Source organism: Rhinolophus ferrumequinum (genome assembly GCF_004115265.2).
Source record: "Rhinolophus ferrumequinum isolate MPI-CBG mRhiFer1 chromosome 5 unlocalized genomic scaffold, mRhiFer1_v1.p scaffold_110_arrow_ctg1, whole genome shotgun sequence".
In the NCBI taxonomy this organism is placed as follows: Eukaryota; Metazoa; Chordata; class Mammalia; order Chiroptera; family Rhinolophidae; genus Rhinolophus; species Rhinolophus ferrumequinum.
In genome coordinates, this window is record NW_022680355.1 from 10286303 (window position 1) to 10740912 (window position 454610).

The 454610-nt window shown below is 38.2% G+C and overlaps 2 protein-coding genes and 1 pseudogene across 4 annotated transcripts; 2 read left to right on the top strand and 1 right to left on the bottom strand.

Annotated features, from left to right (window-relative positions):
* The first annotated feature begins 112921 nt into the window (after window positions 1–112921).
* Window positions 112922–332882, top strand: MYO3A (myosin IIIA). Of its 2 annotated transcripts, XM_033100700.1 has the most exons (35): window positions 112922–113049; window positions 113673–113754; window positions 130540–130724; window positions 133270–133404; window positions 147113–147217; window positions 147774–147873; window positions 159750–159826; window positions 164399–164544; window positions 167190–167255; window positions 169543–169698; window positions 201822–201921; window positions 204031–204147; window positions 214940–215044; window positions 215150–215233; window positions 218716–218918; window positions 225288–225386; window positions 225476–225590; window positions 247364–247490; window positions 251569–251779; window positions 253956–254103; window positions 265729–265882; window positions 267389–267477; window positions 269359–269488; window positions 275851–275930; window positions 276388–276465; window positions 279057–279262; window positions 286395–286506; window positions 288839–289001; window positions 290594–290717; window positions 294373–295282; window positions 297011–297155; window positions 315791–315897; window positions 321227–321267; window positions 322835–322978; window positions 332316–332882. In XM_033100700.1, the coding sequence occupies exons 3-35, from the start codon at window positions 130557–130559 to the stop codon at window positions 332431–332433; spliced, it is 4863 nt and encodes a 1620-aa protein (XP_032956591.1). In that variant the 5' UTR covers window positions 112922–113049; window positions 113673–113754; window positions 130540–130556; the 3' UTR covers window positions 332434–332882. The 2 variants fall into 2 exon arrangements, 1 of the variants encoding a protein (XP_032956591.1); XR_004422433.1 differs by lacking the exons at window positions 294373–295282; window positions 297011–297155; window positions 322835–322978; window positions 332316–332882.
* A 3455-nt stretch (window positions 332883–336337) lies between these two features.
* Window positions 336338–406517, top strand: GAD2 (glutamate decarboxylase 2). Of its 2 annotated transcripts, XM_033100799.1 has the most exons (17): window positions 336338–336658; window positions 337172–337368; window positions 338053–338112; window positions 338303–338452; window positions 339512–339745; window positions 344398–344488; window positions 345041–345153; window positions 349197–349312; window positions 360799–360878; window positions 378873–378927; window positions 380451–380567; window positions 382766–382830; window positions 388791–388869; window positions 391577–391726; window positions 397749–397856; window positions 398193–398282; window positions 405017–406517. In XM_033100799.1, exons 2-17 carry the CDS (start codon window positions 337293–337295, stop codon window positions 405188–405190), a joined length of 1758 nt encoding a protein of 585 aa, XP_032956690.1. In that variant the 5' UTR covers window positions 336338–336658; window positions 337172–337292; the 3' UTR covers window positions 405191–406517. The 2 variants fall into 2 exon arrangements, with proteins under 2 accessions (XP_032956690.1, XP_032956691.1); XM_033100800.1 differs by lacking the exon at window positions 336338–336658 and having other exon boundaries at window positions 336731–337368.
* An 8564-nt stretch (window positions 406518–415081) lies between these two features.
* Window positions 415082–416293, bottom strand: LOC117019199 (nucleosome assembly protein 1-like 1; annotated as a pseudogene).
* Window positions 416294–454610: the final 38317 nt, after the last annotated feature.

Genomic DNA, 454610 nt, shown 5'->3' on the forward strand with positions numbered 1-454610 from the left:
CAGTGACGAATGCAAGGGACAACAGCAAATACAAGCCTTGCCAAAGCTGTTAATTCAAAGTGATAAAGAAATTCTATGTCTGGGTGGTCTCACCTCTGGCCGGCTCGAACGTCTCCGGAGAACGAGACACCACAGAAGAAAAGACACTGAAGTCATGTAATATTTACTGTAGGAAGGGAAACAGTGAAATCTGGTTTTGTTAATTCAGAGTTGAGAAAATGAGGCCTGGAGGGATGAAATAACGCTCCTAACCAGCCAGATTGTGTGTACCGAGTCAGGTAAGAACCCAATTCCCTGAACCCTTTGTTCTATTTTCTTCCCATTGATGCCCGAGAACCCTCTTTTAGAATGTACTGTCCTATTGACACTTGATTATCAACATGCATGGGGGTGCTCTCGGCGTGTGCCTGACCTTTGTTCACTGCTGAGATGCAGATATACTGAGCATGTCTGAAGACCTAATAGCCTGAGCCAGCCAAAGATTTCCTTGCACTAGGAATCAAGGATTTTGCAACACAACTCAACCCAAGGAGGAGTGGATTAGGCCCCATAATAGGACTAGTAAGAATGTCTTTTGTTCTAAGGAAAAGGGTGATTTTTCTCTCAGTTAATGAACATCTTTCAACTCAACTCAACCCCTGCTGATTAATATCTGAGCTCTAAGGATAGAACTGTCTTCTTGAGAGAATTTACGTAAGAGCAAAAATCAAGGAACAGATATCTCCCCACCTTAACCTAGGGTACCACTGGCGTGATAGAAGTGAAGGCCACGGGTAAGAGGCAGCCCTGTCCATCCTCTGTGTCTTAGCCTGTGGGAATGCCACCACATGGAGTTGTTCAGTGCACAACTCAGGCAGCCAGATACAAAGGTCCTTTTCTAAAATATTAATTCTACTCACTGGTGGACTAGCGGACAGGAGTGAGGGAGAGGAAAGGCTCAAAACCAGGAAATCTGGTTTTGAAAGTTCATTTAGTTACCAACGACTGAGAAACCTTAAGAAAGTTATTTCAACCTTCTGGACCTCAGTTTCCTGATGTGTAAAACAGATGGACTTGTAATAAATTCTCTGGGGTTAAAATTATACAACTGATTGTACCCCCTTATGCTTTTTCCATCATACAGTGAGAAATAGCAGTGCCAAGGACCTAGTTTTTAGGGCCAGTACTTTGGTCCATTTGAGAACTTTTCTGCACACTCTGTGGCTCGTTTCTCAAAAAGAATCCTCCGAGGACAGGCATCGTTTTGCACGTAAGCCAGAGTCACCAGCGTGATGGCTCAGCTTCAGCACTTCACAATAGACCCTGATTAGTCATGCGCAGGGGTTGAGTCAGCCGTACCTCCTTCTAAATATGGGTTTGGTCGTGCGGTGAAGTGACTCCAGCCGGAGCTATGTACCAGGGAGCTGCGTGGCTGATCATAGGCTGCATCCCAGAGTCAGGAGACAATCAGCACAGCAAGCCTATTTCTCCGATTTTCACTCCTCAGCCCTCTTGTCAGGCAGCGTGTTCAATTTCATGATCCAATAGTATGGCTTTCAGAAAGGCAATGTCGCGTGAGGATTCCAGGGCCCCTGCCCATGCGCTTTTGGAACATGAATTGTGCTCACCGAAACGTCTCTTAAAATATTAAGATGGGGAAAGAAGACCGTGTGAGTCCTTCCATACATTCAACAAAAAGATACGTGTGCTGCCTTTTTAAATGCTCTAGAACAAAATGATGGAACTTCCAGATTTCTTTTTATGAGGCCAGAATAACAGTAATACCAAAATCAGACAAAGGTGGTGGAAAGAGGAAAAACCATTCTCACTTGTGAATAAATATCAATGGGAAAAGTTTAAATAAAATAACACTAAATAGAATTTGTCAGTAAACTAAAATAATAGTACTGTAGGGCAAGTAGAGTTTAACATAGAGACTGAGCCCTGACTCTGGAGCCAGATTATCTCTCTGTGAATGCTGACTCTGCCATTTAATAGCTGTAGGATCTTGAGGAAGTTGCTACACCTTCTGTGCCTCCATTTGCTTATCTGTAGAATGGGTATAATTATAGTACCTAACTGGTCAGTTGTTGTGTGGATTAAATTAGATACTATACTCGTATATGCAATGCTTAGAATAGGGCCTGGCATATAATAAGTTAGCCTTTATTTTTGTGACTATTTTCCAGGAATGCACAGTACGAGTCAGGGGCCAAACTTCCTCCTAAATAAAATGACTATTTTTTTTTCCAGCACAATTTATTAAATAATAGGTTATTTTCTGACTTATTCGAAATAACCACCTTTGCCATGTTAATAAAATCATACAGTAAACTACCATCTGTTAAGTGCTTATCCTTGATTTTATAGAGGTTAAGTACCTTGCACAATGGCACAACATAAGTAGATGGCAGAGCCAGGATCACAAAGCAGACTCTGTTGGCTCTCAAGAGTACTTTAAACCAGAATATGTGGATGCCTCCCTTAGACTTAGATTCAGACCCCAGTCCTTGTTCTCTGGACAGCGTGTCTAGTTTATGAAATATCTAATCATGTAAACATAAATGCTGGGTACAGGGAACTACAGTAGTCCTCACGTAACATCCTTGATAGATTCTTGGAAACTGCGAATTTATGTGAAACAATGTATAAGAAAACCACTTTTACCATAGGCGAATTGATATTAACAAGAATTAGGCTCCTACGGCACATTTCAGGTCACAAAAATATCACCAAACTTCTCAATAAAGACCCCAAACACTTCTAATATTAAACATTGAAATACATGTTAGCTAGCTATACATTTTCAAAAGATGAATAAAAACAAGTAAGAATTCTTTTCAAACCTCCTTATTCCATTTCAGGGTTGGGGTGGCGGGAATCTATCCCCGCAGCTCAGGGTGCAGACGGAACCCCATCCTGGACAGGACGCCCTTCCATCACAGGGCCGCTCACACACCCCACACTCACTCAGACTGGGACCATGTAGACAAGCCAAGTAAAGTAACTGCACATCTTTGAGATGTGGGAGGCAACCGAAGTGCCCACACAGACATGGGGAGAACGTGCAAACTCCACACAGATAGTGGTCCCGGCTGGAATCAATTTTCTTTTTTTTCATCAACATTATAACAAAACGACTTTGAATGAAATGATGTTATTCAAGGACCTGCTGTAACTGGATTGGACCTGTCATTCAGGCTTCTGTAACACCCACAGGTCCAGGGCAGGGCAAATACCAAATCAGCTATTTGCCCAATAGACAGGGTAGGGTAGAGGGAAAAAAAATGTATTCTTCATAACCGTGAACATGGATGCATACAAAAGGCTTTTAAAGAATTTTCTGACTCATCATCTCTTTCAAATTCCTCTCTATATATCTAGTTGCATTTCAGTATGAAGTTGCCATTTTCCAAGCTTTTTTGCCTCTACTAAAACAGAGAAAACAAATTTTACTTAGGCAAGCAAAATCCTCTCTATTGTTACTTCAACTGTAATAATGTGCCAGCCAGTGAATATTAAGTAAACATTTTATCCCTGTATCCTTTCCAAAATACTGCTTACCTCAAAGAACTTGCTATGAGAGTTCTTGCTTTGTGATACATTTGTTTTGCAGAAAAACTTTTCACCTAACAATTTGCACATTCCAGAAAGTCAAAAGAAGAGTCAAGAAAATTAGATCTTTGTGGTTTTTGAGAAGATAATTGTCAGAGTGGTGATGGCAAGATCCAGCTGGCGGTAGACAGAAGAGTGAAACAGGGAAGTAAGTGGAGATAGTAAATGTGTTCAACTCTTTTGAAATCTTTGACCATCGGGAGACAGATATAAAGCAGAGGACTTTGAAATGGAAAAATCTGAGAATTTTTACAGGTTTAAGAGGAAAGATATAGTAGAAAAGATTAAAAATACAGTATGTATATGGGAGGAGGTGAAGATGGGGGAGTTGAAATTAATTGACAATAGGAGTCTAATCATGAAGGAATTGGGGAGGCTTATTCTTTTTTATTTTATTCTATTTTTTTGTGGGTGGGGAGGATTATTGAACAGGAGACAATGCAACTCTTTGAGACTAGTGAGAAGGTGGGAGAAGATGTGGATACAGATCATTTATAACAGGCTGTTGGCGAGAAGTAGTTCAGGCAACTTTGAGGAGGGACCCGTGGAGGGAATGTGCAGGTGGTGTGAGGGAATTGGGGTGGAGAAGGAAACTAAACGTAGCTCCAAAACCTTCAGTGATGAGAGGGAGAGGGCCAGGGATGACAGGTTGAAGAAGTCGTATGTGGACTATTTTGAGCTAAAAGCAGCTGAGCCCCTGTGGGCTCAAGAGAAACTTCTGCTCCCTCCCCCACCCCATTTAACTACCAAGAAGAATTTGAATTAGAGGCCTTGCCCATAATAAGATTATCAGAGATAACCTCTTTTGACCTATTTATAAGGCAGGGCGAATAAATAGCATCCTGCACATTTTACCATTTATGTTAAAAACAATAATTAATGATGATAAAGAATTAGATATTAGAGGTCAAGCCCTTGGAAAGATTCTGCTGACTCCACAGTTTCTTTTTTATTTTCCTTGATCAGTACACAGCTTCTGTGTGCCCCATGCCTATTGCAGATTTTCAGTCTGAAAAGTCAGTATCCAAGGGCATATTTTAAATTAATCAAACCTGTTTCTGAGAGATAAGCTAAATTGGTTCTTTAAAAGGAGAATGTGCAGTGCAAACTTATGTATTCATTATTATATTTAGCTTCAAGAAATAGCCTTACATAACCCCAAAGTGGATTTCAATGATGACTAAAACCCAACTTCAGGTTTGAAGCTGCTACAAAATCTCTTAAAAGTATATGCTGTCATAATTTTCTGTAGTCATATAGGTTGCATTCCATATGTTGCCAACTGTTTTATCCATTTACATTATAATTTGTATGATGGGAGTGATATCGAGTCAAAGCAATAAATACTTATCAAACTCCTGTATATACTGTAGGTATAGGAAAGGAGTGTAAGATACACTTTGTCTACTCAAGGAGTAAAATCTTGCAGAGCAACAGAGACTGAGACACATAGACACAGTCATAGATAAATAAAAGTATATGGAAATAACTCAAAATTCATGGTTTCCAAAAATAATGATATGCTCTTGCAATCTATCAGTTATTGTTTGATGTAGCCTGAAGCCTAGCTCTTTCCAATCTAACAGCAGTTTACGGAAACCTTAGATTGAGGCATGTTTTCTTTACCTAATGGGAGATTACCTTCCATTATCCTGAGTTTGAGAGTAGTTTTAATGAAAGATTAGCACATAAGCCTTAAGTAGCCAATTAAAAGAAGAGCTTCAGAAAAAATGAGTAAGGTATCTGGAACCTTATTTCATTGATAGCAAATCTCCTTCTGAAAAATACCCTAAAATCTTTAGGTCTCTATTGATTTCTTCTCGTAAGAACTTGAGGATTTCTAGATTATTGACCACTTAGTGGAAAATAATTTTTATTTTGGTCGTCCCAGTGCCCACAAAAGTAGTTAGCATACAGTAGACATTCAATATTTTCTGCTTGTTTGGTTTAAAAAAAAAATGAATGAATGAATGAATGAATGTCTTTTTTAGAACAGTGTTCAAATGCAAGATTAATTAGCACAATTTAAGTTTGGGTAAGTTATCTTCTAAATAAACTCAGCCTGTATTTAAAATGATCATGAAGTTATTTCCAATGCTTGCCTTTGATAGTTGGCTGCAGCAAACATCAACAGATCATTCAATACCAGAGCAACGTTGTTGAAAGATTGCTGTATTCTTTTGACTTTGAAAGTATAATGTGGAGATTGAACTTTTTTTGTAAATGTAGTGAGGCAGATGATCCCCAAAAAACTTCTGATGTAAGTAAAGAAATGTTATTACTTCTGGCCTTTCCCCTTGGTTTTCAGGTGATAGCACTCCTATTGAAGTTTTCATGTCCAGAGTTGTAGTCTCTCGTCTTTTGATTTTATGGTGGGCATTAAATAGATGTCCTCATAAAATATATTATTGAAATACTGCTAGTAAATTTTAATATTCTCACTCTTGAATGACAGGAGTAGTACCTGATGAGAGAGCTCTCTGTGGCCCACAAGATGGAAGTGACTCTTCAGAATGTAAAATGAGACTAACCTCTAGTTGATCAAGTGAAAGTAAAAGAGCAATTAATGGTGGCAGAGATGCCATAAACTAAATGTTTGTCTTCTTTCCCCAAAATTCATCTGACGAAAGTTAATCCCGAATGTGATATGTTTGGAAGTGAGGCCTTTGGGGGTGATTAGATTATGAGGGTGGAGTCCTTATGAATGGGATCAGTGCCCCCTGACAAGAGACCCCAGAGAGCTCCCTTGACCCTTCTGCCATGTGAGGACACAGTGAGAAGATTGTTCTCACCAGATACCGACTGCTGGTGCCTTGATCTTGGACTTCTCCGTCTCAGGAACTGTGAGAAATAAATATTTGTTGCTTAAGCCACCCAGTCTATGGTATTTTGTTATAGCAGCCTGAACAGACTAAGCGAAGACACATGTAGATTCCTAATGCAGTCGGGTGAGTGTAGAAATCCCTCCTTGATCACACAATACTAAAAGCTAATTTTTCTATTGCTACATCTTAGCAGTCACTATGAGTTCCCCCTTCATAATCAGAAAGGCCCTCACAAGTGAACCCCAGCTAACTCCACTATGGATGATCCAGTACCACAGGCAAAAATTACAAGCAATTGCCACCTGGAAGCCTGGACATTCTGAAAGCATTACAGGCAGGAACCATTATCGTGGAGGTTGCTATGGTTTCTGTGCTACACTTTCTGCTCTCTCAATGGTTGGATGATTTTAGTTAATCAATGGCAAGCCACAGCATAATCATTTTCTCTTCAGAGAACACAAGGAAAAAGAACAAGCCTGGAGTCTTTTGCACAATGTCACTGCTGACAGTTATTTTTTTTTACTACAAAAGAAAGACATGTTCTTATTCTAAATGAAGAGCAGAAAAGGAAAGTTGGGAGAAAATTGAAATCACTGTCTAAACCAGGCTAGCTTCTTGAGAAGCACCAGAAAAGCTGTTCTCCCAAATTGTCTTCCTAGAATATTTTTTATTAAGATGCTCACCCAGGAGGACGTGAGGGAGAAATAGTCCCTGCTCACAAAGATTCTTAAAATTGTCTCATTACCTCTGCAAGATGTCTGGACATCGACAATCCATAGTGAGAGCTCACCATTGTCCTACCTAAAGGAAATCACTGTTTCAGGTTTTTACAGTTTGTTTACTGGATATTATTAAGAGGAAAAACCACTACTCCACATAGTATAAGCACAGATAAAATATGGAAAAAAATCTTATCAAGTGAAGCAGAGAAATAGAGAATCACCACAGTAAAAACACAAAAGAGGCTTAGGAGATCATTCAGATAACTGAATATTCAAGAATTGGTACCTATTTTCCTTTCTAATCCCAAGAGTTGATTGGGTATAATCTAAGTATGTCACATTCATTAGATTGCTGGTGTGTTTAATAATTTTAAATTTGGGGGCAGACATTGGCATGAAGGCCAACAAGAGACACACTTTGGCCATCTTCATACGGAGTCCATTGCATTCCCTCTTACCTCGGAGAGAGGGAGCAGCATGTGTAAGTCACAGGGAAGCCCTGATGTGGTTCAGGACTTCTGAGTTGAAACATCAAGGGAGATGAGTGGTGGAAATTGCAAAGGAAGCAAGGTTCATGTTTTGAGGAACTTTGCTTTTGTATGTAGAATATATGAGCCCTGGAATGATTTAGAAAAATCTTTCTATTTGCGAAAACATAGAATCATAAAATTCAGTCAATTTCCTTTCCAAATGTTGTAAGAAGTATCAAGGCCAGAGTTCCATGGTCTTGTAAAAACAAGTCATGTCACTTCCAACTGTTCTGATTTGAAAGGATATGTTTAATTCAATCTGCATGATTTTAGTTCATACTTGAAAAGAGGCCCATTTGCAGATAGACAGCTTTCTACAAGGGGGCTGTGTTCCTTGCCTATGTGAAGAGAAATTCAGAGACTTAACGTACACCACCAGATATATGAGAGAAATAATGGACTTACAGTTGTAAAAGACAAAGTGGATTTAGTGTGAATATTAGTTTTTCCTTTAATTTCTCTTAGTTTATGACAAAAATAAAATAGAGATAATTGAAAATTTTATTACTTCAGGAAAGTAGATTAATCTGTTAGGAATAGAGGCTGCCCTTGGGTTTAGTTGTTGCTATTATATTATATTCATAAGCCTACAACACTGTTATACCGTTATACTTAGATTTGGCAATATAGTATGCATCTCTGGTTTATATGAGAAAGTGGGATTTTTCTCCCTCTTGGCTCATCAGGCAGGCTGAAAACTCATTGGGGTTTGCAGAAGTGAGTTTCTGTTTATAAAGACTGACTTCGTTTGATCATTAAAGTCGTACAACTCTTCCAACTGAGATTCCCTTTGAAGTGTGGAGAGAACTTTCATAAAATATGCAACCTATTCATTTGGAGGTCTGCACTCCTTTTAGCACTTTTGATGAAAAAACATAGAATGTACCATAAGTCCAAGTTCACTTGTGAAATACACATTTAAGAACTTTTTCTGTGATAAAAGTCAGCTGGTATGTGTTCCTTTCAAATGCATCATCTCGAAACGACTGTTCACTCAAGCAAATTTCCCCAAAGTAATATAAGATGGTGAATATTGTTCACACTTCTGATGACATATTTTGCAATATCTTTGAGACTATTTTCATTGATATTTACTTTTTTGTCTACTTATAAAAACAATTGTTATAGAATATTTGTAAAATATAGAAAAGTTAAAAAATGTACATTAAAAGTTACCTGCAATCACACCATTCAGTAACCATTACTCTTATCATATATTTTCTTTAAAATTTTATGTATTCACACATATACATATATCCAAATACACATACAAATATAATGAAATATATAATATATATAATATGTATATGACTGTATACCCCCTTTTCTCATTTATTTAATAGTGTGAACATTTACCCATATTATTAAGTATTCTTCTAAGATGTGTTTTTTTGTTGTTGTTGTTTTTTAATTAATTAATTAATTAATTTTTTAATTTATTGGGGTGACTATTGTTAGTAAAATTACATAGATTTCAGGTGTACAATTCTGTATCACATCATCTATAAATTACATTGTGTGTTCACCACCCAGAGTCAGTTCTCCTTCCATCACCATATATTTGATCCTCCTTACCCTCATCTCCCACCCCCCACCCCCCTTACCCTTTGGTAACCACTAAATTACGTTCCCCAGATTAATTTTCAAAACCCGGTGGCCATCTTGTGGTTACTGACTGTTTTCTAATCCCCTCACCTTCCCCCTTACCCCCACCCCCCCACCCACCTAGCAACCCTCAGTTTTTCCTCTTTGTCTCCAAAACTGTTTCTGATTAGTTCATTCACTTATTCTTTTCTTTAGATTCCACATATAAGTGAGATCATATGGTACTTATCTTTCTCTGTCTGACTTATTTCACTTAACATAATGTTCTCTAGGTCCATCCATGTTGTTGCAAATGGTAAGATTTCTTTCTTCTTTATGGCTGCGTAATACTCCATTGTATAAATGTACCACAGTTTCTTAATCCAGTCATCTACCGATGGGCATTTCGGTTGTTTCCATGTCTTAGCTATTGTGTATAGTGCTGCAATAAACATAGGAGTGCATAAAGATTTTTGAATTGGAGTTTTGGATTTCTCCGGATAGATACCTAGGAGTGGAATTACTGGATCATAGGGTAGTTCCATTTTCAGATTTTTGAGATACCTCCATACTGTTTTCCATAGTGGCTGCACCAATCTGCAATCCCACCAACAGTGCACAAGCGTTCCCTTTTCTCCACATCCGCGCCAGCACTTGTTGTTTGTTGATTTATTGATGATAGCCATTTTGACTGGGGTGAGGTGGTATCTCATTGTGGTTTTTATTTGCATTTCTCTGATGGTTAGTGAGGTTGAGCATTTCTTCATATGTCTGTTTGCCATCTGTATGTCCTTTTTAGAAAAATGTCTCTTCAAGTCCTCTGCCCATTTTTTAATTGGGTCGTTTGTTTTTTTGGAGTTGAGTTGAGTGAGTTTTTTAATAGATTTGTGATATTAATCCCTTATCAGATATATCATTGGCAAATATCTTTTCCCATTCAGTAGGATCCCTTTTTGTTTTATTGATGGTTTCCTTTGCTGTGAAAAAACTTTTTAGTTTGATATAATCCCACATGTTTATTTTTTCTCTTAATTCCCTCGCGTGAGGGGATATATCAGTAAAAATCTTACTCCGGGTAATGTCTGTGAAGTTTCTTCCTATATTTTCTTCTAGATATTTTATGGTTTCAGATCTTACATTTAAGTCTTTAAGCCATTTTGAATTTATTTTTGTATATGGTGTAAGGAGGTGGTCCAGCTTCATTTTTTTCATGTGTCTGTCCAGGTTTCCCAGCACCATTTATTGAATAGACTGTCTTTATCCCATCGTACATTCTTGCTTCCATTGTCGTAGATTAAATGGCCATATAGGCATGGATTTATTTCTGGACTCTCTATTCTGTTCCGTTGATCTATGTGTCTGTTTTTATGCCAGTACCATGCTGTTTTGATTACTGTAGCCTTGTAGTATAATTTGAAGTCAGGTATAGTTATACCTCCCACTTTGTTCTTATTTCTCAAGATTGCTGAGGCTATTCGGGGTCTCTTGTGGTCCCATATAAATTTTAGGATTATATGTTCTATTTCTGTGAAAAACGTCATTGGTAGTTTGATAGGAATTGCGTTGAATATGTATATTGCCTTAGGCAGTATGGACATTTTAACTATATTAATTCTTCCTATCCATGAACATGATATGTGTTGCCATCTATTTATATCTTCTTTCATTCCTTTCTTCAGTGTCTTATAATTTTCTGAGTACAGATCTTTTACTTCTTTGGTTAAATTTATTCCCATGTATTTTATAGTCTTTGGAGCAATTGTAAATGGGATTGTTTTTTTTTTAATTTCTCCTTCTGATGTTTTATTATTGGTATATACAAATGCAACTGATTTCTGAATATTAATTTTGGATCCTGCTACTTTACTAAATTCATCTATCAGCTCTAATAGCTTCTTGGTGGAGTCTTTAGGGTTCTCTATATATAGTATCATATCATCTGCATATAATGATAATTTTACTTCCTCCTTAAAAATTTGGATGCCTTTTATTTTTTTTTCTTGTCTGATTGCTGTGGCTAGAACTTCCAGCACTATGTTGAACAGAAGCGGAGATAGTGGGCAAACTTGCCTTGTTGCTGATCTTAGGGGGAATGGTTTTAGCTTTTCCCCATTGAGTATGATGTTAGCTGTGGGTTTGTCATATATGGCCTTTATTATGTTGAGATATGATCCCTCTATTCCCACTTTCTTAAGGGTTTTTATCATAAATGGCTGCTGGATTTTATCAAATGTTTTTTCTGCAACTATTGATATGATCATGTGATTTTTATTTTTCAATTTGTTAATGTGGTGCCAGGGATGAATCCCACTTGATCATGGTGTATGATCTTTTTAATGTATTGCTGAATTCTGTTCGCTAATATTTTGTTGAGGATTTTTGCATCTATGTTCATTAGAGATATCGGCCTGTAGTTTTTTTTTTTTTTTTTTTTTTTTTTTTTTTTTGTGGTGTCTTTGTCTGATTTGGGGATCAGGGTGATAGTGGCTTCATAGAAAGTGTTTGGGAGTCTTCCCTCCTTCTGGATTTTTTGGAAGAGCTTGAGGAGAATAGGTGATAATTCTTTTTTGAACGTTTTGTAAAATTCACCTGTAAAGCTGTCTGGTCCAGGGCTTTTGTTTGTTGGGAAATTGTTGATTACTGATTCAATTTCCCTGGTGGTAATCAGACTATTCAGGTTTTCTGTTTCTTCTTGAGTTAGCCTTGGAAGCTTGCATGCCTCTAGAAAATTGTCCATTTCTTCCAGATTGTCAAATTTGTTGGCATAGAGTTGCTCATAGTAATTTCTTAAAACTTTTCGTATTTCTGAGGTGTCCGTTGTCACTTCTCCTCTTTCATTTCTGATTTTATTAATTTGGGTCCTCTCTCTCTTTTTTTAAATGAGTCTGGCTAAAGGTTTGTCAATTTTGTTTATCTTCTCTAAGAACCAACTCTTGGATTCATTGATCTTTTGTATTGTTTTTCTGGTTTATATTTCATTTATTTCTGCTCTGATCTTTATTATCTCCTTCCTTGTGCTCCCTTTGGGCTTATTTTGCTGTTCTTTTTCCAGATCCCTTAAGTGTGAAGATAAACTATTGATTAGTGATGTTTCTTGTTTCTTTAGGTAGGCCTGCAAACCTATGAATTTCCCTCTTAGGACTGCTTTCACGGCATCCCATAGATTTTGGGTCGTCGTGTTTTCATTTTCGTTTGTCTCGAGATATCTTTTGATTTCTTCCTTGATCTCCTGCTTGACCTATTCATTATTTAGTAATAAGTTATTCAGCCTCCATGAATTGGTGTGTCTTCCAGTTTTTTTTCCTGTAGTTCATTTCTAATTTCATAGCATTGTGATCAGCGAAGACAATTGGTATGATTTCAATTTTCTTAAATTTATCAAGACTTGTTTTGTGACCTAACATATGGTCTATCTTGGAAAATGTTCCATGTGCGCTTGAGAAAAACGTGTATTTTGCAGCATTGGGGTGAAATGTTCTGAAAATATCAATTAAATCCAAGTGGTCCAATGTATCATTTAAGGCTGTTGTTTCCATATTGATTTTCTGTCTGGAAGACCTGTCCTTTGTTGTCAGAGGTGTGTTGAAGTCCCCTACTATGATAGTGTTGCTGTTGATCTCTGTCTTTATGTCAGTCAGTACCTGTTTTATGTATTTAGGTGCTCCTATGTTGGTGCATAGATGTTTACTAGGGTTATGTCCTCTTGTCGGATCGATCCCTTTATTATTATATAGTGCCCATCTTTGTCTTTTAATATGTTCTTCATTTTAAAGTCTATTTTGTCAAATATAAGTATTGCAACTCCAGATTTTTTCTCATTTCCATTTGCATGAAATATCTTACTCCAACCCTTCTCTTTCAGCCTGTGTGTGTCTTTTGTTCTGAGGTGAGGCTCTTATATACAGCACATACAAGGGTCTTGCTCTCTTATCCAGTCAGCCACCCTATGTCTCTTGATTGGAGCATTTAATCCGTTTACATTTAAAGTGATTATTGATAGGTACATAGTTATTGCCATTTTTAAATTTGTAGTTAGGTTGTTTTGATCTTTCTTCTATTTACAGAAATCCTTTTAGTATTTCTTGCAAGGCTGGCTTGGTGGTAATAAATTCCTTTAGCTTATTTTTTTCTGGAAAGCTCTTTATCTCTCCATCAACTTTAAATGATAGCCTTGCTGGATAAAGCAATCTAGGTTGTAGGCCTTTGTTTTCCATCACTTTGAGTATCTCCTGCCACTCCCTCCTGGCCTTCAATGTTTCTGTAGAAAAGTCATTTGATAGTCTTATGGGAGTTCCCTTGTATGTAACCCTCCGTCTTTCTCTTGCTGCTTTTAGGATTCTCTCTTTGTCTTTAAGCTTTGCCATTTTAACTATGTGTCTTGGTGTGGACCTGTTTGGGTTTATTCTGGTTGGAACTCTCTGCACTTCCTGGGCTTGTATGTTGGTTTCCTTCATCAGGTTGGGGAAGTTTTCGGACATTATTACTTCAAATATGTTCTCAATCCCTTGCTTCCTCTCTTCACCTTCTGGTATTTCTATGATGCGCATGTTGTTGCGCTTGATGTTATCCCAGAGCGCATCCTCATTGTTTTTTATTCTTTTTTCTTTCTGTTGTTCCGTTTGGGTGATCTCTGCTACCCTGTCTTCTAAGTCGCTGATTCGATCCTCTGCTTCATCTAACCTGCTGGTAATTCCTTCAAGTGAGTTCTTAATTTCGGTAATTATGTTCTTTAGTTCTAACTGGTTGTTCGTTATGATTTCTACATCCTTCTTTATGTCTTCTCTAAGCTCCGTAAACATTCCATATGATTAGGTAGAAGCGCAACATAAAACTGGTGCTCATGTGATAAACAACCCTATGGAAACCATCCTGGGAATTTGAGGAGTGTATTAAAGTAGGACATATAGATGCCCATCAGAAGAACTCTCTTCCAGAATTAGAAGTAATTGGAGCCAGCAAGTGGATATACTGATGTGCTCACTTGAGGTGGCCCCCTGGTTCCATGAAATGAGTGCACATTGAGGGGCTGCAGTAATGCAGACATGGGTTGATGCAATGACCTGAATATTTGTGTTCCTACCAAATTCATATGTTGAAATCTTAACCCCCAATAAGATGGATTTAGGAGGTAGGAGCATTGGGAGGTAATTCAGTCATGAGGATAGAGCTCTCATGATTTCGACTAGTGCCCTTATGAAAGGGGCCCCAGAGAGCTCTCTTACCCTCTCTTTCTGCCATGTGAGGATACAATGAGAAGTTGGCTGTCTGCAACCTGGACATTACATAACATTTCAGAAGAGGCTCAGACCAAGAGATGGTATTGTCTCTTAGCTCAGTTTACTAGATACCTGAAAGGGTAAAGCCGTATATTGCTGAGACCAGTCCTGCTTTTGGAACCTGACAAGATTGAATAGAAGCCTGCAAATCTGTTTGGACTTATCCTGGGAGACATTTTAGTCATATAATATGATGATAGACTGAACTGATTAATAATGACTGACTGGGATTCTAGTGATGTACCTGTATCTTTTGACTTCTACTGGGAAATTGAGTTAAAAGCCTATCCATACCCACACTGGATCCTCCAAATGTTATGCATATTCATGTTGCTCTTATTGCCGTTTTATTATATAAACACTACACCAAATGTAGATGCTCAGAAAAAGATGATCATTTTGCTATAAGGGAGCCATGGCTGAAGACTAGGGGATAGTCTGTTGCATAATAAAGAATTTGTCTGGTTTTTGTCTCTGGTTCCTGAGAGCTAACCTCAATATCCTTGGAATTTCCTGAGTTATCAGTGTTTATTTGCTATTCATGAATCCCTTGGCCCATACCTGAGTTTATGCTAATAAGCCGACTCTGATGGGGCTTGGCCAAGCTGAAAAAAACAGTTCTGTATTTAGAGGTTTTGAGACTTTGACCCATCTATCAGCCCAACTTCTTGACCTTCAGAGAGGAGAAGGGGCTGGAAATTGAATTCAATCACGAGGCCAGATAATGCAATCATAGCAACATAATGAAACCCCAATAAAACTCTGGACACTGAGGCTCAGGCAGGTTTCCTGGCTGGTGAAAATATCGATGTGCAAAGGAGGGTGATTCATCCTGATTCCCCAGGAAGAGAGCATGAAAGCTCTGTGTTTGGGAACTTCTAAGTCCTTGTCTTGATTTGTATTCTCATAATAAAACTATAAGTGTAGTACTTTCCTGAATTCTATGAGTCGTTCTAGCAAATTATCAGACCTGAAGTGGGTGGCCATGGGAACCCCTGAATTTGTACTGAATTGGTCAGAAGTGTGGGTAGTTTGGATACCTCTGAACTTGCAGCTGGCATCTGAAGTGAGGGCAGTCCTGTTGGGGACTACACCCTTGAACCTGTGGAGCATGCACTAATCCTGGGTGGTTAGCCTCGGAATTGCATTGTGTCACAGAAGGCAGCCTGACAAGATCTTGCAGGGAGCATGCTAATAAGAAAGAAGTGGTAAGGCCCTAAAGCAGGAGCATGCCTGGAGTGTGCAAGGATCCCAGGAGGCTAGTCTGACTAGACTGGAATCTGTAGAGACCCAGGTTGTGCCAGGCCCTCCATATACTCCCCTGCAGTTCCTCACTGCCCTTCATGGGAGGTCAGCACCCTCGTGTGGCCCTTAGATGACAGAGTCCCCGCTTTAGCATTTTTCAGTCCTCTTGAGTATGACTCATGATGACTGACTCTCTCTTATTTCCTCACATCAAAATGGTCATTCTTCTGGCAGAAAGCATTAGGAATTCCATCTTATCAAGCTAAAGAAAGCCCTTGGGATTTCAGATCTGTGACTCTTTGTGCCCTGGTGACACTGTTCCAGTCAATGCAGCACTGCACTTGGCATCATTTACATTCCTGTGGACTCTACTGGAAACCGTTCCTGGTTTTCTAATTTGTAGATCTGGTTGATTATCTCACCTCTACAACTTCTCTCAGACATTTTTGTCCTGCTGTTTGCCTTTGTGGTATTTTTAAAACCCCTTTAGTTTGGCAGTTTCACAGCTTCCTTTTTTATATATACATAAAGAAGCATTATCTATCACCTTCAACTTCTAAAAGGTAAGAGAAGATAATGTTCAAACCTTCTCCTAGAAAAGAACAAAAATAAGTGTAATTTCTTCCCCTTTTCTCCAGCTGGAACAATGGACGAAAAATCTGACAAGGAAAGGCAATGTGTTTCATCTGACCCTCTCGTCAAGACCCTTAGGGACATGAGGCACTGTGATTACCAAATTCCCAGTAAGATCACTTGGGCTATTGGACCACCAAGAAAAATTTCTTCCACCACCACGAGTCCTTCAGTAGTGGAAGTTGTTAAAGGACTATCAACTGTCTTTAGCCCATCAAATAGGCCCCTGCCTACAAAAAACTCAATGTTTTATCATGGATTGACTAAGGGCAATAAAATATTGTAATTAGTTCATATAAAAGCATTTATAGCCACAATACTTGCAATAAATATATGGGTTAATGACAATTTTTTAAAAGAATTGTTAAGTTTGCTAAATTACTTTCCAAATCGTTTTTTCAAGCTCATTGAATGTAGTACTAGTTGTAACTGTCCGGATAAACTGCATTATACTTTTTTGTCTTCTTCTTATAAGCACTATCACAAAGATGAATGTTATTTAAAGTGTTTCTGGATTTGGAAGTTTAATTTGGTTTCTACATCTAGGAGATTGATCTTACGCAGGAAACATGTTAACTAAAAGGAGTTATGAGTAATACAATTTATGATTATGTAGTAAATCAAAACAAATTTTTAACCTTTTAAAACTCATGACATTTCTCTACTTTCTATGCATCACAAATCAGTTTCTATACTGTCAGTGGAATACTCCTGACATCCTAGAATAGTTTCAGGCGATACCACAGTAAAATAGTTCCTGTAGCTCTGACAGGAAATAATATCAAAGCCACTAAACTAGTAGTTTTCAATACTGATTACTTCTCTTTGAAGCATTAGCTTCCCTGCCAGTGATAAGTCTCTTTTATTAACCTTTGAGCTCCTTTGTTTCTATTTGCCTTATCTTAGACCTTATCTCTCCTCATTCTTAACAGTACTGGCCAGTACAAATACAATGCAAGCTGCTTATGCAATTTTGTTTTGTAGTAGCCATGTTAAAAAGAAGCAGGAAGTATCAGATAAAATTAATTTTAATAATATACTTTTGTAACCAATATATCCAAAAATGGAATTATTTTAACATTTAATCAATATAAAATTGTGAAGATATTTTACTTTTATTTTTATACTAAGTCTTCAAACTCTGGTATGTAGTTTATACTTAGAGCACATCTCAATTTAGGCTATTCTTACTTCCAGTGCCACATAGCCACATGGGGATTATGGCTTCTGTATTGGACACTGCAGACTTATAACCTCATTCTAGGTGACCACATCTATTACTGTAGACTCCCAAATCTATGTCTTAAGCATAGACATTTCTTCTGAGCTCCAAACCCACATGTAGCATGGCCAAACTAACATGCCATATAGACACCTAGAATTTTTTAAACGTTAATGTAAATATGGAAATATGGTAGTCATTAATGCTGTTGAGTGATATTTTAGTTTTTCTCTTTCTGAAATGAGGTAGGTACACTCCTGCCCTTTGATGTTAGGTGCAGATCTGTGATTTTTCTTTGGCTAATGAAATTTCAGCCAAAGCAAAATGTGTCAGTTCAAGACAAAAGCCTTTAAGGAGCTAGACTGATGATTCACCATGATTTTTTTTTGCTCTGTAACAAACCATAGATGCAACAGAGGATGGAGTCTCCACCCCCCTGGCTCTGTTAGCATGGAGCAGAGTTCCAGCCTGTACTATTAATACATACTGTAAATGAGAAACAAAGCTCAGCTTTAAGCCAGTGAGATTTAAGACTCATATGTCATTGCAGCATAACCTAACCTATACTGATTAATACAGTTAGCAATATTATATCTAGACCTATGACTTCACTTCTGATAACTTAGTGACCACGTAGAAGAACAAGAGTAAAGGTCATTGCCACAGCAATTCACAAAATAAATCTAGGGTACAAAAGGCCATCAGAAAGAACATGAATTCAGGGGAAAAACACTCATCAAGGAAGTTAAGAAGGAAACTAACGTGTCTTATAGTCATTGTGGTGGAGGAAACAGGTAAAATCTCCCATAAACCTTTCACATAGGTTTATGGCCTAACCTCACACTCCCTGAGACACTCATTGTCTGATGGTACTCAGCTCTATTCCCAACTTACTGTGTTTTCCTTCATCTTACCTGGTGCTATAATCCTGAAAATTACATTTCCCAGATTCTCCTGCCAGTTAATTTATGATTGAGTTCTAGCAAAAGAAGGTGCTGGTGGGAGATTGGAAGGTAGGAGTAAAGGAGAAGCTATTTTGCTCCTGGCTTGAGACGTAATAGTAGATGGCTTCAGGAAAATTCACGAGGTACCTCAGGAAAAAGAAGAAAGATTCTAGGGTGAAGGTCTGAAATAATAGACGAAAAGGATAAACAAGTGCATAAATGTTGACTATAAAGCAACAATAATGCCTAATTTGTTTTATAAAATTATAAGATTAAGATATTTAAGAACAATAGTATATAAGTTGGATGTGAACTATTATAATAGATGTTAAAGCATTATAAAGTCTTTGTATGGCTTGGAGGAGGTTAAAGAAAAAGACATTGATTACTTTTAGAGTTAGAGTGCATGCTCAAATTTCTAGGATAATCACTAGGAGAGAAGACAGGGGTTTCACAAGTTTCAAAATAAGGGAAAAAATGGAGCAAACAAAATAATAATAAAATCAGTTTTTTTAAAAAACAGAGGAGGCAGGTATCAAGACCAAAATAAAAAGAAGTAAACAGAAAATCAGAAGAAATAAAAAAATAAAATAAAGTGAATAAATAATTTCAAATATATCAATAAGTAACATTAATGCAAATAGACCAAATTCTGCTATTAAAAAATAAAAATTGCCAGGCTGGATAAAAATAATGAAACTATAGGCTATATACAAGAGACACCTCTAAAACAAAAGACAAAAAAAAAAATACAACTTGAAAACACTGTAAAAAATCCTGGGATTGTCATTTTTTTTTAATCACTTAAAACAGACTTTGCGGTGAAAGTTTTATAACAGATAAGAGGCTCACTAATAATGATAAATGGTTAAATTCACCAGGAAAAATAACAGTTCTAGACATGTAAACACTTATTAACATAACTTCAACATCTATAAAGCAACAAGTATCCACACAATAGAGGTTAACACATCTCTTTCAGTAATTGATAGATTAAAACTTCGTAAATATATAAAATATTTGACTATATCATTAACAAGCTTGAACCAATGATCATATATGGAACTTTGCATGCATCATATGGAGTGCTCACCTGCTAAAATTTCTTATGTATAGGCCATTAAACAAATTTCAATAATTAAAGAATTGATATTGCACAAACTTGTTTTATCAACAAAATGGAATTAAGTTACAATTCAGTAACAAAACATAACTAAAAAAAGCTACATTTGGGAATTTAAAAACCTATGCACTTCTAAAAAATTAATGAGTTAAAAAAGAAATCATAACAAATACAGAGAAATATTTTAAATTAAATGTTAATAAAAATAATTATTTGTGGGAGGTAGCTAAGTGATAATTACAGGGAAACGTATAGCCCTTAAAATGCATATATAGATAAGCAAAATGACTGAAAATTATTTAGCCTGATAACTGATTTTAAACAATAGAATAAACCAAAAGAAAGAAGGATGGAAATGAGAGATATTGGAGTAGGAATTAATAACAGAGAAGGCAGAGATACAATAAAGAGAATCAACAAAACCAAATATCAATTCTTTAAAAAAGAGTAATAAAACTAACAAGAATGTCTTAAGAATAACTAGCAGCAAAAAGCCCACACTACAACCAGAAATATATGAACATGTATATGACAGAGGTGGCATTGATCAATGGAGGAAAAAAAAACAATTTAGAATATGCTAGAACAATTGTTTGTCCATGAAAAAAATGAAATTAGTCCCTTGCCTCACACCATGTGCTCAACAGAATTCCATGTTAAGACTTAAATGTGAAATCAAAACATTTAAAATGAAGAATTATGCACATACACACTCATACTCATATAAATAAAATTTTGGGTAGGGAGTGATTTAAAAAAGACAGAAAAACACACACTGTAAAAGAAAAAAATGATAAATATGACTATATTAAAATTTTTAATTTCTGCTCATTAAATGACACCTGAGAATTTGAAAAGCCACAAATTGAGAGAATGTTAAACACATGTACAAGTACAAGGGACTCATCTTCATATTATTAAAGAACTCCTATGGTTCAATAACCAGAGAGAGAGAGAGAGAGAGAAATGGAGAACAGATAATTCCCAAAAGAGGAAATAAGACTGACCAATCAACAAATAAAAAGATTCCCAACCTTATCAATTCAAGACAATGCAAATTAAAACCACAGTGAAATATTGATAATATTAAAGGTCATACAGTAAAAATAACAGACAGCATGTACAACAAGGAATGTTAATATGCTCCTGGGGAGAAAGGAAATTAGTATAACTATTTTGTAAAACCACCTGGCATTATCTAGTATACGCCAAAGAGAAACTCATACATGTGTTATCTGGAAGATTATTGTTTGTAATAGCAAACAACTAAAAACAACCAAATGCCCATTGTTAGGAAAATGAAAACAATAAGAATGACTAGTACACAGCTGTGGAAATGAATGATATACAGTTATATACACCAACATGGATGAGCCCCAGAAACAAGTGGCAGAAGAATATATTCAGTATTTTAAATGTAAAATAGTCAAAACAAAACAATATATTCCTCAGGATTTATACATATGTGGTAAAACTATAGTGAATTGAAAGGGAGTCTGGAAGACAAAACTCAGAAAAATTTTGGAGAGGGCAGGAAAAAGGAATAAAGAAAGGGCAGACGGGGGTTTTAAAGATCTTAGTACTGTTTTGTTTCCTTAGCTGCGTGGAAGCTTTATAATTGTTCATTTATTTTTAATCTTTATATCTTAAATAAAAGATCCATGTATTTTTTTGTATTTGTGAATTACTTCATAGTTTTGGATTTTAAATGAAGAGAAATGTTTTCCATGACATGAATAGCTTTAAGTCCTCCTGCCGATACTTTGCAATGGCAGCTACCCTGAGAAATTCAGTAAGACTACAGCTCACCAAATTTTCATCACAAAAATAATCGGGTTAACAGCAGTATAGTAAATCATATCAAGCAAGTCAACTTGACTGTTTTGTATCACTCTGGCACTAAGCTTTGTCAAACTCATATTCTCCAGTCTTGAAGAATCACAAATATCACCTCTTGCTGCTTAAACAGAGTCCTTAGAACTATCTTCTGTTTTATCAGGCCCATCTCAAAATGTAGTAGATGCTAACGGTACTAAAATCTCATTTATTGGATAGAATTCTCCTAATAAGTGCACTTAACTTTCACAAATGCCCTAGCAGTTTCTGTGCATGAGCTCAAGAAAAATGATAGTCCAAAGTAGGAAGCATAAACATTTGAAAAAGGGGCTGTTAAATTGCTGGTTATCAGATCACAGCCACAGCCACCCACAGAGGTAAGACTCACCAGCTTTAAAGAGAAAGATACAGGTGTGATAAAAATAACAGTTCCTCATCGGATTTATGTAAAACACGAACTGAAAGCAATGACTAAACAGAAATGCAAGGCAAATTATGTGAATAAATCAAGTTTAATTTTATTAGAAAATACTTCATAAAGGACTGTAAACTCAACTACTCTTAACTGAAGAGAAACAAGTAACAAAAATGGAGAGGGCTTTTTTTTTTTCTCCTGATTTACTTTGCGCTGAATATTTAAAATCAGCTAGTGCCTTAGAAAATATTAGATATTATCACATTTGTGAACATTACCCAACACCTCTCTCCTGTCCCTTGTATAATGCCATTCTCCATGCAGCAGAAATCATTATACGGCTATTTAACTTTGGACTCCTTTCAATAGAATCTGGTTATCTCATTAAAAGCTGGGCCAGAAGGCTTGTGGAGCACGTGCGCATGTGTGTGTGTGTGCATCCGTCTCTGTGTGTGTAATGTTTATTATAAATGAACATTTTATATACATATATGAAAATAATCTCATTAGAGTCTAAACTAATGTCAAGATTCACAGAAGAGAGATTAAAATCACTTTGCTTTTTTCATTTCCTTTAATTTTCAATGTTAGCTACTTCTATGATATGAAGTCTGTTTTGCTGTTTCTGTCAAAGCTTTTCTGGCTAACAAACATTCAGGGTGTCAATTCCAATGAGCACTCTTACTTGATTTACGTCAGCAGTATAAATGAGGAAAATATTAAAACGGATCCTGTCAATCACCAGTTTGAAATGTTCAAAGATCACATGAAACCAAAGAGAATACCCTCAAAGAAAGAGTGGTGCGTCATGGTAACTTGTCAGCTGTGACTTCCCCACCAACACAAAACGAGTTTGCTCACGCACGAATCTGGGACACTGGCTTCCCCACAGATATGCTACGTCAACTAGCCGGAGGGCTCTCACGAGTCATTTATGTCCTCATTTCAGATTGAAAAGTACATACATCTGGCACTGTTATGCTTGACTGGTGCTAGCTTGTGGCATATGAACAGCTGAAGAATAAATTTAGGGACATTATTAACCAAGACCAAAACAGGCCACTCTATTTCACTGACTTAAAAAATAACAACTCCTGTTTTTCTAAAATGTAGTCATTTTAGTAATCTAGCATGTGCATTTCAATATCAGTTGCCAGTGGATTCATAACCAAATAACTCATAAACAAGTCATTTGTCATATATCTCTATCTTCAAGCTAACTGCAAGAATAAATTCAGGAATTTTAAATAGATAGTTTAAAAGGCAGATAAAGACATTTGAATTTGAGGGAAAGTCAAACCATTTCTGTGCAGCAGTTTCATGATGCAAAATAAAAACCCTCTAACATTTTGCAGGTCTTCCATGAGCAGATACCATCGAACTAGAGGATGTAAAGAGGCACAAAATAATATCAGTGCTTCCAAAGACAGTACAATCCAGAAAAGGAAATTATCTGTATAACAAAGGCTTACACCAGGGTTAAATTGGCAGGAATGAAGAGAAGACAATGGATAGAAGAAAAATCCTACAGGCAGAGAGAGAAGGACTTTGAGGGTTCATTGGGTGCAGAAGAAGGTAAGTGTAATAAATAGATTATATGACAATGACAAGGGATCAGTAGGACAAGTACCAAGTAGGATGGAGTTTGGGGGTGAAAAGTGTGCTGTTTGTGCTTTGGCCCTTAATTAGTGTAATTTCCCATGCCACAACCAAATAGCTGCAGTTGTTGGGGGTGGGGAGGAGGACTTCTCACAATGGGTGATAATAGCAAAGATTGGAAGAACAACAGCTTAACTCTTTGATTGCCCCACTGGTGCAAAAAAGAAAGAAACTGCCTACCCTATACTCAGCCCTCTGGGCCCAAAGCAGAGGTGCAGGAGTGGGGGAGGCATCAGTTAGTTACTATAGCGCCAAGGAGAGAAGCATTTGGTCTGAATTTTGAACGTTATTTTATGTAGTCTCTGATTACGTTGGTGCATATCACACGAAATATCTGATCAACATATTTGGGGTTGAAAGTCTCTACTTCGTCTTTTTCTGAGCTTTGTCTTGGACAAAATTCTTTTACTTCAGTGTAGAGCAAGTATGAAGATGGTTGAAGGTAAGATTTCAAATCAGTGAAGAAGGAAGTGGTTCAAATGATCAAATCCTACTGACTTTCATACAGGATACATGGGCTTATATGCTCATACAGGCAGACTTTCTCCTGTCTCTGCATGAAAAACTATACTTTGATTTGTTATACGTAGCTGAGTAAAGACCAAGGATTATACTTGATGAAATTCATCTCCACGGAGTTCAGTCCAGAATGCAGGACATTAGGACATAAACATTTATTCATGAATGAGAAATAGGTTGATGCCAATATCACAAAATCTTTCCTTTTCAAATAAATTGAGATTTAAACAAGTGCAATAAGTCATTGGGACAACAATTTCTATTTAGCTATTTTTACTAATTCAAAACCTTGTCCACTTACATATAATCCTGGAGGTATAAAATACAGTGGAATAAATTGGGGAGAGGAAAAGTCTGGACTACTAAATCTCTATTCACATTCATGATTTAAGCGTCTGGACTCACATGTTTCATCCGTTTATATATGTACTGAATGTTGAGGTGGACAGAGAGGTATCAGGTGCTCCAAAACATTCCACAAAAGGGTTTATCCCCCATTCTTAGACCGAGCTAGTGTCAGGGATTGATAGATTTCAATTTAGATCAAAAACCTTAACGAAGTTTCTCTTGCTCCCCTTTCCGCAACCAGGCAACAGAAGAATGGCCAAAATATGAGGCCTCTGAAACTTGAGGCTACAGCCAAATTGCTATGTTGACCATCATCTGCCCCTACAGGTGAGGAGATGAATTTGGCCCAGTGTTTCCTCACTGGCAGTTGTAAGAAGAGGCATTTAAAAAAATGGTACGGTGTATTTCTACCATCACCAGGAATGCTAAATTAACATTTCATTTTGAGGATTTTTATGTATGCACATGTTCTGAAGTCAAAGCGCTTCATCTGTGCAAATTATGATCTGGAATGAGAAGTAAATTTATTCAATTATAAATTTATCCATGATTATGCCATTTCATCTTATTAATTCTGTCAAAGAGCCATGAAATGGATAGTAGAATTTTTAAAATTATTTGTAGTCTTCCTCGTGGGCCTGCCTCTCATCAGAAAATACAAATGTACTAAAAGAAATAATTTTTTTTTAAATATTGGGCAATAGTTGCTTTCCATTTCCTCTAAATCAAATTAATAAGTTATCCAAGTTACATGATCGGTCCTGCGTATTCTCTTAACACAGGAATGATGCTCACATTTTGCCCACACATTATGTTAAAACTTGTAAGCTAACCACATTTCTAGTGACGTCTCTTAAATCCAAAAATTGGGGGAGGAAGAATATGAAGGAAACTGAAGAAACTGAATCTTCCAAATAGCAGTAACAAGTAACTGGGTAAAGATTTAGTTAGGAAAGCTCTTCCTTCTGTGATGTGTTTGTGGTCCATCAACAATCACTTAGGTATCACCCACCATTTCTTGGCCATTGTACCTGTTTCCGACTCTCACCCCCAGTGGGGATAGAATTTTGCTACCCCTTAATTTTTAATGCTTCTTCAAAAGCTCCTGCACAGGAAGAGTATTTCTAAAGAATCTCAGAAGTGCCCCTGACTTTTTCTAAATTTCACAGTTTTTGTGAACAGTCCACCACTAAATCCATGGCCCTATAACTGGAAATTCTGTCTTCAGAGATTCTCAAAAGCATTTCTCAGAATGAGGATCTAGGAGTTTGGAATACATGTATATTTTTCTCTGGAAAAATGAATGAAAACTAGTAAAGGGAGTACTAGTGATAGCAGTAAGAATAGCAGTAACAGCAGCAGCAGCAGTAGGACAATTAAACCTGCACTGGGCATGCCCTGTTGAAAACACTTTACATATTACCTCATGCGATTCTCCACAGCAACCCTGTGAAGTATGTACTGTAATGATCACCATTTTTCTAAGGGACAAAGAACTTAAGCACCATAGGCAGAGTCACATAGTTTGCAAGTAGCAGAGTGTACTGCTCTCAACATTATCAATCTATGATACTCATTATTCTCTAAGGTTTGTTTTGTTTTATGCTATTTACTCTCAATGTTTTAACTCAATTTATCTTTAAGCATAACATCCTGTATCTCTTCGGTACTTTTCATGGAATTATTATATTTTGTTTAATGTTTATGTGTTATATACAAATCTCTGCCGATAGTCATATTTCTGAAATTATCTGTTATTATATACTTTCCAGCTAAGCATTTACTCTTGCATTGAATCTTGTATTTCACAGTAAAAGCAATTAATGATGAAAAGAGTGACCTTAAAACAAAAACTATCAGCTGTAAACATCACCTATCTTTGCTTTTTCAAAGTTTTAGGTGGATAATTAGGTATCCAGGCCTTTTATAATCATAGGAACTATTGCAGTGAATTAAAAACTCATTCGTACAATACACTTAGTTTCCATTTCTTTTGGACATCTTAAGGACCCTCACACCCAAGCTGATAGGCTTCTAGATAGGAACGTCAAAAGGCTGCAGCCCTCCTTGACAGCGTGTTCTCAGAGTCCAGAGATTGAGTTCAATTGATGCCTCTGAGTCTGCTGACCTCCTACAATAATCATATAGAGATTAAGTAGCGAAGTTTAGAGCCTAGCTTTTTCACCAGAAACTGCTTAGAATTCAGACATTTAAATTTTACTCCCCCATCTCCTTTTAAATATTGAAAAGCAATATAAATCCATTTAAAATCAGATCAAATGTTTCTTTGGGAAATGAGAAATGTTCCCTAGAGACTATTGCCTCTTTCTAGCATGTGGACAGTGGTGTCGTGGAAAATCCTCAGTCCTAAAACGTACTGGACACCATTACAAGAGTTCTCATGTAATAAATTGGGCTAATTTGTTTGCCATTAATGGAGAGATAGAGACAAAGAAAAGCACATTAATGGAAATGGGGCTCCAACAATTAAAGTCTTTGAGGCTAGCAGCTGCTCCTCTGCAGCTCGCTGTGGGTATCTACATATAACACAGGCCTTGGCAAAATGAGACTGGCTGTCAGCCAGCAAACTGGATGCAGAGACATGGGCCCCCAGGGACTGGGCTTATTCTTACAGCTCCCTCGAGTGTCAGCCTGAGTTGGAAGAGTGCTGCAAGGAATAAAAGTGGAGCTCTGGACCCCACAGTCTGATGTCATCACTCACTTTCTCCCCCATCAAAAACTCCAGGTACAGCCCAAGCAGGAGAACCATGCCGATATTGCATTGGTTTTCTGCCCTGCGCCACCAAATTGACTTGAGAACACCACACAATAAATGAAAGAGAAAGAACTAACATCTAGATCAGTAGTCTGATTCTAGTCCACTTCAAATAAGAAATATTTGATGATGAGGAGGAACATAAAGCTTATAAAATAACATCAACAACAAAAACAATACAAATGAAAATCCAACATATTTTAGTTTTCAGTTCTTCAGTTTTACCCCATGCGAATGAAAATTCTGTCCCATAAGTCACCAATAGGCTGTCCCATGGACTTCATTACTGCAGCCCACACAGGTACTTTAAAAACTATCTGGAATAAGTTAAAGATATAAATACAATAATACCTTCAATTTATGTGCTCCATCTTTAGTGGATCAAGGCCAAGTTAAGCTATAGTTAAGTGTATGCTTACACGACTCAGCTCTTACACATCTCAGTCACTTGACTCATTCTCATGCCTTACGTATGATCTGATTTGAAACTTATGGCAATGTAGGGAATCAGATAACCCAAGGATGACCTTTCTTCCTGTATTTCAGGTAATGAGATGAGAAAGACGAGGTTCGCTGATCACTGGAGGTCAGATAAATAGTTCCTGAAGGACGGAGTCTGCACCTGGGTCTCCTAAAATCAAGGCCAGTGTCCTTTCCCACTCACCAAGCTGTTTCAGGACTTTAACTGCAGGCTATGCAATTTTAAGGCTATAGCCCTACTACATGAGAAAAAGTCACTGGAAAAGCCCACGCATCCATAATTCTGGTTTGTGGAACCCTCAGCAGTCTGATCTTCTGAATTCATTCAACTCATTCTGAACCTGGCACAAATTATGCTTCTCTTGAATTTCTCCTCCTGACCTCAATCCATGTTCCCTGGAAGCAGGATTGTGGGTACAGTGTTCAGATTTCCTCAGATCCCAGTGACACTCATGCTCTTTTTCCGCCTCATATTTACAATCTACCCAGGCTTTTGTGATAAAAATCCTCAAAGTCATTACTCTGAGCCTTCAAATAGGTCTTGTCTTTCTTCTTTATCTATGAATAATGACCTGCATGAGCTAGCCTTTGGCTTTTCTTAGTTTTCAGTTCCTCATATTTTATAACGCATATAGCTTTGAGTAATACAGGCTTCTCCAAGGAAAAAAATTGGTCATTTATCTCCTGGCCATCTATAACTCATCTTCATCTTCCCAGCTGCCTTTTTGTTTACCCCTGAAGGTGCTTTCTGCTCTCTTTCTAACAAATACTCCTCACTTCACTTCACCCCCACTCCAGCCTTTGGTTTACTGGCCAAACCTCAGCTGAGCAACTGTTATGCATCTCAGCTTTCCTGGAGATGTATTGAGGACCTAACACAACACATGGTTAAAAAAAAAAAAAAGTGCTTTGGCCAGAGAATCATTCCTGTTGGTGGCATACAACTAAGGCTAAGCATGGACGTATTCTTTCTTTGGAACTCTTTCTGTCAGAGATAGTGGTGGCATGAAAACTTGAGAAATATGTTAGGAATGAGGCATTTTAGTAGTTCTAGCTCTTATCCAGAAACCTGGGGAATCTCTCCAAAGGAACAAAGTAGTGCTTTGATTTCAGATCCATCACATTGTGCTAAAAGAAAGTATAAATAAGTAGATAAATATAAGTATAAATATAAATATGAATATAAATATAAATAGCAACAACTAAATGGTGAAATTATAGGCTTGTGAACTGTTCCAGAATAACTTTTCTTCGCCATTGCACCCCAGTGCAGATCCCATGAAGCCTGTTCCATTAATAGTATTTCTTTTGGTTGAATAGAGCTGAGTCCTCAAGACTTGCTACATCTCCCTCTTGTTGATGTGTTTTGCTTTGACCTTCTTACCTCCAGCTAGGTACTTTCTCACACAGTGCCTCTCAGCAAACGACCCCTTATGAGGTAAGATCAAAAATTGAATATAGTGACGTCATAGGAATGGCGGCAGCAGGGCGCACTATCTGAGTTCTCCTCCAGATCTTGTTGCAAACGGGAACTATAACCCATCGAGGAAATTTTCGCTCACCACACAATATTGTGGAGAGATTCGTGGATTGCTTGAAGCTAAGAAATTCTTGGGGGTAAGCTAACTGGACGGAGCAAGGAGAGGAGGAGGAGAAGCGGCGTGGGAGCGCCCGGCCGGCAGCGGCGGGAGAGCCCAGCCCCCAGCGGAGCCTCAGCTGGCGGGGGCGAAAACCGAAAACCACGGAGCCGGGCAGGCGCGGGATCCCAGGCGGAGTGGAGAGCGCAGAGACCGGGGGTAGGCCCTTTCCCTGCTCCCACGGCTGATTTCTCCCGCCGGGAAGGCGGCGCGCCCTGCGGCGGTCGGGGGCGCAGTCTCCATACCTGGGCCCCTCCCCCCGCCCTGCCCTCCCAATCCTACCCCGCCCTTCCAGAGACTGGGACTGGAAACCGCGGTGCAGCCCCGCTGTGCCGGGCGCGCACAGGAGCCCAGGCGGAGCGGAGAGCGCAGAGACCGGGAGGCGGCTCTTTCCCTGCGTCCCGCGGCTGATTTCTCCCGCCGGGAAGGCGGTGCGCCCTGCGGCGGACGGGGGGCGCAGTCTCCATACCTGGGCCCCTCCCCCCCGCCCTGCCCTCCCAATCTTACCCCGCCCTTCCAGAGACTTAAACCGGCCCCTGAACTGAGAAGTGGTATCTAACGCTCACGCTTTGGGAAGCCTGACGGGCAGCCCTGACCCAGGCAGACTGGGCAGTGTGCGTGATTTTGGCTGCGCTAGGAGAGAAGAGACGCCTCCACCCCCAGCCACCACCTTTTCTGGCCTGCGGGAAGAGGGCGACGCACGGCTGGGCTGGGAGAGTGAAGACCCCTCCATCTCCAGCCCCCACCCTTCCTGGCTTGCCTAGGGTGGGGTGGGTGCAGCGGCCGAGACACACCCGGAGATCAGCAGTGAGGCAGGCGCAGCTCTGGGCTTTCAGCAGATCAGAAATCTTCTGCCCGCACTCACACACACACACTGAAGAGGTGCCTTAAGACTCAAGAGTTTTGGTCACATATCTGGTGGTGCCACTCTCAGTGTGCATTTGTGCAGGCAAGGGCAGAAACTGCACTGATATTGTAAAAACTATCATCCAGACCCCTCAGGCCCACGCTTTTAAGTCTGCAGTCCCAAAGTCTCTCTGGGCACCAGGTGACCGGCTCTGCCTGCGCAATAAGCAGGGGGCTCCTTGGTACAGCAGAGAACAACCTGGACATTGCTTGGTGGGCTTAGGCCGAGACTGTCGCTGCTTTTTGTATTGCTTTGTTTTGTCTTGTTTTGCTTTGTCTTTATATCTTTGATATCTTTGCCTCTGTCGAGTGGGGTTATCAGGTGGTTTTTGCATGTGAACGTATTTGATATTTTTCTTTGTTGTTGTTGTTGTTGTTGTGCTTGGTGATTTGCTTTGTTCTGAAACTGCCCTGCCAGGGCCCAGCTTGTGAGGCACGGTCAGCAGATCAGAAATCTCCCGCCCGCACCCATACACACACACTGAAGGAGTGCCCTAGGACTCACGAGCTCTGGACAAAGGACTGGTGGTGCTCCTCTCGGTGTGCATACGTGCGGACAAGGGCAGAAGCTGCACTGACTTTGTGGAGACTATCATCCAGACCCCTCAGGCCCACGCTTTTAAGTCTGCAGTCCCAAAGTCTCTCTGAGCACCAGGTGACCGGCTCTGCCTGCGCAATAAGCAGGGGGCTCTTTGGTACAGCAGAGGACAACCTGGTCATTGCTTGATGGGCTCAGGCCGAGACGGTCGCTGCTTTTTGTTTTGCTTTGTTTTGCTTTGCTTGGTTTTGTTTTGCTTTATCTTGTATCTTTGATATCTTTGCCTGTGTTGAGCGGGGGTTATCGGCTGTTTTTTTTTTTTTTTTCTTTTTTTTTTTTTTTTTTTTTTTCTTTTCTTCTTCTTTGCTGTTGTCGTTGCTGCTGTGCTTGGTGATTTGCCTTGTTCTGGGACTTCCCTGCCGGGGCCCAGCTTGGGTGGCACGGGACTCGGCATATCTGGGGGCCAACTCCAGACCAAATCGGAGTGCAGCCGGGGTTGACCTACAGGTCACATACCTAGAGGGGGTTCTCGGCAGGCTCTGGAGCCCATAGAGGCCAAATCACATTGGGGTGGTCAACCCTCACGCAGCAGAGTGCCCTGCGGGGGGCAGAGCCAAGTCTCACGGCAGGTCAGCCCAGGAGTTGACCCCACCTGCTCATTAGCGGGAAGCAATTAAAGATCTTCTTGAACGGGACAGTGTACACAACACAAGACTCACCTTTGGAGCACACGCAGAGGAGGACGACGTGGTGCGAGTCAAATATAAAGGACACATACTACACAAGATAACCTAGCAAGAACTAAGAACTCTAGGGGATCTACCTAATATATCAAAATAAACACAGTCAGCCAGAATGGGGAAACAAAGATACACGTCCCAAATAAAAGAACAGAAGAAGCTTCCACAACTGGAACCAAATGAAGCAGACGTAACCAACCTCTCAGAGACTGAGTTCAGAACACTGGTGATAAGAATGTTTAAGGAGCTTAGAGAAGACATAAAGAAGGATGTAGAAATCATAACAAACGAGCTTAGAGAAAACATAAAGAAGGATGTAGAAATCATAACGAAAAACCAGTTGGAACTAAAGAACACAATTACCGAAATTAAGAACTCACTTGAAGGAATTACCAGCAGGCTAGATGAAGCAGAGGATCGAATCAGCGACTTAGAAGACAAGGTAGCAGAGATCACCCAAACGGAACAACAAAAAGAAAAAAGAATAAAAAACAATGAAGATGGCCTAAGAGACCTCTGGGATAACATCAAGCGCAACAACATGCGCATCATAGGAATACCAGAAGGTGAAGAGAGCAAGCAAGGGATTGAGAACATATTTGAAGTAATAATGTCTGAAAACTTCCCCAACCTGATGAAGGAAACCAACATACAAGTCCAGGAAGTGCAGAGAGTTCCAACCAGGATTAACCCAAACAGGTCCACACCAAGACACATTATAGTTAAAATGGCAAAGCTTAAAGACAAAGAGAGAATCCTAAAAGCAGCAAGAGAAAGACGGAGGGTTACATACAAGGGAACTCCCATAAGACTATCAAATGATTTTTCTACAGAAACATTGAAGGCCAGGAGGGAGTGGCAGGAGATACTTAAAGTGATGGAAAACAAAGGCCTACAACCTAGATTGCTTTATCCAGCAAGGCTATCATTTAAAGTTGATGGAGAGATAAAGAGCTTTCCAGAAAAAAATAAGCTAAAGGAATTTATTACCACCAAGCCAGCATTGCAAGAAATACTAAAAGGTCTTCTGTAAATAGGAGAAAGATCAAAACAACCTAACTACAAATTTAAAAATGGCAATATCTATGTACCTATCAATAATCACTTTAAATGTAAATGGATTAAATGCTCCAATCAAAAGACATAGGGTGGCTGACTGGATAAGACAGCAAGACCCTTGTATATGCTGTATACAAGAGACTCACCTCAGAACAAAAGACACACACAGGCTGAAAGTGAAGGGTTGGAGTAAGATATTTCATGCAAATGGAAACGAGAAAAAAGCTGGAGTTGCAATACTTATTTCTGACAAAATAGACTTTAAAATGAAGAACATACTAAAAGACAAAGATGGGCACTATATAATAATAAAGGGATCGATCCGACAAGAGGACATAACCCTAGTAAACATCTATGCACCCAACATAGGAGCACCTAAATATATAAAACAGGTACTGACTGACATAAAGGCAGAGATCAACAGTAACACTATTATAGTCGGGGACTTCAACACACCTCTGACCACAAGGGACAGGTCTTCCAGACAGAAAATCAATATGGAAACAACAGCCTTAAATGATACATTGGACCACTTGGATTTAATCGATATTTTCAGAACATTTCACCCCAATGCTGCAAAATACACCTTCTTCTCAAGCGCACATGGAACATTTTCCAAGATAGATCATATGTTAGGCCACAAAACAAGTCTTGATAAATTTAAGAAAATTGAAATCATACCAATTGTCTTCTCTGATCACAATGCTATAAAATTAGAAATGAACTACAGGAAAAAAACGGGAAGACACACCAATTCATGGAGGCTGAATAACTTATTACTAAATAATGAATGGGTCAAGCAGGAGATCAAGGAAGAAATCAAAAGATATTTCGAGATAAATGAAAATGAAAACACGACGACCCAAAATCTTTGGGATGCCGCGAAAGCAGTCCTAAGAGGGAAATTCATAGCTTTGCAGGCCTACCTAAAGAAACAAGAAACATCACTAATCAACAGTTTATCTTCACATTTAAGGGATCTGGAAAAAGAACAGCAAAATAAGCCCAAAGGGAACACAAGGAAGGAGATAATAAAGATCAGAGCAGAATTAAATGAAATAGAAACCAGAAAAACAATACAAAAGATCAATGAATCCAAGAGTTGGTTCTTAGAGAAGATAAACAAAATCGACAAACCATTAGCCAGACTCATTAAAAAAAAGAGAGAGAGGACCCAAATTAATAAAATCAGAAACGAAAGAGGAGAAGTGACAACGGACACTGCAGAAATACAAAGAGTTTTAAGAAGTTACTATGAGCAACTATATGCCAACAAATTTGACAATTTGGAAGAAATGGACAATTTTCTAGAGGCGTACAACCTTCCAAGGCTAACTCAAGAAGAAACAGAAAACCTGAATAGACTGATTACCACCACGGAAATTGAATCAGTAATCAACAGTCTCCCAACAAACAAAAGCCCTGGACCAGATGGCTTTACAGGTGAATTTTACAAAGCGTTCAAAAAAGAATTATCACCAATTCTCCTCAAGCTCTTCCAAAAAATCCAGAAGGAGGGAAGACTCCCAAACACTTTTTACGAAGCCACTATCACCCTGATCCCAAAATTAGACAAAGACACCACAAAAAAAGAAAACTACAGGCCGATATCTTTAATGAACATAGATGCAAAAATCCTCAACAAAATATTAGCAAACAGAATTCAGCAATACATTAAAAAGATCATTCACCACGATCAAGTGGGATTCATTCCTGGTATGCAGGGGTGGTTCAACATCCGCAAATCTATTAATGTGATACACCACATTAACAAAATGAAAAATAAAAATCACATGATCATATCAATAGATGCAGAAAAAGCATTTGATAAAATCCAACAGCCATTTATGATAAAAACCCTTAAGAAAGTGTGAATAGAGGGATCTTATCTCAACATAATAAAGGCCATATATGACAAACCCACAGCTAACATCATACTCAATGGGGAAAAGCTAAAACCATTCCCCCTAAGATCAGGAACAAGGCAAGGATGCCCATTATCTCCGCTTCTATTCAACATAGTTCTGGAAGTTCTTGCCACAGCAATCAGACAAGAAAAAGAAATAAAAGGCATCCAGATTGGTAAGGAGGAAGTAAAGTTATCATTGTATGCAGATGATATGATACTATATATAGAGAACCCTAAAGACTCCACCAAGAAGCTATTAGAGCTGATAGATGAATTTAGTAAAGTGGCAGGATACAAAATTAATATTCAGAAATCAGTTGCATTTGTATATACCAATAATAAAACATCAGAAGGAGAAATTAAAAAAACAATCCCATTTACAATCGCTCCAAAGACTATAAAATACCTGGGAATAAATTTAACCAAAGAAGTAAAAGATCTATACTCAGAAAATTATAAGACACTGATGAAAGGAATGAAGGAAGATATAAATAGATGGAAACACATATCATGTTCATGGATAGGAAGAATTAATATAATTAAAATGTCCATACTGCCTAAGGCAATATACATATTCAATGCAATTCCTATCAAACTGCCAACGTCGTTTTTCACAGAAATAGAACATATAATCCTAAAATTTATATGGGACCATAAAAGACCCCGAATAGCAAAGGCAATCTTGAGAAATAAGAACAAAGTGGGAGGTATAACAATACCTGACTTCAAATTATACTACAAGGCTACAGTAATCAAAACAGCATGGTACTGGCATAAAAACAGACACATAGATCAATGGAACAGAATAGAGAGTCCAGAAATAAATCCACGCCTTTATGGCCATTTAATCTACGACAATGGAAGCAAGAATGTACGATGGAGTAATGACAGTCTATTCAATAAATGGTGCTGGGAAACCTGGACAGACACATGCAAAAAAATGAAGTTGGACCACCTCCTTACACCATATACAAAAATAAATTCAAAATGGCTTAAAGACTTAAATGTAAGGTCTGAAACCATAAAATACCTAGAAGAAAATATAGGAAGAAACTTCTCAGACATTACCCGGAGTAAGATTTTTACTGATATGCACCCTCGCGCGAGGGAACTAAGAGAAAGAATAAACATGTGGGATTATATCAAACTAAAAAGTTTTTTCACAGCAAAGGAAACCATCAATAAAACAAGAAGGGATCCTACTGAATGGGAAAAGATATTTGCCAGTGATATATCTGATAAGGGATTAATATCACAAATCTATGGAAAACTTACTCAACCCAACTCCAAAAAAACAAACGATCCAATTAAAAAATGGGCAGAGGACTTGAAGAGACATTTTTCTGAAAAGGACATTCAGATGGCAAACAGACATATGAAGAAATGCTCAACCTCACTAACCATCAGAGAAATGCAAATAAAAACCACAATGAGATACCACCTCACCCCAGTCAGAATGGCTATCATCAATAAATCAACAAACAACAAGTGCTGGCGCGGATGTGGAGAAAAGGGAACGCTTGTGCACTGTTGGTGGGATTGCAGACTGGTGCAGTCGCTATGGAAAACAGTATGGAGGTATCTCAAAATTCTGAAAATGGAACTACCTTATGATCCAGTAATTCCACTCCTAGGTATCTATCCGGAGAAATCCAGAACTTCAATTCAAAAATCTCTATGCACTCCTATGTTTATTGCAGCACTATACACAATAGCTAAGACATGGAAACAACCAAAATGCCCATCGGTAGATGATTGGATTAAGAAACTGTGGTACATTTATACAATGGAGTATTATGCAGCCATAAGGAAGAAAGAAATCTTACCATTTGCAACAACATGGATGGATCTAGAGAACATTATGTTAAGTGAAATAAGTCAGACAGAGAAAGATAAGTTCCATATGATCTCACTTATTTGCGGATTCTAAAGAAAAGAATAAGTGAATGAACTAATCAGAAACTGGGAGACAATGAGGAAAAACTGAGGGTTGCTAGATGGGCGGGGGGAGTGGGGGGTGGGGGGGAGGGTGAGGGGATTGGAGGGCAGTCGGTGACCACAGGATGGCCACGGGGTTTGAAAATTAATCTGGGGAACGTAATTTGGTGGTTACCAGAGCGTAAGGGGGTTGGGGGGTGGGGGATGAGGGTGAGGGGGATCAAATGTACGGTGATGGAAGGGGAGCTGTCTCTGGGTGGTGAACACACAGTGTGATTTATGGATGATGTGATTCAGAATTGCACAACTGAAATCTATGTAATTCTACTAACAATTGTCACCCCAATAAATTAAAAAAATAAAAAAATATTAAAAAAAAAAAAAAAAATTGAATATAAGCATTTAGAAACTTCAAAGCAATTTTATGACTACTGAATCTAACCACAAAAAATTATTATATTGCATGTTTTTTTATTTTTTTAATTGAATTTTTTTGGGTGACAATGGTTAGCAAAATTACACACGTTTCAAGTGTACGATTCTATAATACATCATCTATATATCACATTGTGTGCTCACCACCTAGAGTCAGTTCTCCTTCTATCATCATGTATTTGACCTCCTTTACCCTCTTCTACCAGAGGGTTACCACCCTCTGGTAACCACTAAACTATGGTCTGTGTCTATGAGTTTGTGTTTCTTTATTTGTTTGTCTTGTTTCTTTGTTGCTGGTAACAACAATATTTTTCATGATGTATATTGCAGAATATAAAGCTCTACATTGTCTGTGCTACATTGGGTGGGCATATGTAACCAATATTGTTTACAAAACCCACACTGTACTACTGCTGAGCGTGTCTCAGCCGTGCAGACAATGCTCCCAGAAGAACCTGGAAGTCACCCTGACTACTCCCTCTCCCTCATCCCCAACTCCTGTCAATCAGCAGGTCCTGTCCATTTACTTTCTTACTAGGTCTCCATACCCACTGTTATTATTACCCTAGTTTAGGCAACCATTATCCTTTGCTGCCTTTGTTTCTCTTCTTATGCCTTCAGGCCATGCCCTAACTATATGTGCTGGACAAACAGACCATTTTCAGTCCCCCAAAACAAGCCATTTTCTCTGTTCACTCCACACTTCTGCAAACCCTCTATGACTACGTGGGGCCATGTATCCAAAGTATAAGAAAGGGCAGGATTATACATACACTTGCCAATACGGGGTGTTATCATTCTGTATCAAATTTGCCAGTTTGATAGGAAGACTAGGGGTATTGCATATGGTCTATCAGACCATCTGAAGGATCATCTCAAACCATCTGAAGAGCTTTAAAAACAAAACGCCAATCCATCATAGGTTGATGCTTTTAAAAATAGAATAAATCATGAATTACTAGAAAAAGAATTTTAAAAATCAAAAATGAAATGCAAATAAAAACCACAATAATTTTGTAGGGTATCCAGTGGACACTCGTCTTATTAGGGAGACCACCTCAGGGATGATGTAGATGCCTGATCACTGCACTGTACACCTGAAGGTGAAGCTGAAAAATAATGAATGTCAAATATATATATATATATATATATATATATATATATATATATTCACAAGAAGTGGAATACAGCATAAGGAAGAGAGACAGTGGAAATGTAATGGCTGTGTGCGATGTCAGAGGGGTAGTATATTGGTGAAGGGGGTTATCACTTAAATGATAAATGTCTAACAATTACAGTGTTTTGTACACATGAAACTAATAAAAAAATTAAACAAAAACACAATGAGATATCACCTCACATCTGTTAGAATGGTTACCATCCTTATTATTAAGACTAATAATAACAAGTGTTGGAGAGGCTGGGGAGAAAAAGGAACTGTCAGACACTGTTGCCAGGAATGTAGATTGGGGCAGCCACTATGGAAGGCAGTGTGGAGATTCCTCAAAAAAATTAAGAATAGAATTACCACATGACCCAGCAATCCCTCTCCTGGGTATCTACCCAAAAAATCTGACAACATTTATCCATAAAGATATACATATTCCGATGTTCATTGCAGCATTATTTACGGTGGCCAACACATGGAAACAACCAAAATGTCCTTCGACAGATGATTGGATAAAGAAAATGTGGTATATATACACAATGGAATACTATTCTGCCATAAGAAAAGATGAAACACTGCCATTTGCAACAACATGGGTGGATCTTGAGATTATTATGTTAAGTGAAATAAATCAGACAGAAGAAGTGGAGAACCATATGATTTCACTGATATGTGGATGGTAACCATTCTAACAGATGTGAGGTGATATCTCATTGTGTTTTCGTTTAATTTTTTATTAGTTTCATGTGTACAAAACACTGTAATTGTTAGACATTTATCATTTAAGTGATAACCCCCTTCACCAATATACTACCCCTCTGACATCGCACACAGCCATTACATTTCCACTGTCTCTATTCCTTATGCTGTACTCCACTTCTTGTGAATATATATATATATATATATATATATATATTTGACATTTATTATTTTTCAGCTTCACCTTCAGGTGTACAGTGCAGTGATCAGGCATCTACATCATCCCTGAGGTGGTCTCCCTAATAAGACGAGTGTCCACTGGATACCCTACAAAATTATTGTGGTTTTTATTTGCATTTCATTTTTGATTTTTAAAATTCTTTTTCTAGTAATTCATGATTTATTCTATTTTTAAAAGCATCAACCTATGATGGATTGGCGTTTTGTTTTTAAAGCTCTTCAGATGGTTTGAGATGATCCTTCAGATGGTCTGATAGACCATATGCAATACCCCTAGTCTTCCTATCAAACTGGCAAATTTGATACAGAATGATAACACCCCGTATTGGCAAGTGTATGTATAATCCTGCCCTTTTTTATACTTTGGATACATGGCCCCACGTAGTCATAGAGCGTTTGCAGAAGTGTGGAGTGAACAGAGAAAATGGCTTGGTTTAGGGGACTGAAAATGGTCTGTTTGTCCAGCACATATAGTTAGGGCATGGCCTGAAGGTATAAGAAGAGAAACAAAGGCAGCAAAGGATAATGGTTGCCTAAACTAGGGTAATAATAACAGTGGGTATGGAGACCTAGTAAGAAAGTAAATGGACAGGACCTGCTGATTGACAGGAGTTGGGGATGAGGGAGAGGGAGTAGTCAGGGTGACTTCCAGGTTCTTCTGGGAGCATTGTCTGCACGGCTGAGACACGCTCAGCAGTAGTACAGTGTGGGTTTTGTAAACAATATGGGTTACATATGCCCACCCAATGTAGCACAGACAATGTAGAGCTTTATATTCTGCAATATACATCATGAAAACAATATTTTTCCATTTGTCAAATATAAGATTGCATCACAAGACCCACCATACTTATTCAAAATGTATGGAACAATGTGCCTTCTGTCATTGTGATGCTATCTCTCTGCCCTGCTGAGGATCGCTGGTGGAAAGGAAGATACGGAGCCTGGAGGCAGGCACATAACAGTAAAATTGGCTGTCGCTTCAACTATCCAAGTCTTTCTTCCCCTTAAAGTAGGGATAAATATGCCTATTTATTTTAACTCGTGGGGTGGTTGTAAGAAATATTTATGCCTTCACTCATTCAATAATACTTATTAACACCTGTGTGTGCCAAACACTGTGCACCATACAGAATAGTCATTCATGAACAAAATGGACAAGGTTGGCACTCTCAGTGTAGTGTAGTAATAATAATAAAAATAAACAGCTATCTCAAGAATAACATGATGACATATATGGTAAAGGCTACAAAGGAAATAAGCAGGATGCTACGAGAGAGACTAACTAAGCTGGGTGGTTCAGGGGCAAGGTGAGAGGGAAGAGCCTAGAGCTACACAGGGAGATTAGCTAGGGAGGGTCTGACTGAGGAGGTGACACTCAAGCTGAGATCTAAAGAATGAGAACCACCAATGCTCTAAAGACTGAAAGGACAGGTGTTCTTGGAAGAGGGAAAAGCATGTATGAAGACTCGGTGAGAAGTCGTCTGTTCAAGCTGAAGGAGGCTGTGTTGCTAGAGGAAAGAGAGTGTCACAAGATGCGGGTGAGGTACAATAAGAATGTTATAGATACTCATAATTTATCTAGTTTTCACAACCACCCAGAAGGTATCATACCTTCTTTTTCATAGTTGAGGAAAATGAGTCTAGGAGAGAAATGATTTGACTGAAGACCTGGAGCTGCTGGATGACAGCTCTGAGCCCTGGACCCAGGGCTGTCTGGCTCCAACGTCCTTCCTGTTCCCTGCACCATTCTGCCTCACTGTAGTCCTCTCACCCATCAGCGCGCTCTACAGTATGTACCAACTGAGGTGTGCTTGTTACTGTAGATAAGACTAGATGATCAAGAGAGTTCGCTCCCCAAAGGAATTTGTTACTTGATTTCATGCAGAGGTGCAACTCCATGACAAGGAAACATGCATGGAGAGCCCTACTCTTGGTGCCAGGAGCATGTCTACTGAAAGGAGAAAATAAGGCCAATGGTCCACAAAGAACTTCTGGACCAAGAATAAAAGAAAATTAGGAAAGTGCCTTTGAGAATGCACAGTGACCTGGACTGCCAGGTATGGCTTTATCTAGAAGGGCTATTATTTCTCAGTTGTAACTACTCCAGTATGAGCGATGTTGCTGACTTCATTTAGCTGGCACTGGGGACAAAACCCACCCTATCAGTTTTTTAGCATAATTTCAATTAAAGATACATTATTGTCATGTTGACTCCAATTTTATAAAACATTTAGTGCCCAGTTGTGGATGTGACCGGATGTCACTCCTCGTCTAGCACCAAACTGACTTTCAGAAAAGGGATGATTGGAGTCCAGGTTGTTCCCACAGTCAGATAGATAAGGCTGGTGCAAACCAAAGGGTTAAATGCACTGTTTTGACAGCACAAACTTAGTAGATTTGAACAGTGATTTCATTTGATTCATTGGCGAGAGTTGTTCCTGATTTGGGGACCTTAGAAATGCTCTCCTGGGACCTAAAACAAAAAGAAACACACACTAACTGAAACGAAATAATTTTCCCAGAAAGGAAATAGGTTAAATAGCATGGAAAAACATTAAGAAAATATGATGAGTGATGTGATTGTGTTCAGCATGTTGATTTATGATACTGGTTCCTTGTGTAAGGCAGGAAAAATTAAGTTCAAATGGGGTACAGAAAACCAATTGTGTCATTAGGGCCTTATCGTATAAAGAGCATGCATGAGGTTACCAGGAAACAACATGTGTCCCATTGAAATACATCGCTGCATATCTCAAAAAATACCCTCTTATTTGGGAGAATTTATTTCTAGGACAGAAAATCAAATGTGCCTTTGCGGGAACCTATTTTCTTTCCTGACATGTAATCATTCTGCCTTTATTTTGCCAAGTTTCTCTTCCACAGGTTTCCCCAATGCCAGTTTTAAAATGTCTATTGTTTCTGTAGCTTGCAAAAATAGAAATAATTTTTCTCCTGGTGCAAAGTCCTAATCTGCCATTACATATGCAATAATTTACAGTTTTATTGATAGACTAGAAAATATCTATTAGGACATACTTTAAAAAAAACAAAACCTAGATTGATATTTACAAAATAATCAGGAGGGTGTAAGGGGATGTACAGCATAGGGAATATAGTCAATAATATTTTAATAAATATGTACAGTGCCAGGTGGGTACTAGACTAATAGAGGTGGGTCACATCATAAATTACATAAATGTCTAACCACTATGCTGGACACCTGAAACTGATCTAAAATAATATTGAATGTCAACTGTAATTAAAATAAATTAATTAATTAAAAAAATACAACACTCCATGTCATTCATCGCGCAAGGTTCTACAGACTCTTCTTCCTTCCTTCTTTCCTTCCTTCCTTCCTTCCTTCCTTCCTTCCTTCCTTCTTTCCTTCCTTCCTTTCTTTCTTTCTTCTTTTTAATTAAAGTTTATTCAGCAACATGGATGGATCTTGAGATTATTATGCTAAGCGAAATAAGTCAGACAGAAAAAGTCCAGAGCCCTTATTTCTATATTGGTCATAACTAACTTCCCTGCATCTTTTCTTAAAGGGAATGTTTTCCACAATAATAATAATGGAGTTTATTGGATGATAAATCAGCCAGTGTCTTGTGGAATCAAGTCAATTGTTTCCTTATGATTTGAAAAATTCTATGTTTTAGTCACTCATCAGATTGACAGTGACTTTCTCCAAATAGGACTAACAATATAACCCACAGTCCCAAGGGTTACTGAGATAATGAAAGAAGAAATGTGAGAAACTGCTTTGTAAAACAAAGTAAGCTATTCCAGGTGGACCCATATTTCTGAGAGGCTGTTTCCTTGTCCCCACTTCTTTGATGTCATGAGGAACAAGGATACCAGCCCGAGCAGAAGGTATGAGTGCAGTTTTGGAAGGTACCTGAGTGCAATGGACATTCTAAGGGAACATGATGGCCAGCTCTCCTCTTCACTTGTCAGGATGCCAACAAATGCCACGTGAGTGGAAGGTCTCCAAATCACTTTTGAGATCTTTAGGATAAGTCCAAGATTTACACTGAGGTGTAAATTCAAAGAGGATAAGAACTTTGTCATATTCACCACTGGATTCTAGTGTCTCAAGAGTACCTGGCACAACGTAGACACTAAAATACTTAATAATGGGAGGGAGGAGGGAAAATGCTATCAGTAGATTCAGATTTCTTGGGTTGACAAGTATAATTACGAGTATTGCTTGAATAACTTTTGTTGATTTAATGTATATAAATGGAAGCTAAGAGGGTATTTCACACTGCTGTCTGAGTAAACTTTAGGGATGGTCTGAAGCGAAAGCCATGCTGAGCCAACATCAGACATAGGTCTCCTGTAATCTTTTTGTTCAGGGAGAACAAAGGCTGTAGCTCACATCTGGATCCTTGAAGCCAGACAATCACATAGAGCCTGCTAGGATTTCACAGACTAGTCAGAGATCTAAAGCTTGTCCGTAAGGTAGGCAGTAGCAAGAAAGGTGTAAAGGGGTTAGAATCCCAGATGTCCATAGAAGGGGCTGTGGACTATGTTTAATTACATTAAGTGGGGGAACTTGGGAAGTTGACTGAAAAGAGGACATTTGAACCAGACCTGTAGAGTGTGTAGAGTTTAGATACTGCATCTTGGTCCCTTCAGAGGTCATCACATTGTCAGAGAGACTGACCTCATCTTTCTCCCATCCAAGTGAATAACTGAAATCAGGGGATAGGCAGAGAGTAACAGAAACCACCTCAAAACTCCTGCTGCCTGAGTTTCTCTCTGTTCCCCAACAGAGCCAGAAATGCTCATCAAATTCTTGACTTTTCATCAACATTTTACCCCTTCAAAAACAAATCAACCCCAAACCCCACCATCCCCTCGGTCTTGATTTGAGAGCAAACATCAAAGCCTGGGGTGGGAAGAGGCACAGAAGACAGGAAGACCAATTTATTACAATATCCCAGGCAATATTTTATGAAATTAAGTCTATTGCTTCCTTTTGACCTGAAAAAGTCTGTCTTTTAGTTACTCACCAGATTGACAGGGACTTTCTCCCAAAAGGGCTTGCAAGTTGATTCACAGTGCTAAGGGTTATTGGGATAATATAAAAAGCAGATGCAAGAAATTGCTTTGTACAACAAAGTCAATTTGTCACCATGAAAGATCTAGAAGTATCTGGTATCTTCATGACTCTGTGAATTTCACACTATCCTAGATTAAAGTTACGTTGATTTTTGTGTTTAATCAGGCTCCTAAGATTTTAGACCTCAAGCACACCATGTAGGAAAGCAATAAATGGGGGAATGGAAAGTGGGTTTTGCTTCTAAGAAGGATAACGTGATGAGTCACTATTTAAATGAATCCGTGGTGTTTTGCAAAGTCTTAAAATGGACCATTAAATTGGGTCATACTGCGTCCTTAACTTTATAGTTTCTGGAAGAAGGTAGTCTCTGTGACATGGTGGGGGGTAAATGCTGCCATGTGATACTGAAATAAGAATAATAGCTGAAGATGTGAGGAAGAAATTGGTGTGTTGGATTCTGAAATAAGTTGCAGCCTTCAGGAGCTCTCTGCTATGCCTGGGAATGACCTGTCAAGCAGAAAAAATGCTGTAGGTGTATTTGTGAGAATAGTGGATGGATTTCTTTCACTTTTAGGTAAATATCTTGACCAAAAGAATATCCTGAATTCAAAAATCAATAGGAATGGATCATTCCTAAGCCTCTTCTTTTCATCTTTTTTTCCTACAGGGAACTATTTTCTCAATACATGGATCATCTGCTTCGAGTAAATTAAATATTGTGGGAGGGTAAGGCTATGATCCTCAGCCAGGCTGTTTTTGCATCATCACCACCACTCCCCACCAGGGGCCATCTGACAATGTCTGGGGACATTTTTGGTTGTCACAGGTGAGAGAGTGCTATGAGCATCTAGGGGATAGAGGTCAAATTACTGCTAAACATCCTACCATACACAGGACTGTCCCCACCCCCCCTTAAAAAAAATTATCAGACCCCAAAGAACAAAAGCACTAAGGTTGAGCAACCCTGGTTTAGGGTCAATTTTTTTTTTTTTTAAGTATCCAGGTGAGTCATATTTGTAATGACTCCCGAGACCAAAATGGAAGCCTCTACACTTAAGTAACCTATACCTGTGTAAAAGGGTGAGAACCCTAGGTGTCCATAGAAGGGGCTATGGACTATGTTTAATTATTTTAAGTGGGGGAACATGGGAAGTTGCCTGAAAAGAGGACATCTGAGCCAGATCTGGAAAGATGAGAGTGTGTAGATTTTAGATATTGCATCTTGGCCCCTTCAGAGACAGTCAGATTGTCAGAGACTAAGAATTTTTGTCAGAGACTGACAAATTTCTTGCAAATTTATGAAAAATATTGTCTCTCCCCTAAACTAGGAACACATGTACAACACTGTTCTTGCTATTTGTGACATGTAATTTTATGAGAAATTGTGTGATTATATTGAAATAAAATCATGGTAAGTTATCATACAAGGTCTGACAATTAAGTTCACAGACTTGTTGCAACAATGTTACTAACCTGTTTTAATATCAAAGGGATTATTCATTATGAATTTGTACAAAAAGTGTACTATTTGGAAGTGCTGAAAACGCTGCATGAAAAAGTTAGACCACCTGAACTTTTCGCCTATAATTCATGACTCTTGCATCACGATAATGCACCAGCTCATACGGCACTATCTGTGAGGGAGTTTTAGCCAGTAAACAAATCACTGTATTGGAACACCCTCCCTACTCCCCTGATCTGGCCCCCAATGACTTCTTTCTTTATCCAAAGATAAAGCAAATATTGAAAGGAAGACATTTTGATGACATTCAGGACATCAAGGGTAATACAACGACTGCTCTGATGGCCATTGCAGAAAGAGTTCCAAAATTGCTTTGAAGGGTGGACTAGGTGCCAGCATTGGTGCATAGCTTCCCAAGGGGAGTACTTTGAAGGTGACCATAGTGATATTCAGCAAAGATGTATGTAGCACTTTTTCTAGGATGAGTTTGCGAAATTAAGTGTCTGACCCCTCTGCAATGTAAGAAAACAACACAGCAAAACACATCAAAAACATAATATCCACATATCCAGGAGGATTTCTTATAATCTTGGACACATGTCAGATCCTGGTGCAATAAATATATTTCAGGATTCCAGGAATACTAATAACCACACTGAAATACTGTCAAGGTCTCAGATAAAATTGCTTCCACACACATAAGACTCTTTGTTAGGATAAATAAGAATAGCTACCACTTTCTGAGGGCTTGTTTTTTACTAGTTTCTGTCCTCAGTGTTTGATGTGATTTATTTTATCCAATACAAGCACTGTGCTAGGTAGGCATTAGTAGACTTTTTTTTTAGAGCTGTCTCGCTTCATACCTAGAGCAGTAAAGGAACTCACCCAACTATAGTGAGTCCAAATAATGTTTTCTTTCCCATTCTCATCCCTTTAGTCTGACAGGTACCAAGTAGGAGATAATTGGAAACAGAACTGAAAGCAGAAAAACAGGATTGTCACAGAAGGCGGATGGATATCCCTGCAGAATAGAGGACTACTTTTCTTCGCCATCTTGAATTTTCATGAGGAGAAGCCTCCTTTCCCCTGGTAACGAACAAAAGCTGGACTGAATAGAACTAAATGGCTACAACCCATGTTGCAGAGGAACAGGAGAGGCAGCCAAGATGAGCAAAGAAACAAAAAGACAAAAGAGAGAGAGTCTACAGAAAGCTATTGATTGGAAAGCTCTCTACCAAATGGTAGAGAAATTGCCACAGGGGCTGTCCTGAAAGACAAAAATTGGGATCACAGACTCAAATGCTTTTGGATTTCTGGCCTTGGGGCGCTGTTAGAGTAGAGTGGTTAAGATCAGGAACTCTGGATTCAACAACTTGGGTTTACATCCCAGTTTCACCACTAATCAGCTGCATGACTTGGGCAAGATACTTGATTTCTCTGTGCCTCACATAGTGTTCATTTTCTTAGGCCACTTTTATTCCATTTTCTTAATTCCTTTTATACTGAGGCTAAATGAGATTATCCTTAAAAAGTCACCCAACATTTACTAGAACCAAGAAGTAATCTCAGTTCTTTTACCCCAGTGTTTGGGTGCTTATTCTATGCTACAAAAATGTTCCTAACAGGGATTACATGAAGAGAAGTGGGGAGGGATAAGGAATAGAGAAAACAATGGGAAAAAGTACAGATACTGAAAATGATGAGGAAATGATACAATTAGCGGGAAATGAGAAGAAGTAATAAAATGAGTGTCAAATATTGGTAGAAGGAGGAAATGGTTGGTGATTAAAAAACATTATATGTATGCATCTTAGTGATGGGTGAAATGAGCTTTATGCCTTAAAGTATTTATAATTTGAACAACAATTTGGAAGCTGTAAATGTTTATAATGAATGTAATTTGTTCAACTTATGTTAGTAGAATAAGATAAGATGTAATGTTAGCCATTAAGAGATACTTCTCAGATTTACTAGGGAATAATTTTTTATGGGAACATAATTGATTCAAACATAAATCATTTTATCACTTTTCCAAATCAGAGAAATTTAAATTTTAGATTAAGACTAAAAACATAATCCTATCTAAAACTGCATTGGTATCTGGCTTTGTAATACAAAAACAAGGTAACTGTTCTAGATTAAAAGAGACTAAAGAAAAATGACAACTAATGCAATACCTGATTCTTGATTAGATCCTGGATTTAAAAACAGCTATAAAGTATATTATTGGGAAAAAACTGGATAAATTTGACTGGGGACTGTATGTTGGATAATATTATTGTATCTATGTGACTAAATATTTTACTATACTAATGGTATTGTTGTTATATTAGAGAATGAGTTTGTTTTGGAAGATACATATTGAAGTACTTAGAAATAAAATGTCATGAAGTCTGCAATCAACTATAGTACAATTAAAATAAATGGTGACTGGAGCATAAATACTTTTAAAACAATGCACAATCTTGCCATTTGTGACAACATAGATAGACCTAGAGGGTATTATGCTAAGTGAAATGCCAGAGAAAGACAAATACCATATAATTTCACTTACATGTGGACTATAAAAAACAAACAAACAAACAAAACAGACTCAGAGATACAGAGCACAGACTGACGGTTGTCATAGGAGAAGGGGGCAGGGGATGGGTGGAAAGGGTAAAGGGGAATAAGAAATACAAACCTCCACTTATAAAATAATAGTGCCATGGGGATATAATGTACAGCATAGGAAAAATAGTCAATATTATCGCAATAACTTTGTATGGTGACAGATGGTTACTAGGCTTAATGTGGTGATCACACCATATTTGTAAGGAACATAAATGTGGAATCACAGTGTTACACACCTTAAACTATAATAATATAATATTGTATATCAACTCTAATAGGAAAAAATACAGAATCTCTGCCTTTTCCTTGACAATGACATTTAGATTTTTAAAAATTCTTACCTTTTACAAACCAAGCTGCAATTTGCATTCCTGTACATGTAACAATACACGTTCTCTTAGTATATTTTGTAGAGTAGATTCTAATGGGAGAATCAATGATTATGGGCATTTTATAGTTTACAGGCAATTTTCTCTCAGTTGTTGTACCAACACCATTAAAATAATAGAAGGCAGTTCCTATGTTCTATTTCCTTGTCAGCATGGATATTGTTTTTTAAAAAATTTATTTCACTTCCCTATTTTAAAAAATTGCTTTTTTATGATTAATTTATTTTGTATTCTAAGATTATAACGTTTAAAATTCTTGCATGAAGATAACTTCGATAAAATGGATAAATTTCTAGAAACACACAGCCTCCTACGACCAAATCATGAAGAGGTAGAAGAACTGAAAGATTATAACTATCAAAGAGATTGAATCAGTAATTAAAACCCTTCAAACAAAGAAAAGTCCAGGACCAGATGGCTTCACTGGTGAACTCTACCAAAAACTTAGAGAAGAGTTAATGTTAATCTTCCTTGAACTCTTTGATCTGCTTATATTTGAATATTACACTGAGTATATATGAGACACATAGAGAATAATGAAGCCAAAATATTCTGCCCTCCCTGAAGATGGTAGGGCACTAAAGAATTCCAGTGAGGTGAAGGAGGAGAGTGAAACAAGGGGCTGGAAATGGGGACAACTGAAAATCTGCAGATGGAAAAGTTTATCCCACAATTATTCCTGAGAACAAAATTTAGACAACTAAGTGTCTGCTACCAGACAGAAGATCAGAGGCTTCTGGGGTCCTCTAGCTCAGGTGACTATTCACCTGAAATGATCTTCATCAGTCAACAGAAGGCTTCACCATCGATAGCATGCAGAATTCTCATTCAGGTTTTCAATGCCTTGTTCTTTAATATCAGATATTTGAAAAGATCTTTCAACATAAAGGATAAGATGAATGTTAAAGAAAAAGGAAAAAGAGAAAAGAAATGACCAGTGAGGAAACAGGGAAAAGGAGTAGCACTTTAAAAAATCTCTATTTGATGATGCTCATACATTTCTAAGACAATATTTTAACTACACAACAACATCAGAATGTTATATGAATTTTGCAATGAAAGAGAGACGTAGTCAAGCCGAGACAAAAAAAGACAAGATGAATAATATAAGAGGAAAAAGAAGAGAGACTCAATATAGGAAGCCTAACATCTCTCTAATAAGTGTTCCAAAGAGGGAGAAGAAAAAATAAATAAGAGAAAATCATCAAAGAATAATAGAAGAAAACCTTCCAAAGTGAAGGACATAAGCTTCCAGATTGAAAGAGTATGGAGTACAAGTAATGAAAGAATGTCCAGCCTAGATATGCAGTTACAAAATTTCACTGTACTAGGGATAAAGGAATGATGTTAAAAGCTTTCAGAGGGAAAAAGAGAGGGAGAGAGAGAAGTGGAGGCTAAAGGGAGGGGTTGTGAGAGAGAAAGAGTGCGACAGAATGAGAAGCTTCAGACATTTCAGCCACAGCCCTACAAGCTAGAAGAACATGAGAACATGAACAGTAAATCCAGCCCAGAACAGCAGGCAAGAGAAGATTAAGATGACAGGGCTGCATAAGGCCTGGAGAGCAACAAGTCCAGATTAAAGCAGGATAGACCCCTGGAAGGGAATTTTACTCGGAGGGGAACGGAGAGATGAAGTGGGGATTTGCAATAGTATAACTAAAATGATACTACCATATGCCAAGCACTATTCTAAATTCTTTTTAAATAAATGTATTTAGTCCCCATAGCAACCTATGAGATAGGTAATATTATTGGCCCAATTTTACAGATAAGAAAATGAAGGCATAGAGTTGTAAAGTAATGTGCTCACAGCCACACAGCTAGAAAATGTTGGAGCCAAAATTTGAATTGGGTGGCTTACTTCCAGAGCCCAGGTTCTTACGACTGAAGGAGAGACTAGGAAAACACCCTGTCCTTGGCCCCAGGTTAAGTATTGTGGTAAATACGTGACTTTTCTATAATCTCCTCTTCATCTAACACAATTTTACATTCTTCTTTTGAGCCAATATCAGCAGTTGATAATAGCGGGTGGTCACCATGTTCAATAAGTGCTACAATATAGTTACTATTGTTTGTGTGCTCAGACCATGTAGGTTGCATAGATGGTAAGTTATGATTCCTTCCCTTTCACATGAAATGACAAGGAGTTAAATAAAGAAAAAAATTGCCCAATAACCTAATAAGCCATGATTGGGATGTCCTAAATTGTGTGGTGTGGACTCTGTGTTGCTATAGGACTCGAGAGGACTGACAGATCTGAGAAGGTGGAGACAGTCACCAGTCAGAAAGACATTGAAAGGAGGCTAAGTCTTAAGTTAAACTTTGGAAGCACAATAAAATTAAGAAATGGAGAAGGAAGGTGTTCTAGGAGAGAAGTAGCATGTGAAGTGACTCCATAAACAGACAGGAGACCGACCTGAGGGAGAATAAGAAGCGCCAGCTGGGGAATAGAAAAAGGTACACTAGAACAGTGAGATGGGGACAAAGAAACTGTGGAAGACTTTGAGGCCTAAGCAGAGAAATTTAGATTTGATGCATTGAAATGGGCTTGAGCAAAAGAGTTAGAAATTGAAAGTAAGGTTTTACAGAGAGGGCCAGAGTGTGACATAACAAGTTATCTCAGAAGCCAAGGCAGTAACCCATGAATGGGACAGGAGTAATTCATGCATATGGATTTTCCCAGCCTTTGCAAACCCTGCTCCAAGAAGGATGCCAAGCCAGCGCCCTCCTTAGGGTGCATGAGATTGGAGATATGGGGAGGAAGCTAATGTGAGAATATTTGACACCAAAGCAAAATCAGTTTTAGCAGCTCCTGCTCCATATGACAGAATTGTTTTCAGTAATAACCATGTAATAATCAGTATTAACCAGTATTTTCTTGATACATTCTTTAGATTCAAAACAATGAACAGTTAAAGATGAATAAATTTCTATTTTAAAGATGTTATTCAAATTCAGTAAAATACACATTGCAGTTCTCTCTCTTTGTTTCACTGTTTTAAATTTTAAACACAAATTAAAACTTCAAGTAGTTACATAGAATGCTAGAAATGAAGTAACTCAAGTTCAATTTCTTTGTCTTTACAGTCACTGTGCTATCTTTGTTTCTTTTGACTCTGTTGTTTAAGTGCAGGAATATGCAATACCACACTAGTTGGAGACTGAAATTGTGTCTGAAGAGGCTGGGATGACTGAACTCTCATAAAGTTATTCTCAAAATGAACACATGTATTTTAGTCCACATGAGTTGGGGGTTGACTATGTAATTGGAAGTTCTCAGAATTAATTTGTAGGTAGAATCCAATATTGACTAAAGGATATGTAATAAAAACACAATAATATAAAGCTGATACATATATACATATATGCATACATATTGTGTGTCTATATGTATATATATGTACATTGTATATATTATTAAAACTCAACAATAACTATTGCAACTAGATCAAAAAAGATTGTGGAAGAGGGGGAAGTAGTTTATCAATGATATTTTAAGAATCACAAGCACATAGCAAAAATAAAAATCAAGCTCACTTAACCTCAGTTTGGTTATTGATTTTAGGGTCTGTGCAGTGGACACACCCTTTCTTATTTCCCCCTGGGGGACACTTACCATCCTTTCCTTGGTAGAAAGTTTGAAAAATCTGAAAAGATTAGAGATGCGTTAGGGGACCTTACTTTGGAACAAGAAACGTTTCCAGAAAGTTGAAAAAATGGCCAATGATATGAAGAGTAGGGTGGACTGGCTTCTGGGGAGGATTTGGGTGGAAACTTAAGAGTGGAGATAACAGGTAATTTGGGGAAAATAACTACTACCCTCTTCGATAGTACAAAGACTAATAAGGATTTTCAATAAAAGTAAAATCAATAATAAAAAATAATAATGTACTATGTACCAGACATTGTTGTAAATGCTTTACACGTGTTGAGTCATCTTATTCTCACAATAATCCTCTGATGTAGGTACCTTTGTTATTCCCACTTTACATTTATCATTACCATCCTCTATCACTTTTCAGATAAAGTAACTGGTAGGCATTTACAGAGCCAGTTTTTAACCCAGGCTGTCTGGCTTCAGACTCTCATTCTTTACTACACTGTGTATTTCTTGAGAGACTAAGTAAGGACTTGAATTGTCATCAGTTTTATTTTTCAGTCAGATTGCTGTTCCTCTAAATTGACATAGCACAGAGGCTCAAGTAACAGGAGTATTTGAGCTACACAAGGACAAGGTGAAAAGGTTATGAAAATAGGAGAAAATGAATGGAATCCAGAAATATTTTGCACAACAATTATATAGGATTTCATGGTGGCTAAATAAAATCAGAAGAATGAGTCAACAATGACTCGAAAAATTAAGCTTTAGTAATGCAGAAAATCGTGATGCCTCTGCCAGAGAATGGGAAATGAATGAGTGGGTGGATTTGTGGGTGGAAGGTGATGGTGAAGTTAGCTTTCATAACCAAGAAGAAGATAACAATAAGCATTTAGAAATATTGGGACATATTTCGCTTCACATAATAATCTCAAGATCCATCCATATTGTTACAAATGGCCCTATTTCATCTTTTCTTATGGCAGAATAGTATTCTATTGTGCTATTGTGTGTGTGTGTGTGTGTGTGTGTGTGTGTGTGTGTGTGTGTATATATATATATATATATATACATATATATATATATATATATCACGTCTTCTTTATCCAATCATCTATCGAAGGATACTTTGGTTGTTTTCATGTCTTGGCCACTGTAAATACAGCTGCAATGAGCATTGGAGCACATACATCTTTACAGATAAATGTTTCCAGATTTTTTGGGTATATACCCAGGAGAAGGATTGCTGGGTCATATGGTAATTCTATTCTTAATTTTTTGAAGATCCTCCACACTGCCTTCCATAACGGCTGCACCAATCTGCATTCCCACCAACAGTGTATGTATGAGGGTTCCTTTTTCTCCACAGCCTCTCCAACAGTTGTTGCTGATAGCCATTCAAACATATGAGGTCACTGATATGTGGTATATAAAACTGAAAACAACAAAAGAACAAGAGAAATGAATGAAGAAACAAAAACTCATAGACACCGACAACAGTTTAGTGGTTATCAGAGGGTAAGCGGGAAGGAGGGTGGTAGATGAGGGCAAAAGGGATCAAATATATGATGATGGAAGAAGAGCTGACTCTGGGTGGTGAACACACAATGTGCTATATAGATGATGTAATACAGAATTGCACACCTGAAACCTATGTAACTTTACTGACAATTGTCACCCAATAAACATCAATTTAAAAAAAAGAAAGAAATATTGGGTCACTATAGAGAAGAAAAGAAAAATGGAACAGAAGATTTCAGAAATAGTAGTAGCATAGATGATACAGGACACAGTTGAGTTTTAACTTCTGTTTTATCTTTAGCATGTGATGAATTGATCGAATGCTTTATGCCCTGCTTCATTCCACAGAGAATTTGAGGCAGTCTACACTAAAATGAACAAGAGATTATTGTTGATATATTAATCTTACATATAAACGCATTTATTTTTAATGTCATCTTTGTTTATTCTAAATAAAATGATTTCATTTTTTTCCCTCAGTCTTTATCCTAGTTCCAAACTTTTATTGATCAATGATATTCAGTTTTAAACATGTTTTTGTAGCCCTCTGAATTAGAGCGGTAACAATTTTTACCAGTTGTGGTATTTTACATACACTGTTTTGTCTTGTCTCATTTTGCTTTGTTTTATATAATACAAAATGTTGGAAGTCTAAATGGTAAGAGTAATGGTAACAGCATTTGAAACTCACGATTGAAATTACATGTGTAAATATATGTTTTCTCTATAATGTATTTATACCTTTGTTCTCCTCTTCTATTTTCTCAACACTAGCTAATTTTTGCAAATTTTTAATAAAAAGTTTTAAAATCATTCTCCCTCCTTCAGGATCCAAAAAACTAAATACATAGATGTGGCTTTGACTTACATAGTAATAATTATGATAATAGGTCTGTCAGCTAAGAAAATTAGTAGCTGGAATTAAGCAGGAATTTCGAGTTCCTCCCAGTTAAATTTTAGTGTTAGTGGAAGTTTATGTAGAACTGGTAATCTTTTTTTGGTTGTTTAGTAAAATGACTATAGAGTTGGTAATAAGTGCTTATTGGGTTTTATCCATTTGATGCCACTGGCTGTCTCTTAATTCTTAAGCAAGTCCGTAATTTATGGGGGATGTAGAATTTTCATCTGTAATATGTGGGAGATGTAGAATTTCCACAATGGCATTCATAATATATTCTGAGGAATCCATGAGGGTTCACTATCTTGGTAAGAGTAGAATGGAATCAGAGATGGGTGGAAACTGTGATAATGATGTAGTGAAAAGAGGAAGGGCTAGGAGATGGTGACCAAAGTATCATAGTAATGTAAGATGTTAACAGTAAAAGGAGCTAGGTGTGGAGTACATGAGAACTCTCTAATATCTTGTCCTTTTGTTTGTAAATTTAAAACTATTCTAAAATTTAGAAGTTTATTTTTTAAATGCTATGAGTAAAAAATTCGTGAAAATACAGGAAAGAACGGAGCATTGCAGTAGAATATCAGAATCACTAAAAAAAAAAAAAAAAAAAAAACTCGAATGGAGAAAGTGGTTTAGAAAAACACAACTAAAATTTGTGAACAAGAATACAAGTTAGTTGAAACCATCTAAAATGGAGCACAAAGGAAAAGAACATTTGAAATAAGAGATATGTGGGACACACGTAAAATTTCCACATACATACATTTTGAGTTCCAGGAGAGGAGAAAGTGAAAAAGAAGAAATTTTCTGAGAGAAAATGGCCAAACATTTTCCAAAACTGATTTAAAAAAAAACTAACTCACAGATTAAAGAAGCTCAAAGAAGCTGAAATATGATAAACACAAGCAGAAGAAAATTACACCTAAATAACATCATTGTCAAACTGTCGAAAGCCAAAGAAAAGAGAAAACCTTAAAAGGTTAAAAAAAAAATCATATTACAAGAATATATAAAGAACTCTTACAATTCAAATAATAAGGAAACAACTTGATTTTACAAAGGAAGAGACAAAATACACAAGTATTAATAGGCATTTCACAACAAAAGATACACAAATGGCAATAAAGCACATAATAAATATTCAATGTCAGTAGTCAGTAGGAAAATGCAAATTAAAACAATTAAATATCACTACATACAAACTAGAGTGGTTCTAATAAGAAGTGGTACAAACCCCAAGAGGTTGTTCTAAGAGAGGGCTGGTGGACCAAGGAGGCGGTCACCACATGACTCCCTTTCTGGGCCTCAGGTGGTCCCAGGCGTTTCCTGCCTGGATTGCCAGGACACCCCCTGACCCTACATGTCCTTCCTGCTCAGCTCCAGAGACTGAGGGCCTTCAGCATAGGGATCAGCCCCTCCCCGTCTTTAAGCCAATGGCAAACAAGTTTAATAGGATGCTGGAAGTTTCAGTCTCCCCAGCACATGAGATCCGAACTTGCTTTCTCTGCCTGAAGCCCAGTACCTACTTGTATGTACTGGAATGGCAGCTGCAGCCTGGCCCAGCCCTGGATGGCATCCTCCCTTTACAACTGTAATTTGGAATTAAGGCTACCTCCTTGGAGGCCAGCCCTGCAGTTCTTCTTAGATACCAGTTTTGGCAACCCCTCTCCTCCTTCCAATCTTTGAAGTCTTAGCCTATGGCAGAAGTTCTGCAGGTTTTTCCAAGTAGGGGGATGGGTTAGTTGAGGGAAAAAGCAAAAGGCATGAGAAGAACTTCTTCTAGACTGAAAGGAGATGATTATTTTTGTATTGAAGATTAAGCAGAATTTTATTTTGTCAATTTTTATGATAATGATGTTAAATATGTATATATGTGTGTTTTATACAGTATATTTACATGTAAAATAATTGTAAGAATCATGCATGTATTTTTCTCAATATTTTATTACATGTGTGTTCAAATAGACAGAAAAATGGAAACAACTGTATAATAAACACACATATATCTACCACCTAGATTCCACAATTGTTAACATTTTTCTGTATTTGTTTTATCACATTTTCATCTGTTTTTCTCTCCATATTACTTTTTTGAAGCAGACCTCAGTACATTTCACCCCTAAGCATTTCAGCATGAATATGTAGTTTCAAAACAGGTTCTATTTACTTCAGATTTTTTTTTTTTAGGCCAATCTCACAGGGTTCTACTGGAATGAAGGGGAGATTGGGGGTGTGAATAGGAAGGTTAATAGCCTTAGAGAGCTTAAGAGAGTATAGTTATATTTAATTCATTTGTAATAAACCCCCAGATGTCTTGGAGCTATTATAAGAGGTCCGTAATCCATATATGGGCCAAACTTTGTTTATGAAAACAAAAGTTTGCATACACTGTATACCTCAATAAAAAGAAAAAAAATCCAGACTAAACCTGTTTCCTCCTGGCAAAAATATAGAACTTTGGGAGATTAATTGACCGTTGGTATGCATTATGGGGAAAATTCAGAAGGATGTTGGCCCACATATCAGGTTCTCCCTCAGCTCACTTCAGAACAGTAGCAGGAAATTTTTGGCAACAGCCCTTGTTGGCTCCTTGGTTTCCATATTTGGATGTTAACTGACCCATTGTTGATAGTTGTTAATGAAGGTGGATTGGTTCTCCCTTGACAGCAAAGGATAGTTTTCTGTTGTTGTTGTTTTTTTTCAGAAGCTTCCTAGAGAATCCAACCTAGTGCTTACTGCCCATCGATTGATTACACACAACCTGCAAGTGGAATGCTTAGACATATCCCTGAATCAAGAGTTTGGCAGAAATGTAGATACCTAAACCTCAATAACTGGACCCCTCGAGCTTCTTTACACAAATTGTGGGTTGTTTTGATGTCATATACCCACACAAAGGCCTTATAAGAAAAGACCCTGAATGCATGTCACGATTATGTAATCTATGTTATACATTGTCCTTTTCATGAGGAATCCTGGAGAAATTCCTAGAATTTCTCCAAGAATCAAAAATAGTCATAATTTTCCTGAGTACTTGTATTCATTCTTATCTCACCAACACTGTGAATCAGGTCTGTCCTGATTTCCTTTTTCATACGGACTGCTAGAACACTGTAGTGGGCTTTGGAGAGCCAACCGATATCTAGCTCTTCCCTTTCCACATGGAAGACTAGACCGTCCTGCTCTTTTGTGGGTGGAGTCATGAGACTAGTTCTGACCAATGAGAGTGAGCAGAATCAACATGACCAAAGCATTTAATTGCTAGCGCAAGATCCTTCGAAGCTCTCTCTTTCCCTCTGCCACAGTGCCTACCAGCATGAGTGATAGTGGCTGTTCCACTAGCAGAGAAATAAGAGAGAAGAATGAAGAGCAGGCCTCCAACTCACCTGCAGCAGTCATGCAACAGAAATTAAAGCATAGTTGTTATGAAAGAGAAATTAAAGCATAGTTAAACATGAAACTATGAAAAGAGAAATTAAAGCATAGTTGTTATGAGCTTTGAGATTTTAGAATTGTTTTTACCATAGTGTAACCTACTCTATCCTGATTAACATAAATATATACAGCTAATTATACAACTCATAGATGGAAAGATCAGTTGTTATTCTATGTATTTTAATCTAATTTCTTGATCATTTTGCCTCACCTTTTTTTTTAATCATTCAACACAGTTTAACACATCCAGTCTTGTCATATTTTATGCATCTTTTTTGAGACTAGATGGGGAATAAGGTAAAATAATGGATTTGTATGAGTCCTGGAGAAAGACAACAGTATGAGTTTGCTATGCAAGATAAACGGTAGTTCTAAGTACATTGCTCTGGAAATTCTCTCACAAGAGAAAATACTTACATAAGCACAGAACCAGCAGCTGTATTTCCAGAGGGATGCACTAGAGGGTGCATGGAGTTGCGGTACCGTAATGACACCATTGGCAAGTACGGGTGCACTAAGGAGGGGTATTGTCCAAGGATTTTAGTGGGAGTCTTTGTTGACTTTTCCATATTTGAAATTTAAGAAATCTTTATTGATTGTCTTTTCTTTTATGCAAAGTTGGCCCTAGGCAAAATGAATAATAAAAACAAAACAAAGCAAAACAAAAACTGAAGCTTGCCTGTATGTAACACTGTTTTATTTTAAAATTCAGAATTGAAGGGCATCTTACTTGAAGTTTTATGGAGTCTCTGTTCTCACAGAAATTTTCTCTCAATGCAGAGTTCTCCCCAAACTTGTTCAATATTCTTTAGTTTTTTTCACCTCTTCCCTCAAAACCAACAAGTTCTGGCTCCCACTTCCTGGGAGAGGGCTGGTAAGTGGCGCGTGTGTTAACTGGCAATCTAATTTGAGATAGAGTGCTAATAGGGGGCAATAGCTTATAACTAACCACATCTACCTGACAGAATTATGGTTTTAATTGGCTCTAACTCCAAAATCAAAAGAGAGCTACAAAATAAGCATGGGAGCTGCTTTAGGGTAGAGGAGCTCCCAGGTGTATCATAACCAACTTCCCATATGTACCCATGAGTCTAAATTCATAGTTATTTATCCATCACCCAAGACAACAGTTCTGCTCTCAACAGAACTTCTACTCATAGAGCAAGTTGGATACCATTAAATATGTTATAGAAGAATTTTGTTATTCAGATCGCCAATGTGAAGATAATGCATCTGAAGTTTTGGTATGTTTTGAGTTGTTTTTGTGGTTGTTTAATTCTTTGATAATAGTAACAGGAATTGGATGCAGGCTTGATATGCATGAGATGATCTCCAAAGAGTCTTTCCGTCAGTAGCTTCAATTTTCTCTCTTTTGGGGAAAAATGCATGATACATGAAAGAACACAGATTTTGGAGTAAATAAATCTGGATTTAGACCCAAATTATCACATTATCCTGAGTTTTATATTCTTCAAATGAAAGGTAGGGCTATCAATACACATCTCAAATATTTGAGGAAAGTTTTATGTCTTATGAAAATACCGGGAATATCTCAAGAAAATGTTAACTTTATCTTTTCCATCAAATCTTTTGTCAAGTGTAAGAATCATGAATAAAATTAATTTATTTAAATGGCATTTCTAATATAGAAAGTTGAAGTGGCATTTCTAGTTAATACTGGTAAAGTGACATAGCTGATGGAAAGTACTAATGGTGAGATGCCCAAGCTGGCAGAGTGGATCTAGGTTTGGTGTTAGCACCCAGTGAACAACCACCATTGGTGACATCTGTCCACTGTGTAATGTCCTGGCATTCTGGCCCCCAGTAGGAATGGATCAGTAGACAATATTTTGGCAGCAGCCTCCAGCCTCTCACATAAGCTTTCACTTCTATCTCAATTCCATTTTATTACCCACATGATTCTACATAAAAAGGAAGTGAGAATTTAGACTAGAATAGAAAATCTAGTTAAAATCCTCATGTTGCTTAGACATGCTCTAATGTTCATTTTTAAAAACAAGTTAACCTTTTCGACAGAATGAAAAAAACTAAAGAAATGTTCAGTTTTAGGGACATTTTCCAGGTTATGTATTATTTTAGTTTCTGCCAAAAAAACTATATGCCTCATTAAATTCAATTATTATAAACTGTCATTTTCAAAATAGTTGTGTACAACACATTATATTTTACTGATTAGAATATGTAGCTGGAATCAATAAAAAATACACACACACACACACACACACATACATAGTATATATGTATATACAGAGGGTGCCAAAAAAATGTATACACATTTTAAGAAAGGAAAAAACTATTAAAATGGTAATACTCAATATATACTGATAACAAAAGCTGAATATAAGTCACATTTGACATCTGCAATTACAAGAGGTGCTCAAAGTGGTTACTATCAGCATCCAGACACTTCTGATTATGGCGAACTACTGCTTAAGCAATGTTGACCAAAGCATCCACTTGTGTACATTTTTTGGCTCCCCTGGTATATAAAGAAAAGTTCTTATTACAAGTGCCTGCTATAGAATGTGCCTTTAAAAACGTTATTCTAGAAAATGATTACTGAAATGTCAGCAACTCTAATAAGAATCTAGACCATTGTTATCTGCAGAGTGAATACATAAGGAAATACAAAATTCTATGAAATCCCTGATGATCTACACTGAATTTTTGTGTCGTGGCTTGATCCTTGACATGCCGTGTTACAAATCTTTTATATTATCATTCATTTCCTGGAGCCTGCACTGATTGTATTCAGGAATAGATGACACATCTCTCTGTACTCTCTGTCCGGGGTCTCAAAATCATTCTGAGGGAAGAAGACTCACTTTCATCACCCTGTCTTTAGAGGGCCAAGCAGTTCTGGTCAAAGTATTAATTTCCATTACCATCCTACTGTTTGAACCACAGATAATGGTCAAAACTAATTAAAATACAACAATTAACGTGCACTCTCTTGGGTTTCACTGTAAAATATAATTTCATGCATTTCAAATTTTGTTAGTTAAGTTTTTATAGCTAAATTTTCTGAGACTTTATTTTTTCTAAAGTGTAGATACCTTAAATAAGGTTAAGGGAAGCTATTTCAAGGGGAATCTATTCTCTTTCTCTAGTTTGCCAACCTTCTTAATTTCGCCAGGGAACTAGAAGACTGAATCACCCTAAGGACAGAAGTCTTGGACCTTGTTCTGAGTGCTCGCTGCTCTCTCTTTCCCCTTTCCATCTTCTCTCCCTCTCAACTCCTGGATATTTTGTTTCTTTGTCCTTTTAACCCTGGAAGATAGCAGAATTTCATGAAAACCTTAGTTATTTCCAGCAAAGGAAATAGAGAAGCTCTACAATACACAGAAAAGGGGGAAGAACCTTGGAGAAAGGAGATACATTCATACGGTTGGGAGAAGGGGGTTAAATCTTAAACAGTCCAGAAGAAGAGCCAGTTCAAGAGATAAGTGCGCTGCGGTCACAGAAGACAGAAAGCAAATTTCAATTATGTCTGAAGGGAGGGAGAGCCTAGCAGACAGTTCACATGCCCAGGCACCAAACTGAGAACATGGACACAGTGGGGAGGTTAGGATTTGAGGTGAACCAAACCAAAGAACAATATTAAGAAGAACAACAAAGACAATATTAACTAAGAATAATATTAAGAAGGCTCTAGAAGAGAAGCCAAAAGTTTTGGGGATAAGTAACGTCAACTAAAATATGGGTTCCTATGGGGTCTAGCGGTTTCGATAGGAGTTTCTACTTCTCTTTTTACTTCAAGTGGCAAAATATCTGGTCACTCACCTTGGATAGGAGATTCTATTCTAGTCAACTGCATACAACTTATTTTTTTCGCAATAATCTATATTCCATAATGTATGTATTTTATTTAATTATTTCAGAAGAAAATCGTTTTATTCTCATTAATTCATAATTTACATCACAACAGCTCATGTAAGGAGGCATATAAACTTTTTCCCAGCCCCAAACTCCACACCATCTCAATTAACTCCTCTACAGTGATAACAGCCCAGCCATTGTGATTCTGAAGCAAGGGAGTTACCAATATGGAAGAGAGGTTTAATTGGTGGTTTTACACTTTATCCTTTCACTATTGTCATGCAGGGACTCCTGGCAGGTGAATGCAGGAGACGTGGAGGCTGAAAAGGAGCAGTCACCATATCCTGCTCACTGCGCCATGTGTCATGCGGGGTCTCTGGTCCCACTGCCCGCACAAGAATGCAGGATATGGTGAGGCCAAAAAGGAACACCAACGGAGCCATAGATAGGGGAGTCATACCACTATATTCTCAATGGCGGCTGGTTGAGACACAAAAGCAAACATCCACCAGTACCCCAAGGAGGGGTCTTCCTGCACCCCAGTCTTGCTAGTCACCGGGCGAGACACAGGAAGTAGGATCAACATGATCTGCAATCCTCCATCCATGCTGGCTAACCCCACTTACCAGCTGCAATCCACAGTCCGCTTCTCTGCCAGCCAACCAACCTGCCAACGTAGCCACAGCAGTTATATTAGTAGCTAATAGCTAACCGGTAACAGCTGATGGCCACCAGCCACAGCTGATGGCCATCTAATAACCGAGCCAGCACCTTTCCACATGAGGCTGAGAGCCTGGAAACTGCTCTCTGGGACTCTGTCCCCACAACTATCAATTACAGTTTTATGCTAAAAACCCATTTTCCATTTCTTCAATGTAAACTTCTCGATGAGGTTAATCTATTTGCAAACCTGCCCTGTTTCAGCACCTCACTGAAACCCTCACAAAGCTCAAGTTCACTCTGGGTCTGGGCCCACTCCAAACTCTTTCATTTCATAGAGGCCAGGACAAGACGCCTGCTGGTTTGCCGGCAGGACTTCCTCTGCTGTCTGGTCAGGATGTCAGGCCTTGTGGTGTCAGCATTTCCTCCTCCACTGAAGCTCCCAGCATGACACGGCCCAGCATATGTGCAATAGCAGAGTCCGTAGCAGTGGTTGCCATCGCAGCCATCACAAGTGGGTGCTGGGGCACAGCGCTCAGTGAAGCCACTGCAGACAGTGGGGACACAACTTGTGGCTGAGCTGCTGGTGCTGGCCTGAGGACTGCTCTCATCTGAGAAACCTAGCTGGCCGGACACTCCGATTTCTAACAGGCATTGCAGCTCCTCAGCAACTTGGCTTCTAGAGGGGTGAAACTCCCAAGTGTTCACTGAGTTTTCAAGCTTCATCTGGTGGATACTTTTTGATATAAAGTCTACCCATCATTTTTACTGATATCACCTAAGTTGCCTTCTCCCTTTCTAATGTTTCAATCTATTCATCTTTTTCTCCTTTCTGTTGCTGCTAAAGTGCTTGATAAATCACTAAGAGCTAAGCTATGATTTCACTTCTTTAATACCCACTTATTGTTTACAAGTAACTTTTTATTGATGTATAGAATATGTACATAAAAATGCACAGAACATAAGTGTAGAGCTCAAGGAATTTTCCCAAAGTTTGGAAAGAACTATGTAACTGCCACCAGAACAAGAAACAGAACACCACCAGCAGTTGCTACAGTGCTCTCATTCATCTTCATTTCTCAGTAGTTTATAATTTTCATTTTGTTTTCCTCTTGAGCCCAACAGTTATCTTTTTGTTATTAATAACATTGCATTCTCATCAATGACTGGTCTGTAGGATCTGTGTTTTTAGGAATTTATTTCAAATTTGCTTGTGGTCTAATTTAGTCTATTTTTTAATGTTCTATATATGTTTGAAAATAATAATTCTTATACATTAGGTCAAAATTCTATTTAAATCTAAAAGATCAAGCTTGTTAATTGTGTTATTCAAATTCTCTATATCCTTACTTAATTTTTCTTCTCTTTGATCTGTTATTTCATGAGCAGAATTGTTTCCCACCATAATTGTGTATGTATCAATTTTTTATCTCTATTATTTTTTCTTTATTAATTGTAAAGATGTACTGTTAGTTACATATTTATAGTGGATATATGCTTGATTTATTTTTTTCCATTAAAGAATAAATTTTTATCCCATATATTTTCCATTGAATTCTATCTTGTGTGGTGTTATTATTGCTACTCTTATCTTTTATTTTTGTTAATACTTATCTGATATATAATATTATCTATCCCTTTGTTTTATATTTTTAATCATATTTTCAGGTGTATTTCTTTAAAACAACCTTTAACGAAACTCTGGTTATATACCTGAACCTCTCTGTCTTTTACTAGGAAAACTTAATCAATATTGTTGTTGTTAGTGATATGCTTGGACTTATTAATGACATTTTATTGTAGGTTTCCTTTTTTAATACTTTCTGGGTTTTGTTTTTTTTCATTTTTATTTCCTTTTGTCTTTTGTGAGATTGATGGATCATTATTTGTTCCAAAGGATTCCCCTAAATCCTTTCATTTCTAACATACATATTTTTCTAACATACATTTTATTTTCTCAATTTAGAATATTCTCGTCACGTACATGTAATATCCATGTATAAGGCAAGGACATTTGTGCACTTTTACCTCCCTCCAACAAGTGTAGCTTGTTTTCTGAGAGTGAAGGCTCCCTGTCACTCCTACCTGTTAATATCTTTCTGAGTTCCCGCCTGTACCTTGAGCTCAGCACGTACCCTGATACTTTCTGTTGCAGACAATGGCTCTGTTGTCCATAGTTTCATAGGACAAAGATGATCCATTTGTCTTACTGCTCAAGATGCATTTCTCCAATAATTACACTGAAGACTTCCCTAAGCCCCTTCTTGTTCCTTGGCTTTTTGCCTCTAGAGTTGGAGCCCCTCTGGATCTATTCTACGTGGACAGTATATTTGATAAGCTGAGATTTCTCTCACTTACATTTCTCCATAGGCCTGATCTTGACTGATTTATATCAAAGATTCTTCAAGTTTTCTGGTGAACTGATTAGACTCTTCTTGTTTTCCCATGCTATTATGGATTTTTTTTTTCTTTTTAAGATAATGTTTTCATAGGATAATTATGGGGACTGAGGGAAAGCATACCAGTCTCAATTTGCCATTTTGACCTAATCTCATTTCTCTCTGTGCCATCTTTTAGACTCTATGTCCCAGCCACATTCATCTAATAACCCTTATGGGTACATATCTTTTGCCTCTCTTCCTTCAAACATTGCCTTTTCTAGTGAGACTCTCACTACTCATTTCTTTGCCCATCTTGAGGACTTTCTATTCCTTGAAGACTACCCAGATCCCCTTGTCCAAATGTTAATATTCTCCTCCAGTGAATCCTTATGGTCTTTAATTTGAATCTCTATTATGACTAAGTTATAACAAAGCAGAATTTATTATCTGTGAACTTATTACTCCTTCACAACCAAGCATTGTGTCTTTCTTATCTTAGTATTTTTATTGAACATAACAGTGCCATCCACATAGTAGGGACAAACATCTGTGACTAAAGTTGAATTAATTTGAAATTGGGGCCAGTTCCCATCAATAAGAGAAAATTTATCTTTATATTGCGATTGGACTCACAGTTCTAAGATAACTGATTTTTTTTTTACCTTATTATGTAGTGTTTCTTAGAACTTCAAATAGCGTTTGTTGAGAATCACAATAAAATAAATTATGCTTGTGATTAACTTTTGCCCTTAAAATTGAATTGATGTCTTTCTCACATGCCATGTTTGTATATTAACAACTCTAAAGGGAATATTAAAAAATTTTCTGATTTGCTCATCACTCTAACACATTAGCTAATATATTTTCTTAAACAATGCTATCTATTCAGCACACACACCCTTAATATCTTGCAGAGGGTGCCACACATTATTATTATTTATCACAACACTGCCCCTAATCATTCACACCGCTCAACCTCATCAAAGGTCTTTCCATCAAAGTGTGTCTCCATGGTAACACAAGCCAGATTGGCCATTTGGTCTCTGTTTGGAACACAAAGGTCACTTCAATGTTTATGACATTTGGGTTTTGGAGTGTACTTCCAAAACTACACATTCTGCATGATTTTGACGTTTGAATACACTCTTTATTAATAGTATTTTTCTTTTGTGTATATATACTTTTCAATTTGGAATTATAATGTTTATTGGAAATAAAAGCAGCCAATGTAACCAATTTTTAATGAGATTTATTTTTGTTTCTTCATTACATTTCTTTCCAGAAAATAATACTTTGTGCTTTAAAAGCATGTTATATAACAAAATCGTTGTAAAATGTAAATCACTGAGATTGTTAAAAGTATTTCAAACTAACAAAACTGAAAAACTAATTATTATTTTATAATGTTCTCTTTTTCCTCAAACTATAATTACATCTTGAATTTTTATTGAACTGGGATAACAGAATTATTTAAATCGTCAGCGCACTTTACCTTTTTTATATCCAAAAAGTATTTGATTTGATGATGAAAGAAGAAATGTGTTTCATTGAAATATAATCATTTGCATCTAAATTGGAGATTGTCTAAAAAAGAAATGCTTAAGTCATTAATAAAATGTTTAAAATTCTAGAGCCTTACAAAAAGGAAATTTGGATATAATAAAGAGCATAGTTATTTCTGGATAATATGACTCAATATCACAGAATCAATACTTTCCAAATATATCTATGTAACATAATAATAGCAAACACTAAGTACTTCCTATATGTTTGATTCTGTTCTAAAAACTTTAGACACATTAGCTCATTTAATCCTCACAGTTATTTTAAGAAGCCAATGCTATAATATCTTCCATTTGCCAATGAGAAATTTATATCCAGAGAAATTAATTTGCCCAAGTTTATACAGCTACTAAGTGGTATAATCAGAATTCAAACCCAGGCAGTCTGGTTTCACAGCCTAAGTTAGACTGTCTCCAGCTTTCTAAATTAAGAAGATTACAATCAAAATCCAAATAAGATGATTTCTTTGGAACTTTTTAAAATGTAGATTTTATCTGAACAAAAATGCACCTGAGAATACTTATAAAAAGTCTGAAAAATGAATAATGACTTACAAGATATTTAAATATTAAAAGTACCAAAAACTAGTTTAAACAGTAGTTTGAAAAATCATGGGTTTTATTTTTCTCTTTTTTTTCTTTCTTTTTTTGTTTTTAATTAAAGTTTATTGGGGTGACAATTATTAGCAAAGTTACATAGATTTCAGGTGTGCAATTCTGTAATACACTGTGGGAACAGAGCCCCAAAAAGCAGTTTCCAGGCTCTCGGCCTCACATAGAAAGGTGCTGGCTCAGGTAGTAAATAGCCATCGACTGTGATCAAATGGCCATCAGCTGTGGCTAGTTGGCCGTCAGCTGTAACCAGTGAGCCATTGGGCACTAATATAACTGCCGTGGCTACGCTAGAAAAAATGGGGGCCTAGCAAGAAGATGGTGGCTGAGCCTGCAAGTGGAGCAGTGAGGGTTGAGAATTGTGTGGCTCCTGTTTCCTGTGTCTCCAACCCAGCCACCAGCGAGAATATAGTGGTATGACTCCCCTACCTATGGCTCTGTGGATGTTCCTTTTTGGCCTCACCATGTCCTGCGTTCTTATGTGGGGAGCGGGACCAGAGACCCCGCCGGACACCCTGCGTGACACTCACATTGTGTGTTCACCATCCAGAGTCAGTTCTTCTTCCATCACCATATATTTGACCCCGTTTACCCTCATCTACCATCCCCCTGTTAACCACTAAATTATTGTCTGTGTCTATGAGTTTTTGTTTCTTCATTTGTTTGCCATGTCCTTTTGTTGTTTTCAGTTTTATGTACCACGTATCAGTGATATTATATGGTTCTCTACTTTTCCTGTCTGACTTATTTCACTTAGCATAATAATTTCAAGATCCATCCATGTTGTCATAAATGGTACTATTTCATCTTTTCTCATGGCTGAATAGTATTCCGTTGTATATATATATATTCTTAACCAGAAATCTCGAGGACCCGCAAAGTGTTTCCACAATACCTTCAAGAGAAAACACGCTCCCTGGAAGTCGCCTCTTAGCCATGGTTAGCGAGTACCTTAATTCTCAAACTTGTTCCTTTATGGTTACAAGACGGCTGCTCCCCATCCCATATCACTTTTGGATTCCACTGAGCAAGGAAAGGATAAGCAAGAGAGAAAAAGACATCAGTCAGATGAGTTGGCCCCTTTTAAAGAACTTTTTCAAAAACCTCTCACAATGATTTTCACTTCCAATTACCTAGATCTATTACATGACCAAATCTAGCTGCAAGGAAGGCTGATTAAAAAAAAAGAAAAAAGAGAGAGAAGAGGGTCCAAGATGGTGGATTAGGTAAACGCTATGCCTGCAACATCCCAGGATTACACCAAAATTACAAATAAATTATAGAACAAGCACCTTCAGGAATCATCTGAAGACAAGCTGAGCTGAACCCCTATAACTAAGGATATAAAGAAGAGTCCACGTTGAGACGGGTAGGAGAGGCAGAAATACGAGATAGGCTGACCCCAAACATCTAGATAGTGGTTGAACACCAAGAGGGACACCTCAGTGGTGGAAGTCCCCCCAAAACAGAGGTTCTAGCTCCATGCTGGGCTCCCCAGCCCAGGGCCTTGTGCTGGGAAGGGGAGTTCCCACAGCATCTGGCAGTGGAAACCATCAAGCACTCTGTCTTCCTGTCCTGGTGAGATGAAAGGTGGCTGGAAACCCAGGTGCCCTCTTAGAGAGCCTGCACAGAGACTCATTCACTTGCAAATACTCCCTGGTCTCTGGTGGAGGGGCGACAACTTGAGGGGTGCCAGAGACATATGGGGAAAAACTGAGTTGTGTGAGTTCAGGGTGAGGGATAGAGGGACAGCTGTCATTGTCCCTTTGTGGAGCCTGCCTCAGGTGTAGCCTAGAGGAGGGCACCATCTTTTCTATGTTGAACGCTCCCCCAAAGGGCCACATCTCAGACTGCATTGGTCTGATAAAATCCGTGGTTGTGTATCACATTAGTGATGCCCTGGGTCCCTGCCTCGCACAGCCAGTACTGCATCACCTGAAACACTCTTGACTCCTGAGTTCCCATAAAGACCCCGAATAGTCATGGAAATCCTGAGAAAGGAAAACAAAGCTGGAGGTACAACATTACCTGATATCGAATTATACTACAAGGCCACTGGAATCAAAACAGCATGGTATTAGCATAAACACGAACTCATAGATCAATGGAACAGAATAAAGAGCCCAGAAATAAATCCATGCCTATATCATCATTCAATCTATGATAAAGGAAACAAGAATTTACATTGGGGTAAATATAGTATATGCAATAACTGGTGCTGGGACAACTGGACAGGTACATGCAAGAAAATGAAATTGGACCACCTTCATACCATATACAAGAATAAACTCAAAATGGATTAAAGACTTAAATGTAAAACCCAAAACCATAAAACTCCTAGAAGAAAACATAGGAAGTAAACTCTCAGACATTACCTTTAGTAATACTTTTACTAACATATCTCCTCAGGCAAGGGAAAGAAACAAACAAACAAACAAATAAATAAACAAATGGGACTACATCAAACTAAAAAGTTTTTTTACAGTGCAGGAAACTATCAACAAAATGAAAATACATCCTACTTCATGGGAGAACATATTTGCCAAGGATGCACTTGATAAGGAGATAATAGCTAAAATTTAAACTCATACAGCTCAACACCAAATAAACAAACAATCCAATTAAAAAATGAGCAGAGGACCTGAACAGACATTTCTCCAAAGAAGATATCCTGATGGCCCATAAAAATATGAAAAGATGCTCAACGTCAATGACCATCAGAAAATGTAAATAAAAACCACAATGAGATATCACCTCACACCTGTTAGAATGACCATCATCAATAAATCAACAAACAACAAGTGTTGGTGAGGATGTGGAGAAAAGGGAACCCTTATGAACTGTAGGTGGGATTGCAGATTAGTGCAGCCACTATGGAAAACACTATGGAGTCTCCTCAAAAAATTAAAAATAGAACTACCTGATGACCTAGCAATTCCATTCCTGGGTATTTATCTGAAGAAATCCAAAACACTAATTCAAAAAAATATATGTTACTGTAGTGCTATTCACAATAGTCAAGACATGGAAACAACTGAAATGCCCATCAATAGATGACTGGATAAAGAAATTGTGGTACATTTATACAATGGAGTATTACTCTGCCTTAAAAAAAAAAGAAATCTTAACATTCGCAACAACATGGATGGACCTAGAGAATATTATGCTAAGTGAAGTAAGTCAGGCTGAGAAAGACAAATACCATATGATCTTACTTATATGTGGAATCTAAAAAACAGAGTGAAATAACAACAACAAAAAAATAGACTCATATATACAGAGAATAAACTGATGGTTGCTAGATGGGAGGGGGTTTGGGGGTTAGATGAGAAAGGTGAAGGGATTAGGAAGTACAAATTGATAGTCACAAAATAGTAATGGGGATGTGAAATACAGTATGGGGAATATAGTCAATAATGTTGTAAAAACTATATATGGTACGGTTTCAAATGGGTACTAGACTTATCTGGGAAATCACTTCATAAATTATATAGTGCCTAACCACAACACTGTACACTTCAAACGAATATAACGTAATATTGAATGTCAGCTATAATTAAACAGTATACATAATATATAATATATATTATATAATATATAGTCATGGGGTGTAAAGTATAGCATAGGGAATATAGTCAATGGTATTGTAGTAGCTATGTATGGTGTCAGCGGGGTAGTAGACTTGTTGGGGTTGTCACTTTGTGAGGGGTGTAAATGTCTAATTATTACATTGTTTTATAAACCTGAAACTAAGAAAATAAAATTTTAAAAAAGAGTAAGTTTTTCACTGGACACATTGCCATCATGATCAAAATCAGGATTCTAATAGTAAAGAAGCGATGTTGTGGTAGGTCTAGAACAGCCTTTATTCCAGAGCTAGTTTAGCCTTCATACTAAGGCTTAGTAGCTCCTGGGTGTACAATGAGCTTTCTCACTCTGGCTAGTCGGGACTCAACTATTTGGAAATGTTTAGTTTACAACTCTCTGGTATTTTTTTGCTCTGCTTCATGGAGTTTTGCCCTAAAGAAACATTTCTTCGTGTAGCTCCCTCCTCTCAGCCTTCCTGAACTCCATTCTCTGGCAACTCAAACTCAGGGAGATGGTCAAATTCTGCTTGGTTTCCCCTTTCTTATGACATAGTTCCGAAGTGCTTCCTGACAAAAATCTGGGGCAGTTGAGGGCTCATATAACTTGTTTCTTTTGTCTCAAGTATCACAGTCCTGTGCTGTCTGTCAACCAATGTCTAAAAACAGTTTCTCCAGTTTTCCAGTTGTTTTCAAAAAAGGGCATGTCTACGGCCAGTTACTCCATTGCAGAAGCAGCAAGAGTCCTCTCTGATTGTCCTTTTCATTGTTTATATTACATGTGACACTAAAAACCAAGCAATTTTTCCCTTGTGAGTTGTATGTAACTTTTCCTTTATTAATCAGTTTCTTTGAAAGTGAAATAAATTTCTCATATAAAGCTCATTAAACAATTGTAAATTTACCAAAGATATGGGTTTGATGGCCTAAGATTTAATCACAATTTATAATACGGAGTTGGTAGAAAAATGCCTGCAGAATTCCAAATAACTCCTAAATTTGACAGATGATCTATATGCCATTAATGCATACTTCCAAAAGCAGACTCTAATCATTCCAAATATTTTGGAAATTATGATTATTTATCACTTTGAAGTTATAATTACATAAATTTGTCACATCTCATGATAAGTATGCTATTGTTTTCAGCATTAAGGAAAGTTTAGGTTACCATTTTTGAAACCCTTATAGATAATTTTACAATAGGCCTTAAGATGGATTCCATGTGACGAGAATACACAAATCCTATCATAAAGAAAACTACTTCATGCTAGATAAACTGCAGTAACTTTTATAATTTTGTAAAGATATAATATAATACATTAACATAATGATATATAATTATGGGAACTTGGGGTAAATTATAATTCAATGTGTACTTTTTACTGTTGTGTTTTGTTTCTATTTGTGTTTTGTTTACTATTCAAAGTGCTTTAAACATCTCTCTAGCTATGCCTAACTTAAGGAATTGAAGTTATTAACTTTTATATAGGAGAAATAACTGCATATAATGATTAGATGGGTAGCAAAAAGGCTGGCCTGTACACCTCTCCTCCATTTCTCTTGTCTTGGGGTCACAGCTAAGAAGGATCGAGTTACCTCCATTGGATGAAGGTAGGCTGGAAGGTGCTGTTTCTAGACATAATTTCTTGGATTGGCCAAGCACTATAAAAACAGGTTCTAGAAGGGAGTTTATTCAAGTAGAGAGAATTTAGTACCCAGAGCCTATGGGACCAGAAGCTAGGTACTCTGTGAAGTTGACATGGTGGCACAAGAGTGGGGATTCTACCCAGCAAGTAAAAAAGAAGCCCAGGTGATTCCAAAGTGCATGGCATCTAGAATCAGGCAAACAGAGAGAATTAGCATTGATGGAAATCTATCAAAGCATAGCGGAAACCCAGCAGAATACTGGTATCTAGAATTTGGGGCAATGGTGCTAGTCTTTTAAAGCAAGACTAGAAAGAGAAATGTAGACCTTATTTCTAGAAGAACAATGGTACTAGGACAGGGGCAAGGCAGAAAAATAAGGTCTGAGTTGAACTGGCTGTAAAAGGACCCATTCAGTGTCAAGAGTGTCAGGCAACAAGTCTCTAATCTATTAGGGGGCATTTGGTCTTATCCAAAATGTCCATGGAGACATGTGGGGCACGCCAACCCATCTACCTAACCCCATGTGCCATTAGCAGCTAGGCTACTGAGGCAAAAAGGAAATTTATTGCCAATACAGTTATTGGCCCAATAAAGCATGATAGTATTTTTTATGAATTAATCCTGTAAACCAAAATTATAAATATTAATAAACGTTAGAAGCTATTTGAATCCAAGGATGTTTTCTTAAGTGTGTACATTTTTCTTATTAATTTTGTAAAATTATTTTTTAAAGATTTTTAACAAAAATGTAGCTAACACACAATATCATATTAGTTTCAGGAATACATCATAGCTATTCAACATCTATATATCTAGAGAAGTGACCAGCATGATAAATCCAGCAACCCTCTAACACTATACTATGCTATCATAATATTATTGACTATATTCCCCATGCTGTACGTTACATCTCCATAGTTATTTGTTTTATACCTGGAAATTAGGACCTCTTATTCTCCTTCACCTTCCCACCCTTTATTAAATTTTTCAACTACAGTTGACATTCAATATAATTTTATATTGATTTCAGTTGTACAGCATAGTGGTTAGACATCTATATAATTTAAGAAGTGATCCCCCTGACTAGTCTAGCACCCACATGGCACGATACATAGTTATTACCATATCATTGACTATATTCCCTATGCTTTACTTTACATCTCGTGATTATTTTGTAACTAGCAATTTGTACTTCTTAATCCCTTTGCCTTTTCCACTCTGACCCCCAAACCTCTCCCATCTATCACCCCAACAAATCTAGCACCCATCTGACACTATAAATGGTTATTACAATATTATTGACTATATTCCTTATGCTAACATACATCTTCATAACTACTTTTGTAACAACCAATTTATACTTCTTAATTCCTTCCCCTTTCTTCACCCAACTCCCCATCCATCTGGCAAACAATCGAAATGTTTTCTGTATCTATGAGTTTGTTTCTGTTTTTGTTTTTGTTGTTGTTTATATTGTCTTTTAGATTCCACATATAAGCTAAATCACATTGACCTGTTTTTCTCTCTCTGATACGCTTCACTCAGCACAAATACCCTCCAGGACCATTCGTGCTGCCAAAAATGTCAAGAACCCATTTCCTTCCATGGCCAAGCAATATTCCATTGTATATATGTACCACTTACTCTTTATTCATTCTTCCGTCGACGAACACCCAGTCTGCCTCCACATCTTGGCCATTGTAAACAATGCTGCAGTGAACATATGGATGCACATATCCGTATAGTTTTGCATTTCTTCAGATAAATACCCTAAAGTGGGATTACTGAGTCTTTCTTTGTCTCTCGTTATAGCCTTTGTTTTAAAGTCTATTTTATCTGGTATCAGTGTTGCTACCCCAGCAATCTTTTTTCCCATTTTCATGAAATACCTTTTTCTATTCCTTTACTTTCCGTCTCTGTGTCTTTCAATCTGAAGTGAGTTTCTTGTAGGCAGCATATGTAAGGGTCTCGTTTTCTTATCCATTTAGCCATCCTATGTCTTTTGAGTGGAACATTTAACCCATTTACATTTAAAGTAATTGTTGATAGATATGTAACTATTGCCATTTTATTATTCACACTTTTGATCTTTTTCTTTTTTTCTGTCTTAAAGAAGTTCGTCAAACATTCTTTATAATACTGCCTTGGTGGTGATGAATTCCTTAGCTTTACCTTCTCTGGGAAGCTCTTTATCGGTCCTTCAATTTTAAATGATAGCCTTGCTAGGTAGAGTAACCTTGGTTGTAGGTCCTTACTCGTTATCATATTGAATATTTCCTGTCAATCACTTCTAGCCTGCAAAGTTTCTGTTGAGAAATCATCTGACAATCTTATTAGGGGCTCCCTCATAAGTTACTAGTTGCTTTTCTCTCTACTTTTAGGGTTCTCTCTTTGTCTTAACCTTTGCCATTCTAATGATAATGTGTCTTGGGGTGGGTCTGCTTGGGTTCATCTTGTTTGGGACTCTCCCCACTTTCTGGGCTTGTATGTCTATTTCCTTCACCAGGTTAGAAAAGTTTTCAGTCATTATTTCTTCAAATAGGTTCTCAATCCCTTGCTTTCTCTCTTGTCCTACTGGCAATCCCATGAGGCAAATGTTGTTATGCTTGATGTTGTCAGAGGTCTCTTAAACTATCCTCATTTTTATTTTTGGATTCTTTTTTCTGTTTGCTCTTTCGATTGGGTATTTTCTGCTACCTTATCTTCCAAATCACTGATTCAATCCTCTACTTCATCTAGTCTATTAGTGATTCCTTCTAGTGCATTCTTCATTTCAGTTATTGTATTCTTCACTTTTGATTGGTTCTTTTATATAGTCTCTATATCCTTTTTTGTGCTTGCTATCTCTTTGTTGAAGTTCTCACTAAGTTCCTTGAGCATCCTTATAACCAGTGTTTTTAACTCTGTATCTGGTAGGTCCTTGTCTCCATTTCGTTTAGTTCTTTTTCTGGAGCTTTCCCTTGTTCTTTCATTTAGAGCATATTTCTTTGTTTCCTCATTTTGTCTTCCTCTCTGTGTTTGTTTCTATGTATTAGGTAGATCTGCTATGTCTCCCAGTCTTGGCTGAGTGGCTTTATGTATTAGGTGCCCTCTGGGGCCCACTGGCACAGTCTCCCTGGTCACCTGCTCCAGTGCTTTAGGAGTGTCCTTTGTGTGTGTTGTGTGTGCCGTCCAGTTATAGTTGAGCCTTAATTGTTATTGTAAAGTCACCAGGTGGGATTGACTCTCAGGCTGTTTGGCTGTGGGGTTTGGCAGTGTCCACAGCTTACAAGCTGTTGTGCGAGGGGCTTTGCCCACTGAGTGGGATTAGCCCCAGCAGGTTCTGGTGCCTGTTGAGAGCTCCCTTTGTGTGTGCCACTTGTGGAGCTAATTGGGTAGTGTTCGGTTATGGTCTGAAGCCAACCTCCAGGTATGTTGGTTCTGGGGCCTATTGCGAGAGTCTCTGGTGCAGTCCCAAGTCACCCACTGCCTATGACTGACTGGGGACTACCTGGTGGGAGCTACAAAGTGATACAAAGTTACCTGCTGCCTGTGTTAAACCTGGAGGCATCTGGGAGAGGCCATGTTGTGAACCAAGGATGTCTGTCACCAGTACCAGGCCTGAGGTAGCTCCCCAAAATCCAGGACACCCTGAGGCCTGCTGCCATCTGCCAGCTCCCTTAAGGTTCAGCCACTGATAAAGCCTTGTGCAGTAAACTAGTTGGGTGAGACAGGGTCTCAGGGAGTCACTAGAGTGGGAAAAGGTGATCACCAGGTTAATGTAAACTCTGGTTTGGTGTCAATGCTGAGCCTGGAGCCACTCAGTAAAAGTCTCAGAGCACACTGAGGCCAGTCATCACCTGCTTGGGGCCCATGGACTTTGATAGTTTTCTAATAAAGAGTGCAACGTGGCTGGGGCAGGCAGCTTTGGGGGAGTTGGGTAGGGTATGGTCCCAGAGAAGCTCACCAGATCAATTCAGATTCAGATTTGGCCTGTCACCTGTCAGGGAGGGCTCAACACAGGAAAGATGGCGCCTGTCTGACAGCTGCACAGGAAGAAGACCCCACACGGGAAAAAATGGTGACTGTCCTCCAGCCCTTGCCACGAAGTCTGCCCCACATATGCCTCCAACACCCCCGAAGTCACCATCGCTCTGCCAGAGCCAGGGTGAGTGCCTGTGAGTGAGTCTGTGTGCAGGCCCTTTAAGAGGATGTCTGGGTTTCCTGCTTCTGCCCCACGCATATGGTTAGAATCCCCACTGTTTTTCACAGCCAGATGTTGTGGAGGCTCCTCTTACCAGCACCAGTACTCTGGGCTGGAGAGCCTGGTGTGAGGCTAGGGTTTCTCTCTCCTCTGGGGGGAACCTCTGCGGGCGATATCCTTCCTGATTCTCAACCACCACACAGAGGTTTGGGGACCATTCCGCATCTCTAGCCCTCCTACCAGTCTTGGCTTGGCTTCTTCTTTATATGCGTAGTTATAAAGCTTCTGTTCTGCTAAACTTCAGATGGTTCTCCAGGTTGATTGTTCTGTAATTTAGTTGTAATTTTAATGTGTTCATGGAAGGAAGCAGGCACAGTGTTTATCTACTGCACCATCTTGGCTCTCTGAACAGTTGCTTCTTAAGCATGGATGTTTTGGGCAGGACCAAATAGCAAGGACCTTCGGACAGAGGCCAAATGTCTCTGTGGACATTTCGGATAGTACCAAATGTCTTTCAAGACTCCAATCCATTTGGTTTTGTGAATAGATTAATCTTTGCAGCTTTTTAGGAAGCTGAGTCCAATGGAGGGAGTAAAAAGCTGTGGGGGGGGGGGAAACGACACTGGGTGGGAATGCTGGCAGGGCCTGATACCACCAGCCTGCCTGCCATGTGCTTAAATGTCTCATCAGAATTGTTTTTGGAGGTCTTTTAGAAGATGTGTAAAGATTTAAAATATTGCTCCAAAGGAAACACTTTAAGCTCCTAAGAGACTAGGCATAAGCATATATTAGTCTATCAGATTAACTGTTAGTTTCAAACAGGAAGAGTTAGATCATGAGGGAATGAAATTCAGATATTTAATTTAAAGGATATTTGAAGGAAATAGAATTCCAGAGCAGATAATCTTACACATATTGCAAATTTGGGGGAAATTTGCCTTTTTGTCCCTCATTTTGCATTTCCCACTAAGCAACATACTGAGAATTCACTATGTGCCAAGCACTTCCAAGGTCCTTTGAAATATATTGAAATATATTATTTCATTTAATCTTCCAACCTTGTGTGTATGTTTTATCACTTCCATTTTAAAAATAGGAAAACTGAAGTTCAAAAAATTCCCCAAGATTTCATAGCTGGATTTAAACCCATCTATGTCTGATGACCCAAATATTCTTACAGGGGGTCCAGTCAAAGGTCCAAGTGGAAAGCATTCATGGTTTCACTAGGGAAGATGTCATTGGGAATGGGGAAAAAATAAATATATTTCAGAGAGAGCAGGTCAATAGGAAACTGCTATTTGTGTCATGCCAGTTAGACCAGAGATTAGGCCAGGTACGAGGGATATTGTCATAAACACCCAGCCATGACTCAGACTTCATGGAGCTGATAGCCTGGCAGGGAAAAGACATTCAACCAATAGTGGGAAATAACTGTAAATAAGTATTGGCATTATAGAGAGTTGAAAATAGAGGTACCGGGGCGGCTGCCATCCACAGAAGTGGCACTCCTGTTTTGATAACTCATATTTAAGCAAAAGGAAGGAATGAAAAATGATTCTGAAGATGAGAGAGAATGGAGATAGGAAAATCAGGGAGAAGAACCATTTTGCGGGAGGAAACGTACTGAGGTGGGTTTACCACATGTTGAATTTAGGGTGAGTTTAAGACATCCGAAAAGAATTGTCTACTAAACAGTTGGAGGTAAGGTCACGTGCCAGTAGGAAGGGAAAGAGACCCTGTCGTGAGGCCCGGGGAAAAACTGTGTACACAACCAAGCTGGACACGGTGAAGGAAGGGTCTGAGGGCTCTTCAGGGCACTATCTCCAATTCATATCAGTGTCCACAGTCGTCCCTGTGGTGGGGGCGGGGGCGAGAGGGCTCAAGAGGAGTAAACAAACAAAACTGGTAGCAGCAGATATCTGAAACTTTTTAAGGATCCCTTTAAAAAACCACAGTCCCATTCTTTAAATAATAATCATAATCATAGTAATAATAATAATAATAACACTAATAATAATAACTGACACCAGTTTGTGCTTATTCTGTGCTTGGATGCTATCTAGTTTAGTCCTCCAACCAACACCATGAACAAAACACTATTATTATTATCCCTTCTGTAATCCCAAGAGAATAGAGGCCCAACGAGGGTAAATAACACCCCTAATTCCCATCTCTATGAAGATTCTGTCCAAGATTCAAACTCAGGCCAGGCTTTAACCACAACTACAGATCAAGGAGAAAAGGAACAAAAAAGACTTTTTCTTCCTTCAAATCCTGATGTAAAGGGAAGAGAATGAAATTCCTGATTTTTATCTTGCAAAGACAAATTTTCATTTATACCCCAATACTATCAGAAGGGAACTGGTTTTAGTCCGCATCTCTGAGTCCTATTTTAAATACATTTTGTGAGTCCCTGGTATTCTAAATTTTGTCTCATCTTCTCATACCTGATGTTTCCAACTGATGAAGTTAATGCGTCCTCCATCCACGGGTTCATCCTAAACCTCTTTCTGGCTGCTCCCATAAAACCTTGGAAGATTGAGAGGAAAGAGGTTAGGAGACCGAAAGAGACATTGGAGGATATCTAATACTGGAAAAATTGGCTTATCCAGAAACCTCCAAAGTAGCCTGTGAAGTCTATGGGAAGTTGGGCCAGGATAACCAAATACAAAAACCACAAGCAAGTCTCTTTTCTTAGCACTTGCTAGAAATGCAACACAAACAGGAGAAAATTCCCTGATCTCTTTAACCTTCATTCCCTCATCTATTTGATAGGGCTAATCTGAAAATCACCCTGTGTTGTCATTATGAGGATTTAATGAGACAATGCTTTTATGCTCTCCGCACAGTGTATGAGGCTGAACAAGGCCTCAATAAATGCTTGCATTCAAAAAGATGAAATGATATATATGTAAACATTTTATAAGCCCAACATACTATATAAATGATACAAAAAAAGAGAAAATTGATTCAGTGGTGTATTGGGAATTTGTAGCCACGTACGAAGATGCATTTCAAGCTGAAATATTGACCTTACTATTTCTTTTTAGGGGGTCTTCGTATTTGTCATGCTTAGCATATTATCTAAATGCCACTCAGTATTCTCTGTACAGGTATACCATTGTGGAACTGAATAATAAAAGTTGCACCATTGAAAACAATATGAAACATTTAAGCACCAATGACCTGGTATTCTCATCTAGCTTTGTGACTTGTTATCTTCCAACATCAATGTTTCCATTGTCACATGGCTGTTTCAGATAACAATGCTTTCTGGACACTTGCCTGCTGGACATTTAAGAGATTAGGGGCTTTTTTTTTTTTTTCTTAGTCTACCACTGTGTTGATTCCCAGCTATACAGTTACCATTTGTAAATCAGTGGAGCAAGAAATTAAGGACACACTGGCAGCCCTGGCTGTGGAATGCCAATAACAATAAAGGTATAGGGTCGCCCGTCCTGCTGCCTCTCTGCTGCCTACTGTACATCCAACTAAAACACTGCTCCTCCAAATAAGCATAATTATCTTAATCACAAGGAGGAATAAACGAGGCACAGTAATGATCAGATTAGGATATGATGAAATAAATTTCCTGGATTTTATAATACAAAAATGAAGACCTGTTTTTAATGCATTTTTCATGTTTTTGTTTTAATTCTTATGTGACTTTAGATTTTAACTCCCACGCTACCTGTGGTTGTTCTGTAGGTTTGCTTTGAGGTGCATGCTGTTCTGCCCAAATGATACCTAATAATTAGGAAAGAGGAGGGTAGATGTTTTTGAATAATGTTGCAGCTGAATGAGCTTAGTTTTTCTTTTTGTGTGGAAGGATCAAAATCCATCTTTCCTGTTATTCCCATCTCTGCAAATGCTCTGATGAACCATCCAGTTAGGAAAGAGCCACCAGTGTGCCCGTATTCTGCCAGTATGTTACAGATGGCACCTGTTGTCCCCTCCCAAGAATTTAGGGCAAGCAAAGGAAACAGCTACACATGTAACAAAATTTGGAAAATGACACAAAGTCCTCAAACTCCAAATAGTTTCCTCAGTCATTTGAGAATGCTCCCAAATGTTCTTGGAGCAGCAAAATATTAGTCCATTGGCATGCAAGTTTCTTGGTGTAGGGAAATTACCCTAACAGACATTAAAATATAATGCTACAATAACGAAAACTGAATGTTTGAGGCAAATGAATCAACAGACAGAATGGACATCACGGAAACCCTAATATATAGTATATGAGAATATATTTAGAAACAGCAGATTATAAATGAGCAAGGGATGTATTATTTCATAAATTATATTGGAGATTGACTAATTACTTGAAACAGTAAATAAGCAAGAGTTCAGCTTATAACATACTCAAAAAAATTCCGGATGAGTTACTAAACATAATAAAGAAACCCACTGGAAAACTAGAAGAAGCTATGTTATAAATGCATAATTAGCTTTATGGGCAAGGTCTTTGTGACATACAAATAATGGAAGACACGATAAATTTTGAAACAATTATAGATTATATAAATATATAAAAACTCAGATGCTTTCAATATAAATACAGAAATAAATATTCATGTGATGTATATGTATATATGAGGTCTGACAATTAAGTTCGCGAACTCATCCTAGAAAAAGTGCTACATACCTCATTGCTGAATATCACTCCAGTCGCCTTCATAGTACACCCCTGGGAAGCTATGCACCGACGCCAGTGCCTAGTCCATCCTTCAAAGCAGTTTTGGAACTCTTTTTCTGGAATGGCCATCAGAGCTGTCGTCGTATTACCCTTGATGTCCTGAATGTCATCAAAATGTCTTCCTTTCAATATTTCCCTTATCTTCGGGTAAAGAAAGGAGTCATTGGGGTCAGATCAGGTGAGCACAGAGGGTGTTCCAATACAGTTATTTGTTTACTGGCTAAAAACTCCCTCACAGACAGTGCCGTATGAGCGGATGCGTTGTCGTGATGCAAGAGCCATGAATTGTGGGTGAAAAGTTCAGGTCGTCTAACTTCTTCACGCAGCCTTTTCAGCACTTCTAAATAGTAAACTTGGTTAACTGTTTGTCCAGTTGGTACAAATCCATAATGAATAATCTCTCTGATATCACAAAAGGGTAGCAACATTAGTGCAAGAAGTTGGTAAACTTAATTGTCGGACCTTCGTATATACCAGTCCCCCTAAGCTCTGTTTACTGAAAGGGCCTGGAAGAAATGACATCACGAAAGCAATGAACACACCTAATACCTAAACCTGTTTCTAAATACCAACCTCCACTAAAAGACACTTTCTGGAGAAATGGCTGATTGCAGGGCTGGGGTAGGAAAGTGCAAGATGGGCCCAGAACATCTTAGTGTGCCAGAAAATAAGGAAGTACTCAAAGAATATTGGAGATAAGGCAAAAGGACACAGGAGCTCCCTTTGGCCAAATCTGGAGTGATTTGAGAGTCAAATAAATCATAGTAAGTAATTATAACCCTTTGAATAAAATAGGAATCCATGAGTCTACGGTGATTTAAATTAATGATGAATTAATTGAAATTTTGAGGCAAACAATCCTTCCCCTCAAAATATTAATGACAAAGAAGAAAAGAGCAACTACACTGAAGGATCATGGCGGACAACACCTTCATTAAATGTTTAAGGTAAACTTCACCAATAATGGGGAAAATCCAAGTAGTGTTCGACCTGATAGAATATGGTAGTAAGAACACAGCATTACCTCTGTGATATTCCTGACAAAGCTGCACAACCCAAACCTAATCATGAGGAATCATCAAACTCACCAGGGACATTCTACTAAATAACTGACTTGCAATCTTGGAAAGTGACGAAGTTGTTAAAATCCAGGAAATACAGAGGTACTATTTCAGATTCAAGGAAACTACATGTTGTCAGATTCATGACAACTAAATGCAATGTGGTTCTGGATTAGATCCTTTTATATTAACGACATTATTGGGACAATTGTTGAAACTGGAATGGAGTCTGAAAATCACAGGGTAGTCATGTATCAATGTTAATTTCCTAAATTTAACTGCAGTATTGTAATGATGTAGCAGAATATCCTTACTTGTAGGAAATACACACTAAAGTCTATAGGGGGATGAGGAATCATGTAAGCAACTGAGTCTCAAATGGCTGATGAATAAAAAAATATTCTTGCAACATTTTTATAAGTTTGAGATGGTTTAAAAACAACAACAACAAAAACAAAACATCAAGTGTATCTCTTCCAAATTCTCTTTTGCCTTCTGCCAGTTGGGTACATCTAAATACGGTATCAGTATATATTTTTGGTGTATCGGTTACAGCAGTTTAATTTTCCCTTGTACAAATTTAATTGTCAAACATCAGTGGAATTATTAGGATATAGAATATCCTAGAACATTGTAAATATTTTTAAATGCTTTTGTTTTCACAAGTAGGTATCAACATGGGAAAATTCTCATGGTGTTATATTGTTTTAAAATAAGATTATAGTAGTACGCATGAAATTAATATGATTCTGTGTATACATTTATGACTTCAAGACATTAAAACATTGCCACCATGGTTATATCTGGGTAGTGTGAGTATAGGTGATTTATTTTTATTTTAATATAGTGTCTCAATTTCCTACAATGACCATTCATTTTTAATAATAAAAAAATTGAAAGTATTATAGTAATTCATATAAAGTGATGTGGAGAGGAATAGGAGTAGCGGATTAAGGAGGATGTCTCTGAGAATGTGAAAGCCTGCTGGGTATAGAAATTATAGTGGTAAAGAAGGAATTAAAGTAAAGCCAGACACCAACCATTTTGCCCAAAGAAGAGACCCTCACTTATGCTTCTGCCACTGATTTCCATGTCTTTGCTAAAATACAGCTTTTAATGCTTGAGTGACCCAAAGGTGAGCACCAAAAGAATGCTGAGGATGGTCAGGGTAGAGACTGGCTATTGGCCTGCATTTCTTCCTCATTAGTTTGGTATGAATGTTGGAGATGCTGTATTTGAAGCCCCCAGCACTGTGGCTGCCACCCACCCGCTCACCACACTTCCTGAGTTGTGGTCTGCTGGGGCCATACCTGTCTTGGTGCAGGGAAACTTAGGCATCCCGAGGTACACAGAACAGCTCTACCGGAAGCTGGTCTCTGCCACCTGCACTCATGCACTCGAGAGACCCCCCTGCCCTACCCACCAGGAGTGGATGGCAGGGCTTAGCCTGCAATAAAGAAAGGACAATAGCCATCAGTAATCTACAAATTCTAAATATTCAGTCTCCTCATTCTTATTCTTCAATCAAATGAGTTTGTTTCTCTGTCAGAGAAAACAAATGCATCTCACTGGCTTTAACATTAAGACAAACTACAGGCAGAAATCATCTAGAAAAACAGCAGACATTACGGATTTGAGAATTCATTATGCTCTCTATTCTAGGCTTGGCTTAGTGTATTTGAAATCAACTCGGAGGCTTCTGTTGATACAAAATATTTGCAGACTACTGATGCTAAACTGGTCATATGACAGATGGTGACAAAGTATTAACCAAAACTACCACATGACAATATGAAGGAAATAAGTTTCTCTGCAGAGAAATATTTGAATGTGTCATAAAAACAGTAAAAAAAAAAAAAAATTAACATCTCAGAAGGCTTAAATTCAGTCTGTAGAAAAACTGCATCATCTTTGGGGTCAGGTTACTTGGGCTCAAATCCCAGCAAATAGATAATAGCCAGATAGATATGTCACATGAGATTGACTAAGTGACTTAAACTCTGTAAGTTTTGGTTTGCTCATACTCGTATAGTAAGGAACAGCCTCTTGGGATTATAGAGAAGATTAAAAGAGGTGTGTATAAACAGCACTTAGCATAGTCCCTGTGAAGTAGGGATATTTTTCTGTGAGTTCTCAAATGATGTAAATGATGTGGATCTGATGACAGTTTCTAGGTGTGGGCCAGGATCATGTCTCGTGAGAACAAAGAATGGAAACACCGACCAGGGAGAGGAAAAGGGTTTATTAGAGGCAGGAGAAGAGGTTGCAGCTCCGGAGTGGGAGGGGTCCCGAATGGGGGTGCCCAGTAACTGAGGCAAGAGTTCTTGCTTTTATACCTTCCCCTGCCTACTTGGGGAAGGGGGCTGGAGACTTCTAATGGAATTCATCTATTAGGTTTGTCCTGTTTGCTCATCCTGAAGGGATTAACCAACCAACCCACTCGTGTCTATCAGATCTGCTCTTTTGTCCAGCCAAAAGGGATTTGAGGTTCTTTATTAGCCTCAAGGCATATTCTCATATCTTTGTCCTGGAGTGAAGGAGACATTCCAGAACCTAGAGGTTCAGGATACTGCTGCAGTTTTGTTTATTTCACCAAGGAACCCCCTGTCTACCTAGCAATCGTACTAACTACCCTGTCTTACCTGGTCTATATGGAAAACATAATAAAAGTTACCATCATTATTGTTTTATATTAATACATCTGTTGTATTACATATAATAACTGTCTACATGCTGTGACTGTACATGTAGGCATGCTGATGGAGAAGGTGAAAGAAAGAAGGAAGAAAAAAAATCAGAAAATAAATGCTAATTCACACCTCAACCCCTAATACTCAGATCTTTTTTCTGTTCCTTGCCCTCCCCATCTCAGTAAATGGAATTATCATCCACCCAGTTGTTCAAGCCAAGTGTTTCGGCATCACCCTTAGGTGGCCCTTCCCCGTAGGGCCTGGCCCCACCCACCCTCCACGCAATTCCAATTATTTTAATCCCATCATCATCTCCCTACTTTTTGGTAACAGTTTCCTAACTCTTCTTGATTTCCTCCCAGACCCCGCTAGTCTATTCTCCACATAAAACCAGAGCCATCTTCTTAAAATACAAATTAAATCTCTCTTCTCAGCTGGAAACCCTTCAATGACTACCCACTGTGCTTTGAATAGAATCCAAACAGCTCCAAGGTCCCACATGATCTGTATCCTAATAACCCCTTAATGCCATCTCCTGTCACTCCCTCCCGCTCCACACTTCCATCCCCTGAAAAGCCAACCTCCTGCCTCCTTCCCACCTCACAGCCAATTCACATATTGGTCTCTCTGCCTGGGACACTTGTTTTATTCACACAAATAGCTGCTCCTGTCCTGACCTTCCAGCTAGCGGTTCAAGGTCACCTCTTCAGAGAGGCCTTCCCAATATTTCACTTAAAGCAGCCAACCTCTTCACCTCAGTTATTTGCTAGATTGGCATGCTGTCTTCTTAAGAGCCCATAAAACAATTTGTAACTATTTAGTTTTCTTTTTTACTTTTTTTCTGTTCTGTGTCTCCCAAAGACTATAAATAACTTGAAAGCTGGGGTCATATCTGTCATTTTCATTTATAAATCACTCCCAGGACTCTGCTTAGATATTGTGATGGGCATAGAGGAAGTGTTCGGTGAATATTTGTTGAAAAACATGATGAATTAAATAATTCAATCTTGTAAATTTTCACGGTTAAAATACCTTAGATAAGTTATTACACTTTTTTGAAAAGTCGGAGAGAGGAAAAGGCGAGATAACACATTTTTATGTTTATTAGTATCCTAAAAAGATTAGAAATATCTCACTTTATGCAGAGCGGTTGAGAATTCTCTGTTGTCTACAAAGAGGTCATGTTAAAGAGGCAAATGTAAATTCAATAATTTTACTCATTGCACTTCCTTAATTGACATTTTCAGGGCCACTGACTCACATGAATCCATTTTTAAAAGTCTCTCTCCAATTTTAGAGGACACCTTGATTTTAGAGGACACCAATGTTACATCCACATGTTTCATAGGATTCGCCTTGTTTTGGTCAGGGATGACCAAAGACAAATTTCATTTCAAGTGGGTATTTGCCATTCAGGAACTTATCATCTTCTCTTGGGCCCCCAACTGGTTGTTTTCTGAATGATTTAGTCAACATATATAAAGTTGACTGAAGTGGGCGCTGTGATGTCACCTGCATCCCTCCTTTGGCATTGAGGTCTTCATCCTTCAGCTGTTGGGAGTGTGGTTGAAGAGAACTGCCTTGTCTAAGGTGACACCTCACCCCAGGGGATGGTCCTTATCTAATAACTTGTCCTGTATATGTGTGTGTGCGTGTAGAGGAAATTCACCCCTCATGTCTACTAGGGGCACAACTCGGAGGTGCCATCCCAGCTGCAAAGCTCTGTGGGATCAGCTGAGGCCTTTGCTGCAATTATGCTGACTGCACCGAGACCAACTTCTCCTTCTGCCCAACCATATGTCCTTTACACCGCAGGTATGGGTCCTGAGAATAAACTTCCTGCACCCAAATCTCCATCTCCAGAGGAAGATAGTGTTTCCTTCTTAAGACACTGACCTCGCTGATTTGGTGCCACTCTTTTCCCACCATTCCCCCTTTCCGTGGCTGGAAAGAACTCCTCTCCGGTAAAGATGAACAGGTAGACTCTGCTGTCCAGTTTTCTCTAAACAATAGATAGTATCTGATGGCAGAATCAGAAATGATGGTACAGTCTCCTGCTGACTCATCCCCAAGCCTAAACCACCATCTATCTCCTTTCCCTACTCCATGGTGTCTTCTCAGTGCAGAGAAAAAATGGAATAGAAACCATTTCTTTACTAATTAATTAATAAGGACTTAACCATGTAATTCATATAATTATATATTAATATAATTAATAACCAATAATTATATCTGGGTACATACTAAGTATGTACCCAGATATAATTATTTTAAAAACATGTGTTATGGGCTGAATTGTGCCCTGCTACATACAATTCATATGTTGAAGTCCTAACCTCCCAGAACGTCAGAATGTAACTGTATTTGGAGATAGAGTCTTTAAAGAGAAAACTAAGGTTAAATGAGGTCACTCAGGTAAAGCCTAATACAATCTGACTGGTGTCCATATAAGAAGAGTCTGTTAGGACACAGGCACATACAGCAGGAAGACCATGTGAAGACACAGGGAGAAGACAGCCGTCTGCAATCCAAGGAGAGAGGTCTCGAGAGAAACCAATCCTGCTGACACCTTGATGTCAAGTTCTAACCTCCAGAATTGTAAGAAAATTAATTTCTGTTGTTTAAACCCAGTGTGTGGTATTATGTTATGGTAGCCCTTGCAAATTAACATAGTATGTAAAACGTGTGGGTTTTGTTCCATGTCCTTTAAGTACACTGGGCACATCTAAGAAGCCCAGAGAGGGGCATCTTCAGGAAGGCTCAGAATGAGTCTAGGCTATGTGGATTCTTCATGCCCTGCCCTGTCCTATTTTTGTTTCTCTGCCCTATTTTTGTTTCCATGTCTTTATTTCTACTTGATGTGGATAACCACATGGTTTTAGAGTGTTTCTTCCAGCGCGAAACTTGCACTCCTATATATACCTTTCTTTGTTTTGATGCTGTTGTTTAGCTAATTCCTTATCCTGTACCCCGAATCCCAGGCTCCAAGAAGCTATCCTTTCCAGGCTTCTACTAATTTAGCCTCTCCTGAAAGAGCTGCTCATAGGTCAGAGGGCCTGAGTTACCAGCTGGGTGTTAACCTCATTGATTTTATCTATCCTGACTCCCCACCTAGAAATTTTGGAAATGATCTGTGGACAGCCTGATGCTTCCTAGATGGAAGGCATTTGACTATAATGTATCAAAAATATTTAATTAAGGAAGAAACATTAATAAAAATATATTCCAGAAGAGAATATCATTGTAAGTGACAATTCCTTTGTCCCAGAGAGCCCTGCAGGTGACACTTTAGAACCTCTATTCAGTCTTCTCTAGGTATTCTGATGATCAAATCATCTCAGATGATGGTCTGCTGGCACTGTCATGCTTCTGTTGCCCACACCTGGACCACCACAGATGCTTAGGAGCCCCCGAGGGGCCTGGACCGTGTGGTGCTCTCCAGCAGACAGCACCTCAGTCTCCTTGCAGGGATCATACGTAAAGAGCATCAAATCTGTGCTGCCCACACGGAAACTCTCCGCTTCTAGTGTGACAACTATTAGTTACTTAACTTACAGCTTCCATCCTCGCCCTTGGACTCAGTCAAGGTCCAGGGATGTAATTGAGTGACAGCTTCTGCTCTGTGCTACCCTCTGATGACTAAGGCTTTGTTTCTGGGTCAAGCTCGTCACGACTCCCACAGGGAAAGCTCTCTCCTAGTTCCCTCACTCAGTCCCTCGTGCAGAGAGACTTCTGATAGGCTGTCCTTGTGGCTCTCCAAGCAGGCCTGAGAGAGCTGAAAGCTAGCTTCAGGACCCACCAAGGGCTTCCTGTCTGCAAAATCTACCTACAGCTCCCATCACATATGTCTCTAGAGAAGGAATCCAATGAACAAAAAGTAAAAAAAAACTCAGTTGCTCTTTCAGGGAGAAGCTGATCTGCTGGCTGTATCTTCCCTGGATAGTCTGTATTGCTCTTGTCCCTGTGGTCTGATCTGAGATAGGGCATCCAACATTTGCACTGTTATTATTACAGATGATTCAATTGCCTCTTCTTGTTTAGAGAGAATGGCCACGATACTTTCTCGCTCTGTCACCTCAGTGCCCGTGCCTGTGGATCTCCTGTCAGCTGAGCCTTCCTTTAAAAAAAAAAACAATCAATGTCGTTCTGTTCTGATTGGCTCCTGAATCCCCTCAGTTCAGCTTAATCATGCGAGAAGTTTGAGCGCTTTTTTTTTTTTTAGTGATAATAGTCTTTCTTGCTCAAAGCCCAAATGAAAATTGAACACTCCTGAATGTTTTAGTTTAAAAATATCATGTCTGAATTTGATGTGGAAATTGATTGAATAAAAATACGATGTGTAAGATGACATTACATTTTGGACTGGAGAAAGAATAATCTTATATAGATTAAGAGTTTGCCATTACGGAGTGCTTCACATATGTTACTTGGATCATCTGCTGGCCGGAAATGACTTTGTCAAATAAAATCTCCGTTGAAATAGTTCCCCTTTGTTACCTGTATGTAAATGTGAAGTGCTGCTGTTATTAAGACAAAAGGTTAAAGCTAAGATGCAGTGTGTGTGGGATGGTGGTGGTGGTGGTGATTTTTTCGTTGGCTATTTTTTCCATGGAAAGGCTATGTAGATTCAGCTTTCCTACTTAGGAAAATGGAAGGCAAGAGGATAGGAAAGGGTTAATTCTTTTATTGATGTAGGAGCAATGGCCCTTGACATCTTCACTGAGCCTTTATCCCACTGAGAGGTGCCTGTGACCTGACACTACCGGGAGGGGCTCAGGGGCAGCTGCCAGGGTGCGTTATGACCCGGGTGTCTTTGGGGCTGTTCACTCTGCAGTATACAAATAGAGACTCTGAGCGTGAAGCCAGGCAAGGCATTGAAGTTAAGCACCAGAGCCAACGACAGAGCCAGAGGACCTGGAGAAATGCCAGCCTGAGGAAACACTGGGAGGAGAGGCTCTCTTTTTATGCACCCTGCAGAACATCAACTCCGTGACTTTAAAATCTACACCCAAGAAATAATACTAGTGGGTCTTCACACGTGAGTGCAAATAACAAACTTATGGCTGACGATAATAAAATCAACAGGGAAAAAACTCCTAAATAATTCAACTGAATTGTCTGCTATCATTCTAAGCTCACCTGCCTTGTTTTTAATTCTCTGTTTTAGGTTCAGAATGCTTATAGCTGGGGCACTTTAAAAAGAAATTACTGTGTGAGGGAGTGCAATTCCCACAGATTCCACAAAAAGTAAATTGGGCAAATACATTGGATTTTTCAGTAGCCTATGTCGATTATTGATTCATTTAGATTTAATATATCCTGTATCCTGTCCGCATCATCTCCCCTCTCATCTTAGATGAGGCAAAGATCACATCATTTCAACTACAATGTCTTTCCATTACAGGTCACTGTGCCGTGGCTGCTGTGTAGTTCCAAAGGAGAGTGTCTGGTGTGGTACCACCCAGGAGATTTTTCCCAGCAGAGTTGTTGGCCACAGTGGGAGAGGGGAACCACTCGCTTTTCCTGGGAAAGCTGCACAGCTAAAGCTAGATGTCTAGCTTGGTGATGAGATAGATATCCAGGCTATTAGATGTCAAAGGTCATCGTGACCTTTTGATATTAGGTTGGTGCAAAAGCAATTAGAGCTTAAAATATTAAAAATAATTGTAAAAACCACAATTACTTTAGCACCAACCTAATATATGACAGGGAATGGTAGCGGGGGCTTTGTAAAAGCTACTCTCTTGGGTACCAAAGGAATTTAAGTCTGGCAGTGTAGTCAAGTTCCCAGACTTTCCAAATGGTGCTAGGATGTTTCCAAAAACTGGTTGCTCAATTTTCTTTCTACGACAAAAGCTAAAGTTACTGTAAGATGGACGTGTGTTTAAACACCAGAGGTTGCAGAAGATACCGAAGTATAAGGGAACAATGATTTATGACTCATGACATTGAAAGAAAGGCCTGGTGCAATTTTCAGACAAGTAGTTCTGGGTTTGGATCTCAGCTCAGCTGTTTGCAAATTGCTCTGAGCTGTAAATATTGTTAGACATAAAGGAGATAATACATGAAGAATACCTAGGATGGGGCTTGGCATATAGTAATTATGGAAGACCCTCATTGAGGATAATTGGTATTCAAAAAAAACACTTTCAGGTTTAATTCGCTTAAAATTAGGACCAAAACTTCATGGTAAATGATAAAAACAAGATATCAATCAATAAACAAATAAAACTATAATCGAGACTTTATCTTGAAATATAAAAATAAAAATTTAAAAATAGATTTCTTTTATCATCAGACTTAGACTGTAATTGCTAGCAAATTCCTCCCCTCCCCTGCGTGCACGACCCCATCCCAGAGGCAGGAAGCAGGTGTAGGTAGCAGACTGCCTGGAACTTGGATGCAAGACAAGCTCACCCAGGGCAGCAGGGGAACGACTACCTTTCCCCAGCCCAGCGTTCCTTCTAGCAGCACTGCTGAAAATAAAGTGGGATAGGAATATGCATACTACTGATTTGTTACTTACACAGGCCACCGGGACAGGAGACACTTGTGTGGCTCCTAGAAGCTCCCTCACATTCTTTCCCCCAGGACCTCAGTCTTTGTCTATCTTACAAATCTGTCTCAAATTCCTCCTCAGAGCTTCCCCTAAGATGGAATTAAACAGACTATGCAGAGCCACACAGCTCTGCCTCCAGTTACTTCCTCTCATGTGGCTTTCCCGTTTTAACATAATTAGCGTCAAAGGGGCCCAATTGCCAGAGCAGCTGTGCTGGGTGCACACAGCTGAGCTTTGGGTCAACCTCCTCCTTCAGTTGGTCAATTTCCACATGTATTCATAAAGATCTTGAATATACAATAGAGTATTACTCGGCCGTAAAGAAGAATGAAATCTTACCATTTGCAACGATATGGATGGACCTAGAGAACATTATGCTAAGTGAAATAAGTCAGACGGAGAAAGACAAATACCATATGATCTGACATATATGTGGAATCTAAAGAATAGAATAAATGAACAAACTAATCAGAAAAAGGAAAAAAAACATCCTGAACTTCTGGTGTCGGCCCTGATAGAGTAGAGCAACTTACTGGGGACTGCAGGTAAAACCTGAATAATGATTTGTAACCAGGGTGAGTTTCCCTGTTTGTTTTTCCCTCCTTTGTATTCCAACTTCATGGGTGGGCCAAATGGCAGAACTGTGCAGCAAAAACTCGGAGAGAAATCCCTCATTCTAGCCAGAGGACTGGGAAATGGAGCCCCTGAGAGACAGCAGGAATCCCGGATTTCTCTCTCTCTCTCTCTCTCTCTCTCTCTCTCTCTCTCTCTCTCTCTTTCCCTTCCAGCCCTGTCCTGAGGACAGCACCAGCTGGGAAATTCTTTGCTGTGGCAGCAACTCCGACTCTTAAAATCCGGAGCTAAGAGAGAAAGCCTCACTCTGTCTAGAGGAAGAGGGGAAAGGGCCCTTAGGAGGCAGAGAGTGGGTGAGGAATGCTGGAGAGAACAGCGCTAGAGAAGGTGATCTATTTCTTATATACATTCGGTAAGTCCTAGACTTACTCTTGAGCTGAACATGTGCTCAACACATCCAAAGAAGCATAGCAAATGCTCCAAGAACTCAACTATGCTATAAACCACTGCCCAAATCCTCAACCAACTCTCAAGTGACACATGCACCAGGCAGACCTAACCAGCAAAGCAAAGGTGAGAACTAAACTGATATTAGAACCACCATCCAGAAAAGGAGGGAAAGAACTTATGGTCTGAGCCAACTACAGTAATGCCCGCAAATGCGTGCATCTATATTATTGTCGTGGTCAACAACACCAACATTCCAGGGAGTCCCACTTCCTATTAATAGAAAGTTCTACCTGCTCACAGGGCATGTGTTCTGACCACAGTTAAGACTGGTTAATAGCTAAATGGATACTTTTTTTCACATAGCTGAGATTCTTGGAAAGAAATAATTTTTCAAGTTTTCAAGCATTTCAAGTTTTAAATTATTATACAACTACTTTACAGTTAGCAAAGGAAGGGTCTGCTATGTAAAAATCAAGAGACTAACGACAATTTCACGAAATGTAGAAAGGTATGAATGAGTATCTATTATACCCCAGAACTAAAAGACGGCAAAGGAACTAGAGGGGGAAAAAGACAGTTTTTCCTTAAAGGTATGGAAGAAACACAGACTCATCTCTTCTCAGAGTATATCTTTGGTTATGAACAATTTAATAAGCCTTAATGGATAAGACTTTCTCCTCAGGAATTAATGTATATCAAATTAAGTTACAATCGCTAACGAAGGAAGTATCTAAGTGTACTACCAGCTCATTATGTAGCTATACCAATGAATAATTTAGACAGAATAATTAATCAGGACTTGACTTATCAGATGAATAACATTTGGTTAATAATAACAAGGCTCCCCTCATGTAAAAGTTCAAGTCAATGTTGGAAAATTAATATGTGGACAGGACTTTTATAGGATATTTTGGAAACTGTTTTTACTTAGTAGATCGCCAAATTCAGAAGTATAAAGATTCCTGTTTCTTCAAAATAGTTAGAAAATAAATCATCTTAGCTATTTGTATATAAATGTAGATTGATGTGGTAAAATAATGGCTTTAAAATTGTAATAGGATCTTTCTGAACACTTGTTATTAATTATTTAGCAGCATAATAGACTTGAAATTATATTTCAAAATAGATTTATTCTTAAAATTTCTTTTACTTGTTGATATTTCCCTAAATAAGGTGTCCAATGCTCACTGACATTAAAGAAAAAATGAGAGGCCTGGTCAGATGAGGGTGGATAACAAAAATCTCACGTAGATTTGGGGATTCAGGCAGATTTATATCCCTATATTGGATAGATTTTGAGAAGGCAGTGAGATCCCAGAATAGCAATGGCTAATTGGCAACTTCTCAGAATTCCCCTATGCCCCACAGTCAGGAGTGGTAGTAAAATGAAACAGAACCCAAGAGGGGCACAGAAGTTAGTTCAAAGCACAAGAAAGAGCTGAAACCTTAAAGGCAGAAATGGGGAGCAACTTGGCAATGAACAACTTGTCAGGTGAAGTGAGGTATCACAATTTCATAGATTAACAACTAAAACATCAACTGAGGTTGAGTAGCCAAGGCCATACAACCAGTAAACAGGAGCCAGGACTCACACCAATTTGGCTTCTTCAAAGTTATGCAATGGCATTAGCACTTGAGTTAAGAATAAACCATGGAACAGAGTAGCTAACCAAGAAACACATCTGTATATTTAGAAACTTTATTTATGACATTTCAATTCAGTATGCAAAGAATGGACTATTTTACAAAGTTGACCTGGGAAAATTTTCATCAATATGGAAGAATAAATGAAACTGGACTCTTTCCAAGTCATACATGATAATCAATTGTAAATGTGAATTATAAATGTATAAAACTTTTAGAACATGTAGGAGATTATCTTTATGACTGATATAGGGAAGGACTTCTTGAACAAGATACAAAAGTAACCCATTATTGGCAAAATTTAAATTATAATTTCCAATTTATCTAAAGATTTTACAAAGGAAATAGGAAAAAAATGCACGATCTGTAAGAACATGTTTCAACACATTTAACTGACATAAAATTTATATCTAAAATATATAAAGAAATGTTTTAAATCAGTAAGACAACAAAGAAACACGAAGAAAAATGGGAAAGGACATGAACAGAATTTTGACAGAATTGTGTCACAATGTGTATTATATCCAGAACATAAAAAATTGCTGAAAATCCATAAGAAAATAACAACATTATAGAAAAAAGCACAAAAGAAATAAATAGACATTTGACAGAATTGCATCACCATTTTTGAAAAACATGAAAATGTGTTCAACTTTACTAGCAATCATAGCAGTGTGTATGTATTAAGACTATGAGATATTTCATATTATTAATTTGGCAAATATTTTTAAAATCTGACGAGGTATTTGTGAGGATATGAGAGAGACAAAAAAGGGGGTGGGGGAGAGAGAGACAGAAAGAACAAGAGAATTCTTCTATCCTGGTAGATTGCAAATTGGCACAACTATTTTGGAAAACAATTTGGTATTTTCTTGTAACACTGAAGAAACTTATGGTTAAAGACACAGAAATTTTATTACTAGGCCTGTCCACATCAGGAGATGTATAAAAGAATGTTTGTAGAGCATTACTTGCAATATGGCATAATGATAAAAGGAAATACTACACAGCAGTGACCACTGATAAACTGCAGCTACAAACATCAACATGGGTGAATGTCACAAACATATTGTTGTGATACATAATCTTAAAATGCATTCTATAAGATTTCTTTACCAAGTCAAAAAAAATTTAAAAACTTGGAAAAGTGGACTCCATAGAAATCCAGTAAATTAATAAGGCCTTGATAAATCCTTATTCAGGATAAGGTTTGAGGCGAGGAGAAAGGACTAAAATTGGGATACCATCAGGTTTCAAGGTATTTCTAATGTTTTTAGGCTTCATGAATTGTAAGTGTTCATTTATACTTTCTCTCTCTCTCGTGTGTGTGTGTGTGTGTGTGTGTGTGTACCGTGTTTTCCCGAAAATAAGACCTAATCAGAAAATAAGCCTTAGCATGATTTTTCAGGATGACATCCCCTGAACATAAGCCCTAATGCATCTTTTGGAGGACAACTTAATATTAGACCTGGCCTTGTTTTAGGGGAAACACAGTATGTATAAATAAATAAATAAATAAATAAATAAATAAATAAATAAATATTTGTACATATATATACACACACACACACACACACACATATATATATAATATATGTTTTATTCAAAGGAAAGAAAGAATAAATGGACAGGTCTTTTAAATGTAAACTATGAATAAGAAACTCTACTCTAAACTGTTCCACCATAAAAGTTAGACACCTACTTATCACTTAAACAATTTACTTACTCTTAAATTCCTTATGAAATAATACAGGCTTGAAAGCTATGACTCAGGCAGACATTTGAGCGAATGCACTGGTGAGCCTAAAATAACAATAACTACATAAACATTGCTAAGATGTAAATTAGGAAAAATTTCAATGAAATAACTTTTTTTAAAAAAAAAAAAAAAGATAATTGACTACTGCCATGAGTTCATTCTTATAGAAGAAAAGTAGTTAAATTTTTGAGTTTCTACTATATGTATCAGATTTAATCTAAGGTGGTTTACCTTTATAGTATATATTCTAAGACGAATGTAGGTCTCAGAATATACAATTTTCCCCATATTAACTAATATTCTTTTGTATTTTATGATTTATCTGAAAATTTTATGTGTTTTTTATTTTATTTAGCTATGTGCTATTTCTTCACAATGTCACACCAGTGGCCGAATCCATCATTCTGAGGCTTAGGACAATCCCTTAAAAATATGACTTCTAATTCACTGTGACAAATTGAGTGAGAAAAGGTAATCATGTATTAGTACAAATAAAATATAATAACAATCACAGCTAGAAGTATTTGAGTTATCCACACTATAGATGAAACCAAATATTTGTTTTAAAAGTAGACTCTTCACAGAAACAAGTTACTTGGAGTAATTATGTTTTAAGAAAATACAACTTATTGGAAGAAAATTAAAAATGAAATATTTTGTGAGAATTAGAGAGCCCTTCAGCTACTTCAGCACATCCTATTGCCATACTTTTAATATCTCTCTTTTTCTATTTGGTAAGCTTGTGACTTATAAATCTATCAGTCAAAAAAATTTAGAAGTGAGCTAAAAGTCTATTCTGAATTCAATAATTAGCATGCAACACTTAAATACACCTTTCTTCCTGAACATTCCTTTCTTCCAGACACCTTTCTTCCAGATTCTGTATGTCTGGGACGTGTATGTATATCGTATGCAATGTGTTTTGTGCCAGTGTTATTTTAGCAGGAAGCAACCATACCTGCCACCAAACTACTGTCCTGTTTCTGGTATAAGCATACAGTCTCAGAGAAGAAAATTTGATCCCCTCCTATTCCACAATCAAAGACCAAGAAAATGGTGCAGAGGCTTCCTAGAGAGAGTATTTGTCAAGTTGTCCTTTAATACCTTGGTTCTAAAGAAATATTCAGTTTCCCCTCTTACCAAAAGAGGAAAACCATGGAGCATAACAAGTTTTCACATTTTTAGTGGGACTTTGAGAATAGTTTCATAAATGCTATTGTGTTGAGTCTTCACAAATATTCTGAAGAAAAAAAGTTATTGCTGGGTTTACTGGTCTCATTTTACAGATAAAGAAACTGGATCCATGTGTCCATGTTTAGTAGCCAGAAGGTGATAAATCCAGTAGAACCTGGGTCTTGAAATTGCATCAACTTAAATATATATACATATATACATATATGCATATATAACATATATATTAAAATGTATTTTATATATAAATATTACATACATACACATACAGACAGACTTATGGTGTACTGAAAAGATTAAAAGGATTTAGAATGCAAACAATAGCGTTTACGCTCTGGTTCCATCAATAGCTCCCCATAGAATTGTTAGAAAGAAATGAGACTGTGAGAAAGCACTTAACTGTAAATTGCCCTAAATGGCAGCTACTACTAACTTTTTCTATCATGCTGTTCAATGTGACTGATACATATTAACAACTTGAAGGCAGGAACCATTTCTCCTACTTCTTTTCTGTTCATCAGGGAACCTAACGCAATGCTAAACACACACAGGTAATATTATAAATAGGGGGTAAACAGGATAAACATTTGCTCACTGAAAACAGTCATGGTATTATTAAGATGCTGAAACATTTTAAAGAAAAATATGAATACAAATTTAAAAACAAAAAGTGGTGAGACACTGAGGGCTCTGCAGTGTGGATTGCTGGTGGAAAATGTCTGGCCTCTGATCGGATTCATTTTGCCTTTCTTGGAAGCTCATTCACTACCAGTCATGGTATCAAGCTTCTTGGAGTCAGGCAGCTGCTGGCACAAAACGGACTTTGTAAAAAGTGGGCTGTGGCATCCTGGATCAAATTGTCAAGTGTGGTTGTTTCTTACATTTCCTTTCAGAAAGACTCAGAAGATCAGATACTAAATGTGCAAAGCGTTTAAGAATCAGGAAGATAGTTCACAATCACAGAGGAAGAAATAATAAGTCACCCAGATATCCATATAGTGCCTATGAATGTTAATATATGTCCGGTACTCATGTTGGATCGTCCTGGTCTGCAAAGCCTTCTCTGTGGATGAATCAATGAGGTAAACGGGCAGCTGACTTTCTCTAGTGGGAACAATAATACATTTAGCTGAGAAGTCTAATTTGAACTTTAATGTTTGCTCTATTTTTCTGTGTAGTTCACCCCACAGGGGTGGCCAGAAATTTCCTCACTGTGGCTTTTACTAATTCACACAAAAGGAAACCTGGGGATCCCAGATCAATCATGAGAGCAAGGTGAAAATGATTTGATGATGGAGGTAGCTTGGTCACACACATTCTGTGACTCAGCCCCCTCCCTCTTGCTGCTAGAGCTGTCCTGCCTCTGATGAGCCTGTGGTTTGGGCAAAGGATAGCAGTCTCTGTGATCAAAGCGGACTCCTTATGTAAAACACCCTCTGAGAAGTGTTGTGAGTGCCTGGAAAGGCAGTCACCACACTTCAGTGTCTTCCTGAAAGTCAAGGGGACATTAACACCTCGGCCTTATGTCCCTGCATGGTACTTGTGACACGGATGGGGAACAAAGCCCCGACACACAGGTTCAGACAGTGAGTAACACAGCTTTATTTGGGAACCAATGTCCCTGCAGAGGCCAATGCTCTGGTCAGCACCATAAGTCATACAAGATAAAATAGAATTTAATAACGAACCAAGTCCAGAGTCAATCGGGATGGAGAAGGTTCCTGGTCTGGGAGGGATTCGGCCCCCGATGAGTCTGAGGCAAGCTGTCTTGCAAGGAAGAACTTCAGAGAGTCCTGGAGTATGGCGGCTTGCACCCCAGAGGGTCTTAGCCAGAGCGCCCAGTCGGACTGCTCATGACACTGCTCTCGAGCTCTGCTTTTATCCTGTTTTCCTTGGACTTGTTTAATACTTAGGGGACAACCAGAAGTTGTTTGCCAGGAGTTGTTTACCTCATAGGTGATAACCAGCAGTTGTTTTGGTGAATGTGTTTATCACTCAATTTTGATATGCTGTTTCACACATAAATATAAACATGTCTACTTTCATGTATGTGCTCTACACATAAACATGTTTACTTTCACTTCACTCTTACCTGTCTCACACCTACTAGGAAACAACTTGTTTTGCAAACCTCATTCCAACAATAACCTTGTTTTAGTATATTTTATATGCTCTATACAGAGAAGTAATCAGCAGAGTGTTTGAGGAGGCTCTGGCTGCATTTAGAAAAGACTGGGTGGTTCTAGCTTTGGCTTACCAGGAAAAACAGAACCAATCAGAAGGAGTGGAAGGGAATCTAGGGCCATTTTGATTGATTTCCTGGTCTCCCATCTCCCCAGACTGGACTCCACAGAGTGGTGGCCTCCAATACACCTGTCACCCCCCCATAATTGCTTTTTCCTTGTGTCTTTCCCCTTCCCAATTCCCATTCTCGCATTGCCAGATATTGTGGCAGAAAAGATTTGAACTCTGGTGACTGAGTTTACTTCAGCTCCTCCTCCGTCACACTACCTCATGGTCCCAGGGATGTCTGTACTCTCGCCCTGTAGCTTCCTGTTGTGAAATTCTTCTCTTCTCCGGGAGAGCCGGCCTCTGCCCACACACATGCACACATCCACACACACACTCTCTCACTGTACACCATGTATTGTACTGAACAGCACTGCACGCTGCTGGCCCACTTTCACCCGATGCTCACCTCTCCATTTCAAAATCCTTATGTATTTCCTCTCTAGGGCTTCTTTGACCTATGTTTCTGGAGACTAGTATTGTTACCCTTCCAGGACTAGCAGTGCCTGTGTGTTCATGAGATTGCCCTCTTTGCCTTCTCTTTGATTCACTCCATTGCTTCTTCTTCTCCCTATCTTTTCATCCAGTCATTTATCTAATTGCCAAACAGAACTTCCACCCTGTGCAAAGGTCTTGAGGACATATAAATGAATAAATGATGGTCTCTGCCTTCCAGGAGACAATCAGAGTTGTTCTGAGAAAACTTATATGGAAAGCCAGCAGCACAGAGCACGACCTATGCGCTTAACATACGCTATGCATTTTTCCCCAAGATAGATTGGCACGTGACCTTCAGTTGCACCTCTTTTATTGGCTCCTTTCTCTTGCTCTGATCTCCACTAATAATAATTAATAATAATAATAATAATAATAATAATAATAATAATAATAATAATTTTAAAAAGCCTTTTCTACATTACTCCCTGTTTTTTTCATTTTTCATCAGACTTCTTGAAAGAGTCTCCCCCGGCCAAATTTTCTTCTTCACTACCCATTTATTCTAAAAACATTTGTGACCCTGAGTAAAACAGAAATCATCCAAGCATATGTATACATGTATCATACACACACACTATGAAATTTATTTTATGAACAAAATCTTTTGCATCACCCACGTTTGTGTGTATGTGTGTGTAACTTTAGAAATATTTGGTGAGGAGAGTGGCAAAGCATTTCTGTTTTGGTTAGGGCTTTTTCTGACCTGCTTTGTAGAAGTATTTGAATCAAACCTGGTCTTGTTAGGACCGTCCTGGTCAAGGATAAATTTTAGAGACGTCAAATTCTCCAGAGTCTCCATTAACCAGAGTCAATCCTTTGGAAATGATCAGAGTTTATATCTTAATTTCCAGGACTGAAATAGAATTGGATCTCCCACCATGAGCCAGAGAATCAAGTAACATTTGCTGAGGCACTTGTCCAGGTGAGTATAATGAGCCATGGAAATAATCTTTCATATCACACTTACCAAAAGATAGACTATCTCTTTTTTTATTTAAAGACTTTTAAGTTAGGCAGCACTCTTGATATTTTCTATCACTTAATTTATGATCTTTTTTGGAACAAACATATATAATCTCACTGGTGATGTGCTGTTCCTGAGGGTAGAACATGACTGCTAGATTGGTTAATGTTAAGCTTTTATTTAGTAGTCATGTTGAATGTGTGAATTATAATCACTTGCACACTTCGATGTAAGTTAATACTTTGAAATGGGTGAGGTATATTAAGAAACAATTTTTATTAGGGACATCTAATTGCACTAGATCGTTCGAAAGCTTATTTCCACATCCTTCCTTGTGTTTTCCTGTTTATTCATGTTTCTAATTTTGTCTCATTTCTTACTTCAACACATTACTATTCCATTCTTCCAAATTATTTAATTAATAAAATCAGTGGATTACTAAATGGTGATCAATCGATCAGATAGTGAACAAATGAATGAGGTCATAATGTTTGATCTTTTCGTTTCTTACTGTCTAGCTTATTTCAAAACACAGGTCTTGAAGTGATTTTTAAAATTGCATTATTAGATTATGTAATGTTATTAACTAATGTTACTCCAATAAATTTAATATAAAATTGCATTATTAGAATGTCAAACATTATTAAAGGTTTATTTTTTAGGGGAATGGTGTCCATAGTAATTCTAAAGCTGTAGTGTAACAATATCTGAAAGGGAGTTTAACACTTTCACAACAGTATTTCATTTTAAATATTCAAGTTCTGTGTTGGACACAGAATATTTGATTAGCTTTGACATTTTCAGTTAGATCAAGTAAGTAAAATATAGTAAGAATTTTTCTCTGAGAGCCTAAGAAAATATTACAGATTCAAATACTTCGGTTTTTCCTATAAAGAAGATAGTGATCTCTATTTTTCAGGTATAAAATTGAGAGGAAGAGAAACAGTCTTCCCCCGTGTATCTAGGTGAGTCAGGAGCAAATCCCCCAAAAAGGCAAAGCCGACTGGCAGCAAAATGCTATTGTATTCAGTTTTCCTCAATTTCCACTAAAAAATTCTTCTCTTTTGAAAGCTTCCCCACTTCTGGATCCCAGGATCCTTCACTTGAATTTAGTTTTATTGCAAGCATCTACGTTTTGAACCCTTTTTTAGTCCCAAACCACCATCAAAACTAAGCAGTGCCATACCCCACTCTCCCTCAGGTCCTGCTCTCGCTAATCAATTCGATCGTTTTTATATCAGTGATAATAACTCCCTCTTTGAACAGCCTTCCCAATTGCCTCCAGCAGTGTGGGACTCTCTGGGCTTTGGAGCCAGAGGATCTGACTTTGAATCTCCTAGCTCTTGAATAATCCAGACCTCAGTTTCCTCATGTGTAACATGGGGATCACAATATTGACCTCACAGAAACGCTGTAAGGATTAAACATGTGCTATTAGACAAATGCTACTTATTATTAAAAACTAATATGCATTCTATTGAGGGCACATTGCAGAGAATGTCAGATTCAGTTACAAGTAAATGGGGAAGATATTTTGGGATATCTATGACGTTTCCTACCTTTCTGCGCAGAAGAAAACCTAGGCATTAAATGGCAATCAACTTCACCTCCCATTCAAATTTTGAACATTTGTGTACTGTTGGAATATAAAATGATACAGCCTCTGTTGAAAATGGTATGGCAGTTCCTCAAAAAATTAAAAATAGAATTACCATTTGATTCAGCAATTTCACTCTTGAGTACACACCCAAAAGAAATGAAAGCAGAGACTTGAAGAGATGTTTGTACACCCATGTATGTTCACAGCAGCATTATTCACAATCACCAAAAGATGAAAGCAACCCAAGTGTCCATTGATGGATGAATGCATAAATAAATGCAGTGTAAACACATAATGCACTATTATTCAGTCTTGAAAAGGAAGATAATTTTGCCTCATGCTACAACATGAATGAACCTTGAGGACATGCTGAGTGAAATAAGCCAGTCTCAAAAGGACAAATACTGTATGATAGCACTTATATTAGGTATCTAGAGTGGTCAATTCATACAGATAGAAAGTAGAATAGTAGTTGGTAGGGGTTCGGGGAATGAAGAACAGCAGTTTAATGGGTACAGTCATTTTACAAGACGGTCAGTGCTCCATGGATGACAGTGGTGATAGTAGCACAACAATGTGAATGTACTTAATGCCACTGAACTGTACACTTAAAAATCGTTAAGATGGTAAATGCTATGCTATTTGTATTTTACCACAATTTTTTAAAAGGCAATCAACCAGTCTGGCACCTCAAAGTCCTCTATTTCTTATCTGAACAATTGTCTGTAAACAAAGTATCCAAAAAACAAAGAAATGCCATTAAAATTTATTATCTTAGGTAAATTTTAAATGAAGGTACGTCTGCTACACGTCCCATGCTCAATTAAGCTCAGCTGCCCATAAAAATCCTTCTCACAGGACAACCTTAGGTTAGTGACTTAACCTCTCTTAGCCTTAGTTTACTTATCTGCAAAAGGAAAAGCTAATTTCTTTCTATTCAGGTTCTTGCTAGAATTAAACGTTGTTATGCAAGGGGCCTAGTAGGCATGTGGCCCAGTCAGTGGTCAATATGTTTTTTTTCTTTTATAGATAAACCCATGGAAGTGAGAATTAATTGTACTATGAGGGTAACAGGCAAAAAAGATGAGAAGAACAGATATACATGGAAGACAGTAGGGTGACTCCACTCTTTTTCTTGAAGATTATAAGGTCTGTGTGGCTTTGCAACATATGAATGTATGTTGAGCCATCAACTTTGTGGCACCACAAGAAGCAACGGTTCTCAGTGCTCACTCCTCCTGCCTACCTACTCATCTAGGCTGTACTCTGCTTCCACCAACACTGGGAGAGCCGCCCAAGCGAGGGGCTAAACTTATTTGCTCTGCCTGAAGGATGTCCCAGCACATGTTTTTAAGCACCAAAGACAATACTCAAAGGTGTAAAAATCACATAGTTGGTGGACCAGGGGGGAAAATATGCCGGTGGATCTGAAAACATTTTTAAACTGATTTACAAAGGTGAATTTTGTTCTCTCCCTCTTGCTTTTTACGTTTACTTTCTTGGTCTTCCTGCTTTTTAAGGCTATCTTGTACAGAATCTACTGCCCCCATTACACTAATTGGCAATGTAAATATTTTAACAAACTCCGAGGGATTACTTTACCTCATCTTTAGGCAAATGTATAATTTAACACCACCAAGCCAACTTGTATCACCCCATCATATGATGCTTCTCAGCCTTGGATTAATTACATGACGACAAGGAATTTTGAGGTTTTGAAATCAGAAATTAGTTTGTAATGCAGAAAACAAGGCCATGCCTTCATTTCAGCTTCATGAACTCTCAAAAAAGAATGTATATTGAGATTTTCATTGGAGTTGCTTATATCAAAGGGAACAAAATTCTTCCACAGATGTACATGTTCTGAACTCTTGGCCTATTAATTAACTATTGTAATCATAGGGAAGCCTAATTATGTCGATAACCAGGAGAAGTTCACCCTGAACCATGTTTGCCTAAAAACTCTATTTCAAGGTCATTAAATGACAATTATGCAGTCCCTCCAACCCCTTCCCATTGTGTTAAAGGAGGCTTGCTCTGGAGTAGGATAGACAAAAAACATATGTTGTTGATTTTTCTACCTCTCCTTCTTTCTTTCTCTTCCCCCTTTTGTCTCTAATACTCAATATATCCAAAAGTTGAATACTTATGACATATTATATAATACAAGGCCAGACAATTAGGTTCATGAATTCATTCTAGAAAAAGTGCTAACAATACCTCATTGCTGAATATCATTATGGTCACTTCGAAGTACTCCCCTTGGGAAGCTATGTACCGATGCCAGTGCCTAGTCCACCCTTCAAAGCAATTTTGGAACTCTTTTTCTGGAACGGCCATCAGAGCTGTGGTCATATTACCCTTGATGTCCTGAATGTCATCAAAATGTCTTCCTTCCAATATTTCCTTTATCTTTGGGTAAAGAAGTCATTGGGGGCCAGATCAGGTGAGTAGGGAGAGTGTTGCAATACAGTTATTTGTTTATTGGCTAAAAACTCCCTCACGACAGTGCTGTGTGAGCGGGTGCATTGTCATGATTCAAGAGCTATGAATTGTTGTGAAAAGTTCAGATCGTTTTTGTCTTTTTCACAGTCTTTTCAGCACTTCCAAATAGTAAACTCGGTTAACTGTTTGTCCAGTTGGTACACATTCATAATGAACAATCCCTCTGATATCAGAAAAGGTTAGCAACAGTATCACAACAAGTTCGTGAAATATATATATATATATATATATATATATATATATATATGTTTATGAAATTGTTGTCAAAAAAAGTATACAAATTAAAAAAAAAAAAAAAAAAAAAAAAAAAAGTATACAAATTTTAAGAGATGTTAACCCTTTGGTCAACATTGCTCAAGCAATAGTTAGCTGTAATGAGAAGTGCCTGGACAAGGATGGTAACCACTTTGAGCACCTCTTGTAATTGCAGAAGTCAAACGTGACTTAACTTTTGTTATCGGTATGTGTATACATTTTTTGGCACCCTCTGTATGTGTGTATATTTATATTTATAACTGTATTTATATTTATATAAAATCATATTTTACATTACATACACACACATAGTTATTGTATCAGAGCAGTTCAGTGCCTGGTTGATGTTCTCTCTTCCTTCCCAACCAACCCCAAGAAAGAAAGGACTTCATATATAGGGTTAATTCCCAAATGACCTCTTACATTTTCAGCCTAGGAGGAGTCATTCCAGTTGGCCACAAGAGGAAGCTATACTGTGTTTTTCGTCTCTCCTCTACCAACTTTGTGTCTGCGTGTATATGAATGAAAACTGGTTAAAATGAAACACTAAGAGAAACTTGGATGTGTGGAACTCAAGAAACAAACACTAGGAATCACAGCTTTGCAACAGAAGTAGTCCTCAGGGCAAATGTCAAATTGTCTGAGAGAGTCACAGAGGGGTGTGGTGGGAAGCAGTCAGCAAAAGCAGTGGGTTGGAAATTGACATAAATGATTTTGCATGATCTCAGAATTGCTGTCAGTGAACTTCCAGCTCTTAGCTCTTTCTTCTGGTGCTTCTTCCATTCATTACAAGTGCTCACAACATTTTAAATTACTAAATGCTTGGGACAGTCTTCGACTGAAGGTAAACGCACGACGGCCACACCTCCACTGACAGGAGTGCAGAGTACGGTGGAACCGCTGGAAATCAGGATGCTTCAGAGAAGACAGCCTTTCTCAATGGTTTCAAAAGAACTTCAGTGCTCCATGTGCTCCAGCCACCAGCGTAAGTCTCGGAGTCTCACTCACAGGACCAAGTGCCACCTTCTCAGTTGGCCCTGCACTCCCCACGCTACTTAACCCTCACCACACACACAGTTTATCTACCTTACCCGCTCTTTTTCTTTTCATGTTTATCACTATCTAAAATGAAATTCATTTTATTGATTTATTTTGTCTCCAGAACTAGAACACAATCTCCATAAGGGCAGTGATTTTTGACCTTTTTTTGACTCACGTATACTCCACCTAGCATAGAATACACCTGGCATACAGGAAGCTTTTGATTCATATTTCTGAATGAATGAAATCAGAAATAACTTATTTTCTTAATTATCTTTATATGTACTGATCCTTTACAGTAGGATTTCATACCACTAGCATAAGGATGTCTAATTCTATTTGCCATAGACACTGCATTGGAGGTCCATTAGTATAAGCTTAAAAGTAAAAACTATGACAATTTGTATCTAATTTTTTTACATAGTGATATTATATAGCTCCTCCCTCCCATACACCATAATGCAAAGCAATGGAGAAAGTTCAAAATTCATAGAGGAAAGTGAAGTAAGTGACACCAGTGAGATCTTAAAATGTGGAATATTTTATGAACAACTATGTAAGTCAAATCTTGCCTGAATAGATGTAATTAAAATGACAGTTTTGATGTACTTGAACTAGAAGCACGTTGGTGTACATGTTTACAAGTCCTCAAAGCTGGGAAATTGACAGTGAAAGGAGCAATCAGACAAAAGTGCCTAAAACAATGATCAAGAAAACAGATGGGCCACTGTTTCTAATAAGTAAAAAATTCAAACAATAAGTTAGATGATTTAAATAAGGTTAGTGGTGAAAGAACGTGTGCATCTCAACTATCTGAGTGTCATTTATATTAGTCATCTTATATTAATTATCTTCCAGTTAGCTATGGAGGGTCAGCTCATATAGAAGACAATTCTGCAAACATTTTGCAGGCATATATGGCAGAGATGGATTTCAAATTCAATGCTTTGAATATGTATGCAAAAGCACTCAGTAAATATTACTGAGTAATGAATAAAGAGTGGAGGAACGGTAGTCTTAAAAAGTGCCTACTGTATCTCTCAGACTCATTTTGGTAAAGGCTCTTCCAGAGAAAACGAACAATCAAGTGTATCACCACTAAGATTTTAATGATTCAGTAAGTATAGAGGAGAGTGGCTTTTCAGTTTGGATAGAAGAGCAAAAGAGATGTCCCAAGAAAGTCTCAAGACTCTGAGATCTACCTAAGACCATTCCTGGACCATCACTGGGAAGCTAGTAAAGATCATTCAAAACAGCATGACTTTAATTAACCTCACCACCTCTGTGAAGATCAAACTCTGAGCATTTACAGAGGTGGTAGCTTTTGAAATTTATCTTAAAGAGGTGATTACTTTAATAAGATTGTGGCCTTTGAGAAGTCATTATTGAGTCTGTGCTTCAATTTTCTTAGTCGTAAATAGACACCCATTTTACAGGTATGTCATTAAAGAGGAGTGTTGTACATATAAAATGAGATCATGCCCTTGAAAAAGTGCATTTACTGTATTTTGTTATTTACTACATTTTCTTGCCTGAGAGTCACCATGTATGTGTCCTATCAATGCAAGGAGTCTTCCTACAAAGGGCTTGAGTGATATATCCAATGATTTAAGTTATAAAGTTGAGAGGGCAAGTAGGGGCAAAAGGAAGGAAAACATTGGATCATTCCAGGATGGTGAAAGTCTAAATAGCAAAACAAGTAAAACAGGGATAAGGATACATTTGAGAAGTGATTTTGTTGGACTGTAGTTCACATACAAATATTGACAGGTGGGGCTTCTAGGCTCAGAATGCAGGACTGAGCACTGTTACTCCCCTTGCTTGCTTTGCTGGGTCTTTACAGCAATACCGCTGGGCTCATTTACAGGGTGGTGTTAGCTTACAAGGTGGGTCTGCTTCTGGCAGGTCTTTTGAGTTCTCTGCTTTCTCTGAACCTCTTTGCTCAGCACTGGATAGGTGGGTTAAAACCAGAGTGAGAGGTTAAGAAACCTGGGCTTATCCTTCAGTTTTGATTTAACAGATCACATTCTACTTTGAGCCTCAGTTCCTTGTGTGTTGTTTCCAATTTGTTAAAAGTGAATTGAAAATGTGTGTGTGATTAACTCCCCCAAACCTCTGACCGAGAAGATGAGCATCTCCTGATAAGATGGGGGAAAATACAGGAAAAAAATAACTGTAGAAAAAAATACACTGCGAGAAGGCAGAGAATTAAACCTATTTAAAGAGCTTATGAGCAGAACAAAGTGATATAGAAGACAAAGGAAAAGCAAACTCTGCCCTTCTTGGGCTACCAGCAGGTAATGAACGTATTCTAACAGAGAGATTTTGAACATTCTTGAAAAGCTGTATCTCTTGCCTAATCATTTACACTTCAAACTCAGTATGTAAAATTTACAATTCATTGTTTCTATCCAAAACCCACATCTCTCACTGTATTTCTGTTCAGTCTGGGACCACAGTTCTCTAAGTTGTTTGTTTAACCAGAATAGGATTGTGTCTATTTGAGTCACACTGAGGTCAGACTAACACTTCATCTTATCTCCATCCCACACCATCCCTCTGGTAGAGTCTACCGATGGCTTCATGGAGAGATAGGGAAGATGGTTCCATACCCTCATTCTCTAGCAAAACATAATCAAATGACTCCTGGGCCTCTCAGTTCCATCCCTAGAGTCCTTATCTCCAAACTTTTCAATTCTAATCAGCAAAACAAAGCCCTCAAATGGCAAGTCCAACTTTCCCAAGTCTGCTTCCCAACCATTTGTTATCATTCAAACACACGCCTTAGAGTGGTGGTGGCGGTGATGGCAGTGGTGATAGTTTGTGTGCCCAAGCATGCTTATCAAGGTATTCCTTCATCAAAAATAGATCTCTAGAGGAGGCAAGATAAAGGGGAGTCTACCACTAACAACAATAAACTTCCTTTTCTGTGTCATTATACCCAAGGCAAAAATCTCAGGCATTCTCAATTCCTTTGCCTCTTTTCCACATTCAGTTAGCAAATCTGACCATCAAAAATCCTTAGTAGCTCTCAAAGTCACCTCTTTCTCTTTGTTTCTGCCATCAGATTGTGGTATTCACTACCAAATATTCTAAAATAACTTCCCATAATCAAATACATCTATACTCTTCCACCTGGTATGTGGAGCTAGTTGACCAAGTTCACCCATCTTGTAGCTTTATTTCCCATACCTCTCCAGCCATATTGAAGCATCTATTTCTGCACATACTGCTCTGTCTGATCTGACTTTCTTTCCCATCTACCTAGTGAACTCCTCTGCATCCTTATGCCTCAAACCAAACATCTCCTCTGAGAAGACTTCCCTGATGACCACCCTCTTCTCATTGTCCTTATTCAACCCCTTAACCCAGGCCTACATAGAATTATCTCCTTTCTCCTTTCTGCTCCCATAGACAACTGCCTATCCCTCTTTTGTAGCATATATCATCTCTATATGTTGCCCTTTATCCATTAATGTTCTGATAGTTTTCTTATCAATTTCAATTCATTTTTTTATGGATTAAAGTTATGAATCATATTTGACTTGTTATACCTATTTCCTCCAGGGTACTGTTTCCCTTTCCATGTTTGTTGTTTTTTGTTTGTTTGGGCTGATGTTTTTAAGGAACATACCAAATTTTTGAGTTAAATTTACCAATTATTTTCCTACATAATTGCTTTTAAATATATTTTAATCCTTGTGGTATTTATCTTGTGAATAATGTGACACAAGGATCTAATTACATATTTTCTAAAAGTTAACCAATAGTCCTAAAATTATTTACTGAACACATTTTTTTCTTCCTATATTGCATTTTATGGCTTTGTATTATATGTTAAGTTCTTATATATGTTAGCAAGTGCTTTTGGACCACTTAATCAGTTCTTTTTGTTGTTGTTTTTTGGGGCGTATTTGAGAAAGAAAAAAAAATAGCTCATAACAAAAAAGTAAAACTCACCTGGCTATTCATCAGGCTGGTAGAGCCAGCTGCAAGATGAATAGGAAACCATATTTCTTCCAAGGGCACTCTGCAGCTATAAATCCCTCACAACAGCCATCTTCTTTGAGTGACTACCGCTTTCTTACTCATTAGAAAATTTTGTTGTCCAATATCATAGACTATCAGAAAATTTGATTTTTGAAATCATATCAGTAAGAACAAAACATCCCATTCTTCATGGAGGTTCTAACTCACTTTGCTATGGAGAAGTGGTTTTGATTTATAACGCAGGTGCAGAGCTTCAAATAAGGCCTTTCTGAACACAACATTCCACATTTATCCAAAGAAACAGGACTCTAATCTCATTTCTGGGTCCAAGCCTCATGTTGACGCATTTACTACCAGCTCTGTTCTGCTTTGAGCCCATCAAAACACAACCTCATGGTTCTTCTTGTGGGCAGTCTCCACTGTTGCAATGAGTGGGTAAATTTGACTGTGGGATTAGAGGTTTTGTTCTCGATGGTCTTAGGCTGATTGGATTGGACGTACTATTATATTCATGTGTTAGGCCATACTCTTAATTGTTACAGTTTAATATGATTTTTATTTTCATGTAATCAAAAGGTTCTCAAATGTTTTGGTCATCACTTTTAAAAATCATTGAGGACACAAAAGAGCTTTTGGTTATGTGTTATATGTATTTATATTTGATATTTACCATATTAGAAATTAAAACTGAGAAATTAAAAATGTTTTTATTTTAAAATTAATTTTAAAACACTAGAAAATTCATTACACAAATAACGTTTTAAAATGAAAAAATAACTATAGATTTCAAAAGAAATCTAGGGGGACAAATGGCATTGTTTTATATTTTTGCAAATATCCTGAATGTCTGGCATAACAGAAGACACATCTGCTTGTGCATTCAGTCTGTTGTGATATCATATATGATTGTGAAAGAATCGGAGTGAAAAAAAGTCAACATTATTATGAAAACACTTTTGATCCTATGAACCCCTTGAAAGGGTTTCTGGGACCCCAGATACCCCCAGACCACAGTCTGAGAACCACTGATCTAAGCTATTCTAGCTTGTATAGTTTCTCAGGTGAATTCTAGAATCCTTTTGTCTCTTAATTTGGGAGTTAGTAATTCTGTATTTAAATTTTTTTCAATTAAAATATTTTATAAAAATTTTCTCAGTATTCCTGCTTTTTCCTTTTTCAGATCTTCCCACATTTCTCATTTTTTATTATTCTTAGTTATTTCGTGTTCTTTGATACTGTTGTGAATGAAATCCATTTTTTTCATTGTATTTTAATTGGTTATTGTTGCCATACTTCATTTTGTGTGTGGCCACTTGATTACTCTTTATTAATTCTTCTGTTAAATATTTGATATATTGATTTTTAATTTGTTTTTTTTTAAAGAAATAAGTTGAAATTTGAATCTATTTATAAAATCTTAGTATTGATATGATAGTCTCAATACTCTGAGATAGCGTATACCAGCTGATATAAACAGTATTCTGAAAAAATCCACTGTTCAATTTCTAAATTTCGTAGGTATTCTATGAGGAAGCATCTAGAATACGCTTGAACGCCTTTTTGGCATTTACTCGAATCATGTTTTTTCTTAAGACAGATAAATTGATTAGGACTAGACCTCTGGTCTCTTCTAGAATTCTTCTTATTTAGACATCATGAGTGACAGAACCATTTCGATTATTAACAGAATCAAACAACATTATGAGTGTGGTTGTCACCTTTTGAAGGGGAGGAAGACAGATCTATGCCCAAAATATCCCTTGAGGTTGTTTAGGGGAATGTGGCCAGGATGCACCCATCCAGTGAGCCCTATTTGTCGGGAGACAGAGGACAGGACTCCCACCCACTTCAGGGGACCAGGCAGTGGGTTAATAATTAGCAAGCGTCCTCCTGAAGGCAGAAGTTTCTGCCTTGACTTCAGCCTGAGTTCCAACTTCCTTAAACTGCTAAAGTGAACTGGTATTTGGGGGCTATCTCATTAGTCACTTTCCCTCTTGGGTCTAAAACCGATATTTATTTCCAGCCTCAGAGCCTGCCCGCTACGAAATGGTATCTCCGTGGCACGAGCCCCACGTAGCTTGAGAAGTTCTTGGAGGGTAGACACGGAGCATTAAAAGGAGGTGAATTTGCTCTAGGACACTGGGCCTGGCGAAGATGTCAGGGATCTGGGGGCGCTCCAAGCCGGGCGCCGTGCTCGCCTTCCCCCGGGCGCCAGACCAGGGAGGCGCGGCCTGAGCCGGGGGAAGCCCCTCGCATTCGGCGCGGATGGCGCCGCTCCTGTCGGCGCCCCCGGGGCCGCGGCGCGCCCGGGCGGGAGGCAGAATCCTCCCGAGAGCCGGACAGGTGGCCCTGGTCTCCTCCTCCTGCCAACCTGCGGCTCGCCCCTGGCAGGAGTCCCGTCCCACCCCCGGGCCGGCTGCCGCCCCCTCGGGCGCTCTGTCCCGCCCCGCCAGGGAGCGCCGGCCAACAGCGCCCCCGGACAGGAATCCGGAGGCGCACGGCTGCCGGCCCAGGTACCGGTCAGAGCCGCGCCGGGGTCCCCAGGAAGGCGGTGGGAGGGAGCCCGGCCTCCGCGGCGCGGGAGGCGCGCCGCTTCCCCGGCCCCAGGGGGCGTGGGGCGCGCGCGGGTCTCGCAGAGCCCGAGGCCACTGCGCCCGCCCCGGGCCGCCCGGGACAACTAGAGTGGGAACGTAAAGGGGACGAGAAGAAAGTGAGGGGAGAGCGCACCTCGTCTCCACCGCGTCGCACATCAGCGAGAAACTGTGGCCCGCGCCTCGCCGATTCCACCCAAGGGAACCGTCCAGGGGTAATTTCTCTAGGAGCAGGTTGGGGGAGCTGGGGTCCCTGCAACTCCAAAGACATCTGTAAAGTTTTCTTTTTAAGGAGAAAGAGCTGACAAGATCATTGTGATCGTAATTGAGGGATAGAGAAATCCTTCCAGAAAGGATGTCATTTCAACTCGCTTTCCAACAGCCCTGTTCTGTGCCCCAGGAGTTTCTATTTGTAACTTGCTATAATTTTCCTACGATAAATTTTTTTTAATTTAAGTCATAAATTGAAAACTTCTGTTATTATTAGGATGGAAATTGAACTTAAGCCTTTTGAATGGCACTAAAATAAAATAAAGATTTTTGAAAACCCTAAAAATCCTCTTGGGTTTTGTTGTTGTCTCCAGTTTTCTTGGTGATTGCATGGGTGCTCTTAATGCCTGTTAAACATGTTTATAATCCACATTGATATAGTATAACTATCACATCTTTAGAGTTTTATACAGGCACAGGAAATGAGGTGCTTTGTGTTCCCTGTTGTGTAAAAATGCTGAAACTGAGGAATAAATTATAGTCTAGCCATACTGCCTTAATATTTCTAAGTTCAACTTCTAATTACTTTCCCCAGATCCTGAATGCTTATCCCTGTAACACCATGACTTTTTTGTTGTGTGTTACAGGCCCAGATCACAGCTGCAGCCTGGACACTTACTGTCTTGATATCTGAGCATTATTATACATTACTTTCAAGCTTTGCTAAAGGTAGGTGATAAAGTTGACACGTTTTCTGGATTTGCCAGAGCCTAAGTGCCAAGTTTTGACAGATAAATGAGGGTGTGTGTTATTCATGCCATATTGATTTTTATTACATTATCAAAGATAATTGTTTTAAAATGGGAAAATTGAGATGTATTAGCTTTCAAAGATAACTTGTTCTTTATGAATATATTGATGTGATGTCTAGCATGTGAAAAATTACTCTCATTCGTCTTAGTCCTTTTTTTATTATTGTTGGGAACAAAAAATAATGGAAAGTAAAACATTTAATTTGATGATCAGCTTAGTATACCTAGTAGCAGAGATTTTGGTCACATCACATAATGGGATAGCATCATCCTGCACTTCCTTTTTCAACTGTATCTTTATGAGCCTAATTTTTTTGTGTGCAAATATTCTTTGAAAAATAACTTTTGTCTGTCAAATTAAAAATATGTGAAGATCCATTTGTTATTACTAATAGTTTGATTAAACAAATATTTGAAAGTGCAAATATACGTTAGGCTATATAAGTGTAAATTATATGAAGTTTAATGTAAAATATTTTATCATTTTAATAATTTATGCACTGTCAGTACTTGAAACTAGACATTTCCAACTTTTTTTAAAAAACAAGGATCTCCTTTTTTTTAAACAAGTTTTTTTCCTGGATTGATTAATTTGAGAGATTGTGTCTAACAAATAAACTCCCTTTCCTTGGTAATAGGGAACAAACTCAGTTATTCAGTTAGAGGGTAAATAGGAGATTTCCATTAGGCTTTCAAACTAATTCACAGAAGACCCCCTTATCACTTTGGAGATGCGTAGGGAGTCAGGAACCTCAAGTTGGGAAGTATTACTCTTTTAACTGAAATCACAGATCATTGAAAACCAAATTTCTACCATGGACTTTGACCTGGTTTGTTTCTTGACTCTACCATTTACCAGCATTATGACTTTAAAAACTCTCTCTAAGCCTCATTTTTTTTTCTGAAAATGGAGGTTACAGTAATGTCTTACTGAAAGGTTTCTTATGAGTATTAAAAAGCAATGCATGTAAAACTATAACCACAGTAGATTCCTGGCATGTAACAAATAGAAAATGCTACATACCAACTGTTAATCATTTTTCTTGATAGCTGAGGTCATTGTACCATGTGGATAGTTTTTGTTGTTGTTCTTGTTTATTAATTTTAAAAAGTTTCAATTACACTTGACATACAATATTGTATTAGTTTCAGGTATACAACATAGAAATTAGACATTTATATGACTTACCAAGTCATCACCCTGGTAAGTCTAATTTGTTGGCCATTTCTTGACAAAGAACACAAAACCTCATGTAGAAGTCATAGGCAGATTAGCATAAAGGCTGAATTTAGCTTTCATATGTATTTATTTGGGTCAGCTCAGTACTTTAATTAAATACTTTAAAATTATTTACCAATGTTTCAAAATGAGTAAATTTTACATGAATTCCCAAAGTCCTATCTTCTCCTGAAAAACAAGACGACCAGGGAAGGCAGGTCTTTGACTGCCAGCACTGAAACCCGGATGTCATCGCCCACTTTGGGTGGGACATCCACTCTCCGCTTTGTCACAGTGCTTCCATTCCCTGCTTTTATTTCATCCAGACCTGCTTCACTTGTGTATTTTACTTTCCTTGCCCCTGTAGACATTTCAGTTTGTGATTTCTGACTCAGAAATACCCTTACTAATTTGTATAACCAAATTAGTAAGGGATACAGGTAATTCTGTGGCCAAAATTATAACCCAACTTTCATCTTTAAAAAAAGGAGAGTAATCCTATATTACAATTTACAAAGCATTTCCTCCTAAAACTCATTTGATACTTATACTTGGAATTAGTTCAGATATGCATTATTACTAAATTTTACAGTTGTGGACATTGAAGCTTATAGTGTTCTGAAGACTTCAAGTTTTTTGGGTACTCACTAATGCCACTTTTTAAATATGGAGAAAATTTCTAGGAAATGGTAGCCTTTCTTTCAGTTCTAGCATTTATTTTAAGCAAGTAGTTTTATCCCTATAATTACAAAATGAAAAAATGAGTTGTAGAAAGAATACATGTGTAGAAGTACAGAAGTTGACTTTTTTCCTCCTTTTACAAAACATTTTTAAGTAAATTGAAAGGAACGAAAGATTGGCTATGGCTTTTTCAAAACAGACTGTACATATAACTTGTCAAGGTCTGTTTTAAATCATGTGTTATTGTCTGTTATTGAAAAGCTGAAAGGGGCATGTGTCCAATTCATCTAGTCTGTAATTAAACTAGACCAAAGATTTCTGTGAGTCTGTGTTTTAAAGTTCTGTGGTGATAGCCAAAACTTGTTTGGTAATTCAGCCTGTGTCTCTGGAAGACTGTTTTATATGGCAGACTCACTTTTTGTAGGCTTCTTTTAACCAGGAAGGCTTTATTTTACTACTTTCATAATCACATGAGAAGAATAATCTATATAATAAATTAAAATTGGGGGTAGTTCATTGGTGGGTGTAGTAACTGTATGTGATCCTGATGGTGTGTGACTATGGACTATGAGTGAAGTTCAAGACGAGCAGAGGATTGGGGAAAACGTAGGCAAGGACAACAGGAAGTCCTGCAGCAGAAAAGAAATTACAGTGTTCTAAGATCAATCCGAAGGTGCTGAAGTCATGATGAGTGGTGAAGAGCATAGGATGAGTTTAGGGAAGTCAGAAAGGGCCAGATCATTCCAAGTTTGGAGGACATGGTAAGAATGTGGATTTTGAAGGATTTTTATCTGGAAAATAACGTGATCTGATGATTTCTGTTTTGAGATTATTCTGGTTGCTCTGTGGAAGGAGACAAGTTCTATAGCCAACTTGCTGACATGACAGTATCTCTCTTCCATCATAGGCAGGATCTCCTTTTGAATCTAATGTAAACCTTACGTGATGCAGTTTAAGCAGCTTGACACTACTGTGGGTGTGTAAAGGGAAGGATCTTCGAATAATATTCTACAGAAAATATATGATGAATGTTTTTAAAAATGAGAATCACGATATTCAAATATTGCTTGGTTTTGAGTAAAGCCATCTGCTGCTTTCTTACTGTGTACTATATCATGGAGAAATTGAATTTTCATTGAAATAGTGATCTCTGAATATATTTTGGAAAAGTTAACAATTAAGCTGATTAACAGTTGTGTTATATTAGAAAATGTTCATTTATGCTCATGTTCATTTATGAAGTGTTTATACCTAAATTGGGTTTCTAGTCCCTTCCACTGATAAATTTGGTCATTACATCTATAGTATTGTGAGATACTTGGAGAGAGTGATTTTCTGGTAGTAATTTATGTACTCTCCTTAGAAATTATATGAGTTAAGAATTAAGTTTTAGGAATATGAAAGCCCATTAATGCAAACATTCCGAGAAAATTACTTTTCTTTTAAATTTTTCCTTCTGTTGTTATTTCTAAGAAGTTGTCCATTTAATCTCAGTTTTTACATTGATTGATATAAGATTATATCCCTTGGGGGGTGGGGGGGAGGGTGAGGGGATTGGAGGGCAGTCGGTGACCACAGGATGGCCAAGGGGTTTGAAAATTAATCTGGGGAACGTAATTTAGTGGTTACCGGAGGGTAAGGGGGTTGGGGGTGGGAGATGAGGGTAAGGGGGATCAAATATATGGTGATGGAAGGAGAACTGACTCCAGGTGGTGAACACACAATGTAATTTATAGATGATGTGATACAGAATTGCACACTTGAAATCTATGTAATTTTACTAACAATTGTCACCCCAATAAATTTAATTTAAAAAAAAAAAGATTATATCCTTTAATGATCATTTTAGTTTCGGCTATAATTTATAAGTCTCTTCATGCTTAACGTTGCTCATCTTTAACTTCTCTGCTTTTTTCTTGATCAATCTTGACAGGAGTTTGTCTATTTTAAAAAATTATCATTAAAAAACTATTATATTTATCAATTCTCTTAATCTGTCTTATATTTTATAATGTCTTCTTTTTAAATTTTAGTGTTGCATGTCCTATTTCAGTGAAAACTAGCATTGGAATTTTAATAGAGATTGCATTGAATCTGTAGATTGCTTTGGGTAGTATCTTTTTCTACACTCTTCGGTTTTATTCTGTAATTAGATAATTTTGAGCCTTTCTAATATAAAATTGGAGGCTACATGTTTTCCTCTATATACTGCTTTAACTGCATCCCACACATTTTGATAAATAGTATTATCATTATTGATTTCTAAATTGAGGTATAATTAACATACATTTAGGTGTACAACATAATGATTTGATATTTGTATGTATTGTGAAATGATCATCACAGTAAGTCTAATTCACATCCATCAGCATACATAGTTATAGAATTTCTATTCCTTGTGATGAGAACTTTTAAGATCTACTCTCTTCGCAACTTTCAAATATGCAATACAGTATTATTAACTATAGTTGCCATGCTATACATTACATCCCCATGATTTATTTATTTGATAACTGGAAGTTTGTATCTCTTTTGACTCCCTTCACCCATTTTACACCCCCTCCCCCGCCGTTGTCCTTAATCTGTTCTGTGTATCTATGAGCTTGTTTTTTTTTGTTTTGTTTTAGATTCTACATAAAAGTGAGATCATGTGGCATTTGTCTTTTTCTGTCTGACATATTTCATTTAGCATAATGCCCTCAAGATTCATCCATGTTGTCACAGGTAGCAAGATTTTATTCTTTTTCATGGTCAAATAATATTCTATTATATGTATATGTCTATATATTTTTAATATCTATATCTATATCTTACATTTTCTTTATCCATTCATCCTTTGATGAACACTTGGATTTTTTTCCATATCTTGGCTATTGTAAATAATGCTGCAATGAACATGGGGGTACATATATCTATTTGAGTTAGTGATTTTATTTTCTTTGAATAAATACCCAGAAATGGAAATGTTGGATCTTAAGGTAGTTCAATTTTTAATGTTTTGAGAAACCTCCATATTGTTTTCTGTAGTGGCTGCACCAATATACATTCCCACCAATAGAGCACAAAGGTTCCCTTTTCTCCACATCTCTCCAACACTTGTTATTTCTTATCTTCTGGATAATAACCATTCTAATAGGTGTGAGGTGATATCTCACTGTGGTTTTGATTTGCATCATCACCCTGATGATTAGTGATGTTGAGCATTTTTTCATGTATTCATTGACCATCTGTATGTTTTCTTTGGAAAAGTGTCTATTCAGAACTCCTGCCCATTTTTTAATCAAATTGTTTGAAGTTTGTTTCTTTGTTTGTTGCTATTGAATTGTGTGAGTTCTTTATATATTTTTTATATTAACCCCTTATCAGATATATGATTTTGCAAATATTGTCACCCACTCAGCAGGTTGCCTTTTCTTTCTATTGGTGGTTTCCTTTGCTGTGCAGAAGGTTTTTAGTTTGATGTAGTCCTCTTGTTTACTTTTCTTTTGTTGCATATGTTTTTGGTGTCATAACCAAAAATTCTTTGTCAAGACCAATGTCAAGGGGCTTACTAACTATGTTTTCTTCTAGAAGTTTTATGGTTTCAAGTCTTATATTCAAGTCTTTAATACATTTTGAATTACTTTTTATGTATTATGTAAAAGTTGTCCAATTTCATACCTTTGCCTGTGGCTGTCCAGTTTGCCCAACACCATTTATTGAAGAGCCTGTCCTTTTCTCATGGTATTTTCTTGGCTCCTTTGTTGTAATTCAATTGACCATATATGTGTGGGTTTACTTCTGGGCTCTATTCTGCTTCATTGATCTGTGTGCCTGTTTTTAAGCCAATACCACACTGTTTTGATTATTATAGCTTTGTAATATAATTGAAATAAGGGAATGTGAGGCCTCTAGGTTTATTCTTCTTTCTCAAGGTTGTTTTGGTTTATTTGGGGTCTTTTGTGGTTCCATACAAATTTTAGGGTTGTTTATTCTATTTCTGTGAAGACGGGCATTGGAATATTATAGGGATTGCATTAAATCTGTAGATTGCTTTGGGTAGAATGGAACAATATTAGTTCTTTCAATCCATGAGCATAGAATATCTTTCCATTTATTTGTGTCTTCTTCAATTTCTTTTATCAATGTCTTATAGTTTTCAGTGTATAGGTCTTTCACCTTTTTTGTTAAATTTATTTCTAGGTATTTTTTATACAATTGTATATGTGATTATTTTCTTAATTTGTCTTTTTGATAGTTTGTTATTAGTGAATAGAAATGCAACAGATTTCTGTATATTGATTGTGTATCCTGCAACTTTACTGAATTCATTTATTAGTTTTAATAGTTTTTGGTGGACTCTTTAGGGTTTTCTCATGTAATATTATGTCATTTGCAACTAGTGACAGTTTTACTTCTTCCTTTGCAATTCAGATACATTTAATGTCTCTTTCTTGACTAATTGCTGTGTCTAGGAATTCTAGTATTGTGCTGAATAAAAGTGGTGAGAGTGGGTATCCCTGTCTTCCTGATTTTTGAGGAAAAACTCAGCTTTTCACTGTTGAGTATGGTATTAGATGTAGAATTATAATAATATGGGCTTTATTATGTTTTTATGTTTCCTCTGTACCCATTTTGTTGAGAGCTTTTATCATAAATGGATGTTTAATTTTGTCAAATGTGTTTTCTGTATCTATTGAGATAATCAGATAATTTTTATTTTTCCTTTGTTAGTGTGGTATATCACATTGATTGATTTGTAGATGTTGAAATTATTATTTTTTAAGTTTATTTTTAAATTGTTGTTATGATTTCTCTTTGACTCTTAAATTGTTTAATAGTTCCTTTTAAAGTATCTCACTGTACAAGTTTTCAAAATTTAGAAATCAACAACTAAAAGATAAATTTTTAAAAACTTATACACTGGGATACTTATCATTGTCCTTGGTGTTCTATAGTTTCATTGTGGTGTATCTAACTGAATTTCTTTTTATTTACCGTACTTGAACGTTCTAAATTTGTGTGTTCACACCTTTCACCTATTTGGGAAAATTCCCAGCAATATTGAATTGCTTTTTCTCTATTCTCTTCTTCTCAAACTCTGATTAGATGTCTGTTAGACTGAATCAGTCAGGAAAATAGAGTTAATGTCAGGTAATTCAACAGCGGGGATTTAATACGGTGCTATGGTCTAAAGAATTGTGTCTCCCCTCCAAATTCCTATGTTGAAATCCTAATTTTCAGTGATAGCGTTGGAAGGTGGGGCCTTTGAAAAGTGCTTAGGTCATGAGGACTCTACCCTTATAAAAGTGATTAGATCCTAAGGATTAGTACCCATATTAAAGAGACCTCAGAGAGCTGGCTTATCCCTTCCATCAAGTGAAATTACAGTAAAAAGATGGTTGTCTAGAAAGTGGGCCCTCCCCAAATATCAAATCTGCCAGCACCATGATCTTGGATTTCTCAGCCTCTATAACTATGAGAAATAAATGTTTGTTGTTTACAAGCCACCCAGCTTATGATATTTTTGTTATAGCAGCCCAAAGAGACTAAAACATATGGGGAATAAGTTACAAATATTTTAGGATATCTGAAAGCCAAACAGGATAGTGGGACAATCTAAAAGTTAGAAATACAAAAAACAAAACAAAACAAAAAACAAAAAACCATTATTCCTTCTTGGGCTGTAGGAATACAGTAAGGAGATAATCTTACCGGAACCCAGAAGCTGAGACTATCTAGAACCAGGGCAGGCCCTGCCCTATAGGAACAGGGAACGTGGAAGATATATAGCTACTGATGGACGCACCACAAAACCCAGAGAAAGCAGAGAAGACACATCCTGGTCTCTCCTTCCTCCTACCATCCAGTCTCCTACTGGGACTCTCCTTCACAGAATCTAGCAGGGCAGGAAGCCAGTGAACAAGGAGTGTGGGAAACACAGTTTTGAAATATCAGCCTTTGAGATTCAGGATCAGATTCATGGATCTGAAAGCAAGCAGATCATTCCAATCTTCTTTCTATGTCTTTCAACTTGGCTTTCAGATTTTTTTGACTTTGTGTTCCTGTCCTGCTTTCTGAGTAATATTTTTATTATGGCAAAATATACATTACATACAATTTACCATTTTAACCATTATTAAATGTGCAGTTTAGTGGCATTAAGTACATACACATTGTTGTACAATGAATACTGTCATCCATCTCCAGAACTTTATCTTCCCAAATTGAAACTACTCATTTAGCAATTATTCCCTTTCCTCTTTCAACCATGATTCTACTTTCTGACTCTGAATTTGACTATTGTAGGTACTACCGGTATATATAAAGTGGAATCATACAGTGCCTGCCCTTTTGTGATTGACTTACTTACTTAGCATAATTTCTTCTAGACTCATCCATGTTGTAGTATCTTAGAATTTTCTTCCCTTTTAAGACTGAATAATATTCCATTATACGTATATATATTTTTTCTCTTTAACTTTATTTTTATTTTTTATTAAATGTATTGAGGTGACATTGGTTAATAAAAATATATAGGTTTCAAGCGTACACTTCTGTAATACATCATCTGTATCTTGCATTGTGTGTTCACCACCTAAAGTCAAATCTTCCGTAATCATATATTCAACCCCCTTTACCCTTTTCTACCTCACCCCTTCCCCTCTGGTAACTGCTAAACTGTTCTCTGTGCCTATGAGTTTTTATTTGTTTGTTTTGTTGGGTTTGTTGCTTTCAGTTTTATATAACACATATGAATGAAGTCATATGGTTCTCAACTTTTTCTGACTTATTTCACTTAGCATTATGTTCTCAAGATCCATCCATGTCATCGCAAATTTTCATCTTTTCTTATGGCTGAGAAATATTCCATTGTGTATATGTACCACCTCTTCTTTATTCAATCATCTATCGAAGGACACTTCTTGACCACCATGAATAATGCTGCAGTAAACAGAGGGGTACATATATCATTATGGATAAATGTTTTCAAAATTTGGGGGTAGATACCCAGAAGAGGAATTGCTGGGTCATATGGTAATTCTATTCTTAATTTTTTAAGGAACCATTTGTTTATCCATTCATCCATTGATGGATATGTTGGGTTCTTCCATATTTAAGCTATTGTGAATAATACTGATATGAACATCAATGTGAAAATACCTCTTGAGACCCTGCTTTCAGTTCTTTTGGATATATACCCAGAAGTAAAATTGCTGGATCATATGGTAATTCTATGGGGGTCTTTTTTGTTTGTTTGTTTGTTTGTTTTGAGGATCTGCTGTCCCAGTTTTCACAGCAGCTGTCCTATATAAAAAATTTCCTATTTCTGCAAAAGATCTCATTGGGATTTTGATAGGGATTACATTGAATGTATAGACCACTTTGCGTGGTTTTAACAGCTTAACAATATCAACTTTTACAATACATGGGATGTCTTCAATTTATTTGTGTCTTTTTAAATTGTAATATGCTGTTGAATTCAGTGTCCTGGTATTTTTTGAGGATTTTTATATCAATGTTTATAAGGATATTCGTCTACTGTTTTCTTTTCTTGCAGTGTCTTTTTCTGGCCTCATAGAATTAGTTAGCAAGTGTTCCCTTCTCTTAAATATTTTGGAAGAGTTTGAGAAGTATTGGTGTTAATTTTTCTTTAAATGTTTGGTAGCCTCACCAGTGAAACGATCTGTCCTGTGCTTCTTTTATTGTTGTTGAGAGGTTTTTGATTATTGATTCAATTTCCTTACGAGATATAGATTTATTTGGATTTTTTTATTTCTATATGATTCAGTCTTGTTAGGTTGTGTGTTTCTAGGAATTTGTCCATTTCATCTAGCTTATTCATTATGTTGCCAAACAGTTGTTCATAGTATTTTTTATAATCATTTTTATTTCTGCCTAATCACTGGTAATGCCCCTTCTTTCATTTCTGGGTTTAGTTATTTGTGTCTTCTCCCTTTTTTCCTTAGTCAGCCTACCAAAGGTTTCTCAATTTTGTTTATCTCTTTGAAGAACCAACTATTGGTTTTGTTGATTTTTTTTCTATTATTTCTCTGTTCTGTATTTTATTTATCTCTGCTCTAATCTTTATTATACATTTTCTTTTACTACCTTCAGATATAATTTGTTCTTCTCATTCTAATTCTAGTTAAGGTGTGAAGGTAGATCGTTGATTTGAGATTTTTCTTCTTTTTTAACGTATGTTTTACAGTTATAAATTTGCCTCTGAGCACTGCCTTTGCTGCATCTCATAAGTGTTGCTATGTTGCATTTTCATTTTCATTTGTTTTAAGATATTTTCTAATTTTCCTTATAATTTCTTATAGGCTCATTTGTTGTTTATTCCTTCTGCTGTTGATTTTTAGTTTCATTCCATTTTTATTGGAAATGAAACTTTATAAGTTTTCAGTCTTTTAAAATTTATTTAGACTTGTTCTGTGGCCTAATATGTGGCCTATCCTGGAAAATGTTTCGTGTAATGTTGAGAAAAATTGTGTATTCTGCTGCTATTGGGTGGAGTGTTCTGTGTATGTCTATTAGATCAATTTGCTCTACAGTGTTGTTTAAGTCCTATATTTCCTTATTGATCTCTGTCTCATTGTTCTATCCATTATTGAAGGTGGGGTATTGAAGTCTCCTACTATTGTCAGGAGACTGTCTGTTTCTCCCTTCAATTCTGTCAATGTTGGGATTCATCTTTTTGGAGCTCTGATGTTTTGTGCATGTATTTATAATTGTTATATTGTCTTGGTGAATTGATCCTTTTATCATTATACAATGTCTAGCATCCTTTCATTTCAACCTGAAGGATTCTCTTTAGCACTTCTTGTAAGACAAATCTAGTGGTAATGAACTCCCTCAACTTTTGTTTATTTGGGAATGTATTAATTTCTCCCTCGTTTTTGAAGGATAGTTTTGCCAGATACAAAATTTCAGGTGACAGTTTTTTTTCCTGCATATTAAATATATTATCATACTGCCTTCTGGCTTACATGTTTCTGCTGAGAAATCTTATTGAAGATCTCTTGTAAATGACAAGTCGCTTTTCTTGTTACTTTCAAGGTTTCTTCTTTGTCTTTGTCTTTTGACAGCTTTCTTCTTCTTCTAGGACTCTTATAATGCTTATGTTGGTCGTCTTTATGGTATCCCCAAATTGCCTTAGGCTCCATTTACTTTTCTTCATTCTTCTTTTTGCTCCTCAATCTGGATAATTTTAAATGATTTGTCTTCAATTTCATTGATTTTCTTCTACCAAGCTAAATCTGCTTTTGAGCCCCTCTAGGGAATTTCTCAATTCAGTTATTTTATTTTTTATATCCAGAATTTCTGTTTGGTTCTTGTTTATAATTTCTATCTCTTTGTAGATTCCCTCAATTGTTCCTCTATCTCTATTCTCTGAAAGGAAATGTATACATAAGATGGCATTATTTCTTAAATATTTGATAGAATTCATTGGTAAAATCGTCTGAAAATTTTTTGTTTATTGTTATATTCATTTATATCCAATATTCAACAAATACTTATAGAGTTCCTCTTTTGTGCCAGTCTTTGGGATATATCAGTGAACAAGCTGGATAAAAATTTCAGTCCTCATGGAGTTTACATTCTAGTAGCATAGAAAAATAATAAAATATAATAAACAGGAAGTGATGTGGTAATAAGTAACAAGTGCTATGAAAATAGAGCAGGTTAAGGGTGACCAGGAGTTGGGAAGCAGGACAGGGTGGAGGGCAGAATGAAATTTTAAATAGGAGGGTCAGGATAGGACTTACTAAGAAGGTGATGGCTGATGTAAGACTTGAAGGAAGTGAGGAATTAGGTCATGTGGGTATCTGGCAGAGGGAAGAGACAGCCCAATGGGAGATACACATCCCCTGCTGTGTTTTAGAATGAACTTTAAGGCAGTTTGGTTATTTTATTAAAGAACAATTAAGTGCAGGTTGACAAAAGTAGTCAACATAATTGTTGAGATGAATGTTAAGATCCTGAAGTAAGATACTTTTTTCATTCTATTGTCTTTTTTCTGTCATAAAAAAAAACAAACAACAAAAATAATAAATCAATTAAAAATATGATTCTTCATTTTTTAAATGTAGCTTTGTAAGTACCTTTGAGAATTATGGTAAATACATATATCAAAATACAGTAAATATATGTCAGAAATAATTTTTTAGCGTACATGATTATATACGAACTCAATTATGTGTTTTAGTTTTATGAGCTTGAGAACTATTTTTTGTTCTGTGAGTGTTAAAGGGCTAGAAAAAAATATGAGTATTTATTACCATGTAGAATGCAGTTTAATTTAGTCATTAAATAATTAGTTTTTTTTATTAACTATGACAGTTTATTTTTAAAGAATAAACATCTGTGTAGTGGAGAAAGTATAGTTTAGGAGTCAGGGGACTTGCTTCTGTTTTAATGCTTGAAATTCTTTAATGTTTGATTTTGAGGAAGTCATTTTAGGTTTCATTTTACCTAGTTGATGGGAGGTTTGTTTGTTTTTAATGGGATTTGACCAGGTATACCCTTTCTAAAATGCCTATGCTTTTGTCATTCTTTGATTATTGTTTTATAATATAACTGCACTGCCATATTGGTGTGATTGAGAACTGTTAAGGTGGAAATTGTATTTTAAACAAACTCCTGCTCATGGTTAATGTCCAACTGTAATATTGCTTATATTCTGTATCTTTTCATGATCATTTCAGAATTAATTGTGTCTTCAGCTGGACTACCATAGAACTGTATGCATATTTCTAATATCTATTACTTGTCATATGATTAGTAAATATTAGTTTCATATTTACTTATCTGTCCATGAGTTGCCTGTCTTTGTGTCCTCAAAACTCTAAGATAGTTTGCACACATTTGGTATTCGGTCATTTTTTAACTGAATTTTTATGCCTGTATATAAAGACAAATAGTTAATTCCTAATAGTTAATATAGAAATTAAAATTGTGTTTAATAATATTACTGCTTCTATATATATACGGCAGCAATCTATATAATGAATATTTTTCATGGTTGAAAACTGCTATTTCAGGCATTTAACAAGATTTAAGTTGGTTTTTTGGTCTAACTCTTATGTCCTATGGGTGGCATAAATGCTTACTCGCATGACTGAAGTAGATGTAAGAAGTAGTTATCTTGTCACTGATTATGAAATCACTAAAGTGGATGATTATTACTGATTATCTCCTACTTGTTCCTTTGCATTTCAGATCAAAGGCACAAATTTCACAAAGTTTAAGAACTATTCATGTTTGTTTTATGTGGTGATGTAAGTTTTAGCAGGCATTCATAGCCATTTACTAGATGATGTGCTCTTATATATGATGAATCAGAATATGATCCTTATTTTATTTAGATTTTTCAAGTTCTTTTCAACTCTCTCTAATGCATACTTCTCTCATGTTTTTTAAAACACTTTTTTTGAAGAAGCATATTGATTCATTTATTCAGCAGCTATATAGTTAACATCTACGAGCCAGGCAGAGAATTAAGCATTATTAGATTTGGAAGTGAACAAGATAGATAAGGTCTCTGCTGTCAGAATTAACAAATTGTTGTGCGGGGCGGCCTGCGAGGTCTCTGCTCCCGTTCCCCACATAAGAACGCAGGATATGGTGAGGCCAAAAAGGAACACCTACGGAGCCATAGGTAGGGGAGTCATACCACTATACTCTTGCTGGCAGCTGGGTTGGAGAAACAGGAAACAGGAGCCACACTGTTTGCAACCCTCACTGCACTGCTTGCAGGCTCAGCCCCCATCTTCTTGCTAGCCCCCATTTGCTGCTAGCGTATCCACAGCAGTTATATTAGTGCTCAATGGCTCACTGGGTATAGCTGACGGCCAACTAGCCACAGCTGATGGCCATTTGATCACAGTTGACGGCCATTTACTACCTGAGCCAGCACCTTTCCACGTGAGCCCGAGAGCCTGGAAACTGCTCTCTGGGGCTCTGTCCCCACACTCCACCCCTACAGGCTCTCACCTCACAATCTACGCGACAAGAGTCTTCCGCGAGGGGCCCTGTGCGAGGAACCTGGAGGTGAATGCTATTTCCTGGACACAGCCAGGATCTCTGGGCACAGCCAGGGTTTCTTAGGGCACCGCCAGTTCTTCTGGGCACAGCCAGACTTCCTGGGCTTCTTAGGGTACCACCAGTCTTCCTGGACACAGCCAGGGTTTCTCAGGGCACCACCAGTACTTCTGGGCACAGCCAGACATCCTGGGCTTCTTAGGGTACCACCAATCTCTCCAGGCACAGCCAGGGTTTCTCGGGGCACCACCAGTACTTCTGGGCACAGCCAGACTTCCTGGGCTTCTTAGAGTATCACTAGTCTCCCTGGGTACAGCCAGGGCCTCTCAGGCCACTGCCACTCTCTCTGGACACAGCCAGACTTCCTGGACACAGCCAGGGCTCTCAGGGCACTGCCACTCTCTCTGGGCCTCTCAGGGTACCGTGCTGGAACAACAACGACTCACAGTCAAGGTGCTAACATATTCTCAATGGCGGCCAGTCAAGCCACAAAAACAAACATCTGCCAGTTCCACTACATGGTGGTATGTTCCCAAACAGTCAAGCGGTCCATTAAATTAGGGATGGAAGGCAATTCCCCATAGTCCATAGTCATTCGCCAGGGCTGTCCTGGGGGTGAGGGATGACCTTGACCTCACCCTCATCTTCCATGGAGGACTCAGCAAGCGTTTCCTCCTGTTACTACAAGTCCTGCATCCGGGCTGCCTCAGCAAGCACTTCCCAGCTCACAGGGCCGCAACGACCTTCGCTTTCTCCGGCCTCTGCTGGTTGGGGAATCGTCCACGTCTTCCCACCCCTCCACGGGGTCCAGCTCTCAGGCAGCTGCTCCTCCTGGTCTTCCTGCAACTGAGTGTTCATATGCACAAACTGCTCCACCATCCTTTAGAGAGCTTTGGCCGACACCGTACCTTGCTCGCTGTGCCATTTGTCGTGCAGGGCGGCCTGCGGGGTCTCTGCTCCCGCTCCCCACATAAGAGCGCAGGATATGGTGAGGCCAAAAAGGAACACCCACGGAGCCATAGGTAGGGGAGTCACACCACTATACTCTTGCTGGCAGCTGGGTTGGAGACACAGGAAACAGGAGCCACATAATTCTCAACCCTCACTGCGCCGCTTGCAGGCTCAGCCACCATCTCCTTGCCAGCCCCCTTTTTTTTGCTAGCGTAGCCACGGCGGTTATATTAGTGCCCGATGGCTCACTGGTTACAGCTGACGGCCAACTAGCCACAGCTGATGGCCATTTGATCACAGTCGATGGCCATTTACTACCTGAGCCAGCACTTTTCTATGTGAGGCCAAGAGCCTGGAAACTGCTTTTTGGAGCTCTGTCCCCACAACAAACCATGGAAGTACAGTTTTTTGATGGTCTAATTGTAGGGTTTTTAAATCCTGAATTTTAAGTGAAACTCCTCAACGTGGTTGTTTGGTTTTCTCCAAATATAGGCAAAAGTAAGAAGAAAATAATAGTGTTTAACCAGAGTTGTTTTTTTGTTTTTAGTTTTTTTTTCACCCCTGAAGATTATGGTGAAGAAAGAGAGGAACAAGTGTTGAGGTTGTTTGCAAGGAAGTCATAGTTATTCAAGCTGTAGAATTTATGCTGAGGGAGAAGAAAATGAAGAGGGAATGAAGGCTGAAGAGGGGTGATAAAGAAAATGAGGAATCAATGGGTTGATGATTTGGATAAGGTTGAAGGTTGTGGTAAGACAGGTGAATTTCATGGGCTAAAGTGTTAAGAGCTCTTTCCACTTTTTTTTTTCTTTTTTTTTTGTAATTTCCTATAAATGGCTGAGTGTAATAAAGGGAGAGCATGGAAGGTTAAACACATTACATAGAAATCAGAAACCTGGGATCTCATCTCAGATTGTATATAAAATCTCCTTTTTAAAGTCACTTGACCTCGTGGGCTATATTCTCTAATTATTTCAGCCCTGTGCCAGGTGCTGGGCATATAGCATTATCAGATAAAGGTAGGTACAGAGTGCTGTTGGAGAACAGAGGTGAGTCATGCAACCCAAATGGAGTGGAGAGTGATCACATTTTGAGGAGGTGACATCTAAGCTAAGACCTCAAAGACAAGATGCAGTTAGAATTTAACAAAGGAACCATGGGTGGAGGTGGGAAGGAATAGTGTATATTAAGATTTCAAGCAAGAAAAAATGTCCCGAAGGATCCCTAGTGGCTGGATTATAGTGTACGAGAGAAGTGTGAAGATATGAGTCTGGGAAATTAAGCAAGAGCCATGTTTTAAAGGACTTGGTAGGTTTTGTTGAAGAAATTTCACCCTGAAAGCAATGGGGAGGGACCCATTATTGGGGTTTACATAGTGAAGTGATATAACATATGATCACTTAAAGTGTGGAATTTGCTTTGATGAAGAAGTTAAATTTATCATCTCTAAGCTTCATTCTAAAATTCTTTCAAAAAATAAAATAAAGTAAAATAAAATTCTTTCATACTTGTGTATAAAGCAGTAAATCAAAATGATTTAAATATGTACCTCTTATTATAATCTGAAAATAATTAATAGTAATTAATGTGGGACTATGTTAAACATAGAAATAAAGCCCTGCTTACAAAGCCTTATTAAACTCATATTAATCTGTTTGCAAAAAGAATTAAAATTAAAATTTTCTATGACCTGAGTACATTTGGTTACGGATGTATACTTTCCATCATATCAGTGAAAATATTAGATAATTTCCCATGCGTTTATGTGTGCCATTTAATATCCCCAATCAAATGTAGATGATGAAACTCTGTACTTTTTCTCTCTAGTGATTTAAACTTTTGAGATGCTTCCACTAATTGGAAAAACAATCATCTTTGATAACTTCCCGGATCCTTCTGATACCTGGGAAATCACTGAAACAATTGGCAAAGGAACTTATGGGAAAGTATTTAAAGTGTTGAATAAGAAAAATGGCCAAAAAGCAGCAGTCAAAATTCTGGATCCAATTCATGTAAGTCACACTGTTTTTGTCATGTAATTAAATGTGTTTTTATCTGAATTAAACAGTTTAAAAGTCTGTAAGTACTTTATCTCGATTTATCTGTCACAGTGTCAGTTACAATTTGCAGAAAATGTTTTTAAAAAGTCTACCTGTTAAATTTTCTTTGTTTATACGCTTAACACATAAAATAGGGCCCAATAAATACTTGGTAAATGAACAAATATATAATACAAATAAATATGTAAATAAACAGCACAACAGCTGAACAGTTGATTTAATATTATTTTAGATTTCAAAAAATTGTAAGAATAGACTCATGGGTGTAGAAATAATCCTAAAATGTCATCTTGACCAGATCTCCTTTTCTTTTTGTATTCATTTAGGCTTCAGGCAGAATTTCTGATAAGGCAAGTCAGAAATGTTTGTTTAAAAATTAAATTTTGTTCAGAAAAGGGAAATTAATTTTCAGGTTTGCTTCAGTGTTTTCCAAACAGAAATGGTGTTCATTTAGAATCAGGATGAGGGTCCTTGTGAAGACGTGAGTTTCACATTCAGTCCTATGGCCTCGTTGAAGCAGTGCCCCAGTAGGATCCCCCTTTGCTTTTTCTGGAATAGCAAACCTTTGGTTTGCCTTGAAGAGCATGAGGAGACTGAGGAAATTCTGCTTTCTGGGAAAGAGAGCTGGCTGTTTGGGAGCGTTTTCAGCTACTGGCAGATGTGTAGCTCTGCCACAGCACATGGATGAGGCAGAAGGAGCTCGGCGATCATATGATCCCCAAACGTCTGCTGAGAGCAACTTCTCCAGTTACTCCACTCTGGCACACCTGATGCGAGCGTGGTGTGATGACACGATGTGGTTTGTGTGGGGAGGACTTTGGAGGCCTAGTGCTCATCACAGCTCTTCCACTAACAAATGGGAGGACATTGCAAAAGGTCTCTGGGCCTCTGTTCATCTTAGGGTGGCTCTTTTTTGATGGTTTATTTCTCCTAAACCCATGATAACTACAGTGTTTCATACTATGAGTAAAGGAAGAAGCAAGTGGGGTTTTTTAAAAAGTAATAAATTAGAAAAGAATGAGGGAAAATAATGAGAAGCATGCACTATGCTCAGTTGTAACTTGTGCTGAATGTCTTCGCGTTCCCCTGCCGGGAAGTTCTCACCATTCAAACGGTAATGAGAAACGCGAGCTGCGAGCTACGCTGTGCCAGAGTGATGGTTCCTCCCTCCTGTAGTCTTTGCAGTTAGGGGTTGGGGTTCATGGTGGCAAGACAACGTGGTCCAGATGGATCCCACTGTCTGATTCCATAATCAGTATCTCTCTCCAATTCCCTTTCTTCTTAATGGAGAAGAACAAGTGGGTTATGAATACATGTGACCACTCTTCTTTCATAATATACTCATGTTTGATGGACTTCTAAGTTTGTAAATCATGCTTCGTTAGATTGCTTTAATGGAGCATACTGATTTCATAGCTATAGTATGAAATTTGTTCTTGTGCTGCTTTTATTCTTGTCATAGTACATATATGGTTTTCTAAGAATTATTTATTTACTCTTCATATCACAAGTCAAACAAAAAAGATTTATAACCGAGAGATTATAATCTAAGTAAAATAAATATAAATGCATCCAAGCATTTTACAGAGTGGCTTTTTTATTAAAATGTTCTTACTATTATGGATTTTGAACTAGTAATTTCCTCTTCAAGAAAAGGATGAAATGAGCAGGAGCAAAAGGTCGGTAGTTAGTAGACTTGCAGTCTGGTCTTCACACTAACCATTTCTGTGACTCTTACTTCTCTGAGCTTCAGTTTCTTCCTCTCAAATTAGAGCTCTGGTTTAAAATTCTTTCCAGCTCTATGATTCCATGATTCTGTTTTAAAGCAACATGGACATTAAATGTTACAGTAAAAGCAGTATTAGAAGGCTTCCTCTGATTTATTACTCTGTGACTTGTTTCATGTGTATGTGATTTTCCAGAAACATGACAAAGTGGTGGTCTTGCATTTTTATTGACAGGATAGCAACTAGTTCTCCTAGTGAACAGGCTTTTAGCTAACTCAGGGCTATATGCCATCTTATATAATTCAATAGTATTTAATTTTTGAGAGGTTGGAATTTATTGCTTATATGACTATTTTTTGATAGCTTCTCAATATCCTGTTTTTCAAAGGAACAAAATGAACCAGCTAAAAGCTTTTATTTAGAATCAGTGATTTTGCCACTGAAACGAAGTTAACACTGCAAAGAAAAGAAAGTCATCTGCAATAGTTCTCCGTATATGTTTCTTTCTAATTGCATACAAAAATAGCTTTTATTTACCCCTTTTTAATTCAATGCAATTAACATAATTAGAGATCTATTTGATTAGCAGGAGAATCCCAATCTCTCCCTTTGAGCAACGTAATGAGAAACTTCAATGCATAGTACTTACCAAGCACAATACAACTATTATGACCTTGCTTGGACAAAATTCTCCATTTGGTAGCCTGTAATATGTTTGACGTTATTCATGTTCTTCTCACAGTTCTCTTCCTATGACTTTTTGAAACTAGGATATTGATGAAGAGATTGAAGCAGAGTATAATATCTTAAAAGCACTTTCTGACCACCCTAATGTGGTCAAATTCTATGGGATGTACTTCAAGAAGGATAAAATAAATGGAGATAAGCTCTGGTTGGTTCTTGAGGTAAGTGTTTCAGCATTGTTTTATGGGTAGACATGTGCAATGTGGTCTTGGAATGACTTAATGTTTATGTTACATCGATACCATAAAGCAGTTCTAGTGTGTTCCTGACTGATCACCTCCTCAGTAGAATATTGTGACTGGTTCTGCCCTTGTCATCTTAAGATGCATTGGAAATTAAAGAAAAGCCACAAAGATTCTTAAAGATTAAAAGGGAACACCTCCATAGTAAAGGACTAAAGAAACTAGGATTATTTTCCTTGAAGAAGAACAAGCTTAAAGGGGACTTCATTATAATATTTATTTATGCATCCATATTTTGTTCAACTAACATGTGACTGAGGCTCTGTGCCAAGTGCTAGGATAGAAGAGAAAATTAATGTCAGTGAGGCTTCATTAGACAAAAATGATGAACTGTGATTTTTTTTTTCTGTTCTCATTGAATACTAATGACATAAATTACAGAACCAGGTATTTACATTTATGCGGGGGGAAAAAACCTTACTAGAAATGGTGTTGAATACTGAAGTTGCCAAAGAGAAGCCGTACATTCTGCCTTTGCAAGTCCTGGCAATAGGGTTGGACAATTCTCTCTAATGCAGGAGCACTGGAAGGTGCCCCACTAAGGTAACTGCCAATACTACAGGGATGTGGTTTTTCTAATTTTCATTGAAAATTATCATTCAAGTGGTGTAATCATTAATTCTAATGAAATTTTAAAGAATTTTTAGAAGTTGTTATCAGGGCTAGTAAAACATTTATTCGATCACTGTAACAGCTTATATGAGTATTTATTGTGTTCATTAAGATTTTATTAGCATTTGATTCTATTTCTTTCAGAATGTTCTGTTGGTTTTCCTGCAGTGGCACAATAATCATTTATAAATTATATTGTTTCCTTACTTAACACTACTTTTTATTATGGTTTTTAAATGATACTAGAGATAATGGATGATCGTTGTAGAAAATACTTGAAACTGTAAAAGGAACCATTCTTAACACTTAACATATAGCCATCTTCTTTTGTGTATTTAAAATGATTGACAATATCACTTATGAAATTATCCTATTTTTTCACTTAATATAATCTCAGATAGACTTAATCATTTTTATCTTTTTCAAAATAAATACATTCACTTGGTTAATAAACAGCAAGTACAACCCCAGGGCCTGTAATGTAGAGCAATAATAATGTAGATCCAGTTCAGTGGTGCCACCCTCTCCTGAGCAGGTCTGTGCTTTTAATGTGTTGATTGCTGTACCTGGAAATGTATGGCTGCGTGTCTCTTCTCTTCCGTGTAGTAATCCATTTTCTGAATTTTGGCAAGGCTGTTGCTGGCGCTTCTGGAACCCTATGTCCTCCTATTCCATTCTGGAGGTTTGCCATGCACCTGACCTCTGATATCTCTCTGCTGCTCACGTGGGTAGAATCCACCATTTCCTGGATCCCTTGGCCTCCTCTTTCCGAGTTTACCACTCTATTTTGCATATCATGTGGTATGTGCCTTACTCTCATTACCCACTGTGCTGATGTCATCACATCTTGTTCCTTTGTTTCAGCGTTAGGGAACAAACCTCTGTGCTCTCGCATAGGTGTGTGTGTGACGAGTGATCGGGCAGGGTGTTGATAGTCAGAATATGGGGTAAGAGAGTGACAAGTCTTTTGATTGGAGACTTCCAAAGGATTCCTTGTTTCCTGTCCCCGCCCTCTGGGTCAGTCAACTCACCTAGCATGTTAGTTTGTGGCTTCCTAAGTCACTTACCCTTCATCATCTGCTTTCTATATTGAAAACATTTGTTGAAATCTCTTGTCCACTGCTCTCTCTTTTTCTGTTCTCGTTTTTCTTATGATTTGTACTTTTTTATTCCTTTACTAGCATTTTAATGGAGATTCATGAGTGAGACGAAGTACATTTTTGTTTGTTCTGCCACCATTAATTGAACCACAGAGCCTTTCAAAATTGTAAAATAGTATTTTCAAGAACCTTTTCAAAATCTGAAACTTTTATTTTCTTAGAGGTATAAATTTTTTTAGATAACCACTTGTGTTCTTTAAACATAGGCAAATTATTATGATTTTAAAATTATTTTGTATTTCTCAATTAAGTTTTAAATAGCTTTATATTTTCTTTAAATCACACATTAAAACAAAGCAAAACTTTTACTCATCTAAACTTAATTACCTAAATAATAGAATATAAATTATTGACTCTAAGCCATTTAGATTTAAATTAATGGAGAATTTGAATGAGTTTACTTCATGTTTGTGTTTATATCTTTGAGATATAATGCTGTGCAAAATCTTTAATGCAGTCTTGAATAAAATTTCGTATCTTTATATCTGTTAAAACATTTTCAGTAATTGCATCTTTACTTTTTTCCATGTAGAGTCATTGGCTGGTTAGCATTTGAAAGATTCAGGTATTCTGCCTAATGTAGGCCTAAATGGACATTGACACAAGGTGTAAATCTTTGCCCAGAGTTTAAAAATATTGCATGACATCAATCATTGTCTTTTATGACAGCCAAATTCCTATTCTAATTATATTGTCATTGCTCAGTATTACCACCTGGAATTAGGTGAGAGTCGGAGACTCCTGATTATAGTCAAATGTTCCTTTGAGAGAGCAGAAGAGATTGATTAAAATGGTTTTGGAACATCCAGTACAAGTGAAGCAGCTTCCTGATACAATGAATCAGTAGAAAGTTAACAGTTTCTTTGAGCTTTGTCCTTATATTTTATGATCAGGTGGAGGTATTGGAAATATCCCTAAAGGAGTTGAGAAAAAAGAATAAATGATAGTTTAGTAAAATGACATTTCAGAAATCTGTTCTATGAATTTACAGAGTAGGGCAAGAGAGAGTAAAGAAAGGAAGAAGTTGGCCAACTGTATATAAGATAATTGATTTGCATATGTAAATCAAACTGATTACATATACACATGAGTGGCTAGATGTACAATTACCTGATTTATAAACATGAATGGTGCAGGTGCTGCGTTAGAGGCACTTTCAGAATTGGCTTAGGCATCAATACTTTATTCCACAAAATGACTGCTAATTATACCTCTTATCATAATAAAGCCCACATGAGTTATTTTGCATGAGGATACCAGGAGAGTGGCCAGAGAGAGGCTGTGATGTTACCCACAGCGTCATGCTGACAATGTTTGGCTTCTAACGTGCACCTACATAAAGAAGGTGGTCTAGGGGCTGAGCGATCAGTGACTCCCCTCCTTATCAGGCTGGCATGTGGGGAGCACTGTACCTGCTTAGACAAACTCCTGCCCAGTGACTTCTCACCATGAAACATTATTTTATATTTCAATCTAGAATGGAAATCCTAAGAAGACTAATATTTACTCGGATCTTGCTGGGCAGTCTATTTTCTCTCTTATTTAGTTGTGATTTTTGAGTTATTTCTTTTACCTTGATACAGTTTTTCTCTTTCTTGTATTTTCCCTTCATTTTTATATTATAAATTTTTGAGCATGAATGGTATACAAGGCTTTATTTGGGAAGTCTTTCCTTCTAAATTCTTTGTATGTTTATTTTCAGACTATAAATGTTGCCCAGTTTAGTAAAAGTTGCTAGCCCTCTGAAATTCTAGTTAGGCACTTGTAACAAGACTACCTTATAAGAGAAAAGGTAGAATGTTTTCTGCTGTGGGATCTAATTTGTTTTGTTGTTGTTATTGTTGTCTTAACAGAAGGTCTGTGGGGATTTTTATATTCACTTAATATTTTAGGGTTTTTTTAATGATGGAGGCATAAAGGGAGAACTAATTTTTTTTTTTTACTTTTCATTTTAAAATACCATACTTATATTAAGTTCTGCCTATTGCTATCACATCTCTTGACTGATCTGCTTAGTCAAGTAGATGCGGTAGTACCCCCTGTCCACAGAGATGCGTTCCAAGATCCCCAGTGGATGCCTAAAACCATGGATAGTACCGACCTCCATGTATACTATGTTTTTTCCTACACATATATACCTATGATAAAGTTTAATTTATAAATTAGGCACTGTAAGAGATTAACAAAAATAACTAATAAAAAATAGAACAACTATAACAATATACTTTAAAAAAATTATGTGAATGTGGTCTATCTCTCTCAAAATATTTTATTATACTGTATGTACAACATGGGTAAGCTGGACAGAGGATGATTTATGTCCCAGCCAGATGGAGTGGGACAGCAAGAGAGTTCATCACTTTACTCAGAATAGTGTGCAAACTAAAACTTATGAATTGTTTATTTCTGGAATTTTCCATTTAGTATTTTCATACTGTGGTTGACTGCAGGTAACTGAAACCATGGAAAGCGCAACAGCTGATGGGGCGGGGGGGGGGGCACTGAACCTCTTTTGGTTTTGTGCTTCCTTTAACTCCTAATGTCTACTGTTAAGGTTAGTGGCAAGGACAGAGGGGGACATGGGAAAGAGGGAGTTGGTAGGTTTCTGCATATGCTCATCAATGAACCAGGAGACTGAAAAACAGAGTCAAAATTGAGTTAAATGTCTGTTATTAAGCATTTGCTACTGATGAAGACAAAGGGGAGAAAATAGAGATTTATCTGTAATTTTCTCCTTGTTTGAACAGCTACATTTTAAATCTGCAAGGAACTCAGTCTTCTCTGTCAGGGCCTATTTGCTTAGTGTGCTCTCAGCCATAATGAAGCCAAATTTCAGAGTTAGGACATCTTTTTGTTAAAAGACCCTTCCCCTCATAAGCCAATCTAAGGTATAATTGCTCCTTTCATGTGCTGCTATAGAGTTCATTCTGTCATTTATCTGAATTGGCCCCAATTTGTTCATTTTAATATTAATAGTGACATTGCTTTCTCTCATTGCATTCCAATTATAGCATTTTTTCTCTTTGAAATTATATTCCTTTCAAGAGATCAAAAACTGGGTAGTATAGGTGGTATTTAGAAGCACAAAAATTCAGTAAATAGTCATAAAGCCTCTCAAATACACATTTGAGGTAATTGAAGTGATTTTTGTAGACAAATACTACTTTCATATGTCATGCATTATTGGTTATTCTGTTTTTATACTTGCATCTAATAATCCTGTCATGAAGAAAAGAAAGAGGATGATAGAAAATGAACTGGTGGTTTCTATTTGCTGAGCTACTAACCCCTCAGTGTTACTCCCCTGGAGATAACAGGTACACAGAAGGGGACAGGAAGCCACTGCAGGCTTTATATGTGGGAGGGGTCAGGAGAAGCAGGCGGGAGTGGCAATCTGGGCTTCTGAGTTGCTCTAATCGCACAGCATTGCTCCTTCTTTCTCTAGCTGTGCACAATTGCAGTGGAGAAGCATACTGACAGGATGATTCCTTTCATGTTCTTAGGGCTGGAACAACCATTCCCAGCTCTCATATAAAAGGCTGTTATTTGGTGTACTTACAACAGAATAGACAGCTAATTACCTATAGTCATTTCATTTCATTTTGTATCTAAAGGGCTCGATGGAAAACAGTCTAAATGTATTTCTTTATACTCTTCTAAACCAGGAAATACATAAATAATATACGTAAGACTTGTATGTCTTTCTTCCCTAATAGAAATTCAGAGCTTGCAAAAGCATCTGCTCTCTGAATAAGTGCAAGTTTATGGTATAACTTCCTGGGAAAAAGAGGAGGGGACCTGACATGTTTTGTCATTTGGTAAATCAATATATTCTTACTATACACATTAAAATATTTCTACTAAGTTCTTTTTTAAATCATAGGTTAGATTTATATTTTTATCATAGATTTTTATCATTGGTTCCTTATTGCTGACATTACCAATATTTGCTGGTATTTTTCCAAGAGTTTTGAAATGTTTTAGGGTAAAGAAACTGTTTTATCTATTGATTTATTGGTTATATGACGGTATACAATTACCAAAATACATCACATTGCATACTTAAATGAAATCTTTAAGAAACAAATGTATCTTGTTGATTCATTTATGAGGCCAGAATTATACTGACAAAGAATACAGATACTGCAAGAAAAGAAAACTATATTCTAACATTCCACATGAACATAGATGCAAATATCCTTCACAAAACATTAGCAACTCAAATCCAGTAATATATAAAAATGTTAATGCATCCTGACTGAATGGGATTTATCCCAGGAATGCATGTTTATTAAAACATTAAAATAAGTTTGTTAAACATTAAAATATACTGCATCAAGAGAATCAAAGAGAAAAAAATCATGAAAAACGTGCCAAAATTCAACATTTATTCGTGATAAACACTCTCTCAACACACTAGCAATAAATGCAAATTCCACCTGATAAAGTAGTTTTTGGCTCAGTTTTTTAAAAAGTGAGCCAAAAATTTGGACTCTTCACAAAAGCATATATATAAAATATGTTCAATATCTTTAGTTTTTAGGGAAATTCAAATTAAGACCACAATGAGACTACTAGTACACACCAACTAAAATGACTAAAATTAAAAAGACTATTAATCCCAAGTATTGGTGAAATTGTGGAGCAAAGTAAACTTTTGCACACGGCTTAGGCAGTATAAACGATGTAGTTACTTTAGAAACAGTTCAGCAGTGTCTTATTACATATACACTTACCATATAATACAAAATTTTTACTTGCAGGCATTTGCTAAAGATTAATTTCTACAAAAAGACTTAAACATGAATATTGAGAGCACTTGCATAAAATGAGCAAAGTGAAAAATAGAATGAGCATTACAAAGAGTTTCTGCTTTTGTAATCTTACATGGAATATGATCAGGCTCGGCAAATGGCCTTTGAACATTTTTAGAATCAACAACGAGAAAAACCCAGTTGAAAACAGCAAAAGACAGAAAGGCCAACTGCAGAAATTAGTAATCCTTTTTCAGAAATTTGAGCAAAATTCTCATATCATCTCCTAACATGGCAAATACAGAATGCATTTAGAAAAATTATAAAGGCTGTCTTTGGAAGTGAGTATCTGTTTATAGAATATCATCCCTTTTGATTTAGGTGGTGGTGGTTGTTTTTTTTTTAATGTTTGACTACAGTCTGAGTGGAGAGTTCATTTTCAGTCTTGTTCTGTTATTTAATTAGTGTAGCTCTGTTTCAAGAAAATTATACTGTAATTTTGTTCGATTAAAGAACATCATGTTACAAAGTTATACTTAAGGGTTTTTCAGTCCCTTATTACATATCCCCCCTGTAGTCTACCGTGGTGACTGAAAAATTGCATAGGGTAAAAATGACATGACTCATTTCCATGGATGAAATTCTTTTTAAAGGGAAACGAGGTCTTTTTCATTTTTTACGATATATTGTCTAATTCAAGAACATTTGCATTTCATTTTATATATTTTAATCTTTTAATTCACTTAAAAACAAATATAGTTCAGATAAAAACCTTTTTTTAAACTTTATATAGGAAAGTTATTTTATGCTATTTGAGCAAAAAACAGATTTCATCCAAGAGCATATTTGAAATACCACTAATTCTAAATGAGGACTTGGAAAATTCATGATGTGATCTCATTTTGAGCATCTTTAGGAAGAGGTCAACCACAGATTATTTTGTGGCTCATTGACATTTGGTACCTTTGGTCTGTTTAATAATTTTTCTTATCTACTGTATTTGCCCCTCTCCCCCATTTCTTTTTTATTTTAACCTAATTTTTCTTGAAATTTCATTCAGAAAATCCTTTCTATTCTGTAAATTAAAACACTGTTTCTGCTTAGGCAGCAGCCAGGAGAATAAACTTTGCTATTCCCTGCAGGGAACGGGTACAGGAAGGATTGGGTAAGATCCAAGAAAAGGAGATTATTCAGATCTTTGATTCCTCCCAGACCAGGTCCACATGAAGCCTCCAACGATTTCCCCTGATAGCAAACCCACCATACTCAAGCACAACAAGTATATGTTCAAAAGCCGGGGAGGGGGGAGAAAATATAATTTTTCAGAGCAAAATCTGCTCTGATTACCTTACCAAATCTAGTTGCTTTTCTACTTAAAGTCACTTCAGTATTCTCCCTCAGTCATTATTGAAAGCTGGACACCAAGGGAGGAAAGAAACCAGACAACCTCTGTCAAGCTATTGCCATTATCAGCCAGCACTTTGGGGCTGCTGCTTCTGTAAATTCCTCCATTATTCAAGTTGTGCTTACATAGCTCTTCCTCCAATTACTTGCCAAACATCAACTTTCATAAATTCATTCCTTTGCTTGTTCATTTATGCATTGGACGGGTCTTTATTGGCTACTTCCCACATGGCCTGGTAATGCTTTATAAATAATAGCTCCTTGGGAACATTTTTTTCCCATCATCGCGTCTTATTCTCTGTTCCCCCAGGTCTCCCCATCTTTTTCCAAGTACACACTAACCTGCATAATACTCGACTAGCACCTTCTGTGGGGCCCTTTCGAGCCCTTTATGTGATGAAAAAGAACTTCCCAAATTTTGGCTAGCACCACATTTATAAATGAAGTGCTTGTATTGCATTCTTAATATTTCCTAAATATTAAGAAATGAGTCTTGATTTTTCTTTTTGGCCTATTATTTCAGAATTTGAGGAAGGTTTTAAAATCTTTTCCACTTTGAAAGATTTCTTTTTAAATTTTTATCATTGATATTTTTAGGTTCATTTCATATTGTTAAAAGAGCTTCAATCAATAAATGGTCACTTTCTTCAAATGTTTTTTGAAATAACTAAATTACTGAATCAATTTATTTATTGTATTATTCAAATTGTTTATAACTCTCCCCTTGGGGAAGCTGAATCTGAATTTCATCTAGGAGAGTGAATTTCAAGAAGAGCTTAGACATTTGGGGAAGATAATGGGAGATAGCTTTTTTTACCTGATAAACCAACTCTAAAGCTACAGTATTTAAAACAATTCCATACTTAACAAGAATAGACAGATCAGAGGAATTGAATAATCTATAGAAAGGCCCAGATATTCACTGGCATTTAGTATATAACATTAGTGACATCTCCGATGGTAGCAGACTATCTACTTAGAACAAAATGAGTATTACACCGGCAAAAAACTGGTAGTGAATTGAAGATCAAAATATATCAAAATGGTAAAACCATAAAAACATGGAGTCATATTTTAATTTTCTTAGTTTAGAGAAAAGCCTTCTGAGCATGACCAGAAAAGAAATAACAGTGAACATTAAGAAAAAAGTTGATAAATTTGAATTCTCCACCCTCTCTCCCTTCTAAACTACTATTTTACTATTTTTATTGTAATAGTATTTTTGGTTAAGAAAATATTTTAGAAGAATCATTATTCCTTTATATTGGATAAATATTTATTGAATTGCTACTCTGTGCAAAGCATAGTTAGGTACTAAAGTAAAAAAAAGTACTTCTATTTTATTGTATGAGACACCATGACCAAAGTGAATACACCAGAACAACCTGGAGAAAATTATTGTCAACATAGTGATGGCAGCTTCTATCCTATCTTTAAAACCTTTCCTGTTTTCCCTTCCAACTTGCTGTTATCAGTCTAGTGATGTTATCAGTGAAGTTCTACAGTACTTACTCAGAATTATTATCCACATGATTATACTTCGAGACTTAACATGTAATCTAGGTGATTGTTTTTTAATCTTTCTAATTCAGGGTTTTCTCAACCATGACATTGTTGACATTTGAGCCTGGATGAGTCTTTGTTGTAGGGGATTGTCCAGTGCCATGTTGGAAATTTAGCAGCACCCCTGGCCCCAAATGTCAGTAGCTGCTCCCCAGTCTGGACAATCAAAAATAGCTCCAAACATTGCCAGTTATCCTCTTGGGACAAAATCATCCCTGTTTGAAAACCACTGTCTGACTGTTTGAAAGCCTCTTAAGAACAGAAGCTATCCTAGTCATCTTTGATCCACTTCAGTACCTATCTCAGTGCTTTGTGCATAGTAACAATTCAATGAATACTTGTCTGATACAAAGGAATAAATAATGATTCTTCTAAAAATCTTTTCTTACCCCAAAATACTATTACAATGAAAATTTATGTCTATCAAGAATATTTTCTGTGTTCATACCTCACTTAGGTTAAAGTGTGCTGGATATAAAATGCAACCATGAGTAGAATAATTTAGGTAGTTAATGAGAAGACACAGTAGGAGTCTGTCATAACTTGAATGAATTTTGTATGCTCCTTTATTATTAAGATCTTTTCATATATTCTTCATGTGGGAAGCCAGATTTTTAAAAATTAGTAGACTGTTTTTTGAACAGTTTTAGATTTGCAGAAAAATTGAGCAGGAAGTACAGAGAGAGCCCATTAAGTAGCCTTCCCTCCCCTGTTTTCCCTGTAATGAACATCTTGCATTAGTATAGTACATTTGTTACAGTTGATGAGCCAATAACTCATTATGTTATTACATCATTATCACCAAAAGTCCATGGTTTACATTAAGGTTTACTCTTAATTAAGGTGGTGTAGTACATTTTATAGATTTTGACAAATACATAATGACCTGTGTCCACCTTTACAGCATCACAGACTTCTTTCACTGCCCTAAAAATCCTCTGTGTTCCATCTATTCGTCCCTCTTTTCCTTTTCCCTGGGGTGTCAGTGATTGATCTTTCACTGTCTTTATAGTTTTTCCTTTTCTAGACTGTCATATAGTTGGAATCATACTGTATGTAGTCTTTTCAGATTGCCTTCTTTCACTTAGTAATATATACATAAGGCTCCCCTATTCGCGGTGTTGGCAGCTAGATTTTAAACTCAGTTCAAAGTTATATCTTCTGTTTCTTGGACACATTTGACTAATAGAAAAGTGTTCTGTAATAATTGAACATCCACATACAATCCATACCTCACACCATGTACAAAAATTAAGTCAAAATGGATCATAGACCTACATATATGTAAAACCTAAAACTATAATAACACTTCCTAAAGAAAACATGCAAGAAAAATTTTGTGACCTTGGATTAGGAAAATATTTACTTGATATGGAAGTTGCTTAGAAGGTCAAACGTTTGCCCCATTGGACCTAGCAATTCCCTCTCTTAGGTTTTACCCAAGAGAAATGAAAACTGTATTTTCATAAAAATCTATATGTGAATATTTAGTGGTTTTACTCACAGTTGCCCCAAACTGGAAACTCAATGTCTTTCAATTAGTGAATGAATAAGCAAACAGTGATTTATCTATTCAGTGGAATACTCAGCATTTAAAAAGTCATAAACAAATTAAAGGCGTAAACAGCATTAAAAAAGGAATGTACAACAATGTAGGTGAATCTCAGATTCATTGTGCTAAGTCAAAAAAGCCAGACTTAATGGGCTACACCTTATGATTCATTTTCTTTGACAAAAAAACTGTAGGGACAGAGAATGGATTAGTGGTTGTCAGGGGTTAGGGAAGGGGTTTGACTACATATAAGAGACGTGAGGGAAGATTTTTGTGTGATGGATTCATTCTGTATCTTGACTGTGGTAGTGGTTACATGACTATTACGTTTGTCAAAATTCAAAATTCTATTCTAAATAGGGTGAATTTTATTATATGTTAATTGTGTTTCAGTATACCTTACTTTAAAAAAAGTAAAGTGCATATTATAAAGAATCTTGTATTCTAAACTTTACTGTTAAGTTGGTGCAAAAGTAATTGTGGTTAAAAGGTTGAAAATAATTGCAAAAACCGCAACTACTTTTGCATCGACCTAATAGATGGGAAAAATAACTATTTTAAGTAATATGATACCAGAAAGTAAAATATGAACTGCTTAGTGCAAAGTGTGTGATTGCGTTAGTCCTTCTTATATTTCACTTATTAATTTTATTTACTGCACATTCTTCCGGGTTCCGTTATTTCCCCTGTGACATTCTAGCTGTTTACTCTTGCATTAACATAATATAGTCAACCTCAGACAGTGGAGCCAAAGATAGGCCACAGTTTGGAGAAATCGGAAAAGACGTTTAGTCTCCCTGCAATGATTTTTAGAAAATTTAAAACTGGTCCTAAAACTGTTTTTTTTAAACAAGTTCCTTGCAATTGAAAGGATTAATTTCTTTTTAGTCAATTTTGAGTAATTTTGTAAACTGATTGTGCTAGGCCACAGGAGAGAGAGTGTGACACTGTTTTCTGCTGCCAGGGCAGAACACTCTTCTGTTTATTCAGTTAAAGGCTATTTTCATTCTTCATACAGAAGAAAATGCAGGTTTTGGAATGTTAGGGCTGCACGTACTCTTGTATAAGCTGAAAGAAAATTTCTTTGAATGTACAAAGCATACCAGTTATTAATGGGGCTGCATCTAAATGTTCATTTGTAAGTTCAGGTTTAGGTTTTAAAATATGCTCTTCTAGTAACAATACCTTACCTGATGGAACAGCCAGCCCGTCAGGCTCATTGAGTGATCATGAAATATCATGGTTAAGTGTGATCATAAAGTATTATTGTGTTGGGGGATCATGAAGTGTCATGGTTAAGCCAGAAGCTTGACTCTAGAATCAGACTGTCTGAGTTCATATCCTCGCTCTGTCACCACTGTGTGATCTCTTGCAAGTTATTTCACCATGTTGTACCTCAGTTTCCCGATCTTTAATATGGAGGTGATAATAATCCCTACCTCAGAGAGAGGAGAGGTATAGAAATAATACATATAAATGGATTGGAAATGTACCTGGAGCTAAGTACCTGCTCAACACACCTCAGCTATTATTATCTAATCCATAATGGATGGGAGGGAAGTGTTCAGGTATCCAATACAACCTAAGTACCATGATAGAAAAGTTTGTGAGAAAATGTGTTCAGTATTTCAATTTAGAATGTACTCGGAATGTACCCTCCTTTCTTTGCCTGCATTTATGCTGGTAGAGTCAGAGAAATGATGACTTTCAATTCTCAGGAGCTGGGAGATACCAAAGGCAGGTGGGAGAGGAAGCCCCAAGGGTCAGCGTAAGGAGAGCGCAGACAAGGGCCTCGGAGGAGAGGCCGGCTGAAGGCGAAGGCTAACTGGTCGGGAGGAGGGGATCCAGTGCTCCTGCGGTCAGAACCTCACTGGGCCATTTGCTTACTCATCTCCAATTGCCAATATCAGTATTTCTATGTTCTGCAAATTTGCAGCCCCTTCGAGAGTTTTCTGTGGGATTTCATGCTACCTAACTTTGGAGAACCTGGACTTGAAAAATTCCTCTATAGTGTTCTTCCCTCCTGCTTTTCCATTTAGATCCCCTACTTTTGGGGTGTTGGGGAGGGGAGAGGCTTAAGGAGCCTAAAAAACATGATATTTAAAACAGTTTTTTTAAATGTTATTTTTAATCCTTACTTTAATGCGTTCTGAAATTTTGCCAGAAAGGATGCATGTCTTTAAATTAAGGCACATATAAAATAGCATATAGTCATGTATTCAAATCATAGAATCTATTGCACTGTTAATTAAATTGTCAGATATCAATAAGCCCTAGATCCTAAAATTTGGGTCTAGATTGTAGAATCATGATTCTTATCTTTGCATTTAAAAATCAAGCCCAATGCTTCTCCAAATTCTTTTCTAAAAATTAATTCACATGAAAACTGTGTTCCAAAATAATTGTACACTAGTACAAGTTTATATGTTCATTTCTTTTGTGAAACCAGAAGGATGATGGGAATAATCCTTTGAAACAAAATAATGAAACCATTTTAAAAAATGTTTTGGCGAAACCTTTTATAGCAAGTGCTTAAAATGTCATATCTGTTTTAATATCAGTCTTGAAATATTCTTTTATAGCTGTGCAATGGAGGATCAGTGACAGATCTTGTGAAAGGATTTCTGAAAAAGGGTAAAAGAATGAATGAGCCCATAATTGCCTATATTTTACGTGAAGCCCTAATGGTAAGGCAATTTAAATTATTTGTGCATTAATTATGAGTCAGTTCTAGTTAAAAAATATGGATCTTATTTTTAGAAAAATATCACTACATTAATATTTATGGATGCAAGTCTATATGCAAAATTTGAAATGTTTAGGATAGCTAATTCCTTTCTTCCATTAGAAATCTAACCTCCTCGTGTCATCAGAACCCTGAGTTCTGGTCTCCTAAATGTATTTCTGAGATTGTGTAGATAATGTGCATTTTTTACTAATAGTTAGGTTTTTATTTGCCATTATTTAGAATAAGTATATAGAATGTTTTCTTCTGTTGTGATCAATACATTTTTAACAAAATATTTGGTAAGAGCTAGGGTTATGCTCTAGATTTAGAAGTGTTTATATAGTCCAAAGTGGAGATGATGTACTTCGACGTGACTATTCAGTATGAAACATTTATGAATGTTTGAATGTTAATTTTAACACGTGTTTCGTATTGATATTGTACAAATGTATCCATCTGAAAAAATTTTTTTTGTTTGATCTTTTTAAAAGTCATTATATATTTCCCCCTTCTAGGGACTTCAACATTTGCATAACAACAAAACTATCCATCGTGATATAAAAGGAAATAACATTTTGTTGACTACTGAAGGCGGAGTTAAACTTGTAGATTTTGGTAAGTTTTGTTTGAAATACGTTTGAAATGCAAAATGAGTAGTATGAGATGACTTGATTGCTTTCCATCAGACTTTCTTTCTAGAAATTGAAAGTAGAGAAAAACTTGAGGTTAGAAAGTGTAGAAATTTTTAAAAATTTGGCAAATGAGAGATTCTCAGAATCTCTCTTCTTCTAAGCTTATATCCATAACACCACTGTAGTGGCTGACCCTCTAAAATAGATGGCACCTCAAAAGATTACCCTCAGCCTAAAATCCCTTGGCCCTTAGTGGTGATTTCTTTATGAATGCACATGTATCCAAACCCAGGATTTTGAGATATGAGGGGAAATCTTCAAAGGTCTCTGGGAAAATTTCTTCCCTCTTAAGAAGGAGGCACATGGAAAGATGGTCTCTTTCTTCATTGGGACCCTCTGTGTCTTCTTGCAATACCTGATCCTGCTGCAGCTACCTTGTTCTGTCCTGAGGTGTTTTATCCCAAGTGGAAAGCCCACCATGAGAAAGGCAGAGCGGAGCACAAGAAGAAGGAGGGTCCTTGATCACATAATCGAGCCACTGATTCAACCAACTTTGGAGCCTGCCCTATCTCTGGACCTTTTGCATGGGAGATAATATTAATAAATCCCTATATTACTAATAAGGAGCTTCTGTGTCATAGATTAATCTAGATTAAAAACATAAACCCAGGTAATACATAAGGTGACCTTTTATATGACATCTTTATAAAGTAGTCATAAATTAGAAACCTGCTAAAATGAGAGCTTTGGCTTTAGATTAATTAACTGAAAGACTTAACTTTCAGCCACAATTAGAAAGAGGTCCAGCTGCCTATTAAATGTGTTCCTAGTGTCTGATACTAAACTGCTATTTTTTGCATGTAAGATTGTGCTTGTATTTCCATTTTCCATAGTAAGAGGACATGGATTCGGTTCACCTAAAATGATTTGTAGGTTTTCATATGAATTGAAACCTGAGGATGGAGGTGCATGCATAGTGAAACTTCTCAAGGGCAGAAGGAATAAGATGGAGTAAGCCACAAAGTGCAGAAACAAACTGAAAATCAATGTCCTCATTTTATGTTTAAATCAAATTTTCAGAGAAGGCTACGGCTGGGAGTAAAAGTGTTAGAATCCATGTAATTTGAATTTCTCACCTCCTGAAATATACGGTAAACTCATTATTGAGTACTGAAGATCTGTCCTGGGACACCTGCCAGTCCTCAAGATGTCCAACATGGAACTTCACCACCTCATCCATCCCCAGAACCTGCTTCCTATCAAGAGTCTCTTGTCTTAGAAAAAGTCTACTTTGTTGCTCAAGCCAGAAATCGTAGGCTCGTCCTTGAGTCTTCCCTTGTTTTCATCTCCCACATCTACAATTAGTCAAAAAGCTCTGTTTCTCTATTATATATCCTCAGATTCCATATTTATTGCTCTTCCCCAGTCCTAGCCATCATCTCTGACCTGGGCTCCTGTAGTTACACTTTATTCAACTCCCCGCATCTAATCTCATTCCCTTCTTTCCAGTCCTTTCTCCATACCACAGCCAGAGGGACCCTTTCAGAAAGCACACTGATATGTGGGATATAAAACTGAAAGCAACAAAGGAACAAGACAAACAGATAAAGAAACAAAAACTCATAGACACAGACAATAGTTTAGTGGTTACCACAGGGTAAGGGGGAGGGGAGTAGCAGGTGAGGGTAAACCGGATCAAATATAGTGATGGAAGGAGAACTGACTCTGGGCGGTGAACACTCAATGTAATATAGATGATATATTACAGAATTGTACAGAATAGATGATGTATTACAGAATTGTACACTTCAAACCTATGTAACTTTACTAACCATTGTCACCGCAATAAACTTTAATTTAAAAAAAAAAAAAAAGAAAGCACATATGATCCTGCCACTCTCTGGCTCAATATTGTATCCAATGGCTGCCACTAGCCCTTGGGAAAGGTTTTCTTGATGATCCTCTGTGCTGGTGCAGAGTAAGCACCAAATGACTGATACCCTTTTTCTACCCCTTAGTGCCCATCAGGTACCTCTCTCCTGTCATCTAAGAGCCAGGTCATCTTTCAGTTCCTTAAACGTTCCACACTCTTTCTGAGGCAGGCTTCTGGCACATGTAATCGAGTACTACGAAATACTTGGAAAACTGAGTACTTCAACCTACTTCTGGAAGTACTTCAAAATTTATTGCATGCTTTTCTCTTTTGCCTGTCCCAAAGACATGATCTTCACCCCCGTCTGCCTGAGGCTTCTCTTTGTCTGTGGGAGATTAAGATTTGTTCCACAAGGAATGCAAGAAATTGGCTGAGTATTAACATTCAAAAACAGGAATTTGTAGCAAGACCCAGGCTATCTCTTGAGAGAGTCTGCCTCCATTGCTCTATCCCTTTAGCATATGGAGAGAGGATATCCAGGGGCATACCATAGAGTTTCACGTAAGAGAGAACAGAAACAAAGAGGGAAACGCTTTCCAATTCTAGGTTAATTGTGGAAACATGAAACAGAGAAAGAGGCAGGAGAGTGAGATGAGCTTATAAAAAGTGGAGATAACAGCGAGAGCAGAACGGAGCTCTTGCGCTCACATTTCCCACCACTGTCACTCAGGGTCCCAGAGGAGGCCACTGCCCAGTGTGCCGCGGTCCCCACGGGGTGAGCCACATCACTGTGCCTGAGGTGTGGGGGGATTAGGTAGAGAAAGTACTCAAGCTGAGCTTCCCCAAACACTTACCCCTAGTTTCCAGAAACCCAAAAGTACCTGAGAATCTAGCTGCGGAGCTTCAAGAGGAGGTTGCTCAGGAGGGGAAGTGACACACAGAACAGATCACCTGGGCCAGGTCTGAGTAGGAGCCAGAGCCACACCGAAGACTGTTCACAGCTCCAGCTGAAGCCACCCTGAGCCTTCATGCGCCAGGAGGACTACAGGAAACCCTTCCTACATGAGGAGAACAGGCCCCAAGCTCGTGGGACGCACGTGCTACTAGCAGGGGAGGCCAGCAGGGCCCCTAGCAGCCAGGCACACAAAGGCACATGGCCCCAGAGACTAGGGACCCACCCCTCTCTTCTTCCTGCCACAGGGTCTGGTAAGCCATCCTTTATCCCGTACAGACAGTACCATCTTCAGGAGAGAAGGAGGAGGAGGCATGCCCTCTGAGAGGTGGAGCAAGCACTTATGTCCAAGAGAGACTGAACTCTGTTTAAGAGGACTTAGAGGATTCATGGATCTGACTAAGCTTTACTTCCCTTCCAGCCGGTGGGTAAGGGGCATAGGGATAGGCCATAAAATGAAGAATTACAATTTCTCTGTATATCTAAATATAGTGCCATTAAGTTTTGTGACCAGTTACAAACATGACGCTTTCCCTACATAGAACGCCCCCCTCATCCCTGCACTCAGCTGACTTCTTTTTGCCTGGCTGAGTGCTTCCTCTACACCCTTTGCTTTGTTCAGCCAACCAGTTGTCACACTTGATTGTAATCATATGTTTACATGTGATTACAATAACTCTCATGATGACAGTCTAGACTATCACTTTGCATGGTACTGGTACATTGAAAGTACTCAATAAGTACTCTCGAATGAATGAATGAATGAATGAATGGGAGGCATTCATTCCATACAATTGTATTGGATTTTCCATACAATTTTGTGACCTTGAGAAAGTCGCTTAAAATCTCCAAGGACATCAATCTGCTCATCTATAAGTATAAAAAAGAACAGTCTCTACCTAATACAGTTTATTGTTATGGAGAGTAAATGGGATGATACAGATAAACTACTTAGTAAAATTATTGGTGTTTTCTAATTTTAAAAAATCTGAGCTATTACCAGTATCATAAAATGATATTTTCATATAGCCTCTAGCTCAGTATTGTACACATAATACGTACTCAATAAATAGTAAATCAATAGTTTATTAAATAGTTGCTAAATGATGAAAATCTGAGTTCCTAAATTTGATGCCAATTTCTCTTTCAAAAATAAATAGCCCTTTGCTAGAGTAAATCCAGTATTACTTTAAATATCAAGCTTCTTACTTACACTAAAAGTAAGATTCAGTTTGGTAATACTAGTGAAGAAAATCTTTTTTTTTCTTTTTTTTTTGCTAAATGGGATATACTTTTACAGAAAACTACCAAATACCTCAGAGAGTGAAAACACAAGTGAGCTTGTAAACGTTATTAAATACATTAGCAGTCACCGGTGTATGATCAATCAATAAATAATATGACCTCCCAGGAGATAAACCTCTTTAGGCAAGTCACCTAATGTCTGAAAAAGCAGTCCTATCTGGATTAGAAAAATGAAAGAGACGAAATTTGAAGGGCGGTTCTCAGTTCTGTGAATTTCTCTCTGGGAAACTTCATTTCTAATAGGATAGTTAACATTTTAATATGAAAGTACAGAATGTACTCCTTGTGATTTATTTAGACATCGTTCTTTTGACAGAATATTTTATGGCTTTAAATATCTTATTACCCACATCCCAATTTTAGACCAAATCCCCAATGAGTAATGTAGGTCAAAGAAAAATTGTGATTTATTTATTAAAACCCACTTTTGAACATCAAGTGAGGCAGTTACACCTGAACTTAAAAACTGGGAAGTCCCCTTCATTCCTTCCTTTCTTCCTGAATCATTCAGAACAAAGGAGGGGAGAGTGGTAGGAATGGTGGCTGGGCATGGGGTGTACAGTCCCCAAGTGGGACAAGGAGAGTATCCATCTAGGGGAATGACGGTGTCCCCTGTCAGGATGTCAGAGACTGAGCTGGGTAAGAAGGCATCTGCATAGGGGACGAGATGGAGACAAGAGATTGGTTACATAAAGGGGGCTTCATACAATCAGGAAAAAAAAATGATGAGAACAATGGGAGCCACATCTCTTACCGTTAGAGAAAAGAATGACAAATATGGAAAAGGAGAAAACTGAACCTAATGAGGTTGATTGGAATTGGTGAGCTCATGGTTTTCAGTATACGAGGTCTGACAATTAAGTTCGCGAACTTGTTGCACTGATGTTGCTAACCTTTTTTGATATCAAAGGGATTATTCATTATGAATTTGCACCAACTGGACAAACAGTTAAACAGGTTTACTATTTGGAAGTGCTGAAAACGCTGCATGAAAAAGTTACATAAAAATGACCTGAACTTTTCACGAAAATGACTAGAACTTTTCACCAATAATTCATGGGTCTTGCATCACAACAATGCACCAGCTCGCACAGCACTGTCTGTGAGGGAGTTTTTAGCCAGTAAACAAATACCTGTATTGGAACACCCTCCCTATTCACCTGATCTGGCCCCCAATGACTTCTGTATTTACCCAGAGATAAAGGAAATATTGAAAGGAAGACATTTTGATGACATTCAGGACATCATGGGTAATACGAAGATAGCTCTGATGGCCATTCCAGAAAAAGAGTTCCAAAATTGCTTTGAAGGATGAGCTAGGTGCTGGCGTCAGTGCATAGCTTACCCAGGGGAGTACTTCAAAGGTGACCGTAGTGATATTCAGCAGTGAAGTATGTAGCCCTTTTTCTAGGATGAGTTTGCGAACTTAATTGTCCGACCTTGTGTGTGTGTGTGTGTGTGTGTGTGTGTGTAATATATATTATATATATTTCATATGTGCAATATATGTGTGTATAGTATATATTATATATATTTCATATATGTAATATATGTGTGTATGTACAATATATTATATATGGAAAAAGAGAGAGAGAGAGATTTCAAGGAAATTGCTCGTGTAACTGTGGAGGCTTGGCAACCCCAAAATCTGTAGGTAGGCTAGCAGGCTGGAGACCCACAGAAGAGCTGCAGTATGAGTCCACGGGTCACCTGCTGGCCAAACTCCTTGCCCAGTGGAACTCAGTCTCTGCTATTAAGGCCTTTCATTCATTAAATGAGGTTCACCCAAATTATGGAAGATAATCTGCTTTACTCAAAGTCCACTGATTTAAATGTTGACCTTATTCAAAAAACAGTTTCACAGAAACATCCAGACTAATGTTTGACTACATATCTGGGCACTGTGGCCCAGCCAAGTTGACACATAAAATGACTAATCACACTGTCTTAACCTCATGAACAAAATGAGGATATTAAGTGGTATAATAAATTTTATGGCCCCTTCTTGTTGAGAAAAAAATTAGTATTTTTATAATTTAAATTCTCATTCCTGTAATATTTTGTTAACAACAAAAATCCATGCTCTTCCTTTTGGTCTCTTGAGATATCAAGAGTGTTGCTTTATAGTTGTAGCAAATCAAGTTCTCTGGAATGGTCTGGTGTGTTAGAACCATGTTGGAAACCACATATATGATGTTTCTTCTGATTCGCTAAGACTCTACGAGATCTCTTGAGCAGAGGTGAGGTATAAAGCCTACATGTTTTCTTCCCCTAGATACGGAACTTGTACAATAGGGAACAGAGTTGCTGTACCGCCATCAGCAGCCCAGGAAGTCTTGTTGGAGGGGCCTGAAATAGCATGAAAAGTCCCCATCAGTATAATCAGAGCAAAGGACTGAAGAATCATTAATATAGATAAACCTCCTTCATGTTCCTGTGGTTTTGACTTTCAATAGGTTATTGCCCTCTCTTCTAGCCTGTTTTCTCTTCAGCCCTGATCTCTTTTTGGCCTCTTGGGTTTTTTTTTTTTTTTCAATATCCTCTCACTATTCAAACTTTCTGCCTGGAATTTTCCACCCTTTGGCATCTTCTCCTTGAGATGCTTATGTAACTGTTTGCTTTGCTATCTTATTCCATTAGTTCCTCTCTGGACAAGATGATTTTCCTAATCTTCTTTACTTCCTAGGACTCCTGAACTCATAGGCGTGATTTGGATTCCTGTTGCCTTTTAAAGTCATTTGTGTCACTCATTTTTAACAGAATGTGGTATTTTTCTACCTTGTTAGCTACTTTTCTTGTGAGAATTTATATTAAGTAAAAATGTCATTTGTTCTCAGGAAACTCTTTTTTGTCTCCAGTGGAAGTTTACTAACCTGACAATGAACACGTTAGACTATCTGACCATTGAGTTGCCTTCTAGCTCTGAAGCTATTTGGTTGTGTTGGTAAAATGATCTTCAGGTTTAACAGTCATTGCAGAAGTAGTCAACAAACATAAATTTGGTGAATGTCTTCCTCTGTCATTTTCATAGTTGGGTCTGTATCCTGTTTTAAATATTTTTATTATTTCAATGTGATAATCAGCCAGTATTCTCAGATTCATGGGTTTCTCATTCTAAATAGTCTCATTTTTCCTTTTTCACTTATTTTGGGACTTTGTTTTTCCTTCTTCACATTCTGGGCTCAGTTTTTCTTGTTTCCATAGAGTTTACAGGAACCAAGTGTAAAACATTCTATCTGCAGGATCCTAATAGTTACTAAAAGATATATGTGTCTCCAAGAGCATTGTAAGGGGGTGTCAATCAATACCGGGGTGTTTGCAAACATCACTGAAGTGCAGAAAGAAATATTAATACCTCTATTATAGTTATTATTTTAACTTCATCCTTTAATATTACCTTCATTTATATGTGTCATAATGTATGTTAATATATTGGTAAAAAAATTAGAGAATAGTCTATATATCTATGTGTAGTATCCTTACTCAGAAGGTTTTTATTGTTTGGGATGTGTGATTAAAGCGTTTGGAGGCCAAAGGTTTCCCTTAGGAAATTCTTAACCTGATATTAGTATAAATATATAAATGTAATATAATCTCATATTACTATAAAAACCTAATGACTCAGGCTTTATAAACTCATTATTCACTATTATCCTTGTTAATTTGCTCCTTTATATATAAAATCATTAGCGTCTTGTATTAGCCAGGGTTCCTTTGTTGTAAGCAACAGAAACTAATTTTGACAAACTTAGGCAAGAACTGACAACAACACTGGCTGGCTTACAAAATCAAGGTTGAGGTTGAAGCTGGGCCATCTGGCCTCCTACGAACAGCGCCCTGACAGCCCCTGACGGCAGGAGCAGCATTGACGGGACTAATCCTTAGAGTTCTGCCATTAGTTGACTTGACTCTAGTTACCTCCCTCTTTGAGTCTCTACTCAAGATTCACATTTCCAAGTAAAAGAATCTGAATGGTCTACTTTGGGTCACATGTCACACCCCTAAAACCTCTTTTAGTATCTTAAATATATATTTCCTATGGAATATGAAGGGAAGATTCTTTCTTCCCATCCATGTCAATAAGTTTAAATACCAAGACATGACTACTTGCTGACAAATGCAAATTCTAGTCACATGATCTTTTCTTCATATCCAGAGAGAGTAAAAACAGTATCACATGATTAGTCTAAAATGTCACTTTCCTGCCCGGAGCAAAACTTTTGATTTTTAACTTAGTTGTGGTTTTTTCCCCCTTATTCTTTACTTTTCAGTTAAATGACATTTGAATTCTTAAATTATCTTTATGAAATTGAAGCAAAAGTGTCCAAGGTTTAATTATCATTTTACATGTTTTCATAAGTAATTAGAAACACTCAGAATAAATTTTAGTAAATTTAAAATCAATTGTAAATTAAATTGCTTCTAAAATCCATTTGCTTTTTCCACTTACATAAATTACTATATGCTGATACTATTGAAAAATAAAAGCTTAATCACTTCTGCCTTTAATTCATAGAAAAAGACAAGATAAACTGTTGAGATTTAATTTTTCTGAAAGGTAGAATACCTGGAGTAGAGGAAGAGGTTGTATTTTGGAGAAGTGTGATATTAAGTGTTGATTCCCTTTCTTCATTTAGTCTGTCAGAAAATATTTAAGAGAGAAACAGATTAGAAAATCTTTGGGGTGATTTTTTTTTTTTTTGGTCTAAAAATTTTTTCAATTACCGTTGACATTCAGACTATTTATATAAGTTTCAGGTGTACAGCATAAAGGTTATACATGTATATAATTTATGAAGTGATCCCCCTGATAAGTCTGGTAGCTACGTGACACCATACAGTCATTATAAAATTATTGACTATATTCCCTATGCTCTACTTTACATCCCCATGACTATTTTGTAAATACCAATTGGTACTTCTTAATCCCGTCACTATTTTCACTCTGTCCCCCAAATCCCGTCCCGTCTGGAAACCATCAGTTCATTCTCTATAAGTCTGTTTCTGTTTTATTTCTTTTGTTCCTTACATTCCACATATAAGTGAGATCATATGGTATTTGTCCTTCTCTGTCTGACTTACTTCACTTCGCATAATATCCTCTAGGTCCATTCATGTTGTCACAAAAGGTAAGATTTTATTCTTTGTTATGGCCAAGTAATATTCCATTGTGTATATGTACCACCTCTTCTTTATCCAATTGTCTATAGATGGTCACTTAGGTTACTTTCATATCTTGGCCATTGTAAATAATGCTGCAATGAACATAAGGCTGCATATATCTTTTTGAATATGTGTTTTGGATATCTTTGGTTAAATACCCAGGAGTGGGGTTGCTGAGTGATAAAGTAGTTCTGAACTCCATACTGTTTTCCATAGTGACTGCACCAATTTGCAATCCTAATAATAAACTAACGTTCCCTTTTATAATCCCAATAATAAACTAGGGTTCCTTTTCTTCACGTTCTCGTCAGCACTTGTTGTTTGTTGACTTATTAATGGTAGTCATTCTGACAAGTGGTAGGTGATAAACCATTGTGGTTTTAATTTGTGTTTAATTTGTGTTTCTCTGATGATTAGTAACGTTGAACTTCCCCTCATGTGTCTATTGGCCATGTGTACGTCCTCTTTGGAGAAATGTCTACGCAGGTCCTCTGTCCATTTTCTTAATTGGTTGTTTGCTTTTTTCATGTTAAGTTATATGAGTTCTTTATAAATTTTGGATATTAACCCCTTATTGGATGTAGCAGAAGCTAGAAAATGTCCTTTGAATTTGAAAAATGATTTAGTGAGGATATTTTTTCTGTCAAATAAACGTATTTAAAGACAAAATTTAAAGAACAGGATTTTTTTGTAGGTGGATTTTTTTGTAAGGGATGCAGTTATTGTGGAACCAAAACATACAGCCTACCCCTCTGCTTAGGTATATTTCCACCAGTGAAATATTCATGTGGCTGAATTGTCTGATAAATGTCAAATGCTATCTTAGACGAATCAAATAGATCTAATTTTAAATTTTTCTTAGTGTCTTTGTTCTACTTGGCTTATAACATAAACAGCCAGAGCCTAAAACAAATGTGATACCTGGGAGGTACTTTTCAAAACAGAGCAATCAGGTAGTGAAAGCCCATGATTTGGGTATAACCCACCAACTGTAGAGTAGGTCAAGAGAAGCAGCACTGAACAGGAAGAGGTAACCATGCCCCATGTGAGGAGCAAGAATATGAAATTCGAGGAGAGAGACTTTCCTCCTGATTTTCTTAAGAATCAGTTATGATTATATTTAACCAGGTAGAATTAATGGAATGATATGATTGAAATATTTGGTTAAACCTCTGTATTGTAGCCCATTGGTCTGTAATCTCTCTAAAGGAAAAGAACAGATTCTATTATGGGGTTGGTTTGAATAGATGTAGTTAATTTGCAACTTCTAGTCACATGTGATTTGACCGAAGTTGATAGATGGAAAATGATTTTATTCACACTCATATTTCACTTTACTACGTGCATACCGTCGTATAAAGCATTCTCAAATTCACCAGAATTTTGGTAATGGTCAGAGGGGACGGAGGGGAGGAAGCATATCATTCAAAAACAATTAGATGTCAAAATATGTAATACAGACACATAGTTAAAAGTGTAGAAAGTCAAAAGAAATAGAGGTTAGTATGATCAGGAATACCGTGTTTGCCGTGTATAATGTGCACCCACGTTTTCGGCCCAAACTTCAGGTAAAAAAAGCTTTCGTTTTAATTTTTTAATTCAAATTTGTATTTGTTTACCTTTAGGCACTTGTTTTTTGTATTATAAAGGGATTTTAGCGTTTATTTTTTTAACATATTATGGCACAGGAAATTTTATCTAACAAATAATTACAAAACATAAGAACTGATACAAGGTGCAAGATATTTTATGTACTGATAACAAATTTACGATATTTATGCGTCATAGAAGGCCAAGAACTCTTCGTTGTTGCAAGTTCGTCATAAACAAAACCGATTATCGTATTCCAGGGTATTAGTTTGCATATGGATAGCATTATTGATTTCTCAAGTTACACTTTTAACTCATAAGCATAAATAAAAGAATTAAAAACATTTGTACTGTGTTTCCCTGAAAATAAGACCTAGCCGGACAATCAGCTCTAATGCGTCTTTTGGAGCAAAAATTAATATAAGACCCGGTATTATATTATGTTATGTTATATTATATTATATTATATTATATTATATTATATTATATTATATTAAAGACCGGGTCTTATGTTATAGTAAAATAAGACCTGGTCTTATATTAATTTTTGCTCCAAAAGACGCATTAGAGCTGATTGTCCAGCTAGGTCTTATTTTCGGGGAAACATGTTATAGATACGGAATTAGTACTACCCATGTATAATGTGCATCCTTATTTTTCCCTCGTAAATGTTGGCAAAAAAGGTGTACATTATACATGGCAAAGTACGGTAAATTAAAAGTCAGCATAGGAACCTAAAACTGGAAGTGGGGCTTTAAGGATGGATAGGTTTCGTTATGAGAAACAGAAAATAGTAGGACCCTGCTATATTTTGGCTGTGCAAAAATCCTAACTTAGGATACTTGATTCTGAAGTTCAAGTCCAGTGGCAGCTTTAAGGGAACAGAATTTTAATATTCGTTTGTAAACAAATTTATTGCAATTGCAATCTATTTATGTGAAGAATTAATGTAAGAAGTCTCTTCTCTTCCTTCCAGGTGTGTCTGCACAGCTCACCAGCACCTGGCACCGTCGGAATACATCTGTGGGAACACCATTTTGGATGGCTCCTGAGGTCAGAGTTCTGAGGGAAACAAATGTAATAGTTGATCCTCTCTGACTTTTCTTTTTATGAGTACTCTGTCTCCATATGTGTTTTGGAATATTGCTAGAAGAAAATGTCAGGTATGTTGTTTTTGTGCAGATTTTTGCATGTATAAGGAGGAACATGGCAGGTAATAAATGGGCTGTGAATGAATATATGAGTAAATGAAGGATTGAATGAATGAGTGAGTCAGAGAAGATAAAGAGAAACTACTTGCAACCTTAATTTTTCATTAAATTTACTTTTAATTTGTTAGCATATGAATGACATTTAAATTCTGGTTTTTTTCTAAATTAAAGCTTATTGGGGTGACAATGATTAGTAAAGTTACACAGTTTCAAGTGTACAATTCTGTAATACATTATCTACATATCACGTTTTGTGCTCACCACCCAGAGTCAGTTCTCCTTCCACCACCATATATTTGATCCCCTTTACCCTCCTCTACCATCTCCCTCCCCCTTCCTCTCTGGTAACCACTACACTAATGTCTGTGTCTACGAGTTTTTGCTTATTTGTTTGTCTTGTTCTTTTGTTGTTTTCAGTTTTATATCCCACATATCAGTGAAGTCATATTGTTCTCGATTTTTTTCTATCTGACTTATTTCGCTTAGCATAATAATCTCCAGATACATCCATGTTATCGCAAATGGTACTATTTCATCTTTTCTTATGGCAGAATAGTATTCCATTGTGTGTATGTACCACAGCTTCTTTATCTAATCATCTGTTGAAGGACACTTAGGTTGTTTCCATGTTTTGGCCACCATAAATAAAGCTGCAATGAACATAGGAGCACATGTATCTTTATGGATAAATGTTTTCAAATTTTGGGGGTAAATATCTAGGAGAGGGATTCCTGGGTCATATGGTAAATAGATTCTGTTTTTAAATTATAATAGAAATATTATGAAAACCCCTAGCTTTTGTTTAACATCAGATTGAGGTCTATTAACCCATGTAACAGATTTCTATACAGAGTCATTCTGCTTGGGGCTATGTTTAGCTTTAGTAGATTCTTTTCATTTTTACCTTTGCGAAGTTGTAAATAAACTGCCAAAATAGTTGAGGAAATAAGTTCTCTAGATTCACATCTCTCCACAGTCACTGTTAATGCCTTTAGTCTTTTTAATCATGTTTATCAGAAAACAACAATTTATGTTTGAAAACTCTCTCTGCAACCTTTGGGAAAAGCTCTGCTATTTATCTACAATTTTCTAGGGAGTGAAGGAGGGAAAATAATTCAAATACTACATTAATATTGCAAAATCTTAGAATTAAATTTGAGGATTAAATTCTGGTGTACTGTTTCTATTTTAATACTAATTCAATTACTAGTTGCAAAAATAGTTAAAGTGTAAATATAATATAAAATATGGGGAAAAGATAAAGTATCCTACAAACTTTGAAAAACTCCAGTGAATTCAAAAACTTTTTAACAGGGAGCACATCTTAGAATAAAAATAAAAAGTACAGTCATATAAGCAAAAACAAAATTGAAAAAGACAGTCTCAAATGAGTTTTTTCAGAGTTTGTTCTGATATGTTGCTAGCTGTAAAGCTTAGGAAAAAAATTTAAAAATGAGAAATTACTAAAGTATACCGAATACCAAAAATTGCATCTTATTCACATATATTAATAGTTAGTATAATAAACACTATAATATATAATAATTATATAAATAGCTTTATATTTTATATGCTAATTTATAGTAACAAAGCCATTATTATATGTTTAAGTTTGCCATTTAGTGAAAACAATTTTGATTAATGGATGTTGGAACCATTCTATGAGTAAAAGGAAATATTTTGATCTATCTAAAAATTAATTATCAAAGTATTAAATGAATTAATGATTAAAATTTATACTGCTTAGTATGCAATTTCTAGACAGTCAGCCTTGTTTAAATTAATTATCAGTTGAAAAGTAAAGTTCTTTATTTGACATTTTTAAATTCTAGACCAAAGGTAGCATTTGTTGGTTACATAAAGCCATCCTTCTCAAACTGGAATATGTGTATTAAGATAAAGGGGATAAAGGAAATAATGATTGTGGTGAGTGATTGTATGATGTATTGTACAAGCCAGGACACTTTGAAGAGTGAAAGGGGACAGTATTTATAATGACTCCTGAAAGCGAGCATAAACCAAGAATGTCTCTGGCAAATTAGGGCATAAATTTATCCAAGCCTGTGAGATGATATTTCACGTGCGTGAAGCCATAAAACAATGAATTATCCTAATGCAACAATTTTACTAGGAAATAAACAACTGGTGGGACAAAAACATTTTTATGCAAAGGCAGATAAAGGTACATTATACAACAGAATGAAAAATTCATATGAATGTATTTTTATTTTTAACAATTCTATTGAGATATAATTCACATACCATATAATTCACTCCTTTAGCATTACAAATTAATGATTTGTAATGTATATTTGCAGGGTGTGCAACCATCATCACAATCTAATTTCATAACATTTTTATTCCCCGAAAAGAAACTCCATACTCATTAAGAGTCATTTCCCATCTCCTCCCAAACTCTTCTACACTAGGCAACCATTAATCTGTTTTCTGTCTACGGATTTGCCAGTTCTGGACGTTTCATATAAATGCAATCATGCAATACATGGCCTTTGTGTCTGGCTTCTTTCTCTTAGTGTTCATCCATGTTGTAGCATATATCAATACTTCACTCCTTTTGATGGCTGAATAATACTCCATTGTAGGTATATACGTACCACATTTTGTTTTGCCATTTGATGCACATTTGGGTTGTTTACAGTTTTTGGCTATTATTGAATACTATGTCTATGACTAGTTGCCAGATGAATTTTTAATATAGAACTTGGGACTCTTATGCTTGGTCCTGGTATTTCAGGCTATGCTCTCTGATTCCAGCAATATCACTCTCTTGTGATATTAAAAATACTTTGATAGGAGAAGTTGACAAGTGCTGTGTAAGGTGATGTCACCATTATCATACGGACTCTAAGTTGGGAAGCTATATATATTCTTTCTCTTCTCTCTCTCTTTCTCTCTCTCTCGTGCTCTCTGTACACACACACACACACACGTTATTTATTTATGTATGTATGTATGTATGTATGTATGTATGTATGTATTTATTATTGGCCTTCGGGTGCTTAGAATTGGATTGTTTTATGGCCTTTATGTTTATTTGCCCGTGAACTCACCACGCGCCCCAGAACCAGAATGTTGCCAATAGCATACATTTGCTTCTGTGTTCTTTCTCTATCCCATTTTCTGGCCTCCTCCCTGGAGTAACTCTTGTCCTACATGATATGTTTTCATTGCCTTTTATTTTTTAATCACATCCGTATGTTTGTACTTAAAACTGGTTTTTGTCGATGCTATTAGTGTCAGGTATGAATAAAGATATATTGATGAAGGAGTCACCTTTCTGGATGACATGTATGTAATGTTACCAAAGAAACTCCAGTGTGACAACATGGGTATTTTAATGTGTTAAGCCTGATATTAAATGGAGTCAGAAAGATGAAATAGTATTCCACATAGGGCCTTACATTTCTTTCGTTTTATATATCATTTCATAGTACTGCAGTGAAATGATAAAACTGTAACCTGCCAGCATCCCCAAATCATTTCTTATTTGTCTTGTGGATTGGAATTCACAAAATGTAAACTTTTTTAAAGTGTAAAAACTTGTATTAAAACGTGAAGTTGAATTTTCTTTTTGTGATCACTGATGTTACAATTACTTGCAAACGAACTGTATTTATATTTACATTATTTAGAAATAAATTAAGTAATTATTCAATAATTCTATGTAATACTATTTTATAACATTGCAAAACAAAATCCCACTTTTTTCTTGTCTCTTGATTACATCCTTTGATTAGTGAAATTTTTAAAAACCTGGTTGTAGTTTTAGAGTTTAGAGTGCGCCTAGATAAGGGTTCATAAATCTTTATTAATGTTTATTTGTATTTAGTATAGTTTCCTTTTATTAATTGATCCTTTTTGCCATCCTCCAAACTCGTCTCATTGCTCCCTTGGGTACCCTTGCCTTCTAGTTGCCAGAAAAGATCAAGGCCATTTAACTAGACTGCTCTCAAGCTTATTTTTCTTTACCTCCTTCACTTTTAATTCATTAAAGATATGTTCTTCATCTTTGCCAAGATGATATATTACTCATCAGACAGGTGTTTATCGAGTGACTGTCATTGCACAATCTTTAGTTGTGCATTTGACCCCATCCTTTTCCATTTGGGACGCCTTTTCTTTCTCCTTTCTGTTTGGCATTTTCAAAAATACTCCTTTTCGTAGGCTTCTTCCCTTAATATTTGCAAACCTGCTAAGGTATATTCTGTTCTCAGAATAAAAACACTACTAATAATAATTTGAGCTTTTACTCTCTCAAGTTACTGCCTTTACTGGTAGCTATCTAACTTCGTCAGTTTGAACATATACACTTTGTTCTGAACGTTTTGCCACATGTTTGTTAAAATCACAAATTTCATTTCTTTTTTTTTTTTCTTTTTTCATTTTCTACTAGGTGATTGCGTGTGAACAGCAATTGGACACAACTTATGATGCCAGATGTGACACGTGGTCCCTGGGGATCACAGCCATCGAGCTAGGGGATGGAGACCCACCACTAGCCGACCTGCATCCCATGCGAGCACTCTTCAAAATACCAAGGTCAGAGGATTCTAACACTCGGCCCAGTAGTATCTGCAATCCTGTTTTCTTCCTCCAGCCATTGAGTGCTCACCATGCTCATGGAAATATTCAGAAATATTTTAGCAAATTGGGAGCAGAGTGGCCTGGAATATCATTCTGTTTCTTCCAAGTCATTGTATTTGTTTAGTAGTTTCATTTCCCTGGTCTAAGTAGAAGACCTTTTTTTTTTTTTTTTTTTTAAATACTCTGTGTGTCTTTTTTCTTTCACAAGAATTTGGTCTCAAACAACAACAGTTCCTCCCAGACTTTATCCACTCTCAAATTAGTTAGTGAGGCAGCCTGGTCCACAGTCAATGCAACAGAGATTTGCTTTGCTTCAGTCTATCAGTCTAGTAGTTTTTACTACTTGCTAAGACTTCTCTTTGTTTAGAACTTTAAAATGCTATTATTAAGAAAATTATAAATAGAACGTATTGATAAAATAATAGTGATTTAGAGTATGTTAATGTTCTGAATATATGAACATAAAACAGTGAACTTAGAAGAATAGTTTCTTTGGAGCCATGAAAATGCTTTCCTCTATCTATTTACACCTCTACCCTTCAGTGTATATATCAACAAAGTTTCCCCTGATTTTTCTATTGCTAGTTAAACTCTATTTTATATATGTTTTGGTTAGTTCCTACATATTTCAGAAACCTGACATGAAAAGACAGAATAGATGTGTTATCTTCTGAAGACTTTCTTAAGGATTTTGCCTAGTACCTTAATTCTAATAGAATACACAGAGATGGCCTGTGGTGACAGGAGTCTAGGGCAGAATGGTGGGTGGCACGTTACAGTTTGTTACCACATTTTCCATTAAATTTTATGGTCCCAACACCTATAGAACATAGAATCATATGTACAAAGTCGGGGGGTTGGGGGCAGTTTTCCAGTCCTAAAGAAATAATGTCAATACTTTATATTCACTTCCAAATGGATCCACTTGGAATAGTTGGCATGTAATTAAATTAGTATAAGATCAAAGCGTTTGACTTTGTAATTTTACCTTTGAATTTCCTGTCTTTGAATTGAATTTCCTACCTTTGAATTACCTTTGAATTTCTAGGTTCTGAATTATAACACCTTAGCTATATATCATGCTTTACATAGAATGCTAATGTATCTTTCAAGACTTACTGTTTGTCAAATATACAGCTTATTTGGTAATTAGGGAAACAAGATTACAAAAAACAACAGAAAACCTGCTCTATACCATGTCTGAGACATTTAATTAATTGGAGGAAAACAGAAAAAAAAGTCTGTGTTTTCTAACTCCTACCATCATTCAGTATGTAACATGAAGCACTATACTTCCTGAACCATTTTCATTATGTTTTAAATGACCCTAGTCCAACATTATAACTCTTGGGGATGATGTCACATGGAGGAATGATGACACCTTTAATGTATTTGTACCTATAAGCACGGCACTTCTGGAAATGGCATTGTCTTAGTCGTTTCTCATGACTTTGACCACCAGTATATCTCGAAAATGAAATTCTAAGTATTCCGACTTACTGTAGAAACGATAATAAAAAAGGGGTCTGAAAAGCTACTCAGTTCTAAGGGCTCTAAAATCATCAAAACTTTGTTATCCTTAAAACAAGCCTATAAATCTCTTAGAAAGGAAACTTTCAGGAGGACAAGAAACAAAGCAAGATTGTTGGAGAAAAGAACTACTTCTTTTAATGTACAAATCAGCAATCTTCAGATAGTCCTAGGGATTGTCAAATGAGCTTTAGGCATGATCTAGGGTAAATGAGTAGCTGCACTTTGCTTTAATGAGCCTGTACAAACTACATTGATTTCATTATAAGCTATTTAAGGAGTAATGCAGAACTGAAGACAAAGTGTTTCCAGTCCACTAATGAAAACAAAGAGCTGTTAGAATTAACATAAAGCAGTCCTTAAGCAAATTCAACTCTCATGGTTGGTCAATGTTGTTTGATAACAGTTAGCTGGGCCTCATTTTCAAGTGATATTCCTTTGTATTCATGAACATACCAAAAAAGAAAAGATTGGTTCAGCTTAAAATGAAAGGAATTAATAGCAGAATCTTTCAAGTGGCATTCAGAGCTCTATAGCTAATCGTATTTCCCAGTTCCTTAATTTTGTAACCTTATTTCCAGCCATGTATCCGATAACAACCGAACATCTCATGAAGGCATTTTCCTATGCCCCTGTCTGCTGTGGTTTCCTCCATCTTCTCAACAACTCCCAGGTTCCCTCTGTGTACCGTGGATATTCCTCAGAGACTTCAGCAGGACTCAAAGCAAAAATCTTTTCCCTAGTATTCATTGTTTCTGTTCTGCGAAGTATTGATGTTTTCCCCTGTGGCTCTCAGGTAAAAGCAAGAAGATTCTTTAAAAGAAAAAAATTATCAGGTAGAAAAATTGGGTCGTCTATTAAGTACTTTCAGAGAAAAAGGAACCTGTCATTTTATATAAAGAATGATCAATAACTCATTATCTGCCTTTGAATTGGAAAATAATGGTAATGCTTGATTATACCTGGCAGGACCTGTGAAAGCAGTAATGGATTAGTCTGTCTGTTTCTGCCCCTAATATTGCACTGACTGACCAACATACACAATCCAACTTTGATTCTTATTTTTTCAGGAATCCACCCCCAAAACTAAGGCAGCCTGAGATATGGTCAGCAGAATTCAATGACTTCATTAGCAAGTGAGTAACAACAGAGTCTTTTTAAAAAATCAGAGATAACCATCCTGCCAACTTTGAAATGTGCGATTTACTATTCCTTCATACCTCTGAACCTCCTTAAGGCAAAGGATGACCCCAGGTTATAAATGGGAGAGAAGGGTCGGTAAGGGTCGTTAAGTGGAATGTGTCAAACTCCACTCAGAAATTCTAGAAAAGGCAAAGAAAGTAGAGAAACCAATCATACTCATACATAACTGATATCATGGTTTTCTTACCAAGAACATCTGCTTATTCTTATAAAGACAAGAGACTTAGATTTAAGGGTTGTAAAAACCCTAGAAAGATTAATAATCTTTTTGTTCTTAGTTTTCACTTAACCAGCCATTATTGAGTATGTACTATACACTAGAGAATATTTAATAAGTTGCAATCGAATTTCACAAATCCCTTAGGAGAATCATTGGTAACTTTAAAGGGCTCTCCACAATTCATAATTGTGCCCAGTGTCTGCAGAACCTTCTATGCATATCCTCAGTGAAACTTGCTGACTTTGACATATTTCACACAACTAACTTCACCTCTGAGAAACATTTACTGATTTCCTCCAGTCAGTTAGTACTATCAAGATAAACAACAATGAAGTCATTATAGTTTTAACGCTTATCTAAAATTAAAACAAACTTTGCAGTCTCCCTTCACTAATGCTTTTAAAGCCTTCTCAATTCATCTATTTCTTCCTACGTAATAAAGCTGCTAACCCATGTGAGAAGGCTAATCCACTGAGGAAGTGTTTCAATTCTATGTCAGTAGTGTGCTATCCTGTGTGTTGCCGTTGTGTTTTGTTTGTCTTCCTCTGGCCACTTTCACTTAGTTATGTTCTTAGAGGTCTTTCTCCCTAACTAGAGAGCAAGCAGCTGTGCCTTACTTGTCACTATAACTCCAGTGTCTTAGCAGAGTGCTCGGGACACATCAGATGTCTGATAAAGTTTTACTAGAATAGAATAATTTCAGGTGTGACTAAACTGTTGGCAGATGTCAGAACTCGACACATTCTGTTAAACTAAATGAAAACTAAGAGCTCTTGTTTTTCTTTTCAGGCATCATCGTCCTTATTCCTTAGCATATTGTAGCATCCCTGGGAAATAGCTTTTTGGGAAAGACCAATAAAATAAATTGCCAGGTTACCATCCCAGGAGGATTAATGGTACAGGTTAGAAATGGCACTGCTCAAGTCAAGGCATAGGTTTCTTCTTCTTTCTTTCTTTCTCTATATCCCCCGATGACAGCCCAACTCTGACCAGTTTTCTCATAATCATAGATCCCCAGAATCTCAGTGTTGGAAGGATATTGGTAGTTCATCTTGCCCAAACTCATATCCAGAGTGTGCACTGAGCAGCCATCCAATCGGTAAACACGCCTAATAAAAATAATAATACTTGTCAGTTTAGCCTATCCCATGTTTGGTAAGTTTCACTGTTGAAAATTTCTTCCTTATACTGACCCTAAATCTGTGTCTGTCTTAATTCCACCAATTGATCCTAGTTGTTTTTTTTTGTCCCTTGTGACCACGGAAAACTGTCTAATTCCTCTTCCAAATATTTGAAGACAGCTGTCACAGTTGATTGAACATCCTAACTTGGTCCAAATGCTTCTCCTGTGATGCTGTTCCAGGTGTTCTGGCTCCCACCTCCTTTCTTGGGACTCTGCTCTGCTTGAACCTCTGTAGAAGTGTGACCTGCGCTAGTACATCTGCTGCCGTATGACCTCGGAAAACATCTACTGATGTGGAATTTAAACATCCTCAGTGCATTAGCCTTCTCACATGGGTTAGCAATTTTATCACGTAGAAAGAAATAGATGAATTGAGAAGACTTTAAAAAGAAATAGATGAATTGAGAAGACTTTAAAAGCGTTAGTGAAGGGAAACTACCAAGTTTGTTTTAATTTTAGATAAGCGTTAAAACTGTAATGACTTCATTGTTGTTTATCTTTAGCTACTGACTTGTAAAGGAGGCGGCAAGAGTAAAGACCGAGTTTAATTATCACTATGCAATAATGCTTGCTGAGAGACTGGAGAAGTGGTATTTAGATGGAAGTTGGTATCACTACAGCATAATCGTTCACAGATGTGTGCACTTCCACACACATTCATTTTATCATATTGCAGTTTAACATTTTTTGAGACATGTTTCCTGGGCTGAGAGAGTACGAGGAACATTGTTCTCTCATGTTAGTGTAGTTTTTAGAAATATGAATCATAACTTATCTCACTTATCTAATAATTGCATGTTCTTTTCTGCCAGTGCAGGTGCTTGACTAAAGATTATGAAAAGCGTCCAACAGTGTCGGATCTTCTACAGCATAAATTCATCACTCAAATTGAGGGCAAAGATGTGATGTTACAAAAACAACTCACCGAGTTTATTAATATTCATCAGTGCATCGGAGGCACAGAGAAGGCCAGGTAATCAAATAATATCTTGACTCCAAAAGTCCAAAGATCATCTAAAACTCTGAACAATTTTATAATGCAATAGCTGTTAAGATGAGAAAGGAACTCATTTAAATTTCCTAGTTGGGGTTTGGAGATAAGGAGGCACTTGCATGAAAAGTGAATGTTACATGTTGAGTTGCATCCCGATATTGGTGAAATGATCACCAGCTGTCCAGTTTCTTATGAATGGAAATACATTTTAAAACAGAATTGGAGTAATATTTATATGTGTTCTGGAGCCTGCCTTCTTTCACTGAATAGTGAATATTCATGTCATTATTCCTTTTATCACAAATTTTTAAATTTTCACACAAAGTTCTCTTGCATGACTATTCAATGATTGATTTAAATAATCCCCTATTATTAGACATTTAGGTTGTTACTATTTTTATCTAATAACTACCACTGTAATGAACAGAGCTGTACACGAATCTCTTACTATATATTAAGGTAAATTCCTATAAATGGTCCTGTCAAGTCAAAGAGTGGTCATTTCAATTCATTCTTGAGAATCCTATTAGTTTCATCTCAGGAGCATGTCACTATTTAGGAATTTGGGAGAAGTGAGTAGGAAAAAAGGACATGACTTAAAAGGCAACTATATTTGAGTACCTGTTGGGGTTTTGCATAATAAGTTCCTGTTTCTTTAATGCTCACTATGTGCCAGACATTCTATTAGGACTTTATTTGTATTATCTTGTGTGACTTTACAACAACTGTGAGGGAAATGTTTTATGATACCCCATTTTCACAGCTGAGAAAAGCTGAGGTGTGCAGAGGCTAATTAACTTGTAGAAGCCTGCACAGGTAATGAATGAGTTAGCAGGGATTCAAATCCTGATCTGAAAGCCCAGGCTTTATTCTCGTGAGTGTAAGCAACCTAAAGATTGTGGACTATCCTGGGAGATGATAGTCCTTGCCTATGTGAGTTCACAGCCTTGCTAGAGAGACAGAACTATAATGAGAAAAAATTAAAGAGTTCCAAAAAGAAGGAAGCAAGCAGGGAGTGTATAGTGAGGAGGTGGTCAGGGGCTCAAACATACCCATCTTTGTATCTTTGTGTGAATACAGTTCCATAGTCTGGCACTGTCCCATCCTTTCCAAAGCAAACAGACAAGCAAACAAACAAACAGAAATTGAGGTGTACCAATATTGCACAGGGTGTTCAATGTGAAGAACTATGAAGGATCTGAGATTTTACCCCACAAGCTAATAGGTTGACCTGCCAGTTTCATGAAGACTGGCAGGAGCTGCGAGACTCCTGGATCAGAGACAAAGGACTTTATTACTCATAGTTAAGTCAGCAGCACGAGCTTTATGTTTATGTTGGCTGTCCTTACCCCACAAGTCCGAGGGGTGATGTGTAATGGCCTGTGTAGGTGCTATATACACAGTGGGTTTGCTTCACAGTTTGGGAACTCTAATCTTTTAAGATGACTGCTAGCAAACCTGTCTAAATATTTCCCTGGAGCAGACATCATGTTTACTATCCTGGAAGAGAAACAAAACTTCTATCTGTCCTGAAGGGAGGCCTTATCTTTAACTTCTAAGACTATTTGCTATACAGACATCCTCGAAAATATAATCTGGAACAAAAGGTAGTATAAGACATGCAGAAATGTAAGAGACCCATGGAGAATTGTCTCCCAACATTTAAGCATCACAAGAATGGTTGAACACAAAATTTAGATTGTAAGCCCAATGCTCTGAATTCTAGTGATAAATATATATATATATTGAAAACTGCTATATGTTGGGTTTTTTAATTAAAATTTATTGGGATGACAATGGTTAGTATAATTACATAGGTTTCAAGTGTACAATTCTGTAATACATCATGTATATATCACATTGTGTGTTCACCACCCAGAGTCAGTTCTCCTTCTATCACCATGTATTTGACCCCCTTCACCCTCTTCTACCTTCTGCCCTCTTACCCTCTAGTAGAAAACTGCTATATATTGGGCACTGTGTTAGGCTCAATACTTCTGGTTCTGAGTCACAAAATTTATTCTTGTTTATCCACTTAAGAATTCAGAATATGCTTGGAATATGAGAACTCCTGTCTTACACAGCTATGGAAAATTTTCAGTCATTATTTCTTTAAATATTGATCTTCTCTCATTCTTTTTATTTTTTACTTCTAAGAGATAAATATTGGAATGCCCTACTTTACCTTATACGTCTTACAATTTCTCTTTCATATTGTCATCCATTTATCAATCTCTGCTGCATTCTGAATGATTTCTTCAGAATTGTTTTCCAATTCACTAATTCTCTCTTAGACTAGGGTTAGTCTAAAGTTGCTCTGCACTCTGATTTTTCATGCTGATATTTCTATCAACATCTGTATTTTTCATTTCTAGACTCTCTCATTGTTTTGCTTTTTAACCATTTATTCTTTATTCATACCTGGATCTTTATATCTGATTATTCACATATGGCTATTTTTTCCTCTTTTTTGTGTATGTAATTCTTGCCTTTTTCTTAGACTGTTTCACAGTCATTTTCTATTTGAATTTCAGTAGGGGTGAATTGTCCTGGTTAGTGAGTTTATTTGTTTCCTTAATATTTGGTTTCCTTCTATGGTTTAGAATTTTAGTTTCTTCTCTTGTGTTGAATAGGGTGTGTTTCGTTTTGCTTCTTCTTTCTTTCTACATTCTTTTCTCCTGTTATGAAGGTTTTGCCTTTGCCGTATGTGGCGTCAGGATCTCCCTAGTCCAAAGCCTTTCTGCCTATCATGACTGTGAGGATATCACAGACCTAGTCACTGAGACAATATGAAGTAGACCACATGTCTCTGCTCTGTCCTGCAATCTCAGGCACCTGGCTCCATTAAAGGGAGAGGGTGCAGCATTTCTTCAATCTTCTCTGCCAGGCAAGCAGTACCCTCACACGTACTCAAACTCACATTCAGCTCCATTCTCTCTACTGAGCCAGGGTCAGGGCCTTCATTGTGAGTGGGGCGTTATAGTTCTTTTACCTCCCAGTCCTCTTCTGCCTATGTCTAGCCCTGGACTTCGAATCAGCCTATAGTGTCTGCTCTCTTACCCAGTGTGTATCTGATCTGTTAGGTCCACTGTAATGCTCACCTTGTTTTAGAGAAGGTCTTTGTATTTTTAATTCTACTTAAAAATATGTTTTTAAATATTTTATCTTTTACAAGTGTATGTTTGGAGGGGCTGGGACTGGAGCTTGAATCATTAACCCACAGCACCCTTCTGACCACAGACCATAGTCCCAACTCATAGGAAGAGGGAAGATTTTACTGTTCTTAGCATTTTTATACGAGTTCCAAAGTGTGAGATATACTAAGGGCAAAGAACAGAGGCCCTGGCGTACCACTGGAAACATGTTGGGCAAAAGTAGTCCTCTTCAGGATCATGCAAAATTATCTGATTTCTCATAGTTCCTAACATTGATAAAATTGATGTAAAATATGACTGTTAAATCAACATAGCTCACTCAAAGCTGATATTTTACCGTGCCTGACACTAACTTTAGGAATTAGATTGACATATGTACAAGTACATATACAGGATAATTTTAAAAATCACAATTCAGTTTTAAAGAAAACTATTCTACAAATTCAATACAAACTGAGTACTTTAAATGTCCTGATCATGGGGACGGGTGGTGTCAGAAGGCACTGTGGAATGGATACAAGAACTTTTTTTTTTTTAATTTTTATTGGGGAATATTAGGGAACAGTGTGTTTTTCCAGGGCCCATCAGTCGTTGTCCTTCAATCTAGTTGTGGAGGGCGCAGCTCAGCTCCAAGTCCAGTGGCTGTTTTCAATTTTAGTTGCAGGGGGCACAGCCCACCATCCCCTGCGGGAATTGAACGGGCAACCTTGTGGTTGAGAGCTCGCGCTCTGACCAACTGAGCCATCCGGCTGCCCCAGGAACTTTCTGTTTTAAGTCAAGGCCTGAGTACAAAAAGTCACTTGTGTAACTTAGTCAATTATTCTGAGGAATCAAGATGCATACACATTCATCATCTGCTTCTGTGACACCCTCTTCAACGATGGGAACGCATTTTTCACAGGAGTTAAAAGTGACAGTGTTAGAATGCAGACTGAATCAGTGAGAAATTTGAATTACAAAATATTTTAAAAGAAAAGTTGAATTTCTCTGTTCAGTACTTAAAAGTATTCAAATGTAGTGGAACTAGATAAAAGTCATTTGTAATCGAAGTGCCCTGTTCAGCATTCTTGACTAACCACAATGCTAGCCAATTTGAGAAGAAAAGCAATTTAGTGAAAAATACTGGGTGGCTGAGAGAATTGAGAGGAAGGCAGAGTCAGTCTTAGGCATGAAGCAAAGGATGCAGGGTGCTTCAAATATCCCTCCTCAAGAACAGCCAGAGACGCGAAGTGAGCAAATGCTGTTGGAAAACTGAAGCCAACAGACATGCTCAACACAGGGTTGTCACAAACCTTCAATTTGTAACAAACACAATATCTGCTAAGTGCAATAAAGCGAGGTATGCGTATGCCTATATAAACTTTACAAACAAAAAAGAACTTTCTGTTAAAAGGCTGCCAGTAATAACTCACCCTCCGCCCAACATTTCCTGCAACAACACTGGTTCTGGAATGCTGCAGCCACCTCAAAATATCGGTAAACTGACCTTGAGCTTTGTGTCACTCCCTTGACATTCCAAGTTCCATACAGGACCACCTGATTCCTCCCTCACTTGGTCCTGCCTCACTTCCAGTTTCTTTGTGAGAAGCAAGAGTCCTTTCTCTTATCCATCTGGTACTTCCCCAAAAGAGGAAGGGTATTTTGAGCTGCGGAAACAGTGAATAACCATTGTGTGGAATATGCAAACAGATTCCTATAGGTCTTTCTTTTATATATCTTGAACATTTACCTAAGAACATTATTTAAGCTATGATTTGCATTCCTTATAAATAAAAGAACAACCTAGCCCAGTATCTATTTGAATAACGAATTTCAAATCAAAATTTCTCTCTGTGGTAGTTATAATATTAATGTTATCTTTTTAAATTTCTTTTGTTTTACGTATAAATCAAAATAACTTTAGTATTCTATTTGCTATGCTCAATAAGCTGGCGGTGATTAACTTTGATTTGTATAAATTATGTTCTGCATATAATTTTACAGAATCAAAATTATATCTATGTAAAAGTTTAGTCACTCAAACATAGTTATTTCTTAGGCCAAAAATACTGGCTGTGTTTGTGACACTGTTGTAATCAGCATATATCGTGTTTACCCGAAAATAAAACCTAGCCGGACAATCAGCTTTAATGCGTCTTTTGGAGCAAAAATTAATATAAGACCCAGTCTTATTTTACTATAAGATCGGGTTTTATGTAATATAAGACAAGGGCTTATATTAATTTTTGCTCCAAAAGACACATTAAAGCTGATTGTCCAGCTAGGTTTTAATTTCAGGCAAACACGGTATGGTTTCCAAATAAGGATATAAGGCAACTTTGAGACGTATCTCAAAGGGTTAACAAATAAAAAATTGTCCAGCCCTTCAGTGCTCAAAGTGCCTGGTTCAAGCTGTTAGTCTTTTATTTAGGCATAGGACTTTATGTAATGGAAATTTACTTGAATGGGATTTTGATTTTACAAAAAAGAAAAACAAGGCAGAAAAATCAATAGGAAGTAATAATAAAGTTCTTTCAATGTGATACAATGCATGACTCCATTTTACTTTCTATTTTCTGAGCAAGATAATTTTTCTCTAATGATTGTGACCATGTCATGGTGAGAATTATTCACCCTTTGGAACATTTACTTCTTTCTCTTAATACATGGCACTTTTAAAATCCTATCCTGGCTGCTCTTACAATAATTGTCCTACTGATTGTCGTCTCCACACGAATATTTCAAAGACACTTCAAACTCAACATGTCCAAAACTGAACTTATGCTGTCCCACCCAAAATTAGTTCTTTGTTCCCTTTCTTATTCCCATTATGCCAGCCAGAAATCTAGGCTGCGTAGTATCTTGATGTATTCTCCTCTTTTTCTTTCTGTTTGTAGTCCGTAGCAAGACTAAATTTCTTACACCCTGGCTCAACCCAGTACCAGTTGTGATGGAATCCTTGCTATCATAGAAATCGTGGGTTGAGATAGCATCCATGTTTTCTCAATACTTATTGAGACCATTCTGTAAAGCTCTGGGGGAGGTGCTGCACAGGGGTCTGACAGCTGAAGCAGCTATAGAATCTGTGCTCTAGGGGCTGATGTTTTAGTAAAAGGGGTAAGACAAGCATGTAAATAACTACTACACACAGTTAGAAGTCTCAGCCCCACGAAAGGAATACAGACAATGTCCTGTGAGAGTTCAGAAGATGCAGAGAGTATTTCCACCAGCAGGTACAGAACAGGCAGACTTATCCAAGAGGCGGCCATTAAATTGGCACAGCAAGGGATAAACAGGCCTTCACCATGTGGAAACAGAGTACCCACTAAATGAATGTCATTGCTGGAAAGAACAGCCAGAGCAAAATCATGAAAAGAAGGAGATATGCTCACAGAAAAGCCAGGATTTAATTAGAATTTTAAGGGGAAATCTTAGAAATAGGATTGAAGTGATATGCAGAGACCAGACCCCACAGAGCAGTGGAAGTCAGGCTGAGAGGTTTGACCTGTGTTCTGACATCCCTGAGTGCACCTGAGACGCCTGTATCCTATGCACCACCCTTTCGTGGGTTCTGGAAGGTAAACTATGGATACACCAAGACACACTATAGCAATAATTTAGGATGCAGTTCCCAATATTACTTCCTAACTTGAAACTATTGTATTTTTCAATACAATAGTTTCAAATTGGTGTGAGAAGTTGGTCCCCATCATGTTTAATTATCAAGGCAGTTAGTGGCTAGTGTTTAGATGTTTTGAGATGAGGAATCTACTGATATATCTTTAGTTCTGTGTTTTGTGGGATGGTTTTATTTGGTGTGTGTTTGTGTGTGTGTGTGTGTGTGTGTGTGCACGCATGCACATATGTGCATGTTTGTATTCTAAGTAAATTTTATTTTGGTAAATTCCAATCTTATCTTGGCCAAAACAAGGGGATAAAGGAAATTGTCCACATGAAATCTAGGAGGGAAGGTCTCATCAAGGCACGAGTTGATGGCAGTATCTGTCCGAGATAGAGAACTCGGAGAGAGACCAAAGAAGCTGGGGGACTATAAGAAGGGTCAGTAAAGGACCAGGGCATTAAGAAATGATAACTTATCTTTCCCTACGTGAAATATTACTTTATGCCTTTCTTCACTACTTCCCCTTCCGGAAAAGCTCCCAAATAAGAGCTAAATAGTTTTCAAACCTTGGAGGAATTTAATAAGGAATAGGTGATTGAATAAGCACTCCCCGGGGAAGACCATTAATGAGTATCTGTGCTCCCAAGTAACAATAAATAAAGGGATTCAAATAAACAGGAAGCGCAGTTGCTAAAATGTACTAAAAAGCTATAAATAATTCCTAGGAGTAAGGTTACATCGGTGTTTTAAAACAAAATAAATACCAGAGTAAAGAGTTATCATGTTCATACAATCTTCCATCTATGTTGACTCACATAACTAGAGGAAACAGACCAGGGGGAAAAAAGACTTGTCCAGAGTCATGGCACATTATGCAGACGCCGGGGAGACCAGAACACATTTGTCCTAATATCTAATTCAGTTCCTGTCTGAATCTGTATCGTGCTATCTTTTTTTCTTTGAAGACTAATCATAGGATCATAGACTGCTACTGTTGGAAAAGAACTTTTTTCTTCTAGTTTCTTATTTGAGAGATCAGAGAAATTGACATTTTTAAAACCAGTTAATGGCCAGCTCAGGGCCATAATTCAAAACCCATAATTTTCAGACCAGTAATACTACTAGTTTCTTTGGGTTCCTCACTAGTAGTAGAAGTTAGTAGAAGTTAGCATTCACAAAACTGGTGATATGAAGCGTTTTTGTTAGACTTGTTAAGGCTGCTTTGTATGATTTACTCATAATGGTCATTTAAACTTAAATTTTAACCAATTTGCAGTCAGGATTTGCACTACTGGAGTAGTATATTCAAGGGTCAAGAAATGTTTGCTCATGTTTCCCCACGGGTTTATTGTTGTTGTTTTTTTAATTAAGAGGATGGAGTGTAGAAACAGCTAGTTTAAACGGCAATTGAATTTACAGCATCCTTGAACTGTTTGGGATATAATCATTTGGGAACTAGGTTTTACTGACTTCTTGACATGAGTTGATGATCATCAATATCATGATTTTTTTTCATTTCTTTTGTAAAGATCCTTCATCTCTGCTTTGCATTTAAGAGTTTGCATTTGTTATTAGTAACCAAGTTATTAGCAGGGGCCAACAAAACTGCACTAATGTTGCAAAGGTTATGTAGTGTTCCAGATGGGCACTGGACTTATCAGGGGGATCACTTCAAAGGCTGTGTAGCTGCACGACCAATGCACTGTACACCTGAAGCCGAAGTAGAATAATATTGTATGCCAACTATAAGGGAAAAAAATGCATACACACACGCACACACCAGGAGGTGGAGTGTAGCATGAGAAAAATAGTCAATGGTATTGTAACAGTTCTATAAGATGTCAGAGAGGTAGTAGCTTGGGAGAGGGGGGTTATCACTTTGTGAGGGGTGTAAATGTCTGACTATTATGTTGCTTTGTACACCTGAAACTAATATTTTTTTTAAAGAAAGGAAAAAAAAACCTGCTTTAATTAAAAAAAAGTCTTAGTTCCATTTTCTCTGCTAATTATTACTTGAAGTTACACTACACTCTGAAGCATTGTTTAGTATGCTATTTTGCGTGCTCTATAGTATTTATTACTCAGTCCTTAATTTCATTTGGGTCTAAAACTGTGAGTCCTTGGTGACTGCCTGCATGTGGCCCTGATGACAGTAAAAGGGCCTGTGATGACCTGTCCATTTCTCCCCACGGGCCCTCACTGGAGCCACCAGGAGCTCTCCCCACGGGGCCACACTGGAGCCGCTTGCTGGTTGCTGAACTTACTACCATCCATTTTCATTCTCCTTCATTTGGGCTCATGCAGTGTTCTGTTTATGAAACCTCCCCCTCTTCATTCTGTCCTTGAAAATGAACTTCAGAACTCTATTTCTGAAGGTCAGCACCTTTGAGAAACCTTTCCCCAAAGCTCCAAGGATGTTTGTATTTTCTTTCCCCCGTAGTCATACAGCACTTTGTTCATACTTCAAAGTCAGACAGACCTAGAATCAAGTCTTCATCGTTCCATGTACTAGCCCTGCCATCTACTAGTTTTGTGACTCTGGCCAAGTGACCGAATCTCTCTCAGCCCCAGTTAAGCCTTGTTTATGCAATGGGAACACTAATATTACCCGCCCCATAAAGTTGGGAGGATAAATGAAATAACCTAAAAAGCATGAAGCCCAGTACCTAGCACAGGGTGAGTGAGCTAGCACCACCATTGTATGGATAGTTATATGCATCTATATTTATATGGATCTTAATCATCTCTCCATCTCCTGTGCCAAGTCCAGTGCTTTGTAGTAAGTCTCAGTAAATATATATTATCTTGAATTGAAGAGTTTGGGTTGAGATCTGGCACAGAAAGCCCCCCATCTGGCTTTATATGTTCAATAGACGTAGTTAATAGCGCATTTAGATATTTATTACTTAACTGAAAATAATTGGAGAAGCAGTTAACATGAAATATTTTTCTTGATAGAAGGGTTTAAAAAATTTTTTTTCTGGAGAAAACTTTTGGTAGTTCCTCTTTTTTGTAGTTCTCCTGCTGGGATAGTGATAAAAGCGAAAAGAACTTAGGGGGAAAAAAAACGATAAAATTTACATTAACATTTTATTAGTTCTTAAAACCACCTCTATGAAGTTGCGTGATATGGGACATGGTCCTTCTTTTAGGATAACACCACTGAGGCACAGGGAGCTACTGTAGAACTAGTCTGCCGGGTCTCTCCATTTCATCTCTGTGCTGTTTCTTGAAATTTAGTTATTCAATAGTAAGATAAGCCAACTGATACCCTGGAGGTAAATCATATGTTTTAGAGGTGTTTTGCTAGTGGAAGTTATAAAGTGAATGGATTTGGTCATGACCCTGATAACCAACACACATGGTTCTCCAACTTAGAGAACAATGCTGGCTCTTGCAATAGAATATTGTATTACTTTCTGTTTGGAGCCCCTCTTATGGGGCTCAAACTATCATTATCACTCCAGTTTTACCAGATGAGCTAATACAATTACTCATATGCTCCACTTCAACTTTATCTTTGCCTGCTTCCGTCCATCAGTCTTCTCAGGTAGTAGCGGATTGAGCTTTAAAACATGCTTTGATCATCTCTGTTTCTTAATTCTTTTGAAAGAATAATAAATATTAGTTTATTTGTAAAATTGACCCTTACTTATTATTTATAAATCCAATCAATACATAAACATTGAAAGAAGCTTTAGAAAAATCATTCAAAACCACTGCACCAAGGGAAAATTTAAAAAAACAGCATAAATATTTGATGAACACAATTCCAGATACTCCCCACTCTGTGTGTGTGTGTGTGTATAGCAAGGGAAATAGAAAGATTTTACAAATAAGGATTTATTTATTTGTTATTTTAAAAAAATTTTATCAGGTAACAGTGTATTTCTCCAGGGCCCATCAGCTCCAAGTCGTTGCCCTTCAATCTAGTCTGTGGAGGGCGCAGCTCAGCTCCAGGTGAGCTCAGCTCATCACCATTTTCAATATTAGTTGCAGAGAGCACAGCCCACCATCTCATGTGGGAACTGAACCGGCAACCTTGTTGTTGAGAGTTCAGGCTCTAACCAACTGAGCCATCTGGCTGCCTCAAGGATTTATTTTATACATACTATTTTAATTGAAAATTGTGTTGATACAATTAAAATTTTACATGTATTTGTAAGAAATAATACAAAGAAACCCCATGTGCCCTCAACTCAATTTTCATCAGTGGTTACAGTTTGCAAAATTATATATAGTATCTGCAGGAGCTACATTCCAAGACCCCGTATTAGATGCCTGAAACCTTAGATAGTAGCCCTATATATGCTATGTTTTTTCTTATATGTACATACCTATGATAAAGTTTATAAATTAGGCACAGTAAGAGACTAACAACAATAATAAAATAGGACAATTATAACAATATACTGTAATAAAAGTTATGTGAATGTTACGTTATTAAGTAAAATAAGGCTGACTTGAACACAGCACTCTGAGACATGACAGTTGATCTGATAACTGAGGTAGCTAGTACTAAATGACTAACGGGAGGGGAGCACTTACATACAGGTGGACACTCTGGAAAAAGGGATAATTCACGTCCCGGGCAGGACAGCATGAAGTTTCATCACGATACTCAGAATGACATATAATTGAAAACTTTTGAATTGTTTATTTCTGGAATTTCCCGTTTAGTATTTTCAGACCTTGGTTAAGTGCTAGTAACTGAAACTGCAGAAAGCAAAATCACTGATGCGGGGAGACTACAGTAAATGCTATTTTAAATGAACATTTTAGTCAAATTTAACAGAAGAGAAACAAACTGAAGAGAAAATGAAGAAATTGTTGGACTTAAGATAAATGTGTATCTTTCTTCCCCTCAAGAGTTTCTGGTTTTTGCTAAAGTTTAAAAGGTTAGATTCATTTTGATCCAATTCTAGACAATATCTACTATCTCCTTGCTCTGATGTATGAAGTTAGCAGTTATACTTCTTCCCATCTCCTCTGTCTTCACTTCCTTGTATTGTTATATTATTCTTTTACATTGTCAAAGTTTAACATTTGTAGTCTGTCAATAACCATATTTTTTAGGGTTGTATAATCTTTTTTTCTGTATTTAAATTAACTCAGTGCTCACCACAAGTCCTTTTTTTTAATTATACCTTCTGTTTTTCTGAGTTCTTATTCTTTTGGATAGCTAAATTGTGTCATTTTATGGTTATTTCCAGAAAGCCTCAAACCCTGAATTCTTTCCTGCTTGAGCTTGAAACTCAGTTTAGTTAGGTAAAATGTACATAGGTTAACATTTCTTTTCCTCAAAATGTTACAAACATTGTTTCACCATCTCTTTGGCCATGTGTGTTCCTGTTTTGAAAGATCCAAGGCAACGAGATTCCTCTTTGTTCATGACTACCTTTTTCTGCAGGATGCCCATAAGGTTTTCAATGTTTTCTCCAAGCTGTGTCTTAGTGTCAACCCTTCTACGTCAATTTTGCTCGTACCCTGTAATTTGCTGGAGCAGGCTCACACTGGCTCATGAGAACCAATCGAATCTTTGTTCTTATCTCTTTCATGTTGGGTGCTTAAACCAGGTACCCTACCCTACCTATCTTTGAATTCGGTCATATTTGTTCTGCATCTCATTGCTTTTCTGTCATGATTTTCCTCCATTTCTTTTCTGAATTCAACTGGCTGAGTTCTTTTATCTATTCTTGTTGTCTTCTTATCTCTTCATTAAAGTTCTGTACCTTCTCTTGAGGATTTTCTCCTTTAATGAGAGACCATGTAAGAAATGTCTTTGAGGGGTGGAGAACTTTTGTTCTCAACCTTCACCGTGATTCTTTCCTGTGGTATATGCTCTTCATCTGCCTTTTGCTTCTAATCCTTAACTCCTCCTCCCCTTTTTCTGTCTTTTTCTTATTTTCTTTCTTTCTTTCTTTCTTTTTTCTTTTTTCTTTTTTTTTTTTTTTTTTGGTTAAAAGTTTGTAGCCAAACTTTTGAAGAACCCCCTCTCAGGTGGGACTGGGAACAACAGTGTTCTAGCAAAACAAAAAAAGTGGGAATGGTAGAAGGATGATTAAGTCTTTAGCTTGGATTAGGTTGATTCTCTTGAACACACTCTCACTAAGTCTGTTATTGGCTTTGCCTTGGCACAGCTCTCTTCTGTTTGGAAACTTGAAGAACTCAGTGTACAGGCCACTGGGTGGTAGAAGCCCCGGTAGCATCATTCACTTTGATTATCTGTGGGTCACAGCAAAATCCCTTAATGGTAGTCTTTCTATGTTGTGATGTGGCAACTGCTACTGCTTCTCCCCTTCCCTTTGTCCTGCCTCCCCCTGGCCACTGGCCGTCCCTCTGCTGGCTGAGTAGGTGATAGATCGCTGTCCCATGGTCTTCTTCAACTCCTCACCCCTTGCTGTCCTGCATGTTGACCTGGGTCTCATCAGGACCCTTTCCCACTTCCCCCTCAGCCTACCCATGCTCTTGCAACGCACAGCTCCAAGCAAAGCTCGTTGCATAGACCTCTCAGGGCTGTGCACTTTCTTTTAGCAAAGTCTCTTTCATTATCAGTTGAGGTCTAAGGACTTATGTGTAGGTTCTCAGCTTCTTCTCTCATTTTAACACACATTTCACAGTATTTGACAGTGAGGCTTTATGGATTGTGGTTTGGGACTATGGCCATTTCTGTTTTGTGTGAAAGAAAGAGACTTTTCTCTACTTTCCATTCTTTTTGTTGTTTAGTGAGCTTTAAGGAAAGGGAACAATTACTCTGTGATCTTCAACCTGAAGTAACTCTTCCCCAGCTTCTTGATAAAATAGGACAGGGTGTGGTGGATGACAGATAATCACAGTTTTTTGACACTTCTTTTGTTAAGAGTTGGAGTCTTTCTTGCCTGCCCTTGAGTCCTGGCCTTTTCTGTGACCTCCTCAGTTGATAGAGGATAGCAAAATTAATGCTGTGATGTATTTGAGCCCAAGCCTTAAAAAGCTGTCAGTATCCATTTGACGTCTCTTGGAATACTTTCTATGAGAGCCGTGAACTGCCGTGAAGGAAATGGGACTAACCATGAGACCACCATGCTGGGGAGACCACCTACAGGCTCTCTGACCAACAGTCCTAGTGGAGCTCAGCCTCCCAGCTGTCCCCACAATGTCCGGCTGTGTGCCTCGCTGCCGGCTGAATACCACTGAGTGACCTTCGGTGATACCACTTGGACCAGAAGAATTGCCTACCTGTTGTTCCTGCCTGAATTCCTGACCCACAAAACCATGAAATATAATAAAATGGTTGCTTTCGGCTACAAAGTTTTAGGGTAATTTGTTACATAGCAATGAATAACCGGAACAGGAGGATATGAATCTTATTGAAATCACCAATATTCATAGTATCGATGTGGCTTAAAACCCTTAGGTCGCTTATGTCACAAGAGTCCCACCTTGAGTCCAAGAGAGATGTAGACATGTCTGGGCAACCAGTGAGGTGAATCTATTCACGTAGGTGAAAGGCACAACTGTGCCTTCTTCAGGGAGCCAGGCATCTCTGGTGGGTAGTGAGTTGGCTCAGCAGGAGTCTTTTTGCCAAGGACCATGTAATGTTCTGGGAGATGACTGATACTAAGGGAAAGAGCACAGATTTGACCCAGTAACAAAGCCTGAGTAGTTGGAGAGAGTTGGAACTCTGGAAACAAGTACTGGTTGTTACTTAAAGCCATCCCAAGTCCAGCACAACCACTTGGGAACGTATCTGTGTCTCAAGGAAGGGTGAGGTTATAAGCGAAAACTGAAAGGGCTGCTTCACTCAACTTTTAAATGGGGTGCAAGCAACACCATTTGCCCCATCTCAGTCAGCATGTAACACAAAGAGAAAAGATCCATCATTTTCACTTCCGAAAGGACTCCTGGGTGATGGGAGCAGCAGAAGGGCAGTGGCCATGCCCAAGCACCCCAAGTGGGCCATGTATCCACACAGCAGTGATGTACCCACCCAGAGGGCCATCAGCAGAGGTATAAACTACCGGCAGGAAACCTGGAGACACTGCTTTGCCTGCTGAGCCATGCTGAGCAATGCCCAGCCTATCCTGCCAGGACTCCATATGCTGAGGGGCACCAGACCCACTGTGTGCCAACCGCCATCATCCCAGAAAAGTGGGAAGGAGACCAGTACCCCGCTAACCAAGAGCTGAGGAACGCGGTATCTAGTTGTAGCAGACTTGTCCACGAGTGCTGGTGAGACATACCTCTGGGGATTTGCTAAGGCGACAGGAGTCCTGCGTTAGCCTGTGATGACAACGAGCCCACGAAATAAGACTGCTAATATGATGACCTCTGTTACACCTGCAAGTGGGATGGGATGGCCCATACTGTACACGACCAGCAGACACCATTCATGTCCTATTCCACACGAACGCTTTCACCCCCGAGCAGAGACACCACGTGAAGGGTGCCTTCTGGAGTTGTGCCGTGTGGACCGTGGACCAGGAACACAACCCAAAATAGATTACCATCTGCATGTTAGCTACCTGCACATGATTTTAGTGCAATTAGCGAACTGGATAGAGTAAAAGGCTGTCCCTGGTTCATGGTTTATTATCTGCATCCTAACTTAGCCTGCAAATGTTTGTCCTCTGAACTACTTTCACATAAAATTGCATTCACATAAAAATGCTTCCAAGAATGAAATCCTATATAAGGATTTCTACACAGGGACTAAATCCTATAAGGTTTCCCTAAAGTTTATGTGGACTATTTAGTTTAACTGATACCACTTTTAGTAACTTTTAATCAACTTTTTCTAACCCTAAATATTTAAGAATTTTTATTTTAGATAATACTTAAGTGTAGTTATTTGCATCTATTAATGATTTATTAGTCGCTTTGTTGGTGTCTTCAGCATCACTCAATAGAAGATTGTTTTTCATTAGAATTTAGTACTAAAATATACTAATTACTTGTAGGGAAATTTTAATTTTATCAGATATTAGGACTACTTTAAAAATTCTGAAGGCTTATATCAGATTCTCAATTTCCTATAATTAGTGTTTCCAGTGATGTTCTAGAAATCATTATTTTAAAGATGGCATTACCCATTTTTAGCTATCTGAAACTGACTCAAATCCTTACTTGTTTTAAAAATAGTTTGTATTTTTTCTTGTGATTTTATAATTGTTTCACTTAAAGAGGTTCCTGAAAATGATCACGTTCGATTTGATGGGATAAAATGCTATGAATCCTTCTGATGTGATAAAATACGAAATTGGTAGCATAACCTGTGATCTTTTATTAGTTATCCATTGATGCATGTAGTAGTATGTTCGGGCTGCCATAACAAAATACCACGGACTGGGTAGTTTATAAACAACATGAATTGATTTCTCACAGTTCTGGAGTGTGCCGTTAATTTTCATCACTTGAAGAAGATGGCCCCTGCCAGATCTGGCCATTGAAAAGGTTCATCGTCCCTTTTTATAATTAGCAAGTAATCTGTGGGGGCAACTTTGATCCCCTGGAATATCTTGTTCACTAACGACCTATCACCTGATAAACTGAACATTTTTTGATGCTCTTAGTGTGTGTCAGTTATTTATTTGAATATTTCAAAATGATGATTTTAAAAATTCTGTCATTCCTTCCATATTCATTGACTAATGTTCTTTACAAAGAAGGGATTTTTCTCATCAACAGGAATTAGTACAACTCCTAAAAAGTCAGGGTAAATGCTTAATTCTTTCTTTTTAATTACTAATTTCCTGAATAAAGAATTGGTTCAATAGTCACCTTCAAAAAAAGAAAAAAGAAAAATGCTATGAATCCAACAAGTATATGTTCTTAAATAGAGCAGAATATAACACGTTTTCTAAAAACAAAATTTTCTGAAAAATTCTGCATGTACATCGTGGGGCTTTTCTCTTAAAGACATTAGTCTTTTAAAAATTTGTGTTCTAGAGAGAAAAAATAATAATCTAAAGGATTATCAAGAGCCTTAACCTACATTATAAAAGTTGCAAGAAATAATGCAGTTTGGCCTATTTGTTTCTTTTCTTTCAAATTAGCAATAGTCTAGGATTTGACTGCATCCATTTTTAGTATTGTTGCCATAAGAAAAGACACAGTTGCAGAGAATTACATTTACTGTTGAATTCTGCAGTGCCTCACAGGAAGCAGGACACTGAGCATGGATGATACTAATTTTTTGCAGCAAAGTAAGATGCACAAGATACTTAGGTTGAATGGAAGGCTGAGCACCCATTTTCCCTGAGGACCTTCGCATTTTTCGTCCTCTAAATACATCTTGTCATCACATCAAAGGCCTGAGTAATAAGTCTATGGAGAGTAACTTACTAGCAAATTTTATCCTTTAAATTAGGTGAAACTTTTAACCAGCTTTCTGATGGAGAGGAGAGGAGAAATATTCTTAAGATAGTAGTCAAGGTTTAGAGCAGGATTTTTCAGTCTTTGAGTAGAATTCAGAATGTCATTCCTCTCATTCCTTACCGCCAGGCACGTATAGCCTTATCTCTGGCTGCTCAGCTGTCCTAATCTTGTTTGCTTCTCCATTTAGTTTTGTAATCTCTGCAAAAAAAAAAAAAAAAAAAAAAGCTGTATATAACAGAATTTTTAGTTTTGGAAGATTATGATTCACTTTGAAGTTAGATTTTTATACATTTATATAAATACAGCTGGGTTGTTCGTGGTTTTTTTTTTTTTAAGTGAAAATAAAGTCAAAATGCTATGTTTTATCAAAAAGAAGGGAAGGGAAATAAATATGTAACTCTGGCTATTCCAGTCTTGGGAATTTAAATTAAAGTAGAATATTATTATTTTATGGTTGATTCTTATATAGATTTGACTGTACCACAAGTTCCCCTCAAAAAATTACGTGTGTGTGTGTGTGTAAAATACTACCTAGGCAGCCCAGCCTAAAATGTGGGTGTTGTTCTTTGTCCGTGGATGATAGTGTAATTCCCCTGTATGTATTCAAATAAGGTGGAAGGAGGTCTTGAATTCTTTTGGAGCAATATTAAATTTGATACGCCAATTAAATATGAAAGTAGTTACAAGTAGGCAGTTGAATATAGGAGTCTGGACTTCAGGGGGGACGTCCATGTAGAGATAGTTTTATAAGTCATTTGCTTATGGAGGTGTTAGGTTAGAGTAAAAGTAATTGCGGTTTTTGCAATGATTTTTAACCTTTTAAACCGCAATTACTTTTGCACCAACCTCGTATTTGATTCCATGGCACTGATGAGGCCACTGAAAGTGAGTGTTTAGAAAAAGAAGTGAGGGGGTCTAGGGCAGAGCTCTGGGAGATACCAACATTTGGGAACCCAGCAGACAGAGAGGAGTCAGAGGGAGTGTGGCTCTCTAAGGAGGAAGAACAAGGGAATGTGGTCTGCTGCAAGCCACGTGAACGAAGTGTTTCAAGGACAGAATAGTCATCTCTGCCAGATAGTGCTGAAAATTCAGGAAAAATACAATAATGCTGAATTTGGACACGTGAAGTTCTTCAATGAACTTAACAAGAGCCATCTCAGCAGGTGGGATAGAGGGAAGCCCCAGCCTGGAGGGATTAAGGAGAGAGGTGAGGAGAGGAAGGAGAAAAAGGGAATATGAACGACAGCTGTAAAAGGAGGAGAAATGAGGCCAGTAGTGAAGGGATGGAGGGTCAAAGGACAGATTGTTCAAAGATGGGAGATGCTAGAGCCCATTTGAATGCTGATAGAGGGAGAAGTTGGTGATACATGTGAGAGAGCACCCTTATAGCAGTGAGTTCTGGAGAAAGCAAGAGTTCAATAGAAGAGTTGGCTTCTGCTCACAGCAGGGACAGTTTATCCATGTAACCAGAAAGAATAAGGTAACACAAAGATAAGATTCTACTGACTTGTACAAAAAATATGTGCAAACAAACAAAAAAAAGCATACAAGGAAACATCAAAATGTTAATAGTGATCATCTCTTGGTGATGGAGTTATAGGTGATTTTCATCTTACATTTTTTTTGGCATTTTTCAATGATTTTTAACAAGGAATGGATATTATTTTTATACTTGGAATAAAGTGAATGTAGTCAAGATAATCACACATGCTCTCTAGTGATCCTTCATTCCTTGAAAAGGCAAACTCTACAAAACTCCCCAGACATGTTTGTTCTGAACCAGATCGATTTTCTGTAATGATGCTTGTCCTACAGATTCTCACGGTGGCCCTGGTAACATAGCAATACCTACTCAAGGAACTGTTCCATTCCCTCTTTGCAACAAAATTCTACTTACAGAAATTGTCCTCTCTGCTGTCTTACTTTTCTCTCAGCTAAGAGTGGGGAGAAGAAAGATGTTAGGAACTCTTGACAAATGGAGAATAACCATCAAATATTCTTGCAAACACGGATGTCAATTTTGTTTCAACATCTAAAACCACGTCACTATTTAAAATCGTAAACAGAGAAGTCACATTCACAGCAGAAACAGACAAGATTTCCCAGTGGGAACATTTTTCTTCAGTCTCTACATAACTGATTCCTGTTTAAGAGCCCACAGGGGTCAAAGCACACTTTGATGCTGTCTGGAACCACCTAAAAGGGGATTACCAGATGATATATGTTTCTTAAAATTCGCTAATAACCATAATAAAATTATTCTTTTTAGTAGGTGATATTGTGCCTACTGTCCAAATCATTAACAAAGGATCATATACTACTTCTTCATGCAGGCTGCTTCTTAGTTATAAATCAACTTCTATGCTAGAGAATAACATTTCTTTTATTCTGTTTCTTGAGTAGGTAACTCATGCGTAGTGAAATAGTGCAAAAATAGTCAGTGAAAAATAGTCTCCTTCTCACCTATGTCCCTTCCCAAAGGCAACCGATGTATGTAGTCTCATGTATATTTCTAAATATGTTCTATTTATGTACAAACAAATAACTAGAACATTCATGGAAAATGTAAAAGCCTCTTTTAGTGTTTAATTCAATCGTTTAATACCCTTTATCACTCTACCAAAAACATCAAGGATAGTCAGAGAGGCCTGTAACTGTTAAAAACCACTGAAAATTAGAGGTCAAAGGGAATTTAATATTTTTCTGAAATAAGAGTGTAAGTGATCGGGTTAGAGATTCAGTGTTCTAAAAAATTGATTTCTATATCTCTTCCTTCAGCTTTTCAATTTATATTAATCGAGATCCAACCTGTTCTGCAACTAGGTTGTAATTTTTTTAATGTAGTACTTAGCATTTCATGCTTTGTTTTTTTAAAACAATTTCACTCTCCTAGTCATAATGCATACACTTATTTTTTTAATAAACCTTTGATACACTTATTTTTTTAAAAGCACTCTCTACAGGGTGAACCACCGATCATCAATAGTGCCTGGTCTCCCTCGCCTTCAGACCCTTCTCTTTCCCCCAGTTCTCTTGCATGTCAGAGAGTCAGCAAACTATGCTTACAGGCTAAAGTTGTCCTGCCGCCTATTTTTGTAAATGAAGTTTTATTAGAACTCAGTCATGCCTGTTCGTGTATGTATTATCTATGGCTGCTTTCGCATCATAATGACAGGTGGAGTAGTGGTGACACAGGTCATATGGCCGCAAAGCTGAAAATTCTTATTTAGCTGACTCTTTACAGAAAAGTTTGCCAATCCCTATCCTAGAGCATGGAATCTTGGTCATGTTAATGAATGGGCAAAAGCATTAGAGACAAGAAAAATCAAGAAGTGATTTTAAATGCGGCAATAACAAAATTATAATGATACAGAGTATCCTGTAGGAACGTGCTAATTTTTACAAAACCCCTTGGTGTTCATTTATTTCATATGCTTTAGTACTCACATGGAGAAAATAGTAGGGAAACAGCTAGTATAGAGATTTAGAATAAATTAAGGAAGATGCTAACATAGGTACAGATTTTCACCTGTTCCATATACAGATGACTCTTGAATAACACAGGTTTGAACTGTGTGGGCTCGTTATACATGGATTGTTTTCAATAAATACATAAAGTACTGTAAATGTATTTTCTCTTTATGATTTTTTAAATAACATTTTCTTTTCTCTAGCTTATTTTATTGTAAGAATATAGTGTATAATACATATAACATACAAAATATTTGTTAATCGACTATTTATATTATTGGTAAGGCTTCCAGTCAACAGGAGGCTAGTAGTAGTTAAGTTTTGGGGAGTCAAAAGTTATATGCAGGGTTTTTGTTTTTGTTTTGTTTTATTTTGTTTTGTTTGAGTTTCTAAGTATCCCATCTTTTTTTTTTTAATTAAAATTTATTGGGGTGACAATTGTTAGTAAAATTGTATAGGTTTCACGTGTACAATTCTGTAATACATCTTCTTTATATCACATTGTGTGTTCACCACCCAGAGTCAGTTCTCCTTCCATCACCATATATTTGACCCCCTTTACCTTCTTCTGTTATACACAATGGAATATTACTTGGCCATAAGAAAAGATGAAATAGTGCCTATTGCGACAATGTGGATGGATCTTGAGATTATTATGCTGAGCGAAATAAGTCAGACAGAAAAAGTCAAGAACCATATGACTTCACTGATATGTGGGATATAAAACTGAAAACAACAAAGGAACAAGATAAATAAAGAAACAAAAACTCATAGACACAGACAACAGTTTAGTGATTACCAGACGGTAAGGGGGGAGGGGTTTTTGAACTTCATGGTGGGGGTAAGTTCAGCACCCCTAACCCCCATATTGTTCAAGGGTCAACTACATTACTCTTCCAACTTCATCCTTCTAACATTGCTACAAATTTTAAAAACATGATCTGTACAGTTCAGATTAATGCATATCTCTGAGGATTTATGTATGAAAGAGGAAGGGCTCTGTGAATGAAAAGGGCAATTAAAAGTGTATTGGGGGCTGGGTGATGATCGCGTCTGTCACTACAGTCATTGCCAGAGTTGGTCTACTGACCTAACTTCCTTCCCCACCATCATTTCAAAACTGCACACTTGACCAAAGGGGTCAAACTGCAGATAAATAAAAATTACTTTTCCAAGGCACATCAATGACAGCCTGTACTCCCATTGGTACTACCAGTTGTGACGTTGTTACTAGAATTTAAAGATGGAGAATGGAACTAAAATAAAACCATTGATTAGATTTATGTTTAACAAAGGATTGCAAGACTGTCCCAGTGGCCCCTGGATTGCGTTAGAAGATAGAGCTTGATATTTACAAGGGTATATTTAACCAAAGTAAAAGCAAATAAAGCTGTTGCATTACAGTAGTGCAACTGAATACTAAAGATAAAAATTTAACATCGAACAGCAATAGTTGTTTCTTTTTTCAGTGTGTAGAACTGCAATACAACTGAAGCTGTAATAACCATGCTTGAGGGTATTCGTGACCTTTGACAACACAGAAAGAAAATATTTATAGTCTGAAACTATGTCTCTCCAGTATTATAGAGTAAATGAAAAATATAATCTGGCTAACAAGCTGTACTTTTCACAAGAATACAAAAGTCTTATAGAAGGATTCTGACTTTGCTTTCTCCAAGTCTTACAGAAATTTAATATTGAATAAAGTAACAAGAATAGAAACCAATTCTACAAAATCAAGGCAAAAGGAAAATGTTAGAAGTATAAAATTTTCTTGAAACATATATATATATATTATATATAATATGTAATGTTACACATTATATATAATATATATTTATTTTTCTTTCAGCATTCCAATTGTTTATAACTAGAGTTAAAAAAATAAAATGTCTTTGATCCCACAGTAGATGAATGTTTAGTAAAAGCAAAATATTCACTTCGTTACCCAAGAAATATAGTTTGAGCTCCTACCATTTGTGAGAATCTAGTCTAGGAATTTGGGATGTATCAGTCAACAGATGTAATAAAAAATAAAAACCCTGTTCCATACCATGGCGCTTCCATACCAATGGGAAAACCCAGACAATAAATATGATAAATTGGTAAATGATGTTCTATAATAGATGGTCATGCATGCTACAGAAGAAATATAGAGCAAGGTAAATTGGATGGGGAGTCCTGGGTTGGCGGGTGGAATGGAATTTGTAATGTTAAAAGGAGGGGTCAGCTCAGACCTCACAACAGAGGGAGGTATGTATATTCGGCTCTCCAGGCAGAGGAAAGAGTCGAGGTGGGCCTCTGAAGCAGACATGTGCCAGGAATAGGGGCACTGCCAGGAGTGAGTCAGGGGACAGTGTTAGGAGATAGGGTCTGAAACAGTGGGGTAGGGATGGGATCAGATTACACGGGACCTTTTTCTGAATGACATACATTGGAGGGTACTGACCAGAGAGTGACATAGCTGATTTATGTTATAAAAAGATCATACTCTCTATTTGCAATAACCTGAGTCAAAAATAATGGGGGCTTAAAAATCAGGGTGATAAGCAGTAGAGGTTTTATCTCAGAAATAAACATTGAAGGTTTTATTAATACTCTTTCTGTTTAGGATTTAGGAGATCAGAATATTGTTTCTGTAAGAAATCCTCTTTTTTACCCAAGTATCAAGTCAGCATTCCATGGCAAACTTTCTGTACTGTTCTTACATATGTTCTGTAGCTTTTATGACATCTGATGTTTTTTCTCCTGTCTGTTTCACGGTTCCTAACCCCAGTCACCTCCATCTCAATCAGTGGCACCATTATCTCCTCAGTAGAGATGGAGAGATGGAAAGAAATGGACATTAAAGAAGTTTTAAGGGTTGCAAACAACATAATTTGGTGAGGGGGTGGATATAGCAGGCGAGGGAGATAGAGATTTCTGGAGATTTCTGGTGTGTGCCACTTAGATGCAGTGTCGGTCAATGAGATGAGAAATGCTGGAGGGGTTCCAGGCTTTGCTGTGGAAGATCATGCTTTGCTTTTTGGACAGTTGGGATTCACTCGCATTTAAGACATCTGTATTTCTCAGTAATCACGCCTTCCCCCGACCTAGTTTCCTCAGTCCCCAACCTCATGCACTTTAGCACTCTACCTTCTGGCCGTGGCACGTCATCACTGTCCTGGGGCACATGCACTGCAATGGTCGCATTACACAGGCTATTCTTTCAAATCTGACCTCGCACCAGTCACCACCCCATATACGAATACTCTTCCTCAGCTGATGGAACCCTCCTCTTTACTTAACCACCAAGATTAAATGCTCAACTACCAAGAACCATTCTTAGTTTACCAGAAAGGAATTATTTCCTCCTTGCTGTTTCCACAACAATTTTTACTTCAGTTTCATCACTTGCCATATGCCTTGTACTGTTTGAAATGTTTGTGTTTATATCTCTCATTAGATTAAAAATCAGTCGAATGCAGGGTCTGTGTATTATTTCACATACAGTAATCCCTCAGCACTTAGGGCGGTGCCTTGCACATAGCAGGGTCTCAATAAATATTGTTGGATTGAATTGCACACTTAGGTTTTTATTAAAATCACACCAGAATATTCTAAAGAAAATGCCCTTCCAAAATCTGTAGCTGTCACTTCCTGTAAATGTGTGTTTTTTTAAACTATAAAAAAAATTCTGCATTACAATTCTGTCTGGTATCTGGTATGTAGTTAAATCTAACAAATAATATATGCATATTTTAAAAAATTATTTGATGCTGGAAAAATGAAAGTTAACCAGAACAGTAATCAGTCATGATTGATTAGATATTCACGAGTGTATAAAATTATAGAAACATTTTAGATGTTCTTGTGAAAATATACTTACTCATTTTAAGAAATACCCAATATTACACTAAGTAAAATCATTTAAAGCTATTACTTACCCAAATAAACTCCACAGGATTCAGTTTGTTTCAGATAAACATGGGTATCATATTAACATAATGATGAAGATTGGACTAGACATCTTTCTTCAAAAACAATCATGTATTTATCCTACACATATTTATTGAGTACCTACTATGTCCTAGCTATTGTTGTAGGTGCTTAGGAAACATTAGTGACCAAAAAAGACGTGTAAGAAGATGTAAAATATTTCTACACTTGCTGATTCTTTTTTTTATTTTAATTCACAGAATATGCTTTAGTTTTTCTTAATCATTCATTACAATTTTTTTTAATGTTTGTTGGGGTGACAATTGTTAGTAAAGTTACATAGCTTTCAGGTGTACAATTCTGTATTACATCATCTATATATCACATTGTGTGTTCACCACCCAGAGTCAGTTCTCCTTCCATCCCCATATTTTGATCCCTTTTACCCTCATCTACTACCTCTCACCCCCCTTATCCTCTGGTAACCACTAGAGTCAATACAATTTTAATAGCTTTTAAAGTGTTTAACTCATGGAGAAAACTTTTATAAACCAATTTTATGTACCTGAATTAACTGTGCATGTTTTATGTATTTTCAAAACCCACATGAATAAATATAGCTGTTAATTAGTCGAGTAGTATTTGAAGCAGTAGCTAGTTGTACGGCCTTGATTTGAACATATTCTTCTTCAGAAATAGATCTGTCCAGACATAGTAGTCCTAGCTGAGATTATCTTAACTTTGAATATATTTATCATTAAACCTTCCATCAGATTGTGTGCCCCATGTGAGCGGGGTCTTATCTGTTGTCTTAAGAGCTTTACCCCAGCACCTAAACAGTGCGTGAAACAAATTAGATGCTCCAAAACTTTAAATGTTGTTAATGAATGAATGTAGTAGTGGATGTTGAAACATATACAATTTAAGATTCTACCGTGTGTGTGCGGAAGGGAGGGTAGGAGGGTGGTGCTGGTGGTGCTGGTGGTGCTGGTGGTGCTGGTGGTGGTGGTGGTGGTGGTGCTGGTGGTGGTGGTGGTGGTGGTGGTGGTGGTGGTGGTGGTGGTGGAGAAGAAGTCTAACAGATCAGAACAAGAATGGAAATGTCATATTAATCACTTGGCTCACTGAATTTTGCCACAAGGCTGGACCCATTACATACTTGCTGACCTCACTTCTCACAATCCTGAAAATTAAAGGAAATTGGACTGCATTACATTTAACTGTTTTTCTCACTCTTACATCCTATGATCTTTGATATTGTTAATTGTGTAGATTTTTAAAGGCTAATTTTAAACTTGAACAATAATACTATTGATGCAACTAATCATGCCATTTGAAAGAGGAAAAATGTGCGTCAATGTGAGTCACTCACCAGTGCTACTTTGTCATGGTAGCTATCACTATCTTTTTTTCTTTTTTTTGGCCTCTTTTCCATAATGTTTAAGGCCCAACCAAGTGACAGCAACACTGACCGTACTTTCCAGAGCCTCTCTTTGTCTAGCAGTAATTGGTGATGCAGAAATACAGTTATGGGAGAAATACAAATAGGCAATTCCAATCCCAGGAGGCTTTTCCAGTTAAACTGACCTCAACCATGAACCATGAACCAGACGGGAGGAAAGTTTGCTAGAGCCAAGGTGTGCTGGACAACCGGGTACCTTTTCACCATGTTCCTCCAGCACCTGACGAGGCTTCCATACTGTGGTCTGTAAAATCAGCCTTGAACACTGCAGTGAGAAGAGAGAGGAGAAAAAAAGAAAGAATGGTTTGCCTCATTCCCCAATGTCTGATATAATGCATAATTTCTGCTGAGATATTACCGTCAGGGGGTGTACAGGATTTAATAAATATAATGAAATACTCCAAAAACGATGTTCATGAATCCTTTATCAGCAAGTCCTGGGTACAGATTCTGCTCACTGTCTGCTCAGTTGATGCTGAGTCCAGCGTCATGCATTTACAGTTCATGTTTGTTGAGAACAGAGGGGACATCTGTGGAACAAGAAGAGAGTGAAGACAACTAAATATAAAGTAAATATAAATTTAAAATGTAATTAAATATAAATGAAAAGTAAATGTTAAATATAAATATGAAGTAAATGAGGACTGAACCCATGACCATAGAAGTAATAACGATAATAATAGTTCAAATTAGTAAACGTAGGAGGCATTGAATGGATTACTTTACATATATTATATAATTTAATTTCACAATAGCCTTATGAAAAAGGCTATTATCCTTTCTATTTATATCTGAGGAAGCAGAGTCAGTTACTTGCCCAAGGGCAAGGAAGTGGCAGAACCACTTAATTGGAATAATAATAGCTGTTATATTAAGCATTTCCATATGCCCATTCTAATTCAGCATTTTACATGAAATAATCCATGTTATTTATCCTCACAAAATTTGTTGTTTTTTGAGCTGAGCATTATGATTTTAGAAACCCTGCTGTTAACTATTACTTTGGTGTCATTGATACCACGACCTAAACAGAGGAAAGGATTTATACAGCTTCAGAAGTAACTTTTGATTTTCCATGTCACTGTCTTGGAATTTAAGGTCTAATAATTTATCAGTCAATCCCTAATCCTCCCTGACTTTATGTTCATCATTGCCACCTCGTCAGCCATGCCCCATTCCTTCAGCCCCTCCATCCTTTAATTAGAACGAAATATTAATAATGGAACCATACTCTAGAATAGGGCCAACGTATCTTCACAATTACCCCAGTAAATTCAATATCAGTAGTAAAAGCTAGTTTTTCAAAGTCACAGAAAATGACTCTACAATTTCTCTTCAGAATGAAGCACTCAACCATACCGTAGGTAATATATGTTTCAGTACACAAATTTATCAAACCCTTTAGGTCGACAAATTTTTAAATTCCAGGATTGGAAGATGCAACAGAGATTATATGATTAGCAATTTGGATATCCTTGATCTAGATAAGGTGGTTATTAGCTTTCAACATTTTTTGGTGATAACATGTTTTTTAGGAAATGATGATAGTAATAGAAGTGAAGGGTTTTTTCCCAATGAAAAAATTCATCTATCCAAATTGAAATAGACAAGCCTACAATCTTTGTGTTATAAGATTACCATCGTAATATCCCGTGGTATCTTATTTGCAGTGTTCTTTTTATTGAGTTTTAGGAGTTCTTTATATATTAAACATATTAATCTTTTATCCATCAAACATATTGCAAATATTTTTCCCATTTTCTCTTTTAACTTCTGTTTTTATTATATTTATATTAAAATTGTTATCATGTCAAATCAATTTCATTTTATTCATTCTCTTTTCTATCTTATCATGCTTACATATTCCATCCCTACCCTCTTATTACACAAGTTTTTTTGCATCTTTTTCTAGAACGTTTATGACTCCATTTTTAATTCTATCAATTTTTTAATCCACCTGGAATTTATTGTTACATAGAGTATACAATTCCTACATTTTTAATTAGCTGATCCAGCACAATTTCTTGAAGTTTTTCCTTCTCTACTAATTTAAAATGCCACATTAATCATATAATATATTCTTAAGATATATGATCCTAAGTTATGAAGTATTCACTACTAGAATTTTAACTGTTCTTAGGTATCTTTACTTAGTGATGATGTTTATTTTTAGAGTATGGTAAAATGATTTATTTTCCACTAGAATATGCTACTCCATTCTATCGTTTCCACACTCTACCCTTGGGTTAAAATATTTTATTGGCTTCCCATTGTGCCCGGAGTCCAGCCTCACCATGGACCGCCATGCCTCTTGCTGTTCCAGCTGCAGGGTCCGTCCCTGAGTCTGAGGAACATGGCATACTCTCCCCTGCCTCCATATATCCTTTCTCCCCATCAGATAGTCTGACAGCCACCAGGCTTGGGCAAATAAAAAAGGCTAGATTTAATTTTTTCCATTAAATTCTGTGAATATTAAAAGTGTATTGTGGTTACACTTTTTGTTAAAAAGGATGGTGGGTTGGACAGGTTTTGGCACCTGAGCTGCATTACCATTAAGAGGCTTGTCGGAAATGGTGGTATATGAACTAAAAGGGCAGTGCATAGGATTGCTCACTCTGGGAGACACTATTCTTTGCACACCAGCTGCTTGGGCAGAGCTCACTATTGCAATTCAGTCCTATTCAATTCAGTTGTAAAATTGTATTTTACATCTTCATATCCTTAATGCCGGGCATAGAAAGATGAACAACCCTTGCTTTCTCCCACAATTTCTCCCCGTCCAGCAGGAATGATGAACATATATTACCTAATTGAACACAACTCTACTAGTAGTATATTCTCTAGGGAAATTCTTTCACAGAAGGAATTTCTGTGCAACTACTTCACAGAAAAAGCGATATTTGAGTCTGATTTTGCATAAGTAGAATTTTGCCACACTGGAAGGAAAAATAATTCCAGGCAGAGAATACAGAATGAGCAAAGCACAAAATCTTGAAAATACTTAACATATTCGGGAATGTTCTGTACAGAGATGATGGCTGATGATGCTGGAAAGGTTGTTTGAGGCCAGATTGTGAAGGTCCATGAATTCCATGCCAGAAAATTTTTAAGTCGTACTGTAGATAATGGGGAACCATCTGAGGTTTTTAATCATCACTGTACAATCTTTGATACGTTTTTGGAAGCTGATACCAAAAGTAACGTGGAAGACGAATTCACAGGAGTGGAAGAGTGAGAGTAGTAGCCAGCCAAATATTGATCCTTTTATTCTTCACTATCTCCTTGTCATTGTCCAGGAACAGTCTTTAGCTGCCAAATGGGCCCATAAAAACAGATGAAAAATTCAGGCCCTTGACTTAAATCAGTGGATAGTTGGATTTCTTTTTCTATTTTCTTAAAAATAATGTATGAGTATCTTTGGAAATAAGGAGATAAATAAAATAATACTTGTTGAGTGCAGCAAAGTGGAGACTACTTTGTGGCAATCCTGTGCCAGAAATCATGGGGGATAGGTATTTATTCATTCAACAAACATTTATTGAGGACCTACTATGTTCTAAATGATCTGCTTGTTCCTGGGATACAATGCGGAAGTAAGACACATAATCTTGTGCCTCTTGCAGCTTACACTGTAGTAAAGGATTTAAATATAAACTAAATTATCCATACAAATGAATGCATAATTATATATTTTTGTATGCTACAAACATTATGCAGGAATCTAATAATTGCAAATAGGAGTAAAACTATTCTTACTATTGGATACAAGTCTTAGATATATGATTTGCAAATATTTACTCCCAGTCTGTAGCTTCACTTTTTGTTCCCTTAACAGTGCCTTTCGTAGATCAGAGTTTGAAATTTTAATGACGTCCAACTTACCGATTTTTTTCTTTCATGGATGGTGTTTTTGGTGTTGAATCTGAAAACTTATCTCCAAACTCAAGGTTATCTAGATTTTTTTTTTTTGCCTATGTTATCTTCTAGGAATTTTAGAGTTTTGAATTTTATGTTTTAAGACTATGATCCATTTTGACTTCATTTTTATGAAGATGTAAAGTTAATGTCTAGATACATTTCTTTTTGCATGTGGATGTCCAGTTGTTCCAGCACCATATGTTGACGAGATGTCTGTATCCTGAGGAAGTTTACAGTCTGGGAAAGGGAATAAGATCTATACACAAATGATTGACTGAAATGACTTAACTGAGATGTTTTTGTACTGAAAGATGTATGGAATTATACTAAGGGGTTTAATTTGAAGTGGACAGTGAAAAGTGAATCAAGTTTCATCACACAAATGGGTCAAGGAGGAAATAACAAAAACAAAGGACAAACTTTACATATGTTTTAAAAGATCACTCTGCCTGCAGTGCTAAGAAGAGGATAAAAAGGCAAAGTTGACAGGAGGGAAACCACTTGAGAGACTATTGAGAATCAGTATGGTGGAGGAGATGGTGGTGAGAAATGTTTGGTTCTAGATATAATTTAATAATAGAGCTGAATGGATTTGTGTATAGATTACATAAGGGGTATGAGAAAAAGAGAAGGATAACCCTCGGGGTTTTTTGCCTGAATAAGAAGAATGAAGTCGTCATTTACTGGGATGAGAATTGAGGGGCTGGGGTGTTCCAGGAGCATGGTTTGGAATGTGTTAAGTCTGCCTATTAGACTTCCAAGTGGAGTGACGAGTAAGCAGTTGGATCCTGAAGTCTTGAGATCAATAGAGTTGTCAGTACATGACTGGTATTAAAAGCTATGAAATCATGAAGTGCATGTAGATAGAGAAGGAAATAGGTCCAACAACCAAAGCTTGGGAGACTAAAATGTAACAGAAAGACGTGGAAGAACCAGAAAAAGATACTCAGATAGAGATGCCGGCCAGTTAAGGAACAGAATCAAGTGAGACGTACAGGAAGCGAAGATGGATGTATTCAAGAAGGAGTCTATTATATGCTGCCGATAGGTTAAGTAAAATGAGGATTAGAATGACCCCTGGATTTAGCAATGTGAAGGTCATTAATGTGCTTAACAGAAGCTGTTTCCCTGGATGTAGCAATGACAGCCTAGCTGAAATGCATTTTCTTAATGGATGGAGAGAAATTGAAGAGATTAAGTATAAATAATTCTTTTGAGAATTTTCTCTATAAAGCAAGGAAATGGAATAGTAGATGGAGGAAATTCAGGGAAAGGTGTTTTTGTTCACTTGTTTGTTTTTGAAGGGAAAATGAGTGATGTAGGAGTGAGAGAGGAAGGAGTGATGTCCTTGAATAAGTGAGAGGGGACAGAATCTAGTGCACAAAAGGAGGGCTGGCTATAGATAAAGGCGGTGACTTAATTCTCTAAGCAATGAGAAAGCATTAAAGTTTACTGAGTGAATGGTGTGATTCTCATTTTTCCGCACTATTTACTTTTTTCCCTTTTACTAATAGACAAATTCAAATGCTTAAAAGTATGTCCAAAAATATACATGGAAAATAAAATTTTGGTCAAAATAAAGTGGATGATCATTTTTGTTCCAGAAAAGTTGAAACAAACCTCTGTGTTTATCTCAGCAATTTCTCTGGCCTTCGTGTCAAATCAAGATCCTGATGCTGTTAGTGAAAGTTGCTGAAATGTTTTAATTTGAAAATAAACTTCTTAGGGTCCGAAATCAATTTTCTGCATACACTTAACCTTTTGAAAATCCACAGTGTGGTTTATTTTGTATTCCTCTTAAATTTTGTTGAACAATAATTTTTTTCAATTACGTTCCTTGACCACCAATGGCCTAGCACACCTCTGACAAAACTGGAAATCTAATGAATCCAAATCTTTCTGACTCACTACTTTGTAGCAGATTAAATCACGCATAGGAATTTAGAGGAGGCTTAAAAAAATTATATATAGGATAGTCCTTGATAGAAATAATGAACTCTTTTGATCATCCGTGAAGTTTGACATTGTACATTTTTCTAATGGAGAAAACAAACAGATCAAAATACATTAGGTTACTTTCTGATAAATAGTTACCATTGAATTTTAGTAAATCAGCTTCGTAGAAGTTTTTCAGTCTTATATGAATCTAAAACTTACTTCCATTATGATCAGTAATAAGTTCTCAAATCAGAATGGTTTTTCTCTTTGTATTGCTTCACAGACATGAGCGTATTCATACCAAGAAAAGTAACTTCAGCAGGTCTCTAATTTCCGGTCTGAAGGATGTAGATGATTTGGCAACCCTAGAAGTTTTGGATGAGGTAAGGAACTCAGTTTAATTGAACTTAAACATTCTAGACTTTTTTAATGTATAGAATTGATGTGAGCAGGAGGTTATTTGAACAACATCTGTACGTCTCATGCTTTCTTTGTCTCTTAGCTTCCTGATTCTCCTATCTTCAGTTTTAATACATATATTAATAACTCAAATCTCCAGATTGCTCCAGCCTGGTGTCAATTTTTTTTCTTTTTTTGATACTCAAATGACAAAGATTTGTATTCCCACTAGCATGAATTGCTTATTGGTCACAGACCCTTATTCCCCTGAATTCTTTCTAGGAGTTTCAAAGGGATGATTTACTGAGGTCAAAAACTAGCCTCCTACAACCTCCATGTGGCATCCTTCCTCTTACTCCTCTTCTGTTCCTCTCTCAGTGACAGTAGCTAGAGGCCTCCAAGATCCCTCGAGAGCCTGTCTGTTACCACAGCCAGTGGTCCCCTTCGTGGAATCACAAAGCCCTGCTCTCACGGAGCTGACCTTCCAGGGCACTGAATTCTGCTTGAAACTCCTTATTCCCAGGACCTCAGAAATAGTTCTGACATCACTTGTGAAGGCACAAATCCAAGCCAGTAAATTATAGTTTCCGCCTCCTTTCCCCTCATCCCCCTTTATTCCAGATAATCAAATCATTAGAGAAATGAATAATTCTTTTCAGTGAAAGGTTGGGATCTCTATCCTGCTTGATCAACAGATTTTTCTTCTTTTTAATAGTTCTGATACATGCCTGAACATTTTGCTCAGAAATGTAACACACTAGGAGACATTTTCTGAACAGAAGTAGTCATTTGGTAAATTTAGGGTTGTATAAAAACTCAAGTACTTCCTCAAAATAACCTCTCTTGTGAACATCAAACATCTCGTAATCAAATAGCGTTTGCAAGTCAGAGATTGCCAAAACCTTTCTGAATCCTTATATATCAAATTTTCCAATGATGTGAATTTCTAGGCTTGTGGATTATAGAGAAGGCTTTTGCTGATCTATATTGCTGACATATTGTGTTAAACACTGAGTTTGTTTGTTTCTATTGTCTGTGCTTTCTGTTTTGTCTCTTTTTTGACTTAAGATCTTTTGTTCCTCTCTTGTGTCGTGTACTATAAATGATGATTTCTGATGCTATTAAAATTGATTCCACGTGCTCATGATTTAGCAACTATGACAGTTACTTTTCTGAACTTTCATTCTGCCTCATAAAACCAAATGTCTAAGCAAAGGGCTAGGACATTCCACAGAGCCACTGAATAACCTCGACTTGCAGTAGAATCATGTGCACTGTATCTTCCCTTTCCTTTTCTAGTTTTCTTTCTTTTTATTTCATCTTCTGCATTTATTTATTTCCTTGAAAGCATTACATATATATGTATATATGTATTTTGTTATTATACTATATAATAGATGTAATATTAGGCTGGTGCAAAAGTAATTGCGGTATAAAAGGTTAAAAATATTGCAAAAACCGCAATTACTTTTGCACCAACCTAATAGTATATATACAGAGGATGCGCAAAAAAGTGTACACATTTTAAGAAAGGAAAAACTGTATTAAAATTATGATGATGGTAACCACTTTGAGCATCTCTTGTAATTGCAGAAGTCAAACGTGACTTGTGTTATCAGTATATATTGAGTATTATAATTTTAATACAGTTTTCCCTTCTTAAAATGTGTATACATTTTTAGCACCCTCTGTATACATATATATGTATAATCTTTATATTATATATATTCTATCTTTTGTTATCAGTGTATATTGAGTATTACAATTTTAATATAGTTTTTTCCTTTTAAAAGTATATACATTTTTTGTCGCCCTCTGTATACGTATAAAATATTACTGTAATATCAAATATGTCCTTTGGAAAACACAGGTAACAATGACATCTCTCTATGGCTCTCAAAACTAAAGAAAATGCCTGCTCAGTGAAAAGGTAGTTGCTGACCCAATGTTATACTTCTTACAAGCAATACATCTATTTCTTTCTGAGCCTTGGTCCAGATTCCAGATGTTTTATTTATTATTGTTTACTTTTTATATTGTAATTGACCATAAATGATTTTTAAGAGAAATAAATTTTTTGTGTTTTATTATAGAATACAGTCTCAGAGCAGCTGGAGAAATGTTATTCCAGAGATCAGGTTTATATGTATGTGGGAGATATACTCATTGCTCTTAACCCTTTCCAGAGTCTGGGTCTTTATTCCACAGAGGTATGTGGTGTGTCTTGCATTTCTTACTTTGTACTAATAATTGCACTATTCAGATATTTAAATTAATTTAAATGGTGCCAAAGAAAGTTTTATTCAGAGCCTTGAATAAACAGTTAAATGATTATGGTTAAAACATAGAGATAGGAAAAAAAAGAGAAAAAGAATCAATCTGATTGTAGATGTGCTCTTCATTTTTCCAATAGTATGTGGCACAGTGTTAATTGCTTCCAGTTATCCGTAATTGGTCTATACTAGGTATCATATCAATAAACAGATGCCTAAAAAGATGTATACATAATGTCTATCTCTGAACCAAGTAAGGGAGAGTCAAAAGTATAATTACATCGTTTCTATTGATAATATATACTTAATGGCTATAAATCTTGTCATTATGAATTTAAATATTCCTATTGACATAGTGATTTGTTTTTAATATCAGACAATGTGTGTTTTATTAATGTAAGTATATAATAATAGATTATTCAACCCCTAATGGTTTAAATATAGAATAGGTTTCTGTAATTAAACTATGCTGTTTTTCATTTTTGTTAATATATACAGAGGGTGGCAAAAAAAGTATACACATTTTAAGAAAGAAAAAAACTGTATTAAAATTGTAATATTCAATATATACCGATAACAAAAGATGAATACAGGTCACATTTGATTTCTGCAATTATAAGAAGTGCTAAAGTGGTTACCATCAGCATAATTTTAATACAGTTTTTTCCTTTCTTAAAATGTGTATACATTTTTCTGGCACCCTGTGTGTGTGTGTGTGTGTGTGTGTGTGTGTGTGTGTGTTGCACGCGCACACACACATGTGCACATGTATATATAGACTTTATTATCAAAAAATAATGCTTTCATTAACCTTATAAAGCTATAAGACAATATGATGAATAATATTGTATCTAAAACAATTTTACTATCAATAAAGTTGATCTTATAATATAATTGGTTTATATCTTTTGGTTCTTGTCAAGATAAATTTTTTAACCTGTCAAAGTCAGATTTTTTTAAATTTTTGTTAAATTTATTGGGGTGACATTGGTTAGTAAAATTATATAGGTTTTAAGTGGACATTTCTATAATACATCATCTATATATTGCGTTTTGTGTTCACCATCCAAAATATTCCATCACCATATATTTGACCCCCTTTACCCTCTGATAACCACTAAATGATTGCCTTTGTCTATGATTTGTGTGTTTGTTTGTTTGTCTTGTTCATTTGTTGCTTTCAGTTTTATATGCCACATAAGCGTAAAGTCATATGGTTCTCGATTTTTTCTGTCTGACTTATTTCGCTTAGCATGATAATATCAAGATCCATCCATGTTGTCGAAAATGGCAGTATTTCATCATATGGCTAATACTCCATTGTATATATATACCATATCTTCTTTGTTCAGTCATCTATCGAAGGACATTGTGGTTGTTTCCATGTATTTGCCACCGTGAATAATGCTGCAATGAACATCGGGGTATATACAGTATTTTGCCATGTATAATGTGCATATTTTTGCCCAAATCTGTGAGGGAAAAATAAGGTTGCACATTATACACAGGTAGTACAAATTCCATATCTATATAAATGTTTTCAATTCTTTTATTTATGCTTATGAGTTAAAAATGTAACTCTAGAAATCAATAACAATATCTGTATGCAAAATAATACCTGGAATACGATAATCGGTTTTGTTGAACTTACAACAAACCTGCAACAACAAAGATTTCTTGACCTTCTATGATGTGTAAATATCGTAAATTTGTTACCAGTACATAAAATTTCTTGTACCTTGCATCTGTTCTTGTGATTTATAATTATTTGTTACATAAAATTCTTGTACCATAATATGTTTAAAAAATAAATGCTAAAATTCCTTTATAATATAAAAAACAAGTACCTAAATGTAAACAAATAAAATTTTGAATTAAAAAATTAAAATATTTTTTCCCTGAAAGTTTGGGCCAAAAATGTGGGTGTACATTATACACAGCAAAATATGGTATATTTTTATGGATAAATTTTTTCAGATTTTTTTGAGTAGATACGCAGAAGAGTGATTGCTGGGTTGTATGATAATTCTATTCTTAATTTTTTGAGGAACTCCATACTCTTTTCCATAGTGGTTGGATCCGTTTATATTTCCACCAGCAGTGTATGAGGGTTCCACAACCTCTCTAACACTAGTTATTACTTGTCTTGTTGATAATAGCCATTCTAACAGGTGCGAGGTAGTATCTCATTGTGGTTTTGATTTGCATTTCCCTAATAGCTAGTGAAGTTGAATATTTTTTCATATATCAGTTGGCCATTTGTTTGTCTTCTTGGGAGAAGTATCTGTTCAGGTCTTCTGCCCATTTTTTAACTGCATTGTGTTTGTTTTTTGTTGTTGAGTTGTATGAGTTCTTGTATTTTTTGGATATTAATCTCTTATTGGAGATGTTGTTTACAAATATCTTCTGCCATTCACTTGGTTGCCTGTTTATTTTGTTGATGATTTCTTTTGCTGTGCAGAAGCTTTTTAGCTTGATATACTCTCATTCATTTATTTTTGCTTTTACTTCCCTTGCCTTTGAGGTCAAATTCATAAAATACTCTCTAAGACCAAGGTCCATAAGTTTAGCACCTGTTCTTTCTTCTATGCAATTTATTGTTTCAGGTCTTATGTTTAGGTCTTTTATCCATTTTGACTCTATAATTTTGATATATGGTGACAGATAGCAGTCCAGTTTCATTCTTTTTCACATGGCTTAACAATTTTCCCAGCAACCATTTATTGAAGAAAGAGGCTTTCTTTTCTCTGTGGTATGTTTTTGACTCCTTTGTTGAAAATTACCTGCCCATATATATGTGGGTTTATTTCTGGGTTCTCAATTCTACTGCATTGGTCTGTGTGTCTGTTTTTCTGCCAATACCATGCTGTTTTGAGTATTGTTGCTTTGGAGTATGAATTGAAGTCAGAGAGTGTGATACCTCCAGCCTTGTTCTTTTTTCTTAGGATTGCTATTCAGGACTTTTGTTATTCCATACAAATCTGATGATTTTGTTCTATTACTTTAAGAAAAAAGCCATTGGGATTTTGATGGGGATTGCATTATATCTGTGTAATGCAAATCTTGCGTAATATGGCCATTTTAACTATGTTGATTCTTCTAATTCATGAACACGAATGTCTTTCCATGTCATTGTGTCTTCTTCCGTTTCTTTTAATAATGTCTCATAGTTTTTAGTGTATAGGTCCTTCACATCCTTTGTTAAGTTTATTCCTAGGTACTTTATTCTTTTTGTTGCAATTGCGAAAGGAATTGTTTATTTTTCATTTTCAGAAATTTCATTGTTAGCATATAGGAATGCAATGGATTTTTGTACATTGATTTTGCATCTTGCAACTTTACTGCATTTTTTTTATTGTTTCTAATAGTTTTTTGGTAGAGTTTTTAGTGCTTTCTATATAAAGACTCATGTCATCTGTAAAAAGTGACAGTTTAACTTCCTCATTTCCAATTTGGATGCTTTTTATTTCTTTCTCTTGCCTGATTGCTCTGGCGAGGACTTCCAATACAATGTTGAATAACAGTGGTGAGAGGAGGCATTGCTGTCCTGTTCCTGAACTTGGAGGAAAAGCTTTCAGGTGTTTTTTTTTTTTTACCCTTACTTACGATATTTGCTGAGGGTTTGTCATATATGACCATTATTATATTGATGCACTTTCCTTTTATACCCATTTTATTTGGTATTTTAATCATAAATGGATGTCATAATAAATATCTTGTCCAATGCTTTTTCTGCATCTATTTATATGATCATATGATTTTTATCCTTTATTTTGTTTTTGTGGTGTATCACATTGATTGATTTGTGTATGTTGAACCATCCTCATGCCCCTGGAATGAACCCCACTTATTGTGTTGTATAATCTTTTTAATGTATTGTTGTATTCGATTTGTTAGTATTTTGTTTAGGATTTTTGCATCTGTATTCATCAGAGATATTGGTCTGTAGTTTTCTCTTTTTGTGATATCTTTATCAGGTTTTGGTATTGGGGTAATGTTAACCTCATAAAATGAGTTGGGAAGTATTACCTCTTCTTTAAATTTTCGGAAGAGTTTGATGAGGACAGGTATTAAATCATTTGTGAATGTTTGATAGAATTCACTAGTGAAGTAATCTGGATTTTTGCTTTAGGGGAGGTTTTGGATGATTGTTTCAATTTCCTTACTGTTGACCAGTCTATTTAGATTTTCCAGTTCTTTGTGATTCAGTCTAGGAAGGTTATATGTTTCTAAGAACTTGTCCATTTCTTCTAGGTTATTGAATTTTGTGGCATATAGTCCTTCATAGTATTCTTGGAAGATCCGTTGTATTTCTGTAGTATCCATTATAACGACTCCTGTTTCTTTTCTGACTTTCTTTATTTGTGTCTTTTTTCTTTGTTCCTTAGAGTCTAGCCAAGGGTTTGTCAATGTTATTAATCTTTTCAAAGAACCATCTCTTTGTTGCGTTAATCTTTCCTATGGTCTTTTTGTTCTGTATTTCATTTAATTCTGCTCTAAATTTTATTATTTCCTTCCTTCTGCTGACTTTGGGTTTCATTTGTTCTTCTTTTAGTAGTTTTTTAAAGATGTACTGTTAGGTTGTTTATTTGGGATTTTTCTTGTTTCTTGAAATAGGCATGTAATGATATAAATTTTCCTCTTGATACTGCTTTTGCAGTATCCCAATCGTTTTGATACAACGTATTTTTATTTGCATTTGTTTCTATGTATCTTTTGATCTCTCCTTTTATTTCTTCTTTGACCCACTTGTTCTTTGGGAGCATGTTGTTTAATCTTTACATTTTTTTCCTGCTTTCTTTTCGCAGTTGATCTCCAATTTCAAAGAATTGTGGTTGGAGAATATGCTTGATATGATTTCAGTCTCCTTAAATTTGCTAGTTTTGTGTCCCAACATATGGTTTATCCTTGAGAATGTTCCATGTGCACTAGAAAGAATGTGTAGCCTGGTGTTCTAGGATGAAAGATACTGAATGTTAATTATGTCCATTTGGTCTAATGTGTCATTTAGGGCTGATATTTCCTTACTTATTTTCTGTTTGGATGATCTATCCATAGCTGTTAATGATGTATTTAGGTTCCCTGCTATAATTGTGTTTTGGTCAATTTCTCCCTTTAGTTCTGTTAGTAGTTGCTTGGTATATGTCGGTGCTCCCTGATATTGATGATTGTTATGTCTTCTTGTTGTATAGTCCCCTTTATCATTATGAAATGTCCTTCTTTGTCTCGTTACCTGTTTTATCCTCAAATCTGTGTCAGATATAAGTATGACTATACCTGATTTTCTCTGAATGCCATTTGCTTGGAGTACCGTTTTCCACCCTTTCATTTTGAGTCTATATTTGTTCTTGCAGCTGAGATGTCTCTTGAAGGCAGCATATGGTTGGGTTTGGGGGCGCGAGTTCTTGTTTTTGTTTGTTTTAACTTTTACCCTTCCAAGATCCCCTCAAGGGAAGCCCATTTCACAGGGGAGGCAAAGTGATTTTATTCATTGGTTCACATACCCAGCAGGCATCTGATTACCAAGCCAGGCGCTGAGGTGGGAGCCTCTGTCCTAAAGAATGTGTATGTGTGTGTGTGTGTGTGTGTGTGTGTACGTATGCATGTGCACATGCATGTGCATGCTGGGTGAGGAGAATTGACAATAAACAAGCAAATAAATGACTATTAAAATTTCAGGCAGCGACAAAATGCTATAAAGACAACAAAACACAGTGATGTGAGGGAGAGGGATTTAAATATTAACTGCAGTGAAAGGGAAGCTAGAATTGGCTCTGGTGTTAAGCTCTGCCTGCTGCATTCCTGGGGCACTTTTTAAAGACTTGGGGTCATTTCTAGGTTCCCCCAACTGTCACAAGGGCCTGAACTGGTGAGGTCCAAGTAGGGGAGGCAGTGTGTGGGGTCCTTGGGCCCATATGTCTCCACATCACCAACTTCTCACAGTGAACTCAGAAAGCTAAGTTTGGGAGGCAAGTGGGTGGGAAGAGAGCCTGCCTTGGTTTCTCTGCACGTCTCTAAATTCTCGCTATTCCAGGCCCTGCCCTGAGGCTTCTAACTAACCCTTGGGGCCTGCTGAGTGTTTCTAGCACTTGTGACCTTCCCCACACCAGAATAGGGAGGACACTTGGGATTCTCTCCACTTCCCCAGAGGGAGATGGTGAAGCCCAGAGACGCCAAGTGATTCATCCAAAAATTGCGCGGCCAGTCAACTCCAGAGCAGAGTGCGGCCTACCTGGCCCCAGCCAGGCTGATTTCCATTTCTCAGGGCAGTTCGGATGCCAGGTGCTGCCAAGGGTATGCAAGTCCAGGGCCTTCCCAGCACCTTCCTGGAATAAAGGGGGGTGGCCCCTTGCTTGGTGAAGGCAGGCAGTGGCTGGTGGGAACACTTTGGTATCTGCTTAAACCTGGAGCAAGGCCTCCAGCAGCAGCTTTGCTGAAGAGAAATGAGCTTCCCAGGAAGCTGAGTGCAAAGACAGGCACTTCCCCAATCTGGTGGGCAGTAAGCCCAAAGCTAACCACAGAAGCCCAGCCCGGGAGGTTGGGGGCCTCCTGGCGAGGCATGGAACTGGTCCCTAGTGGAGAAGCTGGCCCAGATGGGTGGAAGCTGCCAGCCCCCAGAGAGTCTCCAGAGGAGGGAGGTGGAGCTCCAGTTGGGTCAGTGCCTGACAGCAGGGCAGCGCAGGAGGATGTCGGGATGGTTCACGATACAGCCAGCGGACTGGCTGCATGTTGCAATGTCTGGTGCGTTTGCAGCATCCTGTCCGTATGTGCAGCTTGGGTAACCTCAGACCTGTGTGGAGGAGTGTGTGTGGTTTGCAGGCTATGCAGCCTGGAGGCTGCTGGCACCGTGCATCTCATTTACAGCTCTGGGTTCAGCCGCAGTTCAGCGGTGCCCATGACATCACCACGTTTGTTTACTGCTCGGCCTATCCATCATTTTCCAATCCACCAAATGCGTTTGGGTTTTGTTTTTTGATTCAATCTGCTACTCTGTGCCTATTTATTGGTGAGTTCAGTCCATTTACATTTAGGGTGATTATTGATATATGAGGATTTTCTATAGCCATTTATTGTTTGTTTTCTGGTAGCTCAGTGTCTCCGTTGTTTCTTTGCCTTTGTGTTTCTGTCTGTTATTTTAGTTTGGTGGTATTCTATGATTTTTCCCTCTGTTTTCACTTTTTTTATGTTATGTGTCTCAGTTGTGGATTTTTTTTTTTGAGTGGTTACCATTAAGTTTATGTAAAAGAAAGTTTCATATATACAGTAGTCCTTTTTCTTCAGCATGCTTTTTTTCTCCATTCCCCTTTGCAAATTCAGACCTTTACCTCCTCCCCTTTTATGTTTTTGTTGTCACAAATTATCCCTATTTATGGTATGAGTTCATTTCTGAATTGCAGTAGCAAGTTGTCTTCTCTTTTTCTCTTTTTATGTTTTTGTCTCTTTTACCCTTTATGTTATGGTTAAGTGTATAGTGCCCTATTCTGTGTAGGGGTTGCCATTTCCTGCTTCTGTCTGTTTGTTAGTAATCGTATTCATAGTTTTGTATCCTTTTGTCTTTTTGTTTCAGGTAGAATAACCTCCTTCAGTATTTCCTGTTAATGCAGACCTGGTGGTAGGAAATTGCCTCAGCTTCTGTATATGTATGGAAAGGTCTTTATTCTTTCCTTCATATTTAAAGGATAACTTTACTGGGTATATTAGTCTTGGCTGGTAATTTCTATTTTCAATAGTTTGAATATTCAATTCTACTCACTCCTGGCTTGTAGAGTTTCTGCTAAAAAACATGATTATAATCTAATGGGCTTTCCTTGGTAGATTACCATCTTCTTTTCCCTGGCTGCCTTGAGAATTGTTTCTTTGTCATTAACTTTTGACTGTTTCAATATAATATACCTTGGAGAAGGCCTTTTAGATTGAGGTAGTTAGGTGTTTGCTTCTTGTATTTGAATGTCCAGTTCTTTCCATAGGTTTGGGAAGTTCTCGTTCACTATTTGTTTGAATAGGCTCTATGTTCCCTTCTCGCTCTCTTCTCCTTCTGGTATACCCATTATTCTTACATTGTTCTTTCTGATGGAGTCAGATAATTCTTGTAAAGTCCTTTCTTTTCTTTTAACTTTCAAGTCTCTTCTTCCATCTGCATCATTTCCAGATTTCTGTCTTCAATATCACTAATTCTTCTATCTAGTCAGCTATATTTCCTAAGCTCGCTATTTTAGTCTTCATTTTTTTCATTGAGTTCTTCAGCTTCAGAATTTCTACTTGGTTCTTTTTTAAAATTTTAATCTCTTTGGTAAAGTATCTGTTTTGTTTGTTAATTCTACTTCTGAGTTCATTCAACTGCCTATCAGAGTTTTCTTACATCTCACTGAGTTTTCAGAACTGTAATCTTGAATTCTCTGTCATTTAAGTCACATATTTCCATGTCTTTAAGTTTATTTTCTGGAAATTTTTCATTTTCTTTCTGAGCTGCCTTGTTACTTTTGTTATTCACCGTAATTGATGGATTATTTCTCTTTCTGGGCATCTACTGGAATGAATTCTGCAGCAGGTTGAAATGAAGAGGTATTTCTTTGGTTTTCCAGTCGGTAGCACTGGAGCATTTTATTTATTTTGCCCTGTTTTGGCTTCTCGCAGTAGATGATATCCTGGGGAGGTGGGCTTCTCTTCTGTGATCAGGTCACCTCGGTTTCTGAGCACCACCTCTGTGGGAGGATGTGGTAAGTGATAGCTTTCTGAACCCCTGAAATCCCAGTGCAGCCAGATGTGCTGCCTGACAGCCCTGGGTGCCCCACTGTGATCAACTATCAAAGGTGGAGGTGGGGTGGGCTGGGAAAGGCTGCTGGTTTATGTCTTTGTTCTCCTCTGTGTAATGGCAACTGCCAGTCCACAGCTGCCTTGCCCTTATATTTCCTCCCTTGGAACTAGAATTAGCTGCACTGTGTGTCTGCCACTCAGGAAATATCTCTCCAGTTCTCAGGGCTGTAGATATTCTGCTCTTTCATCTGACACTGCTACAGTTTCTTCTGGAGCCCACTGCTAACACTGGGACGATGTTGAGGAACCTAGTTCTGGGGGGGTTGGGGGAGTTGGCCAGGCTCTGTGGCTTTGTTTTCTGCCCTGCAATGAGGACTGCTAGATCACAGCTGTCACAATTCTGTATTTGGTCTTTGCCCCGAGATCTATGCCATGATCATCTGGGTTCAGCCGTATTATACGAGGTATGATAAAAAAAAAAAAATATGGTGCATATTTAAATTTTTAAAAAATTAATTATAGTAAAAGACACATTGCCATTAATCCCCCTTAAAATACTCCCCCTCACTTTGAACACACTTATTCCATCATTACTGCCACTTTCTGAAGCAGTTCTAGAAGTCCTTTCTTGAGTGTCTTTACTTGTGCTGTTGTGGCTGCCTTGATGTCCTGAATCATTTTGACTTTGGGGAAGAGCCAGAAGTTGCATGGTGCCAGGTCCCATGAATAAGGTAGACGAGGACACACCGTAATGCTTTTATTTGACAGAAATTGCCGTACCAGAAATGATGTGTGACACGGAGCATTGTCATGATGGAGGATGAAGTAAAGACATTCACAAAAGAGGACTTCCAGAAGTGCCTCAGAAGGTGGCAAGAACAATAGGATAAGTGTGTTCAAAGCGAGGGGGAATATTTTGAGGGGGATTAATGGCAATGTGTCTTTTACTGTAATACTTTTTTTTTTTTAATTTAAACATTCACCTTTTTTTCGATCACCCTTCATATGCTGATCACTCGGGCAGGATTGCTCAGAGCCACAGAGAGCACACCTGTGGTCTCAATCATCCCCTCTCCTGGGACCGCAGTGAGCTTTGGGCTGCATCCATGGCCCCGTCTCCGCTCTTCTCCCTTCCCTCCTCCCCTGTTCACCCCGAGTCACTCACCTTCAGATGTTTCAATGCGTGGATCTCTCAGATGTGTTTGTGTGTTGCATAGGGAATCCTTTATTGTATTATAGCCGTTCAACTTGTTGTAACTTCAAAGGAAGAGATCAAGGGGGACCCCTCACGCCACCATGTTTCTGACATCACTCTGTTTTTTTTATTTTTAACTGGACTGATTATCTTCAAGTTATTTGAGTACTCTAGAAAATTATTTAATACTGCATGTAAGTTATTTTTTGCATGTGAAAAAGATATAATTCTGTCATCCTCTACCACCTTAAAATTTACAAGAACAATGGCATGTTTATGAACCTTGACTTAGTCAGAAGATTTGGGCTTTAGGACAAATTCTGCTATCAATTAACTATGTAATCTTGGAAAAATAAAGTGAGAGATTATATGTTAAATGATGTGAAAGGAAAAAATGTAGTGATCGTATGTCAAACATTATTTTATCCAAGGAACAGTAAACAAAATAATACCTGATTGTCTTGTTTATAAAGTGTCATTTCATTTAAAGAAATAATAGCATTTTCAAACCTTAAGTTCTGTTTTGGATGTGGTATGCACTTCCAAAAGAGTCTTCTTTTAAATACTGCTTCCTGAGTGATATCATATCATTGTCATATCATATTTCTGAGCTGCTTTATGTCACGCTTTTATTTTACATAATTGTGTATATATGTGATGTGGTATGAAACTTTATTTTGATTTACATTTTGCTTTAAAAATTGCAGCTCTACCTCTAAATAATCTTGGGTTTAAACAAAAACATAAGTGCTACAAAATGTGTATTTTTTAAACCCTTAGCATTCCAAACTATATATTGGAGCAAAGAGAACTGCCAATCCACCTCACATTTTTGCAATGGCTGACTTCAGCTACCAGTCTATGATAACATATAATTCAGATCAGGTAAGGAGTCTCACACTCTTAGAAACTCCTCTCTTAGTTTCTTGTATGTCAGCTGAATTTTGTGAGGATAAAGTCTTCTTACAATTTTCTTTTCTCAACGTGCAGTGCATTGTTATTTCTGGAGAAAGTGGTGCTGGAAAGACTGAAAGTGCTCATCTTTTAGTTCAGCAGCTGACGGTTCTTGGAAAGGTACAATGTATTTTTTCTCTGACCTAACAGGTATTTGTTATATTTCAGAACCTAATATAACTGATTAGATTACTATTCACTAATTTTCACATTTAGTAATGCACAGAAATGATAAAACACATTTGTTTAAAATATGACAAGCAATATAAAAACATATACTCTGTTTTGAGGATATTTTAACTTTCTCACTCTTAGTCAGCAAAGTTTTATAAATCTGATTTTCTCTCTTTTATAGCCCCAACACATTCAGTGAATACTTTTTTTACTTTTCTTTTGTTACTAGCAGGTTAAAGAGAAGTTAATATTACAAAAATCAATTTTATTTATATATTATACATATATACCAGCAATGATCAATTGGAAATTGAAATTTAAAAGTATCACTTAAATAGCAACAAAAACCATGATCTGTTTAAATCTGAATCTTATAAAATGTATACAAGAGTTGTATGCTGAAAAGTAAGAAGAGTTGTTAAAAGAAATTTTTAAAGTCCTAAATAAATGAAGAGGTAGACCATGTTCATGGATTAAAAGGCTTAATGTTATTAACATGTTAATTGTCCACAAATTGATTTGTGAAAAAGAACAACATTACCTGATTTTGAGATTTAACTACATAGCTGCAATAGTTGTTAGATACAACATAAAAAGCATAATCCATAAAGGAAAAAAATTTGATTTCACCAAAATTAAGAACTTCTGTTCTCTGAATGACACTGTTAAGAAAATGAAACCACAAGCTACAGATTCAAACAAACTTTTTGAATGTTAAATATCTGATAAAAGATTGCATCTTTAATATATAAACTTAAAAACTCAAGAAGAAATCAAATAATTTAAAAATGAACAGAAGAAACTGATACAAGCAATGAATGAATCTTATTATATGAGATTTGGCTAAATCTCAAATGCATTATGCTAGGTCAAAGCCAGATTCAGAGGACTACATATTGTATGATTCAATTTATATGTCACGCTTGCAAATTTAAAATTATAGTAACATAAACAGATCAGTGATTATCACAGGCCTGGGATGGAGGTATGTGTTGACTATACAGGGTAATGATACAATTTGAGGGGTGATGGAATTGTATGTGTGGATTGTAGTAGGGGTTATATGATTGTATATGTTTGTAAAGACTTTCAGAACTTTACACTACAAAGGATTAATCTTACTGTGTGTAAATTATATCTTAATATTTTTTTAGTTTTTATTAAATTTATTGGGGTGACATTGTTTAGTTAAATTATATAGTTTTCAAGTGTTCAATTCTATAGTCCATTATCTCTATATTTCATTGTGTGTTCACCATTTAGAGTCAGTTGTCCTTCCATCACCGTATATTTGACCCTCTTTACCCTCTTCTACTACCCTCCCTATGCTCTTATGCTCTGATAACCACTAAACTGTTGTTTGTGTCTCTGAGTTTTTGTTTGTTTGTTGCTTTCAGTTAATTTTGGAAAAGGAGAAGATGATAGAGACTAGGTTTGAACTTTCTAGGTAGAATCCTTGAAATGAGATAGGTGAAGAATTATGTGTTCTAACTAGGCTAATACCTTTTTTAAAAAACTCATTGTATGTACCTTATCTCTCTGGAAAATTTTATTATGATCCACATACTTATAATTAGAGTCATGTTAAAATTTTTGCCATCATTGTGATTATAGGAATCTGGTGTTACAAAGTACTGTGGGTACAAGGCCAGACCTAACCTCTCTATAAAAGGGTGAAATCTCATAGTGTCAAAACAACTGTTTGAGTCTAATTCATTTTCAAAAGAATGTTCCTATTAAAAATCAATTGACAGGTTTAATATTTTCAATCATGTGTATTGGTATGGAATAGAAATATACTTTTCTCAGTGGATTACTATGACCTCTACTAACCAGACCTGTGACCCCAAAGGACTGGAAGAGCCCGAAGCAACCAGGAAGGTTGTGCCACCTTAGGGCTGGCATCTCTATCCCTTCCCCATTCTCTTGCCCATCAGCTTGCCTCTCCTTACAACTAGGACAAGTATCATTCGAAAAGGTTTTAAGTCCAGTGAAATAAGATGTCATTTTTGAGGGGGAAGGGTGGGGAGGCGCAGCACACTATTCTGGCATAGAGGTGTTCACCTGAATTCATTTACTCAAGCCTTTGCCATTCTTTCCTGATTTGTGGGCTGATAGAGGTACTTATCAGCAATGGATTAGCTTGAGTGTGAATGTTGTTTTGTAGATGTCAGCAAACTTGTCTATCTAATCTCTTTATCTTGTTCTAGATCTGAAACTGTGATTTAATATTAATTGGGAATGGTGACACAGACACACACACACAACCTCGGAATCCTACCCTTATCAGAGATTATCACGTTTTTTTACTTATCTTTCTGATGAAGATTTACCAGATACAAACATGGGATGTTTGGTGGATTGAAGTTACATTTGTAATATTCAGTTTCCAAACGTTGCTTGGGGTACTGATATTTCATACAGTGGATAAAGATATTTTCTCACCTTTTCCATAGGTGCAGGCCAGCCCCAAACAACATTTTAAAAGAGCCAAGTTTGTCCCAGTTATTACTCTTTGCTTTGAACCCTTAATGCCTCTTTTAGAAAATACCCAAAGTCCTTATATGCCCTTGAAACCTCACTGTGACTGCCCCCTCCAGCCCATCTGCATTCCACTGCAGCCTACATTCCAGAAATACCTACTGCTCCTCTCCCTGACTTATAAAATTTCCACACCTTTAACAAAGCTGAGCTCAGCAAGGTATTACATTGCAGATAATCTATTTGATACAGTTTCTACCAAGATGGGAATGACTCATACTAGCTCCTCCAACTTCTCAGAGGGGAGGATGCTTTTCTAAAAAAGGTTGCTTTTTAATCCAAATAAATTTCTACTTGATGGAATTTCAAGTGAAGTGATAAAGAAAACAAAAGTAACACCTGTTTGAGAGGAGAATCTGAGACGGGGTAGGAAAAGCTAGAGGGACAGGCAAGAAGGCCCATTGGCCGTGACTGGGCCTCCACTCCCCCCCCCACACTTCTAAGCTGTCCCTGATTTTCACAATTACTCCCTTTCCTCTGCTTTTGAAATGACCAGTTATCTTTACTGCCTCAGTTTCAGATTTAGCAGCTTCCATGGAAGCAGGGAAAGTGGTTCTGACTTCAGGGAACATTGGATGGGGGAGCCAGGCAGGTAGAGGAGGAATAACAAAAGGAGAAGTGTATCTCTGTATGCATAAATTGTGTTTGTAAACCCACACTGAGTGGAACTATATTTGAATAGAAAAAGCATGCCTCTCTGAGAAAACAAGTGGGTGGATACACATATGGGAAGGGAGAAATAGGCCAGGTTGTCATGTCTGGCTGTACTCCAGGAATACGCTCTCGTAAGTTTATAGCTACATAAAGCACTTATCAAAGAAGAGACATGTTATTATATACAAAATTAATTTTTTACATCTTACAATGTATCTTGACAATTTCTCTAGGCTAATAACATAACCCTTCAGGAGAAGATTTTACAAGTGAACAATCTGGTGGAAGCCTTTGGCAATGCCTGCACTATTATAAATGACAATTCCAGCCGATTTGGAAAATACTTAGAAATGAAATTTACCTCTTCTGGAGCTGTAGTGGGAGCACAGATGTATGAATACCTTCTGGAGAAATCCCGAGTTATCCACCAAGCCCTGTAAGTTCACGTCAAATATCTTGTTTTATGGGAAACAAGCAAAGCTACGTGGCATCAGTGACATACGTGTCATCAGTGATGCATGTGGCATAAGTGGCATACGTGTCACAAGCGGCATGTGCCCTATGTGATATGTGTGTTATGAATGACGTGTCAGTGACATGTCATGATTGACACACATGTCATGATTGACACGTGTCATGATTGGTGTTGACAACATGTGTCCTAAACGACATGCATATCCTAAATGACATGCCACCATGTTGCAAAATGTCATAAGCGGCATGTGTCCCCTCAGCAACATACTTGTCATTAGTGACATGTGTGTCATAGTTGACACATGTGGCAATGGTGATATTATGTCCTAAGTGACATGTGTGTCCTAAACAAGCAACCTGTGTGTCACAAGTGACATATGTGTCATAAGCGGTATGCATGTCATAAACAGCATACATGTCATAAGTGATATGTGTCATAACTGACGTTTCAACAAAAATTTGACAAAATTTTATTTATCATCTATTATGTGCAAGGTACTTACTCTTAGAAACAAAGATTCCCTCAGTGCTGTCTTACTTTCTCACATCCAGTAGAGGAATTAAAAAGTAATATTTGTGATAACCAAATAGAAAGCCTATGCCTATCACCGATCCTAACAGGATAAATTAGAGTGAGTTCTGTGATAGGAGAGGATATATTTCTTTGCACAAAACTAATGTGAAATTTAATTAGAAATAACAGTCATTTTGTTGTTTTAAGTGCTGATGTATATAAAGGGATCTTTCTGTTAATTCTGTTATTCCTATGGTTATATGCAAGGGACCAAATAAAGTTTCAAGAAAGGGCTTTATTGTGTTGGCCTGCTTATTGCCGGCTGATTTAAGCTAATATGATGTTTTGGTATTAGGTTGAATGAGTTCATTTTGGCAGTTTGTAGCTGAATAGCCACATTTCTCTCCTGACGCTTCCAAAACGTCTTTGTTTGTTATTCTTATAAGGAAACGATAGTCACAACGTTAGATTTCTACCCTGGTGGTTATATTATTTGTGTAAGAAGTGTGGTGAGCTAGAGTCTTCCATTTGTTTATGTTGTTTTTATGCTAAACATAAAACATCATTGTAGTAATATATCATATGTTAAATTTATGGGAACACAAGCTCTTGTTATGTATTCGTATATTACTATTAATATAAGTGCTTTCAAACTTACTATCATTCAATTATGAGTAAATTGTGAGTATAAGTTGCTGGAGTCCAGCTCCTGAGTTCAGCCCTCAATGTGGAAAATTATCCTTTGCTCCTCAATTCAAAATATGTAAGGGAAGAATATTAGACAAATGTAGTTTTTAATTGTGGCTCTGTGACATGGAGGTCTACTTTGGGTTAAGATATTTAAATTTTAAGGTCCCTTCCAGGATCTTGGTTCTGCAATTTACTATGTGCATGATTTGGAATATTTAACTTCTCTTCTCTTCAGTTTTTCTATCTTTAAAATGGAAATAGCAATAGCTCTACCTATAGATTAAGGTCATGCCTGTCAAGTATTTAGCATAGTGAATAGCACACAGTAAGAACCTGTAAGTTTTAGCTATTATCAGCAGCATAGTGTTGATAGTTGTGTGACGATTAGAAATAACATCTAGTACAGTATATGGCACACTGGAGATGTTCAGTAAACAGCAGCTACTGTCACCAACGTGTGCCCCCTGCCCAGAACTTAGTGGACATGCATGGTGGCCTTTGCCACCTATACCTGGCAGAGAACCTCAGGGTCTAACACAGATGTGGAGACTTAACTGGTTCTCATAACAATTCATCGTGCCTTCATAACTTAAGTCTCTCCTTCAGGCCTTTGGGGAAGGTCTACCTAAGAGGCTAAATTATTGAGATTTAGATGGGGCCACCATGTTGCACAATGTCCGGGGGCACCATTCACAGTGGCTTCTGTGGAGTTGATGCTGGAGCATCATTCACATAGAATAAACTGTGGACAGTAATGTCTGTAGCTGCACAATGACACCGTCGGTTTGTAAGCATAGAAATAATCTCGTGAATGCTTATTGAAATACTATAGGATATCGTCTAGGAAATTGTACAATTAGGGTTATATTTTAGGAATATTCTGTATTAAGTAAGCTTTTTCCAGCTGTCTTAAAGAACTATTCTAGTTCTGCAATTCTAACATCGTTTATTGGGGGAAAGCCCTCCAAGTTCCAAATTTACATTCAGGTTGGAATACAACTCAGGTATAATTGGAGCACAGCTGCCCTATAATTTTTCTATTTTTCTTTTCGTTTCCATTTTTTTAAAACTTAATTTCAATAGCATTTTTAAATTCTGGAGAATTTGTGTTTTTTGAAAATGAAATATTAGAAATGTAACAGAAGAATTCTTAGTAGGTCCAATTTTTATTACAAATGTAAATGTACTGTATCAGTCAGGGTACTGAAAGGAAAGAACTAGTTCAAAGGGTTTAACTGAGAGGACTATTTACAGAGGTAGAGAGGGCAGTGAAGAACCAAGACTAAATGGTGAGATGCCCACTGACGCATGGCAGCGAGAAACCGTTGCCACCGAGGACTGCAGGACAGAAGGAGGGCACAGCACTGCAGAGTCAGGTGAAAGCCAGGGCTCTGGAGGACTGGCTGTCTGTCAGGAGCTGTTGCCATGGGGAGTACAGCCACCGTGAGGGAGAGCAAGGGGACAGATACCATGGCCTCTCTCTTCTCCCTCCCTCCCATCTCCTTCCTGTGCTGCTGATTGGCCAATCCCAGCTGGAAGCCAGAGAGTATGGAACCCGGGGTGTTAGTGTGTAGAGCAACAAAATGTGGAGACTAGATCTGAGGTGGCAGAGAAGCAGAGCAGACAATTATTTTTTAAAAGTGAATTTACCCTTTCTTTTAAGGGAATAAGTGCTTTTCTTCTCTTTTTGCCTCTGCCGATGCTATCCCACTCCAATCTCTGACTATGTTTATTTTTGTATTTTTAGTAATGGTACTATTGCAAAATTTGTGGCTTAAATCTTCTTCTGAATGTAGATGATTTTAAAAAAGAAACCTTTAAAAGAAGCTGCTTAATTTCCAGAAGAACATGAGCGTATTAAAGAAGTCAATGCTAGATAATTCTTATAAAAATAAATTAGAACTGTCTCACTGCACTTTTCTCCCGTTACTACAGCTAACTTCAGCAAGCATTGATTGCGTTTCCCTCACATGCCCAGCATTTTACCAGACACTACAGACGACATCAACAAAGTGACAGATGTGCTGCTCTCTGCTGTGGAGGAAGGGACAGTGTTATTTATGGAGCAATTACTCTGTCGGCACTGTGCTAAGCACTTTATATCTGTTATCTCTTTTAATTTTTACAGTGATGTGACAGGAAATTATTGTCTATCTTATACATGAGGAAACAGAAACTAAGAGAGTTGTGATAAATTGCCTAATATCAAGAAGCTAATACTTGACTGAGTTGAGATTTGAACGTGTGTCTCTCTGTCTGACTACAAAGCTCATCATTCATTCATCCATCCATCCATCCATCCAAACATCCATCCGACAAATATTTATTGAGTGCCTATTCTGTGCTGGGAACTTAGTAGGCACAGAAGACACAAAGCTAAATAAGATGTGGTTCCTGCAGTAAAGCAGCTCAGTCTCCTTTAGAGAACCACGTATGCTTTGTCACAAAGCTTGCTGATTCCTGTTGGTTTCTAATTTCTCAGGAAAGTAGGCAGTGGGTTCATCTGCTAAATGTGAGCAGCGGGGTGGCAGACAGAGGGATTGAGGAGACTGCATGTCTTAGAGAAGTGATTCTTAGTGGAAGGAGCCATAATTAAAAATGAAAAATTAAAAGCACTGTTTCATGAATACGCTATGGGGCCTGATGAATGCAAAGCAGCATTGTTGGCTTTCTTAGCCTTGCTGAAGATGCAGACATTTCACAGGTGGGGTAAGCTGCACCCTTGTGAGGACTTTGCCATAGTTTCGAGGGTGTTTGAGGCCTTGGCTGCATAGGGTCCAGGGCAGGTGAGCACACGAGACAGTCTTCCTGCAAATGGCTGAGTGGGACTCCGAAGAAGTGTTACAGGATACACTTTGAGGGTTGGGGCCAGAGGCAGAGAAATGCGATTTGGTAACTTGCTGAGACCCAGTGTTTGTCCCTGGCCATTCTGACCTGGGAAGCACTAGTCATATTTTCATTATGGGATGCTGTGGTCCTCTGTCTTAGCTACAGCTTTGGCGTAGTTATGGCAAGACGTGGAATGGGTAATTTTGGCGGTATCTTCTTTTCCTGTTTCTTTAACTCTCCGAATGTTTATCCACTAAAGGTCAGTGTATTTCCTACAGCATCTCCAGGTCCTATCAAATTACAATTCTCAGTAAACGTAAACTGATAGTTAAAGAGAAAACCACCAATTTTGTGTGTCTACATTTATGAGTCAGTTCTCTAATTGTACACTGCCTCTTTTATGCGTTAAAGGTGTGGCACACAGAGCAATCAATGTAATTTCATCAGAATAAAGCAAACTGAATTATAGGCTGTGCCACTCTTGGAGAAGTTTTGTTATTTTGCGGTGGAAAAAAGACAAGAACTAAACTTTCAATTTTGCCCTAACCTTGCTCATTTCCAGTGTTAGTGTTCATTGAAATGTTGCTGGTGAGTAAAACAAGTCATGGCGGGGGTGCGGAGAGTTTGAGTACAACCATCTAAAGCTTGTGCCAGTCCTTACTTCAGCATCTGAGCCAATGGACACCCCTTTGACTCGAAAAGCTCGCCTGCCTTTGCTTCCATGGCTGATTCGCCTGAGTCCTCTCACACCTCTCTGAATTTTTCTTCTCTGACTTACATTCATCCATCCATTCCCAAAATGTGTATTTGCGAAAGATTTGTCCTTGGAGTATTTCCCTTTTCTCTCCTTAATCAATCTCTGAGTGTGTGTGTGTGTGTGTGTGTGTGTGTGTGTGTGTGTGTATAAACAAACCTTTTTGGTTCCATTTCTCTGGGGAACCCTGACTAATCCCGTGGCCAGAGAGGAGCCCTTGTGCAGCAACAATTTACTATCTCCTGATCCAGTCCCTCTGGTAACGTCCAAAGCTTTGCGATGGGGTGGGAGTCTTACACTAACTGAAAAGGAGTAATATAAAAAGAGATAAAGACAGCAAGACCTACGCTTTTGAGGGTTATGGATAATTTAGTCCCTGTGGGAGGAACCCTTCTCTGCCCCAGCCCCAGTCTTGTGAACCTGGTGATCATGGAGTGAATGATCCAGGGAGGGTGTAGGACTACCCCAAAGGAGAGGCAGGTGCAGTGTTGGGATTGGAAGGGCAATGCCAGAAGACAGATGCAAACCCCATGGCCTCCCAAATGACCGTCATGGTCGTCAGAGTAGAAGCAAAGCAGGAGCAAAGAGGGAAAACTGAGACTGTGAACCTGTAAAGCCGGAAGACCATCCTTCCCTGTTTCTGAAGAGAACGTGCCTGATCTTGGAGAGGAAGTGTGATCCATCCCAGGAACTCTCCAGAGCAAAAGGAAGATGAGGAAAGGAGGAGAAGGGGGACCCTGAGGTCTCAGCAGTTATGTTAGAGACCATCCTGAGCCAGAGACTCTCCTTGTTGTGACCCCTGTACCCTAACTGTATTATACCTGAATCTGGGAAATGCTGTTTATACACAGCACCAGAGTCATGGAACTTGAGACTCCTGTGAGGCCGACTCCTCAGACCACTGAGAAAATGGAGCCCCAGAAAGCAGTGTACCAGGGTGGTTAAAGACGTGGCCTTTGGAGTCAACCAGCCCTGATCTGAATCCAGTTTAGCCATCAGTTCTGTGGCCTGAGGGACGATCAGTAGCCCCTCTACGCCTCAGTTTGCTTGTATGTGAAATGAGGGAACCGCCTGAGTAACTAGGGGCTTATGGCAGGTAAATGAGACAAGAGAGCACTTACGGTCATCTGGCGTGCTTATCTGCATATTATTCATTGGTTTCACTTACAGTCATCTGGTGTGCTTATCTGTATATTATCAATTTGTTTCTTTTTCTGTCTGCTCCACTGGCACGTGAACTCCAAGAAGTTAGGGAATTTTGACTGCTTTGATCCTTCTATATTTTCAGTGCCTATAGCAATGCCTGGTAGTCACTCACAAGTAAGCATTGAGTGATTCATATAAAGTGCTTAGTGGTGGCTGGGATTTAATGACAGTAGTTGTTGAAATAATAATGATAACAGCCAGAGAAAGCCAAAATTCAGTATCCCGGGGGAAGCCCACGTTGGCACTCACAGTTGTTCAGATAATTATATTGCCAAGTAATTTTAACAATAATAAATATTCTTACTAACCACCTTACTGAAAATGTCTTATCTTTTCAGTGGAGAAAAAAATTTTCATGTGTTTTACTACATCTATGCTGGTTTATCTGAAAAGAAGAAACTAGCCCATTACAAATTGCCTGAAAATAAACCTCCCAGGTAACCCAGCAGGTTGTACTTTCACAAATAATACTTTTACTTTACACTTAATTTTATATTTTTACCCTTCCTTTCATATTTATTTTCAGATACCTACAAAATGACAACCTCAGAACAGTACAGGACATGACGAATAATAGTGTCTATAAATCCCAGTATGAATTAATTGAGCAGTGTTTCAAAGTCATAGGTTTTACAATGGAGGTAAGTGTGAAAGACTTTTGAACCGCTTTAGGAAGTACCTTTTCGTCATCACTAATGGTAAGAGAGAGCATTTATTGGGTGATTAATATATACCAAGCATTGTGCTAAGTGCTTTGCATGGATCATCCTTTTAATTACTGAAGCAACCTTATGAAACAACTGGAAGTATAATATTTACTTTCTAAATGAGGAATCAGTGGCCTTGAGATACAACTGAATTTGGTTTAGTTCTTAATCTTTTATTTTACTTTTCTTTGCATCTCCTGCGTATATATATAATTCTACATAAATGCGTAAACATGATCATATTACATGTTCTTTTCTAGTGCAGTCTTTTTTCATAATACCTTTATTAAGATATAATTCATATACCATACAAGTCAACTATTTAAAAGTATACATTTTTATGACTTTTAGTATATTTGCAGAAGTGTGCATCTATCACCATCATTTTTAGAATATTTGGATGTTCTAAATTTTTTACCCCAAAAAGGAACATGCTAGCAAGCAGTCCTCATTCCTACCCCACCTCTGCTTTCTATCATCCTAGATCTGTTTTTTCCAGACATTTTGCATAAATAGAGTGATGTCATATTTCGTCCTTCGACTGGCTTCTCTCATTTAACGTGATGTTCTCAAGGTTCAACCATGTTGTAGCATGTATCAGTACTTCATTTATTGTTGAATGATATTTCATTTTATAGATATACCTGATGTTATTTCTCTTCCTCAGCTCATGGACATTTAGGTTGTTTCCATTTGGGGGCTATTATGAATAATGCTGCTATGAATATTCATATCCAAGTTTTTCTGTGAACATGTTTTCATTGTCTTGGGAATATACTTATGAATGGAATTACTGGATCATATCTTTAACTGTTTGAGGAATTGCCAGACTGTTTTCCAAAGCGGCGGCATCATTTTACAATTTCCTGTGCAATGTATGAGGGTTCCAGTTTCTCCACTTTCTTGCCAACACTTGTGATTACCTGTCTTTTGATTATAGCCATCCTAGGGTGTGTGAAGTGTCATCTTATTGTGATTTTGATTTGCATGTCTCTAATGGCTTATGAGCTGAACTTATTTTCATGTACTTATTGGTCATTTATAGATCTTCTTTGAAAGACGTCTATTCAGATCTTTTGCCTATTTTTTTTTATTGGGTTTTCTTTATTATTGAGTTGTAAGAAGTCTTTATATTATAGATACAAGTCCCTTATCAGATATATTATTTGCAAAAATTTTCTCCCATTTGTTGTCTTTTTACTTTCTTGATTTTGTCCTTTGAAGCACACACGATTTTAATTTTTGTGATGTCCAATTTATTTATTTTTTGTTTTGTTGCATATGATTTTGGTGTCGTACATAAGAAACCCAAAGTCACGAAGATTCGTGCGTAAGTTTTCTTTTAAGAGTTGTATAGGTTTAGCTCTTACTTTCAGATCTTTGTTCCACTTTGAGCTAATTTTTGTGTCTGGTGTGAGGTAGGAGTCCAGCTTCTTTTGCATGTGGTTATTCAGTTGTATCACAACGATTTGTTGAAGAGACTGTTTTTCCCCATTTATTGGTGTTGGCATCCTTGTCAAAAATCAATTGACACAAATGTATAGATTTATTTCTGAATTCTCAAGTCTATTATATTTATCTATATGTTTGTCTTCATGCCAGTACCACAAAGTTTTGATTACTGTAGCTTTGTAATAAGTTTTGAAATTGGGAAGTATGAGTCTTCCAACATCATTCTTTTTCAAGATTGTTTTGGATACCTTGAATTTCTATGTGAATTTGAGAATCAGCTTATCAATTTCTAATGAAGTCTTTTTAAAAAGATTTTTTTTTTAAGTTCTCTCATCCTTATCCTACCCTCTTCCATCCATATTTGCACCCTTTTCCTTCCCCCAGCTAATGATGTTAAAACCCATCACACATAGTCCAGCATTCCATGTTTAGCTCCCTGCTCATAAAATCCTGCTTGTAGACACCTCTCTCTCTCTCTCTCTCTCTCTCTCTCACACACACACACACACACACACACACACACACACACCATATACCACATGCATAAGCACAAATATGTACATGTACATATGTCTGGATGAGTGGCCATTGTTTTATTAATATGGGATTATATTACACACACTCTTCAATATCTAGTTTTTCTCACTCTGCAATATCTTGTGAAAATCCCTTCAAATCACCTAATATAATACTAAACAAGTTTTCTTAAAGGCAACACCGTCCCATATTGTCGCGTCCTGCACGACAAGAGCTGTGGGAAGCGAGGAGGGCGGCACAGGGTTAAGAAAGACAGTAACCAAGAATAGAGTGCAAGCGGGGCCAAGGGACTCAAGCCTCAAGGACTGAGTCCCGATTCGGGCCAACACATTTTATTGGTTAACAAATGAGGAAGAAAAGCTTGTTAATCTCAAGATCTGTGAATTATGTGCCTGCTGGCTGTCTTGAGCACTAGTCCCCATTGTGCTCCAGCACATGCTGTGCCTTCACACACACGCATAACTCTAGGGGATCCATGAAAGGGGAGGGACCGATATTATTCCATCAGGTCTCAGTTTGCTGAGACATCCCCTCAAGGAAGTTTTTCTGATATTTCTCCATCGAGCCTCAGTTTACTTAAGCTCTCCCTTGTGAAATCCTGGGAAGAGCGCAGGGAACAAATAGGCAGCTGTAAGGCAACATCTCCCCCTTTTTGTTTTTGTAATAGGAGAAACACAGACTTGGCAGTTTCCTCATTTATGGCCCGTCGGAGGACTTGTTGTCCACACCTGACTAAACAAAATAGAATAAGAATAATTAACAGAAATGCAATTGCACCGGCAAATCCTCCACCTAGGGTTTTCACCCAAGTGAGTGGATTCAAATGAGATAGTTCTTCCGCAGCCATGGAAAGCGTCTCCTCTTCTGGGAGGAGTGGGAGTGTGGCATGAGACATCTGGTCTATTTCTTGTAGCTGTAGAACATCCACAGCGAGGTTGGGAGCATGTCCCCAGAGGTGAGCGTGTACCTCCGACTACGGGGTCCTAGTTTGGTTGTAAGAGAAAGGAGTCACACAGTAAGTAGAAACGTTCCAATCACATTTCAAAGTAATCAAGGTCTGGAGATTTTCTAATTGATCTCCAAGAGAAACTACAGTTGTCTCTAAATCAGCTAATCTAACACTAATTTTTTTTTTTTTGTCAATTCCAAGTCTTACTAGCATTTTCATGCCATTCTCGTACAAATTGAGTTGTCTGTACAGTCTGATGTAATGCTACTCCAGAGACTGCAGCCACGGTGGCTATTGCTATAATTCCCATAATTGCTGCAATCAAGATTCCAATAAATCTTTTAGTCCTATGTAAAATCTTATGAAGAAGTTGTAAAACATGAACAGTTGGGGAGCCTTCCCATGCCCTGGGGGCTTGGACGGGTATCCATAAACCCCATCTTCTTTTTAAGATCATAATTTGGTCATGGGAGGGATTATAAATTGAAGAATTAAGGCATGTGAACAAACGACATTGAGGGCATTCAACCAGTTTTAAAATTGGATCAATTGTAAACTTCCCTAATAAAAAGACAGAAGGAATTTTAAGACAAACTTGTAAATTGAACATTCGTGTTTTTTCAAATCTAAAGGTATATTTTTTGTTTTCATCTTTAGTATAATTTCCTTTCCAGATCTTATCTTGTCCTAGGCTCATAGTGTCCCAGATCTTATAGTGTCCTAGGCCACTTTCCATAAAGGTTTTTGCAACGGGCTTCGGATGGGTTTGATCATTCTTTACTGAGGTGGGGCCAGAACCTTCTCCTTCCAAAAGATAGAGATGTTCAGTGGTGATTGAATTATTCGTGGAAAGCCTTGACCGAGCAACTGTTCTCTTAATGACTGAGGATCAGAGCATTTTAAGCGAGAACATACACGGATTGCGATTCCATCAGGGCCCCCATCAACCACAGTGCCATGGGAATTATTAAATATCACCGGATCTAGGCTTCCCCAACATTCCTCCCAATGAATGTAGGAATGTGTATCAATCCAATTATTATTTTGAGAACATGGATGAAGTGGAGGAGGAAAACTATGAGTGTTTAACTCCTGTGTGTGAAATCCTTTACCAGAGATCGTAAACAAATCCTTGTGTCATTTCCTTCTACTTTGGTAATTACCCAAGCTTGATCGGAGAGAGGAAGACACGGAGGGATGGGACCAATGCAAATGGGTGTATATAAATAGCCTAGAGCTGTATGGTCAGAAGGAGTAAAATTTCGGCCTTGCTCCTCAGGAAATTCCGGACCTCTTTGATCCTCTGGTCCAGGAAACCAAGAACTATCATTAATATAACTGAGAAGAGGATCATTATTTCAAGTTACAGGTGTCAATAATGGAGGATTGGGTAAATAAGCCCAATAAGTAAAATTCTCGGGGGCAACGCCAAGTGGGAGGCAACTTACAACAGAGACAACTGCCAACATGGACAAAAACATATTGACGTCAGTTTTGAGAACTCCCTTTTTAATCAACCTTTTTTCTGCCATTTGAGCCAACTTTTTCAGTTGCCCCCAAGTGGGAGGTTGGGCACTGGTCATCTGTGCTGTCGAATCACGGTTCAAATGGGGGTTGAGGGCTCTGGATGAGTAATCGGGCGAGCAGGTTGGAAGGAGAGAGGTTGGACATCTCGATTGTTGGAGTCTCTGTGTACCCTGTGAAAGGTTTCAGCCAAGTGCGGTTTCTCTTTCGCTGGCTGCTACTCATGATATGGTTTAACACACCAATCAGGTATCCACAAAGGTCGTTCTTCAGGACCTGGAGAAATACAAGCAAAGCCTCGTCCCCATGTCCATCAAGTTCTTAGATGCCATTGATTAGTTTGAATGTCCTTCCACCAAATAGGCACACTTTCCAAAGGTTTTGGACTCTGGAGACTATTGAAACATCTCTCAGCTGCAGTGTGTCCAAGGTAAGCCTTGGTATCTGAGCCAGATGAATTCAAAAATTTAAAGTAAACATAGCTCTTGCTAATTGTATCTGTGGGGGTCCCCTATTTCTCCCTCTTTTTGTTTTTGTAATTGTTTTTTCAACGTGGCATTAGCACGTTCAACAATGGCTTGACCCTGTGGGTTGTAAGGAATACCAATGGTGTGAGTAATGTGCCATTCAGCACAGAATTATGCAAACTTGGCACTGGTGTATGCAGGGCCATTGTTTTGATCGCTAGAGGAAGCCCCATAATTGAAAAACAGACAAACAAGTGGCGTACTGCGTGGGCAGTAGTCTCACCACTTTGAGCAGTAACAACTAGAAAGCCAGAGGCTGTATCAATGGTGACATGCACAAAGGACAAACATCCAAAAGAGGGAATATGAGTTACATCCATTTGCCAAAGAGCATTGGCTACAAAACCTCTAGGGTTTACTCCTTCAGGGCATTCTTGTGGAGCATTAAAAATCTGACAAGTCGGACAGGTTTGAACAATCTGTCGAACTTATTTGTTAGTGATAGGAAACCAAGCTCAAAGACCACCAGCATTGGTATGGGTCAGAGAATGAAAATGTGTTGCCTCGGTAACATGGGCACTCCCTACTAATGAGTCTGCAATAGCATTACCTTGAGTCATAGGACCAGGTAATGTAGCGTGAGCCTGAATATGGGTGATAAAGAGAGGGTGTTGACAGTTTTTCACAATCTGTTGGAGTTGGGTAAACAAAAGCTGAAGAGATTGATTAGAATTATTGGAGAGAGATGCTGTTTCAATACTTTGTACTGTGTGAACAACGTAAGCAGAATCAGAAACAATGTTTAAAGCAGGGGTGTCCAAACTGCGGCCCGCGGGCCAACTGCAGCCCGGCAATCCATTTTTTATTGGCCCACAGCAAATTCCAAAAATATATTTAGTTTACTTAAATAAACCAGGTGAGGCAATACGTACTTCACCTCGAGTAAGTTGCCCAGCTGTTTGTGTATTTTAGCGCATATGGCCCTTGGTGAAAAAGGTTGAAAAAAGTTTGGACACCCCTCGTTTAAAGGGTCTGAGAAAGTGTATGCGGTTAAAACTGCTACCAATTTGGCCTTTTGTGCTGAAGTACCATTAGCGTGAATAAGTTGATGACCTTTTTTGCTGACAATTACTGCTTTACCATTATTAGATCCATCTGTAAAAACTGTAAAGCCTTGAGGACTAGGAGCCTGTCTGAATTTTTTAGGTAAAATCCAGTTAGTTTTCAGGAGAAACTGAAATAACTTATTTTTTGGGTAATGATTGTCGATTATTCCAAAAAAGTCACTAATAGCAATTTGCCGAGATTCAGAATGAATGTTTAAAAGTGTTATTTGTTGTTGTTTAAAGGGAACCACTATTTTATTGGGATCCTGTCCATTTAAATGAAGCACCCTGGTGTGGGCTCATGAGTTCTGAGATCAACTCTTCATAGCTTGGAAGTGACTTAACAAAGTTGTTAGGCAAAAAAAGCCACTCTACCAGGTCATTTTGTTGAACAGTTACCGCCATAGTTGAATGTGGAGTAGGGGAAATTAGCATTTGTAAAGGCAAAGAGGGATCAATACGTTGAACTGGAGCATTCTGAATTTTCTTTTCAACTAATTCTAACTCTTTGTTGGCCTGAGGAGTTAGGGTGCAGGGGCTATCCAGTTGAGGGGGACCCCGCAAAAGACCAAAGAAATTACTGAGAGCATAATTGGGAACACCTAGAGTTGGATGTAGCTAATTAATGTCTCCCAATAATTTTTGTAAATCATTTAAAGTAGAAATTTGATCCCTTCTAACTTGGACTTTCTGGGGTTTGATAGACTGGCGGTCTACAACTGTTCCTAAATATTGGACCGGTGTTGTAGTTTGAATTTTATTTGGAGCAATGCAAAGTCCCACTGAATCAAGTTGACTTTAAGTAATTCAAAGCATGTCGCTAAAAGCTCTATAGAGGGTGCAGCACACAGAATATCAACCATATAATGAATAATATAACAATCTGGGAAATTAGTCCTTTCAGGTTGTAATGTTCTGGCTACAAAAAGCTGACAAATTGTAGGGCTATTAAGCATTCCTTGTGGATGCTTCCATTGAAATCTCTTCATAGGTTCCTTATTATTAATTGAAGGAACAGAAAATGCAAATCGAGGACAATCTTGAGGATGCAAAGGGATTGTATAGAAACAGTCTTATAAACCTATAACCTATAACTATTAAAGGCCAATTTTTTGGAATCATTGAAGGTTGTGGGACCCCAGGCTGTAAAGCACCCATGGGCTCAATTATAGCATTGACAGCTCGCAGATCTGTGAGCATTCGCCATTTTCCTCATTTTTTCTTAATAACAAATACAGGAGAATTCCAAGAGCTAGTAGAAGATTCTGTATGATCTTGTTCTATTTGAGTCTGTATTAATTCTGTTAACGCCTCTAATTTTTCCTTAGAGAGGGGCCATTGTTCTATCCATAGAGGCTTATTGTTTATCCATTTAAGGGCTACCGGAGTCCGTAGCTATTCAAGAGTGGCAGCTGTAAGGCAACACCATATATGCAGCCATCGAGCTTTGGCTGGGAGTATACCTATTAATGCTTCCAGATCTTTGTCACCATGAGCAAAGCCAAATTTGTCTTTATTTACTAGTGCTTTTATTTTGGTGGGATAGTTCTCTAGTAGTGGGATAGCTAGGTAAAGGAGATATATATAAAATTTGAATATGAATTGCAAGACTGCCTTCCAACAATTCTGAAACACTGCACATTTCCAGCAGCAATTTATGAAAGTGCTCTCCCCACCGGCATCTCTGCCAGCGATGTGTCGTAGCTTTTTAAACATTTGTTAGTCTGATGGGTGAAAGTAACATCTCGTTTCAAATTTGTGTGCCCTTGACTAAAAAATAGAGAATATGAACATCTTTCCATTGGTTTTTGGCTGCTTGGGTTTGTTTTTTTATGAATTGTAGGTTTATGTGCGTTGCCCCTTTTTATTGAGTTATTTCGATGCATAACATTGATTTCTAAGTTCTCATTGAATGTTGTAGACATTATATTTTTCTATCATTTGTATTATAACTATGTTTCCAGTTGTATGGCTTGTTCATGACTTACTTTTTATCATATCTTTTACAATACAGAAACATACTTTTAATTTTTATATATTCAAACAAGACTATCTTTTTGTGTATAACATCTGGGTTTCTAACCTTGGTTTAAAATTTTTCCCTATCTCTAGATTGTACATGTAGTCTCCTACGTTTTTGTGAAAGTTTTTAATAAATATATTTGTCTTTATTCTGTTTGAAATTTATTTTTTATATAGTACCAGGTGGGTCCCACTTTTATTTTCTTCCAGACAGAGAGCCAGTTGTGCTTCATTATCATTATTATAAAATACTATACCTTTTTCCCCACTGGATTGACTTATCATATATTGGAATCTATATAACATGGCCTTATACAACATGGCATCTATTTCTGATATCTCTATTTTATCTACTAATTTATGTTCCTATTTCTATACCAATATTCTGTTGACTTGATTAGAGTGGTTTGATATTCTGTTTTTCTAGTAAGGCATCCTCCTTAGTAAGGCAGGTCCTGTACTCACTTACTTCTTTTCCGTGGTTTTCTTAGCTATTGTCTGGCATTTGTTTGTCCATATAAACTTTAAGATCTATTTAGTCAACTCGCAGAACCCCAGCTGGAATTCTAATTAGAATCATATTAAATATATGTATCAATTTGAGGGCATTGTCATTTTTATATTATATCTTCTCATCCAAATCATGATACACCTTTCCATTTCTTTACATGTTGCCTGAGTGTTTAATAATTTATAGTTTTATTCATCTAGCACTTAAGCTTTATTTTTTAAGTTTCTTTCTATGTTATGGTTTTCGGTGTTACTCTAAATGAAATATTTCTTCCATTGGTAGACTTTCCTAAATATGTAATGATGTCATCAGCAAAAAGAATAGTTTTACCCTTTTTTATGTTATGTCAGTCATGTCTTTTTCTTTTGTGATCTTAGAGCATCTAAGACTTAGAGTCTAAGTCAGTAAGCAATAATGATTATAGATAGCTTGCCTCCCTATCTAGCTTCTGATTTTAAGAGAAATGGTTTTAGTGTTTTGCTCTTATTTCTGATAAAGAGCATTTATTACAAATAATTTCCTTTTATTGTTATTTTGCTTAGAGTTTTTATTAGGCATCCTGCTGAATTGTATCAAATGTCTTTTCATTACTAATGATATAATCATATTTTTCTGTAGCCATTTGTCCATATCTCTTCTTATGTTGATAGATTTCTTAATATGTAAGTATCCTTATATTTCTGGAATAAACCCAGTGTAGTCAAATTGTGTTTCTCTTTTGATAAATTTCTGGATTCTATGTCCAAGTGTTTTATTTAGAATTTTTGCACCTATATTCATTAGTGAGATTTATCTATTGTATTAGTTTTCTATCTTAATTAGATTTGAGTATCAAAGTTGTGTCAATGAGCTTTATAATCTTTTTTCTTTGGCCTGTAAAAGTTTAAATCAGAGTTAAAATCAGTTCCCAATGTCTCTGAAGATATAAAGGACCTAGACGAATATAAGTAGGTCCTAACCAGACCTACTTTCCAGGGAAGAGACCTAATCATCTGTGCCTTTTATAAGCACATCACCTGATTCTTATCATGAGAGAAGACTGGGAACACTGGTTTTTAAAACTTTGAATTAAGATGAGATAAAACTTAGCCACGTGTCCCACTGGTCCTGGGGCCTTTTTGATATTGAGTCTTTAATCACCTTTCTGATTCTTCTATGACATATTACCTATGCAAATTTTTCTTTTCTTTTTGTGTTGTCTGTATTTTGTTAAGAAATCATCATCAAATCTGATGCCATAGATTGGATTTATAAATTTTCTTATAAGCCTTTTAATTTATTCTCTATCTCTGGCTGTGTTTCCTTTCACGTTTTAATCTTATGTATTTTTTGGCCTTTGCTCTTTTATCTTCACTTGATCTTACAAGGGATTTTCAATCTTCAAAACAAAAACAAAACAACAGCTGTTGGATATATTTACCCGTCCTATAATTTTTTTTTGTTATCCCGTATTATTCATTTCATTTTTATTTCATATGTTTTATTAATTTGGTCATTTGATTTCTTTTGTTGTTCTTTTTCTTAAAGAGAATACTGGGTTCCTCTATTTCTTCATTTTTCTTATTTAATAATGAAGGAATTGAAGGCTGTAAATTTACCCATGAGTCATAAAGATTTCATTCTGTGCCATTTTTATAACAAAGTATCTTGTTTAATAGGACTCCTGAAGGCTTTAAAAAAAAGCTTTCAGACTGCTCTTAGCAGTTTACTGTTCGCTGTGTTGATTGGATCCAGTGATAAAGAATACTTCACTCTGAATGCCAATCAGGCTTTTAGATGAACTCTTTCAGGGAAGTAATGTGCAATTTGTTGAATTTTAATTCATTTTCATAATTGACACTCCTGCAGCTTTAAGCCGTTAATGTGTCTGTGCAAGTTTACTGAGATTCCTTGGGTTATCAGATCCAAGAGCTTGAGCTAAAAATAACACCTCATTCTTCTCTGGAAATTTGGAAAATTTATCCGCAGGATATAAAATGTAGAGATGCTGATATAAATGCAACTTTACAAAAATCATTTAAATTATGTGCAGTGAAGTTATTGAATCTAATCATTTTGTAGCGTGCTTTTAAGGCAAAGTTGACTCCCTTCTAAAATGGAAGGCTGTGAACAATAACCTTTGATCTGTTTTTTACCAGAAAGTAATATTTCTAAAACTGTACATGTTCTTGACATAAAGTTTGCAGCTAAGTGAATTTTCTCTAAATATGGAACTATAAGCCCTTAGTACTAACTTCTACAGTTCTTCTCTTTGAAAGCTTTTGGCCCTACCATGGGTGCTCTTGCTGCAGGCCTGTGGGGAAGATGTTCTCAAGACCTTGACCCTAGGGAATGAAGTATGATCTCTGCCAACTGGGTGAGGTTGGAGAAGGAGGACAGATATGATGGTGAATGTTTAAATTTAAAAAAATGTATTACAGTAAAAGACACATTACCATCAATCCCTCTCGAAATACTCCCCTTCGCCTCAAACACACTTAATCCCATCGTTTTTGGCACTTTCTGAAGCAGTTCTGGAAGTCCTCTTTCGTGAGTGTCTTTAGTTGCACTGTTGTGGCTGCCTCAAGGTCCTGAATCATTCTGATTTTGGGGAAGAGCCAGAAGTCTCACGGTGCTAGATCCAGTGAATAAGGTAGACGAGGACACACCGTAATGTTTTTATTTGACAGAAATTGCCATATACCAAAAGCGATACGTGTCATGGAGTGTTGTCATAATGGAGGTTGATTTACGGCACACTTGAATACACACCTTCTCTCAACCGTAGCTCACACCTGACTAACTGTACCAAACAAGTTGAAACTTGTCACACACTGTTACTAAGGTTCGATGTGCCGCTTCCCGTATTGAAGATCCCTGCCTTTCCATTGTATGGCACTCTGCAGCGGCATTCACCATATTTTGTGATCACAACAGAAAGGCTCCGTGTCACACATTGCTTCTGGTACCGCAATTTCTATCAAATAAAAACATTATGGTGTGTCCTCATCCACCTTATTCACTGAATCTGGCACCCTGTGACTTCTGGCTCTTCCCCAAAGTCAAAATGACCATGAAAGGTCAACATTTTGAGTTGATTCAGGACATCAAGGCAGCCACGACAGCGCAACTAGAAACACTCACGGAAGAGGACTTCCAGAACTGCTTCAGAAAGTGGCAAGAACGATAGGATAAGTGTGTTTGAAGCGAGGGGAGCACTTTGAGGGGGATTAATGATAATGTGTCTTTTATTGTAATAATTTTTTTTTTAATTTAAACATTCACCATATTGTTTGATCACACCTCGTAAATGGCTTTTCTTTTGACTTGAAATGAGGGCTCTATATGCAGGGAATGTTTAGGCAAATCAAGGTAATCTTTGTTCATCAGGAAGCATTCACCTAGTAAAGTTAATTTTTCTAGTGTGCCCTTTCTCTATAGCCAAGAGGAATTCAGACTTGATGGGGGAGCTCGATGACAAGCCACATTTAAATGCATCCTTAGTCAAATAGTCTACTCACAGGAAATCTTGAGCTGAAGTTGAATAACTTTTTTGGTTTAGAAGTGGAGGCTCCGACTTGAGCATTTTCATTTCTAAATGATGCATTCTCTCTATAGATTCATGGACCCGACCTGGAACTTTGGGTTTACGACTCCACTGTCCATACAGTATTTACTAAAATGCAGTTCAAATCAGGAAACTCTGTGGTTCTCTGATCTCTAGGCAGAAAGGAGATGATGGGGGCCCTTCTCTCTGTTGAAGCATTAAACAGCTTTTAGCCTGTCAAATGGAACAAAGAATCCATTGCTTGATAAATTTATAAAGGTTTGGGGGGAAACTTGCAGACTCTGCTCTTAGCTGTAATGTGTTACTGTGAAGAACTTTTTCCTGGCAAGAGAGAGATGCCAGTATGTGAATCTCATTCCCCTATTCCACCCAAACAAAAGGGGGAAAAAAAGCAGCAAAGGGTGGCAGGGTGACTGGATTGATGTATGAGGACAGGAGAAATAACCAGTAGCAGCCTTTGCTGAAGAATTGAGTAAAAAATGATGAGGACTGAAGAGGAGCTGGACAATTGGGAGATTTTCTAATCTTGTAGACTTTATCGTTGATAGCTCATGCAGAGTAGAGTGGTGTACACCCTTGTATATGCCAGGAGATCTGGGTGGTGGACATCGTATTGTGATGAAAACGTGCTGTTAACCTTACCTTACTACCTTTTGGGAGCGAGGTCTGAACTATAACATCTGGAGTCAGAGATGACCCTAATATGTTTCCTAATAAAGCAGATGTTTTTTGATTTCTAGCAAAATAAATGTGTTTGTAGTTGGTTCAGCTCTGGGAGAGGAAGTCACTGACTCAAAAGGCATGAGTTTCAGCCATATTCCAGGTGACATATGACCACTGCCCAGAGATTTCAGGCAAGCTGTGGGAGACACTCCAGGAGATTCCACATGTCACCCTGTTCCAGACATAGTCTTGTCCTAATTCTGATGTGCCACGCATCATAGGTGACCGCTTGGGCCATTTGCTTTCATTATGGCTCAAGGGACCAAGATCTTGTCCTCCCCTGAGTGTTTCAGCACATTAATCCCAGATTAACTGCACCAGGAGTGAAAAACAGAGTATTTGCTGCTCCAGCTGGCTGGCGTGATACCAATTAGTTCAACCCTAACTCTGCCCCAACCCCAACCCTTTCGTGGGTGTGGCAACTTCCCCCGGGCACATCTTCTTCACTTCCCCCAGCCAGAATTCAAACTCAACTCTGCCTCCTCCCCTTCTGCTGTGTCCCTTTCCCTCCGGAGCCTCTCCCTAGCCCTGCCCTCACCCACAGCTTGCCACCTGTGGAGACGAGTTGATGTAAGTACTGGGGGTATCCAATTTACTTAGAGGTGAAATGAATAAAGGAAAAAGCAGCATCCACCCTTTTCTCCAATCCTTGGTCATAAGATGGATGTTGCCAGTGGTAGGTGCTCCTTTGGACTGTGATCTGGCTCTGTTGGTTGCCTGGCCTGGGGAAAGCAGGAGAGAGTAATTTGCATCTCAGTGTGTCATCCTTCGAGCTGAAGCATCCTATACACCAAGCAAGCAGCTCCTGCTGACGGGGGCGGCCTCTCTGTGCTTTTCCCTGCTTTTGTCATCAGAAGAGCTGATCTTCTTACCAATTCCCTTCTCCAAACATTGCTGTCTTAGAAGCAGGGAATCATTTTTAATTGGTTTGTTTGCCCCTAAGCCCCACTCCTCAGAGGCAATCTTTCACTTGTATTTGGCTCAACTCCTTTCTCTCGCTTGGTACACCAACACTGAGTAACCTGGAATAAAACCAGTCTCGCAGTCAGCATCCACTGACAAAGAGAATTCATTTATTTAAAACTGTATATTCCGAACATAAACATATTCTGTTTATCAAACCTCCAAACATATAGATTAAAATAAAGGAAAATAAGGCATCTGTTTCTGGAGCTGAAGCACAATCACTTCTAAATATTTTGTGAAGACTTTTAGTCTGGTTTGAAGTGACTGTCCTGGGATATGGTGGTCTCCCTTCTAAAAGCAGAGACTCACAGTTCACAGGGCAGACTGAACCAGTTTGGAGGCAGTAGAATTGAGCCAAGTGGATGTTTACTTCCTTTTTATCCCACTCCTGAATTTTTTTATACTATCCCACTGGCTTCCTTAGATGCATTCTTTTTCAGCAGCTGCTTCAGTTCCATTTTGGAAAGAGGCAACTTTCCATATCAAGTGAAGTAGCATGATTCTCACATTCTCCAAGCACAGCTTCCTGCCGTCACAATTTACTGCAGCACAGTTTTTGATGACTCTCCACTATAGAGTCTCTCTCTTTTTATCCCCTGATTTGTCTCTGATTGGTGTTGGCAGCACCCACCGTATATGTGTCCCTTTAAATAGTTCTAGAGTTTACTATGATTCACTTGTACATTTCTGATTTAGCACAATCCAGGCAAATTGACAGGCAAATCAAAATCAGATATTCTCTAAAAATAACACAAAATGGGGAATGCTAAAATTTTTAAAAACATGTGATTTCCTAAGACATTTTCCTGTCATTGTTTTAAAATAAATGATTAGTAATTTTATAATTCAACTCATTTAGAGGCAATTTTTACCATGTCATCACAGGAATTTTTGTTTGTTTCTCTGCACAAGGTCGTATGTCTTAGTTCCAAGATGAAAATGGTTTTGTTTTGGTTTTTTCTGCTTTAATTTTGCTTACATTTCTTACAATAGTCTGAAATCCCAATCTGGTTCATTTTCTGTGGATTATCAGCTATGACTTTAGTTATGATCAAATAATATTGTTAAAGAAATGTATAAGTATTTTAAAGCATCACACAAAGTGTTGAATTTCTGTGATATACTTCATTTTTAAAAATTGTTTCTGGTCAGGGTGGGAGGTGCATATGAGTCCCTTTTGTTCATTTGATAATTTACAAATAATAATTTGAAATCTAGTTGTCTTCATTCAAAACGCATAAAATAAGTTACAGTTCTAGAATGTCATAATTCAGCCAACATTGATGACTTGAGCAGAATGAGAGGACCAACGAAGCCAGTTGTTTAAAATAAAAATAATTCTGTACTAGTGAGTCAGGATCTGTGAGTTAAAGTCCTTGGCACTGCTTGTCTCTAGCTGTGTGTCTTTAGACCAATAACTAATCCTCTCTGGTCTATGTTTCTTTATCAGTAAAAGGAGGGCAGAGAGATGGTTTATTTCTGAGTCACTTCCTTCTCCCACTATCTATGACTCAAACTGAGTCCTACCTAACTTTATTCTAATCTTTGCAGACTGCTCATGTCAGCTTATTGCAAAATCAACCTAAGCGTAGAGAACATATTAATATCCTTATATAGAAACGACTGCAAATGCTGGTTACAGAGCTCCTCCTTTCACCTGTCACCTCCTTTTCGTCTGGTACGTGGTCTCCGATAGCATCTGGTCACGTGGTACTTGCCCCAGCCTGCTCCTCCCTATCCTGCCTTCTCTGTCCTTTATCAGTGGCAGCATAAGCGTCTTGCCTGTCCCTGGACTAGACTGGATAGTGCCACATCCCCCAGCCTGTGCTGGTGTCACTTTGTCGTTGTCCATGGTGACCCCCACCTATTTTGAGGCCCAGGCGTTTTCACCTTTCTCACTCCTCTCTTGAATGGATTTCAATTAAGCAACAAGTATGGGTCGAGGCTCTAAGAAAGGACATGGTACATGTCACCGAAAGGACTGTGCACCAGACTCAGTCCACCCAGCCGGGGCTGTAGCTTCCATTCCCAAAACAAAGTCAGAAAAGGGGGATTATGCATTATCTAATGGCAAGGCTTGACAGCTTAGAGGAGTTAATTGGCTTTGGGAAGAAAATAACTTGGTTTAGTAGTCTTGTTCTCATAAAATCTGACTGCTAACTCAGGATGCAAGCCTGAAACTGAAAAAAAGGGACAAACAGAATTCAAAACAAAAAAATTCTGAGGAAGAAGAGCAGAAATTGTAAGGCACAGCGTAAGTAAAAACTTCAAGACAAATAAGACAGATTGCTTTGAAAGTGAAGGAGATTTTCACTGTCACTTGACTGACACAAAAGAAAACAGTTTGACAAGCTTTTATTGAGTTCCAGCTGTGTACCAGGCTCTGTACTAAGAATCAGAGCTATGAATTAGTCACAGTCTCTATCTTCAACAAGTTTATAATCTGATAGAAGAAGCATACACTTAGCATAATTTCAGCATACACTTAGCATAATTTCATAAGAAACAGAGAATGTTACAGAAACATGAAGTCATGGTGGGTGGTCTACTGGAAGATTCTATGAAGAGATTGCGTGTAAAGAGTGGGGGAAAGAACAGTGAACTGGAATTAAAGTATGAAAATAACATGGAATGAGGGGCACCTAATGTGGAATTTGGGTTGGCTGGAAAATGTGTGAGAGAAAAGTAGCTGGAAATGAAGGTGCAGAGGCACCAGAAGATGCAGGACCTTCTTCTTTTCATGCCGTGGTAAGGAGCTGGAACTTTATCTTCAAGGGTGTAGGGGCCATTGAAGGATGCTAACTGGGGACAGAAGATGATATGACTGACTGCTGGAAGGATCACAGTGCCAGCTGTGTGGAAGATGGATCGGTGAGGGACAAGGCCAGGTGCACAGAGACTGGTTAGAAGGAGCCCAATCCCAGAGGCTGGGCCTGTGCATTGACCAGGTCTGTGAGTCTGGGTGTGACCTTGAGCCTAAGGACGGGCAAATCCCGTTTTTAATGTTCCAAGAAGTCATGTTTTTGGTAATTAATTCAATATATTAATGATTTTGGAACCAAATACCTAGTGTTTCCTTTCAGCTTGTAAGTTCCACCTATACATCCTTTTTCCTGTAATATTTTGTTTTTTAAGAGCAGTTTTAGGTTCACAGCAAAACTGAGTGGAAAGTACAGAGATCCCACATACGCCCTGTCTCCCCACGTACACCGCCTCCCACTATCACCAGTTTTGCCCCAGAGCGGTACATGTGTTACAGCTGATGAGCATACATGGACACATTATTATCTTATTATATTATTACCGCAAGTTCTCAGTTCACATCAGGGTTCACGCTCAGTGTTGCACTTTGTTTGTCTTTGGACAGATTTGTAACGTCGTGTACCCACTGTTATAATACCATACAGGGTAGTTTCACTGCCCTGAAATCCATCCTTCCCTCCCCTGTAACTCCGGGCAACCACTGATCTTTTACTGTCTCTATATTTTGCCTTTTCCAGCATGTCATGTAATTGGAATCACATAGTAGGCAGCCTTTTCATAATGGCTTATTTCACTTAGTTCTATGCATTTCTGGTTCCTTCCTGTCTTTCCCTAGCTTGACAACTCATTTCTTTTTAATGCGAAATAATAGTCCGTTGTCTGGATGGACCACAGCTTGTTTATTCAGTGACCTACTAAGAGACATCTTGGTTACTTCAAATTTTGACAATTATGAATAAAGCTGCTACAAACATTTGTGCGCAGGTATTTGTGTGGCTGTAAGTTTTCATCTCCTTTGGGTAAATACCAAGGACCTTGACTTCTGACTCATATGATAAGAATATGTTTAGTTTTGTAAGAAACTACCAAACTGTCTTCAATATGGCTATACTAGTTTGTATCCCTACCACCAATGAATGCGAGTTCCTGTTGTTCCACATACTCAATCAACATTTGGGGTTGTCAGTTGGAGTTGGGATTTGGCCATTCTAATATTTAAGTGTGTAATGATATCTCATTGTGGTTTTAATTTGCACCTTCCTGATGACATATATGGAGCATCTTTTCATGTGCTTATTTGCCATCTGTATATCTGCTTTGGTGAGGTGTCAAAATCTTTGGCCCATTTTTTACTTTTTTTTTTTATGGTTGAGCTTTAAAAGTTCATTGTATATTTTGGATAACAGTCCTTTATCAGAAGTGTCTTTTGCAAATATTTTCTCTCAGTCTATGCCTTGTCTTATCCTCTTTACACATCTTTTCATTCACTTTGTTAATCTAACAATCTTTATGTAAGAATAGAAACAACTTTCAGTCAACTTTATTCACTGAACTCATAACCTTAAACAGACATAATTAATTAAATTCTTTTGAAAGCCTGAACCTATGTATAAATTTAGTACATCTCTGTCTTTCAAACACTCGAAATGACTCACACAGCAGGCTTACAAAGATTGGTGGGCACTTTCTAAACTTTCTAATCATTTAACTAAATCTTCTTAAGCATTAAACTTATTAGCCAGGAAAAATCTAATAATTCAAAATTATTAATGTAGTATATCAAGTTATCTTATACATTTCAGTATGATTTGCAATCAAATTCTGTGACTTTTCAAATTAAAAGCATGTGTATTACCAGATACGCATTTAAATTTAAGTCACAAGACTAATTGTCAGATTTTCTACTTCGTGTCTAATATTATCTCTAAGATTTTAAACATTTAAGAATAAACATTGATTATCACAAGATTACACATCTTATTTGTAACTTTAATGAAAAAGCATTGGTACACTGTATTCGTTTACTAGGACTGCAATAACAAAGTACCACAGGCTTAAACAACAGAATTTATTTCTTCACAGTTCTTGAGGCTGGAAGTCAGAGACAAGGTCGGATCCTTCCGAGGGCTGTGAGGGAGAATCTGTTCGGTGCCTCTCTCCTAGCTTCTGGTAGTTCCCTGGCACTCATTGGAGTTCCTTGGATTGTATCACCCCAATGTCTGTCTTCTTCTTGACATTGTGTTTTCCCTGTGTGTGTGTCTTCACATGATGTTCTTTTAAAAGGACACCAGTCATGATTGGATTAGGGGCCTACCCTACTCCAGTACAACCTCATCTTAACTAATTATATTTGCAATGACCCTGTGTCCAAATAAGGTCACATTCTGAGGTACTGGGAGTTAGGACTTTAACATAGGAATTTTGGGAGGGACCCAGTTCAAACCATAACAGATACTGTAGATTTGATTTACTTTAACACCACTACATATTATATCCTATGTCCTAAAGTTGTGAGCTGAGGCTGAAAGTTCAGAGCCATTCTTCAGGACAGAGAATTTAAGACTGTGTCGGACCTCGGTCCTGCACATTTCTAGGACAGAGTCTGTCAATCTTGGCACTATTTACATTTGGGGCTGGATAATTCTTTTTTGGGGAGGGGGCAGGGGCCTGTCCTGTGCATTGTGGGATGTTTAGCTCAATTTCTGGCCTCAACCCACTAGATGCCAGTAACACCCCAGCCCCATTTGTGACAACCAAAAAAAATGTCTCCAGACATTGCCAAATGTCCCCTCAGGACAAAGTTGTCCCTGGCTGAGAACCACTGTTCCAGGATGATTAATTCGAACCACAAATCTGAATGTGTTCTCAGAGCTATGCTCTCTCCATTGTTTTTAGTGGGGAACCACAAGCCATACCTTCACTATTTTATTGGATTCAACTAATCCCTTTACCTTATGATTGAATTCTGCATTCTTTTTATACTTCCCGGCTCAAACGCCATGGTTTTAAACTCATTATATTGGTAATACCCATATCAAGAAAAAAATATATTTTTGAAAAATTAAATTAGATATGAAATAGAATCAAAGTCATCAATCACTGTTACACTTGAAAGTTCACAGAATCTTCTTTAGAAACTATACAAACGTCTCCACTTATCTCATTTTCTCCTTAAAAACTTGCTTGTCCTCGAGTGTCAGAATTCAAGCCCAGTGGGATTATTCTTATTTTCAGGTTTGTTCTTGGGCTGATACTATAACATGTTCAAATAAAATTATTAGTCTTGAATTATATATCATTTTTACTTGAGTTTTATTCTCTTTAATCATTTAAAAAAATATAATTCGACTATTATTTTTCTATCTTTTTATTACAAAGGTGCACTATTTCAGTTAGCTTGTGAATTGTGGTGGGCGCGTTTAGGGAAATGTTCCATTTTACCTTCTGAGCCGGTTACACACTGAGGCTGACAAAGCCATCCGAGAGGAAGGTGCTGTGTACGATAGCACAATGCTCCATGTCCCAAAGTCACTGACAAAGACACGTTTGGAATAGTATGTTTTATAAATCAGCTACTTCCTGTATTTTATAAAGAGCCACAGGGTGGTCCTGCTTTCCCTGGACTTCTCACCACCAGGACATTTGTAATCTACCATAAAAAGCACACTTGCTCATTGATTACACAAACCTTTAGTCATTGCCGACCATGTGGAAGCCAGTGGGCTGGACATTAAATAGGGTCAGTGGACCAGCCACAGCTCCTCATCTCCAGGATCTTTAAGTTCAGCAGCAGAAATGTGAATGTTTTACATTTTAAAAAATCATAACAACAATGAGATACCACTGCACACCTATTAGAATGGCCAAATCCAACACACTGACACCCAATGCTGGTGAGGATTCATTCAACCAATATATTTCCATGTTCATTCAACATGCCATGTTTCCCCAAAACTAAGACCTAACCGGACAATCAGCTCTAATGCGTCTGTTGGAGCAAAAATTAATATAAGACCCGGTCTTATTTTACTATATAATATAAGACTGGGTCTTATTAAATATAATATAATATAATATAATATAATATAATATAATATAATATAATATATAATATAATATAATATAATATAATATAATAAATATAATAAATATAATATAATTAATATAATACAATATACGGTCTTATATTAATTTTTGCTCCAAAAGACGCATTAGAGCTCATTGTCCTGCTAGGTCTTATTTTCGGGGAAATACAGCATATCTTATATATGAATGAATAAATATCCCTGAAGATATATTTCAACTCCAGCTTTTATCTTGACTTAGAATGTTGGAGTGGATGAAATTATCATTCTTTGATAAGTATAGGAGCTGGAATAAAATAACTGTAGCAAAATAAAAAAAATAACAAAGGATTTTCTCACTTTCCTTTTCCTCACTGCACCATGAACATACTTGGAATGACACCTAAAATTACCACAGACTCCTTGACAAAATGCCTTCAGTGACTCCAAGAAGAGTCGTGTGTGTGTGTGTGTGTGTGTGTGTGGTGTGTTTCTGAGTATATTTCAGTATACCTGATTAGGGATTTTATGTTAAAGAAGCAATTACTATAATCTCTAAGCTATAGTCCAAAGCTCTTATGCCTGTTCTTAAACTACACATATCCTTTGATTTTATTGCTAGTATCTTTTGAGTTTTCTTGACTATCCTTTATCCACACATACACCTCACTTTGAAGATGGCCTCAAGGAAAATGAACATATGGAAACAACCACATTAAGTTCTGCAGTTAAATTTCACATGGAGAGATTTCTCTGTGGCCTAATGAATTTAGCTATTTCTATGTGCTCTGAGGGGAGCTCCTCATTTCTATTTTTTATTCATATTTGCATTCATAAAATATTTTTAGTCACTCACAGGGTTAACAGGCACCATGTTTACGTCTACGATTAAAATAATGAGGCCATGCTTCTGTGTATCCTTGCCTACTTGGGTCCTTAGTCTGACATCGTAATCTGTAGGATGACCTTCTACTTCTGAAGCTGAAGGATACCTCCCCAGTCTGTCCCAAGTCATAATCACTGCCTTGCTATACTCAGCAGGAGAATGATACTAACATTTCTATGGTGTGTTTCAGCAACTTGGAAGTGTATACAGTATACTCGCTGCCATCTTGAATGTTGGAAACATTGAGTTTTCTTCTGTGGCAACTGAACACCAGCTTGACAAGAGCCACATTTCTAATCATGCTGCTCTGGAGAATTGTGAGTTCTGTTATCTTCCATTCAAAACTAACTCTTAAAAGTCTAATAACGTACTGTGTCACATAAGTTATTAGACTTTGTGATATAAATTTTTATTTGTATATTTTTTCTAATTTATAGTTTCTCAGGAATAGAATGAGATGTTTTAGGGTAATTTCATAGGGCCAAATGCTAAACCATTCTGGTCTGGACCTGTCCCCAGATCCCAATTATTTCCGTCCCACTGTGTCTCTGGAACCAGCTTTGGTAATGCAATGGAACAAACGTCTGAGGTTGGCACGTCATTGTGGGCATGTACCTGGAAACCTGTTCTGATTTTTCATATAGTAAAAAAAAAAAATTTAGTTGGCACATAAGGTATTAGATGATCAGAAGTGGAAGGAATAACCAGAAAATGCAAATGATAAGATTCAAATCTCACCATCTGATTACAGTCAGAAGAAATCAACAATCATCAGAATGAATAGCAATAGAGGTATGTTGGCGATATGGATACACTTAGAAACAACCAAACTGAAAAAGGATTTTGATGATTGAGAACCTGTTTCTGTATAGCAAGAGATAGCCATATAGATCACAAAAGGTTAATATTAATGAGAATATATTTAAAATTAATTAAAGCATTTTCTGAAATAGCCAGTCATAGAAAATAGAAATTACACTAATTTACATTAAAGTTACATACAATTAAAGTTACAAGGAATTATTTCCAAATCAAGAGCATTTTATAGGTGCATGTTTCAATCAGAAACCAGGTCTGTTCATTTTATCCCATAAATATCTTTCAAATATGACCACGTCTCCTTATCTCCGTCACCCTTCTCATCCAAGACAATATCATCTCTCAGTTGTCCCTCAATTATTCATCCCACATTAATTCTTGAACTTTTCCAGACCATTTTCCACAGTTCATTCAGAAATCATTTAACACATGTATCAGTGGGTTCTCCCAATCTCCTTCTCCCCTTCTCTGTCCCAGTCCCTTTCCCCTGTCCCCACCATTCCCTCTTTTTTTCCTCTCTTCCTCCTCTTTCCTTTCCTCTAATAGCTCCCTGACCCTGTCCTCCTCCCACTATCTTCCCAGTTAAATTTCTTATTAGCTTCCAGTTCCTTCTGAATGAAGACCGTCAAGACTAGAACTTTGTTTTACAAAGTATTATACTTAGCAATATAGCCCCAAGTAAAATGTCTGGCATGTAGTAAACAGTAAATATATGTGAAATGAATGAACAAGGTAGGGTAGAAATAGACATACCAATCAATGGAAGACACTCTTCAAAAACAGATCCAAGTAGAATTTCCAGAAGTGGCATTACAAATCACTAGGGAATCAATGTTGTAGGGACCACCAACTGGCTAACCATGTGGGGGAGGGGCTTATGAATACTTATATGCCATTATACCAAATGAATGCCAAACATGTATCAATCTAAGGGCAAAAATCATAAAAGTACAAGAAAAATGCATTTATATCATCCTGAGCTGAGAAAAGACTTCAAGAACTTTATGTGCAGAAAACCAAAAACAGAAATGATTTTTTAAATGGATATTTGACTTCATAAAAATTAGAATTCTTTTATACTTAAAAAAAAAAAGGAAAAAGGAAATTGCGATGCAAATGAAAAAACAGGGAAAATATTTGCAATATATACGAGGTCTGACAATTAAGTTCATGAACTCATCGTAGAAAAAGTGGTACGTACCTCATTGTTGAATATCACTACAGTCACCTTTGAAGTACTCTCCTTGGGAAGCTATGCACCCATGCCAGTGCCTAGTCCACCCTTCAAAGAAATTTTGGGACTTCTTCTGGAATGGCCATCAGAGCTGTCATTGTATTACCCTTGATGTCCTAATGTCATCAAAATATCTTCCTTGCAATGTTTCCTTTGTCTTCTAGTAAAGAAAGCAGTCATTGGGGGCCAGGTCAGGTGAGTAGGGAGGGTGTTCCAATACAGTTAATTTGTTTACTGGCTAAACACTCCCTCACAGAGAGTGCTGTGTGAGCTGGTGCATTGTCGTGATGCAAGAGCCATGAATTGTTCGCAAAAAGTTCAGGTCGTCTAACTTTTTCACACAGTCTTTTTAGCACGTCTAAATAGTGAACTTGATTAACTGTTTGTCCAGTTGGTACAAATTCATAATGAATAATCCCTCTGATATCAAAAAGTTAGCAACATCATTGCAACAAGTTTGCAAACTTAATTGTCAGACCTCATATATCAAAGCATTATTTTCTTTAAGTAATAAAAATTTCCTATAAATTGATTAGGAAAAGATGAACACATCAAAGAAATAAGGCAGTTTACAAAATAAGAATCACCAATAAAAATATGAACAGAAGAAAGTATTCAGCTTGACTAGGAATCAACTAAAAACAAATTGAAAGAAAGAGGCATTTTTTCCTATCGAATTGGCCATTTAAAAAAATAAAAATCCCTGGAGTCCATTTAATTGTGTTGAAATTATTGGTCTTTCATTTAGCTGTAGGAGTGTAATTGCTTCAAAGTTTTTGAAGAGTAGCTAAATAGTAAATATCAAAGGCTTAAAGAGCAGCTAAATAGTATATATCAAAGGCTTGAATATATTTGTATACTTTGAACTAATTGCTGAATTTAAGAAATCTATACTACAAAAATAATTCAAAACAAGAACACAGTTTCATGTCCAAAATATTTATATCAGCATTCTTTACAATATGAACACATGGAGATAGCTAAACATCCAACAATTTAAAAATTATTGATATATGTCAGAATATGTAGCTTAAAATTATGTTTACAAACAATATTCAACAAAATCGGAAATGCTTAAGATGTTATATTTAAATAAAATGTGAGGTGGCCGAGTGGTTCAGGCGGTTGGAGCGCTGTGCTCCTAATGCCAAGGTCGGTGGTTCGATTCCCACCTGGGCCAGAGAGCTGCACCCTCTACAGCTAAGAACAATGGCTGGGTGCCAACCAAAGGTCAGCGACCGACTGCCTCAGCTGGGGGAGTGCAATGCTCATAATACCAACATAGACCAGGCAGCTGTGTCCTCCACAACTAGACTGAGAAACAACGGCTTGAACCGGAGTTTGGGCGGGGTGGAGGTGGGGGGAGGGGAGAAAAAGATAAAAATGTATGTGCAGAATAATGGCAATAAAATGCCTAGAAAGAAAGAAATGCAGAATGTTAACTTAGAAGATGAGATTTCTGCTGAGACTGTATTACTTCTAGAATATGAACAAAATATTTTGTTTAAATAAGGCCCAACAATCTTAGGCACATATGAAGAAATACCTTGTCCCTAATGCTCAAAGTAAATTCAATATGTTCAAAATACTTTTAAAAAAATTGATTTGAAAACTTAGCCTCTCTGTCATATAGTAGTTTGAGTTAAAGATGTTTATTATATTAAAAAATTAGTTTTATTCACCGAGGTTAAGTATTAATTTTAAATTCTCCATGATGTTTAATTATCATTAACTATTAAATAAATGTTTGTTTGGACATCAAGTTCTAACAAAATTTAGTAATTGAAATATGAAACTGAAAGGTAGTATAATAAAAGGTATTTGAATGTTAGAATAGGTTTATGTTCTTTGGGTTGTATATGAATGTCTTTTTATGTTCTTTTACATTGCAGAAGGTACATAAAATACATTCATTTTATTGGAAGTCTAGGTAACCTTACAATTAATTTCTGCATTGCAAAAATGTGTATATTAATAATGGAATCCAAATTATACCAAGTCTATTCATGATCTGTTAAATTATTTAACATAATTCAGTGCGATCATGTTGGTATCATATAAACAACTACTCATGTGTACAGCTGTTTCACTCTGCCAGCCAGTTCGGTTTGGGCTGTGCTATATTTTACAGCAGCCCACGTTTGACCAGTCGAGATAAATAGAGAAAGATGATCAAGAAGAGACATAGTCCTACTGTTGAACAGTAACTTATTTTTACATTATAAAATCTTCTTATATTTATTTCACGTTATTTGAAAAAGGTCAATTAAGACATTTTTATTCTCTGGGAAGTTACTTCATTGCCGTAATATCTTCTAACAACACATCTGTTTATTTTTTAGCCGCTTCTTTGCTTTGCATTCAGGCAGATGAGCTACAAGAAGCTCTCACCTCCCACTGTGTGGTCACTAGAGGAGAAACCATCATACGACGCAACACTGTGGAAAAAGCTACTGATGTCAGAGATGCTATGGCCAAAACTCTATATGGCCGTCTCTTCAGTTGGATAGTCAATCGCATTAACAGTTTGTTGAAGCATGACACATCACCAAGGTAAACATTTTTATAGAAATATTTTTTCCCAACTGTCAGGTGATGTAAATCTATTTTGTAATGTATTGATTTATATCCGAGTCCCTTTGAAGATGTTTCTAATTCGTATCATTTAATTTATCAAAGCTATAGTTCAGTAGACCTGCTTTATTTCCTAATAGTATCACTTCATTGTGTCAGGTAGCTATAATTTTTTTTAATTGCTGGCACGTAAAAACTGTAGCAACGTGAATAAACATAATAGAAAGTGAATTTTTAAAGTGACATCTTACTATCAATTTGTGTGTCTTTTAATTAGAAGGTTTACTGTGAAATATATGCCATTTTATAATTGCATAAAATGTCAGTAGCAGTTTTTGTTTTTGTTTTGAGGGTTTGAATTAAATCTTGAAAGCAAAGGAGAACTTTTCATATTTTAACTCTCATTATAATCTCTTAAAGGTAGGTATTATGGCTTCCACTGAAATTTGGATGAGAAATGCTCTAAATAACTAATAAATGGTAGATCTGAGCAATAATGTTATCTGACCATAACTCTCTGCTCTGCCTCTACCTCATCGTAGAAATAAAGATAATTGCAGCCACCATTACCTGAGTGTTCTCTATGTGCCGGGGATTGTGCATAAATATGTCTTTACATTTACACCTAAAGTTTGTTCTGCCATAAATTATACAATCTTTAGAAATTAGTTTATGAAAAGAATATGAATGCCTACCTACGATGACCTCTTGCGCACTTTCTTAAACAGAAAAGACCACTGACACACATTTTAGGCATGCTATTCATTGTTATTTTTCCACTAAAGTATACATCGCATTGTAATATTATCCAGTCAAAATTATCCACTCAAAATCGCTTCTTTACCTCCCTGTTCAACTGTACCCTGTATGACTGGATCTGCCCATCACAATCCAATTATAATTATCAGATAGTTTGTATGTTCATGTGTGGCCGTCTGTATGATGCCAAGCTTTCAGATGAAAACAGAAACTTTCGAGAATTTTTCAATATCGGTATATTCCACAGAATGTAAGCTTACATTCTTTCTAACGTATTGTTATGCAAGTTAAACATTTATCTCAGACCCTTTGGGACAAAAAGATGGTAAAAGAATAATCATTTTGAGTGGACCGGCATAAATTGAATTTAGTCATTTTGCCTCATATCATCCCATAAAATTACACTTACTATTTAAAATAGGAACTTTCAATAGGATAGCTTTCCTTTTGTCAATCCATCGTGTACTCAAAATGTTCTACAAACTCCACGTTCTAAGTTCAGTCCATGCCTCCCATTAGCTAGCATCCTTCTTCAGCTCGCAGCATGCAGTCGCTAGCTGTCGTTTCCAAATCGCCGCCTCACCCAACACGAAGATTAACACAGATTATGTAAATGGTGAACGCAAAGAGAAGTATTTGTACTTTCCTTTTTAAATGCACATGAAAATAACTTGGCAATGTATATATTCATTGGGGGAGGGGAAGACTTTTTGACAAAGTAACCTTTAGGGAACAGAGGTAACCATTCTGAAGGAGCATGAGAACATGCATTTGGACTAGGTAATTATGATATAGTATTTAATTATATGTTACAGTATTTAATTATGAAATAAATCCACATATATTTATATCTTCAGGTTGCCATTTGTTCTATATTAAAAAATTGTGAGTGAATAACCCAACAATAAATAAGGATTCTTCAAAATAATTAAAATATTTTTAGCAAGATGTTTAATTGTTGTCCTAAAATTAAAGACTAATTATACTCTTTCACAGAATTCGTGCTTTTCTGGTATGTTTTTATTGGGCATATTTTTGCTACATTCTGAGTGCTAGCCAGGTTTTTCCTGTGAATCTTGACTCACTCAAGGCTGTGATCTTGTGTTCATAAACCCATAGGAAAAAAGTTTCTTTTGTTTGAGTATATAAGATAGTATGGAAGTGGTTTGTGTAGTATAAGGGAACTATTGACCATTTACATATTAAAATTGATGCTACCTAATTTATCTTTATGTCCTATGGAAGGAAGCTTTCTCAATTAAAACTTTCACTGTAAGTGTGTATGCTGATAGTAGCTTCTTAGCTAAATCACAAAAGCATACTCGGAGATACTCTGCTTTCCATTACCCCTTAAGAAAATAAATCAGCCCTCAAAATAATGTCTCTAATTTTCCAGCGGGAATGGTGATGAGCTGAGCATTGGCATTTTGGATATATTTGGCTTTGAAAATTTCAAAAAAAATTCCTTTGAGCAGATGTGCATTAACATTGCAAATGAACAAATTCAGTATTATTTCAATCAGCACGTGTTTGCGTGGGAACAGGTAAGTCTGTGTGCTATAAAGATGCATGCATGGGTGGGTTCTACGCAGAATTATACTAATGAAGCAGGACCTGAAGTTGACTGCTAGATTTAAAGCCTTAAACATTTAATAAAGACCAAAAAAAAAACCCAGATGTTTGCCTCCATTTTCATAGTAAAAACAACAAAAAAAAAAAACCAAAAAACTAGTATGAATTAAGTGTCTTAATATGTGATGTTGGATGTCCTCCTTCAAAAATCAATGCACCCTTCTCCAAAACGCAGCAAACCTGAGCCCTTACAAACAAAGAAGTTTCCTTTGGAAATTGAAGTAAGCAGATAGGTCCAACTATTCCTCTTTCTGTCTACTGCATTGCTGCAATTCTGTTTGAAATTTCAATATCCATCTAAAATGTATTAAACTTCAGAATTCTGGTAACTAGGCAACAGAACACAAGATAATGGGTTTGATGCAAATGCCATGAAACGGTAATTTTGTTAGGATACAATGAGTAATTTATGATTCAGCTTCAAAAATATTCTTTCTTAGAGATAAATCAGAGACTTGCTTAAATTGCATTTGGAAAAATCTGTAGTATTAAGACTATTTAAAATATTTTATCAAGTCTAAAAGAAATAGTCATATTCAATATGTCGTTTGTCTCCTTTAAATAATATTAAATTGTTTTGTGCATACTAATTACAATAGAAGTTTTTAATTTAAATTTGAGATTAATTAGAACCTCTTTTGATTCAAAATATTTAGGCTCATTAAGAATTAACTTTCAAAGAGGAAAAACTGAGGGTTGCTAGATGGGCGGGGGGGGGGGGCGGGGGGGTAAAGGGGAAGGTGAGGGGATTAGAAAACAATCATTAACCACAGGATGGCCACGGGGTTTGAAAATTAATCTGGGGAACGTAATTTAGTGGTTACCAGAGGGTAAGGGGGTTGGGGGGTGGCAGATGAGGGTAAGGGGGATCAAATATGTGGTGATGGAAGGAGAACTGACTCTGGATGGTGAACACATAATGTAATTTATAGATGATGTAATACAGAATTGCACACCTGAAATCTATGTAATTTTACTAACAATTGTCACCCCAATAAATTTAAAAAATAAATAAATAAATTAAAAAAAAAAGAATTAACTTTGAAATTGCGTTTTGAAAACAGAAATCACAAAAGAGACTGTTAACCTCTTTACATTTCTTAGGCCAAAAGACAAAGGACATAAGTTTAAGATTTTATCTGTGTTTGCCCAACTCGCATCTACTCCAGGATCTTATGCCATCTAATATTTATTGTGTCTTTCTTTCCCCACCCTTTCTTGTCTATTCCTCTACTCCTTTCATCAGTGCCCTCTCTTAGCCTCCATATATGATAAAATCTCTTTAAAGTCTTTAGAAACAAAAATGCAGCTCCACGCTGCTTATGTCTGTAGCTTTGGTCTTTCCTGTCTCCTCCCTTCACAGCCAATCTCCTTGAAAGCATGTTGGCAGTATTCATTGCACTGTTTTGCTTTCTTCCCCACCTGGTACTTTGTGTTCACAGCATCTGGCTCTGACTTTCCCCATTCCATCGGAATGGCCCTTCCTAATCTTATCAGTCATTAGTATCGGACACATTGTAGTTGCAACATTATCATCCTTTCCTGTAGTTTTTAATCCTGTTGACACAGTCCTATTTATGGAAAACCCCTCCTTTGTCATCCTTAATACCATCTTTCAGTTTATCTTCCTCTTTGAGGTTTCTTCCTTTATTCTTCCTGCATCATCCCCTAAACCAATGGTTCCTAACCCTGGATACATTTTAGAATCTCTTGATGATCTTTGTAAAATTCCAGTGCCCAGACCTTGCCCCAGACCAATTAAATCAAATCTCTTGGGATGAGACCCGGCACCAATATTTCTTAAGGTTCCCGGCACCAATATTTCTTAAGGTTCCCGGTGCATTCCAATGTGCAGCCAATGTTGAAAGGTACTGCCCTAAGTGCTAGCTCCCCCAAGGAGTTCTCTTCTTGACCCTCTTTTCATACACACTAGGAGAAATGACCTATTTCCATTATTTCAACTACCCCCTACAAGCAAGCGATGCTCAAAACCCTATCTTCAACCCATCTATCTCTCCAACCTCCGGGCCTCCTTTTAGGACAGTTTCCAGGACTTTGTCCAGAACTGAAGTCATCTTTCCCTCTCACTTGTATTTATACCCAGTGAATGACATCTCTACCCACTTTCTCAAGCCAAAAAATGTTATGTTATATTTCATTTCTTATTACTGAAATCCATAAAATCACCGATATTTGTTCATCTACTCTCCTCTATGCTACAGTAAAAACACTTGACAGTACATTCTCTGATTTACATTTTTGCCTTTACATTCTCTGATTTACATTTTTGCCTTTACATTCTCTGATTTACATTTTTGCCTTTCTCAGTAGGATGTAAATACCCTCAGGTCAAGGATTGTGTCTTAATTCTTTTTGTATCTTCAGAGCCTGACATAGCAAGTGCTCAGTAAATATTTATTAAATTAAGGTCATCTTGCTTTAATGTCCCACAGTGTTCACATAATCCATTCTAGACAGAGACTGAAACAAGTACATTTTTTTGGGTTGGACTTTTTTATAGGAATCTATTAGGATTATCTCCTTCTTGGGACCAGGTGCATTTTCCTGTATTTCCCATCTGATTATTTAACATCTTGTGTTGGCAGACCTCTGCTTTTCTTCTCCTTTGGGAACTGAAGTTATACTCTGGTTTTATTGGAATTAGTGTTTCAACTTTTCAGTAATTACTTGATTTTCACTTTTTACAGAATGTTACATTTTATAATTCACTTTGATTGACAGTCTTGAATTTCATCCATGATCCTAATTCTTTTATCTTTGGGCTTGCTACAAATAAAACTATTCTATAAGCCCTTTAAAAAATATCCTCGAGAGGATTTCAAGACAAAACAACTCAAAATTTCACTCCCAAATTAAAAATTTAACTAGGATCCAGGATTATACAAAGCACTTTGAGAAATTAAGGCCATTCCCAATCCTTTCAAGTATCTTCCTAGGGTAACTATCCAGGAACCTCTGCTTCATAATCTTAAGGACCAGACATCGGCAGCTGATGATCAGGGATGAAATGTGTGATCTGGTGGATACAGGATTAGTCAGTGATACTCTTGATTTTAACGTGTGGGTGTATGTTTGGTTCTTTTCTTTCACTGTCACTTCCCTGTGAAGGCAAAAAAATGTAACTGAGCAAAGCTAACTTGCTATATGTATTCGCTGTCGCAGATAAAGAGCACTTACACTAATTTCTGTAAATAAGAAACAGCTAGTAAGCCAAGTCATTAATTAAAGTCATGGTCACACTTTTTTTAGTCGAATATGACCACAGATTTGACCTAACTCAGAGCTCCTACGTTTAATAAAGTCTTCGTTGCTTATCAGTAAGACATACTGGTCTTGATTTCATGGGCATACAAATGATCTGGCCAGTATAAACAAGACACAAGCCTCAGGCAGCACCTTCTCAGCTGAAACAACTTCTGGTCCCACTTAAACCAACAAACATTATCTTTATTGACAGAACAACAACGTGGGAACATAAATACAGGTTTGCTGAAAACGTTTCCTTATTTAGCCCAAGTTCAGTTTACATGTATTATACACCTGGACACTCCAGCACAGTTGGTGTTACGAAGGTATTTTGAATATCACTTCCCCATTACTTTCCATTAAAACAATAATCAATAGACCACAGAAAAACATTTTTAGTAAAAGAGTTTATGGCCGTGACCTAATCCATAGCTTGCTGGGTGGATAGTTTCACGTTTCTTGGAATGGTTGCCTCCAGCTGACCAGTTGTATTACTTGGAACGTGTTCTTAAATCTGGGAACCCATTTTCACCTCCCAGCATCTATGCCTCCTTTCTCCTCATAACCTTCTTTTCCATGGACATAAATTGTATGCCTTGGAATTTGAACACCCAACTGAGAGTATCCTTTTTCCCCTTATTGCCTAGATATTTAGAATGTCTAAGACAGCTGGTCTATGGTAGCATTACTTTTCTACTGTGTATATTATATACTTCCTGAAAATTTTCTGGAGTTTGGTATTTCATAATATTTGAAGCTTCCTTACTTTTCCAACACTAGAAGAACCATTTCATATATATATTGACCTTCATAAAATATAAAGGGACAATTGGTATCTGAAACAATAGTTTAAATGTTAAATGATAATCCAGGTCCCCACCCCTGCAAAGAGACGATGAGGAGTATAGTTATAATCTTTTACAATTCCAGACTCCAACTCTTCTAAATGAGTTGCAGCTGAAAAGTATATAATTTTTCTCTCAATGTTATTCATTCCACAAATAGAGTATTCACAGTTCAACCTTCAGTGTTACATTTGTATAGGGTTATTTTGATACACACTATTTACTTTCCTCTTTTTCAAAAAGCTGTTAGTTAGCAGCTTAAAGGGCAGCAGACAAGTTATCCCATTTCTGATAAGGGAGGCATCTTTCTGCAAGAACCCCCACACTGAACCTCCACAGTAATTATATAGCCAAGATTTGGGGTGGGGGTTGTTCTGCTTTTGTTTTTTCATTTTCTGGTTTTCTTCATGTAAAAGAGAGTGCAACAGTAATCAAGTGTGATAGAAAGCTTGAAATTCTCTTCAAGTTAGTCACGCTGGTGTTATAGTGATGGCTTTTGTCCTTTGATTTAATTTTGGTATAATCATGGTATAGAACATGGAGAAAGAAATGAACCTTGTTCCCTATAAGTTTATGTTTTAAATCAAAAGGAATGCACACCAACCATGAGCATGATTTGAACTTGAACAAATGCCATTGTTCTTTAGGGCCATTGTGATACTAAACCTGAAGATTCTCTACTTCCTTATGTGCTTATTTATACCTAGGATAAGCTTTCTTAACCATTAGTGCAGCTCATCTTTCTGGCTATTAACTGAAGTTTGTTTTTAAAGTGAGCTATTAATATTTGTTTCTGTACAAGGATAAGCTGTTACATATATCATTTCTGTGTGTACCCATGGGTTTAGAATTAAAAGTCAGAAGTCATTTTAGAGGCAGGGAACTATTTTCAGTGCATAGTGGAAACAATAACTGCAATTATGGCTCTGGCTTCTCTGCCCGAAAGTGAAGTGTAAGACTTTCATTTCCAGCTGTTCATATCCTAAAGATTAAAGCTTTTGACATTTTTTAATGTGGGCTTCCACACATAATTTGTGGCAATTACAAAGAACAAAAATTCATTCAAATACACAATGTCTACATTTTCAACTTTTTTACATTACAAAGTAAAAAGAATTACTCATTGGATAGAAAAAAAACGTGTGGGTAATTCAAAATAAACACCTTATATGTGTCTTCAAATGGTTTTGCTTACAAAGTATGAATTTTTATTTTATATCCAATTTTCTTCCCTATTAAGCCATATGTGTGTGATAGTGATAGCATTTGTTTATTTCAGCTTTCCAAGTAATAAAGGCCCTTTTATAGGCATTTTCTTTAAGCATTAAAATAACCATACATTTAAGAAACCCTTGATATAATAAATTTTTTTAAATACTTGGCCAGGACTTGGGTTACTGCTTGAGATCACATACAAATGTTCTTTAAGCTTCTCACATACTAAGGAACTATGGAAGTTGGTATGCACATGGTGAGATTTGTGTGGCCCAGCCCTGTGGCAGCTCGTGGCTGTGCACGTGTCATCCTGTCCCTTGGCTCTTGCAGGCGACCTCTTGGGCTCCTATATTCCCCTCATCCCTCGCTCAAGACCCATGCTGCACGCAGTCTGTTTCTCTTTCATCAATGAAGTTAGATCAACACCTTTAATGTGATGTGGGGATTTGTGCTACTTACTTTGATAATTTGATAACATTTTTAAAAAATCTTTCAATTATAATAACAAATAACTGTCAATGATATACACAATTAGAACCATAAAGCTGTACAATTACTGTAGTTTTCTACATATGAGGTTAAGAGCATATTATTGACCAAACTGAAATAAAATTTTTTGGTAAAGATTTAAACATGACAGTAAAGGAGAAATAGTTTAAGGTGAAACAGATACCGGTAGATGGAGAATTACATTTCTGAATTCCTAACTAAAATGCCTCCTTTTCCTAAGCCAATACTTATCAATAGAATATACATTTGTTAACTCCTTTATGGCTTTTAAACAGTTTTCAAGAATAGGTATATACACAAAAAAATTAGTAAGTTAGAATTTTCATCTAAACATGCGTTATATAACTTTTTCTGAGAAAAAGAAGCTGCTCTAGGGAGCACCACTTAAAATCCCGTCCCCCAAAGTTCATTAAATATATGTGAAATAAAACATGTCTATTTTCTTATGTATTATCCAGAATACTTTCTCATTAGGTTACTTGTCAGATTCTGAATTAATGGCCTTGTCATCTCAAATTAATGGCGATCAGCATTCCCTGTGGCTTTTCATTAATATTAACGTAAAAATCAACAGGATCATTGATACCAGCTTTGAATAGGAAATACAGAAAGCAAGAGATTTCAAATCATTAATTTTATTTTACATCAAGAGTTTGTATTTTTACAGCATGCATATTACTACTGTTTTCTTCATTTTCAGCTTCTTAAAATACTTAATTAGTTCTGTAAAATGTTATTACTAAAAATAATATGTATATAGAAATAGAGAATGATAATGAAAATGTGGTAAAATGTTAGCAATTGGGGAATTTGGGTAAAGGCTACATGGCAATTCTTTGTATTATTCTTGCAGTTTGTCTTTAATTTTGAAATTATTTCGAACTAAAAAGTGGCAGAAGTTTATTTTTTCACTATAATAGACATACTCAATTCACCTTGAGTACTACCGTGTTTCCCCGAAAATAAGACCTAGCCGGACCATCAGCTCTAATGCATCTTTTGGAGCAAAAATTAATATAAGACCCGGTCTTATTTCAATATAAGAAATTTCTTATTTAATATATATATTAATACATAATATTATACATAATATATTACATAAATATATACATAAATATTATACATACATAATATTATACATAATATAATATAATGTAAGACCGAGTCTTATATTAATTTTTTGCTCCAAAAAATGCATTAGAGCTGATGGTCCGGCTAGGTCTTATTTTCGGGGGAACACGGTAATAGCACTCTAAATCCGAGATTCTCAACCTTTAAAATCTTTCTCTTAGAATAAGGAGCAGTTTTGTCAATGGTTAGAATGAATAACTTCTCAGTGGTTTCTTTCCACTGTGGCAAATGTTTTTATAAAGTGTATACTCATATGAGCAGTTGGTTAGTAGGAATTCTTTTACGGAAAGACAGGTTTGGGGAATAAATGTGTTTATATGGCTTCTTTCCTTCTGCAAAAGTTCTGTCAGTAGAACATTTATTTATTCATTAAGTTTCACAACACCTTCAGGCAGCTTTGGCATTTTGAAATGTTAGAACCAGAAAAAACCTAAATAGATCACTTATATTTCACAGATAAAAATGACTCCTTGTAACTTGCCCAAGGTTACAGGCTGGTGAAACAAAGCCAGAACCAGAATCAGGTCCTGTCATACCTATCCCAGTTCTTCCCAGGATCAAACAAATAAGCCAAATTGAGAAGAACCAGGGACCTAACAAGGTAACCTCTCATGCAGAAGAAAAGGGTGCTCCATCCATTTAAAAGAAAGGAAAGAAGGAAGGAATAAGAGAGGAAGGGAGGGCGGAAAAGAAAGAAACAGTCTTTTCACATGAAAAACCAAGGAGAATCAATATTAAGGCAGGAAAGAAGGAAACAGAGGCAGGTGTCTGTGGTAACAGACTGTGGCAACTGGAGGGAGTAGAGACTACCTACCAGGAAGGATAGAGTACTAGACTATGTATGGAACAGGTGAAAAAGAGAATACAGCAAAAGCAAAGAAATCTTAGGACGTTTGTTCCGGGTTGAAATGGAAAGGCAGAGAGCATCTTTGCTGTGTCATAAAGGACAGGGACTCTACCTTTTTCATCTTTATTTCTACCTTTCCCTGCCCCACCTACCCCTAAACATACACATAGTAGGTGCTCCTCAAATATTTGAAGAATTTTAGTATGTGGCATCTGTACAATGACCTATACAGAGACAGAGCCACACACCGACGTGAATTTCAAATCCCATCTCTTGATATAAAATCCCATTCATTCTTCCTCCATGACTTGAAATGGTTAGAAACATTTAAAAAGTGGACTAAAGTTTAAAAGTAAAAGAGATACACATGTTTTTTAGGGGGGTGAGGACCAGAGAGTGATCAACTGAGGAAGGGGGGGTTGCTGAATTAGTCTGGGAGATGCGGGAAGGTCTCTCTGAGGACGTGAGACCTGAATGATGAGAATGGAGCCTTTTTAGTGTTAGTAATTTGTGTTAAGTAATCTAAGTTTAATTTTTCACCTCCCATGGAAGCATGAAGCCTCTCTCAGCCTGTAGTGACCACCCTTCCATGCTACTGTGTGAGTCTGAGGACTCAATTTAGTAATCTCGAGTCTCTCCTGCGGTGACACGTTGGTTGTAAATATTTAAGCTTGTTGTCTAAGCCATACATATGGCGGTGCACCTTCCATAGGTTTTCTTGCCACCGTGTCCTGTCACAACCCTCACTCAAAATTCAGTGAAAAACAAGGGAGAATTTGACTTGGGCCTGAGGTTTCTAATGTCCAAGTCTTACATTTTCCCTTGCCTCCTTGGTATATGCTTTAAATGATAATTCATCTACCCTTTTTCAAAAGGGAATTCAGCTCATCTGAACAGAGTAGGGTTTACCTATGCTAAACAGCTCAGCTTTACTGCAGTTTAATAACTCCACTGATCTGCTTTAAATGTTTTGGGTTTTTTTTGCACGAGATCTTAATCTTTAGTATGTAACATTATTGCTTTATAAATGTATTTTTTAATGTACAGGGCATAGCAGAGGACTTTCTGAAGAGTTATATGAGCTCCATTTCTGCACATATGCTTCAAAACAGCTAAGCATTGTGAGATTATAACTGCTATAAAAATATATGATATATTGTTTTAGTCGTGATCGTTTTACTAAAAGTGCTTTATGAATCCTGAGGAATAGCATTTTTTCTCCATCGCCTGGAGTCCATAATCCTAACAAGTATCTTAAAGGGGGGAAGCCCATTGTTTTCCAAGTTACTCATCTCTGCTCTGTATGACCTGCCACAAAAGCATTCAGTGGATTTTGACACAGGCAAATAGAAATGACAAATGCATTGATTTAGACTCTAACCTCATGTGCTTTCTATATAAAATGTACAAAACCTTCTTTGAACTCTGCAGTTGCCATTTAAGCTGTAACATGCTGTCAGAATAATGTGTCTAATAGTGAGGTAATTCTAGGTCTGCATACTTCTCCCAAGGTTACCTTCAAATGAACAAGCTGTGAAACTATAAGACATTGTTTCCTTTTTTTTTTTTTTTTCTGATACTGGATAAACTGAAGGTCTTTCAGGTGGTCTACCTTTTAGACCAACGGGGTTCTGCCTCATTTGTATGTATTAGATTGTCTTTTATTTTAAAACACACATACAAATACACATATATCTTTTCTGCTGACACCCTTGAAATGAGATTTCAATTTCATAAGGCTCCAAAAGTAGTGATTAAAGCATTTGCTTATCAAATTCCTCACCTGCCATTGGCCAGATTCCTCCATGAAGTTGCCAGAGTAAGTTCTCTTTCTCTGTACTCATGTAGTACATGGTGCGGTGCATGTATCTGTCACATCTTACCTTGCATTTTGAATATTTATTTACTAAAATACCCCTCCAACAATACTTTAAATCCACTGAGGACAGGGAGTTTCTTTTAAACGACTCTTGATCACCCATCGCAGTGCTTTACCACAAGGTGTTTAATAAACACATTTAATAAGTTAAAAAATATAATAAAATATATTTAAATAAAATACATAAATGAAAATAGCCTGTCATTTTAATTTGTGAATGGAGCAGGCCATTCTGCCCGAGTCAGTGTTTATCCAATACACCTCCCCAGTCACAGTTGCTTTCTCACGTGAGAACCGGTGAGTACCCTGCCCGCAAACCTCGCTACGAGTCATCGTTCAGAGTCATGTGTGTCCTTTCTTTTATAGACTGTGGCACAGGAGTAGGAGCACAGTATGAAGGCAGAGTTATAGAAACAAATGTACAGCGCAGTTCTTCCTGTCCCTTTTGTAAATTAGATCATCAGCATCTATGTTGCATTGGCACCATGATCATACAGTAATTGTTCATTATTTTTATCTTATGCATTTTATACTCAAAAGCAAATGATTATTAATATACCAGATATTTTTTGTTAGGTGAAGATGGTGACCTCCACTGAGTAGATAGAAAAATGGAAGCTTATAGCGTATGAAAATTCCAAAGGATTATACAGCTAGTTAAGTGGCAGAGCGCAGATATGAACCTGTGTGTTCTCGGTTCCAAATCCATTGGTGGTTCCTGTGACCCACAGCTTTCCACACTACTGACAATGTAAATATTATCATGACTGAAAAATTATGTAAATGCTATGAGAGATTTGCTTCTGGAACTATATAAAACGCTTAAATTAGGGGACGTGTCACCCTAAGCTATTCCTAATTAATATTCTATAAATGCTGGGACACAAGTTTATTACTGCTTATTACCAACGTATTCCCTTGCTTTTTGAAATCTTTGAAATCTTAAGATATCTGTAATTCTAGTGTAGACACTAGAAACTTTTCATGACTGCCAGAGGATAGAAACAGTGCTGCCTTTAATGAACTAGCAGTTCTGGAGAGAGAAAAATACAATGACTTTCTCAGTTTAAGGTCAAGGTCAGAAGGAGCAATTTATTATTATACATGGAAAGTAGGATTTGAGGTCATTTACTGTCAAGCTACTTGTTATTCACAAATTTTTAAGTGAACTTTTTAAATTAAATTTATTGAGATGACATTGGTTAGTAAAATTACACAGGTTTCAAGTGCACATTTCTATAATACATCATAGATATATTGCATTGTGTATTCACCACCCAGAATCAGTTCTCCTTCCATCACCATATATTTGATCCCTTTTACCCTCATCTACTACCTCCCTCCCACCTTACCCTCTGGTAACCTATTGTCTGGTAAACTATTGTCTGTGTCTGAGTTTTTGTTTCTTTATTTGTTTGTCTTGTTCCTTTGTTGTTTTCAGTTTTATATCCCACATATCAGTGATATCATATGGTTCTCAACTTTTTCTGTCTGACTTATTTCGCTTAGCATCATAATCTCAAGATCCATCCGTGTTGTCGCAAATGGCACTATTTCATCTTTTCTTATGGCCAAGTAATATTCCATTGTGTATATGTACCACCTCTTCTTTATCCAATCATCCATTGAAGGACACTTTGGTTGTTTCCATGTCTTGGCCACCATGAATAATGCTGTAATGAACATAGGGGTACATAAATCTTTATGGATAAATGTTTTCAGATTTTAGGAGTAGATACTTTTTTAACAATAGTTTAATTTTATTCACATAGTTGTCATGAATTAATTTTAATTAAGTGAATTTTTAAAGTGAATTTTCTGTACGTATCATGTCCTGTTACAGAATGAATACGTAAATGAAGATGTTGATGCCAGAGTTGTTGAATATGAAGATAACCGGCCCCTCCTAGATCTGTTTCTACAGAAGCCAATGGGTTTACTATCCCTACTCGATGAAGAAAGTCGATTTCCCAAGGCCACTGACCAGACTCTTATAGGTGAGTCTTAAATCCATCATGTTCTGATGGCCATGTTCTGATAGTCATCTTCTGAATGATTAAAAAATATTTTTAATTATTTGGAAGAACACAGCTGTCACAAAGCCTGTGTATCTAACTTTAAAGAAGTGGCTTTGGATCTGATACCTGGATCAGTGAATGTTTATAATAGAGTGAAATATTTAATGACAAATTAAACAAGTTTAGAGATTGGACTTCTCCTTACTTCATCGTAAAGCCTCAACCATAGGATCTTGCGTTAGAAACGACCTTAGAAGTTATCCAGCCCAAAATTAGAAATTGAAGGGCAGGGCAAAAAGATAGCTCTAGTATTTGAAAAGAGTTAGCTAATGGGGAGGAAACAAATTCGTCTGCAATGATCCAGTCATTTATCTACTAGAGGCAAATAGCTTCAAATACCTTAATAATCCCTCAGTTACAGTTCATTAGTAAATGTTCATGATAATAATCCTGAATCATCAAAGAAATATTAAACATATGATTTTTTTCTGCTTGAGAATGCAGAGATGTGTATAATATATTTAAAAGATTATCATCTAAAATGGCTAAAATAAATGTCCTATTCCTTAAATTAAAAACAAAAACAAAAAACTGTAGATTTTTTAGATATTTGAAAAATGTGGTAGAACGCCATATTCCCTGGTGGTAAGAGATAGTCAATACTCGCAGAAAATTTAGATTCACATTTTCTGTCATTTACTTCTGGTGATATAGAGTCTGTTTCTTACCATTAAGTCAATGGTGTTGCTTCCTTCTGACTCACTGGTGTATTCTCTCCTTTAATTGGACAATATAATGGAAAAGAAAATAATGGCAAGATTGTGGGAAAAGTCATTTCACAGCAGTCATTTGACTTTGATGTTAAAATGTTTCCTCGAGAACATGGAGTAAAAAGTTCTCTGAGGATGGTAAAATTATATAGAAATGTAACTGCCTTTATTATCCTATTGTGTTTCCTATATAATCAATATCTTATAGGTCTTCTAGTAGAAAAGAGAACCAAAAGACCCAATTGCTAGGCACATGGCTTCACTGCAAACTGTGTCACAAACCTCTTTGATCAATCAGTCTCCAGCAGTTCCCTTCCTCTGTACCAGTGGTTCTCAAAATGTGGTCCCCAGACCAGGAACATCACCATCATCTGGGAACTTGCTAAAATGTGACTGTTGGGTCCTATTCCAGCCTTACTGCGTCAGAAACTCTGGGGGCAGGACCCTGCAATAGGTGTTTTAATAGGCCCTCCAGGGTGCCCTGATGCTTGCTAAGGTTTGAGAACTGCTGCTCTCAATCATAATGGAATGGTAAAATTCATGATCTTTGAGTTTTTCCTTACCATATGTAATTATATTTCAAATCTGTGTATATTAGCTATGTAAAAAAATTTTTCGCTGCACATTGTCCATTTTATGGTGAAAGAGATGATTCTGTCAGTATTTTTTGAGGGTCTCCCACATGCTTGATATTGGACTTCAATCTTTTTCTTAGAAAAATTTGAAGGTAACCTGAAATCACAGTACTTCTGGAGGCCCAAAAGAATGGAACTTAGTTTTGGAATTCACCATTTTGCAGGAAAGGTAAGAACTTTGAAAAAGTATAACTGAGTTTCTCTTTAGCCTTTCATTGAATAATAAAGATAAGTGTAGACATGAAAATTATTTCCCACAGTATTTATAGATAGTTGTAATGAGATAGCCATCTGTTTCTGCCCCTATCTGGCCTTAACTCTGCTCTCCAGCTTCCTACAACCTGTCCTGTCGTTTGCCAACCACTCCCCCTCCAGGGCATCCACTTTGAGCATCTATCCTGAAAAGGTGGGGAAAAAAATCCTTCTCTTAGTTCAACAGAGTTATAGTTTTTCTAGAGGAATTTTTATTAAGAAACTGAAGGGAAAGAAAGAAATAAGCCTCTCATCCTGACATCTGGCTTTCGGTCAGATTGGCTGGCAATGGGTACCTACTTTTTCCTTCTTTTTATGGTGGCTGAGAACCTTTAATATAAACTGCCTTTTTCAGACTTCAGGTGCTTCCCTCTCCACTGTAGCCTTTGTCTCTCCTCCCTCCCAACAAGAGGAGGTGGCAGGCTGGAGGTATGGTCAGATAACAGAGCTAACCTAGGTGGATGGAATTGGCTAATGGACTGTTACGTAGTTAGAGAAAGAAATGTTTATGCATTGACAGATACACATTTCCACACCAGAGCAAACCTTGACACCCAGAGGACGCCTTCCTTCTCTTTTGTAGAGAATAACATGTCATTCCCTTACAATGATGTTATAAATATTGGAGGATAAAATCAAGAAAGAATGCAATGAATTAGAAATACATAAAATAAAACAGAACCCTGAGCATTCTAATTTATTAAAACTATATTCCACAACCTTCAATATTCCACAGACTTTTGTCATTGAAAAAAAAATCTACCTTAAATATTATAGTTATAGCCTCTCTCATGATTGTCAGCACATGATTTTCTAAATAAGCCTCCCTTAAAACATCTATTGATAATTGCCTAGGATCATTTTATCCCGTTTTTAATAATTGTATTAGTCTGCTTGGGCTGCCATAACAAAAATACCACAGGCAGGGTGACTTAAACAGCAGAAAGTTATTCAGAGTTCTGGAGAGTAGAAACCAAGGTGCCAGCGGGGTTGGTGTCTGGTGAGGCCTCTCTTTGTGGCTTGCAGATGGCGTCCTTCTCCCTGTGTCCTCATATCCCCTTTTCTCTGTGTACGAATGGGTGTAGAGACAGATCGATCCCTGGTGCATCTCCCATCTTCCTCTTCTCGTGAAGACATCAGTCGTGTGGGATTAGGGTCCCACCCTTCTGACCGCATTTAACCTTAAATACCTCCTTAAGGGGCTTATCTCAAAATACAGTCACATTGGAGAGTAAGGATTCAACATATTAATTTTGTAGGGACACAGTTCATTTCATAACAACAACCATATTGGATCATCAGAAGTCTTTGGGTTACATTGAGCTTTAGAAAGTCCTAAAATTATTTAGAAGTGCCAGAAACATAAACACCCACAGTGTACTTGGACCACACTCCTAGTGAGACAAAAATCTATAATGGCCAATTCTCTGCGGTGAATCAGTTATCATAGAAATGAGTAGCCTGGGTGGCCCCAGTGTGCTTTCTTTATACCACCTCCAACCCTCCAAATAGAGACAGGAAACACACTAAATTTCCAACATAATGGGATAAATCAAACTTCTTTTATCATTTCACCCAAGTAAAATTAGTGACACACAAATTTTTCTCTGACAAGATTTACTGTAAACCTGGAGAGGTTTGCTTTTCCAACAAAGTTGTAAGGGACTACCTTTATAAATCTTTGTATATCTGTCACTCAGCACGGAGTAAGCTCTCCATAAATTTATTGATGATGATGATAATGACAGTTGACCATGATATTAATTGTGATCATGCTTATAGCATACTTTATCAACAGGTCCTCTATAATGCAAGTGGATTCTTAGCTAAAAATAGAGACACTCTTCCAACTGATATTGTGCTACTTTTGAGGTCATCAGAAAACAGTGTCATTCGGCAACTAGTCAACCACCCTCTGACAAAAACTGGTAAGCTCAGACATTTTCCTTTAAATGAGAAGGATTTTCAGGCCCAACCAAGTAGTTTCTGACAGTGATTTTCATGAGTATAATTCTGTTTTTCATGCTTTTTTTTTCGGCTCACTTAATATGCAATTATTAATATGCTCTGCCTAGATCATGTGAAGAAAATAGTAAAATATAAAGAAGCTAGGTTTTCATTAAAGTGTGAAGCACTCACCAGAAAATACGGTAGTATCCTAGCTACTCATTAGAAGAATATACTTACCTCCAAAGAGTTCAGAATTGCCTGCTGTTTCAGGAGTGGGCAGCTTTTGGATGGTTCTTTGGGGTTCCACAGGTTTAGTGAGCTCTGCATTATTGATTAAAAACTCACATGCCTTTGTTCCACCCAACCATATACATTCTTGCATTTTCTTTTAAGTAAAAAAAAACAAAAAAAATATAGGTTAAGTTGTTTTTCTTTATTGGAATTTAAAATTGTTCTCTGCATTTCTTTTTTTATAGTTTTATTGAGATGGAATTATATACAATAAATAAATAGCACCTATTTTAGACAGTAAAATATGATGAATTTTTGGCATACATAAACACCTATAAAACCATCACCACAATCAATAATGAACCTATTCATCACCCCCAAATGATGTTTCCTCGTGATCCTTTGTAATCCTTCCCTACACTCCTCCCTACCTCTATCCAATTGTTCTATCACAGTTCATTGAAAAGATTGTTCTTTTCCACATTGAATTTCTTTGGCATTGAAAATCAATTGATTATATATGTATAGGTCTATTTCTAGACTCTACTGTGTACTTGTATCTCTGGTATTTGTCTATCTTTATGCCAATACCACACTTCTTGATTACAGTAGCTTTATAAAAAATCTTGAAATCAGGTAGTGTAAGTTACCCAACTTAGTTCTTCTTCTTCTTCAGAGTTGTTTAGGTAATTATAATTCCTTTGATTTTCCACATAACTTTTAGAATGAGCTTGTCAACTTCTACCAGCAATCCTCCTGAGAATTTGAGTGGGATGTGCTGAAGCTATTAGATTAGTTTTAGAAGAAATGATATCTTTACAATATTGTGTCTTCCAATCAGAAAGCACAATATTGCTCTCCATTTAGTTAGGTCTTCCTTAATTTCTCTCAGCAATATTTTGTAGTTTTCAGTGCCCAAGTCTTGCACATCTTTTTTCAAATTATCTGCTAGTATATCACATTTTTAAGCTATTACAAATGATAATTTTTAATTCAAGTTCTGTGTGTTGCTAGCATATAGAAATCCAATTGATTTTTGTATATCAATCTTTTGCCCTGCAATGTTGCTATACTCATTTATTAGGGTAGGTTTTTCGGTAAATTCTATAAGATGTCCTACATAGATGGTCAGGTCACCTGTGAACAATTTGCCCTTACTTTTCCATTCTGTTCAGATTTGATTTCTTCATCTTGCCTGGTTGCACTGGCTAGAGTCACCAATGCAGTGTTGGATACAAGTGGCAAGACTGAAGATTCTTGCCATATACCTGATCTTGGAGAAAAAGCATTCAGTTTTCCCCCATTAACTATGATGTTAGCTGTAGGTTTTGCATAGATGGAGGAGGGACTCTGTAGTCCTAGTTTGCTGAGTTTTTATCAGACATGCATATTTGTTTTTCTTTCTATAAATATGGTGAGTTACATTGATAGATTTTTTTAATGTTATACCAACTTCTCATTCCTGGGAAAAACCTGACATGGTCATGATGCATTGGACATTTTATGTATTGCCTGATTCAGTTCACTAACATTTTGTTAAGAATTTTCATATCTATGTTCATGAGAGACATTGAACTATAGTTTTCTTCTAATTTTTTTTCTGATTTTGGAATCAGAGTAATACTGGCCTCATAGAATGAACTGAGATGTATTGCCTGCTCTTCAATTTTCAGTAAAAGTAAAATAAGTATTATTTCTTTTTAAATTCTTTGTAGAATTTACCAGTGAAGCCACCTGGGCCTGAAGGGCTTTTAGTGAGAACATTTCCGACGACAAATTCAATTACTTTAATAAATATACAGTTATTTAAGCAATGTAATTTTTTTGAATAAGTTTTAGTAGGTTGTGTCTTTTAAGAATTTGTCTATTCATCTATGTAAACAAATTTATTGACATAAAGTTGATTATAATATTTTCTTATTATCCTTTTAATATCTGTACATCTTGAAGTTATGTTAACTCTCTCATTCCACATATATATATATATATGTATATATATACTCTCTCTCTATATATATATATAGAGAGAGCATATATATACATATATATATATATATATATATGCTCTCTCTATATATATATTCTCAAAGAACCAGCTTATGCTTTCATTGATTTTCTCTATTGGTTTTACTTTCTATTTTGTAGATTTTGTTTTGTTTTGTTTTTTGCTTTTCTCTTTATTGCCTCCCTTCTCCTGTTTGCTTTGGGTATTCTGTCATTTTTCTGATTTCTAAAGTAAAAACTTTAAGTCAGTGAGTTAAGAAAAACATTTCTTCTTTTCTAATATAGATACTCATACAGATTATTTACAAGTCTTTTTTTAAAGATTTTTCTTAAAATATGGCTAATATACAATATTATATTCATTTCAGGTGTATATCATAGTTACTCAACAGTACCCACCTGGCACTATACATAGTTATTACCATATTTTGATTATATTCCCTATGCTAAAGAAGTGATCACATGACAACTCCAGCAACCATCTGACACTGTACCACGCTATCACAATATTATTGACTATATTTCCTGTGCTGTACATTACATCCCCAAGACTTAATTTGTTTTATACCTGGAACTTTGAACCTCTTATTACACTTTATTTTCCCCCCTTTTTTAATTTTTCAATTACAGTTGACATTCAATATTATTTAATATTAATTTCAGGTGTACAGCATTGTGGTTAGACATTATGTAATTTACGAAGTGACACCCCCCCCCCGACTAGTACCCACCTGTCACTATACCTAGCTATTACCATGTTATTGACTATATTCCCTATGCTTTACTTCACATGCCCATGAATTTGTATTTCTTATCCCTTCACCTTTTTCACCCTGCCCTCAACCCTCCTCCCATCTATCACACCAATAAATCTAGTACCCATATGACACCATACCTAGTTATTACAATATTATTGACTATATTCCTTATGCTATACCCTACATCCCCATGACTACTGTGTAACAACCAATTTGTACTTCTTAATCCCTTCCCCTTTTTCACCTACCCCAAGCCCCCTCCCATCTGGAAACCATCAAAACGTTCTCTGTATCTATGAGTTTGTTTCTATTTCATTTGTTTGTTTATTTTGTTCTTTAGATTCCACTTATAAGTGAAATCATATGACATTTGTCTTTCGCTGTCTGATTTACTACACTTACCACAATACCCTCTAGGTCCACCCATGTTATTGCAGATGCCAAGATTTCATTCATTTTTATGGCTGAGTAATATTCCATTGCATATATGTACCACCTCTTCTTTATCCATTCATCCATTCGGGAACACCCAGGTTTCTTTCATGTTTTGGGTATTGTACGAGTGTGATCAACAAATACAGTGAATGTTTAAAAAAAAATTGATTACAGTAAAAGACACATTGCCATTAATCCCCCTCAAAATATTCTGCCTTGCTTCAAACCACTTATTTCATCATTCTTGCGACTTTCTGAAGCAATTCTGGAAGTCCTCTTCCATCAGTGTCTTTAGTTGCGCTGTCGTGGCTGCCTCAAAGTCCTGAATCGATTCAAAACATTTAACTTTCATGGTCATTTTGACTTTGGGGAAGAGCCAGAAGTCCCCGGTGCCAGATCCAGTGAATAAGGTAGATGAGGACACATTGTAATGTTTTATTTGATAGAACTTGCCATACCAGAAGCGATGTGTGACATGGAGCCTTTCCATTGTGATCACAAAATTCAGTAAATGCTGCTGCCGAGTGCCATTCAAGAAAAAGGCAGGGATCTTCAATACCGGAAGTGACGTATCAAACGTTAGTAACAGTACATGATAAGTTTCGTTGTTCGGTGCAATGAGTCAGGTATGAGCTACAGTTGAGAGAAGGTGTGTTTTAAAGTGTGCCATAAATCATCCTCCATCATGACAACAGTCTGTGTCACACATCGCTTCTGGTATACAGCAATTTCTGTCAAATAAAAACATTACAGTGTGCCCTCATCCACCTTATTCACCGGATCTGGTACCCTGTGACTTCTGGCTCTTTCCCAAAGTCAAAATGATTCAGGACATCGAGGCAGCCACGACAGTGCAATTAAAGACACTCAAGAAAAAGGACGTCCAGGAATGCTTCTGAAAGTGGCAAGAACGATGGGATAAGTGTGTTCGAAGCGAGGGGGAGTATTCTAAGGGGGATTAATGGCAATGTATCTTTTACTGTAATAATTTTTTTTTTTTATCTAAACATTCACCATATTGTTTGATCACACCTTGTAAATAATGCTTCAGTGAACATATGGGTGAGCATGTCCCCTCAAAATTGCATTTTGGGTTTCTTCAGATAAATACCCTGACGTGGGATTACTAGGTCCTTCTTTGTCTCTTGTTATAGTCTTTATTTTCAAGTCTATTTTGTATGGTATAAGTATTCCTACTCAAGCTTTTTGTTTCCATTTTTGTGAAATATCTTTTTTCATCCCTTTACTTTCAGTCTGTGTGTGTCCAATCTGAAGTAAGTGTAGTCAGCATATGTAAGGGTCTTGTTTTCGTATCCATGCAGCCATCCTATCTTTTGATTGGAGCATTTAATCCATTTACATTGAAGTAATTGTTCATAGGTATATAGTTATTGTCATTTATTATTCATATTTTTTTATTTTTTTCATCTTAAAGAAGCCTCTCAGATTCCTTCTAATACTGGTTTGGTGGTGATGAACTCCTTTAGCTTATTCTTGTCTGGGAAGTTCTTTATCTGTCCTTCGATTCTAATGATAGCTCTTCTGTGTAGAGTAATCTTAGTTGTAGGTCCTTACTTTTCATCACTTTGAATATTTTGTGCCAATCCCTTCTGGCTTGCAAAGTTTCTGTTGAAAAATCAGCCGATTGTCTTAGGGAACTCCCTTGTAGGTAACTAACTTATCTTTTCTCTTGCTGCTTTTAAGATTCTCTCTTTGTATTTAACCTTTGGCATTTTAATTATGTGTCTTGGTGTGGGCCTCTTTGGGTTCATCTTATTTGGGACTCTGCATTTCCTGGGCTTATATATCTATTTTCTTCACCAGGTTAGGGAAGTTTTCTGTCATTATTTCTTCAAATAGGTTTTCAATTCCTCTCTCTTCTCCTCTGGTACCCCTATAATGCTAATGTTGGTATGCTGGATGTTGTCCCAGAGGCCACTTTAAACTCTCCTCAGTTTTTTGGATTCTTTTTCCTTTTTTCTGTTGTGATTGGGTGTTTTATGCTACCTCATCTTCTAAATCGCTGATTTGATCCTCTGCTTCATTGTATCTACTATTGATTCCCTGTAATGTATTCTTCATTTCCATTATTGTATTTTTTATTTCTGACTGGTTCTTTTTGGTTTTCTGTCTCCATTTTTATGGCTTCTCTTTTTCTGTTGAAATTCTTCCTGAGATCATTGAGCATCCTTATAACCAGTGTTTGGAACTCTGTGTCTGGTAGATTACTTGTCCCTGTTCTATTTAGTTCTTTTTTGGAGCTTTGTTCTGTTCTTTTATTTGGGACATGTTTCTTTGTCTCCCCTCTTTGGCTCCCTTCCTGTGTTTGTTTCTATGTATTAAGTAGGGCTCCTAGGTCTCCCAGTTTTAGTAGAGTGGCCGTATGTAGTAGGTGTGCTGTGGAGCTCAGTGGAGCAATCTTCCTGGTCACCAGAGCTGGGTGCTTCATGTGTGTCCCTTGTGTGGGTTTTGTGTGCCCTCCTGTTGTAGTTGAGCATAGTTGCTGTTTGCACATCAGTGGGAGGGATTGACCCTCAGGCTGATTGGATGTGAGGACTGACAGTGACTACTGTGGAGGATCTGTTGTGCAGGGGCTGATCCTACAGAGCAGGATTTGTGTCAGCAGGACTCTTATCACCCCATATCTTGAAATAATTAAAAGTAAATCCAACACTTACCTCTATCTTTTCTATTCTCCAAGCTGGATTTTTGTCTGCATTAAAATTTTGTTGTAAATTTTCACATGATATCATTTTATCTCTAAGTTTCTCAGTAAGTAGTTAGCCAAGCATGTAAGTTTGAATATTGTGGAATTCACAATGTTTATTTTAACATTTAAGTAAATTGGGAAAATCTTTTAGTCATTAAGGATTCTAAAAAGGTATATTAATTTTGTGTCTAAATTCCCATAGGAAATCTGCCACATTCTAAAACTAAAAATATAATAAACTATCAAATGAGAATGTCAGAAAAGTCAATCAACCTGACAAAGGTAAGAAAATGCATTTTTCATGGCAGTGAGTCTAAAACTCTACCTTTAAAATGGCAATATTTGTGTGCTCCTAAAAGTAAATAGCCTTTTCCTTACTTTTTATTTCCTTTGATCTTTTTTCTGCTTAAACAGCTATTTATGTTATATTCATATTACTGCTAGTCACTAAAATAATCATGCATTTCTTATATATTCCTAACTCTTCATTTATGTTGCAGTAAGACCAACTTAAAATATATTAGCTAAGGTCAGAGGTATTCACATTCTATGTAAGACCAATTCAAACTCCAAGCAGTTGACAAAACAATTATCTTGAAGTAACAATACCAATAACATTTTGTTATTTTATGTATTTGAATGCATGGACTATGATAATCTGAAGGAAAATTCTACCTGCTCCCTGTAGATCATAAAGTACAATCAATACTGAAGCATCACTGTCCTTCCTTGGTCTTAGGGTGAAACTGGAGAAGCCACACGTCATGCCAGAGAGACAACCAACATGAAAACACAAACAGTTGCATCATATTTTCGAGTAAGATATTACATTATGCTGTGTTGTGTTTGAGGATGTTATTTGTCCTAAATGGGAGTGATAGATCAAACGCTAGTAACAAATATCAGAGTGCTATTAGCAAAAGAGAATTTTTATTGTGTTTCATTTACTATTTGTTAGATACAGGCTATATTAGACTAGACTGACAAAAATCTGTGCATTGGTTTACTGGGTATATTTCACCTGTACAATTATTGTATACTAAGTTGTTCTTAATGGAGGTCTATACCTGCATTAAAATTTGTCCTTAGAAACAAATGCATTTCCACCAAAATAGAGCTTAAAAAGGTTTTTGATTTGATGCTATTATAATTAACAATGCTCCTTCCCACTCCTGGATAACTTTTGGATAGATAAATGGGACCAGGTTGAGCATCCATCTACATTCCGTATCTTCCTGCACATAGACAAGCTGAAAACCTCAAAAGAAAAACAGAACTGGTGTAGGAATGGAGCAAGGAGAAGGAACCAGGGAAACACAGTAACATGCCAAGGAAGTGAGGCACTGTGTCCTTAGCATTGGATCAAGGTGACCTTTCCTCCTTGGACAATATGGAGAAAGGAAAGAAGAGAAAAGCTTTATTGTCTCTTTGCTCTGGAGAACTCTGCCCTCGTTATTAGTCCCAGTTCTTATTTCTCTCTTCTGATAAAATCCTATTAACCAGCCAGTGAAAATGGAGAAAATACCACCAAAAACTTGGAAATTATTAATAGTTAATTTAATGTGGGGAAGGGGAGGAAATTGGGTTTAAATTTCCTATGAGTGCTCAGTGAATAAGCCCAGTTCCTTAACAGAATCATGAAATCCTTTTAAAAATAGCTGGGCAGTTTATCAAAATGTTTTTCAAGTCCTAATCTCATAGCAGACAATGTGTATTAAATCATCTTTGAGTAGCACCTAGTATATTTATTTATATGCTTACTATCTCACATTTGCTGCTAAACACGTTCCCATTCCATCAGGACTGCAGCACAGCTGAATCACCGAGAATATTTACAGCCAGATTCTTTTCTTTTCTTTAAGTGAGCTACCCAAACCATTACCGTACTGCTGTTGTTAACATCAAATACTGTGTGTACATTTAAACTGTGAGTTCATAAAATTGTTTTACTCCTCAGGCTGAAGTGAAAAGATAGAAGATAATTTCATGTAGTATGTAATGTATTTTTAAAAATATTTTCACTCTGCAGAGAACAGTGAACATAGTGTAACGCTCTGCATTGGCCCCTGAGAAAAAACAATGCCTAAATTGCAGGAAGCTCTTGCTCAGCTTGCCAACAGATGTGTATACACCTCAGAATCACAGTGCCTGGCAGATGTTTGCATGACTAAAGGAATGATGATTCACTGATAAAAGTAATGAAAAAGGGCTCCAAAGTGACAGCCCAGCTGTTTGAAGAAGATCACATCTGAGACACAGTGCCCAAGAGGAAGCCATGCAAATCCAGTGCTGTGTCAGTTACCCAGTTCCAGCCTTCGGTTTGCACGTGCTTGTAACTGTGGGCTTTTGTATTTCCAACACTAAAAGAGACCCAATCAGAGCCAGTTCTCTTTCCATCACCACATATTTGACACCGTTTACCCTCATCTATGTGATATATAGATGATGTATTACAGAATTGTACACTTGAAACCTATGTAATTTTACTAACCATTGTCACCCCAATAAATTTTAAATGAAAAAAAAAAAGTAATGCACATTAAAATCACAATGAGCTGTCACCTCAGAAAAGAAAAAGAAAGAGACCCAGCTGCCAGCAGCTGTCAGTGTCCAGACATTTATTACCTGGCCAACAAATTGTAATCCTGGTATGTCTCTGACGTACTAGTTTTCTGGGATTCCACTTTTAGCTGAATTACGATTATCCTAATATGTTATACTTAGTTAATTGGCTACTAGTTAATTATACTAAGCAAATCAGCCACTGTTTTAATAAGGTGTTTTAATAAGGTGTTGCTGCAAAACCATTTTCACACCTGAGTGATATTAAAAACTCTAAAATAAATAAGAAAATTGTCAAACCAGAGCAGATTACAGTACTTAACAGATTTGCTTATTTCTATACCTATGTCCTATATATTAAACTGCACTAACTTCTCAGTCCTTATTTTAAACTAGGAGATGATACTGACGCATTAGAGTGTTTACTCTTCATTCTTTCTATGAAGAAAGAGTTGGAGAAGGAAATCATTAGTATAAGCAGGAAGCTAGATTGTATACCTAATTATTGTAAGTTGGCAATTTTCCCTGAGAGGATATAATTCTTTACAATCCATATCAAAAATAATTTTATCTGTCTATTAAAGTTGCCTTTAGAATTTACAGGCAACCTTTGACTAGTTAAGTTCCTAGGTATTGCCTCTACATTTTTATGAGTAAATCTGTATTTTTAAAAACATATTATAAATAAAATTTTTACTAATACAGGTTTTCCTCCATTTACTGTGAATCAATGTGAACATGTGTAACGTTCAGTTTTCAGATTTTTTTTCCTCATAATAAAAAGACCTACAAGCTCATAAGTTTTTGTAGTTACACGGGGAAATTTGTTTTTGTTGCACCTTATAGTATTCCCTGATGGATTTGTTATCTAAAATGGTGATGGGCCAACCTCACTTTGTCCGTTGCATCAAACCAAATAATGAACGTCAGGCCAGAAAATACGACAAAGAAAAAGTTCTGCTACAGCTTCGCTACACAGGAATTCTGGAAACAGCAAGAATTCGAAGGCTAGGATACTCACATCGGATACTCTTTGCTAACTTTATAAAGCGGTATGTGGATTTCTTTTTAAATTTCCATGTGCAGTTTATATAAAAAATTCTTCAGGAGAATTATAGGAACCCAAACACGGAAGAGAATAACTTAGGTGTTCAAGGAAGGAGGCATTTTGTCCACGCAAAGGATTATGTATTGAAAGAAATGGTAACTATGAACTGGGCTGGAAGTTTCTCTTGTCAACGGGGAGATCCAGTGAGTGGCAGCATAGAATACACGTCACAGCCAGCGTGACCGAGAGACCTGAGATTCTGTAATGACAAATCTGTTTCTTGTCCAAGTTCTGCCACTTCCTATGTGACCACGGCCTAGACCAGTGATTCTCAGTGAGGGGGTATTTTGCTCCTCAAAGGACATATGTTAATGTCTGGAGACATTTTGGGTTGTCACAACTGGTAGGATGTGGGTGGAGGAGGTGTGGGCAGAGAACATCTGAAAATGCACAGGACAACCCAGTGCAACAAATAGTTATCCAGCCTAAAATGTTAACAGTGCTGAGGCTGAAAAAGCCTGGCCTATACAGAACCTCATTTTCCTCATCTAATGAAACTGCCATGACTACCTGATAGAATTGTTATAAGAATCAAATGAGATATCGTTTCTAAAGATTTAGAACATGTAAAGAATCAACTGGGGATAAGGAGCCCTTTCTGATATTTGAGATTGATGCTAAATGAATTAAGCTATATATATTAAATATATTAAGTAACACAGTAGTGATATAGAGGTTCAATATCTTATGTATTCAATATTTGAAATGCTCATGTTTCTGATGTTTGTCAATTCTATGATTTCTATAGCCATTAAACTTGAAGTTTCAACTTTCAAAAGAGAAGTCTATTACAATTTTCAGGTGAAACCTAGCAATCGAGGGATTCTCCATATGTAACATCCTCTGGCTTTTTTCAGAGTATATAAATTAGTATTAAGAACAAAACAAAGTTTAGTGATTGCGCAAGGAATTGTGATATTTTAACTCCCTCCTCCCACCAAGACAACAACAACAAAAAAACATTGTCATGTCTTATCTCAAGCATTCTTTTACTGTGTGTAACCAAGACCTTTAGTAAATGGAATAAGAATTCTAACTCTTTTTGTAAATTTTCATACTTTCAGCAGTTCTTGGTACTTCCTAATTATTTTTTTCTTTAGAGGTCTAGGAAAGAAACGAAAGGTATTCATTTGGAGTGCCTTGAAATAAGGAAAACCATACTGCTTTTTCATGATGGAGAGCAAAATTACATAAATATGGTGACGTTCGTCTTGGAAAATCCTTTATAGTAGTTTGACAGACTTTCAAACTTCAACTTTTACAATGCAGAAATATAGCCAGCATCGAATCACTGACGTCACTTCTCACACAACAGACCCAATTTTATAACCAAAGCTAAGAAATAAAAAACATTATAATTTCTTATTGGCCAATAGGTAAATTCTCCATTCTGTACATGAAAGCGGGTAACCCAAAAGTACTAGATACAAAGGAATTTCAAATTTCAAGTTAAAATTTGACTTCATTATACTTTACATTTTTTAGGGGAAGAGTAGATTTTTAACTTGCTTAAATATTAATATAAGTAACATTAACATAATATTAATAGAAGTGTCCTTATATTTTAGTGAATTTTTTATGTATAAGGCACCATGCTAATCACTGTAGGAAACACTGAATTTTAAAACTTGCAAATGCAGGCTTGATCCTCAAGAATGAACAATCGGGTTAAAATAATCAGAGCCATAGACATGGAACGTTAATAAGCAGTGCAAGGTAATAAACGCCGAGATCCAAGGGAACGGTGCCCACAGTATAAGAAATCAGGGGAGACAAGGATTATCTCCAGCAGGGCTGCTAAGAGGGTATCAAGAAATGAGGCCCAAACTGGGATCAGGTGGAGGGCATGGTTTGTGGAAAGACCGGAAGGAGCTTTCTCAGTGTACAGGCTGGTGTGCCAAAAGCCAGAGAGACTTGGAGTAGACTGGAGTGGTAGAGTGTCTATTAGTAGAGTGACAGAAGTAACAGAAGATAAGATGAGATAAGATGGGAAAACTGATCAGGTTAAAAATATGGCCTTGAATGCCAGACTAATTTTTTATAATTTTAAAATTATCCATGGTTTTACACTATGGACCATAAGGAGAGCTGAGCATATTTCCTTGATGATGTTGTAGTTGAAAGTCACTTATTTAGAGGGTCAGAAGTGAAAATAAATTTTTAAATGTATTTCAAAGTCCCATGCTATTAAAGAATAGCAAATTACTACACGATACATAAGGAGGGGAAAAAACTGAGTTTATAGAGAACATGGGAATAGCTAGTGGTTCTGCACATAGGAAGGTCCAGAAATAAAAGGCTAAACCTTTGCTCTGTCACTAATTTGAAAGCTGCCATCAAATTGGCATAGACTCTTTGGGAGGCAGAACAATTGCAAAGGCTCCCTGTAAATAGGTGTAAATAGGACTAAATGAGCCTCCTGTGTCCTGCCTTAGCCTTTGAACAACCCTCCTTGTACATATGATGCAAAATTCATCAGCCCCTTTGTTCTGTTGTAGAGAAACGCTTGCTTTGTGACAAAGACATAATCTTAAGGGAAGAGACACAACATGAACTTACTTTGCACATGACAATGGGGTTTTGCAGTAGTTATTTCAGAAGAACCCTTGTACTAAGAAATGTCTGAAATTAGCTCCATTTTCCCACAAGGCACCTAGATAGAGTGGTTTAGCTACCAGAGCTCTAATACAACCAGAACTTACGAAAAGCAGTAGTATAGAGGACTACACATGTTTTAAAGTCAGAAAACCCTGGTTGGAATCCCAGTTCCGCCACTTACCAAATATGTGACCTGTTCAAAGTTACTTGAGTTCTGAAATCTTCAAACTTCATTCTCTCACTTGCAAATAGAAATTATGATAATAGCCTATACTTTATTATGTGGCTATGCACATTAAACATAATAATATATATGAAGTTTATTGATAGAACCAAATGTCAACAACACATATCAGCTAAAATTATTTTCATTATAATTTTTGTCTCAGCGCCAAGATCCCAAAATTACTTATTATGTTCAGTGCTGTAGTCTTGAATCCCACAATTTAAACCATGAAGCTAACCCATCAACAACAAACCGAAAGTCAGCATGTTGGCTTTAAAACAAGTCTTTAAACCAAGGGGTACAACAAAGCATGGGTCTGGGCCTTTCTCTGTAAACATATCTGATTCACTTAGATGTTGATTTCCAGAGCGAAGTCCCAGAGACAGTTCACTAGTCATTCAACAAGCATTTAATTGAGCACCCACTATGTTCCCATCCTTGAGAAAAGATTATCCCAAATCTTAATCCAAAGATTAATAAAAGAGCCTCTGACCTTCAGAAACTCAGCCTAGTTGTGGTAACGGAGATCTAATTATCTACATTATCCTACAATGTAATGTAAACTCCAGGAGGCAAGGGTGTTGGTCTGCAGTGTTCGCTGCCCTGTCCCCAGCACTTACAGGGGTACCTGATGTGTAATTGGTGCTCAATAAATATTTGTTGAAAGAACAGTGGATATTTTTAATAAAAGTATGCCCAGCGCCTGAAGTAGGGTTGGTGGAAGAGGAAAGGGGAAGACTTCTTAGATTATAGCAGAAATTCAGATAAAGCGGAGAATCATAAAAATAATATTGAAATCCATACTATAAATGTATTTTAAGAATGTGAGCATCTGTTCATTTTTCAATCTTTTGATATAGGCTTCATTTTTTTTCTTTGAATAGAAGTCCACTAATCAGAGTTTATCGACTCTTTCTTACCTAATCTATCCATAATCCCTTATATAGGATGTCTAGTTAATATTTCTTGAAGTGAAACAAGAAGCTAAAGATACTTGTGAAACAATCACCTCAACCCCGTTATAGCTTCATCCATGTTCAATTCCATAGTTGTTTAGAACACGTCTTTATGAAGTCTCACCAACACATTTGATACAGTTTTGTAGAAACAATTCGCTGGCTCCCCTCACTCATATTTCACCAATTTACCTGATATTTATTTAAATGATGTCTCCTCAAGTGCGACTGGCATGAACAGGTTTGGCAGCAGAGCACACGGCACAAGGAGTAAGGAAGGGAGGACGTGCAGGCATAGAGAGTAACATACAAAGGAGCAAGCATGGCCCTTTGGCATAATTTTAAATAACTCTGATGACTGGAGCTCAAGATGCCCATGGAAAATTGCAGGACATGAGGCTGGAAAGGCCGGCAGGGATGCAGAGCAGGAAGGAGCATTCAGACTAGTCATCATATGTGGCAACCAATTTTAAATGACTGCTTTTCAGCAGGCGTGACTTCTCCATTTCCTGCATTTCCACTGCTTCCCGGCTAACATGTTTATGTTACCTACCCAGACTTGGAAAACACCCGATATTGCCATCCCAGCTTAGAACCTGGGAAATAGTCGGAGACTTCGTAGTCAGAAAAGAACGTGATCAGATTTTCATTCTAAGATAATTCAGATGGAGTTGTGCAAGTTGTATTAGGGAGGGTAGAAGGGAGTAAAGATGGACACGACGAGTGGGGAGGAAATTATAGAAGTCAAGGTGAGAAGTGGTGAGTAAATTTAAGGAAACAGCAATAGGAATGGAGAGAAAGAAGTGGGTTCCAGAGAGACTTTTAAGCCTGTTGGGTACACTGAATATTAGGGAAGACTCTAGAATGACACACAGATTTCTAGGTTTACTACCTTTTAAAGAGTGATGAGATCACTCACAGAGACAGGAACTAGCGGAGGAAAGAAAAGATGATGCATTTTGAGGTGTTTGGAATGTCTGTGGGATAACCAGGTGGGATGTAGAGTAGGCAGTCAGAAGTCATGTGTTTAGCGTTTATGTAAACAGGGCTGAGAATGTAGATTTAAGTATCCTCACAACCAGGGAATAGTCAGAACCATGTATGTAAACAAGACACCTGTGGAGAGAGCTTAGAAAGAGATGGAACATTGCAGAACACTAGCATTTAAGCAGCAAGTCTAACTATGGAGCATGTCAGGGAGACAGCAGGGGAGGAGAAGCAGGGGTACAAAGTAAGATGGGATCCTTGGGGACACTCTCAAGACAGAGTGGTCAACAATATCAAATACTGCAGAAAAAGCATTTAAGATTGGGATGGGAAACAACTGGATTTCATCACTACAAGATCATGTGTGATTAAATAAAGAGTCCTCATTACTATGTGATTAAGTAAGATTCCAGGAGTTGAAGGGTGATGGGAAGTAGAGAAATAGACAGATTTTTTAAACAATCTTTCAACTTATCTATAAAGCCAGTAGGAGATACACAATCATTTCAGATGACAGAGACTTAGGGGGTTTGTTTTGTACTAAATGGGAGGAGCCAGAAGAGAGAAAAGAGATTGAAAATATACAGAAGGGAAGAGGAGGAAGAGGTGGCATCTAGAACCCATGCACATGGAGAGTGGCAATCTCCTCCTCTGAAGGAAGGAAGAATTGATAATGGGCAGATGAGTAATGGTCTCTAGTGAAATAGTAGACAGCTTATCTGCTGAGAAGGGTTCAGAGGGCAGGGCTGCTGGGAGGCTGGAAGGGGCCAGGAGGGATTACATTGCTCTTGTGGGGATGGAGTGAGGACATGACCACGGCCCAGTAAGGATTCTGAGCATTGTGTGAACCCAGCTAAATGAGGAAACTGCACGTTCGTAGTGTGCACACTGTCATGAATGTGGTCTTCTCTGGCAGTGCCTTGAAGCAGTGTTCCCGACAGCAGAGAACCAGATGATTGGGCAGTCCATGTTCACATGTTTGCAGAGCATGGGCAACAGAGAATGAGAGGGAGCTCACTAAGGGTGGCTCACGTGATGAACCATGAGATCCTGGATGGATCTACAAAGGAGTCAAACCAGTAGATGGTTGGTAGGCTGACAGGCCAGAGTAGCTACTCAGGTCACAGTGTGTCTCTCCATGAGCAAGTTGAGTCCTGAAGCAGGCAGGCCTGGTAGGTGGAGGGAGGGTAATGGGCATTCCCTGAGGCTATTTGCACAAACAGTAAAAGCTATGAGCATCCACTTCTTTCTAGACTATTCTAGGCCAGGATTCTCCAAGAGCCTAACAGAAACTGGTTCATCTGCAGATTTAATGGAATGAAACTTGGTGGAGCTGGGCTATGTTATTTTTTAGAGATTTATCTACGAGCTCATTTTTGGATGAGGAAGTTGATACTTAAAGAGGTTCCCTGATATGTCCAAAGATGACTCTCAGTATGGTACCCTTTACCTCACTACCTCAGTCTCCTACACAACATGGCCTCTGTTGTGAAATTCAGAACCTACCAAAACGGGCTGCTTTGTCTCCTCTGGACTCTCAGGTTAATCTTGCATCAAGAAATTAAATAAAAATAAGAATGTTTGAAAACTCTAGAAATCTGACTTTTTGTGCAAGATTGTTGACCGGTGTAAACTGGTTTTTCTTCCTTTAATTCACTCCTTTCCCCCATTAGACTTTGTACTCAGCCTGAATAGCTTGTGACCTCTTTCACTTCCCTCCTTCATTCACCCCTTAATCACTTGCTCTCCTCAATTATTGATGTATTAAACCAATAGAGAAAAGCTCTAGGAAGAGACATAGTGTAACTCAAGGAAAAACAATGATACAAGGTGTGTATACAGTGTTGGGAAGTTTGTGTAGAATTAAACACCTTCATTCCAATTTTAAGATCAGCTTCTAATGTTTTTGTGAAGGTAAAAGAAAAAAAATAAATAAAATTGTTCCCTCTGCTTCCTGCCACTGCAGTACTGTTTTTAGTGCCCGGAGAAAGGTTACTTTTTAAAAAATACCCAGTTAATTTTTCTTTTGTTTTGAGAGACAGAGTTTTTGTGGGGGAGCAGGGGGTTTCAGTGCTAAGTGTTGCTAAACTGAAAAAACAATGCTCAAATTTACACAAATAGACTGGTCTGGATTTGTGTCCGTCTGGAATGCAGCCTACACCAGAGTTGTTCGGACAGTGCCTACAGGATCCCCTGTGTTAAATCTGGGGAGTCTCTTCCCCTCTCTGCACGGAGCTATCAGTAGTCCACCAGGCTGTGAGATGTTAGACCTTTGTGAAATACTAAGCAGCCCTTTCGTCCATTTGAAGGTATCATGTTCTCTGCTACAAGTGGAGCGAGGAGCCGCCAGTGAGTCCTGACACCTGTGCCGCCATTTTGGAAAAAGCTGGTCTGGATAACTGGGCTCTGGGAAAAACAAAAGTAAGGTTTTCGTGTAATTTTCAAGGAAAAAAAAGTTAATAAGTATGTTGGATTTACTAAGAATTATAACATTTTACAATGGTTGAAAATGTTACAGCTTTTTATGTTTTAGAATCTTAGCTTAAAATAGGGGAAGTAAATTCATAAAGAGAAATTCATAAAGGTTTTCTTCAATAAAATTAAACACTTGGCTCTTATAAAGGTTTCTTTGAAGAAATTCAAGAAAAACTTACCTTGAAGATTTATCCTAAAAATGGATGAAATTTATAGTGAGTATACTTCAAATACTATTGAAAACAGGCTGATATATTTTCTCTATTTTATCATCACCGAATATTGTCAAAAGCTGTAGAGAATCTTAGTGATTAAAGTAGGATTGTTTTTCTTTTACTTCCTAATTCTCAAAGCTGCTTCTATAGATATATATATATGTATACATACATATATATAGTAAATGTGATATTTATCTGGAGTGAAATTCACCAGTATTACTAGACTCTCTATATGTATTTGGATATTGGTATGTTTATGTGTTAGATTTGAGAAATGTGAGATCTTAGTTTATTTAATCCCTTAGAGAATTAAAGTAAAAAAATCAACCAATTTTGAATATGGAAGTAAGACAGGTGGCTAATTGGAGAAAGGATGCATTGGGCTGCTCAGATACCCTCAGAGCATTACAAGATAGGGATAAGGAGACAAACAGCATACCAGGTCTTAGGGCAGTAAGTGTATCACTGGGGGAGGATGGAGAAAAGAGCAAAGCTAAAGAGAAGGACTCATAAATTGACCACTCAAGAATAACCAGTCAGCCACACCATAGACGCAGACTGAAACAAACTTCCACATTTGCAAAGAAATTTATGTTAGATGTGCCTTGCAGGTGGGAAGTGTGGGAGAGAATTTTCATAATGTTCAGATGAGAAGTTAGTCCTGTAACAATTTAAGGAGTTTGTTTTATTGTTTATCTTACACTGAGCCCTCCATATTCACTAATCTATATTTACTTTAGATTTAGTAAGGGGAAATTCTGAGCACTAAAATGAAGGGTATTTTATTCACACCATTTCTTTCAGATGCTCACAAAGATGAGTTTCTTCAGGCTGAAATCTCACAATTCACGGCCGGAAACACATGCGTAACTTCAAATGGAGTTTTAATTTGTAAAAAGGCCTTTTGCAGGTCCAGTTCTGCATGATATTTGAGTAGCATTTTAAAGCTATTTGTATTTTTCCACTTCACCTTTTCCAACTCATTAAGATGGATAAAAGTATTCAATATAGCAACGTTTCTAATGCTGTACAAAAAAACAATGATGACCTTTTTAAACAGATTGAATTTTAAATGAATTGTCAACAGTAGAATGGACTAAATATATTAACATCTAGAGTCCTGTAGAAATTAAAATTAAATTCAATCAAAACCTGTGATGTTAAACTGTTTGCCTATGGTGCCAAGCTTTTAAGTAATGGAATGCTGAGAGAATTCTACAGTCAGGATTACCAGGTCTCGTGACTCAGCTGTTCAATTTGAATTTAAGTGACTTTCTTAGTGGATTCAATAAACTCTCTTTGAGGTGAATTTCCTTAGTAAATGTAGCCATTAAAAGAAGGAAAAAAAACCTTCCTATTTCCTGGGGCAAGTGGAAAACTCTTAGATGAGAACATCTCTGGGCCTTCAGGCTCCTCTGTTGCTCCAATTAATTTTGATTTTAAAATGATCAAAAGTCAGCCCTCCTTTCTCCCGGGTGGCCACTGGGTCTAGTGAGAAAGTTGTTCGTTCTGCCTGGGACCCTCTCTCTGCCTTTTTCCCTCCACTGACAGCATTCGGGCCCCTGAAGGACAGGGCCCCCACTTCATTCACCTTTGTATCCCAGCAGGTGAGTACATATAACACATCTCAATAAACATTTAATCAATGAACTACTATAGCTAGAATTGCTTTCTGTCTTACAAATAGATTCGTGAGATTTTTAATTTTGTGAAATAAAATTATCTTTTTAAAAAAATAATAAAAGCATAAATCTTAGCTTTGCTCAGAGTACGTGATGCTAAAACTGATGCAAGAGCTCAACCTCCTCCACTCTTCCTGGTCCATCCAACAAAACCTAGTTACCTGTTGCAAAACTACTGTGATTGTCAAACTCTATTTCTTCAAGCGTAAAAATCTATAATGTTACAACAACATCTAGCCAAAAAAGCAAAAAATAAGGATAGTACCTTTCCAAAACTAAAAAGATTTAGACTATAACCTATTCTTCAAAGCATAGCACATGACTGTTTCACATCTTTGTTTCTTAATTTTATTTGTATTTTATTTTAATTCTTTCAAGGTGTTCCTTAAATATTATCATGTGGAGCAGTTAAATTTAATGCGAAAGGAAGCCATTGATAAGCTTATTCTGATTCAAGCCTGTGTCAGAGGATTCTTGGGTTCAAGAAGGTACCAAAAAATACAGGAGAAAAGGAAAGAGAGCGCTATAATACTACAGTCAGGTAACTAATCAGACCATCTCACAGTATAGCAAAATATAATGTTTAGATATGGGCATAAAATCAAAGCTTATATTCAAACCTCCAATTCTTATGTAGCTTTTGTGTTTAATTCTAGACTCTGTTGCCTTGCTACTTTGTCTAAATGTAAATTAGATTGTTTTAGTGATTGACACTTTTAATATTTGAATAAATGTTTTCTTTTAAGTAAAATAATTTAATTTTTAAATTTTCTGTCAAGTATTAATGAATCACAATTGACCTATTGCGCAAGATGCAGTAAGTGATTGAATTATAGATCTCAAGAATCATATTACTATAATACATTAGACAATAAGAATTTTCCTACTTTATTTCAGAGGTTCCATTTGCCATAATTTTTGACATCTTAATTAAATCTCATGTTAAAGGGCATTCATTTCTTCATATTAACTGGAGGGAAATAATATTTATAATCCTATTTCAAAAATTTGTATTAAAATGTACTCATAGACTGGATTTTGCTTTCTATTCTTCCATAAGAAACTAAATTTAGAACCTAATATGGCTTAGTACAGTATCTTTCAAAAAAATTTTGACTGGGCATCTATGGTAAAAAATGTATTTTACTCTGTACACACATACTGCAAACAGTGCACTTTGATATTTTCTATTCTGGTTTATTCCATTTCATTTTTGGATGCTAGATTTAGCCCACTAAATCAATTTTATAATCCACTATTGATTTGCAACCTGTGTTCTGAAGAATACTGACGTGGTGGACAGAATAGCTGACTAACATTCAAGAGATTCATGCCCCGTCCCTGTTCTGTAGATCTATGATACACGTTATCATCCCTTTTGGAATTTTAAGCCCTTAACTTCGCACTGGGGCATCAAAAGGCAACCCTATAGTTTAGGGTCTAACTCTTTATCCACACTTCCCAAATTTATAAAACACTGGGACAAAATGGTTTTTCATAACTGGGAAGTGAAACATGACCTAATATTTATAGTTCTTTATTTATCCCACTTAGTGAAACTATTGTGTTTTCTGCAGAAATATTCGTGTTGATTATGGAATGCTGCCCTGACCTGGAGCACGTTACAGACTATATGTCATTTGCTCTGAATTACCTTTCTAAAACCTAAAAAAAAAAAAAAAAAAAGTTTTAATCTGAATTCTCAAATATATGTGACTCCAGAGATAATTGGACAAAAGGTCCAAAAATATACTTAGATAATAGGGTATACTTATCTATACTTAGATAATTGCCATCAATAGCTTAAATGGCAAAAATAAAATAATTATTAGCAGATTTTAAGCAAATTAGCACATTTTGTCTTTTTCATCAACTTCACTCATTTCTGTCATTTCAGTTTCATCTTAGTACCCTCCTTAATACAAAAGGTACTTTAATTATTTTCTTGCTATACCTTGTCATCTAAAAGAGTCTCATTAATGAACCCCGTAGTTTTTATGAACGTGTTCTATTTGGAGTCTTTCATTTTCTTCTTTGACATTGATGGACAAAAAAACCATTTGTTTCTACTCATTTAAGTAATGTTCTTTTATTTATTATGATTAACACTATTGTGGGCCTTATATGTTCCAGCTGCAAGAGGACATCTAGTCAGGAAACAAAGAAAAGAAATCATTAACATGAAAAACACAGCAGTAACAACCATTCAGACCCATCATCAGGAATTTGACTACAAGAAAAACTTTGAAAATAAAAGGTATAATAATGTCATCATATACCATTTTGACACTATACATTTTTCAAATCTTTAAAGTCACAAAATAAAGTTCACAGTCTTTCTCATACCCAACCAAGTTCCTACTACCGACACATTAAATGTCAGCGAACACCAGTGCCCACTTTCAGATATTTTATCCTTTTTAGGAGTTCGTTGGCATTTCACACTGATGACCACACTTTCCATCTCAAAGGTTTTTTTCCTAGGCTTCTGCCACACTGCTCTCTACATTTCTGTTCCTAATTCTGAGTGTCCTTTGCTACTTCCTTCTCCTCTTCCCGTATTTAAATCCCTCTCTACATCTAAATATTGTCCCTGGGCTCTCATTCATTCCTGTGGCCTTAATAACCAGCATACCATTGGCTCCTAAATCGTAATCTAATCTTTAAAGCATAGCGCCTTTGTCCTTTTTCCTCTTGAGTTCCCATATCTATATTTCTAAATGCGTATTAGCAGATCCACCTGAATTCATTTGTACAGTAGACTTTATGCTAAGCAGTGGGAACATAGATGAATGCGACAAAATCCTTATACTCAAATTGCTCACAGAATCATGGAAAAGCAATATAATCAATAAATACATGATTCTCGTAACATGAGTTAACTCTGCTATTAAAATGTGTAAAGCGTGCAGTGGGGACATGGAGAAGGGAATTCTGCCTTGGTTGGGGGGATTAGAGAAAGGAGAAAATATCTCAATTTTGCTTGAATTGTTTGAAAGATGAATAAGTGGTGTTTTAGGAAGATAGATTATTCCAGCCCCAACCCCAGGCCTCTTATCTTTTTTTCAAATTTATGGAGATTTAATTGATATGCAGCATTGGGTACATTTAAGGTGTACAGCATGATGAGTCAATACACATGTATGTTGTGAAATGATGCAATAAGGTCAGTTAATATTTCCATCATCTCAGTCATTGTGTGTGTGTGTGTGTGTTGTGTGTGTGTGTTGAGAACATTTAAGAACTCTCTTAGCACCTTTCAAGTATATAATATTAGCAGTCACCATAGTATATATTAGATCCCCAAAACTTATTCATCTTTTTTTAAAATTTAAGTTTTATTGAGGTGTAATTGACATATAAAATTGTAAGATATTTAAAGTACACATCATGATGATTATATGTATGTATACATTGTGAAAGGATTCCCCCATCTCGTTATATAACACATTCATCACCTCACATAGTTATGTTATTTTCATTATTTGGTGAGAATACTTAAGTTCTACTCTCTTAGCAATATTTAATTATACCTTACAGCATTATCAATTACAGTCACCATGGTATACATTAGATCACTAGACCTTATTCATCTTATCGCTGAAAGTCTGTATCCTTTTACCAACCTGTCCCTATTTCCCCCATCCCCCTACCCTTGGCAACCATTTTTCTACCTCTGCTTCTGTGAGTTTGACTTTTTCTTTTCTTAGATTCCACATATAAGTGATACCATGCAGTATCTGTCTATGTCTGTTTGGTTTACGTCACTTAGCATAATTCCATCAAGGTCCATCATGTTGTCTCAGATGACAGGATGCCCTTCTTTCTGATGGCAGAATAATACTCCATTATACACATATACCATTCACCCACTGATGGACACAACACGTAGGTTGTTTCCATATCTTGGCTATTCTGAATAATACTGCAGTGAACATGGGAGTGCAGATATCTGTTCAAGATAATGGTTTCATTTCCTTTGGATTAATACCCAGAAGTGGAATTGTTGGATAACATGGTAGTTCTATTTTTAAGTTTTTGAGGAATCTCCATACTGTTTTCCATAGTGGCTGTGCCAATTTACATTCCCACCAACTGTGCACAAGGATTTCCTTTTTTCCATATCCTCATCAACATTTATCTGTTGTCTTTTTGATAATAGCCATTCTAACAGGTGTGAGGTGATACCTTATTGTGATTTTGATTTGCATTTCCCTGATGATTAGTGATGTCGAGCACCTTTTCATGTACCGGTCAGCCATTTGTATGTCTTCTTTGAAAAATGTCTATTCGGATCTGCCCATTTTTAAACTGGGTTGTTTTATTTTTTTAATATTGAGTTCTTTATATATTTGGAATATTAACCCCTTATCAGGTATATGATTTGCAAATATTTTCTCCCATTTGGCAGGTTGCCTTTTTATTTTGTTGATGGTTTCCTTTGCTGTACAGAAGCTTTTTCATTTGATGTAGTCTCACTATTAGATTTTTGCTTTTAGTGTCAAATCCAAAAAAATCATTGCCAAGACTGATGTCAAGGAGCTTACCCTCTATGTTTTCTTCTAGGAGTTTTATGGTTTCAGATTTTCCATTCAAGTCTTTAACCTATTTCGAGTTTATTTTTGTGTGTGATGTAAGATGGGAGTCCAGTTTCATTGTTGTGCATATGGCTGTTCAGTTTTCCCAACACCATTTTTGAAGAGACTATCCTATCCCCATTGTATATATTCTTGGCTTCTTTGTCATAAGTTCATTAACCATAAATGAGTGTGTTTATTTCTGGTCTCTCTATTCTGTTCCATTGATCTATGGGCTTCTTGTTATACCAATACCATACTGTTTTGATTGCTATAGCTTTGTGATATAGTTTATCTTCTCTCATCGATTGTGTTTTGACTAATGTGAGCATTCTGTGGGAGTTATTATGGAGGTATTCAAAATGCTAGCATAGCCACTCATCAAAATTATGAGGTCTTGGTTCCCTGCCAACTCTCTGATCCTGGCAGAATACCAGGGATTATATTATGCCTCCTGTATAAGACTGAGGATGCCATAGTAGGCCAAGGATGTGGCCAGTGGAATTAAGAAAATTGAGTCCCAATAGCTTTTCCAAGTTCAACTCAGAGAAAAGTCCTTTACAAATAGTTGCAAAAGGCCAAAACTCTCCCATGGCTTTCCTGGGCCAAAATGAAAAGTTTTTGGCAGAAGTCCCCAAATAACATGTCAGGGTATCAGGTTATGACTTTTTTTACTCCACCTTAACCTCCTTTTCATGGCCAAATTGATCTTGTGAGGGTTTTGCCCTCATCAAAAACAAAACAAAAAAAACTGTGTGTAGAGAGGGTCTTGTCTTCGGGTTAAAGGAAAATTATTTTGGAAGGATATTGGTAAAGTGATAAGTGTGAAACTTTGGCCAACATATTATATGATCATGAACTGTAGCAGAGACACTGTTTTTGCTTTAATTCTATAAGATGTTTCCTGTGATCAGTAGACTTAGAGCTTATTAAAGTACATGTCAGCCTAGTGAACATACCCTGCTTACTTGTCTCAAATCAAGATATATTTTCCACAGCATCTCCTCACTGCAGGTACTTTGTTTTGAAGAGGACATATTTGAAATGATTAAATTCCTAAGATTTTGATACCTCCCTCATAAAGTGAAAACGTGCTAGAATATTTCTCACTCTATGTTGAAACTGGTTTTATCATTATGTGAGTAGCCATCATAGTTATCGCCAGAGAGAACATTTTGGCAACCACATGATTAATGTGACTTGATAAGTTTTTGTTTTGAGCTTTATTATCCCTTTTGTTTTCCTCCCAACATTATGTAACATGTAGCTATTGTCAAAAGAGGTAATACGCTCTAGTTTAGTATCATATATTCAGATACAGTATGTTTTACACAGGGAATCTTTTGTGAAGAAACAGACAGAAAATGCAGTTTCGACGAATGAAACAGTCATTCCAGCTCCAAATAATAAGGGGAGTACCTCTGTAGTGAAGACTTCTACTTTCAGAGCTGAAAAGGAAGCCACTAATGCTGGTGAAAGTAACAACAGAGGATACCAAACTCAGAAAAAAATGAATAACGTGTATGGGGAAGATGCTAAGCAAGAATTATACCTGGTAGGGGACCCTTGGGCAGAAGTCACCTCCAGACAGAAGTACATGGGACACCTGGAAGAGAACAGTAAAGTAAGAAAAGTGGAGAAGGGGGACACTGTGATCCAGAGTTACTATCAGAGCTATACAGAGGAAAGAAATTTTGAAGACTCAAAAGCAGCATATCTAGAAAGGAAGGCCATAGCAGAAAGGCCAAACTACCCAGGACTTTGGCTAGCTGAGAATGAGACTAAGCAGCCTTCTTTTAAAAAAACTTTGCAACCTAGTCTTAGCCAAAGGTCAGTGTATCAAAATGCAAATAGCAAGGAAAAAGAAAAGAAGACATCTGTGGTCACCCAGAATGCATCCCTATGCAGCCAGCAGAGAAGCCACCTGAGGCATGGGATGGCCGAAGACAGGCAAGTTGAACCAACATCACAAGCCCAGGACGAAGAAGATAAGGCGGCAGTGTTCATCCAGAGCAAATACCGAGGTTACAAGAGAAGGCAGCAGTTACGGAGGGACCGGAGGGCATCTTCTTTTAAAAATCAAAAGATTGTTGCAACACCAACAGAAGTAGCAAGAAATGCTCCCAATTTGTATTCTTATTCTACAAAACGTGAGGGATCCTGTACTATCACGATGAAGAATGATAGAGACTCAAAAACGATTGCAGAAAAAGAAGCATGTGATTTGGCAATTTTTTCAAAACAGGTATGTAAATGAACAGATTTATTTACTAGTACAGATCTCTGGGAACTACACAATAACTGAGTCAAACAAATAGTTCATTAATAACTGCTCTATTGTTCCATCTGTTTTTATGAGACTACAGACCCTTTTAGTAAAATGTCTCAAGGGCTGTGCTATACAAATAGCCATAGATTTTAAAAACAATTTGCTATGATAAAAATAGTATAAACTGTGAGAGAAATCTTACGTAGTAAGACAGCTTACTAAAATGCTGCCTTTTGACAATGCAAATTTCCATGTATCTGAGAACTTTCCTTATAGCAAAAAAAAAAAAAAAAAAACTTTTCTAAATCTTTTAAAGTTTACACTTTCTTTGCCCCAGATTTTGAGGACATAATTAGGTATCAAAATTAGATGTGCTTTAAAAAGAAATTAGATGTGCAGCCATACTGAGGCACAAATGAATGAAGATGAAAGTCTACATGTTACATCATGACAATGAGGAACCACAAAGAAAAACTCCCTCCTAGAGAATATCTTGTTCCATTAGTGGCCATGTCTCAGCTGTTTCTAGAAGGGGACAGTCAGCTTTAGGACTGCTCGTGGGTGCATACGGAACTCTGACAAATTTGTACTATAGAATTTGTACAGGGCCTGGCTCCTGTACAAAGGTCGGTTCCAGTTCTTGTTCTCTCTCTAGGTGTTTGACCTTAAGAAAGTCACTTTAGGTGTCAGCACCTTTATTTTCTCACCGCTTGTGTAAAGTGAAGGATTGTAACTAGATGATGACCTTTAAAATATTATAACGTAGTATGAACTACCTGGGTAGTCGATAGTGTATGGAATTATAGAAGAAATCTCATAATGGTACTTCAGAGGAGGATCACCTAATACTCCTGAATCCCTAAACTCTGCTTTTTTGTCTGACGGTGGGTGAGCCCATGAGAAAACTGTCCTTGGACACCCCCTGAGTGTTAGAGGTGTGTCCCCCAATCTCCAATTTCTAGCTGTTAGTAGAGAGAGAGGTTCCATTGATGAATTTACCTAGCCCCTTCCTGTTCTTTTTTTTTTAAGCACATGGAAATAGTTTAATGTGCACACAGTCCTTTCTTCCCTTGGTGCATACATTTGCTCACTCTAACGACCACATCGGGGTTTAGAATCCTCACCTGCTCTGCACCTGAGACACTGAGGAGATGTGAGATTATCAAGTCAGCTGCCGAGAGCTGGCGATAATGCCATGGTGCTCCATGGAACAAAACTACAGGCAGAAAAGCAGGACACAATCAACCTAGCAGGACAGCCTGTTAACAGACAAGACGGAGGCAGAGGGACCAGGGGGGAAAGAGAAGAACCAGAGGAGAGTAGCCCTGAGGTCAGGCTGAGAAGACTGGAAAGGAAAGGAAGAAGTCAGCAGAGGGGTTCCTTGGGATAAAAGCAGAAAGGCAATCGCAGCAACACCGACACGAGCCAGATATCTGGAACCCCAGGAGTTGATCAGGAGAGAATACTTCGTGTAGTGTGACACGGTTGGCAGTTTTAAGTGGAAAACGTGAGATGGGTGAGTAGCATAGGGACAGGGGTTTATCAAGGGAGGACTTTATCAGACCAGGGTCAGGGTGGATCCTGGAGAAGAAGTTTCGAAGAATCCCAGGGACCGTTGATCAGGCATTTCTTAGACCCCAGTGTACCTGTTAGCTCTCTGAATTATTTTCCTTGATTTAATCTGACACATGACCTTCTTTTTAGATATCAAAGTTATCTGAAGAATATTTCATTCTGCAGAAAAAACTGAATGAAATGATTTTGTCACAGCAACTGAAGCCTCTTTATCTGGGTGTCTATCCTCGTAAGCCAATTAATAGACGAGTCCCTTCTCAGCAGTGCCTCTCAGGTAAAAATCAAGAGTTAGAACTTCCTGAAGGAAAGGCAATGATACTTTCTTTTATTTGCTTATCAGTTTCCCACCTTTATTCTATGGTAGATTTAAGGTGACTATGTTCTAACTGTCTTGGGGAGAACCTTCATTTCATTCCATTTCTTATAAGCAGGTATACTTTTCCAGAATGTTCCACATACCTCCTACCTTCTCTGACTTCATTGTCCTCCTCTTTTCTTTTTTTTGCCCTTTATATACACTTTAACTAGAATGTGGCATATGACCAGAAGAGAATGGGAAGGGATGGAATTGGGGAGTGAGGCAGAGTGCAAACAAGGAAAATATATTCCTTTTGTCAACGTCTGCCACCTTGAATAGAATGTGGCAAGTGTCAGTCTTCATTCAGATGTACAAACCCAGATGCATTACTAAGTTTTCTTCTAATCAACCTATGTCACACTCTGCCCCCATTTCACTAAACTGGTGGGGAATTCAGGCTCAGTAATTATCCAGCCTCTCCCTCCCCAGGGCCAGGCAAAGGATCAGGTAGAGCCATGGTGATTAGTCATTTGTCCACACAGTTACCATTGGGACACCCACCTCCTAGCTGGCCTTACAGCTCCTTCAAATCAGGGGGCACTGCTGCTTCCACACCCACAGGAGGCACCCAGTAACCCGGCAAGTCAGGAGTGTCACCTGGTCCACACACGCCCCAGGTGGCCACCCTCTCTGCAGCCTTATGACTTCCCCCCGGGGGTGGAGGGACCGCTGACTGCTCTGCTGACCTCTCTCTGGGAGAATCAGTGTGCATTTTATCTTGCTCATTCTCCCTCGCTTTCTCACCACTCCTGCCAGGACTCCTGGCACCACCTCTGCACTGAATTTGGCTCTTACCAAAGACAGGAAGAGCTGCTAACCTCCAGCAGCTTCTGCAAAAATGCCTTAGGCAGGAATAGACTAAGAGGAGCCTGACTAGTTGCCTGATATGGGAGGAAAGGAAATATCTTAATGTTTCAAACAATTCTTCTGCCCCACTGTTTTCAAGTCAAGAATTGTGGTGAAGCTTTTAAAAAGAAAAAAAGAAAAGCTGCCCACAGAATGGCTGTTTGGCCCTTTTCCACTCCTGCTGCTCTCAGGCCCGGGCCCAGAGCCTCTTCCTTTGAAGAAGTAGCTTAACAAGCCAAAGCCCAGATTAATTCAACTGCCACCAATGACGCATGCCCATTTGGGAGCAGGGGGAAAACAGGATCTTCAGCTTCCTTCTTGATCATGTGTGTGGCAGCCCCGGCGAATGTGGGCAGTGAGGTGCTGGTCTTCTAAGGGAAAGATGAGCAGCCAGGCAGCATTCCCTGTGCAGCAGCTCAGCCCAGTCCTCCGTGGGCACGGGAGTGTGGGAGACGGCAGCTTCTTAGAGAGGGAGTGGAGCCTACTGATGGTTTGTTATGACTTGAACATCTCAGGGACTTGTGTGTATGTTTAACAAAAATATCTGTATGTATAAGGTATACAACATGAGGATTTGATTTAAATACACACAGTGAAATGATTACTACAGTCAAGCTGATCAATGTATCTTCTCACAGTTACCCCTTCGTGTGTATGTGATGAGAGCACTGATAATTACGCTGTCAGCAAATTTCCAGTATTCAGTAGGGGATTATTAACCAGAGTCATCACGCTGTACATTATATCTCTAGACTTAGTCACCTTCTGACTGCAACTTTGTACCCTTTGACCAGCATCTCCTCATTTTCTCTACCACCCCACCCCTGGTCATCACTGTTCTACTCTCTGCTTCTGTGTATTGAAGTTTTAGATTCTACATATAAGTGAGAGCATGCGGGGTTTTTCCTTTCTGTGTCTGGCTTATTTCACGTAATATAATGTCTTCCAGGTTCATCCATGTTGTCACAAACGACAGGATTTCCTTCGTTCTCATGGCTTAACTATACACACGCGCGTGCGCGCACACACACACACACACACACACATACACACACATATAACCTCTTCTCTATCCATTCATCATTGACAGACACTTAGGTTGTTTCCTTGTCTTGGCTATTATAAATAATGCTGCAGTGAACATGGGAACACCGATATCTCTTTAGGGTCCTGATTTCTTTTCCTTTAGATATACACCCAGAAGAAGGATTGCTGGATTACATGGTAGTTCTATTTTTAGTTTTCTGAGGACCCTACACATTGTTTTCCATAGTGGCTGCACCAATTTACATTCCCACAAACAGTGCAAAAGTTTTCCTTTTTCTCCACATCCCCTCCAGCACTTTTTTCTCTCATCTTTTTGATAATATACATTCTAACAGATGGGAAGTGCTATCTTATTGTGATTTTGATGGGCATTTCCTTGATGAGCACCTTTTCATCTAGTGTTGACCTTTTGTATGTTTCCTTTGCAAATATGTTGATTCAGGTAATTTGCCAATTTTTTAATCACGTTGATTGGTTTTTTTGCTATTGAATTATATGAGTTCCTTATGTTTTTTGGATATTAAACCTTTATAACCAATAGTTTGCAAATATTATCCCCATTCCATAGGTTGCCTTTTCATTTTGTTGATGGTTTCCTTTGCTGTGTGGAAGCTTTCTAGTTTCATGTAGTCCCACTTGTTAACTTTTGCTTTTGTTGCCTGAGCTTTTTGGTGTCATGTCCAAAAATCATTGTCAAGACCAATGTGAAGTAGTTTTTCCCTGTGTTTTCTTCTATGATTTTTATGGTTTCAGATCTTATATTTAGTCTTTAATCCATTGTGAGTTAATTTTTTGTGTAATGTATGATAAGAGTCCAGTTTCATTCTTTTGCATGTGTCTGTCCAGTTTTCCCAGCACCGTTTATTGAAGAGACTGTCCTTTCCCCATTGTGTATTCTTGGTGCCCTTGTTGAAAAGTAGTGTACCATATAGGCTTGGGTTTATTTCTGGGCTCTCTGTTCTGTTCCATTGGTCTATGTGTCTTTTTTATGCCAGTACCATGCTGTTTTGAATACCATAGCTTTATAACATAGTTTGAAATCAGGAAGCGTGATGCCTCCAGTTCTGTTCTTCTGTCTCAAGATTGCTTGTTAGGGACTTTCAGTATGCCCAAAAGCAGCAGAATTTTACTAGAAAGTCAAAATAGTTCACTTTATTCTTCAATCTGCCAATTTTTTAGTGGACCTAAAAGAGTATCAGAAATCAACGTTTAGCTTATATGGAGAGGATTGTTATTCAGTGACATTTCTTTAACTCTTCAGGTTTAGAGGGAAAACTTTTTGTTCTGTGCACATGTAAGAAGGTTACATATTCTACTACACTTCCTTAAGGCTAAACTGGCAAATATCTAAATTGTTCCATGTCCCCGAGAATAGGAGAGGAAGTGCCTGAGAGAGGGCCCAAAGCGGCCTGAAGACACCAAGGGATCTGGTGGACTTGCCAACCTAGAAGCAAGGAGTAAGGGAGGACATTGGGAAAGTAGCAGATGCCAGTACCAGAGACTAGACAGTATAGTTACTCTCAGCAGATAGTGATGAAAGCCAAGAATAGCCACAGGGAAGATGGCCTATCTTCATGAATGAAGCTGCAATAGTCCCTCACCCCCAACCCCAACTGAGATGTAGCTGGGGAGAAACAGAGGAGGGTCAGAAACCTAAAATGACTAAGTTTACTCAGAAGACTCAGTAAATCGAAAGCAACTGAGTTTAACTAGACTTCATTAAAAATAATGTAATACTAGAAAATAGAAATGAGCACTGCAAGGTAGGAATTAAGTCTAGTTTTAGGAAAATCCAGTGACATTTTTGTACATCTGAATTGTTGAACACTGAAAATGTAGCCCTACTATTGACTGCTGCATTTTTGAAAGATCATTCTGGTTATGTTGTGGGAATAGAATTGGACGACATGAGGGGAAACGTGGAAGGCCAGCAAGAGATGGTAGTGGTTTGGACAAAGCTGGTAGTTGAGAAAGTAAACAGTGTCAGGCAGCAGTTAGTAGACGACCTGCTAAGTAGGCAGGTGGACACATGCATGGCAACTGAAGCCATATAATAGTTGAGGTCATTCAGGAAGTCCACCTACAGTAAGAATAGAAGAGAACCTAGAGCAAGAGTTTGGACATGCACAGGTCAGGTAGAAAGGAACCAGCAAAGAACAACAACTGGAAAGTTGGAAAGAACACCGGGGAGGCTAGTACCTCAGAAACCACAGGAAGAGGTTTAAGATGTGATACAGAATGATGCTGACAGAGCAAGTTAGAAGAGAGCTATGAAATATCCATTGACGTTCCTATGCATTAACAATTACTTACGGAATTCCCCCAGAGGTCTTTAAGTGTTAGAATAGGTATAAATTGAAAATGGGAGGGTACAAATAATTATTGTGCTATTGGGGGGAGAGTCACCCTCAATATCTACTAGGCTTTATCATTGGATATAGTCTATATTCATATATTTTAATGACCTATGCAACTGGTTTTTAAATTTCTTGAAAGTTTTTGGTAAAATATAGTGCAAATAATTCAAATTGAGGTTGCAAATTGAGCCAGATATGGTTTGGTCAATATTCAATCCCTGAAGTGGTTCTGTGTCCGTTATTGTACCTTTGGATGTGCTTGTTTTTATCTCGGGATAGGCAAACACCATCCTAAATTTTCAGATTCTGGTTTTCTTTATAAAACAGCTTAGGTTTACCAATCTCCTGACCACATTTAAACCAAGAATTCCCACCACCCCATTCCCTATTCCTCTAGTTCTAGTGATTTTCCCAGACATCCCAAACTTCACACAAATGCACACTTGTTGAAGGGAATAGATTATCAGTACCACAGTCTGTATTTACTTATCCTCAGATTTATTTCATTATATCTATATATCTATACATAGTTTTGTCCCCCTCAAATAGATTTTCAACTCTTTGCAAGCAGGATCATGTCGTATACTCTATATTCATTTTTCATAATCCTAACACATTTATTCATCACACAGTAGACATTCAATAATTGCTTATTAATTGACTAGAAAGATGCTTAATTTCCTCAAGACTTATACTGGAGCGAAGTGTAGTGGCCAGAGGAGTGAAGATAAAAAAAGTTTGGTTTTTATTAAAACAAAAAAATGTAGCATCACATTTTTTAAATGTTCACTTATTTTCGTATGTTGTCTGCTTTAAAACTCCTGTGGTCAGAGAATAAATTCTTGTAATATATAGAAGTCCTGTCTCCTTAGCTTATCAGAATTGCTAACCACGGGATTTGGAAACTTGCAACGCAAGCAGCTGCCCTCACCTCAGAGGCAGATTTAGGTGATACCTGTTAGCATGGGTTCAACAGGCCACCCTACTTCCCCATGAAAAATTTCACTTGGGAAATGAAAATCAAGTTCACTTACCAATAACTCTTTCATTAAAATAAGCCTAAGATTCACCTGAAATTTTAATTATCTCATGCTTCTCAAAAATCTACGGGCATCTTCAAGTGATTGCTACACGCAACTCTGTTATAAGAACTCAGTAAGCCTTAGCTAGGTTTATGTTAAGTGACCTGTAAAAGCTTCTTACCTACTCAGAAGAAAGCCCTGGAAACATGGATAATAAATGAGGGTAATTAAATACTGCAAATTTTAACAAGCTGTAACCTTAAAAGATTTCTCTTTCTGTGAGATATGCTTAAATGTACAAAGGTGCCAAGAGTAAAATACGTAGTGTCCAAATGAAAACTGAGGAGCTAATTATGAAATTTAAAATAAAGTAAGATGAACAACTTATTTTATATTTTTGTTTTGATAATAATTGTTATAAATTGACACTGATATAAACTAAATGCACTTGCATTTTCGTTGAGAGAAAGAGTAGGCAATATGTAACTAGATCTATATATCATAGATCCTAATAAATGCTGTTATATTCATAAGTATACAATGACATCGCATTATTTCTCCCTGAATGGTGTGCAGAGTGCTCCTTTTGGGGGATGTTTTTTTTTTCTTAATTATGGTACACCTGGTGATTTGTGTTCATTGTGGCGAGAAGAAAATGATGAATTGTAGGACAAACAAACCCTGCTAACATGAAAGCATGTTCTCCTGTCTCCTTTTACAAAGAAGTTAACCATCCAACAGACTGCAATTTTTAAATGGGTTGCAAGGTTAACAAATAAGGAAGCTATTGTAATTCCCATGCTTCATTTATATAATGTCATCAGTAAATTCAACACTAAATTAGAGCAGTCCTTTCTATGTTGCTCTCAGAGTAAATGTCAGGAAAAAACGTAGAAATTTTTAATTTGTTTCTAAATGTTTATGGCATTTAGATTCATGCAATAACTCTAGTATTTTCAGTTATGATGGTGCTGATTTGATCCACTTTATTTTTTAGGAATGCTTATCATTTTACCATTGTAGTGCTGGCACCTGGAAATGTGTATTACAAACTGTCTAAGATATCTCCAAATGTATCTATAAATATACTTATGTTCATGTGAAAGCTGGGTAGCTTAAGTAATGTTGGGTTATATATTTTATAGGAATGATATTTCACTAAGACTAGAAAGTAAAGAAAATTCAGAAGTTATATTGCTTCCCACCCAACTTACCTCTGCGGGACACTTATCTTCCTGAGTTTATTTGCTATTCCTCTTTCTTCATAATAAGTAACACTAATTCCCCAAACTCTTGCAAACAACAATCCTCAGTATCCAAAAAGAAATAATTTTATTTACAACCTCACAATTCGGTAAGAATCATTTATTTTTAACATTTTAAGTATATTAAAATACTAATCATATAAAACAATTTGCCTGACATAAGTTTACATTGTGAAGTGTGGTTTCTGATGAGTTCGTTGAAGTAGTTCAGACAAAACACTTGAGATAGAAGTCTTAGACGGAAAGAGCTAAATTATTTCTCCTTATTCTTTACTTTTTATGTACTCTGAACTACAGAGGACATGGAGCTAACATGAAAAGAGGAGAGTAATGAACGACACACTCCCCCCCAACTTCCCATTAAATTTTTGTTTAAAAAGCACAAAAAGGACCAATAATATCAGCAACACTGGAGACTGAGTTTTTTTCATTACAGATTTCTAAAAATCATAACTATTGAAAAGGAGAAGATGGAATTGTAGGGATGTTAATAAACAACCTTAATTTTGACCTTAAAAATGCAAAGAGTGAGCCAAAATAATAATTGGCACTAGCAATAGAATTCAGCCAGGATATACAGATACACAGATATTCATTCCTGTAAAATTTTATAATGGAAAAAGAGCTCATTGTAAATAACAGCAAAAAAAAAAATGTTTGAATACATTGAAATAAAGCTAGCAAGAAAACCAAAAGGAGACAAAAAGAAAAGGTGGATAATGGAATGACACACTGTGTTTCTGGGTTGGAAGGTAATATTCTGTAAACATGCCTATTCTAAAATTAATTTCTAGGTTTAAAAAAATTGCATTCAATCTCTGTGAGATTTTCTTTAGAACTTAAGAAAATGCTTCCAACAAATTATTTGTAAATTTCAGAAAAAAATAATTATAGGTGAGAACTTTTCTTATTAGATAGTAAAATAAAATATATAAAACTATAATAATTAAAACTATATGACTGTTGTAAAAATCAACCACAGATTAATGGAACAGAATAGCTAACTCCAAAATTGACCCTAGTATTTCTGAAAACCTGTCACAAAAAGATACAGTGCAAAGCAGTAAGAAATGGATGGATAATGCTTAAAATTTTTCTGATTTGGAGAGAAGACATGACGGTCTTACCTTATGCCAAATGCTAAAATATTTCACAGATATATTAATGATTTAAATGTTAAGAAAGAAACCAGATAATATCAACTGAATATTTCACAATCTCTGCTTAGGAAAGAATAAAGTATAAGAAGTAATAAATGAATTACAAAGAAAAATGTGATAGATTTGGACTGCATAAACATTAAAACTTTCTAAAGATTAGAAAATATCATTAAAATTCAAAGAGCTAAAGACTAACTGGATAATATATTTAGAACAAATGGAAAAAGGGTTAACATATGTAATGTAGAAAGAATTCTTTTAAGTCATTAGGAAAAGCATTAACACCCCCAGTGGAAAAGTGGGCACAAAACATGTACTTATTTATAGAAGAATAAATACAAATGGAAATAAGCATACATACTCATATGACCACCATAGAAATTAAAAAAAAACAATTATAATAAGTTGCTATTTTTTACTTATCAAAATGGCAAAGATAACAAATATTTTTAGTGATGTGTGTGTGCTAATTTAATTGTTCTCAAACAGTAATGGTGAGACTGTAAAGAGTCAACATTTTGAAAAGTGATTTAGCAATATGTAAAAAAAAGCATCGAAATAGTTGATATCTTTGACCCAATAAACCTACATATGAGAACATAGCCCAAGGAAATAATCAGAGCTGAAAAATAAAAATTTATGTATGTAGCAAAAAACAAAATGAGACAATAATAAAATGATTAATAAGTAATGACACATTCGTATGTGGACTATTAACAGCCCTTAATATATACTTTTCAAAGAATAACCTTGGCAAACTGCTAGCTAATCTAACTACAGGATAAAATATCGCAGAATTGGAATTGAATGCTGTAAATAAATCAGCTTCATCTTCCCTCATGAGGTGGTCCATTAACAAGAGCACCTGTGTAGAGAGCTCTACAAAAGCACAGGGACTGGTTGAATGAAAACAAGGTGCCCACTTGCCAGTAGCATAGACACTCTCCATCCCTTGCTGACTTGGACCCTCAGTGTCCATGTCTGTATAAAGTTAAGAATCTGAATAATACTACTGCAGCTTCGTACAGAGCGCCACAGCCATGTGTGATGAGACTAGTGTCATCTCCAGGTACGTCATCTTTGCTGCCAAGCTGTCTTGACCATGGAAAGCTTTCTTGGCATCTCCTCCAGCCATGCTTCTGACCAGACAATAATATGAAATATGGAATCATGGCTTCTTTAAAATATTGGTATATTTCACTTCTGCTTGATAGGAACCACCTATCTGTGTGACATAAAGTACGAGCAGAGGGCAAGAAAAGACTAAATGTTGCTTTTTTAAAATCAGGTAATGTTTTTCTAGTCTGTGTTTTTTAAAGGCCAATCTGAGAAAATGACTATGAACAGTCAATAAATAATTTTCTAAAATTTGGCTCTTTGGGAACAGTTAACATAGGTATTTACCTCAGGCTGTATACCCAAATATTTTTCAGATAAAATCAATATAATCTCGAAAAATAACCAACGGGTAATTAGGGGGCCTTAGACATGTGATATTTATGCCACCTGAGTTTCCTTATTCTCCAGGTAAATAGGTATTTTTGATGTTTGACTGTATCCATAACATCATGGATGTTCATACACACTTCAGCATCACACCCAACAAAAATGGCACCTTCAAGTCAACGTCATCGTCACATCATCGTGCATTCTCATACGCCTCTGCTAGGGTGTCCTTCTTTGATGACTGTGAACATGAATGCAAGATGGCTGCGAATAAGGGTTTAACCTAACCCCATGCTCTAAACCAAAACTAACTCACCTTTGAGAACTGTAATCCATGACCTCCGCCCCACCGAGATGACACGATATGTACTGACCATATCCAAGAGACAAATGATGGTCCAGAGGCCACGTCTAGTGGTCTCACGCCCACACAGAGCTGCTTTATTGTCCTCTGTTTCTTCTGTGACATAATTGAAAGAGACAAGGGCGGAGGCAGGCTGGGGAAAGTAACTTACCTAAACCTAAGAGTGTAATTAAAAAACGAAATGCTCCATTTTCAAAATTCTGGATAGAGTGTTAACGTACCCAAATCGGAGAGTAGCAAAAAGCTTAAAGCCAGTGACCTTTTGGGTGAGTACAGGGGTAACCTGGCTCGAGGGCATCAGTGTTCAGTTTGTAGAAAAGAAAGAGCCAAAGGAATTGCTTGAGCAGTTCTCCAGGTGAGTGGAGGCTGGTAGCTGCCTATTGAGAAGGTCAGCAGAAGCCCCTGAGTATTAAGGACACTCAGAGCTGGAGAAGCACCTGCCCTTACAACTCTTCACCTCAGGTGGACTCAAAAGAATAAAGATAGTCCAGAGAGGAGAGGGAAGTTAGTGGTCAAATCTGGGGCAATGATGAAAAGGTATCTCCAGGAGCTCAGAGCATGAGGCAGAGAGGAGTGATGCAAACTGAACAGCTCACCGTAGGTAGAATCAGAGCCTGTATCCAGTTCTTTTCCAGAGGGGCTGCCCCAGCTGAAGGGCAGAGGAGGTGAAAGGCAGAAACAGCAGCTCTGGAAGGCAGCTTGCAACCTTGACTAGGGCAAACGCTGCCTTGGATATGCAGCAAGAAATATTCCTTCCTTCTAAGATTTCCTGTAGGCCACTATAATACTTAAAGTTCACAGACTGTCAGGAGTAAATGGAAATGTACAAAAACGACAAAACTGATTTCTTAAAGAAGAAATTACAATAACGTAAGTGCCTTTCTGATCTGCTAATATCTGATTTACATGTGATACTTAAGTAAAGTATACTCTGTATATATACTTAAGTAAATAAAAGTATAATTATCATTAAAATGAGAATAATACTGAAATTTAATTTTCTAAAGCAAATAATATTGACAATGAGTTTTAAATCTATCTTCTTCGGGATGCAAAATGTTAAGATGTTTGTCCATTTTGGTATTAAAAGAAAATGTTCATTCCTGGTAAACTAAGGCACTTAATGAAATCATTACCGGAACTACAATATAAATAAATACTTTACCCTCTGGCTATTTAGTATAACAATAACCTTTACTAGCTAATGTTTATCATGCACATCACACAGAATAGTCACAAACCTAATTTTGCTACTGCCAACATTGATATGCTGCTGATCATTTGTGATTATAAATGTTTATGTCACTTTTGTAATTAAGGGGTTAGAATGATGTTAGAGAGAGTGATTGTACTCCCTCAGAGAAGCAAAACTTTAGAGGAACAAAAAATAAACTTATGCCTTTCTGAAATATTTGTGTGCTGATAAATTCATGGGAAGTTTGCTTTTCAAAAATACAAAATAGTCTGGGGAAATGTAATCTGAGCAGTCAGACCCCAGTGAATATATTCATTAATAATTTTCACTTGCTGACCTCCCGTTTTGCATGGCAGTATCTGAAATGAGACACTCTTTAAGTATATTCAGCCCTCTGCTTCAGATTGTCCTAACGTCAGTGAAATAACACTAAAGCAGATTCTGCAAGATACAAGCATTAAATAGAAATTCTGAAAATTCAATGCATTTTGACTTTTTTTAATTAAAATTTATCGGGGTGACAATGGTTAGTTTTGAAGCCAATTACATAGGTTTCAAGTGTACAATTCTGTAATACATCATTTATATATCACATTGTGTGTTCACCACCCAGAGTCAGTTCTCCTTCCATCACCATATATATATTTGACCCCTTTACCGTCTTCTACCACCTCCCATCCCCCTTACCCTCTGGTAATAACTAAACTGTTGTCTGTGTCTATGAGTTTTTGTTTCTTTATTTATCTTGTTCCTTTGTTGCTTTTAGTTGTGTATCCCACATATCAGTGAAGTCAAATGGTTCTTGACTTTTTCTGTCTGACTTATTTCGCTTAGCATAATAATCTCAAGATCCATCCATGTTGTCGCAAATGGCATTATTTCATCTTTTCTTATGGCAGAGTAGAATTCCATTGCATATATACAGAGGATGCCAGAAAAATGTATATACATTTTAAGAAAGGAAAAAAACTATTAAAATTCTAATGCTCAATACCGATAACAAAAGATGAATGCAAGTCACGTTTGACTTCTGCAATTACAAGAGGTGCTCAAAGTGGTTACCATCAGTGTAATTTTGATATACAGTTTTTTCTTTTCTTAAAATGTGTATACATTTTTTGGCACCCTCTGTATACCACATTTTTATCCAATCATCTATCGAAGGACACTTTGATTGTTTCCATGTCTTGGCCACCGTAAATAAAGCTGCAATGAACATTGGAGCACACATATGTTTATATATAAATGTTTTCAGATTTTTGGGGTAGATACCCAGGAGAGGGATTGCTGGGTCATATGGTAATTCTATTCTTAATTTTTTAAGGAACCTCCACACTGCCTTCCATATCGTCTGCACCAATCTGCATTCCCACCAACAGTGTATGCGGGTTCCTTTTTCTCCACAGCCTCTCCAACACTTGTTATTATTATTTGTTGATGATAGCTATTCTAACCGGTGTGAGGTGGTATCTCATTGTGGTTTTTATTTGCATTTCTCTGATGGTTAGTGATGTTGAGCATCTTTTCACATCTCTAGTGGCCATCTGTATGTCCTCTTTGCAGAAATGTCTATTCACGTCTTCTGCCCATTTTTTAATTGGATTGTTTGCTTTTTTGTTGTTGAATTGTGTGAGTTCCTTTTATATTTGGATATTAGTCCCTTATCAGAAGCGTTGTTTGCAAATATCTTCTCCCATTCAGTTGGTTGTCTCTTTATTTTGTCAATGATTTCTTTTGCTATGCAGAAGCTTTTTAGTTTGATATAGTTCCATTCATTTATTTTAGCTTTTATTTCCTTTGCTTTTGAGGTCAAATTCATAAAGTCCTCTTTGAACCCAAGGTCCGTAAGTTTAGTACCTGTGTTTTCTTCTCTGAAGTTTATTGTTTCAGGTCTTATGTTTAGGTCTTTATTCCATTTTAAGTTAATTTTGGACCATGGTGACAGATAGCAGTCTAGTTTCAGTCTTTTGCACGTGGTTTTCCAATTCTCCCAGCACCATTATTGAACAGACTTTCTTTTCTCCATTGTATGTTTTTGGCTCCTTTGGCATTTTGACATTTTTTATATCAAATAATGGCAACCCCAAATCTATCACGTGTCTTTTAACTTCATTGTCATAATAAGGTTTTCATCTATTTTTAATAGGCAAATATGTCTACACATACCCGCATGCATGTTTATAATTATACATAAATGTGACTATACCATACATTACAGGATTCTTAATGCGATCGTTTTTCATTTTCTCTTTTTTTCCTGTTTCCTTCCCCCTCATACACTCCTGTTCTCCCTCCACAACCCACATTACTCTCCCTTAAAGGAACCCTTATTATAAAACATTTATTCTTTAATATTTTTTGCAGGTATGCATATGTGTACTTATACATACATACAGACGTAGAGATTTTTCTCATTCTCTTATATAAATAGGATCATAATATAAACACTTATGTGTCTTGCTTTTGTCCCTCAGTACTTTAGCAGGAATCCCTGCACATCAACTGGAATAGCTATAATTTATTGTTTTTACTAGCTGTGTAATAGTCCATGTATGAATCATTACATAACCTTTTTCCTGTTGTTAGATATTCACTATTTAAATTTTTTGACACTCTGAAAAATGTTGTGGTAAACATCTTTGCAAATGTCCTTGTATACTAGGGTTTTAATTTATGGAATAAGTCCCCAGAGGTGGTGTTATTAAATTGAAAGATTTTTTTGTGTGTGATAGATTGCTTTCTTAAAAGCCCTGATAATTGACATTTCCTTCAACAATTTGTGAGAATATACTTTTTCTGACATCCTGTCTAGCAGTTAACCTTCTTTTTAATCTTTGTTAATGTGTCTGAAATAAAATTATATTTCATTATTTATATTTTCTTGTCTGCTAGCAAGATTAGTTGCCTTCCGGGGTTATTGGCTGTTAGGATTTGCTTATCTTAAACTTTCTGTTTATATTTTTGCCCATTTTTCAGTTGGTCTGTATTTTCTCAGTCATTTGCTAGCACCTATATTTATTAAAAATACCAACCCATTATTTGTCATCTGTATTATAAATATAATTTTCCCAATCGATTATGTGTCTTTTGACTTCATTGCCTAATAAGGTTTTCATCTATTTTTAATAGGCAAATATGTCTATTTTTTTTATGACTTCTGAGTTTGGGTAAAGACATTTGTACCCCTAGATTGTTCATGAAGTCTTCTGAGTTCTCTTTCAAGAGTTTTGTTCTTTTATTTATATATTTTTTAAAGCATCAGGAATTTATTTTTTATATCTAGTGACAGTAGTGATCCAGTTAACAAAGTACATTAAGTATATACTATTCACTTAGCACTGCGTCTCTAAGCTAAAATGGAATCAGTCAAACCTCTTATCCGCAAATACAGATCACCAGTGACAAGGCAAGAGGGCATCAAAACCTAAGTCGTGATCTGTACCATCCAAAAACATAAAGTCCCATTACTTACAAAAACAAATCATAGGCAAAAACAATAAAGTTCTATATTATTATGCTAGAGCTACCATAATAAAGTTCCACAGACCAGCTGGTTTAAACAACAGAAATTTATTTCCTCATAGTTCTGGAGGCTAGAAGTTCAAGATCAAGGTTTTGGCAAGGTTGGTTTCTTCTGAAGGCTCTCCTTGGCTTATAGATAGCCATCTTCTCCTTGTGTCTTTACATCATCTTCCTTCTATGTTTGCCTGTGTCCTAATCTCCACTTATAAGGACACCAGTCCTGTTGGATTAGGACCCACCCTAATGACCTCACTTTAAGGTCCCTTTCTCTAAATACAGTCATATTCTGAGGTACTGGGGGCTGGGACGTCAACACATGAATTTCGAGGAAACATAATTCAGCCCATAACACATTTCAAATAATGCGTACAGCTGTAAGTACCATTGGTGTTCACATGAGCGAGACCACTGGACAGTCAGTGCAAGATTCTTAGAAGAGATAGGAGTGGAGACAGGCATTGAAAGACGCTTAAGATTTAAGTGAGGCTATGAAAGCCTCTCTGTGAGAAGATGAGAACAAGCAAAGTTATAGCTATAAACGTGGTGTGTTGGGGGTTCCAATAAGGGTACTAGGCTGACCAGAGGAGATAGTTAATTTGTGGAGGGGGGAGTGAAAGGTAAAATTGAAACTGCTGACATTGTAAAGAATCTGGATTTAGAAGTTTAGGCTTAATGAAGAAGGAAAAAAGAAGCACCGTAATTTTTTTAAATGAAATTTCTCACAAATGAAAACTGGATTTTCCTCCTTGAAATACCATTTAATATTGACAGAAGTTGATGAATGTGTATTTATAGGAAATTAAGAAGAAGGATAAGACAGGGCCAAATCAATGTTTTCAATCAGGGGGACAGAAATAATGATGCCATTGAGGAAATGGTATACAGCATCCTAGATGGAGAAGAAAGGTGACCACTGGTTCCTCTGAGTCTGAGGGTCTGAGATGAAAGTTTTCAATAAGAAGTTAGGGCAGAAGCTCTGGGGGTGCTGATGAGAGGGTCAAACCTGAGGTATACATTAGGAAGTCGTCAGTGTGGAGTAACTATGGAAATTGCAAGTGGCTGAGAGCAGGCAAAGGGATTATTTACTCATCCAGCAAATTTTTAATAAGCATTTACTATGTGTCAAGCATTTCCTTAAGTGCTAGGCATGCAAAGATAAATAAGATGCAGTGTCTGCCCTCAGGTACCTCATCCTCAGTCATAAAAGCAAGGAGTGGTCAGTGTTAAATGATGAAGAAGTCAGAGATAATAAAGACAGATAAAGGGTTTTTGGATTTGTCAATAAAGTGGTCATCCTTGACCTTCTAGGAGGCAATTTAAATAGAGTCTTGGTAGTAGAAATCAGATTGAATGGGGAAAATTTGATGAGAAAATGAAGACAAGAGCAAGACTTCCTTTATTTCCAGAATCTGATTTGTTTTCACTCTCTTGGCATTTACTCAGCTTGTTTGCCACCTTCAATTTAATTAATTTGTGTTACAATAGTATTGTTCTGATGTTTTAATTCAGACTTTATATGATATTAAAAGTCAGGTTAAAATTTAGTCACAGGTCACTTTCATGTTTCTAAAAACATAACTTGATACTATATTTTTATCTTTCCATTCAGATTCAAATGAGCACTATAAATGGATATGACCAATACATTCTAAAATGATAAAAGTTTGCAACAGCTAATAGAAGCTGTTTAATAATCAGCACTGGGACAGAAGGAAAATAAAAAACTATGCTGGTTTTCGCGTCTCTCCTTGTGCCTGTGATAGTCCGAGAAAGGAGGCAGACAGGGCTCTGATCTTTAAATTCCCTTCACCTCCTCTGTCTGCTCCTGTGGAGAAGGGAGAGAGAGAATGGAAGATGAACTTCCAGGGACTGGATGGACAAGTGCTTTTACTTCTGTCTATTACTAATCCCTGTTAACCAGGTCTTATTAACAAAGACCTCATTTTCTTTTCGTTATATTCAAAAAAGATGGTTCTGTATGGTACTGTATGATGGTCATGGTTTTCTATTATTAGCGTTGTTTCATGCATTGCACCTCTAGGAAGTACTCCTAACTAGCTGAAGTCTTTGTCATCCAGCAAATTCCCATAAGTTTTGAAATGAATGAGCTGGATAATGTTAGACTGTAAATGCTATTGTGATCAGTATGTTTACTTAGCGGGGCGGGCATAGGACAGAATTTAAAATTAGCTATAGATGAGTCTCTGTTCTGATTGAAGCTGATTTACACTGCCAGTCATGGCTGTTTACGAGGTCAGGCAATTAAGTTCACGAACTCATCCTAGAAAAAGGGCTATATACCTCATTGCTGAATATCACAATGGTCACCTTCAAAGTACTCACCTTGGGAAGCTATGCACTGATACCAGCGCCTAGTCCACCCTTCAAAGCAGTTTTGGTACTCTTTGTCTGGAATGGCTGTCAGAGCTGTCGTTGTATTACCCTTGATGTCCTGAATGTCATCAAAATGTCTTCTTTTCAATATTTCCTTTATCTTCGGGTAAAGAAAGAAGTGACTGAGGGTGTTCCAATACAGTTATTTGTTTACCGGCTCAACACTCCTTCACAGACAGTGCCGTGTGAGCTGGTGCATTGTCGTGATGCAAGAGCCATGAATTGTTGGCGAAAAATTCAGGTCATCTAACTTTTTCACGCAGTCTTCTCAGCACTTCCAAATAGTAAACTTGGTTAACTCTTTGTCCAATTGCTACAAATTCATAATGAATAAACAAAGGATAGCAACATTGTTGCAACAAGTTCACGAGCTTATTATAATTGTCAAACACGTAGTATTAAATATTCATTGATTTGATTCTCTTTGACTCTGAGTGATTAGTATGGTTCGGAACAATTCAGTTTCTCTGTACATCTACAAATTGGGGATCATTACTGTCCCTTTATTTCAGGCAATAATGATCTATTAGTACCCTTAAAGTTCAGCTGAAAAAAAAATGTATACTTAAATACCTGTTAACCGTACGCCATTCTCCAGTAAGCACTGATAACCCTCTCCCACACTGATCCTGTTTTATTCATCAAGCAGACATTCCTGCACAAATGCAGTCAGGGGGTGCGGTGTCAGAACGTGAAAAATAGACAGAAATACTTCATGAGAAGCCTGTCAGCTCTGTAAACATAAAGCTACTTGTAATGAACACTAACAACCAAGCGCGCCGATCATCGAGCTCTGATGATGTGCTTCAGCTTGGAGAACTTGGCTATAGTGACAGAAAGGGCAGAAAAAGATGACGAACTTTATTCTTTCTTGGTTAAGGTTTTTAAAGTCAGATCTGAAAATTCTAATAGTGTGAGATTCTAAAGTTTGGCAAAAGGTTAGATTAGGCTTTTAGGAAAAGAGTGAAGCCTACAAATGAGCAGTCTCCTTGTTTCAGCCGTAACCTGAGGTGGTACTTTAAGTGAACACCAGGCAGTGCTTGGGCAGGCACTGTGTGAGGCTGGTCGCCCTGTGAGGCTGGTGATACGGGGAAAGGGGGCCAGCAAGAGTCTGTGAGCATTATACCCATTTTAAAGATTTGTAGCAACTTTGTCTCCTCTTCCTATCCACCCTCTGAACTACAGTACCCTGTTCCACATTACCAAACTGCATTTCTTTTATATACTGGGGGTGCCAAAAAAATGTATACAAGTGGACACTTTCGTCAGCGTTGCTTAAGTAGTAGTTCGCCGTAATCAGAAGTATCTGGACACTGATGGTAATCACTTTGAGCACCTCTTGTACCTGCAGAAGTCAAATGTGATTTGCATTCCTCTCTTGTTATCAGTCTATATTGAGTATTACATTTTAATAGTGTTTTCCTTTCTTAAAATTTGTATACATTTTTTGGCACCCTCTGAATATACATATATATACATATATAATTTATTTAATTTATTAGGGTGACAATGGTTAGTAAAATTATGTACATTTCAAGTGTACAATTCTGTAATACATCATCTAAATATCACATTACGTGCTCACCACCCAGAGTCAGTTCTCCTTCCATCACCATATATTTGACCCGCTTCTACCATCCCCCCTTTACCCTCTGGTAACCACTAAATTGTTGTCTATGTCTGTGCATTTCTTTTCTTCCCTTTCTCCACTCCCCGTTACCTCTCTCTAAGTCCTAGACCACCAGACAATCGGAAGGAAGCACATGGTGAGGAATATGATGAGGGTCGGTTGGGGGAACAAAGGTATTTCCTCTTTCTCCGAGCTTTAGCCCCAGTGGTATGTATATATATTTTTTTTATTTACCCCAAAAGGAAAACATTGCTTGATGATAGTCTGTAATTGAATACTTGTTTATGATCACCTTTCTTGTAGGTATCTGTAAAGGAGAAGAGCCAAAAATATTGAGACCCCCAAGACGGCCCCGGAAACCCAAAACATTAAATAACCCTGAAGACTGCACATACTATTATCTACTACATGTAAGTGGCTCACTCTTTTTATCAGATGGGAGCCATAACATCCACCACCCCCACTGTGACCACACTAGGCCTGTCAAAAGGGAGTGCTGCGCAAAAGGGAAAGGCCCCTCAGCTTCCGCTTCTGCTTCAGTGCCCTGTGCCTGGCTGAGGATCTGGGCACTCAGCTCTCCTCCAGCTCCAATTCCTCAACGTCCAGGCCTCTCCCAGGTTCCCATAATCCCATGTCCTCCCAGCGGTTTTCTCTGCTGGTCCATTAATCTGAGCTGATATGCAAATAGTAACCCAGAAAGAGAAGCACGTCATAGCAGGAGTTCTCCAAAGAGGGACCTTAAGGTGAATGGGTGAGTTACGGTGAAAGTAGAAGAAAGGGAAGGAGGGGAAGAACGAGACATTTGTTGAGCACCTTTTAAATTCCAGGCCTGGGGTGAGAGCCGTTTTCATATCCACTGTGATACCTAATTCTAGAAACAGCCCCTAAGCAGACATCCCATCTCACAGATCAGGACTCTGAGACACAGACATGACACTTCTTACTTGTCAGGGCCATTATTGTACTGCAGTCTTCCGACTCCACCGCTCCTGTCACTCACCGTGTGTAGCAGGGGAGCTTGTTGGCATCACCCTGCCAGCCTGCCCTTCCTCTCATGGCCCTGTTCTCTGCGAATGTCACCATCCTCCACTTGGTTACCTAAGCCAAGAGCCTGGGTGTCCTGGCCCTCACTGTCTCATACCTGACATTTAATCAGTCGCTCTAAAGTGTGGCTTGCTCCCAGTCACCTCCCTCCTCTGATCTCACAGCGGCTGCCCTGTTTCAGACCATCATCACTTCCCACCTGGAATGTTTCAGGCCCTACCTACGTGCTTCTCATCTCAGCGTCTGCAGCCTGTACCAGAAAATGTCCCTAAACCATAAATTCGATCGTGTTCTTCCCTTGATAGACCCTTGACTAGCTCAGCGACTCCCTCAGCATAAAGTCCAGACTCCTGCTGAGGCCGAACAGCAGAGAACAAGATTAGAAAGTACCAAACATTTCCTGTTAACCCTGAATATAAGTAGTAATGATGCTCAGTGATCTTCATTAAATGCAACTGAAATGACGATTATCGTGGCTTCAAAGAGATACCATTCTCAATAGGAGAAATGACAAGAGACTGAAAAAAGGAGGAAGGTTGATGACTAAAACCCAACCAGTCAGTGAGAATTATGAAGCAGATTCTAAGCCTCACAAATGAGTCCCTTCCCCAAAAAAGTTTACTTGGTCATTGAACCATTATTTTTTAAACGAATGGAGTGTTTTAATACATCTTAAGTTATTAGTAGCTGGAATCCTTTTTTGTAACCCTGAGTCTTGAAATCTGTGGCTCACTGAAAAATAAAACACAGAAAACTAGTCTATTGTTAGAAGTGCAAACACATCATGTGCTCATATTGATCGGCCCTTACCAGGATTCGGGGTACTACACATAAGTGAAATTTACAGCTCTAATGGGGCCCCGCTCCCTTTCCCTTTCAAAACATTTTCTGTAATTTTAAATGGTCTTCATGAAAATCTTTCTAAAATATATTATACTGCACATTCTAAACCTTTTCTTGATGACCCCAGGTCACTGTCATGAGCAAAAGTGTTGGTACTTTATTCAGATCTGTCCTTAGCAGGGAGGCTCCCTGACCGTGATGTCCAACACAGCGTCTCATCTCTCTGTGTCCCCCGGCCTGCTTCATTTGTTTCAGAGCATTTATAAATATTTGTTTCTCAACCTGTCTCCTGTCTGACTGTAAGCTCTGTGAAGTCAGGGACTCCACCCGCTGTTGCCAGAACACGTGTGTTGCTCATAAATAAAAGACTATTTGCTAAATAACACAGCGCTGCAGGACAGGGCTCTGGGGGCTGCCGAGCTGTGGAAATGATTTCCCCGAACCTGCCCCTCACCAACAGCTGTGCTATCAAGTTGTGTTACCTATTTTTATAGCTTTTCTTTCGCCTCGGATGTCACTTCTTCCTGTGGTCATTCTGACGGCCCGAATGTCAACACCAGCTCTCTTCTATGATTTGATGCTCTTAACCTCTTACGGCTGGGAAATGGTGCTATTATGTAACAAATAGTAGTAAGCTGAGCCTAAGAAGCCTGCCTGTGAAGGAGAGAGCGTTGTCGGGATATGCGCACCCTGCTGCAATGGTGTGTGGGCTGCTCTAACACTCAGAAGCTGGGCGGCCACCCGCAAAACCACTCAGCGCCAACAGTGTCCTCAAAAAATAACTGAACACAGTCATAACAGAGGTCCCGTCTGGTTTGATTATTTTCTCCAGTACCTTCCCTGAACTACGGCAATGGGTAGTTTGGTTATTCCAAGATATTTTTTTCCTATGTTTTGGCGACTTTCCTTATCCTTGTAAAGGCCTCTAAATAAGTCGTGTATTTCCAAAAGGAATGTAAGACTGTGTCCACCATGATAGAATTAATGTGAATTTTAAAGTTTTGTCATAAAACATATTTCTTCTTTTTTTTAGTTTCAGGTGTACAAAACAACAGTGATTAGACATTTACACCCCTCACAAAGTGATAATCCTAACAAATCCATCCACTTGACTCCGTACACAGCCATTGTAATACCGTTGACTATATTTCCTAAGCTGTACTTTATATCCCATGACTATATATTTTTTTAATTATAGTTGACATTCAATATTATTTTATATTAGTTTCAGCTGTACAACATAGTGGTTAGGCATTTATATATTTTATGATGTGATCCTCCAATGAGTCTCGTACCCATCTGACACCATACACAGTTTTTACTGTGTTTATTGACTATATTCTCCATACTGTAGTTCACATCCCCATGACTGTTTTGTGACTACGAATTTGTACTTCCTAATCCCTTCATCTTTCTCAACCATCCTCCCAAACAAACTAGCAACCAGCAGTTTGTTCTCTGTATCTATGAGACTATTTCTAAAACATGCTTCTTTATGTCAGGTGAGACGCAGCTGAGTCTTCAAATTCCCCTGAGCTAAGAGCTCTGTTCTTTTAAAAGCCTCCTCAAGGAACACTCTCACAGGAATATCTCCTCCTTGAGTCATGTTTGTCTCCTTGTCTTTCCCTCTTCTTTACTCTTAGTTCCATAAGAAACAACTTCTTTTTTTCCATTTCAAATTTCAAGTTGGTAATTTGTAATTTCAAAACTATAATCGAAAACATTGTTTGTTTTTGCAATAAATGTCCCCAATATAAAGTCCCATGTAATAAGATTTATGTTAAATCCTCTTCCATGACATAAAATATGCTTCCTTCTTCACAGATTCACACTTCTCTTTTGACCCTAGCAGATAGGAAACTAGGAGACAAATGTAAGACCCCATCTTAACACATTTTTGTCCTCTTTGTTTCTTGTTTACAACTTCTACTTTATTACTTTGATTATATCATTGCTTCTAGTATCAGCCATCTTAAGTAATTTTTGGAAAATGTATTATTAACATTTTATTAGAATATCCTAGCATAGGCAAGAGTGAAATAAGCCTGAACAGTATTTTTCTCTTCTAAGAATTCCTGTAACTGAGAAGCAACTTATATACACCACCTCCCAGAAGGAAATGCAGATCCAGAATAAAAAGGGGTCCTTGCAACTTGAGAATTCAAGAGCAGAACGTTATTTGATTCTTGGTTGTATAAAAGGAATCTCTGCACTCAACATCATGCTATCATTTTAGCTTAACTTTGGATCATAGAAAATTGTTACCATGAACAAGACAGACTTTTTTTTCAAATAATGGATTAAGGTGGCAGGACCTCTGTCATATTAAAACAACCACAACCCACACAGCAAACACCACCCTGTTCCCAGGTATCATTAACTGGATTGCTAGAGGCCATTGTACCTATGCTGGTAATACAATTATTTATAAGCACCTCCTAGACTAGGGCATTAGGTCAAGAATGTGAAGTAATAGGAAATGAGAAGGAGGACAGAAATGTAATTGGTGTCCTGCCCCTTACATTGTCATTTCCTCAATGGTCCACTCCCAGACTTGATGCATATAAGCATTCACTTCCACCCCATCCACCCACTAAAATACCAACAAATAAGAATTAAAGAAACTATGGACATCCAGAGTACTGGGCTCACAGCTCTATACTGAAATTACGAGACTGAAACTAGGATGCCCGCCTACAGTTGACAGCCTCCACCATAGCAGAAATGAAAAAGGGGGAGGGGTGGAATTTGGGGAAATGAAAGAGAAAATATTCCAATTTCACTTTATTTCAGAATGAATAAATGCACGTGCTTCACAGTTAAAAAAAAAGAAAGAAAGAAAGAAACTATGAACTCTTTGACTCATCCAACATTTTAGTATATTACAAATCATGAGGATAAAATGACTTAGTGTGTCTGAAAGTATTAGGAAAACCCTCAATACTTCCAAACCATTATTAATTGCCATTTTTATTATCATGAACTTTTATGGTGCCAGCTCACTTAATATCTGCATGAGGGTTGCCATAATTATAGTATCTTCAGCTTGTTCATGGTGAGTGGAATATTTGTTTTCGTAAAAGACATACGTGCTCTTGTAACAGGTATATGCATGAGCCCAAATATATTGAGCTAGTGAACCGTGAAACACATTACTAATGTTAAAGTACAAAAGTTAATACTGCTTTGTATGTAAGGTAAAATGAAGTACCATTTTGTTAGTGTTCAAATGGAAGCATTGATTAAAATATATGTAATTATATCTATATGTAAATAACTTGTGCCTTGATGCATAAAGTTCTCAACTATGAAAACATTTTGGAAATAAACATATGTATCATCTGTGCTGCACTTTGATGTCATAAATGGGCTCCTATAGGGTGGTAATGTCACATTTCATTCTTTTGTAAACTGTTGCACCTGCCCTCACTGTCCACGTCTCTGCTTTACTTGCAGACAAAGATGACATATAAGCACGACATCAAAGCAGCCTAATTAATCTGCCTAAGTCACAACTGCATTTGTGAAGAGAGGTGGATTTTCCAGAAGTTCTGACATGTTTTCCCCCATTTGTAGATAGATAGACCTTAGTTAATCTTGTGTATACTGGTCACTGTGTGGTAAACTCTTTCTTCGTATGAAATGCAAAGATTAATCACAAATTTGTCATTAGTAAACTTTGAGTAAATTGAATGTCTTTAGATTTTAAAAATATTGTATCTACTTGTTTACATCTAAGTTAGCTTTACAGAACAAATGCATTTATATATTAAGATTATAGTAATATATCAATTACATTATATTGAAATCATAATATTACATAGATTTTTAAAACTGTTCTATTCCCTTTAGAAGTCAATCCAAGAAGAAAAACGAAGACCAAGGAAAGATAGGTAATTATTATTTCTAGATTTCAATAAGTTATCACACAAAAATATCAATCTATGTTCAAAATCAATTAATCACCAATTTTATGTGGATAGATTTGGAAAGTAGTGTGCTCTCAATACAATTATGTTACAAATATCTGTATGTGGTTTATATGTAATTTATAAGATCTTGTCTATTGGAAATATACTGAACTAGTACAGTGCAAAGTGTACATTAAAAACTCATAGTTTTGAATGAATTGTACTGTCCCAACACAGAATTTGCTTTTCTTGATTCATTGATATGGTTTTGATTGGGCAATTTGAACATACCCATGTTCGTGATCTTTCTTTCCCCAAACTCCTTTTTGATTTTTAGTCTTCAAGACATGTTAAATCTCACTTTTATGGATTTGTTCGGTAGATAAGATTTCTGTCACCTGGGGTGGTCGGTTGGCTCAGTTGGTTAGAGCACAGTGCTCATAACACCAAGGTCGCCAGTTCAATTCCCACATGGGTCAGTGAGCTGCACCCTCCACAATAGATTGAAAACCACGACTTGACTTGGAGCTGATGGGTCCTGGAAAAACACACTCTTCCCCAATTTAAAAAAAAATTTTTTTTTAAAGATTTGTGTTACCTGCAAGTGGGGCACACTTAAATTCACACTGTTCCCCTTCCTTTTCCAATATTTCAGCCCACCAATACTTTACTATTTTAATATTTTACCACTGTTTCAAATCATCTAATTTCCACTGTGCTAACAGCAATTAAGGGTTCTGTTAAGCGTGAGTGGACACAGAGTCCCTAATTTATGAATCAGTAGCATTCTGAAAGTTCATTTATAAATTGGTCTCTGTAACTTGAAAAGCACATTGCCCCAGAAGCACTGTAACACCTGGTGGTTTTCCAGACCTATAGCTGTTTACCTTATTTGAAGCCCCATCAGACTACAGACACTGAGTACCACAGGTACCAAAACTGTAGGCAGAGTAGATCCAAGAACTAAAATGGTTGAGGGAACACCCTGTGTGTGTTCCATGTACAGGAATTAAAATCTAGCACAAAAATTAATTACCTAAAGACCAACAGGTAGGGGGAGGATGGAAGATTACCCGTAAAGGAAGTAAGGTAAGATCATGAAACATTGTGTACATTATTGTACTGATAAAATTGGAAAGTGCTATGTGTTAGTACATAAATATCAGCTTTGCTTGTAGTGATCTGAGGGTATGTTGTGAACCCTGAGCTAGACTAGCCAAACTGGAACACTGTAATCACTGACTACCTAGTAACGACTAACATTGTGCCAAGTTGAATGCAACAGAATCAGGGAAAGCCGCTTTAGCAGTTAGTGCTTTCTTAAAGGTAAGAGATAAGCGTTTTGGGGTGTGTTTTTTTTAATTTGTGGTATATACTTGTACAGTTTTTGCACATTTCAAGACTTCTCCTCTTTCTTTTGATACATACGTGTATGTGTTACTCCTAAATTATAGTAAATAACATTAAAATAAGGAGGCGAGTATCCTATAAGTTTAAGTGAATAGATAATTCAATTGATACAGTGGTGTGTTTATGTGTTTTTTTACAGTCAGGGAAAATTATTAGATTTGGAAGATTTCTATTACAAGGAATTTTTGCCCAGTCATTCTGGACCGAAGGAACATAACCCTAGTTTAAGAGAACGAAGACAAGAGCGAGAACTCCAGAGTCAGTGTTTCAAGGCCGATGAAAGGTAATAAACTACATGTTGAAGTACAGCATTTTCAATCTTATACTCACAATTCCATTTCTGAAGCACTGTCATTTCACGTATGTCTAATGACAAAGCATTCTAACTCAATATTACATCTTTGATTGACATGTAGTTTAAAAGTAAAATCATAGGTATCATGGCAGCATAATCACACGTCCCAGTTTTCTTAGCACAGTCCCAGTTTATACCTGTTTTCCTGGTGTAATCATTAATAACACTCCTCTTTAAAAGTATCTCAGTTTGGATGATAAATATATGGCCATACTAATTATAAACAAAAAACCATATCCAAAATCTTTGGTTAAGCTTTAACCAATGGAATTTTAATCACTTATTGGTTTCTCAATTATACTGTGTAATTTCTTAGAACTAGTGATGTCAGTCCAAATAGAAATACTTGGGAGAAAGATTGCTATAGAAATATGTATTTTTTATTTGATTTCTCGCTTTGCTACAGACTTTGACCTAAAGTAACTTAACCATTTCTAGCTTACTTACTACTTTGGGAATATTTTTTTTCTTTCCCCAAATGTTCTTCATGAAGTTTTAAAATTGCAAGTTTGGAAATGTAGTCTATGAGAAATGGAATCAATGACAAGCCATGAAAAGCTCTTTTTCCAAAATCCTAAGCAAATATTCTATCAGCCCAGGGCACTCAGGACCTCACACCCATGTCTTCTACCGTGTGACATGATGGCTAAGAGAAGAGGTTTTAGAGTCAGATTTGGATCCTGATTCTGCCAGTTAGTAGTTGAGCAACCTTGCTCATGTTACTAGACCTCTATAAGCTTCCGTTTCCACATCTGCAAAACGATTTACTAATAATTGCCTAAGCATGTTGTCTAGCGATTAAATGAAATGATGTATGTGAGGTGCTTAACACCAGAGGTGGCCTAGGGCAAGGGGTCCATAAAGGTGGCTATTACCATCTTATTTGCTTTTCCAGAATCTACCTGAACTAAGATTTCCTCCTCGTGTACCCCAAAGAAGATGCATTCTTTTTTTTTTTGAGGGTACAGGATTTTTTAAAAGATTTTTATTAAAAATGTAGCTAACATACAACATTATGTTAATTTCAGGGATATACCATAGTTATTCAACTTTTATATATCTAAAGAAGTGATCACCATGATAAGTCCAACCACCATCTGACACCATAGCATGCTATCACAATATTATTGACTATATTCTCTATATTCTCAGTGCTGTACATTACATCCCCATGACTTATTTGTTTTATACCTGAAAATTTGGACATCTTATTCCCCTTCACCTTTCCCCCTTCTTTAATTTTTCAATTACAGTTGACATTCAATATTATTTTACATTAATTTCAGGTGTACAGCATAGTGGTTAGATATTTATATAATTTAAGAAGTGATCCCCCCGACTAGTCTAGTACACATAGCACTATACATAGTTATTACCATATTATTGACTATATTCCCTACGCTTCACTTTACATCCCCATGACGATTTTGTAACTACCAATTTGTGTTTCTTAATCCCTTCACCTTTTTCACTCTGCCCCCAATCCCCTCCTATCTATCTCCCCAACAAGTCTAGTACCAATATGACACCGTATAGAGTTATTACAATATTATTGACGCTACTCCTTATGCTATACCCTATATGCCCATCACTAATTTGTGCTTGTTAATCCCTTATACTTGTTGCACCCACACACCCAACCCTCCTCCCATCTGGCAACTATCAAAATGTTTTCTGTGTCTATGAGTTTGTTTCTGGTTATTTTTTGTTTATTTTGTTCTTTAGATTACATATATAAGCGAAATTACTTTGCATCTATCTTTCACTGTCTGACATACGTCACTTAGCACAATACCCTCCAGGTCCATCCATACTGCCACAGATGGAGAGAAACCATTCCCTTCCATGGCCACGCAATATTCTATTTTATATATGTACAACCTCCTCTTTATTCATTCTTCCATTGACGCCAATCTGCCTCCACATCTTGGCCATTGTAAATAAAGCTGCAATGACTAAAAGGATACACATGTCCCTTCAAAGTAGCATTTTGGATTTCTTCAAATAAATACCCAGAAGTGGGGACCTGAGTCTCTCTTTGTCTCTTGTTATGGTCTCTGTTTTAAAGTCTGTTTTGTCTGATACAAGTATTGCTACCTCAGCTTTTTTGCTTTTTTTCATTTCCATTTTCATGAAATAACTTTTTCCATTCCTTTACTTTCCATCTGTGTGTCTTTCAATCTGATGTGAGTCTCACATAGGCAGCATACAAGCATATAAGGATTTTATTTTCTTATCTGTTCAGCCCTTCTGTGTCTTTTAATTGGAACATTTAATCCTTTTATATTTAAATTAATTATTGATAGATATGTAGCTATTGCCATTTGATTATTCATAATTTTGATCTTTTTTTCTGTCTTAAAGAAGCCCCTCTAAGATTCCTTGTAATACTAGTTTGGTGATGATGAACTCCTTTAGCTTTTTCTTGTCGGGGAAGCTCTTTATCTGTCCTTCGATTTTAAATGATAGCCTTGCTGGGTAATCATGGTTGTAGGTCCTTGCTTTTTTTCACATCGAATATTTTGTGCCAATCCCTTCTGGCCTGCAAAGTTTCTGTTGAGAAATCATCTAACAATCTTATGGGGGCTCTCTTATAAGTTACTAGTTGCCTTTCTCTTGCCACTTTTAAGATACTCTTTGTCTTTCACCTTTACCATTCTAATTATAATGTGTCTTGGTGTGGGCCTGTTTGGGTTCATCTTGTTTGGGACTCTGGGCTTCCTGGACTTGTGTGTCTATTTCCTCACCAGATTAGGAAAGTTTTCAGTCATTATTTCTTCAAATACATTCTCAATCCCTTGCTTTGTCTCTTCCTGTGGTACCCCTATGATGCGAATGTTGTTACCCTTGATGTTGTCCCAGAGATCTCTTAAACTATCTTTTTTGTACTTTTGTTTTCTTTTGTCTGTTCTGATTGGGTGTTTTCTGCTACCTTACATTAAAAATCACTGATTCGATCCTCTTCTTCATCTAGTCTTCTGGTGATTCCTTCTAGTGCATTCTTCATTTCAGTTATTGTATACTTCACTACTGATTTGTTGTTTTTTATGGTTTCTATGTCCCTTTTTATGCTTGTTATCTCTCTGTTGAAGTTCTCACTAAGTTCCTTGAGTTTCCTTATAACCATTGTTTTCAACTCTGTATCTGGTAGGTTGCTTGCCTCCATTTTGTTTAATTCTTTTTCTGGAGTTTTTTCCTGTGCCTTCATTAGGGATGTATTTCTTTGTTTCCCCATTTTGGCTGCCTCTCTGTGTTTGTTTCTATGTATTAGATAGGTCTGCTGTTTCTCCCAGCCTTGGCCGGGTGGCCTTATGTAGTAGGTGCCCTGTGGGACCAGTGGCACCGTCTCCCTGGCCATCTGCACTGGGTGCTCCAGGAATGTCCCTTGTGTGGGTTGTTTGTGCCCTTCTGTTATAACTGAGCCTTGATTGCTGTTGACATGACAGTGAGTGGGGTTGACCCTCGGGATGATTGGCTGTGGGGTTTGGCCACATCCACAGCTTATGGGCTGCTGTGCAGAGGGCTGACCCCACTGAGTGCAATTTGCCCCAATGGGCACTGGTGCTGTTGAGTCACCCCTTTCAGTGTGCCACTGTGGAGCTAATTGGGTGGTGCTCTGCTATGGTCTGAAGCCAACCTCCAAGTATGTTGATTTGGAGGTTGCTCCGGTGCAGGCCCAGGTCACCCACAGCCTGTCAATGGCCAGGGACTACCTGGTAGGAGCTACAAAGCGATTCATGGTTGTTCGCTGCCTGTGCTAAACCTGGAGGCACATGGGAGAGGCCACACTTCAAACTAAGTATAGCTGCCACCAGTGCTGGGCCTGGGGTAGCTATAGGACACCAGTGGTTTCCTGCCACCTGCCAGCTCCTTTATGTTTCAGCCACTGAAAAAGCCTTCTTTGGTATGCGAGTTGGGTGAGACAGGGTCTCAGAGAGTCACTAGAGTGGGAAAAATTGTGGTCATCAGGTTAATATAGATTCTGTTTTGGTGCTAGTGCTGAGCCTAGAGATACTCAACAAAACTCTCAGAGCACACCAAGGCCAGTCATCACTGCCTATGGCCCACAGACTCCAATAGTTTTCCAAGAAAGAGTGCAGTGTGGGTGGGGCTGGCTGCTAGGTAGAGAGTGCCTCAGGTGTTGGGGGATTTGGGTGGGCCAGGGTCCTAATGGAGTTCATCAAGCCAATTCAGATTCAGATTTGGCCATGGGTGTGGGGGAGTGCTCAACACAGGAAAGACAGTGCCTCCCTGCTGGCTACACAGGAAAACATCCCCTCACAGGGAAAATGGCAACTGTCCTCCAGCCCTCTCAATGAAGTCACACACCTCAATCTATCCTACATATGTCTCTGACACCCTCTGAGTCGCTGTCCTTCTGCTGGAGCCCAGGGTGCGTCCCTGGGATTCAGACCATCTGTGTGCAGGTTGTTTAAGAGGATGTCTGGGTTTACCGCAGCCTTCCATCCCCCCCAGATGGTCAGAATCTCCAGTGTTTTTCACAACCAGATGTTGTAGGGGCTCCTTTTCCTGGCACCAGTACGCCAGCCTGTGAAGCCTGGTGTGGGGTTGGGGTCTCTCGATTCTCTGGGGGGTAACTTCTGTGGCTGAGATATCCCTCCTCATTCTCAACCACACGGAGGTTTGGGGTCAGCCCATTTCACGTCTCCTCCCCTCCTACCAGTTTTGCCATGGATTCTTCTTTATATCTTTAGTTATAAAGCTTCTGTTCACCTAGACTTCAGATGGTTCTCCAGGTTTGTTTTTCTATAATTTAGTTGTAATTTTAATGTGTTCATGGAAGGAAGCAGGCAGAGTGTTTATCTATTCCACTATCGTGGCTCTCCAGCAGAAAATGCATTCTTTAGTCTTGGTATCAAAAACTGTAACATGTTGGAGCTTAGAGATGTTCCAGTCTAACCACAGAATTCTATACAGGAGAATACCAAGTGATTTGTCCAAAGTTACACGTTGAGTTAGTAAACCAAAATCTAAGCTTTTCCACTCCCTGCTCAAATTGCATTTCACTGACTTACCTGCTTCTTATTTTAACAACCCAGTCTGCCTTCTCTCCAGTATATTCTCATCCTTTCCCCACCGGCAGACACACGTGTTATATCCTTGATGTTCTGCCTGGTATTCAGGGTGTTTATGGAAGTGTCGTTAGTGTCCACTAGAATAAGAATGCTAGAAGCTAGCAGGCATTGGTTGAGTACTCACCTTGTGCTATGACTATGATCTCATTAACTTCACAGCAACCTGGTGAGGCAATTACTATTATTGTTCCATTTTATAGGTGAGGAAGCTAAGTCTACAAAGTTTAGCAGATACTCACCTAGATAATACGAGTAAGTGATGGAGCCAGAATTTGAATACAGGCCTTCTTGAGTCTAAAGTGGATGACTTTAACCACTATACATCCCCTCCCTAATTAAAGCACCGTTCTGGGTGTTCGGGGAAGGGGTAGATACATTGGTGCATGAGATGTAATCATTATATCCAAAGGACTTGACTCTGGAGAGAAAGTATATTGATCTTATAAAGCTGCACAAGGTGACACCAAGAAGGGATTTTTCTAAACTAAGGGAGATTAAAGAGACAAAACACTGAAATGCACTAGATAAACCTTGATAAGATCCTAAATTTAAAATAGAAAACAAAAACAACACAGAAAAACAATTGGAGAAACTTGGGGCTAAACTGTGTTGGATCACATTACTGCAGAAAGAATATATATCTTATTATATATTCAATTATTTATTCTATAATAAATATATTTGCATTATATATGCATGTATAGTATATAAATAAAAATATTTTATATAATATATGTTTATATCATATATAAATAAGTACAATATATTATTCTGACAATATATTCTATGTACTACTTATACACACACACACACACACACAAGTACTGATATCACCCACAAAGGATCTGAGAATCAATGATGAGTTAAGTGTCTTGTGCATTTTAAATGAATACAAGTGGTGGCAGGTAGTCAGTGATTAGAGAACGGCATTAGAGAGCAACAGGAGAATTGATGTCTCCTCGCCTCCTCCTAAGATGGGACTTGATGAGGTCTGTGTTGAGCTCTAAAGAGTGATGTGGGGTATTTAAGGCATAGCCAGATTTTAATTATGGTAAGAAGATATAGGGAAGAGGGAAGGGAAAGGGCGGAATAAAATGGAACAAGAGTACCTCAGTTAAGGGATAGGAGAATCAGAAAAGAAGTATCAACAGAAAAGAGGCAAAGGGATGCAGTGGGGAAAGTATGAGATCTGAGTGCTCTAGACCTGGATGTGAACCCCCTCTCTATTCTTCACTACATGTATCAACTAGAATTTCCTCATCTGCATATTGAGGATAAGAAGTAAAGACTTGCCATGTTGTCCTTAGAATTAAAGGTAATGTGTGTGATGTACCTGGCAGATGGCTGATTCTCAATATTCTTACACCAGAAATGAGATGAACAGGTATGAGAATTCAAGTCTGTTACCCAAGATCCTCCCCAAAGAGGCCCATCACGAGGCCACACAAATATCTTCCCTGTCGAGTACCCACTGAGCTCAGGATGCCCTGAAAGACCTTCCCAAAGGTTTCTTTTTTTAAAGTTTCTATTCAGAATGGACTAGAATAAAAGCATATTCCATCTGCAGGCAAAATCTAGCCTTTCCATTCTCGCCTCTCATTATTTTCACTCGTTTGCATATACCTTCAATGACCTTGCCCCTTTGTCCCTCAGTTATATGCAACTGGTAAACCCCAGTGCTGGGTAAACCCAACTTCCTACCCAATCCATACCTGCACCCATATAGCTGAACATGGCTAGAGAAAAACATAGTCTACTCTCCCTTAAAATTTATGACCACAAACTTTAGGCAGGCCCTTGGAGTTATTTTATAATACTACATTTCTCTAAAAAATCCATTATCCCACTTTCCCACTCTTTCAGACTTCCTCCTCTCTCTGACCTGACAACCTTTTTTCTGTTTTACTGAGAAAACAACAGCAGAGAACATATGCTCCCACCACCACATCTACCACTTACCCATACACTTCCCTCAGTTTACTGTGGACTACTGTCCTCCTAGCTAAGGCCAAACCTTCCTGTTGTGCACTGAATCCAGCTCCTTCCATCTACTCAAGAACAATTGTCTTCTCTCTCCATGCATCTTGAACATTTGTACTCTTTACAGCATAGCATCATTTCTGACACTCTGTGAACATGATGCTTGGACCTATCATAAAAAACACTCTTGACTCAATTCCCCGTTCCAAACCACCCATGATCCTGCTCTTCATTATTAAAAGAGTAATAATTCATGAGTGGGATTCAACCTTTTCCACAACCCCTCTTCCCATCTCGCTTGAGCCACTTCACTCACGTTTCCATTCCCACAATTCCACTGAAACTGCCCCTGCCAACGCCACCAGTCACCTCCATTTTGCCATATCCCATTATCTAGTCTCAGTCCTTAGCTCACCCTATCAGCAGCATTTGACATTTTTTCTTTATAATTTCTCATTTTTTATTTAAACATGTATCTCCAGGATAAGACTTCTCTTGGTTTGCCTCCTACCTCACCTACCTTCTCATTCTCCTTTGCTACTTCTTCCTCATTTCACTGACCTCTTACCATTGGAGTGTCCGGTCCTCTGCTTTATCAGCACATACTCTCATGACCTTCAGTGTCATCTATTTACTTAAAATTCCTGAAGTGAAATCTCTAACCTAGATCAGGATTTACATATGCAACTTCCTATTCAGTATCTCTTCTTGGGTATCTAATAAGTAAACTCAGCATTGCCAAAAACAGAATCTTACCTCCTTCTCCCCCCCCACAAAGAAAATATGCTCCTCCTACAGAAATCCTCAACTCAAATGGCAGCTCCATCCTTCCAGTTGTTTAAGCCAAAAACCTTGGAGACATTCTTGATTCCTTTCCTTTACAGCCCACATCGACTCCATCAGCAAACTTTCAGTTCTACCTGCTAAGTTATGACCGGAATCTGATCAATTCTTACCTCCTCTACAAGCTTAGAACAAGCCATTATCAGTCTTGCTTGAACTGTTACAGTATCTCTTAAGGGGTCTCCCTATTTCCACTCTGGCAGCCAGATCCTTTTATGAATTATTCCTCTGCTCAGAACTCTCCAATGCCTCTCTCACTGTAAATAAATAAAATTCAAGTCCTTGCGATGGTCTCAAAGCACCAAATTATCTGCCACACTATCCCCTCATTCCTCCTGTCTCATCCTTTGATATTCTCCCCCCTCACTGAACCCATTTACCCCCCAGTGGCCTCTTCATTGTTCCCTGAATAAAATACACACACTGAAGTCTTGGGACCTTTACACTGTTTGACCGTCATCCAAGAATGACGGCCCTTCCCTGAGAGATCTCCTGGCTCACGCCTCCCCTTCCTGCAGGTCTTTCCTCCCTTGTCACTTTATCAGGGAGGCTTTTCCTGATCAGCCTCTATGAAATTGCTTGTACACACAGACACACACACCCCCATTAGCCTGCTTTATTTGTCTGTCTAACACCCCATCTGGTGTATTAAAAGCTGTCTATGGTCCTCTCCCATACTAGATGATAAACTCCATGAGAGCAGGGACTTTTGTTCACCCATCACCTACACTGGCGGCCGTTACTTAATGGGTGTTCCATGAATAATTGGATGAATCTGTGTAGCTGCATTTTAGGTAGTATGCCACTTCCTCAGGCAGACTGCAGAATCCAAAGGTAAACATTGGCAGGATTTCCCAACAGTGAGTTTAGGGAATTTAGCCCAACAGCTTTATTGAAAAAGCTGACAGGGCCCACACCGCAACTGTGTCAATAACGGAGTGATTGGGAACATTGTTCAGAAACATTTGAGCAGTTTAAAAATGCAAAATAATGGCTGTCTATTAGACAACTAAAGTATTTGTTTATTGGTCGTGAGTTATTTCAAACTAAATGAAGCTCACCTTTCTAAATTAAAACCTGACGCGTTACTTAGCTGTCATTGAACCACAAAGACACCTGCTTCCACCCGCCCTTCTGCTACTCAGCTCAGAGGAGTTTTGAAAACCTGCTGAGAAAACTGTCACAGATCCGTTCGGCCACTGCCAGGGTGTTTTGAATGTGCCGTTCTGAAATGCTCGCAGACGGTGAGAGGTGTGGGGAAGAAGACCCGCCTAACTCTGGGTGGGCGGGGATGCGGTGGCGCAGGGTGGCGCCGCTGACGCCGGGGCCCTGGGTCTCGCTCGCAGGTGCTGGGCAGCGGAGAACCCCGAGGAGGAGGAGAATGGGACCGCAGCCAACCCCTACGACTACAGGAGGCTCCTGCGCAAAACCTCTCAGCGCCGGCGCCTGGTCCAGCAGGTGTAGCGCCGCTTCACGGCGGCCACGGCCACTGGACTGTGCCTGAGACTGCGGGGTGCAGGGGCAAAGCGGGGGACCCTCAGGCGCTGGCAGCACCAGGCGCTGAAGCTGCAGCCCTGACCTTGGCAGGGGCCGCTCGCAGCGCTTCCCCCTCCAGTGCCCCAGCCAGTTTTTGGAGCTCGGGAAACGGAGACCTGGAAGCCTGTCGGACGCCGCCTCGCTGCGCTCCGCACCCTCCGCTCCCACCAGCCCACCAGTTGGGCCACCCCTGTACCTGGCCCCCAATGTATCTCTTTTGTTTATTTGTTTGCGATTCCTGCGGACCCAACTGCGCCTGAGCTCTCGCTGACCCCTCCTCTCTCATTTTGGGAGACTTCAAAGATTTCTTTCATGGAAATGCCTCCCTCAGGCTCGCGGGACAGTTGGGGATGGGTTGAGTCTGTGAGAACGGAATAAAGCCCGGGTGGGAGGGAAAGCGCGGGGGTGCGGACCGGGAGCTTTGAAGATGAACTTCACCTCAAATTCGCGCTTTCCCTTTCTTTCGTTATTAATGTTACTAAATAAAGGAAGTGCCTTGGAAAGTCCGTGGCTTTCACGGGTCGTCCGCTGTGTTCCTCTTTGGGTCCCAGCTCCTGCTGTGCAGGGAGGGCGACCACGGAGGGGATGAGGTGCCTTTTGTTTCCATTAGTGAATAACACCCCCATACACAACCATCCCAAACGCACATACGATGTTAAAATCCCTTATTTGCCACACACACGTGGCCTCCAGACAAATCTCCAAATCCCTCAACACACACACACACACACACACACACACACACACAGCCTTCCCAGTGTGGCTTCCTTTAGCCCCGCCTATAAAAATTTTGGTCCACTACTGAGGGAACTGTAAGATTTTTTAGGTTCTCCTAGTTTACAGATTTAAGGCAGTCTCTGCTGCTCTGAATTTTGGGAGATTAAAGGTGCAAAGGAGGGCAGGGGGTGGGCAGAGGTTTGCATTCCTCAGTTGATGCGTCTTATTTTAAGAAGCCAGGTTGAGCTCTGCTAGGAAACTGACACCCTTCCTATCTACGTGGCCTGGAGCAGGCGAGGAGGGGTGGTGCGGGTGCTTCATAGATGACTGAATTGGAAGAAGGCTTCGGGCCGGGATGTGATTTCTCCCCTCTGCCAGTGCCCCCGGCTCCTACATACACCCACGACCCACGCCCAGGAGACTCTGGGGAAATATTGAAGGAGAAGGTGACGAGCGTGCAGCCGGCCACTAATGTTTGCTGTGCTGTGGCCAACCTGATGTAAGGTTCTTTACAACCCAACGGGTTGACACCGAAAGGTCCCCAGAGATGACTCGTACAAACTCTTCATTTTGCAAATGATACCCGCCCGAGGGGGACCTCCCACTGTGGCAGGGCTGAGCTCCAAGGCCAAGTGCGTTCTAGGCCCTGCTCTTTCCCTGTGTGGTACCCGGATGGAGGAGCCACCCCTGGCTGTGGGGACGTGGGGACCGATGGCGCAGCCGTAGCCGGCGGCAGGTCTGGGCCTGGCCCAGACACCCACAAAACCAGCGCCGCAGGGCACACTTCACTGGTGGTGTGGGGAGGAAGGGATATCTGTAGCCGGATGTGGCCGGTCCCTCTCCAACCCTACCCACCAGTCCAACCACCACCCGGAGGCCCTGGGGTGGGGGTTGGGGGAGTTGGTTAAAGCCGAGCTTCCTACTAGGCCCCTTCTTCAATCCAGGCTTCCAGAGTGGCCCCCACAGACCAGAGCCCGGGCAGCTCGGTCCTTCTGTTGCTGGAAGCAAGTGGCCCCCTCCCTATCCTCTCTCTTCCCCTTTCTAAAGTGGGACCGGGAAAGAGAATGGCAAACATTTGGTGAACGGATGCAATGTTTTTGTTTTCCTTTTTTTCTTTTGTATTTCTTTTCTCTTTTTCTTTTTCTGTCTCTGTCCTTCGACATTTAAGCACTTGGGAGGACATAAGGGAAAACTTGTATCAGATATTGTTCTTTGGCAGGCCTGCAACGAGTTCTCTGTGTAAACCACAGACGGACAAGAAATAGGTCAACTAAAGAAGCTGGCCCAGCGGGTGGCCCGGGCCGTGGGTCTCTCTCCTCTTTTCGAAGAAGGGCCTTGGAAAGCATTTCCCCAGCGCCCGCCTGCCTCCCCTTCCCATTCGGTGGCTGACTCCTTTGTGAACTAATGACTGTAATTATTACCTCCCTGAGCTCTTTTGTTATCTCCAACCACAAGCGCGACAAAGGGGAAGGGGGAGGAGGGGGCTCTTTTGCGAAATAAAAGTCTTTATAAAAGCAAATTGCCGTCTAAGGAGGACGGCGTTAAGGAAGGACAAATCAGATCCCTTGTGCCGCTGAAGTAGGGGGTGTTAAATAAAAAAACGTAAAAGCCACCTTTACAGTCAACGTGTTCCGGAGCTGCGGGATTGAATGGAGTTTAAACAGCATTTTAAATCGCGTTTTTAAAAATCCTTTAAATCCAGGAATAGTGGGTTTCTACGTTCCTCGTGTTTTAATCCGTTTCTTCGGGGCTTGTGTGTGTTTTAAACGCTTGCCTTAGAGAACCTTTATGTTTTCGACCATTCATCCATAGTAGAAAAGTTCTGCCACTGCAGCCTGCTGGCTTGAAGCGAAACATTTGTAAGATTTGGTGTGGATTTAAACAAAGAACCGGTCTCTCAGATGCGTATTTGCAAGGCTGGAGCAAGAGTTGAGGAGCTGCTCTGTCCGCGGCGCAGATGGGGGAATAACCACGTCTTCACACTACAGGAGTTGTTACTTGGCTCCACTGGAGCTTTGGAGCCAGGAGCGGCGGAAAGAGGGGCCGTACTGAGACCTGGTTTGGTGCCCACCACGCACCCGCAGCCTCGTGCAGGCTTCTCGACACAGCTGGCTCTGCGCCCTTCCCTGCCCCCACCCCCAGCCTTCGCCCGGCAGCCGCCGGGCAATCCAACGGCTTCTCCTGGCTCGGGCACGTGGGAAGAGGACAAAGCTTTGTGGAGAGAATTGAACAGGCCCCCACGTGCCTGGGGACAGAGGACTTGGGCTTGCACGCGGCCACCCTGAGCCCCACGACGCCCTTTCTAAGCCAGGGTCGAGGGGTGGTAGCCACGACTGAAGATCTGTGGGTCTCTGCTTTCACAGCAGCTTCGGATGACTTGGTTCAAGAGGTCAGAGAAACAGTGTCTGGAACACAATGGAAATGAAAAGCGCTCGCCCACGGGGTGCAGTACACCAGGAATGCTCGCCGCGGGAGACAGGACGCAGCCCTTTCTCACACGATGCTCCTCGCCCTCTCTCCACCTGCCCAGGAGCCGCCAGGTGCGCGGAACGCGGCTCTTGCCTGCCAGGTGAAAGCAGCACGAACTCAGAGGGCCCGGAATTTTCATGGCGCCCTCCCTTTGTTTAACAGCCTTTAGAGAAAGGAAATTGTAAGAGAGACAAGACTCTTAACTTTCTCAGGAAATGAGAAACCCCTTTTTCACCGAGCCACAGAAGTAACCGATCTCCCCCCATCCCCAGCGCTATTCGGGGGCAGGAGGTGGGGGGTGGTCATTGATTTGAGGCCACGTAAATTGAGGACCCAGCAAGCGATGCGTTCATTCCGCCTCCGATTTGGAAAGCTAAGATTGCTTAGTTGGAAACTGTGCACTCCTCCCACGCACATACTAATTCCCAGCACACTTAAGAAGCGGCCCTTCCATGCCTCCACGGGCCAAGGTCACCAAATGACCCGTTCCCATACGCCGTCAATCCTGCAGACACTAGCTGCTCTCCCTCGCCCTCTTCCTAGAAGTGTCCATTCATTTTATTTTCCCCCAGCCTGAGGTCCTCGTGATAGACTCCAGCAAGGATTTTCATTGTATCAATCAGCAGTCTTTCTCCCCAGCCGTCAGTCACAACCTGGACGGTGGGTCCGGCGACCGCGCTCTCAGAAGCGCAGGACTGTTAGGGCCCCCGGGATCGCGCAGCTCAGTAGGCAGGCATTAGGCGCTACTAAGGAGCTGAAATGAGCCCATCAGCGTGTGGGCGCTCTTCCCCTGCCATCCCTTCCCCCGCGTCCCCTCCCCAAGCTCGCGAACTGCTCCTGATTCCGGCACTGGCGCTCCGGCTTTCGAGGTCACAGCGACCTCAGCGTTCTCTTTAAAGGAGGGCGGCGCAGGGATAGCGCCTCTTTCCCTGCAACGGGAGCCAGACCGCAAACAACACGCAAATCGGTACGTATATAAGACTCCTCTGGGCCACCCTTCCTGCCTCGCCTAAGTCTCTGGTCCGCCCCTCGCTGAGGCCAGCGCGCTGGCAGCCGCGTTAGCACCCTGGACAGCGCACCCGAACCCGCGCGGGCAGCCGCACCCTCCCACCTCTCGCTTTTGCCGGGGCTTGCCTGCACGCCTCCCACCCACTCACTCTGACTCCAGCTTGAGCTCACTGCCTGCCTCGCACCCCTCACGATTCAGCTCCCTCCCTCTCCCATTTTTCCCTCTGCCGCCCCCTCATCCATCCCTATTGGGCTCCCTCGCCTTCCAAATCACTCGGGCGCTCCGCTCTTTCCCATCTCCCCGCTGTGTGGAGCCTTCCGGTCCCCTCTCCTAGTTAACCTCCACAGCTTTCAGAGCGTTGCCACATCTCAAAGCCCTAACTCCAACACAAACGCGCGCACACACACACACGCAGACACGCACGTTCCCTGTCCCTGTGTGACACCCACTCTCTGCTTCGCGGTCGCGCAGGTCCCCGTGCGGTGCTCTCCTCCCGCCACACACACGCACGCGCGCGCAGGACGGAGCCGAACCAAGGCAGCTCGCAGACACTTCGCACTCGGAAGCGACCTGCTCCAGTCTTGCTACGCTGATGGCCTCTCCCGGCTCCGGCTTTTGGTCCTTCGGGTCTGAAGATGGTTCTGGGGATCCGGAGAACCCCGGCACAGGTAGGAGAAGCGGGACCTGCAGCAGGCGAGCTTTGCGGGTGTACTGGGGTTTGCGGGGCTCGGAAAGACGAAGGAGGTTTTCCACCAGCAACAGGAAACTTCCGCGGCTTCGCCCTGCTCGCGGGGTGTATCCCTGATGGTCCAAGGGACCATTATCCCCTGGGAAAACTCCCAAAGAATCCCGGGCCCTTTCGCCGAAGTCTGGGAGAGCCGTCCTATCAGAGGGTCTCCTCGACCCTGAATTCCGCGGGCCTGGGACACTGCCACCATCTTGGTGTCTGGAACCTGGAGAAGGACAGAGTCGCGGTGGGAAAGGAAAAATTGGAAAGGAGAAAGAATTCTGAAGGAGAGCGTGCGAGGAAAGTGACAGGCTCGGTGTCTAGGAAAACTCGCTCGAGCGAGGCAGGAAGGGGAGTTTGCCTGAACCGACTGGCACCTGGAAGGCAAGTGCAAGGGGTCGTGAGCGGTGTGTGCTTCTCCTTGGGCAAAGAAGCAGTGAACCGAGAGCCGGGCCGGGCTGCCAGGCTCCCGCGCACCTCCCGCACCTGCCCGCGGTGCCGAGCCCCAGGCGGCCCCTTCCCGGACCCTGGGTTTATTAACGTTGTTCACATAGAACGAAATTTCACACGTCCTTTTGCTGTTCTCTTTCTTCCTCGCTGTCCTCCTGCCTGTGTTTCCTTACAGCTAGAGCCTGGTGTCAGGTGGCCCAGAAGTTCACCGGCGGCATCGGAAATAAGCTGTGCGGTGAGTGCGGGTGGCCAGGGGAGGGAGACGGACAGGGCCTGGCGCCTCGGGGTCTGCGGGGCAAAGCGACCTTCTCAGCTCTGCTTCCCCAGCAGCGGAGTTGGGGTTACTTATCCAGGGGTGGGCGGAGCCTTGGGAGCCCGGCGGGGCGGGCGGCTGACCGAGGTTCGCGCTCCGTGTCCTTGCCCAGCTCTGCTCTACGGAGACGCCGAGAAGCCCGCGGAGAGCGGCGGGAGCGAGCCCCCGCGGGCCACCTCCCGGAAGGCCGCCTGTGCCTGCAACCAGAAGCCGTGCAGCTGCCCCAAAACCGATGTCAACTATGCATTTCTACACGCAACAGGTAAAGGCGCCTCGCGGGGCCCCCGGGAGCCACTGCCCCTCGCTCTGCCCCGCCCACCGCGGCCAAGAGGGATCCGCGCCGCGAGCGGGACCCCAGGCGTGAAGGTGAAGGGCTGAGGTGGACCTTACGAGAATCTTCAGCTGAAAGTGAAACGTGCTGGGCCTGTTCCCTGGGTCCAAGCACCGACCCTGGCCTCTGCGTGGTGCTGGGTGCCCACGTTTCAAAGGGGCTCTTGAGGCCACGGCCTTTTTTCGCCAGCACTGCCGTCGGGGCTGCTGGTGGCCGCGGCGCCCGCGCGCATGGAACTCGAGGTCGGCTTCTTGGTGCCGCTGAGACCTCGGGTGGAACGCGGCGTCCAGGTCAGAATTACTAAGACTTTCTAGGTCTTTAGATCGCATGAGTAATTTGTAGCTGCGATTTTACAAAAGAACGATTCTATTCACGTGAGACCTGCGTGCGGTTTTGCACCCTTGTGCTTACACACCCTGTCATCCAAACACGCGCGACACACACACACACAGAGGGAGAGGGAGAGGGAAAGAGAGAGAGAGAGAGAGAGAGAGAGAGAGAGAGAGGAGAGAGAGAGAGAGAGAGAGAGAGAGAAGAGAGAGAGAGACTGGAAACAGCGGGCCTTCATAATAAGCCAAAGATCCTAACATTGTATGTTCCTCTTTGCCTTTCTTGCCCAAAGGCGTTCCTCAGACATTTCTGACGTGAAGTATCTCCATAATCATTTAAAATGGTTTGCTGAAAAATAACACTTAGGACGAACCCCTGTGAAATAATTAAATGGAGGCACACTCTCTTTAAAAAAAAAAAAAGCAAACAATAAGTAATGAACTGAAATACGAGAATTCATTTAGGGTAGAAGGGAGAAATTATACTTTCATTCTTTCGTCTTTGAAAATTGCCTCCCTTTTAAACAAAATGTTCTGTGTTTCCAGAAGATTGTTTTAAACATAACAGTCTCTCAGTTCAAAGAGAAATCGCCAGATCAAGATCTTGCCTAGATATTTTCACAGTAAAATTATAATATGGCATTTTGATTCCATTCCTTAGACCTGCTGCCAGCGTGTGATGGAGAAAGGCCTACCTTGGCGTTTCTGCAGGATGTCATGGATATTTTGCTTCAGTATGTGGTGAAAAGTTTCGATAGATCAACCAAAGTGATTGATTTCCATTACCCTAATGAGCTTCTTCAAGAGTATAATTGGGAATTGGCAGACCAACCACAAAATTTGGAGGAAATTTTGATGCATTGCCAAACAACTCTAAAATATGCAATTAAAACAGGTATTGTCCCATCAAAATAATAAAGCTCTTTTTTCTTTCACAATCTTTATTTTTTTCTATAAAATATTTTCTGTTTTATAAGTTACTGGTATTTTCAAATTTACAGTTATTTCCATCATTTAAAAATAATAGAATGATTCAAATCAAAAGGACCCTTTGTTATTTGTGTTAATGTTTCTGAGTTGATACTATCAGAAACATTATCTAATTATAAATTGTCAGATTTTACACTGCATGTATTTGGCCATAGAGATTAACCACTGATGTAGAAGCAACCATTTGTCAGCAGAGGCCAGTAGAAGCGACCCAAAATGGATACAGAAATGAACGCTCAAAAAACATGATACAAACAAAAGCCCAAATACTGTCATAGTACTGGTAATTTCCTTGGCATAGAAATGGTCAGAAATTGGACATCAAACCATTCTATGTAATTATTAAACCAGAGGGATAATATTTCGGCATTGTCTCAAATGCCAAGACTTCAGATTTGAACTCCAGATTGTCTCTGTTTTAAAAGAAATGTACACAAAAGAAAACACAATACAAACAAGCTTAACAATTCAGCCATGTTATACAAGGATGTGTGCTTCATAACCACTCTGTATATAAGATAAAGAAAAAATGGGGTGAGGGGAATCAGATATCCTCAAGGGGAAATTTTTAAATGTATTTTGTATTTATTGCTTTTTAACAATATTCTTTATATTCTATCCATTTTATGATCCCAGGTCTACTATTTATTTAGGTGCATTCTAAGCTTTCATTTTATCTACACAAAGTCAGCTATTCATCTCCCAGGTCATGATTACCCCCTTCATTTTCTACATTGTCTCTAATCATCCTGCTACGTGGAGACACTACACTTCATTAAAGCAATAAAAATAAGTATGACTGACTTTTCAGGGGAAAGGGAGAGACCTTGTGGATCTAAATTGATTTGTGGCTAATTGATTTGGATTTAAATTTGATCATTATCATTCTAATCAACAACAAACATTTTAAGAATGTTTGCTGTGTGATTTTAGCTTTTTTCTGTTTTGTTTTTGTGTTTTGTATTTGCACATTCTTTATAACAGCAGAGAGAAAAGGTATGCATTGAAGAAACTTTGGGAAATTGATATACTGAATTATTAGTAGCCACCTTTGTGAGACTGTAGAGTTAGAACTACATACGTAGGGAAAGGAATTTAACTTTGTTTCTATTAAACTCAGTTTGTGCAGTGTGATTTTTGAAGCCTTTTTAGATATCATTTCAATTATGTTCCTGGAGAATCCACTTGATGTATATACTAGGCATTAGGAATGTTTTTCCTCCCAGCTTTTCATATGTCTGTGGGTACAAACTTGAACAATGTTTTTAATTTATTTTTGTTTGACCCTTTGCCCCAACCTAATATTTAAATGTTAATAGTAAATTCCCACCTATTAATTTTATTGCTACCAAACCAAAAAGGATCTATACAGATGTTTTATATCTTCATCTTTAAAAGCCAATGGTGTCTGAAATACAATTTAAAGAGTTAAGATATTGGGAATTGCAAGTCAATGAAAGTAATTCTATCAATGTTCCATTTAGTGTCAGGGAAAAAATGGGCCACCTTGATACTTAGATTTTTGGCATAATGCTTGTACAAGTGTTGGTCAAGTGTAGCTCTGATGGATGTTACTTCAAGTTCAGGAAAAAATATGATTGATTAAATTGGGTTTCTAAGCAAGACATATCAATATTAATTTCAGTATCAATGTTATTCATAGCATACACAGTCTTCTGGTCTTCCCCCCCTACCCTCAAATAGCATTTCAGAAAATTAACAGCAGGCACCTTCTCTTTTCAACTGGCAAGTTTATAGCTTTTTATGCTGTAACTTGTATTTGACAACTAGTACTATTTGGGGTCTGCAAAGTAGTTACCATCTTGCTACCATTAGGCATTTAATGCTTCTCAGGAGATATTTTTTTATATATAAAATGCATGTTATCACATGCTTTCTACTGGAAATCTTTAACCTAATTTCCACTTGGGCTCCAAGCTTACAGAGGAGTGAGGGGCAGTAGGGAGATATTTAAAATGAAGTCTTCATGTATTGTTAAAAATTAACTCTGTAAGAAACCTTGGAACAAAAAACTGCAGAGAGTGATAGGATTCTGGAATCATTAGTGTGTGCGGAAGTGGGGGTTGTAGTCATTAAAATTGGTGGTGATGGTGGTGGTGGTAGTGGTTGAGGGGTGGAGGGTGGTGTTGTCTTGAATCTTTTAACCGGACTATCAGACAAAGGAATTGAAGCGTCAATAAATAAGGTGTCCTTGGGTTTGTGTTGCCGGTATATAGAGAGCAGTTTGGACGACTTTGCGCCCCTCCCAAAATGATTGTGGACACCCGGGTCAGAGTTGCCCGGGGCTGGCTGTTTGCAGTCTGCACATCCTTCCAGGTTTGTTTGATAATCTGCAGGGAGCGTTCCAGAGGCAGGAGCGGCTCTAATCTCGCGTCTCAAACTCGCCGTCTCCCTGGCTGCGCAGGCTACGCCGGGCCACCAGATTCCTGGCGCAGATCCTCGCACCACAGGGCCTGGTGGGGTTGGCAACAGCAACAGCTGGATGCCAGGGCTGCTGGGACAGGTGGCAGGCTCCAAGGCATGTCCCACACCGTTTCCCTCAGAGAGCCCTGCCTGGATTCACCTGCAGCCTGTAGGGGTCATGTGAAAGGAGCAAATATAACATTTCTGCAGAATATTTCTGCAGAAATCAAGAGGTCATGCTGTTCTGACCTGTCAAACTATCTCCCTCATATTTTCAAATTTTTCAGGAGGCAGGAGAGATTCATGTGAAATGGGAAACTAAGGTAAAAAAATATAAAAGAAGGGAGCCAAGCCATTGAAGCATCAAACTTATTTCCAGTTTCCCAGAGTCAGTCATGGTGGGGGCAGGACTGGCTTTCTGATATCCTGGGCCGCAACACACACCTGGGGATCCCTCTCAATTTTATGCAGAGGTTTTCATGCCAAAGTGTCCATAGAGTTAAATAGGACATGATAGCAGACACCAGATTCCTCCTGAAATGCATATGAATTGGGAGAGTAGATTAACCGGTAGATTTGCTAATCCTTATTAATTTCCTCCTTTAAAGAAATGGCTTAGGGAAAGAGAAATGCAGGGGCACCAGGAGGGAGAAGACAGCTATCATTTCAGCTGTGAGCTCTAATGAAATGGGGAGTCAATGAGGCAGAGAGGAGTGAAGGGTTGTTCCAGACGGCAGGGGCAGCAAAGAAGGTTTTTTCACTTTTCGGGGATGCACAAACTGACAGGGTCAGCATCAGAGGGCCTGGAAAAGAGTAAAAAAGACAAAAGGGCACCGTGCAAGGCCATAGGGAGGTAAAACAATGGCAGAGAACAGGGAGAGAGCTGCACAAAACCCAAGCTCTTTCAAATGTGCTCTTTTCTTTCCCAGCTCTTATCTTTTCTCAGCGTCTAATTGTCTAGCCACAGGCCGGAAGCTGATAAGAGAGCACTCCAGTCCTACAGATAAGCTACGTGTTGACTTTTGTCCCTGCTTTCCCCATTGCCTCCCTTTATCTTGTTTTGCCCATGCTGGCATGAGAGACTATCACATCCCCAAGCTTCAGACAGGTGTCCAATAAGTGGCAGATGCCTTTTTATCAGATGCTATTTCCATAATTGTTCATCTTCCAAAATTTTTGCTGCTAAGCAAATCCCAGATTTATAGATAGGTTTTTATGGGGCAAGGCAAGGAAACGAATTCAAATGAGATACTTACCCTCGTATTTTGAACAATAGCCTCAGGAGTATTTGGATGTCACCCCTTTAGAGAGTCTTAGAGAAATCCAGAAATTAATTAGCTAAGCTTTGCTAATGGACTGATCAGGCCACTGACTATATCTTCATGTATCTTGTTGACAAGACAATGATGTTGATTGTATTCAGCTTTGTTTGAAATCGCAACTATGAAGGAGGTCTGTTGTTTATAATTACATATTTGGGCAAAAAAGAATTGAAAAAAATTAGGTTTGCCCATGCCATCTTTAGACAATCATCACCTTTTGAATCCAGGGCAAATTATTCAACAGTGTCCTATTTTCTCATTTTTGCCTTGTCTTTTGTAATCATCAGCCATTTGTCACTGATATTATTATGAATGTTGGCATGCCTGGAGGATATCATGGAATGACTGATCTCCACAACAGCTTCAACAAAAAAACAACAGAAAAAGGGTTTTTAGCAGCACAAGTATAAACAAGGATAGCCTGACTTTGAATAGCTTTGGATTGCACTAACATTTTAGTTTGCAAATGTATTGAATGAATGCTAGGAAATTAACTGATGTCTGCATTGCAAGCCATGTTTGTTATTTTGATAGGAAATATTCGAAGGAATATTTTTAGAGAGTGTTTTGAGAAACACCAAAATCCAAAATAGTCTCTTTTGTTAAAAGAAATGTTCCTTTGGGATGTGTGTGGTGTGTGTGTGTGTACGTGTGTGTTTGTGTGTGTGTGTGTGTGTGTGTGTATTGAGTTTCTGAATATGGATTTGCTATCACTGATCTTTCAAGGTTCTTTAGCTAGAGAAATGGTGTGTTTGAGAGGCATTTATTTCCATTGGATGCAGTCCTGATTCTGGTATTCCTTTTTATTCAGGGCATCCCAGATATTTCAATCAACTCTCTACTGGGCTGGATATGGTGGGATTAGCGGCAGATTGGCTGACATCAACAGCAAACACTAACATGTAAGTAGCTAACTATGTTTTTGTGTAATCCAGGAAAATTATTACTGAGATTCCATAGTCTTTATTCTACCTGTCATGTGAAAATCTCTTATTAAGTAGCCCATAAAATAGTGATATGGACTTCAGAAGTATATGGGTATTCACTCTAACTTAATAGAAAATAGTTCTGATATAACTTTCATGCAAAGCTATACGATATATTTTTAAACACAAAAGAAACTTTTTTGCATTTTGGATTTACAATTATGCATAGTGTAAAAGAGAAATAAGACCAGATGTTGTCTTTTAAATAGTGTTACTCAGAAATGTTCTTTATTTACTTAATATAATAAATGATCCTTGTGCACTAAGCCAGTAATTGAAACACTTGACTTACAAAAACAGGAAAATGAGCAAACCTTTTTAGAAGACATAATTTTCTCTCTGCTGAATGCTATAATCATAACAGTTGTGACTATAGGGTTTGAAAAAAGAAATAGTTCTGTAGATACTGTAATGGTGAATTATATCTTTGAGTTACATACATAAAATGTGGCCATTACTACATTTCAGGTTCACCTATGAAATTGCTCCAGTATTTGTGCTTTTGGAATATGTCACGCTAAAGAAAATGAGAGAAATCATTGGCTGGCCAGGGGGCTCTGGCGATGGGATATTTTCTCCTGGTATATGATATTTCAACTTTTCTTTGTGTTTTTACTCCTGATATGCAATGCCCTATTATGAACCAAGGAAAGATTACATATCTACTCTGGATTTCTGCTTAGGTTAAATAGGCTGTATGTTGACCAAAAGAATCAGTTTGATTAAGTACACATGACCATTGACCATGCCTCCGAGCCAACTACACCATGCTTGCACATTAGTTATTTGTGTTCAGAAAGAGCATAAACAGAGATGATATTTACCTAGTGCTTCTACTGGAATCCTATGCACAGGATGTATGGATCATGTGGAACAAAGGAATGAAGATTGCTAATAAGAACGTTCACTCCCTGATACCCTTCCCAGAATTAGAGAAAGAAAAAGGGTAGCCACATTTAATAAAGCATTCTCTGCTTGAGGGTGCATAACGAGGCAGACCTACTTAATAGAGCCTATGTATGTACCTTGTCCCTTTCAAACTACAAGCAGAGAAGCTGATCAAGGAGGACAGAGATTGCCTTGGGAGATAATTTCTTAGAGCCAAAAAAGACAGAATGATGATTTCTTCAAGAATTTCCTCATTCCTTCCCTTCTTTATCATGCCATTCAATCTTTTCCATCCTGCCTGTTATCACGAGCCATTGCATTCTAAACTCCATTGTTTACACCTCTTCCAGACAGGAGAATCAAACAGAAAGAAAAAGCCCTGCCCTTGGTTCCCAGGCTTGTGTGTGACCTTGGTTTGACGCAAAGAAGAAATAGAAATTAGGAGGACAGTGGAAAGAGGGAGTCACTGACCCATGGAAAAGAAACCTAGTGTGCAGATCACCAGCTAATCACTGGCAGGAGGAAGGTTGTCATAACGGGGGTGCCTCCCTAGGGCTCAGTACAGGATGGGTGCCCCCCTAGGGCTCAGTACACAGAGCCAGTGCCACACCTGCCATTGTCAGGACAGGCAAAGGCCACACTGTGATCTCCCGTCAGCAAATCTACAAAGACAAGCAGATGATGAGGGAGAGAGAAAATAAAGAAAAGGTAGAAAGAAGAAAAGATAAACGAGTGACAGAGGCCTCAAGGCCAAGGCTTAAATCGAGCAACTTTACTTACAAGCTCAGATCTGCTATTTTATGTTATATTTTCAAAGATATAGCACATTTTTTCTCAGGTGCTGAAGGAAAACGTGTTAGTTAAATGGAAAGGAAAATTAGCCTTTTCTTTTTAAGTCATTGAACACCAGCTGTGATGAATTTTAAGCTAGCCTTTATTTTGTAGGGAACTTAGTGCTTAGCTCTCCTCTGGAAATCCATCTCCTGTTGAGGGAACTTTGTCATCATTGCCTGGAAATGAAGCTCTTAAGGTATTTTTTTCATGAGGAATTGGGTAGGGTTCAGGGATCAACATCATTCCTACCTTTAGTCTACCTCCTTTATCAGGTTCGTTGTATGACTGAGCTGTCCCTCAGGGAGCCAGGACCATCCTGTCCTCTCTTTTAATGGTTCCCAGGTATGGGGAGAGAACAGCTGCTCTTGTTGACCCTGAAAATTTGACTAAGGAGTCTTAGGCCAGGACTAATTTAACGGGCTGGGCTTGGAAGTCACCTGCCCCAGAAAATAAACACCCAGAGAAAGTGTCCTCTTTGGTAGCTCTGCTAAGCCAGGTATGGTCTTAGGGCTTGCCCTGCCACCCTGATCAATAACAGGAAATGATCAAGAGAAGGGGGTAGGCAAGACTTAAGCTTGATCATGGTACTCCTTCCTTGGATACTAAAGAATCATATGCTCTCACCCCAAGAGGGAAGCCGTAGATGTCATGCTGCGGTGTAATGTAGACAAAGTGGGGAGGGGACAGAAGAAAAGGCCATTGGCAACCTGTTTCTTCTCTGCTCTCTACAGGCCTTACAGATAAGACATGGACCATAGCATCATTATTTGCTAATGGATACCTTTCTAGGTAGCAGCCAGCCTTATTCCTGGGGCAAAGGGCCTTATGTTTTAAGGGTGGCGATAGGGGAAATCACACATCTTATGTGCTTGAGATGTGCATAAGCATGAAGAGATAGGTCTGTGGCTTGAAAATATAGCTCAGCTCAGTTTGCCTTACTCCTCCATCTATAACATCCAGAGGCTTTGTGCTTCATGGAAAGTCTTCTGGGACTTCTAGAAGAAATCTGTTTAGCTGATGTCACCTGTGCCTTAAAGGCAGAGAGAACTGAGCACTCCTCACTGCTCAGCAAGTCATGAAGTACTGGGGGAAAAAGAGGAAAGGCTTAGCTTAGCCACAAACCTTTTCCTACCAGGATTTTCAGAATGATTCAGGGCTGGCTTTTGCATCCTTTCTGTGGAAGATTCATGAGAAATAAGGGCATGCAGGCCTCATGCCTCTGCTCTCCTGCCTGTGCTGCACAAAGCAGTTCTCTCACTCCAGAGGCCCAGAAGCCTCTTCATCCCTCTCGGGGCTGCTGAACCCTTAGACAGAGAATGACTGAGGAGCAAAGTGAAGAGTGGGAAGGCAGAGCTGGAAGCTTCTTGGATAAGTGTCCTGTGAAGAAATGCTCTTCCTCTGTGTACACCTCCCCCCTTTGCCTCTGCCTTCCTTTCTCCCCAGCCTCTCTGAGAAGAATGAGAGCACTAGTGCTCAACAGGAGAATTTTGCCCCCGATTTGGACCTCCAGAGGATATTTGGCAATGTCTGGAGGCATTTAGTTGTCACACAGGGAGAGCATAGTGCTACTGGCATCTGGTGGGTAGAGGCCAAAAATGCTGCTAAACACCCTACAATGCACAGGACAGCCTCCCCTCCACCCAACAAGGAACTTTCCAGCCCAGAATATTGTTAAGTGCCGGGACTGAGAAACCGTAAACTTTTGGACAGTCAGACTTTTAAACAGGGTGTCTGCTCAGAGTGGGTCTGACCTGAATTCTGCTTGTCCCATGTCTCTGGGGTCCAGAAGAGGTAGAAATTGTCCTCATTTTGACTGATGACAGAGCCAGGATCTGGGTGACGACTGCTCTGTGTCAGGCTGCCTGCTTGCATCAGAGCCCAGGACTCATGAGGCAAAGATCATGGCCCTGTGTGGACCATTCAACTAGGTATAGAGAGCCCTTTTGCTTCTCAGCTTCCCGAGGGAAGCCGGAAGTCCAGCATTCACAGGATGGCATGTCCCCCTTTGGGTGAGAAGGGGAGACAGTACCTTCACTGTACCTCATGATCTCACGACTTCCATATTCATTTGCATATTCATTTGTATGCATAACAATCAGTCTTATTCCTAGATAGCAAAAATCCTAATCTTTCCAACAATCCTGGGGAAAACTCACTTTTCTTTGCTTGTCAAACGAGACTCTACTTATGAGATATAAATTTGATGGTATGATATCTTTGACAATCTTAAGACGACTCAGGAAAAGTGATTCAATATGAACTTAAAATTCCCTAAGTTGTGTGTTTTCCTATAATTATGAAATAAGATTTTGTTAACCATTACAATTATATTTCAATGATGTCTTTGAGAGGGAAGAACTGTTTGGGGCAAATTAAGAGATGAGTATGATGAGATGGGCTTGGATGTTTATCCTCATTCTGTGAAAATTGTTGATTTATAGTTCACATCATTAACAGCAACTGATTTGTCTCAGTTTAAGTGAAACACATTGCATGAGCTGAAACGATAACAAGTCTTCTCCATCAGAATATAAGCAGGATTTTCCTAGGCTTCACGCAGAATGACCACACTTGCAAGCTGGGACGGAAGGCAACAATTTCTCAGTTCTTAAAAGCCTCTTCAAAGACCTCCCAGCAAAAGCAGAATCAATCGCAGTTCATTTTAGTGACAGAGATGAGGATGGAGGAGGAGCATCCATCCCCTGCCCCCAATCCTCCTTTCTCTGGACCCTCCTACCTAAGTGCCTGAGTCTGAGGGTTCAATTCAAAGGACAGCCGATAAGAATGTCTTCTCCTGTGTCCAAGGAAGACTCTAGGTCACTGGCAATAGGAATGTGGCTTGCATGCGAAACGATGCTGATAATGGCTAGGAGAGGTAACTGTGTGTTGCTATGCACTTTAGGTGGCGCCATATCTAACATGTACGCCATGCTGATTGCGCGCTTTAAGATGTTTCCGGAAGTCAAGGAGAAAGGAATGGCCGCCGTTCCCAGGCTCATTGCCTTCACATCTGAGCATGTACGTGTTTCTGTTCTTCCCATGTTTGAGGTTATATTCCGTAAAGCCCGAGTTGAAGGAATGATACTTGGAAATGCTTTATCCCCCGAGGTTCTCTTTCCAGAAGATACTTCTTGGGAGAGAAGGAGGGGAGAGAATGGCTGAGTGGTCCAGGGGATGAACTCTTTCTCTTTGAAATTCAGGAAAACCCTCAAAGAGAAAGCAGGATGTTTTTACCTCTAGTTCCTACACTTACTTTTCGGTGAAAATGTTGTGTGTTGCGGGAAGGGGAGGAAGAGAGAAAGCAGAGTGCTGGTGAACTCATTTGGACCATCCAGGCTGTGCCTGGATGTTTTAAGTGGTGTGTGTGTGTGTGTGTGTGTGTGTGTGTGTGTGTGTGTGTGTGTGTCTTCATAACAAGGAAACAAAGGGCAAGTACAGATTGAAAACCAGTCAATAAAATTCACAACCACAGCAGTAGCCATTAAATCAAAGGAAACTAATGATTTATGTTAACAAATTATCTTTAGCATCTTGTTTTTAGTCATGTTTACTACAAACTTAGTGGATTAAAACAACATGAATTCATAACCTGGTAACATGGAGATCAGAAATCTATAAGGGGTCAGGCAGGGCTGTGTTCCTTCTGAAGACTGTAGGGAGAATCCTTTTCCTCACCTTTTCCAGCTTCTGGAGGCCACCTGCCTTCCTTGGTTCGTGGCCACTTCTTCCATCATCAAAGCTAGCAGAATATCTTCCAATCTCTCTCTCTCTCTGGCTCTCTCTCTCTCTCTCTCCCCTCTGTTTCTGTCACCATATCTCCTTTACTGGCTCTAACCCTCCTGTCCCCTCTTTCCTTTGTAATTACATTGGGCCTACCCAGATAACCCAGGATAATTTCCCATTTCAAGACCCTTAATTTAATCATATCTGTGAAGTCCCTTTTGCCATGTAAGGTAACATGGTCCCAGGTTTAGGATGTGGACTTTGTGTGTGTGGGGGGGTGCATTATTCAGCCTACTAACCCTAGTACCCCACCATGAGATAATTTTCATTTCTCAGCTTCTCCAAGGGTAGAAAAACATGATATAGTTTTTTTTCCAATTATTGTTTCCCTGAAATGGATTTGGACCCCTAAATAGTTAAATGTTACTATATTCTCAGACTCAAAAAGCCTAGATGATCTTATATGGGGCATCTTTTTCTTTTTGTTTCCATACTCTTTGTACAGCCTGAAATGAGGTTGGTCGACCAGCAGGCTGCCTTGTGCTCTCTGAGTTGTGCATGAATTTCTTGGGCTCAAGCTTCATGTAAATTCACTTAACTTTTCTCAGAAAGCTCAGGTCATGTGGTCTGGGAATAATTTTGCTATGCCTTCTTTTCTTAATATTGCAAACTTGGAATCTAATTCTTCATTTCTATGGGAAAGAAAGGTAATTCAGCTATACAGCTATTTGATTCTCCCTTCTCTTATATTTCTATCCACATACATAATTATGAAAGAACATTTCATTATATTCCTTCCCTAAAATACCAACTGGTTTTAACTCTAGGCTTATTTTTGACAAATGAACTGTTTTTCTAATGTATATTAACTTATATCAGATAACTATTTGACCATTTTCAACACATTTCCAACATATATTGATTCTCACAACAATCTTGTAGGACAGGCAGAACAGAGATTATTATCAGTATTTTAAAAATGAAGAGGCTACAGTTAGCTAGGTAGATAGAGCCAGGATTGAACAGGTTTCCTGACTCCCAGATCAGTGAGGTCCCTGCCCCAACTACCAATGTAGAAACCAGATTAAAAGATGTAGCAACAAATTTCTGTACACCACACCTCATCAGTTGATTTAACATTTTATACCTTCTCAAATCAAATTTCCACCAAGAGCTTTCTCTTAATGTGAAGGTGATATTAAATTGTTACTCCCTTTCCCAACCAAAAACCAAAAAGAAAAAACCCTCCTCATTATCTCATAGAGTTGGGCTGGAGGGTGTTTTCAGAGTTCATTGAAAGCTCTCCTATGTCTCCTTGAATACTTGATCCAAATCATTCTGGATGGATGGGCCCTTAAAAGTAAGCCCTGCCCTTGAAGCTCCAGGTTAAGAGGTAATACAAGCCTGTGTCTAGTTCCTTCCTGGCTCCGTACCTCAGTGCCATTCCATTCCATTCATCATTTGGTGTAGGTCCTTTGAGCTTCGGGCCAAGCCATATATTCCCCTAATCTTTTCAGATTTTACAATCCCTTTGGCTCTCCCAGCCCCAGTAATAGATCTCCACAGGCTGAAGCAAGAAAATTACCAAGGCATGTCTCAAATGCCTTTTCTCCAGGCCAAACAATCTCCATTTTTGCATGGAGGTTCCTTTCCTGAGTCTCTTGACCTGCAGGGAGACAGAGTGGTGGGTGAGCTTGTGTGTAGACCCAATGAGAAGTGGGAGAAACTGCTCCAGGAGTTGTTTCTCCTCCTACTCTTTGAGAGCTCCAAAGGCCCATGACTTTTGGAGAATCAAATGAGAGCTTCATAAAACACTTAACCTCAGTGTCTGGGACATAGGAAAATCTACATATATGAGGTAACTTAAAACAACACAAAAATCCTTGTTTTATAGATGAAGAAACCAAGCCCCTGAGGTGGGAGATGCTTTGCCGAAGGTTTCACAGCCATTCAATGGCAGAGTCAGATCTAGAGCCTCAGCTTCCCAACAGTCCCAACACTGCTCTTTCAGCTACTGGGTCAGATGACCTGAACACTGCTCTCTAGCTGGCTGCTCTGCATTCACTTGTGGCACCTTTTCTCAAGTCCTATTTTCCCCATGTTGTTTATTCTAGGGCTAATGTAACTTCCTAATCTATGGAAGCAGGTCAACTTACTGTCCTTTCTTCTATATTCAGCACTGAGTTAGTAACTTGACATACCGTGTTTCCCCGAAAATAAGACCTAGCCAGACCATCAGCTCTAATGCATCTTTTGGAGCAAAAATCAATATGAGACATGGTATTATATTATATATTATATTATATTATATTATATTATATTATATTATATTATATTATATTATATTATATTATATTATATATTATACCCGGTACTATATTATATTAAAACAAGACATGGTCTTATATTAATTTTTGCTCCAAAAGACGCATTAGAGCTAATGGTCCGGCTAGGTCTTATTTTCGGGGAAACACGGTAGTTAGAGCTGTGTAGAGTTGGAAATGGCATTGAGGAATTCTGTCATCTTCTAGCATCCAACCAGAAGCTTCACACATTCAGGAAGGGAAGGGTCACCTTCTGTTTTCTAAACGACCCATCTCTCTCTCTCTCTCTCTCTCTCTCTCTCTCTCTCTCTCTCTCTCTCTTTCTCTCCCACCTCCCCAAAGCTGCCTATCTCTTTTCTGGCCATAAAAACAGACTAAAACTTTCTCCTGCTGATAAGTAGGGCAAGATATTTAATTTTTCTGTTTGTTCAAATCAAACTGTTTTCTTGAAATTTTGAATGGGACTAAATTAAACACATAGCATTGCTACGAAGAACATTAGAAGAAGTAAATAAATCACTGATTTGAAACAAGAGATAGCATGTAAGCTCTGAGTGAAGAGTTCCAAGATTATTTTCCTCCAAAATATAGAATCACAAAATCTCAGGTTTGGAAAGGATCTTAAATATCATCTGGTTCAGTATCATCCTTTGCTAGAATATCATCACCTTTACAGATCTTCAGTAATAGAAAAGCTTGGCAAAAATTAATGTGATGCATTTTATGTCCTTTATTGAAAGTAGGTTTAGAGGGAAACTAAGATCCCAGCTCAATAGTTCACATCTCTCTCTCTCTGAATCCTGAACCATGAACTTAATTCCAGATTCCTCTCATTTCTTCGTGTGACACAAGATCTTCCAGAAATAACTTTACTGAAACAGCATAATTGCGTCTAGGAAAAATGTTCTTCGTAATCATAACAGATAGTGGGATCTTACAGGCAAATTACATAACTAACTCACTTCACCAGCCCATCCCAGCTCATGTCCATGTGACCTGGGGCCAGTCACCAATGTTCTGCCAAGACCCCTCATGGCTTCAGCCCACTTCTTTACAGAAGTCAGTCTCATAATTGCTTTGGAAAGATGTTTTCCACATTAACAACACTACTTGAGATGGTTTCAATTGCATAAATAGATGTCTCTGATGTAAAAACAAAAAAAAAAAGAAAAACAGAACAAAAACAGAGAAACCTAACGGCAGCCTAGGTATAATAGCTTGGGAAAAGACAACTCCCATGCAACTATTCCCATTAGACAGAGCTCAGCCTGATGGAACTTTCAGTAAGTGAAATTGTGGGCCAAATTCAGTCCACCTTGAGCACCATCTGCTCTGCCTCCACTTTCTTACCTCCTTTCCCCTTCAGGGCCCTCATCACCCCTGTTATTTTCTCCTCTACCCAACCCCTCAAAATCTACTCTCAGGAAAGAACGTGAGAGCCAAGAAACTGATTGTAAGACTCACGTGTTGCCTTTCCGGGGGTATTTTCACTGCAATAGGAGACAAAGAAATGAGGCAATAAGGCACAAGTCCAGCCACTGGACGGTGAGATGTTTTCTTTATTCCGTCCTTCATTTTCTCGGTACTGCTTTGTGCCTGGCACTGCCGTGGGCAGTGGGGAGATGGCAGTGAACAGAAAGAGACCCAGTGCCCACTTTCAAGGAGCATACAATGTACTGGGGGGGAGAGGAAGGGGAAGACAAGGAAGGGATGGGCAATGGTCCCCCTTCCCCATGCCCTTGAGATCACACTCCAAATTGGGTGACTGACCCTACCTTGCTCTGAGAGGCAGGTCTAGAGTAACTGGATAGACTTATTTTTCTTCAGGATAGTGGATAAAGCCTATAGTTTTGGAAGGAAATGATGGCAAGGCCTGCTCTGCCACCTCCTAGGATATGACCTCGGATTAGCCACTTTATTTCTACTTGGTCTGTGAGATGGGAATGATGATACCCAACTCACTTAGTCGTTGGGAGGATGAAGTGAGATAATACGTGCCTAGGGTGGAGCACAGTGCCTGGCCATCAGCAACCACTCCACAAACGGCCTCTGACATTGCTGTTATATCCAGCCCCGCACCGGTGTCCCACATGGAAAAGACCTGAGCCCATCCAAGAGGCAAGAGGAGACAGCAGGGAGAGCGATGACATGCCTCGGGACATATCTGGGGGCAAATTATCGCCTTAAGTTGGATATAGCCTCTCTCCCAAAAAACCAGAGCAATACTCAAAAGATTCACAGCCTTATGAGAGTTTGGATCCTCTATTGTTACTTGTATGATTTTAAGATTTCCCTACATACCCCATATGGCATATGTTTATTTTAAGGCAGAAAATGAATTACATTAATTTTGCTTGAGGATTTCAAAATTCTGCTTGAGGCAACTAGGGAGACCTGAGGATGGTATCGCATCAGGTAGGAGGGTGGGAGAATGTGAAGGTCCTCAACTTTGGGAGCACCTGTGGATGCTGGGTGATCCACAGACACTTCACATTCGGTAGCTAAACTTCTCACACCAACTCTGCCGAGAGGAATGTATCACTGCAGCTGAGCAAACAGTGGCTCAGAATGAGAAAGGAACTTGCCTAAACAGAGCCAGGTGTCCAACTCAGGTCATTTTGTCTCCAATGACCTCTTTCCATACTTATTTTTATTTCACTCTTCTCAGGGTTCTAAAATCAAGCACATAATTGCTTTCCATTAAGTGAGCACTGCCACTGAATGATTCCCGTGCAATGCTCAGTGCTGGTGTTCATATATTTGTTACCAAATATCCTCGGATCTCTTTTCATGTCAACTTAAGCCTGGCACACACCAGGATCTTTTAGCACATACTTTGGGCACGAGTTCACATGGGATGACTTTATAGGATTGAGTGTGAGTAATAAGTGCCTGTGTGCACATCCATGTCACCTCTGACTCACATGACGTCTCTAAGAATGGCTAGGTAATCCCCTTCCCTCCAAATCATAGTAATTAGAGATCAATGAGGTAGTCTCAGAGTACAAGCTTCTTTGTAAATCAGATGCTTTAGAAAGAAAGCAGAATGCTCTTTGAGGCCATTTGATGAGCAGAAACAAGAACAAGGGCTACCAGTCTCTCTGACAGATGGAGCTATCATTTCCCTCAAATTTCAGGTGGTACTGGAGCAAACCAATGGATGTGTGGAAGGGTTATGGAGAAGGAGGGGGACGGACAAGGGAAGAATGTTGGTCCTGCAGTCGCTGGCGGGGAGGTCCAAGACAGGGGGAGGGGTAGAAGTCGTAGATCCCAACTCATTCATAGGTTGGGCATCATGATTTACGTGTTGGGGATCCTTGATATGTGATGATGTATAATCCGTTTCCCTCATTCAGGGTTCCTCCACACATGCTCCATTCAGTCCGCCCACAAAGAGGGCACAAAAGGGTCAACTCCAAGGACAATTGACAGACCTTAGAGTTAGAAGGTAGGGCTTTTAACTCTAAGAATGTCAGAGAGCGAAGAGCTGATATTTCCAAGCTAGTGTGTTCTTTTGCTTTCTTTATTTGAGGTCTCTGGGTTGCTTCTTTCTTCTCTCAAATAGCTGGTCTGGATAAAAGGGTCTACATTTTGGGAAGGACCCCATCTTAGGCTTTTGGGGTAAGTGCCAAGAAGACCTCTGCACTTGTTTTAGAATAGGCCTTAGATTAGAAGCATTGGGATCATTTAGCCCACCATCATCTGCCCCAAATCACCAAAGACACCCCTCAACATTGGGACTTGTGGCCAGAGATTTACGGCAATAAATAATGGACGGATATTTCCCTGGATTTGTTCTCTGAGCATATGGTCAAACTCAACAAATGTTTGTTAACTATATACCACAACAAAGTCTTTGCCCTCATGCAGTTTATGTTCTAGTAGGAGACAGATGGTAAACTAATAAATAGTTACTCTAATGTCACGAAGTGACGAGAGTGGGGTGGTAGTGAGCTATTTTATAAGATGGTCATAAAAGATCTCAGTAGACATGATTTATAGCAGAGACCTACACTGAATGAGGGTGGGAGCCATGTACATATCTGAGGAAGGGTTTTTCAAGAAATGGAACAGCAAATACAGAGGCCCAGAGGCAAGAACAAGTTTAGCAAGTTCATAGAAGACCGGGAAGATGAGTATCCCCAGGTAAAGCGAGCAAGAGGGAGGGGAGGCGAGGTAGGTGGTAAGGTTGGCACAGGGAGGTAGCTGAGTACTGAGGGCTGCCTTAATAATCCTTGTGTCCCCTGAGCCTAGCAGAGGCTTTCCCTGAAGCCCTGTGGTCCACTAGGCAGTTGAATCTGTCTCAGTTCAATACCTGGATGTGACTAACAATGGCTTGAAGCAGCTTTCCAAACTGCTTATCTCAATTGTGATAGAGGAAGAGAAACTGGCATGTCAAGAGACTGAGGTGGTTTGTCTCAGAGCTTTCTACCATCCCCCTTACTCTCCCATCGTCCTTAAAGACAGGAAAGATTTACTGACTCCATTAAAGAAGGAAGGAACTGATTTGCACGCTCCAGTCCCAGAGCTAAATAAAATGGCAGAGCTCATGCCCGTGGGCCCTCATTCTCGTGCATTCTCACTCATCCTGCCCAAGTCCAGACAGCCTGCTTACTGTTTTACTTACAATTATTTTATAACTATAAAATCCCATACTTATTGGTACATATTTTAAATGTCAGCTGAATCATGTAGCCTATATCTAGATTACTTATGATATTTTTTTTAAAGACAGAGAAATTAATCTTCCATCAACTTTGAATTTTTCATTTAGTATAAAATAAAAACCAGATGGGTTTTAACATCTAGGACCCTTGAATAGAAAAACAATTTTCTTCTAAATAATCACTAGATTCTATCGGGGGGAGGGGGTGTCTACTGTTATTTTTCCAAAATCATTGTGGGGGAGGTGAGAGAGGCATGCCTCATATCACCTTTGTTCACCATTAGCTCATTCCCCAGCTATTCCACTGATGAACTGATAATCACAACTGTCTTGAGGGGCGCATCTGAATCCTTGTGGCTTCCAATTTTTGTTTCTATTTTTGCCTTCTGAAGCCCCACAGCGTAGTCTGTCCCTCTACTCCTGCCTTGGCACAGCCCTTCAGATATGAAAGTCACCCATGTGATATGTCCTTCATACCCTCTATTCATGACAAAGCATCCTCTGAGCTCTCTCTAGACACCTGCTTTCCAGGCTCCTCAGCATCCAGGATGTCGCTGTGCTCTGGTTCACCAACAAGTGAGTCCATGAAACGTGGGGCCAAGAATTAAAAATGAATTCTCCATGTGTTGTGTCACCAGCACTGGAAGACGGGCCATTTAAGCTGCCACTGTCACTGTTTCTTCCTCATTAGGCAGTGTCTTTTTTCTTTCTCTCAAGCTCCCTCTTTATGGGTCCCTTGCTTTTAAGTGGTAACATTTAGCTACTGCCCTGCTCCCTTTCCTGAAACTATAAATAGTGTTGGGTAGCTAATTTTCTTTTTTCATGCCTCATATCACCTTTGTTCTCCATCTTGAAGCTTCCTATTTGGGCCTGTGTTTTTCTTTAAGTGTGTGGCATTTGGTATGGCGATCAATTATCCTGGTTAATTGCCCCTCATTTGGGATCCCTATTCTTTCTCATTAAAGACCAGACAAGACAACGTCCTCTCATTGACCAGGTGCACCAGATCTCTTACTTATCCCCAATTTGCCATTTGGCAGTTGAGAGCTTACAAGCTCATTCACTGAGGGGCCTAATGTGAATAGCCTGTGCTGACTCAGTGGGGCAGCTGGCTCCTGCGTTCCATGCCCTCCTGGCAGTGAAAGACTTAGCGCTGTTTCCCCGAGCTTCCCTTTGAGGTCGCCCAGGTTGCTGCTAAATGGGCAAGAAAGAGCCCTTTTTTTTTTTTTTTTTTGGTGGGGAAGACATGCATCTTTACAAAAGCTGTCTCTCCTACTTCCCAGGTATATTGGTAACAAATGTCCACTTTGTCTTTCTGAGGTTGTAAAATGAGGTTAATGGCCCTTTCTGATCACTTCTTAGCAGCATGGGGCTCTTTTAGAAAGCCTCTATTCAATGGCTCGTTTATTGGTTCACATTATTTGCTGCTGGTACAAATGTGATTTCTTCTTGCTTATGAGGCACACCCTTCCTCCCCCCAAAATATGTGTGTTAGCAGTTCCTATGCAGCATATTTAAGAATTCAGATGAGTCAAAAGTGGTCATTGGAAGAGAGAGTACACTCTGGAACCGTTACTTAACATTCCAGTCAGCAGCCCTTTGGAGATGTAAATTGAGGCAGCAGCTCTCCGTTTGGACAGCTTAATGATCTGTAGTTAATAGTAAGAGGCTGCTGGGCAGATCTGTACAGCTGGGCTTAGGTCAGCCTCTCTCAGCTCTCCAAATTGCTCCGTGATTACAGCCATTGAGATTCAGATTCCTACCCGGAATCAGTAACCCAGAGCACAAGGATGTGTCAGTGTGGCCTTTGTCCCCAGGCGCCTCCCTGAGCCCACCCCAGGCTGGGCTGTCACCTGCACTACAAATAGCCCCCTGGTAAGTCTGGGATGACGAGTGCTGGGTTTAAGGCCAATTTCTCCTCTTAGTTGAGTGCACACAATTTGATTCAACTTGAGAGAAACTGAGTGTATTCTCTTGGTAGCAAAATATAAGTCTGGAAGCCATATACTGTGTTTCCCCGAAAATAAGACCGAGCCGGACCATCAGCTCTAATGTGTCTTTTGGAGCAAACATTAATATAAGACTTGGTCTTATTTTAATATAAGACCCGGTCTAATATAATATAATATAATACCAGGTCTTATGTTAATTTTTGCTCTAAAAGACACATTAGAGCTGATGGTCCGGCTAGGTCTTATGTTCGGGGAAACATGGTACCATACACAGCTGCTGGAGGCAATAGATATGTTCTTACTCCTTGTATATAAAATTGGCTTGAATTACTGTGTGTTGGGGTAGCAGGTCCTTTTACAGTTTCCAGGGTCTTATTATCTTCACTCAAAAACCCAAATAAATTCAACAACAAAAACCAAAAACAAAACACCATTCAAACATTGACAAAGGACTTGAATAGACATTTCTCAAAAAAAAAAAAAAAAAAAAAAGATTTACAACTGACCAATCAGCACATGACAAGATGCTTAACATCACTAATCATTAGGGAAATGCAAAGCAAAACCATGGAAAGGTATCACCTCACAACCATTAGAATGACTTACCAAACAAAACAAAACTAAACAGAAAATAACAACTGTTGATAGGATGTCTTCACATCCTATAACTGGAACCACTGTGCACTGGTGGTAGAAGTGTAAAATGGTGCAGCTACTGTGGAAAACGGTATGTTAGTTCCTCAAAAATAAAATTACCATGTGATTCAGCAATTCCACTTCTGGGCATATACCCAAAAGAATTAAAAGCGGGGCTCAAAAAGATACTTATACACCCGTGTTCATGGCACTATTATCCACAATGGCCAAAAGGTGGAAGCACCCCGAGTACCCTTTGATGGATGAATGGAAAAACAAAATGAGGTGTGTACATGTAATGAATACGATTCAACATTAAAAAGAAAAGACATTCGGACACACGCTACAACATAGATGAACCTTGAAGACATTATGCAAAGTGTAAAAGCCAGTCACAAAAGGACAAATACAGTATGATTCCATTTATATGAGGTAAGCTAGAGTAGTCAAATTCAGAGAGATAGAAAGCTGTGGTCCCCAGAGGCTGGGGGGAGGGAGGAATTGGGAGTTGTTGTTTAATGGGTACAGAGTTTTAGTTCTGCAAGATGAAAAGCGTTCTGGACATGGATGGTGGTGATGGTTGCAGAACAATGTGAATGTGCTTAAATTAAGGCCACTGACTTGTACACTTAAAAACGGTTAAGGTGGTAAATTCTATGCTATGTGTATTTCAGCACAATTTCTTTAAAAATAAAAAAAGCTTCAGTGAAGGATGCCATTTCCTCTCAGCAATCCAGGCTTTGGAGGGACAGATTAGAAATAAAAGGAGATTATATTCCCTAAACTGTCTTTCATGTCCCCGTGGCAATATTGTGAATACCAGTTTGTGCTTTCTAATCCCCTCACCTTCTTCCTCCTCCTCACTGTGCTGTACACTTGAAGCTGAAGCTGAATAATATTGAATGTCAACTACAATTTAACACATATATATGTGTATATATATATATATAGTCACGGGATATGGAGTACAGCATAGGGAATAGAGTCAATGGAATTGTAACAGCTATATTCAATGTCAGAGGGGTAGTAGATTGGGATTATCACATTGTGAGGGGTGTCTAACTAGTACATTGTTTTGTACACCTGAAACTAATAAAAATTTAGCAAAAAACAAAGAAAGAAAAGGAGAAAAGAAAAAAAATCTGCTGAGGGAGTGGATCTTGACATTATATGCAACTAATTATAAATATGTTTTTTTCACAGAGTCATTTTTCTCTCAAGAAGGGAGCTGCAGCCTTGGGCATTGGAACAGACAGCGTGATTCTGATTAAATGTGATGAGAGGTGAGCATAAATATGCAACCCTTGTTGGTTAGAAATTTGCAAATTCCACACATACACCTCTTAGTCCGGAACCAGGCGATGACTGTGGGGTGGCAAACCTGCCTCCAGCCGGGCCACTGCCGTTCACTTCCCTTTTCACCTGGGCTCTGGTGTGGAGTCTCAGGACGTTGTTCCTCGGTGTCATGGAGCCTTCCACGGCCCTTGACTGAATCAGGACCCTTGTTAAATCAATCAAAATATTCTGCACCAAGACAGTGCACCAGGTCATTCATCAGCTGGACACTTAAGCATCTAAGCACTGATTTATGGTGATATCATCATTCTAGGCACCACGGATGGTGTGAACTTGACGGAGTGATTACAGAAGGGGGACAGTCTAGTGGGCGGGAAGTAAATCCACTCATCAGCTTTGTGTTGGAAACGAGGGGGAATCCCTGTCTTCATTGACACCCAGACCGCATGCGTACTCTGGGAATAGGCGTAGGGGAGATTTAAATGCATTTTGAGGATATCCTTGTAAATTATCACTGGCCTATAGGCCTGGAACCTATAAAAAATGAAATGTATTGACTAAGAGGTTTCACTAAATTAAAAGGAAGACCTATTCGTATGAATTATTGGACAGATAGTTATGACGGCTTTCTGTGTCACTAAGCTCTAGAAAGCATAAGGCATATAATCCAGTTCCCTGGCAGTATGTGATCTAGGTGGGGGGATGGAGTAGTGCCAGAAGGAGACATTTATATGGTTGTACTGTGTGGCCCCGAGTTCAAGTTTGATACATTACTGAAGCTTGGAAGGCTTCATGCAACAGGAAGGACTTAAGTTGGATTTTCAAAACTGAAGCTAAATTGGATGGGTGGAGGGGAAGGTGGGGGCAATTGCAGAAGACTGAGTACCATGAGCAAAGCCTCAGAAATAGTAAATGAATGAGCTTGTGCGACTCAAGGAGCTGGGCCTGACTGGGGTGAGGGGCAGGGGACAGCCATGGAAGATATGCTGGACCATGTGGGATTTTGAAAGCTCAAAAGCCACACTGATTAATAACCAGATCTCCTTCTGGGCGATAACGTTACAAGAGATTGCCACTTTCTTTTTCACACCTTTATGTATTGTCTGGTTTTGTTTGATTGTTTGCAATGAACACCCATTAGCAATGTAGGAAAACATCGTGATGTTTCATTCTTTCTTTTGTGGGAGGTGGAGGGAAGCTCAGCATTTGAGCTTGATGGGTCTAGAAATAAAGTAACTTGCAAACATTTTTATCCAAGAAGAGCAAGAAGCCAGGAATTGGAGAGACTTCAGTCAGTGAGGGCAGGCGAGAGGCTCTAGCAGTAAAATGGGCGTGAATGATAACAGATTGGGGCAAAGCAAACACGTTTTGACAAATGAATTGCGTTATATTTTTAAGGCTACCAGTGCCCCTCACTATCAGGTACTTAAGAATTAAGATTTGAGGAGAAAGCTGGCACACACACACAAAATGCTAACTGGGGATAAAGGTTTAAATGACTTCAAAATTTTTCTTAATCTATAGCCAGTTATAAACAGTTGTAAGTAAGGAGCCTAGAATTCAGAGGATTGCCTGGGTTTCCAATCTAGTCAGTCTTCCTTATTAGTAATTGTTCTTGAGTGGAATCTCAAGGGCTGAGCAATGACCTTGGAGACCAGAGGAGGCTCTCAACTCCACTCCTTATGGCATTGGTAACGCTGCTTCTATTCCTGTGAAAAGCAAGTTGTGACAATGAAATGGCCTTGGGCCGAGTCCACCTAGACTAGCAGCCAGGTATACATGGAAGCAAAAGCCTGGCCTGAGGGCGTCTGACAGTCTGGAGGCAGCGTCATGCCCCAAAGGGAAGTGCAGTCCCGGAAGAAGGAGGAGCAAGAAGGAAACGCAAAAGTGTTGCTGGGAAAGGAACCACAGACAGGACTGCCAGGACAGAGCCCCAAACTTGTCCGTCATTCACCAACATCAGAGGAAGGAGCAGAAAGCAGAGAATGCTAGAAAACCAGTGGGGTCTAGAATCAGTGACTGACCCGGGTGGCCTCAGATTTTAAGATCACAGGATTTTATTTCAACAATTTTAGAAGCCATTAGAAAAACTGAAACACAATGCTAAAAATTATTGTTGTTTCAGAAAAGACCTCACTATCTGCCGTCCCCTCTCCCCCGCCACATGCACCCATTGGGAGGGTACAGACAGAAGGGGGCTATCAGGCAGCATGGTGAGGGGGCTTTGTCTGCTGCTCACAAGCCTTGTGCGATGGGAAGGGAAGGGTATTCACAGTGATGGGATTAATGAATTTTAACACAAGTGCCATTGGGTCTAATATTTGCAAAATTTGAATCAGTGGAATCTAAATTAATGATGTGTTGATGTGTCTAAGGATAGAGAAGAAAAGTCTGAGTGACTATGTAGAGGAAAATAAATATTTGTGAAAGAAAACTGTGTGATATTTCAGAACTGGATTAGACTATTGACCAAAAAGATACTGCCCAGAGGTTCAGACGGGGGAGATGGAGAGAAAACTTCTATTCTATGGTTGATAATTTGAAAGAATATGAAGTTCCCATATGATGGAAGTGGGAGTCCTGTTTGAGCTGAAGACATGGAACATCACTGAAGGATTCTGAGCCGGGGAGTGACATCATATATTTCTGCTAGAAAGATCATTTTAAATGCAAAATGAAGTGTGGGTTAGAAGCTGGCAGTTGTTGGCTGTGGTAGTGATAGGAATAGGAGATGATGCATTGTGGGCTGAGCCGATGTAGAGCAGAGGAGATGGAGTGCTGGAATTAATAGGAATTATTGACTGATTGGTGTGCAGGTTGAGAGAGGAGTCAAGGATGAATGCCAGCCTTCTGGCTTGCCAGCTAAGTCCATGTGGTGCTATTCTGAGATAAGGCACTCTGGCCGAAGTGGAAAGTTCAGATTTGGAGATGCTGAGTTTGAAGAGCTTATGAGACTTCTAAGGGAGGGTGTCAGGGAGGCAACCGGAAATATGAAGATATACAATGGAAGCCATGTAGAGTGGGCCTAGGAAAGAACTCTGAGGAGCATCCACATTTCAGAAAGAGGCAGAGTCAGAGGAGCCTGCAACGGAGATGGAGAAAGACCAGCCAGAGTTGTTGGAGGAGAATCAGGACCTGGGGCCACGAGGGCCATGAGAGTGCTTCTAGAAGGAGTGGTTAATAGTATCCACGGTTACCAACAGATGAAATGAGGATCAACAACTGCCCATTGGCTTTGCTTGTAAGGAGGTGGCTGGTGACTTTGACAAAAGCAGCTTCAATGGAGGGGTGAGGGCAGAAGGCAGTTGCAGTGGGTAGAAGGGTGAATGGGAGAGGGGGAAAGGGAAAGCAAATACAGGGCAGCATTTCCAGAGCTTGAGCAAGAAGGGGAGGAGGTAGGGCAGAAGGTGGTGGGGGTGTTAGCAGAGGGGCTTAAGGCCTATTTAACTGTGAAGTGAAGGACCAGCCAGAAAGGAAATGCGAATTACATGAAAAAAAGAAGGGATGCAATCTATAGCAGAAGTTTCACTGCTCTTGTGAGTTCCTTCTTCTTTTTGGTTAAACTTATGTAGGATCTTTCTCTGAGGAGCACCCAAGAACTCTGAAATTATCTTACATTATAAAATTCGAAGAAAAGGAGGAGAGCACAACAGGAGTGGTGATGGAAGAGTAGGGGTAAATGTTTAGCGAGTACTGGAAGTGGGGGAGGGGGAAAGCCCTGGGCTTACACTGTGTTGACGAGCTGCTAATGGATTTCAGTTCAGAAACCCTTAGGTTTGGAAAGGTTCTTGGACGTTAACTCATCTAACCTTTTTTTTTTTTTTAACTTTATATTTTTGTGAATAATTTCAAACGTAAAGAAAAATTACAAGAATAGTAACAAGAATTCCCATATTTCCTACGCCCAAATTCACCAATTGTTAACATTCTGACACATTTGCTTTATCATTCTCTCTTCATATAATTCAATATTACATATTGAATGTAATGAATATTACAATATTACATATGTAAATTACATGTATATTATTGATATAATTTTTCTGAACTATTTGAGAATTCCTTGCAGACATCATGCCACTCTACCCCTGGATACTTCTATGTGTATTTCCTAAAAACAAGGATATTCACTTACGTGATCACAATACAATGAGCAAAATCGGGAAATTTGACACGGATACAAGTCTATACACTTTATTCAAATTTTCCTAATTGTCCCCATAATGTTTTTTAGACTAGTTTTTCCCACTCCAAGGTCACACATTGCATTTAGTCATCAGATCTCTTTATTCTCCTTTAATTTGGAACATTTCCTCAGCCTTCCTTTGTCTTTCATGATGTTGATGATTTTTGAAGACTATAGACCATTTGCTTTGTAGAATATTTCTTAAATTGGGTTTGTCTGGTATTTCTTCATGATTAGATTCAGGCAATGCACTTTGGGCAGGAATTCCAAGGAGGTGATGCTTGTTTTTTTCAAGAGCACCTCATCAGGAGGTTTGTCACATTATCAGTAATGTCAACTTTGACCATTTGGTAAAAGGTGTCTGGCAGGCTTTTTCACTCTAAAAGTGACTATTCTCTCCTTAGCAGTTAATAAGTGTCTTGTAGGGGATGCTTTGGGATGGTATAAATATTCTGTTCCTTCTGAAATGTTCGTTCACTAGTTTAGCATCCACTGACAGTTCTTGCCTGAATTTTTATTATGATGGTTGCAAAATAGTGACTTTCTAATTCCACCATTCTTTTTACATTTATTAGTTTCTTTTGTTCTACTGTAAGAAAGATCTCTCTCTCTCTCTCTCTCTCTCTCTCTCCCTCTCTCTCTCTCTCTCTCTCTCTCTCTCTCTGTTATCTATTATCAGTACGAATTCACAGGTACTTTTAGAAATTCATTCTCTCTAGCACTCTCTCCTCCCCCCTTCCATTTCTCCATCTTTTATTCCTCCCTTTGGACTTTCCTTTAAATTATCTAAATTACAATTAAATTGCTGTAAAACCTTACAGAAAATAAATCTGACCAAGATTGACGATTCCTGGTTGGCACAGGAGTAGAAAACTCACTGGCCTTCTTAGCTCCCATGTAACACAGGTATTCTGTTAGGTATATTGATTAATACTTTCATACCACAAAATTAACTAATTATGCTTTAGTATATATTTTAGTTTTTTCTTTTAACATATTACTTAGATTTATAAATTGCAGTTAGAGTGCATTTCCCTGTGCTTAAGTACTGTACTTTATTATCCAATTGATATAAATAACTGAAAGTATAAATAATCTGAGGTCATTATACTCTTTTATTAAATTAGCTGAATTGTGGCCAGGGAAGCTAATTAACTCTTTCCAGTCCTTGGGGAACTGTTGAGTGCACTGTAATAAGATAGACTCCAAGAGACCCCGAATCAATTATTACTGAGCAGAGCTGTGTTAAGACCTCTGAGTGTCCCATTTCCTATGAGTTTGGGTTCAGAGAACTCAAAGGTGCTCAGGGTGTATATGCTTCATTATGTCCTATATTGGGAAGAATTGTAAAGTAATAATAGGTGACACTTATTTAGTGTTTATTATGTGTCAGGCACAATCTTAAGCACTTTACAAAATCGATCTAGTTAATTCATTTCAATGGAGACACAAAAGAGTACATCGCCTTACATTTACCTGGTGCTGACATAGTTGTGAAGTGTTTCTGTATACACGACAGCCCTACAATATGGTAAATTCTCCTTTATCCATTTGACTCAACCCTGGAGAGGTGCAACTTGTCCAAGGTCCCATAGCTGGTAAGTGAAGAATCAGGGCTTGGACTCAGATGAAAACTCCTAGTGTTCAACAGTTGACTGCCCCTTCTTTATTTTTTTCCAATTATTTGATTGTGGTAAAATACACATAAAATTTACCATTCTAACCATTTGTAAGTGTACAGTTCTGTGGTAGGCAGTACATTCAACTTGTGGTGCAATCATCATCACTATCCATCTCCAAAACTCTTTTCATTTTACAAAACTGAAACTCTGTCCCCATTAAACAAGTCCCCATTTCCCTTCCCTTCTAGCCCTTGTGACTGCCATCCTACTTTCTGTCTATGAATTTCACTACTCTAGGTACCTCATTGTTTTTTGTCTTTTCATGATTGATTTATTTCATTTGGCCTAATGTTTTCAAGGTTCACTCATGTCGTAGCATACCGTATGTCAGAATTTTTTTCCTTTTTAAGGCTGACTGATATTTCATTGTATGTATATACCACTTGGGTTGCTTCCACATTTTAGCTACTGTGAACAATGCTGCTTTGAACATGGGCATATAAATATCTTGTTGAGCCCTGCTATTAATGTTTTTGGGTGTATACTCAGAAGTGGAATTACTGGACAATATGGTAATTCTATTTTTGATTTTTTGAGGACCTGCCATATTGTTTTCCATAGTAGGTGCACCAACTGGCAATCCTACCAACAGTGCACAAGGGTTCCAATTTCTCCAACAGTTGTTACATATTTTCTGCTTTGTTTCTTTTTATAATAGCCATCTTAATTCATGTGACTGATTGAGTTTTGATTTGCATTCCCGAATGCTTAGTGATGTTGAGCAATATCTCATATGCTTATTGGCCATTCGTATATCTTCTTTGAAAGATGTACATAATATCCCTTTACCCCTTAATACTTCAATGTGTATTTTCTCAGAACAAGGATATTCACTTATATAATCACAGTACAATTATCAAAATCAGGAAATTTGACATTAACACAAGAGTATTATTTAATCTATGTACTTTATTCAAATTTCATTAATTGGTCCCAATAATGTACTTTAGAGCTATTTATCTCAGTCCCTTCCCTGATGTCTATTTATGTCCTTTGCCCACTTTTAAAATTAAAATAACCTATTTATTTTTACTTTTTTTAAGAAATAGTCTTCCAGATTTATTGAGGTATAATTGACACATAAAAATTGTATATATTTAAGGTGTAAAATGTGATGATTTGATATATGTATGCATTGAATACGAGGTCAGACAATTAAGTTTGTGAAAAACTGCTACATACCTCATTGCTGAATATCACTAAGGTCATCTTCAAAATACTCCCCTTGGGAAGCTATGCACTGATTCCAGTGCCTAGTCCACCCTTTAAGCAATTTTTGGAACTGTTTTTCTGGAATGGCTGTCAGAGCTGTCGTCGTATTACACTTGATGTCCTGAATGTCATCAAAATGTCTTCCTCCTAATATTTCCTTTATCTTTGGGTAAAGAAAGAAGTCATTGGGGCTAGATCAGGTGAGTAGGGAAGGTGTTCCAATACAGTTATTTGTTTACTGGCTCAAAACTCCCTCCCAGACAGTGCTGTGTGAGCTGGTGCATTGTCGTGATGTAAGAGCCATGAATTATTGGCAAAAGGTTCAGGTCGTCTAACGTTTTCATGCAGCCTTTTCAGCACTTCCAAATAGTAAACTTGGCTAACTGTTTGTTCGGTTGGTACAAATTCATATTGAATGATCCCTCTGATATCAAAAAAGCAACATCATTGCAACAAGTTCGCAAACTTAATTGTCGGACCTCGTATGAATTATCACAATTGAGCTAATTAACATATCTATCACCTCACATAGTTACCATTTTGTGTGTGTGTGTGTGTATGTGTGTGTGTGTACAGAACACTTAAGATCTACTCTCTTAGCAAATTTCAAGTATACAAAACATTAGTATTAACTAGTCACCATGCTATACATTAGATCTCTAGAACTTATTCATGTTATAACAGAAAGTTTGTACTCTTTGACCAACATCTCTCCATTTCCCTTACCCACTAGCTGCTGGCAATCACCATTCTACTCTGCTTCTATGAGTTCAGCTTGTTTAGATTCCACATATAAGTGAAATCATACAGTATTTGTCTTTCTGTGTCTGGCTTATTTCACTTAGCATGATGTCCTCCAGGTTCATTCATGTTGTCACAAATGGGAGGATTCCCTTCTCTCTCACGGCTGAATAATATTCCATTGTATGTATATATGTACATATTTATATGTGTATGTGTATATGTATGTATGTACACTGATATAGATATATAGTATGTTCATTTTATATATATACATATATATATACACTATAGATAGATTATATATGGATATAGATATAAATATTCACATTTTCTTTATCATCCATTGATGGACACGTAGGTTGTTTCCATGTCTTGGCTATTGTGAATAATGCTGCAGTGGTCATGGGTATGCAGATATCTATCTCTTCAAAATACTGATTCCTTTCCTTTGGATATATACCAAGGAGTGAGATTCACGGATCATCTCCTAGTTCTATATTTAATTTTTGAGGAACTGCTATACTGTTTTCCATAATAGCTGTACCAATTTACATTCCCACCAATAATGTATGAGGGTTCCCTTTTCTCAACACCCTTACCAACACTTATGTCTTCTATTTTTGATAACAGCCATCCTAACAGGTGTGAGATAATATCTCATTATGGTTTTGTTTTCATTTCCCTGAAATTAGCGATGTTGAGCACATTTTCATATACCTGTTAGTCATTTGTATATCTTCTTTGGGAAAATATCTGTTTAGCTCCTTTGCCCATTTTTTAATTGGATTGTTTGGTTTTGCTATTAAGTTGTAGAAGTTTCTTATATACTTTGAAGATTAAAGCATTATCAGATATGAGTATATGGTTTAAAAACATTTCTCCCAATTCCATAGTCTGCCTATTCATTGTTTTGACTGTTTCTTTTTCTGTGAAGAAGCATTTTAGTTTGATGTAGTCCCACTTGTTTATTGTGCATTTGATGCCTCTTTTTTTTCTTTTTTTTTTCTTTTTTTTTGTTTTTTGGTGTCAAATCAAAAAGCTCCTTGACATCAAGACACATGTCAAGGAGTTTACCCCCTAGACCAAAACGAATATCCCTATGTTTTCTTCTAGGAGTTTTATAGTTTCAAGTCTTTTGTCCATTTTGTGTTTATTTTTGTACATGCTATAAGATAGTGGTCCAGTTTTATTCTTATGCATATGGCTGTCCAGTTCTCCCAACATCATTTATCGAAGACACTCTCTTTCCCTCCATTGTGTATTCTTGGCACCTTTGTCAAAAATTAGTTGACTGTACATACATGGGTTTATTTCTGGGCTCTCTATTCTGTTCTATTGGTCTATATGTCTGGTTTTGTGCCAGTACCATACTGTTTTGATTACTATAGCTTTGTAATATAGTTTGAAATTAGGAAATGCAGTGCCTCTGGTTTTGTTCTTTTTCAAGATTGTGTTGGCTATTTGCATTCTTTTGTGGTTCCATACAAATTCTATGATAGTTTTTTCTATTTCTGTGAAAAATGTCATTGGAATTTTGATAGGGATTGCATTGAATCTGTAGATTGCTTTAAGTAGTATGGACATTGTAACAATATTAATTCTTCCAATCCATGAACATGGGACATCTTTCCATTTATTTGTCTCCTCTTTCATTGATATCTTACAGTTTCTGTGTGCAGATCTTCCATCTCCTTAGTTACATTTATTCCTAAGTATTTTATTCTTTTTGATGCTATTGTAAATGGGATTAATTTTTGTATGCTGATTTCTTTTTGTCCTGCAACTTTACTGAATTCATTTATTCTAGAGGTTTTCTGGTAGAGTCTATAGGATTTTCTATATATAAAGTCATGCCATTTGTAACCATAGACAATTAAACTTCTTTCTTTCCAATTTGGATGTCTTGTTTTTCCTTTTCCTTGCCTAATTGCTCTGGCTAGGACTTCCAGTACTATGTGATAGAAGTGGTGAGAGTAGCACTCTTGCCTTGTTTCTGATTTTTCAGCTTTTCACTAGTGAATATGGTGTTAGTTTGGGCTTGTAATATATGGTCTTTATTATGTTGAGGTATGTTCCCTCTATACCCAGTTTTCTGAGAGTTTTTATCATGAAAGGATATTGAAATTGGTCAAATTGTTTTTCTGTGTTTATTGAGATGATCATATGATTTTAATCCTTCATTCTGTTATTGTGGTGTATCACACTTTTGATTTGCAGATGTTGAACCATCCTTGCATCCCAGAGATAAATCCCACTTGATCCTGTGTATGATCCTTTCAATGTAGTGTTGAATTTGGTTTGCTAATATTTTGTCAAGGATTTTTGCATCTATGTTCATCAGGTATATTGGCCTGTCATTTCTTTTCTTGTGATGTGTTTATCTGGCTTTGGTATAAGGGTAATGCTGGCCTCAGGAAGTGAGTTAGGAAGTGTTCTTTCCTCTTCAATTTTCTGAAAGAGTTTGAGAAGGATTGGCATTAATTCTTCTTTAAATGTTTGCTAGAATTTACCTGTGAAGCCATTTGGGCTTTTCTTTGTTGGAGTTTGTTGATTACGTTTAAATCTCTTTATTCATTATTGGTCTGGTTTTTTGTTTGTTTGTTTGTTTGTTTTTTATGATTCAGTCCTGGTAAGTTGTATGTTTCTAGGACTCATCCAATTTTTTAAAATTATCCAATTTTTTTGATGTATAAGTTTTCACAGTAGTCTCTGATGACCATTAGCTTTTGTGTGGTGTCAATTGTAATGTCTCCTTTTTCATTTACAATTTTATTTATGAGTCCTCTCTTCTTTTCCCTCGGTGATTCTAGCTAAAAGTTTGTCTATTTTATTTATCTTTTTAAAAAACATCTCTTAGTTTTGTTGGTCTTTTCTATTGTCTCTCTAGTCTCTATTTCATTTATTTCTGTTCTATTCTTTATTATTTCCTTCCTTATGCTAACTTTGGGCTTCATTTGTTTTTTTCTTCATTCCTTGAGATGTAAAGTTGGGTTCTTTATTTTAGATCTTTTTTCTTACTGTAGACATTTATCACAATAAACTTTCCTCTTAGAACTGCTTTGCTTCATACCTTACATTTTGGTGTGTAGCATTTCCATTTTCCTCTGTCTGAAGATATTTTTTTACTTCTAATTTGATTTCTCCTTTGACCCATTGATTGTTCAGGAGTGTGTTGTTCAAGTTCCACATATTTATGATTTTTCCAATTTTTCTCCTGTTATTGATTTCTAGTTTTATACCATTGTGGTCAGAAAACATACTTGATATAATTTCAGTCTTCTTAAATTTGTTGACATATTTTGTGGCCTAACATATTATCTATTCTGGAGAATGTCCATATGCACAGAAGAATGTGTATTCTACTGCTATTGGATGGAATGTTATATATCTGTCTCTTAGGTCCATTTGATCATTTTTTTAATTGGGTTGTTTGTTTGTTTTTATAGTTGTTAAGTTTAAGGAGTTCTCTATATGTTCTGGATATTAATCTCTTATCAGATATATGATTAGCAAATATTTTCTCCCATTCTTTGGGTTGCCTTTTTATTCTATTGATGGTGTCTTTTGATGCACAAAAGTTCTTAATTTTCATGAGCTCCAGTTTTTCTATTTTTCCTTTTGTTGTTGGTGCCTTTGGTGTCATAACCATGAAAATATCCATTGCAAAATCCAATGTGATGGAACTTTTGCCTTATGCTTTCTTCTAAGAGTTTTATAGTTTTAGCTCTTACATTCCAGTCTCTGATCCACTTGGAGTTAATTTTTATATGTGATGTTAGGTAAGGTATAGCTCCTTTTTTAAACAAACAAACAAACATTATTTTTTTTATTCCAGAAGCAGCACGTATTCATTGTAGAAAAATAAAAACATAAGACCTAGACATAATCTGCATAATACTTTGGTGCATATAATTCCAAATATACTTATATATTTAAATAAAACTTACTGATTAGAAATGTGTTCTTTATATAATAAATACTATGGTCAACTTTTACATCATTAGAAATTCTCCAACATAATTCTCGATCACTAATGATCTTTTGTTTAGAATTTATATTACTTAACAAATCTCCTGTTGTTAGGCATTTAAGTTACTTGAAATTTCATTATTTAAAAAATGCTAATATAAACATCATTTGTGACTAAATATTTGCATGCATACTTATATTGTTTTCCTCGGATAAATTCCTAGAAATAGAACTTCTAAGCCCAGGATTGTGCCTACACTAACAATTATGATACCTACTGGCCTATTGTCCTTCAGAAAGAACCAGAAAATTTACACTAACAACCCCCAAGCTATATACAGGGGTGACTGCTCACCATTTCCTCTCTAGTCCTAGCAATTAAAATTTTAAGTGACCTGTGTCAATTTGACAAATGAAACCATTTTTTTGTATTGATGTTTTCATTTTTGATTATTAGCAAAGTCAAACGTTTTATGCCTGTCAGTTATTTATAGTTGGAAAATATGTATGTTGTAAATGTTTTCCAAAATGTATTATTTGCTTTTTAATTTTATTTATAAAAACGTTCTGTAATGGCAGGTTTGATTTCCTCCTTGTCACAGAAGTTATTTACAATAGTCAAGCATGGTTTCTCACATGATAAATTGAACTGCTTGTCATAATCCTTTTCTTCTTTCTAACAAGTTTAGGGAAGAAGGATGGTAGTTTGGAGAGTAGGAGGAGTGATGAGAGATTGCCAGCACACCTTCTTGCCCACACAAACACTTTCCTTCACTCCATACTTCCCTATCTGTGCTAAACTAGCCCCCAATGCAGCAATAAGAAGTTTTCATATGAAAAAGAAAATAACTCCTCACCATATAGTTTGAGTCCCCAGTTGCATATCACTTGGATTGCTGTGTAGTGAGTGTGTGTGTGTGTGTGTGTGTGTGTGTGTGTGTATGTGTGTTAAGTAAATGCTTTTGGAGAAGATAAAAAATAAAATATATACATAGATTACTAGAATTATACACAAAAATCACTCAAAATAACCTGTTCCCATTGTGCACATTGGAAAACAAATCTTAAAAGAGAAAAATATGATTAATTGTTACAGTTAAAATTATTTATCCAAATCAAACTATATATTAAAGGAGACCAAGGAAGTTCACTCTTTATAATTATGGTAAAATGTTTTGCACAGGGCTTGATTTTATAATACAAGTGCTTCCTGAATGGTCTGTTTTTAACTTTTGTTAGTTTAACTTATGGGCCTTTCCTAGGGTAGGTTACCCAGATCAACAGTGGCCATGTGGAGACACAGGCAGCTCTTTCAGCCACATTCCGGTGTCTCTCTCTGAGCCTCAGTTTTCTTATTTACAAAGTAAGAACAATAATAGCTCTATGTAGGATTGGCATGAGGAGCACAGATGCTGGACTAGTGCAGTGACTGCTTTTAAAACGCTTCATTCAGTATTGCTGCCAATAGTTGCTATTAACAGTGATGGTAACATTAGTCAACTTCTAACAGGAAGGCTTCACGCATCCTTTCTTCTTTGCACACATATCTATTTGAACAGAGCCAACCTCTACTCACTTACGAAAGGCTGGTAGAATTACTACAGTTCAGCAGGGTCAATGAGCAGGGTCACCGATGACTCAAGCACCCCATACGTGACCATTTGGATGCCTGCCTAGAGGTATACACTCCAGTAACAGTAATGTGCTCCTTTTGGTGAGATAGATAGTTTTCTCTTTCAGAGCCATGGAAGATAGCCAGGAATCTGGGTCAAAAGTCCACACACAGTGGAATCGGTGTCTTCTGCTTTTTCCCACAAAGAGAAGATTTTTTTCCTGCTGGCAGGGCTAGCTGCCACTGTAGGATTTTCCCCAGGCAACTTTATGAAGTTATCTGACCCTATGGCGTCATATGAATTTTGAAAGGCTATTGCTAATCGGGAGTTTTAATGCAAAACAGCCACATTCAAAGCAGCAGTCTGGTTCAATAGTCATCACTGTATTTCTTTTTAATACTGATAATATATTTTATTAAAATCTCAACAGTCATCACTTTCATGGCACTCCCGTCTTAAACACGAACAGCTAACAGAGCAGTGTTACAAAGCATCAGTCATGACTTCATGGTGAGCCTAAAGGCTGGATGTGTAAACATTAACCATACACTTCTTGCTATGGAAATACTTTTAGACCAGACATACAGGATGCAACAAATGCCATCCAAAACTACCCTGTGCCCCGAGACGCTTGTCTGGAAAAGCCGGGACTGGCCAGACAGCTCCTAATCCTCAAAGGAGCCCACTGGTTGTCGCCAATGTTCTGTCACCCCACAGCACATGGGCAGGCAGGAGACACACAGTGCCACATCTGGAGCTCCTCCTGCTCACTGCTCTACAACTGTGAGGGCTTAGAACTATGGGTCACATGACAAATACTTAGCTAGTATGTTACATAATTATTTAAATGCCTACCAGGCTAAAACTTCCATTTCTAAAGTAGTGGTTTTCAACCTATGGACGTAGGCCCACCCACTTCAGAATCACCTGGGGTGCTTGTTAGAATGCAAATTCCTGCACATGTTTGTCTGTTTACTGTGTTATTATTTATTATTTGTCTCCCTTGTTGGCGTGTCAGCCCTGGAGAGTAGAAGCTGGTCTGTTTACCCTGGTACCCCAGCACCCCTAACAGTGTTTGGCATGTAGTAAGTGCTCAAGAAGTATTAGTGGGATGAATTAATTCCTGGGCCCTATAACTGACCTGCTGAATCAAAATCCCTGAGAGCAGAACCAAGGAATCTGCATGTTAAAGACATACACAGGGGATTTTTATTCACCCTAAATTTTAAGAACCATTGTTCTAAAGTAATTCAGCCAATTCTAAAATAAATGGAAAGATGAAAAGTTTTGTCTCCGAAGGCCCCCACACTAGCTGTCTGGTCGGATGGTAAGGTACTGTAAACATATTAATATCATCCTTGGGTGAAGATTTTGCCTTCTAGTCACATACCTCCAACAGATGTTGATCTGACCCCTGCAGTGCAGTGCCAGGTTCCGGGTTCCTAAGTGGACAAAACACACATGGGCATGGAAGGAGGCTGCCCAGGGGAGACTGGAGCCTGCCCTCTGTCGTCAGGAGCCATACCCACCACTTTCCACTCTGCAAGAAGCGAACATGTGGGCTTCATTACAGTAGTCTCCCCTTACCCATGGTTTCACTTTCCACGGTCACCCACGGCCCCAAAATATTACATGGAAAATTCCAGAAGTAATTCCTAAGTTTTAAATTGCGCGCCGTGCTGCATCGTGTGATAAAATCTCGTGATGTTCAGTTCCATCCTGCCCAGAAGATGGGTCGTCCCTTGACCAGGGTCTCCACGCCGCAGAGGCTTCCCACCCACTAGTCACTTAGTAGCTACCTCAGTTATGAGATCAACTGTCACAGCATCACAGTGTTTGTGTTCCAGTCACCCTGATTTTACTTAATCGGGCCCCAAAGAGCAAGAGTAGGGAGGCTGGCAATATGGATGCCAAAGAGAAGCCGTAAAATGAAAAGGTGAGTACAGGACGATAAGATCTTGTGGGAGAGAGAAACCACATTCGCATAACTTTTATGACAGTATATTGCTATAAGTGTTTATTTTATTATTAGTTATTGTTGTTCACCTCTTCCTGTGCCTAACTTATAAATTAAACTTTATCATAGGTATATGTATATAGGTAAAAACGTAGTATACACAGGGTTCGGTACCATGTGCGGTTTCAGGCGTCCAATGGAGGACTTAGGACGTATCCCCGTGGATAAGAGGAGACTGACTACTATATTTGACAAACCTGCCCCTTCCTGCTGCCCAATATGGAAATGGAACAGACTATGTGTTCATTACTACTTTCCTGGAAGGCTTGAATGACACTTCTGCTCCATGAAAGCCAGATATTATCTTAAGGGATTTATCTTATCCTAAAAGACTCCAATCTTTCCAAACAGGTTTCCTATATGTTTGGCCTTTTGCGTTTGTGCTGGACGCTTGGCATTTTACTTCTAGTTACAACCAGCCTTTGATCTTGGGTAATCAATTCATCTCTCTTGGCCTGTTTACTCATTTCAAAAATGAGACCATTAGACTAGAAGTAGGTCTTGAGCCCCTTCCAATTCTAATGTATCCTAATCTGTGACTTCTCAGTGGCACCTTCCTGCCTTGTGCTGAACAAAACATCTAGATGTGATTCGATGAGCAAACTACTCCATCCCAAACTCTCCGAGGCAGAGGTGGTCAGCCTGTGGTAGACTAGGTAAAAATTTGGAATTTGCAAACAATGCCTGGGAATTCTCTTTCTCAATTTCCATCTTTACCTATAAAAATACTATGGCAGATACAGAATTGCACACCTGAAATCTATGTAATTTTACTAACAATTGTCACCCCAATAAATTAAAAAAAAAATACTATGGCAATTTTAATGTGCTTAATTAAAACTTTAGGTAAAAGATAAATATCTGAATTTCCTCTGAAATTGCAACATTTTGTTTATGTCAGGACTGAAGAAAGGGGTTTTCGCAGAGCCTGATCTAGAGAAGTGAAAAATCACTGCTTTAGGGTTGCTCCCAGGCCAAGCTGTGATGTGAAGGGAGAAATGTAGGGAGTGAAATGCCCTCACCACTGTCCCTCTGTGTTCCCTCTCTCCCTCCTCCTGTCCCTATCTCACAGAAGTTCCCCAAAATTGGGCTTCTCTGAATTAGAGTGTACCCTTTGTACCAAATGTATAGTTAATGCCCTTTGTTCCAGTCCAGCCTGACTGACTAATCACGGCTACCTTGTCCATTACCATCACCAGGTAATTGCATTTTCACTGCCTTTCTTTGGAAAACAGCTTCACATAAATCAGTGGTTCTCAGTGCCTTCGGGCCCAATATCTGCTTTATATTCCAACGAGTTTGTAACACCTTCTTTATTAGCCTGAGTTGAAACTGTAGAAAATATAACTTGCCTACTCACTATATAATGCCCAAATTTTGTTTTTAAATGGAGAACAGTTAGCAAAGTAATTTATAATACACTAACATTTCGATATGCAAAAGCTTAGGTAAGACCACACGAGACGGTGTAAGGAAGTAGCCCAATGCTTGCTCTGTATCTAGAGTCACAAGGACGCCACAGATGGATGATTGAGTTAGCAAGAACTACCAAAGCCCCACTTGCTGCTCACTAAATGTCAGTAGCATCTCTCAACTATTTATTGTAACAACCTCCAGTACCATGGACCTACTCTGTCCTTCGTCTTTTTCCCAAAGTCTTAGGATAGGAATGTCACAATACAAAATAACAATCTCAACAATAAAAGGTAGCATTTATTGAACGCTTCCCATATGCCAAGCACTTTTAAAATAATTTTGCATTTATTAACTCATTTAATCCTCATAACTCCATACGTAATATTATTATCACTGTGTTCTAGGGATAATAATAATAATAATAATAGGCACAGAGAAAGTAAGAAACTTGACTAAGTTCACACATCTCGCCACATCTAGCTTGAAGAAATCAGCTCCTCTGGTTATTATAATAACGGGGTTTTATAGTAAGCAAAGCACTATCTGTGTTTTTATTTTAGGAAAGAAACATTTTGGGGATGGAAAAGGTGTTTCTTTCTCCAATTCCTGTTTATCTAACTGTTTGAAATTTGAGCCTATGAGTTCTTTGCCTGCTTTGTGCTTTTAGCACTTGGAATGTAGTTAGGTAGCGTGTTGGCTTAATATTTCATTCAAATGCTTCAGAGTGGATTTGTCTCTTCTCGGCATTTCATCTCTCTGTGAACTTGCAGGTCCAGTCACTAGAAAATTAAGAACACAAACCTTTTTCTGCACTCTCATTGCATTGCCAAATGTCTTGCTCCAAAGTAGGTTTGTTTTAACTGAATTAAGAGGGTGACCTAAAAAGCAGGCTCTGCTCAGATTGGAGGGACACGAGGCTGTTGTAACACCAGCATGGTGTTGTCGGGAATCTGCTGAAGTTGCCAGAAATCACAGTCATGCATCATTCAGGGAGTAAATGCATTTCTTCCTGAAAAGAGCCAAAGAGTTGTTTCAACTGATCATTATTATCAATGGTTTACGGCTGGACTTTAACCACTTGTCAAAGACAACAAAGTAAATTATTCAAAGTAAAGCTATAATATATTTATTTTTCCTTTCAGGGGAAAAATGATCCCATCTGATCTTGAAAGAAGGATCCTTGAAGCCAAACAGAAAGTAAGTTTTTGTAGGGAGCTTTGTCCAGCCCATAACAAGCTAAGGTTAAATATTTCTATTTCTATCCAGTGGAGAACACACTTTGGTTTTCTTTTAAACAGAGGACCCAAGCCACAATCTCGCAGCTTTAATGAGAATATGAAAATTTTGCATCCAGTCAATATTTATTTCTATGAGCTGCGGGCTTTGCTTTGGAAAGGCCTAACTTGCTGAATAAATAATAAACACAGTGATATTGTATAGTGTTTCCAAAGCTTCTGTCTTCCTATGTGATAAAGATTGGCATTAAGCAAACGCACATTCGAAAGATCATTTTCACAAGTGGAAAACATCAAAATGCTAATGAGCCTGGAAGTTCCCGCTGTACCCTTATTTGACAGCGGCCAGTTTTTCCTGCCTGGACGCATACTGATATGACTGGCCCTCCAAACATCTTGTTTTTCAGGAAACAATTTAGAACTCTTTGTAGAAGTAACAAGTTCTGAAGACCTGCTCAAGATTCCCACAAAGCTCTGGAAAGTCATTTACATTCACAAGCTGGAAAGCTTGTCTTTAGAAATCTCTGTTTAACTTTCACTACATGTAATCTACAGTTCCTAGTTCAACGATATAACACATGCATTTGGTTATTATTTATTTTCATCGCCACACCCCCTACCCCTCGCACCCCCCCCATACACACACACACACACACACACACACACACACACACACACACACACACACACACACACACACACACACACACACACACAGGAATTGGCCCCGGGAGGTTCCCCTCCTTCTTGTGCCAGAACTACTTCTTGTAACGTAAGCCACGGATTAAACCTTTGCTGCCACCTGCAGGCTGACTCTGTAACTTCATGTTAGCACCATGTGGAAAAGTTATGGTCGTCCTATTTGAGGCGTCCTTCTGCCTATTTTCAGCAGCACCTATTATTTCTATCAATTTTGGTTTAACCAGGGCCAGACAGACTGAGAACTTCTAAGACAGGTAAAAGCCATAGCTTATTGTTTATGTGACTCCTCTTCTCTAAGATGCCAAGTACATTATCTGAGGATTTTCCAAATAGGAGCAATGAGCTGATCGGAGTTCCTTCTCTGCATTCCCTTTTCTGCTCACTCTAAGGGGATTTGTTAAGTTCAGAGTCCTGTTATGAAAAAGGAAGACTAGAAAGTCAGCAAAGGAGGGGGAAAGGCCAGAAAATTCTCCCTGGAATATATAAATGGTTTATGGGCACCACAAAGCTTACCCACCTCTGGGTCGAGGGCAGCCTCTTCTGAGAACCCAAATGTCTGTCCTCATAATGAAACTGGCAGGTCCAACAGAATGGCCTGGAGAACTCAGCTATTAGCGTGTGATGATCGTTCCTGCCAGGTTCCAACGTGTCGACAGCCCTTCTGAAAGCTCCAAAAATGCAGATGTGTGTGACAGGGAGTCAATTTCCACTGTTTTTGTCAGCCTTTTAAAAGAATCCTTGAACCCCTGTTTTACATTATTTGGGGCTTTCTTGTTTGTACAGGGATTTGTTCCTTTCCTTGTGAGTGCCACAGCTGGGACCACCGTGTACGGAGCATTCGATCCTCTCATAGCTGTTGCTGACATTTGCAAAAAGTATAAGATCTGGATGCACGTGGATGTAAGTATCCCATAGGGCCTGCCACCAAAATGTTCTTGCACATTTTCCGTCTGGGGCTTGTGGAATGCGCGCGCTCTCTCTCTCTCTCTCTCTCTCTCTCTCTCTCTCTCTCTCTCTCTCTCAGCTTATTTATAAATGGAGGTATTTCTCTTCAGCTTTTAAGGACTGCAAAGACAAAATAGCACACAACTCACATAGTATACAATATTCGCTGCAAGCAGTCTGAGGCTGATTATGTCTTAGTGCATTAGTTCCCAACATGACAATATTCTTATTTCCTTGACCAGCTCCTGAGCTGAGCAATTACTTCTCAATTCATTGAACCAATGTCCCATGTACATACACACATAGTCACACACATGCAGAGCTTACTTCCCTGCAAACATGATCAAAAAGGCAAATGGGATTTGAATTTATATAGGAAACCCAGAGAGCGAAAAAAAACTCAAGTCATGTATTTGTATATATGGAGAGGAAAGCAGACTTGACAACTTGCTAAGAAATATCTACCACCAGATTTCCAATTTCTTAGCTTGGTCAGCTAAGAAGATAAATTATACGTGAGATGTTTTGACACCAGGCTCAGTCACACTAATAAATAATGGAGATGCGCCCACCAAAACATTTTCAAGTGAAAAAATATCAATTTTTAGACGGAGAAATTGAAGAGATTTAAATTTAGGCCAGTATTATTCAAAGCATGACTCAAAGATTAGCTGCTACCTGCAAATTGTTAATGATCCATGATGTGATAAGGAGTTGGTGCCAAATTATGTCCAAGCTCAATGTTTGGTACAGCTGACATGTTTTTTGATTGTGAGACTTTCTCAGTGAAGGAAGTGTACATCGATTTACATTCTGATACAAATGTTGTTGAGTAGCACTGACTTTATATCATGTTGGCTTCATAGGTATTCAAACCAAATGAATTCCCCCTTCTTTAGGAGCAGAATATGTCCACAGGCTAAGCTAACTAAATATCTGTTATTCCAGAGGTGTCCTGCATAGCAATCACCAATTTTCTTTTCCTTGTCTAATTCACAATGTGAATTATTCATGAGGCTACCTGAGATCCATCCCTTCATTTTACACCTGAAGACACTGAGAAAAGGTCAAATAACTCAAATACCATCAGTGACCTGGGTCTCAGAACTGGGCAGCCTAATGAACCTTGCTAGTTGATTCAGGAAGAGGATTACCCCAACTTTAAAAATAACAATGTGTGTGTGTGTCTTCAGCCAGTAGAGGCTGTGGTCTCTCCTTCAAGATTTCTACTGAAAGTGGAGCTGGGAGATCTTTTAACTAATTGTGTTACCTTTCTTTGAAACATATCAAATTTACCACTTACTCTTATTATTTTTCATGTTTATACATTCTATAATTAAACTAGAAAAAAAATCTTAAAATAGTACACATTTGGAAAATTGGATAATTTTTCAAAATATAAAAGAACTGAAATTACAACAAAGGGGATAAAATGTAATTATACCCTAACAGGTTTTTTTCCTTTAAAATTATCCCAGGATTACTTTTACCCACAAAGAATGTTAACATTTTACAATGAATCTCCATCTTCTTGACATCCTGTTTTTAAAGATTACTACATCAATTCAAATTTGCAAACTTGAGAACAAATTTTTAAAGGACATTGTTCTCATTGTTCAACTAATGGACTGGTACAAATCTTTCCTGCCTTTTTTTTCTTTTGGACAGAGAAATTATCTTATCAAAAATTACACAGCAGTAATATAGGCTTATGAAGCTGATTCCTCCTTCTGGAACCATCCAGATTTGTCAAAAGAGTTATCCTTGCAACTCAGAAGCTGTTTAAAGGGTCCCTAACCCATCTTCTCAACTCTAAACTGTGGAGATAATAGGGTTTCTCATTGTGAGATGATGAGTTTCACGACGACTGAGAGCTGGTGATGGGTTGCAGGGAAATTTGTCTCCTTCTCATGCAGACTAAGGAAATATGTATCCAGTTTGGCTCCTTATACCATATAAATGTGAGAGGGAGCCTAAGACTTTGAATAGTCCCCCAATTTAAACTTTAAAAATCTAGTGCCAAAAGAAGGTGGGCAGCACCCTAAATTGTCTGGGCTCTAGGAAACTCTGACTGTTCTGAAAAACACCAAACTGTAGAAATCTAGGCAATGAACCACGGCTACCTTTTTCCTTGTATGATCTTCCTTTTTCAGGCAGCTTGGGGTGGAGGATTGCTGATGTCCCGGAAACACAAGTGGAAACTGAGCGGCGTGGAGAGGTACACACATTTTTCTTGTTCACAACGTAAAGTGTGAAAGCTAAATGTGAAAAGCAAATTGCACCCAATTTCCAAGAACTATTGGTGTATGGGTAAGCCATTCTGTGCGGTGCTGTGTGCCTTGCTTTGTGTAGTCATACATGTGTGACTATTGTGTGTAAACAACAAAAAGAAATCAAAGCCCATATCAAGTGATCCAAGTGGACTGTCTCTCAAGCAGAGATTCCTAACTGGGGATTCTGACCCAACCACCCAAATTGTTTAAAATTGCAGGCGGTCCACAGTTTTCTAGGGAGAAGATCTATAGCTTTCGTGTTCCATAAAGGATAATATCCAGTGCTTTAAAGAAACCAATAAATAATTTGACAAATCAAATAAGCACCTTGTAATTTATCAGTGTTGAAAGTTTAGGTTTGGGTTTTAATGTGACCAGTTTACATAAAATGAAACATGCTTGCATTCCCATGACTTTTTTCTACCATGGCTCTGATGGATGCTGCAAAGCACCCTTTATTCAGTGACTAAGCAGCCTATCGTTGAGAAAAGCTGCAAACCACAAAGGAGGTAACATCTGATTAGCATAAAGCATATTCAGGTCCAAAGGGAAAAAGAAAAGAATTACAGAATGCAGCATTAGCCTCAGGATTTGGTTCTGGACCACATGCAGAGGGAGCTCAGGGTTCCCCGTTCTCCCATCACAACATGGCAGGTCAACTGCCGTTGTGAGCTCTGACACCCCAGGCAGCTGAGAAAGCCGGAATTCATCCGAGGTTGACAAATGCCCACCATCCCTGCCAAGCAGCCAGATGCCGCCCAGGAAAAGCTTCCCACTGACTCTGCCCCTGGACAGCTTGGCACAATTTCAGGATGAGGATAGAGGCTGATGGCGCTGGGGAGCATCTGTCAGCACTGGTCATGCGGAGCAGCCAGGCCAGAAGGAACGCACAGGGTGTGTGCCATGTGATGCCCAGGCCCATCACACACAGAGAACCTGTGAGGGTAGAGAGAGGGTGCGGGGTCACTGAGGCTGTCAGGGGCGCCCTGCCTAATTAGTGAAAAGGAGGCTGGAGACAGACCGGCTGAGGGCCCTGCCGGCAGGATTGCTGTCCTAGAGTCAGCTGCCCGTTGCTCTAATTGCAGGTTCCCATGCAGGTGTGAGGAGATGAGGGCAGGTCTATCCCCTTCACAGACTGAGCCAGTTCGAGTCTCTGCTTCTGGTCCTTCGGGCTTCTCACAGGCTGAATTCCTTTTTGTCATGACAATGTACATGCAACCAGAAGCTTAAGGAGGCGCCGATGAGCTAAACAGGGAGAGACAGTGAACAAAAGAGAACAATTTAGAAGGTGCCTATTCAGATGATCAGAACAGGAATTTAATTCACGTGGTTTTGAGAGAGGTACATAGTACCTCTCTTCTTTGAGTTGCTTTTTGACTGACACAAAAGTGAGCGCCTGTTATTCTACCTTTAATGCCACCTGGGACTCCAAGTGCTGAAAGCCATGCTGCATCCTATACTGATGATTATGTGAAAGCTCACTAAATTACCTCCCCTGAGCCTTGGAGAAATACACCCCCACATGCCTTTGTGCTAAAGACTATTATTTGAGAGCAAAGCTTAGAACATTCACCGTGGAACATAGAGTCCTCTGTAATTGCCACAATCCTTGCAACTGTACTGTAACTAAATCTACTAACTGGAATAGCCAGATACAAAGTCCTAAAATCCAGGGACTGCTGGTGTCCTGCGTGGAGCAGAACCCCCATAGCTACCCACTTACCTGAGAGTATCCATCCATCTTGCTGACTTATCAGCAAAAGGCACACTTTCGTTGGTGAATATGGTTTTAGGGCCAGTGGAAACCCCTGGGCACAATGTGCACAGGCGCAAGTTTAGGAAAGAAATTGCCTCATTTGGGGTATCCTGTTTTCCCCAAGCATTAGGACTCACACTAAAGTGGAAGAAATCCATAGTTGATTCTTGTCCCCAAATCCAGAGGTTCCCCAGGGATCCCAGGGATCCCAGAGTCACATCCTCATAACAAAATGGCACAAGCAGCCAGAGCCCTGCCTGCCATCTCCTTCGAGAACCAACCAAATTCTCAGAAAGTGCCTTGCAAAAACTGTCAAAGTGTCTAGATATGATATGGTGTTGCTGACAGAGCATGCCAAGAGCCGTGATGCTGCAAAGTCTGTTTCAGTGCGTTGTAAACTGACTCTTCTTTTTTATTTATTTATTTTTTTCAATTACCGTTGACATTCAATATTATATTCGTTTCAGGTGTACAGCATAGTGGTTAGACATTTATATAACTTTTGAAGGAATCCCCGCCCCCCATAACGTATTACCCCCGACAGCATACATAGTTTTTACAACATTATCGACCATATTCCCTTTACATCCCCATAGCTGTTTTATAACTGCCGATTTGTACTTCTTGATCCCTTCCCATTTTGCCAAGCTGACTCTTTAACCCTGCCTGCGGCTCACCTACAGGAATCCATTGCTGCAGTCCACTCTCAAGGCTTCCTGGCCCGCTGAAGCCTCTGCCACACGACCAGTTACTGCCCTCACTCCCACCCTGAGAGCCAGGGGTTCAGAAATCCAGGCCAGTAGTCACTAAACCTCTGCCATATGCAAGCCGCAGCACAAGGCACCGCGAGGGCTCAAAGACAAATGCAATATGAAACCTGTCTTCAAGGGGCTTAGAATCTAGCAGAGAAGACTGATGATCAACGTTGGGTTAAAATTCAAGGCAGAGGAAGTAAAGGCCCAAGAGACAGGAGAGCAGGCTGACTGGAGGAGACGGGGAAGGAGTGCTACTTCCTTGGTGGGGCTGCTCACGGAGGCCTTCACGGGGCTGGGCATTGGAGCTTTCGCAGGAGGAAGTGGAAGACATCAGCTGATGAGCAGGGACGCAGAGGTTTGACACGGTCCTTGGAGAAAGTCCAGATGAGTTTGCTTGGAGGCAGAGATGGAGTTACGTCAGGGACTAGAAAGCTAGTGGAGTGTCCACAAGTCCTGCCCAGCGGGTGTCAGTGGAGGGCGTGCCCGCAGAGCGGTCAGGGTCAGCGTCACCCCTGAGCGGACCCTCACTGCCATTTGAGCCATTGTTACGCACGCACAGGGAGCATTGTGTTTCTTGGGGTGGGGAACAAGCTAGAAAGGCAGTAGTGTAGCAGCCAAGCCTGGGGTTTGAGGAGAGGAGCCATACGTAGTGTCCCACCACCGCGTTGGAAAGATAAATCAGGGTTCAAGAGGAGGTCGAAGCCCAGGACGGAGCAGAAGCTGTGGGGCAAAGGTCCAGGTGTGGGAGGCAGCGGAGGTGAGAGCGGCTGGGGTGAGCTGGGAGAGAGGTGAGTGGGTGAACCCATGGAGGTGAGGAAACAGAACTACAAGGGGCAGGCACCGTCAGGAGAGGGAGAATAAGAGAATGAAACGTTTGGGAACTGGATGCGTGGGGAGAAAATGGGGCAGGGAATTGAGGCACAGAAGATAGAGGAGAAAGAATAGATCTGGAAGGATGAGGAGGGGCAAGCGAATGAGTTCCTGGGGGGTCTGCTCAGGTTAAGGTGCAAATGAGGGCACAAGGCTGTGTCTGAGAACAGCCCTAGGGGACTCCGTTCTCTCTGACTTCAGGAAAATCACAGACACCACATGACTGAACCCCAGAGCAAAACATTTGGAAATGAACCCGAAGCTGTGTTGCATAAACTGCCGACATTTTTCAAATAAATTAAGGCCATGTCACGGAATCACTTTGCACAGCATTTTGCCATCTTTGTGAGACAGCCCTTCTGAGACAGAGAGGTGGGACAGTGACAGGCAGTTGTGGGCCCTGGCTCTTTTTGGTCTAAAAAGACACAATGGCCACTGCATAGAAATAAACACATCCAGTCAGAGAAATGGAGGACAGCTGTTTTCTTCTCCATCCGTGTCATTATTGACAAAGCTCAGTTTCATCAGGATTAGGTATATAGTTGTAGAATATTATAGCATGGCAGTGTCTGTGTGCCCAATGTCACAAAGCTCATAAATGACGTAGTTGAAATCAATGGCTAGAGCCAATCTTATGGTGTGTCAGATATGCTTATAAGCACTTCACCCAAACTATTTACCATTATTCTGTTTACAGACAAGGAAATCTAGGCACAGAGAGGTTAAGTAACTTCTTCAAGGTCACACAGCTAGGAAGTGATAGAACCTGGGTGTAAACACAGACTGTCTAGTTCTTGAGCTCTCTTTCTTTAACCACCATTATGTACTGCTGAGAGCCCAAGTTTCTTGATTCTGGTCATTCTACAGAGTCATTCTACAGAGCAAGGAGATATTTCCTTGGAAGAAGGGTTTCAGTACCACAGTTATTATTCGTGAAGTCATTTAGTCCTTTTTGCAGGGTAGTAGCCATCTGGCCATAAAGTGCCTTTGCTTCTTCCCTCAATTCCAGTCCTAAGGTATCTGACAGCCAATGTAAGAGCCAAAGAAGGACCAGAAGAAGAGCCAGAATATTCCTTGATTCAGATGAGATCCCCAGGCCAGTAAGTGTCCTCTGACTGGCGCCTGAGCCCACTATTTATCGAGCAGATGAACGGGATCTTTCCCAGCTTCTCATTCCTTCCCGAGGTTCTCACACCTCGGGTGCTGGGAGCAGGGTGAACCCGAGTGTGTTGTTCAGCTAGAGGAGAGGCAGCAGCTGCCATGGACGGCACTCCTACCTTCCTCCTCCTGGGAGTCTGTTTATACCAAGGTCACATTGCTGATTCTCATCTGCAAGCATCCCTCGGTCTCTGAGGAGACATGCACAGAGAAAGTAAACAATGGGACTCACGGAGGGACAGCTGCTTTCCCTGGGAACTGGAGGAGGACGGAGTTGGAGCAGTATATCCGGAGTGAGGGAGAGACAAATGAAGTGCAAGAAAACTACTGGAAAAGACTCGATCTGGGTCTTAATGAATAAGTAAGATTTAGCCAGGTGAAGCAAAGGGAGGTGACATCCCAGATCAAGGAAATCACATTAAGAGACCTAGGAGTGTGAAAATAGAATTTTCTGAGAGCAAAATAGTCTGGTGTGATGGAAATGGGTACAAGAAAGTGAAAGGACACAAGACTGAAGACATAGCCTGTGGTCCACCCGTGTGGGCATCATACCCTACAGTTTGGAATTTTGACTGGAGGCAAAAGGAAGTTGGTAACGATTCATAAAGAGGAGAGGGCCATAAACAGAACAGACGGTAGCTATGGTGCTGCCTGGAGAATGAAATGGCAACCAAGAGTCAGTTAAGACATGATTGCTGTATCCAGATTAAAGTAATAGTTATTATTGTTAAAGGAATCCGAATCAAAACTATGGTTTAGACTTTTCAAATACAATGAAACCCTGAGTTAAGAGTAACTAATATTGATGGGAGAGCATTATATTTCTCAAGTGTGTTAAACGCCAATCGATAGAGCCATAGGTATCTCACCTGCAGTCTAGAAGGATAACTCTGGATTAGAGGAGATGGATAAGCTAGAAGCCATTATGAAAGGGACATATTTGAAAAGTCTGGTAGTCAGTTGAATTGAAAGAAGAAGCAGCTGGGTCAGGAAAAGAACAAAATACATCAGTGGAATGAGCTCTGAGCTCTGGGCCACTACGGTAGTGTCAGCAGCAGGGACGGTGAGGACACACGCCAGGGCAGCTCCTTCACCTGCTTGGTGCTCTGTGCCTCGGACTCCGGCCTGGATGATCCTGGTCACTCGAAGGGGCTGTCGCCACCTTGGAAGCTGAGTTTCACCTGCTGTTTCTGTAGACAAAGAAAAGGTTGTAGACTTAAGAGTCCACTTATCGTTTTGCAAGTTTGTGTCCTCTGAAGTCTGAAAAACAGCACCAAGAAGCCTGGAGCTCTGTCACCCATGCACAGGGCCTCTGTGGTCTGAGCCTGTCATTGGTGCCACCCTTAACACGATTTGTTTCCTTTAGGGCCAACTCTGTGACATGGAATCCACACAAGATGATGGGCGTCCCTTTGCAGTGCTCCGCTCTCCTGGTTAGGGAAGAGGTACGTCTTTCCTGGCTGGTGGCCCAGTCCATCCATGGGATTAGATAGAGTGAATGTGTGTAGTGACAGAATCGGAATACCAGATGATTTTACAGGCTGGACCAGTGGGCCACATCCGACAAGGAGAGAATGTTAATGAAGACAATTGTAAGGTCCTGCTCTTATGTACTGGGATAGGATCACTCTCGTTGGACTGGATGAGACAGGCGTGCTTCACACATGGCTCAGTTGTTGTGCATGTGAACAAAGCATAGGATGTTAGGTCAGACACTGTGGGGTCAGCAATGGGTGAGGAGAACATTACCATTCACAAAACATCAATGAGATAAAAGAGTGTAGTTTCATGACGATGGAGATGGTGGTTCTTTCTTCACTGTCCTCTGGTTAAACCACACCTGGAGTGGTTTGCTTACCTTGGTACCAAATGGTGTACGAGACTCCATTGAGCTAGAGCTCCAGCAGTTGAGAGCACTTGAAAAACATGTAAGAGAGGTGGTTGAAAGAACAAAGGATGTTTAATCTAAAAGAAAAAGAAAATAAACAAAGAAACAAAGGGCTGAGAGGATAGCAGCCTTCACAGTTTAAATAATTCTCAAGTGGAAGAGATTCACTTTTTTCTTGAGGCTTCAGGAAACTGGGTTAGTAACACTGGGTGGTACAGATTTGATGGCAAAATTAGAATACCCCATGGTTTTAGGTCTGACTTGGGGTCAATAAAAGGAATACTTTTCTAAAAATTAAGCTGCCCAACAGGTAATGCATGCTTTTTGTGGGGATATGTTCATCACCAGGGGAGGTGATTGGATGGAGATTGGACAATAACTTATTAGTAAGAGGATAGAAAGGATTCCTTCATTGGGAAGGAATAGATTAATAGTTCTAGGATCTCTTCCGAATCCTAGAGTCTATGATGCGCTGACAGCATTTCCCTCAGGGGGATCCAAGGAATAATGCTATTCTATAAGATTGTACTATGTATTCTGTGATAAGAGAGTATTCAGTTTATAAAAAGCTTTGGATACATTGAATTAAAGAGTTAAAAACAAGTTTCATTATTGTAGAACATATCAGAGCCTTTAATATGCTAATACATATTGCAAATATCTAAAAAGAAGGGATTTATAACACAGAGTTTCCTAAGTTTATTTGACCATTGGAATCTCTTTCACAGCAACTATTTTACAGCACAGCAACTATTCATGTATTTAAAATAGTTTGGGACATGATGGTTTATAACTTTTTTATGACTCAGAACCAAAATATTATCTCATCCAGGTCCTTTATGTGGAAAACACTATCACTTTTTCTTATCCTTTTGTACATTGAGACTGGTACAGCCCAACCTTTTAGAGGTCATGTTCTTTGAGTGGTTTTTCCTATCCCAATAGGAGCTGGTCCAATCTGTCACTATTCCACACTCTCTGGGGTGGCCTCCCTTAGGATTGATGGCACTGTTTGCAAGCTGGCATGTCTGGGGGAAGACTGGCGCCAAGTTTCTGTGACCATGAAACAATATAAAAGCACCTATTACAATTTTCAATTTTATTGGTCTTCAAGTAAATTTTATTTTTCAAATTCTATGTCTTTTGATTGACCTGTTACAATTATATTGTATAATTTCTCTTGCTCTCAAAAAATAATTTAATAAATTCCATTGAAGGTGAAGCCTAAACTACAAAGTTGAGCCCAGTTCTGTTGTTTACCCATCTGGGCACTCCATCTTTCAGGACCTAGTGAAACTTTTAGTTGCATTGAATTTTGTTTTGGTTTGGATACTTTGTTTTAAAGGATTATCACTGCTATCTTTAACTAAATGATCACATGTGAGTCTTTTCTTGTCGTGAGTCACAAGAGAAAAAAATGGCAAAGCTTCTATCAAATCACAATTACACTGTAGATAATGAAAGAGTCAAAGGATCCCTGTGGTTCGTGACAAATTGAAACATGGTGGGGTTTCCAGTGAGGAGATGGCAGTGCTGTTTTAGTCAGAGAGCATGATTCATTCACTGTCCTTGGGAATAGTTCAATCACTTTGCGACCCATTTTCCATAGCAACCTTACGGTGCCCTGGAAAATTAATGGTCATTGACAAGAAAACTATCCACTGTAACTACCATAAACAACTGAGTGTGAAAACATGGTACTGACACTCTAACCACTCTTGAGAGAGGAACGTGACATTTGAAAGATTGTTTATTTATCTCAGAGTAACAATATCTTTTTTTTTTAGATGTCAGCATATAAAAATGATAGTAATGAACTGTCTTAAAAGCTATGATTTCCAAAGAGAACTCGAATCTTAGCAGCTAAATGATAAAGTACTTGGACTAAATATCAGTGAAGTACTATAAGAATCACACTAATAATATTTTACAGAACGAAAAGTTTCCAAAATATTTTAATTGCAACAAAAGCCAGAACATCAGGATGTTCTCCCAAAGAATGAACATTACACTCTGATTGTGTTTTTTTTTTTTTAATAAATGCTTTCTCTGATTCATTTATCCCACAGAGTTGACCTATCATAGCAGCCCATCCTGTCTAGATGTTGGCCCCATTTTTTCTCATTTGATTCTTACTGTTTTCTTTCTCCAGAATATTCAATGTCTCTTTCTCTTATTATTTCTCAATAATTTCTATCACAATGTAAATCTGATAGAACATCTGAGAAAGTCAGTGATTTCCTAAGCTTTCTCTTCTCTTCTAGGGATTGATGCAGAGTTGCAACCAGATGCACGCCTCCTACCTCTTCCAGCAAGATAAACACTACGACTTGTCCTATGACACTGGAGACAAGGCCTTACAGTGTGGACGGCATGTTGATGTTTTCAAGTTATGGCTAATGTGGAGAGCAAAGGTGAGCACGTGTATATCAGCTGACTGTCAACTAAAAACACAAACTATATCTGGTGAACCTTAGTGTGACATGTGAAAAATTGATTTCCAAATTGAAAATTCTCCCAAATTAAGTTTTTTTAATCCTATATCTAGATACCTGCATTCTACCCATGATAAGAATATAATCAAACTCATGGTATATTTTTAAAACCGTTTGAGAGCACAACAATAATTCATATTTTTGATTGATTGATTTATATAATAAAACCCATGTTTTGTTTTAATTTTTGCCTTTTAAGCCAAACGGCTCTGAATGCTCACTCATCTAGCAAACAAATTCGTGTTGCTTTATATGGCAGAACATCTGGTGTTTCCATGGTACTGTATTGTTTTTACCCAGTGATTGATAACTTGGGCAGGTTAATGCAATCTAAAAGCATATGTTTGAAGAACAAAAAGAAAAAGTGGAGAACTCCTCAGGATAGCTTTTTTGACATTTTAAAGGGGTAACCTGTAGTTATAAAACTAAAAAAAAAAAAACAAAAGAACTCCATCAGTACCTAGTGACCTTCTTTAGTACAGTTTTTCTACGGGCCTCAGGATTGAACTATAGGTGATCATTCCTCTCTCAGAAATGAAAACTCTATAAGTAATGGCGTGCGGTACTGGCTGGACCTATTTGTAGCCTTCAAAGAGCACAAGGGTATATTTCAATGTACGCAGGCTGGAAAGGTTGAAGATTTTATTTTTAATTTTGACCAGATTGCTAACTTAAATGTCACAAATCCCCACCAGGTTTCATTTATCTCCCGTAGGAGGCAATGGCCAGAGCCAGCTAGACATGCTAGAAAAACCCAACTGCTAGAAAAAAACCAACTGCTAAAAGCACAGGAGTGAAGCTTGGCAAAGGATATGAGAAAGGGAGAGATTAGAAGGAGGTTGTCATGCCCCAACGTCCTGTGTGTGGGGGAAGTGTCCCCCAAATTTGGCTCCAAGCTTTCTAAGTAGCTTACACAAAGAGGTGACAGATTCAATCCCATAGGAACAAGCAAATAATTTCGTCAGCAGGAGTGAGACATGCCAGGATGAGACCACAGAATGAGTTCTTTCTCACGTCTGTGTAAGAGGTATGAACCACGTCCATAGCCACAAGCTCCAGATGCTGTTATTTATAAAATTTTTCAAAGTAAACAGAATTGCCTCAAGCAGTTTAGAGAGGGAATTGGCTAACAAGAAAAGAAAGGGCCTTGGGAGTGACCCATGCTGTCCACAATCATTTTATGGAATCTTCTTTAAATCCATCCTGGAAAAAAGGCAGGCTAAATGGAAAAGATGATCTTGCTTCATGCAGAAATAAATCTCAGATGGTCTCTGGGGATGGCAAGCCTCCATAATATTATTTACCCTAGCTGAATTTTCTCTAAGTGTTGCTAAGTATTGAACAGCTACCTGGAGTGAGGCCTCAGGTAAGTTGTTCCCCTTAAAAGTGGTGTGATGTGTGGGCTCCCATCCCTTGAGCTGGGCAGGGGACCTCTTCCTCCTTTAAAAGTTGAAAGCCTGACAAGGACACGTACCTGGTCCCCACCACCCAAGATGAGACTCATTCTGTTGGCAATGATACTTTCATTTGGAAAAAAAATAAATAAATCAAGAAGATGAATTATTGGTGTACTGTCAAGCAGTTTTAAAAGGAGTAGATTTTTATCTCATTACTTGATAAGAATTACAAATGTCAGCTAGTAAGTTGAAGAAAGCTTGATCTCTAAATATTGTTCAGTATCAACCCTTTTGTCTCCTTTTCCTGTGGTGTTTTTATTAAGGTGATGTTCCATTAGCTATGTTTACACAAAAATGTTCCTCTCATGTTTCATCATGAGCTCCTTCTCCTGCTGCTCCTTCTCCGTCTGCAGGCTCCTCACCAGCTTGGTGCAGCTGGTTGGTTCTTAGAGAAATAACTTAGAGGATATCAGGTGTGAATTAAACAGCAGGACCAAATGAGGTCTGAAATAAAGGCAAAGGATCCAGTTTCTAAAGTATTGAAATAAAAGCACCAGGAGAGGGGATAAAAAGAGAAAAAAGAACCATCACAACAGCTGCATGACCTGTGGACACATGTTCTCTTAATTCTTTATGCAAAACCTTAAGTAGCTAGACCTCTACACAGCAAAAACTCCCATTTGGCTTTCAACTTGTAGCTGCATTTTTTGCAAAACAAGATGAAAATAATTGTTAACGCAATAAGCTCAGTCCTACACTCTGGATCAGAAGTGAGGATAATTCACTTATCACCTCAAAAGGTCTCTAGTAATGCCAGCCAGAGAAGGAGAAGTCACCTGTCCCAAGAAGAACCATGAAAGAGTTGGCCGTGATGTGCGCTCTCGCATGTCCTCATGCCCTCAGGAATGAACAAACCAGGTGAAAAATGGTAATGAGAAGGAGGAGGAGCCTAGCATTAATCAATAACCCCTCTGTTCCCTCACCTGCCTGGAGAATACAATGTTCGAGGGATTCATTATCTCCTTCGTAAGATAAACCACATATAAAACAGTAACCTAAATAGGAGTTACTATTCCTTGCTCTGTAATGACTAATGGAGCTAAATGCACTGATGATGACCATCATATTGAATCCAGGATAGCTTCATTATAGCAAATTTATGCCAAAAACAAACAAAACAAAAAAACAAAAAAAATGAGCCTCCTGATGGGAGGCATTCTAGATGGTTTTACAACATGCAATCCTGTCCTCAGCACCAGCACTCACTGTGTCTGCCCACAGCTCCGTTCTTATTGGGTAGAACTTTCATTTTGTCTGCATTTTATTAGCACATCCTGGAGCTTGATGATTATTTTCCATCTTGACAGGTTTCCTCAATGGTAAAAACTTGGTGGTAGAAAGAAAAAAAACCTTAAAATCAGTCCCCCTTTTTCAGGACTGCAGGGATGGCTTAATATGTACCTAAGGAGTTTTCACAATAAATATCTGTTTTTATCTTACAAACTGGCAGCTTTCCTTTTAGTTTTCTGTGATTAGCTTCCCTATTTTAAACGTAGATAATCGAGGGACTGGGAGAGGGAAAAAAAATAATAGGAGAAAACTATTAAAGAGAAATTGATGTCTGGAACCCTTTGCTGAGTGACTGAATGTTCACTTTCTCTCTAAAATATTAATTTTAATAAGTAGATATTGAGCAGCTGAATGAGATAAAGAGTCTATAATTTTCCAGACAGGATAAGCTAAATGCACAGATAACCATCACATGAGACAGAATATGAACGGTCATAAAAGAAACACAGACATACCTCGAGAAGTTAAAGGATGGAGAGTTCATTCCCAGTGTGAGAGTCAGGAATGATTTATCGAGAGGTGACCTTCAAGATGGATCTTGGCCAAGATAGGTAGAATAGTAGGATATGACCCAGCAGAACTGGGAGAAGGACATCCCAGAAAGAAGGTCCAGCAGAGGCTAGCGTGCATGTTCTGAGTCTAGTGAAGAGTTTAAGTTGTCAGGAGGGTAATCAGGGAGCTATTGTCCAGATGATGGCAGTCAAAAAGGGAGCTAGCAGCCAAGGATTCAGTTATTATTTCAGAAGTGGCGTCTCTGAGACCTGACAGCACTAGATGAGGGTTTTAAGAAGCACAGAAGAACCACGAGCAGCATTTAAGATATCAGGCCCTGAGAAAACACAGAGGCCGTAGCTGAACAATTGGGAAACCGTGAGATCACTGAAGAAGAGAACACAAACAGTGTTCATCTTCCTGAAACTCTGATTTAGGAGTCTGGGGTAGGCCTGAGAATCTACATTTTTTAACACAAGTAATCTGGGTCTGATACAGATGGCCCCTCAGAACATTCTTTGTAAAAACACTGCCCCAGTGATTCAAAGTTGTACTTCCATTCATTCATCCATTCATGAGCACCTAATATGTGCCTGGCACTGCAGGTATGAGTGATACAGCAGTGAATAAAAGAAATAACAGTGAACTCCCTTGTGGAGTAGTCATTTCAGTCAGGTCAGTCTAAGCAAACCCTAAGTGTTTGGATGATGCCAGAGAAAATAAAGCCACCACCCTCCGCCAAGTTCCTTCAGCATAACCCTGATGGTGGGGTCCAGTCCTTGCCTTGGAAACACCCATCTGAGCCTTCACCATCCTTCCCAACAACTTGAGTCACAGTGATGGGACGTCTAAGAAAGAATGACATGTGTCTTAGTCATTCTCACAATAGGAGCTGTTTGACATTTTATAGTTACTCAACAAGAATTTGATGAATAAATGAGTTTTAGACAATCTCCTAAAAGGCTTCAAAACCTTGAAAATAAAATGTAGATCTTATTTCCATCGATATCCAACATGAATGGAAGGGCCCCAGGCTTCAAAGGGCACACTGGATTTTCCGAAGTCACTCCCCTCATACCTCCTTAGCCTCAAGGGTGGTCAGATTCCCCCCGATCATCTTCAGAGTGAAGTCCTGGACGAGTGAAGGCCAGCCGACTGCCACTTTTGTCTCTGGTAATCCCACTCCCTTTGCAACACAATCAAACTCATTTTCAGAGCATTCATTTTACCTTACGATTTCTCTGTATGGGAAATCAAATACGTACCATTATTCCCACGTGACCAGAGAGATTCGCCAAGGTCTTACACTGGATAGGGTCAGACTCATGCTGATCCAGGCCATATCCTGCATCAGGTATGTGCAAGCTTAAATCCAGCTCTAAACTGGCCCAAAGAATCCAGTTTGGAGAGCAGTTGATCTCCCTGCCTCCTACCTAGCGTCCACCCCAAGTGGACCTAAATTTCCAAATCAGTCCAAACCAATGCTAATTTCCTGGGCACACACAGACTCACGGAGCACATGGCGTAGGTGCTGGCCTGAACATTTCGGCCTCAACCGAAGTCCTTTCTTAGGTTCATCAGGAACCAGCCAGCCTCCTTGAACCAATCAGATAGGGCAGTACTCTCCAAAGAAATACCTTTCTGGACCCATCAGATTTCTGTAATGCAGCTTGTCCTTAAGCATGCATCAGATGTTAAACATCACTGGCCAAACTGGATCCCTCTTTTAGCCGAGATGACCAGACTGTGTTTAAACAGGAAAGTGGGCCCATCTTATCTCCATTACAATGGCTCCCTCTAGTTTCCAAGTTGGATTAGTCAGTGGCAGGCCAGTTCTAAGAGCTCCTGGGATGAGCATTAGCTATTTTCCCAAGTTTTCCATTAGCATTCCACACACACTGAACGAGTTAAGAGGAAAGCAATTTTGAAAAGGAAGTCCCTGGTGTGTCCTGATGCCAGTTAAAGAGCTTCAGTCCAAGTCTGTTGTGTTGTTTTTCCTAAGTCCAGACCCTGGGCTTCCAGAGCTGGAAGCTAAAAGACCTCTGTGATGATATTTGCCCATTACACACACATGAGTCATTTATTCCCCAAAGGAGAAATCTTATGAGTTTTGCAGAACTACAGGCTAACAAAACATTTGTGTGCCCCTTAAGGGTCATTCATTTATCCAGGTGTTCAACAAATACTCATTTAGCACCTACCCTGTATATTCTATAATGCGGGTATATTGGTGAACAACAGTCGAGTCTGGAAATGGCAAATGTATATGGTGGGCAGGGGCTAAGCAGGCATCCTGGCGGGTCCCTGATGATGATGCTTATACCCAGGAAGAGAATAGCCCAGGCTTGTCATTAATGACTTCCATAATTAGCCCCTATAAATGGCAGACACCAATTTTCAATTTTCCCCGGGAGTAATCAAAATAATTGCCTGGAGAATGGAGGCTCAGAAGAAAAGAAGTCACTATGGAGGGCAATAATGACAGACTTGAAAGGGAACAAAAACACCTGAGGGCGAGAGCATCAAAGGAGAAATAATTGCCAGAAAAGCCTCTAGAAACACTGTCTTATGTACGGAAAGTGCTGGAGCAGAGCTGAGAAGTGGCAGAAAAACCATTTGTCTGGAGGGCTCTCACGTCTCAGCCTGAGTGCTCACCCACGTTTCTCAGCTTGCCTGATAGTCTTTCTTTTTCTCTTACTTAGGGGACTACTGGGTTTGAAGCACATATTGACAAGTGTTTGGAACTGGCAGAGTATTTGTACAATATCATAAAAAACCGAGAAGGATATGAAATGGTGTTTGATGGAAAGGTATGTCTTCTGATTTCTATGATCCCAAAATGTTTAGTCAATTGCAATTCTTATCCCTGATATATTTGATGTCAATAACGTACTGTCCATGTAAGTGGGACCATTACAAAGGAGAAGCAGGGATGCCAGGGTAGTTATTCTGAGCCAAAGTAAAAATCAGAAAAACAAAAAAACAACTACATAATGTTGTGACAGTCAGGCACTCCAAAGGTGATTATGGATTTTAAAATAGAAATTGTATTCAGAAGCTGCAGAATAAATGGATTAGAAATGTCCTTGAAATTTTCAAACTTGCCAGTTTGGGCTGAGTGTGAATCTTACTTTTCCTCTTTGTAGCCTCAGCACACAAATGTCTGCTTCTGGTACGTTCCTCCGAGTTTGCGTGTCCTGGAGGACAATGAAGAGAGAATGAGCCGCCTCTCAAAGGTAAGTGACACGAGCTTCTCTGATAGGAATGTTGGAGAGTACATTGGGCCTTTTACAGGCATGTCGTCTTCATAATGTATTCATAGATCTTTAGGAGAAGTTTGTCTTAGACCTTGGTGCGTGAGCACACTCCCCTCTGTGGGCTCCTGCAGAGACAGGACATAGAAAATTGGTATAGCCAGACTTTTAACAGCTGTGCTTGCTCCTGTTTTCTGAGAGTGAGTTTATGATGTCTTACAATAAACAATTAGGTGATAACTGTATTGGCATTCACAATGCAGCAAGAACCCTTGCTGGCACTGACTGACCTGCCAAGCAAAACTGGTGCTCAGTTACATGCACGGAAGAGACTTTGGGCACCAGGAATGAGTAGAAAATAAAGCTGCTGCTGACCCTCTTGAGAGGTCAAGGTCAAGGCTGCCCTATGGGGTCTTTAGAGCTGTGGTGACTCCCAGAAGGAAACGGGGCCGGGAGCAGGAGTAATAACAGCCACTGTTTAGAGTGTGTTGTGTCCCAGGCTCAATTTTGATCTAGCATTACATTGCTGACCTCTCACAGCCACCTACTGTGGGAAGCACTGTTGTCTCTCCATTCTGCTGATAAGAAAACTGAAGCACAGAAAAAAAAAAAAAGTCACCTCAAAATCACACTTAAAGTCTGACCCCAGCGACGGCGATCATGCACAGTAAATTCTACTGTGGCCAGTAAGACCCCCTTTCTTTTATCCTCTCCTGCTCCCATTCTTACACACAAGTGAAATTTGGTTTATGATGCAGACCAAAGAGAGCCTTGAAGGGAGGTAAATGCAGGGGCCCATTTCCCACAGTGTTGGAGGAACGGGAAACTAGGGATGATCGTGTGTAGTGGATCTCAGAGGACTGGTTGGTTGGTTGGTTGGCTGGTTGGCTGATTGGCTGGCTGGTTTTCTATTTTCCAGAAAGGAGGGGACCACCTCCAGTCACTGCCCAAAGCAGGAAAGGCCCTCTCCTCCACTGCTAAGGAGACTGGGCTGCCTCACTGACCTTCCGGAATACTTTATTTCCTTCAAGGATAAATGAAGAATAGGAGTTTGTGCGGGTTTAAAACCTCCAAAAAAGCTTATAAATTTTAACCTGCCCTTAAAGACTCAGAATCAAACTTATACATAGCTCAGGTATTTAAATCAAGTCTCCTAATTAGAGAATTGATTCACATTCCTGGCTACCCATCAGAATTGTCCCAAAGCTTTATAAAAAAATACTAGTGACCAGATCTTATCCCAAGATTCTGAGCCAATTGTTTTTGGATGGATTTGGGAACGGTTCTAAAAGTTCTCCAGGTGATTCCAATGTGTCACCCAGTTTGAGAGCCAGTGACCCAGAGGAACAATGGAAGAAAGCTTCTAGAACAGGTATCCATGGGTGAATGGGGCTGGGATGGAGGGATTATGGTCATATTTGCAATTTTAGGGAAGTTGGTTCATTCCAGGAAATCGAGCACATGGACAGAAAGGGGATAAAGATGGGAGTCACATTGGAGAACTTGATAGGTGCAGGCACAAAAAGGGCCTGCTGTCATTTGAGAGGAATGAATTCATTTTTTTTCCCTGGAAGTTTTACGGTGGCTTCTCCATGGTGTATATTACCTTAACAGTGACTAATCTGATTTAACAAGTTAGTTAGAAATTAGATGTTTCCATTCTTAACTGGCTTTCACTTCTTTAATGAACCCACTGACTACACAAAGAACACATGGAGTAGTTTGGCTGTTTTCATTTGTTGAATTGATTCATTATAGCTGGGCTGAGAGATGGAGCAAGATATGAACACAGGACAGAAACGTTTTCATTTTTCATCATTTTCTGAGCAAAAGTTATCTCTGAGTTTCCCCCATTCGAATACAACTGTCTTCAAATGTCTCTTAGATTTTAGCACATCACATAAATTGTGATGGGGATGGAGGTTATTTCTTGGGGACAGCCAGTAGAATGTTAGTAAACTGTTTTTATACTTTTGGTAGTTAAAATTTGAAAGTCTCTGGGGATTGCAAAATGAACTCTCTTAATTTTTCCCTGTCCTGTGACTCCGTTTTCCTGACTGTAATAGAATTCATCGATTCAGAATTGGAAATCAAAATAGAACCACATAAAATATCACGGTTAACTTTTGTTTATTTATGTCAATAATTTTTTAGAGTTTCAGGAAAGTTTCTTATTAAGTATGAAGCCCTTGGAATATATGTCCAGGAACCGGTAAAATCTACACACACACACACACACACACACACACACGCACACACGCACACACGCACACACACACACACAATCTTGGAGAGAAAAGAACTGAGGTGAAATAAATCATCTGTACTGTCCAATATGGTAGTAATAGCCACATGTGGCTATTTAAATTTAAATCAATTAAAATATCTTCAAATAGAAATTCACTTCTTCAGTCACACTAGCCACATGTCAAGGTGCTCAACTTGTGACTAGTGGTTATTATTAATATCTTAGATAGAGCAGATAGAGAGTATCTCCATCGTTACATAAAGTTCTCTTAGGCAGTGCTGATATAGACCCCAAATTCCGGGAAGTGTGGAGTCTTCTGTGTGGTGTGTGGCAAACAAGAGAATTGAGTTAAATTACTTGGCTTAGCAAACAATAGGCTCTCAAAAGTGTTTGTTGAGCTAACGTGACTTTTGCATCTTCCAGAATAGGGAAAGAAAACAACATTCAGGAAAACTGCTAGTGAATTTAGGCTTTTTCCCAGTGCACATGCTGGCTTGGTGATAGATATCTCGGTAATAACTGGTTGTTTACTAAAACAAGCATAGTCACAGCTTCATGAGGAAGGTAAAGATGAGAATCTGCTTCGTGCATTCCCTGCTGCCCAGTGAGGACTGTGAGTGTGCTGCTGGCACATTGTCACGGAGGCAAAGTGGACCTGAGGGCCTGACATGCTGTGGGGACATGAGCACGTGCCTTAGATACAGGCAGGGGACAGCAGGCAGACTCAAGACAGGTGTTTATCAGACAAGAATCCACAGGCGGTATATTGAGCACCTCTTGTATTTTTGGTTCTTCTTTATCATCATCTCCTTATATTTTAATCTTCATTATATTTGATCAGTATCTGCATCTCTTCTATCAGCTTTTGTAGTCCTATAGTGATGGATGGGCTTGCAAAACGTCAACTACAGATTTAAAAGCAAGTTGGTAAGGAAGTAGCTTGGCCTCATATTGAAGGTGAAGCATTTTATTACATGTAATGGGAAATTTAATAGGTAAGATTGTAACATTATAAAATGTCTTATTTATGGTTATTCTTATTTATTTTTTTAAGATTTCACTCATGTCTCCAAGATTTAAAAACAAAAAGTTTGTGTAATACACAGTGAAAAATACGTTTCTGTGATAGTTTGTAAGATTATTTCATGATGCTTCAATCTGTGCTCTCGTGGGAGGGGAAATAAATGTGGATTCAAATTATGAAAGAGTTCCCTGGTTATTGTTTTCTTAAGGACTGAAACAAACTGATAGCACGAGGGAGAAAATGATACCCTAAAACTCCTAAGTCCGCCCCAAAGAGCTCTTACTGATTAGGCCCTCAGTGAATTCTTCAACATGGAGCTTTTCTCTCTGTTCCTTGACTTTGTTTATTCAGCAAAACCAAGAATGTGACAACAACATCAAAAAAAAAAAAAAAGACTAGAAATAAGTGAAAACTCTATATATTCATCAGAATAGTCAGAATTTTATTTTCCTTCTTAACTTGCCATTAGTGATTATGTAACGAAGGAGATGTTCCATGTTCCTGCTAATTTTAGTTCATCAGCATTTTCTGGAAGCCAAAGTTCATATGTATTTAGACAGCTATGATTTCTGCCGACCCAGTCAGTTTCAGAAACTGTGGGGATTCAATCTTGCTTTATGCCAAAATCTGTTTGGGACAATGGTTATTACCATTAATCTCTTGGCATTTGTTTTACATTTATCTGGAAAGTTAGAGGTGGTAGTCCTTAATAATTAGGCACATTCATATGTGTTTTTGCTCCTATTGCCCATGAAAACTAAATCAGAGTTTAATTCACTGCATAAAAACATATCATTGTTTTATCAGTTCTAAAGAGGAACCATGATTTATTGCACAAATGAAACTAAGGAACTGTTATATGATTTTTTTCCCTTAAATTCCTGCAGACACATGAATTTGGAATTCCTTTTCTAACTTGAAATTTGTCTTCCCAGGAACACATTGACTTGCCATGGTTCCCACCACAAAGTGATAAATTTCATGTCCTCAAGATAGAATATTCTAGTAGATCCATTTCAGAACTTAATCCCGGATGTGAGATCTTTAAGTTCTTTTTCATATTTATTCCCTGGGATGAGCCTGATGTTCTGCCTACATCCTTAATCCTTTGGGTGAAAGAAGGACCGGCCTAGCAGAAACATCCCTCTTTATATTATCTCTCCGTGGAATAGGGAAGGGACTGGAGAATTTGTTCATCTAGAATCAGAAAATCTCAGTGCTGGAACCACTGTCCACATTTTCAGACAAAGAAATTAGGTTCAGGATGTGAAGCCAAGGTGAAATGAAGGTGAAGGCGAAGTCTGTCCTTGGCTTTGGCTTTGGTAAAGAAGGATAGCAGAGTCTGCCACCCTAAAATAGGTTTTTTGGGATATAGATTATTTTAAGCTAGTTGTTAAGGAACAAAAGACTCAGAAACAACCTCTGACCCTTCCCCTTTATCTGTTTAAATGAATTTAGATAGAGGACCTGCTACAGGAAGGCAGTTACCATCACAGATGACTATAATTTAATATGAACGAGGTGTGATAAACAGAGAGAAACCAAGCAAGGCTTATCTGTTCTAAGTCCTCTCTGTGTCCCATTGTTAAAGAAGGCCCAAGAACATTTATTTACCAAACATTTGCTTTTCCATCTCTATGTGAATTACCTTCCTGCCCTGTGAAGTCCCAAACCACAACCTTCCCTTCTCCTCAGCTCCTGAATGGCATATAAACCTCAGCTGCCCGATACTTCCTTGGATCTCATTATAGCACCCCCGAATGTGCATCTGTAAAATAAATGTTGGACATTTCCTCCTGTTAACCTGTCTCTGTTAAATTTGATTATTAGCCCAGCTAGAAGAACTTAGAAGGTGGGAGGAAACTTATTTTTTGTGCCCCCACAGTTTCTAACAAATCACTGGGCCTGATGGAAACTGTGTTGATGCTGTGTGAGTACTTTGAAGATGAAAACCTCATTGTAAACCAATGATTATTTAAGTGTTGGTATTAAACAGTGACATGTTCATAACAGCATTCTGTTGGAATCTAACTATCCTTCATTTAAGATGGATCCAACTGTGATGTAAGGCCTGGTCCCCATGTTGAACTGAGTTGCTGACTATGTATGTCCAAACTGAGACTGAAACTTTCCTGATGTCTACCGTTCCTCATTACATATTTGCAACAATGAACTTAAAAGGTCAAACGTTATACTTACAAATTCCAATGGTAAAATATCTGGACAGATCATACATACAGCTAGACAGAATTTAAATGTATGCCTTTATAGTTAATAAGGACGCAGGGACCCCTCGATAGGCACCCAGCACCACCAGCAAACGAAAGAAGTGAAAGACTCTGTGCCTGCCCTCCAAGAGCTTAGGGTTGAAATACAGAGATAAACTGTATTTTGTCATAAGTAAGAGGACATCATCTGTGGGTAAGGATCATCTGTTTACAACTTAAAAGAGAAAAGATGCTAGTGGACTAGAGAAATCAGGAAGGGCTGCGTAGCAGCTGTAGAACTGTGGTAGAGGTTTGGAGTGTGTGTGTTGGATGTGAACTGGAAGAGAAAAGGGATTGTAAGCAAAGAAAACAAGTGTGATGTGATAAGACGGAAGGCAAATGTGAAAGGATAAAATTATGGGTGGTACAGTCAAGGGATATTAAATAAATAGGTCTTGTCCGACTGCAAGGTTTATTTCAGTGAACACTGGAAGATGAGTCCTCAGAGCTGGGTGACAAAGAGTTGAGTGAAAGAGTTTGACCTTGATTTCATAGACAACAGAGGATGGCTGGTGCTGTAGTCATTCAGTCTGGCATACATGTGGTAAAATCTTGTCTGTGATCCACGTATGTAAGTCCTGTGGGTTCAGCATTTTTCTCAGCTGATTCTTCACCATTATTAAGAAACATATTTCAAAATACCTTATAAACTGAGGTAATGCAAAAGGAGAATGAAAAGAAACTAGAAAGCTTTAGGGTCTCAAAAAAATTGCTTTAGGGTCTCAAAAGTCTGCTTATTTTTATACTTCACTTGATATCGAGGCTTGCCTGTTGGTAGCCATTTTCTGCACTATGTTTTATTTCCAATGTTTTTACATTTACTGAGGGAAAAAGAATACTCTGCCTTAAATGTTGTACTGCTAAACTCTTTTAGCCTTGGACCAACAGCAGATTCTTCCCATTCTCCCAAAACATTAACTAGAAAGTCAACAAAAAGGTGGCAAGCACCTGATAGCCTACCATTTACTATTCCTCGTATCGCGTTTAAGATCTTGGTATTGAACTGCTCCAGTCCTCCAATCCCAGGAAAACTTGGAGGCAATTCTTTCAAGGAAAAACAAATATGATTCTAATTGTTTAGTGAAAAATGAAAAATGCTGCTTGATAACAGGTTCTTGGTCTAAGGGAAGAGTCCCCAGGAGAAACAGTCACCGTTTTGAATTGTTCTCTCCCACAGGTGGCTCCAGTGATTAAAGCCAGAATGATGGAGTACGGGACCACAATGGTCAGCTACCAGCCCTTGGGAGATAAGGTCAATTTCTTCCGCATGGTCATCTCAAATCCCGCAGCAACTCACCAAGACATTGACTTCCTGATTGAAGAAATAGAACGCCTTGGACAAGATTTATAATAACCTAGCTCACTAAGCTGTTTCAGTTCTCTAGGTAGACAATTAAGTTGTCACAAACTGTGTGAATGTATTTGTAGTTTGTTCCAAAGTAAATCTATTTCTATATTGTGGTGTCAAAGTAGAGTACAGTTTAAAAATCAAAAAAAAACATTGCTCCTTTTAAAATTCCTTTCTTAAGTTTAGAATACCTCTCTAATAATTAGTGACAAGAGGCTGTGTTCTAATCAATAAGGAAAAGCTTAAAATTGTTATAAATTCTTCTCTTACTTTTAATATAGTGTGCAAATCAAATTTTCTTTTCACTTCAGAATAGTAGGATTGAATAGTGCCAAATTGCCCCTGAATCATAAAAGGTTCTTTGGGGTGCAGTGAAAAGGATAAAGTAAATATAAAATATATGTTGACAATAAAAACTCTTGCCTTTTTCATAGTATTAGAAAAAATTTCTAATTTACCTATAGCAACATGTCAAATGTATTTAAATACATATAATTTTACAAAAGGAAAATATATATATTAAAAGAAATCCTATTTTGTAACATATAGATTTTTATTTTGTATGGGTTATACAACTGCAGGGGCAGATATAAAAAATAATCCAGATTTTTTTTTTTGCTTTCTTTTAATGGAGGCACAATAAAACACTTAGCAAAGTTATATTGAAACATAGGCCCACAAAATTCTTAAAAGGTAGGATGCTTTCTTTCTGTTCATGTTATGGCTTACCACATCTCTAAAATCAGTATTATAAAACAAACACAAAAAGTTCCTTACTATGATTAATCAGATCGACAATAAGATTCTCTTCCCATATAAGTTTTCCACCCAGTGGACCCCTTGCAGACATGCTCAATAAGCATGACAAGCCAAGCCTCATCTTAGACTGAATTAAGGGAATCGTTTCTCTTTTGCTTTCCACTTCAGTCTGTTTTAAACAGAATGTTGATGCTGGTTCTTGAGGCATCTTCCCAAACAGTATTCTTTTATTAGGTCATTTGAATTAATTCGGGAAAATAAAAATAAAATCTAATCAGCCTGAGCAAAGAGGAACCAAGCACATTCCAGAATGTGGTAAGCCCTGAAAATTAAAGTCAGTTCTGGGAGAAGAGAGCTCTGTGTGAGAATAATGACGTCATCCTGGACGCCATATTGACCCTGTCCAAGGAGTCATTTATCTCCCGGGTAATTGCTTAGTCCCACTCCCTCCCCATTCCTACCAACAAAAGTCTCTCCCACTAGCTTCCCTATCACTGGAATCCCAAATACTTGATTTCTACTCCGTGGGTGGTGTTTTTATGCCCTGGAGAAATGAGCTCCTCACCCAGGATTTTAAACCTTTTCTCTATCTCCCATCAAGATCCAAAGTGACCAGAATATGCAGATAATAAGATACTTAGAATTCAAAATAGTATTATAGTATTTTAAAAGCATCCTCTGCCCCTGCAAACCTGATGGAAAGACAGGAGCTAACAAGCCTTCGCACAGATATTTATGGAGCCACAGATTCTCAGATGCTGACTGCTAGTAGAGGAGACTGTGGATTCATGTATCAGACTGCAGGCACAAATTTAGAAACATTCGTCCTTTCTGTATGGACCAGAAATAGTTTTTACCAATAGGTTATTTTCCCCATCCCTGCTTCTTCCAGGCTCTTCCCCAAGTTTGCTGGGAGACTTGTGCAACCATATGCAGTGAAATCCCTACCAATTATAGCCCAGGGAAGGAGGTAAATAAAGCCAAATAGGTCCCAGCATTTTAATAAATACTCCTTAAAGTAGTCTGTAATCGACCCCAGAGGGAAGGAGTGAGGGAGGAAGATTGTTTTGAACATTAGCCAAAATTCCCAGTGCAAAAGGCCTTTGTGTGGGACCATTCCTTACAAATTTTAGAAAAGTTTGGTTTTAGCTTTAATCAGGAGTGACATGATCATTTTCATTTATACAGCAATATTGTGTTTATTATTTTAAAATACTTGAAAAAAAGTGTGGTATATCTTAATCTGAGACGCAGAAATGCTATGGACTTCATGTACTGTCACAAGGCTGTGAAGAAAGGAAAGGAAACCAATTGTGTGTGTAACTGTGTCGCCTTTATTATATTGATAGTACCATCTTGTCACCTCAGATTGGGGTTGTGCACTTTAGATCTGAACTGTACAGTGTTGCAAATCAACATGTGTTGCTGTAAAAGCTTGTACAATATATTATTGATATGTCTTTTTCTGTGTGGTAGCTGTATTGATATTCTGAGAACTGCATTCGCATCTGTTCCTGTGCTCTCTCCCTCCCTCTCTCTGCTAAACTGTATGCCCTCCACATCAGCTCTAATACAGAATATGCCCTCGGCTAAGCTTCCCACTGAGAAATCTCCTTTGAGACTGGTGAGGTTTCACAAAACGCAAGGTGAACACTACTTCGTCTCTGAAGACTGAAGAAACCCATTATGGAATGTCACGGACTGCTAAAATTGCAGGTATTGTCCCTGCTGGGGTTTGGAGTAGGTGCCACTCCTTGAAATATGGACAAAGAAAGCACAAGTGTAAATATAGTGCAGGATAAGGAAGAAAGGAACCTAACAGTGGAGATCATCTTGCACGTGCTCTCCTGTTTTCAAATGCTAAGTTCAAGCACTGTGTATTTATTAGTTACGTGTGCCAAAATACTGTTCCCAATTGATGTTTCTGAAAGACATCACCATCTCCCCATTATTCCATGACTAAAGACAGAAAAAAAAATACAAACATGTGGCAACCTGTTCTTCTTACCAAATATAAACTTGTGTGTGATCAAAGTATTTTATCTGTGTCACCTCTCTAAACCCAAATAAATGTGTAAGTGTGGACATATCTCAGACTTAGAATGCTTATTTCTGACCTTGCCATGTTATGGAGCTAATTTTTAATGAACTGCCTGAGTAAAAGGCCCTTCATTTGCCACAGAGCTCAGCATGGGCCTTTGGGTCTTTGTTGGGGAAAAAAGGCTCTTACATCTGCAGTCGCCCCCTACTGTAGCTTCTGAAGAATATTGTTTGCCACCCTGTTTTCTCCTTTAATCAGATCCAAGCTTTTTAAAAAATATGTCTATTTTTATTATGGAAAATTGCATGTACATACACAAGTAGACAAAATAGTACAATAAATTCCCATGAAGACTTCATCTGGCTTCAGCATTTGCTGACTCAGAACCTAAATCTCGTTTCATCCATTCCCCACTGCATATCCTCCCCAACACCAAATTATTTTTATATGAATCTGTAAAAAAGAAGGACGCCTAAAACAATAAGTCCTCAATGCAATTATCCCAACTAAAACTGGAACAGTGATACTGCCATAATGATATGAAACACCCAGTTAGAGTTCTCATTCCTCTGATTCTCAATTCTCTAGCAAAACCTATGGCCCGTGGCCTGTGGCCCAAGAAACCCAGGAAGTCCCCACGCACCTTTCAGGACAACTGGGGCACATGCAATTCAGGTGCACAAAACGATACTGTATGCACGTGAGCTATTGCAGTGCGGCAGATGAAAAGCCATGGGAATTGAATCAGTGGACTATATCTTGATATGCCTTGCCAGGGTATTCTGTGGCCAAATAAATACAAATCAGAGTTAGTATATGTTACGAATGTTTATGAGTGCTATAATGTCATGGGAGCAGGTATCATCCTAAAGGACTGGGTTAGGGTGGCCTGGAAACCTAGGATCCTGCTAGGAGAGGTCGGATCCATGTGCTCACGTTTTCATTCCTCCAATGAGGCGTCTCCTGGAGCAGCTGCTGGCCTCAGCCTGCCAGGCCTCAGATGCCAGCTCTGCCATTCATTAGCTCTGTGACCCTGCGCAAATCACTTAACCTCTCCAACTCGCAGTTCGCTCATCTGTTAAGTGAGGACAAAAATAGCAGTTTTCTCAAGGGTGATAATCAAGATTCAAATGAGAAGAAAACTCAATGCTTGCAACATGCTGAATGTTTACCACGGTATGTGTTCATTTTATTTTTATTCTGCGTTGCTGCCTATAAGAACCAGGCTTCAGATGCAAGCCCTTCGAGCTCCTTAACTCATCTAGAGGAGATCGTCCTAAACACACAGAGGAGACTACAGCAGCATCTCCCTGTAGAAAGCCATGGTAGGAATTCTCCCTAAGGGCAGCAGGCTGGTGGCTGAGGCAGCCTCCGTCACAGCCTTAGCCCTAGCTTTAATAGAGTATGGGAAGAGACGCAGAAAGCCTGGGCAGGATAGCCGAGCAAAAAGGAAGAGCAAGAGGAAGTAAGCTACTTTAGTTGGGACAAATTATCCAGTACGTGTTCTGAACCCCTTCCCCAGGGCACATCCTTGCTTCAGACAGGCGGCCATCAGAGTTAGCGTGAAATGACATAGGACATCAGATTCAGCTTCATTGGAATTGCCAATATGGTCACTTATCCAACTAAGGCTTCCAGCTTTCATTTATAGTGAGGCTCGATCATTGGGGGCACACCAGAAGGAAGAGTAACTTAGTCTTCCTCAAGCCATTAAAGAGTTTCCAACGCCTCGAAAAACAAGTAGCAAAGAAACACTAAAAGTTCTGAATTAAAGGTCATCGCTGCCCAAGACCTGCTGTCATTGGCCCTGGCTTTGGAGCGTGCACCTGGATAAACACACCAAGTACACACTCAAGCAGATGCACAGCCACTTCTCTACTTGAAACCCTGTTTCCCACTTCTGGAAAAAATGTTTGTGGTCTCTATGAAAGTGTCAGAACTGAGCGGTCTGGTTGAAGAAGAGTAATAAAAACCTTATTACAGCTCACAAGAAAAGGACTTGCCAGGGGAATTTCAATTTATTTAAACATGGTAATATTGTAAATTCCAGAGAAACTCAATTATACAAACTTGAGAAAAGGAAAGATTCAAAGAGTTTTCTTCCAATTCAGATTTTAGTCAGTCAAAAGGAAATCTTGCTGCGAAATCTTTTGCCTTCTCTTTATTTCCTTATATGTCTGTTTTGGGATTGTGGAGATCAAGAAAGTAAGGCATAGGAATTTTCTTTAGTGTTTATTTTTATTTAAATTGTTGCCTAAGATTGCATACATTTCCTCTGTCCTATTGAGACATACTCTAGAGGGAGAAGCCATTTCTCGCTATGCGTCTCCACAGCTGGCTGGGCCCAGGCTGAACTCTACGCAGGAAAGAGCATATGGTTCCAATTCTTGCTTAGCAGGCAAGAGATAAAAAATGAGTTTCCTTCTTTCTCTGTATGCACTTGTTAACGTGGCAAATACAAAACATCTACTCACTTCCCTTTTTTGAAAGGGTGGATGGAATTTCAGGTAAAATATGTATCAAGAAATAACCATTGATAGTTAGGCCTGGGTGGGAAAGTAAATTCTGACATTGAGTGATTTTCTCTGCTCCTGTCATAATGAGCCATAATAATTTATTATAAGAGATAATGTAATCTAGGAGTAAATTCAATGCATGAAGGATCCCAAACAACTGACATCATTAATCTAATAATTATAGCAATATTTAATGAAGGAAACGAGGAATGGAAGAACAGGCGAAGGCCTGACCTAATTCTGTTGCCTTACTCTACCTCAATCTGAGGCAGCTATTCTAAACTTCCAGAAGCCCCTTCAACACTTCCTGGGCTAATGGCAAAATCTGCTAATCCTCAGTAATATACTGTCCCTTCTTTTTATAAATTCTGAATGTCTTTTCCTCATCTGTAAAATTAAGTTAGTGATACTTATTGCAGAGGGTTGTAAGGATTCAATGAAAAAACATCTGTAAGGCCCTTGGCAATAACCACCTGCCAGTGACTGTTCCCTTCTGTCCCCAGCTCCATCCTGTACCTGCCCTGCCTTCAGGTATTAGAATGGCCTCCTGACGGAATGGCTGCTGGGGAGTCCACCGGATCAACATTCACTAGGAATCTGATTGCTTCCCTGGGTAGCTTTTCATAGAAATTAAAAGGGTTTTGTTTGTTTGCTTGTTTGCTTAAACAAAACATCACTGGAGACCATGCACTTCTGCAAAGAGCCACGGGCTTGAACACACTGGGAGGAGGTTGTATTTGGTCAGCTCATTTATAAGGACTTTATTGGATTCTATTTAGACAGGGCCCCACAAGGGGCAGAGGAGATAATCACCTATTAGCTGGTGAGCAGCAGCCACCTGAGACAGAGGACCCCAGGTTGACAAATGCTACTGCAGCAGCCTTTGTTACAGAGATGACTCATGGGAGCCATGGAAAGCCTCAGCAAGCAAGGAACAGGAGCAACTAGGCTGCGTGTCCCACATTCTACACCATGATGACACTGGTGCTGAGGAAGATTCTCATTCTGCTTTCATTCGCCACACCTACAGGCTAGAGGAAGCTACTCACCCCAGGACCCTTAACAGGTGCACACACAAGAATCCCTGTCAACTAAGAACACCCTAGGTTCTTCTGATACGGGAACCATAATTACCTCATCTTCCCTGTGCCCAGTCAAGGGATTCCTCCAAGAAAGAGGAGATGACAGAAATGGAAATGGCCTTAGTCATTCCCTTTCCTTCTGAGGTTGCATAACACACAGTTTGCTTCAGGAATATATTTATATTTAGGGACCATTGTGCTTTCCCACTATGCTTGTAAATATATTATAAGAGATAACATATATATGTGTGTGTGTGTGAGTATATTTATATGTGTGTGTGTATATATGTGTGTGTATATATGTGTATATGCATATATATACACATATATACACACACATATATAAAACTGCCATGTTAAAGAATATATCTACAAGCTCTGCATATATCTAAACTTCCTATGCCCACAGCTCCACTTTTCTTCTCCAGCCGCTTGCCTTCCAGGAGTCATGGTAAAGCTACTGAAAGAGAAAGTCAGTGTAAACAATACATATCCATGATGTGTCAGCTGCTAGGAGACAGCGATGAAATATCATAGTCCCAGGCTTCAAGGAGCTTATAGTGTGGCAGGAGAGACAAAGAGGTAAGTCAATACATGACGTTGTCATAATTACCTGAATTCTGCGAGGATGACTCCATGGGGGCGCAGAGAAGGCTCGATCTTGCAGGACGCTTTCCCAGAGATCAGGAGGGAGCGAGGCACTCTGTGTCTGTCTCATGTACAGCATGAGAAAGGCATGGGAGGCCCTCCCCAGGAGCAGCACTGTAAGAGAGAGTGCAGCTGACAATCTAGCACATCATTCAGGAGAGCTCTGCCTACTAAGGTGCTCTGCTCATAAAGAGAACTAAATGCACGTTGTTGGCTAACAGGCATGAAAAATTAAACCTAAAATAATCAATGTTCTGGAAACATCTATGAGAAATGGGAGTGGTCTGGAGGGTGGGAGACAAATATGCATTTATTTAGGGTAGTAGCTTCCTGAGTGAAGCTCCTGGGGCCACAGCAGAGTCCCCAGGCCAGTCCTGTGAGAGATAGTTCCAGCACGTCCACTCCAATCCCTGCTTTGAAGGCTGACACACTGGTCCTTTACAGAGTACTGCATAAAGAGAAGTTTTCAGTGGAAAATTTTGCTTCTTTAGAAACCATGTTTTCCTACAGACAGATGATATTAGAACAAATACAGTTTTAGAAGCAGCCATGGGCTCAGTAATCCTTCAATGCCAAAAACCTAAGAGATGTTCAGCCATGTTTAATAGAGGAGAAGAAAACCTTACCAATTTACTGTGCTCCAATGAAGTAAAAGTCCAGTGAAATGGTTTTCATGTGGTTAAATCTATTAAATTTAGAGGCAATGAAATGTTTAAGCACAAGAACTACCTCCGGGGTCCCTCTCCCACAGAGCATATTAAAAATCCTCCATTTCCACTTCAGACAGAACTATCCTGAATTATACCTAATTGTCACTAAGCTCTATCAATATTAGTTCTACTTCTTCAAATCCATCACTTCTTCTCTATTACTATACTCTTCTCAGTTCTGGCCTTAATTTCTAACTTGGAATGTTATAATACTGATTACCTTCTATGTTACTGTCTTTTGGTTGCCAGTAACAAAAACCAACTTGAACTAGCTTAGAAAAAAAAAATGGTATAATACTGGAAAAGGTCAGAGTCCAAGAAATCCCAGGAACACTTAGGATTTGGAAAGGGTAACAATCAGGGTACTCCAAGACCTTAGCTGCATGAATTTCTGCTTGCTCCCTCTAGAGCCCTGCCATTGATGACCTGAGTTAGCTCGGAATTCCCAGTGTCTGTCTTTTGTTCTTATTCTTAAGGAAGATTCTGATTAGGTGAGCTTTGGGTCAAACGTTCACCCTGATCAAAGTGGTCAGGTCTAAGATGATGGAATCATTAGCACAAATATGGCTCCCAGGGCCCACCCCTATGGATCAGGGACTGAGGTCAGGGGAAGGAGGGTAGTTCAAGGGCTTTGCCGGCATGGCAGTCATCCTGATAGGCACTGTTGGTTACTTAATGTACATACGCACATGTATACTCTCTCTCTCTCTCTCTCTCTCTCTCTCTCTCTCTCTCTCTCTCTCTCTCTCTCTTTCTCAGTGTCTCTATCCACAGGCAATGTTGTCCACTCATTCAATCATTCATCCAGCCAACAAATATTTATTCAATGCCCATGAGGTCTGGCCCTGGAAATACAATGGGAATAAAAAACAGGCATAGTTCCTGTTGTCATGGGGATACATCTAGGTGGAGAGAAAACAATAAAACAAACAAATATAAAATTACAACTTCAGAAAGGAGTGGTAGCTGATATAATGAGAACCTATGATGAAGCCATCACTTTCCTGAGAAATTAATTTATAAGCTGAGAGCTGAAAGATGAATAAGAGTAACCTGACTAAAATGGAAAGACTGGTGTTCTAGGAAGAGGGAACTGCACGCAAGAGCAACCTGTGGGGGGCAGGAGCGTGGCTAACAAAAGAGACTTTTCAAATGTTTGGTTTTTGTTGATCGCTATCAACTAGAGAGCAACAGTCTTACCTGTATTGGTCTACTGCTGTTGCCCCAGCATCAAGAAGAAAAACCAGCACCTGGGCTCCTAAAGGAGTAGAGAGCAAGGAGGAGCTTGTGTCGAGGTGAGGCTGGAGAGAGAAGCAGGGGCCAGGCCCTGTAGAGCCTCAAGCAGTTGTATCTTTGTCCTAAAAGAAAGAAGAGTAGGTTGGAAGATTTGCATTTGAAAGGAGAACTATGTAAAGTGTGGAGAGTGATGATAGGAGAGTAGAAGCTATACCTGATGGGAAGCTATTCAAATGGTCCAGAAGAGATTGGCAGTATCTCAGACTAGGGTGGTGACGGCAGACATGGCCTGGCTGTGTCCTTTGTTCCTAGAGGCTTTGATCTCCATGGAATGACCTTTCTTCTCTAGTCCTCATTCTCCCCGCTCACAATTTTGTGGCCTATGGCCTATACATTTAACCACCACCCACACGCTTTTATCAATTAGGGGAAAGATATGACGAAGAGAGGGGAAAAAATAATGTAAATCTTTTTCTAAAATGGAAAAAAGCTTTCTTATTCAAATTCTTGTATGAGATAGTAGACTGAACACATGCATTTCTTACTTTATTTAAGCCCAATTCTATTGAAAGAAGAGGGGGAAAAAAGAGGAATTAATCCACAATAGTTTTATTTTTTCCATTTAACAGTTCTGTTTATTTTCATAGCTGTAATCTAATAGTCACAAGATAAAAATACTCCAGAAGAACCAAACTATGTAGCAATTAATGAAAATGTGTAAATTTCTACATTCAACCTATCTGGCAGAAAAACTAAAGTTAAAATGCTAGGTAGAACAAATTGGTCTTTAAAATATCAGTTCCTTTCCTTAAAAAAAAATTAATTACTTAGTCTACCAAGAAAATACAAAAACATAAGGCTGTAAGTAAATAATAGTTGTTTTTAAACTCATATTACAGTGAAGGTTATCCTCAAGGCCACATACATCCTGCTTCACTGCTGCTTGCACTCTGCTGGGTTTTGATCCTTCTTTGAGTCATAGTCTGGATCATTTTCCTCATCTTCTTCTTTCCCTTCCTCATCCACCTCTTCACCTTCTTCGTCATAATCATCATCATCATCCTCAATAGCTTAAAGTATAACACTGATCTTGGGATTATACGCTCACGTAAAAAGTGACCAATTTCAAAGTCTGCAGCAAGGATAGCTTCAACAGCATCATCCAGTTCTCCACTCTCAGGAACTTCAAGAGGGGCAAAAAAATTAAAGAAAGAATCAATGGAAACTGTTCCACATCCCTTGTGTTTCTGCTTCTTTTTAATGGTTTTCAAAGTGACATTTTTCCCTTTTTTCTAATCTATCTGGCACCCTGTATAACCCATAATTTCTGGTCCATCAAAAGAAAAGGAATCAGAAACATCTGGTTCTGACCTCGTCCTGTATGTCTTCATCTACACTTCATTTGTGAAATATTCATTGGGTTCAAAGTGAAATTCTAAGACAAAACTCATAAGCTAGCCAGTGTTTGAGAACTTCACTTTAATATCTTTCAAGTGCTTCAGAATACGTTTGTCATGTTCCTGAACCATATCACTGAGCAAACCAACATTCTTTAACACAGTCAACCAAAATTCAGGAATTCCTTTGGGGTCTTCTTTTTCTTTATCTTTTTTCTCATCTTCAATCTTGGTCTTTTCTTTCAGCTCTGAAATTTCATCTTCCTCATCTAGTTTCCATTGACATTCTTCTTCTGTAGATTCATAAACTGATTTAATGATCTCAAATTGCTTATCAAATAAAATAAGGGCTGATAGAGAACAGCATACTTTCTTTCAAGATCGGGAACTTCCTCATACAGCTTGGCTTCTGTGTGTGCACATTTAACTGGAAAGGTTTGAGAGCATTCACTCGTCTTTTAACTACCCTAAGCAAGCTTTCAATATATCCTGTTGGTGTTTCTACCAGACCATCCAGTCTTTCTTAGAGGGCTGCAAGAATCTGAGGATTTTGCATCATCTGAACAGTCAGCTGACTCGCTTTGATTTTTGTTTCTTCACCAGTTTCTTCTTCTTCTACTTTTTCAACATCATCCAAATCTTGATCAAGTTCAGACTGTTCTTTGTTGTCAATGTTTGCCATGTTTTAAGAACACTAAATATTGGTGGCCAGCACGGGGAACCAGGCAGCCAGAGCTGTGCAGGCAGTGACTCAGGGAAGCAGTGGGAGGAGCAGGAGGTGGCGCCATGAGCAGATGGCACTAAAAAAACTAATCCACAATAGTTTTAACAGGAGAAGGATATCATTGATGGACCAGAATTTATATATTTCTGAAAAAAGAGCAGAGGGACTGAAACAGTGAAGAGAAAGCAGCAGTCCCAAAATGGCCTTGGAGAAACTACAATAAAGGAGGGAGCTAGCAGAATACCGTCAAGGTCTAAACTCCATCTTAGTGGGTATATGGACAGCAGAAGTGAGGGGTCAGTAATCAGGATGATTAAAGAGGGCATGTCATCAAAACAGCTATACAGGTAACCTTTACACTCATTGCCCCACATATACCTACCTAGTAACTTAACTAAAGTTAATAGTTTGGCCTTTAATGAAATTAAACAATCTATGATCACCCCTGGGCCAGAAAGAGCCAAGGCTCTATCTCATTTATAAAATAAAAACTAACCAATATGAAAATAATTATGTGTGCTGAAAAATAAATCAATAGAGAAGGGGTCCAAGATGGTGGAGTAGATAAATGCTGTGCTTTCCTTATCCTGTGAACACATCAAAATTACAACTAAATTATAGAACAATCAACCTGAAGAATCATCTGAAGTCTAGCTGAACAGAAATTTCATAACTAAGGATATAAAGAAGCCACATTGAGACTGGTAGGAGTGGCAGAGACATGAAATGGGCTAGCCCAAAACCCTCATGTGGAGGATGAAAATTGGGAGGGATATTCTCAGCCATGGTCAGGGACCCCAGCTTCACACCAGGCTCCCCAGCCATGTACTGGTACAGGGAAGAGGAGCCCCCACAACATCTGGCTGTGAAAAACAGTGGGGATTCTAACCGTCTGGGTGGGATGAAAGGCTGCAAAACCCAGACATCCTCTTAAACAGCCAACAGGCACTTATCCTGGCCTCCAATGGAGAGACAGGGACTCAGGGGGCATTAGAGACATACAGGAAAATACTGAGTTGTATGGCTTCATAGTGAGGACTGGAGACACAGTTGCCAGTTTCCCTGTATGGGGTCTTTTTCCTGTGCAGCTGGTAGGCAAGTGCCGTCTTACCTGTGTTTAGCCCTCCTCCATGTCCGTGGTCAAATCTGAACCTAGATTGGTCTAGTGAGTTCTGCATGCTCCACCCTGGTGACTCACTGAGACCCCATCACACCCAACTCTGTACTGCAGCGGCTTTATCAGCATCCGAACCTTACAGGAGTGAGCAGGTGTCAGTAGGCCTTGGAGTATCCTGGCTTTTTGTGGAGCTTCCCCAGACCTGGTATTAGTGGCAGCTGTCCTTGGTTCACAGTATGGCCTCTCCCACTTGCTTCCAGGTCCAGCACAGGCAGTGACAAATGGTGGGTCACTTTATAGCTCCTAAAAAGTAGTCCCTGGCTGGTCACAGGCAGTGGTTGACCTAGACCTGTGCCAAAGCCCTTCCCAAAAGGCCCCAGAACCAACATATTTGGAGGTTGGCTTTAGGCCACAGCACAGCACCACCAAATTAGTCCTACAAGACACACATCCAAAGGGAGGTCTCAACAGGTACCAGAGCCCACTGAGGAAAATCCCAATCTATGTGGTAAGCACCCTGTATAGTAGCCCATAAGCTGTGGATGTGGCCAAACCCCACAGCCAGTCAGCCTGAAAGTCAATTCCACCTACTGACATGCCAATAGCAATAAAGGCTCAACTATAACAGGAGGGTACACACAACCCACACAAGGAAAACTCCTGAAGCACCTAGCGCAGGTGACCAGGGAGACTGTGCCACTGGGCCCCATAGGTGGTCTACTACATAAGACCACCTAGCAAAACTGGGAGATGTAACAAATCTACCTAACACATAGAAACAAACACAGAGAGGTAGCCAAAATGAGGAGACAAAGAAATACATCCTAAACGAAGAATCAGGAGAAAACTCCAAAAAAAAGAACTAAATGAAATGAAGGCAAGAAATCCACCACATGCAGTATTCAAAATACTGGTTATTAGGATGCTCAAGGAACTTAGAACTTCAACAAAGAGATAGCAAGCATAAAAAAAAGACATAGAAACCATAAAAAAGAACCAATCAGAAGTGAAGAATATAATAACTAAAATGAAGAATGCAATAGAAGGAATTCCCAGCAAAATGAAGAATGCAATAGAAGGAATTCCCAGCAGATTAGATAAAGCAGAAGACAGAATCAGCAATTTGGAAGACCCAGTAGCATAAAATACCCAATTGGAACAGCAAAAAGAAAAAATCCAATAAGTGAAGATTTTTGGGACAACGTCAAGTGTAACAACACTCACATCATAAGGGTACCAGAAAGAGAAGAGAGAAAACAAGAGATTGAGAATGTATTTGAAAAAATAATGACTGAAAACTTTCTTAACCTAGTGAAGGAAATTCACATACAAGCCCAGGGAGTGCAGAGAGTCCCAAACAAGATAAACCCAAACAGGCCCACACAAAACCACATTATAATTAGAATCGCAAAGGTTAAAGACAAGCAAAGAATCCTAAAAGGAACAAGAGAAAGGCAACTAGTAACTTATAAGGGAGCGCCCACAAAATTGTGAGCTGATTTTTCAACAGAAATTTTGCAGGCCAGAAGGAATTGGCACAAAATATTCAAAGTGATGGATAGTGGATGGGGGAGGGGGGTTCACACGGTGTGAGGGATATAAATGATAAACGTCTAAGTATTACTTTGTCTTGTGCACATGAAACTAATAAAAAAAAATAAAATAAAATATAAAAAAATAAAAATTAAAAAAAAATAAAATAAAAAAATAAAAAATAAAATATTCAAAGTGATGAAAAGCAAGGATCTACAACCAAGACTACCGTACTCAGCAAGGCTGTCATTTAGAATCAAAGGACAGATAAAGAGCTTCTCAGACAAGAAAAAGCTAAAGGAATTCATCATCACCAAACCAGTATTACAAGGAATGTTAGAGGGACTTCTTTAAGATAAAAAAAAAAAAAAAAGATAAAAAATATATGTAATAAAATGGCAATAACTATGTGTCTATCAATAATTACTTTAAATGTAAATGGAATAAATGCTATAATCAAAAACATAGGGTAACTGAATGGATAAGAAAACAAGAACCTTACATATGCTGCCTACAAGAGACTTTCAGATTTCAAAGACATACCCAGACAGAAAGTAAAGGGATGGCAAACATAATTTCATGACAATGGGGGTGAAAGGGTGTGGCAGCAATACTTATACCAGAAAAAAAAAAAAAGATTTTAAAACAAAGGCTATAACAAGAAACAAAGAAGGCCTCAGTAATGCCACTTCTGAATATTTATCCAAAGAAACCCAAAACGCTACTTCAAGGGACATATGCATCCATATGTTCATTGCAGCATTGTTTACAACGGCCAAGATATGGAGGCAACCTGGATGTCCATCAATGGACGAATGGATAAAGAGGAAGTTGTACATATATATAATGGAGTATTGCTCAGCCATGGAAAGGAATGGGTTCTTACCATCCTCAGTGGCATGGAGGGACCTGGATGGTATTGTGCTGAGTGGAGTGTCAGACAGAGAAAGACAGATGCAATGTAATTTCACTTATATGTGGAATCTAAAGAACAAAATAAACAAATGAACAGAAACACACAGATACAGAGAACATTTTGATGGTTGCCAGATGGGAAGGGAGTTGAGGTGGTGGGTGAAAATGGGAAGGGATTAGGAAGTACAAATTGGCTTACACAGTAGTCATGGGGATGTAGCTTGTAGCATAGGGAATATAATCAATAATATGTAATAACTATGTATGGTGTCAGATGAGTACTAGATTTATCAGGGTGATAGATGTGAAGGGAGGTGGGGGACAGGGTAAAAAAGGTGAAGGGGTTAAGAAGTACAAATTGGTAGTTATAAAATAGTCATAGGGATGTAAAGTAAAGCATAGGGAATATAGTCAATAATATGGTAATAACTATGTATAGTGTCAGGTGAGTACTAGACTAGTCAGTGGGGATCACTTCTTAAATTATATAAATGTCTAACCACTACACTGTACACCTGAAATCAATATAATATTGAAGGTCAATTGTAACTGAAAATTTTTAAAAGGTGAAGGGGAATAAGAGGTTCAAATTTCCATGTATAAACAAATAAGTCATGAGGATGTAACGTACAGCATGAGGAATATAGTCAATAATATTGTGATAGCATGGTACGGTGTCAGATGGTTGCTGGACTTATCATGGTAATCACTTCTCTAGGTATATAAATGTTGAACAACTATAGTGTACTCCTGAAACTGGTATAATGTTTGTTAGCTATATTTTTAAATAAAAATCTTAAAATAAATAAATAAGTTTAAAAATAAATAAAAACAAATATATATTTAAAATAAAAAATCAATAGATATAATAAATTTGAGGAGGTCTCTAAGAGTAGGAAACAATAGAAAAATAGATGGAAAATGCAGGAGACAATTCAAGAGAATTATAGACTCAAGCCAAGAGTCCAGGAAAATAGAACAGAAAAAACTGGAGGTAGGAAAATAATCAAGGATACAATGAAACCTTTACAGTAATATGGGTGGGGGAGGGATGGGGTTAGATTCCCCTACCTACTTTCTAAATGAAAACAGCTAAAATTATTGGATACTATATTTAAAACATCTTAAAATCATCAATAATCTGGCAATAAATAAAAAAATACTAAGGTCAGGAGCTTAATGGAGGTAGAAATCCAGAGAGGTAAGCATAACGCTGAACCATTTTCCTTTGAGTTTACTTGTCAAACTTTGTGAATTTGAACTTTGGTTTCATGATTTCATGGGAGGAAGGAGATGAAATGTCTGTCCTCCCCTTTTGCTAGCTCTGTTCCTGCCTAGCTGTGGATGGCTGCAATCACCTAAACTTGTGAGCAATTTACTTGTTTACTTAGCTGTTTTCCTCCCCAGACTGTGACCTCTCTGAAGCCAGTGATTCTGTTCTGTTCATATTTGTGTACCAACACTCACCATTGTGGCTGACATGTGGTAGGTACTCAATAAATATTTTATGGATAATTGAAAGCAATGAGAATAACCAACCAATTTGTAAGAACTAGTTACACAGAATAGAATCGTTCAGAAAGTCACAAGGGCCAGGGATTTTATTTGTTGCTGTACATTATTGATAACAAAGACAACACTTAGCACAATTGGTTTTTCAGATGCTTATGAATAATCCAAAAAAGGTGAATCCATCTTTAAGCCACATCTTAAACAAAATAAAGCATTAGTGGCAAATGCATTTTACTGACTAAAAAAATGTGTTGATACTTATTCTGCCTTTATAAGAACCCAGTTAACTGAAATATCCTACTGGCCATGCCATTTCTCAAAATTTATGGGTTAAAAGGGGGTTGGTTAAACTCAAAGTCTATACTAAAATATATTTCATCTCACAGGTCACTCTTACCTGAATAAAATTTATGTTAGAACCTGTCAAAATTAGGGATGAAACAAAGCATAACACTCCTATTTTAGGATCAAACACTTGGAGAAAGAATTTGGACAAAAGTATCCTTGTGGTAGAAATACCAGACGGAAAACTCCCCGGGTGGAGGACATAGCCCTGTATCTGCAGTGCTCCCGTGTGGGAAATGCTGGGAATACTGAATACCTTAGCAGTCTCCCTAAATTTCCTTTCCTTGCAGTTACTGTCTCAGAGACGTGGTGGCCCAGGTGTCCTCGCACAAAAATATATTTGGCACAGTTCAGCAAGCATTCTCTCAAGTTGGCCACTTCCTTCTTTGAAAAGACTTTTTTAAATCTTAAAACATATTATTTTGCCCTAAATAGCTTCTATTGTTTACTTAAGCAAGCTTGAGACATTTTGAATTTTAATGGATTCTGAAATATTATTCACATGATTTTTTCCCCCTCTAATTGCTGTCTTACCTGATTAATGCATATTACCAAACTATGGCCAACAGTTACCAGCTGCCTTTACTGCTACAATGTAGCTCATTGAATTCCAAACAAGCACAAAGGAAAAAGGAATCCAGGATATATAGCTCTAAGGTTGGATCGCCTGACACAGGAATGAGAAGTAACTTTCAAGAAAAGGAAAAGAGAACCCAGGATCCCAAGCCTCACTTCTTCAATGGGGATTCTTCACAAATTTTCTGATGCCACTTAGAATTCTTTCCTGGCTTCCAAGGTAATCTCAGCCAGGAATCTGTATCTCCAAAAATGCCTCAGTTTCTGACAATGAACAAGCCTATTAACTCTAGCAATGTACAAAGCAATTCGCAGTAATGGCGACTCGTTTCCTTTCTGACCCCTCCCTGTCATCTCCTTCATCCCTGCCTAACTCTGTCCTGTTGTGACCCTAGTTTTGCTAAATCTGGCTGTTAGACACTAGATGGATTCAGAACCATGAAGAAACTATAAGTACGTATTGACTGAAGCAAGAATTGCCACCTGATTTTTCCCAAGTTTATGTGTCTAAGAGTGACACCAAGAGACTTAACATTGGGAAAACATGATTACTGTATGTGAAGCAAACCTCAAGTATTAGAGATGTTCCTGAAACATTTTAATTATCATTAATAACTTGAGACTTGCATCACCTAAAATTGTATTGAAGCCTCTGATCTCATGCAGAAAATTCTATGACATCTTCCTAAAATCCTATAAGAAACTTTCAAATAGCCTCATTAACTTTTTCCAGAATACAGTATTTAAGAAAAACACCATGTTTTTCTCACAGAAAACTTCTCACCAGGGCTTTGAAATTCTCAACTATAATTCAATTATTCCCTAGAACCTCTTACATGCTACCAAGACTTCATATAATAATGCTGCACTTGGAATACATAACTACATTTTCTTAGAAATTAAAGAGGGAAGATACAAATACATTGACAGAGTTGGACTTTAATCACTCAACCCTCCCAGTGAACTTACTTTCCCTTAGTGAACAGTGTAACACAAAGTGAAAAACTATGAAGTATTTGGACTGCACATATAACCAGTAGAAATCTGCAGGAGATGCATGAACCAACTTGACATTCAACTTGACACCTAAATGTCTTCTCATTGCATTGAACTTGACGCCTAAATGTCTTCTCAATTCTTTTCACCCTTATCCTTTCCTCCAGCCCCATAATCAGCCTATAGAAATTCCACATCCACATGCAGTGGTCCCAATATTTCCCCCAAGCATTCACCCTTCACCGTGTGATGAAGACACCTGAAATTGACTCTTTCATCAACATCTTTATGGCTCATGTCTGACACCAAATTGATGCTTAGAAACTGGTACCAATATTATTACTATTTCAGGGAACACATTCTGGAATCTAGTTTCCTACTGTCACTTCTATAGTCACAACCTGTTAAAATGGCAGTGCCACGCAGTAGTAGACTCTTCCTCAAGGAATTCGTATTGTTTTGTCCCCTGTTTTGCATGTGCATTTTAATTCAGACAGCATCTATATTTGTACTATTTCCTTCCAGTGTTCACTTAAAAAGAATGGACTCAGCTGTTTCAGAAATCATTGTTTTGAGAGCGGGGAGTCTTCCCTCAATAACCAGCAGTTTCTGTGAGCTCTCGCATCTTTTTAAATTTCTGGCTTGTACACATCTTTCACCTCGTTTTCTAAGGACATGCAGGAAACAATTATTTGGTATTCTTGACAGTTCCTCATCTTCCATTTCTAATTCTCTATTGTGGTTCTTGGAAGCCAAACCTTTTCTTTTGCCATTTATCTATTCTTCATATATAATTAGACCCCTCAATTTCCTTTCACAAGCAGAGAGTGGAACTGAGCACATTTAAATCAAGAGAAACTGTATTCTGAGTCACATTTCCAGCATACTGATGAGTGCTACCACTGAGGTTAGCAAATCATAATTAATAGTTCCTTTAAAAAGCAAAATAGTCTGTAATCTCTAAATGCTGTATACGAGTCATTATATTACTCCCTGTGTTCAAGTCCGCAATGGGCAACCCATTTCTTCTGTGAGGCTGCTATAAAAACACTTAACAGTAGCTAACAATTAGGAAAAAGTACATACACACACACGCACACACACACACAATCACACACACATACAATGGGTGGGGAGAGAATGAATGAATATATTGGGCTCTATATTCTTTCTCTTTACATTTTTCTTTCCTGCCCTCCAAATGATGATAAGAAATAGTAAGAACAGGGGAGAGGTCATAATACTGGATAAACCAGAATGAGCTCCTGAGGGATGGAAGAATTAATTGGCTGCGTGCTTCTCCATGTGGCACAAAACCCCATTGCAGGGCTCAGGTTGCTGAGCAGAGAGTGTTACTGGCCCCTTCTCAGTTGTTGGTTCATTGTTACCTTTTTTTTTTCAAATTTAGTATAAACTTTTTTTTTCAGTTTTGTTTGTTTGTTTGTTTGTTTGTTTTTTAAGGAGAGAGCTCAAGATTCAAGAAGCCATCCTGCATTCACTTAGAATATGATGGTGATAAAATGACTTCAAGTATTTTGTTGAAAATTTGAAAATTTGAAACCTGCAATATTTTCTATCTTCGTTTTACCTTTTTCAGTCCTTCCAAACACTCTATTTAATTTTTAAGTTTAGATTTTCGGCAAAATAATAAAACATGGAAAATCCAACAAATACACAAAATTTAAAAAATGGAAGCTGAAAGCCATTTCACAAACACTAGAGAATATATTTGTGGTGAGATTTGGCTGTATCATACAAGATTTTTTATACATTTGCAATGTATAGATTTATAGAGATATAGAATCAAGTTATATATATATATATATGTATATATATATATATATACACACACACACACACACATATATAAACAAAATAGTCTATGTGTGTTTTTCTATATTCATACTGAATGTAGAAAAAATATATAGAGGGCAAAAATTTGGGAAACATAGATGTGTGAGGCTATATTTCTAGGCATATTTGTGCTTGTGTGAATGTGTGTGTGTGTATACATACTGTATAATATTTGTATAATTTTTTACACATTTATTTGTTATCTCTAGCATCATAATTTCTCTGAGAATTACAGCTGCATTTGTTTAAGAAAAATCTTTTGCAAAGTCAGTTGAGATAGGCGGTGAGACATTGAAGATATGTATATCTGCAGGAGATAAAGTAACACAAGAGATGAATTAATTTTAAAAATCATCATTATTGAATATCTACTACATGTTAGATGCTATTTTTCTGAATCAATAATGATTAAAAATTATTTATTTTTAATAAAATAATCTGAAGAAAATATTAGGCATTGGGTTAAAATTTCATAAAGCTACAGCAGGTATGTCCTGTTTTTATATTCAAATTTGAAATATTTTACCTTCAGATGAACAAAACAAATACCTCAAACTGATTTTTCTTAACTTTTCCAGATGAACCAGAGGTATCAAGAAATATCTTTTTCCATCCCTTTACTGTCAGTCTGTGTGTGTCTTTTGATCTGAAGTGAGTCTCTTGTAGGTAACATATGTAAGGGTCTTGTTTTCTTATCAATTCAGCCACCCTATTTTTTGATTGGAGCATTTAATCCATTTACATTGATTGTTGACATGCAGTTATTTACATTTTATTATTCATATTTTTTACTTTTATTTTTTTCATCTTAAAGATTCCCTCTAACATTCCTTGTAATACTGGTTTGGTGGTAAGGAACTCCTTTAGCTTTTTCTTCTCTGGGAAGATCTCCATCTGTCCTCGATTCTAAATGATAGCTTTGCTGGGTAGAGTAATCTTGGTTGTAGGTCCATGTTTTTCATCACTTTGAATATTTCCTCTTCTCACCTGCAAATTTTCTGTTAAGATATCAGCTGATAGTCTTATGGGAGCTCCCCTGTAGGTAACAACATGCTTTTTTCTTCTGCTTTTAGAATTCTCTGTTTGACTTTAACTTTGGCATTTTAATTATGATGTGTCTTGGAGTCGGACAGAAAAAGTTGAGAACCCTATGATTTTACTCATATGTGGTATATAAAACTCAAAGCAACAAACAAACAAACAAGAACTCATAGACACAGACAACAGTTTAGTGGTTACCAGAGGGGAAGGGGGAAGAGGAAGAGCTAGAAGAGGGTAAAGAGAGTCAAATATATGGTGATGGAAGGAGATTTGACTTTGGGTGGTGAACACACAATACACTATATAGACGATGTATTATAGAATTGTACAATTTAAACCTATGTAATTTTATTAACAAATGTCATCCCATAAATTTAGTTGAATAATAATAATAATAATAAAACCTAAAAAAAGAATTATCTATTTCTTGAATATTCGAAAGACAATTTGAAAATATTGAATCCCCATACTACTTCATGGTATAGCTTTCAGAAAATCTGAACAGACCAGAAATAAAAATATGAATAAAACTGATACCATTTTGACAAATGTCAATAGTTGTCTCAGATTTCCATAGTTTAGGAACAGACTGGATTTAAATATATCAAAGAGGTTACCCATAATAAATGATAAATGTCTAACTATTACATTGCTTTGTCCACTGGAAACTAATAAAAAAAATTAAATTAAAAAAAAAGAATGAATTTCACAATAGAGAAATTACCACAGTCCAACTTTGAAAATAGTGCCCTTACCAGGAAATCTTGTATTATTTTGCTAAACATTCAAATTCAGTGACATAACACCATGATTAGAAGTCATCAGTGATTCCTCATCGCTGAGCAACTGACTTAAATGTGTTATGTTCCAGTCCCCCTTCTGGATGACCCGTTATTAAGTTATCCTCACAGTTATTCCAATTCAGTTGTCTCAAATAATTATGAAATGATCTCTTAAAAAAAAAAAAAAGTTATCCATAGGCAGGACACAGAGCACAGCCAAGACACACAGTAAAGAAATTAGCAACATCAAAGAGTTTAGAACACCCAAAGGTGCAAGTCTTTGGACTCCAAAAGTCCTCCCCAGGGGATGCACAGCTGCTGATGGTAGCAGGAGCCCAACTGCTCCCCTTCTAGGCAGTCCTGGAAAGTGTTCAACTTTCATTCCAATCAGCTGTGGACAAGGGTCACTGTCACATAGGAGTAAGAAGCCCTCTCGGGGCTATGGGGACAGTTGGGCTCATAGAGAACAAGATGTGGGCATCAAAGAAGTGATTAACTTCTTGTGCCAAATTCTATCCTTTTTTGTGTGTGACTACTTTTCTAATTTCTCAATATTTATTTAAATTTTGTTCTAATATCACAAAGTATCAGTACAATTAACATAGTTTTTCACACTCAACCAGTTCAGTATTGTATGCAATTCTGATACACATGTTCTTGTTTTCCTTTATCCAGATCACCTATGAAAATATTTTAAATAGAAATGTGGCTTTCTAGTGTAATACCACAGAAGGCTCAGACCTCTTCAAAAAACAATGTGGGTTTAGAAGACAAATGTTTTTAAAAATCAGTCAGCCAAAAGCACAAGCTTATTGACTACATCTGTCTGCAATAACAGATGGTAATACTCACTGTTGTTCAGAAGTTGCATATCGTTTTAATTTTCTCAAGGGTAAAGTATGAAAGTAGACACGCACAGATTTTTGATATTCCATTTCTACACTCACCAAATGAGTTCTGCAAATTATGTGACTCTCTTAATAAAATGTATCTTCCTTTTTTGGAAAGAATGTGACCCTTTCTTAAGGAGAAACATTTTTAGAACGTATCAAAAAATATCACAACTTAGAAAAACTCACTGGAAATTCAGTTGTATATTTGCATGTGAATGATATGCTATTTCTGTTCATTTCAATATAATGAGCATTCTGCTTCCAGTAATATTCAGAGACTTGACTATCAAACTTTCATTGCAAGTCAGCATGATGAAAAGTTCTGCAACTTAAGAAGAAAATTTCTCACAACTTAAGAAGACTCCAGAACTCACTCCCTGGTTCATGGGCTCCTTTAGTGTATATATGAGATTTTCAAAATAGTTTGAAGGTAAGTATCTCCTTCCACCCATGCCAGTTTGGTGAAAGATACAGCTGAAAATTTAAAACAAAATATAACATTAAAAGAGTGTGAGATGGAAAGTATGTAAATAGTTCATCAAATTGAATGTGGACAGTACAGAGAACCTGAACTTGAAACTTTGCCAAACCTAAGCTTCACCTTGAAAGGATATCTTCTAATTTCTAGTTAGATATGTAGAAATTCTTCTATAACCATTGGAACCCCCCTACATAGTCTTCTTCAAGAAATTTGGAATATTTAGGGGGGAAAAACCAGGATGGACTTTTCTGCTTACCTCACTCCGAACTATTTCAGTCTCTGCTTGTCCTTTGACAGAGGAGGTAAGTTTACTGTTACCTGCTTGCTATTCCTTTTGGTTAACCATTGCTCTTTTCAAGTATCCTCTTTAAGAATGCAGATGTTCCTGAGAAAGATAATATAGAACACCAATGACATTTTCACCCGAGAGGGTTTACCAAATAGCTGTACAGAGAGTGGGATAACAGGAAAGTGAGAAAGGGGCAGAAAACGGGCATGTGGGGACGCAGTGATTTGTCAGTGATTGGGTTGTATGGTTACAACGTCCCCACTCTTCTCATGTGAAGAAAGTATATTTCATTGACTTAAGACTTAATTTTCTTCAGAGAAAAATCTATTTGGAGCATTCTTATATAGAGTGATTCTATGATTTCTCTCAGCTTTAACAAGAGTCTATACATATTTAGAAAGAAGCACAGTATCCCCAAGTGAATATTTGTGGAGTGATAAATGAGTGTTAGAATCCTACAGATAAGGCTAAGGCATCCAGAGACTGAGCAGATGTCTAACTGGGAAAGAAAAGGGTTCCTTTCTCTCAAGCAAAAACAAAAACCTAATCATATCATCATTGGTTGCTCTTGGATACATTGTTCTATTTTTTGGAGGGAAGGGGGATGTCCTAAATCAAGAGCTCTGTTATGTGTAAATGTCTCTTTCAACGGATGGGGTTCAGGAGGGAGAACATCTAGAGGTCTATGCTTAGGATAATGGAAGATGGGGAAAATGAGAGATTTTCAAGTGACTGGAGAACAAGTTTGAGTCAAGAGCTTTGAGAGAGGAAGTGCTAAGTGTCCTTAGGCAAGGTGGTTTTGGGGAAAGTGTTCTGTGATGAGGAATTTTCAAGAAAAATTTCTTGAGAAATTTTAAGAAACAGTAAGAAATGTTTTTAATATCTCTACTTTTCTGGTTCACAAAATCTTCTCCCAAAAATTTAACCTGTCTTTATATGGGAATTGCTCAAAAGCAACAAACATCAATTTTCTCTGTTTGGAAGACCTTGGTTAATAACAAGTATCTACTATGTATAAGACAAAACGATTTTGTATGAGGAAGCAAGAAATTTTCTAAAAATGAACAAAAAATGGTTAATCTCACCACAATCAATGTTGGAAATCATAAAAACAATAACTGTTCTTTACCAGTCTATATTTTTTCTGAGCTCTCTGTGAGACAGACCTATCCATGAACAATATTTCTCAGAGAACTTATGAGATAAAAGGGTCATAAAAAATCCTCCACCATCTATCTTGCCTTTTGAAACACCTGTAAACATTTGTAAGAGATGAACCGCTGGTTCAATGTGTATCCAACGTCTTTGAAGATACTCATCAGTTTCTGCGTCCTTTGAAACTCCAAATTACACTAGCATAGCCTCCCCTGACATACGGCGGTTGGTCTGATTTAAAACTTGCTCGTTGAAATTTATACCATCAGCCTGCACTCTAAATATTACCCGTTTTTCCTTAAGACAAGAGTTCGGTAGAATGTAGAGTTGCACAGAATTTCACACAATTTTAAAGGTTCACATTCATTTACTGCCTTAATTGGTCCTAAATTTCTTAAAATGCAGAGTTCTTAATTATATAATTAAATCACTAGAGTCATTTACTCTTAACTAATACTACACTTACATGGTCAGAGCCAACTATTTTTAAATTTCACTTTAGTGTTAAGACGTTTCCAGTGGACTTATTTCAGTTGGGATCAATACCCAATTTCCAGGAAGAACAGCAATGATGGAAGACCATCTGACGATAGTCTGACATCTGGCCCCATATTTCCCACCTAGTTGGCTGCTTTCAAATGCAGGCTCAGCTCTACACTTGGATTTCATTTCTGACCCCATGGGAGTATACAAGAGGCTCTCTAGCTGGGGCAGGCTTTCTGTGTGTCTTTTCTCACCATCCAACTGTTCATCTTGTTCCAGGACCCTCCTTTGCTCACTGCCTCTAAGTAGTTTTCTGAGTTTTCTGAGACTAACCCATTTCCTATGTGGCCTCTGTCCTTTCCACTTTGATTTGGCTCTCCTTGGACCCAGCTTCTGGTTCTGCTTCTGTGGAATCTCAGAATCAGCCTCCCTGCTGAAACAGTAAATATTAGGAACATCATCCTTGGGAAATCCCATCCATAGTCTTCATTCCCTGCACCTCACATCTGCCCAAATGCTCCACTGACCTCACAGTGCACCTATCACTTTGTAGTCCCTTGTTTTCTTTCTAACTGTCACGCGAGGAGGCCTGCGGGGTCTCAGCTCCCGTTCCCCACACAAGAACACAGGATATGGTGAGACCAAAAAGGAACACCCAAGGAGCCATAGGTAGGGGAGTCATACTACTATAGTCTCACTGGTGGCTGGATTCACACGACGTGCGACCTGCTGTCCGCTTTTCTGCCAACCAACCCGATGACTCTCCTCGACTGGACTCCCCAACGCAGCCGCGGTAGTTATATTAGTGGCCAACAGCTCAAGGGTTACAGCTGACAGCCAACTAGCCACAGCTGATGGCCATCCAATCACAGTTGATGGCCATTTACTACCTGCGCCAGCAGCTTTGCACGTGAGGCCAAGAGCCTGGAAACTGCACTTCTGTCCCCACACTAAGCCATTTGTCTTTCATATTATTTCTTAAAAATAACGTCCTTGGTGGTTGTTCCCTCCTCTCAGCCCTTCTCTACCATCTCAATCTTCTGATCCTTCTTCCTCTTACTTTGTCAGTTTCTATGTCTCCTCTTTTCATTTTACGTTCATTTTTCTCTTCCAGTTTTTCTTCCTCTTTTCTCTTCATTTACTTTTCTGCCACACCCTAAGTTTTAACTACAATACTTGCCAAGCAGCAAGCATTGCCAAATATGTGGTTCTGAATCAGATGGCCTCCAAATGTGAGCTTTCTGTCTGGGAAACCAATTGAGAAAATATCAGATATTCACAATGGTTTCACATTAAGTCACCCTATCATGAAATGAGATTGCACTGGTGTCCTAAGTCACCCTCTGGGCCTCTATACACATCTGCTCTCATTCTCCCCGAGAACCTCACTAACCCTCGAGGCTGGCCGGGAGGTCCTGGCCTCAGAGTTCTGAATTCACGTTAGTAACATCTACCAGCCAGAGGAATTGCGCCTCCTGTGTTATGCAGACAATTTGCTCTTTATACATTTACTATTTGTAAGAGTGCTACCCTTAGAAAGTCTATATTTCCGAACATTGTAGAGCTTTTTAAATGAAAGCTACAAGCTTAATCATAAAAAAAAGGTAGCATTCTAAAATGGAAACATTTTAAGGTATATAACTCAGTATATAATTTTTCTGTTGGAAAGTTGTATTTGCAATGCAGCAGGGCTAGTCTAAGGTATATAATGTATACATGAATGTCCTTAAATATGTGGAAATGATTCTGTACTTATTGCATCACATTCTGAATATTTTTTGATATATAGATAACTGCCAGGTGTACCAGATTATAATTCGCCATCTGTATACACTACAGAGTGATCACCCCCGAAGCCTAGTTACTATCCATCACCAGACAATTGACCCTCTTCACCTCTCTCACCCACTCTTCAGTCCTCTTTCCCCCTGGCAAACTCCGATCTGTTTTCTGTATTTATGAGTGCTTTAAATTTGGCCAGTCATGAGAAGTGACCTGAGAGGAAAAACTCAAGAAGCAGTAAGTGGTCATGACCCTTCCTTCTGCTGAGCTAGCTTTAGCTCTTTAGAAGGATTGGTGTTTCATCCTGGAAAGTACCTGCCACTGAAAATTGTTTAAACTGTTTTATTTTCTATTCCAGTTTCTATATCAAACCCTGTGTGTCACGAGTTTATAGCATCTTTAACAGATATGACAGTCAAAATCTTTAACATTTGGTAGGGAGTGGGTCCTGATCCCTTAGACTGGAATCCCAACCAACCAGAACAGATGTCCCATTGGTACACACCTACTACTACCCTCAGCTCTAGTTTTGGAAATCCATGGAACAATGAATCCAAGAGCTTAGCTACATCAATATTTTGTATTGCATGTATTTTTAACATGCCTTTTGCTCACAGTAAGAAGCAAGGCTCTCCCAATTTCCTTTTGGACAAGTGGAAATTGGGAGAGCCTTGCTTCTTAAACTTAAAAAATTAGAATTGTGCAATTTAAAATTGTAAGTTAAATGACCAAACAAGAGTTTCCTACTTAGCAGGAGGTGCCTAGTAATACAGTGTCTGAATAACATAGGTATAATATGTAGTTAGGATGGTGGTTTTAGTAACATATCTTTTTTGTCACCAGATATTTATCAAGAATCTATGACACTCCATGAGAACCTGTCTAAGTAATCTAGAGTCTTCACAATAATATCTGAGAAGGTAAAAAAAAATCAGTTGAGCACTCACAGAAAATGATAAAAAGAAAAAGGTAGTTGATAAATCTATAAAGTGGATAAGAGACAAAGAAAAAGAAATAAACATAGAAATATTGAAATAACCGTATTTCCCTTAGTATAATAATCTCAAGATCCACCCATTTTGGTCCCAAATTTTACTAACCATTGTCATCCCAATAAATTTTAACAATAATAAAAAATCGAACCGCTGAAATAAAGCGTAAATAAAAAATGAGCTAAGAAAATTAGTAGTCTAAAAATATATCTTGTGAAAATGCGTAGCACTAGGATGGAAGGCAGCCAAGAGTTTGGGAACACAAAACTAAGAACTAGAGTGACCTAGATGATTTTGAGCAGCGCTCAGAAGACCTTTCGGTGCCTTCTCACATTGTGGAAGTAAAAGTAGCCCTTTCAAAAGCCGTGCACGCAGGACCTCCAAGAGCCTCCGCAGCCCCCAAACAACATGTGGACTTTGAGGTTCCTTTTCCACTACTCAAATCCATATCCTGTCCCTTGGGTTCAGCCAGTTCCAGGCGCCTATGTTCTTCAGTTAGCTTCAGAGGACAAACAGTTAAGTGACAAAACAAGGCACATCATTTAAAAATAATGACAACTACCACGAAAGTAAGCTTTGGCTGATTGTAAGAAGAGGGGAAGAGGGATGAGAGAAGGAATGATTCCTCTCATAAACGCAACACCACTGTACGCTTACATCAGGGGACGGAGGTATCCCACTGAGATGTTTGGTCAACTTGGATGCACAAACATGACAGACCTATAGGAAATCGTCAAATGTCTACCTGCTGGTAATATTTCATTTCTATACTTCTATACTTAAGTATATACATATACTTAAGTCACATATTATTTAAATGTCTTTTTAATTTAGCAATATTGATATTTTCCACTCTCACATTCCATTGAAAATGTATTCAAATTATTCATCTGTACCTTTGACATCATCATCTTCACCAATACTTGAGTCACTTTTACAGTCATCGAGTACAGTTTTCCAGAGAACATTGTTGCTACCATTTTATATGCATGATTCTGGCTCTGAAATCTTTATCCCAAGCCACAAATAACCATTCACAGAATTCTGTCAGTTAACTTTTTCATTCATCTTACAGGTGCATATTCTTGGTTTCTATACACTCCCACTAGATGTATAATTCTTTTTTTTTAAATTAAAGTTTATTGGGGTGACAATGGTTAGTAAAATTATATAGGTTTCAAGTGTACAATTCTGTAATACATCGTCTATATATCACATTGTGTGTTCACCACCCAGAGTCAGTTCTCCTTCCATCACCATATATTTGACCACGTTCACCCTCACCTACCACCCGCCTCGAGAACCATACGATTTCACTGATATGTGGAATATAAAACTGAAGGCAACAACAAAGGAACAAGACAAACAAGCAAAGAAACAAAAACTCATAGACATAGACAATAGTTTAGTGGTTACCAGAGGATAAGGGGGGAGTTAGATGTATAATTCTTTAGAAAATATATTAAATATTGAATAAATACAAAATATTTATAACATGTGTATGAGTTATAAGGACTCATAAGCCAAAAGAAAAAACCTGATGCATCCCACACTTGTCTTAAGAAATGAACAATGCCTGCTTTTGGGAGCGCTCTGTGGCCCCCCCACCAACCTCACCCCCCCAACCCCCCACCCCACCCCCACCCATTCCACTCCCTTTGGTATTTCATCATTTTAAAGACTCTGTTTACATTCCCTACCTTTTAGTTATGGCTTTAGCACTGTACCTCTGTGCAATATATGGTTTCATTTTGCTCATTTTTATCTCTTTATAAATGAAATCATACATGTCTTGCAACTTGCTTTTTTGGCTTGATATTATATTTGTGAGATTCATCCATGCTAAATGCACACAACTAAGGTTCACTAATTTTCACTGTTGCAGTATTCTATTATATGACTATACCAGCCTGCATTTATCCTTTCTACCACTGATGGATATTTTGGTTGTTTCCAGGTTTTGCCATTACAAACAATGCTTCTATGAACATTTTTTTTGATGTCTCTTAGAAGTAAAATTTGAGAGATTTTTCTAGGGTATTTTATTGGTTTGGGTACAGTTGCAGAGAACGGAATCTATTCTATAGAAATGTAAAAGTATTTGTTACAAACTATGAAACAGATTATAAGTTAAATGTCCTATTACAACTCACACAGCTATAAAAAAAAGAATGTGAATTACTTCGTTACACAACTATGAACTGATCATCAAAATATAATCTTAACTGAATAAAAGCAAGATAGGGAAGAATGCAATATAATATTTATCTAAAAAAGGAAGAATATAAAAATAAATACACACATATACTCTCATTCATATACACGCTGTTACAGAATAAACTATAAAATACATTAAAGGATTATCTGTAGGGTGAGGGAAGGGCCAGAGATAGGAACTAAATTTTTTTGAATATAACATGTGTTGTAAACTTGACTTTGGACTCACATAAATATTTTACATAATTTAAAAACAAATCAAAGGAAAAATAAAGCAATCCCTAAATATCAAAAGAAAAGTGAAACAAATGAAGTCATCTGTGTATCAAATTGGTGACTTAACCACACAAATTATTTTAAATGGTTTTAAAATGCAGTAATTTGACAATACATCAAGTCAATTTGAAGAGGCTCCCACTGTCCAAATATGAGGCAATATGAGCAACAATAAAAATAATAACATATAAACCGTATTAAAAACCCATTTATTCATGATATTAAAATAACCAACCTAAACTAATAAGTGAACTTAACAAAACATTTGAGAGATAATTGGGACTGAAGAGTCACCCGAAATGTGACATAGGAGGCTCCTGGGCTCCCTTCCTCCCACAAAGCACTGTAGGAGGTACAAGGGAGCAACTCCCTCTATAAGAAATCCAGAAACTGACTGACTCCTACACATGAGACAAATGAGAAAATACGCACATCGAAACAGAGAGGAAAAGCTGACATACTATTTCACCATAAACCCTACCTCCAGCACAGCACCATACAATTGGGAAGAAACCCCCAAATCCTAGCTTCACCCTGAGGAGTGAAGGGTTTGGACCCTATATCTGGCACCCTAGCTTTTAAAACCTGCACCTGAGAGATGAGCCCCCAAAACATCTATCTTTGAAAGTCAATGAGGTGCACGTCCATGAGACCCACAAGCATACAGCAATTCTTAATGCTGCAGGAGCACTCATGGACTGAAGCCACCCCCAGCCTCACCCGGAAGGAACAGGTGAGTCACCCATCTCCCAGGGCCCTCTCTGAAAAATGTTTGTTTGCATACTTTCAAAGCTGCTGCTGAGGCTCAGGCTTTTAATTCATCAGCCACTAGGGACCAGGAAAGCCAGGGGATACTTCTCTCACCTTCTCCCTCTAACCCACTCCAAGTCACCAGTATTCACTTAGAAGAAGTTTCTACAACTGGAACCTCAGCATTTTCAGCAGCCACCCAAGTTGGGATAAGCCCCCAGATCACCTAAATAAATGTAGATCAAGAAGGCTGCATTTATGAGTCCCATAGGACTGTAGCAAAAAAAGAAACTGCCCTTCATGGGTGCAGGAGCACTCCCTTGCAGCTATGTTTCCAGACACAGATGGAGAAGACACAAATGCCCATCTCGCAGTTTCTTCCTGCGAGGGGCTTAACTACACACTTTCTCAGCTGCTATCTGAAGGTCCGGCTTCTGATCAGCCTGCATCTAAGTGATTACTACAACCCTCCCTTTTGGGACATTGATATAATGATATAACTCCTAGCTACACTTTCACCATTATAGTGTATCATCATACTGTATGTTTCCACTATATTAAATTGAGGTCTGAGAATTAAGTTTGTGAACTTGTTGCAATGATGTTGCTAACCTGTTTTAATATCAGAGGGATTATTCATTATGAATTTGTACCAAGTAACTGGACAAACAGTTAACCAAATTTACTATTTGGAAGTGCTGAAAGGCTGCATGAAAAAGTTAGACGACCTGAACTTTTCGCCAACAATTCATGGCTCTTGCATCATGACAATGCACCAGCTTACATGGCACTGTCTGTGAGGGAGTTTTGAGCCAGTAAACAAATAACTGTATTGGAACACCCTCCCTACTCACCTGATCTGGCCCCCAATAACTTCTTTCTTTACCTGAAGATAAAGGAAATATTGAAAGGAAGACATGTGACGACATTCAGGACATCAAGGGTAATACGACGACAGCTCTGATGGCTATTCCAGAAAAAGAGTTCCAAAATTGCTTTAAAGTGTGGACTAGGTGCTGGCGACAGTGCATAGCTTCCCAAGGGGAGTACTTTGAAGGTGACTGTAGTGATATTCAGCAGTGAGGTATGTAGCACTTTTTCTAGGATGAGTTCACGAACTTAATTGTCAGACCTTCATATGTAGGTCCGTGAACAAGTTCATTTAAAAAAAAAATTAATAATGCTTTCTCTCCCTGAATGCCTCTCACGCCCTCTTCCCCTAGATCTGCATTTTAGGACTAATTTCAGATTGTTAACACTTCTGGAAAGCCTCTGCTTTCATAAGTATAGTATTGCAGAAAGTATTGGAGAGCTTACTTTTCCAAAAGAGAAACTGTCTTCTTGGGAATTAATTATTTGAAATTTCTACTCCCTACTTCCCCAAATTGCCACATCACTGAGTCAGCAACTCAGTGGCTGGCCCTTCAACAAACTCTTTAATCTGCTTATGTCTGTGTTCCTCCAATTTTCTACCCTCTCTCCTCATCTGGTTCAGAATTAGTGGCAGAGGTGGTAGAGAAAACATCAGAAGCCAGGTGTTGGGGAAAACTCCTGACCCTCGCAGGTGGAGAGATGGCTCAGCACCAAGGACAGGAGCATCCGTGCGGGTCCAAGGTTACTTTCCCTGCCCTCTTCTCCCCGTCGATATTTCAGTCACGCCATAACTGTGTTCCTTAGCTTAAGAGCTCCTCCTCATTGCTGAGTTTATCTCTATTATAGCTGCCACCTTTTACGAAATGCTTGTTTCTTATTTATCTTCCCTATCACAGTTAAGGGTACCCTCCTTAGCACAATTCCTGGGGCATAGTAGACTCAGTAAATTATAGGTGAATTAATAGACGAATCACTGACTCAATAAATGAACAAATAGATTTCAGGAAAAAGAGTATCTAAGGACACACTTAGATAAAACAAGTATGCAAGGAAGCAAAAGTCATATATTTGTTATTACTCCTTTTAGACATCAGTTCTCAACCCTGGCTGTTCATGAGAATGATTCAAAGATGTTATTATAATGAAAGTGCAAAATCCAACATGCTACTCCAGAAGTGTAGAATAGAATCCTGAGAGAGGGGATGTGGCCTGTATATGGGAGTGGGGACACGGGATTTCCAAGGGCATGAAATAATTCCTCCATCAGTAACTGTAAGTGCTGCTACGTCCCTAGAGGGGGAATTAGGCCTTTGGGAGTGGGAGGAAGCTCCAGTTGTTCTGTTTTCTATGAGCAACAGGACCCAGTCTTTTCAGCGAGGTGAGATGGAAATCAGCAGGCACTGTATCTTTATGCTGACATCTGCTGGTCTCTCACTGCTGGGGTAACAGTGCAGGTAAACTTATTTTTTCAGGTGCTCCCCTTCCTGTCGGCAACCTACAAGCAAATTGTCCTCAGAGCCATTTCACTTCCCAGGTGGTGCCACCAGCACAGGACAAATCCACTCTGCTTCAGCGAGGGGAGCAAGGAAATGCCAATAACAGCAAAGTGGACACGAGAGAAAAATCTGTTTCAACTTTTGATGTCCTTTCTTTTAGCAAACTTCACCTTTCAGGTTATCTTTGTAGAACTAGCTGCAAAATTTTCTCATCAAAGTATGCGCACTAAGCGTGTTTCATTAAAACTTGAAAGTTCCTACATTTATAAGTAACTTGAACTGCCAGGCACATACATTATTGTGATTTCATTTAAGTCTATTTCATGGTTTCCCCCCCCCCTTTTGTTCAGAAACAGGTAATTTAAATTTTAAACATCTATGTAGAGGGCTTTCTGCCAGCTTTCCAAAGATCTGGAAGCATTTATTAACTGGACTTTATTATTCAATTCGATTCAGAAAAATCATTCGTTGGTCTCTCAGTACAGTCACCAGTCTAGCAATTGACAAAGTCCTTATTCAGGAGCCTATGGTCTGGATAAAGAAGGCAGAGCTGGCCTCAAATAATGGGAATGAAAACCCTGGCTAGCCTCTTCATCACTCTTCTGACAGACCTAGGAGATCCCCACCTTTTATAACATAACTCTCCTGATCAAACAACAGCTCACATGACAAGATTACAAGACAGCATAATATTTTTATTGAATTTTAAAACTTTTTGATGTATTAGCTATGATATAACCCAAAATTTGTATTTTAATATTTCTGAAACTTTTATTAATATGGCATGAAACTTGTTCCATTGCAGAGGAATATTCAAACTCTAAAAATTATAATCAGTTAAAAACATAACATTAGAGGATACACTGAAACCTTCAGTATATTTGAAACCATTTAAAAATGTAAAAATTGTTTTAAAATATATATCTCCTTCCATTAATATGAAATGTATATATTTTCTTCCTTTAAAGTAAAAATAAAATTTCTACATTCCTGATCTCTTCAGAAAAGTTAACTTCCAAAATGTAATAAAAACTTTGTTAGTTATGATATTTCTTTTGTTCAAGAAAAGAAGTGCTCTCTTTAAATACAACTACAATCAAAGTATTTAGAACAACATTACTACAGTATGTGCCATATGGTTTGTCAAAACAGAAGTGATAGAAGAAAGAGACTGTGTTAAAATACAATGGAAATGAGAAAAACATTACCAATCATCTACAGATGAACATAAACTTTACAACTAAACACTCTTGGATTTGAATTATCACAGAGAAAAGCTATCTGAAGCATGATCCAGAATTGTGTCTGTACTGATTTATGTCTTAGAAGTTTAAAATGTAAGGCACTACAATAGTAGTGCATCTAAGAAATGATTTTTCTCTTGTATTAAGAAAGGAGTCTATATTTATCAAAACTTAACAACTTGGTAATTTCATTCAAAATGCTACCTACGTTCCATCAACAGTCCTCTCATCTTCAGACTTGTAATGTATTTTCCAACCAGCTGTTTTTCATAGCTGGACTTGAAGCCGTATTCACTCTCAGACTTGCATTTTTCACCTTAATAAACTGTTTGATACATTGCCCCTCTGACACCTCCAAGTCAGAGATAAATAAGTTCTGCTACACATTTCTCAGAGAGCGCCTCTCTCTAGAAAGACAGGAGTTGTTAGAATCCTTTCCTAAAGACTCTCTTGAAATAATGTTGTCTTGTAGAACAAACAATAGATTGGGATTCACGAAAACCATGTTCTGAGCAACTCACCTAACCTATCTGGCCTTCAGATATTTTTACCAGCTTCTTGTAAAAAAAAAAAAAAAAAAAAAAAAAAAAAAAAAAGCTGTCAAATTTAACATAGTAAAATGGCTACATTTTTGTCCAAAGTGCTTTGAGATTTGTGTCAGTTATCAATTTATTGACTCTCAGTTCCAAATCCACCTTTTTAATTTTAAAAAAATTATAATGTTTTATTGAGATATAATTCACATACCGTACAATTCACCTACTTAATGTGCAATTCAATGTGTGCAATTCAATAGTTTTCAGAATATTCACAGTTTTACAACCATCATCACAATCAATTTCAGAATATTTTCACCTCCCAAAAAGAAACCTCATACATTTTAGCCACCACCTCCCACTCCTCCATCCCACCTGCCCTTGGCAACAGCTAATCTACTTTCTGTCTCTACATTGTGCCTATTCTGGACGTTTCATATAAATGGAATCATGTAATACGTCATCTTTTCGAACTGGATTCTTTCAGTTAGCATAATTTTTTTCAACTTTTATCCATGTTGTAGTATGTATCAGCACTTCGTTCTTTTTAAATACAGAACAACATTCCATTGTATGGATGGACCACATTTTATTTATCCTTTTATCAGTTGGGCATTCCAGTTATTTCCACTTTTTGGCTATTAGAATAATGCTGCTGAGAGGTCATCAAAATGGCGGGATGAGGTGAGCCTCTCTAAATCTCCCCTGGAATTTACAACTAATCGAACAACTATAACTCCACAGAGGACTCCCTGCACAGTAGACAGGCAAGACGAAGAGACCCACTATTGAATTCACCTAAAGGTGGGTGAATCGCGCGAGCAGGGGAGGAGGGAAGGGAGAAGTGCAGAGACAGAGCCTCAGGGGTGCAGGACGCAGACCTAGCTCAGTGCTCCGAGCTCGAGGCATCCTGGAACTACCGCAGTTGCGGGAGAGTGAAGAACTCGGACTGCTAGGGCTCCGTTTATTGCCCACAGGTGCAAGGGGACAGCATATAACATGGCTGAACCCAACGCTCACAGCAGAGACCTCGGAGAAAAGACTGAGGGAAGAAGGCTGAAAATGGTGGTTTAAGCCCTCACTGCCAAGCAGAGAACGGAAGCCTTAGGCACTGAGACTAGCTGCCCCCTCCTTACCCTCCCAGAGCTCACCCCGCCTCCACCTGCCTAGTAATAGAAGCGGAACAGTAGCAGTGTCAGATCAAAAGAACAGAATATTTGCTGTTCTGAGACCACCATCAACAGGGACAAATTGTGGCAACCAAAACACAAAAAGGGGGAGAGTAAAGGCCTGAACCAGAATATAGGAATAGAGAAAGTAAGTGTGCTGAAGAAACGCTTTTTTCTGAAGCAAATGGGATACTCTAAATATCAAACTTTCTTTTACATAAACTTAAGGGTAACCACTCAAAAAAAATCCAGAACTGAAATATATACTGTAATAAATGAACAGAGGGAAACATCATAGAATACCACCACACAGAAACAATAGACAACAACAAAAAGGCAAAGAAACAATGGAGACACAGCCTTACCAGAAAACTAAAGGTAAATGACAGGAAATCTTCACATATCAATAATCACTCTAAATGTAAATGGACTGAACTCACCAATAAAAAGGCACAGAGTAGCAGATTGGATCAAAAAACTAAATCCAACCATATTCTGTCTCCAAAAGACATATCTCAGCTACAAGGACAAGCATAGACTCAAAGTGAAAGGGTGGAAATTGACACTCTAAGCAAATGGTATCCAGAAAAAATCAGGTGTAGCCATACTGATACCAGATGAAACAGACTTCAGGGTGAAAAAGCTAACAAGAGACAAAGACGGACATTTCATAATGGTAAAGGGGACTATACAACAAGAAGGCATAACAGTCATCAATATTTATGCCCCCATCAGGGAGCACCGAAATATACCAAGCAACTACTAACAGAACTAAAGAGAGAAATTGACCAAAACATAATTATACTAGGGGACATAAATACATCATTGACAGCTATGGATAGATCATCCAAACAGAAAATAAATAACGAAATAGCAGCCCTAAATGACACATTAGCTGAAATGGACATAATTGACATATATAGAGCACTTCATCCTAAAACATCAGACTATACATTTTTTTGTAGTGTACATGGAACATTCTCAAGGATAAACCATATATTTGGACATAAAATCAGCCTCAGCAAATTTAAAAAGATTGAAATCATACCAAGCATATTCTCTGATCACAAGGCTTTGAAATTGGATATCAACTGCAAAAAGAAAGCAGGAAAAAACACAAATACATGGAGATTAAACAACATACTTTTAAAGAATGACTGGGTCAAAGAAGAAATTAGAGGAGAGATCAAAAGATACATAAAAACAAATGACAATGAAAATATGAATTTGACTCCAAAGGCAAGGAAGTAAAAGCTAAAATAAACGAATACGGCTATATGAAACTTAAAAGCTTCTGCACAGCAAAAGAAACCATCGACAAAATAAAGAAGCAACCAACTGAATGGGAAAAGATTTTTGCAAACAGTGCCTCTGATAAGGGGCTAATATCCAAAATATACAAGGAACTCATGCAACTCAACAACAGAAAAACAAACAAACAAATTGAAAAATGAGCAGAGGACCTGAAAAGACATTTCTCCAAAGAGGACATACAAATGGCAAATAGACATATGAAAAAATGCTCAACATCACTAATCATCAGAGAAATGCAAATGAAAACCAAAATGAGATATCACCTCACCCCAGTCAGGATGGCTATCATCAACAAGACAAATAGTAACAAGTGTTAGAGAGGCTGTGGAGAAAAAGGAACCCTCATACACTGTTGGTGGGAATGCAGACTTGGAAGGCCGCTATGGAAGGCAGTGTGTAGGTTCCTCAAAAAATTATGAACAGAATTACCATATGACCCAGCAATCCCTCTCCTGGGTATCTACCAAAAAAATCTGAAAACATTTATACATAAAGACATGTGTGCTCCAATGTTCACTGCAGCTTTATTTACGGTGGCCAAGACATGAAAACAACCAAAATGTTCTTCGAATAGATGAATGGATAAAGAAGTTGTGGTATATATACACAATGAAATACTATTCGGCAGTAAGAAAAGATGATATAGGAACATTTGTGACAACATGGATGGATCTTGAGAGTATAATGCTAAGCAAAATAAGTCAGACAGAAAAAGCAGAAAATCATATGATTTCACTGATATGTGGTATATAAACCAAAAAGAACAAAAGAACAAGACAAACAAATGAGAAATAAAAACTCATAGACACAGACAATAGTTTAGTGGTTACCAGAGAGTAAGGGGGGTGGGGGTGGGAGATGAGGGTAAGGGGGATCAAATATATGGTGATGGAAGGAGAACTGACTCTGGGTGGTGAACACACATTGGGATTTATAGATGATGTAATACAGAATTGTACACCTGAAATCTATGTAATTTTACTGACAATTGTCACCCCAATAAACTTGGAAAAAAAAAGAAATAATGCTGCTAGAATATTTATGTACACGTGTTTGTGAGGACATGTGTTTCCATTTCTTTGGGGTATACACCTACAAATAGAACTGCTGGATCATATGGTAAGTCCATGTTTAACCATTTAAGGAACTTCCAGACTGTTCCAAAGTAGCTGCACCATTTTCCATTCCTACCAAGAGTATATGACAGTAGTGGAAACGCGGTCCGCACCTGTGGCTGTGGGGATGCGGCCCGCACCTTCAGCTGTGGAAACACGGCCGGCATCTGCGGCGGTGGAAACGCGGCCGGAATCCGCAGCTGCAGAGACGCAGGGGATCCCAGGACAGAACAGAGAACACAAAAGCCAGGAGGACAATATACACAACACAAGAGTCACCATTGGAGCACACGCAGAGGAGAAGAACGAAGTAGTGCAAGTCAAATATAAAGGACACATACTACATAAGATAACCCAGCAAGAACTAAGAACTCTAGGGGAATCTACCTAATACATCAAAGCAAACACAGAGAGTCAGCCACAATGGGGAAACAAAGAAACATGTCCCAAATAAAAGAACAGAAGAAACCTCCAGAAGTGGAACCAAATGAAACAGAGGTAACCAACCTATCAGAGACAGATTTCAGAACACTGATGATAAGAATGTTTAAGGAGCTTTGAGACGACATAAAGAAAGATGTAGAAATCATAATGAACAACCAGTTAGAACTAAAGAATACAATTACCAAAATAAAGAACTCACTTGAAGGAATTAACAGCAGGTTAGATGAAGCGAAGGATCGAATCAGCGACTTAGAAGACAAGTTAGCAGAGATCACCCAAACAGAAAAACAGAAAGAAAAAAGAATAAAAAACAATGAAGATGTTTTAAGAGACCTCTGGGATAACATCAAGCGCAACAACATGTGCATCATAGGAATACCAGAAGGTGAAGAGAGGAAGCAAGGGATTGAGAACATATTTGAAGTAATAATGTCCGAAAACTGCCCTAACCTGATGAAGGAAACCAACATACAAGCCCAGGAAATGCAGGGAGTTCCAACCAGGATAAATCCAAACAGGTCCACACCAAGACACATTATAGTTAAAACGGCAAAGCTTAAAGACAAAGAGAGAATCCTAAAGCAGCAAGAGAAAGACGGAGGGTTACATACAAGGGAACTCCCATAAGACTATCAAATGATTTTTCTACAGAAACATTGAAGGCCAGGAGGGAGTGGCAGGAGATACTCAAAGTGATGGAAAACAAAGGCCTACAAACTAGATTGCTTTATCCAGCAAGGCTATCATTTAAAGTTGATGGAGAGATAAAGAGTTTCCCAGAAAAGAATAAGCTAAAGGAATTTATTACCACCAAGCCAGCATTGCAGGATAAACTAAAAAGACTTCTGTAAATAAAAGAAAGATGAAAACAATCTAACTACAAATTTAAAAATGGCAATAACTATGTACATATCAATAAAATCACTTTAAATGTAAACGGATTAAATGCTCCAATGAAGAGACATATGGTGGCTGAGTGGATAAGAAAGCAAGACCCTTGTATATGCTGTATACAAGAGACTTACCTCAGAACAAAAGACACACACAGGCTGAAAGTGAAGGGTTGGAGTAAGATATTTCATGCAAATGGAAATGAGAAAAAAGCTGGAGTTGCAATACTTATATCTGAGAAAATAGACTTTAAAATGAAGAACATATTAAAAGACAAAGATGGGCACTATATAATAATAAAGGGATCGATCCGACAAGAGGACATAACCCTAGTAAACATCTATGCACCCAACATAGGAGCACCTAAATATATAAAACAGATATTGACTGACATAAAGACAGAAATCAACAGTAACACTATCCTAGTAGGGGACTTCAACACACCTCTGACAACAAGGGACAGGTCTTCCAGACAGAAAATCAATATGGAAACAACAGCCTTAAATGATACATTGGACCACTTGGATTTAATCAATATTTTCAGAGCATTTCACCCTAATGCTGCAAAATACACATTCTTCTCAAGCACACATGGAACATTTTCCAAGATAGACCACATGTTAGGCCACAAAACAAGTCTTGATAAATTTAAGAAAATTGAAATCATACCAATTGTCTTCTCTGACCACAGTGCTATAAAATTAGAAATGAACTACAGGAAAAAAACTGGAAGACACACCAAGTCATGGAGGCTGAATAACATGTTACTAAATAATGAATGCGTCAAGCAGGAGATCAAGGAAGAAATCAAAAGATATCTCGAGACAAATGAAAATGAAAACACAACGACCCAAAATCTATGGGATGCCGTGAAAGCAGTCCTAAGAGGGAATTTCATAGCATTGCATGCCTACCTAAAGAAACAAGAAACATCACTATTCAACAGTTTATCTTCACACTTAAGGGATCTGGAAAAATAAGCAAAATAAGCCGAAAGGGAGCACAAGGAAGGAGAAAATAAAGATCAGAGCAGAGACATAAATGAAATAGAAACCAGAAAAACAGTACAAAAGATCAATGAATCCAAGAGTTGGTTCTTAGAGAAGATAAACAAAATTGACAAACCTTTAGCCAGACTCATTAAAAAAAAGAGAGAGAGGACCCAAATTAATAAAATTAGAAATGAAAGAGGAGAAGTGACAACAGACACCGCAGAAATACAAAAAATTTTAAGAAATTACTATGAGCAACTATATGCCAACAAATTTGACAATTTGGAAGAAATGGACAATTTTCTAGAGGAGTACAACCTTCCAAGGCTAATTCAAGAAGAAACAGAAAACCTGAATAGACTGATTACCACCAGGGAAATTGAATCAGTAATCAACAATCTCCCAACAAATAAAAGCCCTGGTCCAAATGGCTTTACAGGTGAATTTTACAAAACGTTCAAAAAAGAATCATCACCTATTCTCCTCAAACTCTTCCAAAAAATCCAGAAGGAGGGAAGACTCCCAAACACTTTTTAAGAAGCCACTATCACCCTGATCCCAAAATCAGACAAAGACACCACAAAGAAAGAAAACTACAGGCCAATATCGCTAATGAACATAGATGCAAAAATCCTCAACAAAATATTAGCGAACAGAATTCAGCAATACATTAAAAAGATCATACACCATGATCAAGTGGGATTCATCCCTGGTATGCAAGGGTAGTTCAACATCTGCAAATCAATTAACGTGATACACCACATTAACAAAATGAAAAATAAAAATCACATGATCATATCAATAGATGCAGAAAAAGCATTTGATAAAATCCAGCAGCCATTTATGATAAAAATCCTTAAGAAAGTGGGAATAGAGGGATCATATCTCAACATAATAAAGGCCATATATGAGAAATCCACCGCTAACATCATACTCAATGGGGAAAAGCTAAAACCATTCCCCCTAAGATCAGGAACAAGGCGAGGTTGCCCACTTTCTCCACTTCTATTCAACATAGTGCTGGAAGTTCTAGCCACAGCAATCAGACAAGAAAAAGAAATAAAAGCCATCCAAATCGGTAAGGAGGAAGTAAAATTGTCATTATATGCAGATGACATGATACTATATATAGAGAACACTAAAGACTCCACCAAGAAACTATTAGAGCTGATAGATGAATTTAGTAAAGTAGCAGGATACAAAATTAATATTCAGAAATCAGTTGCATTTGTATATACCAATAATAAAACATCAGAAGGAGAAATTAAAAAAACAATCCCATTTACAATTGCTCCAAAGACTATAAAATACCTGGGAATAAATTTAACCAAAGAAGTAAAAGATCTGTACTCAGAAAATTGTAAGACACTGAAGAAAGAAATGAAAGAAGATACAAATAGATGGAAACACATACCACGTTCATGGATAGGAAGAATTAATATAGTCAAAATGTCCATACAGCCTAAAGCAATATACATATTCAACGCGATTCCTATCAAACTACCAACGACGTGTTTCACAGAAATAGAACATATAATCCTAAAATTTATGTGGGACCATAAAAGACCCTGGATAGCAAAGGCAATCTTGAGAAATAAGAACAAAGTGGGAGGTATAACAATACCTGACATCAAATTATACTACAAGGCTACAGTAATCAAAACAGCATGGTACTGGCATAAAAACAGACACATAGATCAATGGAACAGAATAGAGAGTCCAGAAATAAATCCATGCCTACATGGCCATTTAATCTACGACAATGGAACCAAGAATGTACGGTGGGGTAAAGACAGTCTATTCACTAAATGGTGCTGGGAAACCTGGACAGACACATGCAAAAAAATGAAGCTGGGCCACCTCCTTACACCATATACAAAAATAAATTCAAAATGGCTTAAAGACTTAAATGTAAGATCTGAAACCATAAAATACCAGAAAATATAGGAAGAAACTTCACAGACATTACCCGGAGTAAGATTTTTACTGATATATCCCCTTGAGCGAGGGAAGTAAGAGAAAAAATAAACATGTGGGATTACATCAAACTAAAAAGTTTTTTCACAGCAAAGGAAACCATCAATAAAACAAAAAGGGATCCTACTGAATGGGAAAAGATATTTGCCAATGATATATCTGATAAGGGGTTAATATCACAAATTTATAAACAACTCACTCAACTCAACTCCTAAAAAACAAACAACCCAATTAAAAAATGGGCAGAGGACATGAAGAGACATTTTTCTAAAAAGGACATACAGATGGCAAACAGACATATGAAGAAATGCTCACCCTCACTAACCATCAGAGAAATGCAAATAGAAACCACAATGAGATACCACCTCACCCCAGTCAAAATGGCTATCATCAATAAATCAACAAACAACAAGTGCTGGCGTGGATGTGGAGAAAAGGGAACGCTTGTGCACTGCTGGTGGTATTGCAGATTGGTGCAGCCACTATGGAAAACAGTATGGAGGTATCTCAAAAATCTGAAAATGGAACTACCTTATGATCCAGCTCCTTATGATTCCACTCCTAGGTATCTATCCGGAGAAATCCAAAACTCCAATTCAAAAATCTTTATGCACTCCTATGTTTATCGCAGCACTATACACAATAGCCAAGTCATGGAAACAACCGAAATGCCCATCGGTAGATGACTGGATTAAGAAACTGTGGTACATTTATACAATGGAGTATTACACAGCCATAAAGAAGAAAGAAATCTTACCATTTGCAATAACATGGATGGACCTAGAGAACATTATGTTAAGTGAAATAAGTCAGACAGAGAAAGACAAATACCATATGATCTCACTTATATGCGGAATGTAAAGAAAAGAATAAGTGAATGAACTAATCAGAAACAGTTTTGGAGACATAGAGGAAAACCTGAGGGTTGCTAGATGGGCGGGGGAGTGGGGATAAGGGGGAAGGTGAGGGGATTAGAAAACAGTCGGTAACCACAAGATGGCCAAGGGGTTTTGAAAATTAATTTGGGGAATGTAATCAATAATGTTGTAAAGATTTTGTAGGGTATCTGATAGACACTTGTCTCATTAGGGAGACCACCTCAGGGAAGATGTAGATGCCTGATCACTGCACTGGACACCTGAAGCTGAACAATAATGAATGCCAACTATAATTTTATATATGTATATGTATATATATATATATATATATATATATATATATATGTATATGGGTATATATATGTATATATATGTATGTATATACTTACAAGAAGTGGAGTACAGCATTAGGAATAGAGACAGTGGAAATGTAATGGCTCTGTGCGATGTCAGAGGGATAGTGGATGGGGGAGGGGGGTTCACACAGTGTGAGGGATATAAATGACAAACGTCTAAGTATTACTTTGTCTTGTGCACCTGAAACTAATAAAATAAAATTTAAAAAAAAGAGTATATGAGAGTTCCAATTGCTCTACACCCTTGCCAACACTTGTTATAATTTGTCTTTTTTACATCTTTTTTTACACTTGTAGCCGTCCTAATGTATGTGAAGTGATATCTTACTATGGAATTCACCCTTCCTTTGCAGTTCTTTGTAATAATGGAGATAGACCTTGTAAACATTTTTTCTTTGTCAGCTGGCAGAAGATCAAGCTTTTCTGTAGAAAGTACTAGATTGTGAAACAAAAGAAAATGGACTAATAAGAACTTGACCAAGTTGATATTAATGGAAACCAAGGAAGTGGCACTGCACTGTCATCAGTTAGTACAGTCAAGTCTACAGAGAGCCAGCCTGGAGCAGGCATGGGACCCAGTCCTTCTCTAATTTATTTTTATCTTCCCACTTCCTTAAAGCTGCCCTACATTTCAGAAGTCCACATTCATGCCCAGGGGCCAGCATTTGCTCTAGCATCTGCTGACTCCATGCTTTTATGAAGTTCATTTGACACTTCTTGCTTGACACGTAACTGCTGGTAAATCCTGATGTGAATTACCCTACTACATACAGCGTTTTGGCCCTGAAACACCACCAGATACCAGAGGGAACTGACTTAAATTTTAAGAAGTCATTAATCCACACTAACGCAAGTAAAACATAAAGCACTGAAATTTTACGACCAGGTCTACTTGAATAGGACTGTCAAGGCATTCAGGCCAAGCTCCAGCTTGCCCTGCAAAAATAAGCTGGACCTGAGTTACTTCGATGCTATCATTTAAGTTGTATGCAGGCTACTGCTCTCAAGGTGGTTCCTTGAAATATATATATATATATATATATATATATATATATATATATATATATATACACACACGTATGTGTTTTTTTAATCATTCTTGAATGTCAACAGGTAGGGGTTTCAGTATTGGTCATGTGTTGAATAGAATGTTCTTATTTTTACAAGTTAATCACAAGATGAAATAAGCCAGAATCCCAAGATAGAGGAAACCCAAGGCAGTACCTCTTTTGGTTCCGTTACATCCATGGACATATAACACTATATTATGAGATGAGGTGATGTAAGAAAAGGGCACAACCTCTGAAATAGCCAAAGAGAAATAAAATGAGGCCCCTGCCAGAACAAACCTCATGAACGTGGTGAGTCATTCACTTCTCTAGATCACTATAAAGGGTAAAATACTACCTACCCAATACAGTCCAGATTAGTAAATATAAAATTTTTAACCAGAACGTGGCACATGCTAAGTGCTTAACAAATGGTTATTAGGAGTGTGATGGGAATAAATCACACAGTAATGTTTTTTAAAGTTGATTAGCTCACATACAATGAAAGAATCTTATTAATATTACTCCATTAGGTGTAAATGGCTAAAAGAAATGAAAGCAGCTTCATATTAATCTGTGATATGTTTATTCTTATCATTGAAATATCAATTATGACAGTATCTCAAAAGCTACTTCTCCCAAATATATGTGAAAGTTACATCCAGCTGCCATAAAGTAAGAGTAGATTGCCTTCTGTCCATGTCCCCACCCACCCCCCAATTCATATGCTGAAACCCTAACCTTCAGTGAGGCTGTATTTGGAGATGGGGCTTTTAAGGAAATAATTAAGGTTAAATGAAGTCATAAGGGTGGGACACTGATCTGATAGGATTAGTGTACTTAGAAGTAGAGATACCAGAGAACTCTCTGGCTGCCCCCTACCAACCTCCCACTGTCCTGCACCTCACCCCGTAAGTACAGACATGAAAGAAATAATGATACAGAAACAAGGCCGGGAAAAGAGCTCTCAGCAGAAACCAGATCAGCTGAGACCTTGATCTTAGACTTCCATCCTCTAGAAATGTGAGAAAATAAACTCCTGTTGTTTAAGTAACCCAGTCTGTGATACCTCATTATGGCAGCCTAAGCTAAGACACCAATCAACTACAAAAGTGTACCTGAAAGAACTATAAGCCTCAGAAAAAAAATGATTTATTCCTTGAGTAACCTTACTTCTTATGTAGCAGTTGAGCTCACTTAAATGTGTAACGTGCATAACTTAGCCTCCCTGATGTTTCAACAAATAATTTACTGTATAAGTAGTTACAGTTTGTACTCCTAATAAATGCCTGCCAATACTAAAAGGCTAGGGATATTGAAATATATTCAATCAGAAACCACTTGATCTCAAACTAGCTTTTACAGGATTAAATATATAAATAGGAAATATTGCATTAAAAGTACTAAGAAATTTCCGCATGTCAGAATTTAAGTAACCAGTATAAAGTAATGAGCATGTCTTTTGAATAAAGATTCTCTGAGGGTAGACGAACTCAGACATATCCTAGATTACTATCTTTGATAATATTTTTAATAAGTTATAGTTTTGGTGGCTTTCATGTTCACGCATTGAATGTGTTCCTAGCTGATGTCAAATGTGACTGGAAGGCACATTGCCACTTAATGTGGTGAAAATAAGCCACACACAGAGCCAAGCGCGTCGTCTGCTGCAGGTTTAAGAATCACAGGCTCATAGATTAGAAACTTTTACTTATCAGCCCTTCAACTCAGTCTCAAGGCTTTATTTCACAGCCACATGGAAGACACAAGGCTCCCTCTTATACGTCCCAGTTATTTAACCCAGTGTCACTGAGTAGCATTGAGATTTTGGTTATTCAAGCTGAAACAATGAAGAATTTTCTAACTTGGCTTTGGTACTGAACATTTCAATCCGTCACATAAAGCTTCTTTGATTATTCTCTGGACATGAAGTCTGCCTTTCTTTGTTCATGAGCTGAGTGAGAGGCTAGAAACAAGGCACTTTGCTGATCTCCTAAGTATCAAGACAACAGTAAACACATCAGATTATGTAGGTGCCAACAAGAAAGCTCCCTGACAACTACAGAAGACATCAGTAACAGTCACCACCATCTGATCCTGTACACGGCTAAGCTGGATACGCATTTTCTCCCCAGTCTTTCTCTTATGACGAATTTATAATTTTTTTAAAACAAGCAGTGTAATTTCACAGGGCAGAGTCAATAGAAAGAAAAAAGTACGGCAATTATGATCATGTTTATACTCTAGCTGCTGAAGAGTGCCTTGTAGGGAGGACAAAATGCAAAGGAACAAAGTAGAGATAAATGCAATTGACAAATGGCAAGAATTTGTGAAGGTTCTAAGAACAAGGAAGTAAGTAAAGTATAACCAACTGTGTGAAAGAAAGCCCAAATTAGTCTTAAAAAGCAAAAAATAAAGAGTAAAAGTATAAATGTGATGAAAAAAATCAGTAAACCTCAACATAACTAATATGATCGATAGTTTCAGCATTTAGATGTTGAACGTCATTGTTGAATCCAACTTTAATTCATAAAAAGCCTTCTTATTGTTACTTAGTTAACATAAGCGAGAAGTATCAATCCAAACCCTAAAAATCTCAATAAGCTTCAAACTAGACTACTTTTCCATGATTTTTATACCTGTAGCACTATTCGTCACATGATCAATTATAGAATTCTCCCTATGATATATGCATCTAGACCTCTACATCGACCGGTTTTTTAAATACCTCCTCATATTCCTCATTACAATGCTCATCCTAGTAACCGCTAACAATCTCTTCCAACTCTTCATTGGATGAAAAGGCGTGGGTATCATATCATTTCTTCTCATAGGGTGATGATATGGATGAGCAGACGCCATCACCGCAGCCCTACAAGCCATCTTATACAACCGAATCGGAGACATTGGTTTTCTAATGGCCATGGCCTGATTCCTTTTCAACACTAACACATGAGACCTTCAACACATCTTCTCACTCAATCTAGACAACACCAACCTCCCCCTGGCCGTACTCGTCCTCGCCGCAACAGGAAAATCAGCTCAATTCGGCCTCCATTTGCCTCACAGTGTCTTAATGTGTTCTTAGGAGCTTTGTGTAAATCAAAACAGGCACATGTTCACTGAAGCTGAAGTTAGATCTACAACATTTCTGTGGCATTGGTTTAGTAATGTGCTTTGTTGTCCAACAAATATAAGAAAGTCCTGAATTTACTACAATAACTAGCTAAAATTTGAGTTTATGTTTAAACCAATGCTAACTCCAACCCACAAGAAATAAGACGATAAATTGTTGCCAGGCAGCAGCCTACCCGTCTGTCTCCTCATACCTGCCCCTAAAGAAAGGAGAGTCTGTGAGACGGATCCTTTCAGGGACTTTGCTTCACCTTTGTGCTTACACCTTATGTCTCCCTGTTTGGCCCCAGAAAGATGGCTGGCTAGTCAAAGACAGGTATGACTCCCCACGGGTGGGGGGGACAACCCAAGCCAGATACAGCCATGGGGGGACCATCTGGGGAACTCACGGGGTCGATAGAGGTGGGCACAGCCCCCCAACTTCTCCCAGCTAAGGAGAGCCTCTGCCTCTGTGGCGGCATTTCTTCCCACAACCTGCAGGGGAAGTGACTCGATGATGTGCTCTCCATCTATTCATATGCATAAAGGTTTTGTTCGTTGGGGAAGTACTTATCCTGAGACTTATGGTTCAGCTGCCCGCAGGCAAGGGTGATTGTCTTAAATCCATTTCCTATTGTAATATATGGAATTCACAGATCTTGAGATTGACATGCTTTTCTTCTTTTACTTCCACACCTAACTAATAAAAGCCATGCGTTGGCCCAATTCAGTGCTCAGTCCTTGAGGCTGCAGTCCCTTGGCCCCGCTTGCACTCTACTCTTGTCTACTGTCTTTCTTAACCTTGTGCCACCCTTCTCGCTTCCCACTGCTCTTGTCATGCTGGACGCGACAATAAATACAACTAACTTCTGC

Excerpts from the sequence above, each read along its gene's own strand:
- MYO3A (XM_033100700.1), top strand. The coding sequence starts at position 130,557 with ATGCTTCCACTAATTGGAAAAACAATCATCTTTGATAACTTCCCGGAT. Across the intron at positions 169,699-201,821 it reads GGAGGCACAGAGAAGGCCAG|ACATGAGCGTATTCATACCA; the intron begins GTAATCAAATAA and ends ATTGCTTCACAG. Across the intron at positions 225,387-225,475 it reads CCTGAAAATAAACCTCCCAG|ATACCTACAAAATGACAACC; the intron begins GTAACCCAGCAG and ends ATTTATTTTCAG.
- GAD2 (XM_033100799.1), top strand. The coding sequence starts at position 337,293 with ATGGCCTCTCCCGGCTCCGGCTTTTGGTCCTTCGGGTCTGAAGATGGT. Across the intron at positions 380,568-382,765 it reads AGATCTGGATGCACGTGGAT|GCAGCTTGGGGTGGAGGATT; the intron begins GTAAGTATCCCA and ends TTCCTTTTTCAG. Across the intron at positions 382,831-388,790 it reads AAACTGAGCGGCGTGGAGAG|GGCCAACTCTGTGACATGGA; the intron begins GTACACACATTT and ends TGTTTCCTTTAG.